Source organism: Haemorhous mexicanus, chromosome 5 (genome assembly GCF_027477595.1).
Source record: "Haemorhous mexicanus isolate bHaeMex1 chromosome 5, bHaeMex1.pri, whole genome shotgun sequence".
NCBI lineage: Eukaryota > Metazoa > Chordata > Aves > Passeriformes > Fringillidae > Haemorhous > Haemorhous mexicanus.
Genome location: NC_082345.1, coordinates 5,832,532 through 6,384,218, shown reverse-complemented (window position 1 = coordinate 6,384,218; position 551,687 = coordinate 5,832,532). Strand labels below are relative to the sequence as shown.

Sequence of the window (551,687 nt, the reverse complement as noted above, 5' to 3'; positions counted from 1 at the left end):
GGAAGGGTATTTAATGCTATCCATCATTTAGTCTCACTCTCTCCCAGCTGGCTGGTATTTTTGTTGAGAAATCAAGCTATTTAAAGTGAGTTTGTATGTACAATAACATACTACTGGTTTGAAGATATCAATCCTGTCACAGGGCCTAAAAGGCTGCTTCTGAAAGTTACTACATAATGAAGCCTTAGCCACTCATTCAGCAGGATCCATCTACTTCAATTCAGCTCATGGGAACCTAGCAAAAATGTCTCTTTAACCTATGGAATCCTGTTTATTTTCAACTCTTCCAAGCTGAAGAATTGCCTGTGAAATGACATTCCTCACTTGAAAGCCATGAAGTGTGTCTGGGTAAAGACTTCAAGCTCTGACATTCAGGTTTGTAAGACTGGGGGAGGAAGTATTGGGGGAAGAAGGATGTAAATGTTTAATTTCCTGGCTTCCTTACCAATATTCTTTAGACTTCAGAAAGACTGAACAGAATAAAATGACAACCTTCCTAATATATCTGCTAGTGTATCAAAATCCAAGTGCAGTTTGAACATGATTCTTAATATGTCACTAGGCTATGAAAACTTCCTGTGTGAGGGGGTGGGAGGGAAATTATGGTATTGTTACTCTGTAAATCCATTTTATTTGGAAGCTTGAATATTTTTCAAGTGCAGGAAGTGCAAAGTATTGTACATGCTCTGTGTGACATCACATGGTCATGCAAAATGTTGCCAAAACAAATGGGGACCTTCATGCCAAGAACTGCTTTAAAGAGCCAAGTGCTTCCTACCACTGACAGCTACCCTTTAAAATGTCAACAAAGCATTATTGCCGTTTTCAAAAGGGTTTCCTGGGAGAAGTTCCACTACCTTAATTACTCTTTTTTTTTTCCCTACAGCTTTTGGGTAGAAATCAAAAAATAGCATTTGCTCCAAAGATAGATTACTTTTTTGATAATTGAAGTTAGTAATGTGTGACTTGTATCATTTCAATGCAGCTAATGCTGTATTATGAGTGTAGGAGGACAGAATCTGAAAGATTTGCAAGATGTCTGCCTCTAAGATTAGAGAGACTATACTACAGGATTAAAGGTTAGAAATGGACAAATGTTCTTATTGTGAGCCAAGATACTAAAATATCTCTTGCATAACCAGGAGAAAAATGAGGAGCAGGGGAAACCTTATTGTTGTGTAGTTTCAATTAAGTAAGGAAGGAGTGCCTACTTTTCAGAAGGAATGTTGAAATATTAGTTAAGACACAGAACCACAGATGATTCAGAGGAAGAGAAAAGGTTGTGCAAGAGCTCATTTTGTCTTGCATTAAGAAGACAGATTAATATGTGTCTCTTGAAGACAAAAAACAACCTACCAAAAGCCTCTCTATCCTAGCAGGGCAATGCTGAGTAACAAGAAGTAGCCTGAACCTTAAGTAAATTTAAAAAGGCATACATTTTAAACAGGGAGATAGTGCTTTTTCCCTTTACTACAACAAACTAGGTATGGAGGTAACAAATTCTCCATCTCTATCTTCAAATCAAAAAATTATTTCACCTTTATTAACTTGTTTTAATGAGTTACTGGGTTTGACCCATTAGAACTTAATGAAACATAATGACATGAGCTTACAGGAAATAATTTAGTGGTTCCTTCTAGCTTCAAACCTGTCATGTCTTTATATGCTGTATTAGTTGGAGTTTTTTAGTTTTCATGCAGTTGCTTTAATTATAGGGACATGCTATGTTAGCTAACTCTGCACAGCAAGGTTATACAAGGTAAAGCAAAACAAAACTAAAATAATCTCTCCTGATCTTCCTATATCACAGTCTGCAGTAATTCCCAAGTGAATTGGTGTTGTGACTGTACTGAGCCAGACCAACAGTTCTCATAGGTGTTAGAATCAGTCTAAACAGTAATGTAGTATATGCTTGTATGCAGTGCTATATTTGAATTGATTATGTATATAGGATTATCACTTCAGAAATACATTTCACCACTGTGCATGGACTCTCTGAGCAGCCTGATATTCTGGAATTGAAATGTTTCTATGGAGGCCAGGAATTCTTTGATAATCAGTATTTTTGAGTCTAGCTGGGAGCAGCATGCCTGTGTACTTTGTTCTGGTAGATATGTTCATACTCATGCAAAGGGATGTTGTTCAGACTTTAATTAAAGCTCACAAACACATTTAATTTGATGTTTTAGAACGTGTTTTTGCCTGCTAAGTCAGAATCTTAATAAAGGTGTCCTGTTTGTCCCCATTCAAAGTGGTATCACAGGTCATGATTATGTTATGGACAGTTTTCTTTCTAATTTTTCTGCAATATTTTGCTTTTCTATTTTCCAGTTGCTTTTAATTGTAACTCTTTACTCCCTAAAGAGTTTTCCTTAAATGTGCAAGTCTAGCTGTAGAAGTATACACCTTTTTTAGCCTGCAGCCTGGGATTATGCTCCAAAACATTCTTGGACACAGTGTAGAAAGTGTGAGTGGTGGAAGCTGCAGTGATTCCTTTTGCTTGCTGTCTTTATAGGGCTTTAGACAAAAAGAGCAAAGTTTGGGTTCTTAGGTTGCATCAAATGTTAAGGGCCTACTGCCCAAAACAGGCCATCAGAGGTAACCAACATTTAACCCACTGGCAGGAAACATTTCTGCTGTGACTGAAGTATTTGAGAGGAGTGTAGTGAATTTCTGGTCTCACCCATTTAGCACCAGTGAACTGTTGGAGAAAAGGCATCTCTGAACCTCTGAACCATCAGTGGGGTAGAGTGACTGCCCTTCCAGCAAGCTCTAGAAATACAGCTTGAAAAACAGAGCCCTCAATAGGGCTGACTGTTCACTTACACTGACTAAATTGCATATTTTAAGAATTGTGATGCTGTTGGACTGGGGACAGATGTGTAAATACAGATTATTTGGGTTTATTCAGAAAATCCAGAAGGGCTTTTAACACAGAAATGCTTCAATGCTAAAGCAAGACAATTATTAACTGCACAGGCATGAAGGGATTCACTCTCGAAAAGGGTTTGATTTTAATAAAAATACCAGGATTTACCTTGGTGAGGCATGTCTGGGATGTGCCAAATGCTCCTGTATTGATTTAGAGATCAAATTGCTTTTCTTTTACTATAAACATTTCTCTCAGTATGGTGTCTAAACCAACCAGTACAACAGTTTTTCCTCTTCAGTCCTGCTTGGGTGGACAGATGTCTACAGGGAATGCTGCTCATCTCTGTGGTCTGTAATGTCTCTGATAACATGACTATGATGCATCTTTGGGACTTCTTGAAAAGTAAGGATGATCAGCACAGTCACTTAAAATAGAAACCAAGTATTATTATATTTAAGACTGGGGAAGGAAGAAATTATGCAAGACTGGACTGAAAACATGGATTTCCCAAATTCCCAAATATATGTATTCATCTTTCATTATGATAAATATCTAAAGCCTGCAAAGTCTCTTGAAAGTTCTCAGCTTAAACTATAGAAAAACCTTTTTCAGGAAGAGAAAGTGTGTGCTCTAGATATCAGGAGATGATTCTGATGTGCAGAAAGCAATTTGGGTCAACTCCTGGGGCAGGTCTTGCAATCAGGAGGTGTTCCTAGAGCACTGGATGAAGTTGATTTGAAAATGTGACCTCTTGCCAGCTGAAAAGGAAGGGCAACAATTTCTGTGTAACTTTATCTGGTCAGTGGGGACTTGAGAGCTAAGGAAGGAGTTATTTATTCAGTAAAAAGACACAATCATGAATGAGGCTTTCCACCCAGACAGCCAAGTTGGAAGAGAGCAATGGGATCCTGATCCTGTCAGTCAAAATCACGGCAGTGTGTGCAGCAAGAGGAAATCACAAACTCCAATCCAGGCCCCACCATACAAATTCTGGCACTGTAATTCCATTGGTAAAATATCAGAATAAAATACACCAGACTCCATTTTCTTCATGGTGGGAAAAGCCTATTCTTTATTCATGGAACTTGTTTTTATACACTTTTACAGGCCTCGTGTGGGACTCCAATTGGTTAGGAGCTTTCTTGCCAATTTATTGGTTCATCAAAGGTATTTTACTTGTCCATCAAAATCTCTCTCTGCTTAAATTGTTTATATATTTTCTTCACTGGTTCTCAGGGATAGATTTAATGTTTATGCAGGTGCTACTTCTTTTTCACCCAGGAACAGGTTATATTAATGAACTGTTCACACCAGGATTGCTTCCACATGGGAACTTGCAAACTGCTGGCTTGACAAGGCTAGCCACTGATATAACAGAGCAAACCTGATTTTATGAGGCCTTTCTTTTATAATTTTTCTACCTTACTGCACCAGTAAAATATGACCATGGTAGCACAACCCCCTGTATCAGCAGCACTTAACTGAGCAAGGAGGTCCTTCTGCTGAGAGGTTGTTAAATGTGGGCCTGCACTGATTCCCTTACAGTGATGTTCAACTGCAGCATTGACAGGGATTTTTCTGGGATTGCTCTGCTAGTAATGCCTTTTAGAGCTCAATCAAATCTTGAGGTGCCAAAAAGAGAAATAATGTGGAGCTGTGTCTTCAGAAACTGCTTATTCCTCTTAGAAACACTTCTGCCTTTGAGCCATTTCTATGAAGAATGTTGAGATGAAGTCATTGTTTGTGCTTCAGAGCATAGCTGAAGTCAGGAAGAGGAGTATGGAGCCACCAGGGTGGTGAAGTCTAGGGACAGTTAGGTATCTTTGGTGTGGACTTGTAATTAGTATTGCAAATTGCACAAGAAAGAAGTGAAGGAGCAAGTGGCAGATAATTGAACCTTTGGGGAGCCTACAGAGAAACAATGTTGGCATGGAGATAAAAGTGATTTATAGAACACAGAAACAGTGGTTAGATAACTAGAAGAAAAACATAACAAGAAGCAGAGATGCTCAGAGATGTATCTAGAGAGGGGTGAGCCAGGAGGAACAGGAGATGTGCATTAAGTGCTGCACTTGTATCAAAGGCTGCTTTTATCATGAGGGAGCATAGCCAAAATAGAAAACAAACAGCAGCTCAAACAGAGCTAAAAAAGACTCCTGTTGACTCCTCTGGCAAAGAGTCAGTTTCTTTGAAGTGGGTATTCAGGGTAGGCTGGGAGAAATGTGTCCTGAAGCCAGCAGCAATGTCCAATATCCAAGGATGGTCCATCAGGCACTGTCAGCTCCTGTTGGAGTCACCTCCACACACCAAGGGCCCTATTCCTGTCTCACCACCTCCAGCTCACCTGCTTTCCTCTCCCTGAGGGGCTGACCCCAGCATGAGCTGCCACGTGGCACACAGTGAGGATGAGAGAGGTGGAGGGCTGGGCATGCACTCCTGCGACTTGGGATGCCTGAGAATCTGAGACTATAAGGCTGCTAGTAGACTTGAGATAAAAACAGTCATGTGAAGTGGTTTTGAACATCACTGCCAGAATCTTATTCCTGAATATCTGTTCTTCCTGCAACGAATAAGTGATCCAAAATAAGTTATTTTTAAGTATAGTGCAGAGCTATTGAAGTTTATGACTTCACTTTTTATTACACATTCAGATTATTTTTTTCCTTAAAACTGTTCTGCTGTAACTGTATTGTGACAGATATGACCATGTCATTTCCTTAAGCTTTTTCTCCAGAGACAAGAGCTTTTCTGTATCACAGCACAGTTCCATCACAAAGAAGTTTGTTTCTTTAGAAGTTGTCAATGCTACTGTTAGCCTTTACTTTCACTTTTCCCTTCCCTCCATTTTAGCACAATGTTCACTAGAGAAAAATGTCATTACTTATTTTAATATGTAACGAAGTGCAGTTATTTTTCAAGCATAAGATTGTTCATTTAAGAAATGCAGACAACTTTCTGCTAAGAATACATCATTCAATTCTCATTCTTTAAATGGTAAACAAAGTTAATTTTAGATCTGTATTTATTACGCACTTTTCTTAGTATTTTCTGCCTTTTTTGGAACACATGTAAAAATTTGGTTTATTTTTCTCATGCTGGATAAACCTCAAACTAACACACCACAAAAAAACTCTAACAGTGTTGTGCCCTCATGGGAATCCTGCCTTGTAATAATTAAACTGCACACAGTTTCCCATTTTTAGTTGTGTGTGTACTGGTAGTATCTGGCTATTGGCAGCTCTCTCTGTTTACACTGGAGGAATTATCCCCCACTGTTCAAGCTTGGATGATGGATGTGCATCTGTGGCCTCAGATGGGGTAGGAAGGAGGAACACAAGCATTGCATCCTCCAAAGCTGCACCATGGACCTTGTCCCAGGGAGCCTGGGGAGCCCAAGGACAGAGGCACTCACCAGGCTCCCCCACCATGGGTTTATTTCCAACTTGAGAAAAAAGTCTTTTCAGCTTTGCCATGGGGTACAAACCCTCTGGCTGTGCTTTCCCTGAGCAAGAGAAACCTCTCCAGCACAGAGCTGAAGGGAGATGGCTCTGAAACCTTTGTGAGACATTCATATAAAGGAGACCTCTTGTCCCTTGGTCCATCCCAGTTGTGTGACAGGTGATAGCAATGTTTCTTGGTGCTGCCTGGATGCTGGGAATGTGCTGGTCAGCATTTGATGCCCGGGCCTATGGATGCTGCTCCAGCTCCCCAACAAGTGCCAGCAGCCTGCCAGTGTCAGCCTGTCCCTGCTGGGACTCACACCACTGTTCTGTGTCCCTCAATGTCATTTAAAAGGCTTTTGGCACATTTTTAAAGCTAAAGAACAGCAAGCATCCTTTTGCACAGCCTCACACTTAAGAAGGCTACTTCTAAATAGGGGTCTCAATAAAAAAAAAAAAAAGAGTACCATATTTTCATTAATTTTAAAAAACAACTTCAGCCTGAGAGTTTCTGTTCATGGTCCCACACAGCACAGGAACTGCATCTGTGCAGAACTGGAGCTGTGAAGAAAAACACTTGCCACCAATGACCCAACACTCACATCACAACATTCCCTTTTTGGAAAGGGGTAGCCCTGGACTAGCTCCCCAGTTAGATACATGATGTACGTGCCAGATGTTATCTCCTGTTTTCCTTCACCGAGGAGGAATGCAGTTTGCATCCTCCAAGACAGCTTGGTGATGTGAATGAAACCAACAGCATGGTAAGGACTCTGAGAAGTCACTTCAAAACTGCGCTTGAGACATATAATGAAGCAACAATTTCACCCAGGGAAGGTCCTGGTCTTTCTGTAAGCCTGACATCCTCTCGCTTAGCAGATGCTTAACATCGCATCTGCTCAGCTGCTTCAGAAAGCAGGTCTGGAGGCTTCACCAGCCCTCTTCCTCCTCACCGAGCAATGCACTTCCAGTTACATACACCTGTCGCACCAGGTGAAAGACACGTTAAATGGATTCAGCTGTGTGTAGTACCAGCGCGAATTTGAATCGTCTCCTCTCATTCTACTTCCCTCCCTGCAGAGGAGTTACCATCCCGATCCTCACCGGCGGGATGCACCAACTCCAACAACTCCAACACCAGCGCTCCTGGGGCTCAGAGAGCGGCTGCGAGGGGGTTCGGAGCTGCCACCGCCACGGAGGCGGCTTTCAGCGGCCAGGGCGGGAGCGGAGCCCTCCGGCAGCGCTGCCCGAGGGCTGGCCCCGCGGGGCGGAGGCAGGTGCGGGGGGCGGCGGCAGCGCGGGGCCGGAGCTGCCCGCGGGGGCGGGCGCTGCGCGCACCTGGGCCCGCCCCGCGCCGCGCACGGCGGGAGCGGCGGGGTCGTGCGGCCGGAGCGGCGCGGCCGGAGCCATGGCCCGGGGCGGCGGGAGCCCGGCGCCCTGAGCGGCGCCATGCGGGGCCGGCTGCTGGCGCGGCTGCGGCGCCGGAGGCAGCTGCGGCTGCTGCTGGCCCTGGGCGCGCTCGCCCTCGGGCTCTGGGCCGCCTACCTGGAGCTGGTGGCGGCTGCCGGCGGCGGGGCTGCCCCGGAGCGCAGTGAGTGATCCCCGGGAGTGGGGCCGGAGGGGACGGGAGGGAGCGGGGGGGTCCCGTCCTTCGCAGCCCCGGCGCCCCGCGATCCTCGGGAGCCCGTGCGGTGCCCCCTTTCCAGGCCGGAGGGGAGTGCGGGTGAGCGCAGCCGCGGGGCTCGGAGCGCGGCTTTGGCCCCCGGGAGCGGCCGGGCGCTGGGGCTTCCCTCTCCTGCTTTTGGCCTGCCTTTTGGCTCTCACCCCCTTTCTGCCGGGAGACCTATCCAAAGCTGACCGTGCTGGAGCTATAGAGCCCGGAGTCATGGCTTTGAGATGTCTCTCGTTCTTGGTGCGAACCTGTAAGGCGGCAGAGATGCTTTGAACGCGGCTTTGATGCGAGAAGTGGCTGCGGAGCAGGAGGGGATGCACACCCGGGAGAGGCGCCCTGCCCACCCCTCTAACGGGCTCGCTGCGTGCAAACTTCGGGGAGTACAGCAGGGCTCAGGCAAAGTGCTACGAGCTGCGCTTTGCTTTCTGAAGTAGAGGAAAATTCTGTCAGTGTCGTGTGGCTTGTAGAGCTTATTTTTTTGAGTTATAGAAAAGTTTCGGATGGCTCACGGTTTTGTAAAAGCCTTTGGTGTTGCTGCTGTTTATTAAACCGTATCGGTACTTGGTACTAATCTAATTTGAAGTATGTTGGACTGCATGTTAGTGTTAAACTACTGATACTTTCTAGTATATTGGTCCTTTTCATTTCATTGTTATAAAACTACTAATTTTTACTCCCACGAGTCAGGCTTGGTTTCAGTCTTCAAGCTTTGGACTGTAGCTGTGCAAGGAGCACCATGAATGTCTACTCCCACGGTGTCCATTACAGGACTTAAGCTTGTATATTTGTTCTGTATTATGCATGATATAAAGGCTAAAACCGCCTATTTATTGTTCCAGCAGTGTAAACAGGTCTGATTTCTTTGGCTAGGATAAGTCCTCTAGTAATAATCCTCTTTTTATGCTTGGTGCAATGAGAAGATGAATTGCCCTATGAGTCTACTTTGCATTATATCTTTCATGCAATCTCACCATGCTTTTTACTGTGCATCACGTTGGCAAAACCCCACTAAAAATGCTTAGAGAGGATTTGTACAGGTGGTTGGAGGGCTTGTGTAGACACAAGAGAAAACAACTGAGAAGTATTTAAAATAGTGGTTATGAGGAGAGAGGGGCTGAGTCAGGTGTTTGGAGTTGCACAGCTGATGGTCCTTTCACTGCCAGCAATGCGGTGGGAGAAATAGGCTGAGAGAGTGGAGACAGCAGAGATGTGCAGGAGAAAACAACTTTCTTAGTGAATTGGGTTGTTCCTCTTTGCTTTAAGACAGGGTTATTTTTACATCTCTGTTATAAAAGTCATTCTGTTTCAAGACTGAAACTGGAAACAGTGAGATGACTGCAGTTACTACCAACCAAAACGGAACATGAACAAAATAATTGCATTATATTAAAGTTCAATTATATAAAATTCCAGCTTCTCTCAAATCCACCAGAGACGTGTCTGCTCATTGCAAACAGGAGGTATTTAAATGCTGCTGGAAAGGGTGGGAGGTTAAAATCCTCTGGCAGGCTGTTCCTCATGGCTCAGCATCACAGGGGGCTGTGGTCACACTGGGCACTTGGTGTCATGTTTTCTTGGCCTTGTAGCCAGAATTCTGGAACCTGCTAACAGAAGGAAGGTTAATCTGTGACCTTCCCCACCCTTCCTCTTGCCCTGCTGCCTCTAAAAGCCTGTTTTGTTTTAAGAGAAATCAGAAATCTGAGCAGAAGACAAATAGTATTTGTTTTCTTTTGGCTGTTAAAACTAAGTAGTATTTCCTTCTTTTGGGGAGAGGGATGGCTGTGTTTGTGACTCCATGTGGTGACTCTTTTCAGGGTCCTGGGAGGCTGAGGGGGAGAGTGACTCTGCAAGCAATGAATAGTTTTTGCCTTGTTTCTGCATTGTTTTTTATTGCACGTCCCAGGTGGCAGCCCTATTGTAAGTCACTTCTGGGACTGAGCTGCCACCCCAACTTAGCTGATGCAACAGCTTTCCCAGTTATTAATGATAAAATACTAAAGCTCCTTATTGGGTAATTTTTCTAGACAAAAGGCTAAAAGGCTCCTTCATTGATGCCAGAAAGGTGAAAAGCTGTTGGGCTTGAAAGATCTACAGGAGATCACTGTTTCCATCTCCTGTGCCTGTAATGGAGTTTCTTCTTGCCTCCCTAAAAGGCATTATAGTACAGCCTGTGTATGGAAAGCCAAGTTTGTTTTTCCAGAGAAGTGAGTCTTCCTCTTGCAAAGCTGTAAGGACTCAGAAAATATTACTCTTCCTCTCAGCCCTGCATGAGATGGAGCACAAGCCCCTCTGATGCCCCCACAGCATCACTGCTCTCAAGTCTGTGTCTTAAAACAAGTCTTCAGGCATGGTGGATCCTCCTAAGCTTTATGCTCCTCTCCTCCTCTTACCCCCCAGGTCAGTGTGTGCTGGGGATAGCAGATCAGCACCCAGGGATGGGTGTTTAAGTAAGCGATGCTTAAAAACTGGGGCCCTGACTGTCCTCTCTTGAGGTGTTTGCAGCTCTGCTGTGCAACAAACTCAAGCATATAAAATAGTTAGGATAAAAGTGAATGAGGAGTTTAGGAGAATATCCTGTAGTCATCAGTATCCATTGGCATTCCTGATGCTTCATCACCATGTGCTGGGAAAGTCTCTGGCCTGAGGAAAGCTTTGCTGTAATGTTAAAGTGAAAGGTTGTGAGGGATCAGCCTGAGGTGCAGAACTCGTGCCTGGTGTATGCCATGGCTTGGCATTTCTGTGTGCCAAAGTTGATTGGGAAAGTTGAGCTTTCAGGGAGGTTGGGATGGGCTGAACAGGCACAGAGGGTAGTATGGGCTCTTGTGAGTGATGGCTTTCCTTTGAAGTTGATGCTGAAATGAGTAGTTGGTCAGGTAAAGGAAAATAACTTGTTTTTTTTCCTGATGATGTGAGTGTATTAAGTGATATTCTTGCATATTCTTTCCAGGGAGCCTTGTTGGCAGGGCTGTTTGCTCATGAGTAGGAGGGTGTTTCTGTTGTTGTGGGGTTTGCCTTCTGGTTCTTTTTTTTAATTGAGCATGTTTGGCTGGTTTGCTGCTCAATAGGTGTTTATAGGAATCTTAAACATGTTTACAGCTGAGTGAAGAGAAACAAGCAGCCTAGCAGCCTGCTGTGAGCTGAAGATGGGCACACTCTTCTCACGTGGAATGTGGCCTGTTGTCATCCAAAACAAGTTGTAACAGGCAGGACACTGCCTCCCTGCCAGGAAACCCAGAGAGCTGGAGACAGTCTACTGCTGCTGCTGACAGGCACTAACCTCTCTGGAGTGGGCTATCCACTAGGAATGTTTTCCTCATCTTTATGAGCTGCTACACAGCACACTTTGCTCCTGCTGGAGATGGGGAAACTTTATTTAAAGGGTAAATGAGGTGTTTGGGAGGGAGAAAACACAGAGGTCTGGAGAGCAAGTTCTGCATCCTGCCTTTACTGCTGTAATGCAGGGCAGGGAGAGGTCTTTGCTCAGGGAAAACCCTCCTCCCAAAACACTGCCACTTCCATAGCTGCTGCAGTGCTGTTTGGGTGGAAGAAGTGGTGGGTCTGACAACTCCTCCTGCTCCCTCTCTTTTTCTTTTCTATGCCCAGCAGTGCCTCATCTTGCCCACCTGTGCAGAAGGGTATGACTGAGGGAGTGAGGCTGGTGTCAGTGGGCTGTGTTTGCAGGCAGGATGTGCAACAATCCCCCTTGGCTCTAAAAACTTGTGTCAGTAAAAACACAGCCCCATCCCTGAAGAAACTGGGAGGTGAGGTCATTCCCAGCCATTGCTGTGCAGAATCTGGTTTTTTCTGCTGCAAAGACCATGGTATTTCAGGAGTCTGTAAATCATTTGCACTGATTTCTTTTATTGCAGGTGTGTGTTTCGCACTGAGCCAGGCACAGGGAAGGAGTTCAGGATCAGGTTGGAATCCTGGGAGGTGCAGCTTGTAGGAACAAGGAGTTGGGAGCCCCTTTCTTAAATTGCCCTTCCCAACTGCTTCGACCTGTCCCTGTTCCTCCACATGTGATTGTTGTGAGTAAATAGCACTGGGAGTGTGTTATCTTCCTATCTTGGATGTGGTAGTGGTTTGTGTCTCATTTAGGGTTTCAGACTGCTGCTTTGCTGACTCAGGAGTGTACATTCCCACTCTCTGAAGTGGAAAATAGGACGGGTTCAGAAAAACCATGGAAATGTACAAATAAAGAAGTCCTTATGGCAAGATGTTATAAATGATCAACAAGAAAGCAAATTAATAAATGCGAAAGATTTCATTTTCGCGACCAAAATACGGTCCTCAAAACCCACAGCCAGAGAGACAGCGTGGAGCCTGGGATCTGCTCTGGGCGAACCCAGATCCGACCTCTATCGCATCTCTGTTCACCAGTGCCGTTTCCAGCTGGGCTGTTTTTTTATGCCTGAGGCAGAGGTGCCCCGATTTCTTTTGTAACCCCGCATATGTATGAAGTTTTTCTTTCACTGTGCAGGGTTGGACAATTGCTGTTTCCTGAGTAGTGGTGGGAGCTGATCATGTCAGGGGAAGTCGTGTATTCAGATGTATGTTTCTTGGCGACTTGGGTTATCTTGATTGATGGTATCTGTCAAGTGATGATCGTCCTTGGGTTTTCCCCGATGGCTCCGGAGGAAGCCCATCTCTGTGCCGGCCACGTTCTTTTATTAGTGAACGAGGCATTGTTCTCCTGCTGCCACCAGCAGTTTCATAGTTCCAGCGTGGTAATCTGTCTCCAGGTTGCTCGGGGTCAGAGGCTCCTTGGATGTTGAATTCCTTATACAACTTTTATTTTATACATTTCCCCTTAAGCATGAATTACTTTATATATTACACAAGACTTCCAACTCCCCACTCTATGTACATCTTCAGTATCCCTTTGCTTTCCCAGAACATTGGCTTCTTAATCCTGCACCATGTGTGCTCTGACCTTCAGGCATCCAGGCCACCACAAAGCAGTGCAAGTTTCCTGAGTATTGATGTGAATGGGCAGGTGAATGTGTTTGTGTGAGAAGAGTGTCTGCCAGAAAGGTGAAGTTGAACATTTAATGTAATGTATCGACTTCCGCCTCTTGCCTGTGTGCACGCACACCCTGAGGAGCACACCTACACCTGCAGGTTCATTCCCATGCTCCCGGGCTGGCTCCTGCAATCCCTCACACGCCATCTCGCCTGCCTGGGCACGCACGGTATCGCTCTCCTGCAGAGCTGATTGCCCCAAGGTTCCTCAGTGCACGTGGGAGAAATGGGGCCATGCGGTGTCTGAAGTGTGTGTTTTCTCTCTGTGCAAGCTGCTAACCCAGGTATCCCCCTCAAAGCACCCCCTGAGGGGAGTGTCTGTGCCATGAAGCCTGCCTGTGGTGTTTGTGTGCTTAGAGGGACACTGATGAGGCCTTTGCCCATTCCCAAAGCACTTTGTGGGCCTGTAGCTGTGAGGGGAGGGATGTCAGGTTTTCTCTCTGTGCAAGCTGCTAACCCAGGTATCCCCCTCAAAGCACCCCCTCCTGAGGGGAGTGTCTGTGCCATGAAGCTTGCATGTGGTGTTTGTGTGCTTAGAGGGACACTGGTGAGGCCTTTGCTTAGAGGGCAGCCCCATTCCCAAAGCCCTTTGTGGGCCTGTAGCTGTGAGGGGAGGGATGTCTGAAGTATTTCCTCTCTGTGCAAGCTGCTAGCCCAGGTATCCCTCTCAAAGCACCCCCTCCTGAGGGGAGTGTCTGTGCCATGAAGCTTGCATGTGGTGTTTGTGTGCTTAGAGGGACACTGGTGAGGCCTTTGCTCAGAGGGCAGCCCCATTCGCAAAGCCCTTTGTGGGCCTGTAGCTGTGAGGGGAGGGATGTCTGAAGTATTTCCTCTCTATGCAAGCTGCTAGCCCAGGTATCCCTCTCAAAGCACCCTCTCCTGAGGGGAGTGTCTGTGCCATGAAGCCTGCGTGTGGTGTTTGTGTGCTCAGAATGACACTGGTGAGGCAGCACTGTGCCAGGCAGCGCCTTTCCCAAAGCACTTTGTGGGCATTGTGTAGCTGTGGGGGAAGGTTGTGCCCTACAGGCAAGGCAGGGGTGCTGCCAGGGGGTCAGGGTGACCAGAGGTGCTGGGACATCCTGCTCCTGTGTGTGTAAGGGAGCCAGCATCCCCCAGCCCGTGGTCACAGCCCAGACTGCTCCCACAGGCTCCAGGGGAGAGCCCAGGGTGTCACGCTTAGGCTGGATGTGACATACATGCATGATCAGGGTCTAAGAAGAAAAAAATTTTTTATTCAGCTTATATACTCTAAACAAAGCATGATCTTAAGTCATTAACTACATCACAGTAATGTATTATATTCGTTGGTGCAAAGCAATTAGTGTCGCTATAATTGGCAAAAGTTTTACAGAAATTTAATATGGCGTGTATACACATCTACTTAGGCATGCAGTCTAGCTTACAAAAATTTTCTTGTATCTTTTCTGTTTCCGTGCTGACCTTGTCTTCTTCCTTTCTATGGATACACTCAAAAATCAATTGTTATTTCTTCTATTAACTCAGCTTTGCTTGCAGGCCAGCTGTCAAACCCCTCCATACCCAGGTTTTAGGGAGCAATGTGAATCACCTCGTAGCTTGGTTGGGAGGTTCATTGATGCAGCAGGTGGGGAAGCCCAGATCTCAATGGCTGTGTCATGCTTATCCTGGGCCAGAACGTCCCTGCACTGCTGCTGGGGTAGGTGCTGCAGGTAGGTTGTGAACCTGGTGCTTCTTCACCACTTGACTTCCAGTCAAGTGGGTGTTTGTTTTCTTGGAACTTGGCCTGCAGTTTGTCTGGCCTCAGCAGATCCCCAAATAATTGCCAAGATTACATATCACCTTTAGAAATAAACTCTTGTGTCATCTCTTCATGTACTCATGTTAACTATGACAGATTTATGTAGTGGTGTGCCAGAACAGCATGTATTCCTGCACACACCTTCCTGTCGTGAGTTTGGGCTGGATTAGAATGGCTTGGATCTCACAGGGGTGCCCTCCTGTGCATCTCCCCCACATCACAGGGGCAGGGCAGAGGAATGATGGCAGAGGGATGATGCTGTGTTCTGGAGCTGTTTCTGTGTGCTGCAGTAACAGAGAGGCTCTGCCTTCTCCCACCTGCAGGTCCAGGCAGATATGAGGGAAGATGGACATCATCTTTCATCTGGTGGTTTGAAATTACTGACATCTGCAGGATGGAGAAAGGCAGGATGCTCTCCTGAGGACAGAGACTGCCTTGTAGGTTCTGGCAGTTGGGAATGGAGTAATTATGGGGTTCTTCCTCCTAGCCTCAGGAATTTATATATTTTGTTGAGTTTCCATTTCCTATTTGTTCTTGCTCTGCACTGTTGCCTCTTACAGTCACTTCCCAATTCCATTGCCTTTTTTTGACTTGCAGTAATTGCTGAGAAAGACTTTCCAGAAAAGGAAATTGGCTGGCTGATTTACATATGGTGTGAGATTTCAGAAAGACCCATGTGCTGTGGGTGGAAACAGTTGTGAATCTGGGCCTTGGATACTCACCCTTTTCATGAAGCTAGAAATTCATAGCCTGTATGTGTCATGAGCCAAGCCAGAGTACACTGGGATCTTGACCAGAGCTGCTCTGTGTTTCTGTTTTCCTGAGAAGATTTTCCCATGCCAAAGTGCAAAGGCCTTTGATGTTCCTCATCTGGAGAGAGTTCCTGATGCTTTGAGATGCTTTGATGGTCTGGGATTGTGCTGACATTAAGTTCTCCTAAGACATCACAGGAAAATAATTTGTGTTGCCATAATAAATAATTTAAATCAACTGCACAGAATAATAATATTCAAGTAGTCAGTCTTTAAGATGTTGAATCAATTTAGACAATCCAAAGATTTTGGGTGGACTTGAGTCCCCTTGAAGCATCAGTGCCCCTCATAAAGATCCCTAATTCTGATTTTATCATTTCCTAAGGCTTAGTTATTTCAGCATTCTCTATTTTTTATTTGAGCTGTCTTGTGGGGTTTTTTGAGGGGTAAAAGAGGTCAATGTGGGGTTTTATTCCCCAACTTCTAAAAGAAGGGGATTAAGCTGTCACAGATTACTTTACAGTGTAGGTCTGATACCCCTATGTGGCAAAATTGTCACGTCTGGGGCCATTTTTCCTTTTCCATGTCACTGTTTTTCATCAGAGATATGAAGGGTGAGTCCCTGGCCTTTGCATCATCCTTGGGGCTTTCCCTTCTTACTCCAGTGACCTCGATGTTAATTTCTGACAGCTCAAATATTATTTGTTTGTTTGTTTTTTAATCAGTTGGAAATTGACAGCCAGTGCTAGTCAGTAATGTAAAAACACTGAATACACATTGAAGGCTTGACTATAACAGGCATCTGTTTTTGTCTTTTCCTCATGTGTTCTGAGTTGTGAGCATTAGGAACTAGTAGCCTTACATGGCAGTCTGTGTTTCACTGAAATATGTAAATTCACATTCACCAAACAGTAGTTAATTGTTACATACTGTTGTATTCCATTCACCAGTAAAAATAGTTTATGTCATTGCCTGTGATGGCCACAGAATTGCCTAGTAGAGCTCTCTTGGAGTGGGGATAATCCATCTGCATTTATGATATGTATTTTTTTTCCTGCCATTCTAAATAAGTCTTTTTACCTTCCTTGAAGAGGCTATTTATTTATTTCCATTGCATTAGTGTGGGCTTGGCTCATATATTTGGTGTTAGCAACTCCCACCAGCTTTCTCAGAGCTGCCACTCATTTCAGCCTAGTTAAGATGTCTGCAGCCCTTCTTGTAAATACTTCACTTCCTAAATTAGTTTTATTTATATTTCATAATGCAGTTTTCTGTAAAATTGCAGTAGTCATGTCTGGGTGCTATTAACCCCATCTGAGCTGCAGAAAAAAATTTATAATGGACTGAGAATGTCCAGACCACCCTGTACTAACAGCCTCCATTACCTGCTGCAGCAGCTCACTCTGCAGTAGCTGCCACAGTCCATGTTTTGTTGTAAACAGGCCAGTTGGGAGTGTTTTGTTTGTTTTCCATCAAAAACGCAAAATAAACAATCTGCCAAAACCAAGTTTTTCCATTGAACTGACTGGACTATAATTTCCAGAGGTGTACCTTGGTAATAATTGTCTGCTTTACATAAGGAGTAAATAGCAATTGCAAAATGAGGCTTCTCCCATGTCTTGAAAGCATCAATGCATACTTGTGTCAGAGTAAGTTCTGTGACCAACAGTTCTGCCCCGCAGTCTGTACTCTCACAACCAATGGGAGGGAGTAGTTAGCTGCATGTACTTGGAAATTCAAAGTAACATCCAAGCCAAGGGCTTAAGAACAAAGGCATTATTAAGTTCTTTCCCAGCTCGCATGTTGCTTCTTTTTCTTGTTAGGAGAACAACAACAACAACAAAAAGGCAGTGAGAAGGTTTGTTTTTAAATCTAGAGTAGAGCAAGGGTGAACCTGGAACTTCTGTGTGACTCCTGTTGTGCCAGCACAGTGGCCAGAGGGAGGCTGAGCCTCATCTCTCTGGGAGCACCTCTGCTGAGTGTGGGGAGCTGAACTTTTGCAGAGAGCTGCATCAATGGGGGGGGTCTCAAAGGACCACATTCCCCCTCCCTGTTCCCCAGAATCTTGTAGGCACCATCTCATCCAGGGAATCCCAGGCATGGGCTGAGGGGGGAGACTGGACCCCAAAGCACCCGAGGGGAGCTGGAGGGAAGGCAGACCAGGAGGCAGCAGAGTGGTGTGATCCTCAGGAAAGGGGCCCTCCACCCCCACCCAGCCTCTTCCTTCTCTCACAGTGGATCATCTTTCATGGCACAGATATCCCAGCTTCCCAAACAGCCATCCTTGGCCATATAATTGCCTCATGCTCTGAGCCACCTCGCTGCCTTCTGTTCTGGGCCCTGTAACCACAGAGACTGTGGCTGCTGACCCACAACTCCCTCAGGTTCCAAGGGGGTTCAGAACAGAGGTGTCCCACAGCAGCAAGGCAAGTGGTTGTCCCTTTTTTTTGTGGGAGATAGGAACACAAAGGAGGATGAGAGATGCCATCAGCCACGTGGTAGTAATGTAAATATCTGCATGGATCTAAATTCATGTGGGTTCTAGAAAGATTTTCAGTGCTAAACACAGACTGAATGGTGGTTTGTGGAAACAGGTTTTGCCAAGTTGGTGCTTGGTTTGTCTCCACATGCTGGCTGGACCACCAGCTGTAAGCACCTCAAGCCCCAGAAGTGGTTTGGTATGGACCATCATTCTCCTCTCCCTTCTCAGGCAGGGGCAAAACCCTCTTTATACAGGTGTTTAATTAATCAGGACCTGAGCAGTCCTGGGTTTGTGGGATGAGGAGCATAGCAGAGCTTCTTTCATCACCTTTTTTGGCCCATGTGCCTTGGCTGCTCTGTCACCAATTCCCAGGGCCATTCCTGAGCCTGCTCTTTTTTAGCTGCTTCCTCAGTCAGGAAGAACTTTGTAAGTTGCATGAGTTGAAGGACAGTTGTACTTCTCCATGTTTTGTTTTGTTGGGAGCTTATTTATACTTGAAAAGATGCATTCTAATTCTGTCTCTGCTGTTTTGGTTACTTTTTCTTCAGAGAATTGCACACACTTTGTGGTACCAGGGTTTGACGGAATTTAACCTTGGTAATGGGTGTTTTCCTTTTCCATGGAATTACTGGCTGTAGCTGATGATCTGTATTTACTTGTTCATGTTGTTCACCTGCTCCAGTAGTGGAGCTAAGATTGTCAGCATTGAGCCTGAATTTAATTTGCTTTTTCTACCAGTGCCTTTCATCCATTGGCAGTTTCTCTGTTGCTGGCATGGTGCTGCTCATCTGCACCTAGCCTGCAGATAATAAATGCCTCCACCTTTCTTTTTCCCCTCTCTCTGAGCCCTCATCTTCATCCCTGCTGCTCTTCTGGAGAAGTGCTGATGTTGCTAGCACAGCTTTGCCCTTGTGATTCCTCCCAATATACCACCCTTCCTTGCAGGTCTCTCAAGGTTTTTCCAGGCACATCTCACTGGCTGGCACCTCTTGCTGCAGTGGGGAAGAGGGTCCTTGATATGTGCTGGTGGGGCAGGGGAGGTGCACTCCCTCTTTGAACTCCTGCTGTACCCTGCCTCAGTCTGGCCAGTATTATTTCAGTTTGTCTGAACTGTCTGATCGCTGTCTGCATTCCATCAGCCCCAGCCATGTGGCCGATTTCCTTTGCTTTGCAAATTGTAATTGCTTTGCCAATTAACTCTGGGTCTTCCAGTACACTTTCTTGAGCACTTTTTTCGAAAACTCCATACTTCCCAAAAGGCATGACTAGTTGGGGTTTTTTTTCCTGTTTTTTTGGGGTTTTTTTTTTTGGTTGTTGTTGCTTTTTGGTTGTTTTTGTTTGTTTGTTTGCTTCAGTTTTGTTGTTTTGGTGGGGGTTGATTATTTTTAAATCTTTATTATTTGAAAATTTTGTTTTCACCTTTTTCTTATAACTCTTTGTTTGAATTTCATACACAATACTGGCAGATCGAGGAGGGAAAGAAGCATTTTAGGAAGTTTGGCAGCTCATGCAGAAGTAGAGGAAGAAAGAAAACTGGAAGGTAAAATCAGCAGAAGAGGAAGCATTTGAAAGTACAGATGACAGAAATTATTTAACAAAAGTAAGGAGTGGCCAGACATGGGACATAGTAAGATGAGTATCAGAGCAGAGTGATCAGAAAATGCCAGTGGCCCCTAAAATATTGTAATGTGTAAGGAACTGAAGGCTAGATTACAAGGAAATACTTAGGGTTTCAGTGGAGCAGAGATGCTGGAACGGACATCAAAAAGAGAGATGTAGAAAGAAGAGGGCACAGAATAAACCACTGGTTTAGGTTTAAAAGAGGTGGAGGACAATACAGGGATAAAACTTAGAGAAGTTTGTAGGAATCATAAGCTACTCTACCAGGATGGTTAAGAATGTGTTTAGTGTCTTAGTGTCTTGGTGTATTTGGTGTATGAGGGTGTATAAGGGTGTTTGGTGCCTTGAAAATCAGTAGCATGATGGCTTTTTACTGTGGTTAGTGTCTGTTGAGACACCTGGCTCCCCTGTGTAGGGCATTGTGCTCAGTGCTGCAGATGCTGCTCTTGACTGGAAGATTGTGGTTACCTGGTTTGTCCTGGGTGTTAAACAAATGCTCAGCACTTTGTCAGTTTTTTCTGCAGAAAAAGATTTGTAATATAGTCAGGAATTTTTCATGTATCCCTCCTTATTTGCAAAGGATGTAAAGTCCCTTTTCTCAACGTACAGTGAAAATTGAATAAGAGATGCTTGGTTTGCACATAGTCCTGTGGTTCATGGTCAGGTAGCATTTAATCCAGAAACTCTGAATTTGCTGAGGTTCATGCTACCTCTGCTCCTTTCATAATCCTCAGGGCCCCCTTCCTGTCTTGCCATGCCTTTTGGGGGTTTTCGTTTTACACAGAGGGATAGGTGTTGTTTGCTGGAACCAGTGCAAGTTTGCATCTGGACACGGGGAAATTCTCTCTGCTCACCTCCCACCCTGAGCACTGATTGACACAGTAGGGACTGCAGCATTGCAGACTCAGCAGGGAAGGCATCCTATCCCTGGGTAAGGATTCTGTGGTAGGCAGGATGCTGGAGAAGGGGCCATTATGGGAAGGAGCCAGACTAGGCTCTCCTGTGAGCAGTGTTGATGCTTGTTCAGCATGGCACACTGTGGTCCAGCGTGCACCATCTCCAGGACTGTCCCAAAGTGTGTAAAACTCGTGGGATCCTGTTGCAGGTTTGCAGCCTCAGTTATTCCTCTGGGCAGAATGAGAGTCCTGACAGCTCCCAGAGATCCCCTGGGAGCTGCAGTTTGTCCTTGCTCCATCTCTTAGCCGTGGGGAGGGATTTGCTTCATCCCACATCAGTGTGGCACACCCTACCCACTTGCAGCCCTCACCTCGGTGCTGCCCAGCTTTCCACAGCTGAGCTGCTGCTGCCTGGGTGGAGAGCCAGAGCCTAAAATTAGCAGGGAGCTCTTCTCTTGCCAAGTGCTGTGTCTGATCCAGCTGGGCCTGGCGGGGTAGAGAGGAAAATGCTCTTAAATCTCTCCACACAGAGCACCCTGCGTGCCTGCTGCCTTCTGGGGGGGCTCCCTGCCAGGGTGGGGATGCCTTGCCCTGGGGATGCTGCAGCACTTGGGAGAGCAGGATATTACCAGGACAGTCCTGGGACATGGTAGGAAATCCTGATTCTCAGAACTCTGTTTCCTTCTTGTTCTCCTTTTGAATATCATATAAGCTGTGGAGGCCAGCTCTCACTCCTGGGCACTTTTAGAGCTTCAGGCGTGTCCTCGCTTGTGGAGAGGTTTTCTGGGCAAATGAGGGGTTTGGCTGCCCTAAGAAAATTAGTGTCTATTCACCACTGCCAGCCTGCCAGAGCAAGCTGCTTTCACTGTCCCTAGTAGCTGCCCACCCTAAATGAGAGCTTGTTTGTTCTATATTTCAGGGTGGCTTGCAGGAGGGGCCGTGGCCTGGTGGTTACAGCACATATTTGGGTGAACATGGACCTCGGCCAGCCTTGTCTCTGCTGCTGAACAGCCAAGGCTTTGGAACAAGCTGCTTTGACCTCCCATGCCTCAATTAGGCTCCGTGTCAAAGGTGTCAGTGACAATTGTTATTTATTCTTTTAAAAGACTTAATGTTCGTGAATTAAAAAGCATTCAGTGGGCTCCAAATGTGTTCACTGCAAGGGCCTGCCCTACTGGAGGAGCCCTGCTGGTTTGGCTTCCCCAGGCATGCTGCCACCCTGTCTTTTGTGAGCCAACTCTGCCATTGTGTGTAAAGCAGGGACAGGAACTTGTCTGGGCCCCCAGAATACAGATCTCATCTCTGACCTTTCCCACTCATTGCACTTGCCTGAACTGCACAACCCCAGGGCAAAGAAAAGGGAAGAATGCAGCTGAGGGGAGGACTTTTGTCTTTAAACACTATTCCTTTTTCCAAGGCCCTTGGGTAGAGCTGTCTGCAGTGGGTGCAAGGGCAGCAAAGTGTGCAAGGATAGCACAATGGCAAAGTGTGACCATTGCAGGCAGAACTACCAAGGGGGACAGCTCTGGAGGACGCAGTCTGAGGGACACCATGGGTATGGTGGAGCAAAATGAGCACCTCTTGACAGCCTAAAAAAGGTCAGTAAATGTTAACATGGTTTGCATTGGGATTTGGGTTTTATCTGCAATGGGTGGTGGGTACTGCTTCTAGAGAAAGCTGGGCCAGCTGCAGGAAGAAGAAAAAGGAGGAAGGCATGCTCACAGTTTGTCTGGTGACTGTTCCTGCTAAAAAGGGATGTGAAACTCCCCTTTTCCTGCAAATAGCAGAGAAACAGGAGCAGCTGGGATAGCTGCTCTAGCTGTCGTCTGCATTTGACCAGCCAGCTTGGAAAGTGGCCTCTCTGTATCTGGTAGTGTACAGATGATGTGTGCCAGCCCTCTGCCTGGTGTCCATCACTTTAGATGGACAGGGAGGAGAGAGAGCTCCAGGAACTGGAGGGGTGACAGGTTTGACAGGGTCCCCCCTTGCTCCTGTCTCAGCTCTAGGCACAGGTGCCTCCCTCCTCTGTGGTTTCATGCTGGTGTGAAGTAAAGGAAACAAAATTGTCAAGTGGGTCTCTGGCTTCACTTTCCTTTTGCCTGCTGGAGGTGGAGTGAGGACTGTCTGTGTGAAGGACATCAAGGTATTTTTAGCATGGGTGAGGAAAGGCAGAGTATAAAATACATGGGCAAATATGTCTCATGCCACTGCAAGAGGACCTACTCAGGGCTACTGGTTTTGCTGGAAAGGATTTGTTTGCCTGAAACCCAGCAAGGTGAAGAAAGCACCACTTTCTTTCACCGTAGGCTGGGGAAGAAAGCAGCTGTGTCTTGCTCTTCCCCCCCCTCCAAATCTGGCAAATTCTAGTAGAGGATTCTTTCCTGATGCTGGCACCCCATGCTCCTGGCAGCTCCTGGCTCTGTGTGCTGGCAGTGGGAGTGCAGGAGGGCTGGGGATGAAGCAATCCTGTGATGCTGCTGGGCCAGGGACTTAAGGCATTTTTGTCACTTCAGCTCACAAGCCTGAGGATGCACTTGCCTTTTCCTAGATGAGTCCTGTTCTGTGATGGAAAAGTGGCTTTTTCCTGCACTTGCTGGTTATAATGAGAGTGACCTCCTTGCCCTTTGTGATCATCATTTACTGAGAAGTGGGTGAAGTGCTTTTCCCATGTTCCCTTCCCCTTGCTGAACTCTGTTTTGATGCTGACTACTGGCAAAAATACAAATTTCTAACCAGACAGCCACTGGAAATGGCTTTTGCTGTCTGAGGCTGTTCAGGAGGAGCCCGTGTTCCAGCTGCACCTCTGGGCACCCCTGTCTGTGCCAGTCAGGCTGTGAGCATTCCTGCCCAGGGCCCTGCAGAGTTGCTGGGAAGATGCTGGATGACATCAAGTGCTTTAGGCAGTGTGCAGTGGGGGCTCCCTCTTTGCCTGGAAAAGGCATTGGGAAGGGACTGGTGCTTCCCTGAAGCTGGAACAGCATGCTTTGCCAGCACTTGGGCAAATGAAGGAGGGCTGGAGTATGACTTGGAGGGTGCCCCTGTGTGCCTGTGCTAAATTCAGCTTTGCAGCCAGTTTAAAATCCACCATTGCAATATTTTGCTGCCTCCCCTCTGGAGAGCTGGGCATTTACAAGGTCTGCAGAGATCTCTCCTCAAAGTTAAGCTGCTAAAATTCACAGAGGTGCCTTTCTTGGGTTCAGCAGGTCTCAAGACTGTTTACAATTCTTGTCTCAGACCCTGGAACTGGAGTGGTTCTAGTGGGTGACCTACTGCTCTTACCCTATATCTCCTGGTGTTAGATTGGGGTGTATGTCTCTAATTGTTGAGTGGAATTAAAAGGCAGCTTAAGGCTTTAGTCACTTGAAAGCTTTTTGGGAGAGTGGAGCTTCATACATTGCTTGGCTGAGGGTAGAAGCCCCCAGGAGGAGGACAGCTCAGGTGCTTGAGCTGGTTCTCAAATCAGGCAGTGCTTGATGGGGGGAATCTCCCAGAGCAAACATATACAAGTTTAAAAAAAAAAAAAAAAAAAAAAAAAAAAAAAAAAAAAAAGGGAAAATGAGAGAAAGTGGTGATAGCAGGGAGTAAAGCATTTGAGCCACCATTGTGCTTGTAGCAAACACTCAGGACAACCCTTTTCCAGCCCTGGCCACCTTAGCAGGCCAAGGCAGAGGCATGAGGCTTTAGTGATTTTTCTCCTGAATGTGGTAGATCCATTTGTGCAGTTGGAGGCACATAAGTTATCATTTTTCTTTAATGCTTTCAGATTTTACCAGCTATGTCTGTTGTGGGTGCTTGGGATTTGTCATTTCACTATGTGGCTTAAATGAAACCATGTGTACCTTTCTTTGCATTCTTTGTCAATAATCCAGATTTTAAAAATTACTATTATTATTTCAAGTAGATGTGATGGTACTGTCTGGATCTATAGCTTTGTAAAGAAATAAGCATAATTTTATTCTCTGCAGGTGTGTACATGCTGCTGTCTCCCATGTAAAACTGTCCCAAGGAGCCATTGCACATTTATAGGCACATCACAGTATCTCAAGTTCTGAAAGCATGTTCTACATGTAGATGGTCTCTGTGTGATCTAAGCACTACTAAATCAGCCCAGAGTCCAGAAACTCAGAAACTAGCAATTGAATCTCCCAAGAAAACAAAGGCCTAATCTAATTTTGCGTGTTGTGCCAAGTAGCCTCATGATAGCACCTTGTAAGTGTCCTGTGCTCCAAAGGCTCCTGTGTTCCTTTTGTTTGCTGAGCATATCTAATCAAACCTGTTTGTTCCAGGTTAAGAACTATTATTTCCCATCAGAAGAATTGCAACACCTGTACTTCACATTGTGTTGTTTCAGGTGGCCAGGGAATTTGATGCTGAGCTCCCTTGCTGGGGCAATTTTACATGCACTTCATTACCCAAAGTGGCCTGTGTGGAGCTGATCTGTAATGAACATCCAGTTGCAGCTCTTACCTCTCTGCTCTGAACCAGAGCAGGTTACAGTGTGGAGATGAGGTGAGGGTTTTGGCAGCTAAGCAGTGTGCTGCTGCTCTTAAACAACTTGCTGACAGTGTTCAGTGAATTGTTTTGTAGACCGGAGGGACATCTTCAATGCCAGCTTTACTATTCTGCATAAAAGCCTTGCAGGCTGCAGTGGTTTCCTTTGTGTGGAGCCAGGGTGTGGGAGGCATCATTACACTCTGCCCTGATGCTTTAACATTACAGTTAATGTTGAGATACAGCCTGGGGTTCATGGGATCAGTCTGAAAACATTGTGAGTGATACAGGCTGTCTTCTGCATCTGGTGTCCACCAGAGAAGAAAGTGCTTTCAGGCACTTTCTCTTCAGTGCTGGTCCTTGCTGACAGAGGGTTTCTCTTGTTGCCTTCCCTTGTGCTTGGTGGTAGCCAGGGATCCTCTCTGTGTGGGGTACTTATGCACTGAAGTTAAAACAGGTGAGAGGCTTCAGGAAACAGTCCATGTCTATTACATGCTGCTGTCTCCCATGTAAAACTGTCCCAAGGAACCATTGTGCATTTGTAGGCACATCTCAGGTGTGTGCTGCAATTTCTGTACCAGCTCCCTGCCCAGGGGAAGTCAGCAGCACCCAGATAACCCCAGCCTGTGCCTCAATGATTGCAGCAGTTGCTCACTCCTTTATATTGTTGCACCAGTCTTCCCCTCCTCCCTCCTTCCACACCCAAAGCCCCACATCGCTCTGCTCCTCCCTGCAAAACATCTCTCCTCCTGCCAAAAGGCATCCCTTCATCTCTGGGGCTGTCCACCCACCTCATTTCTCGGCTTCACGTTCTTCCCTGTGCTCTCTGGGTGTTTGGATGTGCTCCCCACACATTCACTCCTCTTCACACATACCTGTCCACCCCAGCATGCAAGTGCATGTTGCTGACCTCGCCTACTTAGTGCTGCTTCACTGTGTTCCCCTGAATGTTTTCATGACCATGAAAGCCTTGCTATCCCCTGCCAAGCTCCTGGGACTGCACAGCTTGCAGTATGTTACAGTCCTTTTACCTTCTGGGATCCTTTAAAGTGAAGAACAACGTTGATGTATTTGCGAGATCAGATCCTGAAATAAATAAGACATGACATGGCCATTGCAAGTTTCCTTTCTAGGGTTGCAGTCATGCATTTACATTTCAAATTCTTCCACTATCCCACACCATTTCCTCACCTGGAGGAGAGGCACTGTGTGTGATAGAAGGATTACAATGTACAGAGCTCACAGCTGGCAGTGGCACAGCTGGGAGCCTCTGGGTAAGAATCAAGGAGCAAACAAATAATGCAAATGTCATTGTGGGAGGCTACTAGAGACCTCCCAGCCAGGACAATGACACTGACAAATTATTCTTTAACAAGGAGTTAAGGGAACACTTCCAGGTCAACTGCCCTGGTTCTTTTGGGAACTTCAACTTGCCAGAAGTTAACTGGGGGCATCATCACACAGGTGGTAAAACCAGAAGATCCAGAAAAAGTGAATGACAACTTTATGGAACAGGTCCTAAAGGACCCAACTCAGAAAGATGCCCTCCTTGATCTGCTTGTATCCCTGTGGGAGGGGAGCAGCGGATGCTACAGCAGGCTCCTAACTACAGGAAGCACCCTGCTTGACATGGTTGAACTTGATGGCTTAGGGGCACCTGGTTTTGAAAGCTGGGCCCTGGAGGTCTGGGTTTGCCTAGAGCCTCTCCCATGGCCATTTACTGGTCATCCCTTGCAGGAGTGTAAAAGAAGGTCAGAACTTCAGGGTTCAAACACTGTTCTCAAGACTCTGCTGCTCAGGGGAGTTACTCCAGATTTACCACAATGTTTCTGAACTCAAAGGCAGGCTGTGAGGACCTAATAATTAAAGTAAGGCTGTGTGAGATTTGAGATGGTCACACCAATACATCCTTCATCTGCATAACTGGATCTCTTAGTTACTGGAGTTGTTTGGGAAGGCCACAGTGAAACTGGATACCTTACACCTGAAACTGAAAAATACAAGGAAACCTCTTTCAAATATGGTCACACAGGCACTGTTCAGGAGGAAAAGTGACCCAGGAATCACTCGCTGGTCTGTGACTATTAAAAAATTGGCTGTGCAACAAAGCTGTCTGCCTTGCTTGCTGCAGCTCATCAAAACATAAATAGAGTGAGGCCACTGGCTGGATCTAAGCCCACGGAAGCCAGTGGTGGGGCTCCCACTGGGCTGCAGCCAATATGGTCCAGAGCAGCTTTGTTTAAAAATGGAAGAGAACATAAACAGGCATGAGTGACATGCCCTTGAATGCAGATACATCTCTGTCTGGAGCAGAGCTGTGAACTCTGTGTGCCTCAGTGCTCAGGGATATCCTAAGGTCTCAGAAGGACCAAGGGGAAGGAACAGCAGAGGTGGCTGAGGCAGAAGAGCATTTCTTGTGACAGGATTCGCTTGTGTAATGTACCTATGTCTGTATTTTTTTCCCCTGTGAAGAGAGAAAACTTCACACCGGTCCTACTGCGAAATTCAAAGTGGCTTTAGAGATGAAATCATTCTCTTGATTTCCCTCAGCACTGTAACATTTAATTGCAGTTACGCCATGAACCTGTAAAGCATTGTTTGTAAAATAGCACATAGTGTATGTGCTGGGTGCTCTCAGCATAGTTAATCCAGTATTGCAGGAGCCAGTGATGCAAGTGGTGTGGCTCTTATTTTCTTTCAAGGGTTGAATAATTTTATGACTAATAGTAACACTTGCAACTATGCATGGTAAGAGAAGAGTAATTACAATTTGTGCTGCAGGGCATACACTGTTTCTGTAGGTCATGAGGACTTTTTTTTTTTTTTTCTTCTCTGTAAGGTAATACAGCTAAAGGTACTTTTGAAGGTTGTTTTCTTCTGCCTTTTAAACATTAGATGTTGGCTGCTGGTCAAAGGTGGATTATCTGATGGGATGAACCAAGGGCCTGATCTTCTAATTGCTAAATTCCTACGTAAGGCTTTTATTTCCTGCCCAGTGAGGTCCTGTGCATATGCTGTGACTTTTCAGAGGGCCCTTTTTTTTTGTAAGATGGAGTTAAAGCCCCAGCTCTGGTCCCTAATTGAAACCAGCAGCATTCAGTAAGTTTGGACCATGTCTGCCTGCTGAGTAGCCCTAGGCAGGCCTCTGTGGTTTCTGTTCCATGCACAGGAACTGTATCTCTGGCAGAAGGTCTTAGAGCTGAATGAAGAAATTGCAATAGATAAACTACCATATTTATTTCACTTTGTTTGCTTGTGCAACTTCCAGGAGCAGATCAAAATCTCCTGGCATGTACTTGATATTGTTTAGCCATTGTATGGGCACTGCTTTTTCTTTTTTATTTCCCTCCTCATTTGGCTAAGACTAGCCTTTAGACAATCCAGGCCTGTTGTGAATGCTCGTAAGAAGTGAGTTAAAAACTGGCCCTCTCTGAGTAAACCAAAACATGGTTTGAAAATATGTTGGGGTTGATTCTTTCAGGGTGGTTCAATCACTCAGAAAACTGGAAGAAGGCTACTTTAATTACTAAGATGAGTGGTAAAAAGGATCCTTTTAATGTTGCTGGTTGTGGCAGCTTGGTTTTGCTCTGTTCCTTCCACTCTTATAGCTGTACAGCTCTGTACAAACTGTATACAGCTGTGCACACAAATGAGCAGCTGGGCAGTTTTGACCATTGGGCAAAATCCCTGGTGGGTGATGTTTTTGTTTTTAAAGAGCAAAAAATAACCTGGCTCGGTTCTCCAGCTTGCAGTTTGCAGCACTATTGGTTAGAAAACATCCTTTTGATATAAAAGCAGAGTGAACTGGAGCAAGCTGCTAAAAAGAGAGAAAACACAGGATACTGAGATGCTGTATCACCTCTTTGACTGTAGTTGAATTTGGCATCTCATGGGTCCTACTTAAAGTCTGCGCATTGAGTTGCTGAACAAATGTGCTCCTTTGTGGCTCCTGCTTTGCTTGTGGTATTGAGGCAGGCAGGATTTCACTAGCGGTTTATTCTTCTGTCTCAGGTTCACGGGTACCACAGCCTCCCCACATCCTGCTCCCATCAATCTGTTAGAGGTCTGGGGAGGGCAAAGGACTTGCTTTGCTGTGAGAAATGGGACCCTGCACTGTAAGGAGCACTGCTATCCCCCAGGCCTTTTGTGGCAGGTCAGGAGTCAGGACCATTGGGTGTCCATCACACCCAGCCCCTGATGGAACTCTGGGAGCTTGCTGTAATGGTTTCTCATGTCTGAGATGGCGCAGTCCTGGGTGGAAAGAATAGCTTGTAATTTTTTTTTTGTATGACAGTTACTCTTTTTTTCTCCTCATCCTTGTTCTTTCCTTAGATTTACCCTGGGGTGAGGGATGAGTCACAAAATGTAATGGGCTTTTGCAAGAAGCTCCAGGCAGGGAAGGAGCAGGGAATGGTGGCTGATTCCTGGGAGCGGTCTGTGGCCAGCAGGTGAAGTGCAATGCTGCTGGAGCCACCCGGTGCTCTCCACTCGAGCTGCTGGCAGGAGGCTGGGCCAGCTGAGGAGAACATTTTGGCTCAGTGACCAGCCTGCTTAGACACTAACCTGTCCTGGAGTCAGTCCTGGAGCTTGACAAGGCAGCCCCACAGCCTGGCCCCTGCAGATGCCTGCTCCTTGCCTTGGGAGCAGGTGGATTGCTTCCAGCCAGAGAAGAGGAGATGAAAGGGAGAGGAGGGACCAGCTATCATTTATTAATGCTGTTGAGTTGTGTTTCTTTCCAGTGCTTTAAGACTGGGGCAGGACTTGCAGGCAGCTGATGAAAGAGGAGACAGAGCTCACCAGGAAACATGAGAGAGCTTTCAGTAGGAGTCTCAGGAGGGCCACTGGGAGATGGGAAGGTCTGTGTGCTCCCCCAAAATAGTCAGACGCTGTAAGAGTCTGAGAGGGCAAGGGAGTGTGCTTGAGGGAGGAAAGAAAATAAACAAAAAAGCATGGAGAGGCCAGCTGAGAAAGGGTGGAAGAAACTGTACAGTCATCTTGTTATTGCAGAGTTGGTAGACAAAAATACAGTTTTTTCTCTTCTGTGATATTTCCTGTTTGCTAAAAATTTGAAGTTAGTGTTATGTCCAAGGTGTATTTCTTCTCTTTGGAGCTAGTGCTGGGTGAGAGCTTGCCTGTCCAGAGAGCCCACTACTTTGCTAGCATAAGTGAGCTCAGCTTTTGTGAAAAAGACTTGTGAGACTTCCTGGGGTTAGATAGAGGGATAGGTCTTAGAAATAGGTGAAAAATTTCTATAGAGTCTGGTGGAAAATTATGCATGCTCTGGTTTTTTGTAACTCTTCACAGTCTGTAGCAGGGATGAACTTGCTAATTAAACTCTTCTTTTATTTGAGATAACCCAAAATAGTTAGAAATGTTCATAAAGGATACCTCTCCACAAGGGCTGCTCACAGCAACTGAATGCTTTAGGGACCAGATTTCACCAAAGTTCTGGGACATGCTGTGTGTCTCTGGTTTTGTGACAGTCATGCTTTTGATCATATGCAGAGATGAATAAAAAATGTTGCCCTGACATTTCCAAATTATGCAGTTAGAAGCATTTGAAGTTAAACCCAGTGAGGCTTACTTTGCCAGCTTCTGAGATACAGAGATCAGATTTTTTTTTTAACTAGAAAGCAAGTTTTTTTCTTATTTCTAATGAGGATCAGAGCGCCCAGAGGCCTGATTTTTCCAATAGAAGCAGTAACATTTTTGTAACAAATCTGTGTGAGCCTGAGTGCGCAGACCCTGTGAATCAGACTCTCCATGCTGGTTTTTCTTGGTGTTTTAGAAAGTGAAATAATTGACCCTTACAGTACTTCTGTGAATCAAGTTTATGTTACTCTCACCATCAAATGTTGACTGAAAAATAGTCAAGGAGAGCCTGCTGGCATTCAGGACATGTTGGAATTTACTCATTCTGTATTTACTCCTCACAAGCCTTGTCCTGATCTTTCATCAGTGCTGCTGTTAAGGTTAATGAATTTTCAAACACCAACACAGCTGCTTTTCAAGAGGGGTGAAAGCCCCATCCTTGCAGTGCTGTCTGAACCAGTGCTGAACAAGCACCTCCTATTTCAGTCAGTGTTGTGGAAAGGTGTGACAAAACTCATTCCAGCAGCCCAGATCCTTAAAAGCAGGTAAAACCCCAGTGTGTGATGTCTGTTGTGTGAGTGTCATTCCTGAAGTTGTGCTGTCTTCATTTTGTGCTCTGCACCACCAGATCTTCCTCTTGGCAAGAGCCAGGGCAGCACAGAGAGGAACCTGGTGGAGGTGAGCAATTTTGGTTTGCTGCCAGTTTACCTGTTAGCATATTCCATCAGAGCAGGACTTTTTTGGATGGATAAGCTGTTGGACAATAGACTGCTGAAATTCCCATTGTATTATTTTGGCATCAAAAGCAGAAGAGCATGTCTAACAGTGGCATTTGTATGTGTTATGAAATATAATAGACAAAGCCCTAAAATCCTGCAGCAAACAGGATTTACTTTCTGCTCCATGTTTCATAGATCCTATGAAATTCTGATGTGGTAACCTGGGTATTATTCTGTGGTTGCTTTATTTGAATGAAAAAACGTTCTTTTCTCATTAATATAGTAGGGATATGAATAATAGGCTTAGGTTGCAAAGCCTTATTCCTTCTGGCATTCAATCTGGTCTCTTTTGTCCCTCCATTCTCATTTTCCAGGATCACAAAGGTTTTTGATCACAGACTTGAAACTTGCTGTGAAGAGGGTTCATCTCCAATGGAGAGCACAGAGTGAGAGAGGAAACCTCACAGTATTCTTGCAAACTCTGAAGTAGTTAATTGTATTGCCATTTTAGGCTAGGCTCTAAATAGGCACATGTGTGGCTTGGCTCAAGTCCCAGTACTTTCCCTTGGGACTTCTGCTTCCAAGGTACTTAAAGACAGGTTTTTCAAAAGTAATGAAGTTGTAAACTTTTGGGCTTGAGAGTTATCAGTGTATTTAGATGGCTGTCTGTCTTAAAACTATTTCACAAATTATTTTTGTCTTGTGTGGTGAACAGTCTGGAGTAAACTTGGAGCAAGGCAAGTTACAGCCCAGGACTTCATGAGAGAAGACTTGGGTGTGTTCAGGGACCTGCTTCAGAGAATCCCTTGAAAGGAAAGGAAAGGACAGGACTTTGGGATTCTGGTGCAAGCTGCTTTAGGTGACAGTGATGCTGCTGTGAGCAGAGGTTCAGACCACATGATTTCCAGAGGTGCTGCCCAACCTCAGCAATTCTATGCTTTGGTATTAGCGTGCATTAAAAATAGATTAAAAGAGTATTGAAGAATGAGCTACCTTGGGCTGTTTTGGAGCGCAGGAAGTCACAGACACACACAGTCCTCATCTCCATCCCAGGAGACACTGCACTGGGAACTTTTCCTATAAATACAATGGTTAGCACATAAACTGCACTGTAATGTTTCAGAGCATTGTAGATGCTCTCCAGCAATGTAGAACCAGGAGCTTTGTGAGACATTGGGGTCAGAGGAACATAAAGGACAGACAGTAAAGAGCTTTTGGCAAAATGCAGGTGAGAGGACAGCTGCTCTCTCTGGCCTTCAGTTTTGGCAGAACATGTTAGAATTTTGTGTATTTTGATATATGTGATTGTGTAAGGCAGTGCACTCTTACCATTATGGAAAAGGACTCAAATTTAACAGAGTCGGTGGAGCTTGGTAGGAGTCACAGCAGGAGCCTGTGGAAAAGGTCAGTAAAACTTAGTAAAGAGACTGAGGAGAGTATTTGGATGAAATCTCAGGTCAGCATGTAAATAACCAATGTCATATGGCATTTTCAGTGGACATTTATTCTGGAGCCAGTACAGGAATTACTTTGTGAGTTTCCTGTACTGAATTACACAAGAGGCAGATTAGACAGTTGTTAGGGTTTTGTTTGTCCTGAAGTTCATTAGCTGGATGAGTGCTGGGCAGTAGGAAGCCCTCTTCCTTGGCTTATGGAAATTTCCAGTGTGTTGGAAAGAAAATTATAATTTTGCAATCAGTCCTTGCAAGCCACCTTAAGCAGTTGGAAGGGCAATTTGAATGCTCTGGTAGAAAGCTACAGCAAAGTTAAATATTCTGCTGAAACAGGATAGCTCTGTGAGGCATGCTGGCCCAGCTCCAAGGCAACTAACCCAGCTGTCTCCTGCTGGGTGAAGGATCACCTCCTGGAAGCCCTCAGGAATGCCTGCTGGTGGCAGGGATTGCTTGTGGAAAACAGGGGCCCTGCAGCAGCATTTGGCTGGCCCCTGCAGCCTGGGCTCCAGAAAGTTCAGCTGCAGCTCAGCTCATGAATGGCTCTCAGCTTGTTCTGTCTGGGGCAGAACTTGAACCAGAAATTTCCCAGTAAATAATTTTTCAGTTCTCTGAAAGTTCTGAAAGAGCAATAGAAATGGTTCCCCTGATTTTATGAAATTTAGGGCAGTGTGATAAAACGCTAGACCTATCACACAGGTTTTGTTAGTACAGAAGGTAGCACAGAAATGAGTTTAATTTGTAATACTGCTTAAATGTCATTCACAAAGTGCATCATTTTGCCATCATATTTCCACTGTTAAGGCATTTTAATTTGTGTTTCTAACTCCAAGCTATAATAATAATAATAATAATATTAATATATTTAAGATGCATCCCAATGAAAAAAACCCCCAACAATCTGCAACAACTCAAACTCCCTATATAGGGAGAGAATGACAGGAGATGTAGTATATAAGGGATTTTCCCCCTAAGAACATGGATCTCTTTCAATTTGGTCTTCAGAAAGGATCTGCACTTGGAATCAGCTAAAAATGAGAGATGCAGTTTAATAACTCTTGGCACTTCAGCTAAGAAAGATCTTAATCAGCTTCAGAACCCCTCTCAGTTAAGGATGTGCCTATGGACCAGCTAAGAGCAGAATAGTTGCTTTGTTTCTTCTCTTTCTACACTAAGTGCATGCATTATTATTAAATGTACTTTGCTAAAGCAAACTGAATCTTCTCTGTCAACCATTTAAAAGTCCTTTAAACTACTTGAATCATAAACCTCCCTGCTTCTCAGCTGTGCTGTGCCTCACACAGGGCTCTTATTTGTACTTCCTCTAATTGTATGTCTTCACATCTGCAGATGTACTCACGGTGAGCAGGTGACAGCAGCACTCTGGAGTCTTTTTAGAGGAAAGTTCAAGGGTAGTGTTCCATGCACAGCCAGGAGATAGAGCCAGGCAGGTCAGAGCTGGGTGGGGCAGAGCCAGCCTGGGCAGGGAGTGGGGGAGATGCTGACCTGGGCCAGGTGTGGAGTTTGGGGCCTGCTGGTGCCCCAGGGCCCCTTCAGCTCCATCCTGGTCCCGGTGGGCCAGGGGTGTGTCCTGATTCTGCCACCTGGAGCATCCCTCCTCCATCACCATCCCTCTCCAGGGGATGATGCCATTGTCATCCCTTCTTGGGTTTCTGTAGTTGAGATGACTTTTGAGGTATTAGAAAGTCTCTTTTTTTCCCAGCCCCTCAAACAAAGAAGTCGAGATTCATCAGTTCTGCTTTTCAAGGTTGTTTATTTTTTCTTATTTATTACATTCCTTCTCTCACCTGCTGAGATCTGTCCAGCAGGTTGGGTTGTGGCACAGTGACTGCCCTTGGGGTGGTGTTGGCTTTTTATACCATGAACTACATGTACTTCCTATCACCCATGTTAGACAGTCGGTCTCTACTCTAAACCAATCCAAAAGTGCCACCATCACTGCAGAAGATGGAGGACAAGAAGAAGAAGGACAGAACACACCCAGATTCCTCCATCTTTCTTCTTGAACCCCCATTCTAAATCCCCAGAATTCTACTTTTTCACCTTGTGACAAATTAACTATCATTCTTCTCAAACTCTTGTGGCTTGTAGATCTTCACACAAAGTTGGTAATTTTTTCCATGGGCTAAAATCCAAGGCACAGGTGTTTTTGACTCATTGCCAAGGTGTCTGAGCTCACTGCCAGGGTCTCAAATCACCCAGGGCAGCCAGAGGAATGTCCTGGGTCCTGATAATCCCTCTCCAGCTGGATCCTTAAAATCCAGCTCCAGTGGATTTTAAGGATCCTGGGATGCTCAAAAAAAAAAAAAAAAAAAAAAAGAACTGTTAAGGCAAGATTTACAGACCAAACTAAAATTGCTTTTGTCTCTTCTTGTGTGGCGCCTCTTAAGTCTTCTTGAGAAAGTTTTTAGCTGGAAGACACCATATTAAAAAAACAATCCCAAGTGAGAGTGGAGTCTGTCCCAGCATAGCAGGCTGAAAATATTCAGCAGTCTCAGTAAATCTTCCGCCAAACAGTGGGATTTAGGCATGAATGTTTTAGCAAACTAGGTCGTGGTAAATACAAGCTCTTTCTTTTTGTCTCTGTGGAGCTATAGGTTGAATATCAGGGAAAGGTTTTTCACCCAGAGGTTATTTGGGTGCTGGAACAGCTCCCCAGGGCAGTGGTCACAGCTTCAGGCCTGACAGAGCTCAAGGAGCATTTGGACAAGGCTTTCTGGGGTTCTTGGGATTGTCCTGTGCAGGGCCAGGAGTTGGACTTGATGATCCTTGTGGGTCCCTTCCAACTCAGAATATTCTGTGTGACAAAAAGTTTCTGTGAACTCCTCCTGGTTCCTGCTTTCATAATTATTTTTGTTAAGTGTGTTGCACAAGCTGGTTTGAGATCCAGAGCAGGACATTGACGTGGGAGTTCAGACAGAGGAGAAACAATATTTCAGAAGTTCGTATTTTGGAATTATGTCACTGGGTAAGAGCTCTATAAAGGAGACTTTACACAACCCTGATTTTTCCTCATAGCAACCCATGTTGTGTAAATAAAGCTGTCCCAGAAGCAAGTGTGTGTTGCAGCCTGTCCCATTGCACAGCATGCAGTTGCTCAGAGGCAGGACTGAAGGAAGGACTGAAAGCTTGTTTTGTCCATGTGAGTTTTGAGCCTGAGTCATGGAAGAGCTTGAGCATGCTCTTGCCCCCTTAATACTCTAAAGCTTGATGTTTTAAGTCATAAGTACATAGGATTTTCCATTACTTATCAAAATGTTAGCCTGTCTTTGCATGTTTTTCTGCCCTGACTAGCAGTTGGTATTTGATGATGATTCAGAGGAAATCAGTGTTACAGATCTCAGCTTTGCTAAACAGAGATGCTAGTGTCAGGTTGCATGCACAGTTCCACTGCAAAGACAGATGAAAGCTGGCATTTAGGTTAGAGGTCAGATAAAGCTTTGAGCATAGATTTGGTGGTGTCACCATCTGATGAAAAATTTCAGACATTCTTGGAGAATATCCTGATTTTCCAGTTGCTTTTTGCTGCCATTTTAATCAATATTTGATCATGTTTACAGCCGTCTTCCAGCACCTAAAGGTGGCCCACAAGAAAGCTGGAAAGGAACTTTTGATGAGGGCATGTAATCATAGGACAAGAGGGAATAGCTTTAGACTGAAAGAGGGCGAGTTTGGATTAGATATTAGGCAGAAATTTGTCACTGTGAGGGTGGTGAAGCACTGGAGCAGGTTGCCCAGAGAAGTTGTGGATGTCCCATCCCTGCAAGTGTTCAAGATTAGGTTGGATGGGGCCTTGAGCAGCCTGGTCTAGTGGGAGATTTCTCTGCCCACAGCAGAGGGGTTGGAACTTTAAAGTCCCTTTCAGCACAAGTCATTCAATGACGCCTAAGTCTGAACCAGGAGTTGTAGTTTTGGATTTTGAATCAAAATTGTGGAAGTAAACTTATAAACAGGGATTGCATCCAGGGTCCTGAAATACTTGGGAGTGGTTTTAGAGCCTCATCCAAACCCCAGTAACATTATTAGAAGAGCTTCATCTGACTCAAAATGCAATCATCAGATTGTTTCCAATATGACATACCCAGGGAGCAGTACCAAAGCAGTGCCTCAATCACTGCACTGTCAGTTCCTCTTTGTTATATTGGAGGCTTGTTCTATTCCTGTGGGTTTGATGTTTCAGTATGTGTGCTGCTGGTCCCTCCTCGGCAGAGCTGTTGGGGAGCTTTTGTGTTGTCCCACAGTTAGAGGTGCCTCTGTCTCCAGGGCTTTGTTTGATGTCAGAGCAGGGTGTCCTGTGCAGAGCCATGGGCAGAACAGTCATTCTGCTGTCCTCAATTTAAAGTAATTTAAACAAATTTAAACACAGGCAATTTCAAGTCATTTAAACAAATCATAAGATATTTCTGGGGTGGCCAGCAAGAGACTTGGTTGCCTTGCCACCTTGCAGCTCAACCCTACCTGCACCATTTCTGGCAGATATTTGTCCAGCCCCTTCTTTATTTTCCTCTGCCCATAGTCATGTCCATAGTCTGCCTCCAGCCCCCCCTGAAAATAAAAGTGCAGGGTGGTAATTTTGTTGCAATTCTCACAGAGACCGTGGAAAACAATTTCAGCAGTAGTGAGTTACTGCTTCTGAGGTGAATTCTGGGGAAGAAAATGGTTACAGCAGCTTTGGGCAGACCAGCAAATAGAAACGGCAAGTAGAGGTGTAAGTAAAGTGTGGGGGTTTTTCTCATGAAAGCAGTGAATGGCATTTTCTACAGCACAAAGTCCCACAGAACTTGACTGAAAACCAAGCTGCAAGAAGATATTTTGGGAATGCTGCATCTGTGTGGAAGTAGCAAGGTATTGAGTCTTCAGGAAAATCCTCACCCAAGATAAAAAACCAATGCATTAGCTGTGAGTAACAAATGTTGACTTGAAGGTCTGTTGCTCAGTTGATGTTCAGCTTCACATCCTAGACAGCTCCTGTATTAAAAAAAAAAAAAAAAAAAAAAAAAAAGTCTTGGGAAGCTCTTTGGGCAGTCTGTTGCTGCAGTGTTTAGATCACTTGAGAAAAATACACTTACCAAAGCTTTCTGAAAACTTTGTGGATTACCTTGTTGAGCTCTCTTGGGCACAGTCCTGTTGCAGAAAGAAAAACAGATGGCAAAGACTGATGAGCATAAAATTGCCATTTTTGTTCTTGATTTTTGTAGGTACCTCCCTGTGCTCAGGGGAGGGAAGCTGCCTACCTATGTTACTTCTTACTAATTGCATTTATTCTGCTACTGAGGACATCAAAGCAGCAGATCTGTTGGTGGTAGAAAGCATTTAGAAACACACATCTCTTTGCAGAATCAGTCCTCAGTGATGATGATGATGATGCAGTAGGTAAGAATTAGAGCAGGCAGGGAGCCTGCCAGGTCTGTGCACAAGTGCAGTGCCTGTGCTGTGTTGCACTGAGGTACTGATAAATGGAGGCAAACTTCAGCTTTAAATAACTTGTTACCTCAGTGAACAGGCCTTCCTTGCCTCTCCTGTCTCTAAGGGCACAGCTTCACCAGTTGCCTCCAAATGGCAGAGAGAGTGCCAGGAATACCACTTGCAGTGATCAAAAACAGCTGAAACATCTGCTTTTCATGCCAGTCACCTTGAGGTTTAGGTAGGAATTTTTCAAGTTGCTACTGTTACTTGTATTAAAAACAAAGCAAGGCAGACAGCAGAGTGTGAGCCACATTGAGGATGTGCTCACTGGGAGTGAATTGGTAGAAACCCATGCAAATGTTTCAGGATTAATGGCATTTTTGAAACAAAAATAATGTCTAATGTTGCAGTTCATCATCGAAGTAGCAAGTTACTTTTACTTTAGAAGCAGGAGTAAAAAATCAAAATCTAGCCTGATATACAAAACACCTGACTCTGTGTTCCTCTCACAACCTGCTGGTTTTTCCAAGTGCTCCAAGTACTGAAGTTTGGGCAAAGGCAAATCTCACACCAGCAAATGTTTTGATGCAAATCCCATATTTTCAAGACAATGACTGGCAAAAGGCTGACTTGGTAAGTGTGATTCCATGATGGGAACTACTCAAATACCTTTGTTCTTGGCATGACTGGAATCAGCCCTCCTTGACTGGCTGTTTAAGAGCTCTATTGCTGCTTTGAGAGCTCTCTACCTGTTCCTGAAGACTGTAAAAGCAGAGAGACTGCTTTTGATGGCAATATTGTACAAAGAGGCAGCCTGTGTGCAGCAGTGTCTCAGGGACAAGCACACCATAATTGCAGCACAATTGCCATGTTCTGTAAATTAAACAGTGGAACTTGCCAGTGGAATTTGTCCTTAACTGCACAGCTATCATGGCCGTAATGTTGAAAGTATATTTTATGATTTAAAAGCTTCTATATGTGTTTTATGTGGTTTAAGATGGCCCATGGAATACCTCAAGAGGGTAACAGACTAGCCAGCATTTCTCCCTGCTGTGCTGCAGAAGTTAGCAGTGCCAAAATCATGGGCTTTTATCTTATGCTGCTGAACGCAGCAGTAGGTGCTCTTCTGCTCAGTCTTCGTTTGAGCCAATGTTTTCTCTGTCCCCTGAAAAACAGAGTGCTCTGCTCTTCCCCCTTCCCAGTCTAATCCTTCAGGACCCCTCAGTGGGGGAAAGGAGAGATTAAGTTGTGTGGTTGAAGAGATGAGGATGATGACTTCTGCCCACAGGGCTTCTGTGGGCAGAAGTCACCTTGGGCAGGGCACTGTGACTGCACAGCCAGAGCTGTGGCTGGGCACCTCAGCTGGCTGCATGCTCGGCTATGAACTCCTTCCAGGCTCACATGAACTCCTGAACTTCCCATGCCTTCAGTGAGGAAAGTGCAGACAAGCAAGAGTTTACAGTAGTTTTGCTCTAGTACATTCTAGGTTGAAGCAGAGGCATTTCTGGAGCTGACAGAGGAGCTCAGCCTTGTAATTTTGCAGGGTAGTGCAGCTACATGATGGTCTTTCTCACTCAAATCCAGCACTGCATCTCCATGTATCATATCCTCAATGAGCTTTCAGACAGCAGGCAATATTTGCTAGATAATTGTGTGGCATGGGTGGTTTTAATGATTTAACTAGGGCAGTGGAAAATTTTAATGACAGAAGGAAGATTTTAATTGTATTTTCTGTGAAACCAGTTACTGCTCCAGCAACTGTTTATCAGTTCCTTACTTGCTGCATAAAATATATTTCCTATACCTAGAGGGGAGCAGCAGCAAGGTATTATTTGTGGGTGAGTCTGGCAGTGAGACTGCATTAGGTAGTTAATGTCTGCTGATTTTCCTCTCCTTCCCAAGTGCAGTGCTCTGCCTTTTCCTCCATCATACTTCAAGTACCTTAAACATTCTGCAACTTATTATCAGTTTACAAAGCCATTCACATAGCAGTGAATCAGAGTTGTACCTGGAGGAAGAATGGAGTAATTTATTTCTGCACACAAGGTTCCTAACTTGAGCTTTGTCCCTGGAGGAGGTCAGCAATCTTATTTGTGGGTTCTGCACTAACCAGAAATGCAACAGTTTGCAGGGCTCCCTCTGTAACAACTGGGTTTCATGCTCCTTGAGTCCTTTTAACTTCAGGAGTGATGTTCCAATCTTCACCTGAGGACAAGTTTACTCTTTTCTGTCTTTTTAATTGACCTAAATAAGTATCCAGGGACTCCCTTGCCCTGGCCCTACCCTTGAATTGGGGTTTTTTGGTAGTTTCTCTGACCCCATCTGTGATGCATGACTTGACCTAATTCACCCATCTGTCCAGAAACTGTTGGCTGTCTCTTTTCACTGTGTCTTTCACCCACATCTCTGTTAGTGGAAGGTCAGATTATACCTCATCCTCATGATTTTTGGTGTGGTGGGGCTGAGTTGGTGTGTGTGGTAGGCCAGGAGATGGGTGTTGCTTCCTCTGCACAGTGGCACCAGCAGTAGGGTTTGCTCTGGTGTGCGAAATGCATGTCAAACTCTCTAAACACCTTCTTATGTTCAATTTCAAGCAACCTTCACCAGCATCTTTTGGACTAGTATGTTTGCAAGGCACCTAGTGGTAATGTCAGGGGGTATTGGGTATTGCACCTGCATACCTGTTCAGCCAGGAGGAACACTGGGAGAGACCTGAAATGATGCTGAAGTCCCATGGAATAGCAGTAAGTTGAAAATATTCGACCAGGATAAGAGGAGAAATAACACCATCCAAGGGAGGGTTAAAGCATCAAGCCATGGTGAGGGGTCTGTGGATGCTGGGGGTAAAGAGGAACAACACCCTGCTTCATTCCTGCCAGTTTATTTCTTGCCCTGTCCTTGCAAAAAAAGTAGAGAAGGGTGTCATAAGAAGGAAAATGCTTTTGTGCAAAATAGCGTGTAGACCTGCTCTTTCCTGAGGCTGCTGAGTGAAATCATTTAGCAGGGTTATAAAAGGGCTGGCTAGAATGTGGGTGTTAATAGCATTTGCAGCTATGTAAGCAGCAGTAACAACAGCAGAGTAATCAAATCTCATCTTTCAGAGGGGAAGTTGATCACCTGAGTGGGTCTGGGATTTCCTCTTGCCCCGTTTCCAGGTATCTTCACGGGCTAATTGAAATGTGGAGTGCAGTCTGGGGCCAGGGGCATGGCAGTGGCTGGGTAGATCTAATCTCTGAACACACACAGCAGCTCTGGTCACACTCCTGCCCCGAGGCCTGAGAGCTCCCTGGGTGCTGCTGGCTCTTATCTCTGGCTGTGCCTTTCTGCTTTTTTAAAAAATTTTTTTTCCTCTTGAACTGGGCTTCAAGTGCATTGTTCTGGCAGAGTTGTAACTGTTGGGTGAGATCTCTTCATCTCCACTTGCAGCTTCCTTTGCTGACTTTTACCCCAAGAGCAATAAAAAGCATGGCTGAAAAGAGGCAGATATGGTGCTTGTGCCTGACCAGACCCTGGGCAAGAGCCATCTCCATCTTATTTTCTCTTGGGGCAGCTTTTCTGTCTCTTAATGGTTGACTCGCTGGAGCTGTGGGCAACTGGCTCCAGACTGGCTGCCTCTTGCAGGGGCTCTGCTGTAGGGTGCAACATCTGTTTCAGCCTCCTCTTCAGCTTCTTTGCCTTTTCTTTGTATTCACCTGCCTCTTATTTCCAGTAGGAAGCTCCGGTCCTGAGGGCTTCCCATTGTGAATCCAGAGGAGCAGCTGAGGGTTGGCCCTGCTGGGCATTTGGATCCTCAGCAGGCAATGGGAACAGCCTGATGGGAACAGGGACAAAAAGGACCACTTTTCTCTGAAGAAGAACCACCTTCATGGCTTTGGTTGATCCCTGTGAGGGACCATTGGGACACAAAAGTAGAAAGAAAGATGGACATCTGCTTGTAGAGAGGAGATTGGACTGATGCCAAGGAGGGGGGGACTATGTGGCAGCAAGTCTGGCGGCTACTTCTGGCAAGCTGTGACTGCATCAGTGCTGCCTTCCTTGGAGGTGTTTGAGGTGAAAAAATAGCCTTGGAAAACAACTGGTGTGCTTTGGGAAGTGATGGGAAATGCTTTGAGAAGTGAAACCCAGAAGAGAGAAAGGCAAGGAGCTGTCTCATGCATCTGTTGGACAGACTGATGGCAGCAAGGCCTGGCCCAGCATCTTCCCCTGACTTTGAGACAGGCTCTTCTCAAGCCTTTGATTTCTGCCTTTGTGGGTTTTTTTTTTTTTTTCTTTAGCCAGAACCAGTTTTGTAGAGGGACTGGAGCAAAACCATCAAAACTAATAGTCCTGGCCTTCTTTCTTAGCAACACTCAAATATTTGCTGAAGTATTTTAGTTCTTGACTCCTGCTTTTTTCCAGGCCAAGTCCTGTTGACTTTAGGTAGCCATCAAGAGAGTGCTCAAGGCAGTGAGCAGTGCTCAGGGAGAGCTTGAGGACAGGCTGAACCTGTGGTACATCATCCTGCCCAGGTGCTCCTGAGACAGGCCAGTGGATGTGGCCTCAGGGCTCCCCTCTCCAGCTGTCACACAGCAGTGGAGACCTGCAAGGCCATGTCTTGAATCCTGTGACATGCTGTGGAGAAAACCTTGGTGTGCAGTTGGCCTTGGGAGGTGTTCTGACTGCAGGAGATCTGAATTTTCTGTGGTTTCCTCCCTTTAGTGAGCAAAGCATGGGCAAAACCAGGTCCTTCTTCAAGGGTGTCCTGTGGAGACCCCCAGGGAAAAGCCAATCTTTTCAGAAGGAACTGGAGTGCTGAGAACTTTCTCTAAGGGGAGTGTTGATCCTATTATATTCTGAAAATAATTTCCTACCATGCTGGAGAATTGGCTTGTCAAAGCACAAATTACCCAGCAAGGAAATCACTGCCTCCAGATTAATTCGTAGCTCCTTTGTCTGCTCTGTGCTTGGCTGATGTGTTAGTTAAATATTTGTACAACACAGAGAATTGCCTCCCTTTCTTCTCTTTTCCAAGGGTCAAAGAAATGTCAGCCATTGGCACTTCTGTGCAGCCAGGCTTCTGTGTTTGCTGGGAGGCAGGCTCCATGCCAGCCATGGAGCAGCCAGAGTGGCTGGCTGTGGTGGCCAGCAGCCCTTCCCAGGAGAGGCAGGTTACTGATGCTTTGTCCTGAGCTTATTCCACAGGGCAGTGAAGTGCTGAGTTGAACAGTGAAACCAAATAACCTCTTCCTTCTGCACAAGAGGAAAAAACCTGCTGCTCTTGGTGTCTTTCCTCTGTGAATTTCCAGGGGTGAACTGACTTCTGTTGCCTTTTTTTTTTTTCCCTGATTTACTTGTTTCCTCTCTAGCCAGCTGGGTTTCAGTGATCCTTGTGGCCCCTTTGCAACTCAGGATATTCTACTGTTCTATGTGTCTGTTCTCTGAAAAAAAAAAAAGCCTGCTGTTCTCTCCTACTATTATAAAGAGCCCTCAAAGCAGCAAGTGCTGAATTTCACATGAACTAAAATCTGTTTCAGCTCCATTCCAAGTGTGTCCAGTTGCAGGACTCTCACAAATTGTAGTTTCTGCCTCATTGCTCTGAACAAGGGGGAAACTCACTAGTTACACATAAAATTATATAAAGACAAAGGAATTTCTCCTTTTTTCCCATGACAGTCAGTCCATGAAGCACAAGTTGTGGTTAGCTGCATTAATCAGTAGGTTACTCACCCAGTAACTGAAAAATCTAATGCAGAAGATAAATACTGACTTCGCTATTTTTAGTCATAAATTGAAATGCATAGCTTCAAATCAGAATCTGGGGGTGAGAAGATCTTGATCAGAAATTTGTGACTGTTCAGCATCTCACAGGCCGGAATGAAACCCACACATCCAAGCCAACACCCACATCAGGAAAGCAGGACACCCTAGTTGGCTCTGAGTCTTGTCTCTCACTTGAATCTCTGACTACTTTCATGTTTTTCACATTTTTTGCACTTTCTTTTTGTTAATTGCCCCCCTTTGATCAGCACACTGTAGGAGGCAGCTTTCTGCCCACCTCTGCCAGACCCTGTGGGATTCAGGAGCAAGGAGAGACAGAGTTTTGCAAGCCTCTTTGTAGTTACAATAACTGGCCAAGAGCTTAGCACAGCCAGGGAGGGGGATCTGGCAAAGGGCTGTTTGTGAATTCTAGTTCCTGGGGTGGTTTGGGGTTTGCCTTGGCCTCTGTGTACCCCAAAGGTGTCTGGGAGATGATCTAAGCCATATGGCTTGAAAAAGCCCCCTCCAAAGCAAGCAGATGGAGCATGCTCCTGCCTAGGGCACAGCGAGTCTCCTGTGCTGCAGATTGGGTGGGCAGGGTGTAGGTGGGTGGATTGGATGAAATGGGTGTGCTGCCTTTGGAACAGCAGGTGTTTCCCCAGCAGTCCTTCCCTCTCAGGGCATGTTCCTGCCACTCCTGGCTGTAGGAATAGTGTAGAAGGCTCAGACCATTCATCTGAACACTCAGACTTGAAGCTGTTGGGATGATTCCCTGTGACGGCAATCACAAGGGTCCCTGGATGAGGGAAGAGATGAGAATCTTGACTCCATGTTTCAGAAGGCTTGATTTATTATTTTATGATATATATTATATTAAAAAGTATACTAAAAGAATAGAAGAAAGGATTTCATCAGAAGGCTAGCTAAGAATAGAAAAGGAATGAATAACAAAGGCTCGGACTGACCGAAACAGTCTTGAGACAGGTGGACTGTGATTGGCCATTAGTTAGAAACAACCACACGAGACCAATCACAGATCCACCTGTTGCATTCCACAGCAGCAGATAATCATTGTTTACATTTTGTTCCTGAGGCCTCTCAGCTTCTCAGGAGGAAAAATCCTAAGGAAAGGATTTTTCATAAAACATGTCAGTGGCAGTTCCCTGTATGGGAATGGGATGGTTCCCAAGGCAGCCAAGTTCTTTGGGCTTCCTGGAGCTTTGGGGATGATTTCCAGTTGTAAAGAAAATGGGGAAGAGAGCCTGGCTGCTCTCCCTGGTGTGTGGGTATTAAGCTGGTTTGTCACCAGCCTGGGAGAAGCCAGGGCTGATGGAGGTTTTGGAACTCCACTCAGGCTGGAGCTGCTGTGGGCACAGCACTGAGCTGCTGGCAGGCTGGTCACTTACTGATTAAGTGCCAAAATGTTTCTCAGATCTGAAAACCACATAGTGTGAGGCACTGTAGCACTGCTGGGAGGTCTGAGCTGTGCTCAGCAGCACTGTCTCATTGGTGATAGGGGCAGCAGGCACAGAGAGAGCTACAAGGTGCATCTGCTTGTCTTTTTTCCTCCTAAACCCAGGAGGTCACTGAAGCTTTGGAAGGAAATCAGAATTGATCCTGACTTCTGGATTGAGCAGAATGAGATGGGAAGGGAGTTTCAAATGAAGTTGCTTTGAACCTAGAAGGTGACTTTGCTTGAATAGCAGTGTCCTTGACTGCATCACTGCCAATATTTTAGGTGTGGCAGATGAGTATCCATAATTTCCTTCAAGAAGAAAAAATTGAAGCTTTTATTGTAAAAATAGGTGCATATAGGAATAATATTCTTTTGATGGTTAAGTTAATTAATAATCTGGTTATTGTCTTATTTTTCTTTGGCAGTGCTAATTGATAAAAATTTATATTCTTTAGTTTGACTACTGGGATTATCTGAGTAATCTAAAAAATATTCCTAGTTGTGTGGTGATTAATGAAATCTCTGATATCTATCTTAGAACTATGAATCTTCATTTAAGTAGCAAATCATTAAGAAGGAGGGAAGAGCTTTTAAGGAAAATACAGGCAGTTTTTCTCTCTGTGCCAGTCTGCCAACTCCAAGCAAAATAAAACAACTCCGTGTCTCTGCTGGACCATTCCAGACTGTTAGAGGTCTCAGCCCTGAAAGACCAGTTCATACTGGTGACTGCTACACTTTTTTTTTTTAAGAAAAAAAGTTCCCTGACACCTTTCTGTTTCCTGACACCTTTCTGTTTCCTCTGTACAGGATATGAAAGCTGGAGGGAGCTTGCTAAGGTTCTGTCAGACACCAATGCCCCAGGAGGGGACACGAGCCTTCAGCTGGACTATCCACAGAAGCTGGAACACCAGGTGAGGACTCTTGGGCTGCCTTCTGAACATGCAGACGGGCAGTCCTTCCTTTCTGATGCTGGCCCCAAGAGACAGCTCTCTCTTCACACAGGAAGGAGAGCTTGCCACAGGCAAAATCTGAGCTGACTCCCAGCAACATGAACCTGCAATGGCTCCACTGTAGTCAATTAAGGTATTTTAGATGTACCAAGCCACGGGGGTGGGATGAAGCTGGCTGGGCTTGTGGCAGAGGGAGGCAAGATAGGAGCAGAAGTGAAAGGTCAGGAGAGAGTTCATTGCTCTCCAGTGAAGCACATCTCAGTACTGTTGAGTGAAGGCAGTGCTGGAAGAGCTATTGCTTGAACATTCTTGAAACACAGATGGGGAAAAAAGCCCCAGAGAATGACCTAAGTTTTAACTCTGTGCTAAAGTTAACTCTAGCAAACAGTTATAAAATACTGGTATCCTTTTTCCTTCAGCAGTTCACCATGTAGATGTACTGTCAAAAAGCCAGGGAGCATTTTCACCATGTTACATCCATGATATCTGGCTTGTCCTTTGGAAAGGGAGCTTGAAAACTTGTTTTATTTTCTCCTATGTTCTTGTGACGAGATTTGAACCCTCTTGTAGAGCTTGTGTAGAACCACCTTGTATATGTCAGTGCTGTGCCATTTTTCAGGTTATTTTGACTTCTCTCTATTTGTGTTTCAGGTCCAAGAGCTGCAAATAGGTGGGAGGAATAAATCCAATTATGCAGCTGTTAGCAGCCCTGTCCCATGGATGCCAGAGGTGGGTGCCTTTTTCCATCATTTTGGGCGAGGGGGGTTATGGATAGAGACCTGTAGAGCAAAAATGAAAGGCAGCGAGGTATGGCTGGAAATTAATTCACTTTACTAGAAGTCCACTCCCTGCTTAATGACACTTACAGACCTGAGTAATCATCTGGAAAGACTGGAGTGTCAGGATTCCAGATAATTTGGTGTCTCCACGACTCCTCAAGGCTCCAGGCACCCACCTGCAATTCCAGGCAGCCCTCTACCTTCCTGAAAAGTGAAGTTTATTCAGGGCTGGGGTGTGTAGGGCCAATCATTAAATGAGCAAATTCATGGCACACAGAAGTGTCCCACTGCTCTTGCTCTGGCTTTTGCCATCCCTGCATGTCACAGGTGGAGATTTCTCCACTTCAGTGGCACTTCCATGAACAGAGACCCTCTCTGGTGACCCTTGCAGGTTGGGGTAAACACTCCCTTTGTTTCCTTCATGCCTCAATTATTCTTTCCTCCCTCGTTCCCTTATCTCATCATTCCTCTTCAGATAAGGGAGCAATGCAGCCTGCTTCTAATGAGAGGGACACCAGCCAGGGGGCATTTAGTTAATGGAGTCAGCTCACTAAATTCCTCAAGGTGATTAGAGACCTGCACAAATTAAGGAGCCTCTGTGAGTCCCCAGGGGAGGGAGCAGGCTGCTGGCCCTGCACTCAGATCTCCAGATCTCACTGGTAATGGAGGGAGAGTGTATCCATCTAGCCACAGCAAGGAGCAGTTCAGGTCCCTGCAGCCTTGGCTTTCCTGGCAACAGGCAGCATCAGCCACCTTGCAGTGCCCAGAAGCAGATCAGGCCACTGATCTGTTCTGTGTCAGAGTGTGGGCTCTGGAGTGCTGGTCCCAGCTGGAGCCTGGGGTCTTCTCCAGCTGCAGGACTTTGCAGGCAGGGCTGCCTTCCAGATCAGCAGCTGCTGGCCAAGAGCCAGCAGGATGTCAGGGACAGGGCTGCTGCTGTGCCCAGGGATGACACTGAGCATTTGCTGCTCCCCTCTCCCACGGCACTGGGTGATACAGGCTCTGTGTGGCATCTCCCAGCTTCCCCTGAGGCTTTGCCCTGTGTCTCTGATCCCCTCCCTAGAGATTTCCCAGAGCACATGAATCTGGAGAGTGGCCAGCTGTGGTGTGCAGTGAGCCTTTACCAGGTTAGAGGTGCACTCTGTGGCCTGGCCAATTTTCTCTTTGGCTGTATAAGGCAAAATTTCCTGCCCTTGCTGCAGCACTGTGTGTGCCCAGAGGGTCAGCAGAGTCCTCCTGACTGCAAACAGAGGCCAGTGGTTCACCAGGACCAGCTGCAGGAGGTGGAGAGGGATCCATGGATACAGCTCTGTACAGAGCTGCTTGCTGTCCTCCCAACCACCAACTGAAATTTCTCCCAGCCTGGGGATTAAGTTTTTCTGTGACTTTGCCCAAATTAATTACCCTGGGTCTGTAATCCCCTTGTGCCCTTCCCACAGCATCTCTAATAACTTAATTGCAGCCTCATTCCCGGGGCAAGGGACACCAGGTTGCCTCACACAGCTCAGGGAGTTGGGCTTTGTTTTAATAGAGAGGCATATTCCTGAAGAACATAAATAATTAACAGGGTTGCAGAGTGAGCTGGCAGCCAGCATTGCCAAAAAAGGACAGGTTTCAATTTTCCTTTCTCAGTTTCAGGATATGAGATAGGCAGCTTAAGTCTTCAGCCTTGGATAATGTGGTAGGAAAGTGTGCTCGTTGGAAATCCCAATCTGAAGTTTTGCTCTGGCACCTGGGGGAAAGGAGGGTTCACCCTTGCTCCTGGTTCCTCAAGATGCCTGTGCACATGATGGTTGTCTTCTTACTGTCACTTCCAGGCACCAGAGCAAAGTCTTCCAGCTCCCAGCATCACACACTGCCTGCCCAAGCTGGAGAGGTGTGAGGTGTTCTGTTTCACTAATTCAGAAACGTGCCTGGCTATCGTCAGGGCAGACCTCACTGTGGGGTATGAGTGTCACCATTTGACACTGCTGTAGGTGTGGGCAGGACTTTCAGAAAAGTGACTGAAAGGTTAGCCAGGCTGTTCTCATTTACCTCTGCAAAAGCATCTGCTCAGCTCTGAGAGGAGAAAGGTCTGAGCAGTGCTGGGGTGCATGCACAGTTGCACAGGTGCTGCACAAAACCAAAGGATTGTGCTGGAGTGTTGTCCTGCTACCAAACCTGCCCAAAGAGGAAGCATCCTTTCCTGAAAGGACTGAAAGACAAAGCTATTGCTGCTCACTCTGTCTCTGCTGATGTCCCTTCCTTGTCTACTCGTGCCCATCCAGACAGGGGCTGTCTTGCTAACTTGTCTTGATGGATTCCCACAAGTGCCCAGCGCAGCAGAGCATGCTGCCAAGCCCAGCTGCTGGCTGCTCAATGTCACCCAGCCAGGGGAGCTGGGCCAGGCAGGAGGAGGGGCTGCAGCCACTCTGAGGAGACAGAAGAGTCTTACAAACTCAGGAGTTTCTAGTTGGCAGCACAATGTCGCCTTTCTTCTGTGGCTCAGGCCCTCTCTGTTCCCTGTTTATCATTCCCTGGGCTGCGTGCAGCTATGCAGCTGATTTGCCTCTGTGATGCCAAAGCTGCCCGGGATTAAATTAGGAAAGCTTCTCCTCTCCATCCTGCTCCAGTTACAGGGCAGGAGGTCATGTCTCTGCTGCTGCAACTCTCTCAGCTTTGCTGCTTGCCAAATCTTTCGTCCCTGGGCTCCTTGCTCAGCAGGAGCCCCTGGGTGTGTGGTGCCACCTCCCAGGTAGCTTTGACATTATAGGGTTTAGGCTAGGAAGAGGTCTGGGTTGTCTATGTTCCTGATCCTCCTCTATGGTCAGTTCTTGTAGCAGGGGCTGATAATCTAACATTTCTCACTAGATGGAAGCAAAAATACCAAAATGTTTTACTGCAGCCTAGGACTGCAGACAGACACTTTTCCAGTGTGCTCAGTAGGGAGGGTTGGGCTGGGGCTCAGGCCAGCCACGCTCCCACAGCCCTGGAGGGCCACAGCTGCATCAGTGCCAAGCAAGGGCCTAGCCCAGCTGTCCCTTCCCTGCCCTTGTAAGGGTTCAGCTCTCCCTTGGTGGGACAGTGCTCAGAGGGTGTCAGCCTGCCCAGCCTCCCTGGGGAGAAGAGCTCAGGTGCTGTGCTCCAGGGCACACTGACCCTGTGCTCTGTGCTCCAGGGCACACTGACCCTGTGCTCTGTGCTCCAGGGCACACTGACCCTGTGCTCTGTGCTCCAGGGCACACTCGCACTGTGCTCTGTGCTCCAGGGCACGCTCGCACTGTGCTCTGTGCTCCAGGGCACACTCGCACTGTGCTCTGTGCTCCAGGGCACACTCGCACTGTGCTCTGTGCTCCAGGGCACACTCGCACTGTGCTCTGTGCTCCAGGGCACACTCGCACTGTGCTCTGTGCTCCAGGGCACACTGACACTGTGCTCTGTGCTCCAGGGCACACTGACACTGTGCTCTGTGCTCCAGGGCACACTCGCACTGTGCTCTGTGCTCCAGGGCACACTCGCACTGTGCTCTGTGCTCCAGGGCACACTCGCACTGTGCTCTGTGCTCCAGGGCACACTGACACTGTGCTCTGTGCTCCAGGGCACACTGACACTGTGCTGCGTGCTCCAGGGCACACTGACACTGTGCTGCATGCTCCAGGGCACACTCATACTGTGCTGCGTGCTCCAGGGCACACTCACACTGTGCTGCGTGCTCCAGGGCACACTCACACTGTGCTCTGTGCTCCAGGGCACACTCACTCTGTGCTCTGTGCTCCAGGGCACACTCACTCTGTGCTCTGTGCTCCAGGGCACACTCAGTCTGTGCTCTGTGCTCCAGGGCACACTCACTCTGTGCTCTGTGCTCCAGGGCACACTCACACTGTGCTCTGTGCTCCAGGGCACGCTCACACTGTGCTGCGTGCTCCAGGGCACACTGACACTGTGCTCTGTGCTCCAGGGCACACTGACACTGTGCTCTGTGCTCCAGGGCACACTCGCACTGTGCTCTGTGCTCCAGGGCACACTCACACTGTGCTCTGTGCTCCAGGGCACACTGACACTGTGCTGCGTGCTCCAGGGCACACTGACACTGTGCTGCGTGCTCCAGGGCACACTCACACTGTGCTGTGTGCTCCAGGGCACACTCACACAGTGCTCTGTGCTCCAGGGCACACTCACTCTGTGCTCTGTGCTCCAGGGCACACTCACACTGTGCTCTGTGCTCCAGGGCACACTCACACTGTGCTCTGTGCTCCAGGGCACACTCACACTGTGCTCTGTGCTCCAGGGCACACTCACACTGTGCTCTGTGCTCCAGGGCACACTCACACTGTGCTCTGTGCTCCAGGGCACACTGACACTGTGCTGCGTGCTCCAGGGCACACTCACACTGTGCTGCGTGCTCCAGGGCACACTCACACTGTGCTGCGTGCTCCAGGGCACACTCACTCTGTGCTCTGTGCTCCAGGGCACACTGACCCTGTGCTCTGTGCTCCAGGGCACACTCGCACTGTGCTCTGTGCTCCAGGGCACGCTCGCACTGTGCTCTGTGCTCCAGGGCACACTCGCACTGTGCTCTGTGCTCCAGGGCACACTCGCACTGTGCTCTGTGCTCCAGGGCACACTGACACTGTGCTCTGTGCTCCAGGGCACACTGACACTGTGCTCTGTGCTCCAGGGCACACTCGCACTGTGCTCTGTGCTCCAGGGCACACTGACACTGTGCTCTGTGCTCCAGGGCACACTGACACTGTGCTGCGTGCTCCAGGGCACACTGACACTGTGCTGCATGCTCCAGGGCACACTCATACTGTGCTGCGTGCTCCAGGGCACACTCACACTGTGCTGCGTGCTCCAGGGCACACTCACACTGTGCTCTGTGCTCCAGGGCACACTCACTCTGTGCTCTGTGCTCCAGGGCACACTCACTCTGTGCTCTGTGCTCCAGGGCACACTCACTCTGTGCTCTGTGCTCCAGGGCACACTCAGTCTGTGCTCTGTGCTCCAGGGCACACTCACTCTGTGCTCTGTGCTCCAGGGCACACTCACACTGTGCTCTGTGCTCCAGGGCACGCTCACACTGTGCTGCGTGCTCCAGGGCACACTGACACTGTGCTCTGTGCTCCAGGGCACACTGACACTGTGCTCTGTGCTCCAGGGCACACTCGCACTGTGCTCTGTGCTCCAGGGCACACTCACACTGTGCTCTGTGCTCCAGGGCACACTGACACTGTGCTGCGTGCTCCAGGGCACACTGACACTGTGCTGCGTGCTCCAGGGCACACTCACACTGTGCTGTGTGCTCCAGGGCACACTCACACTGTGCTCTGTGCTCCAGGGCACACTCACTCTGTGCTCTGTGCTCCAGGGCACACTCACACTGTGCTCTGTGCTCCAGGGCACACTCACACTGTGCTCTGTGCTCCAGGGCACACTCACACTGTGCTCTGTGCTCCAGGGCACACTCACACTGTGCTCTGTGCTCCAGGGCACACTGACACTGTGCTGCGTGCTCCAGGGCACACTGACACTGTGCTGCGTGCTCCAGGGCACACTCACACTGTGCTGCGTGCTCCAGGGCACACTCACTCTGTGCTCTGTGCTCCAGGGCACACTCACACTGTGCTCTGTGCTCCAGGGCACACTCACACTGTGCTCTGTGCTCCAGGGCACACTCACACTGTGCTCTGTGCTCCAGGGCACACTCACACTGTGCTCTGTGCTCCAGGGCACACTCACACTGTGCTCTGTGCTCCAGGGCACACTCACACTGTGCTCTGTGCTCCAGGGCACACTGACACTGTGCTGTGTGCTCCAGGGCACACTCACACTGTGCCCTGTTCTGGTGCCCTTGCTGTGTGACCTGTGCCTGTTCTGGGCCTGAGCTGGGAACCTGCACTGCTGCTATTTCAGCAGGGTGATAAGCAAGTGGAGAAAGTTGTTGGGACAGGGAGAATCCTCAAGGGCAGGAGATGCCCTCTAAGTGGGAAGGTCACATAATACCAGCTCCTTTGAATACTAACAGTCATGGCTTCTATTCCTGGGTCTGGCCAAATCAGTCTAACCAGAATTTTCAAAGCAGAGGTTTTTAAGGGAAGGAGGGGAACTTGTTGCTTGCCAGGTCCTACATTTCCAGCCCTTTGCAAAACAGGGACAGGTAGGAAGTCATACATAGGGCAAGCTGGGAAGTCAAATGCAATAACCATGCTTTGGAATCATGTTCTTATAACATATTTTTTTTTTAGAAAATCCATTGACATTTCTGTGCACATGAATTGGGAATGGTGGTGATGTTGCTCTATAACTGCAACCTGCAAAAGCCCCAAGCAGGAGATTTTTACAGCGTGTTGCATGAGAAGGTACTCATATAGCAAACAGAAGAATTTCTCAGCTGCCTGTAATGGGCAGCTGTGAATTGAGTTGGAGGGACAGAGGTGATAGAGTTTCAAAACAGCTGCCATGCTGATGACTCGTGGGGGCCTAAAATTAAAGCCTAGCTCAGTTTTCAGTCCCAAAGCAGCACTTTGGGCAGCCAGCACTTATCTGTCAATAATGTTCTTTTTTGCCCTTTAGGAGGAAACAGAAACTAAGCTAAGCTGTCTTTACTCAGAAGAAAATTTGTTGATTTAGAAACGATTTTAAAATCACATGCAAGAAATACTTATTATTTACCAGTTAATTATTTCTAGTAGCTGTGAGTGCAGGAAAGCAAGGTGATCTCATTAACTCCTGCCAGAATCTTCTCTGTGGAGGCTTTGTAAAGGTTTTGGAGGTAGGTGTTGGGCTAGAAATCTCAGGAATTATCTCTGTACCTAGTACAGTGCTGTCTGCCTTATTTTTTATTAGGCTGCCCTCTCCTAATACTGCCAAACTGCAGTGAAGTTTTGTATTGCAATGGGACTGGTCCAAGTTTTACTCTGCAAACACCTGAGCAATTATAGCCAGTCTTTTGGGATTTGCCTCATAGATACCTGGTTTTGCATTTGGGCTGCCCCGTGTCAAAGCCAGCCCAGCTTCATTGCAGTCCTGAGCTTTGAGATCATCCCTGGGATCTGTCTTTGGCAGGAGTGAACTGCAGTGCCAGCCTGTCCACAGTGTGGGAGTGTTGTGCTACGTTTCATAGAGCTCTGAGCCTGCTGCCTGCGGTGTGCAAGCAATTCTGAAAAAAAAAACCCAGAAAACCAGCATCATTGTGGGTAGCAACAGACTTCCATAGGACTCAGCTTCTGGCAGTGATTCTCTGTGGGAGCCCAGCCTGTTCCTCTCACTTCATGTTCCACAAGAAACAGCAGTTGTCATTATTTGATTTGGCTGAGAAAAGCAGTTTAAGACCCTTGGGTGTGAACCTGGATTTGGCCAAGGGGCAAGGGACTGCAGAGCAATTAAATTCCAATTCAGTGTTTGTCATGCTTGTAGTGATTTATTTGTATCACAAGTTCCTGCAGAGTCCCAGGTTTCTTTTGGCTGCCTCCATCACCCTGAGCCCTCTGTCTGTCCTCCACTCTGATTCTGTGCATTGCTCTGAGGAATTCCATCCACGTTGTCTCGCTGCTTTTCCTCTTGTCTGGTGGGCAGAATCCAGGCTGAGGGATGTCAGCAGAGGAGGAGATGCTAGTGGGGGGCATCATGGCCTTGCAGACATCCATCAAGCCCTGCCAGTGGGGACACCAGTCAGAGAGGGCTGACAAGAGACCACTCCAGAGCAGCAGTGGTTGTGAATGTGCTTTGCCTGGCACACAGAAATGGTTTTCACATGCACAACCAAAGTCCACAGCTCGCAAGGAGCATTACTGCTGTGAAGCCAGATCTGCTTCACAGCCTTACTTCAAGCCACAGTTTATTTCAAAACACGCCCCAAACCCACCATCCTGGGAAAAATAACTCAGTGAAGAAGTTTCTCTGGCAGAAGTGCACAGAGAGGTTGGACCCTCCTCCACTGTACTGCTTCAGGCCTGCTAGAGCCTCCCCAGCAAAAACTAAGAATTTGCTGCCATCTGTAGACATTTGGGTGCTGTTCAGGCTCTTTCCTCAGCCCTGCTCCCACAGCCCTTATATAGGCAAGACAGCCAGAGCAAAACCTCCCCAGTCCCAAGGCAACCTATTCCTTTCTTCAGCCTTTTGCCATCTAAGGTAGCTTGTACCGTCTCCAGCTTATTTATTCTTCACTGTTGGATGCCAGTCCTGCAAGGAGGGTTTCAGTATCCAGCTCCACTGGTTGCAGGCAGAAAGCCTGGACTTTGCTGGGGAGCAGACAGAGAGTCCCTTCTGAATGGCTCTGACAGAAGTGAAGTCTGTCCTTTGAGGAGTGTGTTGCTGAAGTCCCACAGTGGCCAGCAAGCTTTTCCCTGTGCTCCAGGTCTCAGCTGGACAGTGGCAGCCTCTCCTGATGGGGCTGGCTGCATAGCAGGGAGCTGTACTCACACTGCACACCCTCCTGTGCTGTCCAGGCTGGAACCCCCACTTCCCTCAGTGTTTCTGTGTCTCTGCAGACACACAGAAGCTGTGCTGCCTACTGAGCTGCCTGTGCTGCTGCTCCCTGCTCTGCCGGGCCTCCATCTCCCTGTCCTCAATGTCTTTCATCAGCTTTACCTCTAGGACATGCTCTGAGAAGGTGATCTGCCATCTTCCCTCCCTAGGGTGTCCCCTCTTCCTCAGGTCAGGAAAATAATTCTGAGATGGTGAGGGAGTCCAAAACGCCTTCTTGCAGAACATCAGTGTTACATCATGGGGAGCTGTTGCCACCCTGCAGTGTGTTGCACACCACGGCCTCAGAGCACAGCCCTCTGGTGAAACACCTCCCTGATGGAGCGGAGCCCTGGTGCCATTCAGGTGTGTGTGTGCCAGCCCCACACCTTCAGCAGATGAGCAGCAGTGCTCTGGACCCATGTCTCCTACAGACCAGTCCATCATAGCAAAGGAATCTTCCTTCACTCTCCCAAGCACTCCAGGGGCCATGGCCAAGGCTGTCAGAGCAGAGGAGGGACACAGGGGTTGGATGCAGCAGTTCATGGTGCCCCACTTCTGCCTTCTAGTTCCAGGGCCAGGCCAACCTGCACGTGTTTGAGGACTGGTGTGGCAGCTCCATCGAGCAGCTCAGGAGAAACCTTCACTTCCCTCTCTTCCCTCACGTGAGTAAGACCATGACCTCCACTGTCCTGCACTTCCCAGCTCAGCTTCCCAGGTGGATCACCCTTGTTCCCTTCACATCCTGCCCCTTCCTCCCTCTCTGTTCTGCTTTTTGTTAAAATTCACCGCTTTCCTCTCAACCACCTCCTCTGTCCTTCTGCTGAGGGAGCAGGAAGCTTTCAGAAGGGTTCAAGGGTAGCAGCTTTTCTGCGGCACAGGGGAGGGTCATTTCACACCTGCTGGCCTGCCAGGGCTCCGACACAGGCTGAAGGAGCCCTGTATTTGGTGCTCTCCTTGCAAGTGGCTAGGGAATGCCATGTCCTGTGCCCACCATCTCAGTGCATCCCCTTCTCAGCAGCACCTGACCATCTCATTTCTTACTTGGTTGGCTTTTTCACTCTGCTTCTATCCTCCTCTCAGAGAAAACCCTCTGCCCACCTGTCCCAAGGTTTTTGGTTCTTCCCTTCTTCCTGTCACATCTAAAATTATTTTTATGAATTTTTTTCTTCCTCCATTTCAGACAAGAACTATGCTGAAGAAGTTGGCCGTGTCCCCAAAATGGACCAACTATGGTCTCCGGATATTTGGTTACCTGCATCCTTTCACTGATGGTGAGGGCTCTGAGTGCCTTCACTCATGTCTCTTGTCACCTTCCCCTGCCTCCCCTCCTGGTACTGAACCAATGCTGCCCTCACCCTGGCAAGCCCAGCACAGGTCTCTTGTGTGGGTGGTGTGTGTGACTGGCCATGGCCTTGGCGTGGCTGGAAACACGTCTGCCTCCTCCCTGGTGAGGAGAAGCACAGGAGAAAGCAGATGAGAATGTTGATAAATAACAATGCTGTTGTGCATGCATGAATGTGGCCACAAACAATCCCTGAGTTTTGCCTCGCTCCCTGGCATGGCCAGGACTGTCCGTGCCGTCAGTGATGTCCCTTCTGCTTGCCATGAATGCCATCTGACAGCAGTGACATCTGTGTCCCCCAGCTGCATGCCTCTGCCCCGAGCAGCCTGCTGGCACTCAGCCTCTGTCACTGGCCTTCAGCTGCCATCCCTGTGACCCAGGACAAAGGGTGAACCTCAGGCACCTCTGTCTCCCTCTGTGGCTCCATGTGCACATTCCTCCATCCAAACACTGCATCTCACACAAATTTTTGCTCTGGAAGCAAAAGGGATGTCAGGGGAGGCTTTGCATAGGCTTCTTAGCTTTCCAGGTTAGATGTCAGGTGAAGCCAGTGCAGGAGGGACACTGAACCAGTGACATCCGTAAAGTTTGTTTTCAGTCACAGCAGAGTTAGTAGAGAGTTCAAAGGCAGGAAGGTGATAATATCAAAAGGGGAGGGGATGGTGGTCTCAACAGGAAAAAGGGTAAAGACAGCATTTTAGAGGAGCAGGATCTGTTCTGTGCACAAGCCCTTACCTCAAAGTTCTACTTACTCCCTCCGTCTCTCAACAGGGGAGTTTCAGTTTGCCATTGCTGCAGATGACAATGCTGAGTTCTGGCTGAGTCCAGATGAAAAGCCCTCTGGTCTCCAGCTGCTGGCCAGCGTAGGCAAGGTACAGTGCATGCTGCATGGCTTCTCCCATCGAGGCTTTAATGTTCCTGTGGGAACAGAGACCTTCCTGCCTTACTGCTTCCTTGGACTACCCAGGTTTCTTTCCCTGCCCAACTACAGACAGCATCAGCACAGGTGCCAGATGGGGTATGACATGTGATATCTTAAGCCACTTACCTCTTGGTAGTGCTATTGGGAGTCCCTTGTCCACAATTAAGGGACTTAAATCTGTCCACAGGTGATGGGTTTCACAGATAACTTACCAGGAGGAATTGGAGAGAAGAGGGAGTTAAATTTTCCTTTTTTTATCATTGTCAGTGCAGTAACAAGGGAAGAAACTCATTTTAACTAGAGCCATCTTCTGTCTCTTCACAGACGGGAAAGGAGTGGACTGCACCAGGAGAGTTTGGGAAATTTCACAGCCAGAAGTCAAACATGGTGAGGTGCGTGAGCAAAGTCCCTCAGTCCCAGCCACCTCTGCACATGACCAGGAAATCACAAGGATAAGGGAAAAGCACTCAGGCTTGCCCTGAAGAGTTTCGCAATACAGAGAAAGGGATTACTCTGGGGTACTGCCAAAGCCTTGCTGATTTACTGCAGGAGTGCAACACTGAATTTTTCTTCCCTGGAGCAATCAACCACCAGCACATCCAGGCTCCCCTGTATGAACTATATCCCAAGCTTCCTGCCTTGGAACTGGCCAGGTTTCCTAGAGGCCAAAACCCAGCAGGCCACACTGAGAGGGAGTGATTCAGCATTAACTGAGAAGGGTCTGGAGTGCTCCAGGTGCATAAGTGAAGCTGCCTATCTCACAGTCAGGATCTAAATTTTCTTGGCAGCACTAACCCCGCCTACCCTGAGAATTAGGTTGTTTCAGAGGTGTGGTTGCTCTGCACTCATTGTCTGCTGACAAGCTAAGAAATGTTTCTTAATGCTTCTGGTGACAGACACCTTGTTCTTGGCAGGTTGTCAGCAGAGGGCAGGTACTACTTTGAGGTGCTGCACAAGCAGGATGACAGAGGAACAGACCATGTGGAAGTGGCAGTGAGTCTGTGGAAATGGTGGTCCTGTATATGTGTCCCCACAGAGCTCGGGAATGATGTTTGTAACCATTTCCCTCCTTCCCCTGGCCTCAGCTCCTCATTGCATGAGATGCAGCTCATCCCTTCCAGAGCCCTTACCTACTTCTGTGTGAGATAGTCCTGGCCATGTGTCAGGACCCCTTCCTCTGCTTACTTGGGATAGATCTGCCTTCTCTGGGGTCTTTACAGCTTTTTGGCCTTTCCTGGCTTGGATGTGTCCTGGGGGATCTCTGCTTATTCCCAGTCTTTTGCTGCTGGGTGAATTCGGTCCTAGTAGGGGTAGTGTGTTCCTTTTGTTCAGGCTTGGTTAACTCCATAGGTACTTCATTTTAATGTGTTTCTCTGTTCCAGTGGAGACTGAATGATCCAGAAGCAAAGTTCAAAGTCATTGACTCCCAATATCTCTCCCTTTTTGCTAGTAAGTATCTTCATCACAAGTTTTCCCAAGCACCTCCTCATTCTTCCTAAATGTATCAGCATCCAGTGTTTCACCATGAATCATTGTCTAGCCAGGAAAATACCAGGCATACTCATCATTGGGAGAAAAAAGTGGAGACACTTCAGGAGAAAGACTTCTGGACTTCTGAAAGAGTGTGATTCATTATTAAACATGGGAGAGTCAGAATTAAGATTGGAACATTATTTCAGGGAAGTCTAGAGTTAGTGAGGAAGGGCAGAGAGGAGAGTCTGCAAAGGTGAGAAGTGTTGTAGATTGAGAGTAACACAGGATGGAGATTGCTTGCTGAGAGCCAGGGGGAACATGAGTCCCAAAACATGGGAGCTGTGGGGGTGTGCTGCCAGCTGGACACAACCAGGGAGAAGGGGCTGCTCTAGCACTTCAGGAGATTTCACTCTGGGTCCTGAACACAACGGGAATCACTGGCGATGATGGGGGATGCTGCTTTCTTCTGTCCCAGCCTCAAGTCTCTTTCAGTTGGTGCTGGATTGCTGCAAACACATCAGTCCAGTCCCTCCTGTTTTGTAAACCCTTCTTAGCACATCAAGTGTGGTGTTATCAGTTATGAAGCTCCTTAGTCCTGTTTACCCTTACCCAGCTTTGTCATCATCACTTTCCTCTGCCAGCATTCCCCCTTTCCATATCTGCTGCTGTTGCCTTCCAACATTTCTGGGTTTTTTTTCATACCAGCCCTTTTGTGCATGGAAGACTCCCTGATGTAATCAAGGCATCTGTTTGCTGTATCTTGGATCACAACCTGCTGCTGTATTTTCTGAAGCCTCCCACGTGGCTAGGACTAGGCTTTCCATTCGGTCTTCCATCTTCATCCTTTTTCCTTCTGCTCTTTTCTTCTTACTCATTACCTGTAGAGTAGAAGGCTGACACTCCAGAAGATCCCTTCACTTTTAGGTGCAGTGCTGCAGTCTCATTTTTATCTGTTGCATTCTGCCCATAGTTTTTTCCCTTGTTCATATTAGCCTTTGGCTGTATTACATGACATCCCATTCTTTCTAGGGTCCCATGTAGTTCAGTACCCCAAACTTGCCCACCAGTGCCCTTGGCAGGATATTGCTTTTCCTTCATGGATATTTATTCAATTTCCCTCATTTTAGAGTAAGATCCATGGAGACATGAAGTCCAGTGACAGCAGCACCCAAGTAAAAATGTAACCAGTACCCAGTCTTCATTTTGAGCTTCCTGTTGTTCTTGGCTTACTGTGGGGCTTCATTCCCTTTCTGGAGTAACATCCTCCTCAGCCACTGAAGGTCCTTCCTTTGCTCCTCAGCTTTCTCCTCCCATTCATCTCACTTCACCTCCTTTGAAAAGAAACTTAGTACTAATAATACAGAGGTGTCCAGTAGTTCCTGCCAGCATGGAGCCTGTTCAGTGGTGGTGTATCCAAGGCAGGAGGTAATTTTTGCCCACTCCTCATCACTGTGTGTGTTTTCTTTCAGTGAAAGCCGTGTTCCCACCCCACAGCTTCTCTATCTCCAGCTTTCTGGGTCAGAGCCTTTCCTTTGCCTGTGCCAGAAACAGCCTTAGTGCCATGGATGCAATGCCATTTGGAAAGGGCTGGCACTGGAGAGAGGTGCTTTTTAGGACAAGGAGGAAGTTAGCCCCTGTCTCCCCCTTGTGTTCTCTCTCTGGTCTCCAGATGAGACACTTCTGAAGATGGATGAGGTTGGGCACATCCCGCAGACGCTGGCCACTGGCAGGAGCTGGGCTGCTGGCAGCAGGGTACACCCAGCTGACATGTTGAAGCCTGACCCCCGGGACACTCTTTATGAAGGTGAGACTTGGAAAGCAGCTGAGGGAGTAACTGCAGCCTGTGCAGGAGCACAGCTGAGAAAAATTGTCCTCCTGCACTGCAGTTATCCAGGCCGTGCTTTTTTATTCCTGGTGCCAAAGAGAGGGGCAGCTACAGCATCAGTCACTGTAGGAGTCAAAGCATAGACTAAAGCCAGCTGCTCTTTCTTGGTATCCAGCTCAAACAACATCCCCAAGCATATTTTTGTGTGAGCGTTTTAAAGGAATGTAAAGAGCTGAGCTGTGCAAGAAGGTTTGTTTAATCTATCTCTTAATATTTCACATGGATACATAGAACCCAGGGACAGAAGTAGCTATGCTGGTGCGTGGTTGCAGCAGGGCTCCTCCTGCAGCCCTTGCCTGTGTGTTTCTTCCCTGCAGTGCCTCTGCTCAGCAAGTCCCGCGTGCGCCGGGCCCTGCCGGACTGCCCCTACAAGCCCAGCTACCTGGTGAATGGATTTCCTCTGCAGCGCTACCAGGGGCTCCAGTTCGTAAGTTGGACTTCTTAATTTGACTCGTGCCCTGGGATACACAAGGAGGAAGAAGAAATCCTGTTAGCCATGGGGCCTGAGGCCCCATGTTAGCCAAAGGCCTCCCTGCCTTTGCAGGGAGTCTCACAATTGCTGAGGGTTTCATTCTCCTTGGGGGGGACTGTAGTGTGTGTGGATTACTAAAGCCACTGACACCTCTTCAGGAGGACTTGGCCACCTCTCTCTCAGTTACTTCTCACTCTGTTGTAGGACTTAAGCTCACAGAGAGGTGGGCAGATGCTGAGGGAGAGGGTAAAAGGCACATGCATACATACATGTATGCTTCTGCTTTCTTCTGTCTTCCTTTATCATAGCCTGCTACTGGAAAGAGTGAGCAACTCCTGCTGATTATCCTGCAGCTATGCCTGGGTCACCTTGTGTCTGATGTCTGGCATTTCACTTTGTCTTTCTCTCTTCTTCACAGGTTCATCTATCCTTTGTTTACCCAAATGATTACAGCCGCCTGAGCCACATGGAGAAAGACAACAAATGCTTCTACCAGGAAAACCCTTATTATTTGGAAAGGTAGCATGCTGTAAATTTGGGGTTACTAGCAGGGTGGGGAGAAGCTTGAAGGCTGGAATTGGTGTAGAATTTCATGCTCACTTCTGTAGGACTTTTCTTAATTCCTAAAGATCCCCTAAGTCTTGCAAAACATTAGAGCATTTATAGTTTCTTTTGATAACTTTAGTGAAAATATTTTTAGGTCTCAAGGGGAAACTACCAGCCCTTTTCTTTCACTGTTAACCCAGTGGCTGAGTCAGAGCATGTTTGTTCTCTTACATCAGGCAGTGTATTCCCAGCAAGTTTGGCCTGCAAGTGGCTGGAGCCTGCTGATGGCTGTCACTGTGAAAGCCAAACTATGGCCACCACCAGGCCTCTCTTTGGGGGAAGAAATGCATGTCACTCATCTTCACTGGGGCCCAAATCCCAGTGGTGGCCCCACAAGGGAGCTACTACTTGCATTCTCCCTACTGCAACAATCAGACACCTTGTGCAAGGACTCCCAGCCATTCAGGAGGACTCTTTTGCAGGATAAAGAGGGTCACTTTCCCAGTAAGATAGCTGATTGTGGCCTCCCTGTGCTCAGGATCTTCTTCCTTCTTCCAAGAAAGGGCAAAGTAACATTCATCAAACTTGTGTTTTGCTCTTCTCTCTGCAGATTTGGATTTTACAAGTACATGAAAATGGATCGGCCAGAGAAGAGCCTGGACTCTGGAGAAAAGCCAGAGCACCCAGGTAGGAGGGGCCCTCATGTCAGAACCCAGAGGATCCTTTTATCTGTCACTTTTGTGTGTGGTCTTGCAGCACCAGCCGAAGGAAGCTGTTGACTTGCCATGCCAAGGAAGTCTCAGCCTTTCCCTGCCAGATTGCTGTGGCTGGGAGGAGACTTTTGCTGCCACTTTTACTTCCCTTAAGGACGGGGTGGGAGCTCACCAAACAGTGGGCTGCAGTAGACAACATGACAACTCTCAGGCCCACAGCTTAGCTGAGGTGCAATTCTAGTAAAAACATGGGCAGGAGTAACACATCCAGAGGTGTGCAGTGTGGCAGCCTATGGTCACACCTGCCCTGCAGAGCTGTGGCCAGACCCACAGCTAAGGGCAAAGCCTGACAGCTCCACAGCCTTTGGCAGTGACGGGTGATGGGTGCTGAGGAGGCTGGTGGCAGCAAGAGCACGGCTCCTACGTGGGAGAGCATCCCTGTCCCTCTGAGCAGGAGAGACACCGCTGAGGGGAGGCGAGAAGGAGCTGTCCCCCCTGCCTGGTGGGTGCCTGGGCAGGGAAGGCAGCTGGAGGATGCCAGAGGTGTAACTTTGATTCATCCTGCAGGCTCCGAGGAGGGGAACCTGGATGACCTGCAGTACGAGGAGCAGGACGTGGAGAGCACCAGTGCCCCTGAGCACGCTGGCACAGGGAGGGCAGGGCCAGCAGACAAGGCTCCCAGCAGCATGCTGGGCAGTGACAATATCCACCTGGACTATTCCCTCCGGGAGCGCCGCCGGCTCCTCTCGCTCATGGGGGACGATGCAGGAGAGGAGATACGGAGGAGGAGGACAAAAAGGTCTGGTATCAAATCAGCCATGCTGGCCTCTGCCAACCAAAGCCTCAGCCTGGCTGGCCTAGAGGGAAACCCAGTAACGAAGAGACCCCATGTGAAAGCTGGCGTCAAAGACAATTCCAGGAGCCCTCCTCAGCATGCCAGGGCCATCCAGGGGAGAGTGCCTTTCAGAAGGACAATCCCTCCTTCTAGGACTGTGTCTCAAATGCAGCAGTCTCTTGGTCACCCCAGGGACTCAGGGGTCGCAGTTCCCAGCAGGGTAGGACCTCAAGGAGACCTCGGCACCACAAAGGACAGGCTGCAGCCAGCAGGCACCGTGCCAGCTGGGAAAGGAGGCCCAGTCTCTGGCAAAGCCGGGAGACAGGCAGTGAGTGCTGCCAGCCCCAGCCAGCAGCCCGGGCTGCCACAGTGGCTGAGCCAGGTGCAGTCCTACGTTGCTGAGCCGAAGGTGGCCACCAATGGGGATGTGGGTGAAGGAGAGGCACAGGTATCTCCTTTGAAGGGCAAGTCTGGAGGAGCAGCAGAGGAGGAGGAAGAGGTGGATGGGGAGCCAGAGGAGGAAGATGAGGAGGATTTTGATTACGTACCAGTGTTTGACCAGGCGGTCAACTGGGAGCAGACCTTCAGCATGAGCAACCTGGACTTCCATATGCTGCGCACGGACTGGATTGACCTGAAGTGCAACACCTCAGGAAATTTGCTGCTAAGAGAAAGGGAGGCCCTGGAAGTTACCCGTGTCTTCCTGAGGAAGCTCAACCAGAGGAGTAAAGGGTAAGGTGTAGTGAGAAAACCAAGGGGCACTGTCCCAGAGCTGGTTTACCATGCTGCATGGGGAATACCTGTTATGTGAGTAACTGGTGAGAATCAGAGGATGAACTAGATGTGGTAAATAAGATTTCAGGCAAGGAATCTGTGTAAAACATTGGACTTTAGGCACACTTCTTTTTCCTGAGGAGTGATACCAGCTTTTGCTGGTACTCTTTTGTTACATGGTCTTGGTATGATTCTTTTTTTTCTCAAGACTTATCATTCCTTCTGGCAAACAAACACACTTCCTCTAGCCTCCATAAGCTAAACAATCTAACTCCTGACCCTTGTGCTGGGCTGGCCTTAACTTTTGTAATTTTTTACCAGTCTTTTCTGGTTTCAGTTGATGCTAATCTTCCTATACATAAGTGACCAATATCCTGGATGTTTTATGGAATGGGTGTTATTAGCTTCTAATCCCTGCCGGAAGTAGGCCTAATGCTCTACATATTGAGATCACATTTGCTTTTTCAGGGTCACACCAGTCACAACCAGGTGTAACTGACCATTACACACAAGATTTTCTGAGGATTTTTAACTCACAAGCATCTGTTTTATAGCAGAAACTCTTGCTATGATCTGAAATGGCATGACCTGGCATTTCATCCAGTTTTGGCCATTCTGAATCTACAGCTCCTGCCGGTTTTTACTGTACGATTGCTCAGTCCTGCTCCATATTCTTGTTTGATAAGCTGTCATGAGCCAGTTTCAGCAGCCCAAACATGCTCCTTGTGCCAAAATCATTGTAGGTGGTGTTGAACACACTCACTGTTAGGAGCGCTGCACAATCATTCAGCCACATTTGTTATTTTCTGTGTCACCTTTATTTCATTTCTCTTGCCAAATATTTTTCTCTTGGCCAGAATCCCAGGTCTAATCCCACGTGCTTGTGGATTTAGGAGAAACAGGTGCTAAACATTCCCATGGAACTTTAGAAGCGGTGCAGCAAAGCAGGGGGGAGCTGGGGACAGAAAGGCTTCTGCTGGCCCGAAGGAAGGGAGCCCAGCAGAGGTGGGGGAGGGATAGGCCCAGGATGTGCCCACACCAGCTGTGTCTCCTGCAGGCGCTTCCAGCTGCAGCGCATCGTGAACGTGGAGAAGCGGCAGGACCGCATGCGGGGCAGCCGCTACCTGCTGGAGCTGGAGCTGCTGGAGCAGGGCCGGCGGCGCGTCCGCCTCTCCGAGTACGTCTTTGCCCGGGGCTGGCAGGGCAGCAGCAGCCACGAGGAGGACGAGAGGAGGATGAGGAACCTGGTGTGGGGCCACCGGCGGCACCTGATGGCCGCGGCGAATGAGCCAGAGCTGTGCTGGCCCCAGGGGTTTTCCTGGAACCACCAGGCCGTGGTTCACTTCGTGGTGCCAGGTGAGAGAATCTGCCTTCCCAGGACATCGAGGGGTGGCACAGTGGGCAGTTCCCATGAGGGCAGTCATGGACAGTGGGTCTGAGCCAGTTTAAGTCATCTTACTTGGGTTAGTGTCACATTCACATCCTCTGGAAAAATCCCTTTGCCCAGGATTTTTCTCCTGGGAAGCTAAGAAACCTCAGAGAAAAAAGAAAACAACTTTTATCTTGTTTGCTTTTCCTGTGTTGTGCTCACATGTGGAATGTGTTTGGAGATTGTTTATCCACAATAATATTGTTTATTATTGTTTCATGCATTTCTGGTGTGAATTATTTTGACTCCTTGGCCAATCAGTGCCAATCTGTTTCAAGACTTGAAAGAGTCACGAGGTTTCATTATTATCTTTTTAACATTGTGTAAGTATCCTTTCTGTATTCTTTAGTATGGTATAGTATAGTATTCTTTAATATAATATAGTATCATAAAATAATAGCCTTCTGAGAACATGGAGTCAGATTCATCATTCCTTCCTGCCACAGGGCACCCTGCAAATACAATAGGTCACTTCCAATTTCTGTTCTCTTAAAGTTAAATACCCCCAAAAATATGATAGGGCCTAAGCAGCCATGGCTTGTAAGCTCAGAGGAAGCCCCTGTCACATGGTGGGGAAGAACCCACACTGATTCCTTGGCTCTGTGGACCAGGTTTTCAGCCTATTACATCATCCCTGAAAGGTTGTTGAGGTTTAACAGAAGGCAAGAAGCCTTGCATGTTGAGAAAAAACACCACCATTTAAATCAGTTTGCTTTGATTCTTCCCCTGTTGCAATACAACCAGTGAAGAACCAGGCACGATGGGTACTGCAGTTCATCTCTGACATGGAAGAGCTGTTGCGAGTCACCAAGGATCCCCACTTCAGTGTCATCATCACAGACTACAGCAGCGATGACATGGATGTAGAGAAGGCTCTGAAAAGGTCTACCTTGCACAGGTGGGACTACTGCTTGGTGTCAAAAAGCCACTCACACACATAAACCTGCAAATAGCATATTTTGCAGTCTCTCTGTGCTCACCAGCCACAGCCTGCTGCAGCTGTAACACCACAGACCATCCATCCAGACCTTGCATGTACACAAAAATGTGTTTTTGTTATGATGTGCATGCACATATATGCATGGAACACTGTTAGAAAAGTATAAGGCAATACCTGGTGTAGTCTTCCAGCTAAATTTATTGAATTTATCTCTTTTTTCAAGATTGCAAGAGAGAAGAGAAAGCAAGTCTCCCAGTGGTGGGGCAGGGGGTGGACAGAAAAGATAAGAAAGCTCTGAGAAGTGGGACAGAGAGCTCTGTTTGCTGGAATGATCTGAAACAGTTTGATCTGAAACAGCTTTGGCTGGTCATTTCTGTTACGTGCCAGGGGTTTCCAGGTCTAGTCCTAGGGCAGAGCTGGGCTGGAGCTGAGAAGAGTTTTGCTAGGCTCTGTTCAGGGCCAAGACTCTCTGGGCAGACTGGGACAGGGAGCAGTGCGCTCCCCCAGCAAAGGTTTCCTCTGCTCCAGAGGGTGCACAGGGCGAGGGCAGCTCCATGGCCCAGTGCTGTGTGGTGCTGCCTGCAGTGCCTCCTGTGCCACTGAAATTCCCTTTCCCCTCTGACCCCCAGCTATCGGTACCTGAAGCTGACAGGGAATTTTGAGCGTTCTGCTGGGCTGCAGGCGGGGATAGACCTCATAACGGTGAGTTCTGGGGGGCCTTGGGTGGGCAGGGCAGTTTGTGGTGTCTGGTGTTGGCCCTGCCTTTGGTACTGAACATGCTGGTTTTTAGGGAAGGGAATAGCCTAGCAGACCATTCTAATGTAGATGTGTTTCCTGTCCTTGCAGAGTAAGGGTCTCTTTATTCTGAGGAGCCTGTGCTCTGTTTGATTCTTGGTCCATCTGCCAGGACTGTCAGACAGGAGGGAAGTCAGCAGTAGCAGCTTTGTGATCCTGGTTCTGCCAGGTCACAGTCATGGTATTTCACACTCATCATTGATCAGCCAATGGACATTTTGCCAGCCCTTGGGATCTCAGTTTCTGATGCAGTAATGAGATTTTGACTCCCATATTTTTGTCTTCCTGCCCCTCAAGAAATATTTACTGAAAGTCAACCTATTTTTTTTTTCCCCAACCGGTACGATTGGTTCCAGGACCCGCACAGCATTGTCTTCCTGTGTGACCTCCACATCCACTTCCCAGCTGGAGTCATTGATTCCATCAGGAAGCACTGCGTGGAAGGCAAGATGGCCTTTGCACCCATGGTCATGAGGCTGCACTGTGGGATGTCCCCACAGTGGCCTGATGGTAAGAGGGCTCAGACTTTGGGAAATAGGGAAAGAAGGAAGTGCCTGCCTCCTCTACATTTGTTCCTCTGGCACTGTCAGGGTCTGGAGCTTGAGGTATTCAGGTCCACTGGGTGAGTCTGTGTTAGACATAGGATGGAGCTTAACAGCATCAGGTACCTGGAATTTGAGATCAAAAAGCTAGCAGAGCCCTTGATCTGGTGTTTCTCCTGGTTGTCTCTTAGGGCTCTTTATTGATTTAAAGATCTTGGAAAAACCGTCCTTTATTCCTGTCTGTCCATATCTCTCTTTTCTTAGGGGGCACAGCCTGTCCTGAGGAGAGCTGGTAGACCAGGGGTGAGGGAAACCAGGCCAAGTGGGAGGGAGAGAAGTGGTACAGCATAGGATTTCCTTTAGACAGTGGTGGCCATCCTGAGCCATCTAGGCACAGGGACAGCCCTGGGAAGCTGGGACAGTCCAGGAATTCTGTTGCCAGACAGGAGATGTGAGAGGCTCTGCAAGCAAGTTGATGGGACAGACCATGCTGCCTGTCCACAAGCCTTTCTCAATCCCAAAGCTGGTTGACATGGTTGGCTCTGCCTTGGTGCTGGGTGTGCCTGGTGTCAACATTGTGCTAAAAGTAGCTTGAGTCTCACTCCAGCAGCACTGCTGGAACCATCAATGGTTCAAAACCCCAACAAAGCTGTTCCTTTTTTGTGCTTTCCTCAGGCTACTGGGAGGTGAATGGGTTTGGTCTCCTGGGCATATACAAGTCTGATCTGGACAAAATTGGAGGCATGAACACAAAAGAGTTTCGGGACCGCTGGGGAGGAGAGGACTGGGAGCTCCTTGACAGGTAGGCATCCTCTGTCACTGTTCAAGTGCTCAGGAGGGGAAGCCCATCAGATCCTGGAGAACCAATGACCATGGGAGTGGGGTTCTAGGAGGTTGAGATGACTACTGCCACCATAACCTTGGTCACTGAGGGAGAGGCTTTGAGCATATCCTGACCTCAAACCTAGTAGGTGAGGAGATGCAAATCACTCTGTTGCAGCCACTAGTAAGAGCTGTTTTCTGCTGCCTTCCAGCCACATTGCTGGTTGGTTCCTGCAGATCAGGCACTGGTGATTGTGAAGACTTTGTCTTCTTCAAGCACTCAAAGTGCAGTGTGATCCCTCACATTTCCCATATAACATTTAGCCTTGAAGACCAACTGGTGGAGAGGCATTTAAAGGTTATGAAGTCCAGTTAGAATTTCTGAGGATTTTGTGAGGAGGGATGCACAAATCATGGGCCTCTGGCTTTGTAGTTGGAAGGTTTGGGCCCTGTCCTGTCTTTTCTGTCAGCTGACTGCAATCCAGTGCTGCCAGCCATCTTTCCTCCTATCTTGCCGTATGCAGGCACTTCTGACTAGTCCTGCACTCAAGGGTGCATAAACACTCAGAAAGTGTCTTTAGATTCCTGCTTATGGATATGGGATACCCCTGAGCTATTCTGCACTATCCAATTTGCTTGCAGTCTTTTATGGACAGCACAACTTAAAAAAGAGCTTTCCTGGGGCTGAGTCCCTCAGTATCTTTGTGATGAACTTTTCCCTAAGTCTACTCTTCTGTCTGCCAGGATCTTACAGGCTGGGCTGGAAGTGGAGCGTCTCTCCCTGAGGAACTTCTTCCACTGGTTTCACTCAAAGCGGGGCATGTGGAACCGGCGCCAGCTGAAGACAGTGTAGCCTTCAACCCCAGAGCTGTTTGGCAGCACTGTCCACCATCTCATCCAATGTGCACTTTACTGGGGCATGCAGCCGAGTGCCCAAACTCTTCCTCTGCCTCCAGAGACCTCTGATGGCATGGCACAGCTGAGGAAGGGGTGATCAGGCTGGTGGAGCAGGAGCTTCTCATGTCAGACACAAGACACGGGATCCGTGTGTGGCTGGGAAGGCGTGTGGCAGAGGTGTCAAGGGAAACACTTGTATTTCCTGCCATGCAGTCTGGTGGAAGGTACAGTGGGAGAGGTGCCCTGTTTCCTGTTGAGTCTTGCACCAAACAAACACAAATCCCAGCTAAGTCTAGAATGGTTTATTTAGAGCAATGCAGCTTCTCTTTCAAAACTTGAATGAAAAAGAAAAATAACAAAGAACTCACCACCGTCCCCATTTCCTCTCCTTTGCCTTCTCCAGTACCCATTATTTTGGACAGGAGACCAAAGTTCTCTGATCTGTATTGCACCCACATGCCCATGTGCTGACTTAAGGAAATCTGGATGCAGAGGAGCTGATAAGCACTTTAGGCTGCTGGTGCTCAGATGTTTCTCTGTGCTTTTCACTTCGGTCATTATGAAAAATTGTGCTCGTGTTCAGCAAAGTATGGGCTGTGGATGGAGTTGTGAATACATTTCCCTTAGAGGAGCCACATTTGCCTGTAGCTGGGTGAGCTGGCAAGGGTGATGTTACAATTCCACCTAAATTATTGACCTACTGCCTGAAGGTAGTGGAGGGGCTATACAGAGAAGCTAACAGAGCATCTCAGGAGGAACTTCGCAGCCTTATCTGACAGACATGTGTTTGTCCTAACAATATCAGGGAAACCCTAGCAGGGAAGAAGTGGCAATATTTTATTAGTTGAAGTATTGTGATTTGTCAGAAGAGGAGACAGAATCTTCTGCTCTCAGAATCCTGTACATTTATGCAGCATCTAAAAGTTAATTTAATAAGTTATGGCCTCACAGTTGTGTCTTGTCATAGTTTGACTCTTATGTAGAGAGCAAGCTTCTTGGTTGAAGAACCAACACAGCTGTTGGTGCTTCATCTCTGCAACAGTCCTGGGAGCTCTGGCCTGGTACGGAGGAGGTGGCCTCAGGTCTTGGCACATGCACCGGGTGTAACAAACAGTGAGGACAGAAGAGTGTTGAGTGAATAAAAGGATAGGCAAACCCAGGCTATCATTGATGGAAGAGCTGTGGAAAGAACCCACAGCTGGCCTGGTGCTACAGGGAAGTCTCATCCTCTACAACTCCTGTTAATGTAAGGCAAGATCTTTTTAACCTTTAACCATTTTAGAAGGCTATTTAAACCCAGAAATCCCAGCTCACTCAGTGCTTTACACTGCAGCTTCAGTGTCCCCATACCATGCTGAAAAGGGCTCAAGCTTGAGGGGAGTGTGACGTAGGATGCTGCTCATGGTGCCCAGTTCTGTGGGGAGTTGCTGGGAAGGAGTAATTCTATGTGCAGAATACAAGCACAGCTGGCTGATACTAGACTTTTTTGCTCTTTGCTGATGGAGTAGATGCCAATTCAGAATAGGCATTCATTTATTACTGTGTCTGTGGTGCTTGACAAGTCCATCAAGTTCCACTTTTGCAGTAGAAAACTGAACATACAAGTTCTGGCACGTGAGATAGAAATCATGTCAAATCATCTGTTTGCATCAGTCTGGGTTTTGTGAGTGATGGATTTAGAAAAAAATCAACCAGATACCAGAAAGTTCTGCTGTGCAGTGTGCAGCTGTGGTGAGAAGTAGACAGGAGATGGCTGTGTCTCTGAATCCATGGAGCCTTTGCCAGAATGGAGACACTGAATATCCCAGAAGAGGCAGCCCAAGCCTGAGTAGTCTTCCTATTGAGGGAAAATACTTTACCCACACAGATACTAAGAAAATAAATCATGGCAGTTGGTGTGAGAAGGAAGAGGCTGACAACAGTCAACACTTTTTTTTTAAATTTTTCTCCTTTTTTTTAAGTATTATAGGAGTTTGTGAGACCACAGCCCTGTGATGCAATGTTGCAATAAGCTGTTTCTCCCTGGAATGTGCAGTGTCAGTCATGCTCTCAGTGCAAGTCACAGCCTGTGCTTCCCTCAGACACAGGCACAACTCCTCGAGTGTGTAGGTGAGCTGCTTTCCAGGCTCCAGGACTGTGCCTGCACAGCCTGTCCAGGCTGGCTGTGTCACGCAATGCCTGTGGAATGGGGAGAGGCTCTGGGGAGGGTGAGTGCCTGGACATGGCCAGGCTTTAGCAGCAGCAGCTGTCAGGGCCTATCACACTGGGAGCACCACAGTGCCTGCTCTGCACATGGAGAACTGCTGGGTTTGGTGGCAGCCCAGAAGTCAAGCACGGGGAGGAGGAGATCTTTGTACCCTGTGCTTTCACACCTGGCTCTGGATGTGCTCTGCAGCACATAAAGTTAGCAGCTGGCATCCATCTGGCAAGAACTGGGTGCCTCCAGAAGGTAACTCACTTGGTATAAATGCCAAATGAGTCTTCCCCACCACAAAGTACAGCCAGCAAAGAGTGGGCTGGACAATAGGATGCTCCCCTCAGTGCAGCACTGCCAGCAGAATTCGAGGATTTTGCCCCCATTTTTCAGCTGTGACTGCACTCCTTCCTTCACACCTTGTAACCCAGGCCAGTGGTAAGCAGAACTACCTCGTGAGGACTCCTTGATGGAGATGCAAGGAGTTCCTGGTTTTCAGTCCAGTTTCATAATGGCCAGTTTCCCCACTGTCAAAGCTGCCATCCCAAATGTTCTTCCCTTCCAGTGGGAATACTCAGTTGGTATCCAAGCAAGTAGTAAATGTGATTAATACTAATTGGCACAAGCTGGCAGTCTCCATGGAGGAGCTTGGAGAGCCCATGGGAATTAAGACTGTCTTCCAGCTCACATACACCGAGACCTCACTGGGAGGTGAGAAGGGGCTCCACACTCCCCAGTTTACGGGCCAGCAGCAAACCTTGCAGGAGCAGCTCTGGGCTTCACTCTGAGGCTGCTGCCCCTCTTGCAAAGCAAGCTGCAGTTTTTCTCCCCAGACAGTCACAAAGAGGGAGGAGAGCAGGAAGCACAGCAGGAGCAGAACCCTCAGCTATGCAGTGAAAGGACAGGGCCAGGAAGCTGACTCCCCTCAACAGTTGGTCACATTTCTGTCACCAGGATCTTTTTAGGAAGCTGTGCTGGAGTTTCTGGCCTTCATGTGCATCCTGGCTGTGTCCTGCTTGGACAGCTGGAGGAAGTCAGTTGCAGAGGATTTTCCTTGCATCAGGCCAGGAGCAAGCTGCTCCGGAAGCTCTGTGGCTGGGGAGATGATGGACAGTCCTGTAAAAGAGACCTTCTCCAGGGTAGGATGTAACCAGGCTGGGGAGTCTGGGCCACCAAGTGTGAGGTGCAGAGCAAGGGGGCTCTGCCTACAAATGTGACTGTGTATTCAGGACTGGAGTGTGGCGCTCAGGCTTGCTTTGCAGGTCACCAAGGGAATGAAGAAGGGCTGGCTTTTAATCTGAGCAAAGTGTATTGTGTGAAAATTATTATTTGTTTCATCATTGTCTTAATGTTTGCCTGGCATGAACATCTCTCCTCATTGCTTACGAATGTCTGAAGTTGATTGTTTTTTAGATACAGATGCCTTGTGTTGAAAATCTGACTTGTACCTGCCTTAAAGTGGCTCTGTGCCTTCAAGATGACTCCTGGGCCACCTCTCTGTTGGAGCTGGGGGATATTCAGATTCTCCCTCGTGTTTTATAAATACATTGTCTTCCTACAAGAGCTCTCTTCTGTCTGTGTGTTCACTTGCACCTGCATCACTGGAGCAGGAATTAGAATCCAGGTGTGCTCGTCTGTCTTCATTAGCTGAAAGCACAGGCAGTGCCAGAGATCACTCTCAGCCCAAGGCAGCAAGAGCTCTGCAGCAAGGGGTGGATGGGAGATGCAGGGGGCAAGGTTAGCCCTGCTTCAGTCCCCTCTAGATCTGTAGAAAATGGGATGGCAACAAAACAGTTTTCCTCCTGTCTGCATGGGTTTGTCATGTGAAACAAGGTGGAAACAGTGGACAAATACACATTCCAGCAAAGCATGAGTGTGATGTGATGAGAGAATGTGGAAAACACTGGTTCTCCTGGCAAGCAGAGGACAGTTCCTGGAGAAGTCCACAGGTGGGAGCCTAGACCTTTGCAAATGGGAGGTCAGCTTTTTAACAGCAGCTCTTATTTGAATTCAATTTTGGCCCATCTTCACTTCAATTGTGCCTTCTTTGAGTCTCAAAAGCTTGGCAGCAATAGGAGTCACACACAAAGAGGGGAAAAGGCAGCCAAGGCTGCTAATAAGTAGGATTTCACTATAACAAGAAATTATTAATATTAAAGGAGATGGAGGGAGAGTATCCAGTGTGCTGCCAGCCTGCTGCTTGCCTGGGATGAGTGGCAGGGAGCCCCCTCTGCTCATGAGGCCTCACGTGCTGCCATACCCTATCCGGTGGGTCTCTGAAACAATGATGAAGTTAAGATCTGCCAATGAAATTCCCCTCATGCTTCTTTCCCAGCTAAATCTTTTCTATTTTTCCCTTTCTTTATATTCAGTCACCAATGCTAATTGCTTTGCCTCCTGCTCCATGAAGCAGTGAGTCCTGGGGTTTGGGGTCTGCATGCAGGATATGTAGTTTTTTACCTTTCCACAAACCCAGCCAGGCAGCAGTGCCTGACAGCCCTTGGCTTGTGGTTTTGCTGTGCCTACAACTCATTCTGCTACCTCTAGAATGAAGCATTTTTCTAAAGGAGGCAGGATGACAGGCTTCCCAGAAACATCCTCCCCTCTCTGCAGCCAGTCAAATCAAAGACTGAGGACCAAGTTGAGCAGCAAACTCAGAGTCACTCCAGACCTGTCATCCCCAAGGAAAAGTGGAGGACAAGTCTCTGCCTGCTTCACCTAACAGATCTCAGACTGTGCTCAGCTTTACCACTTCAGGTTCTGGTAAATACATAACTAGTATTTTCCATCCTACCCTTATTGTGCAACTTTCCTTCAGCTCAAAAAGTCACTGTCAGTGTCAGGTGCTGAGCTGCTGCTGGCTGCTGGCCTTACCCACCAGTTCGTGGGCAGGATCGTTCACACCCCCTCAGAAAAGGCACCACGTGTGACTGACACAAATTTGGTTTTGTAAAGACAAATACAGAATACAAATGAAATCTGTCTGTATCTGTTTCCAAGTGTCAGACATTCCCAGTAGCACCTGAAGACTGATGTGAGGATGCTTTCATGGCATTTCTCTCAGGGTGGCATGGAAAGACAAAATGAGAAGTCCATTTTAAACTCTGATTCTGCAGTACAATGGAAAAATCATTTAATAATCAAAAGAGCATGTAATTATTTAAATAGGCTTACATAAGGCTATTAAAATACCATTTTTTAGCATGACTATAGAGTTAAAAATTTAGGATTGAAAATTTTTACTCTTCCATAAAAATCTTGAAACTCATTAATTCAAATGATTTTTTTCTCAAGGAAACAAATTGTTCTAATACAAGAGAATTACCAGAGCTGTCATTGCAAACCAAATGCATTTTAAAACATTTATGTTAGTGAAAGAATAAATCAAAATGGTGATTTTTTACATAAAGTAATTAGCTATTCAACTGTAATTTTTCATTGCAGCAATAAGCCTAGTCTATGTCCTTATGTATAATGTTTCTTCATTTTCTATTAAGTATTGTCAAGCTATTTTGACATCATTCATGATAGGTTGCTGATGATGACATCAGACCACAATAACTATTTTCTGTCCTTGTTAATATCCCAGTGCTGGAAATATCTGATTGTTTTCTTAATTATGTCACATTTAATTTTAAACAACTAGGAAAACATTTGAACTGGTCCTAGCTATCTTCATGTACACACACCATTCTATCCTCCTAGGAGAACTTTTTTAGCTTGAGAAATCCATTCCAACATTTGGGAGGTAAACTATTACATAGAATTGCTGTAAGGGCACCAACTTATGTTTGAGACAAAAAAAAAGCTGGACTTACTTACTTAGCCTACAAAGTAAATCATTCAGTCTTCTCTACCAAATGAGCTAATATTGAAAATGTGAAGCAGGCAGCTAAAATAAGAAAAGAGATTTACACAACTGCACTTTCAGAATGTATACCTGCTGCTGTTCTTGCAGTTTTCTCTTGCAAAGTTTGTTCTAGCTTGGAAAGGCAATGTTCCTATCCCTCAGAGCTGCAAAAGCATTACAGCAAGGTATGCTGTGATACACACAGAGTTTTGAAGTTTAACCCAGTTTTCAGGATTCATCCATGGGCTCCTGCTGAGGTCAGTGGAAACGTGGAAGAGAGCTGCACTGCTCAGGTCCTGCAGGGAAGACAAGAAGCTCTGGTAAGGTCACCTCAGACTCCTCTGTGTGCATGGCCAGAGAGAAGCAGTCACAGCCACTGCTCAACACCACAACTGCCCCAGCACATGTGGGGTGCTGCTCTTCAGTGCTTGCCCCTCTCTGCATCCCAAACCAGCAATGTTTCTGTAGAGGCTTTTGGCCTTTGCATCAGTCCTCACCATAGCATGTGTCTGTTGAGCTTTCTTGTTGGCTGTTGCCATGGTATGTTGCATTTAAACTGTGTTTACATTTTGCAGGATGTGTAAACAAGAAATATTAATTTTGCTTCTTGAGCTAAAGTGCTTTTGATTTAAGAACATGTCATTCCTTCACTGACCTGACTTGGAAACCCAACCATTTGGATGAGCTCTTATTTACAGGGCTTCCTTGAAAATGAGCATTAGGTGCTTAAAACAGTCCCTGCCAAACTACAGTGGCTGTTGTAAAGAGCTCTTCTCCCTGTGCCCTGCCCAGCACGTTCCTTTTCTTCTGCTCAGATGATGCTGCTGTCTTGGGATTCCTCCCAGAACATTCCTAGTTTTCTTCCCCAGCATTAGCTCCCATCCACAGCTGCTATTTCTATCTAGCATGAGCTCTGCACCCTTCCAAAAACCCCTTGCTGCTGATAAATCCCAGCAACTGGGATATTTGGTGTTCTTGCTTTAGAGACCAAGTGAGGAGAGCTCCTCCTCCTCTGAGAGAATTTGTTCAATGGCTGCAAGTTTTTGTGGTACAGTAATGTGCCTCTGGAAAGGCTTTGTTAATTTGCCATCACCACCTTGCAGTGATGTTTTCTGAGACTGAGCTCTCCCAGGGGCTGGCAATGATGGGAAATCACCCTTTCTTACCTGAGTCCATTGCCCCGTGAATTAATAAGGTCCAAAATTCCTGCTAGGGTAGAGGCCAGTCTTCTGCACCCCGAAGGCTGTGATGAAGATGTTGAGGATGACTGTGATGAAGATGAGAGCTGTGGCAGCGTTGTTGAGTATGTTCAGGCGGGGTTGCTTTGCAATATCATTCAGGTTCAAACGAGCTGTGCAATACAGTGCAGAAAGAGAAGGGGGTTTGCAGACTGACTCCAAGTCCCCCAGCTCCTGCAAGCCCTCCCTGCCTAGTAAATGTTCATGGTGCCCCTGAGTGCTAGGGCCACAAAGCAGAGGGAATAATCACAAGAATGCTACAGGAGCCACAGCTTGCTCTAAGATGACATAGAAGGCTGGAGCAGAGGAAAAAATCATCTTGTGTTGATTTTTTGGCAAAATTCTTTGTTTTGCTGTGAAGGTGCCATGGCCCTGCAATGGATCAACCCTAAACAGGCAAGTTACTGCTGCACACTAGCCAGACACATGCCATGGTCCCCCCAGCACTGCCTGGCCATGGGACATGGGGGACAAGGGCAACAAAACTCTGCTTGCAATGGAAGGCCAGTTCCTCCCTGACAGCCAGATGTCACCTATGTGGTGACACAGCTATCAGCCCTGGGCACATGAATGGGGTCAGTCCTGGCTGATGGACATTGATGCGTTCAGACACAGCAATACCCTGGTTACCAGGTTACCAGGGCTGTCTGGCCAATAAGCCGTGCAGTGGCCTGTTGTGGCCCCTTGTCCCCTTTCTCCTCCCAGCTGGCTCCAGCCATCATAGCTGCCACCAGGAAAAGCTGTGGTGGGTGTGACAGGGGGAGGAAAGTGTCACAGATTTTCCAAAGCCTCCAATCTTCTGTCCCCCATAAAAACCCATGGAGGATATTCAGGAAAATGCAGCACTTGGCAGGTTTTTAATACCGGGAATCTTTTGGAGACTGAAATACAGCAACTCCTGTATCAGATGGAGCACTGAGCAAGCAGCAGCAAACCAATGCTGGTGTTGCCACTAGGAAAACTGGGGTATTGGTTAAATGTGAGGTAAATACAGGGAATGCCTCTGCCAAAATTGTTATGTCCCAGATGAAGTAAGATATAAAATACCACTAAAATGTGTCTGCAAGAGCAGTATGAAGGAGCACATAACAGTAGGGGCAGCAAGAGGCCCATCTTGGCCAAATCCCCACTCTTTCACCGGGACAGGGGGTCAGCAGTGGGAAAGTGAAGGAAGAGTTGTGCTCAGAGAGGTGCAAACAAGAAACAACCCACCCACCATTCTGAGTAACAGTGCCCTCCCTTCCACCCCCATGCCAGCCCATCTGCAGGGCACCCTGCCCCTGCCCACACGCCTCGGTGGCCACCTTACCAGTGATGATCAGGAGAATCCCAATCATCACCTGGAAGAAGAGGGAGATGCTGATGAGCACGATGAGGGTGGCATAGTACTGGAAGGATGTCCCCTGCTCCAGCACAGCTTTGAGCTGGGTGACGTTGGCCATGAAGAGTGCCACGTCCAGCATGCTCTCTGCCACGCTCTTCTTGGTGGCATAGTGGTTGATGTTCATGGGCCCGTTGACCCGGAGGTGAGGATTCATGCCCTGGGGAAACAGGAGGAATCACTAAACCAACAGACACATCTGTGTCCAGCGGGATGCTGTCTTCTCCCTAGAAAGAAAGCCTGGGAAAGAGTCAAAGTTGCACGTTTTAAAAGTGTTGAGAGTAGCCAGCTTCCTCTTACAGTTGCCTCATGGTATTGTGAGAGACAACTGCTCACTTTGAAAATGTAAAAAGGTTTATTAAACCTTAACAAAAATACAGCAAAGGACTACATATGGAAAAAGCTGCAGCACTGGGAACTGACACACCACATGGCCAGTTCATCTTCAAGATGGATGCTCAGTCTTTTATACCCCTGGGGGTTGCATCAGCCAGCCCTGACCCCTGCCAAAGTCTGTCAGTCAGCTCTTCTGTGCCATTTATCATTGGAAACTGCTTTCTTGTAACTGGATTGGAGGTCAGGTGTTGCCATGCTGCTCCCCCTAAGCACCAAGCTTTTCCATTCCCAGCTGCCCCATGCAAGGGACACATGTGCAGCCTTCTTTTTCCTGTCCTAGACAACCCAGGCTGTTTGATGGTCACACTACAAGGGGGAAAAGGGAGCTATGGGGAGACCAGAGGACATCTAAACTATAATAACATAACTACACATCACTAAAGCTTTTATTAATATTCACACAATAGTTATCTTTTAATTGCAAGAGCCAATCATTATCCATCTATAACAGCATTAATAGGCACAAGATACTTGCTGTGATCAAGAGCTCAGCAAGGCTAAAAAAAAAGGGTATATTTGTGGAAAACAAGCTTGTCCAGAGTTACAGTAATGTAGATTAGATTATCCAAAAGCCAGGGATTTTGCAAGGAATATTAAATTCTCTTCCTTCAGGACATAGACAAGACTCAAACTTAGAGACAGACCTCTTTGGGTTGGTGTTGTGTTTACCAATGATCAAGGTTGAAGATCATTGGTAAACAGTGGCAAGAGTAGCTTTCTTTGATTTGGGAAGGCAGGAACAAAGCCAGTGATCCTGGGAGAGCAGTGTATGTGGGGTGTGTGTGATGCTGAAATTGGGGTGAATTTTGGAAGGGGGTTGTGGCCCTGGTCACCCTGATGTGACAAGGACACGTATGATTATGTGCATAAGAAAGGCTGTGTCTGTTTTGAGCTATTGATGAACTGTGGTCCCTAACAAAGGGATATCTTGGGGTAGGAAAGGGCTTTTGGTTTGGTTGGGGTTTTTTAAATGATAGCTCAAAGGATTTAGTTCTTACAGTTTGTGACAGTGACATTCCTGTGGTTACTTGGCTCCTTTGCAAAGCCTATATTTCTTGCTCTGGAAGGTAGAAGGTGAAAGATACTGGAAGGAAGTAAAAGTAGAAGTCTAAAGAACTGGTAAAAACTCCAAGGCTGTGTGTAGGTGTTTGAGACTTAAATATTACAGTGTGGTATCAGGGGCAGAATAGAAGCATCTTGAAAAAAGGAGGGCAGTAAAAGTTTATGTTCTGTGAATGCATTTAAAAAGCTGTCTTGAGGGACTGCTCCCCCTTAGATAGCTTAAAAACATGTGATCCTGTTGGAACAGAGAGGAACTAATACCAAATTGTGCAGGGTTGGTGATTTGATCCCTCTCATGTGCTGTTTTCCTTATTCCTGAAGAATCAGCCCCCCTCCTTGCAGCATCACAAGGCTGAGCATTGATAGTTTATCTCTGTGTAATGATGAGTTAAGGGTTTGAGAACAAGGGCCCTGTACAAACAGGGCAGAGCTGCTGGTAAATGAGTGACTGGTACCAGGAGGCTGAGACATCTGTTTCTGGCTGCTTATGTGGACAAAAATAAAGCAAATCAGGAGCTCTTGTTGAATAAAAACACTTCCTTCTTTTGAGCTGCCTTTGAGCTTCCTTTACCTGGAGTGTGAAATGGGGCAGGGTTGCAACATCCTGAGCTCTGTGTCCCAGATGATCAGGCAGTGAAAATACACAGCTTTGACATGGACTTTTCTCACAGGGATGAGTGTGAGGGCATGTTCCCATCTGGGGCATGAAAACACAGTCAGGTGCTTCTCTCCTATGTGGAGTAACTGGAACGGGAAAACCTTCACAATGGAAAAGGTGTGACTCCAGATTCAAAGTTCTGACAGTCCAGGCAGATCCAGAAGGATCTCCAAAAGGATAATGGATGATGGAAGTTGGACACTAAACTTGAATCTGGGTAGCTGAAGATTTGTGAAGGGCAGTCCCCAAACATCCACCTGGCTACAGCCTCCTCTCAGGCAGCTGTAGAGAGCTTTAAGGTCCCTCCTGAGCCTCCTCTTCTCCAGGCTGAACAGCCCCAGCTCCTTCAGCCACTCCTCATCAGATTTGTGCTCTAGTCCCTTCACCAGTTTCATGGCCCTTCTCTTGGCACTCTCCAGCACGTGGCACATGACTCCTTATGATGCAGGGAAAAGTAACAGATCCAGGGGTTTTATGGATTTGACCCTCAGTGTTCCATCTGGTCCAGCAGCTAAGAATGAAAGCCTGATGTCTCAAATAAGGAGAGGCTTAGACAAACCAGGAACTAATTCAGAAACCTGGAATTTGGGTTAATGCTGGTAGAGGGATTTGCTTGGGATGCTGGTGCCATAACTGTCACCTGTGAACCACTGTATGTGGGGTGTGAATGCATGGCTGTGACACTTTTTTTGAGCTGCCAGAATGCACACAAAGTTTTCCAAAGACCATTTCTGCTTTTGCTTTCTTTAAATTCAGTTCTATAAGTTCCTGCAGCTCAGGATCTGATTCAGAAGTAGGTTGGGTTCCCCTGGAGGAGGATTGCCCAGACAGCTGTGGGAGGTTATGTGGAATCACTGGGGAGATTCAGTCATTCCCTTCTGGCAAACAGAGCCCTAAGTGGAGTCACAGGACATACCTGAAGTTCTCCAAAGTGATTTATGCCACCAGTCTAGAGCTGGTGACTTTCTAGTCGCTTAGAAAGGATTCCCCTTAGGAAAGTGGAGATAATTGCCTTCTCTGTAAAGAGCTGGGTCTGGCAGTCACACACCAAACCCATCTTGAAAGCCTGGCTGCAGAGCCAGCACATCTGCTGGAAACAGCACTTTTGTCCCAAGAGGGGGCTCTATCACTATTGCCCACTTACTAAGAGTAGGGAAATTAGGACCTGAACAATCCCATCCCAATCATACAGCAGTGCTGGATGAAGGTGTTGGAGCTACTTTTCTGTGTCCTATTTCTGGATGTATTGTCTTTCCCTATGAAGCAGCCTCTCTCCCTGCAAGGACCCTGCTGGCTTCCGTCTGACCCCGGGCAAATCCCCTTTCCTTTTTCTCTTGTGTAAACAGATCCCCTCAGGGGCTGAGTGAGGCACCCAGCTATGTTTTCTAAGTCAAAGGCTTAATTCTAACTCAAAAGTGTCCACACACACAGAGAAATATTCAATTCCCACTTCTACTTTTATTTTTAATTTTTGTAGAAATTCTTATGGGAAGAAAGGTCAATATAATGCCCAAAAAAAAAAAAAAAAGAACGGATTTTTAAAAATTTCTTTTTCAACTTTTCCTCTGGTTTTGCTGTAGGGAGCTCTCAGGTCCCCAGGCCTGTGAAATCAGACTCTAGTACCAGAAGGTATGCTAAGCTTCACAGCTCACTGAAACTACCTGAAAAATTGCCACTAAAATTAGTTTTCAAGAGAAATCCTTTGGGATTCTCATGCATTTATTTTTACAAGAAATAGCTACTCTCTTCTGTAAACTTTTGGACGAGCTTCATCTAAATATTTATTTCAAAGCTGGCAGATTTTGGGTCAAGGGGAGCACCAACATTTTCAATATTTTCTTGGACAATTTCTACAAAATCTACAGTATACTTGTCACATTTTTCAGAGTAGGGGGAAAAAGAATTAGAGAGCAGATCTAATTACAAATCTCTGTGTACTTTGTGGGGTTTGTGACCCTATCCCCAGGGGAGAAGAGCCTGAAAGAGGCAGTGGAACAGCATGAGGCTCCTAAGCATAAGAATGATAATCTCATGGAAGCACTCTGTCAGAGGGTAGGAGCTGTATTACTGGCCATTCCTTCCAAGGGAAATGCTGGAGAATGCCAAAGAAAACAGACACAAATGCAGGCCCTGCTCTCAGAGGGGTGAACACAGAGACAGCCACCACGGGGATCCCAGCCACAAACAGCCACACACAGCATCAGGCACCAGGGAAAACCCAGGGGATGCTTCCCCAGCACTGGCCAGTCAGCAGCTTTAGAAATACTTTGTAAGCATTGGCTGATGGAGGTGAAAGCACGCTGACAGTCACCATCACCTTGCAGAGCAGGAGAGGAGCACAGTCCCCTTTCCGTGGGAAGGAAGCAGAGGGATTAAAGCCTGGCTCTCAATCAATGCTTCTGCTTCTAAGGGCACAGTTATTAGCTACTCTCCTTCACCAGGGGAGCTCACTCCCTGCAGCTCCTGACCACTTCACCTGGGCTGAAGGGAGCAAATTTTAATATTTTTAGCCTCCATGCCCAGGCACAGAGAGCAGCAGTGCTGGGAAGAGCAAGGATTACCTGCTCCCCTGATGGGTTGGGATTCCTTTGAAGAGTTTTGTGTGGCAGCTCATGGTTCTGTGCACAGCCACATGTGTGCAAGAGAAGAGACAGCCAAGGAGCACTTTGGTCTGCACTAACTATATTGTGAACTTGGTGAGGCAAAGGCTGTTTTTCTCCAGTTTGGCACAACAGCAAGAATCCTGGCTGCTTTCCATGAACAGAAGTAATAGTAAACCTCATCGTGGATACTGCAGGCAGAAGGAAAACTGAGTGTTCAGGGCCAGTCCCTCCTCCTCAGCCTCTGTGGAGGCTCTTGGCTAGTCCAGTTGTGCTTAGAGATTTTTTCATTTTAATATAGCCATCTGTTCTGCTCACCAGGGGTCCTGTTTGGAGCCAAGCACTGTGTTGCCTTCAGTTCATATTGCCTAAATCCCAGAAAATAAATCAGAGGTGCTTTCCTAGTGTCTCTCCCCATGTATCAAACTGGTCCTGATGGAGATCTATCCCTGAGGTGTCCTTACACTTCTGTGACAAGTCACTGCTGAATTTAACAGAGAACCCACCAACTGTTTGGATGGGAGTTCTCCGGCCAAAAAGTGACTTCCAGGAGCTGGGAGCCAGTTCCTCTTCAGAAGTGAAAGCCTAGGCAGGTGGCAGGCACGGATTCCGTGGACTTGACAAGCATTGCTCATGTTCTGTGGACTACCAAACTTTCCATTGCTTTGTCTGCCTCCTGTGTTTCACCTCATACCTGCAGGTAAACCTGCTGAGGTCTCTTGGACAGAGATGTCACACAGTGCAGTGTAGGAGTGTGTCTTTTGTTGATGGAGTGACAAAATTATTTTTTGTTACTTTAAAAAAGAAAGAAGCTTAGAAGTTTTTTTTTTTTTTCTTAATTTTATTCTATAAGCTTAAAGGACTTCACTACTTCACTTTAAACTTAAGGTTAGCTAATTGGAGAGAAGCTAAAAAGTTTCACTTGAGCAATTAACTAGAAAGGGACTTGAACAAAGAAACTAACTGTTTTTGTAAGGTGTTTTACTAAGAGCAAGAATGATTAGCACCTAGCTCGGTTTTTCTATTTGTTATTTTGCCTTTTATTAAACATTTTTGTTTCCAACACTGCAACAGAAGCCACCCTGCCAATTTTTATGCCTCCAAGAGTAGGTATCTAAAGTGTGTTATAAGCCTCCAAGAGCTTATTAGACCTAACTCAAAAAATTTACTCCAGCAGTGCAGCATTGAGGCTCCTCATCCTCGAGCCAAGGGGTGCCAAAGGTGTCACTCAAGGATGGAGGTGCCGCTGGGTGACACTGCCAGCAGAGCCTGTCCAACTTCCCCAGCCGAAAGGGGGACTGCAGCGCTCTCTGCTCCCACCACAGCTCCTGGAGTGAGGCAGCCAGGGCAGGACGCTGGCAGCGAAACCCAGCCCCGCGTGGAGCTGCGGGCTGGCACTGGAGGGGAAGCGGGGCCGTGCCTGCGGCAGCGGGGGAGACTCGGGGCAGCGCAGCCCCGGAGGGCCGGGCGCTCTCCGTGCCCCTGCCCTGGCACCACTCTCTGTGCCCCTGTCCTGGGCTGGGCTCTCTCTGTGCCCCTGCCCTGGGCTGGGCTCTCTCCATGCCCCTGCCCTGGCCTGGTACCGCTCTCCATGCCCCTGCCCTGGGCTGGCACCGCTCTCTGTGCCCCTGCCCTGGGCTGGCACCACTCTCTGTGCCCCTGCCCTGGGCCGGGCACTGCTTTCTGTGCCTGTGCCCTGGGCTGGCACCGCTCTCTGTGCCCCTGTCCTGGGCTGGGCTCTCTCTGTGCCCCTGCCCTGGGCTGGGCTCTCTCCATGCCCCTGCCCTGGCCTGGTACCGCTCTCCATGCCCCTGCCCTGGGCTGGCACCACTCTCTGTGCTCCTGCCCTGAGCTGGCACCGCTCTCCATGCCCCTGCCCTGGGCTGGCACCACTCTCTGTGCTCCTGCCCTGAGCTGGCACCGCTCTCTGTGCCCCTGCCCTGAGCTGGCACCACTCTCTGTGCCCCTGCCCTGGCCTGGCACCGCTCTCCATGCCCCTGCCCTGGGCTGGCACCGCTCTCTGTGCCCCTGCCCTGGGCTGGCACCACTCTCCATGCCCCTGCCCTGGCCTGGCACTGCTCTCTCTGTGCCCCTGCCCTGGCCGGGCACCGCTCTCTGTGCCCCTGCCCTGGGCTGGCACCGCTCTCTCTGTGCCCCTGCCCTGGGCTCTCTCTGTGCCCCTGCCCTGGGCTGGGCTCTCTCTGTGCCCCTGCCCTGGGCTGGCACTGCTCTCTGTGCCCCTGCCCTGGGCTGGCACCGCTCTCGGCTCCACGCTCGGCTCCGCTCCGTGCCCGGCTGCGGCACTGCAGCCTGCAGAGCCCGGCTTGTCGCAGGGGTGTGCATGCTCTGCTCCTCATCTCTGCCTGTCCGTGCTCCTCCTCAGCTCTCATTCATCCCGCAGACCCTCTCTGCCCGTCTGCATTTTCAGTTCAGCTCCTCCTCTTTTCCTTTATTCTCTCCTTTTCCGTTCCTTTCTCGCCCTCTGCCTTTTGCCTTGTCTGTCTCTCACGCTTTTTCCTGCTACTGAGCTCTTCAGCTTCATTCACCTCTTTCCTGGGTTGCTGTCTCCTTGTTCTCCCCACTCCTCTCCCTCTTTGGCACTCTGTGCTGCTGTCTGGCAAGTTTCTTGGATCTGTTCACTCTGACGCCACTCAAGGCTTCCTATGCTACAGGGCAACATAAATTATGTATCACTGAAAGAGCTGCCTTACCAAATCTATATTAAACTCCCTTGTTAAGTGTATTTATGATACTGAATTGGAGGGATCCAGGAATCGACTGGCAGGCTGCAGGGCTGAGCTGGAACACAAGATAATTTTTCTTTTCCGGTAGCTGGGATGAGGACAAGGTGGGAAGGGTGGTGGCAGGAGCCTGGAGGAGCCTTCATCCATAGATGAGGAGCTGTTTGTGAGTTTGGGACTCAAGAATTGAGCCAATTGGCACCAGCAATCCCAATGTGCTGATGCATGAGCTCTAATTGTTGAACAGAAGCAATTGGGTGTGTATGTGTATGGGGGGGACAGCTCTTTGAATATATGGAACTGGGAGTGCACTCAAAAGGATTAGTGGGAACAATTATTTCCAAAGTCAGGATATAGAAGCTGGAGCCTATTCAAATCACTAGTGTTTTATCCCAGTGTTTTTGGGGAGGGGAAAAAAAAAAAAGAGGGCAGGGGAAGACTAAAAACAGCTTTAGAAGAAAAAATTCAAAGTAGGTTAGCAGAGAAAATGAGTTTATAAAAAATGGAAGAGCAGCTGGGAGGCACAACAGTAACTACTGCATTGTGCTTACAAAGCTAAACACGTTAAGATGAATAAATCCCTAAGCTGGATGGCTTATGGCCCAAAATATTAAGAAAAGCTGGGTCTGATTGCAGGCTGCTGCCAGATCCAAAGAGCAAATGTGATCATATAAATCATTTTAATTCAAAACATTCATAAAGCAAGGTCCTAAAACTGAGCTCCTTCCAAGTCTAAGTGTGTTTGTATCCAATGTTGAGGGGTCAGGTTGATTTCTAAAACTGAGAGAACATAGTAACAGCTGTACTGGATCAGACCAGAGGTCCAGTTCCCCTCTGACTGTGGTTTGTAGCAGATGTTTGAGGAGGGGAAAAGAAAAATTTCAGAATGGGACAAGCATATAGCAATGGTCCCTTGTGACCTTAACTCTGAATTTAGAACTGCTCCAGCCCTGGCCTGTGTTGCTTTTCACGTGAGGTAGCCCAAGGTTAATTTGTCATTTGCCAGGTGGCTCAGGGCATCCTGGATTTTCGTTTTCCCTATCTGCAAATTAACAGGAATCCTCAAATGGGTGATGTGTGGGGTGAGAGAGATGGGTAAGATCTCCTGGAGAAGTGCAATATGTTCCTGTGCTGTGAGCATAATCCACCTGGACTGAATTCATCAGGCAGGGAAGCCCCTGAAGCTGATGAAATCCGGTAGGTGATTTTCTCACTCCCAAGGAGCTCAGGTTCATCTGCACCTTTTGATCTGTCCATGCCCCTGGCCACCCTCTGAGTGCTCCCCACAGAAAGGAAGCTGTGTGAATCCAGGTGGAAAGAGGGAAGAACATGGCTGAGGGTTTTGACAGAGCTGACATCTATGAGCAGTGGGACTGGGGGTTCTGCTCTCTCACATGCACGTGCCACACACAGCATGGACGTGGACACATGGACACCACAGGCCATGGACACATGGACACCACAGGCCATGGACACCTGCCACAGAGAGCTGCCTCATCTCCTTCTCAGGCATCCTCACATGGGGACTAAGAAGAGAGAGCTCATCTATGCAAGACAGCTCTTGGACATGCCAGTGGTAGCTCTCAAAGGCTCTGCCAGTCTGGTGGGAAACCTTTATAGGGTCAGAGTTACAAAGCAGTGGAAATTGTGGGGGGACACAATGTAAGAGAAGAGAGATGGTGCAGAAGGCAATCTCACCCCTGAGGAGTTGCAGCTGTAGCAATTACCAAGGATTAGGAACAGGCCTGCCCTTAACAGGCCACAGCTGTGTCCAATAAGGATGAGTGCTATAAAAGAGTGGCTCAGGTGCTAGAGAAGAGAGCTGGAGTTTGTTGGCTGTGCTGTGAAGAAGGAGTCAGTGCTGTAAGGAGCTGCCCATGAGACATCACCAAGAAGGTATGGAAGTTTTGTAATAAGAGGGCAACAGGAAATCACTCAGTAAAATGCCTTAGAGGCAGTGAGGTGTTCCCTTCTAAGCAGCAGAGGTTGAGCTTTTGTGCCTCTGAGCCTGTAAGCAGGTTAAGTGGTCAGTACCATGGCTCTTTGCTCCTCTCAGCTCTCAGGAAGAATTGCCACTGCAGTTCAGGTCAAGAAGGAGCTGACACAGTTGCAGAGGCAGGGGATGTGTCCCACAAGGAGGGGATGCTTCTGTTTTCAGAATTGAGTGGCACCCAGGCTCCTCATCTCATCATGGGTGTCCTGTTCTGACAGGCAGAACACTTGCTCAGGAGCACACAGGCAGCCTGCAACAGAAGTAACCCAGAATCTGATCCAGTTTTCTGGCAGATGCAGCATTGCCTCCCTTCTGCAGCTTTCTGAGTCCTGGCTCACTGCTGGAACCAAAAACCTCGCACTCTGCCTCTCCTTTCCAATTTTCCTCTCTTATTGGTACATTCAGTGTCTTTTGTTTGTGGGGACACAGACATTGTTTTGGGGGTGACTGTGCACAGGAAATGTTCAGGTTTCTCTGCAGTCCTGCTGCTCTTGACTGAAGTTACATGACTCTGAACCAGCAGGGAAATCCAGAGGGGGTTTTATGCCAGAACCTGGATTTTTGGCCATGTGAGACAGAAACCTGAAGCAGACAAAACCTTGAAACAGAATTGCCTCCCATCAAAAGGCACACACAAAACAAGAAAAAGGCTTCTAGTTTGTAGAACTGATATGAGAATAGACCATTAAGCTTTAAAAAAAATTGAGTGCAGGGAGGAATAATTTAATTAGATAAATGGTTGGATGAGGCATATTAACTGTTAACTGGGTCACCAAGGGAGCCCTTCTTATGTTCAGAACAAAAGAAAAATGCAACACAACATGCACTCAAACCCTTGGATACAGAAGGAAAATCTGAAATCAGCAGATCCAGTGCTGTGTTGCTTTATAAGGGTTTAGTAATTTGGAGGCTGGGCCAAGGCCCTGCCTTAGGATAGAGTACAGTAAAGCTCATGGGGGAGGGTTAAGGTGGTTCTAGAATGGAAGGTTTTCCCTGGTAATTAAAAATATTAGGTTTGGCTTCCCATTGTCTTCCTGGAGCCCTTTCAAGGGTGGGGTCATTCTGTTGTTTGAGTGTATAGCTTGCTGTATTGACAGGATTCATAGGATGAGATTGTTTTTGCTTTTTCTTCTCATCCTCCAGTCCAGCTTGATGGTGCTGTAAGAGCTAGGCATGCTAAGTTCAGAGCAGTGATTTAAAGGGTTATAAAAATGGTCTTTGGTGTAATCAGTACTTTAAACATAAATTGTGAGTTACTGTTGGGCAGAGATCAAAAGTGAAACAGCTGGTGGGCAGGGATATCTCCCACTTTGGAAAAATGGTGCTGGGGCTCCCCTGTTGAACTTCCACTGATTGCAGTGGAAGTTAAACAATTAAACCATTTATTTTTGTCCATCTCAGCTGAAGTTCAGCCATGATAAATTAAATTATACTCAAAAATGTGGCCCTGGAAGCATCATCATTAAGATATTGTTATCCTGTGCCTCTGCTAATATACTAACATTTTTTCCATTGGATTATGAATTTGGATATAACTATGACTAAAAAGGATTATATGCCTTCTAGACAGGCATTCTAGGTTAGGAGGTATTGCAGAAGTGCATTGAATGATTTGGGAACTTCTTTGAGCAGTTGCAGAGCAGGGATTGAAGTCTAAAGGCCAAGAGTTCAGAAACAATAATCCTTTGGTCTTCAAAGATGCTAATGTAACTCATTTAAGAGAGTTCTGGAAGTACCCATACAGTAAAAGAAATGCAGCAAATGTAGAATTCTCTCTCATTTTCATTCTATTAATTTTCCATCAAATCCTAATTTTGCTTTAATGTTATGCTTATGTATTGCATTTTAAACAATACACAAGAGCCTGGACTAAGAAGGGACTGGAAGGTAACAGTGAATATTGTTTACAGCAAAACTTGGGAGGGGAACTGTGAAAAGAGCTGCTTCAGAAGTCATGCATGTAAAACTGGCCCTTATTAAATGTGATATATTTTTAAATGGTTGCTGTAGCCCTATATTGTGTTATTTTCAATATTGGATACAAACCACATGACACACTTTCTTCCCATTAAACTTCTCCTCAGTAAAAACTGTCTCCTGCTTTAACACTGCATGTCCTGAATGTCAATTTTAGCCCCCTGAAGTCTTCAATTTTTCTTTCCTGCACTGCAGGGAGGACACTGCAGTAGGGCTTGGAGATGTTTTATGTTTTGGGCTCAGATTCTCCCACAGCTGATGCTGTGGCTGTTCAGTTTTATGTTAAAGGAATACTAAAGATCAGATTAGGGAGTGATATAGAAATAAAATTGGCCTTCACCTAAATTCTGTGCAACCTCACTTGCTTATAGCACACAGATTGCAAGCAGACATAAGCTTCATTCTCATATTTCAGTTTTTACAGCAATGATTTAGAGCAATTGTGCTGTGGAAGAAGTGTTCTTGTATAGCCTTAAATGGTGAAGGTCTGCTTGTCCCAGATCTGGCAGAAAAAGGAGCCCACACCATTGCTTTCTACCCCAGGTCACAGGCAAAAAGGGTGGCACAAAAAGGCTTAGGGTACCACATCTCAAGATGAGATAGTTTAAGTGAACCAGGAAATGGGGTTTGATGCTTCTAGAAGTGTGGAGGTCTTTCTAGATTTTTGAATAGAAATTGGTTAGTAAGCATTCATGGGTTACTAAGAGAGCCCATGTGGCTGAAGCTGTGCCTGTGAGGGGATCTGCAGACAGCAGGTGTGTGGGGAGGAAGGTGGGATGGCTGGTTCCTGCTTCCTGCCTGGCCAGTGGAGCCTGGGTGGGTTTGTCCCTGATCACAGCAGCAGGACACCAGACCTTGTTACTCACCCAGCATTCCAGACTCATGGAAGCAATAACTGATTTGTAAGATGAGCAGTGATCTCTCCTAACCATTAAGCTAAATGTTGAACCTTTTAATGAGCCTTACAGGGCTGGAACTTCTGGTATAACCAGAGGGAACTTCTCAGCCACAATAGCTTGCTCAGGCAGCTGTTCCAGGCAACAGTGGAGGAAAATACTGTCTCTGAAGAATCAGGCTGTCTGAGGCCTCACTAGTCACTTGGAAGGAGGTGGGTGGAAATCACCTCCAATTGATTATGCTGACATTTGTAAGGTGTCACAGGAAGTGCTTTGCATGGGGGAAGCCAAAGCAACATTTAAGCAAATGGCTCTGGGATGGCCCTCTGCCTGCAGCTCCTTGAGGCTGGGATGTGTTTGGTGTGTGCCTGGCTCCATGGCCAGCTGTGGGGAAGAACATTCCAGCTCCAGTGGATCTGAGTGGGCAGCCCTGGGGTGTGGCTGTCTGTCCAGGGGTGCTGATTAAGAACTCCTGTTGGCTTTGGATTTGGCATGCTTTCAGTATTTGTGTGGACTTGAGGCAATCTTCTCTAGTGTAATTAATTAAGATTAAATTAATTAGAGTAAAAATAAATTAAGAGAATCAGTTGAGCTGGATCTGTGGTTTGGTTGCTTTAGACAACCAAAATAATGCCTTTGAACCAGTTTCCTTGAATTAACCTCAAACAAGGAGTTTCCCTGTTCAATATTCTTGCTGATAACAGAATTGTCTTCAGGAGGAGGAATGTTAGATTGTACATTGGAGGGGAACAAAATCCCCCCCCAAACCAAAACCCCATGCACACACACCCTGAGATAAGATAAATGCAGAACTACACGTGGTTATTGGGCACACCTGGTCCTTGTGAGATTAGTGAGTGATGTCTGAGGTTATAGCAGCAGCTGTGGATGCCCAAACAGAAATCCTCACTGCTGACAAGGCAAGGGAGCTCAGATGGACATCCAGATCTGTCACAGAGGTCACATCCCTCAGATGTGTCACATCCTAATGTGGAAAGTGAGATGGAACATTGAAACCATGGCCAGGAAAGAATTCAGGAATGGTCATTGTCTCTGGCTGTGCTGCCAGCTCCACTGCAGCTGCTGATATGGCACCTGCACTTCTGAATTTGTGTTCCCTTATCACTGACGCCCTGCAGGGCTTGGCAGGTGATTCATGAGCCCTGATTCACACTCCATCCTGGGGGAAGTTTGCAGAAAAACCTATTATCTTTGGTGTCATGTGCATGTGGAAAAAACACAACCCATGATCAGATTCTTTCTTAGCAGAAGTTTGCCTCGTTGTGGCCTGCAGAATTCTGCCTGGGAAGTTGGAATGGAGGTTTTGTTCTGGCAACTTATGCACCATCCTGTCATTTCTCTCCATGTGGTTTATCCAGGTTATGGATTAACTAAAAAATCTCTTGGTGACCCCTTGCTCTCTGCTGCTTCCAGTACAACTTGGTATAGCAAGACATCAGTTATGATAAATACCTTAAAAACACATGAACTGATTTAACTAAGTTTTGGGGGGGTTTTTTGTTTTGGTTTTTTTTTCTTTTGGGCAGGGGGGGAAGTATATCCAGGGCAGAAAATCCCTGCAGCTTCTCCCCTTTTGAACAGTTCTTTTTGATGAAAGAACCATGCAGTGCCAGCACAGTTGATGGCTTTGAAATGGCAACCAGAGCTGTGCTGGAGCATCCTCTGTGCTTAGACACCTGAACAAGAGCCACAGAGCTCTCTGAAGAGACAGGAAGGCCCATGTGTCAAAAGCTCTATTTCTGGAGCTGACCTCCCTCATGCCAGGAGATTGTCACAGAATTGGCACCACTGTCCTGCTCTAACCCTCGAGCTGCTGCAGGATTTATCCATTGAGGCTCAGGGCCCAGCCAGACTCCATGGGCATTAATGGGACATGTAATTGATTTTGTGGTGGAGTAAAAGGTCCATCCCACAGCCTTGTGAGTAGGAAAGCTCTGTTCCCTTAACAAGGAAGGAATCTGATGCCTGTAGTCCTGGAGCACCTCAGAATGACCAGCCACTTTCCCAAGGCCAGCTTACACTGTCATTGTGCATGTTTACCTCCACAGTACAAACAAAAAAGGTGTATTTATTGAGAGGTAAGCAGGTCCAGGTCTCTGCCCAGAAACCAGTTTGGTTAGTCAGCTGGGTGTTGACAGGAGAGGGAAGGAAATCATTATGAGAGACTGCGTAGTAGGCACGATAATGAGCCATGTGGTTGGTACCAAACAATGGAGGCTTGTGTGGAGCCTGGGGAATGCAGAGATAATTTTACCTCTCCAAACAGGAGGGCATCAAGCTGTGCTTCTCTGCCTGGGAAGTAGGTCAAGAGGAAGTGCACTTTCAATTCATATTCATCTCATAATTATTTCATGTACTCAAGAACAGTATTTCTGTCAAGGGGAGGCTGCCTCCATGGCCAGTCTCATGGAAGAGCAATCCTCCCCTCAGAGCAGCAGCATCCATCAGCACTGCCTTCCACATGAGCTCTCCCTGCACTTGTGCTGTCAGTCCTGACCTTGCCAAGCTGCTCGGTCACTCCTGGCACCACCATCAGTGGATCCAGGGTGCCAGGTCCCAGCACCACTCTGCATTTGCCAGGGGAACTTGGAGATGTCATTGATTGCTGCTCCTGTGCTAATGTCACCCTTAGAGGTCATCAGGTCCATCAGCTCAAAACCTGGCCAAGTGTGGAGATACCTGAAGTTCCTCGGGGTCAAATCACTGAAGTGTTAAATGGGTGGAGTCTCCAAATCATCTCTGAGCAATCTACTGCAATGTTTGACTAATATCAGAGATTATTTTTTCTCTGAGAGATCTCAAAGGTGTGTTTTAGAGATGGATGCCAAAGGTTAAGTAAGGATAAATCTCTATTAGACTGGGCAGAGAGCAAGAGTTCTACAGTCAGCCACAGTGCCTGCTCTTGTTTTTTGGGTTTATAAAAACCAACACATTTACCTTGCATAGATATATCTACATCTCTCTAGATTTATATTTCTGAAGTAAAAGACAGTCTTTACCAGAAAAAAAGTCAAATAGTTATGTTCAAAGTAAATTTTTCACATAATCTGAAGGAATGTGTAAAGGAGCGCTGAGTAGAAAAAAAAAACCAAAGCAGCTAAGCTTGGAAAATGATGACAATGTGACAACTCTAATTTAACATTCAACTGTAGAGAAGTGTAAACATGAGACTAAATACAGCCACTCTAATTTGACAAATCTTCTGTTGTTTACTGAAAAACAATAGCCATAGGATGGAAGATGCTACTGTTGAAAAGCACTTTTCTTTCAAGCTGCAGTGTATCATCTCCACATATGCCAGTTACTAAGGTTTCCTTGAAAAAGTGACCTAATTTTAAAAAAAGAATTGCCAATAGCACAGAGAACCAAAACTGCTGCACCAAATTGTGTATGTTCCAGATCTCTTTCTGTACTAAAATATTTAGTAGCTAGTTGTAGTCTCTGCCCCAGTTAAACCTTTTTTTTGATTTTCATAAAACTTTATTGGTTTCATCATAACTGAGAAACAGTTGCAGTGTCATTTCATCATCATGTTTCCAAGATCACTAAATTGAACTGCAGACTATGTGGGTGTCATTTTCATCTGGAAAGAGATTTGAAACTTTAAAATCAGCTAGGAGAGGAGGCTAGGGTTGATGGAAAACAATAAACTTTTTTTATTCCTGCACTGGAATTATTTCTCCTGTTGCATTATACATGAAACACAAAACTCAGCTCTTGCATCAGTTATGTGGCCTGAAGGAGCAGTAGCACACCTGGGATGAAGAAGTCTTGTCCTGAGGTTTACAATTGTCATTTTCCTCCTGACAGATCCATATTTGCTGATTCCTTTTGCTGTGTTTCTAATTTTTCCTGGCTACTAGCCTTTTGTACCTGGTTTATGCACCATTTTATTTCCCCACAAATAGCAGAATTAAAATCAAGTAACTAGCTGTAATGTTGGAGCAGAGTTTCTATAATGTTTGTTAGGTAGACTTCCCAAAAGTTCTCTTCCTTTCTTTCTCTTCCCTCATGCTATTGCAGTCAACTTCATTTAGGGAGGGGGAAAAAAAGGGGGAAAAACCCAACCAAACAAAAAATCCCCACCACCCAGAAAACAAAACCTGTTCTGCTTATGTATGGCTGGATGCTTCTGTTGTTGTGTGTTATCATACTTGCCTTCAAGCAAAAACAAAACAAACCCCAAAACAACAAAAAAGAAACAACAACCTAAAAAATCTATAAAAAAATAGCTTCATCTTCCTACCACATTTTTGCTTAATTGGTGCTCAGTTGTAATCAGGACTCTTAATTTCATAATCATTGGCACTTTCAGTTCTGGTAAACTGCATCATCCCTTCCACTTGCCCTTTGCTTCCTTGTCATTCTCAAACACAGCATGCAACAGGAGGGAGGAGCATGGATGGGGCAACTCCATCCATCTGCTCTCAGGTGTTTAGGGGACACTACACCTTTTCTATCTTTCACCAAGGTATTCCTAAAAATCTGGGAAGCTCAGGATCCCAAGTGCAAAACAGCTGGGCTAACAGCACAGTTAGTTATCACTGCTGATAATAAAGCACAGGCTTCTGAAAAGTTTGATAGGGATGAGTGAGTGAGTACTTGGTATTTTTGTGCTTATTAAAACTTCTAGACTTTTTAATCTCATTTTCCCAGTAGCCTCTCTTTGCTTTGGTAATAATGCCTAAAACATATTTCCAATAATTTTCAAACTGAGTAGGGCTGGTTAATTCCTAGAAAAGAGACTGCCTGTGCAAGCTTAGTAGTTCCTGGTAATGACTCTGTAATTAGACTAAATGAGAACAGGATCTGAGCCCTAGTCCAGCATATTCTGAAGAGACATTGAAAATAATCTCATTTTTCATGTTTGGATGTTAAATGAAGAATTTTCCATCTTCTACAGTGTCTAAGGAAAGACACAAGATTGACTTTCTGGTCTGTTTTCTGTGTCTCTGCCCAGTCTTGTGTGTGATGCTCCCCATGGCCTATTTTGCAAAGCAACCAAGAAAATGATGAATGGACGTGTTTGGGAAGAGAAGTTTGGACAGAAGTTGTGAGATCTAGACAGGAAAAAGTGAATGAAAACTGGAAATTATTCTAGGAAACTTTACTAGATGACTGAAAACCACAATTTCATAATCATGAACAAGGACATCTTTGGTTAGTGGCACCTCCTTTTAAAGTGAGGAAGCAGAGGCAGCTATTAAAAATATATCAGATAAATGGGGAAGAGGAGAAGAAAGGAAGGAGGCAGCAATTATGTAAATTAGAGCCTGTGGAAATATGAAGAAGGGAAAGACTTGAAAGGGAGCAAAAGAAGCCTCTACCTTGCAGCCTAAGGACAGTAAAGGCATTCTAAAGGGTAACAGCAATAAAATAATTTCTAACAATTGTATGGCTCACTTGCTTAGCAGGAGATGGTGAAAGTCTTAATGATTCAGGAATAGCAGAAATATTCAGTAGTTCCCTTTTGTGTTTAAAGAGAATTGGGATGATGCAATCAGACATCACAGGGAATGCAGAAACACTTTCCAGCCTTTACAAATGGCCATGAAAGATGAAAACCAGCAGCCATAAAGAATAAAAAAAATAAACCCCAGCATGCCTAAACAGCACCAGATAAGCAAAAGAGCTGTGTGAGGAGCACAGCCTTCTCTTGCTAGCTTTTAATAAGTCTTTGAGCAGTAAGCAAACTTCTGAGCCTAGAGGAGAGTTACCACAAAGAGAGGCAAAACAAGATGACCTCAGTAGCCCTGGTTCAGCTTCTTTGATGGCAGAGGGCAAATAATGAGGAAGTTTGACATGGGATTCAACTAGCAGAGCAGGAAAGGGAATAGATAATACTGTGCCCAGTGTAAAGTGAGGTTTGGCTTTTTGTGCGTGGTTTTTTTGTTTCAGAGAATTTTTTTTGAGAATATTGGTTGTGTTAAATGATACCCTGTCAGATTCATTGCCCTTTGCAGCCTTTAATGAGCCCCAGTGATGTGCTCTGCTGGCCAGAATTAGTTGGTGCCTTAGCTGGCTTTGGCACAGATGTTCAGTGCTAGAGCTGGAACCATCCAAAGGTGTTGACTGTGCTGAAGCAGTTCAGTATTTTTATCTGTGTCATTTTTGAGCCCAAAGCTGGCTTGAAATAAGTGTTATAAAAGACCCTTGCAGGCCTGGAGAACAGAATATGTGAGAGGCAGCATGTGGCAGAGGCCATGAGGCTCCAAATATGGCTAAGGGGGCAAGTGAAACTAATGCTATTTAACAAAAATCTGTTCATATTTACTTGTGGAGATAGGGAGGGCAAGAGGGGATTATTTAGCTTTGTGTGTCACAAAGTGAAACCAGCCTCAGCTGAGCCAGTAGGAACAAGTGACTTGATTCTAATCAACATGGCCATATGCCAGGTGATTTTGCCAGGCCAGCTTGCATTGATAGGGCATGGAATAATAAGGGTTACTCCAAGTATTTTTCATATCTAGTCTTTCTAATGGTTTCAAAGTACAATACAAGGGAAATACAGCTTGTGAGCATTAAGAACCATCCAACTGGAAGGCAGTTTCAGAAATGCATTTAAGGATCCTAATGGAAACAGTACTGAACATGAGCTTGCTGTGGGACATGGAAGTTCTGCAGTGATGACAGGAGCAGAGCTGTGTTCATAAGATTAATTTGTTTAATATCACAATGACATGAGAAACTTGTTCACAGCTGAGAAATCTATAAAATCTGGAGAGTGCACAGAAAAAAAAGCCCCAAACAAATTATAAAGATTCTATAAAATGTCTTGCAATGGGAAACTGAAAGAGATGCAGCTGTCCTGCTTAAAAGAAATATGAATTCAGATTTAATTACTTTCAAGCACTAAAACAACTTTTAAATATTGCTGGAGAATGCATACAAACCTCCCTCTAACAGGAAGCTGAATTGAGGTTAAGTTTAAATTGAGAATGAAGACAGAGAGATAACTTGACAAGAGAGTGGGAAAATTCTCCATCTCTTGAAATCTTTAAATCAAGATGCATCACCTTCTCATGCTCCAGTCAAATACCAGTTACTGGATTTGGTACAGAAGCAGCCAAGTGGTGCAGCATCAGCCTTACTCAGAAGGCAACACTGAATAATTCAGTGATCCCCAAGGACTCCTGAGTATCTGTTTCTCTTCCTAAATTTTGAAATGTATTGCTGTACACTGGTAAACTAGAGTCAGCTTTGCTGCTGATGTAGCAGCAATTCTACTCATCTTTTTCCCTGCAGGTGAGGTTGGATTTAGTCAGTTTTTCAGTTTAATCAAGTAATCATTTATCCTCTCTGTTCAAACAGATCTGTGGAATTGGGATATTGATGCCAGAAAGTGTAAATTAAAGAGATTCCAAAATCAAGGGTGTTTATAAGGACCTTGCCATGTGAGGATGACAAAAGTGCATTTCTCTTAATACTGGATATTTATTTTTTCTAGAGAAGCTGTATTTTCCCTGCAGTGACTTCTCTGCTTTGGTGTAGCTTCCTGCCAGAGAACATTCTAAAATCTCTGCCATATATCTGTGTCTTTTATAAGTTTCCTCTCCATAAATAATCTAGCATGGCTTTAAAAGGCAATAAATTGTGGAGTTAAATAGACAGTTAAGGCAGTGCATCATTCATATCTGGTTGTGTCCTGACATCAAAAGTTTCTTTTGTGGAATGGATTCACCTGGCTACGATGAAATCCCAAAGATGTAAATGGTGGGTGAGCAGAATTATGCAAAACTTCAGCAGGTAAATGTCCCTTGAAAAGGCTGTGGAGCTGTACCCACACTGCTGCAGCTCCATGACAAGCTGGGTGGGTACTGAACCACCTGAGGGATCTGCTGGCTTTGCCTTTTCCTGCTGTGGTTCCTTCTCCAGCACTCATCTGCCTGCTGTGCTGCGGCTCAGCCTGCCCTGCCAAACACCTGCAGAGATACCTGCACACCTGGGGGCAACTCAAAGGCACTGTGGCAGAGGCACTGTCACTGTCTGAGCCTTGAACAGTCCTCTGCTCCACCCTTGTGCAGGGCAGGCAGGTGAAGCAGAGCACCAGTGCTGCTGGGAGAGCCCACCTGGAGCACTGGGCTCAGCTCCAGGGCCCTGCACAGAACCTGATGGAGCAGGTGCAGAGGAGACCCCTGAGATGTCCACAGGGCTGGAGCTCCTCTCCTCTGCAAACAGCTGAGAGAGCTGGGGTTGTTCAGCCTGGAGAGGAGTCTGGCTAAGCCTTGGGGCTCTTTCCTGCCCCTAAAAGGGGCCCATGAGAGAGTGGGAGAAGGACGTTTTCCAAGGGCATGCAGGGAGAAGGGCTTTGAGTTGAAAGAGGGCAGGCTGACAGTAGAAATTAGGGAGGAATTCTTTACTCTAGGGGTGGTGAGGCACTGGAACAGGTTGCCCAGAGGGTTTGTGGGTTCCCCACCCTGGGAATGTTTAAGGCCAGGTTGGATACAACCAGGTCTAGTGGAATAAGTCCCTGCCCATGGCAGGGGGGATTCCAACTCTATCCATTCTATGACTCTTTGAAGAGGTAATCCTTTTGAGAGCAGGTTAGAAAGGGGCTGATCATTAGTATGTGCTGGAACAGTGTGGAGAGCAGCTGGTTTTACCTGGTTTTACCCAACCCTTCCTGGTGTTTACCTGTAACAACCTCAATTACATGCTCTAGCAACCATCACTGGATTTCTTGGAGTGTAGTTAAAATTGTTCTGTTCATCTGGAAATAGCTGGCATCTCAACCAACAGCTACCAATAATCAATAATTACACAGTAGAGAACTGTGTTTAGGTCTTCCTCTGTTTCTCAAGATCAAGAAAGGGAAATGTTTTAAGCAGAAAATCTCAGTCCTCCACACAACAGCCCCATGAAGCCTGAGCTCCTCTATTTTATTAATCAGTGCATTATAGGCACAATGTGTTTGTTCAAGATATCTTGCTGCAGAGATTGGAATTTGCTCTGTGTTTACTGAGACCACACACTCAGTGGTTCTTACAGCACTGAATTGCAGAGTGCAGGGAGTGTGGATTCTGCTGTGAGAGCCAATGCCTTGACACTGGAGCCTTAACCAGAGAATGTCCAAAGCTGATCCTGCAAGTCCCTGCAGCCTGAGGTGAGCAGCCAAGCTCTTCAGCAGAAAGCTGAATCCAGACCTTGTGTGGCTCTGATCCAGAGGAGAGAGGGAAACATGCACTCATGCCTTGGTTACATTCTCTTTACTTTGTTCTGATCTGGAAGGATGATGCTAAATGCTTCAAAATTGTCTGGGAAAGAAAAGTTAAAGGGGAGAAATATCCTATATGGTGTTGAGAGAAAATGTTTCAGGTACTCAAAAAATATTTTGAAGGTTTTGTAACATAAAATACCAGCTCAATCAAATACAAAATAAAGAGCTATTTCAAAGTGAAAAGATTAAATGTTTCATTCTGAAACGTATAGATGGACAACTTTCACAAATTTTGGTATTCTCAACACAGTTTAAAAAAGATTCCTTTGAACGTTTTCCAGTGGAAAGCTATTCCATATCAAGATTTTATTCTGACTAAAATTTATAGCTGACCTGTTATATTGCTGGAAGTAGATGTTAACAACACTTGTTCAATATTTTATCAGCAGCTCCTTCAGGACTCTGAGCTGCCTGAGGGGAAAAAAAAAATACAAACCCAAGAAACCTCCAAATTTCCTGTGAAATGTCCATATGTCACAGCTGTCAAACTGGCAACAGCAACACCAGCATATATTTGGAAAGATGGACCCTTTTTTTTTTTTTTTTTTTTTTTTTTTTTTTTTTAAAGAGAACTCTTCATTCCAAAAAAGATTATAAAATCATTCCAGACTACAGGGGGAGAAGCAACTTCCCCTATGACCTGCTGCAAAATGAACCCAGATTGTCCACATGTGTAGCCCCACCTGATAATATTCATGTTTAATGGTTTACAGATCACAATCAAAAAAGAAAAAAATGGAGACTAACTGTTTGAATAGCAGCTGCTAAGGAGAATATTCATTAATTTAGATCACAACTCAACAATGTGGTTGAGAAAACTTAGTCCAACAGTTGGAAACACATTGAAAATGGTTTAAATTTTTCTTTGTTTTTCATCTTGGCAAATATATCCATAGAAAAAAGACTGTTGGATGATTGCATAGAGACGTTGAATGCATGCCACTGGTGAATAATAGCATACATAGTGGACAGTGATTCCAAAAGAAATTTTAATGTGTTGAGCTCTCAAATTATATTTTGGCAAAAAACTTGGTGGTTAGCATTGTATTTTGTGGTCAAATGATGTGGGCCTCTGTGGAGCAGCTGGGTCTGCAGGATGAAGAATTAAGGGCTTCCTATCAAAAATACCCTGTCCCTGTGGATAGTCAGGTCACTGGAATGTTAGCACAATCACTGCAGTGGATCTCAGCTTTTCCAGCCACAGCTGGGGTAAGAGATGACTGCTGCTGCAAACAGAGCATGAGTGCTTTTCAAAGTGCATTTAATCCCTTGAGTACACCTAGAAATGGAGGGGGAAATGGAAAAAGCACTTCTTACCTCAGCTATACTCGACAGTTAAATGAGCAAGCAGCCCCATTTGGGCTAGCCTGTGTTTCTGGGCAGCTTGCAGGTTTGCCCTGTCAGAATATATTCCTGAGCTAACTGAGAAAGCACTGCCTTGTGGAAAGGACATTCCCATATGAAAGAAATTATTGCAGCTACCTGGAAAAATGCACAGAAAGGACCTTCCTGGCAATTCTTTTCCCTTGGGAATCCAGGCTCCCATAGAGAGACTAAAAGTAGTGTCCTGTACAAACAGATTTCATTCTGTTCTCGTCTTTCCATGCCAAAGACCCTCCCAAACCATTTCTGCTACTGTGGCAGGAGGATATGCACCATGCAAACCCTCCAGAAGCGTTTGGAAGTTGCTGAGGACTAAAGCAGCTGCTGCTCCACCACCATTTCCCCCAGGACCCCACATACCACAATCATTTTCAGAACGAGCTTTCAGTCGGCGTCCTGCTGCGTCTTGACACGGAGGAGCCAGGAGGAGCAGATCATTCCAGTGGGAATGTTTACTGAGTCCTGAGGATGTCCCAGCTGAAATGGTTTAACTATCTATTTCCAGCATCCCTTCATCAAGGTCAATCAGAAAAAGCTCACGTGGCTCCCTGTGGAACCCCTCATGATGGGGACATGGTTGAACGTGCCTTATTTGCCTAATGGGTGCCCCCAGGCCTGGCCCTGCTCCTGTGCTCCCTGTGCCCAGGCTTCACTCTGCCTCTGCCTCCAGGCTTATCATCCATCTCATCAATCTCCTCTTACTCACATCTCTACGTGTTTTCCATGTTGCCATGTGTTTTCCATGTTGCCATGTGTTCTTGGGAGCTTTGGCTCGGCACAGCGAGCAATCTCGTGTGCTGCTGGTTTTTCACTATTATTATTAGAAAGAAATTCTGCAGGTACAAAGAGATTGGTAAGTCTTGGTTGCTTAAAGGAGTAAACAAAGAGAGCTTTTTTGGGGGGAAAAAAGCTATTGATGCAACCTAATCAAAGTTGGCATCAAATTTCATAATTCAAAACTGCTATCAAATCAAGCTCAAAGGACTCAGGGAAATAACAAATCCCTACAGAGTACTGAAGTCAAAGTTAATCACATATTTCCTAATAACAAGTTATTAGAAGAAATGTTGCCTCAATCAGGCTGAGATGAATTATCACCCTGCCATTCAGCAGCACTATCAAAGTGCTCTGGAAAAGGCCTAGACTAATATCCAGCAGATGTGGCAGACTGACCCTTGCAAATCATCTTCTTCCTACCATAAGGGCAGCCTTATCAGTACTGATAGCAAAGTGGGACTCATTGAAATCTCCTTTAGAATTAGAAAGGGAAGGTGAGTTTGGGTTTTTTTCCCCTATCTTAAGTGAGATGGAGAAATAATTTTTCTTTCATCTCCATTTCTAATAAATGGAGTATGACTCTATAAAGTGGAGTAAATAATAAATGGATAGTTGGGAACGCCTGCATGAGCTGAAAAGCTGGATGCCTGTTAGGAACTCGAGTGAAGGAGCAAGAAAGGCTGTGTAAGTGTCAGCTTCATGTGTCTCTGGAGTACTTCTTGCTTTGTCTCATATAAAAGTCATAGGAGGGAACTGATAATTTCTAGCTCAAGCCCTCTCAGTGACAATAAATAGAGTCAAAGTATGAATCTGTTTTGCACCCTCAGGAGAGAAGTCCCTTTCTCACAGAGTGGAGGTTGAAGAGTTCCAGATGTCCTCCAGGTTACAGGCAGAGGTACTGGATGTAAATCATGCCTTTCTTTTCCACCCCTGTGGGTTTGGCTGGGGATGCAAATGTCCTTGCTGTTTTACACTTCAGATATTTAGCAATGCTTCTCACACTGAGAGAGCCTTTAAATCAGCAATTTAAAAACCTAAAAGAAGAAAGGCTAATACCCATGTTATTCTTAATTAGTAAGCCAGAGCAATTGTGTAGAACTAAATCAGAGCCTGGAGTGTGAATTTTGCAGGAGGTATGAAGTGATGATTAATCCCTAAATGAGGATTCCTTTCCTGTTCTTTAAAATTGGGGATTGTTCTCCCTCTTAACAGAGGAAAAATCTTTGTTAAATTATGTTTGCCAAATCCTGCTGGCAAGTATTCTAGCTGGTAAAGACAGAAACTGTTGGGCTATTAATGCATCAAAATTAATGATGCCAGTATAACTGGTTATCTTTGGCACAAGTACAGAGCTTGAGGGACCAGACGTGGCGCTGCCCTCTTTGTTACCATGGCAGGCAGTTATGAAAGGAGTGCAGATCTGGACTTGTATAACTCAAAGCAGTTCTGTCCAGATTGTAAATTTCCAGGTTAAGAGTAAAAGAAATATTCCTTTCTCAAAAGCTCTTGTTTAGGACCCAGAAGGAACCTGACCCACTTGCAGGGGAAAAAAAAAATTACAGTTGAAAGAGATATGATCAATGTTGTACTACAAAGGAATTTTCACAAACCACTCTGAAAAATTCACTTGATGTGCACTTACCCTGGTACAAGGTGGTAAAATAACCTAGGTATGGCACAAGATTGGTATTTTTAGCTTGAAATTCTCTGGCCATATCTTCTATGTTTGGGGCTGAATATGCAAGCAAAAGAGTGAGCTGCTCCTGTGAGAGTGCAGTAAACTCTCCAGCCTGGGAAGGGTGGGGTGGTCTGGGGAAGATGGTTTTCCTTGCTTTGGTCAGCTGCTTTTCTTGAAATTGAAGCTTGGTCAAATTGTGATCACTTACAGGTACAGCGAGGTAAACAAATAACATCTGGGAGGTGGAAATATCTTTTTTTTACTTGCCAAGGATGAAAAGCACCTCTTTTGATAATCCCATGGGTGCAAGGCTGCAGAGACTCGGTCAGGAAGTGGCAGGCAACAGTGAGCTTGATACATAAAGAATATCAGCAACATAGGCAGGTTTTGTGTCTCCTGATTACAGAGGAACTTCTCCAAACTTCTCTGCAGAGCAGCCTGCAGCCAGCAGCAGCAGCAGGAGTGAAGCAAGCAGTGTGCTCTCTGCGTGTGCCAGATGTAAGCAAGCAGTGATTTATGTGTGCAAATGCCTTAGGAGTACAGGCACATGAGCTCGGGGGAATTCAGCACAAGAGCTTTTGGAAACTTGATTTCTGAGCTGCTTCCCACGTTGTTTGTTCTTTTGCATTAGAACAGGACCTGCTTCTGAAAAGATACAGAGTGGAACTTGACAAGAAGCTGAGGGGATAAAAGTTTAAGCTCAGTAACAAATCGAGGTGAATGCTGGTGAGTCATCTGCCAAGCTTTGAGGGCAGATAGCTGGACAAGGAATTCCAAAACATTCTTGTAACACCACAGAAATCTCTCTAATGTCTGACCATAACTACAGGGCTGCTCAGAAGCAGAATCTGGGAAGATGGGAGCGGTTCACTTGCTCAGAATTTAGCTTCCAAAGACAGCTGCTAAGACCAGTTTGTAAACTTTGCAAACTTTTAACCTGCCTGTGACAGCAGCAGTGGCACATCTGTCACCTCCGTAGGGGAACTGAGTGCTGAAAGAAGCAGCTGCATGTGCACTGGTAGGGAGGCAAACACACTCTGGTAATGCTGGTTCTGAAGGTCCTTCCAGGATTCTGGCCAGGTGCCCTCCAGGTGTAGGGCAAGCAAAGCTGGACAGAGAAAATGGACTTGAATGCTGCAGTGACTCAGGATGCTTGGGGAGCTTCTCTGTATTTTAGCTTAGTGATAGATGCTGTTTCAAGCCACAGGGAAGCCATGTGGGTCTATCTGATAGTGAGTAAAGCATTGCACAGCTCCTAGAGGCTCTGATGCCTTGCCATCAGGCTATGTTCAACCCAGAAAAGCTAAGCCAGTTATGTGTCATCAATTCCAATTTCCCCTCTTCATTCTTTTGTGGTGTTGTATAATACAGCTCTAAGAGGCCAGAATTATTCTCTCTTCTTCATTTGTAGCTGAATACAACTTCTGAATTACACCAATTATTCTGCTGGTCTGCTTCCTGACTTGGCCAAATTATATCAGAAATTAGCTAGGGTCAGCAATAAGAAAAAAGTGAAACTAGCAGCCACAGAGTATCTTCTGCTCAACTCTGAGGGTTACACCTTGTAGCTGTGATCATCTTAAAGTCCAGAGCAAATGCTCCTGCTGTGAGTCTGGTGCTCTCTTGCACTTTTGCTTTCCTAAGACTCTGTTCTGAGCCAATCCAGCTCAATAAGCTAAACTTAATTAAAATAAATCAATAAAAATGAAAAAAAAACTTAAGGAGACCATTTTCTCCAGCTTTAGTGAGCTGCATTGTCTGTGAAAAGGGTTTGGCAAATTCCATCACAAGGACAAGGTGGGATGAGTCTGGGAGCAGGAGAGAAGGAGGGAGCAAAGGGTCACAGGCTGAAGTGGAGCAGGGCTTCCCCCTTTTGGGAGCAGCAGGCTGTTAGATCACCCCAATATCTAATCTTTCTGCTTGTTAGTCCCTGCTGAAACTGGGGCTGTCTTGACAAAACCCTCGTTGCTGTTGCTGTTACCCCTATGACACAGAGGAAACATGACTTGTTTCTCATCATTTCCTTCATGTAAGCTGAGAGTAGAAATTCCAGGGTCTCTGTACTCCAGGCACAAACAATGACAGCTTTTGCTGTCTGAGGAGAGTGCTGTGCTGGGAAATAAAGAGTGTTGTTGTCTCTGAAAGTGGCTACAAAGAGCAAGATGTAATCCTCATGTGAAAATATGAACTGGGAAACCCTGAGGAAAGGAAGCATTTATCTCAATATATGCTCTGCTCCTAAGGTCACTTAGGTAAGGTCAGGGCAGCAACGTTTGATGATGTGTTTGAGCCAAAAAGTCATTTGCAATCCAATTCAGCCATAAAAGCTGTTCATGATGCAGTATTTCACTGCAGGTTATGCCACTGTGACACCACAAGAAACATCTTCCCAGTATGGCATATGAAATATAGGCTGAGATTGATATGTGACCAGAGTGATGCAGAATTTCAGGCTTTGTGAAGGGTAGCCACACTGTGGAATGGCTCACAGAGCAAAGTGAAAGTCTGGATCCAAAACTTCTGGCAGGTCACATGGAGCCTACAGCAATCTCTCCCTTCTGGTCCATAATTTTTCATACACTTATATATGGTTATGTACAGGTTTCAAGCCCAGACTAGTCTCAGGAAACATACAAGAGCATGCCAAGAAGGAACTGAAGCAGGGTACACAGAATTTCACACTGGAGTGAAGTAGCTGTGAATGAACTCAGCAAGTGCTCTGTGTATTTGCACAGTGTAATCATTGGTTACTTGATTTCTGTACAGGTGCTCGGGCTGTGTCTGTGGAATGCCAGCAGTTGATTTACTGAAAACATTAAAAAATACAGTACACTATCCCTGTAAGTTCACCATAAAGAATGCTCCCAAGCTTGCCTATACATGTTAACTCTTTTCTGTGTGCCCTCCAAAGTCTGCAGACAAGAACCCATCACCAAATCAGTGGCAATATCTGTGGAGCATCGATTTTGTTCACCTCTCCTCAAGAAGCTCATTCATCATTTGCAGTGAGCCTTAGATAAAAGACTCTTCATCTGTGTAAAATATTATTATTATTGTTGTTGTTAGGCTAGTGTTTTCAGAGGGTTTTATTGGAACCTGATGTCCTGCCAAAAGTAACACCCTGGGAATCTTTCAACAACTGTTCCTGGGTGTTCTGTAGATTACTGCTGTTTTCTCATACACTGTCCCTGGGAATTACATTCTCAGATTAGAAAAGTGTCTGTCCTCTTCCCTCTGTGAGAGGAACTGCTGTTCTGGCTCTGTATTAAAGGATGAGGATAGTGGGTTTTATCTGGTGACTTATTATTCAGGTTGTTTGTGTTTTGTTTTCTCATTAACCCCTTTGCAAAACAGCTTCAAAATGTAAAATAAGATTGATGTGTGAAAGATCTTGTAGCATTATGCAAACACTTTGCATAGCTGAGAATGGCCAGCTAAAGGAGGATTGGTGGAAATTGGACCCAGACATTCAGTCAGCAACTTCCAACCCTGCAGAGACAAAGAACCTTTAAGAGCTAACTTTGTAATGAGGAGCTATAGTGCAGCATGGCAGAAATTAAAGGGAGGCCCAAATCCCCTTAGTGACAATTGTGCTTTTCAGAGATCTCCTGAGTAGGTGTTGCTTTGAGAGACCTTTGGAAAAGGGTGTAGCAAAGGAGGCTCTCCTCAGTAGGAGACTGAGCTGGGGAAGCAAATACCTCAGAGCCAGAATAGGAATGGGAGGGGATTAAAGCAGAATAACCATTTCTATGATGATTGAATGCCCAGATTCTGCAAACACACTCTTGTTCTGAAAAAAAACATTCACATTCAGACTCTGAACATGTTAAGTTTTTGGAGTGGGAAAACAAAACTTTGCAGGAACTGGAGTTTCTTATGATTCCTTTCTTACTGTACCTGGAGTTCATCCTGCAGTTTCTCCTTTCAAGGTGGCCAAGGGACAGAAGAAGTGGGAACCATTGGTGCAGAACAAATGCCCTGGATTTCAAGTGGGGTTCACTCAGCAAGCCTTGTGTACTGAAGCTGGAGGATTCTTGTAAGGGGATAGCCAAAAGCTGTGTCCAAATGAGCTCCTGCATGTTGGAGGAGGGATAAAAGAGTTGGGGAGGAGGAAGAAAAATCCTGGGCCATGTGGGACAGAGTGGGCACTGGATGACTGTGTTTGGAGGGCAGTTGTGCTGGTCCTTACTTGGCATGGGCTTAGACAAATGGCTCATGTTAGCTCCCAGTTTTAGTCACACTCTGAAACATTTGCAATACCTAGCAAGAAATGATTGAGGAGTTTATTCCTGTAGTTTATTCACTCCTGATCACACCCTTCCCTTCTGGGTTTCTGCCTCTCCCAGCAGAGCTCACCCCTGTTGGAGCAGCTCAGCTTTACTGTCAATATGTTGTGCAGCAGTCCTGGGGTTTTGTGGGGCCTTTCTGTGCACTCACTACAGTCTTTCTTTTGTCTTTTTTTTCTCCCTGAAAAAAACCCCAGTTTTAAACAAAACCCAACAAAAAGAAATGCCAATTTGCCTCTTTTTTTTCTTATTCATGACTTCACACAATTTGTTTGGGCACCCGGATACTCTGCTTGATTCTGCTGCTAGCATGACCAGAGAAAGTGGGCAAAAGAAGCTTTTTTGCACTCATTAATATGATTACCATGACCAGTGACTTTTAATACGTATTTATCCCCATCTGACAGGGGATTTTATTAATATTTAGTGAAATCATTGTAATTTTTCTCTCCAATTTTTGACCCTGGCACCAAAAAGTTTTGTTTTCTTGGGCCTTTTGAAGACCTTTTACCTGGCAATCCATCCTCTGCCCTCCCTACATCCTCTCACTGCCTCAGCTCCTGCAGCACTCGAGTACAGAATGTGAATTTCCCTCTGCTCACAGGTATCAACATGTCAGCATTGACTGTATGGAACGTGTGTGCCTTGGGCAAAAGGCAGACTGAGTGCTTTGGAACAGATACCATATACCCACAACTGTAGGGCCCCAAAATATCATCTCCAGCCCAGCCAAGAGGAGTCACCGAGTCCTATCTGTCCTTCTCTGCACACCAGAAGGAGAAGAGGGCCTTTAAAGCCCATAGATCTTTCCATATAGAGATTGTGATCAGTAAATCACAGCCTTCTCTTAGCCTGGGTGTTGGGCTGGTCCTGACACAAACTTCCCACAAGGATGGCTCTGATTTCTGCTGAATCAGCCTCACAAGGACGCCCACTGAGCAGATGCTAAGGAGAGAGAAGCACTTTGTCAGTGTGCAGGGTACAAATGTATCATGTGCACGGGATTGTATCGTCTGTGTGGAACTGACTGATCCAGCTGGAGGAGTCACTCGGCCAGACACTGCCCCTCCGTTCTCAGAGAGGTCAGGAGCAGGGCTAGAGACAGTGTCTTCTGATTTAGGGATAGCCACTGGGAACAGCACCTGCCAGCCATATCTTCATCTCTCTCACCCACAATGCAGCCCATAAAGAGATTTATCATCCCATGGACATGCCTCTTTAATGTCCAGGGCTTGTGGTAAAGCTCAGGGCTACTTGCTCTTGCGTAACTCCTTTGAGGTTTGGTTGGCTGAACTTCACTTTTCATAAGTCATTTGATAATATGTAAAACAAAAAAATGGGAGGAACATAAAAATGATATTAGGCACAGCAATAACAGACTGACTGGGCTCCTAGCTGAGAAACAAGTTCTCATCAGATAGGAAAACACAGGGAGGGGAACAAAGGAAGAAAAAAAATTGCTTTTGGATCAGGATAAAGAGGAATATACTGTTATCATTTGCAGCCACAGAGTGATGCATCTTCTTATTTTTTAGCCATTCTTTGCTGTTGGTAACGACAGGGACACCTTTCCCTTCATCTGGCCAAGGGTCTGAGTCAGCTGCTCCCCCAGGAGAGAAAATGTCCCTGCTTGTGCAGGGTGAGTGAGGCAAGAGGCAGCACTCTGGGATGGCCCTGCTTCACCTTGGCCTAAACACCTGAGTTAAACACCCTAAACACCCTAAACATCACACTGACCCACAGCTGAGTCCTGAGCCCATTCCCCTTCCCAGAGAGGGACCTGCAAGGCAGCTGCCACTTTGGCATGGCCCAAAAAACTGAACACTGCAAGGCTGACCCTGCTCAGTAACTCAGCTGGAGGCTCGTGGCTGACTTTGGAAATGAATCAGAGGACTCCCCAACCCCACATCATAACCAAAAGCCAATCTAATTAGTAGCCACCAAGACCTGTTGCCATCTGCTCTCAAATTGCTTGTCTGAGCCTGGTCCTGAGCTCAAATCTCTACACAAGGATACAGATCTACAGTGTGCCTGTTATCTCCTTTCTTTTCTATGGTCTCAGCAGAATAATTGGGCATTGGATCAGCTCAGGGATGAAACACACCTCTTGCTAGATGCAGTAGCTCAGCCTAGGAGGATGTGGGGTGCTCCATCCTCTCTGGTTTCTGGGGACAGAGACTTCTGGGACTCTGTTTTTTGTATCTGTCCCTCCATTTGCCTTACCAGCATTCACAGACTGTGATTTTATGGAACACACTCTGCTGGAGCTCTCTTCTGGGGCTGTGCTCCTCTTTTTTTCCCTCTCCTTCATGATTTGCTTCCTATACTTACTCAGTGAGGTTTTGGTGTATTTGTTTGATTGGTGAGGTTTTTTAGGTTTTTTTTTTCTGCTTCTGGGATACTGAAGTGATTCCTTCCTCTGAACACCTGAGCTTTTTTTATTTTGGTAGGCCCGTGTCTCCTCCACCTGATATCTGTGTAGCTGCACCTGGATGTGAGTAGATTTGTGGTGTTCTCCCTCAAACTCCATCTCACCCTGACTCCTCACAGGAGAAGGAGGTAAAAGGGGCTTTTATTGTACCAGAGGACTTTGCCCATCCCTCTGTGGGTCTGAACAGGCCAGCATTATTTCACAAGTGCTAAATCCACTCACAATGGTTTTAAATGGTTGAGCTGCTGAGCCAGCTGAACAGCAAACACCAGCGGGGAAACCGCATTTCGGGAGCGCTTCGGATTCCTTCAGCCTGTACGTGGAGCCATTGAGAGCAGAGTAAAAGCCCTTTGACACAGCTCCCCTCGGCAACTTTTTTCACAACCACGTGCCAAAAATGGGGGCTGGCTGAGGAATTGGGCCAGAGTCAACTCCCAAGAATCCAGCACGTGAGGATGGAGTTCAAATCTGGTTTGGTTAAAACAAAGCAGCAGGGCAGTAAATTTTCTTGTAGCTAATCCATCCTTTGCTGGGTGTCTCCCTGATCAGTGTGGATTGCCTGTCAAGGTGTCACCATGGGCAAAAGATGAGAAAAACCCCAGGTGCCAATGTTATGTAGGAATAGTTTTTATTGTATTTGTATCTGTTAACTGTTTGCCTTATTTTTCACAACTAAGTGAAGAAGAACCCAGATTGTGTATCTGTTGTCTTCTGATAATCATAGAATAACTAGATCTTCAGCTAACATAACCAGCTAAGAAATATTCAAGAATTCAAGCAATTATCCCATTGCAGTAAGACAGGCCTGTGTAAAGGAGCTGCTTTTTCTGTCTCTGTCCAGACACATTCCTGAAACAAGTTCTTTCACAATGATCTGGGTTAGCCAGACACTCAGTAAGGGAGGATTCCTAGCCCAGACAGTCTTGACAGAATGATTACTTTGAGCATTGCACTGAGGCAGCAATAATCATTGATGGTGGTCATGAGGAAGGATGAACCTCCCTGTCCCAGCTCCAGTCAGCAAAAACTGTGTGGCCACAGCCTGAAATCACCCAGGGACATGCAGCAACATTTCATCTTGAATCAGCCAGAAGGAGGTGCAAAGTTCAAGCTGAGAAACCGCGTTGAGAGCTTGTATGGTCATTCTGAGTCAGAATTTCTGTTTAACATATTTCAGTTTGTTTCACTTTGGCTTTGGGGTTTCGTCCTACACCAGCTCTAAGTCCAGCAAGAAAGAGGTGAAAGCACAGCTGTGTGTGCCTGAACTTTTGAAAGTGTGTCAAAATTTGTTTCCAATGGATGCAAACATTCAGTTAACATTCAGCAGGGGTAGAAATTATGTGTGGTCTCTTATTGACAGCTTCAGTTAATGCTCTTCTTTACACTGTGTGAAGTAACAGAGTGTTCTCTGGTGACTGAAAAAATCTTCAATAATTCCTTCAAGAATTGATGGAGATTAAGAATTTAACCTGTGAGAACAAAGGTGAAACCAAAGAATGCTGCTCTGTGGCAATTTGCCCACCCAGAGATGCTCAGTCTTTCCTGTCACCTTCCACTGGTGTGCCCTTGGGTACATCAGAGCTCATTTAACCACCTCTGCCTTGATTTAATATCTGTAGAATAGGCAGGAAAACACCTCTTGCTCCATGTGGAGATTGTGAAATTAAATTCATTGATATTCATAGCACTCTTGGAAAACTAGGGGCAGAAGAACTTGGTTCTCACACAAGTCCTGGGAGAGTATTTCTGTGCTGTTATTTTCTGCAGAAATACTCCTTCAGTAAAACATAGGTTACAGAAGAATGGTTGGCCACCCTTTGGCTCTTGTTAGATTGGTAGGAGCAGTTATTTTTCTCACATAATCAAGGTCTGTGGTGAATTTGGGCCTTCTTTTAAATCTCACAAAATATTACTCTGCAAAAGAGAAAACTCCTGCAAATATGTATAAATAGTAGGGGAAAAATAAAGAAAAAAACCAAGAGAGCATGAACAAGCCACAAACCAAAACATGATCTCATTTTCTTGTTCTTATTTCTCTAAATCTGCCAACAGGATTCCCCTAGAATTTCCAGCACTCACTGAACCTTGACCCAAGCAGCTTAATGAGAAATTTCTTCCCCAAGGGTTATTTTGGATAGAAAGTTCTAAGATCCTGTGTATAATGGTTTTCACAGCTGTAATTACAGAGTCACATATCTGATTCATGTAATTTGACAAGGAGTTACAGCTTGGCTAGTTCAAAGGAGTGTGTCAAGGTGTATGGTAACTGCTGATGTGGATCTTGCAGCCTCTGCACTGGGGCCCTTCCATCACTTTGGTGTTGTCCAGTTCAAATCTTTCTGTTGTATGTTTACATACCTGAGGCAGTCTAGATTACAGTAGTAGAGCTCATTTCTTGTGTTGCCTTTCCCCAGAGACAGTTTTATAAACACTTGACTCACAAGCCAGGCCCAGGGAGATGGCAGTGAAAATGCCCATTCACCCTTTTTGTGCTTGGAGAAGCTCACACTTCTGTGTGTGGTTATTGTATGCCTGAAGTGCTGCCCATTTTTGGTTCTCAGCAGAGAAGCATAGCAAAATAATACAGATTTTACAGAAAGGGCTGAGAAATGGTGACTTGGGCTTCCTTTTTCTGTGGTAAATGAGGGAAAATGTTGTAGCTGTGTGTCAAATGGGGGCAAACAGAGAGAAGCAGGTTCATGGATCAGCTCTCAGGCACAGGTTGGAATGAAAGTGAGAAGGGCAACTCATAGAAAAATTCAATTTAGGTGTGTTTTAACAGGTATTTCATGTTGCAGAGGATTCCCAGTCACAAAGATGTCTCAGTGGTTTACTGCTGGCCAGACAGGAGAGCTGTGCTGCCACCACCACAACCAGGATTATGGTTACTCACTGCAACCAAAGCTCCTTGTGCACTCAGATCTGCACAAGTCTTGTATTTGTGGGGTTCCCAGACAGAGAAAGGAATGATGCATCTGACTCCATGTTCTCAGAAGGCTAATTTATGGTATGATATGATGCTATACTAAACTGTACTAAAGAATAAAGAAAGGATACTTACAGAAGGCTAAAAGATAATAATGAAAACTTGTGACTCCTTCCAGAGTCCTGACACAGCCTGGCCCTGATTGGTCATCAAGTAAAAACAATTGACATGAAACCAGTGAAACAATCACCTGTTGGATAAACAATCTCCAAACACATTCCACATGTGAGCACAACACAGGAGAAGCAAATGAGATAAGAATTTGTTTTCCTTTTTCTCTGAGGCTTCTCAGCCTCCCAGGAGACAATCCTGAGCAAAGGGATTTTTGCAGAAAATGTGACAGTGGCACACATGTGCACGGGTGGATCTGTGTGAAATGGCTGCTTGGCAAGAGATGGTGCCCCTGAGGGCTGTGGCTGGGGAGGAGGAGGAGGAGGAGGAGGAGGAGGAGGAGGAGGAGGAGGTGCAACAAGAGAAGTCACACTGCTGGCCAAGGAGCTGGCCAGGCCAGGCTGCTGGAGCAGGACAGGAATGGCAGGAGGGCTGTCCTGGGATGGTTTGGTGTGGCTGCTGGCTGGCCTTGCCCCCCAAACAGGCCATGGCCATGCTGACTTGCTGTCACTCTCAGTAGCCATGGGTCCCTGAGTGTCCCCTCAACCTGCTGTGCAGGTGCCAGCTTGTCACACAGGTCCTGTGCCAGCTCACCTCTCCCATCCCCACAGGGAGAGCCTGTGCCTCCTGGGCTGTGCTCCTCTCTGCTCTCCCTGCTTCAGCTGTACAAGCTCCACAAAGAAATCCTGCTGGCTTTAATGAACTTTTATAGCAGTCAAGCTTTAGGGTTCTCATCCCTTACCTCAGGGTATGTGGCAGCACCCCCTGACCCAGGTCATTCCCTCCACCCCTCCCAGTTTTCTCTTTAGAAATGTCTGGGCTTCAGATTGCTTTTACAGAGCCCATCTTGTGTCCCTCACCACTTTTAACAGCTCAGCAGTGACCCAGGCTCTGGCTGTTCTGTGGTGTCAGACATGTCCAGTGCAGTGTGGGACCAGGCTCTGTCCCTCAGAAAGACTCCTCCTTTTCTTTCTCTGCCCCTCACAAGGTGAAGGGTGAGGGTCCAGCTCAACCACTGCTCCAAGGATGCTCCAAGGGTATATTTAACTCCACATGTGCCTCAATTTGCCCAGATACTTTAAAACCCAAGATGAAAAACACTGTTATCCCTGTGTTTGGGAAGGGCCTAAGCAAACATTCACCCCAAGTGGGAAATCTGACCATGCCCAGGTAGGGCAGGCAGGAGGAAAGTAAAGGGAAGAGGGGAAATGTCACACCTGACAATAGAACCAACAGCTAATTAGTACTGATTGCAAGAATTCGTCTCCTTCTCCTCAGCAGGTTGTGACCACATTTGTCTGTGTTCTAGTGGGAGTGTTGCTGGTTTCTGGGACCAGCCCAGACTTTCAGGACCTGGCAGCTGGGGAAGAAAAGCATAGGGTCCCTCTTGCTCCAAAGTCTAATAATGTATTTCACACATGCCTCTTGACTAACTTGGGCACAGTGGATCTGCCCAAGCCCTGTAAAGGCTTTACTCTCAAGGAGCAGCCTGAAACCTTGCAGGGTGGGTGGCATCCACTGGTGAGAGCAGTCTTTGTTACTGCTAGAGCCCTCCTGCTTCTCCCACTGGCTACATGGAGACCTGAACCTTCAGATTACTGAAGTGAGGGGGAGCTGGCACTGAGAGGAGGTGTTTTATTGTCTGTACATGGCCCCACAGTCCCAGGTGAGTGATCCTGCCAGGAACCACTACAGGACAGCAAAGCAGGACATCAGCCCTGCCATAATTCAATTTCCTTTGAATTTTCCTCTCTGAACCAGCTTTGCCAGAGCTCAGAGGAATGGTGCAGGTGATGGAGGGTAACCCTGGGGGTTATATGAATGGTGCAGGTGATGGAGGGTAACCCTGGGAGTGAGGTCCTGACTGAAAGGATGGAGTAACTGAGCTAATTTAGTCACAAACACAGTGAGATGAGCTCCTCAGCCTCTGGATGACTGGATTGCACACAAGGATCCACAATGCCAGAAGTGGATTTTTCTGCAGCACTTAAATGTCTCTTTCTCAGTGCAGATTTTCACCATCCAGGCCCAAATTAGAGCCCAGATAATGCTATGGAGTGCCCTGGGGCAGGCCATTGCTTTGCTGGCAGCACCAGACTGCCACCATTCCAGGAATGGCTGAGGAAGGTCCTGGAGCACTAGGGAGTGCAAGCTGGCTGCTGCTGCAGAAGCAGGTGAATACATGCCCAAACCAGGAACTTGTCAGCACATCACAGCCTTGAAGCACAAGTTAAAGCCACAAAATACCAAAAAACTGAAAGTCTAGCCCAGCTGTGAGCACACTCTCTGTGTGCTCAGATTTAGACTGAAAGTGGGATGTGAGAGATGGGATTTGCTGTGCTAAGGGGGACTTTCCAACTGTTTTGTGGGCATTTTGGAAAAGTCCACACTGCTAGACCTGTAGCTGACTCTATTTATCTGCCTTTCTGAAGTCTGCCTGCTGTAGATCTGGTCAAAAACTGAGCACTGAAAGTAAACTATGCAATTACTTTAAATCTTTTTTCCCTTGCAAGTTACTTGTAAACCTGTCTTTATTTCCACAGATGTATTTTCCATTCAAGGTATTCATGAAGCAACTCCTGCCAAAAAATTTCAGTGTAGGCCCTGTTTTCCAGAATGATTATTTTAGCTGTTTACTCTTTTTACTTTTGAAGTATGAATGATTCCCTAAATGGTGAGGTATTACTTCTGCTTCTCATCCCAGAGGATTGTAATTTTTTTTTTTTTTATCCAAAGAGTAAGAAACTATAAAAAGAAAGACACAACATACAACATAGGACCTCTTTTGCAGTATGAACACAGATGACATTCCATCCAGCACACATCCCTTGAACACCCATTTGTACAGATGGTAACACCCCTGCAAGGAAACATAAAAATGTAAATCTAATAAAACTATGGAGCCATTTAGTATCAGCTGCTGTGCTGGGAGTGGTGGAGTGATGTTGTCTCAGTTACCCCCATTCAAAGTCTGGGACATTGGCTTAAATCACCAATGAAACAGGGTTGTGTAGAGATGTCAGATGGTGAGCTGCAGCAGCTGAGGTTCACAGCTGAACAGATTTGATGGGCCTTTTGCTGCTGAAATGAACTGTCCTGGATGGCTCCCTCCTCCCTTCTTCCCCCTGCAAATCTCTTGGAAGGGTTGGAGGGAGTCAGGGGGGCAATAGCATGAACAGGTACAGGCAAATCAGCCAGAGTGTTTCTATCAAAGCCATACCTCCAGTTTATAAACCTGTGTTGCCTGAAGTAAAAGGAAACTGGTGGTGGGGTCTTGTTGGATTGTTTTGTTTCTATCCCAAATGTATTTTTCAGATCCCAGCTATCTCAGGATGTACTCTGCTATACCTCAGCAGGATACTGCTCTCTGCCTGCTTTCTTGTCAATGACAGGTGTTTAATAGAGGAAGGTGAAAGTTTCACTTGGAAGCCACAAATAGAGACATCTGGGGAGAAAAATGCATCATTCAGATTAAATGGCAAAGTTTAATCTTTTAATAGGCAAATTCATATTTTTAATTAAAATATTTTTCATTCCAGTTTTATTTATTTTCTTAGCAAATGACTGGCTAGCATAGTTCAGGTAAGGCTGCACAGTCTTGTGCCTTTTTTCTATTTCAGCACCATTTCCTTTTTGCATCTTTCTCTACACCATTTGAGGTTTTGTTGGTCTTCCTAGAAGTTAGAATGGGAAAACAGATTCCTTGGAAACACACAGAACAAGAGAATTTTTGTAAGGGAGAAAGTGGATTAATGGGAGATGCTTCTTGCTGTTAAAAAGCATTCATAGGTGCCACTTCCAGAGAGCTGGTGTCTGATTTCTCTAATGCAAGCTACCACTTGTAGTCTGGTCAGCAATTGTGCCATGGCCTGTAGGGAACTGAAAAGTTCCAATATTTATTTTTATCCTGCTATTGGCTTATGGAATTTGAAGGTACCTTTTTTAGCCTGCATAACTGTAAATATTGTTACTGGACCTCCCGACCTCTTTTCTATGTTTGCTCGCCCCAATATTTGACCTCCTAACCTGCCCCAGGAGATGGCAAATTCCACAGGCTGATGACATGCTGGATGTGGGAGTCCTGTTACAGACACTTTCAGTTTTGCTGATTGAGCTCCTGCTCATGCTTCAGAATAAGCAAAAAACGTTGGGGACTGATCAGTTCTCCTTAGAGCCTTCTTAAATCTTGATTGCCTTTTCCTGCTGTCTCCTACATGAGGACAAAGGTCCATTGTTTTCATTTTAGTTACCTGCCTAGCCTGTCCCTGTTGTGTAAGAAATGCTAGGTGGTGCTGGCAACTGCTTCAGACACAGGACCCTCAGTCTATAAATAAAACCTCCTATTTCTGTATTTTATCATAGCCAGTTTCATGACTGTTCCTGCTACTCCATCCAGGAGCTCTTTGAGGAGAAGTGAGTCAGGAGTTACAGTGTGCAGTGCACATTCCCCGAGATCTTCCTAAACCCACAGCTGGAAACTTCCAAGAGGATATCTGCTCTGCATTCACTGCTCAGAGCAGGCACTCAAAAGAGGGTGTTAAATGTACTTTCCACTGAAAACCACATCTTTTTTCTCTGCCACTGACCACTCCTCCTCTTACCTCACACTTGTCAAGTCACACCATTTACAGGACTCTCTGCTTGTCTCAGCTATTGTCCTGAATCCTGATTCAGGATTCTGCCAACTACACTAATTTATCATGAACAAATGATTTGGGATTTAGATCACTTCAAGAACCATCATCAAAGATATTTGTGAAAGTGATTTTAATACAATGCTGTAAAAACGTTTGATGGCAAGCTTCAGTCTGTTATTATACAGCACAATCGCTTGAACAATGATTTGAAACTACCAAGGCACAAGTAAAAGTTACCAAAAAAAAAAACAACAGTTACTAAGATCCAAGGTACCAGGGCAGAAATCAAAGTTACCAGACTACAGGGCTCTGTGCAGTATCAATCACTTACCAGAGATCTGCTGCTGGTAAAAGGTCTCTGCTTTGAGAGGCAGCCTTGAGGGTTGTCACAGCGCAGGGGGAAATCACTGCCATGCAGTCAGGCTGCTTGGCCAGGAGAGCTCAAAGAAGGCTCACTCGGGCCTTTATTTATAGAATAAAGTGGTTGGCTTGCAGTCAAATTACATGTGATAGTAAAGGTATGCATGAGACTCCTTGTACCCACCACTTACTTTGTTCCTTGATAAATGAGTCTTGGAAAAGGCGCTCACTATTCATGTGTTAATCGCATGATTGGTGTTCCCAGCTCATGCCTCGATGCTCACTGGGTCAGCTCTGCTTCTTTGTGGGTTTTCAGAGAGCAGATTGAAACCAGAGGAGCTCTTGGTCCATTTGCAGCTTATGCTTTTACATCCTTTGGAGTCTGAACCAAACTAGATTCGTGTGGTTAAGGGGTTTTATTTATTAAACCAGTGGGTGACACTCCCTCTCCTGGAACTGTATTTCCTGATCATGAGCATTGCAGAGTCTGTGTGCATCCACCTGTGTTTTGTGCTGCCTGCTGGCTTCCCCAAGAGGTGTCACAAAGGAAACCTTAGCAGCACAGTTATTCTTGGGGCAGTTGTGCAGTGCTGCACATTCTGCACCTCCCTGTTCTGGAAACAGATGGAATGTTCTCAGTCATGCAACTCAAGGAACCTTTGGCCTTCTGGACTTACTTGAATATTGTAGAGGCCAAAGATGCTGGTGATCACTTTTGGCTCTTCACTTAACTTCGAGGTGGGTTGGAAGAGAAAACTCTAAACCAACAATTTTGCAGTAGTTTATAACATTTTTAATTAGTGATTTTTTTCATCTATTATACCTGGACTTTAAATTAATGATAGACCTGAAATGTTCCATTCAGTGGAGTGATTTAACACACAGGGAGTTAATTTGACTTTTTATTTAGCATAATTTTCTTGTCCTCTCTTTACCATCAGTTCCTGGCTTAATGATGTCTACATTTTCCCCCTTATTGTTTAGTTCTAGGAAAAACTAACATTTATCTCTCCCTTAATAAAGTCTTAATAAAGTACATTTTCACTGTCATAGCTACCTGTGCATCTTCCTCACTAATTGTGTCTCTTATTGAGCATAGCTACTCCCAGGTCTTCAAAAGTTGCTCTGCACCCAGTATCTCACTGGGGATGCATTCTGCAGGTTTGGGGAGTCTCAGTCCTTCTTTCTAGTTAAGGAACATTGTCCTGATTACATTGTCCTGATTACTTCTAAGGGCACAAATGTTACCATTTTAATTTCTTTGGCATGGGCCAAAGGAAAAAAAGTTGTGACCCCAGAGTGACTTCCCCACTGCCAAGTCTAAGGATGATTAAGACCTTTTCAGACAGAAAAATCAGCTGCAAAGTTTGGACTCTTATGCCACCTACTCAGGGCTGGAAGCTGTGCCCTAGGCAAGGCTTCATATTCTTCCCTTCGCAGTTGTGTGAAGTGCAGATCTGGACTTGAACTTCTGAGCTTTGATGGGTGTTTGTGATCTGGGCTTTTGATTCTATTTCCTCTCTTTTTCCCAGCCCTCGGGTAGTTGCCCTTTCTGAGAGAGCCCGCTGCACACAAGAAATGCCTTTCTCAAAAAATACAGACACTCAGAGTAGGAACACAGAGAACTGGAAGAGCTTCACCCAGAAGTTTTGTTTCTCTGTAAACCATACATAGCAAATCTTGGCCTCTTCACTCCCTCACTATTTGCTGTATTTATTTCTTTTTCTCCTCTCCAGATTGAGAGTACTTTCTGCCAAACAGAGAAAGGCTTTGTGAGATGAGGGACAGATCAGACTTATGCAGCTTGTAGAGTATGTGCTGCCTCCTTCTGAGGGCTGAAGACTAATCTCTTCCTCCTCTACCCTTCCTTCCCTAAAAAGCATCTCTTTTCAGTAATATCCCTCTTCTAACCCTTTTTTTTTTTTGACAAAGGCTCATAACTGTGCTTGGCAGAACACAGCAGACATCCTGCACTGGTTTTTCTTCAAAGGGGAACAGAGGAAAAAAGCAGAACTGAGTTTTCAAAGGAAATTTGCTGCCAAAGCTGAGGAGCAAATGATAAAAGCTGCGGATGTTTCCCCCAAACTGGGTCTCTTCCCTCCCGCTCCCCCGTCTCGTGGCTATTTCCCCGAGGCAGACTCACGTGGGGATTGGCGCTGTCCCTCTCCGAGGCCATCCTTGTGTCCCCAGGTCTCTGTCCCAGCGGCCGGAGCGGAGCGCTCTGCGCGGCCGGAGCTCGGAGCGCCGGGCAGGGCGCAGCTGCTGAACAGACCCGCTATTCATGTGCCGGCATCCCGCCCGCCCTGGCATGGCCTGGGGGGCGACACAGGGGGCGGCAGCCGATTCTTCATTGTCCAGGCAGCCCTGGAACAAGTGCCCCTCTTAGACTTTCCATGACACTCGTGTTCATGGCATGTCTGTGCTACCGCTGCGAGCCCAGCTGAGCTCCATGAGCTCACTTGGGCAGGGACGTGGTGATGCAGCCAGTGTACCAAGAGGTTCCTGGCATGGGCTGAGCAGCCACAGCAGCCATCCCAATCCCTTCCCTCTCTCCCTTCCTCCCTGCCCAGCACACAGCAGAATGTAAGGATGAAAAACCAAAAGGCGAAGAAACAAAATCCACAAAGTTGTGCCTGCTGGTTGCTGCTGCTAAGATAGTGTTACATCCGAGAGAAAATTCACACTTTATTCTTTTAACAGTCCCTTCTTCTCCTTTTTCTCCCCAGCCAAAATGCCCTTCCTTTTCCCTCTCCAACATTTTTTTTTTTAGTTGAATTTGATATGTCTGGTCTTAGCTGAAATGAAAACTTGCTTCTCGCTGAAGTTAAAAACAACTGTGAATGACACTGGAATGGAAATGTGTGCAGCCAGAATCAAGTCACAGTGTGGAAAAACATGTTGTTATTATTATTAGGTGGGTTCCTCGGGCAGAAATATCAGCAATAATTCTCTAGATTTTAGAGAAAGTGCTACTTTGTGCTACTTGCAAATCAGGTAGGCATGTTTGGCTTTTGAAGGAGAATTCCTGTAGTTACAGTAGCATAGAAAACTTATGGTAAGGAATATATTCTGTTTAAACAGTTCAGCCAAATGTGTGCTCTAATACTCCAGCCTGCCTAAAAGTGCTGACAAGTCTGTCAGTAGATGATCCTGTTGCATTGATGCTTCCCAGCAAAAGGCCTCATTTTGCAGTGAAAATACCAGTGCTTAGTACTGCAAGTTAATTTGAAAATGCTGATGAATGTAACCTCTCTGCATTCCTCTTATACAGCTTTTTTTTTTTTTTTCTTTTTTTTTCTTTTTTTTTTTTTTAATGCACAGATGTATGAGCTGAAGCAGTGAGATGTGTTTAGGGACTGGGCTAGTGTTACACAGGAAAAGAGGGCTGGGATACAGCTCATTTCATCCTGAGGATTTGGCCTAAGGCTGAAAGCCCATCAGGAACCATTAGGCTGATTCTGCAATCAAAAGCCACCACCAAGGTTCCTGCTTTTGAATGAAAATTGAGGTCCCTGCTTCTTGTTATCACTGAAATGATTGGTTGAATTCTGCAGGGAAGTGCAGGTGAGAGGAAAGAGGTTACTCATTGCTGCTCTCCAGCACATGTTGGCTTTTGCCTTTTATTTTTCCATAGTATACAGAGCATTTAACCCCACATGCAGCCATCTGCTGCTGTTGTTGACTTGCTGGCCTGCTAGGAACCTATATGTTAACTAAAATTCTCTGTGAGTATACTATTGCACAGATGCTAATATAGATAGTTACCTGCTTTAATTTACTTTTTTTTACTGTAGTCTATAAAAAGATGTTATGGTTAATCAAGTTATAAATATATGTTGTTTATTAATAGATAATTTACCCTGGGTGGGTGCCAACAGTATTCATTAAGGCATTCCTGGAAGTTAAAAGGGCTTCATCCTGTACAGGTCCTTTGTGAACAGGCTTCCAGCAAACAGCCCATGAAAGCTGGCCAAAGTTTTTTGAGTTTCTATATAGCATAAAACCAACTACAAAATATTTTCTAGTGGTCAGACAGGAACGAAGTATCTATGAATTCATTTAGTAGATGAACAAATATTACCAATGCACAAATTTCATGATATATAACAATGTGTCCTTTTGAAAATAATTTTTCTGACTAAATCTAAATGCCATGCTAGGAGCTTTTCCTTTTAACACACTCTCCACAGAGGTCTTGCAAAGAGCAGTAATCTTGTACTATGCCCTCAGAATAACCACAGAAAAATCAGTCAAAACTCATGGCAACCCTTGTAAGTCCTTCAATCAAACCAGGTCCTCTCTGCCCTCTCCCAGGATGACATGAGAGTGGCTTTCTGCAAAGTGTGCTGGTGGAAATGGCTGTACCAGCCTCCCTGGAAGTCTCAGGAACCAAACACACTAAAACGAGAAAACTCCAAATAATAAAATTACTCTAGGAAATGCTTTGTCTATGTCATTAATAGCAAAGCTCAGAGCCAAAAAAATGTGAGAAGAGAGGAAAGTGGGTTTATTTCAAAGTGGGTTATAATAGCTGCCCAAGAAAGGAGTGCCTCAATGAACACAGTTATTTAGATATATTTGTTTCTAAATGTGATTACAAAGAGCCACATTTTCCAAAATATCTTTCCAGTAACTGTTAATTATGATGCAAGAATGCACAATTGTAATGGTCCAAAAACTCAGGCACAGAACATGCAGCCCAGCTTCTAGAAGGAATTGTGTGACACGAGGAATAGCACTCACCAGTTTTAGATTAAGCAGCCCCTGAACTCCCTTCTTTTGTGCAACATAAGTGGGACACCTGTGAAACCAGGCTGTTCTAATGGTGTTGATTGATTGGAGAGTCTTTCTGGTACAGCTGGAGCAGAAATGGATGGCACGGGGGAAGAGCAGTGCTCCCTGAAAGGAGGGTGGGGAGTATCTGGGGCATGACAGAAAACAAGTCCATGATTTTCCTTGTGAGATCAGCCCACGCCAGCCAAGAGCAGAGAGGAGGCTCAGTGGATCAGCCCCACTCACACACGGCAGAGTTGCTTATTTCCACCCCCATCCTCTTCCCCCCCTTATGCCAGCCCAAGTGCTTGTGCAGCCACCCAAGAAACCAGACAGAACTTCTTCCAGCTGGAAGGAAAAAATAAAGTTGCAGGCTATTTTTCTGGCTGGGATAGGCTCCCTGACCTGGTTCTGCACATAAGTGAGCAAACACTTCCACTGGCAGCAGGGAGGGCGTCCGGTGGGAAATGGAAAAAGCAGCTGGGAGTGGAGGAGGGTGGGGACGGGCGGTCCCAGCAGCGCTGCCGCTGGATGCGAAAGCGCAGCCCTGCAGGGCTGGTGCCCCCCTGGGGCTGCCTCTCTCGGGCAGCACCGGGAGAAGAGCTGGAAGCCCTGGGCTGCAGCTCTATCCAGCAGAGACACCGGGCAGCAGAAAGCAGCCGTGCTCAGGAAGGCTGAGCTCTCTGCAGAAACTGCTCTCCCCCCCATCTCAGGTTCGTCGCAGCATTTCTGAGAGTATCAGAGATGGCAACAGTTTCAGGAGAACAACTGAGCTTCTAACAGGGAGACTTCACTTCTTAACTCCTGACAGGCCCTCGTCTTGTATTACAAAAGTGGGTTGGGTTTGGGTTTGGGACACTCTTTCTCCACCCTGTAATTTTGGGTGACCTCTGCTCTGTCTCAGGGAACAAGAGTGCTGATCTACTGTGGGTGCATTCACCTGACTGCCCGGGAAGATAAGAACACAGCCTGACCTGTTCAGCCTCACAGAATGAAAACCAAGAGGGATCCTGATGCCAGTCACTGAACTCCAGAGAAACTCTGGAAAACTCCAGAGAACTGGAAAAGCAGCAATAGCACAGGAACTAATTAATAAACTGGCCAAGAAAAAAATGCTGGGTTAGAAAGTAGAGGAAGGTTCTTGGCTTTGTAAGTGCTCATGTTCTGGAGAAACCAGCCAGTGAGAGCAGCAAGGACAAACAAGTGAAGCAGATTAGGGATGGAGTTTGCTGAGTTTGCCACAGGGATCTCCTGGTTCAGCTGCCTGTGACAGCCAGGGACTGCCCCTGCCAACCCTTCTTGTCCCAGCTCCTCTTTTCTGTGTTTCAGCTCAGCAGAAGTGCAGTGCATGCTACTGTAGTGAAGGCAAGTGCCTAGGTAGGCAAAGGCCCATTTTCTGTGGTTGCTTTAGGAATATTAGTCCTAAAGCAATATTATTGGTAGGATTACAGCTCCTGGTTGGCCAGACTAGCTTCACCTGTTAGAGGGGAGAGCCACAGAGAACAGCCCAGTGTTTGGAAGAGAATAATCTCAAGGAAGGCTCTGGAAGCAAGGAGAACACACGTGCGAGCAGTACTTCTAAAATTCTCCCAGAGGGTGAAACATGAACATGTATGTCTCCAATGAATCATTAAATTTAATGAAAGCAAGGCTAGAAAGGACATTAAAGAGTCACCCATCCCTTCTCCCACTCTTAGAGCAGAGCAGGTCAGGGGTATCTGCCCTGTTAACACAGATGTTGATCCAGCCTGCTTTGAAAGTGCTCCAGATATGTTGATTTCCAAGGCACCCCATCCCAGTGCTTCAGTAACACCATTCTAACAGTTACAAGTGGTTTTGCTAATACTTAATAAAAAAAAAAAAAAAAAAAAAGGCCCTGCTGCAATTTTAGCCTGTTATTCTTATCCTCTCCACGTGGGAGAGAAGAGATTATTTCCTTCCTCTTTGCTACAGTTGTTTACATTTTTGAGGACTGTTATCATGTCTCTGTTCAGTCTTCTCTGTATTTAAGAAAACAAAAATTCTTTTGCTGTCTGCTCATAGGTTATATTTCATAGGTCTCTGAGTGCTGTTGCTGCTATCTGAACTCTTTCCTGTTAAATTATCAGAGAGTTTTGGACTGTTGGGAGTCTGCCTTAACACAGGTGAAAAGGGTCATGGGGGTGCAAGTGGGAGAAATAATAGAGGAATAAATTTCTGTGTATTTGGATTGATAATGGGAGTCAGGGGCAGAGACTGTAATTTTTGTGGGGTCTGACTGAGTAGTAGTTTTCTGTTTGTCCTTGAGAGAAAATCACTATTTTCCTCCAGAAGGCCAGGACAGAGTCTAGACGAGAAAAATTCTTTAAGCACTCTTCAACCTTTTAAAATGTTGTGACAAACCACAGTGAGAGTGAGAATAAAGGTGGATCAGGTTGTAAGGAGACCAAGGTCACCTCCTGAAGCTCAGGTAACTGACTACTGATGATTCCCAGAAATCCTAGCAGCCCAGACTTGCTTTGTCTGACAAAAGAAGGATGTGTCCCATTTGGAGAAGAGTTTTTAAGGCCTCAGTGTTCTTTCCTGGTTGCTAGACTATTAGATTTTTTTTCTCTCTTAGTCAAAAATGTGCACCTGGAATGTAGATTAAGAATATCAATTAACCCTGGCAGAAGATATCACTCCAGAAAGAGGGAGTTGAGTTTGACTACAGCCTGACTGGCAGTTTCTTGAGCTCTTTGAGAGCTTGAGTGGACAAATAACTCCCATGTCAACCCTTATCTTCAACACGGGAAGGTGTGAGAGGTTAGAAAAGGGTTATGTGCATTCCAGCACACACCCCCTCTTTTTAGCAGCTCAGCCACAGCCTACAGAAATTGCAGGTTGCTTCATGCTCTCTTTTTGTCCCCTTAGCTTGAGACAGACTGATACTTGAAACTTTTTCAGCACCAGTGGCTCAGGAGGCACACAGGTGTGCCCCCCTCCACACAGCCCCCATTTCATGATCACTGTTAACATTTGAGTGAGCCATACCACAGACTTCTGAGTTCTCAACTGATTACCAAAACATTTTCCATTTTACTTCTGCACCTAAAACTTGCTGACACCTAAACTTCCTTGTGGATATTTCTACTGAGTGCAGTGCTTACGGCCTTGGTCCATATCTGAGCTTGGCCTCAGCAGTATTTCCCAGCCTTGCTGTGCCTGGCAGCTTTGAAAGCCATTTTCCAGGGTAAATCTTGGAAAACTCATCTAATTAAGAGTCCTTCTTATAAGCTACTTCAATTTTTTTTTCTGAAAGTCCCTGAATCTGCCCCTTGGGAACTGGGCAAAACTTCCTCTCTTCCCCCTTTTTGCTTGAACAAAGTCTTCCCTGAGTCTGACCCTGGCAGCAGATCTCCCCAGGAGCACATTTTGCATGCTGTGAACAAATGCTGGCCTGGCTCCCTGTGTGGCATTTCACCTGTATGGCATTTAGCCAAGGACCTAGAATCTGAAGCTGGAACAGAGTTGGGGTGTTCACACAGACTAATTCCCATTATTCAGATGGCTCTGATGTGCTTCAGCTGGAGTTGAAAGCATTTGGAAAGCAGGAAGGGAATAAATCCTCTACAGTGAATGACTCCCAGATTCCTTCTCTTGCACCTTCCTTCCTTCCAGGGTTCACCCTCATCTCTCCACCTACAGCCAGAGAGAACTGACCCAGCAGTCAACCAAGGGGCAAATCTGGAAATGGTGAGTTAATGGCATTCCCTTCTGCAACCTTTGTTTATTCCCATCCTGATGCCACACATTAAATATAAAAGAAACCCTCAGTCTTGCTTACTCTTTCCCTTCCCCCATCTCTGCCCTCCTGACAAAGTTTCCAAATAAACCTTGAAAGCCACTATCAGTGGTAAAAGGTCTAATCAATGCAAGACACCGGAGTCAGTAACATGAAACCCTTTGCCTCAAGATCTCAGAGCTCCTTCCTGAACTCCAGCCTTTAAGGTCAGGCATTCTTGCTGCTCTTTGGCTCCATGTTCATTGAATGCAACGTCAAACAAGGGGCAGCCCCGAGCAGGTTATTCCTCTGTTTACAAAGCAAGCAGCTCACTGAATTCTGCCAAAGCAGAGTTTAAAAGGCCATCCTCACCCAAAGGGACAAGGAGAAAAATAGGGAGAGATTCTGTACAGCAGGACCTGGAGCATCATTTTCAGAGGGCTGCCTTGTCCCCTGAGAATTGATGAGCTGCAGACCACAGAAGCAGCAGTGACTGCAAGGCACTGAAAACGTAATTTGCAAATAAGTGTTTAAAAAGAGAAGCATGTGGAGGATAAATAAAGTCAGTACATCCTACAAAGCCCCTTTAAATCCACAAAAAGTCCCCTTGACTACAGTGAGCTTTACAGCAGCCCTGAAGGGAGACAGGGGGAGATTCCATCAGTATTTGAAAGAGGAGGGAGGGAAGTTGTTTAACAAGGTACAAATATAGGTGCAGTGGGTGAAATAAAACCGGCAGCACCTGACAATGACAAACATGAAATTTCCTAATGTTTTGGCATCGTGGCTCCAGGAAGAGGAAGGCCCATGTTTTTACAATGGTTCTTGTTGTGATTTAGCTCTGAGAAGTGTACGGCAATCAGGAAAAATAGGTGGTGGAAGGTGGGATTAGGAAATTCAATGCTGTAATTGGATTTGTGTCTTGAATGTACTTTTGGGGTTTTCCTGTGGGGTTCGGAGGGCAAACAGAATTTTTCAGGCTCACAAATGGTTTCAGTACAGACATTTATGCACACATTTTTCCTCCCTGCTAGGGTCTCCCTACAACAAATGGGGACAGAGAGGTTTTAAAGTCTGATGTCTTCAAACAATTTTGTCAACAAGCAGCTGGAATTTGTTTACATTTTAAAGACAGTCTGTTTAGTTAAATTGCCAAGTGTTACAAGTGTTGTGGTTATGGCAATTCCTCAGGTCAGGATCACAAATACAAAGTGCAATAATGTATATTATTCAGAAGGTTATGTTACTGAGGAGAACCCACCCCACAGTCAGTGGAAAGACTTTCTCTGTCTTTCAAGGGCTTAAGAGAAAACACGTACTGATCCAATAACTACATGCAAAATATATATTTATTTTCAGTCAAACTGGATTTTTTGTGCTGCAAATTGCAAATCAAATACTTGTGCTTTATCTGGTTTGATGGGGATTTTACATTACTTGGTGCAGACACAAGTGCTACTAAAGTCTTTCTGCTGTACTTTGTCACTTCCTCAGCATTTGTGATATTTGTGAGAAGCTCTTTTAAAGATATTTTGCAGCAAATTTTCCCAGTGGGATGGAAGAATTTCAGGCCTGACAGTGAAAATCACTGGTCTGTACAGTTTTGATCCAGAATCAGACACAAGTATTTCACTGGGGTGGTTCCAAAGGCTTTGCTGGAATCCCTCTGATTTACACCCATATGAGATCAGCATTAGGCCCCAGTGTTTTCATTTTTCATTTGTTATTCTTGGCCCTAGTGTCCTTTACCACTGTTGAATACAATGTTCCTAAAACACCAGATGTGCTTGTGAGATGAGGGAATGTGGCAAAAAAAAAAAATAGATTGCAGCGATTCACTAAACAACACATGATCTTCTTTTGCCCTGTGGTCTGAATTCTGGGCTTTTACACCAGTATAACTGCATTTATTTCTACAAGACTGTTTCTGATTACCATTGGGAAATGAAGTTGTAAAATCCTTCCTGGCCTAAGTACTTAACAGGATCATTGCATCATGCTCAGTATTAGCTTGTACAATGACTGGTGCTCAGTATTATTTTGTAAAGATTCTGGATTTCAAGTCACTCTGATAATATTTCAATCACTATATTACTGACTGGTTTCAAATCATTATGGGTTTAGTGCTCTTTCATTACTTGCTTAGGGCTCATATTATGTGCTTGGAGATCTTAAGTAATATAGTTATTACACACAGTTCAGTTACCAGTTATCACATAGTTTATACCAGTTAAAACTGGTGGGAGATCCAAATCTGGCCCAGTATCCAGATTCCTTTGATGTGGTAGGAAGAACAGGTTCAAATCTGCAGCGTGCTGGCCGCTCCAGCCTTAGACAGCAAAGCATTAAACAGAGTGCTGAGCTTCAGCTGAATGAGTAATGTGACCAAACAACCCATCTGCTCCTCAGCCTGCACAGCCAAGCCCTGGGAGCTCAGGGAAGCTGGGGCTGCCTGGGATCACCTGCATTATTTTGTGCTTGAGTATGAGACTTGGCTCCTACAGCCAGCTACTCACAAAGTCATCTGCTTCCAAGGTCTGAGGCATCCTCACTGATTGTTGAAGTTACAGAGAATTGTTTTCTCATGCAGGCAGCAACAGTAAATTTTGTACTTTAGAGCAATGTTTTGTTCCCAGTTTTACAGCAATATATTTGGAGCAGAGCACTTGGAGTCAGAAATTCACCTCAAATTAATGCTGGTACAAAGGATGCCAGCATCTTCTCCAGGGAGCCTCCTTCTGCTGCTCCCACTAAATCACACTGAAACCCAGCAATGGGAGCAAGGTCAAACCTTTCCCTGTGTGTGCATGAATAAAAGTATTGGTGTGTCTAAGTGTGTCCATCCTAGCTGAGACATCGAGACAGAAGAGAGGAGGAAAAGGTGCTGTGCTTGATACCAGCCTTGATTGCCAGGGCCCCATAATTGACTCATGCTCTGGCAGAAAGCAGAGCCCTTGTGGTAGACACCAACTGGTGGGATTACATCTGCACAGTCATCCATTATGTCTGTTTCTATGGGCACAAGTTCTTCTTACAAGGGACTCAAAATGCAGACAGGGTCAGTCCTTTTTCTCCTAAAAAATATTAGAAAATAGTGTTGGCAGCATTTTCCCCTGAGCCAATCTCCAACATGTTATTTAGCAGGCAATGTTTTACATGGTGATACTTTAAGCTCAGAAGTAAAATCAGGGATTTAGCTAATTGTGTCAGTTAAAATTCTGCCTCACTTTCTTTGTAAATCTCTTTGCTTACCCCTGTCCAAAACTTATTAAGAACATGATATTCAGTACTTTATGTTTAGATCCCTTGTGTAACACTTGTTCTCTGCCTGTCTCTTATCCCAGGGGGGGCTGTATTGCAATGATGAGTGAAGTGCTCTCTGTGGCTACTGTAAATAATCAGGTGGTGAACAACATTAGGTGCTTGGAGATCTTTGACCAGAGGATAGATACAGGATAAAGTCAGCTGCTCCTTGGCAGGAGTGTATGGGGGCACTGGATGATGGTGAAGTGAGAAGGCCAGGTGTGCTGACAATCTAACAACATAAGCTGAATATTTACAGTCACTCTCCCTTTCTTCTCTTTTCATATTCAATTTTGAAGGGTCACAAAAGAAATTGCATTGCTACATACCCTTATATAAGGTAAAGGTGTCAAAGTCATTAAAAAAATTAAGTAATCTCTGTGGACTGAAAAATACTTCCTATTTTCACTGTCTTACCCAGTGCATTTCACCTGTGATCTGAGGGGTTAGTTCAAGGATTAAGACACCACATCATATCTATGTTCATGCTAAAAAATCCTACTACTGTGATGGTTTTGTGACACAGATTTTTTTGACAGATGACTGAATACCTGTCCTCCAGAAGTGCTAAGGGCTTGATCAAAACACACTGAAAGCAATGGAAACAATTACTGTAAGATAGCCCCAGAACTTTGCTTGTGCCATTTCAAATGTCTGCTCTTTATGCTGTAAATCCTCCATTCCAGCAGGTTAATTATGTATCAGTATTCAGTATTCCTTTATGAAGTGATTGGGATGCTCCTCAAAGTAGTAAGCAAAGGCAAAATAAATAAATGTTATTTTTCAGTCCACCATCCCATGCTTAGTTCTAAGTGAATTTCATGCCTGGAAAAGTGTCAGGTTGATGGCTCAGGCTCAGTTCTCCTTTCATCTGCAAACACTTACTCCAGCAGCAGAACAAAAGCCTTCTCCACACTGATCCCTGACAGCACATCTTCAAACTGCAGAGACTTCAAATGGCAGGCCCTTTAAGTCCTTGATCTGTCTGGCAGCCTCTGCAACAAAGGGGCAAATCTGTGATGGGGCTTTTTATGGCACACATCTCTAGCAGAAACTCGACTGGGAGTCTCAAATTGTCTCAGAGATCAGTGCTGCCTAATATTATTATGCACTGCTGTTCTAAAAATAGTTCTGATTAGATTATGATAGATAAAACCCCACAGAAATGGCTTAGAATGCTAACAGTTTATTTTGGAATAAACAGAATTTTTTCCTAGTGAAATCTATCATTATGCTAGAAAAAAAAATTCCTCCCACAGGATTTTTTTTTTTCGTGCCCATTAACTAATATGAAGAGTGGTTTAGTTTGTTATAATTTTTACCAGAAAAAAAAAAAAAAAAACAAACAAAAAACCATGCAGTGGAAGCCAAGAAATATGCTAGCAAAAGCATTTCTCACAAACTTCTCCAGTCTTGTGTAAATGGTGACCAGGCTACCCAATTATACCAGGCATCTGTGGCTGCCCATCATGTTGGAGTTACAAGCTTACCTTGATCTAAGGCAGGAGAGAATCACAGTCTTTCCCAGTACATAATCCATAGCAAATTGAAAGCATACTGGGGATTATGAGCTAGCATGAAAATGCAACCATCTTGCTTTTGGATGCCTGAAACGGGATTCCAAAATCAACAATTTATGAGTAACTAACTTCATTCTGACTCACTTGGGGTTTTTTTCTTCTCATTATAGTAGAATTACTGTTTGAAGAGTAGTTCTTCTAAAACTGGTCCAGAAAGGAATTTTTCCTGTCAGACAGCACCTGGCCATCTGAATGAAACCAGCATCCTTGGAAACTGGTATTTTATCCAGCTCACCTGCAGACCAGAGGCTCTGAGCCTTCACTGCCTGTTCCCTGGTTTGGAACATCACCACCAGATGTTTTCCCTCAGCACTCAGGGCTGCTGGCAGCCCTGCTGCTGCTTCCCTCAGTCAGGAAGGTGAAAATGGGAGAAGAAAGTGGAATAGCTTTACAAGCAGCTTGGATGGAAAGATGCTGATAGAGGAAAGTTCCTGCTCTTTACTATCACAGGACAGTCGTGCCTCCTGCCAGCTTATGATAATAAACATCAAGGCCACTTGCCTGACAGCATCTCAATTTAAGACTTTTTCCCCATAATGAATCAAAGGCAAGGAACAATTCAACCCACCAAATAGGAAAAATCCCTGTCTTGCTTTTTCCCAGACAGAGCCATCCTGTTGGTTACCCTAGAGGATGGGCTGCCTTTGTGTCCATCCCCCTCTGAAGCACTACACCTCCTCTCCCCTATTTGCATCTCTCAGCTGGAACCCATGCCCTTGGGCAAATTCCCAACACCTGTGCACTTGTCATTACAGAGCTGGACCAGCTGCTTCTGCCAGCCTCTGTGAAGGCCAGCACTCCCTGCTTCCAGCAGCAGCCAGGGGAAAAGGACAGCGTGTCCTTCTGCCAGCCCCACCTAAACCTTCACCTTTCAACAGCCCCAGAACAGACAGGGGTGGGGACTTTGCCCCCAGAGAGGGATGGTGCCACCAGCAGCACTGGGATGTGGAGCATCTTTGTTGGTATGAGCAGCCTGCTGTGTGCTGCCTCACGTGTGGACTAGGGAGTGACAGCAATTAGCTTTTCTTTGGAAGCAATGGGAAGAAAAAGAGAAATTCCACTCACATCACAAGATTTTATTTTCAGGGTTTTTTTGGCTATGCCTTACTGTATCTGTCTGAGGTTCTCCTGTGTTCTAGCAAAACAGAGATCCAAAGGATAATAAAAACAATGAGAAAATGGAACCACAGAAATGTAAGGAAACAATATGGAGCACAATTGAAAAAACAAATCATGTTTTACACTTACAAATTCCCTCTCAGACTAACAGCTAGCCAGGAGTACTTTCAAGGAATAGGCAGAAAGCAATTAAATTAATTGCTATGACCCACAAGCACACATCATGTTATAATTGATAGGTGACTAAAAACTGGCAAACAGCACAAGGACAGCCCAATTTTCCAAGGAAATGACATGATTTTGAAAATGCTTTTTATGAGTTCTCTACCCTGTGAGCTGCATGGATTTACTTCAGAGGGTTACACAAGCCTAAAAGCCTTTGAGCTTTGGACTGTCTGTACCAGAGTTCTGAAAACTTCTGATTGTTTCAAAGATCCATTTTGTTTGAAATGTTTTGTATATTTTAACTGTTCATTCCTCTATAAAATTTCTATTCTTTCCTCAGTTTTTTCAGTACAATTTAGGAGCAACTCCACAGAAGTCAGCGGTGCTTGTTGTAAAACCTGCCTCACTGAAACACTGGGGTTTTTTAAAAAAAAAGTTGTTTTTCCAGCAGCATTGGTATTTCCTCCTCCTCCCCAAGCCACCTCACCTTTTTCCAGTCATCTATTCTTTGGACTATTATTTTAAGTACACCAGTAACAATATTGATGTAAGTTCAGTCCAAAGCGCTTAAAATCATAGAAAACCACAGGCAAACTCTCTGGCTTCTTCTTTGTGCTCCATGAGGAACTGTTAGCACAAAAGCTGATAGCTGATAATGAGCAACCCTATGGAGAAGGATGCTGGAACACTGAGCTGTTTTTGCAGGCTGATCCAAAGTATAAGGAAGTTAATGAATGGCTTTATACTTTGGGCTCCAAGATGATGGGCTGGTATCAGGTTTTAAGAGGATGGATAATAAGCTAATTGTTCTGAACAGATAACAGCAATTTGCAGCTGGATGGGTATAATAGGGCATTCATTCTAGAATGTTTTTTTACGTGCAGTAAAGCTTTTTTGGTTTGTTTTTTTTTTTTTTTTTTACTCTTTATAAAGCTATTTACCAAGGAATTGAATACAAGAGAAAATTAATAATTTTGAAAGAGCTGAATTTCTTAACTGGGAAATCCTACCTGCACACCTGACAGCAAATTCATCAGCTGATTGAAAGAGTAGCTATACTCCAAATGGTTTCAGGATGTAGTGGAGCATTGTGTGCTGCAGAATTATCTACAAAGATAAATACAAATTTAATCAGAATGAGGAAAGACCCCTATTTTAAGCAGAAGGATCTATGGCCATTGTATTTGTAAAATATAGAATAACTGAAAAGGAAGGTAATTTGATACCTTTACGGAAATAAGAGGCTCAGATATTTAAGTCATTTCTGAAGCCAAAATGGCAAGCCTGAGCCCTGGCACTGGCTGCAGCCTGTGCTCCCCTGCAGGCAGCCAGAAAGGGATCTCCAGCTGCAAGCTCAAGAGTCCAAGATAACAATCTCTTGGAAATGTTTGTGCCAAGAAGTGTGGCTCCATTACTGCTCTCCCACTAATGCAAAGGATAATAGAATCAGAAAGATGCAGGTCTGGAAGGGGCCTCAGTAAGTCCTTTAATTGGTTTCCTGCCCAAAGGCAGAATGAACTGTACTTATGCTATTTCTGGTAAATGTGAGTCTAACCTGTTCTCAAAGGTCTCTTCTGATGGAGGCCTTGCAGGCTCAGAGCAGAGGGCAGGTGGTGGTGATACCCAAGGTGGGAAGGCAGGATGGAAAGGCAGAGAGAGGTGGAGAACCAGTTAACCAGGAGGAGCTGGGTGCAAGAGCAAGGGAATGTGACAAAAAGAAGCAAAAAAAAAGGGGAAAAATCTCAGCTATAACATCTATAAGAAAAATGTAAAGAATGTGGGGCATAGGACACAAAAGTCAGAGCAAGGCTGTTTGTCAGGAATTAATTGAGGAAACCTGGATTTCATATGAGAGGGAGTTAGGTAAGAGGAGGAGGACTTGTGCAGCAGGAAAAGTGGACTAGTGCTGGAATCCTCACACATTTTATTTTTTGATTTTTAAAATAATGTTATTCCTCTTGTTGCTTAACCAATGATCCTATGCACATTCATGCAGTGGTTACCTTGAATTCTCTGCAGACACCCAGAGCACACTTCCTGAATTGCTGTGATCTAGAGGTGATTGCAGTGTCTGCTATATCCATGAATAAGGGTCTCATTGTTAGCACTGAAGTGTTCCCATATAAAGGTGACAGCACATTATAGTCAAGTGTGAAAGCCTAGCTAGAGACATGAAGTTCTTTTCTGAACATCTGTCAAATAATGCTGCCACTGAGAAGCTGCTAGACCATTAGGGAGAACTTCCTTCTAAGATACAATATTTGATATATACATTTTCACAAGCAATTTGCATCTGAAAACAGTAGACCAGAACCAGAGGAGGAGAGGAATGTAGAGAAAGGAGGAGAAAATGGAGGCTGAGCACTTCACTTGGTATAAATTAGCTTGCTGTCTGTAGTAGATGGCATTCTCCATGACAGGCTGGAGACAAGCTGCAGAGGGCCATCCTCAGGACCTTGTTGATGTGCTGAATGCCTCTACAGTTCTAATGTGGTTCAGCCAGCACATTTAGGAGAGGAGAACAGGTGTCATTCTATAGCAGAGGTTAAACAGGGTGTCTGGTCAGGCTGTGGTGAAGATCCCTTTTGGTCTTTAAGGCCATGTATCCCAGAAGTGTCCACAATGGGTGACCCCATTCTCAGCCTATACCTGAAATGGAAATTTCCTCAGAAGAGCAAGTGCTGCTTCAGACACTTGCATCCCACCTAAGCAGAGCATAGGTGGCTCTGAGGAGCCATATGGCCTTTGTTAGCACAGGAGGCAGATGGAATTGGGAAGAGATTAAAGCTCCATAAAAAGAATTGAAGTTACAGCACACAGTATGTGGCTATTCATTATCACCAGACATATTGTCTTGAGACTGATTGCATACAGGGGTGAAAATCTCTACCAGGTAGGATAAATTAAACAGGTTTTACTTAGTAATACGCTTTTCAAACCCACATCAGCAGAAACAGAAGCTACATTTACATTTTAGAGAAACCTTCTAAGTCCCTTGTCTTAAAGGGGCTGCAGCATTAACTGTGCAGAACTGAGATGCATTAGAGGTGTCAAAAATGACAGAAGCTTGATAACAATGCTTATCTTACTCCCAAGTAAAGAACAGTACCATACTACATCATCAGCTCTAGACCAAATCCCAGATTCCTTCATGGAGTGATGCTTGAGCCTGGAATGACACTGGGGAGCCCTGAGTAAGAAAGGAGGCTCTGTAATATCTCTGTGTGGGGCTGGCTGTCTCACGTGTAAGGGGCTCCCTATAACAGAGCTGTGCTCTGCAGAGACAGGATAATACTGGTGCCTTTGTGCAGGTGGGTTATGCTAGAGAAAGTCAACATCTGGCTCAGGTATCAGGTGTTGAATACATTAAATGAGTGCAGCAGAATTACATGATTACTCAGGAGAATATTGCTGAAACCATAAAAAGGTTCAGCAATGAGGCAGGAACTCTAATAACTCTGATGCAAGTATTGCTTTCCTGCCTCTTCTCTGTGCAACTCTGAAATGTCACAGCATGTTGGCCAGCAGGCAGGTACACCACCACAGTTCAAGACCTTCTGTCCCTGTCTTTCCTAGAAAGCTTTAAATTAACCAGCTGAAAAGTATAATTCTGGATTCTCCTGGCATGAAAACAGAGAAAGTGGTCATTCTGGCCACCACAAACAAGGGGGTACCTGTTTGCAGAGCAGCCAGGGCAAGCCTTCAGTCCCTGCTGGTGAAACCCTGCCTGGATTCCACCCACATGACTTCACTTGGGAGACAACTCATGGTTGCATGTATTGCTCCAAGGCCAAGTTTGAGGCAAGAGATTCCTTCTGTGTCTCCAGTGTTATTTTGGTATATTTTATTTGGCCCAGAATTTGGGAAAACAAAAGGGAGGTTTTCCGTAGGGAGTGGAATGAGGAGGCAGGAAGGGCTACCATATTTCTCCAGACGGAAACTCCTACAGTGTTTGAGTCCAGCACTGCTGCAAGTGTCAACAGATCAAATGTGATACAGAAGGCCCTCTGCCAACTCTTTGCTACTGCAGCAGCAAACTGGGAAGAAAGCAGGAACTAATATCCAGTACCACTGAGCAAGGTTCAGTCTCTGCTGCACAAGGATGGAGCAGGAAGAAATTAGTAACCACCTTCTCCTTTCTGCAGTGTGACATCGGCTTGCCCAGGGCCCCAGCAGGACAGGGCTGACCCAGACAGGCTCACAGCCAGGCTCTTCAGGCCATCTGCTGAGTTAGGCATGCTGGCAGCAGTTTCTGTGGTAGCATCTTAATATGTGCAGTTCTTGTCCCAGCTGCTGCCTCCCAAAGAAGACCCCTAAAAGTTAAGGTGCCTCCAGAGCATCACACATAAACTGTGCCCCCTCGGTGCCAGTGGGTGTCATTCAGACCAATAGCTGCTGAGGGCAACAGATTGAGCAGTAATTAGCTGCTGTTAGTCATCCTCTTCCCAAGTACGAGTGGGATAGCATTTGATTATTTCAACACAGTTGGATGTGGGAGGGAAGGTAGGCCTGGAAACATTTTCCTGACAGCATACTTCTCAGCTCTTTTAAAACACCTCTCATGTTGACACTCAGCACAGCATTTCAAATAAAATGCTATTTCCTCTTGTACAGCAGAAAGGAAAAAATGCTGTCACAGGTTTTATAACAAACATTAGGTAAGCAGCAATCATCCCCATTGTGCAATCTGGGATTCAGGTAGGAAAACAATCCATAGATGGCTAAGAGAGAACTACTGTGTGTCTCAATAATCTGAATAAGGAGTGAACTACTTGAGGATCACAGAGAAGGGGCAGGGTTGAATGGGTTAGTGGGACAGTTTCACACAGCTAAGTGTGAAGAACAAAAAGGCGTAGTTTTGAGACTGGAAGTGAAAACTGACTGAAGGAAATGTGTGTTATTTGTGTTCAGCTGACTTCTTGTTTCTCTCTCATGACGTCACAAAAATGTGCTGTGGTCTTCCTACAGAAATTGCCTGTCCTTCTGACAGATCTGATCCAGCATGTAATGTCACTGGAAATGTCTATTTGTACTATAAAAAACCAAAACCCTTATGAATGTGCTTGCAATCTTTTTTTTTTTTTTTCCTTCCTGCTGCCTCAGTACTTCATTTTCCTCCTAAATTCACAATGCCCCAGAAATCTGAGACCTCTTTGCTCTACTTTGCTCTTGGGCAGACATATCAGAACTTCCTACTCAATTGCACCTCTCTCTGAAGGGCTTTGTGTTGGTCCTCTCAAAATCCTGCATGTACAGAACTCCCTTTGGAGGAAAGCATTCAGTGATCCTGAGCAAGTGTAAGGTTCTCAAAATCCACAGAGTAAATCTCTGAGTGGTAACAGAAGATGTGACAAGGAAAGCTGCCACATACAATTTTTGGCTTACTTTGGCAGAGATTTTTGGGATTCAAACAAAAAGTAGTTAGGATTGTGCTAGGATTCTAGCATTGCTAATATCATGTGTCCAGACTAAGTGTTCCCTGCAAAAGTAGAACCTCTATTGTGTACTACAGGTAAATAAATACAGGTAAATGCTATCTGTCTGTCTGCCTATGATCAGCTTTTTAAAGGCAAGAATATTTCTTTCTCACCAGGCAAACTTGAAAGAAAAAGGAATCAAGACAGTAAGCTAAACATGCACTCTGAAACTGCTTAGTCCAACATTTAGAGCATGTTGTTGTCAGCTTGCATTTTTAAAAACTCTGAACCAGCCAGCTGAGTTAGCTAAGCTGCTAACAAGCAGGTCAGAAACCACACCACTGTGGTGGTTACTATTCTCCCCTGCACAGGGTTCTCAACAGCATTGATAAAATGATATGAACAGCTTAATATTCTGGTGTAGTGTACAGGTGCTACCAGTTTTACAGGCACTGAAGAGGGTGGATGTCTTGGTTTTGAAACAGAAGGGGTGGATGACCAAGAAAATTTCTATATTCAGGGTGGGTATTTTTTTTCCTCAACCAAGTGTTTCCAATGATGCATTTTACTGACAATGGTGAAGTCATTACCCTTCAAATCAGGGTGATGAGTTCTGTTTATAATAGTTTGCATAAGTAATCAGCTTCATGTTCTAATGCATCCCTCATTTTGCATGTTTTAACACAGCAGATTTTGAATGCTCTTCAGGAATTGTCACTGAAACAATGTCAAGTAATACAGTACCAGCTTTGTCTTATTGGGACATTATTCCACATTCAAATATATTCAGACTTGTTCATTTTTCCATTCAACAATTCACCCAAGTAGTTCTAATGTTACTTTCCTGTGTTACATTAACCTTCTCTGGGGTTTAATGCTTTAAATATTTATAGGCTGTTCTCATGCCCAAATAATCACATTTCTAGTCCTCAATACCTCCTGCATGGAAATAACACCTACATTTTAACAGAAATTAGCCCTTTTAAATTAATGTAATTAAATTAACAGAAATTAGTCCCTTAAAGGAGATAAATCACAGAATAGTGATCAGCCTTCTTTTTCTTGGTTTTTGTTGGTTTCAATTGACTGTCGGTACATGATCAGTCACATGGGGTGTTACATATCTGGTAGAGGGAGGGGATACAAAATATTCAGACCCAAGGAACGATCATAATTCTTCTGATGTGTCTAATAACATCATCGATGTTTGAATTTTGGACAAAGAAACAAACATGCACTATGATTTTTTTACAGTTAGGAAGAAATCTCGTGCAGATGTTGAGCACAGAACTTACACAAGCTCAGGCATTTGTGTGATTTGTGCAATTTGTGCCTCATGCTATCTTGGGCTGCTGCCAAAAGTGTAAGCTGCTCAGAGACTGTTTGTTTCCCCTGAGATTGAATATTCCCTGTAATGCAAGATGTTTTTAAAAAGTAATTTACTCACTGTGATATTAGAAGTCCTAATGAGTGGATCTATATTTCCTTCAGGGTCTTTTCTGATGGAAAATCCTGGCAAACCTTGAAATGAGTGTTGTGTAATCTCTGTCACTTGTTTGTGGATCTAATTTTAGGCAATGGTGTTTGATTGATGTACTTCAAGAGAGACCAGAATTATTTGCCTTTCTATGACCAGCATTGTTTTGACCCTGAAGTGATGTACCTGTAAATCACATAATCACCAAGAGCCTGATCCTCCAGACCCTTACTGCTGTGTGCAGTGTAAAATGTCAATGGACTGTTCATAGGACTTAAGTACTGCTTCCCAGCTGGAGTGTTTGCAGATTTGGGTCCCAACAATCCCATCTCCAGCACAGTGGAGAGGCTACTGATGGGCAGGGAGAAGGTGCTGGGAGTAAACAGCTTGTGGTTCAGGTTCCAGGCACCCAGGGAAGTTAAGCACTGCATCCCAAAGCGGATGGAGTGAACTACAGGAAATTACTCTGTCTCATCCCAAAGTTTTAATAATTTGTCCTTTATACTGGTAGCTCTGTAGAAAATCTTTCTACCTTACCTTAGTGTAGCTGCAAGTTTTGCAGCCATGACTGCATCTAAACACACCTGTTTCCTGGGGCTCTGTCCTACCTGCCTAGGGCAATTGAGGAGTTGTCTGAGCAGAAAGACATTGCTCCTACTGTACCTCATAGTCTGGTTTTCCTGTGACCTAAACCACATTTTCTTGTGTCCCCAGCAGGCAATGTCTTTGCTTTCCAGCTATCAGTGGCAGTTAATAGTTCATGGATGAGAAGGGGAAGTTGTTCTCAGAAAATGAGAATATGAAACAGAAACATCTTAAAAGACTGACATTTCAGGATTGAAACAGCAGAACCACTGTGTTGGTATCAGAGGCATATAAATTGAGCAAGCTGTTTCTCAGAGAAAGACATTAAAACAGAGGTGTCTTATACACACACACACGTAATTGAAATACTTTTGAAAACATTTTGTCATATCTTAAAGGCAGTTGAACTATTGATTTCTATTCTGCTGTATCTGAGGCTACTTGATGTGTTCTTGAGTATCTAAATTAGTTTGGAGAGGCTGAAGTTTAGGGATGGAGTCAGTCATAAACTGTTTGTGACATTAACTCTTTGTAACTATTTGGATATGGTCGTCCACATTTAGGTAGTACCACAGGCATGAAAAGGAAACAAAGAGCTTTTCCAATTATCACATATACTCAGATCACCTCTCCCTTTTCACTTGGAACCTTAGGACAATCAGCATCCCAAGATCTCTGAGAAACATGAAATAGATTCCTTGGAGCGTTTCACTTTAGATCAAGCGCAGCAGAAGATCTAGTGCTATCTGCAAGGCAGCTGCAGCTCCCTGATTCTCTTCCCAGTCTTGGACACAGATTTGAGCAACATGAGAGCTGCTGTGACCTGTGTCATCTGGCAGTGGCCCCCAGGAGCTTGTTTACCCTGGATATTTTTTCATTGGATTATAATTACACCACTGAAATGACATGAGTGGGAAAACTTTGCACGTGTGGAGCAGGGGTCATTCAGGTACAGAACTCTGTCACTTTTAATGCCAGGGTGCTTATGTTGTCAGTAAAGCCTTTCACTCCTGACAAACCACTACAGCAGGCCATGCCTCTGCTGTGGGTTGCCAGCATGTGTGAAGTTCCAGGTTTGTGCCTCTGCTCCTGGTCCTGGCAGGCTGCAAGAGGAGCCCAAGCTGGAAGTGAACAGCTCTGAAATGTGCACAACTTGCCAATCACTCCTCACATTGATTATTTGGCTAGGAGAGAAGTGGTCTGAGGAGGTTACTCCAGGTTTTTATTGCTCCTTTCAGCCAAATGATCCCATGTTCCTGATTCCCCCTTCAGGAATCCTGCCTCATCAGGGGCTCCATTCTGCAAGGTGTTGAGCCCCACTGTGAGGGGTGAGTGCTCCCTCTCTCTCCAGCTTCAGCGGCCATGGAGAACACTTATCATCTTTTGGGAATGTCCAACACATTTCAGAAATGGCAAGCACCTTCCAGTACTGGATCTGGCAGAAATGGCACCAGAGCAGACGAATGTTTTGCATTTGGACCAGACTGTGCTTTTAAAGGACATGAGGAAGTTCATTATGCTGGATATGAGCCTGCTCCTGCTTTGACTGAAGTGAGTAGTATTTTATTTTTGTGCTTTGATGTGAAGAGGAGCAGGACTGGACCTGCTGTGAGAGTGATTGATTTTCATCAGCTTGTGAGTGGTGAGCAGAAAGCAGGGCAGGTTGACTGCTGCACAGCATCAGTCAGTTACAAACCCAGCATCACCATCTTCTTCACACTTCCCTCCACCCACCTCCATCAAACAGCTCCTCTTCATTAAAGCAGTGCCCCTGCCTCTGTGCTTGCTTTAGAAGTGTTATGACACTGCTGTGAAGCACAGAATTCCCTAAAGCCTCAGAGAGAGAAAAGATAAATGAGGCATCCTGAGCAATTGACTAAAGACACAAAAAAAGGAAGAACACGATGCTGATTTCAGCAAATATCTCTGCTTCCATAACACTCACTCACTGTTTGACTACTCCAAAAACTCATTATATAAGGAAACATTGCAAGAATAGCCAGGAAGATGATGAAGAAAGAAGTGAGCCATGTTTTTCCTCTGCTCCCATTAGCACCAATGTTGAATTTGGCCACAGCATCTGCCATTATGGCTTGATACAGTTTGAAATATACGAGTATGAACAATCACTGAATCTCATCTCTGATAAAATTCAGCATTTGGGTTATTTTAAATGTTCTTTTATCATGTTCTTGTTGTTCAAATTCATCTGAATGGATTATGTTTGGAGACTGTGCATAGATACATATGCTAATAATAAAGGCAATGATTGATTAGCTACAATCAACAGGGAGCCAGCAGCACAGCCTACAATGAACTCTAGACTAAAAGTGGTTACTAATACAGTGTAAAGCTGTGCTTTGTTCCTTCAAAAGCACAGGTAACAAACCAGTGATGCAGTCCTCTTCTGGCTCTCTCACTGGTTTATTTTCACATGCTTGGAATCCATTTGTTAATGTAGCTCAAGAGAATAGTGAAAAAAAAGGAAAGAAAAAGAATTGTGCTTTCTATTCTAGTAGCTAGGATGGGGGTGGATGGGTGGGTGAAGGGAAATGAATGTTTCAATCTGATGAAGAAGCACATGCTCTGCTCCAGTTTTATGGTGCAGGGTTGTTGACATTTTCTCAAGCAATAAATAAGAAATGTCACATAATTCATCATTCCTGTATTTAGCTCTTCTTATACAGTCTGGCTGGCTGTTCCACCAGTCCTTCAGCTCCAGCTCAGACTTTGCCCAGGTGTTTGGGCTGTAGGGTGGACCTGTCTTCCTGCAGAACTTGCAGACTCTGTAAGCCAGGATAGCATAAAGAGGGATGTTTGATTTTAAGGCCTGTAAGACTTGTAATTCTTTCTCTTTCCAATTCCCATGGTTTCTGCTTGTGGAGAGAGCACCCAAGTTCAGAGATTTGGGCAGCACTCACCATCCAATGCCATCTGATGGACCACCTACTACAGAGCCTGAAGACTTAAACTGCCTGTAGGTCCTAGAGATGGTTACAATGATTTCATAACCAACCAAACTTCCAGAGCTACTTGCAAGTACAAAACCTCACCTAAAATAAAAGAAAAAATAAAAGAAATGAAACTGACTTCCTAGGGGATAAAATAAAGCAAAACAGAATATCTGGCAAGTTAAACTGTCTCATTTCTCAAGCATGAGGTCTTGAAATATTTTATTTCATTTACTTTCAGCTTTAAGAAACAAGAGTGAACACTGTGGCAGAGGCCTAGATTTAAGAAATGCCAAGGAAAAAGAAGAAACTGCTGTAGAAAAACTTGTACTGTTACTGTTGTAATATGGCACTGTAGCTGCAATCTGGTAATGGGCAATAAAACTGAGATGAGGAGTTTGCTTTGCAGAGCACTTAGGTTATGGAATAAAATCACATGCATCAAAATTATGGCATAGCCTCCTGTATTGCATAATGTATTGCATAAGTGAAAATAGAGAATAGCTGCTTCCCATTAAGACTTTGTCACATGGACAGGTCATGGATGCCAACAGGGGATGAAATTTCATGGAGAAAGCAAAACTGAAAAAAAAAATTTGATTCAGTCAACTTCAAAATCACACTTCATTCAAAGTCATTTTTAAAACTATTATTGTTCCAACCAGGATAATTGTAACTATAAAAGGCTTGACAGAAGGATATTTCTATGATGTCAAGTGTAAGCCCTTTGGATTCTATCAAAAGATCATTTAAGTCTCTTTGCCTGTAATTTCTCAAGTGTAGTCAGGCTTCTTCTTTCTGTAGATTTTTCTTACAGCAAAAGGCAAAAGAAATATTTTTAATTGGTTGAGGAGCTCTGGCACCGAAACTATTTTAATTAATTGTTTCTAAACATAGAATACATATAGAATTTACTTTAGGCTTATTAAATCTTGCTGCAATACTGAAATTTTCCATTTAGCCTAAACAGAGTTTTACAGATTAAAAGAAATAAAACTGAAGGGAAGGCAAGCCCACACTCTTTATTACATTCATCTTTTTTTAGAATGACAAAATTAAATCAACACCCACATAAAATATAATTGCCAATATCATACCATTTCTTTTTTCAGAGCCAAAGAAGACAAAAATCCATCATTCCCACCTCCGGGTCAGCTGCTCAGCTCTTTTTTCCTGCCAAGATGATTGCTCTGCCTACCTCTGCCCAGAAGAGGAGCCAGTGAGAGGAGCCGGGTGTTAGGGACCTCTCACAGAGGAGCAGCCTCCCTGAATTTCAAGAGTGCTCAGGAATGTGCTGGATCAGACACCGGGGAGGTGCCTTTTTACATAATTACCACAATTTTTTAGGCAAAGACTGCCTCGGGTCCCCTGTGGCCATGCTGCAGTCTCTTTTGCAAAGCTTTTGCTTTCTTAACTGAAGGAAAATATATTGAAGAAGGATGGGTGAGAGGCACTTGAGTGAGAAGGGGCTGCAAGCGAGGTCTCTGCGAGCCACACGTGCAGCCTGCAGGGCGGTGGTTGCCAGCTGCAGCCCACCCACCTGAGTGGGAGATCTCAGGGATGGGGCTGGGCACACACCTGGCACTGCCTGCCAAACCCACTGGTGGTGATGCAAGTGGAATTCACGGAGCAGCTCCGTGGCCTTGCAGCACACAGAGTGATTTATCACAGTGTTACTTCAGGTACGTGCCACAGCAGTGACATCAGGCACCGAATGGAGCAAGGTTTGCTCTCCGCTCCTGCTGGTTCCATCCAAAGGGGTGCTAAAAATCCACTGGGCAGGGGAGGAAGGCAGATCTGTGAGGGCAGCCACAGCAGTGGAGGGGAGGGAATGGGGCCTGCATTGTCAGATCCTGCTGGAGCCCTGCTACTGTGTCCTGCTGCTCTTAACAGTATAAAGGCAGCATGGATACACCTGCTGCTGCTGCTACACAGGAATTGTCTTTCTGCTGCCCAGAGACACCCACAGATACCCAGAGTCACACCAGAGGAGCTGCTGGTGCTGGCAGTGCAGCAGGGATGAGGCAGATTGAATTATGAGTTAATCAGTTTCGATCCAGCCACTCTGCTGCTAATCAAATTACCCTGTTCAGCTCAGCACTGGTTTGGAGCGTGTCTGCTCTTGGTGCCAATGCACTTCAAGTGGCACCCTGATGAATACACAAACTAAATCCACATTTTCAGTGAAGGCAAGCCCTGGAAGGCTTAAGCCATGCAGAAATCTTTACTGTGGAGCTGCACAGCAAAACACTTCTTGTCCTCTTTTTGAAGACTGTACCATTATTTTGTTTGAGGTTACAAAGGCTAAAAAGGAAGTACAGAAAGGATGCACTGAAGGATGGAATGACAAACAGCAGTATGCTGATTACTGTGTCAAATTTTATTTGTGAGGAGCACAAACACATGAGAATTACCCAGGTTGATGATTTGTGGCTGGGAGCTGTGGAACTCTGAAAGGGCCACTTGTGCTTTTGCAGAAGGAGTTAAGGCCTCGCATCAGCAACACAGAACTTCCTCTAACTGCTGGTTTAAAAGTAACTTTAAAAAAAGTATTTAAAACAACAGTGTGTTTGCTGGGAACATATTACTTACTCAGGGAATTTTCTTAGTTTTCTTTTTCTTCCTCAATGTAGTTTTTGCTTTGTAGCTGCCTGACAGTCATGGTAAAAAATAATTTACTCCTTCTTCAGTACATTCCAGTTGACTTCAAAAGATTGCTGCTGCAAGAAGGAAAGTGCTTGGTTTTGGTTTATTCATACAAAAGAGGAACATGATATAAATAATTTAGATGACTTGTCTTTGCCAAAGCCTTGTTAACCTGAAAGTTCCCAATTCATGTCAGGGTTCATGCTGCTGTACAGCCCAGGTTCAGCTGCAGCAGCCACAAGCATGACTGAAGTGGCCACAAGATAACACTTGTGTTAAGGGCAGAGGCTGCAAATTCTCTTTCTTTTGAATAATGACATTTACAGAGCAGTTAATTGCATTTCAGGTTGCTTGGCCACTTAGTGCCTCTTCAGATGGCCTGAATGGAGGAAAACCCCAACCCCCTACTTGTTTGTACAGTGCTCACTACACAGAGTCAATGTTTCCCATGATTTTAAAGAATTTTAGAGGCTGTTTGAAAACATGACCTGTGGAAAATGCATATTTTATGACTGGCTTTTTGCAAATATTAAAATTAATATTGTAGGTGTTATGTTAGAAAGTTATGCTGTATTAATTTTCTTAAGTAGTGTGTTAAATATAGTTTTAGGTTATAACATAATGTTAAAATAGAAACTATGCTATGTAAGATACCTTTTTCAAAGAGAGGAATGAAGTACTCCCACTGAGGTAGCAGCCACAGGACGTCTAAATCTTTCACAGAAAAATAATTTATTGCTCCCTTATTAGAAGAAACGAACTTCTTCCCACCTCGCTCAGCCTGAAAATGCTGTCAGGATTCAGAGGAAGAAGCTGACACTGACCAGACAGAATCCTGTGTTTGAATGGAATTTATGCATCATGCATGAGGTGTATGAATATGCAACAGGCTATTGCTTGTAAGGGTTAATCCTCTGTTAACGTGGGTCCTTTTTCAGGCCAGAAAGAGGTACCCAGAGGTCCGTAACTCTTTTTTTATTGTCTTGTATTGTCCTAAATCCTAAATGTCCAAATTTTTATTACTTTAATTATATTACTAATTTTATAACCATTTTATTACTAATAAACTTTTAAAATTTGAAAAACAAGTGATTGGCATTTTTCACATGACCTCATTGCTGTCTCCAGCTTCACGGGGGAGTGGAGCAGCAGGCACTGATCTCTTCTATCTGGTGACCTGTGACAGGACCTGAGGGAATGGCCTGAGGTTGAAGTTAAGGTTGGATATTACAAAAAGGTTTTTCCCCCAGAGGGTGGTTGGGCACTGAACAGTTCCCCAGGGCAGTGGGCACAGCACAGCCTGCCAGGGCTCAAGGAGAATTTGGACAATGCTCTCAGGCACACGGTGTGACTCTTGGGGATGGTGCTGTGCAGGGCCAGGAGCCGGACTCTGTGACACCGGTGGGTCCCTTCCAGCTCGAGATATTCTCTGAGATATATTTAACTACCTGTAGACAATATCTAAATAAATACATACATCTAAAATATTTAACGTGTGGGTGTAACACAAGACTTGAAGAAACGAGCAGCGCAGGCAGACCCGGTGCCTTTTGACCTGCCGGGCGGGTGGAGGAAGGGGCGTCCGCGCAGGACGAGCTTCCCCACAGCACATCGGCCCCTTGGCCCTCGGCTCACACCGAGATCCCCCTCCTCTCCCCTCCTCCCTTCCTCGCTCCCTCCCTTCCTCCCATCCCGGGGGAATCCACGGGCGGCTCCTCCGGTGCGGCTCCGCCGCTGGAAACTACCGCTCCCGTGGTGCCCCGCGCACTGCGGGCGCGCCCACCTCCCCCGGCGGTGGGGGGAGGGGACGATGCGCGGGCGGGGCGTGGCCGGCGGCGTGGCCCCTCCTCCCCCCCGGACCGTGTGTCGGTTCGGGCTCCCGCCGTCGCCATTTAGCGCCGAGGCGTCGCCGGGCGGCCGCGGCGGCTGCGCTCGGTCCTGCCCGCCGGGCGCCACCCGGACTCGGCTCGGCGGCGGCCCCGGGGAGCGGCAGCCCCGGGGAGCGGCGGCTGTGGGCCGCGGGCAGCAGGAGCAGTAGCAGGAGAAGAAGAAGAAGAGGGAGGAGGAGGAGGAGGAGGGTTTCCGGCTCCGCGCGAGGCGGCCGCGGCTGTTGGAGAGAGCGCGGCCCGGCCGCGCGGGCGGTGGCTGCGCCTGCCGGGCGGTGGAGAGGCCGCGGCCGCCATGGGCGCCCCGGTGAGGCGGGGCTGAGCCCCCCGGACCCCTTTCCCTGCCCTGGGCCTGCCCGGGCCTCTGCCGCTCGGAAGCGAGTGACTGAGCGCGGCGGCTTTCTTGGCGTGCGGGCCTGCGCCCCGCTCCCTCCTCGCGTCCCGGCCCCTTTCCCTCCCCTTCCCGCAGCCGGGCCGGCCCCGCTCTCTCTCCATCGCCGGGAGTAACTGCAGCCGGCGAGGTACCGGCGTCTCCCCGCTCGGGGGCCTCCCCGGTGCTCGGGCTTTCCTTTCTCTCGCCGTCCCCCACTCCAACCCGGCGCCCCGTGTCTGCTCCCGGTGCTCCATGTCGGCCCCGCTGCCCGGTTCCCCGCTGCAGGATGGATGCTTACGCTGACCGGGGATCCACCCCGCCGGCCCAGCCTCCCAGCTCCGCCGAGAGGAGCCCTTGGGACCCTCCTCTGTTGCAGCTGCAACGGCAGCCGCGGCCGGGCGCGCTCCCCGCTCAGTGACCGGCCGTTCTCTCGCCTCCCGCCGCCGCCTCGCCACAGCCGCGCTCCCCCGGGGCACCATGTCGGGGGACGCCGCCGGCAGCGGCCCCCCGAGCCCGCGCTTCCTGGTGCCGCCGCCGCCGCCGCCCAAGAACGGTTCCAGCTCGGACAGCTCCGTCGGAGACAAGCTGGGAGCCGCCGAGCACGGAGCCTCCGGCGCCGGTGGAGCGGGCGGTGGACCGGGGAGCGGAGGCCGCAGTGAGGAGTACCGGCGCCGCCGCCACACCATGGACAAGGACAGCCGAGGGGCGGCAGCCACCGAGCACCGCTTCTTCCGCCGGAGCGTGATCTGCGACTCCAACGCCACGGCCTTGGAGCTGCCCAGCTTGCAGCCCGCAGCGCCCTCGGCCCCTGTCTCGGGAGGCAGCGCGGCTCCCTCGGTGTTCCCTCCCTCGGGTGCCGGCCGGACCCCTTACGCCCCCGTCACCGTCGCCGAGGCCGACTCGCGGCCGCCGCCGCCCGCCCCTCTCCCCCTGGAAGGACAGGCTGCTGAGGAGCCCCCGGCCGCCAAGGATGCCGCCCCGCTGCTGCCCAAGGAGGAGGAGGAGGGGGATGAGGCAACTGCGCTACCCCCTACCAGTGTCGCTGGCAGCCTGTCAGCTGCCAGCCGGGAATTTGAGGAGCGGAGAACACAGCAGGAAGACATCGAAGAGCTTGAGACCAAGGCAGTGGGCATCTCCCCGGATGGCCGCTTCCTGAAGTTTGACATCGAGATTGGAAGAGGCTCTTTCAAAACTGTGTATAAAGGACTGGATACTGAAACCACTGTGGAAGTTGCCTGGTGCGAGCTACAGGTAAAATAAATAGATTAAAAAAATGTGAATTATCATAGCACAGTCACTCTCCCAGGTGCTAGTCATTGTGCTTGAAGGGGATAAAACCCATCAGCTCGAAGTCTGCTTAATTCGAAAGGAGCTGCAAACCTTACCTGAGGCAGTCCTTTGGAAAAAAGGACTCCATAGAGGCAGTTTGCTTTTTAATTATTTTAAATACTGTGCTCTCTGAAGAGTCTTTTAGCTTTATCATCACAAAACGTGCTGCAGTTCTGTTTTGTTTAGTGTCTTGTATTTTATACCTCCAAAAGGTAGCTTGGAGGATTGTAAAATCACTTGTGTGCAGCTTCAGGGAGGCTGAGGGAAGATGTGTAAGTGAACTTGAACTACCCTTAACGTTTCAGAATTTGTTGAGGTGTTTTTCTTAGGAAAAAATGTGAAAACATTAATTTCATAGACATTTCATAGATAGTGGCAGTGGATTTTTGTGGGATAGATAACTCTAGAATATACACAAGTCATGCACTGTATCACACCATTGACTTTTGTAAAGCTGTATTCTTCATTTCAACTTTCAGGGTTCGTATTTGTTAACAGGGACCGGGAAAGAAATTATCTTTCCAAAGCTTTAGAAAGCACCCTAAAGTTTAGCCTTTCTGGATGGCTGGTGGATTAAACTGGACTAAGACACTGCTCTTTTATCAAGTTTCTAGACTGAGCAGAGCCAGAGTTCTGTAGGAGCCCAGTTTAAGGATGGCAAGAACACCCTTAGTTTCCTGCGAGTCACAGCTTGTGTAACAGACACAGGTTGCTGTGCAACAACCTGGAAAGAAGTGGGAAGAGCTTGGAGTACCAGGAACAAATACCTGGTGTGCTGGTTTGCTTTCAAAGCCTCAGAGTTAAGTTAAAAGGTTTAGTATTTGTTTTTTAGTATTGGGTTTTGGTGCAATTCACAGAAGGGCTCATGTAGTACATCTTTATATTTGTTTGTGTTTCCATCCAATTTAGGGCAGACAAAAGAGAATTGGGTGAAACTCCCAAAACTCTTTGTGGGGTTTTTAAGCAGTCAGTGGCTCACAAACGATTGACTGCAGGAACTGCACCAGAACTTTCTCAAAAGCACTTGTATATCTGTTCCAGTCAAGCTGAGGGAATTTATTAAAAGATTTCTTAATTTGAATTCGTATTTGCTTTTGGATGGTTGCTCAAGCATTCTACCAATATCTTGGTTCATTATGTTACTGCCATTATTCTGTGCTTACTAACTGTGGGAGAAAGCTTCCAGATTTCTTTGTGACCCTTCAGCATGACCTGTTCCTCCAAGCTAGCTACATCCTTGCTGTGGTGGTCTGTTTCAGCATAGATTTTAAATTAAAAGTCAAATGATTAAGTGTTGGGCTCTGCTGAAGCTTTACTTGTGCAGTTTGAACTGTGAGGAGATTAATAACCCATCAAAATTGTATGACTTTTATTTGAAATTTTAATCTTTCCAGTTTTTAAGTTCTGTGACTTTAATCTCTGGAGACTCTTTTAATCTTCACACTTACTGATCAGAAACTAACATCAGCTTGGCATCAGTTGCCTTTCACTAATGTTGCCTCTTGAAGTGTCTTATTCACCATCAGTACCACATGGACAAACTGTGTGAAGAAGCACCACTTTTGAAGGAATTTATTAAAGGAGGTAATTTTTAAAAAGCATGTTGCTGGGCTTTCAATTGGTTGCTGACTTTCATGGGTAGTATTGAAACTGACAAGTTGCAAAAAGCATGAATGAAAATATTTGCAAGGGGGAAATACTTGATGTGTTGCTCAGAGGGGAAGTGCATTGCAGGAGGGCCCTGTGGGTTAAGTTAAGCCAGATTCCAAAGGCTGTGTTTTTCCTCTCAGGAGTCAGTACCAAGTGTCAAGTTTAAAACAGGAATGTACATTTTATAGCTGTTAAAAGTATTTGCTGAGGAGCTAGACTCTATAGCTAGTAGAATATTTTAAGATTAAATCCTATTTTATTGTTTGTGACTAGAAAGAAAAGGAGGAACTTGGTATTTATTGGGATGGTGGGTATATCCTCTTATGTAGGAAAATGTAGGTGTTGACAGGTTGATATTTGTTATGCATGATTTGTGTCAAAATGAAATCTGCCTTCACAAAGATGGACTGAAACTTAGATGTTATTGGTTTTCCAGGATGCCATGATTTGAGAATTGGTGAACCTTCAAAGCATAATTATTTTATTAGGGAAATGTGAATGATTTTTCTCCATGCTGTGTTACAGTAACCATAACTAACTGATGGTTACTTTTAATTATCTTGAAATAATGTTCCTCAGCAATAGCAGTTTTTCTCAGGCATCTGAGGTGTCCCACTTCCCCAGAGTCTTCTAAACAGCACTACTGAAGATTTTGTGTTGGTGTCTGGAAGAATGACTTTTAAATTCTAAATAATGCAACTATGCCTGATTTGTATGTAGTCTGTAGCAATGAAGATCAAAACCTGAGACTATGACTATGCTTCCTTTCAAAGGAAGTTTAGATGCTGTTTATGAAATGCAGCTTGTGTTTCCAAGTTAGTGAAACTGGAGGATATTGCTCACGTCCTCAAAGCTCCTTAATTGCCTTGTAATTGAATTGCCCCTTCTGCTTGATAAATTGAACTGTGGAGGAAGTAGAAGGGGGAAGAGCTGAAATTCTCTAGGTGACCTACTGTGTTCTTAGTATCTCCAGAAAGCCAAGGTCCTGCCTCTTTATTTTTCCTATATCTGTGAGTCAGTTTTGTTGAATCTAACAAAAACTTATCACAGGTGTGACTGATGGACTATCCTAGTTTGCTTTGTGACCTGTCACTATGAAGCAAATTGTTACTGAACCTACTTTAAAATACTGTGTTCAAATGTGAAATACCTGCCCTGCTGTGAATGTAGTGGAGGTGTGAGCAGCTACTGCTTCTGCCAGTGCTCAGCTTCAATTGCTGCAAGGCAATTGTTAGTGTAGTGTTGGCCTTCAGATAGTTTTATTCCCCCTGTATGTATTCATCTCAGCTCTAGTTATTCTGAGTCAAGTGTGCCTCCTACTGTTGTCATTAGCACATCTCATAAATGGACTAAAATAGTAGTTAGGGTTACTAATTAAAGGGTTTTTAAGTAGGTAGACGTTGACAAAAGTGATCTTTGTAAATGGTGTTTGAGCAGTGAGTTTGTCTCCTCTGTACTGTTCAGGTAATGTTGTGGCTAAAATGTGATGCCTTCCCCTGATGCTTTAAGTTTGCAAAGTAATACTCATATTCCAGAAGTAGCAAGTCACATTACTGGCTGCAAAAGCCAAATCTTAGTGCTGTTGTGTCATCCCTCTTGAGTCCCTGTGTGAGTGGTTTTAAATCAAGACTGTAATTTAACTGCTGATTTACAGATCAGTGCATATTAGTGCAGTCACTTGCTGGACTGCAAAATCTTCTCCCTAGAATTATTGCTCTGGATTATTCAAACTAGTAACTTTTCACATAGGGATGTGCTTGCTGATGTGGAGGTAACTTGGCTTCTTTTGAACTGTGTATTTGTGAGGCATTTGAAGACTTTGATTTGGGCAGTGTGTTCTTTTGAAGGAGGCATTCTCAATGAACTGTTCTTGTGAAGGCATCTGCATGGTTGGTCATGGCTCCTGGTAAACGGTGAGCACTGGAGAGCAGCACTGTGTGTCTGCTGGGAGCTGTGTTGCTCCTGTCCCTTGTGTTCCCTGACAGAAAGGGTGGCTGGGCAGTCAGCACCCACAGTTCACGAGTGCACCTTCTTGCTGATGTGTTGCTTTGCCATTCTTACTCTGGATTCAGTGCTGTGTCAGGTTATTCTGCTTAACCCCTGAGCTGCTGAAGGATTAGGAAGGAACTGGAGGGCTCTCCCTAAGCATCAGTCTCCAGGGGTAAGAAATGAGTTGGACATGTGAAAGTGGTGCATGAAGTTTGTTGTACTCATTACAGCTTTGAGGGAAAGCTGACTGTGAATTTGGTTACCTTCAGTTATAAACCATCTGAGTAATAAATTGATGTAGGTTACATGTGTGCACTTCTCTAGCAGATGTCTAACTACAAACCAAGTGTAGTGTACAGACACTCCAGCTTGCAAATGGATTTTTCTTGCATAGGAAATAGCAATGAAAAACTAGCTGGAAGAAGCATAATGCCAGAACTGGATGTGAACCATGAGATTCTGTAGTGCACTCTGGTAAAAATGATAATTGAAGTGACACTTTGTAGCAGGAAACAGTGAGGTACTAAATAATATTTCCATCTGTCAGAGTTTTTCTGAGTCTAACAATGTTAACTTAAACCTCAGAGTGCAGGAAGTAGATTGGATGTGATGTGTAGCTTCACTTTCAGTGGCACTTCAGATGTAATGATGCCTATCTTTATCCTGTGGTCTTAAAGCTATATTTAATGGTGATTTTTAGGTCAGCAGACATCGATGGAATGCAGTTTCTGTACTCTGGAGTACAGACTCCACTGCAGAATTACCATGACAAATATCGGCTTGCTGAAGTCAATGTATAATTCTTAAAATTCTCTATTCTTTCTGGAGTGGCAGAACTGAGAATGTGCAACTTCTGAAACATTTGAGTCTGACAACCAAAAAAGGTCTTGTATCACATAACTGTGGCATCCTGTAGTCTTTTTTTTTTTTTTTTTCTTTTTAAAAAGCTGTTTGCATATTGCTCACTAGGAGTCCTGACTGCAAAGATGATGGCTCTGATGCACAATCATGTAGCTACATTAAAGCAAAATGGAAAACCAGATCTAGACCTTTCTGCAGTGAGAGGAAGCTGAGAAGTGTGGATCTGGAATTCATCTGTCAAGTACTGTTGGAAAGCATTACATTCTGTTAGTTCTGGAGAAACAGTCAATATCCCTCAACAAATACACATTCTTTGAAAGCTCTGACTGTGATTTAATTCTGATTATTTAAAAATACATTTTCTGAAACTTTTACTGGAAGATCAAGTCCAAGTCTAATGCAGTATGCTGGCTCCCCTGCCTACCCTGCACCTCACATCAGTATTTATAATGCTTTACTAGTTTTTGAACAGTTATGTGGCTGCAGCAGCAGTGTGCCTCCTGTTTCTGACCTCTTCTGGGCCAGCTGTGTCATTGTCACAAATGTAGATTAATCAAGGTATGTGACAATCTGTCAACATCATGCTGTCCTTATTATCTCTTCTGTTTTCAGCTCTACAAATTGTGAAATGCTGAAAGTAAAATCTGTGAAGCTGCAAGTATTCATTGGGCTTATGGCACTTTCAGGATACTGGATTTACAAGTGGGCATATGCAGGGAACTTGAAATTTTGTGCAGCAAAGTCTAAATTTTTGCTGGTTTTCTATGTCATAGGGCAGAACAAATTACTGGTACTTACTGTCTTCAGGTCTCTGATGTGAAATCTTCTCCTTTAGCTAAAGATGACAACCCAGCCATATTCTTGAGTGTTTGTGCTGTAATTGATACAATTGACAGCTTGATAAATGACATGGGAAAGGGGCCAGACTAATTACCTGCAGAAGTATAAACAGTGATCAGGCTCCCTCAGACTTGACAAAGGTGACCCTGAAAGAGAGAAGGGAGCTTTTGAAGTACATTCTGGAGCTGCAGCTGTTGGGAGACCTCTACTTAAGAAAATAATCTTACCTCAAAGGGATATCACTTTTGGAAATGGCTGTGGGTCAATTTGTAACTGTCTGGTTGTGAGGCAATGAATATAATCGGATAAGTACATTCTGAAAATGCAGCATTTCTTATGGAAATAAACAGGCTCTTTTTTGTCAGTTTGTGTGGGTTTGAGAGGTGCAGAATTAAATCTCTCAAATGAGATTTGTTTTGGGCAGTTGTGGTTTAAAACACTTAGCTTCATAACAAAACTTGAGGGCTGAGGAAAAGTACTAGGTCTATAATCTTTCTTTGTAAGGGAAAAAAATCCCACCTGATAAAAGCTCCCTGGAGATATCCTGTATAGAGTCCTTTGAGAGCTGTCGAGCAGAGTAATAAATAAAACAAGCAGTCATAGATCTGTGGTAGTCTCCATGGATGCAGTGCTCAGTACAGTACAGTTTTCAATACCTTTTGGTTAGTAACATCCCTCTAGGCCACATGTTCTTTTTCTTATTTTGTCTTTGGTTTTGTTTCATGCAGCAGCTTGTTAAACATCACAGCTCTGACTGACACCCAGGTTCTCCATGCTGCATGTGACAAAGCTGGTGCTAAGCAGTGGCAATCTTGATGCTTCCTGTCATGCATTTCCTGTAAAGATTACCGACCTTTTTTTGAGACTGTAAATTGGTTCTTTCAAATCGTGGTTGAGTTAAAATAAAATTTAAGAGTTTTCTGTTTGGTTTGTCAGTGTACATAATCTATGTAACATTTAAGTAGAAAGAAAGATAATATATATCATATAAATTTGCAGTGCTCCTGCAGCTGGGCCTAGGACTTTGTCTTGACTTAGCATGTGCTTGTGGATTTTGTTGGTGGTGGTGGTAATTTTTAATAGCAGATGTTAGGAAGTTACTGGTTTTGACTCTTGAAACTTCAGATAATGATGCTGTGTTTTTAACTAGATCATGATGTGTGTACACCACACTTGGAAAAAACGCTCTTCCAGTACACTTGGAACAGTTTCTATTCTAAATAGCAGGATTTGTGATGCTGAAAATTGATTTCTTGGAGTAGCTAAAGGCTTTTATCTAATAGGAACCATCTGCATATCTTTTAAAATCTGTTATTTAAATTCTTGTCCAAATGAACAAGACTCAGTTTTTATGGCTTCATAAGTATTTTTGTGGAAGCTGCTTCCATTCCCTAGGACTGTCTTGTAGGTAATTTTGAAAATTTAGTGTGTGTTGAACCTTAAACAGTGTTAGAATGTTTTTGGTCAAGGTACTACGGCTGTCCTTTCTACTCTATTTCCAGTTTCCTCAGTATATTTACAAATTGTCATACTGACACTTCTCAATGTGTGCTTTTAGTTCCCCTCATTCCCTTTGGGAGAGCTTGGGGAAGTAGAGGGGTGATGAGGATTGAATTTGTTCCTCACCTGAGGTCATGTTAAGGAGCTTCTTCATGTCTTGTCTTGTGGGCACAGCCTGCAGAATACCTGTTAACTCCATGCTGCAGAGGATAAACTTTGTGTTAATAATGTTTTGTGCTGTGCTGTCCTCTTAACCCAAAAGGAGATCCATGCAGCAAGTTCATCACAGGTGTTAGCAAATCTTTTTAGAAGAAAAGTCAGGATAAAGTAATGGGTAGAATGCAGTGACCAAAATTTAGATTCAGTTCTTAGGCACACTTCTGAACTTCATCCCACTTGTCATTTTCACCTGGTGATGGCAGGTACATTGCACATATCCAGATTATTCTGAAGTGCTTCAAGATTTGCTTGGGGAATTCCAAGCAGCACTGCATTAATTTGCCTGGCTCACAAATAATTTAACACGTTCTCAGGTGATTTTTTGGCAAAGGAAATGGCAGCCTGATAAAAATGGGACTGGTAGTGTTATGTTGTTATATCATAGCCTTCCAGAAGCTATGTGAGTATTATTAATATGTATCTAAAGCAGTAAGCAGTTTTTACAAGGATAGCTCATTCTGAATTATGCAAACTGCTACGTTTGAATTTGTCATTTTGGGTCTAAGCAGAATCTTTGGGAACGCTGCCTATACACTTAGACTCTAGAAATCCTTTAGAAAGGATGTTGTATGCTTGATGGCCTTGTTACTAAAATATCTGTGAGCTTTCAAAGTGATGTGTCAATGACACCAGAATAAGTGTGTTTAAATGTAGGTGATGCCATTTTTTTCCATGATCTGTGTGCCCCAGAGCATGGTTCTGAAGTCACCTGGTTCACCTATGGGCAGCAGTTCTCTGGAGTCTCTGTTCTCAGGACAGGATCACTGTGGTGCAATTAAAGTCTTCTAATTTTGCAAGTGTTTAGCAGGACTCCTCAGATGTTACCAGTAAGATTAAAAAAAAGAGGAAGCTTTGGATATTCCAGTAGCATCCACATCACAAGTTGTGTTTGGAGCTATAGCCCAGAGTGGTTCTGGTCTTGTTGCCTTTGTTAGACAAGCAGTCACTGATAGAACCTTTCAATAGGTCCTTGTTGAGCTGCTCTCCTCCTGCTTTAAGACAGCAGACGGTGTGGGAAATAAGCTTTGTTAGACCTCTTATATGAGGTAGGAGTTATATTGTTTCGATTTAGCTGTTCTGGATCATCCCTTGCATCTGCATGTTTCAGCCATTTCTAGTTTCATTGCATCAGAATTTGAAGATAGTGGGTTCTGATAGCAGGTTTGGGGCTGGTAGCAGAAAGCAGAAAGGTCAAGATGGAAAAACCCAATTATGCAGTTTTGAGTTGAATGCCACCGTTTGGTAGAATGTGAAAAGCATAGGAATGGCAATCTGTTTGTATGTAGCTGGGGAAAAGCTGAAACAGCTTTGCCCAGATAAGTGAAAGATAGTACAAAGCTGATACAACAGCCATGTGCATTTTGTCTGGTTTTGCCCAGTTAATGTAGTCTTGTGATAGTTTAAAATACCCAGTTTGACAGGGTTGCCCAGCTTTCCTTGGGCCTTTTCCTCTCTTAGGAGCACCTGTGACTTGCTTCTCCTGTGCTGGTTGTTGGTGGCAAGTTTGTGACCCCAGTTGGAATGTATTTTGACTGCTTCTATCCTTGGATAGACTGATGATATGCAAACAATAACCCCCAAAAATTACTATTAAAAGCTTCAGCAATCCAGGCTGATTATCTTAAGGATCTGGAAATCTATGTGAGCTTATGTAATATGCATCTGTTAATGCCAATTTCTGAACAGTTAGCAGGTTTTGCTTAAATGTTACAAAATGTTACCATGTCTGTTTTCAAATCTGCCTCTTTTTAAATGACACCTCTATTCTAACAAATATTTTCCAACATAGAACTATTTTTGGTTTGTCTTGATCTTTATTCAGCTGCTTATGGTATGCTTTAATTTGGGAAATGTAGGTTATCTATGTAAAAATGCAAGATGTTAAGTTAATGTGCTTTGTTATAGCTAATTTGAACTCAGTCTACAAGTCCTCTTTAAATTAAAAATGTCATTATGAGGCTAAACTTGATGTAGAAAGTTCTTGAAGCAGTCCAGTCAGATAAATTTCCTACTGTAAGAAATACTGTCTGAGAAGTGATTGATTTTTTTGTTTCTTTTTATTTTTTTTTTAAATATTGCCCCCTCTAGATGTAGACAAGTAGAGATGACAGTATGTAGAATGGCCTTTGAGGGCAGGCTTTTTATTTGCATTTATCATGATTTGGGGCTTAGTCAGTCATTTGGTTTGCCAGGAAGAGTATGCTGAAAAGGGAGAAACAGCAGAAGTGTCTGATACAAAACTAAGACTTGAAGTTTAGTTTTAGAATTATTTTTTTTTCTTCCTGTGGCTTTCTCTACTTCCTTTATGTGCAGCTTGAGCTTCTTTCTGCAGACTCAAAAGCAGAAATGAATTTTAGGTTGTGCCAGGAGGGGTGGTGGTGAATTACGCAGGGTGTTTGAGTTTGAAATGTTTTGCCTCTTGATGGCAACTGTGAGCCAGTTAAGGTGATGGTATGGTATGATTTCTTCTGCTGATCTCTTTATACAAGCCTGAACATGTCTGAGGGATTCTGTATTTACCCTCAGGAATATCAAGGGGAAAAAAACAGTGAAGAGCCTCAAGGTTGCTGCTGAAGACTTAAATGCTGTAGCACCACAGTGTATTATGTGTGTTTTATACTTGAAGATTGGTCACAAATTGTCTTTCTTACTCAGGTTTCCTTCCAGCATTTCAGTGCAACTGAACATGACTAACTGTGTATGATAGCACTTCAGACAGGAAAAATAGTCAGTTGCCTTGATTTTTATCTTGGGATTATGGTTCAAAAAAAGTGGTCTTCTTCTCCCATCCAGTATGGAATCTGTTTTTCTGAAATTTGGGCCAATGGCAGAAAACCTAGCACAACTGAAGTTTGATTTATTTGTGTTGGAGAGTCTGAAATCTGGTTTTATTGTTGATGTGGTTTTTTTTCCCCAACAAACTTTGAGAGTTAAATATCATTTACAAGACAAAGGTGAGGAACAGCAAAAACCTTGTTTCTTAGGATGTACATGACATTTCCAAGTTTTAGGACCAGGCAAGTTTAAAACTGTGAACTCATTCTGAGAGTTCCTATTGCTATGAATGGCTAGTTCATGAAAGTATTATTTTAATTCTTGTACTGAGGTTTGTGGATTTTTTGCCTGTTTTTTGCCAAAATGCTTCCCTTTATAGTCTTAGATTTGTCATCTCTTATTGAGTAAGCTACCTACTGTGGGATATACATCAGTTGGTGTTTTCTTTACAGATTAAATATTTGTGTAACTTTCACAAATAGGTAAAAGCATTTTATAGGTGCATTCAGGCTTTGAGCTTCATAAGCCCAGCAGCCTGTAAGGCTGAGCATTTTGTTGCTATTTGTTGTGGGTTTTTCAGTATTTTGTAGTCGATTGTGAATGTGCACATTTCATCTTGAAAAGCTTTGTGACCATAATTTAAGTGTTTGAAAACATTTTATTTTGAAACTGGAGGGACAGCTATTCCAAACCAGCATCTGTGGCCTCGTTGGTGGGTAGATGACTAACTGCTCTGGAAGGTCTTCTGGGTCAGTTTTCTGAGATACATAGTTAAATTGGTCTGAAGTGTGGAGTTGAACAAGCATGAGAAGAACTTTATATTTGGAGCAGTAAGACTGTAGAGATTTTGTGAAAATTCCCAATGTACCCAAGCTATAAATGGTTTCTGCTTGATAAACCTGTACTGTAAAAATCTGTTATTTGTTGGCTTCTGGGAGACGGCATCCTTAGATTCTAAACCATATGAGTGATTGAGTTATGAGTTGGAAATGTGTGAGAAACTGACTTGGAATATAGGAAAACTAACACTAGTGCAAACAGTGTTTATGTCAAATGGTGAAGGAAAGAAATGGTTCAGTTTTGTGAAGAAAGCTTAAGTAGCTTTAGATTAGGTTGGGCTAACCAAAGGAAGTAAGCCAGGATCAGCTAAAGCAGTTTGCTGTACTTTCAACATCAGCAAAATAATTCCCCAAATTCTTTTGTGGAAGGCTCTGTTATTTGCTATTACTGCAAATTGCTGGTTTTTGTTCTGAATCCTTCAGCTGAAGGTTTGCTTTGCTTTGCTGAAGATTTGCAGTGGTTTGACCTCTGTCAGAAACCAGTTGTGGCTTCTAATGTGGCAGCTTATAAGATAATACCAAATTTCTGAAGTATGCTTGTGATGTGTGATTGTGCTGTTGTAGCATGTCCAAAACTGTGTATTGCTCAACTTCTGGTCTTGATACCTTTTTGCAACAAACCACATGGTTTGGGTAACCGTAAAATTTGAAAGAGTGCAGCTAGGTTAAATAAAGAGCTGATAACTACCAGGTAATGACGCAACTGATAAGCGTTGACTAAGTCGGTGTGGATGACTGCAGTTACAAAGCAGCAGGCTGTGAATGTAGCCATGTTTTAAGTATAATTTGTCACTTAAGAGGGGCATGAAATCTGAGGAAGTTGGCATTGGAATTTAGAATGGAAAGAATGAGTTGGTTGATGATGTAGAGAGCTATTTTCCACTTTCCCTTTGACTTCTGTCCTTATCTTCTCTGGCAATAATATTCAGGGAAATGGTATCTTTTGTTTCTCTTGTTCCTGTGTGGGAATGGTAATTGTTCTTGCTTTTTACCTGTTCAGGAAATATCCTCATTTCTCCCCCCTCCAACAAAACAGTGTATCAGTCATTGCCAATGTCATTTTTTGCTTTATTTTCTAACCTTGGCCTTCCTGAATCCTCCTATGGTCCCAGTATATCTGGCCAAACAAGGATTTTATTTTCTCCCCCTGCTCCCTCTTGCACTCTGGAATGAAGCAGATTTTGTTATCTGTGTTCAGCTACCCTATGTAAAAGAAGAATGAGCATGTTTAAAACCCGCATCTAAGCTTTGACTCCTGGAACTGCCTCATCCAAACTTAGATTTTCCAGCTGGTAAGTCAATCTTATCCATGGAAATGTGCTTACTGTTCTCTTGGGAATTTGCTTTATGCTCTTGCTGTCTCCCTTCCCCCTTCTCAAGCCAAATTTCTTTCCAGGAAGGGAGAAAAAAAATCCATGGACTAGATTGAGCTTCAGCTGAATAGGGTGTCTCATTTCAGATATACTTTCTGCAGCTACTCAAATGAGCAAACCATAAGTGACAGCTGAGTTGTCTGTTTGTCATGGGTCAAGGGCAGTCCAGCTCAGCAGTTTCCCTTTCCTCTTCCCCAAGTTTTGTTTGGAAGCAGTAGTGATTTGCCATTTCATGTAGTCATCCTCTTGTCATAAAGACCAGATGGAAATACATCAGTTGTTTCATGTATAAATATTCAGTCCAGCAGCTGTGAGTTTACCAGGAGTCACTGGGATCACAAGTTGGTGACCAAATTGTTTGTTTAGAGGGCTGTGAGCATTGCTCTAACTTGAAATAAAGCTGTCCCATGAAAATGTTAGAAGTAGTCCAAGGCCCAGTTATGAAGGTGAACCATTTAAATGCAAAATCCTTTTTGTCAGATGAAGTTATAATTTTTTTCTAGAATATTACAGATATCTTCCTAGGCTGATGAAAATGTTTCATCCAGTCATCCTGCATTCTACTGACACTGTTCCTAAAGTATCTAAAGGATTGCTCTGAATTCTAAGTCTCCTTTCCTTTTGTAGTTTTACTTGGTAAGTATTTATCCAGAATATCACCCCCGGTCTTTTGGCCTGTTGATAATCCTCAGTCTGGGCTTCAATATGTATTTTTGGTAAAAAAGCTGAGGTACCTGTGTGATTCTGGCTAGCAATGAATTGAGTGTAATGCAAGTTGTAATAAATCTACTCGACACAGATGATTAAGGGGGTTAACTTGATTTTGCAGGTTGCAGAGGGTTTTTGTGCAAATAAGGCCATTTGTTCCAATAATATTGAGACAGGGAGGGGTGGGGAAGTTTGCCAATGGCCATTGGCTATTTGGTTACAAAATGTCATGTGTTCCATGGGCTGCTGAGCATAATGTGAAACAAAGTGCCATAAAAAAAATGTTGAGTGCTAAGTCCATGACTGAAAAAGCACTTTAATGGGAGAATGGGCATGGTCATTAACTTAAAATAGCTTCTCTGCAGAAAACTATTGTAAAGCAAGATTGTAGTTCTTGACTAATGAAGACTGCATAGGACTGAAGCTGAATTAGAAAGGAAACAAAAATTTGCAGTAACTACAGACTGTTGAAAACCATAAACAAATGGAGAAATTGACCATGATTTAGTGAAACCACCTGTTTCTCAAACCTTGAGAGGAATTGTGCCTGTTGCTCTGAAAAGCCATCTTGTTCAAAGAGGTAGCTAAGACATTTTTCATGTCTATGCTTTTAGACAACAGAACAATAAATTCAATTGACCACATTGCTACTTCTAGTTTCTACAGGGCTTCAAGAAATAACCCCTTGAAACAACCCACCAAAAAAAAAAAAAAGGAAAAGACAAGAAAATGCTAAAACACTGTCTGGTTAAGTTGCTGCGTAGATCTCACTTTTGCTTCCCAGTACATTGTGTTTCAGAAATGGTTTCCAGCTTGAATTCATTAATGCAGTGCCTCTGCAATAGAAACCCATGCAGCCACTCTAAAACAAGTGATTGCAGCTCTGCAGATTTGGGGAGTCTAGTGGGAGTTAGGGAGGCTGAAGCCGTGCTGGAGTCTTTTAATGTGGATTTTGTGGCCTTTGAAGTGCATGCCTTCTTCACTGGAAAACTCCTCTTGTGTTTGAATCCATACAGTTGGCCTAGATTCCAGGAACAGAAAGCATGCACCTTTGAAAAAGTGTGGGCTTTTTCTTTAAAATCATGAGAGGCTTCAGTTTTCCCTGTTCTCTGACTCTCTATTAAATAACTTGTCTGGGATAGTTGATATTCTGATAAATGTTGGTGTTTTTTCAGCTGTATGTTGGCAAGTGATCTCTTGCTTTGGTGACAGCAAGCTAGGAAGTCTTTTATCTGGAACCTCATGTGAGTGGTTATTTTGTAGTTTTGTGTCAGGTTTACAGTTTGAGAATCTGGGAGTCATCAGTGTGTGCTCTCAAAAGCAGCAAGTACAGCAGTTGGCCTGGCTGTGTTTTGTGGGGTTTGAACAATCTGTCACACATACTGGGGTAGCAAAATATCTTGAGCCTTGAATGATGACTTATGTCAAGCAGAGATCAAGGGTCGTGGTGCTGTGCACTTTGGCACATCCTGGGACACATTCATCAAAGATAAGAGGGGTTGACTCTCTTATTGGGGAAACACAGCTGAATTAATTTCCCTTTTTATCAGTTTAGTTTCACTTTATTGTAGGCATCTGTGGCTGTTGCATTGTTAGATTTTCAGTTCTTCCTTCAATAGTGGTAGTACAGAGGTTGCTCATATCCAGCCACATGCCCCACATTAGCCCAGAGTATCCAATAGGACCGTGACTGGTGATGGTATAACTTGGGGACTCCAAATAATCACACTCTGGTGGTGGTGGTTTTTTGTTTGGTTGGTTTTTTTATCCTTTTCCTATTGAAATCCTTGTCATGAGTTTTGTTTACTTCTGTGTTCCAAGAGATTCCTGCTGTAACATCGATGGAAAAAAAAGTTTAATTGGATGAAGAATCTTGGTTTATCTGCTTTGTAACTCAGTTTCTAATTCAGTGTCTGACTAGCACTAATAATGTTGTGTAAGTTAACTATAGAGAACCAGCTGATTATTCCATGACAACTCTGCCAGTTTCCCTGAAAAAAGGGATGCAGAGTGAACTTAAGAAAGCTTCCCAATAGAGAGGCACTGCAGCCACTTTCCATAGTTATTATTGATTTGGGACAACATTGGGCTGTTATGCCTTACAGATTGTGGACATTAAGTGTGGTTTTCTTTGTCTCTGAGGGTTGAGGAGATGATAGTGTGTTGTCAAGTTTCCCACCTTGCTGTTTCCTCATCTTCTGCTAAGCAGTGAACTTACCTTTCTGGATCATTGTGGATCCAGTCTGGGTGTTGCAGCTGTGGAGCTTTGGATAGAAAACACCTTCTGGAGGTCCTAAAGGGTAGTTCAAAGCACAGAACTTGAGATGCTGTGCTTGGAGTGTTGGGCTTTAGAAAAGGCAAACTAAGTGCATCAGTAGTTTTCTGTTACCACTCAGAAAAGGATCTGCAAGTGAAGCAATAGCTGCTGTTAAGTCTTTTCAGTAAAAGCATTAGTGGGATGTGCTTTCATGCTGAGTAACTGGAAATCCAAGCATTGGATGCAGTGAGATGAAGCTGCCAAAAGGAGGTTGTTCTGGGGACTTCCTTGGGTGAAGTGATAGGAGGAGACACCTTGCTTACTTTTGTAGCCCCTCTGTGTGTTGCTGTCAAAAATCCTGCTACAGCAATTTAATATTTGAATGTTCAGTCTGAGACTTGGTGATGATGCCTAAAATGTTGGTTAAAATTATTGATAAGCTCCATATGACTGAACTTCTTTGCATTATCACCCATCAGTTGGCATAATGTGTCAGTTGATACTTACTTTACTTCCTCTGAAAGTATGAAAATTAGCATTTGTCTTTCATGTTCATTCTGCAGTTTAGCTCTGTAATGGTCTGTAATTTTACAAGCTGTCTTTGGAAGAAGTGTGTTGGTAATGCTCTATGTTTACACAGTGGTCATCTGCTTTTAAATTCTTTATTGGTACACATAGGACTAATACATTAGGCAGCCCCACTTCAGATTGAGTCCTGTCACAAGAGCCTGTTCTCAGTTGCCCAGCTGGTGTGTGCCTTCATTACCTGGGCTGCAAATTTTCAAGTGTCTGTCTTGAGCTTAATTGTTTAAGAACCTTCAGCCAAGCTGTTACACGTGCTTCAGAGAAAAATGCTTGCTTTATTGCATCCACTGGCACCTTAGCTTTTTATATTTGAGAGCTGTGAATCAGGGACCTGAAAGCAGTGTTGAGACAGGTATGCTGTCTCTATGCTGAGGAAGTACTTCCAAGTAGAGTTTCCAGATCAAAAAACTTTGAAAGAAGTGACGTTTTCTAGATTAGACTTACTTGGAAACTACCTTTTTTTAAACTCTGAAGACTTGATCCATGTTCTAGCCTGTGAATAATCTGTGTCACCATCTGTATGATCCTGTATGAAGCAGTTTGTTGAACTTACTCAATGTGTTGGCTTTGTTTCACAAATATATAAATTACCTTTTGTACAGGATGTGGCAGTCAACCCCTCAGGATGGGAAATGTAGGGTACAAAGCTGTACAATGTAATTCAGTTCACTTCTTTGTGTTGCAGCTGTTTAAGTTAGGAAATTTTAATATCCTCAGAAATGTCTTGCTTCATCATGTTGTAAGTTTCTCTGGAGAAATAGGAATTGAAGTTTTCAAGCAGAAAATCTTTTGTGGAACAGCAGCCTCTTTATTTGTACAAGCAGCAGACTGTGCAGCTGTTAATCTCAGTAGTCAGATATGGAGAAGCAGCTTTGGTACCAATATGTTGTAATTTGTCTTAAGGAGGCATCTGTAAAAAATACACTGTTCAAATTACTTTAGCGGTAGTCAATTCAGATCTTGAAAGATGAATTTTGTATTATTTTAAAAGCAAATGCCCTAATCAAAATGTCTGCTTTCCCATGAGCTTTGAGGGGAAAAAAATGGTGTAGAAAGAACGGAATATATAACTTTGATTTTTACCAGATTTGGTAAAAATCCTTTTTTATTCTTTTTTTGTCTAATGTATTCTAAAATGTAGAAGTTTGTGTATATTTATAGTTTGTTCTTTTAAATACCTTTTGGACTTTTCACATCAAACTGGACTCTTGATGTTGAGGGTTTAAGTAAAATAGCTACCAGCGAACAGTGTTGTTACACAGATGGCTGAGTTAGAGAACTGTTTGTGGTGTTATTTTTTTTTTTCCCTTTTTTATGCTAGAAGTTATGATTGTACAGAAGGAGGGGGAGAAGTCCAAAGAAATGTATATAAATGAAACAACTGCAAAAAAACTATTAAAAATCTGAACATAGCTATAATCATAGTACTTGACTGCTTTTAGTTTTGTTTTAGTGTTTAGTGTCTAAAATGTTGGATGGAAATTCCTTTTTAATTAGCTCAGAGCCTGGTCTGTGCTGTGTCTAATGTTGTTTGCCTTTCCTGGGAAGTGAAAACTTGAAATTGTGTTCTGGAAGGAAGGAGTGGCAGGAGGGCATAATAGGAAAAGGCAGTTATCCCCTGGATTGCCTGAATATTGTCTTCAGTTTTAAAATTAAATTCTGGGTATAACTCTGATAATTTTGATATGAAGCTACAATCTCTTCTATGGTCTTAAGATTTTGCTGTGTTCTTACAATACCATCCCATTCCACTGCCTGTCATGGAAAAGCATCCTGTTGCCACAAGCCTGATGACTGCCAGTAGATCTCTTGTGAAATCCTTATTTAGGCACAAGCATACTGAAGTCGTTGAGATAACAAGAGTTCATAGTGGCATAAATTTCAGTTTCCACCTCACATACTCACATATGTGACTAATTCTGAAATGGAGTCATTTGCACTGAGTCAGCAGTTCAGGATGGTGAATGTGCTCAAGCTATCTCAGTTTGGTCTGTATTGTGCATTCATTTGCTCTGCAGACAGAGCCAAACCAAATGGCTGTGAGAAATTCAGCAAAAGGTGCCTGGAGTATGGACCAGGTCTCTGTGAGAGAGTGTGTGCTTTGAAATAGAGAATTACAAGAAAGATCTGTGAGATCCAATGTGTTTTGGAAGCCCAGGAGAGATTAAAATAGCATCAAACCCTCTCAGCCTCTGTAGCCAGAGTGCTCAGGGCAAGAGCAGGCGAGGGGGGGAACTGCAGTTCTTTGCAGTGTAGTCTGGATTTTATTACTTGCAAAGTGAAATCACAAGGGGGAATGTCTGCTTCTGATGGACAGATATGTTGCAACTCATTCTGAAGATGCCTGTTCATAAATTTTTCAGCCTGCTAACAGCTTTGAAGATAGGACTGTAACTCTGAGACTGTGATTCATCTATCCAGCTCCTGCTTGTTGGTTTTGTCCTTCTTTCACAATTCTATTGAAGATGGTGCTGTTAATTATAAATTTTGAGTTTTAACACTCGCTGCTCTGTACTGTAATATTATTTGCTGGCTACTGAAGTCTCTTTCCAATAATTCTGAGGTGCTGCAACTACAGGTTCTTCCATTTGGCCCTGGCTTTTACTAAACAATTAGCAAACAAGGATTAAAAAGTCCTTGTCTTCCCTCTGTTTCCATTGAAATAATTCAGTTTCAGGGGCCCAGACTAAGAACTAAGATATAAACAAACCCCTCTGTGGTAATAGCAAGAACATTATCTTAGAAATATTCTTAAGTTTTGAGGATTTTAAAACTACTTAATGACACTTCTACCTTTCAAGCCCCTATGAGAAGTGGTTTTAGAATTGAGCTCTCAAGAGATTTTCACACAGCTGTCCCTCCAAAGTACTGAGATCTGTGTTTGGATCACAGCCATTTTGTGGAAAAATCCTTTTATATTGATAGGGTCTTCAGGAGGAAACAATTACAAAGCTACCTGATAGTCTTTAAAAGGAATTGGTGAGGTTTTCATCAATGTCTCTAATAATAAGCATTCGAGCATTAGAATTTTTTTGGGAAAGTTTGTTTTGGCACTAGGATTGTTTTTGAGTTAATTGAAGAAAATGCTGGAGTAGTAAGAGAACTGCAAAAGAATTAGTTCTCAGGTGCTTCCAGCCTGCTGCTTATGTAGACTTGTGCCTCTGTTCACATCCTGTTTGCTGGTAGTTGGACAGGAGGCTCTTATTCTGAAAATGAATATGGCTGCTCTGTTAGACATCTGTTCAGAGATCTGTGTCCTGTCTCTGCCTGTGAAAAAGGGGGTTTGTGTGGCCTTTGTTATCTCCAGACTGGGGGCTGACTCTTTCTAGCAAGAGCAGGCCTGTGTACTTGTTAAAGTACTATTTAGTGGATTTCAGGCTAAAACCAGATCCAAGTGTCTGTTATCTTTATGATACTGTCTTTAGCTTAATTAAAATGGTTTTACTGGGATGTTGTTTGGGGTTGTGTGGCAGGGCAAGGAATTTAAATTAAACAGAAATACAGAATATCTTAAATCCACTTACCCACTCTTATCCCCACAGCAGTGTAGTTGTTGCCAGTGAAAGAAGGGATGCAGTACCAGAACAGCTTTTCTCACAAACTGCTTTTCTTTGAATTCCAGCTTCCATAGCTTTTTGTGTGTGCATACTGGCTGAACACATCGAGTGTGTCTCAGACAGAGCCATTTTGCTAAAAATGTTTTCAGATACCTTTTTGGCTAAGGGAACTTGTTCAGTGTTAAGCATGATCACTAGCTGGTAGTTTTTGTATATGATGTACAGAATATTAGCTGTTTCTCTGTATGGATACATTATTGGAATATTTTAAATGTTTTTTGGTGGTTTTTTGGATAAAGCGCTTTAGTTCACAATTAAACTGAATTTTGAACTGCATGTAGAATTCTTCAGTAGGACAAAGTAGGAGGTAAATTGAAAACAAAGAAGCCTGTTTACAGGTTGTGATGACCCATTTAAGGCAGGCCCCTTGAACCATGGCATGCACAGGCATTATAGTTTGTCTTCAAGAAATTCCTTCCAGTGTTCCTGTTCAAACAATTGAAATGAAGTGGCACCAGACCAAGGACAGACAGTATGTGACTAAAGCACAATGTAATGAGAAACAGACTTTTTGGATAAGCTGTAGCATTTTGAATAGCTGATTCATAGATAACGTGTTGAGTATCTGAGGCCTTCTAGGTCATGGTTGGTCATCTGGCAGTGTGGGATATTCCCAGTAGTATTCTTTGGAAAAAATGCTTGGATTAATACAGGATAGCCTTGCCAGTGGGAATACTGTGTATGTAGTTCCCAAAGTCAAAGGGAAAAGAAGCCCTAAACTTTATCTAGTGCTTTTTTCCTAGCTGTGTGTTTTGTCTCCCTTTCAAGATTACTCTCTTGATACTTTGATCTCACCTGTTTGACAACACTGAATTTTAGTTGCCAGTGGCTTTTCTTGCAGGTCAGTCCAACACTTCAATGGTTTGTGTGGTTTTGGGTTTTTTTTCCCTTTCATCCTCTGTAAAAATAGCACTTCTCTGTCCAAGTTGTGCATGTTATTACTTTGATTTAGAATACAGCAAAACCCTGGCTGTTTTTATGTACTGTATCCTGTATTTCATTAGATAATAGGAGCTGAGTGGTCCCTTCAACTGCATTTCAATTACGCCTTGTTTTCTCTTATATTTTAATGTGTTTTAAAATCATTCAGGATTGAATTGCAAAGGAAGTTAAGCTTCTGGATGCAGAGTATGCTTCATCATGCCAGTTTGCTTAGTTGTTTATCCTACCACTGTTCACTGTTAAAAATTTGAGTGGTGTCTCTCTCCTGACTCAACTCTACTCAAATTCCTTGCTCTGTGAAAGATAATATGCCTATTTTAAAATTTACATATTAGTAAGTTAAAATATTAGTGGTTCATTTGGTATTGTCTGAAATATTTGTGACTTTGTAACTTTTTAGATGCAGATCATGTATGGTGTTAGCCAAGAAAGATGTACACAGTGTGCTGGTGGAGCAAGTGTCTCTGATGTATATGGTATTATTGTGGAAGTCTATAGTAAACATGCAAGTGATGCAAGAAACTGATTTCATAAGTCAACCTTTTGGGTAAGCATGGAAGAATTATTAATGCTTCCCTTTATGAGAGCTTTGAGGTGAAGATGAGCTTTCTGTAGATCACAGGAAACTTACACCAGCTGTGCTTGAAAAAATTTTGGGAGTGCTTTAGGACTTTCATGTTTTTGAAATGCTAGTACTAATACTGGTATTTATGGGAAGTATTTCTGAGTTCTCATCTAGAACAAAAATTTTGGTCACCCCTTAAAACTCATTGTGTCTGGATCTCTTTAGTCTTTCCCTACAGGAGATCCCTTTTTGGTTTCTGTTGTGTTGCAAGAACATGCAGAACACCTGGCAATTATTTGTGGTTTTTTCATGGATCCCTGAAGGATCTCTGAATGAGAGATCTGTCTCTGAATGAGAGATGTCTGGCATGGAGTTCTCTGGTGATTGTTGTAAGGATTTTCTCTTGGCTGCCAGTACTTGGCCTACACTTCATATGTCATCCTGTCATAACTGATAGTAATCCAGAGTTTTGTAAATTAAATGAAGTACTTTTTTTGGATGTGTTTGCAGGAAAAGAAGGGAAGCTGGGAAGAGTAACTTGTAGGGTAACCAGGCTGCAAACACAATGTGTATACCAATATTAAAGCCAATGTGTACTGTAGGCTGATGTGAGTTTGTTTTACAACTGGAGGAGTGAGGGGGGCAGGGAAGGCTGATCTGATACTTGTCTCTAGGCTTTATGCTGAGATTTTTGCAAGGGAGCTGCTCAGAGGCACAAGAACATTCCTAGTTCTTCTGAACCCTTAGGGTGCTCATTATTAGTGAATCCTTGCAGTCATCTTGGGACTGCTGTGTGTTTTCCAGCCAGCATATTGATGCAACTTTCCAGCATGCTGAAAAGTGGCTATAGCTGCCTTTTCCTGTTTGCCATTAGCTTTGTGAAGAATATGAGATGAAGAATTGTAATATGTGTTTGATTTTCTAAATTGAAGCAGTTAAGGGTTTACCCTAATGTTCTAGACATGCAACTGCTCTGAGCCATACAGAAATGCATGAAACAAAAAACTACAATTGCACTTCTAATGCATTGAATTAATAAATCTATGAGGTCACCAGGATGAACTGTGGAGAAGGCTTTTTTTCCTGAAGGATTGTCACCCCTGAGTGGAGAAGTGGGTTTTCATAGTAAAATAAAACTGAGGTGATTGGATGTACCTTACTTCTCACTGATAAAACCATCAGTTCAGTGCAAAATGTGAACTGACACGCACTTTGAAACTTTTAATGAGGCATCTGAGCCAAGTGACAAGATGGCCCAGCTGGTTAATAGCTCATCAAGGATTCAGTTCAGCCAACACTTCAATTCTCTAATAAGCTGTATGTAATAAACATAAGTCTTGTTGAGAACTGCTATCAGAAAGCAAACTTAGCCATTTATCTTCCATGGATCAAATAACAATTTAAAAGTGAAAATAAATAGATGAGCTCTCTGTTCTTTTATTGATTATTTTTGTATAGCCCAACATTTTGATTACTGTCCCTCAATGTTCAGCCTCTCAGAATGGATAAATTGAATAAAATTGAATAAATCTTTTGGCCATCTTTTTTTTTTTTTTTTTTCCCTCAAGCCTTCTACGTAAGGAAACACAAATGCTGCCTAGAGCAACCCTAGAATAGAAATGACTGAAGCCTAAACAGTTGCTTGCCATTCTTAGTCCAGATTCTTGAGGACCTGAAACATTCCAGAGGAGGTCATATCTAAGCTTTAGGTTTCATATCTGCTGTTTCAATTTTTTTGCTTTTTGATTTTGTGGAGAGCAAAGGAACAATATGTAATTGATTTGGTAAAGTATGAGTATGGTAGTTAATGTACTCTGATTAGATGATGTACAGCTCAGTCATTGTTTTCTTTGCTAGGAGTATTGGTTTCAGGTTTGAGTTCAGCCAGCTTGCTTTGCCTAAGGATGATGCTGCTGATGTGAGAGACTGGGGAGAGGAGCAGTACAGATGTGTGTTCATGTGTATTTTCACACATAACACAGCTCTGGAAAGCAAGCATCCAGTAGAGACTTTGTTTGTACAAATTATGAATGCTTCTTAAAATTTTAGCAGTAACCTAAAAATCTACACTGGCTGAATTTTTTGGAAGCTGTGTGTTTGCACCTCTCTGTCTCTGGTGAGCACTGGCCATGAGCCTTCCATCTAATCCAGCAAATGGTATCCAAGTGCAATATCCCAGCAGTGTGGTCTCCTTTGGCATTGCTGAAAATAAAAATTCCCACACTGCTACTGTAACTAAAGATAAACTTTGTTATTGCGAAGTGTACTTGCAAAACTCTGGTGACCTTATATAAAGAAGAAACATTCTCATCTGCTGTTAGTGTTTTTCTGCTGTTGTGTTTGTTATGGAGATTGTGTTTGCAACAATGCCAGAGCTTGGTGCAAGCGGGCAGAGACATCAGTTCTGATACCTCTTCTGTCCCCAGGAGACTCTTGCTGAGGATGTCTCTTCAAGTGTAGGTTAAAAGTCCATGACATTACTTGACATTACATGACATTACTGCCACCAGGTGTCTTAGATGCTGCTACTGCTGCTGGTGGCACAGGGGCTACTGCAAATGTAAAAGCAGGAAAGTGAGCACAGAGGAACAGAATTCTTGGTGCTCTGCCCCCTTGCCCTGTGAGTCACAGCTTCATCAGAATGGAGACAATCACAGGATAAAATGGGGAGTGGTGCTGGAATCTTTTGGTCACAAATGTGGGCTGTAGTTTGCAGATATTTCCCCTTCAGTGTTGAGACAAAGATGAAGTACAAGTTCCTTCAGGATGTGTATAATTGACTTACTCAGGCTAAATGGTGACTGATGAAGACTTCTGTCCTCCTTTTGTTTGATCATTTAGAGTTTCATTTCCCTCCTTTCCCTCCTCCTACCATCAGTTATCTGTCAGGTTATGTATAATTTGTTTCTTAATTTATAACATTTGAGCAGCATAAGTAAGGTTTTGTACATTTGCTGTATCATTTAACTGCAACAATTCTAAAGGAAAGGACAAGAAGCACTTGTATTTTTTGTGTTTTTAACAAATGGGCTTCATCTTCCAATGAATTTTCTATTTAGTTACTATTGTAGTGCATTGAAATGCCTGAAATTAAAACAGAAGAGAATTATCAAATTGATTACCCATTTTCCTTTGCCTTCCACATAACCAGTGGTGAAAATTTTATAAGGCAGGTGCTTTTTGCCAGGAAACTGACAAGCAATGGGAATAATCCCTCAGTGTTTCACTTAGGTTGACTACTTGTGTACTTTGCTGGAACTTAAAGCATTTTTAATACCTTGTGTAAGAGGAAACCTACAGCAAATATTTACCTTTAATCAGGAACCTTCAAATGTGTAACTGTTTCAAGCCTATTCTTTTCTGTTGTGCTAGATATGTATTTTATATTTTAGTGTTACCTTTTTCAGGTTATTTGCATGTTCCATGAAGATTGTCTGTAGCTTATATAAAATTGATTCTTCTTGTGGAGACTTGCCAAGGAGCAAGGTGAAATTATTCCTTCAATAAGCATTACCTTGGCCTTGCATAGTGTTTTGCTACCTGTCAGAAGCTTTGTCTTCTATTTTTAAACTAAGGTGAGCAGGAAAGTGGCTGGAAAGTTCTGTGCCTCTCACTAAGAGAAGAGCAGTGAGGTGCTGGAGCATGTCAAATGAAGAGCAGCAAAGCTGGCAGTGGGTCCAGAGCACAAGCTTTATGAGGAGTGGCTGGGGTGTTTTTTAGCCTGGATATGTACTTTTGGAACAGCAGCTGTTCAGCTCTGTTTAATCAGTATTTTGTGTTCAGTGGTTTGTAGACAGTAGAGTGATGGAAGGATCTGCAGATCTTTGATCAGTTATTTTGTCTGTTACTGTGCAGGGATGCATTTTGAACAGTCTCTTTCCCTTCTCTTTTATCTCTCTACCTAGTCTTTAATGCTGGAAAAGTATTAAGTGGTTTATGTGCTGATGCAGAAAAGTAGATGCAGTGCTTGTGCACTGAGACTTCCATTTCTAGGCACCAACTGTGTAATGCTGGGTGATTTTTAAGCTCAGTGGACTCTTTGTTGATATTTTGTTAATCTAGCTCAATGGTTACTGTGCTCTTTTTTCCTCTTAACTGTTAGATTTTTTCAGGATGAGAACACTGCAGCCCACAAAGCCTCAGTTCCATTAACAGTGCTGAATATCAGAACACAGTCTTGCTAGCTTCTCCTCTGATGACCCCTCATTAACCTTGCTTAAAGGCTTGCAAAGCCTTTCTCATATGCTGCAGAAATGCACACAGAAGAACATTTGTCTGTTTTGTATGCTACTTCTTCCTCCAAATAATAGGCTGGGAGCTGTAGTGTCTTCACTCAGATTTTCAGACATTTGAATGCCTGAAAAAATGTTGCTCAGTGTAACCTCAGCAGAGATAGATAATTCACCTTGCTTGTGATTCAGACTATCTATAATTCAACAGCACTTTGAAGTCTCTCATTGCTGTACATTTACAGATCACATCACTTGAAGACAGTTGATTGCTACTAATTTTTCTACTGTGTGTCTGGATGAAAACTACACACTGTTGCTGTAGTCTAGTTAACCCTCCCCACAAAACAACCCACTAACTGTCCCTGCACTATAGCTCTGTATCATTCTGGATCTAGTGGTATGATATGCAGAAAACTAGTAAAACCTGTCTTTAGTATATGAAGTGTCCAGTCTTTCTGTTTCCTCTTGACTGCTTATCTTCCTAATATTGTGGAAGATGGAAGAGCTCTAAATTGTGTAGTAGCTCATCCACTGATTTTTTTTTTTTTTTAAACCAAAATCCAAACAGTTTAAAGTTGACCTATACTGCTTATGAGTCTGTTTATTTGTAGATGGAGATCATGGGAAGTTTTTTGAGTCTGGTTTATTCTGCTGTGCATGAAGGTGTCCCAGCACTTCAGTGATGTAAATTGTGCTTGATGTTAAGGAAGTGAAAATCACCTTGGAGGATGTGTAGCAGGGGTTGGCAGGTGTGGTTTCTTTTGTGTAGAGTATTTCTCTTGGTGGCCACTTGCTTGGTATCCTGTAGTATGTGCTTGAGGGTAAGGTGCACTGTGCCACCAATGCAAAACTGTGTCTGTTTAATGCCAGCTGAATTGTCCCAGGCTTCAGCTCAGACTTTTTGGTGTCAGTCAATAAAAATAGTGGGAGTCTTGCTTGAGCTTGGTCTGGCTGAAGAGACTCAAGTGATGTGAGCGGAGTGCAGTGCCTTGATGAGGAGGCTCCTGGCTGCCTCTGCTGTCTGGACTGGGCCCTGTGACCACTCTGGGCACTGGGATGTGTTCTGCAGATGTGGGATTTCTTGTCCTGATGTGAACAGGACAGAACTCAGAAGGACTATGGACAGATAGAAAGGAAAACACATGGGAAATTACTCCATAGGCTCAGTGACTGTGTGACTCTCCAAGATGAAATGCAAGATTAATTTAGGTGCCTGAAATTATTTTTTTATCTTATTAAGAATGCTGAGTAGATGGCACGTCTTGGTTGAAACAAACCACCAGAGGACTATAGGCATTTTTTGCTTATAAGCTTTGTTTGTTGTGGCTTGGTAGATCAGCTAATCTTTGGGGGGGGGGGGGGGGGGGGAAGGGAGTTGTTTTGGGTTGGTTTGTTTTTTATTTATATAAGGCATGTAGGTACAGGGGTAGAAAGAGGGTAGTAACAATGCTGCATGTAATTCATGCTGCTGTACATTAAAGAAATTAGTGGAAGAGTAAACCTATACCTGGTTTATCATGAATGCCCAAGATCCCTGTTCTACATGGAAAAATGTAAACACCTCTGATAGCTCTTTCCTGACCAAAACAAATCTGATGGGAAAGACCTGGATAAGTGGAAACAGCCAAGAAAAAGCTTATTGAATTCTCTGAGCTGAACGATTGTTTCACTGGCTGCTCGTCTCCTTTCAGGCCCCTGGCACTGCAGAATCACGTGCTGGGATGCCTTGCTGTGTGTCCTGGCTTGTCAAAACAATTTAATGTAGGTGGAAAGGAATGAATGAAATGAACAGAGTAGGCTTGATGCATCTGTTTCAGTTTGTTCAAAGGGCAGCCCAGTGATTGGGATGTGACACTTAGGTCCTCTAGGGAAGCTATCAGTTTAGGAAGAACAATGCTGTCTATTTTATAAAGTAGTTAAATCCATTTTAGGAAGCAAGCTCTCCTATAGTTTGACAGCTTTGTATATTTTTAAAAATATTTGGGCTATATCTGCTCAGCATGTGCCAACTGAGCTACTACAAGAATGTGATTTGCTGACTTCTAGATTTAGGACTTTGTCTTGTCTGCCTAAGGTTGCTTATGGTAAAAAAAGACCAAGAAAGGAGAGAGTATGTCCATTTTTAAATTTTATTAGTGGGAATTCCAAAATGATTTGGTCTTTGAAGGATAGGATATCAGGCTGTATATTGTAACTGTAACTGTTCTTAAAGTGCTGGCTTCTTTATAAAATTAAGTTTCCTAGGCTTACGGAAAACTACTTGTGAGTATTTCTACTTTGTTTAGTTTTTGTCTGTTTGATTAAAAATAAAAATCGACAAAGACATTAAAATTGTCTAACTGATCTTGTACTTGGTGAAACTGGAATGTTAATCTGTGAAACCTATATTTTTGCTTTCAAATGAAAGCAACAAATTCATGTAGAAATGATCCATCTATGTGCATATTTAGACCATGAATTATAGAAAAAAGGCTGCAGGGGATAAATCTGCTTGTCTGATTCACACTTACAATAATTTAAGCAAAAGGAGGGCATATTTTGAGTGATAGGCCACAGATTTCATTACATCTTTAGAAGTGGAGATACAGCTGAGAGTCCTGCAATTCCGTACACTCCTGTTCAGAGGACATGATGGATTCTGAGTACTGTCCCCAGTAGCTGCCTTCTTGGGAAGACACATCTGGCCTTGAGTCTTTAGGAGTATGCAGTTATAACTGAGGATGGTGGAAACCGTTCCCTTCCCAAAAGAGAGTGCAAAACACTCTTTTAAATTCTCACTAAGTGATGATGGCTTCTTTCTCTCAGCCACAGCTATGCTATACAGCTACTTTCTGGATTCCACGTGATGCCAAGATACTCTCATTCCCCTGCTTTTCCTGAACTATTTATACCTGACATGGCTGGTAACATCTCAGTCTCCCAAATTACATACAGTGCTCTATTTTACTTGCTTATTTCAATATTTTAGTAGCTGCAGCTGCTTAAGTTGCATTTTTTGTACAAGAACAAGCATGAGGTGAAGTTGTCACTTTTGCCCATACTAATAGCTCAAAGGATGCCAACATGCATTTGGGATGGGCTCTATTTTAGTCTGTGTCTATACAGCCTGGGAGATCTTGCTGTCTAATATTTTTAATTACTCAGGTTTTGAAAATGGACTTGTCATTTTAAATTGTATGTTGGCCTGCAGGCCAGCTGTTTGCAAGTTGCATTAGAATGTAATTTGTACAGCTAAAACCAGTCACTGTGTATACAGACTTTGTTGGTATAATTGTACAGGAGACTCAGTATTTTCCCAAATGTTTGGGTTGTGGGTTCTTTTAAAGTATATTGGCAGTCTTTTGTAACCTAGCATTAGTGTTCCTTTAGGAGAAGAATATAAAAACCTGTTACAGATGAGGGTGTGGGTTGTGTGTCCAAGGAAATGAGGGTAGTAAAAGGTAGTATGCACTGCTGGGCTTAGGAAACAAGTGGCCTCTGTCTTTTTCTTCCAGCTCTGTTTAATGTTCCCTTTTGCTGCTGCAGTTATGTACTGAAGGGTGCAGGGTTTCCTTGGTTGCAAAAACATAGCTGTGTTCCTGGGTGAAAGTTTTTGGCCTGTGCTTTGTCCAAACTTGTCCCAGATCACTGGGGCGCTGTGACTTTCAAAGCAGTGTTGTTTTACTTCGACTATTGCATGGTCTTGGTAGGTTTTTAATGCCAGCACTGAAGTGTTGAGTGTCTGTGCTGAACGTCACAGCTGTGTTTGCAGGAACATGATGCTGCCATGGATGTGACCAGAGAGAGAAATGAGTCCAAATGTGAGTGAGTGCCTCTTAGGAGTCTGTTAATTGATAAGAGTGATTAGCACTTGTTAGTTTCTATTTGGGGACAGTTACAGGGACAGGGAAAACTGAATAAAGCCCTTAAGGGAGATTGGGTTACGTGGGTTAAAATGAGGCTGAAATGAAATACACTTGACTTGATATTAAGTGTAGGTCTGAAACTGGTTAACAGTGTTCTTGTAGATAACTTGTTAGTATGCACACAATAAAGGAAATGTAACCCAAATGTGTATCAAATCTTGGGTTTGGACAAAAATGAATGCAGGTTTTCATACTGACTATTTAAAAGTGATAGAAAAGTAATTATTGCAGCCTTTTTTGTATAATGACCATATATAGTAGCTGAATTTACAGCAATGTACAGTGGCTTAAAAAAGTGAATGATGAGGGTCAAGAGCAGAGGCTGAGAATACTGCTTTATTTTCCTGTAAGGAAGATGATATTGTGATTGTGTTGTTTGAAGCACTGGTGCATGTGTGTATGGTCAGCTGTACCTCTTGCAGATCACTGCTTTTTTGTCTCAGCAGTTGGAAGCAGTTAAGATCGAGGTTTGAAACAGAACTTGTGCTGCCTTGTTCATTATACTGAAAGGAAGGCTATTAGAGGGGTAAGACAGCCCAAATGAGAGTACTGATTACATATAAAAACTCCTGCAACACCTAAACAGACACGAATGCTCAATTGTTGGTGGAGTGTTTCTTTAAATGTTGTATCAAAACTTGTGCAAATATGCTTATGAAAGAATGGGAAGAGGTGGTAATGCTTGTTTCTGCAGAGTGAAGTAGTTGTAGGATGGAATGATTTTTCATGTCTGTAGATTAAATCAGTCATACATAAGGATTTTGCATTTTCCTAAGAATTGTAAAGGTGAGTGACATTCTAGACACCAATAGGAAACTGATCCCTGAGGTGATTTCCAACCTGTTTTCAGACTTTTACTCGAGGAAACTGTATACTACTGAAAATTAGAGCTTCATCTGAAAAGGAAGTTTGTCCATGCCTGAACATACTCTGTGAACCTTATAGAAAATGTTGATGGCCTTAGTGAATGTAGGATGGTTTAGATATTACATGGCTGAATAATATTGAGAAAACACATGTTTACATGACCTGTAAACAAAGGAAGAGGAATTACTGTCTGGAGCACAGTGGGGGTATAAGTAAATCCTGTGTGCTTTTACTGCCTCCTTTTAATGGAAAAGACAATGTGAGATCAAGTGACTTACAGTTATTACTCAAATCTGACAAATAGGTCTTCAGTTATTGCTAAATAACTGTTAGAAACAGTGCTTCTGAAATTCTTGGCTATAAGTATATCCTGAAATATTTTGTTTCCTAATGCAAACTGCATATGGACCCAGTGTGTGCCAGTCAGTCTGACTGGTATGAGCAGTGCATTGGTCATGCCTTGGCAAACTGAGAACACTGCATGGCACAAGGAGACTTCTTCTCTTTGAGATGTGCTGCTCATTCAGGTAATAGCTGCTCCAAGTCTTGGTGATAGCTGACAGCCAGCTGCAACACAACAGTCCAGGAATGCTGTTTTGTGTTCTGCCCCTGGCCAAAAGATTGCTCTCTGTCTCTGCTGGGACTTAGAAGAGTAACTTTTTGGTTTTGTTGACATGAGATTTCAGGAAACTTGCTCAATCATGAGGTTCTGCATTTAATCACAGAAAATCCAATTCATTCCTTTGATGGTCAACAGCTACAGGAACAGACTGTATGTTAACAGAGGTTAGATGCTTAACCCCCTCTATGGGTGGGTAATCCCATCTGTTAACCAGTGGTCTGGATAGACATCTAGGAATAATGAAAGGTTATTGTAATGTACAACATGAGAGGGACATGCTTTAAATGATCTGATTTCATTCTCAAACACTGAAGTGTTCAAGACATTATATCCCCTTTCCACCTCAAGTCAGGCAGCAGCTAAATTTATTAAGAGTAGTAAAGCAGGAGAAAGCAGAAAGAGGAGTTAATCTACAGATGTGCAGTTCTTAACCCTGAGAGCAATAGAATTATAAAGAGCAACATATTATAAAAAGACTAATAGAATGTGTTGAAAACAGATTATTAGAAGGTAATTGCAAACCAAATGGTATTTAAGACACGTGATTCTTGTGTGTACCTAAATGTTTTCAAGTTCCTGCCTCTCAATAAGAAAATAAAGCAAAACTTTCTGATGCACCTTTTCTTTTTCATTAGGATCGGAAGCTGTCCAAGTCAGAGCGACAAAGATTTAAAGAGGAAGCTGGGATGCTGAAAGGGCTTCAGCATCCCAATATTGTCAGGTTCTATGATTCCTGGGAGTCTACAGTCAAAGGAAAAAAGTGTATTGTTCTTGTGACGGAGCTCATGACGTCTGGAACATTAAAAACGTAAGTAAATTCAGACAAGTCACAGCGCTTCAGTTTCATTAGCACAGCAGAGCGTTAGAAGTAGGTGAGATTTAGAGTAGATGAGAACAGAGCCCTTCTGCTGGGGGATAATCTACTGTAGGAACATTCTTGTCTAAGAGGAGAATTACTAGCATTGCAGGGCATGGTAGAACATGTTTAAAGTTAGCAAGCTTGTCAGTTCTTACTTGTGATGTCCCGGTAAGCACGTGCAAAAGACTTCTGGATTTTAAGAGCTCAGGAAGGCAGTACTTCGTTTTCACCTCTCTGAATTTCTTTGTTTTTTTTTCTCCAGCTGCTTTCCATTGAGCTAGTTCGTAAAGTTCAAATGAAGCTCAAATTAAGTCACCTCTTTTGGGAGGTTTTGGGTGCTACCACAATACAAATAACATGTAAAAAGAAAAGAATTCACCACCTGTTGGTTTATCTGAAACTTACTGACTCTTCAGATAAACATTCTACAGCTTGGACCTGTGAGGCAGCAGAGTGCACCTCATGGTGTGCTGAAGGCCAAGTTAGGAGTGCCCTGGAGCTGCAGCTGCTGCGAGGGCCTCTAGTGGTGCATGGGGCTCAGGGGGGCTCTGCTCTCTGCCCGACCAGGACCGTGTCCTGAGCTCCAGCTACCATCCCTCTGCTGGGAGTAAAGCTGTCAGCTCTAGAATCAAGGTGCTCTGCTCCTCTCTGGGAGTGTGTCCTGAGTGCCAACCACCATCCCTCTGCTGGGAGTAAAGCTGCCTGCTCTGCTCCTCTCTGGGAGTGTGTCCTGAGTGCCAACCACCATCCCTCTGCTGGGAGTAAAGCTGCCAGCCAGCTGTGCAATAAAGGGGCTCTGCTCCTCTGTGTGTGTCCTAAACACCAGCCACCCTCCCTCTGCTGGGAGTGAAGCTGCCAGCTCTGCAATAAAGGGGCTCTGCATCCCTCACTTTGTTTAGTGCCCATTTCACTCTTGGAGAGGCATTCACACCCTACATGTGTAAGCAGGCTGCAGGAGCTGGAAACAGTTTGCATTTGGCTGAAATAGCCTGTCAGTGTCTTGTGTTTTTTACTGTGCTTATTGATAGCTACAAATGGACATTCTTACGAAGAAAAATGGCTCTCTGGGAGTCTGGGCTGCTGTTACAGGGAAGTGTTTGTCTCTTGAAATATACTGGATGGCTAAGGATACGTCAACATTCTTTAGGTGTATGTTCAGTGGAGACATTTCTCAGGTTGTTTAAAATATTTCAGGTAGAATAATAGATCTGTTGCTTAATGTGCTGTTTTCAGACAAGTAATTAGTTAATGGTTTTGCACCTCTGTACTGATGCCTTTAAATAAAGTTTGCCTAATTTTCTGCTAAATGTGTAGTGCTAAATTTATTTTCTTTTTCTCCCTTTTTAAACTCCTTTATCCCCCTCACAGATTTTAATATTTGGATTGGCTTACATGGCATCATAAGCAAGATGATGAAGTAATAATAGAAAATCATAAAGTAGGGTGTTGGTAGGAACAAATACCCTAGATTTTCTCTCTGTGGGATTATTTTGTATCTTGAAATAAGAAAGTCTTTTTATTTAATCCAGAGAAAAGTAATAGGCTCTTTAATTGAAAATCCTTTAGAGTTCTGGCTAGGGTTTTTCTCTACTCTTGTGTAGCTGGTGTTATAACTGGGATTTAGTTTATTCTAGTCCACTTTACTTGAGACTTGACAGGTGAACCTCATGGAAGATTTCAGGTGTCCCTTAATTAAGTACTTCATGTGCTTGTGGCATTTTCCTAGATTTACACTGTACATTTGTGTTTGCATGTATTTGACTATTACTTCCATATCTTTTATCAATATGTTTACCTTACCTGCATTTGATAAAAGTGATGCCTTTCTTCTTTTGGTACTTGGGACACCGACATTGTTGTCACTTGATGTAAAAAAGTGAATGGAATACAAGTGTGATGGTATCTTAAAGGAAATTTTCTCATGTTTTATTTATTAAAAATTCCTATAGCTCCTTGAGCTCTGTGTAATTGTAATTACAGAAACCTAGACTGGAAACCTTCTGAGGTCTCTTCAAGCCCAAGTTGTTCTATGATAGTAGGAAAAGTGAAAACATACTGGCTAGTAGGCTTGTCTATTTTTGTGTATTTGTATCTGCTTCCATTTTTAAATTGTTTTCTGCATTAAGTGACATGTGACTTAATTCAGGTTAGTGTTATGGAACAGTGACAGCCACACTGCACAGTGTTGGGTGATGGTTGGATCCAGGTCCTTTAACAGGGAAAAGCTGGCAGTGGACTAGCATATTTGTAACCAAGAATGTAATTAGGGATTCCAGATGCTGAAGTGCCCCTACCATGTGATCTTTGGAACAGGCTCAAGAGAGATGAATGAGGGTTGTGTCAATAGCAGGAATTCAAGTGGTAGCTGGTGCGATTCAGAACCTCCTTCAGTTTGTCTCCTTCCTTGGCTTGGCTTTTTCCCTGCCTTCCTTTACAGTCTGACACCTGATTTCCTCTGCAACTGACTCAATTGCTTTTACAGACTTATTTTCACAGCAGGATCATTGCTAGCAACTTGATTTTCCAGATCTTGTTTTGAACTGGAGAAATTAAAGCACAAGGGATGAATACACTGCATTTCTGTCTTGGAGCTGGTTGAAGTGATTTCATTGGGACTGTATCTCCTGGTTAAGTGAATCTGCAGAAGAGACTGACCACTGCCATAGAGTAATTGAACACAACTTGCTTTTAGTTTTAAGATTGCAGTGGCTAGACTCCATGCTGGTCACAGAATTTACTAGCAGTCTTTCTCTAGTGTGAAACTCGTCTTTACCTGAGACTCTGACTGAGTAACATTGCCCAAACAAGAATAAAGTCCTTGCACTACACAGAGCATGCTAGGTCCTTTCTCTACATGTAGTCTGGCCTGTACTTTTTCAGAAGGAACAAAACAGCTCTTCACTTCAACTTACGTTAACAAATAGAGGTTGAGAGAAAACCCTGCTGGAAAGCACTTGAAAACTGTCAGAGGTTATTCACCTTGTGGCAGCTCTAATCTGCTGAAGTTAAGTAACAGAATAAGATCTTAGTCTTAGATTATGCTCATTGAAAAATATTTTTGGTATGAAATTTTGTTCTTCCTGCATGGGGCTTCAAGGAGTGGCAAAGATAAAACAGTTAAGGTTGGATTGCATTCTACCTGCAAAAGGATACAGACTTAAGTATAAACTCTTCCATCTCAATTATTTGACAGAACCTTTTTAAAGATTTCTCTGCCCTGTCTCCATCTGGCCATAGTACCAGTTGGTTTCAGGTGATCAAACTCTGTCCTGCACCAGGGAGGGGATCTCTAAGAACTTCTAATTGTCTTGCTAACTCCACAGGTAAATTTGAAGCAGATTTAAAATGTAATGTGGAAACCTTGAACAGAGTGCTTGATTACTCTTGTAAACGAGGCACTAATGATTTCAGAGCTCTTGCAGTTTTCCACAGCTCTCTACTTAGTTGGTTATTAACATTCTTGGATCTAGTGACCCACCTTCCCACCCAGTTAAAATTAATCAAGGGAAAGGTTGTAAGTGTTTGAGAAGTTAAATAGGTAAAGAACTGAAATTAATGAGCCTTGAATTATTTGTCATTGAAGCAGTGCCTTGAAATTTAGCAATCCAGCTGTCTAATTACTGTGGAATGATTTTGTATGCAGAGGTGTTATCAGCTAGGTGTACACCAAGCTTTCACATTTTGTTTCATCATTATAGTCTGCTGGCTAGAAGAAAGGGCATGGGTTTTGTAGAGGAGAATCATCTTTAGCTCCTCTGAAGTAATGAAATGCTCAGGTAGATTTTAAAATAGAAGTTTAAGTTGATACATGTCTTTAATTACTGTTTCTTTGCTTCCAAGCAGCAAATGGTGTAGTTTAATATACTGATTGCAGAATCTGTTTAATATGTTGTTACTTTTTTCATTAGGTATTTGAAAAGATTTAAAGTGATGAAAATTAAAGTGCTACGAAGCTGGTGCCGTCAGATACTGAAAGGTTTACAATTTCTGCACACACGTACTCCTCCCATCATTCATAGAGACTTAAAATGTGACAACATCTTCATTACTGGCCCCACTGGATCAGTCAAGATTGGAGACCTGGGTCTGGCAACCCTGAAACGAGCTTCTTTTGCCAAAAGTGTGATAGGTAAGCCTCTGCTGTTTTGGAGGCTGCTGAGCCAGTCTGCCTCTTTGGAGACCTGAGTGTTTTAAGAGCTTTCCTAAAAAAAATGCTTACAAAGGTACATGTTCAAAGCCTGAAAATATGTAGGCTTTGTCTCTTGCTTGCTGAGGTCATTCTGTGTTCCTAATGCAAAGACATGTTGAAATTTTGGTTGTGCTTTTGTTATCTATACATTAAACGTTAGCTATATCAGAATATAGAGTTCTTGTCCTGCCCAACAATCTAGTGCAACATTGTTGATAAAACCACTCTTCATTACATAAAAATCTTGCATTTGGTGTGGTGCTGCTTCAGGAAATGTATATATGCATTTTGGTGACCAAACAACATTTTGATATTTAGTGTAGCATTAGTTCATACAGCCAATTTTTTTTTCATTGTTAATGTTCAATCTGTTGCAGCTTGTGAGTAATTAGAAACTGAGAAATACCAAAGAAAGTTAATATTATGTTTAAATAATAACTCAGACCTTACTCAGGTAGTCTGTAGAATGTGGATTTGTGTGAATTAGGAGGGTGCATTGGGAAGTAGTGCTTTATTCTGGCTCTGTCCCAGTGTATCCATTCATAACCTTGTTCAGAAATTGGTTTGGTGGAACTAGTATAATCTTTCTTGTGAATTCTTGAAAGAATTGGTTTTATCAGCTTTGTTTTTATAGTTGGGTCAGTAGACTGCAGGGAATGAAGTTTCTTTCACTCTCAGTATTTAGAGCTTGCTAAAATTCAGCATTACTCAACAGTCCTGTGCCAGATTCCTAGCTGGGATCAATGGCATATACCTGTAAATTTTCTTGCAAGCTGTCACTGAAATATTTCCTGCTTCTTACCAGGTCAAAATATTAATGGGGAAGAAAAGAATGGTGTTAAAAAACATAATTTCTTAAACATATTTGGCATATCTTCAAATTTATCACTGGAAAATTACCATCTGTTACACAGTTATCTGTTAATGATTAGCCTTTCGATAAATGACTGCAATTACATTCTTTTTGGTTTAGCCTGGTGAAAACAAGAAGTGGGCTGTAGTATGATTTGTAAATTGTCTGGAATCTGGTGTCTGCAGGAAATAATTCTGTGTTTAAATTTACAAAAAGCAAACTTGCATCTCTGGCTTAAAGTAAATCTGGTCATACAATGCAGTCCCTTTGTTTGCAGAGGGGATCTGTGATGCTTCACTGGGCAATAATTTTCTGCACACTATTTAAATGGGACTTGTTGAATCTCACGCTCTATGCCTGTAACTCAATCTCTCTGTATTTCTGAGTATTTTTGACTGTAGGATGTCCCTCACTAATGCCTGTATCTGCAGTAGGCCTATAAATATACTGCAGGTGGGAAGGTAAGTATATGAAGAAAAGGGCTCTGGTGAGTGGCCTTTGCAGAAAATTACCTCTTATCCTCTTTTCACGGAGATTATTTGTAACAACAGAGCTTTTCATTGCAAGGCCTTACCTGAACCATTCTACTTCAGCAAGTAGATGGAGAGCACCAGGTCAGAGACTAGCTATGGGCTCTTACCAGTACTACTTCTTTTGCAGCAGAGGGCAGTCAGGTAATTTATGAAACAAGGTTTAATGTGCCTCTTTTCTTACAGGGAGAAAAGGTAAGTGCCTTAACTCTCTTTAGTATTTGGTTTGCAGCCTATGGCTAGTCTACAGTTTTCCCCTCTTCTTATCCCCTCCCCTCCTGTTTGATTTCAGGCTAATCCAGTCTGTTCTGATATTTGTATCAACTAACATACCTAAACAGGGAATTGCCTCAGTTCTCACGTGCCATTGTTATTCCATAAAGGCCTTGCAATGGAAGACTCACAAAGTACATTGGTGCAACAGAGTCACTAAGGGTTTCCTCCCTCTTCTTTTTGCCTCCACTTTCTCTTGTCTCACAGGTTTGCCCAGCCGCTTGTCCCTGCGGTGAGTAACGCCAGCAGCCTCTGCTCGCTTTGAGACATTTAGAGTCTGAATCGTTCTTTTAATTTAAGGTACCCCAGAGTTCATGGCCCCCGAGATGTATGAGGAGAAATATGATGAGTCCGTTGATGTTTATGCTTTTGGGATGTGTATGCTAGAGATGGCCACGTCTGAGTATCCTTATTCCGAGTGCCAAAATGCTGCGCAGATCTACCGGCGAGTGACCAGTGTAAGTCCCTCCTCACTGCTGAGCCTAAAGCTGCTGCTGTTAGCAGCAAAGGACTGCAGCTGGGTAGCACCAGTGCTGTGCAAGTGGGGGGGGGGAAAAACCCGAAAAGAGATAATTTTGGGATGAGTGCGAAGTTACAGGGTGGTTGAACTCACTGAACATCTGTCAGAAGCTTGTAAAGTATGTGAATGGAAATAAAATTTTGTTTCTACCAGGGTAACACCATCCTGGGCCTTGAAAAGCAGGTCCCTTGGAGGCATGGTACCTCTGAGAGGATTGAATCAGACAATGGTAGTGATTTCAGGAATAGCCTTATCAACACCTGAGCTAGGGAGCATGGCATTGAGTGGGTGTACCATATCCCCTACCATGCACCAGCTGCAGGCAGAGTGGAGAGGTACAATGGACTGTTAAAAAACACTGAAAGCATTGGGTGCGGATCTTTCAGAAATTGGGAGCAGCATTTATCAAAAGCCACCTGGTTATTTAACACCCCAGGCTCTCCTAACCGAGTGGGCCCTGCCCAGTCTGAGCCTTTGTGTACAGTAGATGGAGAGAAAGTCCCAGTGGTACGTGTCAGAGGTTTGTTAGGGAAGGCAGTGTGGATCAATTCTGCCTCAAGTTCATACTCTTCTGTCAGTATATAAGAAAAAAATATGAAGAAACCAGCCCTCCAAACCAAACTAGAAAAAAATAAATGCACTAGAATAATAACAGATTATTTTCTAAGCCACTTGGGGGATGGTGGAAATAGTTCTGTCTTAAAGAGGAGCTGGTAACCTTATTCTCTACAATAAAGCTGCATAACAGATTTAAGCACTGGCTTAGCTGCCTGCCAGTTGCCTAGAGTGATTTTAATAGCTCATTGAATTCTGAGTGGCCCTTAGCTCTCCTGTGTTTTGGGGGCACTTCTTCTAATGATCAAGTGGAAACACTTGATAAATAGCAGGAAGCTATTCCATCCTGGTAAGTACTGGGCAAGTGTAGTGGTGGAGGTGGAGGCATTGTGGGAGAAAACAAATAAGGCTGAGAAGGCAATCAAGAGATTAGAGCTGGCCCATCTGACCAAACTGAGGGGAACATGCAGGCCCTGAGTGCAGGAAGCAGAACTGCAGTGCTAGAAATGTGCAGTATGGTGTGGCTAGATTTAATATGTGATATCTGTTGTGAAGACTGTACCAATACAGTGAAACAAGTATGTTCAACCTTGTGACCTAAGCATTCAAAAAGAATAGTGAAATGGCTGCTTGGGGAAGTGAAAACTCCCGTTGGATTTCTCAGAACACCTGTACATGTGTGCAAAGGAGAAGAAAAACCCCCAGACTTACCTCTTTGTCCATAACCAAATGAGTTCCTGTTAATTTTTTTTGAGCATGTTATCTCAGAGAAGTTGCAGATTTAATAAACAACGTGCCTAGCTTTGGAAAAATAAAATGCTCCCGTATTCCTGATGCCTCACACTGCAAAAGGAAGACGTAATTCCTCACTAAGAGTTGGAGAAGTCTTCATGTCAGAAGCAATGAATTCTGAAGAGAGGCTTGGTGAAATAAGACTATCCCTTTTTTTCAGGGAGGTATTGGAGGGGCACAGAAGGGAAGAAAAAGTGGTCACATAAGTGGTGACTTCAGTGTTTTGCACAGATGCTAGAATAACTTTTTAAATACATTTATATACATACAGAGTTGGGGTTTTTTGCTTTAGTTTTTTTTGTGTTTGTTGGCAAACTTACCTGTAATTTTCTAAATAGAATTTAAGAACTAGGCTAAAGTCTAGTCCTTACTCTGTGTACAGCACAATCTGTCCTGGAAGCAGTTGGGATCAATGAAAGAAAGCTACATATCTTACTAGAACAGTCTCAGTTGTACCTTTCACTGTGCTTGTGGATGTGTCTTGGACAGAGCCAAAGCAGCAAAATTTGGATGAACAATATAAATGTAACTGTCCTAATGCAACTAATGTTCCTTAAGGACCCTGCTAGGAACTGGGATTTTGGTGAGAATCAGCTGTTGAGACAACCTCAGGCTTGTAAATCCCCAGGTCTTACAGACCTGTCTTTCCCCTGGTCTTTGAGGTACATAACTGGAGAGCCTTGTAGGGACTTGCAGCAGCAAAAGTTACTTAGAGACTTACCAGGGTTCCACTTACCACTTGTTCATTGTGTGTGGTGCTCCTTTCTCCCCATTGTTATTGGCTGACAGTGGAAATTCTAAGTGGATGAGAAACACTGGCAATTTTTTGGTTTGTCCAACACCACCTTCTCTTCTCCTCTGCTGTTCACAAATCAAATTTATTGGTTGATTTTTTTTTTCCCCCCCCAGCTATTTAATTTACTGCTTGAGAGCTCTTAAGATACACTTTGATATGAAATCCAGCAAATCTTGTTTTATTTCAGAGGTAGCAAAGGACAGGAAGGTAAAGAAAGTGAAATGTACATTTGTGTGCTTTGGTATTTTGAGGTTGCTCATTTCAGTGTAGTTGCAAAGCAGTTTGTTCAAAACAAAACCAACCAGAAACAAAATGTGAATTTTTAAGGAAAGCTTTCAATGAAGGCAAGACAAGGTTGTCTGGAAATAAAGCACAATCCTGTCTCAGCTGATAATAGAGGATTTGGTGTTCTATAATGTGGAAAGAGATCTGTGTTATGAAAGTGAAATTAAATACTCCTGATATTCTTTTTACCACCCCATGAAAGCTCTGTGGACCAATGTGAAAAAGAGCTAGGTAGTTTTAGATGTAGAAGATTTTAGAGATTTTAGAAGTTTTAGACCATGTGTGCAGTTGTTGATGAGGGGTGAACCATTTGCCAAATTCAGTACTTGAAAGGACAGTGTGTGAACTGTCAATAACAGAGTGGAGGCAGAAAACCCCCTCCTGCAAAAGTGACTTGAGCAGTACTTACCAATACATCTCTTCTAATGCATGTTGGAAGGTGGATGTGTTTTGTGGAAGATGTTTAGCATCTCCATTTCAACCCCTTCATGGCTACCTCCCTGGACACGTTTAGGGGTGTTTTGAGGTAGCAGCTACAGTCCTGCTGTGCCTTAAACTGAAAGCATTATTTTATCTAGGTGCATACAGAGAACAGAGTGAGGGACAGTAGGAATGGTCTGCTATGAAAGTTATGAAAGGTCATACCATGTTGGAGCTTAAAAACCACTGAAACCCCAAAGGCAATAAGATCAAAATGTGCAGCCACTCACTGCAGGCCATATGTATTTAAATTAATTAATTTCCCTCACCCTCTTTGCAGGAACTATTAGGCTTGTAAAAAGCCAAGTTGCTCCATTATCTTAAATCCTTGCTATTGCTTAGGACAGAATCCTGTAAAAGGTCTCTTAATGGCCAGGGTGTCCTCTCAGAACCTCTTGGTAATACCAGCTTATGTTCTTTTCTCTCATTTTGGCTGTGCATTGGTCTCTTTTTTAGGGTGCCTTCAGTTGCACTGAGTTTTGATCTGACACTCTTTGTGATGAGGATGGCTCTAGCTGATGCCCAGACACTGCAGTACTGCTCAGGGTACTCAGTCCTGTCTTCCCTCATGGTTGGAAGCAGTTTTTTGTTGAATAATACATCTTGGCAAGCACAGATCTAGAATTTGGATCTAAAGGCTGAAGTTCCTCTCACAGATGAGACATTTTTTGGCCCAGGCAGAAATTGTTGCTTCACATCTTGGACAATAGCGTTGCTGCATAAGCCTGCTGTTCCTAAGATGCTCATTTATATTGTCTACATTCTCTCACTGGGAAGTTCCTGTAATTCCTTAAAACAGTCCTGGGATAAAGTTCTTGAATTTTCTATGGCCCAAGAAACACAAGTACAATTAAACTGTTATTCTGGATTACTTTATCTAGAAGAATTCTTCTTAACAGAGTAACCTGGGTGTGTAACCTGGCTTAAAAACCAGAACTGTGCAGAATTTGTAGGGCTCAAGGTGTTGTGCCAAACTTTGTTTCACCATTCTGATGAGGAAATCAGCAGTTTAACACAGAATATTGACCTCTATTTGTACTTGCACCCTTTAGCATATTCAGTCCAGACCCTTTCACTAGCAGTTTCTTTAGAAAGGAAAGACATCTGCATGGCTTGTCACTCAAGCATAAAGGAATCTAGCCTTGGTCTTTGTTTTCATTAAATCATGGTGTTGCAATTTTGTCTCAAAACCCTGTTTTCTTTATTGAAGCCATCCTCTCCTGTTCTTTGGAAGTGGTTCCAAATAAATTAGTAGTCAGTGCTTAAAAAATTGCAGCTCTGGATTTTTATCTTCCTATGGGATGGTTTAAGCAATATGTCTTCTCAGCTGGGACTCAATGTATCCAGGGAGCTCTTACTGATGCCTGCTAGGCCTCAGAAAAAAATAATTTAAACCTGCAATGAAGTGATAACAAGCTGTACTATAGTTAAAGTACTGATTTCCTCTCTTTTGGTTCATTTTTTTTCCTCTGCCCTCTCCTGCAAGCACAGCTGTCTGTGTGGAATGCTACTAGATTAGGGAATGGATCCCATTTTATTGTGGTTTTGCTTTTTTGTTGCTGTTTTTTTCCTTTTGGTGGTTTTTTTTTTTTTTCAATTCTGCTCTGTATCCAAGTAATGCAGAGATTTAAAATGCAAAATGAAATCAAGATAATTCTTTTACGTACTTGCTTGCATAAAAAACAAAAGAGTGTAAGAGCTTGGTAAAATTCAGGAGGGTTTCCCTGTCTGACTTTGTTCTGCTCAGGAAACTGGAATATTTTATTTGACCTGTTCCATGCATATTGCAATTAAACACTTTGTCACAGGAGATACTTAAAATGGACTACACGTGCATTTAAATGGAAAAAGAGATATTTATAGAACAGACATCTTAAGTATGATTTCTTAATTTAGTCTGTTTGGGCATCAGTGCAGTGAAGGCATAACTAACTGCAGTAACTTCAGCTGCTTTGCCTCAGCCTCTGGTAGGACCATGGAAACCCAAGCTGTTGCCTCAAAATCTAGACCTCTAATACTTGGATGTCCCAAGGCTTAAATTTACTAGGTGATTGACTAGTAAAAAGACAATTAATATGTTTATTATGCAGAATTTTCTCCTCCTTGCATATCTACCACTAACATAAAAAATCCAAGTATGTTCATTGCAAAAAAGTTAATAAAACCATCCTCAGTTGCAAATCTACTAATCATCTCTGAGTATGAGCAGAAAACCCCCTTGTTCTTTCTCCCCCCTCCCATCATATAAACTTACCTTTTAAATTTTCCTGATGGACTTGTGCTTTGCAGTTGATTTTCTCCATGCTTACTTTGACAAAGTGAGGTTTTGTATTTGTCCTTTCTTTCACCAGAAGTCCAGTCTGTTCTCTCTAAACAAATGTCTGTTGTCTGAGCTGGCCTTAAGATGAGAAGTGGGGGGGGAAAGCATTTTGCATTTTTTGAGTTTTAAAAAAAAAGGTTATTCAGTACTAAAATGTTCCACAGCAGGCATAACATTTTTCTTCTCTGTTCTCCAGAGCTTAAAAAAGGGCCTAAGGGAACAAGGCACATAATGAGTAACCTGAGCAGGCAGTGTCTAACTGGTTTAAAACTCCTTAATCTCCCTAACTGGTGGGAACTGGAATTCACTGGTTAGGGTGAAGGTCATTCTCTTTGCTGGAAACAAGGCAGTTACAAAGTGCTGTAGTTTGGTCAGTTGAGACAAAATTAATCTTTTCTTTTATGTCTTAAAAGTTAGGTGTCATAACTGTCTACACCAGTCAACTGCTTCATTTTCACTAGAGTGCAGTGGACAAAGTATTTCAGCTCTTATTTTCTTCTTCCTGAGGGATCTTAAGTAGCAAATAAAAAATACTGAACCTTTAGACATATGATTAATTTTACTTGCAGTACTTAATGAGTGATGATTAATTTTTTCTACTTCCTGGAAGCAATATCTAGCATTTTTTAGGTATGAATAAAACTGTTTTCTTAACCTTGCATGACTTGGTTTCTTGACCTGGTTTAAATAGATATGGAGATCTTTCCTATCAACCTTTCTAGTGAAAAAAGAATTGGAAAAAAAGTCAGTGGAAAAGTAGGGGAGGAAACCCTCCAACAGAGAAGATGATCTTTTGTGAAAGCAGGTATTGAAAGGCTACAAATCTTCAACCAAGCCCAGGAAACATGAATTGGAAGAAAGGGTAAATTCTTGTATTCCTTCAAAGAAGAAACTCTTGGCAGTAAAGTGTGAAATGAAAAAAAAAAAAAAATTGCACATCATGGGCAATTCCTTTGCCTCACACTGACTGAACTATAGAATGCTTAAACTTCTAGCACTTGCCTCTTGAAGCCATTCACCTCAGTCACAAGTATTTTGCTGTAACAGCTTTGAGTGCAGAATCTTCCTGTGTGGAGGTTCAGTCACTGACTCATCAATTCACAAACATAAAGCCTTAAAAGTGGAAGGTGGGAATTCAAGGATTTGAAGCATTAATATCTTAAGCAGTCTTGCATGTTGTTTTAGTAGTCCTCTTTAACAAGTTACAAGTAAGGAAAGGCAGTGATCAGCTTGAGCCTGTCAGTCAGGCAACAGAGTTGATGAAGGTACTGGAATATCCTTCTCCTCAGGACAGGCTCAGAGAGCTGGAGCTGTTCAGCCTTGAGAAGACTGAGAGGCCCTTATCAATGTCTGAGGATCTGAAGGGAGGGTGTCAGAGGGTGGAGCCAGGTTTTTGGTGGTGCCAGGCAATAGAACAAGAGGCCATGATGAGAAAATGATGAGCAGAACTTCCAGCTGCACTTTCCAGTGCAGTGATCATGCACTGGAACAGATTGTTCAGAGAGGGTGTGGAGTGTCCCTCACTGGGGATATTCCAGAACCCTCTGGAGGCAATCCTGTGCCACTTGCTCTGGGCTGGCCCTGCTTGAGCAGGGAGGTGGGAGCAGATGACCCACTGTGGTCCCTTCCAGCCTGACCCAGTGTGTGATTCTGTGTTGTTTGCATAGCTAAGTCAGGTGATGCCTGAGTTTGGAAGGGAAGAGACTTAATCAACTGAAATATTTCTTAAACGTAGCTCACTGTTCAGCATCAAAAGCTTTAAGATCACAGCTAATTTTTTTTGGTCAATATTGATGTGAAACAAACTTGGTTTGAAGTAAAGGGAGCTATTTCTTTCTTACCTTGCTCACTGATGGGCCTGGATTGTGTCTTTTGGCAGTTTTGAACAGGATATGCTTTTAACATCATCAGGAATTGAAAGGAGTGGAGGATTGTGAGCATTGGTTGAGTTACATAAAATTAGGTGTAATTTAATTTCTGAAATGTAGTAGTAATGCAAAGTTTCTAGATGTATTTTTAGAAACCTACGTAAGTTCAGAGAATGTGAGTGAAACAATGTATCTTTAAAAATTTGGAAAGTTTTAAATGTATAAAAGGATGACATCTCTTAAAACTATGATCCTAGTATTTAATATTCTATCCTGTACTGACATCCATTTAGTTCTTACATTAACTGAGGTTAATTTAACAAGAGATGGGAAGGTAGCTCTTAGGAACAGGGAGGTGATAAGTGTTTTTAAAATGCCTGGCTCTGCAGTGTGATGAGAGCCATTGCAGTTCTGTGATTGGTGAATCACTGAAACATTCCTGTGGGGAGACTGATGGTTCAATGTTATTTGTCATGGAGTGCCACTGGTTAAAAATACTGACACTAAGAATGCATAGGCTGCTATTTCTTGTCCTGCCAGCTGTACTGCTATAGTTACAATGGATAGAAATGGGATAACTCCAGGAAAGTCTTGACTCCTGTTAGAATAAGTCTGAAAATAAAAGGCATGGTGGCTTTTGGTGCATTGTTGGAATTGTGCACTATTTTGGTATTTGCAACATTACCTTAGGCCTTTTAAGTAGATAATCCTTTCAGTTCTGGTACCAGATGGGTTTTGTGGCCCATCGTTATTTAAATTCAGTTTGAAGGCCAGTGGAACTAATCTGTGGCTTTTGAGTTACTGTACATGACCCTAAAAATGAGTGCAGAACAATGATTTTCTACCAGAGTGGGAGCAGATTGAAGCAGAGGGTGCAACTAATACAATTTTATTTTTCAAAAACATGTTTTCCATACTGAAAATAGAAGACAGACACTTCTAGTATTGTGTCACTGTGGCATTTCTAAATTTATATAACTGAAATGTGTGTCTAGGCATGTCTGGTTTTGGTTTTTTTTTGAAAGCCATTTCCAAGCTGAAGTCCCAGTAAAGCAAAGGGCCACTGAGCTAGCTCGAGGTGTTCACATGAGAGGCAGCATCTCTGCTTCTAAAGGTGAGGTTAAAGAACTGTGTGTGATAGATGCAGCTGATCTTACCTTTATGCTTTTGTGCAAGAGTAAGAGTTAATACCTGATCTACTTGCCGAATCAGACTTTGTTTCAGAAGAACCTCTGTCCTCATACTGTTTGTTTCTAAACAAGGCCCTCTTCACTGTTCCATGCACCAATACACTAATTGTTAGCCAGATGTGCACTGAGAAACTGTCCTGGTTACAACATTTCCTGTTCTGGAGCTTGATTGATTTATTCTATACATTAGAATTGCTGCAATTACAGTAGCTGTTGTGATTAATTAATAACCTTTTTAAAAACTGAAACAATATTCTTAGCTTCAGATTTTTTTTGACTCTTAAAATAAGCAGATACTTTATTTACCTGGTGGTTCTGAAGAGCAGTGGACTTCCATGTCTTGAGTAAAAATTTAAAATAATTTTTTTGCTGGGCTGGATCACTTGTCAGGGGGGTAGCTCTGAGCTGTGGTATATCTTCTGCAATAGTAGTATATATTTTGAGTAGTATATATTCTGCAGTAGTGCATAGCATTTTATTATCATCACAAATGCAGTGGGTTATGAGTTCAGTTACTGCCTTTGTCTTGAGAGTGCTGGAAAGGCTTGCAGCCAGGAATTTCTAAGAAGAGTTATGACAAGTTCTTGTTCAAACTTAAGCGTGTGGGAGTGAAGTAACAGACCTGTAGCCTACTGGAGCAGTCTTGTAAGGCTTTGAATGCTGTAAAGTCTCTGGCTTTAATAGATAAAAGTACAGTATTGAGACACTGACAGAGAAGTTGGTTGAGTAGGCAGTGTCAGTATTCTCCAGTTCTTAGGCTTACAGATCACCTGTAGGATATGTTTGTGAAGGTGATAGTGAGCAGAGATTGCTCTTGGAATGAGGAGTCTGTTTTATCCTTTTCACCAAAACTTCTCATACAAATTTAACTTCAGGAATAAGCAATTAGTTTGAGTGTGTCAATCAAGATATATCTTGCATGTATAACAACTTGAGTTCTGTGCATCTGTCAATTTGTTGTTGTGATTGACCTCTTAATTTTTTTGTTCATGCCTCAAAATGTTTTTGAGGTTAGGTGGTAAATTGAAGAGGAAGAGTATCTACATTGCAGCAAGCAGGCCTGTATAAATTCTACAGCATCACCATTGTCTTCACAGTGTGATTCTGAACTCAGGGCTCACATGCTTACCTGTTGGTGTGGAAAAAAATAAGGATCATGATGAGACTTAAATAACTTACACACCTGCACTGCAGAGGGTGAAGGCCAGTTGCTTAAGGTGTTTCAGTGGCACAGAGCTCTCAAATAGATGAGATGGGAAATTTTGATGTGGATGATGATAGATCCGTTGAGTTCAAAATACGCAGTTGTTGTTTCTGATCAGAAGGGAAGACAACAAGGCCTGTCCTGGCCTGAACAGTGTCTCATGAGCTGGATCTGGCTCACTAAAGCTTTCATTTGCTCCCACTGCTTGCATTGCAGTAATGCTGTTTACTCTGCTAGGATACTGATCTGGTACAGAGTTTATTCTGCAGGATTTACCAATTTAATTCTTGGCAGAATTATCAATTGTCCAGAATTAATGGCTATGAAAATACTGACATCAGTGAAACTAAATTTTTACTTCTGTTTAATATGTTGCATTTCTATTTCTTTATAAAAACTACTCTAGTTTGCTTTTTAACCAGAATAAGAAAATCAATCCTCTGTAGGCAAACCACGTGTCCCTTGAACTCAATAAATGTTAAGCTGAAATCTTTCTTTTCATACTATGTATTCAGTTCAACTGGGGTGAGAATTATCAAACAGTTTCAGGTATGTTCTGTGTGAAATAAGGAAAGAACTAAATCTGAAAGATTGTTCCTAGAACAGGCAGCAGGATTAAGATGAATGATTAGAGGTGGTGAAGTGGTTAAGCATGCAGGTTTTGAGGGCTGGGTAAGTAACTAATTGCAGGTAGTGAAATTTAGGAGATCACGGGGTAAACCAATTTAAATGCTATATATACCATAGCCTGAGGGCTTCTTTGGGACTGGGGGAAAGAGGTTGGATCTTTTTTTTCCACTGCAATCATACTCTCTCTAAATTCCTGAATTAATGGTTTGTGGCAGCCTGGGACTGGCTCAAACTAGAATGGTAACAGCTTAACAGAAAGGAAATATAGACACTTTAATTACTTTGTTTGTGTGATTTGACTTTGCTGCTGGTGCTATTAGCTTCTGGACTGCAACGTTAGAACATTTTGTTTGAGAAGATCAATCAGTTACTGTAGAATTCTTTCCAGGCTCTCAGAATTACAGCATCTTTGAAAAGAGCCAAGCAAGAGTTATGGTTCTGCTGGGACAGGTAGACTTGACTTGCCAAAAGCTGAAATGTTGAATATTCTTTGCAGGTCATGCTGTGTACCCCAGAAAAGTGTAGCCTTAATTAAGTGTGTGGAATGTTGCTTTTGCAACACTGATGGTGTATACTATAAAAACACCACTGATATAATTGTGGTATACTTAAGGAACTGAATATGTTATTTTAGGGTGAAAAGTGATCTTGATAATTCTAAATTGCATTTTATAACAGTTCATCACCACTAGTTTGTCAAAGCTTGTTTGCTAAGTTCATCTTTAAAATTGTATATGTGATCTTTCTTAGCATTGCTCCATATGTCCTTACCATAAAAAAAAACCAAACCCTGAAGCTATGGCCAGCTCATTTGATTAATAAACAGGTTTTACAGTGGTTGCTTGGAACTAGGTATCAGGAAAAAAAATAATTGAACTTGAGGTTGAGGTCTGAAATCTAGCAAGAGATACTAGAAAATACAGCTCTGGATTGTGAGCATGTGGTGTAAACCAAGCAACAATGCAGCTTTCTAACGTTGTCCAGCAGTTTAAAAATCACCTTCAAATCTCTGTGCCCTTACATCAAGGAAAAAAGGAAAGGAAATTAGATGGTGTTGCCACTGGTAGCAAAATGCATTGTACTATTGTAGTGCTGACTTGTGTTTAGTTAGGCAGAATGGCAGTCAGCTGTGTGTGTGCTGCTTGAGGCTCCATGGAAGGGAGAGGAGAAGCAGCAGCTGCCTTCGTTCCCCTGCACAACACACTGACCGAATTACTTGCCCTGGTCCAAGAGGAACTTCTGCAGCAGCAGGAGGGAACTGCATGATGATCACACTCACAGCCTTAAACTCTTGCAGAAAAGCTGGGTGGAGAGTAGGCAGAGCAGCCAAGTGGGTGGGTGGGGACATGCAGGAAGTAAAGGATCCCTCTGCTGTCACTTCTTCCTCCTCTTGCAGCTGGCTGGGCAGGCAGAAAGGGACCTGCTTGCCTCCTGCTTATATTGATTCTTTCTAATCAGTATTAGAGTGACAAAAGCAGATATTGAGCTCAAATCTCTGCAGCCTCATGTACTGGACTTGGAAAATAACAAGAGATGTCAAAGAGAAAACAATGCTCCCTTCTAACCTTGATGTCTGCTTTCCTTCTGCTGTGCGTTAAGTCCACAGCCCAGTGGAGACCCATCGGAAAATAGCACCTTGCTAACTCTGTGGTGTGTGTGGCTCTCTTTTCCTGATGGATTTCACAAAAAGAGAGATCTGTCCCATATTTGTAATTGTTAATTCCCACTGTTGCTGCTCTCACAAGGATTGTGCTAAAGAGGTAAGTAAGAATTTCAGCTTTGTCAAGTGTGCGTAGCCACAGGAAAGTATTTTGGAGGTGAATCACAGTTCTCTACGAATCTTTTGAACTGCTTTACATTTACATAGCTTGGTTCTTCAGCTTTTAAACTTGACTTCTCTTTTTCCCCTGTAATTTTTTAAAATGCAAATTAAAATCCTGACCATCAAGGCTGGAACATTAATTGATTCTGCTATTTTCTACCTATGGTTTTGTTCCAAATCTAAGCATTTTTTATTAAATTTAGAATGAGGGTATGTAACACTTCATCTGCCTTCATTTTGATTTGTTGTAGAAGTTATTCAGCATTGATTGTACCTTCTCTAATGAAGGAAATTATATTTTCAGTATCTCTTGCATTAGAACAAGATGTTAAACTACTGACTCAGTAATCTGGTGATCTAATTAATGCAAAATATTATGTATTTCTAGGCAAAAAATTGTGGAAGAGTTCTGTATAGCTTATATTTTGGGGTTTAAAAGTTTCCTGGAAATTTAGTGTTTTTAAGAATATATAACTTGCCTTTAGTTCATTAAATAACTGTATATGTTGATTTTTTGAACATGTTTTTTCACCTAGTTAAAATCTGATAAAATCACTAACTTTATCACATCTAACATAAGTGAAATATGAAATCTTTCTTATGCTTAACATGTAAACTGTGAGTTTTTAGTTTTGTATATGTGGCTACCTACATAAACATGCATATTTTAGAGGTATTCTCCAAATCTAAGTATTCAGTGAGTTTTATTTTAAATTGGTGCTTCTTTCAAAATAAGCAGTTCTGTCCTGACTGTCCTTCTGTAAGCCTGAGAGCTCAAGCAGCAGTGTAGCAAAGTTCAGCTCACTGGAAGCTGCTGCTGCCTTTTTTGGTTGGATTTGTTTCAAGTCTGATACATGCTGTGATTTGGTTCATTATGCAACTGTATTAATGTGTTTGCTGGCAAAATAAAGGAAATTACACTGGTGTGGGACTGGAAAATGGAGAAGAGGACACTGTTGCTTTCAGCAGCACTGTCAGCTTGTGCAATTTTAGAACAGTAGCTTGAGAAAATGTTGATTTTTTTCATTTGTGCCTGTTATACCTGTCTGCTCTTTTTTTTTCTTTTCCAAGGGCTCTTTCTGCTGTTTCCTTAGCAAACTTGTAAATAATGCTAGTGGGATTTGGCTGTTTAGTTTTTAATGAACTGCTGCTGGGAACGAGAACTAGTAGATTAGGATTTGAGTTTTCCTGTGGTTGTTCTAAGGAGTTAGGGGACCAGAAGTGGCACATAGGAATGTGACCATTTTTAGTGTGGTAAAACCAGGAAACACTGACTTAACATTTCCTTGAGTGCCTTTGGGTTCAGAAACTGCTGAAGGTATGCTTGGCTGCTCAGCTCGTGCAGTCTTAAGAACACATCAAGGTTCTGTGAATTTCAGGGCCTGGCCTCCCTTGGGTTTCTGTGTGATGGCAGATTAAGCTGTGTAGGCAGCTCTGGTTAGAAAAGATTTCACTGATATATTGAGTTTTAATCATTTACAGTGCCCCTGTCTTGTATAAAATAGTTTGACACTTCCATTGGTGCTTGCAGTAGGGAACAAAAGTGTTTGAAAAGCTGATGAACTTCACTGTCTGGGGAGGGCTTGTCCAGAGCTGGAGAGGAGGCTTAGTCAGCCCTTCTCATGGACTGTGGAGCAAACTGAGAAATAGGGAGCTGCCCAAACACAGAATCCCAGGCCCTAGTATGATGTTCTTCCAGATTTTCTGAGGAGCAGTTGGAACATGGAAGCTCTGCTAAAGGAGGCTGGCAGGAGCTTCACTTTTTAACTGTACTCCTGGTTTGGAATTCATAAAATGAGGTATTGTAAAATGGTCCTCATGGAAGGGCCTGAAGATTTTGGACAAGTGTTTAATTTCTTTCAGCAGTGAGAAATGCAGGGTAGCAGACTGAATTACTGATTTTAAAATCTATCCTTAGCTTTAACTTTTCAGGCTCTGGGCAAGAACAGAGCATGTGGTTCAATAATTAACAAGAAAAATCAAATCCTGGCTTTGTTATGCTGATATTTTTCTGTACCAGTTGTCTTCCTCATGTTAGCTTTTAGTTTTCTGAAATGAGATTGTCACAGATCTGACATCATCCTTCTGCTGCCACAGTGTAAATGAATGTCAGTGCAGGCTGCTATGTCTGAGGCTTGAGCTATTTAAAAGACTTATATGTGTTAAACTTGGGCACATTTAGATGGGAGTCTATGCAATAAGGAGTTGAATAATTATTGCATAGGTTATATATGTTATACAGGCGAGCATTTAATTGTATATAGAAATATCTATACTCCATATATAAACCTGAACTTCTGGAACTATTTTAAGTGTGGTCAGAATGAAAGGTGGCCCCTTTGACAAGTCAGTTATATGAGCAGAGTTTTTTAAATCTTTTTAGAGTGGAGAGCTCTGTGTCCAGCTTGGAAGCTGGGGATTTATATAAGGCCTGGTTACAGTCTGAAACCTGCCCATCCAAACTTGGGTCTGATGTTTTATCACCTGGGGCATTGATTTTCTTAAGGCTTAATAGTCAGCAAAGCTTCTAAAAGTATTGAGCTGAAGTTCATTGGCAGGCTGTGTTTCAGTGCTTATTCTAGTCACAGTATAGTCTGCAGTTCTGTGAATTTCAGTTGCTAGAGTTTCACAAGGGCAAATTTTAGAACAAAGAAATAGATAACCTTCCTGTTGTAAGAGCATACTGGTTTTTATAAAATAAATTGTTTCCTTTCTGCAGTGTGGGGTTTTTGTGTTGGCTTTTTTTTTTTTTTTCATTTAAGAATTTTGAGTACAAGGTCGGTAGGTGCAAAGACTTGTGTTTAGACTCAAACTTTTATGTTTCAAGGCTTGTTTCCTGCTCACAGTAGAGGAATGGGGAAGGATCATGTCTTTATGTAACCAGTATTTTGTAGGATATTGGGAGAAGTTTCTGTTTAGGGCACGAATCACAGTGCTTGTACTGCTACTTCATTTATTTCTGTACTACAGAGCTCTGGTTTTCACTTTGTGTTTAGTTGTCATTCAGCAGAGATACAGGGTCAGATGTATCAGGTGTATAATTTCAGGATTGTTTAGCTTGAAAACACCAATTCTGTTCAAACATTTGAACAGCATGTGTTCATCCTCTCTCATTCTGCTGTTTTAAATACCAAGTTTGAAACTAAAGGCTGAATCAAGTAAAATTGGGTGCCAGATTTTGTTGTGGACAATTGGCCCCAAAATACCACTTTTGGCTGTGATTAAGTGATGAAGCTTGGCTCTCTGCCTGAAATGTTTTTCAGAATTCCCAGATGGTCACATCTCATGGCATGGTTTTACTGCTTTGGGTGATTAATCTTATTTAGGTTTTGTTTTCCTTTCCCCCTGTAGTTTAGAGTGTATTGGAAAAAGGGCTGCTGTGTATTGTGGAAGGGGCTTTTGTACAGCCTGTACTGTAAGCTCATTTCCTTGAACTCACAACAGCAGTGATGCAGGAGTGTGGTTTGGGTAGAATAGGACTTTGGGGGAGAGCTAAAATGCTGGAAGGTTTTTGGTTTTTTGGTTTTTTTTTTTTTTAACCATTAGACAAGTTATTTAATGATCCAGTCAGATCATCCTGGGCTAAGGTTTTTCCTGTAAAAAAATTACTTCATATAATGGCATACTGGAAACATTTTGGGAAGCAACAGGGTGCTTTGAAGACTGTTAAATTAATGCTGTGGTTTCTGGCATTAGTGTTAGGTAGGAACCATTTCCTTCCATCCTCAGTACAGTCTGTGTACTTCCCTCTAACCTGCACAGCTTCCATGGAAACTAAAAAGTTCTATCATAGCTTGAGCATCCAAGTGCCATTGCCTTGTGTTACAGAAATGTAGCTGGGAAATGGGAAGGGGTGTGTGTGGAACATTTACAAAAGTCACTAAGAAACAAATGAGCAGTAGTACTGGGGTCAGACTTTGCCTTAATTTGCACTAGTTACTTAGATCAGTTATCTGGAGAGTAAAAATAGGTGGTTTGTCAACACAATCAAACCTTAATCACATGGGCCTTGCAGTTTCTCAGTTGTTACTTGTGTGTTTCAGGGTGTCAAGCCAGCCAGCTTTGATAAAGTAGCAATCCCTGAAGTGAAGGAGATTATTGAGGGATGCATTCGGCAAAACAAAGGTGAAAGGTAAGTACTTGTTCTGCAGGTAAAGGTACCAGCTGCTGTCTGAGGCCTTGATGTCCTTTTGATGATACCAAATCCAGTTTGTTCCTGGGGTCTTTGTTGTTCTGGTGAAAGTTGGGAAGCCAGTATTACTTCTGCAGCTTCTGATCTTTGGTAGATTCCTATTCAGTGATTAAGAGGATTAACAATGTCAGGAAAAGTGCAAATGCCATAGTAACCATCCATGTCAGTTTATTCAGAAATTCTATTGCCTTTATTAAAACTTTGACCTAATAAGCAGAGTAGGGGAGGACAGTCCTTCTGGGTTTCCAGGTGTTTGGATTGGTTGGTTGTTCTGTAATCCTGTGGGATTTTTTGTCCCTTTGATTCTGTTGGTACTATTGATCATTTTGAGGAGTCCACTTTAGCTGCCCTCTATTCTGTTCAGAACTGGTTTTGTTCATGGATGTTTATTCATCCCATTTTATTAACTCTTGAAGTTTTACATCTGATGGTGTTGCTGTGTATTTTTAGTTTCAGTTCTTGTTCTTGTTTTTAAACAATTTAGTGTTTTTATCTAATTTGAAGTTAATTTTGTTGTTGCACATCACTTATTTCTTGCCATTTAGTTTAAGCTGTTAACTACAATTGTTAATGATGTGTTTGTAAATCTCTTTTGTACCTTCAGGACAAAGCTTCTAATTGCACCCAACAGAATGCACATGAGAGGGTTCAAAACAGCATAAAATTTAGAGAATAAATCAGGGGAGCATCTGGCAAGGTTATTCCTTAATATTTTATCAAGTCCTGATAGCTGAATATGCTTTCTACATTCTTTCCCAATATCTAGATATGCTATTAAGGACCTTTTGAATCATGCTTTCTTCCAAGAAGAGACTGGAGTACGGGTAGAACTTGCAGAGGAAGATGATGGAGAAAAAATTGCCATTAAACTCTGGCTCAGAATTGAAGACATCAAAAAACTCAAGGGCAAATATAAAGATAATGAGGCAATAGAGTTTTCATTTGATTTGGAAAGAGATGTCCCAGAGGATGTGGCACAGGAAATGGTAAGTGCGGGTGGTCTGACAAAGCTCTGGAAGTAGTGCTGTTCTGTGCCAGTGGAATGTGGTCTGTCAGCCTCTGCTGTTGCTGTTACTGTCTAGAAATAAACGGGTTCACAAGTGTGTAGATGAGTAGTGCCAGAAAGAGCTTGTTGTAGCACTGGGACAGGGGCTGTCTGTGGCAGTGTGAATTCTGTGAATGTATCCTCCTTCAGGTGGAGTCTGGCTATGTCTGTGAAGGGGATCACAAGACCATGGCGAAGGCTATCAAGGACAGGGTATCTTTGATTAAGCGCAAGCGAGAGCAGCGCCAGTCGGTGCAAGAAGAACAGGAGAGTGTACTTCAGGAAGAAGGTAGTCAGAAGCAGCAGCTGGAGCAGCAGCAGCCATTAAGTGCTTCCCATGCAGGGTCAAAGCATCCCCAGTCTGTCACTGGTACTACTCCTGTCCCTACTGCTTCAGCGTCGGTTTCTACACAAGTGGAGCCTGAAGAGCCAGAAGCTGATCAGCACCAACAGCTGCAGTTCCAGCAACCCAGTATATCTGTTCTTTGTAAGTGCCTCAGTCAATTTCTTTAGGAACTCCTGCGCTTACACAGTTCCTCCCATTAGTTTTATGGTTTTGGTGGGTATAGCAGTAAATGCCCTAAGATGGTGCTGTCTGCCATGGCTGCTGCTGAAGAAGAGTAGGCCACTAGAAAGCACAGCAGCATAAGATGATGCGTTCCTGTGGCTTAGCTGAGCCAAGGCTTGGCACAATTCACAGCCCAGTCTTAGCACAAAATGATTTCTCTTTGTTTCAAGGCAATATACTGAATGAACTGGGGCACCTAAGCATGAGCACCTGCCCTTGGTTTTGCTGCCCTCCTGCAGGGACAGTGTATTCTGGCCCTGCAGAAGGCTGTATGCTCCTGCACCAGTGCAGATCAGGCTATGAAAATCACTTGTTTGAATCCTTGTTAACTTAGTTTTAAAGTGGAAATGAGATTAATCTACAAGTAGTTCAGCTCATAATTTCCTTTCTGAAAAGTCTTGATTTTCTGTTTTACATACTGTACGTGAAAAGATGAATTTATAATCCTATCTTTTCTTCTGCCATCCCAGCATTTGAATCAGTATTTGAATAATGATGGAAGGTGACAGCTTCTGTATTAGAATGATGAAGTTAAAAAGTAAATTACTGTCTGCTGGTTAGATAACCAGGATTTTAAATTGGCTATTATGCCTAGTTCACTACTGTGCCTACGTGGTGCATCTGCCAGCCAGCACAACACAACTGTTTTAAATGTCTGAGTAAAATGAAATAAAAATAATGATTAATAAACCTTGAAAGAGCATTCATAACAATGTGGAATTTAGGTTTCTATTTCTAGTCTAGCCTTTTGTAGGAAATATAGTTTGTTCTTCAAGATGCTCCCAAAGAACTCGTGATATTAGTAATTTTTTCAGGGTTTTAGGGGAACGCATAATGGAGGAAAAAATAATTTTAAAATCAGCTTAAATATTACAAGAGGTGAAATGCTAATAAAGGTCCATGTGACATGGCACAAAAATCCATTTTTAATATTTGATCAGTTATAGGATCTTTGAAATTTTTAATCCAGACCACAGTTCTTGAGATGCATATTTTTATCCTTAACTTTTGCAGCTGATGGAACAGTGGACAGTGGCCAGGGGTCATCTGTGTACACTGAATCTGTGAGCAGTCAGCAGGCTGTGTCCTATGGTTCCCAGCATGAGCAGTCAGTCTCAAGCACTGGAGTCCAGGGATACCCAGCTTCAGTTGGCCAAGTGCAGTCCCAGCAGCATGGAGGTTTTCAGCCACCTGCAGCGGTAAGCCACACCTCACAGCACTGCAAATGCATGGGATTGCTTGGTGTTGTATGTCTGGTGAAAGGTGAGAGGAAATCTGCCAGGCCATCTTCCATATGTGTTTTGTTTTGCATAGGGTACAGATTCTGCATGGGAGGAGTTCAGGGGCTTTTTTTTTTTTTTTTTTAAGGTGACTGATTTTAGAGGAGGAGGGGAAAGTGCAAGACAGTCTGCCTTTAAAGCTTTTATTTAATCTTGGCTGCAGTTAAGCAGAATAATAGGTCAGTTGGTTTTGTGAATGGAAGTTACATCCTCAGAACAAGACTACCACTTGAAAATAAGCATTTAATCTTGCTTGGGAAGGTGGTGTGTGTATGTGTATATGAAGTTACCAGGGATCAAGCTACTGGTTTAGTTTGAAGAAGGGATTAGAGTAATTGAAGCCACTGTATGAAATTTCTTTGTGTGTTCTGTGAGACTTTGATTACAGATATTGCAGGTAAGACTTTTTTAACTGTTACAGAATGTTGCATGTGAGAGCTCCAGACTGAAAAGACCCCACATCCTTGTTCCCAGTTTTATTTCTAGCTTGTGTTGATTTGCTCATCATGTGTATTCCTTTTCCCTGGAAAGTCTGCACTGGGCACAAATACTTTTCCTACTATGTTCATTTGTGTTGCCCTTTTATTTTGGTATGTTTTTTCCTTGGTATGTTTTTAGATCTGAGTAAGAGAGTATGCAGAAATCTATTCTAATTCTGGAGTAGAACTTCTGCTACTTTTATATTGTCTTCAGTGGTTCCCTTGTTGCTTGTTTTTTACACAAATAAAAATCCAAGATTGAGGCAGACATCATGGTATAATGTAGTAACACCATATAGGAGAAGATGTGACACTTAAGATTGAGGGTCCTCACTTTTTCTGGTACCTGTGGTTGTAGGCTTTATTGCAGAATCACTGGTGTAACTAGGATTTTGGCAAACAGGCTGCTATCACCCACAACAAAGCATCTCCATCTTTTTCAAAGACACTTAACCTGAGGTGTGTGGTACTGTTAGTCCTTGATGATGAGTTGTTAATCCATTTAAATAAGCTGCTCTTCTGGGTAAGCCATATTTTGGAGCGTGGGCACATACTGGGCCAGAAGCCATGTCACTCTCTTGGGATGGCTGGCTTCCTGGTTGAAAGGCCAGAATCTTTTGGGAGGAGGAGGGAGAGCAACAAACCCATGATAAAGTAATAGCTAAGCTGTGTAGTTTGCTGCAAAAACATGCTCAATGCTGTATGATGACAACAGTGGTACCAAGAGGCTGGCAGACTACAGGGACTACTGACCCTTTGTTGGGAAGGGGCTCACAGGTTGAAATTATATTGACAACTGAAGTAATGGCCTTAAAAAGAATCACAGAATTCAATTTGATCAGGACAAGAACAAGGTTGGTGCTTTAACTGGAGTAATCAGTTACACAAGTACATAATGAGTAACTATTGGCTAGGCAGCCATTTTGCAAAATAAATTTTTAAAAAGTCAGGGATTACATTGGATCGCAAGCTGGACATGGTCAAAAACATCATGCTGTCATGAAAAAGGCAAACATCCCATTATATGAAATAGTAGTTCTGCTCTTGGCTATTGGTAAGTCTACCCTGGACACCATGGTTGAGTGAATTGGAGGGTGGCTTGGGAGAAAATTCTGAGGATAGTGTTAAAAAAACCCCAGGAGAAATACAAAAAATATGGTTTATGTGGGAAGACTAAAATAATTGAGTCTATACAAGATAAGCTTGAGGAGAAAGTTCTAAAGGGCTGCTATGAAATAAGGAGAGGCTGATCAGATCACAACATTGTTGTTAGATAGAGTAAGGAATGATAAGCCTGAATTGCAGCATGAATTATTGTTTGAGAAGGGGTTCGTTTAATACTCAACAAAGATAGATAAGATTGTAGTTTCCATCAGTGCAGATGTTTCTGAACTATTCAGATAAATTAGAGTCAGGAGTGATGTATAACTACTTCTGCCTTGGACTAGATGAAGATGTATTTAGTTAACCATTTGAGTTCTTTTCTACCTCTCTCCGAAATTTGTAATCAATTGAGCAAGATTTCTCACAGCAGAAATCTTGAAAGTCAGATCTCCACTGATTATTTTGCTATTTTCTCTCTGGAGGTCTGTATTTGGTTTTATTGAGTTTGAGATATTGTGGATTACCTCCATAAGAAGTGTATACTGCCTCTTTAAAAATATCATATTACTATTCACTTAAAAAACCCACAGCAAAACACAATACAGCCCCCCCCCCCCCCCCCCCCCAAAAAAAAGCACCCCTGAACCAAAAAATGGAAATCCAACCTCAAAACTTTATTCTGTTTCTTCTGATTTGATTGGATTTTGACCTTTGGCCTTTTGGATTGTGGCAAAATGAAAAAATCCAGATGTTTTTATTGGCCCAACATCTGGAGGGTGCTTGTCTAAGTCAAATTTTACTGAATTTTCCACAGATTAAACTTGAGTTTTTCCACAAGTCAGATGGTAGAAGGCGTAAGGTTTAAATTCTTATGGTAATGTTTCAGTTCATAAAGAGCCAGCTGCATACATTTAGTTCATAATTCAGGCAGAGGGGCTGCTCCAGTAGTAGAACTGGGTGACACCTGGAAACACCCATTCACTCTAAAAACTAATCCATGTTTGAAAGCTCATTAGTATCTAAGTTTTTATTTGTCAGACTACCAGGTGCTTTGAGTACACACACTAGGGCTGTGTCTGTGGCCTGAGAGAAAACATCCTCTGTCTGATCTGCCTTCCTTGTGTTTCTCATGAGGGTTCTAGGGAGCTTTCCACACTGCTCAGTAAATTAAGACAAACTTGGCTCCTCAGAGGTGCACACAGCCTGTTCCCAGTGTGTCTTGGCATTCATTCAGCATTCTCATATCTTGTGGTACCACATATTAGTCAATATTGGGCCTTCCATTTTGTGTCTTCATTTCTTTTCTACCTCATAATAGTTTTTGCTGGTTTTGTTATTACTTTTTTTTTTTTTAAGTGTTCAATTCTTAACTTTTGTTTTCCTCCTTCAGCCTCAACGTGGTCGTAGCATGTCAGTTTGTGTCCCCCACCTTCCTGCTCTTCCCTGTATGTCCTGCATCCCTCTCAGTGCTCCTTGCACCCCACCACCAGCGCTGTCTGCACCTCTTTCTCCTTTCTACCTTCGGACTGTCCCTGAAGAAACCTTTGCAGAAAAACTTTCTAAAGCCCTGGAAAGTGTCCTGCCCATGCACTCTGCCTCTCCACGCAAGCATCGACGCTCCAGCCTGCCCTCCCTCTCTGTCAGTCCTGTATGTGTTGCCATTTGCCTCCTGGCACAGTAAGATAAGTTATCATTAAATACATCCTCGGCTCTGGGCATTTTTAAAGGGAGAAATTGAAAAGTCAATTCCTTATACTGTGCTGCTGGAATGTTGATTTTGTTATTTTTATTTATTTCTATGAAGCAGTACTGGTAGACATTATCAAACAGTGGCTGACTGCTTGTATCTTGTCTTTTTGGACAATATAAATGTAAATTACCCAGTTGTACCACAGAAGGTGAAGGGAAGACTAGTTCTTAATACCCAAAGTCAGAAGACTTTTATTTTTCAACTTCTTAGTAAACACTGAATGTTAATTAATCCCTTCACAAAACAACAAGCTTTTAAAGCTTGATTGCTGTGGCTGCTTATTCTTAAAACTTTGGCTAGCTGTGATAGTGATATTAGGTATTTAGAGTATGAATACTCTTGAGGTTTTTTTTTGTAAATTCTTATCAGAAAAGCCACTTCAACTTCTTCTTAATGGGAAGAAGCAGTAGTTTCATATTTCTTAGAAAGTCAGGTGCAAAGATAACATGCAGTTGAGGAGGAAGATTCCTTTCCATTTTGAGCTTTAGTTAACACAAGATAAATTTTGAGAAGCTTTTTATGTAAATGAAGTAATTGGAACCAGGTTTAGAACATAGGAAAGGTACTTCATCTGTAGGACCTTCTCACTAGCATCATTCAATATGGAAATTTGCTGCTGCTTTTCCGGACAAAAGAGCCTGGGGAGAAAGTAAACAATGTGGAAACAGCAACTTGAAAAGCTCATAAATGCTATTTGTCTTGAACAGTATACTTACTACTGGCTTCTGCAACTTTTTTTTTCCCATTAGGGAAGAGAATACATGGGCATACTGCAGGCAGAGATGAAAAGATGCAAAATTACTAAATTGTTTGATGTTCTTACGTAGAACTCTCTTTAGTGAAATATTCCCTACAACTCTTAAATAAGATGAGCCTCCTCTGAAGTAGAACCTCAGATGGAGTGGAGTTGCCTGAGGACTCTGCTGTTATTAAACCTATGAATGTTTTATTGTCCAGGCAATAGTTAAGTTTGTTTCAATGACTGCTAATTTTTAATATGAAAAGTTATGATCATAAGTGATTAAATTATGTTTTTGTCTTACAAATTATGGTATTAAATGATATTTTAAAATGATAAATTATGATAAATCAACTTATTAGTAATTTAATGAACTTTAATGATACTTTGTCCTACAAAACATTTCCTTTCAGCTTTTTGGATAGCATGCAGGACACTAGCACTGTGGTTTTTGTACTGGAAAATACTAACATGTGATGTCATCTTCTGAGTGCAAATTAGAGGCTTTGCATTATTGCTGTTGTCAAGTTCTGAATTCATATTCCACATATGGCAGAGACCTCAGGGGTTTGATTGGATTTCAAGCACTGATCACAATGGATAGGCCATGACAATAAGTCTCATTCCATTGTCAGGAGCAAAATCTGTTTCTTTTTGTGAGCTATTGGAATTGAACTGGAAAAGCAGCTCTAACACCAGCAAATATTCCCAATTGTAGCTATGCCGGCCATGGATGTATTTAATGGATATTTACAACTCACCTAAATTTCCTAAGTACTGTATGTTTTTGACCATGAATTGAGTATAAATTCTATAAAGTTACTTCACAGAACTGCCTAGTGAACTGTGCATGTTGATGTGCTTTCACTTTTAATGTATGAATTACCTGTCTTGTTCATGTCAATACAGCCTCAGCATCCTCGTGGGGGAACACCACCGTTCCCAGATTCACAGATATTTTTCCCAACCGTTCATGAACGGCCGGTGTCTTTCTCACCACCACCTGTCTGCCCGCCGAAGGTGGCAATTGCTCAGCGGCGCAAGAGCACTTCATTTTTGGAAGCCCAAACTTGCCACTTCCAGCCATTGCTGAAGACTGGCCAGAGTTTAGTTCCACCTGGTGGTAGTCCCACCAACTGGACTCCAGAGGCATTTGTTATGCTGGGCACAGCAGCTCAGAGAGTCGCTGGAGAGCCTCTGCATGTGCAAGTTAATCCTGTGTTTGAGCAAGCTCCTGTCCACAGTGACTATAGATCTGGACCAACACCTCCAGAGGATGCTCACTACAGGATGCATCCAGAAGCTGTATATTTGGTGGGCATGCACTATCCATCACAGGTATCGGAGCAGTATGATCAAGTAGCTTATAACTCTCACGTGACTGAACAGCATTTGAAGCAGGTCTCTGAGTCAAACCATGGGCAAGGTGGTCCTCCACAAAGCTCTGTGTTCGACTTTCAATCGGGGCAAACATATCTGGCACGACATGTTCAGAGCCTGAGGCTGGATTCTGGGATGGGTCCCCTTTCTCCATTATCCAGTGTTTCAGCTCCCCTGAGCGCAGAGCCAGCTCAGATGACGTTCCACCAGGTATTTGTTCCGCACTCAGCCCCGGCTGTGCTCTCTCACAGTGCTGATGGCAGAGCGAGCTGTGTCTTTGAGTTCCATGTGCACACACAGAGCTCTGCTCCGGCAGAAGGGGCGGCTTTACCCCCGCGGGCCTACCGAAGTCGCCGGGGCTCTATGGAGACCAGCCATGAGGAGTCCAGCCAAGGCGTAGGGTCGCATGGTCGGCTTCAGCCCGTGACAGAAGAGCAGTGTCACTATCTTGGTGCGGGGGTAGCGGGTCCCAGAGGGGGCTCTGCCAGGCGCAGCTGGCCAGAAGGAAGCCCAGAATACTCCAGTGATTCCTCCCAGCTGACTTCCTCTGACACTGGTGATTTCCAGTCTCCTCCCCCTACAGGGGGATCATCTTCTGCTTTTGGTTCAGACTTCTCATTGCCCATTGTTCAGCTGCCTCAGAAGGTGTTGCAGGAGTCGCAGCTCTTCATCTGCTTCCCCCAGGGAGCCTCAACTCAGCAGGCCTTGTCCACCTCGCTTTCATCAGGACCACCTGCATCCTATCCTCAGGTTACAGGAGCAAACCCTTCCACAACTTCACTGCTTTTTATAAGTCATACTAAAAGGGAAACCTTGCTTTTAGATCTGCTCCATGTGGTTCTAAGAATTAGCATTCATGGGGGTGTCTTTCCACCAAGTCTGTACTAGGATCTCTTTAACTTAACTGGGTTGCTATGAAGTAATGAGGCATTAGCAACCATCTGGTCTGTGTTCAGATTTGGCTGAAATATTGGTAGGGCTTCTGTGTTAAAAGTAAAAAATGGTCAGTGTTCCTCCTGGGACTAGCTGTTCTTTTGGTGAGAGATTGCTGGAGTACCAAATTGGCTTTTAAATAGTAGTTTTAATGAAATGTATCTTCTCCACACTTAGAATCAGCAGTGGTAGTACAACTTGCTTTGTGCTTCTCTTGCTGCTCTTTTGCCATTTAAATGTGTTGCTTGAGGTTGAGCTTTCATACAAATAATGTTTCGTTAGACAACAAGGTTATTTTGGTGACTGTCCAAAATGCAAGAGCTTTTTCTAGACTTGGGGAAAGAAAGTGGGAAGAGAGGACTGGAAGGAGGTGTGTTATGTATGTGTACATGGATTTGGAAATATATTTGTTGAAGTATTTGAAGAAGCCAAACAGTCTGAGTAGTTAATTAATGGCACAAACAACTGTTGCTAGTTGGTATTGCCACCCTATAAGCCTTATGTGGTTTCCTTTTAAATAGCAAAATTGGAGGCCTGAAGCTTAGTTTGGAGATGTGTGTTTTATCAGCATATGTGGTACCTGCATTTGCACTGGTCACTTTTCTGTACACTGTGAGGTGTGTGTCTATATACATTGTGTCTGCACTCCTAGTCTGAAGTCTCATAACTTTCTGTGAAAAGAGAGGATTTACTTTAAGTAGACTTCTCTCTTAACTCTTTTGTCCTTGGAATTAGGGGCTTTGACATTTTAGTTACTGGAGTATTAGCAACTTTGGGATTTGTGTGAAGGGAAATCATTTTGCTCTGTGTTTTAAGTTCAAGAACTAAGCATTTAAACAGGCTTTCTGTAAGGGATATTAGAGATGTTTTAGTAAAGCTGGAACAGCTTTCATCACTAGTCTAATAGGTAGTAATTGCTGTGCTGTAGAATTTGTAGAATGAATATACTCAAGAACTTTGAAAATTTTTTTCTCCATAAACCTTTGTTAAACTCAGGAGGTAAATTTGGATGGATATAAAATACATTTGGAAAACAAAAGAGGTCACTTCTTTTGCAGAATATAAGTTCTGGGATCTTTTACCTAATTCATTAGAAGATTAGAGTTTGAAACCCAGATGGAGTCAGTGTGAACACATGTTACAGCAGTGAGGTGTTGCACATGTGTAGATCCCAGCCTGAAGCTTCTAAAACAGCAAAGAAAAAAATGGTTCTCTTCATTGGTAGTCTGCTTTCCCCAAAGTTTCCATAATTAGAAAAGTATGGAATTTTAACAGACATGTTCCTAATGAGCTTCTGCAAGCTGAATGATCACTGCATTAAGGAATTTTCATAGATATTTCTGATATGATACATATGCACCAGATGTGCTTCTTACAAAGGCAGTTCACCCAAGTGGTGCATGCTCAGGCAACCCATCTGGAGGTCTTTGTCTAGTTCTCTCCCAGGAGCTGATAAAGAAATACAATTGTCACAAAAACAATAATGCAGATCCTGGGATCTGATAAAAAAATTTCAGCCACAAAAACAGTAATGAAAGCCCATTCCATTTTCCTTTGCATCTTCCACATTCATTTGTATGCCACTCATCCATTTTTTTCGTTGCTTGCTCGAAAATTCTGTCTTAGCTAGAATGTTAACCCTCATATTCCTCCATATCCAATTCTTGGTAGCCTTTGAATGGTAGTGACTCTGGAAATGATTATTAGCCTGTGTTTTGACATTCCTCTCAAAGGAAACTCATGACATTGATGTGTACTGGGTACTTTGTAATTGGTCTAGAGTTCTTTATATCTTATTGCTTGGTTTTTTTATGGATAGTTTTATAGTTTTATTTCCACGTAGCCTCCTATTGCCCCACCTGTCTGTGTTTGGAACACATGTAAAGGTAAAACCTAATGCATCTATTTCCAGTTACCATACCAAGGCATCCTGCTCTTAAAGCATCACCAGTGGAAGAAGAAGCTGGTAGGCTGATCTGTCTCATGTTGAGGGGCATGTGGGTTGCAGAGTCCTTCTGTATTAGTTATTTTGGAAGACTTAAAATGACGTTCAGAACTCCTCCAGATTGCTCTGCTTTGTTCTCGTTATTGTAATGGAATTTGGCCAGAAGGTCTGCTTGTCCAAAAGGACAAGCTAGAAACCTATTCCAACCAGATAATTCCAGGCAGAAATGATTTTTACTGCCTGCAGCAGAAACCACAGAGTTTTTCTCAGCTGATTCTCCTCTTCTTTCCCTCCAGACACAGGTGCAAGGCCAGCCAGCCTCAAGCAATGCTGCGGTGCCATCCCAGCCTACTCAACACACTCAGCAGGTAGGATCACACTTCCTAAACTCAGGACTAAAGTACTCATAGTATAGAATTTTGATGGCTCTTTTTAGAGCAGTTGTCTACCTCTGTCACCATTTGACTCATAGTTTTGCAGCAAAGGAATCCTTTGGTTCTCACCCAGTCTAACATGCTATGAGATCCACATTGAATTTCTGAAATTTATTTTAAAAGTCATGTTAATGCTTGGTTTCCCATGCCTGTCTTCTCCAACCTCCACCTGGGCTTGCAGTGGTGGTCCTGTTCAAGGGGAGACACGTCAGGACTTGCAGATTAGACTGTCTAAGCAGGCAAACTTCATTCTCGTGATTTCTTCTAACTGGAAATCTGATCTGCAATATTCTCTTAACTGCCTTGTCTTCCTTTATAGAATCTTCATTCTTGGTTTCACAGGTGAAAGAGCTCTCTTGCAAGATTTGGTGTCATTAATGGAATTGTATTAGTAATGCTAATAAGTAATTGTTAAAGCTTAACTGACTTGGCATTTTCTGAAGAACCATTGTTATCACTTAGGAGAGAATAAAAAGCAGAATTTAAGTAGGATATGCTTTAAAAAAACCTCTGTTGGGGGGTAATAGAGCTTCTCCCTGTTTTTCCTGCCACAGAGTGCACAGCAGTCAGCCTCTTCCCAACAGCCTGGACAATACCAGCTGCAGCAGCCCTCAGTTTCTGCCAGCACCACTCCTGCACCAACCGTCTCTCAAACTCAGACTTCACAGATCATGCCAATGCCTCAGGCAGCAGCTGGGACACAGGTAAACAAAATTCTTTCTAGCAGATGATTTTATTTTTTATTCTTCATAGCTGGTAGATTCAATATGCTGCTGCTTTCACTTTTGTCATCTTTCCTAATGGTTTCAAAACATTCATCCAAACAAGAGTATTCTTATTGAAAACTGTCAGTTTTGTTGAAAATGTGTCAGAAACCCTTTTACACGTGGCAGTCGTGAGTAATTTGAGGGAATGAGAGCAATTCCATTCACGAAGATCTTTAAATTGTCAAAAATATCAGGAAGCATATTGATGAACGGTGTATTGTGAGCAGATTTTCAGGAACTTGTCATTTCTCTGTTTCCCACCCACTGTCTATCTTCTGCACCATTACATGCGTAAAACATACTCACTTATTTAGGTAGTGAGCTATAGGACTCCTTTCTTCATTCTGTCATCTTCCTTACTCAGCTCTTCTCCTTTACTTCCTGATCAAGAAGCTTCTGTTACTGAATATTGCTTCATTTTGGCTCATATCTCTGTTGAATGTGTGAGCCGCAATTTTGTTTTTAAAATTATTGTTTTGTTGCTTATTCATCTAAACTGCTTTTCCAGTTGCATCGTTTGCTGGCTTTAATTGACATATTCCCTGCCATTCTCTGAATGCTGGCACAGTGGATTTTAATTCTCCTTTGCTTTAGTCCCCATACTCAAAGCTGACAGATTTGTTGTAGGGTTTGCACTTCTTTGCTGTAAGAAGGCAGGCTTGGGTCTGGGGACGGAGTTGAAGAGAATTTGATTCTGTTTATGCACAAATCAGTGCTTCAGGGTATTCAAATGTTGCTCTTTTACCCTCTGTGGGTGTCTGTTTCAAGAGCCTGTTGAGCTTTTCAAGGGAAGTGTTGCAAAGTGAGGACTGTTTGGAACTCCAGCCAGCTTCCCAGCCACTCTGCCAACTGTGCTCCCCAGCCACTTTAACAGAGTGCTGTAACTTGAATAATGCTTTCTTTGACTAATGTGTAAAACTCTGCTTTCCGCAACCCTGCTTTAAAAAAAAAAATCTATCTCTATTTTCTTTACCTCCCCAGCTTCCTGTTTCCCAACCAGTGTCGATCATCCAAGGCGAGCCTCAATTACCTGTTGCAGCATCTTCTCTCCCTCAGCCTTCAGTTGCCCCATCAGTCCCCATTGGCTCTCATTTTCTACCCATGGGACAGGCCTTGCCAACTTCCGTGGTTCCCCAGTTCCCAGTGTCCCAGTTGCCTGTAGCAGCTCCTCATGTGACAGTGGCTCAGCCAGGTTTCCAGTCGCTGCCCATTTCAATGGCAGCTGGCATGAATCAGCCACTGCTCACGCTGGCCACATCTGCTGCAGCAGCTGCTGTTCCTGTAGGACCAAGCGTTGTCCCTAGCCAGCTCCCCACACTGATGCAGCCTTTGGCTCAGCTGCCCAGCCAGGTTCTCCCGCAGCTCCTGCAGCCGCCTGTCCAGGCCGTGGGATTGCCAGTCAGCATTGGACAAGCTGCTGAAGCTTCACTTCCTGCTGGAGATGCTCTTTACCAGGTATTGTTGCAAGCCAGCAGACCTCTTCTCCACATTTTTGCCCCTTCCTCTAAGGTACCGGATCTGAGCTGTGTGCCCTGGCCAGCTCACTTCTCACATGAGAGCCATTAAGCCACTAGGGTCAATTCTGTTGTGTGGTAAATAACCATTTTAAGGGGGAGAGAAGAAAAGAAGTCCTTGGACAACCATGGGTTTTGAATTTTTCATATTTGGCATTGAAATTTGTCTAAAATGACAGAATCATAGTGCAGGGCTTTGTTCAATCACTGTGAGAGAGGACAGCTGTGTATTCATGAGATCTGTCAACTTGGGGAAAAAGAAAATAAGAAATTGTAACTTTAAAAATAGGAGATGTGTGTTGGAAAGGGAATCAATGGCAGCATATTCAACCATGTCAGTATTTCATTCCAAGTTTGGGAAGGGGTGGGACAGGGAATTCATAGAAATCAGTCAGGCAGCCATGGATCTTGGATGTGACGTAAGTACCTGGTGCTGGTTGTGAACTGCTGGACTGGTGGGCACAGACTGCTTCAGCGACTTTATGTGGTCACTCACTGTACAAGTGGCAACCTGAATAATGACTGAAGTGTTCCTTGCTTCTGGGTCAGCTCAGTACGAGAGGACAGGAAAAACAAGAGTGTTTTTGCTGTTTAATTTCAAGAATCAGCAGCAGTTGTATAACATCTGAGCTGTAGTTGTTCAGCCTGAAAATTCTTCAAGCTCATTTCTAATCTCAGGCTTTAAAATCCTAAGCTATATAGGCAGCTGCGAGAGTTGGGAGATGAAGATTGTTTTGCCTAAGATTTGGGACTGTGAGTGGGAATTTGCCTGTTTGGGTGTGGTGACTTACATGCTGGCTGCATGAGCAGTTTGCTCCACTTCTTTGGGAAGATTTTGGGAGTGCTTGAGCAAGTACAGAAGGTTGGAACGTGTCCCTGGAATTGATATTGTTTTATTACTGTTTTGTTTCCTAATTAGCTCTGCCATTCACTGACTCAGTTCCCTCGTTTCTGTTCCAGAGTTTCCCATCTCGGCTGACACCGCAATACCCAGGGGACACGAACGTTGCACCTTCCTCAGCTGTGGCCTCTGCCAGTATTCCTTCTGCTGTGCTGTCCCCTCCCTTGCCCACAGATGCAATGGCCCAGTCAGGGTACCTTGCTCCTGTTGTGCAGCCGTATGGGGAACAGAATGTTTTAGTTTCCATGGGCAGCCTGGGAGGACAGGCTCAGGTGGCCCAGCCTCCTGTGAGCTTAGCACAACAGGCCTCATCTGCCTCCTCGCAGCAGGCAGTTGTGGAGGTAAATATATGGAATATAATGTAACAATAGATTTTGGCTGTTTGACTCCTGCAACAGTGTATCTCTGTGGGGAACTAATCCCTTCTGTGCTTGTCTTCAGTTTGAAGTTAATATTTCAAATTACCTTTTTCTTACAGCAGAATGTCATGCCAATGTGGGGACCTTGTTGCCACTGGTTGTTCTGTTGGGAAGTGAGTGTGCATCCTGCAGGCAAAAAGCAGTAAAACACTTCACTTCTTGCTAGTACTGTAGAACATTTTTGCCATATCAAAGACAAGCTGCAGTCAATATAGCCTTTGAGAATCTGTCATTATGCCTATTCCCTGCAGCGTGGTTCTTGCAGGGAGAATTGGAATTGTCTCTGTGTTCTGCATTGGCTTGCCTTTTGCACATTCTGTTAGTAAAACTGTGACTGCATGGCCAGCTGTAGTGACATGTGGCAGTAGTAGAAAGGATGTGTGGCTGGTTTCTTCTCCTCACCCCTCTTCAGATGACATTTTGCTTCACTGCAGTTTGCTCTAGAGTATTTTGTAAACTAAAGCTGTCCTAGATGCCAGCTGTTTAAACTTCTAAAAAGGCAGAGCTTTCAGCTTTACAACTGGTTTGGGAGGAAACACTGAAGACTACTGGGTTGCTTGAAGAGGAACTGTACTCTTTGGGAGGGGTTCTTGATTGTAGGTTTCTATCCATAGGGTACTCAGGGAGTCTCACAGACTGCTGCTTCAGAGACTCTTCCAGCAACACAGCCTGCTCAGTCTACTCCTTTGGCTTCTTCTATGGATAGGTGAGCACTGCTTCTTTTCACCAGAGTTTCAATGTCCTGTGTTAGATTATACTTCCATGGATAGTCTTTAGATATATTTTTTCAAGGGTATTTTTTTTCCACTGGGAGTGTTCTTGAGGATGAGAATAACTAAAGTTCCTTGAGGAAAAACAGGGTCAGGAAGGGTGGAGTATGTTATGTGGAGTATTTTATGGAGGGAATAAGTAAGGCTGTGTATAGTGATTAACTTTTTTGTCATGTCAAATGGATCATAAGTGATAGGATTTTTGTCCTTTTGGCACTTAAGCAGAATTCAAACTCCAAATATCTTGAAAACATAAGATAGATTTGTACAACTCAGATTTCAAGAGGTGTAGCAAAATAATTACAGTTAGAATTTCTATTTAAGCAACCTGAAGTGTTGACAAGACTCCTCTTCTACTCGATGATTAACACACATCTGCCACTTCCCAGAACAGAATCATGTGGTTGGTTATAGTATTGTTGCACTTACAGAATGCATGAAGCTAACAGGAAGTTGCCTTTTGTTTCTAGTGCACATTCTGATGTTGCTTCAGGATTGAGTGATGGCAATGAGAATGTCCCAACTTCCAGTGGAAGGCACGAGGGGAGGACAACGAAACGTCACATGCGGAGATCTGTCCGCAGCCGCTCGCGCCATGAGAAGACTTCTAGGCCAAAACTGAGAATTCTAAATGTGAGTATTTTTTGTTTTAGGGACAGTTCAGTAATGACGCATTTTTAAGCCTCTGCAAGCATTCCAAATATCATCTGAGCTGTTTGGAGCGTTAGATATGACAAAACTGACTCGCTAAGCTACCAATGGTTGCACAGACTATTCCAGAATATTCGATGTATCCTCAGGCAAAAATCATGCTCTACATGGCACCATTTATTAGACTGGAAAGATAGAACATGTTTGTATTATACCAGTACTGTTAGTTTGTCTCAGTGAACTTAGATTCTTGTGCTTTTGGTTTGAAGTGTTATTTTCCTTGCTTTAGGTTTCCAACAAAGGTGATCGGGTAGTGGAATGCCAGCTGGAGACACACAATCGGAAAATGGTTACTTTTAAATTTGATTTGGATGGTGATAACCCTGAGGAAATAGCTACAATCATGGTAAGATATATTTTAGAGTTGGGGACTCCAGGCAGTTGTATTTTTTTGTTTATGGTTTGGAATTGGTCTCCATGTAGCATGGTGTCTGTTCATCTTATTGGTACACAACCACAGCTAGAAATTTGGAACAGAGTGGTTTAGCAGTCTTATTATTAATTAATGTTGCATGCACAAGTCACATGAAAATTTTTGTGTCAGTTTTTACCTTATAATGGAGGTTTTTATCAAGTGAAAAAACTGCTTCTGTTTTTTTGGTTGTTTGTTTGGTTTTTTTCAATCTGATATTTTCAAAACTGCAAGCAGCCTTCTGGAAGTGCCAGGTTAAAAAAATTCTGTTTGCTTTTCTAAGAGCAGGCATTGTTAGATCTTCTTATTCTTCAAGCCTTTTACCATAGTTATCCATTCAAATGGGAAGATTCTGCCTTTAAATTAAGAAAGGGGAATTGTATTTTGATTTTTGAAAGGACATAGTGACTGGTGCTGCTCTTGACTTTTATCAGAAGAAAAAGTTTCTCCATTCAATGTATGATGGCCAGGCACAGGAAGGAATTTGTCCTACAGAGATACATTTAAATAAGAGTTTTGGGTAGCATAGAATAGAATACCCAGTTCTTTTTTTTTTTTTTTAATTTAAACTCTTATTTTTGGTCTGATACAGTCTAAATGAGCCTGAGATGGTTTTAATGTTACTGAAGCTGGGGGGGTGACAGAACACAGCATCTTTTGACAGCTTCTTGGGCACCTGTGCAGTGATTTTCTTTTGCTTTGAGAGGTGACAGAGTCTGAATTGGTGTGTGTGGGATTTATGCTTGTCAAAAGGAACCAAACCAGTGATATGGGAGAAATTCTCTGCCACTAATGGCTTTCTGAGAAAGAGGAAGAAGTTGGTTCTTGCCTAAGTACAGATATTAGCACAGTCAATAACATCAGGTCGTGTGCCTCACGGAAATATGGAGAGTATACAGATGTCTTTCTTCACCTTTAGTCTAAGGTGATCCTATGAAGAAATAAGAGTATGTTTGTTTGATTTATGAAAGCTAAACAAGCAAAACCAAAACTAGGACACAAACACTCTTCAAGCAACAAAACCCACAAATATTTGAAGATGAGTAGAAGCAAAATAAGTGAACTTTGCATCAAAATGCAGTCACACACTTAAAAGTGTGCAACCTAATTTAAACACCTGAATCTGGAACATCGTGGTCATTGGTTCCTTGTTGAATATTGAGCAAACTTTAGATTGCAAGACTTTGTTTCCTTTTAATCATGATACTGTTAGGTATACCCCATATAGTTGCCTGTTGGTCCTAAACTGAAAGCACTGAGGATTTCTTTAACTAGTATCCTGCATTGCAGAGGCTGATATAAGCACATCATGCCTGACTTTCCTTTTCTTGAACCAGCATCCCAGGAATTTGATGTAAAAGCTCAAGCTTTTCTGCTAAGGCACTTTATTTCTCTTTTCCAGAAGAGACTCTATGACTGACAGCTTTACTTCCGTTTCATGGACTGTGTCTGAGGTTTTCCATGCATAATTTCAGGAGACAGAGTACTCTCCTGGGTTAGCCCAAACCAAGAATATGATTGGGTCTTTCTAACTACTGAGTATACTTGTTTAAACCAGTTTTGTCCAACATAAGCAACAGAAGTTATTTTCATAAAGCAATACAATGTATTGGAATTAGACAGGCTGAGCAACCTTCCTCTCCCTGTATTTGGAACATAATTCATACTGGCTTTTATGTACCATAGCCAGACTTTAAATCAGTGATGTGCAGCCTGCGTAGAGGAGAATTTTCAATTTCTTTTATATTATAGTTCTTTTAAAATGTGTCTCTTAATGTACATTTCATTCATTAGACAGGAGGAATTACAGTCAGGTAAGACTGCTAATTTTAAATTACCCTGTGCTAAGCAAAGATAGAGGTGACAGTTGGTGAAGAAGTGAGATTGAACGTTGCTCCACAGCAAAGATTAAACCAGGGCACACACTTCTGTGCTGGAGATAATTTGAGCAACAATTGTTTTTCTCTATGGTGTCACCACTTTAATCTTGTTCAGAAGAACAGCAAAGGGAAGACAAACATCAGCACCAAGAGTAAATTCTGGTTGTTCAATATATTGCTTTGAACTTGTTTGTGGAAAATGAATGCTGCTTTGTTCTTTTACAGGTGCAGAATGAGTTTATTTTAGCAACAGAGCGAGACTCATTTGTAGAACAGGTACGAGAGATTATTGAGAAAGCAGATGAAATGCTAAGTGAGGATGCAAGCGTGGAGCCAGAAGGGGATCAGGGCTTGGAGAGCATGCGGACAAAAGACGACGGCTTCTTCCCGGGGTCACAGGTATGTGAAGGACAGACTGCCTCAGCTGTTGGTATCTTCCATTTTGGGTGGTATGGCTTTGTGAGTAGAGCTAGCTAGAAACAGAATCTTCCTGTCATGAGAGATATCAAAGATCAATAATAAAAGGACAAAAAGAGAGAGCTTCATATCAGAGTGAGTGCCTAAAGTTAGATAAATAACAGACCTCTTACTTTTTGATGTGTTTGAAGACTTCTGAAGCTGCTGAATCTCCTAACAGTCCACTAAACAGACAGTCTTAAATGGTGATGCTTCTTGGATTTGAGATTATTGTGAGGTAGGACAGTAAAACCCCACCCCTGTGCTGCTCACTAAACACTGAGAGCCTGGTCTCAGGCCTTTCACTTGGTGGAGTGCTAAGAGATTGGATAGCTTGGTTAGGAAACATAGGTTTTGAAACTGTTTGCTGGGTGCTGCAAGTAGTGACATTGCCTGACTCTCTGCCTTAATTACACCCAGAACTAGTTTGGAACATCCATGTATTTGTTGGATGTTTAAGGAGATCAGTTGGATTTCCAAAAGAATTTTTAGATCAGCTTGTTACATTTACAGTCTCTAAGCTGAGAGTCTCTAAGAACACTGTAGCTGACATTTATCTGGGCAGAATTCCTCTAGCTTGGTGATGGTGCTTGGGTCCCACATACTGCTTCCCTTAAATGCCCACATTTCAGTAAGCTAGCGTTTTAAGAACTATCTTGTGGGTTTCTGTTTCAGAATAGAAGTTTAAATTTTATCTTACTTTACAGAAATTAGAGTTCAAACAGCCAGATCCTACATCTTCCATGCCACAAAGAATAGGTAAGTCTTTTGTGATTTTTTTCAACAGTTACCTTTTTCTGTTTCAGCGGATGGGTGCAGCCAAGTTTTTTATTTTGTATGATGGAGTGCACATTCCATATTGCAGGTTATGTATTTAATTGCAACCCTGTGTCACTAAACATCCACCTTCTTTTTGTTTAGGGGTTCCCTCTAGCTCCTTTACCCAGGTTGTTCATTCTGCTGGAAGACGGTTCATTGTCAGCCCCGTCCCCGAGAACCGACTGAAAGAACAGGGCTTTTTCACCTCTGCTGTTCTTGGAGGAAACGAAACTTCAGAGATGGGTGAGTTCTCCAAAATCTTAAAAGCTAACTAACTAAACTGTTCCTGAAGACCTCTCAAAGTATGTGGGGAACTAGGGAGCTGTCTGTGCTGATAAGAGGTGACCATAATTTGGGTCATACCACCCAGGATTCTTGGAGTAAAACTGCTGATGAGCTGTCTGCAAGACTCTGAAACCTTAATTCTGTATTTTAATATAAGCCTGGATTTATGTCTTTTGTTGTTTTGGTGTGGGGTTTTTTGTTTGGTTTGTTTGGGTTTTTTTGAATGCTAAGAAGTAAACGTGGTCTTAGTCTAGCCATAGACAATAATACTGTAATGAACTTTTTCAGTGGTAGTTTTCTGATAATTTTCTTTTCTTCCAGTTGCAGCATCTCCTGTACATGGTCCTGGAATGAATCTCTCCCACTCGGCATCATCACTGAGCTTGCAGCAAGCTTTCTCTGAGATGGGGCATGCTCAGATGACAGAAGGACCTAGCACAGCTCCTCCAGTGTTCAATCAAACAATACCACCATTTCCACCTGCACTTTCTACCATGGCGGGCAGTGGTGCAACTCCTGCATCTGTGGCTACTTCTTCAGTATCTGTTTCCTCCAGCACTGGTGTTTCTCTTCCAGGATCTGTTACTTTGCCTTCAGAAAACGCAGCTGTTGGAGTTGCACCAAGCACAAGTGTGCCAAGCTCTATTTCTCCACCTCCAGCCTCACAATCTGCACAGCAATCGACCGGTGTCACTTCCAGCGTGAGCGCCCCTGCTTCCTTCTCCTTATCTGCCACATCCCAGCCTGCTCTACCAGTGACTGCAGACATTGCTGCCAGTATCAGCACACCATCATCTTCGGCACTGCCTCCTGCCCAGGTTCCTGGGGTCACTGCTCTCAGTGCTGCTGCACCAGCTGTGACATCTCAGTCTACTCCTCAGACTGTGAGTAGTATGGCAGCAGCACAGACGTCTGTTGCCCTGTCTCTGGCTCAGAATGTGGCTTTGCAGCTTCCCCAGCTCAGCAGCAGTGGCTCTGTGTCCAGTCTGGCAGAAACAACAGTTGTAAGCGCTCCACAGTCATTACCTGAGAGTGGCCACTCTCTGGACAAATCGCATTCCTGCAGTGCAGCTGGCTTATCTCTGCCAATCTGTGCACCTTTATCATCCTCAATAGCATCAAGCATATGTGGTTCAGTCTCTCAGCCAGTGATCCATCCCTTACTTGTTCCATCAGGAATTACATCAACACCTGTCCTACCCCAGATTTCAGGTGCAACACCCATGTTGCCCCAGGTTCCCTTACCTGGTGTCTTGCCACAACCAGTCACTAACTTGCCTGCAGTACAGCAGACTTTGATCCACAGCCAGCCTCAACCAGCTCCATTGCCCAACCAGCCTCATGTTCACTGTCTGGAGGCTGATGCTGATGCTCAGTCTAAAGCCCCTGGTATTGATGATATAAAGACCCTGGAAGAAAAGCTGCGATCTCTCTTCAGTGAGCACGGTAACGTGGGAACGGTGCATCCGTCAGTGTCTCTGGAGACCTCTCTGGTGATGGAAACAACAGTTGTTCCTGGCATCCCAACCACTGCTGTTGCACCAAGCAAACCCCTGACATCTATTAGCACTTGTATACCTCCAAGCAGTTTGCCTCTTGGACCAACTGGCTTGCCTGTACTGACTCCAGTTGCCACTCCTGGGCAAGTGATCACCCCAGTCAGCTACATCTCTGCCTCGAGCAGCGTGGCCACAGCAGCAGTGAAAGCAGGGACCTCTCCTTCCAAGCCCCCTCTCAGCAGGGTACCGGTAAGAAACTCAGCATCAGTGTCCATGTTCAGCTCTTGCAGGAAACAGCCTTCTTGGGCAGGATCCTTTTTGTAAAGCAAGATAATTATTCGGGAAGAAGTTTCTTCATTTAATGTAGTATTGAAAGGTTTATGCTCTGGTTGGTTTTATGTGTCCCCAGAGGTGTTCTGTTTTGTCCCTAATGGGTAAAAAAAGTCCAGTTCTGTTTTATGCTTCTGACAGATGTCTCTTATGTCACTGTTAGTTTTTCTTCTTAAACTACAAAGAGTGAAGCAACTGTGGTTTGTTTTTGGGTTTTTTTTTTTTTTTATACTGATTTTTTCAAATAGAATTTGGATGTCTTGTTTTAAATAGCTTTTTATCTTGTACTTGACCACTAGGCTGACATGGTTGGTTGTATATTTCACCAAGTGGTGGATTTGAGATAGCAGAATTTTGCTACCTGTCATGAACCTGTTCCTTGCAGTCAAGGGTGAACCTGACTAAAAGGGTTTGGGATTTTTTTTTAAAGTTCTCTGCTACTTGTTTGATACCTGGATACTGTTTTCCTTTTAAATGTTAGATTTATGAGAGCAGGGTTCTGAGAAATTTAGAAGATACCTGAAAACAAACTCTTTTTTTTGTTTACTGATTCATGTTCTACAAGCAAAACACTCTTTCATAAAGAAAAAATAACTCACAGTAACAACTTGAGAGGTGCTGTGGATTAGAAGTGCTCACCAACCAGATATACCAATATATGACATTTTCTTTTAAATGTCTGCCTGAATGTGCTGTGTCCAGCACATTCTTTTAAATGAGCTGGACACAGCACATTTCAGTATTTTAACTATTTTGGTAGTCCTTTCCTTAAATGGAAATGTAGCCCTTAAATGAAAATAAATTGAAGAAACTTTCAGGTATTTAACAAACCAAAAACTTTAATACACTTCTTTTTTTTTTCTGTAATGGTTTTTTGTACTCATCAACACTTTGTGTTGGCTGTCTTTAGCCAGCCTTGCTATGAACCAGTTTCAGGGCAATTCAGGCTGAGCCAATGCTCCCAGCATCTCCATTCATTGCTAGTCTTTCCCATGTACTCTTTGTTGTCAAAGACAGTAGAAAATCTCTGCTGTGCAAGAGTGGGAATATATGCCAAAAGAGTTGATAAGGAAATCTAGACACAAAGACATCTGTTAATATTTCAGTGAAATTGAAAATTAGAAAGGAAATATTGGAAAAAAATGGGAACTGGTATTCATTCAGAAACAGAGCAGTTGAAAATTGCAAATTGCAAACCTGTAATTACAAAGACTTGGGTTAAAATGTAATAAATGTTATCGGGTTTTTGATTGTCAGTTGTAGAGATCCCACCTCCTCTCTGAAGTTTTCTTTTTTAAATTAGCTTGGTTTTTTTTACAAGGCTTAATTTTAGTTTCACTTTGTGTTTTTGTTGAGCATTAAGGAGCTTTAGTCTTCTGGAGTTTGCTAGACTCTGTGTCTGTATTTATTTTGTTTATGGCCAGATAGTTAAATGTGTTTCAGCTTGTCTTACAAATGTATTTAAAGTATGTTTTGCCTCTTATTTATAAACTAAATGATGAAGTTACCACAGCTTAAAAAATCATCATGCCTCAGAACAGGTAACAGCCTCACATGTGTTCCTGCTGCACAGAAGAGCTGAGCTAACGCAACTCGACCTCGTTCCTGCTGAAATGTTATTGGCAGGATGGATAACTCTGGGGAAGAGCATCTTCACTGGGCAGCCACCCCTGCAGTTTAAAGCCTTACTTTGGGCTGTGGTAGCACACTGCAGGCCAGAACTGGTTCTGGAGCAGACCGTGGCCTGTCCCCCTGTCCTGCAGAGCTCACGGCCATACAGAGGCAGTGTGCTGTAATTCACGAGGCTGTGTGTGTGCTCAGACTTCATGGGCACTGTCAAACCTCAAGATGACAGCTGAGAATAAGAATTGCAAATTGTGCAATGAGTTGCTTAATTCCTAGAACTTGCCACTTCCCTAACAATGGAAATGACTAACTGGAATGTGCTGTCTGACCTGGTGAGGAGGCTTTGATGCCTCCTTCTAACCTTTCGAGTCTCTCTAACCTCCTCTGCATAACCTGGATACTTCCCCCTACCCAGTTGCATGGCCTAATCACCTTCTGTGGGTCATCAACACCTTTCTCAAGGCTCAAAAGGAAGTGATGGATCAAAACATTGGTGTGAGAGTTCTACAAATCTGTTTCTCAACAAGCGGAGACATCCTCAGGCGCTGACAGTTACTGTTCTCAAGTCATGCTGCTTGGAACAATTTTCTGGAAGCATGCAGCTTGCAGTTTCTAATGGACAGTTAACATAGATCTATTGTAAGGAGACTGAGTACATTCTTGCACCATTTTAGAAATTAAGCTTCTTGGAAGAATTATTTTAGCATTTCTTCCAGACTTGAAAATAATATCCCTAAGATACTTTGTTCCTGGGTACTGCAGCTTGTTTAAACTGGAAATTGTTGCTGCTCAAGGATAATCTGGATTATAAAATAAAAACAAAGCAAACTTTCCCCAATCTGTTTGCAAAAGTCCCTAAAGACTCTATGCTAACTGTCCAGGAAGGAATTCTCTTAAAAAAAAAAAACAAAACCAAAAGGTTAAGGCTTCTGTTGTATGACATGACTGACTGTAGCTTGGTATCTGATCCTCCTGTTGTTCCATGTCTGACGGACGCGCGTTTCCTCTCCGTTATCCATAGGTGCTACCAGTAGGTTCTGACCTTCCGGCTGGCACTCCATCCAGTGAGCAGCTGCCACCTTTTCCAGGACCTTCACTAACTCAGGTGCTACACAACTTGGCAGATTTTATCTGCTGCTTTTCCCTTCAGAGAGCATGTTTCGATTAAACTCTCCATTGCATGTTATTAATGTTCTTGGTTTTCTTCTCTTTTGACTGAGTAACCCCTTTTGTGTAACTGTAGCAGTAGCCTGAGTGGCTTCAGCACTAGGTGTGAGTGACCTGGTCTACTGGAAGCTGTCCCTGCCCATGGCAGGGCATTGCAACTGAATGGTTTTTAAAGTCCCTTCCATCCCAAACCATTCTGTGGTTCTTGCCCTTTGGGGTGCCGTACCCGGTGCCTAATCAGGTTTAGGGGTTTTAGTGTATTAATCTGAACTTGAAATATTTTTTTAAAAAATATACTGCAGTGGAATGTGTGCATAAAACTTGAACCTGTTTTCTTCTTGAAAAGAGTACAGTAGCAAAATACTATGAAAAACTATACATTGCCATGAAATGTTTATGGAAATGTAAAATTGCCTTTGTGAATTCCTCATGAGGTTTTGGGGTTTAGTTGTTTCTTTTGATGATTGCTGTTTTGTCTTGGTTTTTTTTTGGTTTTTGTTTTGTTTATTTTGTGATTATTACTGCATTTTGATTTCACTAGACTTTAAGATTTTCAAAAGGTATTTGAAGTTCTTTATCATAAACATGACTTGAAATGCAGCAGTGGCTTCCCCTGCTTAGCTTCTGTCCTTGTATACAATAGTTAGCTGGGATATTTTGTGTGTAAATGGTGGTGCCAAGCGATAGAACAAGAAGCCATGGGCAGAAACTGATGCACAGAAGTTCCACCTGAACATGAGGTGGAACATCCTGTGCAGATGACCAAGCACTGGAACAGTTTGTCCAGAGAGGGTGTGGAGTCTCCTTTTTTGGAGATGGCCAGGAACCAGCTGGATGCAGTGCTGTGCCATGTGCTCTGGGCTGGCCCTGCTTGAGCAGGGAGGTGGCAGCAGATGACCACTGTGGTCCCTTCCAGCCTGACCCAATCTGTGATTCTGTGTGGTTTGTACGACTAGGGCAGATGACATCTGAAGTTGGAAGAAAAAGGCTTCTTCAACTGAAATATTTTCTAAAAGTTGCTAGTTTTTACATCTTGATCTTAGAGCCATAAGCCATATTCCTGCCCTGTGAGTAGCAAAGAAATGGCTATCTTCTTTCTCCAAATTGAGCAAGAAAAAAAGCCTTTTTTTCCCCCCGATTTCAGAGGCAGAAGCTGGTTTATCTCTTTTAGTCAGTTCTTTCTGAAGCATGGTTTCACTGAAGGTGACAACAACTTGGTGATAATTCTTACCTGCATTCTTCCCATGGTCAGGTATCAGATGGATCAGGAGACAGCTAGTTAAAATCAGTCATATGGAGTTCATAGTCCTTTTCATTGCTGGAAACTCAGTATATTAGTAGTATTTTCCCCTAGGCTCAAAATCACTTGTAGCTACTTCTATGACTCAAGCCACAGTACCACTGCAAAAGGCTGCTTCCTGTTTGTCATAGGTATTTCTGGCAAAATTTGTAGTATGGAAGAATCACAAATATAGATCCCTTGCTTCTTGTCCTTTCCAAACAACTTACTGAATTTTACTTATTTGAACTCAGAAGGATTGTCTAGGAATGAAACAAAATTGGAGGAGACCAACTGGATCAAATCTAATTGACTGTTAAGAGCATTTGCTGCTATCACATAATACTATCTGGAAAATTACTGGCTTGTCTTAAAGTAGACAGACTTGCCTTCTGTGCTGCTTCTGTCACTAGTAGGTGATTACACAACTTTTTCCCTTTCCTTAGTAGCAGACTTGTAATTTGCAGACAGTACACGTCATCTCAGGACCAGTTTTGAACAGTCTGTTCTATACTCTTAAATACCTGTTCTATTTATTCCTTAATTGCTTTTCAAGTGTATTTAGATTAATCTCTAAAGTTTCATTTTGGTCCCCTTGTTCCATAAGGAAATCTTTATTTCCTGATCATTCTGGTAGCCATTTGTTTACTTGAAGCAAATATCTTCTTGAGAGCATAAGTGATGAGAATTATTTAGTATTTCAGGTGACTTGTCCCCTCTCCTTTACAGTGTTGGATTAAATTACCTCACTTGTCACTAAGCAGTTGGATTTCTAAATGGAGCCATAGACGTCTGCATCTTCTGGGTTTTTTGTATAATGGAATTGATACAGACTTTATTGTTCCTAGGGTTTTTGGTTTTGTTTTGAAATCCACATGTCAGGAAGAATGTGGCAGTCTTTTGAAAGCATCTTTATGCTATTATGTACCTCTAACTTTCAGTGGAAAGTAGTATTTTTATGTTGTCATGATCCCTGCTTCAGTTTTAAAAACAGATACAGCTTTTCTTTTTGTACTTGGAAAGATTAATAATGTTCAAGTTTGGATGAAGATTTCTGTTCTGTAGAGTCAGAATTGCAGCTTAATGGTATCTGAAGATACTTTCTTCTTTCAGTGTATCTTACGGGCATGGCCCTAATTTACTCATTTTGAGACTTTGGGACTTTTTTTATCTTCAGGATTTTTTTTAGGTACAATATTCTTCTCTTCCTCTCCCCACTCCAACTGGCCAAGTTTGCAAAACCTCTTGTATTCTAACTCAAACGGCTGAAATCTAGGTAACAAGCATACTTGAGAGATTCTGCCTGTTCCATCTTTTTCAAGTCAATCCATCTCTATAGCCTCTCTGAGGGAACTTGAGGGTTTTTTCTTGGTTCATTGGTTTTGAGTGGTATTGTAGTTTGATTTTTTTTCTTTTTTTAAGTTCCAGTTAATTTTCCTGTTCAGTTGTTTTTAAACAAGTATGTTGCATGAGTTACTTCCACTCTTAATGTGCTATACACGTTAAATCTCAATGTGTAGGAAGGAAGCTAGGCAGAAATATGGAAGCTGTACTGATTGCTTTAAATTTTAGTATTGAATAGGTCTGTGTCTCAACAATGCTTTTGTTTTTCCTGAGCTAGGACACTGTTTTACTCTTTTCTTTCTCAGTCCCAACAGCCACTGGAAGATCTGGATGCTCAGCTGAGAAGAACCCTTAGTCCAGAGACCGTCCCAGTGACATCTGCTCCTGCCTGTGTATGTTTGCAATGTTGGCAGTTTAGTAGTCTTGAAAAACCTCAGTGTTTTTTCAAAGTCATACTCTTAGGTCACTGCCTTTAATATCACTACACCAGTATTTAGACTTATAAAAATAAAAATTCAGAGTCATCTTCCAGTTTGTAGGACTGAGTCATCCAAAATTGGGAAAGTCTGTATATTGCAATAGATTATGTAATTTCCTGAGGCTGTTTTTTGGTATTAGTTGTTATTCCAACTTTTCTGGTGATGTCACCAAACTAGAAATGGAAGTGACTGTGGAATAAGGGGGAAGAACACTAAAAAGGCAATATGTGATATGTCAGTCTTAATTTGGGAGGGCTGTTCCAAGTGTGGATCTGAAATTTTAAAAGCCTCTATCAAAGAGCTTTGGATACTGAATGAAGAATACAAGTGGTTATTTATGCATTATTTCTGCATAGGCCAAGTGGTGGTCTGCTCACAGCCTCAGGGTTATAGGGCCTGTAAAATCTCTTGTCTTGCATTTGTCTTTTCATGGGTCATACTTTGTCCCTGTTGGAAGCAAAAGAAAAAAAAAAATGTAATATGCAGTATGTTGGATTTGTTGGCATTCAATGAAACTCTGAATATTTTACTTTATTTTGTTTTCCTCCTTGAACCTACAGTCTGTGCCCTCAGTGGCATCAACAGTGGTTACTGGACCGGTGTCTACAGCAACACAGAGTCTGAAGGATGGTAAGACAGCCATGATTACTTTAGGTGATTTCTCAGCATGGAGATAGAAATCAAAATTGAACAGAGTAACCACTTGAAAGGTTACAGCCTTTTCTACTAAGTCATGGAATGGCAGTTCCTTGAGGGCATCTTACTAGTTTAGTAGCCAGACTGAAATTTTCCCCTGTAGGCCATGAGGAGGGGGGGATAATAGATACTTGTGTATTGTAGTGACTCATTTAGGAGTTAAAGCTGTCCAAAATCCTAAGTTAAGACTCACAAAGAATCTCTACTATGCTGCTAAGGTACAGCATCAGACCTGAAGGAACTGTTTTCTGTCACGTGTTATGTTCCTGGCAACAGCAGTAGGACCATTTTGTGTCATTACACTGTGTTCTGCATGTGGGATACCTCTCCCTTACCCTAAAGGTGTTTAATTTCTGTTTGAACAGAGAAGCCAAGCTAAAAATTTAAGAAAGGTAGTAAGAAACCCAGACTTCCTTCTTTCTGCTTTAGAACAGCTGAAGGTTGACTGTTCAGTTCAAGTCTGGATGATCAATGACTTTCAGATCTGTATGGATTGAGTTGTTGGGGGGGAATCCAAACACTTGCAAAATAATCTGAGATTTTCCTATCAGTATTCATCTAATTGTTTTAGTTTTTGAAATCATCTGTTTTTAAAAGAAGCTGTTAATACAGTGCTGCACTTTTTCTTGAGATGTCTAGTAAGCACTGTTTAACATGTGTGTGCCTCTGAAGTTGAATAACAAACCTTTAGAAGCCAATAAAACTGTGAAGGAAAATAAATTATATACTCTTAGTTTGGGACATTGGTGAACTATAATGTAGAATTCTCTTGTCTGCTATAGAATTAATTGGGGTTTGTCTTTTAAATTTAGAAGGTAAAGGTAAACAAACTGGGAAGCTGCTTAATAAACAGAGCAAGCTGTCCAGTAGAACTGATTTAAAAATAGCATGTTATTTCTCAGCTTTGTAACTTTATACTGCCAGTGCACAGAGCAACAAAATTAGGAGCTGGCACCTAAAAGTCCAACTGGGAGAACTTCAGATAGACTGCTTTGAGTAAATGTGGTTATAGCATTTCTTCAACTTGCCCCATTTTGGCGAATAAGTTGTTCCCAGTGTTTGTGAAATTTACGTAGTCACTCTGGGTATTGAATCAATTTCATAAAGCTCTACTTTTTTATTATTTGTCCATTTCACATCTCTGTTTGAAATCAGTGTGCTTTTTTGGTTGCCTACAAGTGTTGTTTTGGCAAATACACTGTGCAGGGAAGCTTTGTAGAAAAAAGCTTCAACCTAACATTGATAATTAACATTTTAGTATTAATATGGTGCTTTGAGTCTAGAAGCCTCTTTGGAGTTAACAGATAGTTGAATTTGAAGTACATAAAAAGAAATGGTTGGAGTTCAAATAATTTGTTGCTCATTGTTGTCTTAATCATCCCATTCTCCTTTTCCTTAGTTTTGGCAGCAGGTGATGGAGAGAGCAGTCTTGTGGGTGCTGCAGGAGGAGCCAGTGTGCTGAAGATGGGACGGTTTCAGGTACCAGCTGCTAAACTCACTTGGCTCTTGGTACAGCCTCTTTGGGTGGTTCCTGGTAGTGCCAGCTCAGTGTGCCATGTGCAGGACTTTGCTGTCCATGTAGAGCTTGTGAAAGCAGGTCTGCAGATGCTGTTTCCATTCAGGGCAGAGATTGCTCTGTCTGTGCAGGCCTAGAGTTGTGAACATAGGGTTTCATTGCAGCAGGCCTTAGCTGTTGGCCTTGGTCTTTAATGTTGGGCTACTCTTTCACTAACAGGGCTGGGATGTTGACTGTATTATATCCTCCTGGGTAAGGAGGCCCCATCTGAGGCTGCTGTTTCTTGGAGTTAATCCTCCAGATTACAGAAGTGCTGCTTTGTGTGGCAGTGTTTTTCCTGGAGGGAAGCAGTGGTTTGCTTTGTGGCATACCTAGGAAATGAGTTATTTTCCCCTCTCAGATGCATCTTACCATTAAGGGAAATAAAAGCATCACGTTAAGGTAAAACGAAGGAAGTCTGCATGATTGTATTTCTATTATAGGTGTCGGTGGCAGTGGATGATGTGCTAAAAGAGGGTGACAAACCTGAAACGAAGCCAGGGCAATTTGAAACCACCTCCACTGATTCTTCAAGCCTTTCTGGCAGTAGTCCAGAGAGCACGCTGGTGAAGCAGGCTGGGAAGAGCGGGGCTGTGGCTGCCCCTCCCTTGGATGTGGTGGATGGCGTTCCCGAGGCAGCTCCCGCGCTGCCGCTGCTGGCAGATGCTGCTCAGGCCACCAAGGTTGGGCGCTTCCAGGTGACCACAACGACGGATCAAGTGGGGCGCTTCTCCGTGTCGAAGGCTCGGGATGAGGTCAGCTGTGCTGAGAAAGAGCCAATGACTCTTCCTCTCTCTGTGGGCTTGGAACAAGTTGCTTCTTCAGCTGCAGCTCCAAAGAAAGAGTTGGAGTCAAGGCAGTCCCCACAAATGAATGGTCCATCCTCTGATCCGGAGGTCGCTTTTCTCAGTGGCATGGCTAAGGATTTGGATGATGGCTCAGGGAGCCCAGACTCTGTCCAGCACCTGGGATCAAAGATCAGCCTCCCTGTTCAGAGCCTTAGCAACTCCTTCAACTCTTCCTACATGAGCAGTGACAATGAGTCTGATATTGAAGATGAAGACTTGAAGTTGGAACTCCGTCGGTTGCGGGAGAAGTAAGGCTTTTCCTTTGGGTGCTTGTGTATGGAACAGATGTAACAGGATTGATATGAATTTCACCTGTACTTCCCTTAGCCTCTGCTAAGTGTCAGGAGCTATTGTCAGCATTTATGTGGGAAGCAAGGTTCTTCAGTGGGAAAGCAGTATACAGTTATAACAAAAGAGGAATATACATGTTTGTTGGGCTGAATTTTCTACCCTGTAAGCTTGTTGTATGTAGATTGCCAGCTGCACTATGGATAAGACTGTAGATCTAAGAAAGATTTGGCTTATCACTGGAGTTAGTAGGAAAAACATAGTGTTTGAAAATGACACACAAGTCTCTGCATTTCTGATCTGCATTTCTGGCATTTCTAATGGTTCTTTTCCTGAAGAGACCTTGTTGGCTCAGAAGAAGAATTTAGAAGTGAAGCAACGTGACCTACTAATTTATTTATACTGAAAGTTGAACTGTTTTTTAGGGTAGCTGGCAGTTTTAAATCCTGTGTATGCAACTGCTCTGAAGCAAATTGTAAGGCAATACCAGTGTAGAAGTCTCCAAGGCCATATGTTTGAGAAAATGAGTAATCTAGCTATTCCTGTAGCATTTGAATGCTTTTTTGTACTTCTGTTTATTCTGGTTTTGTGATTGCCACGTTGGGAACTTAATTTTGGAATTCTAGCCAGGGCTAGAGCACGCTGGAAAATGGCAAGTGTTCTGACATGTGTGTTCAGTGGTTATTATTTAGTGGAAAAGATTTATTTACTTCTTTCTTAAATGCTTGAGAACTTGACCAAAGAACCAGCTCAGGCTTGACTGGGGGGGAGGAATTGTTTGCATCTATGTGTATACATAGAATTCTTATAAATCCCACTGTTTTGTAACTTGTTAGGCACCTTAAAGAGATCCAGGAGCTGCAGAGCCGTCAGAAGCAGGAGATTGAGTCACTCTATGTGAAGCTGGGCAAGGCTCCACCTGCAGTAATTATTCCCCCAGCTGCACCCCTGTCGGGAAGAAGGAGAAGACCTATGAAAGGAAAAGGCAGCAAGTCCAGTCGTAGCAGCTCCCAGGGACATAAAAGCCCTCAGCTATCAGGTAAGTCTTCCTTCAATATTCTTAGCAGATAAAATGGACCAAGTGCCATCTCTCATTCTTAGATCTGTGTCTCTGTCTTTTGAGGAGAGAGTGTGTGAGTGTGTGTGTGTATGTGTAGCAGTTCCTCCCTGAATTTCTTTTATCATTTTTGAAATTACTTCTGTTGCTTGGTAGTCTTGCTTGGGACTTTTGCAGTCCACTGAAAGGTACTGTGACATTGTTCTGTAAGAGCAGTTTTAAAATTATGCTTTGTGGTTTTTTTAGATATTAGTCATTGGGCTCTGACTAGGAAAAAAAGTGTAAATTTACAGTATGGCAGAAAGTTTGTTTTTTAAAGATAAACTGTGCTTGTTCCCTCCTGAAACTGATTCTGCAGAATATGTCTGATCTCTTTAGTCATCTGCAGAGACTTTTTTTCTAATTCAGTACCACTTAAGCATGATATTACTGGTGTCCTTACACTGCAGAAACTCACAGTGGATGTGAGTTAAAATAGTGGCTTTTTTCCTGGAATTGAAGATTTGTTGTACTTACAAATTGAAAATCAGTTTCAATTGTCAAGGCTTTCTTTCTTACTAAGACCATTTTTCTGATAAACAGAACTCAGGAACTAGTTCTGTTTACTGATTGAGTGACGTGGGTGACAGATACTCTCTGGGTAATTGGAGATTGTCCAGTCCTGTAGCAGGAGCAGTGCTGGAGGGCCAGCAGTGCCAGCAGAAATATTTGATACTGCTTCTTGCGTATTCACTTTGATAATTCCATGTCATGCTGAGATTTCTGTATCTACTCACCCTGGCTGCTCATTTCTGTTTTGGTGTGTGATAGAGGAGCTCTGTGAGCACATGAACCACAACAGAGTTGTCTTAAAACTGAGGGATATTCCTGGTCTTACTGCTTTCTCAGAAAGTGGAGTAGTTCTCTCCCCCTGCCTCTCCTTCTCTTGCCTGGATTGTCATGCTTAATCAGGTTCAAAAATGTATGGAAACAAAAACTTTTTGCCTTCCTTTTTTCTCTAGGCAACCTATCAGCTCAAAGTGCACCATCAGTCTTGCCCCCTCAGCAGACCCTTCATCCTCCTGGCAGCGTGCCAGAGACTGGGCAGAACCATTTGTTACAGCCCCTCAAACCTTCACCTTCCAGTGAAAATCTCTACTCTGCCTTCACCAGTGATGGTGCCCTGTCGGTACCGAGCCTTTCGGCGCCAGGCCAAGGTAAGACTCCAAATGCAATTAGTGCAATTAGCAGTGGAAATGAAGGGTTGACTTCGTGACACTTGATTTTTAATACCTGGTGTAAAGTAGCTCTGGGGTCCCTTGTGTGTGGAGGCTGATAAGGATGTTGTTTGCAAGTTGGGTTTGTAGCTTCTCACTCAGGTGAAGTGTGAGGTGGTTGAAGGTCTGAAACCCCAAGGACCACACAAGAGAGTGCAGTGGGGTAGTGGCAGCAGCAAAGTTTTGCTGACCTGGGAGAGGTGTTGGCTCAGAGGAAAAGAGACCACTGAGATTGGGAGGTTGGAAATCAGACCAAGGAAGGGGCAGGACAGGTTTGATGTTAACAGGTAACTGAAATGGTTGGAAGTTTCCAAAGACTTGGAGTCTTGGTCCTTTTAGACTTCCTAGCTGGTTTGGCTGTTTCTGTCAATGGAGTTTTCAACAATAAAAGGTAAAAAAAGGCTCATGTTCTTTAATTGTGAATTATCCTGGAAGGAAGAGTCAGTGTAGGAGGATGAAACAGTGGGAGTAGTAAATTGGTCATGTACTCAGGTTTCTCAAGTAGTGGGTAGCTTGTTATTAGTATGTTATCAAATAATTTCTCAGGCACAGCTCTGATTTATTCAATGAGGAGGGCTTTTTTTGCTTGTCATTAGGGGATGATTCCTTTACTTATCTGAACTTAGCTGTTGCAGGTTTTTTTTTCCCCTTTGCACATCTTTTTGGAAAGCTTTGCCATAGTTTGAGTACATCAATTCTAATGTGTGTTTTTGCTGAAACTGAAGAAGTGCATACAGAAAATGGCAACAGACTTTAAGGAAGAATTTTCTATAGAGGTTTTTATTAGGAACTGTTTCAGGCATTTTGGAGCTACTTGAATCATCTCCCTGCATCCAGAGTTGTGCAGTACCATTTAAAAATTGGGTACCTTTACCAGGATTTGGCTTTCCTATAGACTGCAGCTTTATAGTTGGGTTATGTCCTGGAGAGTAGCAATGCAAACCTGGCCTCATGTCTGGAGGTGCTGGAGGGAGTCTCTTCACTCCGTATATTGTCTCTGTACTCCTTGGTCTGCACTTTGAGACTTATTCTTGTGTGTCGTGATTGCATTTCATCCTTCCAACTTCAAGTTGCTAACATCTTGTAGTGGTGTTCTGTCTCCTCTCCTCTCCTTTCTCTGTTCTCCCTGTTCTTGTTTTCTCACAGGCTGTGCGAAGTTTAACTGTGCATCTGAGAGAGTGACCTTCAAGCCTGGTGGCAGGAGGACCCGATTTCTGAGTACGCCCTGCTTGGCTCTTTGTGTGTAACACCTTTACTCCTTCCTTGTCTGTTTTTTGTTTTGTCTTTTTGGTTTTTGTTTCTGCTGCTTGGATCTGTTTCATGCAGCCCACCCTCATCTGCCACCTTGTATTCCCTCCCATCCCATGGCTCAGCTCAGCTGCTCTTAGCACACCTTTAGAAGTTTGGGTTCTCATGTTAGGTGTTGTCTGCTGTTAAAGTCAATGTAGCAAGCACTCGTTTTCTCTAAACCTTGAGAGGAAACTTGCAGGGCAGGTCAGTGAAATGACACAGAGTGGGGAGACTTAGCAAGGCCCATTGGTAATTTTGCTTCAACATATGTTAGATGACATGAGACTTGTAGGGGGGAAGAGTGAAGAAGATTTGTTTTCCAGGTTATCCCGTAGCTGGACACTTCAGTAGTGGTGAGGGGAGTGTTGCCATCCCTGGCAGTGTGCTTGCAGCACCAGTTGGATGTGTGTCCCCTTGCTCTCAGCACCAAAGCTGGTGACAGTGCAGAGCTTTGATGCCACCTGTAGGCAGCTTGTAGTGACGACTTGTGTTCATTGACAGATGGCTAGCTAAAGATCCAAGTGTTAAAGTGGTTTTAAAATAATTAGAGAATAATTCCAGGCAAACTCAAAAGAACCTTACCTACTAATGGGCTCAGGTTTAGAAGTTTTTCCTTTTAGTTGGAAATATATTAAATGTAAAACAAGTAGCAGTAAAGGTGGGTAAATAGACATTTTCAGACATCCTGTCAGCCCTCACAAGCTAGCTTACAGCTCTTTTCAGAATCCTTTCATTTGTACTTACATTAGGCCAGACTTACAAGAGAGCCTCAAACTTCTGATGTGGCTGAAATAACAATATGCTTGAGCCAAGGCTGCTGGTATGATGCTTTTTATTGGGAGTGCTGCAATATCTCCTATGCTGCTTCTGCAGGCTGGACCCTTTAAATGTCTGACATTTGTTTCCCACCCTCTGGAATGACTTGGTGTGAGGAAGTTTGGAGTGCTGTCAGGAGCCCTCTGGCTGCTGCACTGCATGGCAGTACCACACATCTGCATCATCTGTCTTGCTGTGCTTGGCAGGGCTCAGCTGAGCCAGAGCTCTGTGTGGGAGCTGGGCCTGGCCTTCTGCAGAGACAGCTGCAATGCAACCAGCCCCATCCTCTGAGAAAGGAAGGGAAACATCTTCCTGGCTGTTCAGTTTTGCACTAACTCTAACCCACTTCACTGGATTTGGGATCTAAGCACTAAAATGATTTAATTTTTCAAATTTAGCAGCTTTAAATGTTTTTGCTCTGTGTATTAATGTGCAGATGTGCCCTGACATCTGCACGATCCAGATTTAATGTTCCTTTCTTGGAAGAAGCAAAATTCTTATCAAAGCTAACTTAAAATTGTTAGTCTGGCCTGTCCTTTTTTGGGGGAAGGGAATATGAAGAACAGCCAGTCTGTTTCTAGAACTGACATTGAACTGAATAAATGAGAGTACAATTTACTTCCAAGGCCTAGGCTTGCTGTGAATTGCTATCATCTGGCTATAAGAGTCCTTTGGCATGTGTATCTCTTGCTTCTGGGACTGATGCTAAGGGAAACAGATTCCTTTTGGAAAGAGTGTTGTAGCTGTCCTGTAAAAGCAGGTAGTACCTGGCATGGCTCAGCTTGGCCTGGCACCTGGCTTGCTGCAGGCTGCTTGCTTCCTGGAGCCCTGTCCTTGAAGTGCTGTTGCTGCTGTGGAGAGTGACAGCTGGAGAAGATACTGGGTTGGAATCAGTGGTGTTGAGGAAACAGTGCAGTGATTGATGCTTTTAACTGTGCAGCTGGAGAAACAGAGTGGTACAGCTTGGCAGGGAATGTCTGAACTGTTTTCACACATTGAGAAAAGAGGGTGACAAACTAAAAGCCCTTGACCTATCAAATAAATCTGTTGCTAGTTGAAATTTGATAGTTGTAAAATGCTTCCTACGTCCTGGCAAAAATGGAAGATGTACTTGCTTTTCCTTCTGTGATAACAGCCACAGTTGTGACTGTTTGGTAACAGTTGTGACCTCAGTGTGTCCTGACATTCTTCACAATGGTTTGGGAATTATGAAGAATAAATGTAGGAGGCTGGGCCTCTTATCTTTGTGATTAAACCGTCAGACGAGTCTTTGAGTTTGTCTGGAGTGTCCCAGTAGTGACTGTAAAGCCCTGCTGTGCTGTGTCCTCTGTTTCTCACCAAGCTTTTTGTAATGTTTCCTGATACTAAACATTTCTCACTGTTTCTCTTTATCTTTAACAAATTACTCTCTCTTTGTGCTTCAGGGAAGATGGTGAAAAAAGTCTGTCCTTGCAACCAGCTCTGTAGTAATTATCTTATTTCTGTTATCTCCAATTTCTGATTGTAAATCTATTCATCAGCTTTTCCTGGTCACTGAAGCCTTATGTCCCTGACTCTGTCTCCAGCACAGCATCTGTCTGTCTGTGTTATGCCCTCTAATGTGTGCTCTGTCCTTAGAATACTGGCTAGTCTGGTGCTGCTCTTGCAGCCAGGTGGAGGCAGGCAGAGCCTTCCCTTCCCTGTGGAGCTCTGCTCTCCCTAAGGAGAGCGACATCAGGGTCAGTTGCTCATTGTAACGTGCTGGAGTTGTACTCAGAGCAGCTGCTTGGTTTGGGATTTGATGGGGCTTATCACCTCAGTGATGGATCCAATTGCAGACACTCCAACATTTTAAAAGCCTCAGAGAAAGCCATCAGAGATCTCCAGTGTGTCTCCCAAAGCAAGAGATGCTCAGAAAAGCCTGTGTGTGCACATGTCATTTAAGACCGTTTTAAAGGTGTCATTTGACTGTGGTTTATGGGGGAAAAAAATCCAAGAGCAGAATTAAGGCATTATAGGTAGTGGGCTGGAGAGAGAGAGCCTGTTTCATTTGAGATCCCTCATGTCAGAGCAGAACTGGGGATGGCTGCTGTGACCAAGCAGGAATGTGGGGGTTGTTTCCATGAATGCCACAAGTTGAAGCACTTGCTTTTCAGCCTCTTCTGGATGGCAGTTTCTGCAGGCAGTGAGTGTGTCAGAGCTCAAATGTGAAATACCTGACAAGTCAGTTTTAAATGGACCTTAGGTGAGAGCTCAGCTCTGATGCTGTAGGCTGGTATGTCTTTGACCTGAGATGGGAGCTCTCTGACAAAGCCACTTGGGGAGACAAAGCTCTGGCAGCCTTTGTCACCTTGAACCACTCTAGTTCTTTGGAAAACTCTTAAACTTCCCTAAGGGATCTTCTATCTCTTCAGCTGAATGTGCTGTAGTATGTGCCTTTATTGACTCTCCCCCTTCTGTAACCTGAGGAGGTTCTCTGGTGTAGGTCCAGGATCCAGAGTGCTTAGTGATTAAAGTGGAAATGTGAAATAGCACAAGTGGATGCTGGCCATCCTGAAGAGGATGAGAGCAAGTGTCTCAATTCCTGCATGAACCTCATGGTGGAATGTGATTATTACTGGTTTTGGCAGTGTTCCCCCTCCCCCAAGTACCTCTTCCTTGCTTTTGCCTCATTTGTATTTAACTTTACCTTTCACATCATTGCTCTCATTAAGTGATTGTATCCAGAGCCCTTCCCACCTGATGCATGCCTGAGGTTCTTGTTATTTCACAGCAAACTTTCCTTGCACCACCCAGTGTGTCCCTGCTCCTCTCCATCAGTGCTGCAACCTCACTCCCTGCTCAGGGAGCCTTTCTCTTCCCCTGCCCTGTGTTCTGCATGTCTGCCCCCACTAACAACTCCTGTGGGCACCCAGCCCAGGAGCCACTTCCATGCTTGAGCTGGAACTGGTGGGATGAATCTGTGTCCTTCCCTCCTCAGCACTACTAGAGGCAGTAACACTTAATTTGTCCTGCATAGTAAGTATGTCACCTTCCTAATCCACTCCTCAGTACGAAACATTCCTGCAGGGCTTTGGAACCAGTTCTTTCTTTGATACAGTGGTGGCAAGGAATGTGGCTGATGGCCAGGGAAAGTGGGACAGATGAAGGAACTGCCAGGCAAGAGACAGTGATCTGTCATTGGGCCTTTGCAATAGAGATGTGATGTTCATTACTGGCATTTCTTGATCCACCTCTAAATGGCTTCCTTTCAGAAATGCCTGTCATAAACTCAGGTTTTCATGGATTTCCCAGGTGCAGTCTCCTGAGGGAGCAAGTAGAAATATTTGAGGAACTTTAGGAATAGGTGAAGGATGAGTGTTTGCAAGCAGTGCTGTCTTTAGCCCTGCTGATGCTGATTTTGTTGTTGGGTCTGCTCTGGTGATTAACTGGCACTTCCACAGCTGTAAATGAGGATACTTTGCAGTACTGCTGGGAATTTAGGATCCTAGGTAATACACGACTTCTTTGCTTCGTGTTATGAGATCTGCCTTTTAAAAACCTAGATTGGAGTGAAGTTGCTTGTTTATAAATATGAGTGGCAGAGGAAGGCTATCCAAAACAAAGCTCTAGGTTGGTTCCCCACTCCCCACAGGGTAATGTTCAGCAAGCTTTCTAGCAGAGCTGAAACCTGGCATTTACATGAAGGGGTTTTGTGTTCTTGCAGTGAAAAGAGAAACCTGTCAGCTTGTCTGAGGAATACCCTCACTTCTGCCTTCTTTAAGCTGTATTAGTTGTTTGGATCTCAAATACTTATTCTTCTGACTTAGGAAATCTGAACATAATGGCAAAAAATGCTCTTAGAGGCAAAAAGCAAAATTTAATGCAGTGCAGACCTTCCCTGCAGATCCTGGCCATTTCGTGGATGAAGACAGTCCCATTTGGTTATCCTCAAGAACATAAGTATGGCAGCTGTGGGAAACAACAGTTGCTGTTTCTGGCTGGGGCTTTTTATTTTTTATTTTTTGTAAACTGGGTGAATTTTTCTCTTCATTTCACAAAGTGGAGATAATTTGCTACAGAGCAGCTGGCGATGCTGATTTTACTGCTCCTTATTCAGCATCCAGCACTGTCCTCCAAGATGGAATTGACCTGTACCAGTAGTGGTTGCTGCTGTTTCAGAGGTGTAGGATAAAAGAGCGACGTGCCTGTACTATCACTCAGTGCTGAAATCTAATGTCCTTTTTCTTCTACAAAGACCTGTAGGCTGCTACCAGTCCCCTCTTAGGATGACCACTTGCAGCACTTCCTGCAAAGTAAACCCATCTGTGAAACACTGTGAATCTGAGAAAATGCCTGTAGGAGTCCTTGCAGTTCCCACTTCAGTGTGTCCTGGAATTGAAACTCAGAATTAATTTGCATGGCATTTTAACTCCTGGTGTGCCATTACCACAGTTACTGAATGCACTAGAGGCAGGCCAGTGCTGAGCCAAGTTGTGATGGCTGTGTTTGTGTTTGTAGGGACCAGCAGCACCAACACAGTGGGGGCTGCAGTGAACAGCCAGGCTCCCCCGAGCCAGCCCACGGCCATCGCCTCCAGCCGCAAGGGCACCTTCACCGATGACCTGCACAAGCTGGTGGATAACTGGGCTCGGGACGCCATGAACCTGTCTGGCAAGAAAGTTGGCAAAGGGCACAGCAACTACGAGGTGAGGTGGGACCTGTGAGGGGTGTGGTGAGAAGCTGTGAGTGTCCTCCTGTCTCCCTGGGATTTCAAATGTAGCCAGAGCACAGCTGGGACAGCAGCTCTAGAGCACTGCTGGCTGGCTCTTCACGTGGAGGATGTACTGCTTGCTCTGGAAGGGAAGGGGAAATCTAAAGGGGAGGGCCATGGCCTGGCCCTGTAAATACCCACTGGGAGCAGATTGTAGACCAAGGGGTGGACTGGTGGTTTTTAAAGTTACACAGTTAAAGTTCTCTTGGTTGTTGGATTACCTTTCAGGGCCCTGGAATGGCAAGAAAATTTTCGGCACCAGGTCAGCTCTGTATCTCTATGACATCTTCCCTGGGTGCTACACCCATCCCTGCAGCATCAGCTACCTCTTTAGGTCCCTTCAGCAAGGCCATGTGCCCCCCGCAGCAGTTCGGTTACCCAGCAGCGTCCTTCCCCCCGCCCTGGAGCGGGCCAGGGGCGCCAGCACCGCCACAGCTCGGCCAGTTCCAGCCCGTGGGTGCCACGTCTTTGCAAAGCTTCAACATCAGCAATTTGCAAAAGTCTGTCAGCAACCCTCCAGGCTCCAACCTGCGGACCACTTAGCCGTGCCCAGAGACCCTGCTGGCTACACCTCGGGACAGGACATGGGGAGGGAGATGGGGCCCTGTATCACTACTAGTGCTGCAATGAACTGGTAGCTCGCCAGACTGGGAATGAATTTCTCTTTTCCAACCATTGCTGTCGACTCTCTGTAGCGGGAGTTTCCCCACACGCTTGGAAGGGGGAGGAGGATGATCAGCATCCTTGTGATGGGACAGTGCTTTTCACCGAGGGGGGCTGCTCTTGTGTGCCACGAGAGCCGTGAGCAGAAGCCAGGGGGTCAGTTCATACAGTCTTGCTGTTAAATATTTCTGGTTGGAGGCTGAATCCACACGTGTGGAGGTGGGAGAGCTGAACCCTAGCATGAGGCTTTAGCATGCTTCTCGCCTCTTCCTGAAGAACCAAGATCCAGAAAAAGCTGTCCAAATTCCCCTCCTCTCCCTCTCCCCAGTCAATAGTATCTGGCTCTGAAATGATGGGGCACACGAAGGGACTTGTGGTGCAGCCCGTGCTTGATAGGTCATTACTGCTTTAAGTAAGATATTAACAGCTTTGACTGCAGCATTAGAGCAATTTAAATTGTTAAAAAAAATTTTAAAAGTTCCCTGCGGACATGTACTTACCATCAGTTTTGATGTGGAAACACTGTGATTATATAAATGTTGTTGGACAACAGTAGTTTAAAAATGAGTGGAATATAGAGGGTTAAAAAAGTTAAAAAGAAAAAATGGGAAAAAAAGCTAGCTATATCCTTATACTTATTGGAGACACTTTAACTTTTTCCTTTGTATTTTCATTGTATTAGATAAATAAATGTGAATGTAAAATTGTATAAATTAATGTACTTGAATACTTGTCTGTTCTCCCAGTATGCTTGCTGGATATTTTAGTGCCTTGGACTTCTCTTGCTTCTGCAGTTTAGCGTCGTCTTCCCAGCAGAGCCCAGGTGGGCAGAGGGCAAGGTGAGGGCAGGATGTTTGTGCCCAGCGCCCGGGACGTTGGAGCAGGAGCGTGGAAGGGAGGTCACCGAGGCTGCGGGACCGAGCAGTTCTGTGTGGGGGAAAACTTATCCAGGTGGGCAGAGCTGAAGGTGTGGGGTGACAGGGGCCAGGTGGGCTGGGACGGAGGGATGCAGGTGAAGCTACAACGAGACTTAACCAGTATTGGCTCTGGAGGCAGGAGGGCTGGGTCAGAAACGGAGAGAGGATAGAGGGGAGAACGTGTATCTTTGGGAAAGGCCCAATTTAAGATGCAGTTTGACTCCAGCTGTGAAGTGGTAAAGATGTTTGGTCAGGATGTGACTTGAGGGAGAGGTGCCATTGCTCGTTGGCTTGGGCTTGTCTGCTGGGATTGCTTTTCTTACTTTTTTTTTTTTTTTTTTGGTAAAATTCATTTAAGCCAGGAACAGACTGTCCTGGTGCAACGTCCATTGCCGGCAATGGATGTACTTGAAGCAGCCGGCATCAAGCAGTTTCCTCTGTCTTACTTGGAGGATTTACAATTTTGTTCACTCTTAACAAATTTCAAGCTGGTACCAGGACTGTCACTGTCTGTCACTTGTCACCTCTTAGTACCTGTACTGTATCTTCTGCTTTGGTCATTCTCCCTTTTTGTGTTTAAGAAATACTGGTTTCCTCTTCAAAGTCAAAATAATACCAGCCAGTATTTATGTAGTGCTGCAAGAAGCTGTAATGGATGAGGGTGTGGTTTCCTGCCATCTGGGAGCAGGTCCTCGGTGTCCTGGAGACTGGTGCATCACAGGGCTGTTACTTGCCCACGTTTGCTTTAATCTTGGAGCGCTGTTCCCTGCTGGGGCCTTAGTAGGGAGATTTTGTGTCTGCAGCTGTTCTCACGCTTTCATTTTCACAACGAAACATGGGAGATGCTTTCCGTCCCTGTCCCTTGTTCAGCAGCAGTTGTGGCAGCCGGGCGGGCGCAGGCTGGAGAGGGGCGGTGCCGTGCGACAGGCGCGGGCTGAGCTCCGGGGGACAGGGCAGGCTCCGGGGGCAGCGGGAGAGCAGCGGGCCCGAGGCTGAGGCCAGGTGGGAACCTCGGAAAGGAAGGATGCAGGGGGGGCAGGCTCTTGAGCACACCCAGGGAAACAGGACCGGGACAGAGCCGAGGCAGTAATGAGCAAGGGCAATATTCGTGGCAGAGGAACTGGTCAGCTGGATGCAGCACATGGTTACTTAAATTTGATCTAATAAGTTTGAGGTCGTTTTTTCACTTAATGTTATGCAAGAACTGGTTTTATTTACCATTGATTTTTTTTTTTTCTCCCTCCCTCTCCTCCTGTGGATGAATAACTGAAGTCTAGAGGAATAAACTAATGCTACTGAACTGTTAAATTATTTTGTTTAATATTACACTTTGAGTATCTTTTTCCACATAAAATCTGTTTCTGAATTACAAGCGTTTTCTTTACATTATTTAACAATGTACACTGTAAAAAAAATAAAAATAAAAAAAATAAAATTAATTGAAACTCTGGGCTTCCCTGGCCGTAGTTAGTTGTGTTTTGCACTGAACCCTCCTCGTATGACTGTGCCCTGTGCTGCAGTTTGTTACCTTTGTAGAATATTGAATGAAGCCATTCAAATAAACCAAACCTGCTTTGGTTGAGCTGTGGCTTTCCTTGTGGAGCATCAGTTCCAGCCCCTCTGTCCTGGTCCTGCAGTGATGTAACTGTAGCCCAGTTTACCAGTTTGTCACAGGGAATACAAGAAACCCAATTTAATGAGAACTTCAGCTGCTCAAAAGCAGTGACAAGTCTTTGACCAGCCTTTGGCCTTTAACAGGATACTCCGAAACAAGGTACTGCAAAGAGTAATTCCTGAAGGGATCTTGAGAAGGGGAGTGGCCTGAGGGAGGAGAACGGATCAGCTGTCCCTGCTTTCATGGCTGAGACTGTCACCAAGTTGCCAAATGCGCACAGCTGTGGCGGACACGACTTGGTGGCTGTCCCCGTGGAAGCAGAGGTGGAGGGAGGGCGTGCCAGGGGCGGGTCCTGTGCTTCCTTCTGGCACTGAGGGATGAGCCGGGTGTCCTAAGGGCCCTTCCCGGCTCTTCTGTGCTGTTCCCCGGGCAGCTCCTCGGGGCTGGATGCGAGCAGGGATGTGCTCCCATCCTGTAGGGCTGGGAGAAGGAACCTTAATAAAAGGACCTCACAGCTCCTCCTCAGAGAAGGAGCTGACTGACAAAACTCTGGGCGGGCCTCAGGGTATAAAAGGCAGAGCAGCCGTTTTGCAGAAGAGCACGTGGCTGCTGGTCACAGAGACTCCCAGCGCTGTAATTTTTCCTTTTTCAGTCCTTTGTTGTATTTTTGTTAGGGTTTAATAAACCTCTGAAATTTCAAGTGAGCGTCATTTCTCACAAGGAGGAATTTGGTATTTCTAAACACTAATTGCTGCTGCATTTCTTTCCATTTTAAGAAGAGCTTCTGTTATGAGTCATGCTGCGCAAGGCTCGAGGGGCAAAAAAAGCTCCCAGTATAAGTTTTCCTGCCCTTTTCAAAGGGACCAATCCTGAGAGACTCGTTACAGTGACTTTGTTAGAGGAGGCACAGCTATCTTTGCACTGTTTCCAGAGCCAAGGAAGCCGAGGCCGTTACATTTTTGTTACAGACTTTTGAATTTTTTTCATTGTAAAAGTTTGGAACAGGTTTGAATTCGGTAATTTGGAAGGTCTGTGTGCTCCCTTCCCAGCAGGTATATGGTTTCGACAGCGAGGGCATGACTCAAGCATGTGGAATGTGCTTTTTCCCTGAGCTGTTCTGAAGGCAGCACATTTGAACTGGCCAGAAACAAGGAGGGTGAAATGTGGAACTGTTTTCTAGATGTAATCTATAACCGTTAATTAAAGCTTGTCCTCTCTTTCCACACTGAAGTCAATTCCTGTCCTTTGTCCTGTTCAGGAGGCAAGAGGATAGTAAAGGATCTTTTAAGGGAAAAAGACTGATTAAGTGATGAAGGCAGAGTAGGAGGAAGAGGAATAAATGCTGACTATTCCAAATGTCATTACAGTTAAAGGCAAACCATAGGAGTAAGGTCCTGTTTGAAGCCTGGAATTGATAGCAGGGTTGGACTAATCCCAGAGTTTGTACATTTTCCTGGTTCAGCTCTAACTTCCAGTCACGTGGCATCATCATTCTCCTTGCCTCCACCACTGCAGTACCAGGCTGCCCCCACAGACCCCTGGGGACGGTGACACCACTCCTGCCACGGGCCTGAGCCCTGCTGCGGCTGTGCCTGGAACTGCAGCTGCACGCACGGGAGCAGAACCGGCCAGCCCAGCAGAACTCCTCCCTTTCCTGCACGGAGCTGCTCGAAATGGGTAAGGGAGCGTTCTTCCAATACCGCTTACGAATCCTTCCTTTAGCCTGCTGAGAGTGTTCTTCCAATACTGCTTACAAATCCTTCCTTTAGCCTGCTGATTGGACGGCCCAAGCAGCCAGAGGTCACAGCAAAGCAGTTTGGCTTGGCTGTGACCTCGGAACCCCTGTGAGGTTTCTGTTTGCCCATCCTAAAGCAAAGGAGGCTGTGCAGGTGCAGCGCTGCTCTTTAGCACACGGCGCCTCCTGTCACACCGTTCAGCAGGGCACAGAGGCACCAACAGCTCCCAGCGGGGTTTGTTTTTTAAATTAATGTTTATTTCTGTATTGAAAGGGGTTGAAAGCCTATTTAAAAACAGCAGTTCAGCTCCCATTCACGTTCCAAAGGATGGGAGCAGGCCCGGGGCTGCCCCGTGCAGGCTGGCGGCGCTCCCAGCGCTCCTGCCCTGAGGCACAGGCACAGCCAGAGGTGCTGCCGCTGCACGGACCGCAGGGAAGGGCTCGGGAACACCGGGAACAGGAGCGAGGGGCTCTGCCCCGGCCGTGCAGCCGCGGGGAAAAGGGCGGGGCTGCACCTCAGACTCTGCCAGTGTCACCCCGGCCTGGCCGGGTGTGCAGCCACAGCTTGTACCTTCTGTCCCCTGGCCACAACCCCCTGCTCCTCCTTGTACTGAAAAATCTCTGTGCTGGAATGCAGCACTGAGGGAGAGACAAGCTGTGAACTGCATCTCATTTTTAACAATCCATTCTGTTATTGCTAAAGGCAATTTACAGGTAAAATCCACTTGTAATATGGCCACAAGTCTCGTGCTGCAGAAGCACAAATAATGGTATGGTTATAGAAAAAGGCATCTGCAATACATAATAACCTAAGAGTACATGAAGTTCCTCTCTGTTGCTTCACTGTAATGTACAGCAGAGTCCATGTGACACACTTTGGAGAGCCAGCTGCAGCCGTGGGATGTAATCCATGACAGAGGCACAGATCCTCCGGGGCCTCACGTAGGTTCCAGTCTCCTTTTCTTCAAGCTCTGACTTCTCCTGAGGGGGCTGCATCCTGCCACACAGGGAGAAAGTGAGAAATAGACATTTTTTCTTCCTCTAAGTATGTTCCTCAGGATTTTTTCTAACTCTTCCTCAATAGGACAGTAGGATGGAAAAAAGCAGTTTTCCAAGAGCACTGTCCCAGCTTCTGCAGCCAGGTCCAAAAGAAAGGAATGTTTCTCTACTGGATTTTCCCAGTCTCCCAAGAGCCCCTGTGAAGCCAGAGCTCAGTCCCTTGTGGCAGCACGTACCTGGGGTGTGCTGGTGGGCACAGCTGGTGCTGGGGGCTGCAGCAGGGGGCTGCAGCTGTGCCAGCCTGGCAGCAGCTCTGTGCTGGTTCCCCCTGTGGGGCGTCCTGCAGCGAGTGCTCATCTGCTGATGGCCACGGGGTGTCTCAGGTGCCTGCTGGGCAGCTGCTGAGGGCTCTGACATTTTGGCACCCGTTACCTTCAGGTCAGTGCTCTCCAAGGAAATGTCCCAAAGTTCAGGATCATCTGGAAGGAATGAGAAGGGGATCCATGACACAGTGCTGTACTACAGGAATGGCAGTAGCTCCAAGACCAGGACATTCTTGTCCTACAAGCACTGACCACTATAAAATTTAAACTCTAAAGCATCTCTTATGGGATGACTGTGCAGTAGGGTCCTGCCCCTTGTGCCCTTAAGCAAAGTGCAGGCACCACAACATGTACCAAAATATCCATGGTTATATTGAGAAAAGACAGCCCAAATCCCCCCACCCCCAGGTTCTGTATTGTGCAGTATCACCTCAGGAAAAGGATTTATCAAACAGGTGTACAACTCTATTGAAGAGCCTAAGTGAAACCCCCAGAGAGATGGACATCATCTCCCTGCCACTCAGGCAAAGTTTGTATTGTTAAGGTCAGAATCACATTCACACTTCTGTTATTCCAATTCTTCAGAGCTTTTACCCTTACACTGTATTCTGAATTAACCTGCTTTTAATGCCAATGATTTAACACTTTATTACTCATCACTCTTTGGCTGACCTGCAAAGAACTCCTCTTCTATGGCCAGCTCCTGCTGCACTTCTGCTGGAGTGCTGTTCTTCACAGGAGCATCAGATTTTGCTGCAAGGAGGCAACACAGGAAGAGATTAATACCAGAAATACAGACTCACCCTTTGACTCCTTCTAAGCAGAGCATGAGTCTGAAATGACAGCCAGCATTACCACCAGGTACCCTCTTTTGTCCTAGAGCTGGCTAAGGCTTGGAAGCAGAATGTGGGAAGTAACATTCTGTACCTGATGACATCTGATGAGCAACTGTGCTACTTCAACGTGGTTCTTAGCCTGTCCATTGCCATCTTCCTGCTACTTTACCATGGTTCTTAGCCTGTCCATTGTCACGTTCTTGCTGCCACATGGCCCCAGACTTCCCCATGAGCCAAGGGCAGTGTAGCAGTAGCTCAGGCAATATCTGTTTGCTTGCAGCTACCACAGCCAAGTGCTGCAGCCTCAGCTTGGATGCAGCAGGTTAATGGTGCTGGCAACAGCTGCTTTAGGGTGGCTGGGAAGTTGCAGATTTAATGATGTAGCTTTAGAACTGATATTCCTGACACTTTTGGAACACAGAGGGGGAATATGTGATAATGCTCCTGCCTTTGGCCTCAAAGGTGTGTTGATGGCACAGCACAACAGCACATGAAGCTGGCCAGGCTCCTGTACTGTGGGTAACCTGTGCTGCTCTCTCTCTAGCAGCTCTGATGGGAAGTGCCAGGTTTGAATGCTACTGCTCACCCTGTTTGCTGCTGGGAGTAACTCCTGGGACCTGCTGCTTTTTCTCCATCTGCTCTCGGAACTGCTGCTGCAGCCGCTTCTGGCGCAGTTTCCTCTGGTAAGTGGCATCACACTCCATGGCCAAGGAGTCTGTGCTTCTGTTCTCCCACCCACAAACACAAAGTTAACCAGGACCTCAGCAATTTCATTTGTGAAGAAAAAATTCATTAAGGAACAACAGTAAAGAAAATCCACTGAACTAGTGTTTTATGGCATCATTGGAATTGAGCTGTCTTTACATGTTTTAAAAGGCCCAGTAATTTCTAATACAGCTTAAAAAAATACATTTATAACAGCAGTCTCACCTGGGAGCATTGGGCTGCTTCTGATCTGCTGTCACAACAGCAGCCTCTGTCTGGCCAGGCTTACAGCCAGGTGTCACCTCACAGTGCTGTCTCCCTGCTGCATTCTGCCTTTCCACATAGCTGCTGTATCTTGCTTGCTCTATTTCAGGCTCATAGTCCTGCATTTTAGCTTTGACCAAGTCTAACTCAGGGGGTACCTGGTCAAGGAGAAAGAAGAAAAGGTTCAGAAATTTCTATCATCAACTTAATGAAATAAGCACTGGTTAAAAATCTATTTTGTTTGCTCTGGGCTGAACAGTAAGTCAGAAACCTGAAATGCTCTTTTCAGTACCCAGTAATTCAGTCAGTTAATCACTGAATTCCTGTGACTTTGTGTTGGTTTAATTGTTCAGTGCTGCAGGGCAGATGGTGAAGTCTCACCACGCTGCTCTGCAAACGAGAACAGGATTTTACAGCTTCCCATAACCCCACAAGGCTGTTGCTGAGTGAGTTTGTTTTACCAGTCCATTTTCCAGCTTGTGCTAAAGGGCAAGGCCAACCTTTACTGAGTTCTGAGGAAGGCAGACCATTCCTGTGTATTAAAGATGGGATGTTTTGGCTCTGTCACCTTACAAGTTTGTGGCAGTGCCTCTAATAGATGATGTCCCTGGCAAACCAGAGACCTGGGTCATCTTTGCCTTGTGAGGTGTCACTTTGGATCTGCTCCTACAGTGTTTGACAGGACTGCCTTGCAGCTCTAGGCCTCCAGCAGAGTTTGGCAAGTCCTACTGTGATTGAAGGCAGCTTTGCTATGAAAGTCCATGGATCAGCAGTTGCAGAAGGCTTCCTTTTCCCCCCTTCCATAAAGCAGGTCACTGCCTAAAGCCTCCCGCCCCCGGCTGGTGCACAGCAGGAGCAGGCAGGATTCATGGTGGCTCCTGAGGTGCCACTTCAGGAACAGCCTGCTTTGTGTGTGTGAGCTGTTTGCTAGGAAGGCTGTTGGGCTCAGAACCCTCAGGAATGAGAGGCACTGATAGCAGCACTGCTAAGCTCTGTGGCTGCAGGAGCAGGGGCAGCCCCTGTACTGCACCTGCCGGGGAAGCTTGTTCACGGCTCGCAGGTAGTCCTTGTCCAGGATGCAGTTCCCAAGAGCATTGCCAAAGCACCTGAGAAACAAGAGGGCTCACTGAGACTGAAAACCCTTCATCCCACAGAACTTCTGAAAATGTGCAACTGCTGATCTTCACTTACTTGAGGGCTCTCTTCAGTCCATCTGTTACTGCCTCCTTTCTTGCCTTTTCTAAGGATAAGGCTTTAGACTTCAGGCCTTCACTGACTCCATATCCCACATCTTCGTGGTATGATCCATCCTGCAGTACAATTTCAGATTTAAGAGGATTTTATACATGCAGGTGCTGTGCTCTCCCAAGCCTGGGTACTTGCTCTTGGCTGTTTGTTCCACAGCAAGGTCAATGTTTAGGACACCAGCAGGTTCCCTAATGCAGGGCAGTACCCGGGGACTGTGCTCTGACCCATGCAAGGACTTTCATTCACAGCTTCAGGCAATTGCTCAGCTACAGTCAGAGCCAACAAAAAAACCCATTTACCTTAAGCTGAACTTTCACAAAAGCACAGACACCCACGTAGAACCTGCCATTGTTGAGGTCGACAAAGTCTGCAAGGAGACATTTGAAGTGTTAATGTATAAAATCAATAGTGGAAAAGCAACTGTTGTCTATGAAAGTAACTTCTTTCTTATGATCTAGTAGAAGTCTGCAGTTTGCAAATAATCTGCACAAGGTTTTATCATGGACAGAAAGCCTGAATTTTTAAGGAATGACTAGTTATGGCATTATCTGAGAAAGGTAGGAAGGTTTGAAGGATGTCAGTCCTTTCTTCACTGAAAAAGGGGAAAGAAAACCATGGTGCAGAATAGATGGAAAGTGATGAAGTAAGTTGTTCTATTTCTAGAATCTACCAGCCTGATTTAAGAAAAGATTTCTGAAGGTGGGGGAGAAGGAAGAAGGTAATTTAAGCTGCTGCTTTGACCTACTTCAACAACCAGTTTTCAGCATAAGCACAGCAGATCTGCAAACAAGGACAACACTCCTCTGGCAGGTACTATTCAGCCATCAGCATGGAAGAGGCTGAAGCTTTAGGATCACCTGAACATGATATAGTTGAAAAAACTTCCCAAAGTTTTCTGTTGTAAAAACCCCAGTTCTGGGTACTAGCTAGAAGAGAAATCTGCAGAAAAAGATGGGTCCCTAAAGATTAGGGGACTATTAACTGAGAGTCTAAAAATTACAGGTGAGTATGAAAGTTGGCTTAGGACTGCTGAGTGTTAAATAGTTTAATTGTAATTACTCTTGACTGAGTGTACCCACAGAGATCAGAGACTTGATTAGAATAGCTCAAGAATAATCATAAACACACTCAGAATAATGACTATGACAGATCTAAAATGAAAACAGAAGCTCCATTATTATTCAATTTCTCTCATTTTTACTAACTGTTAAGACACTTGGAAGTTGCTCATGCCTGTCTGTACCCAGGTGTTTGGAAGAGATGAAGTTGTAGCAGCTGAGGGCACTTGGTCTGTTCGGCCTGGAGGGGACTGAGGGGAGACCTCAGTGCAGTTACAGCTTCTCTGTGAGGGGAAGAGGAGAAGCAGGCACTGATCTCTCCTCTGGGGTGACAGTGACAGAACCCAAGGGAATGGTCTGAAGCTGTGCCAGGGCAGGTTTAGGTTGGGTATCAGGAAAAGGTTTTTCCCCCAGAGGGTGGTTGGGCACTGGAACAGGGCAGTGGGCACAGCACAGCCTGCAGAGCTCAAGGATCATTTGGACAATATGGTGTGACTCCTGGTGTGTCGTGTGCAGGGCCAGGAGCTGGAGTCGGTGATCCCTGTGGGTCCCTGTCCCTTCCAGTCATGTTCTATGATGGAAACTATGAAGCAAAGACTTCTTCACCCCCAAGAAACCCTTACCAACATTCTGCTGAGTGACTGAGTGAGCCCAGCCATTGAAGCCAAACATTTCATTGGCCAGACTGATGACCTTGTGACCCTCAATGTAACAGACCTGAAAAGAAGAGCACATACACACACACACATATATAAATACATAGTCTTGTGCACACATCTCTGCACACTTTATTTTTAACAGAGATTTAACACATACCATCTTACACTGAGGAAACCCAGCTAAATTCAAGGTTCAGATAATGTGAATAAAAGGCTGATGGTGCAGCCACAGGTGCACTCTCTTCCAGCAAATGTGGTGGGGATTAATATAACAACAAATATGACTTAATCAACAGAAGGCAGAGTGGGCACTAAAGATGGTAAATGCAGCCACTGTGATATAATGCTTCATGCAGTCCAATTCTGGGAAAAATTAGGGAAAACATCTCAGTGTTGCACAAGCAGATAAATATTCCTTTATAAAGGATGAAGCACTGAAAAATTAAGTCTCTTTTTAAGTGTAAAAGGAAAATCCATGACTCAATAAAAGCTAGAACTTGTGCCCTGCTCACTTTGCATTCATATCTGCATGTTAGACTGCTAGAGGGAAATTCATTCAAAAAAATACTGAATATTGTAACAACTTAAACCCCAGTTTTCCTGGGAGAAATGGAGTTGAAGGATCATGTGTGTTCCTACCTTTTGCCCTCCTCCTGCCTGCCGGCTGCTGATGTAGTCGGGGCCCAGCCTCTGCCGCAGCGCGTGCTGAATGGTTCGGTACTCGCTGGCCGTGTACTGATACTGGCAAAAACAAGACAACACACATCTCACCTCCCTGATTCAGCTCCCCTTCTCTCCTAACAGCACTGCTTTATCCCACTCCTTCCCACACGTGCATGAGCCAGTTTTTGAATTGGGTGTAACAGGCAAGGAAACGCCTCAGGGTAGGTACGTGCATCAGGCTGTTCTTTTTTCAACTTACTCTTGATAGATACAGGCATTAATTACTGAGCTGCAGCAATTATTTTTCATTTATAATCCTAACCACAAACACACATATAAATTTCTATAGTACTGCTCAAAACCAAAACACAGTATCTCTGTGGCCAACAAGAAACTTGTATTTAAAGATTCCAACAAAACTGAAGATGAACCATACTCCACTGCCACGTGACACCAGGGCAGGGACGACAGCAGCTCAGGAAAGCTGAGCTAAATATAGTTTAAATAGGAATTTCTTGTGTTATCCAATTTCTTTGGATAACTCCAACATCACTGGTATCATTGGAGAACACCAGAATCACAGGAAGCCTAAAGTGTTGTAAGTTTAGGTTTGTCTTAGAAATCCAATTCACAAAATGTAGCAAAGCCTAAATGTAGGTTTAAGGATTTGAGAACTAAAAAGCTTGTGTTGTTATGGCCTGAAGTGGGACAGAACAGAGGTTTCACCACTTAAATCATAAAAATTGTGTATGCATGTATGGGCTGCCCTAACAATTCAGCAGAACACAGAATTTTACAGTGTGTGTGTGTGCCATATAAATTCCAGCTCCTGCCAAACTGCTCCAAAAGGAACTGACCTGTCCAAAGGAAGCCACCGAGTCCCCAGTGTTGGAGCTGCTGCTGCTGCAGCTCTCACTGTCCTTCCCCTGGCTCTCAGGCATCCCTGGAGATGAGAGAAAATACAATGACTGAAGAGGACAGAACTGACAGTCCATATGAAGACATGGCAAAAAGCTTATTCTAAATATCACACTGGTAAAAAATTATAAATGTGGGTTTTTTCCTTTTAGGTAAATGGGAAGGCATTGTACCATGTCAGGGAAAGAAAAAGAATTCCCTCTTTCAGATTCTTCAGCACTGTCTTCCTGGACCACTTTCAATATTCATTAATACTTTGATAAAAAGTAGGGACAACTTTCTAAAACTTTACTCTGCTATACCCTGACTTGTCAGTTTTATTTTAGATGGCTGTTTTGACTGTAATCACTCTGCCTGGTGCTACGTGGTGCCACATAAACCAGCCATGCAGAGCTGAGAACCACAGAACCTGTCAGAACTGTTAAGAAGTGGTACCAAGAATTCAGTAGATGGCACCCTTTTCTAAGCCAGTATCCAACACTTCCCAGCACTGCATGGCCACTCCCCCTGCTCTGGAGCCGTGGGCCTGGGGAGATTGTGGATCCAGCTGTGCCAGGGGCTGGAGCAGCACTCCTCAATAACCCACAGAGATAATCTTTTATTGTGGATGCACTAATTCTGAGCACAACTGATAGCCCAGCACTCAGACTTCTGTAGGCAATACAAATACAAGACAAAATCAGACATACAAGAGAGCTGGAGATGTCAAAAGAGTTTGAGAAAGTCTAAAATCCTCAGCAGATAGCATGATTTGCCAGTCAGTCAGCACCTGGCTAGTACTCTGCTTTGTTAATGCATTCCAGGTGTGGCAATTTTTAAAATAAGTTGTTTTTCCAGTCTCTAAACAAGAAATCCAAAGTTCATTGAGGACTTGGCAAACGATTTTCAGAAAAAGGATACTGGTTGTTTCCTTGGCAAATGTGAGCACTGGCAATTATGCCAACTGTAGCTAAAATTCTCCTTAATTTTGGTTGGCTAGAATTATTCCTCTCTGGTCCCAAACTTGTATAATTGTACAGTGTTCATACACCTGAATGAATTTCCACCAGAAGTTAGCAGCAATTTGTAAATACATTTGGCTTTGGAAAGAGCAAATAGAAAGCAACATTACCAGGAGACACACTTGTGATTTAAGCAGCCTATTTCCTCTGCTCAGCAAAGAGTTCACTGCATGGGGAGGGAGACAATTAGAGAGACATAAATAGTGTGTGTGGCCAAGGGAACTGAAATTTGAACAATACTGTTGCCTCCACTCACACCCCCAAGCTGCCTCAATGAGCTCTTAGTCACTCTGAGCCCTTGGGAAGAAACAATGACCAAAATGTCACTTGCCTACAGACACTATGACCAATTTATGCAAAGTAGGTGGGTGGCATTTTGATGCAAAATTGCTTAATATCAGGTTTAGTTGAAGTCCTTCAAGCTTTTACATGGTGTCTACCATTATCAGTCTAAATTCAGTTGTCAGTGGTTTGTGTTCAAATTATGTGTGGATCCAGTCTGAGTGAAGGAGACACAAGTTTAGTTTAGTTTAGTTTCAGGCTTTACCTGCAGGAGCAGCTTCAGCTGTGAGCCTTGTTTAAACCAACCCCTCCATCAGAGCAATGTGGGGGGTTTTGCAGTTGGGGAAGTGCAGCAAAGCCAAGCCCTGTGTCTCAAAGCAATTGTCTGAGCATTTTAGAGTGACAGAACTTCGATATAATGTGGAGGGACAGAATGTAAGAGAAGAGAGATGGTGCAGAAGGCAATCTCACCCCTGAGGAGTTGCAGCTGTAGCAGTTACCAAGTGTTAGGAACAGGCCTGCCCTTAACAGGCCACAGCTGTGTCCAATAAGGATGAGTGCTATAAAAGAGTGGGTCAGCTGCTCAGAGAAGAGCTGGAGTTTGTTGGCTGGGTGGTGAGAAGGAGGATGGAGTCAGTGCTGTGAGGAGTTGCCTATGAGACATCACTGAGAAGGTATGGAAGTTTTGCAATAAGATAACAACAATATAAAATATTATTAGAGTAGAAGCTGAGAAGAGAGAGAAGTTAATTCTGCACATGGAGCTATAAATCTATCTTGGTGCCAGAGCCAGGGAAGGCAAGGTGCTTCCATTCTTCATTGGGGTATTGTTTCCTCACTGCCCTGCCCTCTCCCCACAACATTTTAACTCACATGAAACATTAATGCTGAAGTAGATAATAAACTATTCACTGGAGCACCCAAGAGCCTTGGGCACGCTCTGAGGCCAGGGCTGTGGTAGGAGGCTGCCTGACTCATTAATCAGTGTTAAAATATGTGCTATTTTTAAACTAGAAAGACTAAAAATTGAAGTTTGAATATGCAGGATGATACAAGCAGTTTATCAGTTTAAAGGTGCTCAAGAATCATAATTTACTATCTCTGTAGCAATGGAACAATTGTTTATTATTTACAGGGAATTCTTTTGAGTTTAGCTGGTAATGTTGTCAGGAAATTTTCTTGTCACTGAGAAGGAGTGCACATAAGATTAGAGGTGCTGCACTGTGCTCCAAAATGCCTTGACACACTAGAACAGATAAAGAAGCTTAACAGATTTTGCTACTACCTATTTTCATCTTGGCTTTCAAAATCTGAACATGTTAGGTACATAATCAGAAAAAAAACAATCTCTGTTTTGGGAAATTGGCAATGAAATACTCATTTTCAACAGCACTCTACAAGTAGGTGTATTTGCATGGTGGTCAAATTGAGCACTGCTGAGAAAAGTGTGTGTACACAAATTCCTCTGCAGGAAATAAACCAGTCTTCCAGAACTGATAATCCTGAAGTTAATCTGTTCAAGTGTATCTACCACTGTGGAGCAACACCTTCACCTGCCATGATTGTGTGGACATAACTTCTAATTTTCTAACATCCTCACACACCTTTCTATCCCACTGTCCATTACCCCCCACAAATTTGTTTATTAAATCATGCATTTTCCTCTCAGTTCCACTCTGCCTTGACAAACTAGGTTTTTGAACCATGCTCTGTGCTCTTACCCTGTGGTAGAAGTGCCAGTTCCCTTCACCTGTGAGGTGGCAGCAGGAGTTTTGCATCACTTCAGAATAGTTTGCATACCATGCATTGTGCAAGCACCACAGCTTGGGCAGTGCTCAGCTAGAACATGGATGTTCCAAGGAATTAATCCCAGCATCCCACAAGCAGGATTCAGCACAGACTGTGAACATCCAGAGGGCTTCATTCATTCTTGCCCTCTTTATCTGGTAAGCTTCCTTCACAGAGAGGCTGAATGAAAATCTTGAACATTCTTTCAATCAATGCAATTCCACTGAGCCCAGCAAGAGTAAACAGTTACACAGGCAGCAGGTGGGATTTAGCAAGCACTAAAGATAATGCTGCATACTTAACCTAAGGTATTACTCTAAGAAAACATCCAAAAAAACTCTACAGGTTTTATATTTCTGTGGAGTTTTCTTTCCTCTGAGAGCCCCAAACTATTTTCTAAGCTGATTTACCTGTTATGCAAAGGCTGCTTTAACACAGAGCTGAGGTATCTCTTTCAAGTGTGATGGGGCAGGTGGTCCTAATCAAAACAGGCCTGTGCTACTCCACAGTTTAAAAGGAGTGGAAAAGAGATGATGCAATTGCTTGTGGAAAAGCTGCACACAATAGAGCTCCCCAGTTTTCATTTCTGATATCTCTAGGTAAACAACCTTGATGACTTGAGAAAAGTGAAGTAATGTTCTGTTAACTTCAACAGGAGGAAAAGATACTCACTGAGAGGTTAAACATGGAAATGTTTAACTCAGCTCAGGAGACAGTGTCTGCTGCACACCACAGCTGGCCTCAGGTGCTGACAGTGCCTTTTTCATGCCCTTCCCTCATTCAGGCCACATTCTGTAACAAGAGAAAAAAAGGGATAAAAGCACATTTGAGCTCCCTGCAGTAGTTTAACTATATTTGCTTTCAAGGCCTACAAGCACCACTGAGACAATTCCTGCTCAGTTCCAGCACAGGTGGACACCTCCATGCAGTCCCACTTATTCCACTGGAATCTGTGTGGTTCCAAAAGCACAACTGCACTCTTCATTTGTCAAGCACTGCTAGGTTTGCTCTTGGCATGTCTAGGATCATGAACCTCCCTGCACTCAACAGAAAACACTATTTCTGGTTCCATTTTTTTAACATTTTAGTGAACACAGGGAGGGAAATATTCCTTTTATAGAATTTTGGAAGAGTACCAGTGCATTTGTGGGGGTGTGTTTCTATTTAAGAATTTTTGGATACACCTAACATCTGAAACAAAGCTTACCTGGTCAATTCCTGCATTTTTGGAACACAGGATGAGAAGCTCACCTCCTTACTCACTGTGCTGTTTCCTGCCATGGCAGCCTTGACACAGCTGCCACAAACTCACTGAACATCAGTGTAACTGCTGGAAGCTGTTTAGGGGCCTGCTTTCCCAATAATTTCAAATCCAACCCACACTGCTTGGTTTAGCAGTGTTTGCTGTGTTTTAGCCTGCATCTTTTTCAAATTTTGCTGGTCATGCCTCCAAACATTTTCTTTAATAGCACTGGTGTGTGTCAGTTACCTCTTTGCTGTTTCACTGCCTGTTGCAATTTTTGCCTTACAAAGGGTCCAAAAAAGTTTCATTAGTTAAGAATCCACCAGCAGCATCCTAGGAGACAGGTCATTCCAAACAATTCTAAACTTGAAATACATTTGCTTTCCAAGAATATAAATCCTGTTTAATTTCTCACATTACTTAATTCCTTTGCTTTTACACACTACCTGTATAAAAAGTATTTCATTAAAGGGATTGCCTGGTACTCCTGCACAAATAATCTTTTTGATATCATAAAAAAATAATTATATCAATAAATGCTGACTTAAGGGGTAGAACTGAAAAAAAAGAGAAACAACTCTGTCATTCTAGTTTTTTTCCAGGTATGAAACAGTAACACCTCACAGTCACAAAACCAAAAGTGAACCATCTGCTCTTCAAGGAGTTTCACATCCATGCAGGCAGAGTAAAAGATCTTGGTCTGGAGACCAGACCAGGCAGGAATATTACTCAAATATCATCAATTATTTACATGGGTACTTCTTTCTAAAAGCCTTGAGATTGATTTATCACCACATCATTTATGTACAAGTCACTGCAGTGCTTGCAAGGCAAAGGCAGCAGGGTTTTTAACCCAAGAGTGATGGTTTGGGACTTGCAAGGAAAAGCAGCCTGTCCAGTTGTGAGCAGAAAGCCTGCAGATCTCCCAGATGCAATTAGCAGGCAAGAAATTAATCCAGCCTGGAAATGAAACCAGCTGAACTCTGGGAGCTCTGTCAGACTGCAGTGCAAACCCACGGTGATCACAGGCACAGATGACACTTCTGGCAGCCACACCCTATTAACATGACACACTAATTAAGCTGGGATGAAAAACGTACAGCTCTTAGGCTTTGTTTTATTCCAGGTTGACACTTAGTTATTGTTAAATGGAAAATCATTTACACTTGAAGTTGGCAGGAAAACTGAGGCGTGGGCAAGCCTGTATCTGTTTCCATCCTTCTTAGACAGCAAGATAAGTATAAATTATCTCTTTTTTGGGAGATACCTTAGGCTTGACAGAAGGTCTTAGATACTGTAGCATGCACTTACATGTACTATATGAATCTACAGAAATTAATTTAAAATGGACTCTGCTTCTACAGCAGGGAGATAAGTTCAGGTTATTGAGACCTCAGTGGATATCAGCCTGCCAGAGGTCTAAATTATAATACAAATGGTAATTAAATATATATATAACATGTAGAAAATATAATACTTAAAATATAGGTGGTATATAATATGATGAAATAATAGAAGATAATTACGAGATAAGCTGTATTCATTGCAAGAAGACACTAATTTAAACAGTAATAGTTTACATGTCAATAAATATCATTCCTCGTGTAGTCTGACAGACCAAGCCCATTTGCCGTAATCTCCCAATTTAGTGTCCCCTGGAAGTAAGGGCTAAGGAGGTCAGTGCTGCTGTTGGCTCCTCACGCCCTGAAATCACAACAAACCCAACCTGGGAGGATTCCGGTTGGGGTCACTTGCTGTCAGCCCAAGGCTCCCTCAGCAAACACCGGCCTCGCTCAGGCTCCTGGCGCGCCGGGTGAGGACCCTCAGCAGCCGCGCGTAGGGGGGTGCCGGTTCGGTGCTCGTTTCGGTGTCTGGTTCGCAGCCCCCGGCGGACCCTTCCCGCCGTACCTGGGCCGTGCCCGCCGTACCTGGGCCGTGCCGCGGCCTGTTCGCACTTCCCGCCCCGAGCGGCCGCTACGGTGCCGGAGAGCGGTCAAACTTCCCTGGGGACGCGCGCGGGCGGTGACGCAGGCCGGGGGCGGGGCGGGGAGGGCCGAGGGAAGCCCCGCGCGGCGAGCGCGCGCGCCGGGGGCGGGGCCTGCGCGTGTCTCGCGCCGGGGGCGCGGGAGGGAGCGGCGGAGGAGAAGCGGCGGGAGCGGAGCGGAGCCGAACCGAGCGCAGCGGAGCCGAGCGCGGGCAGCGCTGCCTGTCCCGTCCCCTGCCGTCCCCTCCCCGCGGGCTGACAGGCAGGTGAGGGGCCGCGCTCGGAGCGGGGGGGGTCGGGTTAACGCGCCTTGCCGTCCGCTGGGGGGAGCCCGGGGCGGGGCGGGGCCTGCAGGCGCCGGTAGCTGCGGGAGCAGCCGCCGCGCTGGGCAGGGGCTGCGGCGGCGGCCGGGCAGGGTCCGGCGGTGGGTGCTGTGGCCGCGGAGCTGCAGCGCAGGTAGGAGCGGGCCCGCGGGCGGCTCGCCCCCGGGGTGCGCGGGCTGTGGCCGGGGGAGGGAGGGGGCGGCCGGGGGGGGTCGGGGCCTCTCCCCGCCGGGCCCCGCACGCTGTCACCGCCCGGGGCGGGGCGGCTCCGGTCCGGCCCCGGGGAGCGCGGCGGGGCGGCCGCATCGCCCCGCGGGCCCGCGTCCTGCCGGGCACTGCCGGCGCCCGGGCGGGGTTTGGTTGTGCCTCGCTCGGGCGGTCATTCCTGCTCTGCCCATTCGCCTTCCCGGCCGGGCTTTTCCGCCCCTCCTCATTCAGCCTGTCCTTGGGAAGCGCACGCTTTTGTTATCTCAGTCACCTCAGCCGAGGTAATGGGGAGCGGGGTCTTTCTGCCCGCACCTTGTGGCTGTGCTGGATTTTTTGATGTTTTCTCTGTGAGCGCTTTCTGGTCAGTTTCATGTATTTTATTGCATCTGCTATGAACCGGCGTCAGCTGACACGGTGCTTTGTTTCTGAGTGTGCTGCCATCCTGAAGCCTGTGTCAGGAATTGCTGCCCTTCCACATCTGTCTCGTTTGGAGTGCGAGCTCTGAGGGTTAGTTAGGAAGCACACGATTTATTGAACCTGGAAGTTTCATGTTGTGGTTTGTGCTGATACGGTGTGAAATGATTTAAAGGGAAGCCCCGGTGGAAATGGGCGATGCAAAGATGGAAAGAAACACCTATGGAGGTGCTGGTGGTGGTGGGAAGCAGTACACAAGCCGAGAGAATGAAAGCAAAGGGTTAAAAATAAAATTGTTCTGAAGAACAATGTGTGTTCTACATTTTGTCCGAGCACATTTTGGGGGCCATGCTCAATCATGCAGGCTGGTTGTATCTGGATAACCTGTTACCTCAGATCCAACAGGCTGTACCCACAGCAAGTTGTCTGGTTTGGTTGTGGGGTTGTGATTATCAAACAATGGCCAAGGATGTCTGCAGCAGTCACCTCCACCAGCTGCCTGCCCTCCTTTGCTCCCTGAGATTATTGCGTCTGTAGCCGTAGGTGGCTGCACACACATCTCCTCCTGAGCCACAGCCTGACACGGTCCTGGAGTTTGTGTTGGAAACTGCAGCAGCTCGGATGTGTGCCCCAATTCAGGGTCAGTTATGAGTCAGCAGCCTTAGAGCCATTCCAAGTGGAATAAGACAAGAGAAATCACCACCTTGCCCGTGCTGATGTGACTGGAGTTGGTAGTTAAATAGGGGATTTTTTCAGTAATGAAAGCAGTGATTATTTAGTTAACAGCTGTACTGAATGTAGTTCAGTTCTGGAAGCACAGGTCAGAACTTTTATCACAGAACAGCAGTTCCCAGAACAGTCAAGTCTATGCCTACTGTATCATCCAGAAATTTGGAATTGTCTCAATCCATCAGGCTGTCTGAGGGGCTGCAGCTAGAAAAAGGTTGGGATCTGCTGAATGAAATGTGAGCTTATCATAATCTTTGATATAATTTGAACTTCTTCCACCACTTCTGGGAAACCAATTTAAGTGTAATTAAATCACTGTTGGGATGTTAGCAGAAGCCTGAGCTGTAGAAAACCTGCTCTCTGGACTATATTAAAGCATCATGTTTTTCATAATTTTTAGCGTTCTTTTTGATCCTGTCATGAGCTTTTTTGAGATTCCATTCACATAACTTTTCATCTGTAATATGTGGCTAATGGACTGATTAGCAAAAAAGGCAAGTTGGGTATTTATGTGGCCTATTCCCTTTTACTGATTTGCAAATCTGGGTGATGAGAGGAACCCTGGCTGTTTTATTTTTTTTTTTTTTTTGAGGGGTCTTTGGTATTTAGTGGGTTCTTTTTTTCTTTTTTTTTTTCTTTTTTTTTTTCCCTTTCTTTCTTTGAATCTGCCACTTTCTCAGTTCCTGGTAGCAGTTGTATGCTGCTGCATGAATAGAAATATTTCACCATGCTATTGTAACCAGTGCTTGAGTTCCTTGCTCCTATTCCTTACTTTGTGAAGCAGGATACTCTCCCATTGTTATCTCTCACCCCTCCCTCTTTTCAAGCCCGTTCCCCTGAAAACCTCTCTAGGGTGAAAGTTTTGTTTCAACTTATACCTGGCTAAACCACTGGAGAATTGTGTTATATTTGGAGGGTCTGGCTTGCTTTAGCTGAGTATGATTTGGTCAGAAATATAAGTGTGGAGAGATGCATGTGGCTTGCTAAATAATAGAACTAAACCCACAGTGTGGGCTCTTGCCCCTTGCTGGCCACCCTGCTGCAAGAGGGTGGCCACTGTGGTGAGGAGAGCTCTAGCCATTGCTCTTTAAGCCAAGAGTTTAACTCTGGCATGCAGTAGTAGAGCAGGAGATCCTAGAAAATCCAGTGCTGATGTAGCAGTAGTGGTAGCACGTGGGTTATGTCAATATGGTTGTTGTCAGGGTGAGATTATGATGGAATTTTGTGGCTGGAGCATGCTTTGCCTTGCACTGTGATGTTGCCCATGGTGACTTTAGGCTGGCTGGCTGCATGGGTTCACTAGTGCTTCTAGGCACTTCTGAAATATCTTTAGTGCTTTGAACATTTTGTTTCTGCTATTAGGAAGTGGCTTGTTGCTTGCATGCCACCTGTGGGAAAGAGAGAAACAGCCGTGGATAAAAACACAAAGTATTTACTGACTTTGTACTCTAAAATGAGCCTATAAACTCTTTAGCCATACAGTGACAGAAAATTAACATCCATAGGTCTTCCAACTTCTACATAATTTGAAGAGTCAGAGTTAATTTAATGAGTTTATCCATAGGAAGTGATATGTGTGATATAAGTGATATGTTGGAGTCCTGATCCCTGTTGCTTTTTTTTTGTTGGAGTCCTGATCCCTGTTGCCCTTTAAAAAGGGCATGTGATGGGGTTTTTTTTTTCACATCTGCTTTAAATTTAGAGAATTATAATTATGTCCCAGTCATTGCACAAAAGAAATCCTGGTGCACCTAGCCAGACTCCCTACACATGAGTGAATAAAGATTTAGCTGAAATATATGTATTTATTATAATAATAACAAGCCTTTTTTTTGTTTGGGAAAGGAGGTGGGAAGAAAGGGGACTGTGATGGTGACAGCAGACCCTTTATGCTGCTATCCAGACCTGTGGTATTATAAGAAACAAAATTTGATGTCAGTTAAAAGTGCTTTAGCAAAGAAAGTGCTGTAGAGTAGAGCAGAGCATGTGCTGTGTTCGGTCTTCCTTGCTGAGTAAGTAGATCCCCTGAAAGGGAAAGAAATTAACTAGGAAACTGATGAATGGGTGTTTCTGGCTCTCATTTACAGACTTGCAGGTGGTTTTTGCCGGATGGGATACCTTGTGTAGGAATGGGAAACAGAAAGGTGTCTAAAAAGGACAGGGAATCAAGATGTTTCTATGTTCTGTGGTGCCATTCCTGCTAACCTTTCAGATGTAAAAAGTGTTTCACAGGAATGTCACTTCCTCTTTAGAAATAAAACACTCCTTTGACAAATGAATGCTGGCTTTTTTCCCTAAAACTGTTAGGGTCAGGGTTGATGATCTGCCTTCTACAAAACATAATTTTTTTATATGTCAAAGTCACCTGAAGATTTTTGGGGATTTTCTGAGATGCTTTTCTGGGAAGATTTCTCTGTCTGTATGTGTGGGGGAGAATGTATCAATTCACATCTTGGGTTGGGTGAGACAGAACAAAGGCTCTGTTACAGTCAGTGAACCTGGCAGATGTGGAAGTAGGTGAATTTAATATAAAAAATATAAAACAAGCACCACCAGCACCATCCCCCCAGCTTTTAAAAAGGATTGGGTATAAACAGATGGCAGTGCTTCAGCATTTATTTATGTGCTCTTTAGGAATGAGAGACAATTCTAATATGAACAGTTACTTTTTAGTCTTATTTCTGTCTTAATTTCATTCATCATTATTGCTTTCTTGCTGTCAAGGCCACAAGGATATTTTGATAAACAGCCCTGAATTCCATGGGTTCAATGCCTTGTGTCCTGCATTGGCTGGCTTGCTGTTTCCAAAGTAAACTTGCTTCTGTCCTTTTTGTGTGTAGTAGTAATTAATTTAATGTGAAAAGTAATGAGCCTTCTTACTTTCCAAAACTAGGCAAACCTAAAATCTACAAAATAGCCCTAAGAGGCAGGGGCTTCACACTTTTTATATAAAGTAATGTAGCAGCCATAGGTTTTGTAAGTGTGAGGTGGGCTAGGCAGTAACAGGAATTCATTTTTTCTGGATTGGTACACCTCTGAGTTATTGTGAATCATGTCAATTCTCTCATTATACCCACTGTTTGGATTCCTGGCAGGGTTTTATTGGAATGTAAGCTTTATTTGTTTGGAATGCCATCTTTTCTACCTGCCCTCCCCTCTGTTCTATCTACTCTGCAGTCTCAGTCCTACCATGTAATCTAGACATACTTACTTGCCATGAACTATTCGGGTGTGAATTATGTAAATGGGAGCAATTACTACCTCTGTTAATGAAGTCTAATGTGTCTGCTGCAGTCCTTTATCAGATTAAGATGCCTCTTGTAAAGTCTGACTTTGCTTTTATTATGAAACTGACATTTTAAGCTTTCCTTGTGCACACAGGGATCAGTGTGGCAAGGAACTTCTGTGTTCTGGAAGCTGGATGTGTGACTTCCACTGTGCTGCTGAGAGGCTCCAGAGGGGTCCCTGGGCTGTGAGATGCACTTGCCTGCCTGCTCTGTGATCCCCCTGCCTCACTCCTGACTATCAGGCTGTGATGCTATTAAGGAATTGTCTCCATAGATGTTGCAGTTTGTCAGCTGGTGTCAGTCCTGAACAGAATTTGCAGCAAAGAAATTCACAGGACTTGCTGAAGGCTGCAGGAGTTACTCTGAAATTCTTTTTGTTTTTAAAAATGTGGGCTGGATTTTCCCTGTATTTCTGCAGCATGTTTGTGTGCATTTGGTTGCTTGCTTACCTGGAGGTAGCTAATGTGCTATTAGTGTTTGTCTTGGAGTAGTGGGAGACATGAAAGGCATTATTAATTTATGTGACAGAGAGATTTTCCAGAAGGTAACAGAACTTTTTTAAAAATGCATCTCCTGTGTTCTGTCAGCTGCAGACAGGAACACCTGCCCTCTGACCCATTGGTTCACCTAAAATAATAGGTATGGGGGCTGAGTGTGACAGCACACATCTCATTTTATTGGATTCTTTATACTGAACTTTGATAGTCAAGTGATCCCTCCTGAATTTCTTACATTTCTACTATGTCCCAATGAAGCTTTTATTGAAACCACTAGACCTTTTGACAAGAGTAATGTTCTTGTTCCTGCCCTCTCTCATGCCTCAACTGCCTTGCAAGTAAATCTCCATCAAGTTGTGCAGGTGGCTTTTTCCTGTTCTTTTGTGTGCCAGGTCCTGATCCTGCCATGTTTTGAGGGAAGCTGGGTTCTCCATTGCTTTTCACTGCCTAGGACTTGGTTGTTGTAATGAAACAGGTGGATTTTAGTTGCTGCAGGTTACACTGCAGTACATTTAAATGTCTGCTGCCAGATTATAAACATTTTCCATGTTAATGGTGTTTGCCTCTGAGTGGTTTTGGACAGTCACCTATGACCTGAAAGGACATTTTCTTTAGCTGCCACTTCAAGCACAATGTGCTTGTTACCTGTTTTAAAATTTTTATACAGAAAATGTGATCATAACTGTCCTTTTCTAATCCTTTTTCTGCAATATTGTGTAATTCTGGCCTGTTCTTTTCCTGGTAGTCTTTCTTACAAGCTCTTCCATAATCACTAGATAGCATTTTCAAATTACGTGAAAGCAGGTCAGGTCTTCGTGCCTGCAAAGGTGCTCTGCCAATTTAAATATATATAAATATACATATAAAGTTTTTATTTGGGCTGGTGTGATACTTTTAAAATTCTTTTTAAATTGGCTTGCATATAGGATGCTCTTTGAAGTTTTGTTCTATTAATGAACAGTGAACAAGAGAATTTTGTTTCATAATTACAAAGTTCTGCAAGCTATCTTGAGGAAAAATGGTCTAGCACTTGCTTCAGTGCTAAGCCAAAAACAAAAACTGTTTTGTTTTTTTAAGCTCTTTATGTTGAGAGTGTCTTTTTTGTTTGTTTTTTTGTAATCTTGGGTGAGGGTTCTTATATTGGCAGAAAAAAACAAAGGTTTTTGAAATCTACAGGAGAATTTGTCAGAGGAAGAGGGTTAATAGATTTAATACATTCACAGTTGGACATTGTTCCTTGTGGTTATCACCATCCTGTATGGTTAAGGGATGATTTATTTGTGACTAAATTTAGTGTCAGTGGAAGAGGAAAATAGTAACAGTGCTGGTCCCATGGAAGATAAGAGACCATACTTATGAGATTCCCAGTAAAGTGCTAGTGTGAGTCAGAATATTGAAAAACTAACTTTTCTGGTTGTGATGTTATCTGAATGAAATCTTCCATATACTTTTGCTTGGGCTCTGGGATGGAAACTAGAATTCTTTCTTCTTCCTGAATAATTGATATTGCAAAAAAGAATTCTTTTTTATTTTTTTTACTTCTCTCACTTTGGTGTTTTCTTGATGAAAGATATTTTTTCCTGGTGTGAACTGTAATATCTGTGAAGTGTAATATCTGCTTCTACAACAAAGTGATATGGTCAGTGATCGATGCTACTAGGAAAAAAATAGGGGGAAAATAAAAGAGTTAAGATTTATCCTGTAATTTCTTTTTGATCTTGAACTGTGGCAAATCTCTGTCAGTGGAAATACTGAAACTGGCTGCATGTGTGGAAAAATATATTTAGTTAATATTGGAATATTCACAATGTTAAGGTCTAACAATGGTGTGGTGAAAGTTGTCATTTCAAGGAGAATACTGGAGGGTTATGTTTGCTTGTTTCCAGAGACAACTTTTCATCTCATTTTGCTGCTTTTGAGTGAGAAGTGAGTGCAGTGTAATGCATGGCAGCAATAGCAGAGTTCTTCTCCCTGAGTTTCAGCTGTGCCAGCTCTGGGAATCCTTCCCATTACCCTGATCAACAGCTAATTCTAGCCCTTGGCTTTCATAGCTTGAGTTATTTGATGTTTCTGGAGTAGCAGAGGGGATGGTTCCTGCCTGTGAATCAAAGCTTAGAGCTGAGTGAGCACAGGACTGGTGTTTCCACCTCAGGTGGTGAGAGCTCCCCTGCTTGCCCAGGATAGCTGGAGATGGTTCCTGCACAGCACCTGTAAAGGTATCAGCTCCTCTCTGCTGCCTGGGAGCTGCTTTTCTCTCAAGGATAGCAGCCACTTCCATTTGTTGGAAAGTATTCAGAGTTTAACAAAATGTTTGCTGATGCAAGGAGAAGGCAGTTCTCCATGGCACTTTTTCATGGCATTGTCCATGTTGAGGGTGAGGAGCTCTTTAGAAATTATCTAAAACCTTTTGAGCTCCTCTGGTTGCTAAGGACTTTAACAGGTGATGCTTCTGTGTGCACCAGTGATGTACTTCGAGCAGATTTCAAACTTGGGGTGAAGTCCTTTAACTGAAACACACATAAGTCTCATCTTTTGGTTTGATTTAAACTCATCCAAAGCTGTTAATGAGTGTTTGCCCTGATTTACTGTGGTGAGTTTCCAGCAAGTGAATTAAGTGCTGTGATTTGGATTAATTTTCAAGAGAATCCTAATGAAAGCAAGCTCTTGGTGCAATGTACTTTATGCAGTGTCTAAGAAATCAAATCTGACTTGTTTTGAGTGCTCAAGTGGTGTCACAGCAGCATTTTTAGCATTTTGATATCTCAAACAGTGAGGCTAGTCTGAAATAGCCTTTCTGTTTGGGAGAAGTATTTTTCTTCTAGATCTGGGGCACAGTGTCTTGCTTATTGAAGCAACTTCAGTGTAGCACTGTACACTTTGTTGCGTAGTTTATATTTCTGAACTGTTTTGCATGAGGATATGTAGTTGAAATAGAAGGAATGTAACTTGGGAACTGTAGGTGTTGCTTTGGCAGATAATTTCAGTTAATGTTGGTGGCTGTTTTTCCTTGGCCAGTCCTTCTTTATATATGTGCTCTAAAATATTCTGTAGCAATATTGTTGCTAGCTTTTCTTGTCATTTAAAAAAATCAGAGTGAGCTCTTGAACATCTTGAGAACTGCTCACAAAGCAGTATCAATTTCCACTAGCTTTGTAAAATTCCTCATGCCAATGTATCATCTATGAAATTGTATGAAATTGATGAAACGCTGGCTTAGCCTGACCTTCTTTTTCCATTTAAAGTTTAAGTTCAAGCTAAACATTTTGATACTATTTCTTGTTTCATCTTTTTCTATACTAACTTACTCAGAAAGATAAAAAATGCTCTGTCTTTCCTTCCTGGATTTTACTTTTTTTCTTTCTACCCTTTTCCAGTATTTTTTAGCAATATTATTTTTTGGTCGCTTCCTTCCACCCACTTGCACTGTTTCTACAATTTCTTTTAGAAGTGTATCCCTGTTTTTAACCTAATCTTTAACCTGTTTGCCCAGTTATTATCTCACAAACATGCTGGTTTGGAGAAATTCATTCCTAATACCTGGCAAACCTGACGTCTGAGCAGAGGGGCAGGTAGATGAGAGCTGGTGTTTTTAACCTAATCTTTAACCTGTTTGCCCAATTATTATCTCACAAACATGCTGGTTTGGAGAAATTAATTCCTAATATCTGGCAAACCTGGCTTCTGAGCAGAAGGGCAGGTAGATGAGAGCTGGTGTGAAAGGCAAGATGTTGGGATATATTAGATGCTGCTGCTCCTTGGACACTGGCTGGTATTCTTTCCTCTGATAGGATCAGGAATGTTTGTGTTCTAATTTTGATTTCAGTTGAGCCCAGCAGTAACATGAAATAGTTTACACTGGAACAACCAGTGAGGAAAAGAAGTGAGAACTGTATAGTGGGATAATTTTTCAATGCTGTAGTTCAGTTACATTTTTTGCTTCTCTGCTAGATCTTGGCAATTGACTTGATCTCAGCCCAGAGTCCCTGTGCTAAAGAGTTTCCTGCCAGTACTTGTACTACAGCATCATATTGCACTGCAAAAACAAGGAATTCTGTTGCATATGCCACCAGAATCTGTATTTAAAGAAAAAGCAGAGGGGAGAAGGAACAGCAACAGGATGATGTCAAACTGTTCTGTGTTTTAAGAAGTCCCTGCTGTTAAAATATTATTTAATGGAATGAATCTCAACTGGTTAATGAGAAGTATATTTCAATCAAAATATTTTCTTAACCTGAACGAAGATATAAGTTACATTTAGTTTGGGAGAAAATAAGAGTCTAGAACCACTTTTCAGTGGAGCTGTGATTCTTTTGTTCCTCTTAACCTCGTTGGTCTCATTGCTGGGTCATTGCTCCTATTTCAGATTTGCATCTGTGCTTGCTGAAGTTGTGTGGTCAGTAAGGATTTCATGATTATTCTTAGTTTTGGTTCTGACTTCTGCATTTGAAGTGGGGCTGACAGCAGTGCTAAGGAACCTTCTGGTTGAGATCATGGTCAGAGTGATCTAAGTCTGTCCTGCCTTCCCATTTGCAGGATGATTTCACAACGCAAGCGTTTAGAAACTGTGTCCTATGGAAGCTGGCAGTGTTTGAAGGAAAGATGATATACTACTGAGTTGTTTGAGAATTTTGATTCTCTCACTCAGAAAGGTAACAGGTTAGAAAGAGCCAGTTAGAATAGAAATAGGAAGAAAGATTAGATGGCATCTGAAGGGTTTTGTCATTGCTAAGAAAATTATGGCTTGAAGATTGATGGATTCTATTTTCCTTTCCTCTTTGCTGGGATAATATAAAGATAGAAAAGCAAGAATTGAAGTTTCTTTTTGAGTTTAAATATAAGGGTTTAAATAAAACATTTTTTTTTTATTAGGAGGAATTAAAAAATACTGGAGAACTATAAATATAGGAGAATGTGGAGCAAACATTTGGTGATAAACTAGGTATTTAATGTGTTATTTTTATTGATGTAATTTTAATGTTACTCTTATTGATACAGATATGGTCCTGAGCACCGTGAGCACATGACTTCAGAGATGGACAACCAGATCTGTTACAAGTTGTGACTGGCCTTAAGTTGACTTATAACCATTGAAGAGCTTAACAGGAATTCTCTCATTCCTGATTTTTGCCTATCTGATTGCCTCACACCACCAGCTGAACCATGTATGGAAGTGCTCGTTCCGTGGGCAAGGTGGAGCCCAGCACGCAGAGCCCGGGGCGCTCGCCGCGCCTGCCGCGCTCGCCTCGCCTGGGCCACCGGCGAACCAACAGCACGGGGGGCAGCTCGGGGAGCAGTACTGGGGGTGGCAGTGGGAAAACCCTTTCTATGGAAAACATTCAGTCCTTAAATGCTGCCTATGCTACGTCTGGCCCTATGTACCTAAGTGACCACGAGAACGTGGGCGCAGACACCCCGAAGAGCACCATGACCTTGGGCCGGTCGGGAGGGCGGCTGCCTTACGGTGTTCGCATGACTGCCATGGGCAGCAGCCCTAACATTGCCACTAGTGGAGTTGCCAGTGATACCATTGCATTTGGAGAGCACCATCTCCCCCCAGTGAGCATGGCATCCACTGTGCCTCACTCGCTGCGCCAGGCCAGGGACAACACCATCATGGACCTGCAGACACAGCTCAAGGAGGTGCTGAGGGAAAACGATCTGCTCCGCAAGGATGTGGAGGTGAAAGAAAGCAAGCTGAGTTCTTCCATGAACAGCATCAAGACCTTCTGGAGTCCTGAGCTCAAAAAGGAGAGAGCTCTGAGGAAGGATGAAGCTTCAAAAATAACCATTTGGAAGGAACAGTATAGAGTTTTGCAAGAAGAAAACCAGGTATGTCATCTAACGTCACTGCTGTGTTACTGTGGTAGCATGATTAAATCACTTTAATAAAATTGCATGTTACACTTAAGCAGCTAGATTAGATTGGTGCTTTTGTTGGGTAATTGATGTGGCTAAGATGTGTTTTCAGCTTGCAAGCCTGTTTTTAGATGTTTCTTGTCAGACTTGTAAACTACCTTGAGTGCTCATTTTTCCTTGGGTGTTTTGTGTATTTTTCTCCTCGGATTGATGGTAACCACTTGGTTTCCTTTTGGAAGTATTTATTCTGTTCATAATTGATATTTTCATGCTGTTTACCTCTTGAAGCGTTCTCTTAGATGCAGAGTGTTCTAACTGCTGACCCCCAGTATAACTGCACTGTTGCTGAATGTTGACAGATTGCCTTTAGAAACAAAGTTAGAGTTACACTCACTGGTATTTAGAGTTAAAACGTTCAGACCTGCAGTTTTCACAAACAGATATAAGTTCTGTTCTTGGCTACATTTAAATAACACTGTTTAATACATTCTTGCTATTGTTTTTTTCATAAACTGTGCATATCTTGTTATGCACGTATTTTTTTGTGGTGGTCTGGCCAGTTACAGAATAGGCAGAAGAACACAGATTCTCAGGTGTCTAGGTCTTTGGTCTTGTGCATCTTAAAAGCATCTCCAAATTAAAATAAAACTCAGAGCCTGATTAAAATTGAGGTGTCTTTGTAGTCAGTTCTACTGATTAAAATCTTTCTTAAAGTTCTTCCACCTCGAGGTCCTTATTCCTGAAGTAAATATTTGTCTTTGAATGAGTGTCCTCCTCTTTAGTTGTTTCTGGCCAAATGTGGGTTCAGCACCTCTCTAGACTGTCAGGTAAAAAACCCTCACTCTTCTTATGGAAAACAGACCCAGTGCCCAACTCCAAAAGTTCCCTGGAATGTAAGTCAGCTTTCATCATGACAAAATTGCTTTCCCTATTGAGCTTTTTAAGTATCCAGGCACGTTTAATGAAAGTTTCCATAATTCAGATGTGACTGTGTTCTTGCAGCTTTTAAGGTATAGGTGCTATTTTAGGCAATGCTTTTTGTAAGATTGCTTTAGAAGGTGAAGGAGAGAGGGAAATGCTGGAGGGAAAGGGTACTGCTTGTTGTACTCTGCTTTCAAGTAGCCTGTCTTAAATACTAAATTACTTTTGGTTAGTGATTAGTCTACTACACTGAACCTGTCTGCAATTTTTTTTGCACTTTTTAAAGAGCTTGAGTTGAAGAAAGTAAGTTGCTTTCCCTGAGATAGTGTGAAATCATTTCATGAACTTGTCATTTACCTTTATAGCTGTATTCTTACCAAATGGTAAGTATCACAACATGGGACTTGTTAAGATGTTTGACACTTTGTCTTCATTTACTTATGTCATCTTGGAATGCAGAAAACCTGAAGTAAAATTATTTTTATTGCAAAGGTAGGATTTGTTTAGAAGCAGTAATGTAATGAAAATTTTAGTTATAATGGTGCAGTACCAGGAGAACAAATATCTGGAATACCAATCACTCAACTTGTCTGGTGTTCTTTGTATTTCAGTTGCAGGTAAGTCTTCTAATTTTTAAATTCTTCTCATTTTTGGCCCTGTTTTCATATTGAAGAGACTGTCTTGGAATACAATAACATTTTTTTCTGAAATCAGTTTTGACATTTGGGGATGCTTTGGATATCTTGCAAGAAAAATGCCATGAATATATGGTTTAAAATGGATTAAGCAATTACTAAATATGACTACAGTAGAGAATAGTGATTTCTCTATCTTAGATTTTTTTTTTCTTTGTCTTTCCTTTATCCCCTAATTAAACATTTACAGATATTTCTAGGCTGCTGTTCTCTAGGCAATCACTGTAATTACTACCACACTGGTAGAATTGTATAACTTTGGTCCAAAAGTAAGAAGGGTGCAATTTAATAGTAAATGGGTATTATTGCATTGAGCTGTAAAAACTAAGAATGCTAATTAATAGATTATAGTTAGCTAACTGTGTTCTGTTTAAATTCTGAATTCACTGTGTCTTTTATACTCTTTTGGAGTTGGTCACTTCAGCCCCTCACGTGGAAGATCAGTTTAATAGGATTTTCTCTAATTAAACAGAAGTCTATTTAGACTCTGAACAAGGAATTTCCCAGATGTGTTGGGGGACCAGAAAATATCTTCATTACCTCTTCAGCCTCCTTCTAAAATGAGTTCCAGTATAATTGCAGGAACTGGAGTTTTAGACTTAGTTATGAGTATTTCAGCACATCACTTTTTTAAAAGACTTCTTGCACGTGTAGTACTTGTGCTTTATATAAAGTTTATCTCAGACCAGTTGTATTGTTAAAAATCGTCTCAACTCATGGAGCCAAGATGCTGGCTGACTCATACCATTATCTGATAGGCATCTCAAACTCTTTCCTGTGGTCATGGCTCTTTATTCTTCTGCACACACTTGATTGTCCCTGATTGTATTGCTGTTCTTGTCACCTCAGCTTGAGTGATTGAATTGCCCCTTGGGTTTGGGAGTTGTTAAAAGTACCTGAAAATGTGAGCCCTGGTTGATTGCTACCTCAGCCTTCTATGAATAAGTGCAACTTTGAGTTTTCTTTCTTGTTTCTTGGAACCTGTACAAATAAATATATTGCTTATTGATTTCCAGGGCATTTTCTGGGTTCAGGAAAGCTCAGAGAATGAGTGGGGAGATTAAAGAGCCTGTCCTGAGGCGGTCACAGCCTTTTGGTTGTCCTCTGAGGGCGCTAGGCAGGAGGGTTATCTTGGATATAATCCTGAGAATGCCATGCACATGCTCTCTCTGTAGCTCTCACCTGGGTGGGCATCCAGCAGTCTTGCCCAGCTGAGGTCTTTTCCCCAGTTGTGGTGCAGCACAGCTGGATTCATCAGATGCTCTGAGCAAATGCTGCAGCTAGGGAGTGGAGCTTTTATTTCCATCCTTTGTTACTGATTCTGAAAGACAGAAAATCCTTTCTTTACATAAATGGGAAATGTCATTGAAAGCTCACTTTAAAGAGCCCAAAAGTAAACATGGAAAGTATTCCCGTAGTTAACATAGATTCTTGGAAAAACATGACAGTTTTCAGTGCTGTGTGGATGACTTAACCAGTCATTCTTCACAAGAAACCCAGAGGAAAGTGCAAATGATTGCACAGTTATGCAAACCCATGCATATTCAGGGAGAAATTGATGAAACCAGTAAACAGGAGCTTGGTTTTGGCATGGTGTAACTCTCCTCTAAATGCTTTAGTTTAGAGTTTAGAGCTGTATTTTTCTGAGTTGAAAAATAATTTTTTTTAGTGTGTGTGGTTTAAAGCTTCCCTGGACACCTCTTCATCAGAAGCCAGAAGAGGAAAGGAAAGACAGTATGTTTTGCATCATGACAGAAATAATTTGCCTAGAAACTGGGCAGTGGTGGGGTGATGTGAAACTCAAGGACAGAGGAGTTCCTCTCAGTTGAAACTTGTGACAAGGTTATTGTGCCTTAAATAAGTAGTGCAATGCAAATTTGATGTCTAACGCCCTGCACTGAAATTTCCATGTTTAACTGATCTGCTTTTAAGATCAGATTTATGTTTCAGCTAAAACAGTGTGGTACTGCTGAAAACATCTTTTTACTTTGATGCATTTCTGTGGTCTTTTTGTGGTTAGAGACCTTGGATGTCTGAGTCAGAGATTTTAACCAAGAAAATATTTCTGAAAGGAGTTTCACCTGGCTTGGGGTAAGCACTTGAAGAAGATTGTACTTTATTGTGATGGATATATTCCAGCATTTCACCAGCTGTTCCCCAGACTCAGAAGTATTTTCCATTTCTTAGTAGTGTGCAATGAGCATCTCACTTTCAAAAGTGTAGTTGTCCATGTGTTAACCTTTTAAATGCTTTGGGTGCTGCTGTTATGAGACTGTCTGTGCTTCTAATGAGTACATTCTTTCTCTGAAAATCAGATTGATTCTCACTTCTTCAATGGTTTATTTTTTTTAAATTATGTATTAAAAAAAATTGATATGTCTTAGTGCTGTGTCATTCTATTACTAGCCCCATTCCTGAGCTGGTTATTCATTGATAGAAAATGAAGCTTACTTCCATTCTGGGTGTTTAATCATGCAATATATGGTGGTTCCATAGGCACTGCTTAAAGGCATTCTCTGTGTCCCAGAGTATTGCATTTAAATAATTCCTTCCAGGTCAGATGCCTGTTGGCTCTCTAGATTTCTGCCAGCTTTAAGGTTCCTTCTGTCATTCCCCAGCTGCAGAATGAAATTATAATTCAATTCTCTTTCAGAATAACTCAAAACTACCTCCTCAAGAGTGCTTGGTATCTGAAGCATTTATCAAGTTGCAGCACTTTATCATGACCTCAGAAATTTTCATGTGATCACACAAAAGAGCACCCTGTGTTCTGTCTTTTTTTTCAATTCTGTAAGGAAATAAAACTAGACATTTTGTGGTTGTCTATATTCCCCAAGGCTCCTTTTGTCCCGTGTTTCCTCTTGAGGTGGGATCTAATACCTTGTGTTGCTGTGAGCTGTAGCATAGGCTGAACAGCTGCTCTCTACTTGATCCATTAAACATATAAGGGGAATACTACCAACTTAAAAGCAGCTTGGGATAAAGCAGGTGACGTCAGTGGTGCTGTTGAACTTAGTAGTTTAACTGTGCTTTTTTTGCTGTTCAGCTGGAGCAGGGATTACTTCAAATTCTGCACAACTTAGAATTATAGCAGAAAGAGTTTGCTCTTTCTCTAATAAGTATTGAGTCTGTTCAGATATTAGACTCCTACCTAGGGTGGCAGTGTGTTATTCCACCACTGAGTGTTTATATTCCTGAAAAGTCTTGTTTGTAATGCCGTGTTTCTCTAGAAGCCTTTGTTCCTTTCAGCACTGTTGTATTTATGGTGTTTGAGTTAGTAATTTTTTCCCTTAAGTGTTCTTGCTTTCTAAAGTATGAGCTAGGTAGCTTGAAACTGTGTAAGGCTTCCTCTTTCTTAGTCACCCAGTGAACATTTAACAATGATAGATGATGGCAATAGTGCAGAGGTGCTCCTCTATTACAGGGAATTTCTGCTGATGTTACAGCTTTACAATGCCAAATCCACCATTCTCATGTGTCTCATACTCTACCTGGTATTGATTTAAGTAGAAAGGAGAGGAGCACTTCAGGTGCTGCCAGGCCATGGGAAAAAGGTTGTAGTTGTGCTGGTCTTATGTCCATCTTTCAGGTGTACTTCTAGGACCAAAAACTGAAATAGAGCTTTTTAAAACTCTTGATACTAGGAAGCCTCAGAGATATAAAGATGGTCAGCAGAGTGGGCTACCCTGACTCAACTCTTTAGTTGGAAAGAGCAGGTTTTTTCAGCAGAGTAGATTTCTAGGATATTAACAATCCATTTAATTCTTAAGACATTAATAAGGCAGAGGAACTTTTGTATTTAGGATAAATATTTGTGTATATGTATTCTCTGAGATAAAAGCTAGAGACCAAAAGAGTTTAGAGGGGACATTTCTGTACTCTGAAAGTAGTAAGTGTATTTGATAACTCATGAAGAGCAGTCATGCCAGCTATCTGAACTAGTAACTGAAGAAAAAACCATTGTGAAATGACACTTTAGGCTCAGCTGGCAGGAGAGGAATAAACTTGGTAGTGCTGGAGATGTTCCAGCAGAGAACTCCTTTGAATATATTTTCTGTATACACTCTTGTTTAGGGGACACAGTGAAACAGCAGTGTTTTCAGTCGTGATTTGTGGTGATTTGACATCTTGACAAAAATCAGATTACAGCTGCTTGTCACCAGGTAGCATAGCTACTGAGGATTACACTTTTTTTTCCTTAAATGGATAATGCTTTGTAGTTCTTCTGTATAATTTTTGGCATAATCTGTTGAACACATGGAAAAATGGCTGCATCTGTTAAATGTAGTGGATCATAATTATATCTCCATTTTTTGTCTGAGGATAACATGCAGTAGACCTTGAAAAGAGAGTATTTTCAGCAAAACTTAGTTTCATAACCCACAAGGTCTACATAATTACATTTTTGCATAGTGTTTTCAGATTGATACTGGTTCTCTTGGAAAGGTCAGAGTCACCATCTGTAGTGGAAAAAATACAAGGACAAAGTGTATTTAGCTTCCTTCTGTGGTGATACCAGTTGTTCTATCTAAGTGATTTGTTTAGTGCTTGCAGTAGCATCACCTTGGACTGTGAAGCAGAAGGGGGTGTTTGGTTATATTGGCAGCCTTGAGAAGCAGGTAGCAACTCAAGGTTTTGCAAAGTGCCATTGGAACTGAGAGATCTTTGTAAATCACAAAAAACCCTCCTTGATTTAGTGATGATTTTGCTACCAAAGAGTATTAAATATCCTGAGAGAACTTTACTTTTTTTTTACCTATTAATAACCTTTCCTTATTAGTCACACTAAAACCTTCTGTACTGTTTGGGGGAGATTGAGGCACTCCAGTATGCATCATGTTTTGCAATTGCTAAGGCAGTATTGACTTTTAAACCATAAAGAAAAGAAAGGAAGGTTCTTCTATCGATATCTAGATCAGTATTTGAAGAAATCTTGTGATAATCCAATTTTTTTATCAGTTGACCTCCATTAAGAAAGCCTTCTTAGGGATTCACCCTAGGAAGAGATTGTATTCTTTAAAGAAAAAACAATCCCAAACAAACTACATCCCCCCCAAAAAAACCCCAAAACCAACCAATCAAAAAAAAGAATCCCCAGCCCCACAAAAGCATAAAGTAGTCTTGTTATGCATGTGTGCTCCCCAAAATGAGCATGATCAGATGCCAAAATACTGGCACAGAACACCATTATGGCTTTTTCTACTGATCATTGCTTTAGAATTCAGAGGAGTTAAACTTATGTATAACAGTGACAGGAATAAATACCATGTGACTGCCTTCTTCAGTTTAATTTTAGCAACTTGGTTTGTAAACTGGAATGCTAAGTAATGTACAGTCATCAGTAAACCTTAAGAACTTGTTGCTTTTAAGCTGTTTCTTGAACTATATACAAAGTTTTAAAATTAATTTATGTATTACTTCTTATTCCTGTTGCTATATAAGTGATTAAAGTGTGTGAGCAGTGGGCTGCTTTTGCTTGTCCCTGGATGGGAGCTAGAGGTCCAGGATCCCCTTAAAACAGGGAAAAACCAAGTCCTTGCTGCTCTGTGCTGCATGCAATTCCTGTTAAGGACTGCTTTTAAAATCTAATGATTGTTACCACTGTTTTGAAAATAAATAGTATAAGCCAACAAGGGTGAGCAGCTGGCTGGAGGCAGTTAGGTTCTTCCAGAATTTGATTTCACAACATCAAAATTAATTTGAAGGCAGTGTATAGATTTCTAACCGTCATGGGCAGTTCATTGCAAGCATGCAAAATAACACCAGGTTGTGGGGTGAAGACTTTTTGAATTTCAGGTGTTACACAAAATACACTTTTATTGAGGGGGGAAGGAAATGATGGAGATCAGCTGCCTGGGAAAAAGATATTTTTCAATGCTTTGGGGATAAATTTTAGTTTGGGTGCTTTGTTTAATGTCTGTTCCTCTATGATATCTGCATTGTAATCAGGTTCTGTAGTGTGTTGTTACACATTTCTGTTTCTGCACTGGTACCCCCTCCTGCTTCTTCCGTTCTCCTCCTTCCCCTGCTTTGGTGGGCTGGAGAGAGGAGCAGGGTGGCAGCAAGCAAGCACTAAATGTTAATCCCAAGTGAAGCCTCACTGGTGTCTGTACCAAATGCATGTTTTCCTGGCCAATACATACAGTGTCCTTGAGATCTCATGAGCAGCACTGTGCAGGAGCAGGCACTTCACTGAAGAGTCTTCCACTGCCTAAAACATTTCACAGCTGCAGCCTTGCACACCAGACAGTAGACTTGACATTGACTTTGTTTGATCCTCCTTATCAAATGATCAGGTACCAGCTACCTTGGGTGCTTAAACTTTGTGAACAGATGGTCTTCTAATTATATGTGGATGTGGATTCCAAAGAATGCAAGGCCATGCACTTCTTCTGGTGCTTCTTGTCACTTGTTTCTGAACTCGTTTCTGAGATTAAAACAAAGCAGCACATGAAGTGCCATAATTCAGAAATTAAAATCTTATTTCTTCAGGTGCTTTGTACAAGATCTGTTTCTTCCATAGTAGTTGATTGCTCCTTTTAGAGGGATAGAATATAAGAAAATAAAGATAGTGTAGAAAGTAATCTTACCCCTAAGGAGTTGCAGCTGGGACAGTTATCAAAGATAAGGAACAGGCCTGACTGTAACAGGCTACAGGTGTAACCAATGAGAAGAAGGGTGCTATAAAAGAGTGGGGTGGCTGGTTGGGAAGGGAACTGGAGTCAGTTGGCTGCTGTGTGGAGAAGAAAGAGTCAGTGCTCTGAGGAGCTGCCCACGAGAAACACCAAGAAGGTGTGAAACTTTTGCAGTAAGGAGACAGTGTGGACCCCCTGCAATAAGATGACAACAGCTCCTGGCATTAATATTTGTTATTAATATATGCAATATGTGTGTATATACACCCCCACACAAATCCTTCCCTTTTTAATGCAGTGAGATGAGGTGTGTATACCTTTTTTCCTTATAGGAATCATGACATTGTCTGAGTAGTAGTCTGATTTTTATTGGAATCATGTCTCAGATGACAAAGACTTAGTTTTGACTGAGGGGAGGGTAAAGCTTTTTGAACATTCATGAGCATTTGTGTTGCAGCATATTGTCTTTGAGCAACCTTGTACCTACAGATTCTTGTCTCAGGCTTAACCTGTTGTTAGACTTGTTATTTCTTTTACTTTTTTTAAATTTTACAGTTGGCATAATTCATTGGACTTCATTAGACCTGTTATAAGTGGGTATTAGTTCTTGGATGAACAGAAATAAACCATGAGGCAAAAAAAGTTACTTGAGATAAGTGGAGCTTCTTTTGTTAGAGCTACCCACGCAGCCTATTGCAGCATCTGATCTCACAGCCAGAAGCTTCCACGAGGCTGATCTTGTGTCTCTTTCTCTTTGGAGTCATGGGAACATTTAAAAGTAAACATTTGATTTGCTAAAGGATTCAGGGCATCATACCAAAGCTCTTAAAATGTTATAAATGTCAAAATCAATACAGCTAAGAAACACTAACCTGTTTGGAAAAGAAAATGTCCCTGTGGAAGATACTACTCCTCCATAGTTAACTAATGCCTTGAATCTGATCTACAGAAGCAATTGGTTGATGAGAAAGATACATGCTCTTTAAGAGTGGTCATACTTTTGTATTTGACTAAAAATTTACATGGCATTGACTAAAAATTTACATGAAGTTCTGGAAGTGTTTTTGGCTTCTGTGGCTAGAGTTTTCAGTGTTTCTTTGTTGGATGAGAGAAGGACATCCATGAAGAAGATGACATAAGTTTTAGGCTGAGAGTTAGTGCTAATAGGTGAAATGATGGATCTCAGAATTATCCTGGAAAAAGGAAATGGGGGGACAGAATAAGCAGAATAAAGGCTTTCAGGTTGTTAGGAAATGTTATGCCCTGCACTGGAGACTGGAGATAAGGGAGTAACTGCCTTATTTCCCTCAGTTGGGTAAATGTGGTGAATAAGATTCTTCAGTGATTCATTATTCATCTCTGTTTGGTTTGGGAGTGCATATGACAGTGTTGTGATTACCAGATACAGCTTAGTTAAATTCCAATATTCCAGTGTTTTTCTGATCGTGCAGCTCAGTAACTCTGATGAGAAGGGAGAGAACAATTTTGGGAGAGGACAGAGGTAAAAATCTAGATAATTTTTTGATCTCATCAACTGTGGCGTATTTGTGTGGCTTCCATTAGCATAACACATTTCTGTACTTTTCTGAAATCTTCCTTTAGTTTGCACAAAGGTTAATTTTAACAGATGTTGTTGCTTGTGAGGATTAATAATTTATCCAAAGTAGTTGTACAAAAAGCCTACAACCATAGATGTGCCTTTTTTTTGAGGGTAGAGGAACTTCCCAGTCTTTATCAGCCTGTATATCTGTTGAGTAAAGTTGAATTATTCTGTTTGTGGAAGCTTTGGTTTGGAGGACAGCATTTAAATCTTTTTTCCCTCAGCTGATGGGTCAGGTTTGTGCATGCAGTTGTGAGCCTGTTAATGTGTAACCATTTTAATAGATCTGAGACCTTAGTTACTCAAAGGAGGGATCTCTCTAAGGAACCATAGGTATACTTTCATATGAGAAGGTAAATAGTGTGCTCTATATGTGCAGTCAACAGCACTTTTTATGGGTGAGGGAAAATTAACTCAGCCATTTTATTATCCTCTTTGCAGGGATGTGTTTAGACTTTCTCATCACTTCACTATGACTGGAATGTTCCAAAATATGGAATTTTCTGCAGTAACTTATTTTGGAGGAGGGAAACTGAAAAATCACCTTGCAATAAAATGAGTAATATAGATTTTTCTAAACATGGATTTAATTTTGGTATGAACTAGCAGATGGTTTTGAGAGAATGACAGAAAAGCTTTAAGAAGCATGCTTTGGCCAGGATTTGTGAGAAGGTCTGTGCACATGTTTGACCAAAGAGTTGAAGTAGGTGTGGGTACTGCTGTGTGCACTCAGGTTATGATTTATAATACTTTTTTGCTGTTGTGTAACATCCTAGGAGATTCTTATTCTAGTTCCTCTACTAATTAGTCCTTTGTAAACCATTTTAGTTGGAAATTGTATATCTTCAAATTGCTTTTACAAAACCCATCTTATTTTGGTTTGTTCCTGGTTGTAAGGCCCTAAATATGTTTACAACTTACTTTAAAGTTGTGCTTTGCACTTAACATACAACATTTGAACAAGTGGTTGTACTGCTGTTACAGTCTCTCTCCTCAGTCTTCCACAAGTAAGATTCAAAATCCAAAGTTTGTGACTTAAAGAGGGTTCCAAGTTAAAGCTTCTATCCAGGAAAAGCTTTTTCCTTTATTTTTCTGCTAAAGCTGGGAATGCATTCAAGACTTGCTTTCTAAAACTTCATGCTGTGTTTTCTCAATGCAGAATCCATTTGGTGTGTTCATATTAAAAAAATTCTTCCTTCCTCTCCTCCTTTCCATTTGGTTGAATTAGCTCAGATCTGTGTTCCTTTGAGAGGTCTAAGGTCTGTCTCCTTTCTGTGTGAGAATTGTCATTCATTTATACTTAGCATTGCTTTTTTGTTAATTAACTTTTTCTAGTGTTTCATGTTGAGCTTCTTTAATTTGAAAGTCTGGGAATTTGTGGATGAAATCATTAATTCACTTTCTTTTATACTTAATACAGTTGTTAATGTTTCTTTGTGAATTGCTGAATGCTAGACAGTCTTTGAAGATTGATCTGGGAAAAGTAGATCTGTACTTCATAGGTTGAGCTTGTTAGCAGGTGATTTGGTGCAGAAAGACCTGATTATTGAAGACAGACAGTAGCTGATGCTGTGACACCTTCATATGCGCTGCATATAATTGTGCTCATTAACACTTGAGTGAAGGCACTAATTTTAGTAGTGTACCAACAACAAGTGGGTCAATATGCTATACAGGCTTATACACAGCTGAAACTGAGGGTTTGCTGCTGAGCAATTAATTTTCTGAAATTCTGCTCCATCCAGTAGAACTTAATGAATAGCAGACTTCACTACAAAAATGCAGAAGTAATATTTTTTCTTAAAATGGGTTATTTTAGCACAGTGTTTTTATTTTGTCACTGCTTTTCAATTTTAAGGGGGAAGATGCTATATTTTTCTTTTTTTTTTTTTTTTTTTCATTCTCACTGGATGGGTATTTCTGCCCTTAATCTTCCATTCAGCCTGGCTTCTTTTGTTGCTCTTTAAGCTATGAAAATCAGTGGTGCCTACCATTTTATTCGTATTTATATATATTGCAAACAGCAGTGGTATTTAACTTGCAAAACTTGTTACCATGTGAATGATTTCATTTTAGTCTTCATGTTTTTGGAGCGATGGAAGGAGGGCCTGGTAAAAAGGCTGCCCTTAATTTATGAAAGTCACATTCTGGACTGGATTGGGCAGATTTGCACACAGCAGAGTGACTGTTAAGGTATTTTGTAACTGAAAAGGCAGAAGATGACTGCATGAATTTGGAGGTTGATGATCTCAGTTCAAGAGTAACTGGCTGAGGTTCTGTCATGTATAACTGATGCTTTGCATCCCTTGTACGCTGCGTGATAAACCTGAATTACAAGTAATGAAGGACAGTGTGTTAGTGCTTCCAAGTTACAAAACTGCTGTAAATGCCATAAAGAGATTGTTTCCAGTAGGAAACATCCTCCCTTTTAACCTGTGTTAACATGCTCTGCATTTACATCTCAGTTATTTTCAGAACTTTTTCTATCACATCAGGTTTTTTGTCATAAAGAGGTGCTATTAACCAGTACCTTTAATAACACTTTTAACAGGTGCTATTAAATCAAGATGATAGGACCTTATCTAAAACATGAAGTATAATGTATTAGAGAAGTATTTTTATTAGAAGTAAATTATTGTACCATCATGTACAATATTTAATTTGTAGCTAAAATAGATATTTTTTCTTCCCAAATAATTTGATCTCTTGTATTCTTTTGGGCTGGTTTCCTCTTGCTTAAGCACATTTCCTTTCTTTTTGCCCTTCAGCACTGGGCTGGCTGTTGGGAGATGAGTAGCATAATTGTTTTTGTCATTTTTGATGTTGGAATCATTTAAATTGCACAAGTTCAGTTTTGTGCAACAGGTTATGCCCCAAGGCACAAGCTGATTATGTATTCAAGCTTGTTTGCCTGGCTAACATGGAAACAAGAAGGGCCCTGTTTTTTGTGGAGTTTCTATAATACCTCATATTCAAAACACAGTTTTATGTTGACTTCATTGTAACAAATTATTTGTACATCTTCTGAATGCCCAACAGGCAGATCAGCAACAAAAGAGTGTGACTATCATAAGCTGTAGGGAAATAAACCAACCTACAATCAAAACCTGACAGAAACTCTCTGGAAAAAACATTTAGCTGTTATTTTTTTAATTGTATTTCCCCATTAATCTCAGTTTTCTGCTCATTCCTGATGTATCATTCTTTTCTGCAATGAAATTCCAGATCCATTGAGAAGTATCAGTAATTAACATCTCCACAGGATTTTTTCCCTCTAGTACCCATCAGTCTCTGCACCCAAGGAGTTGCAGTTGGTGTTGTAATAATGCAAGCACACAGTCAGCATATGGCAGAGTCAATTCAGTATGAGTCAACCCAAATATTAGGAAGTCCTGAACTGTACAAATGTTTTTTAATGTAGTTCTTGGATGGAATTTGTTTTAAAAATGCTGTAGTTCCACTGTCATTACTCTCAGATAATTTGTCACTGTCCCTTCTTGCTGGTGCTGCTTTTAGAGAGTTGAGTGAAATCTTTGGGTGAACTGAGTGTCAGGGAACTGTTCCCACTGAGTTGGCAAGAGGTTGATTTTCACATGATGTGTTCCTTAAGCAGCAGGGCTGAGGGAAACAAGATTAAAATGTATACCCTTAGAACTGTAAATGTATTTTTATTACATAGAACATGTTTTTTCATGTACTCTAGAATGAAATCAGTCTTGCTTATGCCAACACTTGTGAATCATTTACTCTTTGCTCACAATATCTGTGTTCAGAACAGAGTTTGGCTGGAAATAATAAATGAGTATTGAATTTTCCTTTCGATTTTATAAACTCATTAAATTATGCTTTGAGTTCTGAAGGTTCCTATTCTTGGGCAGATATTAAGGAAAGGCATAAAGAAGGCTGGTTTTGGTTTTTTTCCCCCAACTCCTGCTTGTGGAACTCAAGCTATTTCACTGTGAAATATAGACTACTGTTGATCCCCCAGACAGATTACTCAATTTCTTTCTCCTTCCCACTTGGCTTCCCACAGTCTCCCACAGTATGCAAATAGAGAGAACACATTTGAACAAAATGTTGCATCTTTCTGTGGTATGCCCATCTGCTCAGGTACCAGAGAAGATTTCCCAGGACTCTGTGATCAGAGTTGAGGTTCAGGGAGAGCAACTATCAGCCATGAATTGAATGAGGGTTGACTCAGGGCTTCCTTGAGAAGACTTGATCCCTGCAAGACCACAGCATGCATGTGAGGGTGAGGAGATAGCTGTTTGAGGCCACTGGAAGGCTTATTTCTGTCATTGTTAAAAGACTAGAGAAACTGGGGAGGAGTCTCCTTTGTGGAAACATGAATGTTGCACAATCTTCAAAATCTTCCAAAGGACAAGCCATGGAGTGAGAGGATGGTGCTGCCTGCTTCAGTCCCTGTGGAATGAGTCCTTTTGGAACACATTTCTGAGCATGTCAATGACAAGATCATGGTTGGGCACAGTCAGGATGGATTTGTCAAGGATTAATCATGCCTGATCTCATTGCCTTCTATGATAAAATGTCAGGATTTGTGGATGAGGAAGGAGCAGTGGCTGTCCTTTGCTTTGCCATTAGTCAGGCTTTCATCACTGTTTCCCACAGCACTCCTGTTAGGGTGCCTTCCACAGTTTAGGTGGCAGCCACGTGGGTGTGAAGCTGCTTGTAGGATCAGGCTCAGAGTGTCATTAAGGGCTTGATCACTCACAGTTGCCTGTAACAACCTGAGTTGTGTTTGACATCTATTGTATTTGCTGGTAATGCCTCGACAAGGCAGGAATGATGACTCTGACTCCATGTCCTCAGATGGCTAATTTATTACTTTATAATAATATATTATATTAAAGGATACTATACAATACTAAAGAATATAGAAAGGATACTTACTAAATGCTAAAAAGATAATAATGAAAATTGTGACTCTTTCCAGAGCCTCGACACAGCTTGGCACTGATTGGCCAATGAGCCAAAATAATTCACTCCAGAAACTAATGAAACAACCACCTGTGGGTAAACAATCTCTAAACACATTCCACATGAGCAACACAGAGGAGAAGCAAATGAGATAAGAATTGTTTTCCTATTCTCTGAGGCTTCTCAGCTTCCCAGGAGAAAAATCCCGGGCAAAGGGATTTTTTTCAGAGAATGTGAATGTCACACACATCTTTCTCAGGGACCTGGATGGAGGTGACAAGGTCCCATGCATTCAGATGGCACCACCCTGAGGGGACCAGTTGATCTGAAGGGCAGAGCTGCTGTGCACAGGGACTCAGTCTGCAGGAAAGAAGGAGCAGGAGGCTCATGAGGTTCTACAAGGATGATGGGGATAAAAAGCTCTTAGGAAAAATAGAGGTTAGGGTGTGACTGGGTGGGAGCAGCTCTGTGGAAAAGGGTTTGGGGAGCTGGTGGGCAGCAAGGTGAACATGAGGCAGGGACGATGCATTGTGGCAGCAGAGAAGTTTGTGCAGTGATTATTTCCTTCAGCTTCATGCTTACTCAGCCACGTGCAGAATACTCTGTCCAGCTTTTGTCTGCCCAGTGCAGAACAAGATGTCACTTGGTGGCATCTTCTAGGAGGGGTGCCAGAGTGACTGGTGGGCTGAAGCACAGGCCCTGTGAGAAGAGGCTGATGGAATGGGATAATTTGGTGAAGGGATGGCTTTGAGAGGATTAATAGCAGCCTTCCCAAACAATAAGGTTGTTTTTTAGAAGAGGAACTAGACTGGATGCTGCATGGTGGGAGGATGAGAAATAATGGACATAAATAGAAGATTTTCAAGATGTGACTGAATAAATTTCTTGGCAAATGGATTTGATCTCACAGATGACTATGCCTCGAGTAAGAGGTTAAAGTAGATGACCTCGTGCTGTCCTTTTCAATCTGAATTATTGTATCATAACTCTGTTTTCATAGATTGGCATAATGTATTATGTGTGTATAATGTATTAATGTATTGTGTGTGCTTAGGTTTCCAGTCTAAATAATAAGGCCTAGGTTTTCCAGTCTGAGCCTTGATAGCAACCCAAGACTTTGTTCTTCAATAGTGACTGGGCTTGCCACATATGTTCAGCTGCATAAAATGCAGTAATACTGAATGGACTTTGAGACAACCAAAGCATTGCCCCCCAAACTATACTGAGGACATTGGCAGAGCTAAAACTGGAACCTCTGTTTGTTTCCAGTGTTTCTGACATCTCCTTGCTTGAGGTGCTGCAGAGTATCAGCAGCCCAGGCGTGCAGTCTGTGTGTCAGCAGCTGAGCTGTTCTCTCCTGCCTGACAGTGCAAGGCACCAGAGCTCACCTCTTGTCTGCTAAAACTGAATGGAAGTGTCAGGGATGGCAATTGCTCTTGTTCTCTTGCCGGCACTCTGTTCTTTTCTTCGTGAAGCGTGCAGGCTTTACAGTGAGCAGTGGCTTTACAGTCAAATGCATGGGATCCTGATGACTTCTAGGCTTATGACTTCAAGGCTTATGTTTGACAGTATTTCCACAAATCCAAGGTTATTTATAAAATTCTAACTGTTATTTTTCCAAATACTGTGTTCAGGGCATAGATCTTTATTTGCTTTGCCTCCCACCTTTTCTTTAACTTTGATTCTATTGCAGATTTATTTTAAAATAAATTGGTTGTTGGTTTCTTTACTAGATACATTTTTCTTAAATTTTTCTGTAATTTTAATGTAAATTTCGCTCAACAGAGTTTTTCTGTTTCAAGGCAACTCAACTAATGGTCATGTCTATAATTTATTTTTAAATATTCTCTGAGGGAGGAACTTACTATGTTACAGATGGTATTGATGCATTTAAAATATTAATCAACATGTAGGCATATCTGTATGAGAGTTTTGTGGTGAGCCTTATGTTGTCACTTGATCTTTTTTTAACTTCAAGAAGTGTTTAGTCTTCATGACAGTTCTGTAGCTGCTCTGCCTTTGGCTCACTGTTCTGTTTCAATTCGGGTCAGACCATGTTAGTTTTTTCAGTAATCTTGCCATCCAGGTCTCCTGAGGGTTTTCTCTAGCCTTATAGTTGAATTTTTCAGAGTATAGTTAGCCATTTTATTCTGATCTACACTTTAATTCTTTGTGCACCGTCTGTTTAACCAATTTATAAAATGCATGCCTACAATCAGTTTTAGAAGTAAAAGACCAAATTTTTAAAGAAAACCTTTTTAATATTAGTTACAAATGTTATGTGCAAAAAATCCATTACATCTAGTTAAACATGTAAATTTTAATTCAGGATTTGTATTTTTTCTTTTGTGGTAAATTGACTTAGCTGAGTTATCACTACGTTCTTCCTAGGTGTTAGAAAGAAGTCTTTCTCAGTGCCCCTGAATGTACCCAGCTTGTCCAGGATTTTAGCTTGTCCAGTGGCACAAGCACTTCTTCACAGCTTTTTTGGGGGCTTACCTTGGCCAGCTGGCAGATACTCCCCAAGCCACTCTCCTGGCCCTCTTCCTCAATGAGACCAGGAGGAGAAGATAAATAAAAAATTTTGTGAGATAAAGACAGAGAGATCAATTACCAATTACTGCCACAGGCATAACAGACTCACCTTGGAAAATTAATCTAGTTTTTTTTCCAGTTAAAAACAGTAGGCTGATAAAACAAAGACAAACCTAAAACCACCTTCCTGTCCCCCATCTTCCCAGGCTTGCCTTCACTCCTTCCTTCCTGGCTCTTCTACCTGCCTGGCAGGGGTGCAAGTGCTGATGTCTCCTCGCAGAGGCCACCCTGCAGCTCCCACTGCCAAACCCTCCCCTTGTACACACAGAACACCTCCACATACCTGGGAGTGAGTGCTGGCATTGGCTTTGGAGTGTGCAAGTTCATTACAGAATATTTATGTAATGCTTCATTAAAGATTTCAGCAGTCTCCTATTACTTTCCAGATTAAGCATTCATGTTATCATAAGCTCTTCCAAAGTTTGTGAAGTAAACATGCAGCAAGCAATCTGATTTTTCATCTTTCACCACTAATTTAGATTCCCCATTGGTTCATCTTCCTTATTGCAATCTTTTAAAGTGCTAGTTTGTGAAAGTACCTGGCAAATTTTATACCTTTCCTCATTTTAGGCTGTGAAAGATCTTTATTTGGTCACTTACTTTGATTTATTTATATGTATATCTTCAGCTTTTCAAGTCTAGCATTCATCTGGATCTGGAAATCCTGATGTTGATCAGGAACTGCTGTTCTGATAATTTTCTTTCCCATTCTGTTTTATTTCCAGGCTTTAAAGGCATTTAATAGGACCTTTTTACTTCCCTTATAAGTCTGAGTCTGTTTTTTTCTTTGGGACGTGTCAGGACATTTCTTTCTGTTTATCTTCTTTTAAATATGTTTATATGTGAGTTTGTATATGTCCATGTGTATATATAAAAACATGTATTTATTTTAAAGACTTTGAATCTCTTCAGCATGTCTCTGTTGAAAACACACAACTGATTTACCACTGTCTGGCTGGCTCATTTTGGATTTTCCCCTCTGTAGTTTCACTGTCTGCTGGTGAAATTGTTTTTTTCTCACAAGTTTTGTTGTTCTTTCTTGCATGCCTGAATTCAGTGTTTGATTTGTTCAGGTGATCTCTCACACCTGTGTGGCTGATATCTGTGTACCATCAGCACTCAGGTGCAAAAACACTGTTGCAATCACACCCTGCACCCTGTGCATTGCCTGTACCTGTCTGCACCTGCTGAAATAGTTACAGCTCCGAGTCCAGCTCAGTGAATCTCTTCAGAGAGCCCTCCTCCCCCCTCACCTTCACTGCTGAGATCATACACCCAGAAACTTGGCTTCTTCCTGAGCAGAATTTAATTTTTAGTGCCAGGGAGTCTTATGGTGGAAATGCTTGGTCTTCTAAGCTTTCTGTGTTTAAGTATTCATTAACTTTTTTTCCACTTTCCAAATTTATTATCTCTATTTGGGAAAGAAGCTTTTGTTTCAAGAAACTAGACAATCTTTGTAAAGAATTTGCTCAGTAGAGAGAGTGTATTTATAAGGATTTGACATTCCTGTGTAGTTTCAGGCCCTTCAGTTATCCACCTCCAGGGACCTTTCTCAAGAGATGAGATGGAATTTGAGAGTCTTCCTTTGTTAACCATTTCTTGAGAAATTAAAACTTGTTCTTTCACAACTGTTTCTAAGGGGAGTGGTTTTTTTTTATAATTTCAAATACCACAAAGAGAATCAGTGGTGGATTTCCTTTGCTGTTTTAAGAGGATTTAGTACATCTTGCTTGAATTTCAAGTTCTTAATGATAATATTGTTACCTCCAATGCAAGAATTGATTCATCTCTCTCAGCTTGCAGGTGATTTATTCATACATTCATAGAGTGGTTTAGGTTGGAAGGGCCATTAAAGGTGATGTAGTTCCAAGACCCTTGCCATGGCAGAGACATCTTCCACTACACCAAGCAGCCCTAAAGCCCCATCCAGCCTGGCCTTGGACACTTCCAGTGATGTGGCATCCACAGCTTCTCTGGGCAACCTCTGCTAGTGCCTCACCACCCTCACAGTGAAGAATTTCTTCCTAATATATGATCTAAATCTGCCCTCTTCCAGTTTAAATCTGTTCCCTCTTGTCCCCTCACTACATGCCCTTGTAAAAATTCCCTCTCTGCTTTTCGTGTAGCCCCTTTAGGTACTGGAATATACTGCAAGGTCTCCCTGGAGCCTGATCTCCAGCATAATGGCCAAAGTTTTGCTAAGAAAATATTGGCAATTGTTCAAGATTGCTGCTTATCAATTCACAGTGTATTCCTCCATCCACTCTGTAACAAGAAATATCTTTACTAAGATTGCTGAGTTGCCAGTCTGTCTTTGTAGGGGATGATACCTGGAATTGTATGAATTCCAAAAAGGGAAACTCCTGATTTTATTCTGCCTTTTGCTATTGTTTCATCTTCCAGGCCTCACAGTCAAAAGTCAGTGCCATAAAAATATTTTGCATATAATTTATGCTTGATTACTGCTGTATGTAAACCTGTCTGATGTTAGATGTAAACATTGCTACCACCCTGTTGTGTGTCAGCAAGTGCAGAATCCCAGTCTCTTCTGTAGAGAGAACATCTATATTGAAAATAGTGCTTCTGAAGTGTTTAAATTCAGATGTCTAGGTGCCAAGACCTCAGAGTATCTTGTCTGATCTATATTACTCAACAAGAAATGGTCAGTGCCACATGAAAGACACTGGTGGATATTTTGACATTTGATATTTATTTTATCAGTGTGAATGTATGTGGGTTATCATTCAACGCAGAAGAGACATTCACTCTGTAAGAAGATGATGTGTATGTAGCTATTACTTTCCCTTTGATCTTGGTTTGCAACCTTAAAGTTCTGAAATTTGGCTTTGAGGGCTATCTTGTACTTGATACCACTTTCTGAATAATTGTATTGTATTTGCATAGCTGTCTTCTATCATCTGTATCCTACTTTGCTATCCCCTTTTTTGCACTTTGAAAAGAATGAGTGGGACAACTGGGACAGTCTGGCAACTGTAGAAAGGCAAATGTGAGGCTGCACTGGCAGGTTCAAAGGGTGGGAAGCAGCACTAATTGTTATTTGCTTACTGGTGTTTTTCATGGGCCCTACATCTGAGAGCACATCCAGAGTACCATGCCCAGTCTCCAGCTCTGCAGTACTGATGTTCTGGCATGAGTCTGGTAGGTAAGGAAATTATACAGGGGCTGGATATATGGCATATAAGGAGGGGCTGTAAGAGCTGTTGTGGCTTAGTCTGATGAAAATGAGGTTCAGTGTGGTTCCCACCTGCCTCATGGGGAGGTGTGAAGAAGATGCAGTTGGGCTTCTCAGAGATGGGCAGTGGAAGAGATGTGATCACAAGTTGTAACATGAGGAATTCATTCTTACCAGGCACAAGGAGCATCATTTTTATCATTAGAGTAATTAAAACTCTTCAAGGTTTATCAGCATTTCTGATCCTGGAGATCTTCAGATCTTGGCTGTGGAAGCTGCTGAGCAAACTGATTCCACTGCCCCTACTCTGAGCAGGACACTGTTAAAATAATTCCAGTTGTTCCAGCCTATATTGTTCTATGGTTTCTCATATCTGTATTTCCAAAAATATGTGTGTGTCCTTTCTAGATAAACTCTGGTAAATTCTGACTTCCAATTTCCATACCCAGAGTGTGCCTGGACATAAAGACCATTTTTCTCAAAAGAAATTAGTGGTAAACAATATTTTTCTTTGACTCTGTGTTAAAGTTGAATTCATTCTTACATTCACAGTATTTCATGTAGGTGGCACTTAGGTTTGTTAGAATTTTCTTCTTTTGGCCTTTTTTATGGCTTGTTATATCAGATACCATCAAACTGTTGAAGAAAATGTAGAAACAAGATACTTGTATGTTTATGTCAGTGGTTGAAGCCAGTGGCCAACTGGTGGAAATGTGGAGCTGCCCAGTGAGTTATTATAGTTATTTATTTATAGTAACTAGTCAGGTTAGACTGGTGGACAGATTTCATTCATTATGCATAGGTATCTTGTAGGATTTTTTGGAGATATTTGTCATAGTCACTTTTCCCCATGCATATCTTTTCTGTGCTTCTGATACTCTTCACTTCCTGTGAAGAAATAAGTGTTTAAATGTTCAGGCCCTTGGAGATGTGGCTCAGGGAAATAAAGATTTCTTACTGAGTGCAAGCATGCCTGGTTATCTGCTATTCAGTTTCCCTGCTGAAAAGTATCTCATCTTTAATGACACTACTTTTGGTAATGAATTAACACAATTCTAAGGCTAGTAAGTGAAAATTGGGTCAAATGTAATGATATTACTGTTCTATTTTACCATGATAATGCTGTTACATCCCTGTGGTGGGTTGGCCCAGGCACCCTTACAGCTGCTTTCTCATTCCCTGCTGCAGTGGGATGGGGAGCAAAAAGGGAGAACAGGGCTGAGAATGCTCCAGGGTTGAAATAAAGACAGGGAAATCACTAACCAATTGCTGTCATGGGTAAAGCAAACTCGACTTGGGGAATTCAACTTAATTTATTGAAGATGAACATAAATGTTGAATTACTGGGTAACAAAAAAGATAAACATTAAAACACTTGGGGGAGTCCATCCCTCCTCCTTTCCCAGCCTCAGCTTCACTTCAGACACTTTTCTTCACTGCTTTATAAGCACCACAGGGTGCACTGGGTCCCTTCAGTGAGGCAAGATGTGATTTAGAGGGTTGGAGGCAAGATGTATCAGTTTTTCTGCTACTCTGGTTTTGTTTTCCTTGGCTGTGGTGTGTGTCCTCCATGGGCTGCCATCCCTTTGGCAGTGACCTGTTCCTGGGCAGAGCATCTTCTCCTCCTCCTCCTCCTCCTCCTCTTCTTCCCCTGACCTTGTTCTCTCATGCCCTCTGTTGGTTCCTCCTCTTCTGGTGTTCTTCTGTGCCCTTCCTCATGTTTTCATTAAAGCACCCCACACATGGCTGAGAGGTCCAGTTGCGCCCTGTGGTGGATCTCTTGTGAAGCTGCTGGAGCAGAGACCCCACTGCCAACACCTGAAAAACACCTGCAGAAGTACAGTCAGAGCTAGAGCTTCATATGTTAGTTAAAAATGTTCTGGGAATGAGGAGAAGGAAGTGCTGGGCTAAAAATTCCTGCTAATTGATGATGAGTACTTTATTATTAGATGCTTATGTTGTCTCCTGCTTTGTTGCAATTTCATGTGAGACTGGATTGCTTCCTCAATCAAACGTGGTTTTGGTGAGCTGCTTAGTGGCTGAACTTGTAAATGTTCTATTTCTGAAACACTTTTGATGGTTTTTGTCTACCTGACTCTGAAACATAGGAGTGATTTCATTGCAGTTGATATTGTTGTGGTAAAATCATGGAATAAGGTGATACAGCCAAGCAAATGTGAAAAGACAGAATTTGGAGCTTTCTGTAAGGAGTTAATTGACCAGTCTGGAGCTGAATAAGATTGAGGATTTTCTAAGGGGTGGCATGAGTATACTGAGAAACTGCTCTACAGTATCTTGGGGTCCAGATGTTATATTCTACAGTAATAGTGATTTTTTTGTAGTGAATTTATTTTTTGACATTTTATCAGTATAAATAAAATGAATTACATGTTATATTTATCTAGGATGGGCAGGTTTTTGGTTTAAATTCAGAGATACTTTTGAAATTTTAAAGGGGAAAAAATTTTCTTAGTAGATATTGAGTATCCTGAAAAATAAACAGTGTACTACAGAATATTGCTTTGCTCTTTAAAATTGTACTGTAAGAAGAAAAACATTTCTAGCAAATATTTTTGTTATTATTTTAATTCTCAGATGTACAGAGAACTTAGTTCATTGTTTAACCTCCTCAGAGGCATATATGATCTCTTAAAAGTAACAGTTGCATCTTACTGAATGTTTCACAGCATTCAAGATACTTTTTAAAATTTGAAGCTAAAGGTATATTCTATCTCATATTTAGAATACTCAGGTATCTCTGTGGAGGTCCATCAGAGCATCTTTGTGGATTTACACTTCCCTTTGTCTAGGTCCTGCTGACTTGCTAATTCTGTATTTCTTTAGCTTTAAGTATGACTTCTTCTGTTCAAGTTCTTAAAAATTTAAGATCTATGTTAGGTTTATCAGAAATGAAGAATTCCTGATCTCTCTTCTCAATTTATTGTAGAAGGCCATGAAACTTGAAGAGGTAGAATATTGTGCCAATTTATGCTCAAGGTGTCAGAAAAAGTAAGTGTGTGAGCTTCACATGCCTGAAGTGTTTACCAGCTAATTTACAAAGCAACAATAAAATTTCAGTGCTTGTATAGACAGAGCAGAGGCTTTTTGAAGGATATTTGTTCTTTAGAGTCTAGGAAATAGATTGATCCATTAGCCTGATGCTGGTGCTTATTTGGGAAGGAGTGCTTCTTTCAGCAGTTGCCTCTGTAATTATGTTTCATTGCTGTCAAATAATGCTGTATGCTGAAAGTCAATTTGCATTTTTAGCAGACATCCTTTTACCTCTATGAATGTCTTTCTGGGGGAGGAGCTCATGGTGGTCAAGAGGTAGAATCTGAAGTTTTTGTAATAACTAAGTCAGAGAGTGTTCCAGAGATATGGCTGAGTCAGAGTTCTCTCCAGGTCTCAATAAATGCACCTAAAACCCAGTGAAAATCGACTGTCTTGCTTGTGTCAGGGGTCTGTGTTATTTCCACTTCTGACTGTTCATACCAGTACTTTGTACTGCTAAATAAGTCTTACTGACTTAAAAGTTAATGTTTTTTTCATGTACCCCTTGGTCTACCAACAGTGAAAAAGGAGAGCAAGAGATGGCACTAATTACCAAAAAAAAACCCACAGAAAAATTAATGATTAATGGACAGGTGGGTAATTATAGGTGTTTGTATTGAAGATTTCAATGCTAGATGCAGCTTTATGAATTATACAGATTTCAGAATATCTATGTGAATTTTAAATAAATGTGTAATCTCTTTAGTGGTGTGACACTGTAATCCCTATTACAAAACTGAATGTTAAACAAAATGTACAGACTTTTCAGTTGTTACCTTCTGTCTCTGGCAAGTTAGAGATAAACTGAGCACATGTTAAAGGTTAGCTGCTGACGGGCAAGTGATCAAAAGCTTCCTTTCCCCTTCTGACTTTTGTATGTCTAACCCAGTTAGACAACAGGAGAGAAACAGAGACCTGGGTTGAGTTGTGTGACTTTTGAATAAGGTCTTTAGGGCATGTGTCTCCCCTGAGTTTGTGTGATTTGACTCTGAATGGCATATTTAATTAATGAACAAATAAAATTTTATTCTGCTTTTTGATGTACAGGCATTTTCCTAGCATGCCACTAAGTGGTAGTCTGAGTGGTGGGCTTTTCAGCTGGCACCTGGGATCCCTGGCAGCCTTGGGAGCTGGATGTTCCAGAAGATCCATATGCAAAGAAATGGATTATGCTCTGCTTTGTGTTTGTAGGTGGGGAGTATGCAGCTGCTGCCATTCAGGCACTTGCTTGCTGGGGTTAGAATTGAAGCTCTGAAGATTTTTTTACCCCCCCAAAAACATAAAAAATAATACTAAAAAAATCCTATCAGCTGAGTACTTAATCTCACAGAATCAGCTTGACTCAAAAATACCACAGGCAGTAATTCTAAGTTAGTGCTTATAAGTAAATGAGCCCCAGCAAAGTCCTCTTGTCATATCTGTTGGTGGAAGAAATGGAATATTTCTGTAGCCACTACTTCCTTTGCATAAGCTGTGGAAGAAAGAAAACTTCCTGCCTCATGGATAAGGTTAGAAGAAATTAAGGTTTTCAGTTTCAGTCTCTGCATGAAATAAAAAGTGTGTGAGATACTACTTGCCTAATAGCAGCACTGAAATCCTAATGTGCTTTGGAAGATAATTTTCTTAGTATTAAAATTTCTCAAATTATATTGTTAGTAACCATTCTTTAAATTTTTACTCTCTCTCTCTCTCTCTCTCTCTATATATATATATATGAATTTTTCAGGAAAAGCAATAGATGGTGTAAAAAGGCTAGGGAAGCAATAACAAATGCCTTGCCTACATAGCCCTACTCACAGCCATTTCTGCTGGACTGTGCATTCACACTGCATAGATCAGCTTCCTTCAGTGCCATGTGTCTCAGAACAAATGTTCTGAATTTGGAAAAAACAGTTTTTTTTCAGGATCACAGTGGTCGTCAAAGTCAGACCCTTCTCAGGATGGAACAGGTTTTTTTATGTGTTTTTAATTGCTTATTGCTACCTAATCAGTTTCTCCCTGGTGGAATTTATGCAGAGGATATTCACCTTTGATAGGTAAGCAGCTGCTTTGAGATCAGTTTTATCCATTTGCACTCAGTGTGGGCTGAAGGATTTTTTTAAAGAAGTCAGTGGTATGAAATGTGTTGTCCTCAATAGTTGCTCTAAATAGCTGTGCATAGCCTGGCCTGCTAAATTTCAAGTCAGTCTGTCATGCCATAATACAAACTCAGTTACTTCTTGTATGAAAACACTTCTTGAAAACCAGTTTGGGAGGAGAGAAAGGGAGCAGCTAAGTCTTAGGCACATTATATTAATCTGTAAAAAGAAGCCTAAAATATTAGTTGAAGGAAAGCAAAGGTCTCTTTGATTTCTTTGCAAGTTATTTGATTTACTGTACTGAGGCTTGTGTAATTTTCCTTTTGTGCTGCCTGATTTATGGGCAGATACTTTCCTACAGATCCCAACACTGCTGATCATCATTCTAGTAAATTAATGATTTTTTTTTTTCTTCCTTTCAGCTCCTCTTGCCTGTTAGGTTGGTTAAACCTGTCTTATGCTAAGCTGGTTTCTGTTTTCCATTGCATAGAAGTTGGCTGTGTTCAGAACAGATAAAGAGAAAAGGAAATGAGGTTGCCTGAGGGAGTGCAGAGGCATTTGCAAAAGTAGGAGATGGTGCATTGAAAGATGTGGTACTATTGATCTTTGGTAAAAACTGCAGCATTGTTGTGGTCTAGAAAGCATAAATATTTATTAACTGATTTTTTTTTTTAAACTTGGAAACGGCTGTTGCAAGGACTTGAACATTTTTACATGCAGTAACTTTGCTCCTTTTGCACTGGTTTGGTTTTGACCAAGATAAATTGGGGAAAAACACTGAGGTGGAAAAGCAGCTGAATCTGAATACTCAGTATTCTTATGTTTTGCTACTTTCATACTCTCTGTGTGAATTCTCATCTGTGAGAATTCTCATTTTTTTTAAGATGAAGGCACTTTAGCTATGTAATACAGCTCTATAGGCTAAAACTTTAATTTATTACAATTAGCTTGAACAGTTCTAGCCCAACAGAGATGCTCTCTGGTTAATATTAATACATATATGCAGTACACACAGACTTTGGAATTCTAGCTTGAATTACTGCATGTGTGTATGAGTGAGATTGAAATTTTTGACTGTCTCTGTGCAAATGCTGTCCAGCTTATTTCCAGTTTAAACAAACTAAAAGGAAAGTTCTGCTAGTGTATGTTAGGCTTGAAATATTTATGAAGTTGCTAATCCATGGGTTGGCACTAGGAGAAATATTTGGGAGGTGCTGAGCTGATCCAGTGTTGCCTCTAGCCCTGCTTGAAGTGAGAGGTTGTACTGGGTTCCAACCAATTTTTTTTTATGAATCTATAAATTGTAAAGGAAACATGTAGTGCACCTCTCAAGCACACAGCTGGCATGGTACCTTCAGTGGCACAGGGCTGAGCAATCGCTTGCATTTCATAGGCTTTGTTTTTATGCTGTTTAGCTGGTTTTAAGTCATTCTCTCTCTTTGCTTTCATGTGTCTGTCTCATTTCCTGAAGCTGACTTGTTTTAAATGGCAGCCATTATGCCTTTGCCCAGCAGGAGTGCCAAATGCTTATGTTTTCTTGGAGGACCAGATCCCTGAGGAACTATTTGGTTTACAATGACTTCCAGTCTAATGCCTTTCAAGTAAGGGGAGAGAGACTACTTAATTATTTTCTGGACATATCCATCAGCTTTGGCCTTGAATCAGAGTGATCTTTAATGTTTCAGATTGTGTAAACATTCAACTCGTGATTCCTCCTCCAACTCACAGGCAGGGAGTCTAGCATAAAGTGTAGTCTCTCCATATGGTCCTGTTTCCAAGACTTGCTTCAGGACATGAGGGGAAGGAAGATCCTTCCATCTTGAAAGTCTCCAGCTCCATCCTGGATGTGAGCAAGCCCAGGAGGTGAATCAGAGAACAATAATCTGTGGCTCTGCATCAGCTTTCCTACCTGAGTTAATGACCTTGTTAAATGACTGAGACCATTTTTCTTCTGTCCTAGACTTGGGAGATGCCTGTATCCCTGATACAAGATTATAGACTGCTTGATGGGTCTGTCATGACAAGGGAACTCTATTTACATCAGAGCCTGTGCAGAACCCTTCCTTCTGCTCCCTCCATAGTGCTCTGGCCTATTCCACAGGTTTTCTTTAAATTGGCTGCTTTAGCAGATGATGTTGGATGGAGCTGGCATTTATTTTTCCTGTGGGATATTGTTGCTTCCATACAACTTAAAGTGGGATCAGTGTGTTTAAATCTTGACAAGGAAGCAAAATTCCTTTTTTTCACATCTGTCCTTGAATTACTTTGTTGCAGTGCTGAAATTAGAGGGAGCTCACCAGGTTTTACAAGTCTTATTAGTGTGGACCAAAGGAGGATGGATGGATGGATGAATGAGCCTCTTTTCTAGGGATATTCTGTGCAGGACTGTAAAACATATGAAGCTCTTCAGACCTGTTTATATTTACTTTAACTGGCTCAACTCAAAGCACTCCTGGATGATTCCTCTGCCCAGAAAGCTCCTCATAAATAAGCCCAAGCTGAAGGCTTGCTCTCATGAAGGGTTTTGATGAGCTTACTGCATAGAGGAGTCCACCATATCTCATACTCTAGCCTCTTAAATATTGAGCAGACATCATGGTTTACCTGAATGTCATCTGTTGATGATCTTTCTATGTAGGCTACCAGTTTTACACAGTCACTTGCTCAGTTTGTGTTCTCTCACTGGTATGTTTTGAGTGTTCTTTGGGAAGCAAATGACTCATTTTGCCTCAGTCTCTTTCCCCTTCAGCTGTCACTTTTGGTTAGTCATGTTCCTGGCTGAAATGCCTTTATCTTGAATTTCTGTCTGCAGGATACCAAGAGTCATTAATGTAACATCCTGCTTCTTGCTCACCCTCCTGTTAGTGACCCCTCCTGTCAGTCTGCAGGAGTACCAGACAGGCAGACTCACTGTACATCTGGGAAAAGGATACCACATTCTGCTGGTGTCCAGGATCAGGGTTTAGGTCATTCTACTTGGGACTCTTGGCCTGCTCAAGATGCCTGTCTTGCATAAATGTTCTCAAGGCACAGGGCGTTCAGAAAACATATGATGGATTTTTCTTCTTGTAAGGTATCAATTGCAGGTGATAACTTTACTTGACCAAAGCAGTTTCAGTAAATAAAGGGACTTTAAAATTTCCCTTCTTGTAACAGTTGGAAGCTCACTAGTTCCTGACTTACCTGTGATAGGAACCAGGGGCCAGCAGTCTGGCTGCAGGGAACACTGGTGATCCTTGTTGTACAAGACATTTTAGTTGTTGTATCGTGACTGAAGCCTCAGGGATGCAGGGTACTGGCTTTTTGCCTTTTGTTTGTTTTTGTTTTTGGGATTTTTTTTTAATTTGGCATTTAGGAAGGACCTGAGATCAGCCTCTTTAAAATCCAGAATAATATTGTCCTGTTCCACATCAAGTCTGTTTTCAGCGCTGCCTGGAGTTCCTGTTCTGTTGTGCTGCCCAGCTGATGTGTCTGTCTTCTGCACACAGGGTTTTGCAGAAGGTAATACAGGGTGTGCCTGACATGGTTTCAGCTATATTGGCATGACTGAGATGCTCATGGATTTGGAACCTTCATCTCTTCATGCAGATGTCTTGACTGTAGCTTTTATGAACAGCTTTCCTTTTCAGGAGCTTGGAGTGCAGGAAGTACATCCAAGTATCTCGTAGTGTGTTTACTTGAGATTGTAGTTGGACTGTCTCAGAATCCCAGAGAGCCTCCTCCTTTCTTTGTGAGCTACAGGAAAGCTTACATGGGTGTAACATGAAGTGGTAAGGTTTTCTTTAAGTTTCTAGGCAGGTCTCTTGCTCTTCAGAAAGTCCCTCTCTGTATAATTTCAAAGTTAGTCTCAAGAACATTAGCCTGTTAGCTTCATCCAGGTTATTTTAACAACCAGTTTTCTTTCATTTTTGTGTCCAAATGTTCTTTCACAGTGTTTCTGACCACTGCTTAGGAAATTTCAGTGGCTCTTAGTTAGGTTTTGCTGCGCTGTGCCTTGTGCTGAAGAGCCTTCATTGTTCCCACTGCTGGTTGGAAGACTTTTCCAACCCTTTACATTTTGTGTGCAGGTTCTGTGAGAGTGGTCATCACCTGCATGCTCAGAGCAGTGTGCTAAGGGCTGAGCATACTTCACTTTCCACACAAAATAGTGTTTTGTTCATCAGTTTGTTACAGCCTTAAGTGGGAATGATCTGTAACTAAGCTACCTCTGAGACTCACTTCACAAATCCTTTGTTAAAAGTAAATAAACAGTGTGACTAAACATGAAATAACACCATTATAAATGGCTTATGAAAGAGCAGTGCACAGAATTAGAAGAAAAACCTCCTTAATCTTATTTATGCCCAAACTGAATCTCAGAGCATTTCTACCCCACATCTCCTTGCAGGAGACGCAGCTGGAACACTGGAGAGGTGCCTCTAGGTGAGATGTGCTGCTTTGGGTGGTTTGTCTCTGCATCCCCCATGCCTCAGTTTGTGTGCACTAAGGAGAAGTTCATCCTGCTGGAGTACTAGTATTTATAATTGAGAGTCTTGTTGAAGTCTTCTGTGCTGTCCAGCCAAATTGAAATTTTCCTGTTGCTGATTCTTTCATTCAGAAATTTAATTAGAATGGCTAAAGAAATTCTGCCGCTCTAACTGAAATAAGCACCTTCCTGAGGATGTAAGTGCTGCATTTCACATCAGATGTTGTCTCTTTTTCTGGATTGGTTGATCAGCTGATTGACTCAGTAGGAGTCCTACATGTATTTTTGAGATTTAGCACCTGGTAAATAAATATCTCCATGCTCTGAACTTTTTACAATTTTAATCTATTCATTAGCAAATGTATTTGATACAAATATCTAATTTGTGCTAAATGAATGTAGCTGATTACTAACTCTTAATTCCTATCTGGATGGAATGTAGTTATGAAATACCAGTGGGCTTGGAGTAAATAAATAACCTTTGATATTTGTCTTCTTCGGAATTCGTGATCATAAACTGAAACACAAGAACCTCAACATGAGGAAGGACTTTATTACATTGAGGGTGGCAGAGCAGTGGAACAGTGGTGGAGTCTCCCTGTCTGGAGACTTTCCAAACCCCTGGATGCATTCCTGTGTCACCTGTTCTGTGACCCTGCCTTGTCAGGGGTGCTGGATTGGATAATCTCCCTTCCAGCCCTGGCTGTCCTGTGGTTGTGTCTTGTGCTGTTAGTTGGTGGCTGCTAGAAATCAGTGATGGAAACCCAGAGTGGCTTATGAGACAAGTATTGACAGTAGACTGACCATTTGAGCTCAAGGCATCCTCTCTTATCTGTCCAGGAGGGGTACAGTAATAGCTATAATCTCAGCAGACTGGACTGTAGAAATTAAGGCACCTGAGGACTGATCCTCTTCTGCCCTCTGCCTTGTTCCTTCAGTGTGCAGTTGAACTCTGTATGTACCTGAAGCCTGAAAGCCAGGTAGTTTGAGTTGTACTGTTGTGAAGGATTTTTCTTTGCCTGTATCAAAATATCCTGTTTATCCTTACCAGACACAGCATTGCATGAGCTACCTTCTAATGAATTTCATCATCATATTTATATATAACTTGGTCTTTCTACAAACATGCCCCCTTTTTAAAAAAAAAATTATTGTTTTTTTTTTCCCCAGTGGGAACACTCTGGCTTTGACAATTCCTCGTCACAGTGTGTTCTTCTGGGTCACTGGGGCTTGTTGTAATGGAGCAGAGGGAGAAATCTGTAGTCTGGGGGCAAGCACTCTGTAGCATTTCAGAAAAATTACCCTTTGGGGGACCTGCAGAGCTGCAAGTACTTTCATTCATCCATTTGTTAAGCATGACACTAAAGGAAGTGTCTTAGGACTTCCTGGTAATCCATGGAATGAATGGAATGAATATACAGGTACTGCATGCAGCCACCTCTAGTGTGGTGATACACGTGGACATTCATGTAAAGAAAACAGGAGCTGTGAATGGAGAGCATCTGAAATATTCATTCTGTATTTATGTTCACCTCCTGTATATGCTACCTACTTTTATGGAGCTCCTGTTCTTACAGTGTCCCTTTAAAACAGGGATATCCACATTATTGAGGGGAAGGTGGTGACTGGGAGGAGCGTGGAAGCTTTTCTTGAGCAAGTGGTGGAAATTGAGCATTTGGGGGGGTGCTTGGGAGGTTCCCTTAGGGTTAGCAGTGTCTGCCTTGAGTGCTTCAGACAAAATGTTGCTAATAGGGATTAGTCATCTCTTTAACTTCTCATGCAGAGCTGTGCTGGCGAGGAGAATAAAAAATTCCTGCTATTAGAAAGAAGGCGTAGCTATTAAATAAAAATTTGAGTGTTGATACAGTTTTCCCGGCAGAGGAGTGGCACAGTATTTTAGCCTTTGCCTCTTCCCTGACAAAGCAGAATCAGGCAGGGAAGTAGTGAATTCTGTCTTTACACTCCTGGGACACTCCACAGGAGTTCAGCTTTGAGAACTGAGCTGTTTCTTCTCTCGCACTGCCTGTGGGCAGTTTTCTTGCATCATTCTCCTGTGAATAGATGCAGACTCGTGGTCTGGGCTGGCTCTGCTCTTACTGACCAGGCTGTGCAGTTAGTAAACTCACTGAGTGAAAGAGGGGTGACTGGAATCTCCCATGCAGGAGTGGGAGGGATTAAGACTGAGGTACTTTTTCTTTCAGGAAAGCCAGCCAGAAAGCCTAAATCCAGTATGAGGCCGATGTTTCTTGTTGGTTCTCAAATATAATCAGGATCCGTGAAAAAAGAGCTAACTGGGAAATTCTGTTTTCATGCCTTCTTGACCTATGTAGGAACTCTTCTCATTATTTCCCATAAGAGAATCCTTTTTAAGGATTTTTCAGGAGCTTTACTTGTGATTTCTAGAGTTGGTTTTAATACTGAAATCAAGAAATTGATTCCTCAACACTTTGGTATTTTCTCTAGTTTTTTGTTCCTTTCAGTGATAGCCAGTCTTGCCAGTGTGGAGTACTGCTTATACGTGGGCAGTGTGCTTTAGAAATATTACAAATACTTCTGAAATATATGGTGAGACTCAAACACATTTCCTAAGATTTGATAAGTAAGCAGGAACTGAGGATATTGAAGTACCTTTTTCCATGTAATACAGCTGCTTCCAAAGTGTCACATTTTTGCAGTACAGCTATTAAATTTTTTAATGTCATCTTTTGCCAATGTATTTTTACAGTGACTTGTAGTGTAGTTTGATTTAATTTTACTGTAATTTATAACTCAATTTATTTTTAAGTTATTTCTAGTTTAATTATTTCTGTTTTGGGAAAGGAAATGCTTTATTCATAAATTTTAGTGTTCACTTTTGTAGCAATGTTCAGAAGATAATAAATGGATTGTATGGATCAATGCAATCATTGGTTCAGCTTTGGATTCATTACTCAGCTGTTATCTATTTGTATTATATATTTAAGTTGACCTATTTGTTTTGAAGGGGTCAAGGTTCTTGTGTTACTTTTTTCTAAGTAATAAAAGGAATTTTTCTGTTAGACTAATTTAACATAACTGTGGTTTTTTCTTTTGAAGTTGCTTATGAAGAATACTTGATTTTTCATTTAAGACACTATGTCAGCACAGTTGTTTATTTTTGGTGACTTACTGTTTGTGCTATGTTCCTTCACTGAAAATGTTTTTAGAGCAGATATGCCAATGAAAAATTGAGGGTCTTTGGAACTTTTCATTTGGAACCTTAAATGTGGTTGGTTAAGACAAGTGTTCTGTCTTTTGAACTAGGGTCCCTAATGCAGATTCTGCTGTGAGGAGGGAGAGAAATAAGAGGATCCATAAATGCCTTCACTTTAAGATTTAATCCCACATTGTGTTTATTTTAGTAGTGTCAGAATGTACCTAGGGCTTGTGTTTGGGATGAGTACAGTAGGTTTTATGGCAGAGAGGCAGGATGTGGCTGCCATGGCTGTTACCTGGGGATGCTGAATGTGTGAAGCTGAGAGAGCTGCTCTCTGGTGGGCACAGGAGCTGCATCCCAGGAATTCTTGGCCTGAGTGGAGCCACTGGTGAGTCACTGCCAGTGCCAGCAGCAGAGAGGCACAGGAAGGTTACTGTGTGACAATTGGTGACAGCAGTGACTCACTGCTGCTAGGAGAGTGGTGCACAGAGATTTGGAGGGTTAAATTCTTCCTCCAAATAAATTATCAAATTTTCCAGTAAGGCTATCTGTCTGTCTTCTGGGAAAATTAAGGTATGTTTAGTGTCTAGGTGCCATCATGTCTAAGTGTTGATCATTATTATATCAGTAATGCACAGATTTGTTTCAAGGAATTTTTTTATTTTCTGGAAGACAATTCAGATAGAAACCTCATATTAGCAACAGGCTTGACCTATTGTATTTTCTTTGAAATAAATACTAGAGGTTGTTACAAAGTTGTACCAGTCTTGTCCTACCTAGCCTAGCTTTTTCAGATACAGTTAAATATTCTGATATGTATGTGGCAATACCTACCCCTTTTTTGAAGGGAAGAAACATGTCCAGGGAGAAGCTGGTAACCACAGCAAGGCTTGTAGAAAAGTAAAACATTAGAAAAAGGACACAAGCAGCAACTTCCAAGCTGAGAACAGAATAAGAAATTTTGCTCTGAGTTACTGTTGCTCAGTTTCAGTAGGAAATAAACCTGGCTGGCACCTGTAGGTAAGGGGGGATATTATGGAGGGAGTTCATTCCATCAGCTGGCTCCTGTGAGTCAGAGTTGTCTGTGGGATACTGAGCAGAGCTGTGGGTGTGGAAGGGGAAAAATATAATATGCAGTAAACCAGTACTGAGTTCTAAAAATCATAGTCTAGATAAAACAGTATTTTTAAAACCCATAACCAGTATTAATGCACTGTATTTGTTATTTGCTGTGTGATAGTTTCAGAGATTTAATGCAACACCAGCAAAGCCTAATGAAGGAGAAGTGTGCTCAGAGAGGTGTTTCCTGTTGGAATTACCACCTCTCCATACAAATCTTGTGCTCAGACCTTTTAGACCATGGGAATGGTAATGGTTTCTTGAAAGCTTTTATTCATTCATTATTCACTGCTCTCAATCCTTTTCTGCTGAAACAGTTTGATTCACTATTTATATTGTGGTTGTGTTTCAGGGTTGGTGGTGTATTATTCTGGTTATCCTAGCACATACATAAACATGACAGTTGCTGTCCAAAGCATTTGAGGGAAGCAATGGTTAGAAAGTGATAGGATGGTGATTTTTGACTCAAAGAAATGCAATTGCATTATTTGCTTGGCTGTTCTCCAGAGCTTTTAAAAAAATTAGGCCCCATTATATATTCTCCTCTGACAGTAGCTGAAGTTTGAGTTCATAAATCACTCTTTACTAGCTCAAGTAGGGATTTACTTTTTTGAGAATGTTTTTTTCCACTTATTCTATGTTAGATTTTAAATAATTTAATAACTAGCTGTTTTTTCAACCGCTTTTACTTAAATTAAAACAGTTGAATTGCCGCTTCATTTTCTCAACTTCATTTCTTCATTTCTTGAACTGTTTCTGGTAGTTTAATCAAGGATTGGCTCTGTCCTTTTCTGGTAAAAATAACCATAAAATAGGGGTTTATTTTTAGCAGAGTGTATTATGATACCAGTTGTCCTTTATTGAACATTGTATATTAGGATTTCAATGAGGTTTTCTTCAGAAAAACAAAATCTGAATAAAAAAGTGAACAAATTACTGACTGTGACAACAAAACCCATTACCCAGCACTGCCAAGCCCAGCTCTGAACCGTGTCCCCAAGTGCCACATCTGCACATCTTTGAACTACCTCCAAGGATGGTGACCCAGCCACTGGTTTGGGGCAGCCCATTCCAGTGTATGCCAACCCTTCCAGTGAAGAAATTTTTGTAATATCCAATCTCCCTGGCACAACTGGAGGCCATTTCCTCTTGTCCTGTCACTTGTCAAAAGGAGAAGAGCCTGGCCCCCACCTGGCTGCACCCTCTGTTCAGGTGGTCATGAGAGCCATGAGGTGTCCCCTGAGCCTCCTCCAGGCTCAGCTTCCCCAGCTGCTCCTCACAGGACTTGTTCTCAGACCCTTCATCATCCCCACTGCTCCTCTCTGGACAGCACCATCTCTGTTTCTGGTGTGACCATTCTCAGGTGCTTCATCATGTGGTTTCTAGCACGTCAGGAGCCTGCATCTTCACAGCTGTGTGGATCTCCATCCCATCCCTGCACTGACAGCAGACAGAAGAGCCTCACCAGTGCTGTCCCCAGGCTCATCTCTAGTGAGCTGCTTTGTTTTCCCTTCCCACTTCCAATGTGGTTTAGAGCTCTCAATGAGCCCTGCTGGCTCCTGTGCAGAGATCCTGTTTCCCCTTTGAGACAGGTGTACCCTGGCTCTTGCCAGCAGGCCTGCTGTCATGTAAACTGATCTATAATTAAAAAAGGCAAAATCCTGCCAGTGACACCAGGCTCACAGCCAGGTATTGATCTGCTGGCTCTTCCTGTTTCTTCTTCCTCATTCCCTGAAAATGAAAGGAGAGAGAAGAGCACATGAAGTGCTCCTTATCCTTTAACCAGTCATGAATCTCTACCGCAAAAGTATCTCAAAAATGTGTTGCCAAGAGAGTGTTTTAATGATGAGTAAAACATATGCTAATGTTAGGTGAAATATAAAAGGAGTGCAGGGAGTATGAAATCCAGGGTTGTGGAGTGGTTTCTTAGTAATGCATTCAGGGTTTCTGTGTTAATTAGGTGAATCTTCTGTCTAGTAAACCTAATCTAGGCATCCATTTGAGTGATTTAAAAAAAGAGCTAACCTCTGCATTTAATTAACTTATGGGTTTATTTCTCTGGGAAGGCACAGCAAGGTGTTCTGAAATGTGCATTAAGCTTAGCATTTAAGTAAGAACCATCATTGATCCTTTGGCCTTGCATTGAGATTGATGAAGAAGAGAGATAATTCTTACCCTAATTCTTTCTAGGTCCCAGAAAATACCCAAGAGTTGAGTAGAATTTGGGTCTTCAGAGCCAGCTTGTTGTGTTGCCTTGAAATGAAATGTCTGAGACTAGACAAATGAGTGTTCCAGATATTCAGTGCTACAAGCCCTTTTTAATTTTTATTTTTAGTTCTGAATTACCAGACTCTTACAAAACGTGTAGCTCTTAGATGACTATCTGTGTTCAGACAAGGGGAAGCTCTTGCTACACTTGGTGGATTGATGCCTTGAACTCAACACAAGGAATTCCATTCTCCTTTCTGTCTTGACAGTTGTTCATACAGATCCATCAGCAGATTTAGATATTTCTCTGAACAGTGTTTAAATGCACAGCACTTGGTTACAGGATGGCTTGCATAAAGAACCAAAAAGACTTTATTGCCCAGCATTTCTATCCATTTTGCAGATCTTGATTATCTATTATCTGTCTCTTATTGCAGATCTTGAACATTTAGGTATTCTCCACCTGCTCTATAAAGAAGCAAGAGTTCAATTATTGCTCTGCAAGAAGCCTAACAGATGACAAACTGCTTGAAAGGCCATGTAGTACTAATTCATGAGTAAGCAGCTTCTGAAACGATTTATTAAGAGCCAGTATTTGTTCAGTGAGAGTTTTACCCTAAATGAATTTATCAATGCTGTCTATACCAACTGTCCATTTTGATTCATGGGCAATGCAAGAATACTCAGTGTTGGATAGTTTTATATTTATTGCCATCAAGTCAGATCTCCTTTATGTTCTTCTCTGTTCCCTCGATTCCTAGAGTGATGTGCAAGGTTAGACAGGACAGTACTAAAGCTTTTCACTGACAAAAGTGATTCTAGCTGTCAGTCCTGTTGTGGGTTCTCATTTTAGCTTGTCTAGCTCACATTCTGAACAGATGGATTTCTGATGCCTACTAGGAGTTCAGCTTACTGCACCTGATGTCTTCAGTGGTGGGTGACTGAGCACTGCTGCCAGAGGGAATTGCCTCCTGCCTTGAGAATCCTTGTACCTAGCAGGAAGATGTCTGTGGCAAAGAACCAATCTCCTGAATGGAAAAACTTTTCTGTTTGGGCATTTTCCATCACATTCTGGCATCTAGTAAAGATCTTTATAATGAAAATCCTTGAAATTGTATTTGCCAAGCTGCATCTATCACTGCATCTACCAGAAGTTTGAATGCTTTTTGTTAAGGTGGGTTGTGCTAGGCCTTCCCATTTCCAGAGCTATTCAAGTTCTTAATGCTTTTCTGTTGCTTATCTCTTAAAGCTGCTTAGCCTCCTAAAAGTCACACAAAGCTCCTTTAGAACTCAGTGTAATGTGCTGTGTTCTGCTTTGCTGTCAGAGGTGCTGCTGTCATTTCAACATGAGGGTAAGTGCCAGAACATTTTGATCAGAGGTTTTTTTATATGTTCTTTCACAGGGACAGTGATTGCTGCAGCCATTTTCTAAATTTATCCTGAAATTCTAGTAATTCATTTGAACTGCCTGTCTTCCCAGAATGGTACTTGGTGAGACTTGACATATCCAGAAAAGATTTTCAAATCTGTTCCTTTTTGAGTGTAGCCAGCAGTTCATGACAGAGGGCTGAAATACCATGTGTTGTGTCAAAAGCCACAGGTTTAGTTGAGTTTTGTCCATGATTGTTGGTTCTGTAAATTTTGTTGAAGAGTTTCCTGTTTTCTTCCTCCTTACACTTCAAAGAAAATGACAAGAAGTTGCAGAGATGGAAGGGATACATATCTTCTGTCTGGCAAGAACTTATCTTAATTGTGACGACTTCAAGCTGTAATCTTGCAAAACAGTCTTAAAATAACTGCTGCCATTGTAGTTGGCTGTAGTGCATTGATAACTTCAAAAAGGCACATAGTTTTTACTTCAAGAAGGTTCAATGAATGAATTGATTTTGTTTTTTTTGTTTTCCTGTATGTAGCAGTGCACATATTGTAGTCCTCTACAGTAGCTGATGATATACCTGGGTACTGCTCTTGTTTTAGCAATCATTTTAGGCTTTTTGGATTTTTGACTGAGTAGGAAGGTTTGCAGTTGTTCCTTATTGAGGCTTAAAACAAGAAAACCATGTGCAAACACTTTTCCAGGAAACTTGGTTTGCTGTCCCTGAAGAATTGATGATAAACCAAATGTGAGAAGATGCAGTAGTTAAAATTGTGAGTAGGATAGGTAGCAGTTAGGGAGGGTGCCCTGGAGAGACTGTGAACAGGCAGAACAAGAGGCATGATCATAACATAGTAAAATTGGTTCCATCTTGTAGTGAAACAGGGGGATGAGTTGTGGAACAATACAGGGCCTCTGCACTGTAATCATCTCCCTAAGAACTTTTGCATTGCCATGTTGCCATCTAATCATCTCAAGGAAAATTGTGAGTAAGGTGGCAAAGCCTCATTGCACCCATGGTCAGTGCAGCTGAGAGGCTCTTTTTGCTGTTGGTTTTCTCAGTCTTGGTTGAACATTGGGCAGAGACTCCATTGGCAAGAACTTTCCATGTGTTTCAACAACAGCCAAATGTTGTTTGTGAGATCCTGAATATCAGGTGCTCTCTTGCTTCAAGTCCTGTGTGCAGTATTCTCACATTTATGGCCATATCTGATCATCTGATGTCTTCCTTTCTCAAGAAAATGCATTAATAGAGCCACCAGACAAACCATCAGTAAATTTCAGTGTTTGCAAATTGCTGGTGAGCTGCTGTCCAGATTTGCTAGTTCAGTCTGATGGGGCTTACAAATACTTTATTTTTGCTGAGAACTCAATTTTTGGAGGTACAGTGTGGGAAGAACACTTTCTGCTGTAGTCACCACTCCATAGTCTCTGAGCATTGGGTGGCTCAGGTCTCCCACTGTTACTTGCAGGTGAAGGGCACCTTCCAAATTGACAGGAAGAACAAAGTGTTGTAGTGCTGTGGGCAAGCAGAAGTTGAAAACTTGCTGTTTTACATTGAAACAAATTACTTGAAATATTCAGTCCTAATTCAGGAACTATTATTTGAAATAAAGCAGTCACAGTCTTGAAACTGCTCAACAAGCTTTAAAGATTCACCCTACTCCCAGCTTTATATTCTTAGATGAGAGGTAATTGGCTTATGCATGCAACCAAAATTATTGGGTTTTGACCAATTTTTTTTTTTTTTTTTTTACCAAAGTTATTGGTCAGAATATCTTTGAGTGACACATGGATATGTGCATTGAGATTTATACTGTGGCCTCTCCAAACCAACTGGTGTGGAAGGTGGTTTAAATCTGGGTGAGATGGGTGATGTGGGTAAAGTAATCAGCAGCTTTCTTGTGCATTGATTTTTCATATAGTGCTCTCTTACTAGAAATCAGCAGCTGTTTTTCCTTTTTAGAGCACGTTGTTGATGTATGCTGATATGTTGGAAAGTACTGAACACAAAATCAAAGGTTGTGTAGCAGAGCACCTTTTATCTTGGATTGATTCCTTGCATCAGTAATGGAAAGATGGATTTGCTGACCTCCCTAATTGAGGTGACTAATAATACATTTGTGCAGAAAAGCTCCTAATCTATTAACAAATGAGTCATCTTTCATATAGATGCTATTAATTTGAAAATATTAGACTTTCATACATATGTAAATGTTAAAATTCTCTTTCCCATAAGTGCCATAATAATTTATGACTACTTTCATGGGATGAGAGGTTCACAGAAACTGAATTTGGTACTTTAGCACCTATTTCACAAGTGCAATTTAGAAGTAATCTGTACTCTGGGTGAAATTGGGTGTGTTTTATACACATGTAAAATAGGATAAGATTGAACTCCTCAAGTTCTGTCATGGTTGGCCTGATTATGGATTAGTTTGATGTTTGGGTGTTGGCTTTTTATTTTTTTTAACAGAAACCTCATGCACAAGGATCCATTTTATCACACTGTGACAAAAGAAACTTATGTTTGCCAGACAGAGGGGACAGAATCTGCAAAGAATTATCTTATTGCAGTGTATGAAACTGCAAATATGCTGTTTCTTTAGCAGCATAAGAATAAAAAAAATCAAAGCTCATATTTGTAAATAAATAAAACATGGTGTTTAAGTAATGTAATACTAACCCAGTTTGGACAGCCTGGTGGGAAACAGAGGTTAAAGTCAGTATGTAAGTTGTTGATTCAGTGAGAAATTCCAAACATTTGCCCTAATCCCAAAATGCCTATTCTCAAGAAAGATAAGGGGTACATAAAAAGAATCCAGTTTCTTAGTTCCAGCATCATAGCATGCTGACATTCAAAGGGTGTCCAGTGTAGGTTCTTGGAAGATTTGCATGAGCAAAAGCTTTTGAAGCACAGTAAACTACTGATGTAGAAGTACCTACCTTTGGAAATGTAAACAGAGGGTAGCTGGGGCTTACTGATACGACTTCAAAAATAATTTTCCTTTGAGTTCTGTTGCCTGCTAGACCATTTCTGGTGTCTGACAGAGTGTTCAAATTCCCTTAGGAAGTCAGACAACTGTCAGAATTATATTCATAGCTAAAAAACTGATAAATGTGTGCTTTTTAGGATTTTAACAGGTTTGCCTGTGCTTAATCAGAATTTTGATTCTTACCACACAGGTATGTTCACAAATTTCTTTAGAATATTTAGAATGTGCACAAAATTATTTTTAGAAAAAGTCTTGTTTTTACTGTGCATGAGTTACTCTGTAGAAACTGCCCACATCTATATTTGACCATAGGAACAGCCTACCTTTATTTTTGGTAAGCTGCTTCATTTTTACCAAAGATAAAATCGTGCACGTGGACATTTAGCACTGAGAGCTGTGTTCTGCACTTACTCTGTTTTACCTTGCAGCCTTTTCATGGATGTGCCTGTGCACTGTGTATGAGTTGAGTGCATTTCAGGCTGTTTCTGATCTGCTTCCTTTAGGACTCTAAATTCATTCCTGTAGGCTTGTTTGGGGTTTGTTGGGGATTTTTGTACAAACAGCAAGGAATTAGGCTGCTGCACACTGCCTCCTTAAATGGGTCATTTTGTGCAAGTTTAGTTCAGCTGACAACTTAAACTCTTTATCTATAGCACTTTTTTACCATCTTGCCCTTCTGCTATCTCTGAGATAATGCAACACAGGGTTGTCTTTAAAATACAGGTCCCTTTCTTTGACTCTCACAAATGAAATCCTGTTAAAATCATAGCAGTATTTTGTACTTAAGCTTAACACTATAAAAATCACCCACTCATTTCCATTTAAATCAGGGTTTTGAAGCCCCTGATCCATCTTACAGGGAATATGTAGCATTTCTGGAATCAGCAAGTTCTGTTTCTTCACAGCCCTGCTGGACACCTGACATTAGCCCTTTTCCCAATGTCTTTGCGTGGGCTGCAGCTGAATGTCAGCAGGACTCCCTCAGACAGCCAGGCCTTTGCTTCTGCAGGGCATTCAGCAGAATCCATTTCCCAGAAATGCTGCCAAAACTTCAGCTCTTTGGGCATGGGAGGGAGTGATTTCACACAGTGACCTCTTCTCTCCCATTTTCCATGTGGTCTGTTTTGAGCTGAGTGTGGTTCATTCTCTTATAAATGTTTGAAATGCTTTTATTGTAAGAAACATGAGAATTCTTGTCATAATGCAAAAGTTTGTGCACGTGGATTTGCTGGCAAGACAAACACCTTTGCACTCTCATTTTCTGGTGATGTACATTTGATGAATAGACCTTACAGAATTGTCCTTCTGAAATAAAACATAATTATTGTATCTTTCCTTTCTAGAGAAATAGCTTTGTACTCATGGTAAAAACAAAAGGCAGTGTTTTTAGGTGCTACAAGTACATTTCATACCTGCAATGCCTTTTGTAGCTAAAAGCTTGTGTACCTTGTCTTTCTTTGCCAGCTGTAAAAATAATTGGGTTAAGGACAGAGTAGGTGTAAACTGGCATCTTCCAAAACTTAGTTTTTGTTTGATTAACAAATTACATTTGTCTCTTTTTTGAAATGTTGTGGTTTTTTATTCCTGGGTTGTATCCTGAAAAATAAATACAGAACTATGTGATATATAATAAAAAAGGAAACGTGTTGTTGTGGTTTAACCACAGCCAGCAATTAACTACCACACAGACACTCACTCTTTCCCTGGTGGGTAAAAGTGGGACAACTTGTGGGTTGAGATGAAGACAGTTTATTAGGTAAAGGGAAAGCATGAGGAATGAATTCCCTAGTTCCCATCATCAGGCTGGTGTCCAGCCCTTTCCAGGAAAGCAGGGCTCAGTCCTGAAGTGATGGTGACTTGGGCTGTCAGATGCCATAAATCCAGTATCCCATGCTCCTTTTCCTTCTCCCAGCTTGTACTGCTGAGCACAACATCACCTGGTCTGGGGTATCCCTTGGGTGGGTTGGGATCAGCTCTCCTGGCATTAATCCCTCCCCACTCCTTGTGCACCCCCACCCCACTCAGTGACAGGGTAGGTGAGAGGCAGGAAAGGCCTTGACTCTGTGCAAGCCCTGCTCTGCAATAACCAAAATATCCTGGAGTTATCAGCACTGTTTTCAGCACAAATCCAAAACACAGCCCCATACCAGCCACTAGCAAGGAAAATAACTACCCCAGCCAGAAGCAGCACACCTGTGCTCGGTGTGTCCAAGCATGTAGTGGGTTCTACATGAAGAACAGCCTGATGGCTGAGCAGATTGGCAGAAAAGTGCCAAATACATGTGCATCAGAAAGCTCATTCAGTACAGGATGTACTGAATGTACTGGCTTTGTGGGTTACCAGTAGAAGTGACCAAGAAGTTTTCAGGAGTATCCTATGTTTCAGTAATATTTTTTTAAGAAGCTTTTATTAAATCTGCTGATTTCAGCAAAACTCTTGTTAGTTATTTGGGTTTTTTTCCCCCGTGGAGTGTAATTTATGATTAAGAATTTGGTAAGAGTGACATGAGATTACCCTAAGCAGGAAATAGAGTGTGAGAGTTGCTAAGGGATCTCTTGGCTCATTTGAACAAAGTCCCTGACACTCTTCCCTTTATGACACAGACATGTGAGGAATACAAGCTTGAATTTTGAAGTCAGTCAATACTCAGATATTTGTGCAAAGCAGAAACTCTCTCTTTCTGTAAGAATAACTTGTTAGAGATCCACCCAAGAACATCTTTATTGCTTCCTGACTGGAGCCTCCTTTGAGTCATAGGAAGATGAGTAAGAGCTTGAACCTCTCTCTGGAAGCAGGTGGAAGTTTTCACACCTCTAAATATTCTAGTAGGACCTCACTTTTTTTTCCTGTCCTTATCACTACCCTACATTCTTTTGCTCATGATTGAGTCTTCAGTGTTCTCCCAGTGTCAGAGAAATTTTTTTGAAGTGGTTGAGTTTTGCAGAATGTAGCAGTACTTCCCCACCTTATTGTGACACGTTTCTGTGACACTGTCACATAATTGCATGTTATGTTTTTCCCTTGTTTCTGGGAAAGAGTACATTCTGTTTCTTTTTGCTGATTTTTTCAGGCTTCTCTTGAATGTACTGTATTTTTTCTTGGTGTTCAAAAATGAAAGGAATTTTCTCCGTTTAACCTACTTAGAATTTAAATAGAGGAGATTAAGGGGAACTTAACTATGGAAGTGTTTGGTGACTAGGTGCCTTGCAGAGCCCAGAGGTCTAATTTAGGCATTTAGAATTCTTGAATAAATTATGGGATAAGTTGTATGTCTGATTACAGTAGTTACACAGACAGTATCTGCAGTATGAATAATCCAAATCAGGCATCCAAACCCAAATTAACAAATGCATTTTGGAATATTCAACTGTAGCTTGGTAGGTCAAGCTCTGTCTTGGAAAGATGAGTTTGGAAATCCTTTCTTTAAGAAGCATCTCACAATTTAATCCTTTCTTTCAAAATCATGGTAGTAGCAGTGGCTGCCTCTTTTTGATCTAAAATGTAGGGTTAGAATACAGGTCTTGGCTGAAGAATATCAATTAAATTTCTTTTTCTGACTGAGAAAGTTAAAATGCACATCCCCCACTTCCTTTGGAATGGTGAGATGATAAACATTTAAGTTAGTTGGAAGTATTGCTATTCAGGTCTTTCTGTTATATGTTCTACCAATTAGAATAAGAAGCTGTGCTCTCTTTAATACTTTCTGTCAGGCCTACTGAATCTTTAAATATTTTATGCAAAAAGGAGAAACTTCAACAGAGAGAGATGAAAGGAGCTGCCTGCAGCTCTCACCAGTTCAGCTGTAGGTGCAGTCCTGAGACAGATTACCCTGAGACTGCAGCAGCAGGACAGCTTTGGGAACCAAATACCAGGAACTTCTCCATCATGGGCTGTCCTCACACTGTAGGCTGGAAGCTCACCAATCTGCCAAAGTGTGGGAAATGTGAATTTGAGTCCTGGTAGCTGGAGGCAAAGATTGAATCGTGTTCTGCTACTTAGAGATGTAAATTTTGGGCTGCTGAATAAAAGTCAAACTGTCTCTATGCAGAGCCTGGTTGGTAAATTGACCCCTGGAAGTAATACAGGCAGAGGAACACCTGGTGTAAGAGGTTATGTTTACACCATGTCCTTTTAGGACTTCTCTTTGAGATGATCATGAAGGTGCTTAGCTCTGTCAAGAGAAAAACTCATTGGACATAACCATAACTAGAGAACTCTGCTCACAAAAATACCTCTGTGATTTTTACATGTAGTTATAATTTCTAGTGAGGCCTAAAGACTAGTTTTCATTACTTGAAAAAAACAGGGAATCCTCAAGATTTGAGATAAGAGCAATAAATTTCAAGCAAAGTACATTCATCATAATTGCTTTGACTTTAATTACATTGCCTGTATTAAACTGTTTCACAAAAGCATGATTGTTACTTAGTAGAGTATGGCATAATGAAGCTCAGTAGTATTGAAAGTATTTTTACATGTTTATTTCTAGATAAGTCTATTTCAACAGTGTTTTTCAATTTTCTTGAGATCTGTAGTCAGGTCTTAGAAATTAATTATCAGTGGCTAGTGTTGCATGAACTTGGGAAATGTTTTGCCTTTCTACGATAGTTGCTGATATAAAAGTGAAGTCTGAAAAATGGATGAGATGCTGGTAAAGCTTGCCTGCTCCTTCAGGGGAAAAATAAAGTTTTCTTTGAAATTATATAGAAGACAAGATATTTTAACTGAAGAAGTAGTTTAGTTATGATACCAGCTAGTAAAGAATATTGTTCTATTATACTGAGAATCACAAAAAAATTATTGTTAAGCAGAGAAAAGAACCCATTTTGCATATATTTTACATGTTGGAAAAGAATGGGTGTCAGAAGCACAGAATAATTTTCTGTGGCGTGTTTTCCAATTACCTTTAACTGGAAAACAGTTTAACAGTTTTACAGTTAGCTTTAATAATCAAGTTTGTTCTCAACTGAGCAGCAGTTCAGAGAACAGTGGGAGTTATTCCTAAGCTCAACTCTACCTTTTCCACTAACTCCACTTCTTCATTTTTCCTGGGAAACTGAATCCCAGGCAGTTGCTGACCAATTGTCAGGTATTCCAAACTCCCTTCTCCCTTGTCTTTATTTCACAGACTGATGGATATCAGTAAATCCTATCTGTCACTGGTATAAATTTTTTTTTCCACATCATGTATTTGAATCATAAACAGATTTTGGTTCAGTCACCCAAAAGTTCCAGGGAGGCATTTCCATGTTTAGAGGAAATAATTTCTGTGGGTCTGAGACAGAGTTTTTGTCTACATAACCTGAAATGACATTTCACAGCAGATCAGATGATAAAAATGTAAGAACTTGGTTTGGTGATTTAGGCCATTGATGTTTATAAATAACCCAAGTTTGGTTCCGAGACACCATTGAGTAGAGGAAATCATTTCATTGAATCGATGATGGGGTTGTTCAGAAGAAGCTCTTCTCGCCTGGGAGAAAGGAAATGCTGAAGTAGCAGTGTGTGGAGAGCCAGGTGGAAGCATGTGGGAATTTGTTTGTTAGCTGGAGGAACAACACACAGCTGGGCTGTGAATAAGTAGGGCTTCTCAAATACAAATGGAATTAACTCATGTATGGAGTTGTAAAGTTATATCTAGTGGGGTTACTGTTTAATTGTAACAAAAATTGAGGGCATTCTCTCACTACTGCTGTTGTAGTCCTACTGACTTTATTGGTGGGGTATAGGTACAGGTGAGGCAAATGTTTGAATGAGTGCAGCAGGTTTTCTCTTACAGCTCAACCAACGTGCATTAATTGAACAGATGTAGTGGTTTTGATTGCCTACCTGTAGTGCCTCAGTTTCAAGGCTGGGACGTGGTTCTGGCATTCTCACTTTGTCATTTCTCCAAACCACAGTCAATAACTGAAAGTTGAGATCTTTAATGAAAAAGAAAGTGATTTCTGAAAACATTTTGGAAGTCCATGTTAATTCCCTTCAGATATTTTTTTCATCTCTTACTTGAAAATAAACCTGAGCAGCCACCAATCTATAAACACAATGTACTTTTTAGAACAGAATAATTACTTGTTCTCTCACCTAATATACCTGTGCTATGTTGTCACACAGATTCCATAACCTGAAGTGTAGTTGTAGATTAACCAAATTACTAACTTCCAGATATTGTGTTATTGAAGTAGAAGAAGAGGCAGTTACAGCATCTTAAACCAACCACAGAGCTTTGCATTTCAGCTGATCCCAGTTTATGCTGATGCTGTAAAGGATGTTTCCATTTTCTTCTCTGCCAGCTCCTTGGCAGCACCTGCCCCCCCCTGCCTTGCACTAGAATCAGCACTGATGTAGCCACAATGTCAACTCAGTTGGAGATGTGGCTGCTAAGACATTTTGTTTGGTGTTTGCTGGGGCTGATTTTCAGCCATCAGGTGAAGTTTTGATCCTGTTGTTAGTGCCAACCAAGAAAGGACAAATAGCAAGCCTGTTCCCTTTAGTGGCCTCAGGTGAGCTGACAGGTGACAGCAGCTTTAGTTGTGAAAAGCTGCTCTTAGGCCAGAACACAAATAGAGGGAAAGCACTTGTTCTAAAATACTGACTTCTGTAAAGCAAATGGGTTTGGGCTGCCTTTATGCACCATTCTGTACAACCAAACGAACCCTTTGTGCTCTAAAACAGATTAAAGGTAAGTAACTCTGCTATAGATGCTATCTGCTGTCTCTTCATAGAACCACAGTGTGCTTGAGGCTGGTGGGAGGTCAGCTGGTCCAACCCCTCTGCTCAGGCAAGGCCACTTAGAAGATGTTAAAAAGCTGTCTGGCCATGTCCATTTTTAAGTAAAATGCCTTGAAGATGTTAAAAAGCTGTCTGGCCATGTCCAGACGGCTTTTTAACATCTTCAAGGCATTTTACTTAAAAACCGTGATAAACATATTCTTGGAGTCATGCTTAAACCCAAGTCTTCTTAGTTTCCCCTTTTACAAATACTTGAGTAAAATGAAGTACTTGGATTTATAGAAAATATTAATTTTGCACCATCTTTACATTTTAGACCTCACCACTGTGTGTCTGCATCAAGCTAGATCATAGAATATAACTCATTCTAGTATTTTAGCCTTGTGAATACTGGAAATAGCTGTATATCAGACTCTGGTTTTTGTAATATAAATGTAGAGCCCAGGGATCAGTGCATCCCACTTATTCACACTCAGACTAAATTGTAAGCATGTCTGCCTCACTTGAGGGAGATATATCACTCAGTGTGCATCTCATTTCTGGTAATCAAATCTTTGTGCAGTGTTTGTACTTCTCTGTTATTGGCTTGATACTTCTGTCTTGCAGAGAAGAAAAAACATATTTATTGAAATATAAATGAGGATATTTTTGTGGGCAAACTGTGCTTCTCCTGTATTGTCCCATTATATTAACCCACTGTATTCAGTCATTGAGACAGAATTTATTGTCTTGCACAACAAAAAATTACTGCTGGTCATTAGATTGCCTTCATATTCCTGTTTTTGAGGTGGTAACTTCTGTGCTAAAATCCTCATGCATTACATTTTATTATGTGGCCCTTTTCCCTGTGCAGCATTTATCCAGTTTTCTATAGCTGTGTTTCTTCTCTAAGTCAAATGGGAAATCTGTGCTAGGTGTGGAGTTACTGCTGAAGAGCTTGGAAGCCTTCTCAGCTGATCAGGTTTTGTGGATGATATGTAAATTCTAATAGCACTGTGCCCCTCTGCTTTGCCAAGACAGTAACTCTGTAGTAATTCTGGGTCATTCTGTGTTCTATAGGGGAGGTGAACGTTTGGAAGGATACTGACGCGAGTTGCTGAAAGCTGCTGACATTTTCCTGTTTGAAACAGTCACTCTCTCAAGTTGATGCAAATGCAAGAGTCACTCAAGCAAGAGTCTTCCAAGTGTTAAGCAACCTCTGCCAAGCATAGAAGGAGGAACTTGAACTTTGTGTAGTATAACCCAGTTCCACCTCAATTCTGCTTTAAAAAACCCAATGTTGGTCTCTTGGCACGGTGGTTTCCACTTGGTTGGTGATTCAGGAGGTCTGATGTGGCTCATACTGTTTTCTTTATTTCTCCAGTGGAGGGAATCCTCTGATTTTGTTTATTTGTTCTTTCAGCATATGCAGATGACTATCCAGGCTCTCCAAGATGAGCTGAGGATCCAGAGGGACCTGAACCAGTTGTTCCAGCAGGACAGCAGCAGCAGGACCAGCGAGCCCTTGGTGGCAGAGCTGACAGAGGAGAACTTCCAGCGGCTGCACGCGGAGCACGAGCGCCAGGCCAAGGAGCTGTTCCTGCTACGGAAAACCTTGGAGGAGATGGAGCTGCGTATTGAGACACAGAAACAGACCTTAAATGCACGTGATGAGTCCATCAAAAAGCTGCTGGAGATGCTGCAGAGTAAAGGTCTGTCAGCAAAAGCCACTGAGGAAGACCACGAGCGGACACGACGGTTGGCTGAGGCAGAGATGCACGTGCACCACTTGGAAAGCCTTCTTGAACAGAAGGAAAAAGAAAACAACATGCTGAGAGAGGTGAGTGACCAAACTCATCTCCAATCTTAAACTCCTCTCTGTCTCCTATCCATTTCATAGTTGTAAGGAAAGAATCTTCCATCCTCTCTGTAAGCTGTATTTTACATTAGATTCAACAAAATTTGCCTGTATTTTAAAACTTCTTTACGGCTTCCTTGCATGTACCTTTTGGGGTTTTGTGCTGTGGGCCCCACTTTCTCTGTAGGCTCCATAGGAAACTCTGGAGGTGAGTTGTCCCAAAGCCTGTAAAATGAATTATGAATTCTTCTGTTCTGTTGTTGTTAGAGAGAAAGTAGCTACCTGTATTTAGGTGAGAGCAGAGAGAGGAATCTTTGCAGGAGTAATGGATGATTGCTCAACAGTTTCCATGGAAACAGTCATCTTGCTGTGAAGGGTATTTGATAAAACTATTAACTGTCCTGGATGCACAACCAGAAAAGAGGTTTCTTAAAGGGACACTGCTGCACATATAGGTGTAATGCCTTCTCACCATCCTTCTGAGAACAGGAAAAACTATTGTTATGTCTGTATTGTACCTTAAAAGAGTACAGTGGCAGACATTCCTCACTATTAATAATTTTAAATGAATTATAACAAAATATAGTCTATATAGAATACAAATATTTTAGTAAAACAAAGGAAAAGAAATGAAAGAAAATGAGTTATTATGTAGCCAGTGTCATTACATTTTTTGATATTATTGAATGCATTTTCCTGTTGTCAAGCAGTCTCCTAAAGTAATCGACTGTTAACTTCTAAAAGGCTGGTAATTCAGCATGGATTGTGTAGAGGCACAGATAAATATGTGTATACATGGATTCAGTAGTGCTAAGATTCTGTATAAAGATTATTTTACATCTGTTGAGTGAAGGCATGAATTGATAGTTATCCATGTCTACCATGTGTATGAATCTAATGACCTGTTCTGCCTGATAGATACATTGGTATCTATCTCACGGTTCAGCATTTTTTGGGAAGTTTTGTGGGTATACAAGATTTAAGGTCCCTCTCTAAGAAGTCAAGAAGGCAAGGCCTGGAAGAGTTTTTTGAGATGAGTGTATGCAACACATAAATACCTCTTAATACCTCTTATTCATATGTTTCCAGGGCCTGACCCATAGAGCTTGTGCTCTTGCAAGCATTTATATAAGAAAGCTGGAGCCCATTGCATTTCTGAGCCAGATTTAGGCCAGATTTATTTTTTTAGAGCAGTAATCTCTTGAGTGTCTGGAGTGAAGATAATATGATTCCAGAGTTTCTGCACTACAGTTTTTCCTTTATTTAGCAACCAATGATAATTCTGTTCCAATTCTTGTAACTATTTCAGGAAGAGCCTCAAATGGCTTCCATTTGTTTCTGCTCTAAGTCCAGCAACATAAATGAAAAGCTGGCAGGAGCTGTGCCATTTTTGAGGAATGTGGTTGCATTCGTTCCTGCTCAGATGAGTAGATGTTGCAAGATAAGAATTCTTGTTTCATTCACACATATTTGGAAATCACCAGTCATTTAAATGCTAGTCTTTATGATAAAAGACTTCCTAGAGGAGGTAGAGATGATCTACTGGCTTGAAAGTGCAAATGTGATTTATCAAATGTTTTATAATTAATTACTCCTTGCTGCTTACCCGGCCCTGATTCATTGAGAAGTGTAAGCTGGGCATAATGTAATTTGTAGCTCAAACCATGGATATGATGTGGGATCCAGCTGTGAAGCTGAGCACCCTTGTAGCCTCAAAAACATGGTGCCATATTATCTCCTTATGGAACTGGGTGACCACAGGAATGGTTTTGTTTGTACCTGTGTGTTGTCCTTGAGCTCTGAGCAAGGCTAAGCTAAGTGACCTCAGACTTACCTGCATCAAACTCAAGTCTCATGCCTGGGGCTCTGGCAGGCTGGAGAAAATCAGAGGAACTTGCAGCTGAGCATCCAGATGCTCTGCAGGATGTGTTTCACAGCTGCTGTCCATGTTTCACACGTGGAAATTGTTAGGGGTGTCTGCATCACCCTCCTCAGCTGACCTTCTGTTATGTCCATCTGTATTTCCATAGTTGTAGGTTATTTTAGCCCTTTGCTGCCCCAGATACTAACGATGGAATTTTTGAGCTCCTTTGAAGAAATAAATCTACTTTCTTGATGGTTCTATATCTAGCATTCCCAGTATCTGGAAAGGCATGCTAAACTCTTCTTTAAATACTGCTGTTAAAGGAAGCTTTAGGATCTCAAAGGGATTCTTAAGTGTGGAAGGTCAGTTTATATTTCATGTCCTAACACATTAGAAAATTTTAATAGCAGTCTTGACCATCTTAGCAAAAGAAGTTCTGAGATGTCAGAATCCACTAGTACTGTTTCTGACTCGGCAAGGGTGTTAGATTTCTGATAGAATATTTGCTGGAAATAATATTAAGGATCTGCATCTTGAAGCAAAAAGGTATCCCTCCGTTTTCCGACTCTGAAACCTACATGTGTTTCAAAGTGTGGTGTTGGGACTCAAGGTCATCAGACAGTTTCTCAGGCAGGCAGTGCAGTTACAGTGGCCAGCAGTATGACCTTGAAAATGAAACCTTGAGAATTAATTGATTTCTTCAGCTTTTGCTGTTACTGATTGCCGTTAAAGATTGCGTGAATTTCCTAAGGAAAATAAATTCTAAGAGAGGTCAGAGTTGTGGTTCTGATAAGATGATAACTGTGTGCCTCTCACAATTTTAGATTGTTAAATCCATTCTGTTACCCCTTTTTCTAGTCTGAAAAATCCAGTGCTGCTTAGTTGTTCCTCATATAAAAGACATCAGATATTTTTGATCACCTCCCAGGGCACTGTCTCAGTCTCCCAAATCCAGATTATAAAATGGATTCTCTAGCAGCTGCTGAGAGGTATCTCCATAAGCAATTTGACTCTCTTGGGTTTTTCCCAATTGCCCTGACATCTGAGGCTCTCAAGAAATTATTCATCTAAGTCCATGGGAAAGTTACTATATCCAGCATAGGATGTATTCAGCAACTGATACACAGGACATTCTCTTATTAACGCACATAATTAAATGTCTCATTGAACATCAGAATGCCCTGCCCTGAGCAGATAACAGCATGACATTCCTCTACCCTGGAAAACAAGCTTAAGCTTCATAGCTTATTAAAAGATGGCTGCTATTTTGAATCCCCCTTCTTCAGTCTTTGTGACAATTATTGTTGTTGGTATTCTAGACTTAACTTTCACAAACAAAATTATTTTCATACCAGGAAGAAATACTTGATGAAATCCAGCAGCTGGACTACAGCTGCCAGAGTAGCTCCCAAGCTGCCTCTGTGTTCCAGACTTGCTGTTGCAGAATTATCAGTGGTGGTCCATAGCTCCAAAGATAACCAAGCTTGCTGTATTCTTTTTGACAGCCTCCCTTGCTCCCTACTCCCCAAATGCTAGATGCACTGATTAGAAATGGATTTTTCTCAGTTTCACAGATTAATAGCCCAGATAGCAGAGCAGAATGTGATGTGACTGCATCCACACCTGGTGTTCCAAGCACTTGTAGTACTATGGGTAGGCTCAGATTTGTAAGGACAGTCCAACAAGGACTGTAAGTGTAGATGGCTCACTACAACCATTTCTTTGGAAACAGAAAGAAGGCTGTTTATCCTCAGGGTTTTTTTCTTCAGAAGGCAGTTCTAGAGTCAAGGCTTGCATGTTACAGTAGTGTGGAATGAGGGAAGAACTGACAGGAGCTTTATACTTTGTGTCCAGAAACTGGTAGTAAATTAAATTTTTGACTTTAATTTATTATTTTTTTGGTAATTGGGCCCATTCAAACAAGATGGATTTTTATTCCAGCTGAGTACAAAACTGAATGAAGGAGTTAGGGTTGGAGTGCTTAACAAATAAAGGAGGTTTTGTATGTAAAACAGGCACTGAAATGGGTGGTTCATGAGGGCACTTGTCCACAATGAGCTTAAGGAAAGCAGAAAAAGCTATTATTTCTTTCCTTTTTTGAGTGTTTGTCGAAATGGCAACCTCACAAAGTGCTGTTTGTGAACTGCATCACAGTTACCTAGGGTGGCTTTATTGCAAGGGCTGGCCCCTCTTGGTGGCAGTTTGGAGTGAAGCTGCCCACGCTCTCCTAGGAATCAGCACTCAGTGTCTGGGAGCACTCCTGGCTCTGTCCAGCCTATCACACAGGTGTATTTAGGCTTAGATTAGCCAAACTTGATCCTGTGGTGGCCAGAGAGCAGCAGCAAGGAGCTCAGTGAGAAAGGAGGGATGTGGCATCCAAGTGTCCCATCAGAGCCCTGCTGAGCTGTGCCCAGTGCAGAGAGGTTGGTTCCCTTGTCTGACTGGATTTTAATGAGCTGTGACAAGTTTTGCAAAGAAATTATTTTTTCCATGGGTGTGTTAAAATTCTTACCATTTTCTGCTCCAGGCTCAGAGGAGGATTTAGAAATTTTAATTGGAGCAATTAGAGTTAACTCAAAGAACACTTTTGTCCCTTGCCAAGATTTTGCAACATAAATAAGATACTTCAGGAGAGGAGTTTTGTTTTGCAGGAGTAGATAGATTCAGTAACTGGAACTCTTACTGCCATAATACTGGGGGATATCTTTCTGAGGAGGTAAAAAAAATGAATTTTCTGCTTTTTTTATTGCTGCTTCATGCTTTTGACCTTTTAGAAGCAAATAGAAAAGGGAGAAGTGATTTCAATCAAGATAATTTGAATAATTATATTTTTATCAGAATTGCTTGTTTGGTCTGCAGGTAGTTTTAAAACATACAGAGGTTTTGTAGGTCAAAATTTGAGAAAACTGCCTAGTGCAGCTTGAATGCATGCATAATGTATTTTTTATGCATTTAAATTTTTTTAAAATACCATTTTAGTTTTGAATATTCTGTATATCACCTTAGGTGAGAATGGCAATTAAAAATGTTCAAACATATATTAAATGATTTTCAGCTTTCCTCAGTGCAGAGGTTGGTAGCTTCATAATTCTTCAAAAGTTGAAAAATTAGGTTGGAAAATAATGTATTTGTTTTCTGTTTTTCCTGATGACAAAAAAAATCTGAAACACCTTATTCTAGCATGGCAAATTTCTGATTTTTGTACAGTAGTTAAATAATGTGTGGGTATTAAGTAAATGGAAAAAAAGCAGTACTCCAGTCATCTGTCAGAATGGTTTTTTCTTTATTATAATTATGGTCTCATCAAAGTGAAATAATAAAATTTCAGTAGGTTTCTTCATATTCTTTTTCCAGCATGGGAGAGTAAATTATTTACTCCTTGTACTTATTTCAAAACAATTTTTTTCTATATGAATGGGGTTTTTTTCAACATACACAAGAGTTTCTTATTATTTCATTTTAGCACTTCCATACCTTTCAGATAGGATTTTTAAAACTATGTGAAACAGTGCATAAATCTGTCTGGGGATTCAGGATTTAAAATGCTTAAACTTCAGTGTCTTTTGGTGTTTTGTTACATTAGAAGATTTTCTTTGTCAGTGCATGTTACATGCTTTGCTTTGTTTACAAATTACCTCTTAGGTATGCTTTCCTTGGAGATGGTCACATTATCCTGCACTCTTTTTCAGTAGAAGTGACATTTGTGGATGTTTGTTTCCACAAATGTCAAACTCTGTAGTGGAAGGACAAAAACCTAAAAATACCATGAACAAGCTGGAAGCTAATTTAGGTACAAAATGAGTGCTTTTGCACCTAAAATAAGAGGAAAGAGTAAAAAAATAGCACTCATGTAAATGAAGTTCTACAAGATTAAGATTTTAATTTTTAATTGACTTTTCTTCAGCTTTTGAATTCACACTTCTTTAGTCAGATTTCAACACAATGCCTCGCTACTTACAACTAATTGGATGGTTTGAATTAATTCTCATCTTACCTTGCTTTTACTCTAATGCCAAAGTTTTGAGGGATTTTGCTTTTGTTTCCTGCTGATTGAAATACTGAGATGAGCAGGAAGCTGGGCTTTAATTTTCACTTTAGGTGATGCCTTAGTTAACAAACTTAAGTGTCCTAATATCTGAGGTTTTAATTGGATTTAGAAATAATCGTCTCAATGGATTAATACAATTGCAAAACAGAGATGAGTTTCTTTAGCCAGGGGTAGCTGAGCTTCAAAGCAACTGGCACCCTCCATCATCAGTGTGTGTGCAATTGCCAGCACATCTTTCTAAGTTGTTCTTTATGAATACAGTCACTTTGTTTTTTTTTCAGGGAATTAGGTTGATTGGGTTTGCAAATGCAGGAAATGACAAGTGGAAAAATGCAGGAATAATTTCCGAAGGAACTGCCATGATTACTGCTTCCAGACTTGTATAATTATATAATTTTAGTAGCAAAAACTCTAATAGCAATGAAATAAATTCTGCAGGACTCTTATATCTTTTTTTTTTCAGTTCGTTTTTACATCTTGCTGAAATAGAAGTTAAAATTACTGGTATGGAACACTTTTTGAAAAAAATGCATTAAAAAATCCTGAAACTAAACAATTGTGGTACTATCCAGTCACCTTCTGGCACCAGGTAGTAAAGATATTTATATAAATGACTCATGCAGATTAAAGGGCTCTCCCACAGGTTATTTCATGCAACCTTCTGCTCAAACCAGCAATTTCAAGCGGCGGGGGATTCCACAGCCTCTCTGGGCACCTGCTCCAGCATTTGGTTGTTCTCCTGGTAAAATCTTTTTCATATTAGCAGGTCTAAATTTTCAGTGCTACAAATTGTGCCTGTTGTCTATCATCCTTCCACTTGTGAAAAGACTTTTGTTTCCATCATCTCTACAGGCTCCAGTTAGTTCTAGCAGGCATGAAGTTTCTCCCCAAGCCTTTTCTTTTCAGCTGAACAAACTTTTCTTTCACTCTCTCCCCTTGCATCATTTGTCTGTCAGTCTGTTCAGATTTTTAGAGTCTTTCTTGTACTGGGGAGCCCAAAATTTGGCACGGTGCTCCAGCAGTGGTGTCACAAGGGCTGCACACAGGGAGCTCCTGCTTCCCACCTCCTGCTTCTGCACTCTTGCTCACTCTCACTGAGCCCAGGGTGCAGTTGGGCTGCTTTGGGGGTTTGTCCACATCAAGGCCACATGGCTTGATGCAATTCCTGTCTTCCCCAAAATCCATAGATCTGTAAGCTGCTGGGAGTGCTGTCTGTCCCATTGTCCAGATCATGAAGGTACTGAGGGTTGCTGGGGGAAGCTGCTGCCCACTGGACCCCTCACTGCTCATCAGCACCAGGCTTGGAGCCTGACAGCCCAGCTCATTTGCCAGCTGCTTTGGTAACCACCTACCCAGCCTGTGGCTCACAGATTTGCATCCAGGCATGTTTGGAGGCTTTGGGACATGGAACACCCATTGTCCCCCACTTAGTCACACAGACAGGTAGAAGAAAATCAGGTTAGTCAGGTATGATTTGTCCTTCTACACAACTAAAGACCTGTTTTATTATCTGTAGCTACTAAATGATTTTTAATTAACAATTATCATTAATACAGAGCTGATGGATGCTCCTAAAATTTTCTTTTGGCTGTAACATTTGCATTTTATTGTAACTAATTAGAACTAGGTTGCTAAAATCTAGGTGGGCAGAAAAGCCATCTGAGGGACTAAACTTTAGGTACAAAAGATATTGCATTGATTTAGTGAAGTCTGGAGGATAAGGTTGGAAAATTAAACCAGTTTTTAGTCAAAACTCTCCAGTCCAATGAATGATGGAGAGATCTAGCACAGGGCATCATAACTGATTACTCAAAGATAGGAATAGTACAGTTAAGATTTTAAAAAATACAGAATCATGACTGTGTTTTTTATTACACATAATATTTTTAGTGATATTTTTAAAAAATTAATGTATGAAATGGCATGTTTTTGTTCTCTCTGTGTGGAATGTGCTGCCTGATGATGCAAGTTTGGCAGGAGATGGAAAGCATGTCCTTTATGGCTTTGAAAACTGCTTGTCTTGTGGCTACTAAGAGATAAGTTGCTGTATTTTTAAGCATATAGCCTCCTCCACTGTAAGGAGGAGATTTCTTGAGAGAGCACCTTCACATTTGTTGTAAATCCCGTGCAAAATCAGACTCTGGAGCAACTGAGGGAATAACAATGGCCAGGTTATGAAGGAGGAAAAGATTTGGACTAAATTCAACCCTCATTATTATGCACTTGTGTGTAATTTACAGTGATAATACTGCTCAGTATTGAGGACTTCTTCAATTCTAAACTATATTCTCTTATTTTGAATTATTAAAAAAAAAAAAAAACCCATGGACTTTGTAACCATTTATGGTGTGTTCAAATCACTTTATCACAGCTATTCTTTACATATTCAGTGTTCTCAGTATGTCTGATCAGCTGTTCTATGTAATTATGCTGACCAGAAAATTAGAGTATTGTTCCTCATAGGGGCACTGTGCTGCCTTGCAGGTCTGTTTGGCAGATGTAATTATGATACACACCTTTAGTTCATATCTTTTTCTGTGGTAGATTTTCTTGAAGAGGAAGATAGATATTCTTAATTAAAAATTAAGATGAAATATAAACCCCAACTCTGGAGAAGGTGCCCACCTTGTTTAGAACTTCTGACTATTTCTAGCCTTCAGTTTCTAGGTATTGAATCTGAAAGGTGTTTTTTTTTGACAGAACCACCTATTTTGCAATTTTGTTGCCTGTGAATGTCCTTTAGAGTTGCAATTTGCACCATAATTTTGTTTTTCCTTTTTGCTGTTACTTTTAATTGAAGGAGTTATTGAACCTATGAAAGCAATAAAAGGATTTATATGAGCCACCCCCTTTATAATAATGTAATGTGCACTCAAAGGTGCAATGATGTTAAATTTTACTAACCTGTTAGGAAACAATAGTAGTTACATAAGAAAGTTCTTAATGTGTTAAATTAAAGAAAAAATCCTGTATTGTTTTATCAGAATGGATAACTTGAAAGGAATGAAGGACTGGGTTGTTTTTTTTTCTGATCCTGATATTTGTGTGTGGCCCTGTGTTTTTAATTATTGTGCAACATCCTGTTTCACAGGTTCAAATCTTTATTTTCATCCTTCTATGGAGGTGTGTCCACAACAGAATCTGAACACATCAGAGATATGATAGATTAGTATTTTTCCATTCTGCCACATGGCTTCAGCCTGTATTTCCTAATTAAGAAGGGGATGTGTGCACTGCTTTCCTTCAGTCTGTGTTCCAGAGAGGCTCCTTCTGCCTGTAGCTTTTTTTTTCAGGCTCTTGAGGATCACAGGCATGTTGCCAAAATTAAGCCCTTCCTGTGCAGTCAGGAGCTGGGAGGTGTTATTTTTCAGCAGGTTATGTCATCCAAATCACAGTGGAATTACTTAAGGCAATAGAAGTAGGACATTTCCTTTGCTGAAGTCAGAGCATCACTTCACATAGAGGAGACACAGGCATTTCTCAAGAAGGAGCTTAGAAGAATTTTCTCTTTGGGAAAACCCGGAGCAATGGTGGAAGCAGACACTGTTGTGTCAGCATCCCTTTCCAGACATGCAGTTCTCCTGCTGTGTGTTCCACCTATCCCATTTCCATGGCAGTAGCTGATTTTATATTCTCAAGTCAGAAACTGTGCCTCTGCACAAGTGGGAATTACCTAACTGCTAAAATAAAAATGATGCAATGTCCAACATAGATTTATGGCATGTTAATTTTTGACCTTCTTATCCTTTGTTTTCTCAGTTGCTATAAGCTCACAAGAGTTTGTTTTAATTTCTTTGAGTAAATCCATTTTGGGAAAGTAGGTATAGGTAAGTAGAATAATAATGGTATTGCTCCACTCTGGTCTGTATGGTGCCAGTCATTATTGTGCAGAGGCTCTCAAGTTTTCTGTTGACCCCTTGAGAAAAAAATATATTTAGAGGAATTTTCAGGTTTATTTTTTCAGGAGGATTTTTTTTTTTTTTTTGTTTCAGAGAATACCAATGTACACTGCAAACACTTGTAAAAATAGCTTCTCAGAAAATACACAAATATATTATTTAAAACCAAGAAACCTTCTATTGGATTCTCCTGTTATTCCCCTTCATGGGCATCACCTTATGCCAATGGTCTGCCAGACTTATGCAAGATTCTTGTGGTCCTTGTCGTGTCACAACACATTTGTCTTGCTCACTTCAGAGCTGTGTAGGAACTCAGAATCTTACAAGCAGTGTTCTCAGTATTTTTAAAAAGCACTGGGCAGCTCTACCTTTTTGATTCAAATAATTAATCTTCTGGAGCTAGTTGCATGGATGACTGCCATACAAAATTTTAACTCTTCACAATGCCTGTTGAAAATACCAATTTGTGAATGGCTCTTGGGATTTGTCTTTCGGGTGTTTGAGGGGAGTGGATTGATAAAATGTGTGTGGGCACATAAGACAATTCATTGTTAGATGAACTGGCATCACAGTTTGTGCTCTCTGGACACCAAAGTATTTTTGTGGTGTATAAGATGAACATTCTAACAGAATTCACATCCTGCAGTTAACATGAGAGTGTGCTGTAAGGACAATACTGTTTGAAGGCAAAGAGTGTTGATAGTTTCTGTATTGTTTCTCCTCTTTTTACATGTGCTGGCTTGAAACCCCAGCTTTATATGCTATAACAAGTTGTTTCAGCTTTCTGTAATTTTATCCCTTAGCAAGCAGTTTGATGCATGATATTTCTGTGATTTTACATCAACAGAAATATCACATGGACTTTGTATCCTCCTGTCTGCATCCCCTGAGCCTCTAGAGCAATGTCCTGTACAGTCATGTATTTTCAGCTGTGCTCAAGGCCAAGAGTCTTGAGAAAGATTTTTTTTTTTTTTTCATCCTGTATAGTTAAATGTTGCCACGCTGGGGTGAAAAATGCTGGAAAAAGAGAGTTAACAACAGCTGCACCTTATAACTTGTTGAAATAGAAACCACAATGTTGCTGTTTTCAGTAAGCCTCTAGTGAAGTGCATTCTGTGTATGTGTTCCATGAGAAACTACCAAGAGTTCAGATTAGTTTAGCAGGCAGATGATGGAGCTTTGTAGTGGACCCAGAGTAATTCCAAGTTTATGCTGAGTAAGAGGGTAGTCAGAGGTGCAGTTTGTGCTGGACCTTTTTACCTGTGGCTGGGATTCTGTTGAATGAGCTTTTGGCTATCCTTTCTGTGAGACGAGAAGTGATAAAATGCGTGGACTGGCAACATCAGAAAGCAGCATTGAGTTATACTGTGTATTAGAAAGAATAATTCTGGTAATTCCTAGTGGAATTCTAGTGGTTCCTTCTAGTAATTATGTTTGTATTGGGGCCCTGCCATTAGTCTAACTCTTACTTTCATTTCTCTTGGCACAGGAAATCCATCGTCGATTTGAGAGCGCTCCCGACACGGCCAAGACAAAGGCTCTCCAGACTGTTATTGAGATGAAGGTAAATGGTTGTTGTGTATGGGCAGCAGTAGAATTTGTTGTCTGGAAAATGGGTTTTCATGTGAAAGGTGACTCTACCAAATACCATAAGTAATAAGTATATTTTTATACTGTTTTATTATTTATTATTATTATTATTTGATTCGTTACTATTGATTACTGAAGAGACAGACACAGTAGAAACTTGTCTTTGGTCTGCCTGCAGCAGCAGATACAGATTTCTTACAGTTAACCAAAAGTTCATTATATTACAAGAATGGGAATGACAGGTTAATATGAAAGATTCATGGGATTTTATAATATGGGTTCTTTTCTTTTTATGTTATCAACGTTTGAAGTACTGCTTTGCATTCTGTGTATTAGCAAAGTTAGCAAACTCAACACCCACGTAAAGAATGAGTTATATTGCTGGAAATATGTCTGTATGTCATCATAAGCCTAACTTTTCTAGATGAATTTGTGATTGAATTCTTAGGCCATTAGTGTAAGTATTTAATGGACTGATGGCAATTGGCCAAGGGCTCAGGAGCCATAATCAAGTGTGTGGTTTACACAGCTTTATGCAATCATATTTCATATTGAATTGCTCATAAAGTACATCAGACAGGGTTTGGAGAAATAGAGTTGAAAGATTGGAAACTGTCTTTGCAAGCTGTTCTTTTCCATTTTGCGTCCCTCCTTTTTATTTATTTTCCTTCCTTTTTCACCTGCAACTTTTTCCATTCTGTATCAGTGTTTTCCTTATTTATATCCCATCTTTCATTTGCTATCACTCTTTTGTTAGTCATCTTTTTGGTCCATGGTAATGAAATCTAGTTGACCATCTGGTAACATTAAGTGTCTTTGCTATCAAAAGAGAAACACGGGGACATTTCTGGGAAATGATGTGAGTACTGAAACTAAATGCTGTTGTCAATTTCAACATATCATTTCACCTTACTGCCTCTAATTTTTTGCTGCAAAAATCCACTTGATCAATTTTAACTTAAGTATCAAACATTAATCAGGAAATCCAGTTAGATCTTCATCATGATGCTTTTAAAAAATATCATCTCATGAATGAAAACCTATCTTAAAAAAATCAGCTTTTTGTTTAGCTGTGCTGTTTATCAAAGAAAAAGTTAAGTTTTCTTTATGAAAGTCTGTAATATAGTTTCAAATCAGATCTGTTTTTCAGGAAAGACTAAATATTTTGGGGAAATGAAATAAGAAGAAAATAGTCTGCTTTAAGAGATAATAGTTTCTAAATACATATCCGTGATCGTGATATTATGCGTGTAGCTCTGTGTGCTGTGTGAATCTGTTCTTGCTGTTCCTAACACAAAAGACTTCTAAAGAAACAGTAAACCAGGTACACTGGATGAATACCTCTGATCATCCTGTAAAAGTATGAGGGTAATGACAGATTGACTTTGTTTTTCTATGTGGCTATTTTTAACCCACTGAAATGTTTTATGCATTGTACATGTGAGCCAGAATCCTTTACTGCTTTATCCAATCAATAATGGATTGTTGCACGTTCTCCTTGCTTATGGTGCTTTGCTGTTCCCCATTTGTGACCCCACTTAAATTAACTAGTGGCACAAATCCAATTTCTTGCCATTCTTGCAGTCACATTTTGCTGTCCATTCAATTAGAATTAAATTTCTCCTCGAAAAGGCAACATTTCCTCATGTTCCTTTATTCATTTATTTCTTTCTTTCATCCTACATGGTGTTTCTGCCCTGAACCAGGTTTTCTTTCAGTACTATGCTCTTGCTTTCCTTGAAAGGTAAAAACTAAATAGAAAAATGAGTATCTGAGCTCTCATATGCAAAGAGTTGAACACTGATTTTTCTAAGAACTTCCTAAGTAAATTTCAAGGACAGGTAATTTATTGGACACGTATCTCCTGTTTTGCTACAACAGCATGTTAACAAAAATCACCTAACTGTGTGTCTTCACCCATTTCCTCTAATCACTTTCAGGATTCAAAAATCTCTTCCATGGAGCGCGGCCTCCGGGATTTGGAAGAGGAGATTCAGATGCTGAAGTCCAACGGAGCCCTGAGCACCGAGGAGCGGGAGGAGGAGATGAAGCAAATGGAGGTGTACCGCAGCCATTCCAAATTCATGAAAAACAAGGTGCTGAGAAAACAACTGGCAGCCCTGTGCTAAACTGAGCTGAGGGAACAGAGGAGAGAAATGTGCATGCTTTAGTTAGGAGTTATGGTCTGAGTTCCCAGTCAAATGCTGAGAAACAGAATTGATTTAGTACATGTCGTGAAGCCACTAAAATCACTTTAAATTATGTAAGAAAATTTTAAATTCCAGTTTGAAAATATTATAATGGTATTTCAGTAAGATCAGTGGCCCAAGTTTTCTTTTTATTGTCTCACCTGATCTTTCCCCTTTCCCCTTTTCATTGCTACTCCCATTATTGGTTCAGGTTTTATTTGATCCTATGTCTTTCCAAAGGTAGTTTGTTGAAAAAGGATATTTCTTTTTGCACCTGTTGTAGTTTAACTGTTTAACCTTTCCATTATGTAAAAGTTGAGAAGAGGGTGAACTGTCACAGTAATGGCTTTCCATTACACTCATCTTCCAGAAGTGGAGTCAGCACGAGAGCAGAGTCTACAACAGTGGTGGTGCTGACATTAATTTCTGTTGTTTGGAATACAGGACAAATACAGCAGTGAGAGATGTTGGTCCTCACATGTAAAGATGGACACTGGCTATTGAATTATCTACAGGCAGAAGTCAACCCATTCTGCTTTTCTCAGTTTTTTAGTGGGTCCTAACATTCTTTAGTGAAGGTTCAGGCCCTCTTGTGCAGTAAATTTAAGTATATTGTGAACATTCCTGCCTTTCTCAATTAGCTTATGTGTACTCCCTGCAAGCAGTATACAAACCCTGGAACAGAAGTTGAAGATTACTCTACTAGGTCCTGAACAATTGTACCCCCTGCATTTGTCCTACTTGAAATTATTGGTCAAAAAAAGAATGCTGAGTGAAGTGTCTTGGAGAAAGCAGTGTTACTTGCCCCAAAGTAGATACAAGTACTAAGTGTGGGTTCCTTCCTCTTGCCTCGCACCAGTTCACTGAAACACCTCGAGATAACCACATCTTTATCCCACTGGGTTGCTTCTAGGGCACCTAGTTCAAATTAGGAATGGGGGAGGAGATTAGAGCACCACTTCCATCTTTTCTTCTTTCTTTCCTTCTTTCGTTGTTAGCAGCTCTTCAATTTCCCCTTGTCCTCTCCCTCTGTGGATCTGTAGATCTGCTCAGCTACTTGATTTCTCTTCTGTCTCCTGGTCTACTCACTTATTTTCCTGCAGAAAATTTGTTCCTTTTTGGTATCTGTTTGCTCATGACTCATGGCCATCTCCAATCCTGACATCTTGCTGTCCTACCTTGTTCTGTAATTGCACAGCATTTATTTTTTCAGCATAGTATAAGTAATTTGTGGCTGTAGCTTGACAATTAACATTGTTTCTCTTAAGCTGAAGTATGTCCTTTTTCCTTTTGTAATTTCCTTATGAACTGCAGTTTCAAAACCCTTGGGATAAGTGCCACATACTTGACATATGTAAACATAACCATAACTGTATATCTTCTGTTTCATAATCAAATTCTTGTCAGGCAGCCTCTGAAATTACACAGACATTAAACTTTTGAGAGGACTTACTGAAGAATGGAAGAGAAAATGAGTGACCAGTGTTGATCCTTCTGTTCAGTTCTTTGTCACTTTCAGTCAGTTGGACTGAAACAGGCTGACTAGAAGCTGACAAATAATAAATATTTAAAAGCATAACAATGTCGTGACAGGTAGAGCAACTGAAGGAAGAGCTAAGTGCCAAAGAGGCTCAAGGGGAGGACCTGAAAAAAAGAGTGGCTGGTCTCCAGACTGAGGTCTCTGCAGTAAGATCTCTCTTTTGTGTGCAGTGGCCATCCACTGGGGCTTGCTAGCTCTTCTGGCTTTCTTCTCTTACCTCCTTCATGGCTTGATATAACAAGTAGAACTAACAGCCTGCTCAGCCTTGTAGCTACCTTTCTGTTCACATGGTTTTGGTGTCCATAAATAACATCACTCTCCAGTTTTATTGCTGTTTTTAATGGTATGAGCTGTTTGAGCAATAACCTACTCGTCTCTACTGAAGCAGATTTTCAAAAGCATTCAGCACCCATTTTGGGGACAGACTTTCAAAGAGATTTCCTTTTCCTAGTTAAAAAAAAAAAAATCTAATTTGAAAACTTGTGTTGAACCCTCTTAACATTGTTTCACAAAAAAATAATAAAATCTGGATGCTGAACGCTTTTAAAACTGATTGCTCCATTTTAGCAGCATGAATTTAGGTTATTCCTTTGCTGTGGAGTCAGTTTCACTCAAAAGAGTGAATATGGTTTCTCATCAAGAAGAGGGATGTGAGCACTTGATGCTGTTTTTACTTCTCTTGCGAATGTGGATGGTGTGTGCTGCATTCTTGCTTACGAGCTTTGGCACATTGGCAGGGTGGGCTTGCAGTTCTGAAATGGGAGACAAGAATCTTGTCAGGAGACAAGAATCTCATGGTGCTGCTTGGGAATCTTCACCTGATGAAATGTGGTAAACATCTCTTCTGAGATGTGCCCAAAAACAATCTGTCTTTTTGAGAAAGTTTTACTCTGATTCATCTACTTACTAATTGAAAAAGTTTGTGTCATCTGAGATTTTTTAAGGAGGCTTTTTTTTTAAGATACTCTAGAAAAGATAACCAGTAAATAATTCAGCTCTTTGCAGCAGTTGTTCTGTGCCTGGCAGTATTGTGCAACTGGTGGCTGACAGCAGAAATAGTGCAGCTGACATCAATACCTCTGTGCTGAATTGAAATAGGTGGCAGAGTCATCCCATGGGCACATTTTCTTTTAGTAAAATATGAAAAAAAATCAACCTAGCAGGTTTGAATTAAGTGAGCAACAAACTATTGAGTAGTTCTGTAAATTCTTATATACCTTCTCAGTGTTTCATTTAATAAAATGAGTTTGAGAGGTTTTTTGAGATGCATGTCCTCCTTCTTCCCCATTCCCTCATGTCCAGTGTTTCACACTGGAACACAGGAGTCCTGGGTTACATATTTTGATACTATTTTAATATTCTTTGTCAATATTAAAGTGCACTTACCCAAGATTTTTTTTCCTCAGTTATTTCTACAAGTATGTGCATTTATTCTAATCAAAAACATAAAAATTATAAACTATACTATTATTTTGTTCATGTGCCATATTTCTAAACATGAACAGTGACTTGGACAATTTTTTTTAATCTTGTGATGCCTTTTAATTTCTGCTTTGAAGCACTGGACAGTGTACTTTTGAGGCTAAGGGAATTTTTTTTAATGTCACAAACAGAATTGTTCAAGTTAAGAAAGACTGTTAAGTTTTTAGAAATACACTCACTTGTGCTATATAATATGTAGCAGTAAAATATTGCTATTCTGTGAGATAGGGAGCAAACCAGAAAGTTAGTTACAAACTTGGACTTAAAACTACATTTAGACTTCTCTGTCATCTTTTATTAATTTTTTTCTCAGACTTAATAAAAAATGTCCTGAGGGATGATTGCAGTTAAGATTTTAGATAATATAATTGCTTTTTTTTTTTTTTTGCTTTTTAAAAGAATTTTTAATTTACTGGGGTTTTTTCTTAATAAAAACCCAACGTACATTTGTTAAAATAAATTTGAATTTTTGTACTGATCTAATTCACTACATTAAATTTAGGAAATCGCTCTCAACAAAATGCAATTCCACAAACAGTTTTCATGTTGTTTTGGTGAATATTTGCATCTGTTGCATCTACTTTTAGAAGCTTCCACAAACCAAAGTATGTTTTATAGAATAAAATGCTGATTTTGTGAATAGTGGGAAAAGTAAAGGTGTCTTTCCATCCTCTGTAAGCACGAGGCTGGATTGATAGGTGGGGAGCTGGAGGGCAACTTACTGATTTGACATTTCAAAGCAAATGTTGTGCTGCTGAGAGCCCTGCTGGTGTCTCATCCACTCTGATATTACAGGTTAGGGGTGCTTTGTCATTACAATTCTGCTTCATCTTCATTAAAACCTTATCCCTGTTACCTGTCTGGGTTTGGTCAGTCCTTTGGAGGATGAATAACAGCAGACTGCCACTGTTAAAAAGAACCTCCCTTGAAAAATTGATGACATTGCTCCCCTCTCTTTTTCCTTGTATCCTTTGCTCATGACACAAATTTTTGTCAGTCTTTCACTCAAGATAACTGAAGGCTTCATAGTTCTGTGGGATAATTTCAGAGTATCATATTGTTGGTTGATGGTAAATTTTGTAAGGAAGGTATAAATGATTTCTCCCTTTGCCCATCCTTTCTGTGTTCTGCAGATTGGCCAGGTGAAACAGGAGCTGTCACGCAAGGACACCGAGCTGCTGGCCCTGCAGACCAAGCTGGAGACCCTCACCAATCAGTTCTCTGACAGCAAGCAGCACATCGAGGTTCTCAAAGAGTCTCTTACAGCTAAAGAGCAAAGAGCTGCCATCCTGCAGACAGAGGTGAAGTGGGCAATTCTGTACTTGCTGAGTGTGCACAGAGAAAGAGAGAAAACCCATGATGTCTTCTGTTCTTAGGTTGTACATACAGTCCCAGAGCCATCCAGTGCTGCTTGTTCTGAGCACTTTGTGTCTTTGATTATATGTTGGGTTCTCCAGGTCAGGGAATTGATCTAAAGACAAATATGTGTGCATGAGTGCTTGGCTGAATTAGAAGTTGCAATGTCTGAGCTGGGAGGATTTATTTGCAGTGACCTTGTAGCTAGAGGAGAGAAGGAAAAGGGAGATGGTTCCAATAGCAAACACTCTGCAGAGGCTTCACCATTACTGTCAGAATGTCCAGGAACTCTTGCTTTGCTTACCCCTAAAATATGGACTTTCATGGTTTATGATGCATATTCCAAGGTAAAGGAAAAATACTTTTTCTAAATGGTGTTTTGATGACAAATGCTTGCTTAATAAATCCCCCTATTACATAAGACCCAGGTGTGTGTCTGAACATCAAACAGATAATGAATGCAGCATAGATGTGTTGCTTCTGGACATTCTTGATGAACAAGCATGAAATGTTGTGTGCAGACAGCACTTCAGTGCCTGGCTTGGAAAATTGTAGTGTTAGTGGAAGTCCAAAAGATGGCAGTGATGCATCAAAAACTTTGTGTTGTTGCAGCTAAGAGTCAAAGCCAAAGGAGCTGAGAAAAAGGCATGCAGGAAATTTGTGGGTGATATTGGTAGAAGGTTCCGTATTACAAGAGCATAAGAGAATTGGCCTGAGCTTTTTACCCTAATTTAGCTTTTCTTTAGCCAAAACTGGTGAATCTGTGGGTGCTCATGGCCTTGTTGACGTGCAATAATGAGTTGCATAGTAAATATTTTTGGATGTTCCAGGATGGCTTTTCTGATTATTCTCAGATTTATGTAGAGGTTGAGATTGCATCAGTGGGTATAACTGGGAAAGTGTAAAAATTCACATTCATAAACCTCCTGTTAAATTTGTTCATTCCTTTTTGCTAGTTCATGAATGTACCCTAGATTAGTACATGTCTATTTAAAAGAAATATTTAAATTTCAAAATATCATTAAAACAGGTGTTAGGTAAATAAACATTTTCAAAGGTAAAATGCAGGCTTTGATCCATTGCAGTGATTGAAAAAAATATAGATATGTTAAATGTGCAGTACTGTGACAAACTTACAGAGCTAGAAACACATTTCTCACTTCCAAGTAATAATTAGTAGTACTTTTCTACTCATGAGAGGTGAAGTTCTTGAACAAATTTAATTTATTAACAAGCTAAAAGACTTCAGTACAGGGTCATATTTTCATATTTATTCAATTAAAATGTCCAGAATTGAAACAGAGTATTTAAAACCAAGAAGACTTGGTTATATACCATTGATACTCTTCACAGTTATTCAGAACATCTTGATTTTATTTTACCTAAAGACCAAAGTACTTTAATACAGAAAATTATTCTACTCTCTAACTCGTAATATTACTAAATAATCATTGAGTATATTTGTTCTTCATTGGCTGCTTCCAAATGAAATTCTCATGTAGCACCACAAAACCAAACTGAGTTCCTCCTTCCAATAAGATATTTATACTTTTTGAAAGGTAATATCATCTTTTTCACCACAATTAGCTTCTCTCAAGACACCTAGAGAGAGTTGTGAGGAGGAAGAGAGCTGCAATTTCTGGCATACATTGCCAGACATCTTCATAGGGGATTAGTTTTTTAAAGTCAGATTTAAATAAACATGTGAAAAGAAAAGAATATACCTCTGTAAGCCTCTACCTGTTATTTAGTCTTCTGTTAAAGAACCTGCTCACAGGTGGGGAAAAGTGCTGATACAACATCTCAAAAATGGATTTGCCACCTGCCACACTAGAACTACAAGCAGCAGTGAGCTGTTTGTAGGGTGTTTATCTTGAGGGCTGTTGGGTGGAGAGGATATTGTGGTTAACTTTTCAGTTGGTGTAGAAACCTTTAAAAATAGCTCTAAAATTGCAGAGTCACTTTGTAAACAAAACAAAAAATAAGTCAGTATTTATATTGGATTTAAGGCTTTATCCATTCAAAGTTTTCACCCAGTGAGACCTTCAGCTTAGATCAGTGCCAGAAGTTCTGTGGCTTCAGTGGGAAGTTGCATTTACCAGTGAGAATGTTCTCCTTTATTTTTGTATACTGCCCAAGCTGGCATGGTTCTGTAATTGATCTGTTCCTATGGTAAATTCAGATTAATACCCAGTATAAAAATGAATCTAATCATGTGAAGGTTTTTTTTTGCTTTGAATGTCTCATTAGAACATAAAATTTTCTGTGGATTTTTCTCTATTGGGGCTTATACTGACATTTTGAAACTGCAGTAGATTCTGCCAAATCAGAGCCAGAGGAGTGGATAATATTTAGTGAGGAAAGGATTATATTTAGTGAGGAATGTCCAAATGGGAGCTGGGTGTTTCTCACAGCAGCAGCAGCAGCTACCTGAACATCCAGTGCTGGCACCTGCAAGCACTCAGGTGAGCTCACAGAACTGACTTCACAGTGTTCAGGTGTTTAATGTCCTGTCCTAGAGCTTGGGGAAGAGCAGTTGAACTAACTTCTGACCCAAGCAGGCCTTGGGAGCAGCACATCTGTCCTGCACTGAGTTTGTAACCCTGGCAGGAGCTAAACACCCTCTGCACAAAGCCAGGTGTTTGCATCTCTGCTCCGTGGCATCATTGTGTAATCTAAGTTCTCTGGAAAACTGGGAGCTAAATGTTGATGAAGAATTCACCCTCATCTACAGACCATCCTGGATATGCTGCAGTTGGCATAAGGAGGTGAAGAGTCAACTCTAATCTAGTTAAAAAGAAAAATCAGTGTCAAAAATAGAGAATTAAATGAAGTCTTGTGGTAGCACTGCATTCAAATCAGTCAATAAACATAGCATTAAAGTCTTAATTGCAGACTATTCTATCAGTAAAAAGGCTTAACTCTTTGGATTTATACATGTTTGCCAGTTAGTAATGGAATATCACAAAACTGATCCTTTAAAAAATGTACTCATACTAGGAGACTTCACCTAACAATAGCTACAGTAGGTAAAAAGCAACTCTCACCTCACATACCAATTTTGATTTCATGTCTCTGTGCATTTCTCGATGATCTTTAAATTCTGAATGCTGACGTAGAATTACTTCAACATCTGCTTTAAAAAGTGGCTGGCTCCTCTTAGAAACCTTTGCAGGCTCTTGAATACACATTTCAGGATTGGTATTCCACCTGTTCCTTCTGCTGCCTCTACTGTAGTCACACTTACAGAGAGTTAAACTGTAGAATTTTGCTGTTGGAGAGCAATTGGGGCTTGGATATAGCAAAGAGGGGGTTGTACCTTCTGATACCACTGAGTGAAATATGGTTTGGTTCTCTGGTCTAAATTATGGTTCAGCCGTGGTTTGAAGACATATCAGGTAGATGTGAAGAATCACTCAGGAAAAGTGAGTGTGCTGTTTTTTCTAGGCATCACTGACATCTTCTTAAACCCAAATGGGAATCACCAGGGTTGGAATAACCTGCTTGCCACTGTACAGTGGAGATGGTGATAAAATTCAGAAAAAAACCCCTTGTTTTTAATCTCAGTCCTAGTAATGCAACCTTCTGTAACTCAGGAGCACAGTGAGAAACACAGTGAGGTCTGAAACTCACTGGATTTCTGAAAATGCAAATGATTTCCCTGTAGTTTGAAAATATTCTGAAAGCTAAGACTGTCATTACAGAATTCAAGATTCTAAAAAAGGCTTAAGATGAGATTTATATTAAATATAATTTCATTTATTGTGCTTATTCTGGTAGTATTTGGAGCTACTAATGGATGAATTTTCCTTAGAAATTTGGACTTCTACATGTTTAATATATGGCTAGACACATTAAGAATGGAGACATAAAATGTTATTTACAGCTGCTGGAAAACTCTGTGAAGACAAATCAGTGGTTCCCAACACAGTTTTTCATACATCACCCTTAGAATGAAGAAATTAAAGTCTTGTGTGGGGTATCCACCTGAAGAGAGATCCCCTGTACCTGGGAGGGTTAAAGGTGTGCTTGTTTGGCTAGAGCTTGGTGAGCAGTTGGGTGCTGCAGGCAGGGCAAGTGAGCGAGCCCCTTGTGACAGGAAGGACTGCCTGAGCTGCTGTAGGGTTTTACCTGCCATGCATAATTAAAAATGTGGCAGTCCATTACTGGGAAAGCAGTTGGGCTAACACAGGGTTAAGACAAAACCATCCAAGACTCAGAATTCAGGAGAAGGGGTGTCAGCACCTCAGTAGTGTTTGCCTGATTGTTTCCGTGTTCTGAGAAAATCCTGAGCTGACTCTGTTGGAGTTGGCATCATCTGTCTCCCACAGACCTCAATTCTTGTCACTGTGGGAGGATGCCATGCATAAACTGAGCTGACATGGATAAACAAGTGCAGTGTTCTGCCAGGAATAGTGCTAAGGTGATGATTGTGTGTCCTGCCAGCCTTTGAAAATACTTTTGAAAGTGTTTTCCATGGTTTCCTAGGCAAAGACCTCACACAAATAAAACCAGGAATGCAATTTACCCCAAACCATAAGCTAATATAGAGTTCAAAGGGAATAATCAATCAGAAAATGGAAAGCATTCTGTGGATAAATTTCTATTTGCAGATGTTCTCCTTTCACTTACTGCTGTGCTGTAGACATCTGGACTGTCTCAAATATTTTACAACACAACTGTTGAGAGTATGTCTATTTTCTTGTGAGGGAGATTTTCTGTTTTCCTTGAAGAATTAATGAAAGTGACTCTTAGCTTTAATATCAGAGATTCCCAGGGAAGAACATACCTGATGAATTTATAGAACTGGATGTTTTAAAAAAGACAAAGCATGATCCACCTGCTAAACCTTCCATTGCAAATACTACCCATCCTATAAATCATAGTTGGGTAAGACCTGGTACTCTAATATCCCTGCAGATCACACTATGTACCCCATTTGCTGGGTGAGAAGTCAGGAATGTGATTTTAATAAAGTATGTGTAAGTGAGAAGGCTCCAGACACAGAGGTGGCAGTGGGATTGCAGTGCTGATGGGGAGAGCAGGGCAGCTCTTTTCCCTGGAAGGAGGGAAAGTGCTTGCTGCTCTGTGTGAGAGGAGGCAGACAAAGCACCAAAGGGTTTTGTGGGTGGAACACTGGAAATGCAGCCTCAAAGACAACTTTTCCATTAGCAACTCAAAATAAAATAGAATCAGAATAATATGGTAAAATTAATGTTGCACAAAATACCATAAACAGAGTAAATTCCTAAATTCTTACCCCAGCTGTGGTAGTCCAGTGGTTGTCACCCTTTCACTTCATGTCTCTGCTAGTCTGTGCCGTGCAGAAGGACCAAGAAATTCATTGATCAGCCTGTTTACTCTGTGTTATTGATGTCCTGTAATGGATTCAGCTAACAGGAACCAAATCTGATACTGTCAAATAAGATTAGCAGCCAAGCTGGCAGATTGGAGCTCTGTGTGAATGCTGAGTGGATAGGGGTCAGTGCCTTTCTTTTGGTATTGTGAGCAGGTTGGTGGTGTTGGATTTCGTATTCCACAATGGCCTTTGAGATTAGCCTGTGCTCTGTGCTGATCTTACTCTTCTCAGTGAATTTATATTCAGGTAGCTCTGATTCCTTCTCCCATTTCCTTTGTCCTGTGAGCTCTGTTTCACATATGGAAGAGAAACACAGAAGGAAAAGCAAAAGATGCTCAACATGCAGTTTTGAAGTTTGAGGTCACCACAGAGTTCCCAGAGTGTGTTTCTAAATTCACTCAGGCCCTGGGAGCTCTAAGTGTGTTTGTGTGTCCAAATTGCACCCACAATATCCTGTACTGTGTCATTTGTTCAATTTTACCTTTAATATAAAACTGCATGCTGTGAAAAACACGTTATATTTAAACAATTACTTTGCTTTTTAAGCCAAAATATTCTTAGCCATCCTGAGGTAACCTCTTTCCAGTTGTGATCTGCAATGGCTGCAAAGAGCTCTGCTTTCATTCCCTTCAGGCTCAGCTACTGCTGTGATCAAAACCTAGAATATAAAGTGACTGGTACAAGGAGTCTGTGTTTATTCTCTGATTATTAGAAATGTTTCAAATAAAGGGATCAGTTTCCCTGCATGTGAGAGAACTCCACAATACATTCTGTTGCCTTCTACTTTGAGGAAAAAAAATTTAGTATTGTGTGATACAAGCCTGAGTTATGTGAGAAGTGATTTGAGGTTTTCCAAGAAAAAGCATTATTCACATATTGTTGGGAATAACATAGTTGATTATTTTTAATATTTAGTCTCCTGTCACTTGTGATAACTGCTTTATCCCAGTTTTATGTGTTGAATTATTAAAGAAAGGGGTGTTTGATTTCTGAATCTATTTGTAATATTTCCCCTGTGGAAGTGTAGTTTAACTTCCCTGAAGTTTCTCTCCTTCAGTGCTAAACAAAGCTCGTTCTGCGTTTCTGAACCCAGGTGGACGCGCTGCGGTTACGTCTGGAAGAGAAGGAGACCATGCTGAATAAGAAGACAAAGCAGATCCAGGAGATGGCAGAGGAGAAGGGGACTCAGGCAGGAGAGATCCATGACCTGAAGGACATGCTGGAGGTGAAGGAACGCAAAGTCAATGTTCTTCAGAAGAAGGTGAGGTTGGAGAGCTCCGAGTCAGATAAATAACTCTGATGCATCTCAATTTCCAAGGCTGTCAAGAAGTCTGAACTAGAATGTACATTCTGGAGAATAATGTTCTAGTCCATTGATATAATGGGAATATGTTGAAGGAGGAATTTGTTGGAATTTTTGACAAAAAAATTGGAATTCAAAACAGAGGTTGTTGCCTTGCTGTGATTGCACCTGCTGCTTGTGCTTCCATGTTAATATTACCAGTGGCTGAGGCATTTTTATAAGGGCACATGATCTGAAAAATCAATTCTTTCCCACCCAGCACCTTACCAAAACCACACTGATTTGAAGCACAGGCTGATCATGACTTCAGTCTGTGCCTGAGTGAATGAGAGGTTGAATCAGTAGAAGCAATTAGGGTGATTTCTCTGTAACTCACCTGGAAAGTTTGTGAAGAATTTTGTGTAACTTTTGTTAGAAATGCTGTATTATCACACTTAATATTTCTTGGGAAGTGCTAGAATAGGATAATCAGACTATCCTTTTTATCTTTTTGGATAAGAAAATGTAGACCTTATCAGTGAACTGGGTGAGGTCTGGGTAAAAAAAAACATGTAGACTGTGTCAGGCAAATTAGAGAGGCATCCCAAAGGGCATTGAGCCCTAGGGCAGGGGATGTCATTATGGATGACTGGTGGCAAATTGCACACACAATATATCCCAGTTTTCCTCTACACAAGGTAAAAAGAGAGAAATGAATGTGCTGCAATAAATTTTCATTTCAAGAACTTTTTTTTTCTCTTTATCTTTAGAGAAGCTGTTCTTGGAGCTCTGTCTGAGGATATGGGGGGTTTTGTTCAGTTTTTTTTTTCCCTAGACCTTTAAACAATTCTGTGGAATTCTTGTGATATTAATAGTTCAGAATATTGATTAATTTTTGATGCCTGGCCAATGCCTTTTCTTCTTGTCTATAACCATAAATCATGAGGGTTTAGGTCATGTTCAGTTCTGTTACAGCAAATGTCATGCAGGGATGGAAGTTCAGGCATGGACTTCAGCCATAAATAAGTAATTAATAATTCTGGAGCAGAGCCCTAATTCCCAGTCTTCACAGTCTCATTTTTTTGACTGTTCATCTTTTTAGAAACACAGATTTCTGATTTTGGTGCTGTGTTTCTTTTTGTTTTACAAAACTGGTTGTGCACCCTCCAGACACAGACTGAGATCCCAGCTGAATTGTTCAACCAAGGGGTGGGGAGTCTGACATTTGTGTAAATGTTAAATGTCACTGAGGTTGTTTGATTTTCATTCACTCTTACACTGCTTTTTCACACAGTTTCTTGCTCTACTTGACACTGGAGAATGATCTTTCATTAGATCATTTATAGGCAGCTCTAAAGGTTCTTTTCTTTAATACTTGTTTTTTTGAGACCACTGTAATCCATATTGACACAGTTCCATTTTGTGTCTTCATGCATCTGACCTGTTTTTTCAGGACTGTTCCCTGCTGCTTTCAAGTGAAAGTACCTGTTCTTTTCAGGTTGGAAAGAAAGGACCCAGGCTTTTAAGAGTGAAAGCTTTGAGGTCCTGTTCTCTTGGATAGCTCCACTGAGGATAACACTGCCATAATATATTGCCATTTGTGGTGTTCTGTAAACCTGTTTATGAACTTCTTAAACAAGAACAAAACAAAACCCACTGAAACCAAGCACCATAAAATGCTTTGGGCTGAAATGGACTTTCTTTAAAGGTCATCCAGGTCCAGTTCCCCCTGCCATGGGCAGGGATGCCTTCCATAGACCAGGGTGCTCCAAGCCCTGTCCAGCCAGGCATTGAATGCTTCCAGAGATGGAGCAGCCTCAGCTTCTCTGTATAAAATACTTAAACCTATCTCTAGAAAAATGTCTATTTCCTGCTGCTAACTAGAATCACGTGCAGAGATTTGAATTTGCTTTAGCCTTGAAGTTGCTGGAGGCATTTTCTTTAACATCAGCAGTTAAATTGTGAGAGTTGTAAATTCAAAGTGTAACTCGCTAACCTAGAATATTCTTGTGGAGAATCCAGGTGACAATTCTTTTATCTGAGGTTTGTGGTGCAATATGGAATTCCTTTTTGGTTTTTGTATAGCCCAGGGTAAAAAACTGGAAGTTCAGGCCTTTGAAGTTCAAGGATTGATGCCTTTAACTCAGATTTTTAATTACTTGTCCAAACCTGGAATTGAAGACTAGGTGTGGGATTTTTTATAGACAGGGATTTGCATTTTCTTGTTCTCTTTAACATTTTTTCCACAGAAAGCAGAACTTGAGAAAATACCTAAGGAAGGACTTGCCTGATTTTTTTTTTTAATATGTATTATTGTGGAAGTTATGAGAACTTGCATAAAATCTGTTTCAGGTGCTAGGGAAAAATTATGAAGCCTCATTTTAATCTGGTTTATATGGCTGTCCTTTTTTGACTGCACAGATAGCTATTTCTGCCCTGTGCCTGGAAACTCAGAAGCCTGTAGCTCCTCTCATATAAATATTTTTTTCCTAATCCTTGTAAACTGTAATTTGTTTTTTCTGGTTTTGCATTTCTAGAGTGCATTTTATGAAAGTGCACATCTTGTTTTCTGCTTTATCCAAGTGCTATCTTTCAGATCTTCCAGGACAGTTCAGAATTTTATTACCATTAAAAAAAAAAAAAAAGGCAATATTTAAACTTTTACCTCCATGCAAAACAGTCTTTTTATTCCTCCCTCTGGTTACAAACTGGTGTGTTCAACAAATCAGGTTTTAGCCTTATATTCTAGTTGAAGATCTGAAGGTCTGGTTTAAAGCATCTTCATAGGTCATAGATATTATAGATAGCAATTTGAGTTTTGTCTTGCTGGCTTAGTTATCTGATAGGAAATGCTTGTTTTAAGTTTATTCACATGGTTTAAATGGTACTCAGGTGTTTTAACTAAATAGAGTGGAAGATCATGAAAGGCACGTGGTACAAAAAGTGCTTTTCTTGTACAGTGTTAATTAGTATTTTTGTATGGAAATCATATATATTTTGAAGCAGCAGTTATGAGAAGGAACAGGGTCAAGATGTGCCATGTTGAAGGAATTTAACCAAATCAAGAATTGGATTAGTTGATACTATTCAATCAGTTTCCACCAAGTATTCTTCCTTCAGCCTGTACTCAGATATTTTTGAAGTTAGATATTTTTGAAGTTGTATTCCAGTCAACTAAATTTTGCACACTAATATTTTTTAATGCTAGGTATAAAGAAAATTTGCAGCAAAAGCTAAAGTGATAAAGATCTGAAAATAACAGAATTTATTAAAAATTAATTACTTGCATAACTTGGCCATTTAAGAAGAGTTGCTTACTTCTTTTGAAATGTAGACTGCCTGTACTAGAATGTAGCCACATTTGAATGGATATTTGGACCTCATAATTTTTTTATTTTCTGTGACTGTTTTAAATGTCAGTCACCTTTTCTGGTGACACTGACAAGGACTTGTTTGGCGTGGTGCCCAAAACTCTGCTATCCTAAGTTGTTGCTGTTGAAACAAAAAATTATTTTAAATGCACCTTTTTTTTGGGTCTCTGTTTGGATTCATTGACACAGACCACCTCTTGCTTTGCTGTATGAACCATTATTTTTGTTGCATTGGCTAAAGCTGGTGAGCTATAAAGTATACTTTTTATTCATCCAAAAATCAAGGTGAAGAAAGTAATGGAAGTTTACTGGCTGATTAGAGATCAGTTAAAAGACACAGAAGAAGATTATGAACAGCAAAGATCTGAAAAATTAACATGACAATTGGCATCATCACTGATACCCAGTAGGCACCAAAATGCATTTTCTGGGTTGCTGAGGAAACCACATGCTTCACATTTTAAATCCTGGAGTCTTTCCAGTTCTAAGCTCATACAGTGATGCTGCTTGATAGTACCTTTATTTTAGACAAAAGAAGTAGGGCATACGCTAGAAATTTGGAAACTTTGGCTTTATGTCTGAAAATTTAATGCAAAAACTTAGTTTTATAGAGCTTTGGGATTATTTTTTCTCATTTCATTTAAAATGGATCTTGCGTAAAATCTCATTTTAAGTTGTTAGAACTCGAGGCCAGGGGAGAGCATCTTTGAAAATAAAATAGGGACCATGCTGAGCAAATTTGAAATCTGAACCTGAAAAACATTAGATGGTGCTTCATTACTCTTTTTGCTATATCTGTCTATCTGTGCTGGTAAACAAGGATGAAAAGAAATGAGAAAAAAAATCAATATTTTGCAATCAAAGCACTTTAGGGAAATGGCATTTGGGACAAAAGATAAGTAATAATACACTGAAAGAAAAAAAAAATCAACAGGGAATCAATCACCTCTTGCTTTGGGGGTAGGCTATGTTTTGTCTTGGGCAGGGGGGTTAACACTCCCTGCTTTGTGCAATGCAGCTGCAGGCAAATAAAATGCAAGTTTTAGTGTCTGAACATAGCAGTGTTTTTGGCAGCTTCCCATGCTCTGTGTGATAATTGACCTGCTAAAAAGGAAGAACACAGATTTTTTTTTTTTTCTTTGGTGGCTGTGCTGACTTGTTTATCTAGAATTTGGGAAGGTTTCAAATGCTCCTGCACTTTTGAATAAGAAGCATTGCCTTTCTCCACAGAAGATTAATGTCCTCTGCTTCCCAGAAAACTTAGAAATCAGAATAAATATCTTATGCTTAATGATTAGAAATACTGTGTGGCAGGAGAGAAGGACAGCAAACAAAATGTGTAAGTCAGTTGTTTAAAATCAGTGGTGCTCATAGTTGGTTTAGTATTCCTAACTTTGAAGTGCAGTGTTTGTACTTTAAAGTTTATTTTCTTTCTATTCCCTCATCTCTGAAGTAGGTTTACCTTCTCAGATAGCTCCTCTCCCACAACCCTGAGGAGATGAGAGAGCTCAGAGAAGGAACTGCATTTTCAAAGATCTAATTCAGTTTATGGTAGTTTCATCCAAGGTGTGACCTTGAACTTGCCAACAGAGCTAATGAATATATGGTTTTCTAAGAATTCATAAAATTCAGGCTGGACTTTGAGGCTTGCCTTTGAGCTCTCTCAACCATGGCATTTAGTGCTTAAAAGTGCCACAGTGTCCACACTGTAGGCAGTGGCTTGGTCATACTTGCAGTGTGTCTGTCTCTGTTTGTGTGAGCTATACAGAGAATAACTCAGCAGAAAGGTCAAAGACTGGCCCAGCAAAGATGGGCTGCACATTCATTTACACAGTGGGTCTGCATGTGCCCTCTTGTTTTAGAGTGGATGGTTTTTGCCTCTGTAACACTCCTGTGGCCAAGCTTACTTGTTGCTTCTGAGTTAGAAATGATACAGATTCACTTGAAGGCTGGTTTGTAGGAGAAGTGTGTTTAATACAAAAAATTCTCTCTTTTATAGACAGATTTGACACATTCTACTTGATTGGTTAACTGACCAAAACATCTTTCTTACAAACAGTCTTTAAGAAGAACAGAAAAACAAGAGTAAGAAAACACTACTTGCAGGTTGTTTATACTAACAAGTTGTTATTGTTTCTACAACTCCTTGAAAAGTCTTACAAGTCTACTGTGAGAAAACAAAACCTGTTTTTTTGCTCTCTGACCAGGCTGTTGTATCCACACTTATCCTCTGTTTTAATGTGCTTGGATCATGGCATTTAAGGAGGAGGAGCATACAGGCTCAGCTCATCAGCCCAGACTCTGCAGGGAGGGCAAGGTGGATGTGCTGCACGTTCTGCTCAGCTAGAGTTGATGAAATAATTCCTGTTTCTTCAGGAACTCAGGGGTTTATCCAGCCCAATCACAAGAGTATTTCTCGAAGTCTCTGTCAGAGCTGTACTTCTGCTCTTTTTACTCCATCTCTCAGGTCATGCCACTGAGCTGGTTCTAAACCCAGTTCAGAGATTTCAAATGCCACAAAAAAGACCAAACATCCCCACAGGGCTCATGTCAGCTTCTTTATTAAATCTGACAGATGTGACCTCAAAGATGTGTCCTGGAGGGCCATGGGGAACTTGTGTCTCTGAGTCCCTGAAGGGATATCAGACCTCTTCTGCTGCTTTTTCCTTCATTCAGACCTTCCTGTTACAGGCTTACTGACGACCACTGGACAAGACAAAACTGAAATTTGTGCCTTTTAGAAATTTCTAGAAGCTGTTCTGGTTTATTGGTTACCCTTTGTGTCCAAGATGCTACAGTAGCTTCTCTTTTCACCAGTATGCTTTTAGAATTGCTTTACCATGGGGTGGTGGGATTTTTATTGGCATTCATAATGTCAATAGTATTCTCTTCAGTTAGAAGAATAATAAGAAAAATTAGACAGGCTTTTAATACCTAATCTCTCTCAAAATACTACATGTGGTAGCAATGAAAGTGCCAAAGAAGACTGAAGAGGCTTCATTATGTAAGTTCAAATTCAGCAACATTTTCCTGTGAGATTTTTTTTTCATTCCTGACATCCTGGTAGATTAGTTGTTTAATTACCAAATGGAAAATTAGGACACAACACAGAATTTATTTTCATTTTACAGTGAGCCACGACCACTTTCAAAGTAGGGTTCTTGCCCCTCCATTTTGATTTTCTGACATTCCATTAAGACCTTTCAGAGTAATTGCAGCCCAGCTCAGGTGACATGGTGTGTTGTGGGGGTTTTTTTTTTTTCCTGCCATGAATGTACCACTATTAAGATGATATTAGGGCAGGAGAATAGCACAGTTTCTTCATATCACTTTCAAGCTCCTTGCTAGTTCAGTTTTAAAGGTGGCTTATTACCATACAGAGTTTATTACAGCAGCTTCAGGAACATCCCAAAGATTTGGTATCTTTGATTCCTTTGAGCCACTTAATAACATACCTTTTTCTCATTGGAATGTGGATACTAAAAGGTCCACAAGCTTAGCTTGAGACAGCATTTTCCTGGCAGAAAGTCCACAGTTTGCAGGTGCTGGTAGAGGTGGCAGTGTGTTCTCCAGGGACTTACCCAAGGAATATACTATTTATGCTCTTACAGTAATTTCTAGTGCTACTGCAGCATCTATGGCAGACAAACCTACTGGATTCAGACTAAGGGTTTGTGCCTGCCTAGGTTAGAATTTAGAATTTTTAAGTGGAGAATGTGCTTCTTTATTTTTATACTATTTTTTTTGTTGAGCATTTTGTGGTGCCACAGTAAAAATAAAAACATCTGGATTATATATAGCATATGTACCTATATTCCCAGATGTATGCTGATATTCTTTTAAAAAATCAAATGTTGCTCTGTGTGAAAGATACCAAGTCAGTTTCTTATTTTGAGAACTAATGTAAGGAATATTCTCTCCATTTATATTGATGTTATTAAGGAATCTTGCCTGTTGACTTTAGTGAGTGAAGTGCTTGATTGTTTTGGTTTTTTCAGAAGTAACCCTTGTAGATAAGCAGGCTCACACAAAGAAAGCAAGCAGGCCTGTGGGGTTAATGAGGTTGGTTAATGAGGTAGTTCAGCTATTGCAGCCAGGTGAGGAAAGGTTTTAAACTGATGCACACTGCTCTAATAGTGTCACACAAGATTGATAGCAACAGCTCAGTTACAAGAAAACTTCAGCTGCAGTTTCTGGTATGATCTGAAACCACAACTCAGCAAATTTGGCATATCTGTCATATATATGGAAGGAACTTTTCTAGTATCACTCAAAGAGGAGAAGTCACTTTAATATTATGTCTTTCTTCAAGAGATAACCACTTGATTGGCAAGACAGGGCATTACTCATAGGTAATTCTGGTTTCTTGAGGGGATCTGGGAAGACAGCCAGCTCTGGGGCCCCTTGCCTTCATTATGAGTTAAAAGTGTAGTTTTTCTGGCAAAATAAAGCTAATAAGCTTTCTTGGTGCATTTACTGTTGTGCAGGACAAACACAAACCTCCCCATGATTGAAGAGGCAGGAAAAGCAAGGGCATGTGCCACTTTTCAGGTTGCTTACATCAGTCTTCCTCACATGGCTTTTCACTGCTCTCTGGGTTGTGAGGCTTCACAATTTCCAGCTCTTTGGTCACCAGGCGTTTTCTGCCCCTGGGAGTTTTGTCTGAGCTGTGTCTGGAACCGACATTAGTGATTGTGTTAGTCAGCTTGGGGATCTGCACTAGAACAGGGAAGGAGTAATTTGTCAGTTTAAGCCAATAGTTTCCTGGATTCAGCAGTGAATTTTGAACCCACTATGCTAAACAGTCCTCAAAGCTGGGTCTCTGCACAAATTTACACATTCTTTAGGACTGTCATAAGGCACAAGTGTATTAACAGCTTTCAAATCTGTGATTACACCCAAAGGGTAAGAAAACTGGTCAGCATGGAGTAGAGTCAGCAGAGGAACTAAGGTCCCTTTGTCTCAGGACAGCATGCATTTGCTACTTAGGATGCTCCTCTGCATGATGAAGAGGTTCCAGCAAATGATGGCACTAATTTAGTACATTAGGTTTTTAAAATTTTAAGGGGTTTGTGAGTATGGAGCACTAATTAATGTGAGACTTTGATATTTAGTCACCTATCATTGTGTTCTGAAGTCATTCTGTAGGAGCAGTGATAGCTAAATACTGAAAAATACACACAAACACTCATATTTGGTATTTCCAGTATGGCTTCCTAATCCCTTGCTATTCATCAGTCCATATCCTTTCCAGGAGAATGAAGCAGGACCATCACAGCTGAGTGGCCATGTTGTTCACTGGGATTAGAAGCATCCCTCCTTTCCAGAGGTCTTCCCTCAGGGTAGAGGACAGTTTTACCCTACAGTGTATCTTTGATCATACATAAATCAGTGATTTGGGCAATGTAATTCAGTGGCTGAATTGTAATTTAATTTAAACTCTTTGTTCAAGTTGTACAGCATTCTGCTTGAGTGAGCCTAAATGATAATGTAAATGGAGTTTAGTTTGCTGTGAGGATTTCCTTTATAATCAGCATTAAATCCCATGTTCCCAACCTATCCATTGCTCTGCCTCAATGGTTGGTCTTTTCTGCTCCCTGATTTCCATCCCTGGCTCTCTCAGTGCTCTGAGGAGTTCAGCCTTTCCTCTCTTTGTGTCTTTTCTTGACCTTTTTTTCTGCTGTGAGTGTGCTATGTAGCACTGTACTGCGTGTCTCTAACCAGGAGGTATCAGTGTTGCAGTGTCCTTACTCAGGGTAGATCCAAAATCTCAAGCAAGGCAGGAAAACATCATCAGTATTGCTGAACAACAGGGGTCAAGTTGCCTGAAACAGGTTGAGGACTGTTTGTTTCACAGTAATTATCAGTGAAATATGGCACATGGTTTATCCAAGTAAAGGAGGTTAATTGTTAGTGTAGAAATGTTTTCACTTTACATGTCTAAAATGTTACTTTAAGTGTAAACCTTGTGAACCTTGAGATGTTCTAAAAGTAATGTCACAACTTGTTAGTTTTATTCTACTTCTTACAAAACACAGTATCAGATCTAACTTAACAATTACTAGGTTCAATTTTCCCCTTTGTTTTATCAGCCCTGCACAATCAAGTACTTTTGATTTTTCTTTTTTGAACACTTGGGATTGGTCAATATGAAATTATTCCAATGTGTAGTTTTTATGTTTTCTCTGTAATGAGCTTTCCTAAGTCAAATCTGTGCACATTTTTGTCAGAGCCTATTCAGAGACTTGGAACAGGAGTGAGTAAATGTCCCCAGAATAGCTGGGGTTTTAATCCTTTTGTGTTTGATAGGTTGTAGGAGTAAAACTTTGGAAAACACAGCCTTAGAGATTGCTTCATAATGTCAGGACACAGCTGAAAGGAGAATTAACATGATGTTATTCTGTGTGATTAGGCCAGGATTTCGACAAAATGGATGTGATCTGTAATTAGATTGGGAAATTAATTACCAGATGATTTCAATTGTCATTCATAGTATAATGACATTTTAATAAATATGAAATTAATGAGTAATATCTAAATTTCATTGAAGAGGAGCAGCAGAGTTTAAACTATTTTGTTTTGGTACTTAGGATAGCAGTGTTCTGTTTTGAATTACTTGTGGGAATGAAAGTATCAGACTCAAGTTGGAACCATCAGATTGTCTTGATGGACAACTGAGGTTGAAATCTTGCTGGTGGATAATGGCTGCAGTCTCTTACCTGGTGATACCAACAAAAGGCTCAGAGGAGCTCTAAGATAAACCAATGACAGAGAATTTTTAATGGATTATGTAATTAACCATATATAAACAATCAACTGGCCAATATATTGCCTAATCAAATCTCTTATGACCAGGTTTTATACTTCTGTTGTTTGTTTGCATTTTACATCAAGTGATGTCCATTCCCAGTATCTGTATGCCCTGGCACAGGCAGTGTCAGTGGGCTGGAAAGAACTGCTTTGCTTTCCCTCTCAGCTCAAACCCCTGCCTTGTACTGACCAGAGCCCATGGTAGGATTTTCACTCTGCTTTTAACTGGGTCAGGCTATTGATATTATTGAGCCTCCTCAGAATGATGCAATTCCACAACTAAATTTAACTGGTTTACAGCTGTCTGAGGATGTGAGTCATTGCTAATGCATAATATTTTCTAGGCAGTGCTTTGGAACTGAGACAGTGCTTAAGAACAACATATACATTGGCTCCCCTGACAGTGTGAATTTCAGTACATTTAACAGCTCAAAAATCAATTTTGACTCTTGGGGTCCTAATTTTTATGGTTTTTTCCCCCTGGTTTGAATTGTGCTGTAGTATCTTTAGAAGCTTGTAAGAAAAACACCTCTCAGTATCAGTTTTCATAAAAAGCAAACTTTAGCGAGAGGATTGTGCTGGGTTTGAAGGAAATTCAGGCTATTTATTAGCAGAAGAGAAGATTTGCAAACATGATAGTAACATTCTGAGAATATGTTTTGGAAAGATCACCTTTAAATTCTGCTTTTTATAGGGAGTGTGACAGTACAGAAAAAACCTTTACTATTTAGAAGATAGTAGAATTACAATTCACTTTGTGCTGACTGTTGTTCTTAGCTCTGCTTGCAGTGATCTGTCAGCAAACTGGTGCTACCAGAGGTTGGCTGGGTATGCAAAAGAAAGAGGACAAAGGAAAACAAATAGAAATAGAGATTATTTACATCAACATAGATTAAGTGTTTTGCTGGCTGGTATAAATATACTTACAAAGCACCCTTGTGTGAAAAGGCAATGGAAAGATAATAGCCTGTTGGATCATTGTCAATTCTTTGTTGGTCTTTTACTAGAGGTATAAAAAAATTAACTGTCTGTACAAGTTAATATTTCTTGAATCAGCACTTCTTCCTTTTCTCAAGGCAACCTGATTGCAAGCTTAGGTCAAGAATAAAGCATTAATCTCATAAAGTGTCCTTCCTAGTGAATTCCTAGATTTTTTTTTTTCTCTGCCTTCAAGTTGCTTCCTTTTAAAGCAGTAGCAAGGTGTCTATTTGTGAACCATTTATTTATTTGACTATTAAGGTTTTACTTTTAAGTAGAAATCACAAAACTAAATTATTTGTCCTTTCTAAGCTGCATAGCAACAAAGTATTTTATTTGTAAAGCTAAATTCTGTAGACTTTAATGCTAATTTCAAAGGACTTTTTGCAGATTGGAGATCACAAGAGTAAGAATGGGAAAAGCAAGCAACTTTGGGGTTTTTTTAATTGGGAGCTGTTTTGAATTTTAACTGGACCCCATGTAGCAGTTCATATATATGATTGTGTAAGATATACCAGAATGCTGGAGTTAAGCCACTTAAAATTCACTTTTAGTCCTGTTCTCCTCTATGCTGTCCTCACCCTTTCTAGCCTGGCTCTTTTTCTTAATGTAACTGTATGTTCCTTTGTTAGCCCAAGAGTCCCTGTATCAGTTTGAGGTGTTAAAAAATCCCACCATTTTAAAGTCAGCAACATCAGGACATTTCCAAAGTGCACAATATTCCAGTGTGATGCTGCAAAGGCAGTAATGTTCCAGGAAGGCATTGAAGTAGAGGAGCAGTAAAAAGAAAAGTTTATTGGGATGCAAAATAAAAATAATTCCAGTGTTCTCTGGAATGGTTTTTAGTTTGGTGGTTCAATAACAAGAATCTCTGCATATAACTTGACAGCAATGTGATCATATTCATATAAATTGGTTGGCTCTGAAAGTAAGAAAAAAAACCAACAAAAACATACTGAGTGCAGCTGAACTTTGGAAGAAGCTCTGATTTGCATTTGCCAAAATCTTTTGGAAAAAAGGGAAATTGTTTGATCTGTCCTGAACTTCAAAACAAGTTAAAAATCTCACCCTTGCAAGAAGACATGCTTTGCCTAAAGCTTCACATTGTTGCTAGTCTTGGGAATTTAACCTTTAAAATCAATAGCAGGACCATTACTTTCAGTGTAGTGATTCAGTGCAGTGCTGTGTGTGATATTCACTCATGTGGCAGACCTTGCTTCTCACACTCACAGAATCTGTTGCTGCTAAATTAAATACACACTTTTGCAATTCATGCAGGCCTGTTCTCATGGTACTTTTGCAGGATTTGCAATAGGAAGATAATTATAATGGTGAGGTTTTCAGTGTGATATGGACAAAACTGGAGCTTAATCTTAGAAAACTCCCCAGTAATATCTGCTTTTATACTTCCATTATGTTCTTCAAAACATGACTTTCAGAAATGCAGTAATAATTTTAAATCCGGTAGTACAGCTTTTTTGAACAATCTCTGAGTAATCAGGGTGATCTCTCACCAATTTCTTTCCTTTTTACCCACAGCAGTATTTTAAAAAATATTTTTAATGCAGTCATGTCTGTTTTAACTGTTATGTTATCATTTTGATTTTGATGTGAGCCCATCTTTTTCAGCTTCTCAAATACTGTGGGACTCCAGCAATTCAAGTATGACTGTAGGCTCTCAAATTTTTATTATTATATTAGTAATTTTACATTAAAGGGAGGGGCTTGTCTTGACCTAGACAGAGCTGTAGCTGTTCTATCATCACATGCCTCCTTACTCACCCACTCTCCCTTCCAAAAATGCATCTTTCATCCCCATGTTAGTATTCCTGATGTGAAAGAAACATTTCTGCCTGTGGTTGGTGATAATCCATCATCTCCTTGTGGTCATTTACCCTGGAGCTGGGGAGACCAATAGTGCCTTTACAAAACCAAGGAAGAACTGTTTGGAAAAGTAACAGCTTATGTGAAGTTGTTGTTTATTTGGATGGCTGTGCCACAGGAATGGAGCAGAAACTTTCTGAAACCCCTCTGATTATTGAGATCCTGTTTACATTGCTGCTCCCCCCAGGGGAAAGCTAGGATCAAAAAAGTGGAAGGCTAAACAGAGCTCTGAGATGCTCTTCTGCACATCTGCTCCTGTGCTACACTGCAGGAATACTGTCAAGTGTTGAGTTGATTGTGGAAGGGGTTTAATGACCAGTTCACAAACCCACCTCATTTATTCAGCAGTCTCTGATAGACTAGAAATTGGTTTTGAAGTGTTGAATTTCCTCATGCCCCAGGGCATGGCAGGAGGGTGGACGCTGTCTCCATGGAAGAATTTCTTGGCTGAAGCATGATACACAGTATCTAGTAACCTCTAACTAGAGCAATCTGGGAATCCAGTGGCCTTGATGGATATTTAACTAGATGTGTTTCCTTTGAATCCCTGGGCTGTTTTTAATTTGTATTTGCATGGGCTTTTCACTGAGTGTGTATTTGCAAGAAGTAGAATGCTTCCTTGCCTTTGGAGCAGAATGCCAGAGGAATCTTCTCTTGCCTCTGCTCTGTGCTTCAGGGCTGAAAGGCAAAATAATTAGTTCCACATAACTAAGAATCAATCACTCAAGTTGAAACATGATAGTGCCTGACAACTGGTAATGTTGGAAAAAATATTCCAGTAAATCATTATTGATGGGAAAATCAGTGTACAGAGCAGATGATGCCAGTGTAGCCTTCTGTACCTTTACAGTAAGGATAATGTTGCTAACTTAGCCATAGATTGCTGGCTTTACCCTGCAAAATAAGTTAATATGGCAAGAAAAAAAGATTGTTTAATTATTAAAAATAATATATACTTTTCATTTTTATTTTTTTGGATTTTCAGAAATATGGTACACTAATATATATATATATGAGACTATATATAAGGAATATATATATATATATATATATAAAGGGAATATATAAGGAATATATATCCTTAGATTTTGCAACATTTCTGAGGAGGTTTATCAATCCTTGTGCCTCTGTGTCTTCCACAGGGCTTGGAGATTCCATTAAGGTTTATTACATCTTTTCTTGGGTAGAAAAAAGACCCTATTCTGGTTACCTGTTTCATTTTCATCAGTTATTTGAGAATTTGTAAGAATTTGTAATTTGTTCAGAATTGCTCTTTCTCTTTATTTTTTCTTTTCTCTCTCTCTCTCTTTTTTTTTTTTTTTTTTTTTTTTTTTTTTTTTTTTTTTTGCTAGGAATGCATTGTCTATTCTTTTTTGGAAGGATTCTCAAACTACTTGCAAAGACATAAGAGCAAATTTCTTCATTAATTAACTATATAGACAGAGTGGAAAAGATTTGCTTTCTTCTTCAGGTTGTATCATTGTGGACAGCCTATATTTATTATTTGTTATAGTACTGCAGATTTAGGAGAAAAATGGAATAAAGGCAATTTATTGTTGAGCATGATTTCATAGGGAAATTTTGCATCTAATATTAGAAAAATATTTCAGTTTTGACCCATAATGGCAGTTGCAGTTTTCTGTAGTGTAAGGGCCAGGTCCTTCAGTTACCTGACCCTGCAAAAGGCACAGCTGGAGCTGCAATGGGCTTTTTAGGCAGTACCAAGATATAACTGGGGATATTTTGGAATACTTGCTGTTCCCTCAATGATAACAAACCCCACCATTCATTGCTCCAGACTGAAAAATTTGCATGTAGACTGAAGGAATAGACAGGTTCACACTTTATACACATCACATTTTTGGTTTGGAGGTTTAATACCAGAGGGTGCAGCTGCAGTGGGGAGGTGCAGCAGTCATACATAGTGCTGTCATCTTACTCTGGCCACAGCAAACAGTGTCACTGAAACATGAAAATGCACACTGGGCTGGTGCAAATAAATGCTTGTGCTACCTTGGTAAGCACCTTAATGTGTGCTGAAGCAGAATTATTTAGCTGCCTCTGGTGTGTGGTTTGCTCCCAGCAGAAAGTCACTCTGCACTATTCCCCTCTTCAGCCAGCCAGAGCCTTGGTGAGTGTTTCTCCTCCAGAAGTAAACAGGAGTCTAAGAATAACTCAGCCTCCTTTGTAGTATATTTTCATGGTTAGCTGTCCAAACAGCCAGCCTGTCTAGACAGCTGATGGCCCTGGGAGCTGCTGAAGTCAAAAGCAGCCCCTCTTGGGCATGCTGCCTCCTGGGCAGCCCTGCATGTGAGCACCAGAACCTTTCAGTCAGAGCTAGGGGGGTTCTTTCTGAAGCTCCATGGGCTACAAATGTGTGCTAACAAGGCATTAACAACTGACATGAGTGTATAAAAAAGGAATTTTCAATTCTTACAGTTATTTCTGACTGCCATGATATGTCTCTATTTATAGTTTTCTGGTGGCCTTTTAATTTTGTTTTGTAGTGTTGTGCCCAAATTCAGCTTTGAGCATAACTTTGAGGTCTAATACTTTTTTTCTAATAGAAACAAATGTTGAAGATAAACCAATCCCCATGTTCTGCTGTGTTCCAGATGTGATTTCAATACAGAGAGGAAAGGTAGTGGTGCAGGTGTCACAGAGCCATTTGCTCTGTAGTCACAGAAACTGTTTGTCCAAGGTTAAAGAGTTAAACCTGATACAGTTGCTGTATTTCTAGTAACCAAGCAGCTGCTAACTGCTGTTCAATAGGTGAAACCAAAGGCTGGTTAGTGCTTTAGTTTATCATTCTGAATATGGGACTAGGTAGCCTTTGGGGTTGTCTGGTTGCAATATTTCTCACAAATGTCTTTCAAAGAGTGTTTTGCTACAAGTGTTCTGGAGTTGGGTACCTCACATGCCACGTGTCATTCATTAGTTTATAATGTGCATTTGCTGATGCAAGAATAACGTGTCAGAACAACACAAGAAGAAAGCAACTGAGAAATCTGTGTACACTTTACTCCTTTGTTGATAAATTTGTTTTTGACATGTTCTCATCATGTTAATGTGTCTGTTTCTTTTGATGTGTACATATGCATGAAAAGGGCTGGCATTAGGTCTTCTGAGTGTATCAAAAGATATATCCAGAACTGCTAAATAGATGAAATTCTATACCCACAGAAAACAAGGCTGATACATTTTCCATCCAGGGAGTGGCACTTTGTAGTACTCCATCACATAGCAAGCCACCACCTAAGACGAACAAGCAACTTGCCAGTGTGGCAAAAAATACGATGATACCAAAGAAAATACTTAAATAATACTTCTTCACCAATTTTTAATTATCAAGTGGTTTTTTTTTTTTAAGTTTACATATGCAGTAAGATTTTTGTCAATTTCTTTCCTCCCTTAATGTGTTTCTTTGTTAATGTGTTGATCATCCTTCTGTGACACAGTGCCCAACATCCTCAGAAATTTGGAATAATAGCTTTTCTTTATGCTGTACTTGTGTATACTGTTCAGACTTGCTTGCTCTGCATTTATTCCTGACTGTTGGAAAGTTACTGATTCCTTGTTATTGTTTGATGGGTTTGGTTACATCACTTGATGTTTTAAGGTAGTATTATAAGAACTAGGCTTCATTTGCTTTAAGAATAATTTTCATCATTTAATATACCCTAAGATGATTTTGGATGGTTTCCCTTGCTGTTGTCTTGAAATTGACTTCTTTTGTTCAAGATTGAAAACCTTCAAGAGCAGTTGAGAGACAAGGAGAAGCAGATGAGCAGCTTAAAGGATCGGGTGAAATCCCTGCAGGCTGACACCACCAACACTGACACTGCCTTGACCACGCTGGAAGAAGCGCTGGCAGAAAAAGTGAGTGTGGGAAGCGCCGCGAGTTCCCTGCGGAGGTGCGGCCGCTGCTGCCCCGTGCGAGGGCGCCGTTCCTGATCCCCGTCCGTTACCGATCCCGTGCCCGTGCCTTCGCCCTTTGCCATTCCAGTTCCCGTGCCCAGTCCCGATCCAGTTCCCGTGCCCAGTCCCGTTCCCCATCCGGTGCCCATTCCCAATCCCGCGTCACTGCCCCTTCCCGTGCCCGATCCAGTTCCTGATCCTGTGCCTGTTCCCGTGCCCGATCCCAACCCCAGTCCTGTTCCTGTGCCCGGGCCCGATCCCGAGCCTGATCCTGATCCCGATCCCACGCCCCTGCCTGTTCCCCATCCCGTGCCCTCAGTCCGGTGCCCATTCCCGATCCTGTTTCTCATCCCGTGCCCCTTCCCCATCCCGTTCTCGATCCCGTTCCCCATCCCGATCCAGTTCCTGTGTCCGTTCCCCATCCTGTTCCCGATCCCGTTCTCCATCCCGTGTCCCATCCCGATCCCGTGTCCCATCCCGATCCCGTTCCCGATCCCGTGCCGGGTGCGCGCCCCGTGCGGAGCGGCCGCGGCGGGGCCGTTCCCCGCTAGAGGGCGCTGCAGGACGCGCCGCTGGGGCGGGCACGGCGGCGTTCCCGGCGCGGGACCGCAGTGATGATCCCGATAATCTGACTTCTAAATGCTCGATTTTCGGGAGACAGCCGCCTCAGAGACAGACTGACCCGTTCTGTTTGGTGGCACAGCATCTTGGGAGAACTATATGTGTTTTTTCATGATTCCCAGAGGAGCTCCTTTAGTCTATCACATTCAATGAATTATAGTTAAACTTGACCTGAGGTTGGGGAATTTGCTTGCATCCTTTTAGATTTCAAGATATCCAAAGCTCCACTGATATCTGGTGTACCAAAAAGTTATTTTGTTGCCTTCTCTTACTGTATATAAATCCCAGTGTCACATAGGTGCTACACCCCTTCTTCTCTGAAGAGCCACTGATTTACTGTATATTTTAGAAAAATAAGATTTAAATAAATCAGAAAGCAATTTGTAATACATCCTGGTTTAGATTCATTTTGATGATCACAACATTCAGAAATCCAGACATTCACAGTATTGAATCCAGTATTCACAGTGCTGGTATTTCACAGCAGTGATTCCATAGATTTCTCAAGTTTTCTCTTTCTTGAGGATCTTTACAACTGTAAAAAAAAGAAAATGGCAATACACTCCTTCTCCTCCTTCCAAGTGTAGCAGAAATGTTGTGATAGGAAGCCTCAGAAGCTGAATTGACTAAGAGGGATTTCCTTCACAGAGTGCTTTCTTTTGTCAGGAAAAGACCATTGAGCGTTTAAAGGAGCAGCGTGACAGAGATGAACGAGAAAAACAGGAAGAGATCGACAACTACAAGAAAGACATTAAGGACCTGAAAGAGAGAGTCAGCATTTTACAAGGAGATCTCACAGAGAAAGAGGTTGACCAGCAACACGAATCTATTGTGATGGAATTGTTTGTTGTCTCTGTTTGTGTCACATTTGAGTCGAAGGAAACTGTTCCTTTATAGTAATTGTCTTTCCACAAAGCTGATCTGGTAGAGTACATCATTGGAGAATTTGCAAAGCATCAGTGTTTCAGAACCACGTTGTCAGGGATAGCAGCCATCCCCTTGTTTGCAGCAGTTAATCTTGTTAGAAGTGACTGACTGCTGGTCAGTGTGGCATTGACTGAGCTGTGCTGATAGGCAGGGCAAGGCTGGGAACAAGCTTGTCCCTGTCTCAGTGTAGGGAGGAAGGAGCAGAGGCTGATCAAAGCTGTGGGTGCCAAAAGCATGAGGATAATGTTTGTTCCTTTATGCAATCAACACAGCCAGTTCTTAAGACTCTCGAGTATTTTTGTGATTAATTAGGTTGATTGTTGGTAATGAGCCAGTTGGCTAGACAAATTACCTTAATTATGTTGGAGAAATATAAATGTTCTCTGTTCCTCTCTTGTGTATTTGCAATCTTTTTTCAAAACTTAGTCAAAGTGAAACAACACAAAAATATGTACCCAGAAAGTGCTAAGATTTTGTCTATGTGGAAATCAGCATTTGACAAGGGAAAAAAGAAAACAAACCAAGCACAAAAATAGTTTAGAAAGAAAAAAGTTGAGATGTCTTTTGTAGTAAGGTGGCATGAATCAGTTTCACCCCATGGAAGCTGTATACAGAAATGTTTTCAACTGTCTCAGTGGCTAAATCTTCTAACCACAAGTGATTTTAAACTGGTTTTCAATAAAATTGTATTTTTCTTAAACATGACTGTAAGTGGAGCAAAAGTTCCAGTTTACAGATTTGTTCATCTTTAAAAGTGACTTTGAAATTAATTTAGACAAGGTTTTATTTTGATCCAGAAAGCCTGAATTAATTCAAGCTGTCTTGAGTCAGTGACACAAACAGCCTGAAAAAAATGTTTTAAATTAGATCCTGAACATAGTGTGAAGGGATAGGAGGAAAATAAAGAGAGAAAAAAAACTATTGTACTTACTTGATAATTATTTCACATCTTTTAATTTAGACATCATTACTGGATCTTAAGGAACATGCTTCATCATTAGCTTCATCAGGATTGAAGAAAGATTCAAGACTCAAGACACTGGAAATTGCATTAGAACAGAAAAAGGAAGAATGTTTGAAGATGGAAACACAATTGAAGAAGGTAATCTTAGTGCATGTTTCTGTATGTGTTGGAAGCATTCAGTTCTAAACACCCTGCCCATGTCTGCAAAGAAAACTTGGGGTCTTAAGAGCAAATTCTTTGAATTTCTTTTCAGCAAGAAGGGGTGTCCATGCAAACCATGTTACAGGCTAAGCCTATCAGAAAGTAACTTTCAGACACTTGTGCTAAGTTTTGATTTCACTTACATGCAGTAACAGTGCTGTTGGCTTTTTTGTTTACAGGTACTAAGATTTTGAGGCTTAGTCTGCTTCAGTGCAGCTTGTAGGAGCAGTTGTGCCATTACATTGATGTAAGAGCTGAAAAAATAACAGCTAAACATTTCACATACCAATCATCAATGCTTAGAGGAGTTCATGGGAGAAATTCAGGTGCAGGCTTGGCCCTGCAAAAAAAGCAAAAAACAAATGAAAAGAAGATGCTGCCTGTGAAGTGTGTGATTTTGAGTCATCAGTTCAGACCTGTTTAGAATTCCTGTTGTGTGGGTGCAGGGTGGGTGTTACTGCACCTGAGAACAGAGTCAATGAAACTGTGCATGCATATCTAGACCCATGCTTGTCCTGTTTCATTCTGTCACACAAATCAACTGTTCTCAGCATCAGCAGAGCTCAGTAGCAAGAAAAGGCAGCTACACACATGTACTTGATCTCCCAGGCTGTTTTCAGTGGGCATTTCTGAAGGACCTTTCATTGAATTCTCTGCCATGAATTGCAGTTTCACCCTGTGTTGCTGGTAATGAGTTGACAAATCTATTGTAGCTAAGATTTGCCAGAGGTTTTTAGAGCATCTGCTCATCTAAAGAAGCTACCTAAGTTGTGGTCAGGATGGTTTCAGTTCTGCAACCAAAAAGAAATTGGTAGCCTACCAATACCTATGTGGAGTAACTTCCAGTTACTAGAGATAATGTAGTTAACATTCACTTGAATATGTTTTATACCTATAGTAAGTTTACATATTTCTTTAATAACCTTTTTTTTCCCCAGCTGTTTTTAATTCTTTAGTGGATTTTATTGTAGCTTGCACAGAAGCAAAACAATTATTTTTAAAGGCTTTTACTTTTTAAATGCGTTGCAGATATTTATTCAGGCAGCTTGACATTTTCAAGATGAAATAAGAAATAATTATGACAGATAATCCAGCTCTGTTTTAAAGCTTTTAAAAACTCATTTTTACACCTCTGCATTGTTAACAATTGCAAATAGTTGTCGTAATTAACCTTAAAACTAATGGCTACATAAGAGCATTCATTTAAAAACTGAGTTAGAGGTTCATTCTGTTGAGGTTTATTACATTATCTTAGTGCAGATTTGCATGAGACACATGCAGGAAGGAAGCTCTCATGTATCTCCTTAAGAATAAATGGCTAAAAGCTTTTTATTTTGGTATCTTCCCTCACAGTTTGAATTGAAATGTGTCTGACATCATTCTTGCTTCCCTTGCTTCCTATTCCCAGTGAACAGTTTGAGTACTTCCAGTCAAATCTATTAGCCCCAGAAATTAAGAAGCTCCAGAAGAGGCTGATCTGAACTACTGTTAAGCCATTAAATAAAAAAGACTTTGGTAGTCCTTGCAAAAAACTCTTGCTAACCTGCAAACAGTGAGCCTCAGAGAAATCATGAACCATGCAAGCTTTCCTTTCTTCTGTGAAAGGGAATTGACTTTATACTAAACAAAAATATTAATTAAGCAGAGTGCAAGGGTGCTGAAAAGGTGTTGATATTGGTTTTAGTTCCTTGTCACTCTCCTGTGTCTCCTTTGAAGTATCCACTTCTTGTTGCTATTCCTCTTTTCACCAGTAAGTGCTTTATATTGATCTTTGGCTTGGCAACTGAAGCTGCAGTGGTTTTCATGTTGGGGTTGTTTTTTCAAATAATAATCCCATGGTTATGCAAATCTGTGTGCCTCATGTTCTAATTATTCTATATTCACTGCTTCTGTGCTCAGTTGTCATCCTGCTGCCAGCAGGAGATGCAGTGGGAGATTCTGAGGGCTGTAAACTCAGAAATCCCTGTTGAGTTTCCATGGCCTGGTGTCCTGTCTTCATTTTGGCTCAGATGGAATCATTAGAGGCAAATAACACACAGGAGGTTCTCTCCCTTCTTATCTGTGAAGTGCTGTTATGCTCCGTGGTGATTTTTCTTTTCTTTAGGAGAATCCTTGTCCAAACTACTATTTTAATGTAATACATTTGTAGTGAAAAAGTTTTCCTTTAATTGTTGTTCTTCAGGATACTCTTTTCCCAGCATTTTCTGTCTTGTCTTTCCCAGCCAGGACACTTTGTTTCATTTTGTTTTTCTGATCTGGGAGAGACCAACTAATATGAGAAGTTTTTCCAGGAAAGATGAGTGGATTTTTGTCCATCTTCATTTCCAGTGCATAGTTTTTCTCCCTATAGATATACTCCTTATTTTTAGGGAGGGAAAAGAGTCAAAACCATATATTAATAAACTTCCCCTTGCTGCAGTTCTAGGAACTTTTCACCAGAAAATGTTAGCAGTGATTCCCTGCCAGGAAAATACCTCTACCTTCAACAGGCTTACTCAGAGATTGTTTGGTTTTTTTTTTTTTTTCCTTTTTTTTTTTCTGCTGTGATGTTCTTTCTTCAAATTCAGGAGGATAGTATCTTTTAAAAAAACAGGGGAAAAAAAAAAACTTAATGAAGTGTTGATCCAAATTCTGCCTTTCCCAAGAATTAGCCTGGCTAGTCTAATACACACTCTGCTGCTTTTTATTTTGTGAACATGGATTTTCTCCCACAGCTGAAAGTATTACTGTTAATATTGGTAGATGAGGCTGGTTTTTGTTCTCAGCTGATAATTATTTTTTTTAAGAAGGGACAATAAATGGTGAATTCAACATAGAAAGAAAAAGACTGCCAGGGAAAGCAGGATTTTTTTGTTACAATAAAAGCAAAAAGGAAAATTGTGTTCAGCATTCAGATAGTGTCAGTTACTGAATTAGTTTTCTAAACCATTCAGCTGTCATGAAATTGATACAAAGGAAGCACTAGGAATTAAAGTCCTTCTCAATCTGGGAAACTCATCTGTAAACCCAAACAAAGAACTGCATTAAATATGTGGGGGCTGGACAAATCTGTTAAATTGAAAAATTCAAGATAAAATTTGGAGCTTGCATGAAGGTAACTCTCCATGTTTCTCATGTTCCAGAAGCTGGTTAGTAATGCATGCTAAAACCACTAATTAAGATTCTGTCGTCCTAGTAAATTAATGTTGCAGTTATTATTTTAAATTTTTTTCTTGTTGCATCTTTTCTTTTTCTCTCTCACACTGTTCCTATCCCAAATTTTCTCCATCTTTTCCTATCTTCTTTCTCCCTTTAGCACCCTGAAGTTTTATTGAGTCATCCATCCAAGCTAGTAAGTTCCCTGGCAATCTGAGGGGCTGTTGCCAGCACATTTAATTTTTTGTGTTGCATGTGTATTCACCTGTGCTTTTATAGTTGGGCCAACACAGAGTGTACTGGTGAATTCCTTTAGTATAGTGGGTATGGACAGCATGGATACAAACAAAAAGCAGTGGGATGTCATGTTCCAAGAAGCTTTCTGAGATGTTTTCACTGTTTGACTGCCTTGGCCGAACTGCATTTTTGTTTGGACAGCTTAATATCGTGTCAGTGTTTTGTTTTCCTTTGCTGCTGGTGCTTGAAATGTCCTGTAGCTTTTCTGTCATCTCCATTGTCTGTGCATTTTCAGAGCAAGAAGTGGAATTTCCATGCAAATCAAACTTCTTGTGTGAAAGCGTTCTGTAACACTGGGCACAGCAGCACGTTAGAAATAACAACTGAGTTGCAGCAACTGAAAGATTGCTTAAAATCTTGTGTAACCATTCAGCTCTCTGGTACTGTGTCAGTTTAATTTTGGATCCTATTTCCAGCCTCCTGTTTGATGTCAAAGAGCACTCCTGTCAAGGAGTGTTTGTGTAATAATATCTTGACACTGTAAATTACGTAATCCAAGGTGGTTTTCATCAGAGATTTCTTTTGTGGCTCTGTGCATAAAAAATGGTGTTACAGAACTTTAAGGAGTCTGATACCTGTGTTACTCTTGGCAATGTTCAGGGTAAATGGAGCTGTCTATCCTGACAGTCATTGTCTGAGAGTCAGAAAATTGCTGGGGCTTGCAATTGTTCAATTTTTGTGGCATCCCATATCAGGAATTCTTCAAACCTGGCTAAATAGTGTCATTAAGGAGCTGAGAAAATGACATACAATATGAAAAGATTGTACTTGGTACAAATAGGCAGAAGAATTTGTGTCAGGAGAGCATATTCTCTACAAAATCTTTAGTAGCATGCCAACTTTTTGAGAGCCATTACTCTGAAGTCAGAACACAGAAGATATTGGAGCAAACTGTGTATTTTATCCTCCAGTGTGATACAGCAAACACACAGGATGAGGCACAAGAGGCTTTGTGAAGGCCAGGTTTTGGACCTGGTCTAGTGGAAGGTGTCCCTGCCCACAGCAGGGAGGCTGGAACAAGATGATCTTTAAGGACCCTTCCAACCCAAACCATCCTACCATTCTGTGGTGGCTTTTAATGTTCCATTCTGATGATCTCAGCATCATCTCATGTAGTGGAAAGTTGGAGAGGTTTTCTCCCTGATATTCTTACAGCTAAAAAAAATTTACCTTACCTACTCTACTCCTCCCAGAAACACTTGTGAAGATAACACTCATTTTGAAAAACTAAATATTCAAAATTCAGGAAATGGCCTATGTCACACTGTGTGCTTTTTCTCATTTTTTCTTGTGAGGTAATTTGTATAGCATTTCATAACTCAATTATTGTCTGCTAGAGTCTTGCTGTTTTCAATATTGAATGACAAATGCTCCAAGAGTGAGCCAGATATAGATGAGAGATGATAATCATGCAGAGAAATAAGATGCTAAAAGACTTTTTTAATAGTAGGAAAGCATTGAGTGAATAAGGCAGGATATATTTCCATTTTGCTTTTTCCCCTGCACAATAGGTTTAATAATGCATCCTCCTTTCCCACTGGTGGTGGTAAGAAGTGATTAGTTGTGATTAGCATGACAGAAAGTGTCTTGGTGGGGGGAGACAGAGACACAACAGGACATCAGGGTTTCATGGAGCAGAGAGAGTTTTTTGGTGCCCACAGCTCTTTGTGTAGGCTATTCCAAAGACTCCACATCCACACTTGGTTGGCTGTGATTGGTTACCCCCCAGCTCACCTGGCCTGTAGATACCTGCTCATGTTCATGGTAGGGATTGGCTCTCTGTAGCCAAACCCCTCCTCCTCTTATGAGGCATACAGACCATCTGTGCCCTGTCATAAGAAAGAAAATTGGGGAATTATTTCTTTTAATGTCACGTTGCAGTTAAGAATAAGCAGCTTATAGAGCCATACACTGAATATCCAAAAACTGGTACTAAATGTCTGTTCTTTACTTGTGTTCTGATTTTGTAAAGCTGTGGTCAGGTGAGTAAGGGCCAGATCAGAGGAGGCAGGTGAGGGGGCTAAAATACACTCAAAAAAGAGAGATATCCTGTGGGCATTTCTCTCCTGACTTTGCCCACTCTGTGCCAAAGAGAGCAAATGGTTGATGCTTAATGACATCTCTGGAAACTTGTATCTCTCTGAAGAGATCACTTTTTTAAGTAATGGAAATTGCCTCTCTTGAGGTGTCTTCCTGTCTTTATGATTCTTGATAAAGAAAATAATTTGTTTATTAATTGATTCCAACTGAACACTTGCTTATTCACTGTCAAAAATTTGCAGATCCATTAACAAAGACTAACCATGTAGAGAAGGTTAAAAAACAGCAAATAACTCTATGTGACAGAGTCAAGTTTACAGTACATAGTATATCATAGAATATCACAGGATTTCCTGAGCCTTTTACTTCCATTAGTGCCTTTTCAAAAAGCTTTTTTACAGTTTGGGGTGTGTAGAGCCTTGGAACTAAAGGAGGAAAAAGCCTGATGGTTTTTTAAATTTACAGTACTGTTAAAACTAATAAAGGCATGATAGAAGACAGCACAAATGTTTTATCAGTTGAATTTCTGCCTTTGTGGTAGGAAAAGTACAGAAGATGGGTAAAGTGTTTGTCTGTTGCAGTAAATAATCATAATATATTTTTGTATTTGTGTGTGCATTTACTATTTTTAGGAGGCATGAGGCTCCCTTGGAGGTAGGAGGGTGGATTAAAATGGGATTTCAGGTTCTTGGGAACTTTTACTTCATGGCCAAAAGTTCTTGGCAACATTTGTATGTGAAATGTTAAACTGAATTTACTGTCTCAATTCATAGGTAAAAGTAGAAAGTGTTTGCTGTGAGTTATTTGCTGTTTGATTTAGTTAATATTTTAGGAATATTGATTTGGAGTCTTGGTCATAATGTTTGGAATTTTTATTTACATTTTAGAACCTTTAAATTCGGTCTGTGCTATTGTTATGTTCCCTGTCTCTGGCACACTTGAAGCTGTGTAAGATTATCTTACCTCTTAAAAAAGAGGTTTTTGGCACAAGAAATATCAACTTAGAAAATTCTTTTTAATGTGTTTTGTCTTCCACTCTACTCCATCTGTAAATATTGGTTATTTCCATGAAACATTGGTCATCTTTGTTTTAGCTGTAGAAGTTGGCTTTGTCAGCTGATTTTCTGTGGAAGCAAGAGAAGTCAGAGTACATTTATTTTGTTGAGGAACAATCACTCTTTCTTGTGTTCTGTAGGTACCTGAAGCAGTCCCCCCATCACCACTTTCCAGATGGGAAATGAGAGCAGGAAAGCAGAAAGCTGTTAAACCTCCTCTTCTGTTTATAGTCCCTCTTAAGAACTGGGAGAAGATATCCAGAGTAGTAAACTTAAACTATTCTCAGCCCTGAATTCACACTGGCAAAGATTAATACTGATCAGATGAGCTTTGCTAATAAAAGCAGGGCTTAACAGGGTGCTGCTTTCCAGCTGAAATGTGACTGTTTCTTATCCAGATCAGTGCAGAATGAAATGTGTGAGTTTGACTGTGCTCTTTAATTCACCTGTTTGATACCACACAGGAGCACAGAGAGCTAATGCCAGGGTCAGGAGTAACAGCTGAAGGGTTTAAATAGCCTCTAATCAGGTAAACTCAGTGGCCTGCAGAGATGAGAAAGTGCAGTGTTCCTGTCACCCTCAGCAGGCTGCTTTCTACATTTATATAATTTTTGTCATACTTCTTTTATACATTATCACATTGGTTTGTAATTATATTAAAAGTACAGATGTACAAATCCTGTGGCAGACAGAGATGGAAGTCAGACTTCTGAAACAGACTTCTTATAGTCTCTTAATATGGGAGAAACTATTGGTGCATTTATTACTTTAGATGCTGATTCTGTTTTGCAAATGAAATTACTGCTTATTTTGGAATTTCTGTACACCTTTGGGTGGGGCAGGTTATATGTAGGTTTTTTGTCTGTGAATGTAGGAATTCATTATTTGTGTTTTGCTTTTTGGTTAAAGGAAAAAATCAAGATTAATTATTTTGCACAGGGAAGGTAGCCAATTCATCTGTTCCAGATCTTGATGTGAGTTTGTGGGAAAGCTCTAAATGCATTGGTTTTCTCTCTTATACAATAAATGAATCCAGTAGGATTTTAGATACTGTCATGAAACACGTATTTTGTACAAAACCCACAAAATGGACCCAAGTCACTCAGTCAGTAACTCACAGTGCAGGAAGTGGTCTCCAGTTTACAGCATATCACATAACATTCTCTTTGTGTTAGGTGAAAGTACCCATACTTATGTGCATTATATACAAATAACATGTGTTACGTCTCTTAACCAATAATTTATGTCCTGTAAATAGTCCTTTGGTTCTATAAGAACCAGACACACTGACTTGTTGGCTAATTCTCTAGAAAAGAAAATTTATTTCCTCTTCTCAGTAGTGTCTCTTGGGTTGTTGTGGAGATGCTTTTATTAGCAGAGTAAAATAAATCAGGACTGTTCTGACAGTCAAATTGCATTAGGTCTTATAACTTCTTTTGAATTAGTGAGTTTAATAAGCCAGGCTAACAGCCTAACTTTGTTTTCTTTTAAAAGAAGTTTCTTGATTATCTGATCATGTATTTTGGATGACTTTAAAGGGCCTGGAGGAGTATTTGTTAAACAATTTGAGATGTTGGAAACATACCTAAATCCAGTACAGAGGAAGTCAGGCTCTGTCTGGTGAAAACCAGACTTAACTCTATACACAGAGTCTCTTAGGAGAGTACTGATGCCCTCAGTCAGTGGATAGGTGACCCCAAAAACAGTATTCCCAATTCCCTGTATTTGGGAAAGAAGGATTGGAGGGGGTTTTTGAAATTTAAGGTGTAGTTGAAAAGGAAATGAAATCAAGTATTTCAGATTTCCTCAGGCTGGAAATCCCAAAAAAGCATTTCAGAAACACCCACCAATGCTGGTTCCAAAGCCAAGTGTGTCCCCTGGTGCTCACAGCTGTTCATGGGGCTGACACACTTGTCAGTCTCACTGCTGCCACGTCCTCCTGGAGTCTGCATCCTCTTGGCAGGGCATTCATTACACTTCCACTTGCTGTGGAGAGCCCTTTCCAAGGGTGAGTAATTTGAAGTGCTCGTGGGGCAGTAAGGAATCTGGAGGCAGTGACAGCCCTAACTCCAAAAGGCCTTGCAAAGCCTCCAGGCTCACAGGGATGCACTTGTGGCCAGAAGCCCAGAAGCAGGGTTTTCAGTCTCACAGTTCAGTGACACAGGAGTGTCAGGGTTTGACTGGAAAGTCACTCAGAAGTAGGGAGCCTTTTAAGTGTTCCTAAATGCATTACCTCAGGAAAGGGTTGGTTCCACTCTTCCATGGTTTTTGGTTGTTGGGCACTCTTGCTGACATTTGCCTGGGAGACCTGAGGAGTGCCTGGGGTGTTTTGTTCTAGGATAAAATACTGTCCAGCCTAATCAGCTTTCTGGAATTCTTGTTTTTAAACAAAAAAAAAAAGCCACAACAGCTTATTATTGACCTTCAGACAAGAGCTGCAGGGCTAAGGCCCTGGAACATGAACCTTTCCTTTGCTTAGGAAACCCAGATCCATCCCAAGGTCAGTTCCATTAAAGACAGGCATCAAGACTTTCCACAGTCCCATAATATTCTGCTCCACAAGTCTCCTGGATTCTACTAGAATGTGGCCTTGGCTTTAAAGAAGCTAATTAAAAACTAGACACTTCAAGGCAAAAATGTTGGAGTCAATGAATGGATATTTTCCTCCAGTCTTGTTTTACTGAATAACTAAACAGATTTAGCCAAATATAATTTTGCTATTTGGTACTTTGGAAGCAGCAGCTTTCTGCCCTGAGTTTTTTACTGCTGTAGTACTCTCCAATTACCTTTAAAAGCAACAGAGTCCTATACTATCAGATCTAGACTTAGTGTGCTTTGGAGCAGAACATTGGCAGCTTGTAAAACAACTTTCCACAGCTGCACACAGAGGGGAGAAAAGTCTGTAGTCTTACTTTCTGTTGTAGGTTTGTTTTGAGAAGAGCAAGGCCTGGGCTTTTTGCAGGCAATCCTGATCAGCAGAATGGCTCCATCAAACTTGCTATTCACTGAAGCAATTTTGAGCAATTCTGAAATATCTTGAATTGATATCAAATTGCAGTTCAAGATCCAAGAGCAGAGGAGCAGGCTGAGAAAAAGGATAGTCCTTAGTCTGCTGGTTTAACTTCTGGCATTAATACTGCATTCTTCCTGTCTCTTACATGCTTGGGAGTTATTGAATTAGGTTTACTAAAAAATTTGTGATTTTTGTAACAAACAAAGCCATTAAAAAACCTCCCCAAACAATCTCTTCATTGGGATCGTGTCATCCTCAGTCCAGAGGTACTTTTTGTCCCAGTAGCCTGATTTTGAAAAATGCATTTCCTAGATAACTGAGCAAAGATAATTTCAGCAGCCATGCTCATAAACCCTGGTCTGTGTGGCTCACAGAACTGGCAAGGCTTGAGCACATCAGCATCATTTGTGCAAAGGTCTGACACTTTGCATAGTGATGTGGTTTTTGAAGGCTACGGCCTTTGATTTATTTTTCTAGAATAAATAGGTTAAAATACCTTAAAGAACTGAATTATAGTCCTATCACTGTTTTATAAATGTACTTTAGGAACTTTTGCACTCACTTTTTTTTTTCCTTTCAAATAATTCAACACTTTCTTTCATATTTCGGTTTCTTTTTTGATTCTATTTCAGATTAAAAGTAATGTATTCTTTTATGCTGAATTTAAAAAATTAAATTAGTTTTAAATTTTTGTTATCCTGCAAAGTATTTCCCCATACTTAAAAATAACATAGGCCTTTCATATGCCCATGCAATAATTAATAATTCCCGTGTAATAATTAATCTTGCCATTTTGAAATAGGTATCTGGGTAGCATTTTGGAGTTGTCACAGGTGACATTTTGGAGCTGTCAGAGTTGCATGTGAATGAAGTGGTGTTTCTTGAACCTTTTTCTCCCAGGCTCACGAGGCAGCCCTGGAGGCCAGGGCCAGCCCCGAGCTGGGCGAGCGCCTGCAGCAGCTGGAGCGGGAGGTGACGCGCTACCGCGAGGAGTCCGGCAAGGCTCAGGCCGAGGTGGATCGGCTCCTGGAGATCCTCAAAGAGATGGAAAACGAGAAGAATGACAAGGATAAGAAGATAGCAGAGCTGGAAAGGTGAGGATGGTGTAAAGTTAAAAGAGGAGCAAAAGAAACTAATATTAGTGTGTTGGAGATAAGTTGTTTTTCTTGTCTTAAAAACCTTAAGGCGTCTGTTACGGAAAAAACAATCTGTTTAGTCTGTTTAGTGTTTTCTGTCTTTAGTCCTTTATTGTGCTACATTGTTAGGAAGTAAGGTATCTTACCATCTGCTTTTTCTTACCTGGCTACTCAAAAATAGGGTTGATATAGGTAGGACTAGAAGGGTAGATAGAGATATAAGGGAATGGAGAGGGTTGTAAAAGCTGCTGAAATCTTGGTGTGTTTGTAAAACAGTTTGTTGTTTTGATACAATAAATTCCTCAGGCATGGCTATCACAGAAACAAATAAGAAAAATACCTTTTCAAAGCTTGTTTTACCATTTACTCAGATTCTTCTGACAAGTGGCCTCATAACTCCGTGCTGGTAGGGATACAGGTAAACTTTGGCCCAGGTGAAGCCTGATGAGCAGATTTGGTTTTGTCCAAGCAAAACTTGATTCAGCAGTTCTCAGCATTTTCCATCTTTCTCTTGGAGCCAGAAGACTGAAGACTGTAATGTCCCTAGAAAAAAATTAAAATTTATTATGATTCCATGACATTTGTATCATAAATATAAGTAATAGATCTTTGAAAAACCTGAATTAGATTCTGTGTTCTGTGATTTTTCTCATCTTACAGTGGGCCAAGAGCAAATTTCTGGGCAGTAATACCTGTTTGGGGTTTTTTGTTTACTTTACCGCTCCCAACTTGGAGCAGCAAAATGGAAATTTGATTATTCCCATTTGCCTTCTGCCAAAATAGTCTGTCTTTTCACTACTTAACTACTCTACAATTTACTGTCAGGAAGATTAGGGCAACCAAGTGGAGGACATTTCAGGTTCTGCAATCAGTGGTTGTTTTTCATGGCTTGCTGATTGTCAAGTTATGGGCCCCTCTGAATGATTTGAAAAACTTTTTTCTGAGGAGTCCATTCTCTTTTCCTTGACATGTACAGAGCTCTGGAACAGTTCAGCTTGCCAGCTGGGCTGCTTCTCTCTTTGTGACTGTAAGCAACATCCTGTTGGTTTTCTTTAAGTTGCTTTATTTAACCAAAAATTTTGATGCCTATGGCATAATGTCAACCACCCAGGAGTGAGGATATATTCTTTTTAAATGTCTTCCCTTTTTTCCTAAGTGATGCATTGTTCAGCACCTTGGCACATAATGTAGTCAGCAGAACATTCAGGCAATAGGTTGATATTGCTGAGTGAGTATAGACATGAAAAAGCTACAAGTCATTTGTTTGTGTGATTTTTTTCAGTTCTCTTGGGGTCCCCATCTCAGGTGTGACATTTCCCAAGTCATCCTCTTTAGGGCAGGCAGGTTGACCTGGGAACAGGTACAAGCAGCAAACTTCTATCAGAACTAAGACAGGGGTAAGAAATATATCCATAGTGCCTTAATTGTTTTTTTTCTTTGTGGAGAAATAACTCCTGTTTAGGAAAAGTCAAAAATATGCATAATTCCTCAGCCTGATTCCTAGAGGAGATTAAAATGGCAGAAGAGAATTCTCTGACATATGCTTTTAATGCAAGTTGACTTTTTTATTACAGTAGCATTCAGAAACTAATCATGATTTGACTTGCAGCATCAAAACTTGAATAGTCACAAGTCTCCTATGAAGAAAAAGGTTTATACTCTACAAAGGAAAAATAACAAAGAAGGAAAATTAGGATGGCTCTCCTTTTAGTGATAGAAGCAATTGCACCATCTTCAAAGAGTTAGAAAGTTAGTTTAGTTAGTTTTTCTTGGAAAAGATGCACTTCTAGACATCTGCAAAGCAGTTATTGTTTGTCCTGTTGCATGGTAATTTCTTGATGTTTCAGTCACAGGCTAAAGTCTTACTATGAAAACACAGAACCCCCAAATGAGTCGATATCATTCTGTAACAGTTGGGTAAATGCTTTGACTACTCAGTTTTCTCCATTCCTTCTTACCATGTGATTGTCAGTCTTGCAAAAAATTGAGTGGTTCTCTTCTCTTTTTAACTTATCTTTTCTACCACTACTGAGATAAGATAGAATATTTTTTCTCTTACTTCTAGTAATTAGAATAGGTATTTGACTATGTAAAAGAAAAGACATCTTTTGTTATCATGTGACTGCCAGCAGCTGAATAAATCAAGGGGAGGAGAAAAATTTAAGAATATTCATTAAGTGGAAATAGAAAAAGTCTTCATGATCTAGAGTTCTAATCTGAATGCTGTTAGTGTGGTGAATTAACCAAGTATCAGCACCTGAAATGATTTTTCAGGTGGAATTGTAATATAAACACAGCATGGAGAAAGAGATAGAAATTTCCAGATAGTTTATGGTGAGGTTTTGACTGGTAATTTCTCTTTTCCTGAATAATTGTTGGAATTTCTATTTGACCTTAGTTGTTTTCAACTACTCCCCCAAACAACTATTCCCTGAAAGGTTGCTTTCTTCTTGTGAGTTTTTGCACAAAGCAGAGATTTTATGATGCCTATTTCATGTGTAGGTTGGTTCTGTTTTTATCTACAATGCTTGTTTATAAAATATTCTGTCATGGCCTAACCCATATATGCAGGCATGTTACATGCATATTTTAGAGCTAGAACAGTCCTGGTTTCCAGGAAAAAAAAAAGATAATTTTGCCTTTTAAAAGTCTTTCCTAAACTGTGGTCCATGTAGAGTGGGCTAGAAATTACCTTGACTTCTAATGCTTGTACAGCTGATCCAGCTGTGTTGTGCAAAGAAGAGCCTTAGTGCCTGCAGAAGCAATTGTCAGCAAGCTAAACAGCAAATGTTGCTGTGGCTACCAAGAGCAGTGAGTGCTCCAGGTGCAGCAAGGTGAGAAGAAAAAGGTCACATGCAGAGAAGAATTGTACTAAAAAATGGGATTTTTCAAAAGAGAGTCTCTCCTCCCTGTAATTTTCCCCTTTGCTAGTTCTATGTGACAGCTAGACCATGTGCTGTCAGGGAGAGAGAAATGGTATCACAGTTTCATCCACAGAAGAGATGTGTCACCAGTTGGGGAGGTGTGCACAGAGGAACAGAGAAAGAGAAAAGACAGTAAGGAGAGGAAGATGAAATTCAAAGCAGAAAACTATTCTTTGAACATTTTCAATGCAAGCAAAGCTGCCTTGTGCTTAAGTTAACATAAAGAGGGAAATGCTTCCACTCTTCAGCAGCTGTTGCAATTACTAACTGGGAGGCATTGCTTTTCAGATGAAAGATATTTTAAAAAGTGTGAACTATGGTGTATGCTATGCAAAAGTTGAAAAATATTCTAGAGTCAACACAAGGTGGAAAGCACGAGCTCATTGGTGTATATACTCTGCGGGGAGGATTTTGCTTTTTCTTGTGGCAAGGTGGGCCCTAAGTCCACATTTCTTCTGTGGGTGAACAGCCCCATGAGTTTTATTTGTGCCCCCTGTTGTGGTGGTGTAGAGGTTTTGTAGCTGTCTGGTGGTTCACTTCCTTTGTAACTAACTGTTTGCTTTTTGTACTGCCATCCCATAACCTCCTGTCTCTCTGTAACTTTTCATTTTATGTTCTGTCTCCTCCCTTGCTTTCTCCTCGCCCTTGTCCCATCCTGCTGCCCCGAGTTGTGGTGTTGTGTTTTGTCCCCTCGGGGGTGTTTGTGACTGTGCCTTTCCTCAGAAAGCACGGCTCCCGCAGAGCGCACCCTCCCTGCCAGGTGTCGGTCCCCGCACCGCAACACCTGGGGGGGTTTGTGTGGGACTTCCTGGGAAAGTGAGTGCCCTCGAGGCTTCTGTTTCCTCCTCTGGGCTGGAATGTGGCCTCTGCTGCTGCTGCTGTTTGGGGCTGCTGCAATGCTGCTTCTTTCCCTAGGTCAAACAGCCCCTGCTTATGTCGAGTGCAAGCGCTGCTTGTGACCACAGTCCAAAGGAAGCTTGCTGCTGTTCTCCCTGATTTAAATTTGACAGAAGCTGTTGCTTTTTAATTCTAATTCTCTTGCTGTGTTTTGCCTTTGGTTCTAATCTCTGCTACCAGTTCTGCCTGAACCAGCTAAAAGTCAGTGTTCTTCAAGTATTCCAAAATGTGTCACTGATAGAGGTCGGTATTTATCGGTTTCTCTGGGTCTGGATTGAAGGCACTTGAGACAGTAATTCATGTTTGGACTCAGGTGTTTATTATCTCTTATCAGTAAAACAGTCTCACAAATGTGAGTTCAGCAGCAAGGCACAAAATGGCCAACAATCTCTTGTTCCAAGGGCTTTTAGGAATAAACTATCTAATGTAGAACTGACACCTGGATTATTTTCCCTTTTAACCCAAGAACTGATCCCAAGGAGCCCCCAGTGCAGACTTTTCTGCCCAATTACAAAATGCCACCCAAACCCATGAAGAAGAAGGAAGAAGACACATGAAGAAGAAACCCAGGACAACACCCTGTGCCCTCCATCTTGCTTCCTCCACAACATAGTAAAAATCCCAAAACCTCAATTTCTCACCAAGTGACACACCTACACTACCCTATATAATATATAAATATAATCTATTTCACACTTTTGTCCAGTCTATCTTGAAGTGTAGGAAACTTTCTCCATGAATGAGGGTCAGAGTGAGTGCTCCCCTGGGGGTGAGGGCACCCCAGAGCAGAGAGAGAAATATTCCAGTGCCCTGAGTTTCTACAGTGAGTTTTATTGTGATGACTGTCCTCTAATAAGAAAACAAACAAACAAAAGGTAATGCTCCTTATCTAGGACATGGCCATCAGAACCTTTAGAGTAGCTTGTACACAGAGTAGTTTATACACAGCTCTATTGGTGTGCACATATTGTGCAAATAAGAAATTTGTACTTAGAGGTGGCAAGAAGTTTGTCTGTATATGTTTCTTCAGAAGGGAGCACTGAGTGAATATATATGGAAGTGCTAGTTCCAGTTGCAGGCTTAAAATTGATTTTCATTTGGCATGCTCACTATATGAGATAGGTGGTTCTTGCAAGGACACAAGGCTTGTTTTGTTTTCCTGAAGAAAACTTTGCTTTGGGAACAAAGGAAGACAGCACTCAGCTGTGGAATACCAGCAGTCATGTTAAGGACAGCTGGAATTAGTGGCTATTTTAAGAAAGAGAATTTGGAGAGTTTTCCTGAAAAGAATTTAAGGATGCCCTTTTGAAGAAGAAGCCTTCCAACTTTTGATTTGTAGCATCCAAAAGGTATATTCCTCATCTTAAAAATTTCTTCCCAACAGTTTAAAAACATTGGGAGATCTCAAAGGAGTGCTGAAAATGTGGACAGTAGAATGCAGTATCTTTTTTTGTCTGTCTTTAAGACAAATGTTTGTGTAGTGTTCTGTGAAGGATAGATGGAGAGAGAAATTAGCTGTATTTTCCATCAATGTTAGAGCTTCCTAGAATAGTGTAAAGGAAACTGTACTAGTAAATTATGCCCTAAGCTTAAATCAACAGTTTGAAGCTGAAATACTTATTTTCAAACTGCTACTCATACCTTGGAATAATTGTCTTTGGTTTTCAAGTTTGTTGTTTCTGTGAATTTTTAAATAGTTTTTTAGAGCATTCCTTAGCAAGAACCACATCAAGGCAAATAAATAATTTAAAGTAAGAGATGTGATGTCAAATTAAAGAAAGGTGTTTATAAAGTCCTAATCATCACCATTAAAGTTAACCTTGAGAGATGGTATGGCTATAATTCTGTATGTGTCTTAACTGATTATAGTCCTCCAAAAATAAATTGAACTCTGATTCAGGCACTGGAAAACCTGAAACAACTAAATATTATTTTAAAATACTTCAATCCATTTTGTTGCCATAAAACATAAAAACAATGGATTTATCTTATACTTGCATGGTATTATTACAAGGCAGAATCTGTTGTTGTTGTTGTTGTTGTTGTTTTTCATCCACTTCCCTCAAAAATTTGTAGCTTAAGTGAACATTAAAATTCTAAGGTAAATCATTCAAAACTTAATATATTCTGAAATTAAGATTGCCTTATAATTTTAATTCACATTTTGTGTGAAATGATACACTCTTTAACCATATATGAACAATTTTTTTCCATAGAAATGCTGCCTTTTGTGAAGGACCCAGCTGAAATTTTCCACAAAAATCCCTGGTTAGGTTGAACCTGTCATGGGAAATAGCAGCACAACTTTTTCATATTTGGCAAGCAACTGAGAGCTGGGTTTTGTAATGGAAAGAAGTGGTCAGGCCCATAGTTTGTTCAGCTCCACCTCTGAGCACAGAGATCTGTTGAATATTAAGATTTTCATCATTTCCAAGCTAGGAAAGGAAGAAGTAATTTCTTTCTTCTCAGTCTTGCTTTGTCTTCATACAAGATCAGCATTGCACCTGAAGTCCTGTATCAGGTTTCCCAGGAGGAAAACAAAAAACCATTTCATATCAACATAACTTCTTTAAACAGATAAGAATAAAAGGTGCAGGCACATTTGCTTACAGGTATTTAACTTATGACATTTGAAAGTATGCTGATTTTCAGAAAGCAAGTGTCTGCCCTCTGGAAGTCAAGCTTTGTTAAAGTGCCTTAGGAGCAGCACTCAGACTCACTAATTGCTTTTGAAACCTACATCTAAGGAAGGAAAAGAAAGACACAGGGACACTGCCAGTGATTGCAAATCCATCTGTAGAGAGCACCAGATAAAAACCCCATCACAGTGATTTTACAGTGACTCCTCAATCCATCCTCACCTTTTTCATATAATGGGATATCCTTCTTCAATTTGTGCTTTATTTAGCTGTCCTTTATTTCCCATTCTTTCCCTCTTCCTGTGTTTTGGGAGAAACTGAAACTTTGTGATATTGCAGAAACAGCTGTTCTAAAAGACAGGGTCAGAGAACCCCAATTAGTCCAGCCCCTGACATGGGGAGAGGTCAGGGCTGCTGCAGGCCCTGGCTGAATATCAGAGCTTGCTGTGTTCTCCTCTCAGTGCACCATCCACACTGGAATTGTGTCCATGTTCCAGCAGGCAGGACTGACACTCTAAGCACAGTGATTCATGCCCACAGGACTGAGTATGGACCAGCTCCTTAGCTGAGTTCTGCAGTGGGCTGGCTGAAAGCATGGTTTGTCTGCTAATCCAAGACTAAGGACCTGACCTTGGATCCTCCAGGAAGGACCCTGCCCTGGAGAAATACCAGTAATGAGAAGCACTGATTGTGAACTTTTTTGAAGGCTTCTTTTCCTGCCAGATTTTCTGTTTTTATTATTAAATCAAGGTGGTTTTCAAGCACTCCCTCTTGTGCCTGTTATCAGTAATGAATATAAGAGTTGTCATCTGCCTTATATTGTACCAATAATGGATTTTATTTAGCAGATATCTCCTAATCCAGCTGTTACATCAGTAGAGTGTAAGAGCTGTGATATAATTAAAATAATTATGAAGGTGAGGAGAAAGAGCATCATGTAAATAATGAGCCAAGTCTGCATATCAGTTTCATTGTTGCCTGACTTTACTACATCTCTTCAAAAGCTGTTTTGTAGCTTTGTTTCAGTCAATATCTTTGAGCAATATGGGAGTATCCTTACTCACAACCTGGTGTGAAAAGAGTAAAAAAAAAAAAAAAAACCACCAAGACTCTCTTTTATACAACTGAAACAACTGATGTAGTCAAAATAAAAGTGTCAGATCCTGGTGTTGTCTTGGAGTACAGGAAGAACAAAAGGCATATGCAGTAATTGCCAGTCATTCAGTGAAATAGTAATTTCAGTGCCCCATTGTGGCCATCTGTGGCTGGGTTTGTGCTCTTAGAGCCATGCATACATGTGTGCATGGATGCACACACAAACCTTCTGTCTCTGCCTCTCCATCTCCTCCCTGTCCCTCTAAATACCAACCTAGGAAAAAGGAAAAGACCAGCCATCATTCTTTTTATCAAGAAAACCTGTCAAAAGGGGTAAACATAAATAGCCTTTCTGCTTTGACAGACACAAGGAAGATCAAATGCCTGTTGTTCCCTGTCAGACTGCTTTGAAGGGATGACAGAGTAATAAATATACACAATCACTCACTGTCAAACAAAGGGAATTCAAAGGTTGACTGAAAATCGTTACATAAACTACATCCTAAGTACATCTGAGACAAATGTTGCAGGCTCATTCCACTCCCTGTAATACACAAGCATGTGGAAAAAATTGTAGCTGGAATAACCAACAGCTTTTAAAATTAAAAAAGATTTCTTAATTAAAATGCTTAAGCGTTCACATCTCATTTTTTTGATCTGCACCCAGTGATCAGATTTAAGTCAGCTCTACCTTTAGAATGAACAGGATGGTGTTTTATAAGAATTGGGTTTCTCTGAGACTGCCAGCTGGCATTACAACTGTCTGGTCTCCCTGTGTGGCTGTTGCATTGGAGCACACAGTAAATGGGGCTGGGCAGGAGCGCTGCTGCTGGATCTTGTCAGGAATGCTGCAAGTGTGTGTTCTTGCTTGAAGGGAAAGAGTGCAAACTAAAACTGGTGATTTTGCTCTGTAATGAGTCTGTCTCGGTATGTGTCTGATCCTGCTTGCTTGGGGCTGCTGCCTGGGGCAGATGCTTGCTGTGCTCCTCTGTTCAATTTCACTGATAGAGCCCATGAACTGAGGCTTCAGCTCCAGTCCAGGGCAGATCTCCATTTACTTCCCAATAACTGACAGATTCAGGTGTCTGCCTTGGTTTTAGTTTGAGTGACAGCACACTTACAGATTTTTTTTTCTAATTTTAATGTGCTTTCAGACATAGTCCTTATTTCTATTTAGATAAATATGATGATTATTCTAAAAATCCACACTTCTAAAAATATTTTGTGCCTCTGTAGCAAAAACTTGAAATTACAGAATTACAGAAAATGGATTTTTCTTTGGAAGAAAGAATTATTCCATAACAAAATGGAGATGTAGCAATAATTATTCTCTGTTTAAAACCCATGCAGCTGGTTAAATAATACTTCTGTAGCACACAGAAAATTGCAAGTGACCTCAGCATAGTGTTGTTCATACTGTTTTGCCTTCATCCTGTGCCAGCAAGAGATGCTACCTTTAATAGCAGTTGGAAGAACTGTATGGTTCATTTAAATTCCACTGAGCTGTTCTGAGTTGTAGCCTGTATGTTTTTCTCTGTTAAACTGAAGAAACAATATCACATCATTAGAACACAACCAATTCTCATTTTTTGTTTCAGGATCCCTGAAACAAAAAATGAGAATCCTAAATTTTTCCCCTTACTGTATTAATTCCTGTATTTAACCAACTGTTTATTTTCACATTTTTGTTCCCTTTTGTTAAATTTGTTTGTAGTCTTGGATTTCAGTCAGCATTGTTACTTACATGTTTTTCAGTATGAATTAACCAAGGCTTTTGGAATATTTTAAGTTACTTCAAGATCAAAGACTGAGATGTGGTATTTGGCACTTTACAAGTCTCATCTTTCCCCAAATCCCCAGATAATACAGTCTCTACAACAGCTGTCCTTGAAGAGCTTGATTAGAAGAATGTTGGCTGAGAAGCCAAAGAAAAGTACTTTTGCATTAGTTAATCTGTTACAGACCAATAACAGCTGCTTGTACAAATTCAATACCCACCATGGTTGATAGTAAAATTTCTGTCATAAATAAGGATTCAAATTTTATTTACATGCCTCCATATACCAAGAGTAATAAAGAATACAGCAGGTAGCCTGTCCTATAGAAATATTTTAATCCAGCCCATATCCTGCTTTTTTGGAGTGAAATTTTGCCATGGGAGAAGTACAGCAAATGTTGTCAAAGCCAAATTGCTACTTTGGACGGAAGGACATTTCCTTTGCCTCTCTTCTATTGACTGAAAATCATCAAATTTAAAATCAGTTTGAGAAGGTCTGTATTTCTGGTTCATTGGACTTACCTTGCTGTTATCAGTGAAATTGACAGCAGATGCCTATGAAAGATACTGGAGACATAAAAAAAAAATAAAAAGGCAATAATGAACCTATGGGACCTCATGTTATACAGGGGACTCCAGCATTTTGTCTTGGTCAGTTCTGCTGTTGAACAATGTTGGAGAGAACTGTCAAAAAATTACCTGTTTGGTCATTATTGTTCTTAGATTGCACCTTATACAGGAGTATTATATGGCAGGAAGAAGAGGCAGCTGCTTTTTTTTTTTCCTTTTGGAAGGGGTGACTTCAACGCCAAAATTAAGAAAGATGAGCTTTTAGCCTTGACAAATCTTCATGTCCCGAGGACTTTACTCAGTGGTTGGGATTTTTTTCCTTTCTATTTAGTCCCTTTATACAAGTTGGGATCACCTGCAGGAAAAGTGAAAAAGTTGCATGTCTTGCTCATGGAGAGAAAATAAGCCCTTAGAAAATGTCATAAAGGAAACATTAGATTTCACCTCAGATAGTCAAACTCTGTATTTTCAAAATGTTCATTAGAATTCTGGAAGAGGGGTACTTGCTAATGATGTGATACAAATTCAGAGGTTTTTTGTAAAATGGCTTATTTTCTTTTTCCAAGAACTGTTACATGTTGGGGACTATTTTCTCTATAGAAAGTTGCCTCTAATTGAAATGGTGTAATCTAATCTAAAGGTCCTTTTTTTCCTCATATTTCTTTTTCTTGGTTTTTTTGGTTTTTTGTTTTTTAAATTGGATGTCTATAAAACATGCAGCTCTGTGTTTGTGAATGATTGTGTGTCTGTGTGTCATTACCTGATTTATATCTGCTTGTTTTGTCCTTTTTTCTTGAACTGCTTTATCTCTGGACTCTGTTTTCACAAACTCTAACTCTTTCTCTTTCGCATCTCCTTCCTGGATTTGCTGCTTCCTTCAGCCTCACCTCAAGGTCAGTATCTGCTTTTAAAAGGGTGTTTATAAGACTGTCTGTTCAGCTAAAATTGAGATCTTACAGAAGATTGCACATCAAATTACATGATTGCAAAATAAAAGATCAGAGATTTGGTAAAGTCTGTGTAGGAGGATGGGTTGAATAGGGTGCATGTTTAGAAGGAAGGAATTTGTATCAGACCATTGTAAATCAGTGCTGTTGTGCACTGGGAAGAAGGGGGAAGACTAACCAATGAAGGTTTTAAAGGGAAAAAACTCCAGGAACAAGAAGCTGCAGCAAGACAGTTTAATATTACTGGTTTTATCTGTTACTTTAAGGAGAGAAGAGATTGGCCATTAGCCATGTTCCACGATACATACACATGCTGTGGAGTGCAAAAGTGGTTCCTTTGAAATACTGGTGGTACCAACTTTAACTGCTGGATCTTTATCATTGCATCTGGGCCTGAAACCTCACAGGGAAGTTGCAGAACTGGTTTTGGTGCAGCTTGAATGTGCTGTGCTGTCAGAAAGAAGCAAGGACTGAGGGTTAGAGAGAAGTGAATCAGCAGGAGGATGAATTTGTTGAAAACACAGTGATAAACCACTGAAGAAAGCCTATGAAGAGACAATATGTTTGATTTGGAGTCTTTCAGCCATGGCTCATTTTTCTGGTTTTATATTTTAAAAGCTGTTGCTAACCTTAGATTTTGGGATTTCAGTAGAGTAGTTCAGACCAAACATCTGTGGCCCAAATAATACAAGTAAGAGTACATTACCTAATGATTCTCATTTGCCTTTAAAAGCTCTGCAACCATGTTGGATTTTAGTCTTTGCTGATAAATTCTGCTGGTAGAAACCATCTGTGACTCCTGAAGGAGGAATGATCATAATTGTTTCAGGCAGTGTCTTTGCCCAGAAAGCCACTGCTTAATGACTAAAATTCTGAGTTATCAACCAACATCCAACTTTGCTGTTCATGGTTTAGCACTGAAAAATGTGGTGGTGGCTGGAATCCCCCAGAGCTGTGATGCTGCTGACGCCTTTAAATTGTGTCAGTGCTGTGACCTTGGTTTGGCACAGGCTCTGCACTTGTGGCCTCGGGTGAGTGTTTTTCTTCCTCCCACAAACTGGAAAAAGATTGGAAGTTAATCATGTTGTTGTCATCCATCAATACCTTCCATGCTCAGTGTGTCATGCTGGCATACTTGTAATTACTGGGGAGAGGAGGTCTGGCCTTGAATGACCCCCTTCATGTCCCAAAAAATGTAACTGCCAGGAAGCTTTTCCTGCCCTGTGAACATTCTCCTCTGAAATAACCACTCTGCCTTCTGCTGAATGAGCAGAGCTCTGTGGGCCAGTCTCTATTTGCCTGCTACCACCAGCAGATCCTTATTTGCTTGGTGTGCTTTGGCTGATGAAGTTTTAGATGTCAGAGAATTCAGCTGTCAAAGCTCTTTTGACTTCAATCCATATGGCTGTAGGGTTTTATCAATACCTGTGCCTATGCTGGAATTAATGATAAGAGGGGAAACAATTTTAGGGTGCTGTTTGGTTGTGGTCTCTCTAAGGCCTGAAGTGATTTCTCTTTTCACAAGCAATGTAGCCATAACTTTAATTTCTCCAATTTAGAGCATCTTGTAAAATTTGGCTAGAGAAGATGTGGCTGGGATTTGAGGTGACCAAGTGTTAGGATTAGCAACTTGGAGGAATTTTCTAAGATGTTAAAGAGATTGCCCATTCTGGCCTCACAGTTTCTTAGTTGGTTTATTGATTATTTTGGATTACTTTTTTTCCATTTTTAAAATTATTGTGGCTAGTTGCTGAGTTTTTCATTTATTTGTTAAAATAAATCAAGAGTGTAAGGAAGTAGGTGGAATGACTGCTCTTGGAGCTACAAAATCTCTGCTGGCCAGAAACAAAATTAAAAGATTCTCCTCAGGGCAAACAGGAAAATTACAGTGGTTGAAATACACTAGTTTCTTTCCTAAGCATTTCAGAGTTTGCCTAATTACCATTGACTGCAGCATATGAAGAAATATCTGTTCTGTGAGGTAACATTCTACCTTGGATGCTACTATAGGAGGCATAACTTAATTTTTCTCTGAATGATTGAAGCAATTTTTTTCAGACAAAGCAAACATGTCTCCTGGAAGAGAACTCAATATGTGAAAAATGTGTTAGGTGTGTCTGTCTTCTAACAGGAAGAAATCCTCTGATTATTTCTGTTCTCATCTAGAACAGCTTTAATTACAGTAACCCATACCTCTGAATTTTCTGATCTATCCATTAAACTTTTCATCATCTCTCTCCTGTTGACAAACTCAGTGAATCAGAATAGAACCATGTAATCCACATCCCTGTTGCTGTTGTGACATGTATTTACTGCTCAGAAGTCTTAAGGATCTGGAGTGGATGTCATGCTGATTCATAGTAAATAAAATTGTCTTGGAAAGCATGAGGATTAGAGCAGTGTTCTGTAAGAAGTTTTTTTGCTAAGCATCTCTGCTGATGACAGCTTCACATAAAGAACTCCCCAGTGCTGGCTGAGTTCAAGAGTAATAAATCAAATAACACTGTACTGATGTCATTACCTGCAGCAATGAAAAAAAATAGAAAAAATACCCTAAATTCATGTGCTCCAGTTCTTCTAAGCTGTTCTTTTGGATTTGTGTCATGAAAGCTGTGATAGATAAAAACAAAAAGACTGACAATCAGGTGTTATAGCAAGCAGCTGCAGATTTTTCAAGGGAAGAATGAGTAATATTGATAATAAGATTTCCAGCCTCAAATAAGGTAACAAAAACAGCTTGACAGGAGATATCCCACAGAAGGTTTGTCTTTTAGTGCTCTGCTTTCTACTGTCAGATTGCCTCCTAGTTTAGATCACATATCTGATTGTACTCTCTCCCATGTTTTAAAGCAAGTAATCCACTTCTTAGAAGAAAATTTTCCAGATTTTTTTGCTATGCCAAAGAGAATTTGATGCTCTAGGAAGTAATAATGAAATGCTGTAAACCTTATTTCCACAAGCAAGGTGGCTTGGTGATTAGATGAGTACAGGCTGGTGGCATGAATCCAGGTAAAAGTCTGCTAAGAGTGTATCCATGTAAAATTAAATGTCAGTGTAGCAACTCGAGTGTAGCCTTATAAAATCAAAGTAAAAACAAAATACTAAATCTGAGGGGATTATTTCAGTCCTTCTTCCTGAGTCCTAAATGTATATTAAACAGAACATGTCTAACCACTGAAGAAATATTTAAAATGTCATCCTTCTATAGGAAAATATCAGATAATACTGCATCAAATGTTCAGAGTGCAGGAAACTCAGGGTGCTATTCAATAATTCTTTGAAAAAGCCAAACCAAAACAGCAGAGTATTTAGTGGCAGGCATGTAGTCTATGGTGCCTGTGGGCTTTTCACTGTGCTGGAAATGCCTTTGCACACTGACTCCTCTGCTGGACCTCCAGGCAGCCATGGATCTGAGCACTGACAGCCTGCCAGGGCACTCAGGAGAAATTTTACTGCAAGTAAAAGTGGCTGGCTCTTTAGTTTTATACCTTCAGAAGGCTCCAGGTCTTCACTCTGCCATAATGTTGGTCATTAACCATGGCAGGAAGAGATGAAAATTTGAAGTGTGTTGAGTTAGCAGTGGTTTTAGCTCAGCAGAGACAGAAACGTTATCTTCAAAGAAGTTTCCATTTAAATTTCCTTGGCTGTCTCCAAAAGACAGCAATCTGTAGTAGTTGTTTTCTATTCAGTAGATGTTTCCTGTAGTTCTACTTAGAGCAAAAATGGCTTTGGAATTCTTTACAGTAAGAAGTACTCTTTTTTTAAAGAGTTATCTGATCCTTGTGAGTGAGGAGAAATATGGCATCTTAGATAGTGGGGAAGGGGAAAAATGAAGGCAGTGTAGGTCACAGAATAGAACTGTGGTTTTCCTTAAAAGAAGTTGTTGGTATAGCCTTTCAAATTTGCTTTAGGTGTAGTGATTATCAGAGCTTTCCTCCTCTGCTGGAAGTGGAATCTGTATCTTTTCTGTCAAAGGTCATCTTTTCTTGCCTCATTTGACTGCATCTTAATTAAGCAAAATTATGCACAGCTGTACATCATCTCAGAATTCTCACTTTCCTCCAGTCTCACATGATCTGATTCATTTCCTACTACCTGCTGAAATTAATTTATTATGAGAAAAACTAGTTGTTTTTCTCTTTGTGATGTTCCTTTGTTTTCAGCACACATATTCACAAAGTGTGCAGGATTCTAGTGGGATTTTGAACTGAGGTAGCATTGGAAAAACAAGTGACATGGCACTAGGGAGGATTTTTGTGTGTTATAGTATGCTGTGAATTTTGAAGAAGTCCAAGTCAAATGCTCTGAGAGAGAAATCCTTCACAATTCCCTTTTTTTCAGATATAACAAAAAGGTGGGGTTTTACCATATTATTTGAAACTTCAAAAGACAACATTATTTTTAGAAAACATTTTAAAATGTGTCTTTATCTTCCTATATCCCAAAGCTAACAAATTACATAGCATGTCATCATCAGAAGATTAAATGAAATGATCACTCAAACTTCATGCAACATTAAACATTTTGACTAACCCATATGTGTCACATCACATTTAGTCTAAGGAGTAAAATCTGAAGTTTATATTTCCTCTTTAATGGCTAGTTTCTGTGCAAAATTCTATCTCCCCAAATGGCTAGATTTTTATTTCTGTTAAGGTTCTAAAAGCCAGGCAGTGAATGAATATTTATGGTAAAACAGCCCTGGTGCAAACAGTTCCATAAGTGGCAGTACCATAAGCTTTAACAGGCCCTGCACTCAGCAATAATTTGATATTTACAGAGAATGCAGTTGGGCAGAACTTTTAAAAAATTGCTGAGGAAGATGAGCAGCTCTGTGTCTGCCTTTTCTCCTTTTTTCCTGGCAAGGACTCCTTTCAGATCCCTGAACATGATGGTAAAGTGTGCAGGAGTGAATCATTACCCACAGGATTGTTAGATGAGTTGCAGGCCATTTAAACAAATTAGAAATAAGCAGGTTGATGGAGTTGGATCAGATAAACACCAGGTTGCTGAGGGAGCCACCTGATCATAGCAAGGACTCTTTCTATCATCCTCAAAAGCTTGTGCCTGTCAGGGAAGGTTCCCCCTGCCTGGCAAACATCACACCCATCTTCAGGAAGGATGAGAAGGAGAACCTGGGGCTTTGCAGGCCAGTCAGTGTAACTTCATGTGTTGGGAAGTTTTTGGAGCAGATCCTCCTCAAAGTCATCTCCAAGAACCTGAAGGAAAAGAAGGTGATAAGGGAGCAGCCAGCATGGGATTTACAGGGACAAATCCTGCCTGGCCAACCTGATGGATTCAGTGATGAGATGACTGGCTCAGAGGGGAATCAGCAGTGTTCAGTGTCTTTTTAGTGATGTGGATGATGAGACAAAGTACACCTCCAACATTTCTAGAGAAATGTTCAGTTAAAGGCTGAGGCAGCAGACCCAAACTTGTTCCAGTCTAAATCCTGTTGAGGTAATTGACAGGAGAACAGTGATCAGTGGGGTACTGATCCATTGCCCAGGGAGGCTGTGGAGATAATCTAAACTCATCTGAACAAAGCTAGGAGCCACCTGCTCTAACTTGGCCTTGTTTTGAGCATGGTATTGAACCAGGTGATCTTCAGACATCCCTGCAAACAAAATTACTCCATGATTCTGACTTTCTGTGGGAAGTTAATCTGTATTCTTGGCTAAGCTCTAGAGTTTTTGTGTGGTTTTGGTAAGAATTTCTACATAATAGTGATCTGATAAAACAGGGTAAACAAAAATGGTCTTGTTATTTCATAGCATTGTACAGCTGTAAAAAAAGAAAGAAGAAAAATTGTGGGGATGGGGGGGAGGAGGGTCCACCTCACTTTTATTTCTTGCAAAATTCTATATGTATTCTCAGTTTTTAAACAATTTTGAAAAGAATTGCTGCTTTCTGGAATACAGTATCAGTGTGGTGTAGGTCAGAGTGGTCATAGAATGTTTGTCTAGTTGTTTACTCAGACATCTTTATTTCATGATTTCTAACACAGCTCTCCCCTTCTACCCCATCCCTAAACACAGATACTCTCAAACTTTATTGCTGTGAATAGAATCAGAGAAGATACATTTGGGAATTCTGTTTCACAAATTTTGGTATGTTCTCTGAAAGCTTTTCTGGCTGGTGGGAGCTGACTGGGACCATACAGAGAGGGGGTTCACTGTTTTGCCTCTGTAGTTCCCAGGTTTGCTCTTATGTCTCATCATTTGGGCTGAAAAAACCCTCTTCCATTTGCAGTTTTCCACATCCCTTTTTGTTACATCCTTTATCTTGCTGGGCAAAAAAAGTAGAGCATAAATGACCCTGCATTTTCTTCTCAGCTTGTTTGTAATCAAATGTAGGGAGTTTCTGACACAGAGAATGATTAGTATCTTACTTTATGATTTAGAAGGTTGAACAATTGTTTAATTAAAGCTATACTATATTATGTTAATAGTATATTAAAGAGATATTAAACTATACAAAGAGACTAAAGAATATTAAAGAAAAACTCATGACTCTTTGAGATAGTTAGAACACAGTTTTGACTTAATTGGCTAAGGAATCAAAACAATCTCAGTAGAATCTAATTACTAAATCCCTTCAGGTAAACAATCTTCCTAACATATTCTACATGAGTAAAAACAACAGGAGTAGCAGGTAAGAGATAAGAATTGTTTTCTCTTTTTCTCCCTGTGCTTCTCCAGGAAAAATCCTGGGAGGGAGAATTATGTCTCTCTCTGTTCAGAGAATGTGAATGCCAGAGTTTGTTGAGGCAGCATTTTTCTGCTGTGAGATTTTCAGCTGCCTGGGAAGTCACTGGTTGCATGTTGAGTCTGTGCCAGTGCCTGAACTGGAACCTTTTGTTCTTGTGTTGCTTGTGGAGTTCAAGTTCCACTGCTGACCTGCACACAAGGTGTGCCTCAGATGAGAGCCTTTGAGCCCTGGTGTTTCAGATGTCCCTTTCACTGCTTCACTTATCAATTGAGAGCATTCCTTCACTGCTCACTTAGCTCATGTTTTCCATCCTCATTCTTGTGAAACCAGCTTCCCTAACAGGCCTATGCATCATCTCTGCGAATAATTCCTCATCTTTTGCATGAAAAATATGTTAGATAAGCAGAGATATTTGTTGCAGTCATACAGCTTATAGATTCAGTGAATATTTCTGTTGCTATCAGTCAGTTAATTGGAAATCATTCTTAATCACTTTACTGCAAAATGAAAACAAAATCTCTTGTCCATGAAATCCCAAGTAGGCTATTAGAGATTCTGCAAGATAAAAACATGCTTAACATTCTGAGGCTAAAATTAAATTAGAAAGCTCTTTTTTTCCTCCTTTCTCTTCTATGGCTCTCTTCCATTTCATTGTTCTTGCAGGGTGGTGTATTCAAGTATTCCCTCCTTCTGCATTATGTGTTCTTCATCTGCAAACAATGGAGGGCCCTTTCATGCTGGAATATGTCAGCTGTTCTAGATAGTCTTCTTGAAGTACCCCAGGCAATTCAGACAGATTTAATCAAGCTCTCAGTAACTTACTTAATTTCCTGCTTATCCAGCAGATAGGCCATTCTTCTTAATTAAAATAAATGGGTTTTTTTCACTTCCTTAGAGAACAAAATATTTCCAGTTGTCACTTTCTGTTCATGGCTGAGTAATTAACTCCCATCTCCAAGGGTTAAGGTGCCTCCTCTCCCTTTAGTGACCCAGCACACTCCTACCAATGTAAAGTGCTTTTACATGGAACATTCCCATGCATCTGTTTACAATACTGAAGAGATTTGATAGAAATTGAGATCAAGCATGTTGGTAGTTTTGGGGTGGCAGTGGGGTTGGAATGATTCAGTTCCAGCTTCCTTCCTTCAAGCACTTTGGAATCAACTTTACCATTACAGGTAGCTTAATTCTTTTTGTACAAAACCAAAAGCAACCAAGAATTACAAACTTGAGTTGCAAAATGCTCTCTGTAAATGCACAAAAGCCTCATTTCATCCTAGAAATTACAGCTGCCAGCAAGTGGCAGTTGCCAGGCTGGAGTGCTCAGAGCCAGCCTTGACAAAGAAAGCAAAAGGTGCCAACCCAGCAGCAAAGTGAGGCTGCTTTCCTTCTAGTTCCTCCTCTGCTGGGACCTGAAAAAGAGGTGACATAATGCAACTTTACCTCACAAGTATCTGTAAGGATGAGAACTCTTACTACAGTGAAAATGCTTTATTTTGGGAATACCACTATTGTGTTCATCCCTGGATCTTTCCCTAAGCTTGCCTTACTCTGTAATGGTCTGCATTGTATTTTCACTTCAGTTCCTTGAGTCTGCAGTGTTTTAATAAAACAAGTGTATTCCTAGTTTTCAGATGGTAGGATTCTTGTTTTTTTTAGGATGCCTCTGAATTCTGATGTTATTGTCCCAAATTTATTGATGTTGTTAACTTAAAATCAACTACTAGATACATTCATTTCACTTTTCAGTGTGAAATTTTTCACTTTCACAAATCAATCAGCAGAGTATGTCAGCAATAAATAGCTAGTTAGTTAGTAATATTTCAGTTAGTAATAAATAAATAGTAAATATTTCAGTTAGTAATAAATAGCTTAGAAATAGTTTTTAATTACTGACTCCTAGCAATATATGTAAAATATATGAGAGTGAATGCATTTTCAGTATTTAGGATATCAGCATATTTTAAAGGATTGATACCTCAAATCAGTGTGAATTCTCTTTTCTTCTAGCACTTGCTTCTATTGCTTGATTTTTTTTTCCTTTTTCATCATTTACTTTAAGGCCAAAAAATGGGGGAAACTGGTTGTCAGAACTTTAGTAGAATACTGCAAAATTACACTTTCTGTTGCAACTGACTTTTCACATTCCAAGTCCACTGACTTGGAGTGTAAAAAGAATGGATTTTCCTGTTGTATTTGGAGTAGAACACATCTACAACTGCAACATTTAATGTAATTTCTTCTTAAAGGAAATATTTCATGACCATATGTCCCAATCAAAGGAACTCTTCCCTACAGCATAAGCAATAGGCAGAGCTTTTGGAGGCACTGTGCTATGGCATTATAAAAAAGTTAGCAGAGAGATGCAAATAACTGTGGATTTTCTCTCCTTAGTTCAGGACATGCCTACTTCCCTTTCTTGTGTCTCCTGCTCCCAGCACAGATTTCCCATTTTAATATGGAATATGGAGATGTGTGCTCAGAGAGCTGGGCCATGGCACAGTTTCTGACAGTTTGCTTCCTTTGACTGCTCATTTCCATGTTCAGTATGCTGGATCACATGAACAAATGACAGCTGGAGGAGGCTGCCTTCTATTTTTAAGAACTTGTGCAAAAACCCTATAGTATGAGCACAAGCCAAACATTTGGAAGAATATTCTAAAGCTAAATAGAAGGGATAAACACATTCTATTCCAAATTTTGGGAGCAGGTAGGAATTCCATCATGGATGAAATATTTCCCACATCCATTTTTATCTCTTTGTCATTTTTAAATAGATATAAATACCTCTAACTAGTTAGCCAGTATCTGTGAGAAAATCCTGATTTTGAGCCATAGTTAGTTTGATTTAAAGCAGCATGGCTCTTTAAATTTTTAAATTAGTTTAAAGGGTCTGTACGGTGATAATTTCTTCCTTACACCAGTCTGCACAAGCAGAAAGCAGTCAATAAGAAAACAAACCAACACCACCTTCAAAGGGATTTAATTTCATATCTTGAAAATTTGGTGTGTTTTCTTCTGCATCCTGGAATAGCTGCTTCTTGAATTAGAGGTAGAGAAATTTTATTTCTAAGTATAAAGGGTCTGGAAAGCTTCTCTTGTCTTTCTGTATCCTATTTTGACCATAGCCTCATCAATATGAATTAGATTTTCAACACTGTTTATGTCTTTCAACCTCCAATTCATATAAAAAGGTAGATGATTGATAGAAAATGTATTGTATTTGTGTTAGTAATATTCTTCTTGATAGCAGAGGATGTTGTTTGCTGATATTTCCTAATGATTGGGAGTGTTCCCCAATTGCTTGGAAAATTGGCTGACTGAAGGGAGGCAGAAGATGTCTCAGTGACATCCTGCATCCAGGTGGTTGCTCTGATAGGGAGATCAGCTCAATTAAAATCTTAATTTTGCCTCACTTGTCTCAAGGTCACCAAATAAAAAGTAGTTCAGTGAAATAGTGTAATTGCCTAGGTAAAGAATGTTTCTTTCTGAGTACACACTCCAAACTAGAGCTAATTGAATAGGCCAACCTTCTGATCTCTGAGGAGATCAGTGAGAGTATATTTCAGGTATCTGACACATGGGGCGTCATTATGACTGAGGTTTTAATGTGCTCCTTCATCATATATTAAAAATTAAAGTAAGTGTTCAAAATTCTCGTGGACATACTTGTTCTGTATCAGATCCATGTGTTGTGGGATGGTAGAAATCCCTCCTCAAATGCACAAGGCAGGAACCTTGTCCATGGCTCACCAGGGCTGTTAGAGAGACCTGGTACACCTTACAGCACTCACTGAGCTCTCCAGAAACCCAGTGGGCTTCACTTCCCTTGCAGAATACTCCTGGCTGTGTTCTCCTGTGTGCCAGGCTGAGAAGGCAGAGTTACAGCTCTATCAGAGGAGGAGGACTCAGCCATCTGCACTCCTCAGACAGGCTGTGCAGCCCTCTGTGGGGATATTTATTACAGATATTGCTGCTGCCCCCATTTCTCAGGCAGTCAAAAGTCTGTAACAAATCATCTTAGCAGGCACTCTTCATACTAACCTGATGTGGGCTGTCAAAGCCAGGGTTTCAGGGTGTATTTCAGAAGAGGAGATATTTCTTAATAGCTCTTTGCTAAGCACCCAGAAATATGCCAGATGTGCATTCTGAGAGACTCTGTGGTGTTTGCTGTCAGGAATTGGTCCCAGCACTGGATCCCAAAACAGGGCTGTGTCCCTCCCATCTCAGACTGAGTTAGCCCATGGTGAGGGGAGATGCTGTAGCAAGGTCAAGTTTGATGAGTGTGATAACATGGATTTTCAACCAGCCCCATCCTTTTGTGGACTTTTCCCAGTGTAGTATCTGGCAATGGCCACCTTTGGATCACATTTTGTATCACTTCTTTGTAGCTAACAGAGTAAACACTTTCCAGTTCACATTTATGTAGAGAGTCATTTAGAAAGGTTCTTGAAAACAATTTTTAAGTTCTAAGTAGATAAGCTGAATTATATCAGGTTTTTATTTCAGCATCTCAGTGATGTAAAATCATCAGGTTTTTAGCCACGAAATGGGCAGGTTTGCATTATTTCAGAATGGCCCTGCTAGCATCACTTCCTTACATCTTTTCCTACAAGCAAGACTCTGAGTGTTTTTATCAATATATTTCTTTTTGTTTCAGAAATCCTCATGCACAGAGTTACTGCATTCGTTGTGCTTTTGGTTTTGTCCCTAGCAACTGCTTAGCTTAATACTTTTTCCTTGAAGACTGGACTTTTCAGTATTTGTCAGCTTAAATGTGTGAGACATCTTCAGCTATCAAGAGGACAGAATAATAATGTTCAACTGTTATCCCAAATTCCTGCAAATTTTTGGAAAGGACTTTTCCTCTCTTTGTAGCTTGTTTACATACATATAGATGTTTAAGCTACTCTAGCATGGTTCTTAAATGCCTAGTTTTAAAATTTTCTTCTCCTTACATTAATTATTTGTTTGGTTGCAATGGGTAATTTTTATGTTTGATTTTTATTATTAATTGTTTGTATTGGGTGTTGTTCTAGAAGGAATTAAAAGATCACAGGCCTGTCTGAAAGAAAACAGAATCTGTATGGTGATTTGTTTTGTTTTCTGGCTAGTGGGATTGCAGTTTAAAAAGACATGTGTTATCTTAGATCACAAAATACCCTCTGAAACTTCAATAAAATACCATTTAACACTTTTTTCAGCCACATGGTGCAGGTCTCTTGAGCAGAGAGTGGCTGACTGTGTGTGATCTGTTCACAGGGCAGTTGGTTTGTGAGCTGGAGTTGAAGGTAAAGAGAACAGCACCTGTGGGACTTCTTCCCACACTGTTAGGGCCAAATTCAACTAACCCAGCATGGTGCAGGGGGAAGGAATCCACACCAAAGCCTAATCAGCCATTTTATAAATGTCTTTTTTGGCTTTGCAGCTGTTTGCTCAATTAACAAAAGCAGGAAAAAAATACAACAGAACAAACTTATTTTTGAATGACTGAATGCTTTTATTAAGGTCCTTAAAGTCCTAGTATTTTTCTTAACAAAGAACACCCATACCACTATGTTGCAGGTTTATTTTAGAATTCACCTGAAGTTTGTGGTTTTAATGTCCTAGCAACAATCAAAACTAAAAGTTGCAAGGTTTTAAGGTTAAAGGTTTCTTTTCTAGTTCAATTTCTGTCAGCTTTCAAAAATAGTTATCAAACCTGACATATAATTAATTTGATATTTAATCTCTGAAGTTTAAGTTAAGATTTTGCACCAGTTATGAAATTATGGTAATGTATTAATTATTTTCATCACAGAACTTGCTTCCTAGGAAATAGGTGTTGAGAATTTAAGCAGTTGGGAAGCTGCACATTAATTTTATTAGTCTTGTTTTTAGCTGCACATTGGCTGACAAATAGGTGCAAAGGATTCTATCTACAAAACTGTAATTATAGATTAATGAACCCATGAGGTGCTACAGATGTTTACCAGAAATATTTAGTGTCTTATTGTATTTTGCCCTGTCTGAAAGCAAACCTTTGGTTTGCTTGATTTGATATGGACTTGTTGCAGTAAAGCAAAGACACTTTGTTTAATCTCTGCTGATAATCCATCCATTTCAGCCAGTTGGTTGGAGAAATTTTTCTTTTCTTACTTTTTTTCTGAGAATACTCAGACAGAAGCATTTGACTTTGCCATTGTATGTAGCTGGGCTTCTGTCTCATTACTGGAGAGCACCCTGGGTAATTCTGGTTTTGTGTTTCTTAATTCCCTCATGAAATGTTCCATATAGCATTAATAGTAACTTATGCCACTTTATTACTTGGTATGCCTCATCTGTTGCTCATGAATCAGGTGTTAGATTTCTTTTCCATGGTGTTTATAAATTATAGGAGGGTTGGGATAACATTTTTTATTATATTGAGTTTCTATATTCATGTGGCATGTGCTCCCCTCTCTCATATCTTCCCATTACCTGTTTCTGGAAGAAAATCTTTGTGTTGTTTCAGCTAGAGGGAGAGATGTGCTGGCTGATGAGCTGACTGCATCAGGAAATGTGCATTATATCATGCAGATAATTCTTACTACTGAAGAAAGACAGTGATCAGTATAAAGTTGAGATCATCTTGAAGGCTTGACTTTAACACCTCTTGATTCAGACACTGCTGGGCTCCTGTTCCTAAAATCTGGGGCAAGTGAGTTTCCCACAGCCTTCACCTCCTCCAGTGCTGACCTGAACACACACTTTGTTTTTAGAAATCAAAGTTTCCTAGCCTCAGGAAATGAAGTCCACCCCTCATCTCTTAAAGCCACCATGGGACAATTTGACTCACAGGCAGCAGCCCAGTTACATTTTCAGGATCTGCTAATGTTTTCATTGGCATTCCTTACCTTGTCATATAAGTGATGCAGAACAGCAAGGACCAGTGTAACAAAATGATGAGAGCTTTTGGGAGGAATTCAGAGGCAGAAGAGGTAGCTGAGTGCTGTTGAACAAGAACAGTTCAAGTGTGGTGATTGGTCTTTTAGCTTGGATGCAATGAGCAACAGAAGTGGTAATATTAAACCAAGGTTCTGAAGCAGAGTGAAATTATTGTTTCTTTTAGGTAGTAATTTAATGCACAATTTTTGATCTTGTTATAACATTGAAGGGCAATGATAAGTTGAGAAGCTGGAACTGTTATGTACAGCCAAAGCCCAGGAAAAGATCCAGATAACACTTAAAAAACCCAACCCAGCCATACAAAATTCCACATAGATCTTCAGCAGTGTGCAATTCCCCTGATCCTATTTTTTTGAATGTGTAAGGTGAAGAACTTTGTTCAGCCCTTGGCAACTGTCAGTCACACACCCAGTCGTGTTCATGGGGTTGTGTGATGTGGTTGGTCCTTTTTCCTTCATTACTGGTTTATCTTCCCTTTATCACTTGCTTTTTTGTGAGGTTAAGCAATTAGGCTTTCCAAACACTGCCATTATGCTCCATGATTTGGTGGCTAACCCTAACTAAGGTGAAGTGAGTTTTGAGCAACTAAAATCCAAATCAAAACCTTTCAGAGCAGGTTTTTTTTTTTTCCTTATTTTCAAAACAAAGTAGCCTTTTTCGAAGAGTTTTTCCTTGGTTTCCTTTTGCTGTATGCCCCAGAATGTAAATATTTTTCTTTGTGTACCAAAACTACAAAAAAAACACAAAAGAAAGCAAGAAAACCCAAGCAACTCAGCTATATCACTGTATTCATGATCTTTTAAATTCAAAAGTTATGGTTAAGAATATGGCCAGCTGAAATATTTTGTGGGGGCAGACCTTAAAAACAAAGAAATGACAAAGGAAATTTTTGGGGTAAATTTTGTCATTTGGACACTTCTCTGTGTCTCATAGGAGTACAAAGTGCTTGGAGATCTTAGGCAGTGGTAGGAGGGCAGTGGAGAGGGGTGGGTGCTGATCTGTCTCTGGGACCAGTGGTGGGACACGAGGAAAAGGATTGAAATTGCATCAGAGGATGTTCAGGCTGGACATCAGGAGCAGACTGCTCACCATGAGGGCACTGGAGCAGAGAAGTGGCCACAGCTCCAAGGCTGGCAGAGGTCAGGCAGTGTCTGACAGTGCTCTCAGTGGTGTGGTTTAGGTTTAGGTAGTCATGCAACAAGCAGGGAGTTGGACTCAATGCTCCTTATGGGTCCCTGCCAACTTGAAATGTTCTATAATTCTATGTATTGTAGAACCTAATATTTCATAACACAAGGCACTTTGGCAATTCAAAACTAAATAACATATTAGGTCATTGCATCCAGTTTTCATGTAGGCTTTTTCAGTCGTGTTGACTGTTTTATCAATTTAAGTCATGTTGGGGAGCAAAGTGCTCTTTAAAGCACCTCAAGTTCATCTGTCCATCAGGATTAGTAGCTGCAGCAGCAGTGGAGTGTCCTGTGGGTGGTGGTAATGCTACAGCAATGAAGGCTTGAGCTCAGCAGTCCTTCTGACGTGGCTGACAGACACATGGAAATATTTCTGAGTGCCTAAGTCAGATGAGTAAAACAAGCTGTTTCTGTAGCATGCACAAGATGTGCATGTTTGTTCCTGGTGTGTGAGTCATTGTGTGAAATGCAGCATGTGTGTGTGCACTTTATATTGCAGGGGAGCTTTTGTGGTGGTTCAAAAGCATTCTAAGTGTTTGCTTAACCTGGATTGTTCTAAAACCACTGCTGTGTGTTAGCCACGTAAAGGTGAAGGAAAAGTAGCTTAAAATATAATATTAAAATTCAAATTAACTTATTCATATTTTCAGTTAACATTTTATCAACTTCTATTTTACAAGAATAACATCTGAAATTATGTCAGAAAAGATAACCAGATGCAGATAATAGCTTACATTACATAAATGCATAGCATGAAAATCCATGTGAGGAGAGAATTAGCAGCTGTATGTATGCTGATGTGCATTACAGCAAAAGATGAGATCAGTGTCAAAATGAAAAAAATATTGACATTAATACAGAAAAAATAATTTCATAAAAGCCTTTAAGAAATGGTCTATGTAGCAATTGGTATTCTTAGTGAGGAAAAGTTTTCCCAATGACTGATGGGTAACAAAGTGACTTGCCACTTTTCAGGAATGCCTGATGCTCTGCTGGTCTTTTGTCATTTATATTTGTCTTCCTGTTTTGAAATCATTTTAAAATGTGAAATCTTCTCATTTGAAATTTTTTGGTGCTTATTGTGATTGTTTGACTTTATTCCCCATGGTGTTGGGCTGTATTTCACCACTGAAAAGGCAAGAATTTAATAGAGAAGTGGAAAGGTGTGGCTTTTTTAGAGAGCTTTACTCTTTCATTAAAGAAAGAGTAAAGCCATAGATATGAACAGATGGTTTCAGTGTCCAGATTAGGAAATCTTAGGGGTTTTTCATCAGGTATGTGGACTAAATTGGGCACCCAAAATCAAAGGATGTGAAATGTTTTATTCTGAAAATCATGGCCTGTCTTTAGTTGAAAGACTTTGGGGTTTGTATTTTTAAATCAGAAGCCTGAATTTGATTCTACCTCCTTTTATCCAATTCATTAGTCTGTAACAGTACTTGGCATGACAAACTGTGAAATGAAGAAAAATTCAAAATAATGGGAAAGAGTTTTCACTTTTGAGGGCAAAATGTTTTAGGAGCTAGACTCTCAAAAAAAGACAGTTATCTTAAAATTGCTATTAAAAGTGCAAAATAAATTGCTATTTCCAAAATGAGAGGGATTCTTCACTGTAATTGAACATAAGCATTCTCATTAGATTTTTCTTCTTTTATATATGACTATAAATTTTTTATTATATGATTGGAGGTGACTCTGAGGATAAGCATCTTCTGAGATGAGGTACTTTTGCTTTTGTTTTTTTTGTTTCTGCTGGTTCCAGTTGGTATCTTCTTCAAAGTTTTATCTCAGTGAACATGACCTGGCTCTCTAGCTTTAATTAGAATCACCAGAATTTTTTCTCTCGTTTGTAGTCCTGTTTTGCAAAGATGCTTCTGTAGGAATGTGTATTTATGGTAGTATTAAATACACTGCATCTTTCAGAAGTTCATTAGCTCTTTAATTTTGTGATGAGAAGCCCACATGGACATTGCAAATTGCTGTTTGCTGTTGCTGTACATGCAGACAGTAGAGCCTTCTAGAAAACATTCTTAAACCTCTAAGGTCTTGCCATCATTTTCAGTTTTAATAAAAATACTTTTAGGCATTAAGGATTTTTTTAAAACTTTGCCATCCCTTTGATAGGATATGTGCTCTGCATATGTGCAATAATTCATTCAAAAGAGTTAGAAGAACATCAAGCTTACAAAATGAAGCTCTCAAACCGAGGGAGTTGCAGGGCTTTGTTTCTTTTTGTTTCTTTTTTCCTAATAAGCTTCCTTGTGCACATATATTGTGTAAAAATTTCCTCTTTTCTGTCTCCTCATAAAATGTACCAGTTGCAGCATGCTCACTTAAGTCACGTACTTTCTGTATTTTATTTTATTGTTCCAGTTCAGTATGTGCTCCAATCCTGCACATTGTTCAGTGTGAAGATGAAATTGTTTTATAACAATCATCAGTAATACTGCAGTATTCAAAATAGCAACAGAACTGAGTTATTGAGCAGTGAATGGAGTGATACCTAATAAGCAAGCTTTTGAGGTCTCTTGATATTAAAAATATTAGTAGGCATTTAAATATTTTAAAAGATTGTTTGCATATATAAAAAGATAATTCTCTGACTGGCTTTGAAGACTGAAAGTTATTTGGCAGAGAAGGAAGAACATTCTTTACAGAACCACAGTATGAAGTCTTCAGAGCTTCACAGAACTTTCATGGTGCAAAAGTTAAAGGGCTGTGGACTTGCAAATGCTGAGCCTTTTGCATGATTATCTGCATTGAGAATTTTCATTTGGTACCATGGGCATTGGGATGAGATGAAATGTGTATTCATGTATCAAATGACTCCAAGCCTTTTTGGGTTTATAGATTTGGGGTTTCATGTAGCCTTGTCAGATTTATACAATTAAACAGTTGGGGAAACTAGTTACTGCCACAGATACCTGTATGGTTTGAAAAGTTTATAGCTCAACTTTTATTCCTTTTTGACATCAGAGATACAGAGGGATAGTTGTGTCTTGTACATGATTCAAAGCCAGGTTAAGTGGAGCTTTGAGCAACCTGGTCTAGTAGAAGATTTTGTGAAGATTGATCTCAGGATTATAAGCACTAGGTAATTTCTAGACTTAACTTCAGTAAAGCTTGTCTTTGTCTCAAAGCATCTACCTAATATATTAGAATGTAATTGATTTTGGTTCACACCAAAGTTAATGTCAATAGTACATATCCTTATAATTACCCATCTCTTTGAAACACATATTTTGTTTGAAAACATTTTGGACCATGTAGGAGAGTATCTATTTCAGACATATTTTGAAGAGGGTTGGGGCTTTATTAATATTGTTGTCTCTTATCTAACAAGTTGATTATAGTCATAAAGATCAGTTTCCCAATAAGTGAATCTAGCTTTGCAAATTTATAAAAAAATACTTAATTCCTCTAATTTTAATTTAAAACTTGAGTAAAAATTCTCATATGGAATTGAATGTGTTGGGCTGACATATTTTAATTTTCTGCATTGACTTAGCTGTACTTTCTGTGTTTATTTTATTGGACAGATAGAACTGTGTATTGTACAAGCTGAGTTGGTGCCAGCATAATATTTCCAATAATTTGTTTAATCACTGAGCAAGTCTGCTTTCAAACTGGGCAATGAGCCCATTGCCAGTGTGCAGCACTGGGTTAGAATAACTCAACAATTACACTGGTTGTGTTTAGAAAGCATCCTGACTCAAATCAGCTGTAACTCTTGGACAGGGTAGTTAAGTATGCCAATAATTTTTTAACATCATCAGAAAAGAACTTTCGTTTTTTATTGGTCTCCAGAGGCCATCAGCACTTTTTCACCCTAAGAGTTTGTTTTAGCACCAAGGAAAATTTGCTGTTTTCACAATTTTCCCAGCCTCAGTTGGCTTACATTGGAAAAAAGCAGAGCTCAGAGTTGAACCTCAGAGCTCAGAGTGTTTTTGGAGGAACTCAAAACACTGACTGGTCATGTGCCACATAATTTGAACATAAATATATCACAAAGAGATACGTTCTTGATCATACTTTTGTTAGGAGTTCTGAAGGAAATATTAAAGAAGGGTTGTTTGTGATCTGTCCTAAAAGTATTTCTGAAATACAGAAGAAATATTCTTCCCTGTCTGTGTGGATAACATACCAGATCTGAAGCTGGTATATCATTCTGTTTTCTAAACAGTAAATTATAGAGCTGTCTCTACTACTTGTGTGATGTTTTGGGGAAATCTTGCAACCAAAGAATCTGTCTTTTATTCCAAAATCCAAACTCCAGATATAATTATGGAGAAAAGGGCTGAGGAAGCAAAGCTAGCCTGTTTTGTTTTGATTGGACTAAAAGTTTAGACTTAAGTTCTCTGTGGTCAGGAGGCTGAGATTAAAGGGTCTGTAATTAGATTCAATACTCCATGTGTCTTAATGCCCTGAAAGGCCAAACTCTGTCTGCAGGCAATGGCAGCTGCCAGGATCATCAAAAATAATCCATAGATGCAAGTGAAAAGGAAATTAAGAACACTTTCTCAAATAGTTTGTTCTTACTTGTTGTATCTTGTTTGTGTAAAAAGAAAGGATAGGAAATTCCTCAAAATATCAAGCAAACAAAGGTAGATTTTGAGGTTGAAAAGAAATTGGTTTACCTCTGGAAACAGATTCCCTAATTCTTGTAAGTAATCCTCTCTATTCAAGTCATGTTTCAGTAGTTTTCCTTTTGCTCCTCCTGTGTTCCTCACATTAGGTACAGTGGTACCCAAAGCAAAATGGGTTATTAGATTTTTGTGGTTTTATATGTCTGCTTATGTGTGTGAACAGAGAAAAGTTTTCTTCCCCAGAGTCAGAAGAGGACAGATGCATCTTTTCATTAATAGTTTATACCAAATAATAAATAATGCTTTTGTTTCAGAAATTTTGTAGGTCAGGTTAACAGTAATGAGCAAAATGAAGCCTTCTTTTGGCTGAATTAACAGTGGAGGGTAATGCCTGAGGATGAGTTTGGTGCTGGTGACCTTGTGCCAGGGAAGGGGTGGCACTTGATGCTGCTGCTGTTCCCTGGCCCAGCTGCTCAGCCCTGATGGAAACTGCTCTGGACCACGCTCTGAGTGCTCCTCTCTTTTGCAGGCAAGTTAAAGATCAAAATAAGAAAGTAGCAAATCTGAAGCACAAAGAACAAGTGGAGAAAAAGAAGAGTGCACAGATGCTGGAGGAGGCCAGGAGACGAGAGGATAATCTTAATGACAGCTCCCAACAGCTTCAGGTAACATGGGAATTGATTAATGCAGTTGGGATAATGAGCCAGGCTGAGCTGCCTGGCTCTCCACTCTACCTCCTGGTCTGTCTTTTACCTAACAGCTTTGTTCCTGATTGTTTAAAAAGACACATCTATCCCACAGCATTTCAAAGAAAGCAGCCTCTCTCAGTTGCCTTCATATCTTACTCAATTTTCATAAGAGGAAAGTGTACTTTTAACTGTCAGCTTGGTTATGAAGTGCATTGTTGAAATAATTACATCACTTCCATATTGAGATTGGGTGTGACATTTCTTTCTTCTCTGCTCTTCTAACAGCCTTTTTCTTTAGCTGTTTTGTCTATTTTCCCAGCTGGTTTTACCTTATACTGGTGTCTTTTCTTCAGTAAATGAAAGATAGCAAGTAAGTATTCTTAGAGAAAGCTGGAGTTCCTGTGGGGTAACTGGAGGACCACGTTTTCTATATGTAGTCATCCTTGTTTACCCCATGAATTCTTGGTGTGCTTTCTGGTCAGTTGGCTTTATTTCTGAAATGATCATGCTGCTGCCCCACAGAGTTACCTGGTTACCTCAAATCTGCCCAGGCATAAGAAAGTCACTGGTATGGTATAAAAGCAAGTCAAATATTTCTCAGTGTGATGTGTGTTGAGATTAGCTGCAGGAGGTTTATCAAATGGTAAGTTTTCAATTGCTGTCATAATAACATTAAACTACTGACATGGAGTGCAACAAAGGTACCATGATGCTAAGTGTGGAGATAATGACATTTTGACTGTGTTTTCTTTAATTTACAAAAATAACTTTATTTTTGATGAGTGAAAATAAACATGGAAACTGCTCCCTACCTTGTAGTCTTTCATTCTGTCAGTCTTTAAAGAGCAAGCCTTTCTTTTTTTTCCCTTGTTATCCTAGGTTAAATCCTGTTTCTTTTTATCAGCCACATATCTTAATACACCTACAATGAAGACACACAATACATCCTAAGGGTTCCCTAGTAAAGATAAATTCTTTCCTTATTTCAAACAGATACTCCTTTTCTTTGTTCTCGGGGATGCTGGGGGGATATTTTCAGCTAAAACTTTGAAAGAACCACAGAAACATGTGTCCATGGACTGCTCTCAGATGCACCATTTTGTGGTTTTCTCCATCAACTCCAGTCCTGTATGAACTGGGCAATGAAATAGTTAAGTTCCAAGTGTATGAAAATGATTTCATAACTGCAGACCTTTATAAAAGGGGGGAATGTGGGATTTCTACATCTGCTAATGGGTTTTGTGGCTGCAGTGCTATGGCAATTCACAAGGCTCTCGTTATGTGGCAGCTCTGTTTGAATAACACAGTCCTCCTGGTATTAGTGAAATGTCTTTAAAAATTCCTAAAGCTACTACAATATTTGGTTAGGTTTCTTATCTGCATTTGAGGAAATCTGTATATCAAGTCTGAAAAGACAGCTGGTGCTTCACATTTGCCTTGCAATTTCGTGGGTGGTGTAGTTATTGAATGACACCATTCCATCAGACCATCATCTTTGTTTTTATGTAGCACTTCAAGATTTTAAAAGGGATGGCTTCCTTTTTTGGCCCTCCTCCCCCCAATTATTCTTTCCCTTTTCATGTTACTGTCTTCTTCACATATGTAATACACTGAAAAAAGCCTGGAATTTGTTTTCTCTCAGCTTCTATTTGCATGCTGAAACCACTTTTTTTTTTTCTTTTTTTTTTTCCCTTTCAAGAAGCAATAAATTGTGTAAAATGTTTGTACTACATAGCAGTGAACAGAGAATGATATTTCAGTTACTAAGAACTTTAAGTTTTGCTGAAACTCTTTAATACCAGTTTCTGGTGCCATCAAGGAGATGGTAAAGCTTTGGTGGTAGCAGTGAGGCAGCTTTTGCTCAGAAAAAAATGGTGCTGCTTTATATCAGAGTTCTTTAAGAATGTATAGCTTCCCTTGCAATTTCTTATCCAATTCTTTACTTATAAAGTGTTTTAAGCAGTTGAGAGATCATAGAGGTAAAAATATTAATAGCATGGATATCTTTACCTTTTCCCATTCAGGTTTTCCAACTAGAGATCTCTGTAGAGCAGTACATACTTTTTTGCAGTTTGCTTATGTTGTGTTTTATTCTGCACTGGTGTCTGTGCTTTCTGTATAATTATATGCAAGTTTTTCTGACATTAAAAATAGTCATTATTAAATGCATTATTGAATAATTTAGGATTGAAGTGTGATAGTCAACATTGAGGTGTGCAAGTTATCATGGTATTAATGTTACTTGATTTTCCCTAGTGCTTTTCCTGCTTTTGTGAACATAATTGTCCTGTTTGGGTGGGCTCTATTTTAGAGAACCTTTCCCCATATTCAGCACAAGGCTGAAGGGAATGCTTTTATTCACAGATGAAAAAGGTCTGTATGCTCTAATGAAAATATCAGGTTAAGGTAAAATATGGAGTGTTTAATGACGAGTGACAGGTTCAATAAAAGCTCCTTCCTTTAGAAGAGCCCTCTGCTTATAGCCTCCCTCGCTCAAGGACTGCAACATTTTGGTTTCCTGGAAGTAAAATTTACCCAGAACCACATTTCAGTTTGTTAGTTGTGGAGACCTGTCTTCTCTCTAGGCTCTTAAAGGGCACTGCCTTGTAATTGATTAAAAAAAAAATTAAACATGAGAGGACTGTAGATATTTAACTTTTTTTTTATGCAGCCATTGTTGGCTTTGGGGTCAGGACACTCAAGCACCAATTTCAGATAATTTTGGTCTTGGTGGTTTTGGCTGGAATTAATAATAAGCCATTATGAAATGCTTAAAAATATATGATCTGCATGTTCTTGGGTTGACTGTCTGCAATCCAGTCAAATAAACAGGGTCCCAAGCACACAGTGCCCTGCTCTCCTCTCTGTCCCTACCAGGCCTGTGGTTTCTTTCTTCCTGAGGCCAGTAACAAAATGTTCGTTTATTCACAGAGCTCTGATGATGGAAATGTGGTATTTTTGGGAGTGGGGGAAGAATGAAAACCATAATGTCTCAATTCTAGTGAGATGGATAAATGGCTTTCCAAATTTGTCTTTTCCTCCTGGGTTCCCTTAAACCACAACTCTCCAGAGATCTGAGAGGCTGACGAGTGTCTGGTCGATAAGCAGGATAAAAAAAACAAACAAACTGTTGGGTTGGAGTAGAAAATTTTCACTTGAAGTGACTAAAGCTTGGCTGTTGTGAAAAATAATTGATCTGCAGTTTAGTCCTAGAAAGGTAACATTTACTGAAATTTCATGATATTTGAATGGATGCTTCAACCTGCTTCTGAGAGAAAGTATGCATATTTTCTTGTTTTATCACTCTAGCATCTTCTGAAGGCCTTCCAGAACTTTCAGAATATCCCTGCTGTGGGTTTGTGTACTATTGAATCTGTGTTGCAGCAGGTGCCCATCAGTCTCTAATTGCTGCTGACAAACTAGATGTCCAGGTGCTGTGTAAGATATATTTAAGTGCTTTAATGAGCAACTGTAGAAAGCAAGTAAACTTATTAGTTCTTTTTTTTCTTTTTCCACACCCAAGTTTAGATAATTTAATGTATATTCCTAATCCATGAACTGGAGATGCAAGTATATGCTGTTTGTTTCTTGTAATAGTGTATTTCTTTTATCATATTGGAAAAACCTATCCTTCCAGTGGGAAGAGCTCTACTTTTAATATAAAAAAATATGCAACTTTATGTTCAGGAATGTTTTTACTGTGATCCAGTTGAAGCTCAATGAAATGGACAGACAAGCAAATATCTTCTCATCAAATGAACTTCTAAATTCATTAAATATTAGCCACAATGCCCCAAGGCTGCCAAGTGTATTAGAGGCATTTGGACAAGGCCCTCAACAACATGCTTTAACTTTTGCCAGCCCTGAGCTGGCCAGGAGGTTGGGCTGGGTGGTTGCTGGAGTAGCTTCCAGCTGCAGTAGTCTGTTGTGGTGAACTGTTTGTTATGAGACACCACTGCATGTGCACACAGTCAGTGCCAACACTCAAAAACCTGAGAGCCCAAGTGGAGCCCAGTACATCTGAGCTTTAATTACTGAAGAATTTCCCCTTGATGTGCTGTGATTGGATCTTTAAGGTGGGGTGGATGAAGTTTTTTCATCTCATCTCTTGACAGTAATACTATGCCATAATGAAAATTATGTTGTGTTCTCTTTGGGCTGTTAGTAAAGCAAGATTGTGCTTTCCTGATTCATCTCTGAACTTGCTTTTGGACAGTGAGCACGAAATTTCTGAATAAATGGTTAAAGTAAACCTTTCCAAGCTTAAAGTTCAAGATCTTCTCGAAAACTTGCATCAAATTTGAAGCAAATTGGTTATTCTAGTTAAATATGTTAGGTGTTTTCCTGGGATAAGTGACTTTCAAGTGTGGAGTTCCTGGCTAATTTCTCTTCCATGTAAACCACTGCTATATCAGATTCCAGCCTTGCCTGCCAGATGGGTACAGCTCACCATGTTACAGCCCAGAGAACAGTCAGCTGCTCCTTTTCAGCCTGGCAGAAATCTGTTCTTTAAAGCCATCTTGCATCTGCAGGGTTTGTTCCAGAGAGCAGTCTGACATATCAAACATGTATCTGCTCACTGAGCTCAGATGCACCTTTGGGAATTGCTCAGATCTAAATGTTCTTTTCCTCTCACTTCCTCTCCCAGTGCTTTTTAGACATTATTACATCATGGAGAGGTTTTGGCCTCCCTGTCCCTGGGTAATTCCCTGTGCTGCCCAGCCTTGGGCTGTCAGTGTTCCTTGGGCCTGACTGGGTGCCATCAGCACTTAGGCAAGTGGTGTAATTTCACTTCAGGCTCCATTCAGGTCTAGGTCATCCTCATCCTGTCCTCCAGAACAGAGCTCATGGCTTCAAATGCTGAAAGGATAGCAATTCACTTTGAAATTCATTTTTGAATAAATTTTTTAGTATTTTTTGAAAGGATGAGTTTTTCTGGTCAGTTACTAAATAGGATGAAAGTTAATGTTGCATCTTCTCAGTAATTTAGCTAAATGTGGTTCTGAGGTAATGTGAATCTGTTTTACTGTCTGCTTCTCAGTGTTATGTGGGACTTTAGTTAGTGAAAATGCAGCAAGTATGAACAAATACAGGCTCTACAGATCAATTATACCTCATAAAAATGTAACTGAAATAATTGTATGCAAATTTTTCCTCCTATTTCATTTGGGCAGTGATGGCCAATAGGTAGTTTTGGGATCAACTTACCCTCCAGCTCTTTCTCTCAGGGATTCTGTGACAGCTGGCTTTTCATTACAAAACAGGATATACATCTGCAGTAGAGACATCAGTATGCATCATGAGTCATTAGTGATGTAATATTCCTGTAGGAATCTTCATTTCCATCAGCTTTTACAATACATTACAGAGAATACAGTGTTCACAAACTTTTCATTCTGTATGTATTTGGAGGGTTGTGATTTTCAGCACAGTGTGTTGCAGTTAGTGTAGAAACAGGCACTTATTTAACCCTGGCAGATGCTTTGAGAAAAGCTAGCTCTTGTTCTGATCCTGTCATAGCCCTCTGTCAAGAGAGCTTTTTCTTATCTTTCCTGGATGTCTGGGAGAAGTTCCAAAAATGTTGACCTTTTAGCTACACATTTCATCACTAGAGTGAGGGGAGATTTCTTGAGGGGAGGTGAGGAAGAATTGATTTCAATTGTAGCCCTTTTCTGGGAATTAAAAATCATAATTAAGCCCTTCTGGATACATCTACTTTTACAGCATAGATAATGCATGAATGAAAAATAGACAGCCTCAGTTCATTAGATATGTGTGAAATAATGCAGTAATTGTAGACAAGACTCAGTTATCCTTCATTTGTAATGCTCTTCAACTGAAGAAAGGCTTAGATATTTTCACAGGGTTAGTGCCTTAATCATTTTTATCATTCAGCAACACAGAAACAGGACTGAAAAGTTCATTGGTCAGTGGAGAATACTGCACAGTGCTAGAAATCAGTGCATAATATGAAATAGCACTATTGTGACATTATATTATCATGTAAAAGTTGCACTGTTGGATTTCCATCCCAGCTAGACAGTAGAGCACATAAAAACGAGCTTCTATCTTACAAAAAAGGTTTCTCCTCTTTTCTGTATTGAAATGATAAAGTACAATGTGGATTTCAAAGAAGGGCATGAAGATTTACCAACAGATTGCCAGAAAGTAAGCTCAACAAGGTAAGAAAAGTGTCTTGACAAACAAGAAGCCCCCCAGCACCTGCTCAGATGAGGTCCTGTTCCTGGAGAGATCAGTCCTTTTTATCTCTTTTGCTTTCACATAAAAAGTGTGCCTGATGGACTCTGCAGGACAGTAATTCTCCTTTTATTTAGAGGAAGCTTATCAAGATAAGCTTTCATGCACATTAAAACGTAGGAATATTTACCTCAGTCTGTTTCTAGTACCAATTTCCAGCTTGTTATAGAAATCTGGTACCTATTTCTCCAAACAATTGCATAGAAAGTATATGGTAGTAGGGGTGACTACTAAAAAAGTTTATATTTACCTCTCTCATTCCCTAGTTTTCTTGGATTTGTTAAGTTTTGGTGCACTAACATTCTTAAAATGTGAGCTATGATCCACAAGCACACTGTGGGGCCAATCATGTCTCCAGTTTTATTGAAGCCATTTTTCTGATCATGATTTGCAAGATCTAACTAACTTGATTTTTGCTTGTGTGTGAAATATTTCATGCTGAAGGACCAATGAAAAATATACACTTTTGAACATGGAAAATAATTTTGTCTCAAAAATGAATTGTAGAAAGAAGGTGCAGCTTTTTTCTCTGTCTGAAATAGAGTATCAGAATAAATACATGACCTTGTTCTTATTTGATATGGCAGTTCTTACAGAGTCTGTCATTCTACATAATTGATGTTTATGACATTAAATCTGTTGTTAAGGAATTACCTTCTCTTGTGTCTGACCAAGAGAGAGTGCTTCATTCAGAATTCTTGTTACCATAACATTTACAGAAAGGAAGTTTGAAAGGCCCTGGCAATTGTGATGGAGAAGCATTTCCCTGGATAGACATTTAGCCATCTGCTCTATCAGTTTTCACTTTATGGTTTGGTTTAGTTTACCATACATTTATTATGGTCAGGTTAGATGAATTCATTGCTTTCACATCTTTAAAAAAGATGAACCATTTGACTTTGTCTCCTAATGTAAAGTAAAAATTGGACAGCTCTACAGTTTTGAACAGACAGCTGGAAAAATTTTGTGGAAGTCACTATTTACAGCTAGCATTAGGCAGTCTCCCAGTTATCCCAGTATTTCCCTTAACTGCAAATTGAGATTTGTAGTGAGAGAAAGCCATTATATGGCTTGAGAGTTTTTAATAGAGGAAAGAAGACTCCCTGCATCCTAAGATTTTTTTGGTGATCCATCAGGAATATTATTCCCCAGACACACTTTCACCCAGTCTTTTCTGTGGAAACATGATGTGTCAGTGGAAGATGAAACCTGCTATTTGTGCTCTTTCCTGTTTGGCAAAGGGAAGGCTGGGTACCCTTCATGATATGCCAGAAACTGAGTGCAGTGAGGGCTGCACAGCTGAATGTGTGCCAGCAGCCTTAACCACTGGATGTTTTTTGCATAGGCTTTTTTCCCCAAGATTAGTATCTGAGTTCAAACTGCTTTCCTAAAAGCTGTCAGAGAGATTAATGTATCTGTTGACAACATGGTGTGGTTCCTGTGAGGAGGTCTCTCCTGAGAGTAGGAAACATTGAGGGCCAGATTTAAGCAAAACAATAGGAGCACATGGGAGGGGAAGAACAGCTCTCTTTTCATTTTGGTGTCTTATTTCATGAGCCTGAGAAATGGTAATAAATTTGCATTTTTTCCTTCTTCTTGATTTTTTTTCTGTCTCTCTCATAAGGTTTTTGGTTTTTTTACTTGCTGTGTTGAAAGTGGTTTCTAACTCATCTCTCCCCAAGAATAAAAATGCCCAATTGCCATGGCTCATTTCATAGTCTCATTGTTTAATAAAAGTGCTATTCTGTTTTATTCTTCTTTTGCACAATAGAAATAGAAAGGGAGATGGGGCGATGATAGGGACCTCAGAAAGAATTCAGAACTTATTTTTAAGAAATAATACATGTGGATTTTTTAAAATTCTATATTGTGGGAACAAATACTCAAGCATTTCCTTAAAAATATTTCCTCTAATTCATTTCAAATAGTACTAAACATAATTAATTTCATTCTAAATCAGTATTATTCTTAAATCTTGCTTACTAAACTGCCCAAATTGATGTCACCCTTAAACTCCTTTTTTTCTATATAGAAATCAATGTATTCTGTCTTAAATTTTTCTCCTTGTCTAAAATTTACACTTTCTTAGGGGGTATCAGAGCAACTGCTCCTACTGTGATGTGCAAATATTAACTGGAATTGAGACTTAGGCTGCAAATTCTGTTCAGAACTGCCAGAAGGTTGTAACACACTAAAAGTCAGCAGCAGTCCTTCCATCTCCTTGGTTTGGTTTGGTTGCACCCAGATCTCAATGCAGGCATGGGACAGTCTTACCTATATTGGTATCACTTAGTCTGAGGATTGAAGGAGGATGATATTAACATTCTAGAAGATGTCTGTAGTCAGTTACAATTCTTCAACAAATTCACTTAGAACATTATGTTGCTTTCCTTGCTTGTGTTTGAATTCCTCCTGAAGTTTGATAATTTTGGAGTCAGGTGATTTTCCAAAGCAGGGCATGAAAAGGAAGGAGATTAAAGGTGAAGGAACACGGTGTCCCAACAACAGGTATCCATGTCCTTCTAGAGCACAGCTAAAAATTGGCAGATGTAATATTTTCTGTAAATGAGACTAAATTTTTGGGCAATTCCAAATGATATTTACTGATTTATTCAGGATATTTAAATGAAAGATAACTTGTACAGCTCCACAAGTACCTCCTAAGTAGAACCCATGCATAAAAGAGCAGGTGAAATTCAGCATAAATATATATTTATTTATATATATCAGGAGAAGCAATCTTAAATATATGTGCACAACGATGGGTTCTGATTAGCTTTCTTACCATAGGAGAGCAATCTCAGAATTAGAATAAGTAGTTTTATGAAAATGTTATTGGTTAGGAGGACTATTAAAAAGCCATTTGAGAAGTATCAAACAGCAAAGCAGAGAATGCTGCTGTGCCACTCTGTGCATGAGCAGTGCATTCCCCTCTGAATAATGTGCAGTGATGCCAGCCATCCACCACAGAAAAGGATGTGGCAAACACAGGAGAGGTAGAGGCAAGGAAGGAAATAGTAAACATAAGGACAGGCTTCTGTTCAAACAGATATTAAATAAAATTAAATTCTTGAACATGGAAAAGAATGAGTGAAGACAAGAGCCAGGAAGTACTTCTTCCCAGTGTGCAGACTGAGAATAACAGAGGATCATTTTGGAATATTTGGGGCTAAAGGGAAACAATAACTTGTTTTTCCCATTCCTTTGAACTAGTTCAGGCTTCTATAGAAACAACTGGAATTTTCATACAAAGAAGTGAGAATCTCTCAGAATGTGAAATGTTTCCATCTTCTCATTCTTTTGGGTTTTAAGCCAGTTAATTTTAATGGTGATTTTTATGAATGTTATATACTAAGTTGCCTGTCTAAAGCTACTGTCAGTGTAACACTGCAAATACAGAAATAAGAAGCTTTCATCTTCAAAGAACTTATTTCAGTATTTTTAAGCTCACTGTTTTCTGATTATGTTACTATTTAATTGTCAAATTTTTACATTTTCTGTACTGTATTCTGTTCTCATCATCTTCAAATGTATCCTTATTCTCTGGATACAGTGGAACAGCAGATTGGGCATTTACTAGTAAAGATATTGAGAACAGCTTTTAATATTTTAAGCCAAGCATTTCCCTAAATTAATATGTGTGTTTCTGGTTCCTAGCTGAATCCATGTTGTACCAAGGCAGTTCTCCTTGAAATGACCTTCATTTGGTGCATCTGACTGTCAGGGAGATTGTGGGTGCCTTGGGGTGTTCCTAGGTGGCATGAAAAAAACAATGATGATTTATTTCTCATGGGAAATGGTTTTACTGATCTCTAGTTTGAAGATGGGGAGAAAGGGGAATATCTTCATGGAGTGAAAGGGTTGTTTTTTTTTTTTTTAGCTTAAAATGTTTTGTGGTTAGGAGTAGGATTTTGATAGATGGATGCTTTAAAGGAAGCAGTTCATAGCACAAATGGAAAAGCTGCTCTGCTATGATGCACATCAAGGAAGAGGCATCAAAGGCTAAAATCAAAAACTAGAGATGATTGCAGGAATTCCCCTTAAAATTGAGGGAGTGGGTGAGATTCAATATGATAACTGCTCAGTAGGCATTTCCTCAGTAGTGTTTTTAACAGTAGCAATTTTTGCCCTATATTCTTCTGTGAAAAAGAGGGAAAACAAGAGCAGTGTTCTTTGATAGCTGTCCATGCTTGGTGCTCTGATGGTTTTGTCTGCTGAAGGATTAAAAATGAGCAAAGACAGGTAGGTCTTGTGGCTTGTGATGTATTAGTGCAGTGATGATGACAGGACTGACATTTACAAAGAGAGCTCAGGCAAATAAGGCAGTGTCAAGGGAATGACATGGGTTTGAGCTTCGTGTTAATGGTGCTGTTAGTTAGAACTGCTGCTGGCTTTTTCTCTAATCCCATATCAGTTTAGGAGCCTTGAGTCATTGTATTGATATATGAGAGAAGAACAAATCTTGTTACAGTAGCATTTCTCCAATTAGCCACTCCAAAAAACACAACACGTCCCCAAAACAAGAAAGACAAACCAAATAAACAAAAAAACCACAAAGCCCCATAACAATTAGAGATATCTGTTGCTTTTGCTCACTTCAGATCATTTTCTCAGCTGTATTGTCAGCTTTTGGTCCCATTTCAATAGTCCATGCAGTGACCTGCTGTGGTTTGATAGAAACCTTGTCCCTCTAGGTTTTAAAAACTACAAATGTGGTAATTTGCAACAGCCAGAGCAAAATGTTAAAACTGCTGGCACCCCGTGCAGCTGCTAAATGGTAAACCTGGTTGTTAGTGTTGGCAAGGTGCTTGAGTCTGTCTGGGCTGTTGCTAATGAAAAGTGTCTGTCCAAGCCCCAGATTTATAACTGGTTGCTGTGCTGGGAGCACCAAGCTTACAGCAACAGGAAAGAAGTGTCAAAGAGATGGCATCTGTCAGGAAAGGACATTGCCTGTTTCCCACAGGAATAACCACTGCTGCCTTTCCCTTTCTGGGCTTGTAATAGTATCTAGAACTGTCCTTTGTCTAGAACTGTCCTTTTTCTTCTCCTTCTTCCTGTCCTCCTTCAACTGGTATAGATTAGGATCCTTTCTTACCATTATCACAGGCTCTGTATTTCACTTTGCTCCTGATGCTGAGCAAAAGTGCTGCCCGTTCTGGAAATGCTTTTTGAAAGTAGCACACCTGGGTGGTAAGATGTGGTATCTTGGAAGGAAAAAGTGTGAATGGCTGGAGTTATTCACACATTTTTGTATCCAAAGTAGCAATTTTCATGCACTACTAGTAATAATCATATGCATGACTTTTATTAAGGCTGTCATGTGTATCTAAGAAAAGGACAATGTGAAAGATTTAAGCCTTTTCTTTCATTAAGTTTTCACTGGGGTTTTTTCCCCCCTCCCATTTCACTTCCCTATAATTTAAATTAGATCAGTTTGTAGTAATTTGTATCTATCTGGTCATTGTCTATTGCACACTACCACTAGAGATGATACATTTCTTTTCCAACTTTCATGGGTTTGGGTGGGTTTTTTTCCCAAGTAAATATATTTTTGTGTGCATCCTTCCCACATACAGAAAAGCACATATATTTATTGGCAGCATCATTCATAGTCTTGCATCACTCTTGAGTATTTTCAAGAAACAGTATAGTTGAAACATCACTGCATTTTCTACCTTTCTATTTAAAAAGACAATTTCTCTGGCCATGTCTCATGAAGTGTTGTCTTCCATACAGTTTTTTTCACCATGCTAACTTTAATAAGATGGTTATATTAAACCTATCATGTCTAGAAATAATATTTATCCATCTTTTCTTTTCACTGTAAATATATTTTTGTTCTTCCTGCAACTGGTGATCCACAAGTGCACACAGACTCTGGATGTACACATATCCTCTTTTTCCACTGTGATATTCTCAGAAAAATGTACTCATAACCTTCTTCCATTCCTCTTCTTTTCAGTACAGCATATGCAGTGCTGTGGCCAGCTTTGGTTGCACTTCCCTCTCAACTCCTACTGGAATTAAATTCTTCTACTGCAGCCCTTCTCCTTTTGTAGTTATTTTTCTGTATTTATGTAACTTGTCAGGCTTGAATTCCAACCCATGTGTCTCATTTGGCAGATACAACCTTCCAGATGCTGACATATGTTGTTCTAATGACATAATCGTCCTGTATCTCAGGTCTGATCTCCAAAGATGAGGAAATGTTGATCAAGGAGCTCCTGCTTGGCAGTTTGTGCCTCTCAGCTCTCAGCCTGCTCCTTTCATTCAGCAACTCCTGATAATTACATCTGCTGTTGCTGTGCTTACAAAAAACCCTCTTCATGTTGCTCTGTGAGAAACAGGGACTTCATATAAACCTAATACTTGGATATGCTCAGCTTCTGCCTAAGAGCCAGATTTCCCCATCACAGATAACCTGCAGGTCTTTAGTTTTACCAGTTGAGAACACCAAGACAGCATTAGCATCCATGGTTATTGTAACTCCACTGCTTGTTTGTGCCCAGCAATATATCTTGTAGCAGCTTTACATGGTAGTTTGTCTCTCTGTTACGTCATTTTCAGAGTTTTTAGTGTTGGATCAGTGTTTATTTGGGGTTTATGCTACATCTTAGTACCAAGCTGTACTCTACCCTAAAGGTATTTCCTTCTTCAGGAGTTTATAAACTCTTCTTTCATTCCACTTTTCAAGCAAATATGTTTGTAGAGGTTTGGGGGTTTTTTTTATATTGCCACTTTCTTCAGGAAATGGTAAGGAATTAAATGATTTTTTGTGGACATCTGTTACTTTGGGTGAGTTGCAGAAGGACCCCAAACACTCCTTTTGAGCTAGATTCTGTCTTAACTACCATTTGGGTTGTACCATGGGGTTCTGGCCTTCAGCATTTACCTCATGTATAGTCTTGAAAACCCCAATGTCTCATCAGTGTTAGAGGTATTTCCCCATTTATGAGTGACAGTTTTGTGTGCTTTTCTTATTCAGAGACTTGAAGTAGTTGATCAGCATGTGGAACTGAATGAGGGAGATCCACCATGCTCACCTGAGGCCCTGTGATTGTTTGCTCCTGAAATCAAATGAAACTGTAATACCTCCTTTTGGTAGCACCACATTGCATCTTCCCTTAGGACCTTCTCAGGAAACATGCAGGTTTTTACAGATCTTTTTCAGAGAAAAGAAAACATTATTGAACTGAGTTATTTTCACCAATTGTCCTCTTGTGAAGAGTAGGTATTTGGCATAGCATCTTTCCTTCTGGGCTCAGTAGTTCAACCAACACTGCAGAAACTCACCTTCAATAATTTTGTGAGTCTTTGGCATCTTTTGGTAGATTCCTGAGATTGCAATCCAGAAGTCCTCAGTAATTGGCTGACTTTAAGTAGAACCAATTTTTCTTCTTCATATTTGGTTCTGGTGATGGCCAAAAAGAGGAAGCAAGGGAACTTTATGGAAGATTTTGAGAAGTCTTTGAAGAAGCATTCGCTTTTTCATATTAATTAATTAATCAGCATGCACTTTAGAGTTACAGTTAATCAGGCCCTCATATTTTTAACTAGGAAAAAATCTCAGCATTTGTGGGTGGACTGTCTCCAGATGTTGTTGAAGAATTTGTTGTCTCAAGATCTAAATGATTGTATCCATGAGGAAGCTTTAAGTAGTACTTGAGGCAGCTGACAGTCCTGAGTTCCCACGTTCCACTTACCCACTGGAAGGTCAGTTCACAAGGAGGGGTTTTCTTTCTAGGGAGAGTTTTATTCCATCTAGAAGGGACTGAGGTCATTGAGTTCTTTATCTGGGGCATGGCTTCTTGAGGAAATACATGATAAGCAAAAGCAATAGTTCACAGGAGTAAGGGCTCGTAATGATGGAATGAGACACTGTTTGAAAAGTAATTGATTCCTAGTGCAACACACTTCCAGTATTGTGTTCTTCCCATCTGGTCTATACAAGTACACAGATAAAATGTGCTATTGCATTATTTACAGGGTTCTATGATAAAATTGTTTCCCTGCCTAGGTGATTCTCTACTCCTGGAAATACTTTCAGCAGTTAAAATAATCATTTCATTGCTTTCTCAAACCCTTAACTAATCTTTCCCAAGAGCTTACTAGAGAAATCCACCTTAATTCCAAGAGTGAAATTAGGCCATAAAGATCTTTGTGAGTGTAGTTTAAGACACAGTTATGAAGTTTGCCAAGATACCTCAGGTTTAATTGAACCTAAATGCCTTGGTGAAAGCATGTATCCTATTTCATGCACTTGCTTAAAGCTTGATGGCAGATTACACATCACATAAATGCAGGATAGATTAAATTGATGCATCATTTTAACATGCATCACTTGGCCATCCCACCACTTCCTTCCTGAAGTGAAAGGAGAATCCCAGAAATGTGCATCAGTCACACCACCTTTTCCTTTCAGGCTTTCAGACAGGCATGGATGGAATTAGTTTTGCATGTGAATCAGCAGCTGGATCACAGCATAGGTAGCAAAAATTTTTATTGTGCCTGAACTCTTGGCACTCCCACAGTGTCAAATGGGTTTTTCATTTTCTGTGAGCTGCCACCAGTGAGCATAAAGGCAGAGCTGTCTCCTGTATCCCAGTCAGATTCCATGTCTGCTGTGCAATCCCTGCACATGGGATGCAGGAGGGTAAGGGAAGGAGGGTCATGGAGGGATTTGGGTAGGTAATACACCTTGAAGAATGCACTTACTGCACAGGTAAGTAATTTTTTTCTTTCTGAGTAGTCATCTGTATAAGATTTCTAAAAAGAGGCTGTCACTGTTTATCATTCAGATATTTTATCAAAATACAGGAAAATTTGCCACTGGTGTGATGCTCAAAGGTATGATTGCTTCAGAGGAACAGTCACTGTAGGAAATATGTTATAACTGTAGTTAAAACTGATAGAAGATTTTTTTTCCAGAGTTTAAATCTTATCACAATAAAGGTAGAATACTTTATGTAATTAAATGGAGGAAAGCAGCAGCAGCAGCACAGGTCAGCATGAGCCTGTCATGTTTTAGAGTTCAGAGCCAAACAGTTGGAAGAACATGCTGGTGTGTCAAAAGGTTCACTTCAATTTTATCTACTAATACAAGACAGCAGCTTATATTTTTTGTTTAAAAGTCATTCAAATCAGTCACCAAGCAATGAGCTAGAAACAAAATCATTCTTTAAGAGTGTTTTGAGACTATGCTGCACTAGTGGATGTGCTACCTGACTAACCTGCTGCTCCTGCCAGTCATTTGTGTGGTTTTGTCAGGTGGTTACACACATCATGGCACCATTAGAAGAGTAAAATTGCACATCTTTTAAATAGGTTTGACTGAGATAGAAAGGAAAAACTTATACTCAGGCTTTTCTTACTGGGTGGGTTATTGATGTTAAAGTTCACCATTTCTAGGCAATTCATGCTAAGCCTGGATTTTTAACCTCTATCATATATGTAAAAGTTTATGTGTTATTTCAGGAAAAGTAATTATATATGAAAATAGATTTTTCAAATGCAGGTAATGTGGCACTGTATTTTTGGTAACACCAGTTGTTCTTCCTGCTGTCCCTCAAGCATTCACCTGTCTGAACAGAGCCCTACATAGTGTCATGTTTAAAACAGTGTTGAATTCACCTCTGAAATGTTTGCCTGGAATGAAGAGTGGATATACCTGTGTGTTAGAATGTTTTATTCTGCATTCTTGTTTTAAAGGAGTTTCCATTTTAAATGCTGCTGTTCAAATGTCCAATTCCCACTTCTGTTGACACAGAAAACTACACATTCACCTGGCTGCCCATGAAAGATCTATCAAGGAGTAAAGTTCATAATTACTCTGTAATGCAGATAGGCAAATAAATATTTCCTATATCTGAAATGGTTACTATTTCTTGCACAACTTTTTGTAACCTTCTGGTTCATCTTTTTGATGTGACTTCATTTATGCTTATTATAACCATAAAGTATTTTTGGAAGATGTTATCAGTGTTCCTAAAAAATTCTGAAAATAAGAAAACATGTTAAGCAACTCCTATTTTTAAAGTATAGATCTCTCCATTTGTTCTTTAGAAAACAGCAATTACTTGCCCTGTGAATCCATCTTGCAATGTAACCATCAGCAGAAATCTGCTCTGCTTGCAAAGCCTAACAGCTCCTGCTGCCTGTGCTGGTGGCTGAGCACCAGCCTTGCTCTTCACCAGGGCACTGGTGCCACATGTCCTGCACTAGTCTGATACAAAGCTTTGCATCTCTGCTTGAACACTCTCATTGAAAGTGGCTGTTTTGAGACTGTCAGAAATGGTTTTCAACAATCTCTGGGGATATGGTCCTAGAAAGCAGGAATCAAGGAATAAGTCAGATTCATTTGTTAAACTCCAGTGACTAATTTTTTCATTATGAAGGTTGCAAGGACAGTTTTTTTCCAAGTCAATCTTCTTTTTCCTTATTCTTTATATTTTCAGTGTAAGGGGAAAATTACAATCCTAAATACAAAAGGACGGAAGCCAAAGGGGACAAAGAGGAAAATGCCAACAAATAAAAGCATTTTTGATTCTTCCACTGCTACTGAGATGGCTAAAAAGTCATATATTAACTTCAGTGTGCATTAATATCTCATTGGAACCCTATGATCTAAACCAATCTGCCAGACAAGAAGTGCAGAAATCTTCCATCCAGCTGCTCCCTTGTGGTGGATTTGTTAAGCAGCTGTGGTCCAGGGCATTCGTTATGCACAGCCTGCTTTGAAGCCTTCTGTAAAGCTGCTGCTGCAGAAGGAGGACAGACACATTTATTTTCCCTGCAAGATTAAAGTTAGGAGAGTCTCCTTTACAAATAACAATACCATTATTTTGTATATATATTTTTTTAAGTTATTCTGCTTGTAGAAACCAATAAAACCTTTTTTGAGGAGCAGTAAGTTTCTTTTAGTCTGAACATGTGAAGCACATCTGAACTCACAGCTATGAAGATGCTCTTAATCAAAGAATAAGTTTTTAAGGAGTCTTAATACTTGAATGTCTGAGATTCAGACAGCCCAGATGAATCCTTCATGTTTCCTAGCTGGCCTTGGGTGTAAAACTTCCTTTAAGACTTAACTGAACAGTGGAAGACTCTGTTGGGTCAGTGTTTGCTTTTTTCCTCTTAACCTGGAAATGTGAATTCCAAAGTGCAGTGCTCTGTTTCCCTTCTCACCACTCCTGCTGCTGAATGTGTGAGCCAGCGGGCAATTCTGAATGCCTGCTACCTTCCTGCCACTTCTGGCTTCTCTGCTTCTTCAGAGCTGCTTACTAATCCTTCTTTTCCAACAATCCTTGCTTCTCTGTGCTGTATAATCTGCCAGGACTGTGGTGCAGCCACAGCAGAAAAGCACTCTTGCTTTGAGGTCCTGCTTTGCTGCCTTTCTCCTTCTCTCTCCTGCGATCTTCCTCTTACTCCTGCATCCCTTCATCATTCTTTCCTTTGTCTGAAGATTATTTGTCTGCAATTGCACCTTGGGAGGGAGAAAAACATTTTGGTTGGCTTAAGACTTGGTTGGTTAAAAGGCTGTACTTCCAAACAAGTGGTCTTCACCTCGTGTCCCGTCATTTTCCAGGACAATCTGCGTAAAAAGGATGATCGGATTGAAGAGTTGGAAGAGGCACTCAGAGAAAGTGTTCAGATAACTGCAGAGCGAGAAATGGTGCTAGCACAAGAGGAGTCAGCCAGGATCAATGCTGAGAAACAGGTCTGCAATCTTGTGAAGTCACTGGTAGCCCTCCTAGGAAAGTAACCAGACAGTAAAGTACTAATTCCCCTGCTTTCCTGCCTGAAGCACAGCTGGCTTTCTTTGATCCTGTGTGTCTGTTCCACTGTTAGGTGACAGAACTCATAAAATCTGCAAAGCCTTCATAGTAAGTTGTATTTCATAGGTAAGATTTTCTACAAATTAAAATCAAAATATAAGGTATCCTGAGCTTTTGAAATTGGTTTAAGCAGTAACTCTTCTGATCTCTCTTGCCTGTCGAAGCTGCTTTCCTGTGTGTAAGGTATACTTAGATTTACTGTCTTGTTCATTGAATTTATTTGAAATACAATGGTTTCTATGAGCCTGGTTGTGTTTATGGACTACAGTCTCCTTACACTTGCAAAACAACTGGTTAAAAACACAAATCCCTTGGCTTGAGCCAAGCATGCACACAGAAAATACACACTCCTGTACTGAAGTCACAAGTAGAAACTTTCATGCATTACTCAATTTTGTGCCACTGATACTCTGAAGAATCATGGACGTGCCTGATTTTAGCTCAGGTAAGTAATCATCAAGAAAGCATACCCTAAGTAATGAATAAATCCATGAGATTTTGATAAAGCTTGTGAAGCAGTAGCTGAAACTGGCACTCCTAATTTTGTGAGCCTCTTCAGTGTTTTTCACTGTTCCTTAGGACAGTAATTAGCAAAGGTGGGCCTTTAGTTAAGTTGCATTTCAATGGAGGAATCTCCTTGTCTTTGTTATTTACTTAACAGCACTTCTGACCAAGTGCACCTTAAAACATTTTAAGAGGTTTTTCTCATCATGTATTCTTGTATCACAGGTGTTAATGAAAAAGAAGTAGAAATCCAAGTTTTCCTGAAGATATCAATTGTTTCTCTCTGAGCTAGTGTTTGCTGGTAGATGTATTGAGGATAATTCTGGTTGCTGTATTGTAGGATCACAGACTGTGGGATGGAACTCACTTTCAAGAATGCATTCTTTCCAAACTTCTTGTAGCCTTTAAAAAATTGCATGAACTAGAAATGTTAACTGGCTAGTGAATGCCACTTTGAAGATTAGATCTCCTTGAAAGGAAAATATATCTCACAAAGTATTGGGTTCCATGATGAGGCACAGAAGTAAAAAAACTGGTATGTGATTTGAAGCCTAGGATGTTACTGTGTTTTAATTAATTTGTTACAAGACAAAGTGACCATTTTTATATTCTTTGAGCACCTAGAAGCTGGTGCTCAAAGAATATAAAAATATATAATTATAAAAATATATGCATATAAATATAAAAAATAGATTGTTGGAATTGGGCGTAACATCTTAAAAATGAGGCAAGGCAGGGAAATGCACAGCCAGAAGATCAATAAACCATCAGGGTCAAGAGAGAGATTGAGAAGAGAGAAAGACAGCCAAGACAAGTAAGATTTGTGGGTAACAGCATAAAAAAGGAATATTGTAGGTAACAGCATAAAAAAGAAATTAATTTGGATGTAGCAGTGCATGCAGAAGTGAGGAGGAGGAAGGAGAATGGAATGAGAGAAAAAAAATGGAATGGAATTAAAAAAAGCTGACACCTATGATAGCAGTGGCTTACTGTAACAGAACTAAACTTCCACCTCAGACCAATTATGGTTTTTAAAATATGAGCAACAAATCAGCACAGCAGAAAAGGATCTGCAGACTCTTGTTCTAGTCAGCCCTGGGAGAGCTGCTGTGCCCCACTTTGTCCAGCAGGATTTTGTTCTGCTATCACTTAAATGCAGTCTGGTGTATTTAGAGTGGTGGGAAGTAGCTGTTTTTCCAAGGTGCAGAGGAGACTTCCCTTCAAATGTTTTTCAGTGCATATTTCTTCAATTACTTTTAAAGAATGCCCTCTTTGTTTTATTATGTCCTGTGGAAGTTCTTTGTAGAATTTTGAAAGACAAACACAGGTAATATTAGAGTTTTAAAATGCAAGACTCCATGTTCCATATACTATCAATGGCAAATCCATTGACTTTTACAAACCATATAATAGGTTATTAATATTCTTAAACCAAGAGCTCTGTGTGTGATTTTTAACATGTTGATGTTGTTCAAACTGACTGTAATTTGCTTTTAATTGCATGCTTTTTTCTTTCCTCTCTTGTTTATCTTGTTTTCTACCATTCTGCCACTTCACTGCCTGTCTGAAGCTTTTTAATGAGTCAGTGCATGAGGTCAACCATTTTGGCTTTAGGTGGTTCAAGGTATGAGCACATCTCATCTGTGTGTGCCTCTGCCCCAATATTTCGTGTTGTTCCTGTAGCCTTGTCTTGTGTAATCCTGCCCTCCATCATCTCTTGATGTGTGGTGTTGTGCTATTTTAGAGTTTCAGATTTGAATTAGTGCCCACAAAGCCACCCTGGATTTCATGGTTCTCATATATCCTAAAATGTTGCTCTCTTTAATCCAGTGTTTGAAAATATCCTGTCAGTGTGTATCTATGTATGCAAGACATCTCCTGCTGACTAAAAGATTTCTGTTTATTTCACCATTTCAGACTTGTTCTTTCTCTCATCTTTCTCAAAAATAAAATCAGGCATTTCCTGCTGGAAGCAGTGCCCCCATTGAACTGGGCATAGTTTTATTATCCCCTCTGATCTGTGTAGCAGGAGCCCTGCCATACAGAGAGCACATGAGGCAGTCTTGCATAGATGGGAAGGCTTGAAGAACTTTCAAGCCTTTCTTTCTAACAAAAGTCACCTTGTTTTGATGGTGCACCTGCTGAATCCTCTGTGTAGATCCTGTTGTGAATTCCTCCCAGCTGTGGGGTTATTTAGTGCTGTGCCTGGGCCCACTAGTTCAGCCCTCTGTGTCAGAAGGTGTATTCAGACTTCTTTCTCAGTATTCCCATAAGGCTGAAGGTAGGATGTCTCAGATAAACACTTCTGTCATAAAGGTTTCATGGTAAATGTAGATTCAGACACTATTTCTGCATTAACCAAATCTGAGTTTATTTTAGAAAAGCTGTCATTATGTTCCTCAGGGGAGAAAAACAGAATTGCATCAAAGTTTTTCCCTGCTCAGAAATACAGCAGTAGTTTTGCTCCCTAAGGAAAACTGTTGGAGGTTTTATTTGAAAAGAGGCCCTGTCTTGTTCACAAACCCTTTCACTGTCCTGGTGCATCTTACCATCCCCAGCAGGTTATCCTTTGTATGAATTGAGTGCTAATCAGCACCATTCCCAGGACAGTGCTGGAAATGTGCTCTGATCCTCATGAAAGAGTGGGACCCTTTTTGTGAAATAAAGTGAAACACAAATTTAAGTTCTGTGACTGAGTGTTGGTCAGTAATTAGTGACAGGTGCTTGTCTCAAGGAGCACAGTAGAAGGATTATTGGCACTTCTAGCCTTCCTTATTGGAGGGCACAGTTCACAAATGTTTTCTGACCTAAAATACTTCATGCTCTCCTTTTCCTTGCCCACTTTCAATCTTGAGTGCACATCCCAGCTGTTTCCCCAGCTGAGGTCATTCTGGGGCTGTGCTGTGAAATGGAGCAGTGACCTGGAGCAGTTCATGGTAACATCTGACTTATTTTTTGAAGGGATTTTTCATGTGAAGCACTTCCACTGCCCTTGTTCATGAATCCCCATGCACAACTTGAGGTACATCTGAGGAAGTGCTGACCTGTGTGGGCAAGACTAAGAAGTGAAGGCAGGAGTTGCATATACTATTATTACTAAAAATATTTTTACCAGAAACTTATTGCAGCCTTTACAGTGGGCTCCTATTTCTTTGAGTGAGATGGTGCATTGCCTGACCACATCATACATTTCTCTAGCTTCTTCTATTTCCTTCAAATTTGAAAAGCAGAAGATTTTAGAAATTTAAATAACATTCCTGCTGATAGTAGTGCAGCTCTGTTCTCTCATGAATGTCAACTCCTGCTTAAATGCACTCTCTGTATAGTGTCAGCTAACATTTAACTCCTTACCCTAAAATGTAATGGCAAATGAGCACATAAAATAATGGCCATTACCTCATCCTTCCTTCCTTCCTTAAGTAGCTACTTAAACTGAAATTTTTAAGTTGGCAGGCTGGTCTTGACACCTTCCATCAACTTTTTCTGAAGTTATGGTTCACAGTGGGACATTTTAAATCAGGTTAAGTATGTCAACCTATAAATAGCTGTATCTTTATTTATACTCTGTGTCTTTTTATCCTACATAGGGCAGATTTTTCTATTTTCCTTTTCTTATGGAAAATGCAAAAGATTGAATATTGTAAAAGTAGTGTATTGTTTAAATGTATTTTCCTACACTCATTCCTTTCTCCCACTGTCTCTATAAATTATTTCAGCAGGATTTAATATTATTTCAGGTATATTACATCTAAAATATGTTGATAACAAGACTCCTGAAATTCTATATCACATATGCCTACTTCAAAATAGTTTTCTGTTTGTTAAGGAAAAATAAAGATGAAATAGGTTAATAACTCAACCAGAACCTCCTTAGCAGTTCTCTCCCATTTCCCTGTTGTAAATACAAGGTCTGCAAGGGTTTGAATGTAGAGTAGAGCCTCCAAGAGCCTTTTGTCTTATCTGTAAGTTACTGTGCTGAAATTCTCACCAAGTTTTGAATTGTATCTGTCATTTGCACTTCTGTCAGAACACCATTCTGGTTTTAACTTTCTAGCAAATACTATTTAGACTACAATTCATTGTAAGAATAGAATAGAAAGTACATTTACAACAGATTTATCATATATTGGATGCATTCCTATCAAATACCTTCTAAAAATGCAAGATAAATTAAAACATACCTTTTTTGCTGAGCATTTTGTTACTGAAATAGATCTGAAATATTTTCTCACATATGTTGAGAAATAATTGGAATTATTTCACAGCACAAACACTAAGTTACTTTCTGCAGGTCCCTGTAAATGAAGACTATAAAGTGGAGTTTCTCAGGAACTAATTATCTGTAGATGTTTTCTGAGCACCACAGAAATGTCAGAGTTCTGACTGCTCTGTAATACCTGCTGGAAAGCTTGCTTTTAATGCTTTTTAACTCTTCTTCTGTATTTCCTAGTGAGAAATTTGATAAACTTAGAGATAGGGGATCAAGGCAGTAATCCAAGGTATGGCTTGGGGGTAAAGGTGCTGGAGGTTTTTTTTTAAGATTTTTCTTGGGAGTTTACATTTCTTTGGCTGAACTTCCCTTGAATATCTGCTGAAAAGCTCTTTTCTGTAAAAGTCTGCCAAAATCATTTTGGCTTTTGAGTGTGTGTTTATATGTACACGTGCAAAGTAATTTGAGTGCTTAGTTCATATTAAGTAAAATTCTCTGCTAAAAATTTATATTTTACTTTGTTTTACTGATAAAATTTTCAAGAGCTTTTTAAGTTAGTGTCAGCCCAAAGTATAACCTTACCATTGTTTTCCAAGAGATTTACTTTATTCCTTTGTCTGATTGTTCTGCTTTGTTGGAGAAAGCATTTTGGGTAACTGAAGTTCACTGGGCCCTGTCAGTGACTATGTTTGCAGTAATTTTTAGGAGCACTGCATCTCCCTAATGTTACTTCTTTTCCCTGGATATTTAAATGGATTACATAACCTTTTCCTTTAAAAATACACAGGTTTGTACTGAGTCACACTCCCTGCAAGGGAGAGGTAATTTGGTGTGTAATTCCCTCTGCATTCAGTAATGTACCTTTTAAGAGGTGGAAGAGTGGAATTTTTTCTGTCTTAGTTGTGTTCACTGTGCTGAGCTGGGGGCTTGGGAGGGTTTTTTATCTCCAGATGGGAAAAATGAATAGAGAGAGAAGTGAATAGGAAATCATGCCTAGCAACTTTGAGGCAGAGATCTTTTCTAACATTATAGAAAAAAAAAAAACAAAACTTAAAAATCTTTCAGAATCATGGAGCTGTTTAGGTTGGAAAAGACCTCTAAGATCATTGAGTCCAGCCATTAACCTGATACTGCCAAGCCCACCACTAAACCTTGTCCCTAAGCACCACATCTACCTGTCTTTTAAATTCCTCCAGGGATGGTGACTTTGTTTTTATTTAATTTGTTGCTCTCCTTTAAGGTTGCAAAGCAGTCAAAATTTGATGACTTTCAGGAGTACCAGGGACACTGAAAGCATAATTAACCTCTGTGCAAAATATACATTGAGCATTTCTCCATATAACTCACCTTTTCATTTAATGAAATGAGAAATACCCATGGAAAATGTTATATAGAAATTTGGTGCAAGTGCTGATTTTAAGATCATTTTGTCTGTATTTTTATCCCTTTTTATTGTTTAAGAGATAAATACTGATTTCATGTTATGCCTTTTACTAAGTCAGGTGTCCCAGACAAACTCTATCTTGGCATCTCTCTGCCTGTTACATTATTTTCTGAAGCACCTACTTCTAGGCAGCATTTTATTTCTTGTGGCTCAAGAGAAAATCAAATTCTTGCAGACTTGGTTACATTAATGCTTGCTTGCAATTGTGAGGAGCCACGCAAATACTTGTGTTAATATTTGTTTAAGCCAGTCCTGTGCTTTTTTAATTTTAAATTCCTTTTCCAGTTGCATTCTCTGTGATCTTAAATGTAAGTGTGATACAATAATATGTAGGCTAAAGCATTAGAAAAACTCATTAGACTTAAGCATTAGATTCATATATGTTCTTTTGCTGACATAACTGAGTTTTCCTCCAAATCCATTAAGTGCAAGAAAATAAATTTTCCTTTCCATAGCATTCTCCTATATAAAAAACACAGAAGCCTGACAAGCTTGAGGTTCATTAAATTGGGGATGCCTCTTCATTTGAAGTATTTCCTTCTCACACAAACACTTTGACTTCCCTGTACTGCTGTTTCCCATTGGATTCCTTCAAACCCTTCACTGAATTTCAGCCTGAATTCAGCTGGCTCCAAATAGTGGAAGTTCTTTTTATTTATTGTAGTTAGGTTCTGCTACTTGCTTTCTGTTAACTACAATGCTAAAGATCTGCTTCCACAAGTTTGTAGAGGTGGAAACTTTGCTGAGTTTGCCAATGAGACTGTGCTTCTTCAGTTGCCACATGTTCAGCCTTCCCATGGCAGTGCATGTGCTTTCATTTATTTATGTTCATGATCCTTAATGTCTTTTGGGAAAAGAGTGTTAAAGTTGTATATGGAATCAGCATAACGTTTTTCACTGCTTGTAGTGAGTTAATACATCACACCAGAATTTTTCTCTTTGGAAAATCAATCTGTGCTGTATAAATTGACAGTCTTCAATGCTGCACAGCATTAAATATTTACTTGGAATATTATTCAGTTAGGTCTAAACTGTCTGCCATAATGACATATCCTAGTTAACTGAAATTGTCTAAAATGCAGCAAAATGGAAACCAGCATGGTCTGCAGAAAGCTGGTAAAAACCTGCTGAAATCCTTGGGCAGTCTCTTCTACCTTAGCAGCAGTAGATGTAACCTAAGAAGGGGCAATTTATTTTGAAGATGGCCATGTTTAGAGCTGTGGCTGGAGTGTCATGATTTAATCTTAGATCTAGAGAATTTTGTTTGGATGTGATAAATTGTGCCAAATGAACACAGCATGTGCAGTGCTGCACAGTGCTTCATGTGCTGCATGCTAGGGTCTCTGCCTCTGTACAGATTTTTAAAAGGTGATCAAAATCCAAGTTTTTTCAAGATAGATTATTGTTCCTAGTGATTGCTGCTGTATTCCCAAGGGCTGGGAATTGCTAGTCCTGAAAGATGAACACAAGACAGTTTCCTGAGACTATAGATCCATGTAAAGTAGAATGGGGCAGCTTCCTTTGGTATGGTTATCTGGATTCAAAAACATGAGAATGTTTCATTTGATAATGTTTTTGCTTGAGGAAAGTGTGGAAATAGAATTCTAACTTGTTACACTCTTCAGATACCAGTGACTAAAACAGATTTCTTTTCCTCAGTAGAAATCAGAGTTCAGTTTTCACTTATTTTTATTCAAGGCCTGACTCAAATATTTTGTTTGTGTTAAGCAGAGGCAATTATTGTTTTCTTCTCCAGAGCTCTTGTCCCAGCAGTAAGCTGTTGCTTATTTGTGTAGGTTATAGCCCACATTTAGGAGATACAACTGTCAAAACTACCTCCAAACATCCTAACAGGACACAGCTGTGACTTGCTGAGTCCTGAAGGCTTAAGAGTTTTCTCTTTTCCAAACATCTGTGAATCCTGATTCCTCTTTCTTCATACAAAAACTCAGTGTTCTGAGAGTATGAGTGAAAAAAGCTTGATGAACACTCAGGTAACAAAACCCTTGACAGAGACTTCTTTGTTGATGTTTGTGTGGCTTCTGCAGGAGGAACATGGTGAAGTCTGGTCAATCTCATTAGTGCTCTTCCTTGCCTAGAGCCATCAGTGGAGCCAGCAAGGAGCAATACAGAGCATTTACTCCTTTTTATTATCAGATGCTCTTTTTATAATGAAGTTTTTGTTGGGAGACCAGCTCATGGAAATAAGAGACATCAGCTGTCTAAATATCTCAGTTTCACAGTGATAAGAAAAATTGCATTCATCTGTGGTATCCTGCAGATTTTCAGACCATGGGCTTTTGTTCTCTTTATCTTGCTCCTCTCCTTTTTCCCATTTAATAAGGTAAGAATGGAACAGTGGCACCAGTTCTGTTAAGCCACCAAGACACTATTTTATCCGGGATGCTGAATGTACAAAATCCAAACAACCAAAAAAAACAAAGGCACAAAGACTTAAGAAAGCCACACAGTCATGTAAAGAAAGACCAAGTTCACCCCTAAAATTACTGCTGTATATTACAGATGATCAAAAGATTCTGCCTTTCTCTGGAGAACTGATAATCCACCAGCCATTTTCACAGCTTCAGCACTCACTCCCCTCTTTACCTCAAACAGAATTCCTTCTCCTTGTGCAGTCTCCCACAGTCCTCTAATGCTGTACACAGCTGACTTTGGCAAAAGGATGCTGCAAGTCTGGCACCCCCTTTGAGATGCAGGTAGAAGTGATAGAAACATCTTAATTACTGCACCCTGTGCACTGGTGCTGAGTAAGAGGGGCTTGAATTGAAGCCAGAGCTCCAGCCTGAGTGGTGGGACAGAGCCATGCTGCTTTACACCCCTCTGCTGACAGGGAGGCAGAGCTTTCTGCTGTTCTGTGGTTGAGGGCTGTCCTTACCTTACAAATCAGACATTACAGTATAATTTTACTGAGGGACAGGAAGAGTTTTCTTGTTATTGTTTACTGATTTCTCTCCTTTTCCTCTGATACTTTTAGCTCTAAAGAAGCTATACCTAACAGTTTTCTCAATATCTATAGGAATTTGGAGTTCCCTTAACTCAGAGTAGCCAAGAGTTTAGTTAAGTGTCTTGGATATAATCTTTAAGAGTACCTTAAAGCCACCCTACTGCTTTAACGAAAATGGGGCTATGATGAAACCATAACTCATTTCCCTCTTATTTTGTGTAAAGGTTTATTAGCTTGTGATTTAAGCAAACCATCTGGTCCTGCTGGCAATCCAAGTTATGTCAGACTCAGTGCTTTCTCCCTGTAATATGTTACTGGAGGCAGTTAAATTACATGCCTAAGTCCCAAGTCTGGCCTGTGCTTTTTCCATGTCTTAACATCTGTTCTAGGAATTTTTTCTGGGACCCAAACAAGTTTACATGGAGCCAGATCTCTTGTCTTTGTCTTTCTTTTCATGTCCATTTCTTTTCCTTCTCTGCAGTCTAATCAGTTCCACTGAGTAAAAGATAATGCAGAAATTTGCAGTCTCTTTATCATTTCAGCAATTGACATAGTGAGATAAAAAATACTTTAAAAACTCAAGAGCTGTAGATAAATAGGAGACTGTCATCTGAGAGTGGCACTTTGAGAAATGTTAATTACTTTTTCAGTCCTTCTAATATCCTTTCTACTGGCTTCTAACTGCAAGGCTTTTTGTTTTGCTTGCCTAATTAATTTTGGGTAAAACTACAGATTCTTATTACATTTTGTCTTGCAATGCTAATTTCTTGTTTATACAAAACAGGTCTATGTTTAGAAAATAAATAATTTTAAATATACTTGTTAGCCTGCTGAGATGGTTTTGAAAAGATCTCTAGTGATTGATTTATACACAGATCATGGAAAATGACTTGTGTTGGTATTTGTACTTGTGTGCTCAGAAATGCCATCATTTTGTATTCTGCCTGGAAGTTTTGAGACACAATAATGAATATAAACAGCTGTCCCATGGCCTGCTGTGTCTGTATGTATATTGGAAGAACTAGAATTTCTTTCCTTCAATCAGAAGCATAAAAACAATTCTGATTCCAAGTATGTAATTAAACAGTGAGCTGTGTTTCCAAGTTTGACCAAAAATACTGTTTCTCCAGCTTAGGAGCAGGGATCTTAGTGTAACAGTCAGGTACCTTTGTCTTGTCCTTTGAGGCTTTTAATTACAGACTGGCAATGTTGAGGGAGGGGGTTCTCCCTCTCTTTAGCCCTGGAGAAACCCCACCTGGAGCATCCAGGGTCCCCAGCACAGGAAGGACACAAAGGAGCAGGTCCAGAGGAGGCCAAGGTGATCAGAGGGCTGGAGCACCTCTCCTGTGAGGAAACCCTGGGATTTGAATTGTTCAGTCTGGGGAAGGCTCTGGAGAGACTTCATTGCAACCTTGAGTTATAAAAAGGGGACTTGAAAGAGAGAGAGACTCTTCCCCAAGGTCTCTAGTTACAAGATAAGGGTCAGTGTTTTTAATCTGATAGAGAATAGTTTGGACTGGAGATAGGGAAGAAGTTCTGTATAATAAACATGGTGAGACACTGGAACAAGTGCCCTGGGAAGTTGTGGATGTCCCATCACTGGAAGTGTTCAGGGCTGTGTTGGATGGGGCTTTGAGGGGCCTCATCTGGTGAAGGGCATGGCAGGAGGGTGGTGCTTGAAGGTCCCTTCCAACCCAAACCATTTGATGAAAAAATGACAAATAAAATAAGATACACAATCTTCTCTGTAAAGATTGATAATCTACAGTTGAGAAAAAGCCTTAGCTAACAAAAGATTTTTTATATAGGGTACCAGTGATTTGCTGGTTTTAATGGCAGTCATATACATGTGAATTTGGATGCATTCATATCCTGTCACTTGAAACTAGAACATTTTCCTTTGTGGTGTCTGTGTAGGGCATTCTTTAGCTTTTTCCTCATTCTTGGTATGCACATAGCCTATAAACATGGGTTCTGTGGGTCACCATTTCAGAGCAGAGCCTCTGCCCCTGCAGGTGTTTTTTCGAGTGTGCAGCATTGTGCTCTTTTTCCCCCAGACTGATGACTCTGCCATTGCCTCTCTAGAGTTGCACAGTCCCACTCTAGGGAATTACATTGTGATACCAGCATTCATGATGCTTTTGTGGCTTGGATCATGACCCAGAATTGCTCTGCTTCTCTGAAAAGGTGCAAGCAGAAAATTAAGCTCTAGAGCTATCTTCCTGAGAGGGTTAGAGAAGCCTTTTCCAATTTTCTGTGCAGTAGAAGAGTTATCTTCAGGTGATGCTTTATCACTGAGGAGAGCTCACAATGGGAAGAAAAAAGGGCAGCTGCCACTCCATTGTAATGTAAACAATCTGAAGTGTTGGGGATGCTGAGGTTCTGTTAGTGAGTTGTCTGTCTGGATTGACTTCAGGTGTTGGAGTCTTTGGGCTCTGATTTTTAGAGGCAAACAATAACAACCACATCAGTTGATATGAGCATTCTTCCTGGCCTGAAATATCAATTGTGTCTCAGGAATTCTTAGCAGTGCCTTAGTTCTCATGTAACAGGTGAGGAGCTGGAGCTTGCCTATCCTGATCATCAGAAATCATTCCAAGAGTAGTTGGAAGGATTTCCAGCCTCAGTAATACTTTGTATATACAGTCCCTTTCTCAGTTTTGCTGTCTTTTTATTGGCTTTTGGGGAACTTGACCAAGTTCTTTGCAAGCCCCTGTCTTCACATTACCCAGTGGCCAGAAAGGTTTACTGGAACCACTTCATTTTTGGAGGTAATGTGGTATCTCTTTGTCTGTGCAAAAGCCTTTTGGGTTTTGATTTGCAGTTGCAGGAGGCTGAAATCACAGTCTGTAGGAGCAGGGAGGTTAAGATGGTAGATAGGCTCCTGACAAGAGCTTCAGGTTTTTTTGTTATTAAATCATTTCTTTACAGGCTGTCATTGACATAAATAAAGTTCTCCTGTTGCATTGCCCTTTCTCTCTGCCTTGCTTTCATGTTTCCTAAGGAGGGAATGCAATACTATGCAAAGTATTTGTCCTGTCTTGACATTTCCCTTTTCTGCTGCTGTGAATCTCATCCTGATCTAATTAACATTCTTTGCCTTCTTTCACATAGTTTGTTCAATCTCTCAAGAAATCTCTCCTCTAATGGAAACTTATTTCAGCTTGGTGTTCTTCCTTAGAGATAAGCTGTCACCTGGGCAGGTCACTGAAGGCCTAAGAACAATGAACCAAAAAGTCTCCATTTAAGTTCTCTGCTCAGAATACATGAAGACTTTTCTGGCCTGTCTGCAGAGAACTGAATGGTGGCTATGTCCTAGACAGTCAAAGATACATCTTGCTTTATATACTGTCATTTGAGAAAAGAGTAGCAAGAGTTCACTCTTTGCATCCTCTGAAATGGGTGGAGACTTTCTAGCTACAGCTCACAGGGCACGAGCTTACCCACAGCTAAATTGAAAATGTCAACAGCATGTCTCTGAAAATGCCTCAGCGTGCCAAGAGCTCTGGTTTTGGCAAATATTTTTTCTTTATTATGTAATTAGCTGCTCTCAGGGGGCAAAATCCAAGGGTAGATGTGAAGGTTTTAGTAGAGGCTAAATTAGATGTGCATTGTAAGTAGTTTGCTTCCAGTGAATATTCCTCTATCATTTCTCACAGGACTGCTTACTGAGATAGGTCTGCACTAAGATTCTGCTGCCAAATGAAATGTTTTGTTTTGTAGAAGTTTAATTGAAATAGACCCATGGACTATCTACAACCTGATGAATCTGAACAACAAAGTCTTTACTGTGAATACAATCATCACTATTTTGGTAAACTTTGTCTTTAAATTGTGTGACAAATGGCCCTTGCTGGAGAGCTTGGAAGGTAGTGACAGTTCTGTAAACCAAGTTGTTGGCACAGTTTAAAAGCTACTCACATTCCAGCCATTCCTAATACATGATTAGATCAATTTTCTGTTGGCCTGCAAAAATCCAAACTATCACCTTAGAATTAAAAGAGTTATCAAGCAGAGAAATGAGAAAGATGAAGTACCTGCAATAAGCACTTCTAGGAGATACTCTTGCCACCTCTCCCTAGGAGCCTTGGCCCAGCTATCAGGCTCCAGTTTCCTCATGTCTTCCAAAGAGCTCAGAGCTGTCACACTGCAGATGTACATCAGGCAAACCAGTGTTAGCATCACAGACCCTGATGGCTGGCAGTGGGAGGAAGCCTGTCAGAAATACTTCAAACCTGATTATGGAGAAGATGTTGCTTCAGAGTTGTTTTATCTTGGCAGCTGACAAATTGACACAGGTCCTTTAGACTGCTGCAGTTGGCTGGGGGCTTGCTGATTCCAGGTGGCTTTCTGTTCAAGCCCAGGGGTTTACAGCTGGAGTGCCTCTTTTCAGTTTAAAGGAAAATGTGCATGTAGGTGCTTTTGATCCACCCACAGGAAGCAGAGACTGATATCCTAGCAGCTGATGCACAAGTGCACCTTCATTACTCCACCATTTTTCTAAGAATCAGTTTCCATCCTAGTGGTATTATTTCTGCAGTTCTTTGCATTCTTTTCTGATGTATTTTCTCTATTTCACTTTATGGAGTTTTCTCTTAGTTTTAAAAATTGACAGATTTTCTGATCTTGTTTTGCACACTAAACACTGATAAAACAGGGAAAGTTTGGTTATTATATCCATGCTTGCCAGCTGGGACTACTTGTCACTGAGGTTCTCCTTTGGTCTGTTGATTATTAGATGATTTCTTGGCTGTACATTTTGAATAGTTTATAATAATTGCATACTTTAATTTTTTTATTTAGTTTGCTAAGCATAAGAATAACCACCTTTTGGCAACTGCATTTGAATGGAAGTAGAAAGGCTTTCTGCAGTAAACACTGCACAATGTCTGTGCTAGATTTTTATAAGTCTCCTAATTCTCAGTTGAAATGTTTCTTGCTCTGTCACCAATTGAGGATGAAAACCAGTTTTATTATCCATGTTTGTCCTGACTCATTAGCTCTACTTTTAGGAATACAGGATTTATTAAAGCATGTTACATGCTTGCCTCCTACAGCACCTATATAGCAAATGACATACTCAACTCTCCTTGTAAAAATATGTAAGTAGACATTGAGCTTGTTGTAAATGCAATAATTCACTTCCAGGATGGATCACAAGTTGACTGTTATGGAGGGATATAAAGGCAATGCATTGCTGTGTTTGCATACTAAATTTATACAAATATTGGATTTTGTGCAGCAGTAGCATCTGAGTTTCTCCAGTTGAAAGAACATTATAAAAGCATTTATGAACACTTGGTTTGTGATGGAAAGAGAAAACCTACATGGAAGAAGTCAGTGGAAGTATTATGCCCTGTGGTATTTTCTGAGACCCTTGATGAAGGGAAGAAATGATGAATCTGACTTCATGTTCTTAGAAGGCTAATTTATTATTTTAAGATACTATAATACATTAAAGAATGCTATACTAAAACTATAATAAACTGTACTAAAAAGTAAATAAAGATACAGGCAGAGAGCTAAAAAATAGTAATGAAAAACTCATTACTCTCTCCAGAGTCCCAACACAGCTTGACAGTGATTGGTCATTAAGTAAAAACAATTCACATGAAAGCAATGAAACAATCACCTGTTGGTAAACAATGTCTAAACACATTCCAAAGTAGCAAAACACAGAATAAAGAAATCAAATCATTATTGTTTTCATTTTTCTCTAAGGCTTCTCACCTTCCCAGGAGAAAATCCTAGGCAAAGAGAATTTTCAGAAAATATAGCAGTAACAGTGTGCCATGGAGCTTTATTATAAAATTATTCCAGCACATCCAGAGGTTTTTGAATGCTATATGTAGCTAGATTTAAGCATGTATTGTGATTTTGAATGTTAATTAGTGACAAATTTTACCTGAGACAGAACCTGTTCCAAGTGCAAAATAAAATCACTCTTCGTTTGTATAAAACGTGGCAAAATTTATAATCATGTTGATTTTGAATCTTTCTGGTTTGCTGAAAATAAGAGCATTGTTCTTCTGTACTTCTCTGCCATCAGCAATTCTTTGAGTGTCTTATTTTGCTAAACCCCAGCACGTGCCTAAAAGCACTCTTCAAATGGTACTTTCAGGGACGTAGCCTCACATCTTCATGGGAAGCTATTCCTCTCCCTGCTTCAGAAATGTTCCCTTTGTTCCTAAAATGCTCATGTAGTTTCTCTTTTGGCCTCATTTACAGTGAAAGTGTTTTATCCTTTTGGTATATTATCAGTGTGTCTCCTTTAATACCTTGCATTTTTGTGGGCCAATGTTAACATATGCAGGCCATCCTCTTATCCCTGTGGTCCATTCTCTGAAACAGAAATACAGAAGAGTTGAAGGTTTGTATTGTAATGATTATGTGACCAAACTAAGTTAGCTCCCAAGCTGTAATGCTGCTTTGGTCAAGTGTAGACATCCTGTCCACAGCACTGGATGGTGCCTCCAGCCTGCAGAAGGGCTGAGTAGCACCCATTCCCTGGGAACATTTGTACTCCAGTTCAGTTGTGACATTTAGCATGTTCCAGCTGGTCACACTGCATAATTTTTCTCTCCTCCTGTCTTCTCCAAAAATGTTTTAGGTCGAGGAGCTGATGATGGCTATGGAGAAGGTCAAACAGGAGCTGGAGTCAATGAAAGCCAAATTGTCCTCTACACAACAGTCTTTGGCTGAGAAGGAAACCCATTTGACCAACCTACGAGCTGAAAGAAGGAAACATTTGGAGGAGGTCCTGGAAATGAAGTAAGTGTCTTCCTTTATTATTTGTAGGCTTGTTTTATTGATGTCTCTGCATTCCTTTCTGATCCTTGTTCTAAAGACAGCCCCTGCCTGGGTGTGTCTCTGCAGACAGCAGCTATCTGTAATCAGTCAAGCCTTCAGAGGTGACTTCTGACCAGGGATTACTGACATCACTTTCACACTTCCTCCAGAGCTCAAAAACATTTCTTCCTTTTGGTTGTTTACAGTAGACTTCTGTTATTTGCACTATTTGCACAATAGCATCTTCAAAGATCCTGAGCAACTACTGGGACTCAATTGTTCTATATCTAATGAATGTGCCATCTTGTTTTGAGCAGCCTATAACTCCTTCAAGGTGAGGTGCAAGGCAGTGTAGCAAATGACAAAAAAAAAAAGGGAGAAGATAAACATAATGTCAGGTGTTTGTAATGTTAAAGTCAGACTGCAGATTTCTGGTCTGCTCAAGTATTTTTCAAACTCATTCAGATGATTCATTATCCCTGGAGCAGTTTGAAGTTCTCTATCAGTCAAACTTTTCTAATCATCCTTACACAAGGAAGCCTGGATGAAGCCAAGCTTTGAAGAGGTGGGGAGAAGAGAGGGATTAGACTTCCCAGGCTTAAATACTTCCTAATTTCTGACTGTGCATTACAGATAAATAGCTATCCTTGGTTTAGGGAGACATGAATCCATTTAGTGCAATGATGGATAGTGCTGCCAGCAGTTCATTAGAAGCACTTTCAGTTGTTTAGCCAGCCCTGAAGAGAAGGAACATTTTTATTGGCAGGACTAGCAGTGGTTCCTCCACTGTGGTTTTGTGAGCCATTATTTATTTATTTAACTGTTCTACACTGGTCTCTTTCCTTTCCTTTTTTTTTTTTTTTTTTTTTAATGAAAGGATAGAAAAACAGCTGTTACAAAATGGAAAGAGGTGGCTTAGATCTTGAAACTTTAACTTAGAACTGCTGTATAAAGTAGGCCAAGCCTCCCCAGCTTCAAATTCAGCTACAACAGTTTGATCTAGACCTGGCATAAGGATGTTGGAAGACTGCAGTACTTAAAAGCCACACTTTTTATTTTTAATAAAAAAATTTATTGAGCTATAAATTTGACTGCCTTGAGAGTTGCTGTGTGGGGGGATGGGAAGAATAGCTCTTTAGGTGATGTGGGAATCCAAAGCAACTGGAGATGTATCCCATTTCCAATCACTTGAGAGAACTTTCTTCTGCCAAAGTGCTCTGCCAAACCTTCTCATTAAAATCTACACGCAGTGCACTGTATATCCTGAAATGTATTTGGAATTGTGTAGATCCTTTAATATAACTACTCACTACTGAATGATGACCTCTCTTACCTGTGTAAGTTATTGTTGGAAGGTTTTTGTACTGAAATGTGGAATCAGGTACTGCATGAACTGGTAGATCCATTGTACCTCAGAAGGAAGAAGAACACTGGAGAGAATGGTGATGCTGTCAGCACATGGAGAGAAAGATGGAAAAAGCATTACATTTGTATAGTTAACTAGCTGAGCATGTTTTAGTCATAGCTGGTCTGTCTTAAAGTTCTTTAAAGCTGCCAAAGGCATCCAAACTTCAAAAACTCACCCTCACCATGAGGCTCTGTTGCAAACAAGTCTCTACTGAGGACTCCCAGTCAATTAAATATCTTCTTTTATATACAGAAACTCCAGTGTATTCTTTGTTACCCTGCTTTCCCTATGTCTTTTATGAAAAGCACTCATTTGTTTTCTAGTTTTGCAAAAAGTTTCTCATGTTGTTAAAGTATTTACTGCAATTTCAACTGAAAAATGTCAGTAATGGAATGAGTGGTCAGTTTTGTGAAGCAATTAAATGCTTTTGAGGTTCTTATGGAGGAAAAATAGCTCTTGTACAGGTAGTGTTCAAAAGGAGGGTGAAAAATATTGTTTCCTGTGTTCTAGGACATGCTTCAGTGGGAGAAAGTTTGAGGTGCTCAGAACCAGCACTGATTAAATTTGGGATTTGTTAGGGGTCTTGATTTAACAACCTTAGCCCTGCAGTCAGCTAATGGGGCTGGGGAGCAGACAAAAAAAATAGCTTAGGAAATGCTGCTTTAGGAGATTCCAGATATGGAGTAAAAGAAAGTGTTAAAGCAACAAGGGGACTCCAGAAAGTTACCTCTGGGTTTTAATAGGAAGTTGTTAGATATAATGCTAGTGAAAATACATGTTTAAAATACTGGTTTTTAGAGTAGAACTTGTGTTTACTACTGACTCTGTAACCCTGAGAAGATCATTTCACACTCCTTAGGGAATAGTGTGGCACTAGAATAGCTCAAGTGTGAAATATTCCAAGCAAGAAATTTCACTCCTAGAAGAAATACTATGTATTTTGAAGCTCTCTTCCTTTAAGTCTAATATTTTCATTTTCTTTAAAAAAACTTTATTGGGAATAATTATGAGAGAGGCAGATAATGGTCTCTATTTATATCACCAAACTTGATCTACTGTAGAGAAATACTAGTGAACTGCTAGGATTTTTGTTTTGTTATGTTTTCTTTAAGAAGTTCTAATGTTTCCATCATTCACAGCAAATCTTTTAAATTAGGCAGGAATAAAGTGCTGTCTACAGAGAAATCTCTGTTCTTTGTCCCATAAAAACCTGCTTAGGCTGAGCTGAGTTATAAACTGTTGAAAATCACCAGTTTTACTTTCTTTTTTTTTTTTCCTCTGGTGTTGTCAGCAAATTTTGGCAGTGTGTGAAAATAACCAAGCACAAACAGTTTAATCTGAGGCTGAGCTGCTGCAGTTGCCAAATCTGCAGCAGTGGACACTGCACTCACAGGGAAGGGGAACAGACACTGTGTCTGCATGTTTGGTTTTGGTTTTTTTTTACTAGACAGGCCTTTTGTTATGGTCAGAGGGACCAGAAGGGTCTTCCTAGTCATGTGCTTCAAGGTTGAAAAGTCCCAGTTGGGGCATTCTCAAGGTGTTCTTTCAGACCTGGAGAAGGATCCAATAGCCCTTTCCTGAATTATGCCTTCTCCTGCTGATTGCAATTGCTGTTAGCCCTATAATTCAAGGTATGCAGACTTACATAACATAGTTGGCCCTTCAGAGTTGAATCTTTCATCCTGCTGGCTCACAACAGAAGGATGATTACTTCTCTGAGAATAATTTACTATCCTCTTGTTTCTTGAAAAATAATCAAAGATCTTGCAAATGAATTGTTAGCACAGAAACTAATTTATGTTTCAAAATCAAGCTGTCAGAAAACATCTTTTGATTTCTTATCTGACTGTACACGAGTAGTAATAATGCTTTTGTATTACTACACAAGTAATACTTTGAGTATTTATCACAGTAGATTTTAATGTCATGAATTCATCCCACAGAGAGTTGTTTCTTTGACACAGGGTGGAGGCAGAGATCCGAAATGAACCAGGTCTGTGTAGCTCAATGAGGCTTTTTGTTGTGTACTGTCCTTTCTTCATCTCACAGCTGGAAGGCTTCTGAGAGCTTCAGAGGGCCACTCATGGAAATGAGATGCCAGCCTAGGCAGGGCTATGCAGGAAGACTGTTCACTCATATCTCTGCTACAGTTCTCCTGCATGATATGACTTATGAATACTTGGTAGATGGAGAAGTCCACATCTTCATTTTCTGGCTCTCAGATAAGAAAAAACATAAAGGCCTGCACATGCCCACTCACAACTAAATATTAAGTCAGTGGAAGATGAGGTTATTTATCTTGTGAAAAGTTCACCTTCCCAGCAGTAAAGCAGCATTGTCTGGAGGTATGAGTATGAAGCTGAAGCTGAAAGTAATCCAGAAGAAACTGATTAATTGACACAGTTTCTTTGCCAGAAAACTAAAATCAGTTGATCCAAAATGAGATGTGAGGTAATTTCAAGCCCTGCAAACAGTTTAACCAAACAAAAATACTTCAGCTTGTGTACACCCATGGTGAACAGAACTAAAATAAAAGAAAGTATCAATGTCCATCCAGCAATAACTTGTTGGCTCATCTGCACCTGTCTTCTTGGAAATTAAGGAATTTCCTGGTGTTTAAAGAAGTTATGGTTATGCATATGGAATAACAAGATCCTCCAGAGCAGATGAACAGCTGTCTGTGGAGTTTGAAATCCCCTTGGGTTTGTTGTCAGTGCCACAAAGCAGCAGCACATTACTGTCACAGCAGCAAGGTGTGGCTTTCTAGGCCACATGACACTGAGCTGGGCTCACAGCCCTGGGGGTCACTGCTGTGTCAGATATCACCTGATGGCAGCAGTGCTACCTGAACTTCTCCTGTGATTATTTCACTTAAATAAGCTGAAGTCCCACAGGGGGCACTCTGTGTCTGTAGGATTCACTGTCTGGGGCAAAGCTGAACAAGTGCATCCCTGTCAGTCCCCTTCTCCTTCTGTGTCTTGGTTTCAATGACAATCCAGGACATTCTGTTAGCTTTGGAATTTTCTTTTTAGTCTTTTTCAGGGCACACAGGGAAAATTACCATGCTAGTGTCCTGTTACCATTGTTTTCTCCTTTTCAATTTTTTGTCCTTTCCAAGCATAAAATATTTAATCATATATATGTTTATTTTAATTCTATATAGTCACCCCATTGAATTGTAACTACTTCAGTTGAAAGGGTCTGAAATACAAAAAATAATCTATTTCTAATTTCTAAACAATACAGGCCTCATGTTTAAATCATTCAAAATAGACTGACCTTGGAACTGCTGTTGATTTCCAAGTGAATGGTGCAGAATCCAATGGGGAAGCTGAAATACAGCATGCAGCTATATTGTGTGTCTTTTGAGGCTCAAGTTTATTGAAATATCTTGGTTTCCTGCAAACTTGGTGTCTTTTGTTACTATTTAAATTCAGATGAAAACTTGAGAGAAAACAATCTCCTTCACACTTTTTTTTTTTCCTCTTGGCAATTAAGGAACTAGTCCTTTTATCCTTCCTGTCCTCCTGTGTTGTCCATGATCCTTCTGAGCACTCTGAGACTGGAATGGTCTGTCTGGGGGGGATGGTGGAGTCACCATCCCTGGATGTGTTTAAAAGAGCCTGGATGTGGCACTGGGTGCCAGGGTTTAGTTGAGGTGTCAGGGAATGGGTTGGACTCGATGATCTTGAAGGTCTCTTCCAAGAGACACCAGAGTTCTGTCAGCACTAGAGACAGCCTGCCACAGCTTCCTCTTTCCAGTGCAACTCACACTAGCTGGCCTGAACCATGGAAGCAAGCAGAAGAGTTTAACCCATTTTTGGGCAGCACTGCTAAACTGGTCAATCAAATGGTTCACATAACTGAATCTTGAATCTCAGAGTGTCACCGAGTGATTAAACTGCAAAGTAAAGACATGAACCTTTAGCAAAGCCTGTGTAGACAAAATGCTCCATGCAAATACACACAATTAGAATGTTGTGGTCTACTCAGTTTCTTGAAGTATTTGGAAGTTATATTTACCTTTACCTGGTGTGTTTTTACTCTTCACCTGCCTTGGAAATCTTTTCCTTCTGTAGCTTTTCAGATACTAAAACCTTGGCATGATATGTCACAGTCGTGTTCTGTCTGGTGATAAAACCTTCTGTATCTCATTTTATCTCGAATTCTATGGTCCCTGAGAACAATCTTGCAGACAGAAAGCATTGTACTATCTTAATGAGCCATGACAGGCCTGGAAGCAAAAGCAACTGCTGAAAACTACACCAGGTGGTGTTAAAGCATTTTGCTCTACTCAGTAATTTCTAAGACTATCAATGTTGTAGGGAGGAGTTGGGAAAAGAGGTCCAGTCATTAATTTCTGGAGAATTTAGCTGCACTATGCTCTTGTTCCCAGGCCTTTCCGTGGGAGATTATTTTTCTGGATATATTTCTTCAGGGAATGGGTTTAGTGTAAGTGATCCCTTCAGTGTCATAGTTTTCAAGATGGTGAAAGAAAATTAAACCTCTTTCAAATGAGAATGTGAAAAATTCAGCATGCAGCCTTAGTGTTAAAAATGTAGAGGTTTTGTCATGCTTTCATTTTCTTTTATGATATTGCAACATTCCTACAGAAGCTGCTTTGAAAGATCTCATCAATAGAGATCTTGGCATATCCATACACAGAGTACTAAAATGTATGATTTTTTTAGGCTTACATAATCCTGACTCTAGAGGATGAATACCCTTCTTGTCTTTTCTCAGTTTTGCTAGTCATGATTACAAGCCACCTTAGGGAACAGGTGCAGTACAAAAATTTTCATGTTCTTTACTGCCCAGAGGGCATTGCTTTGGTAAAAGTCTCTTTTTATCATAACCTGTATGCAGATCATGTTATCTAAGAGAAAAGGAATTGGTTTCTTTTTCTAGATAACCAAGTGTTAAATTGGTAGAGGAATAGGGAGAGTGATGGTTTTATGTTGACTAATGTATAGAACAGATTGTTCAGATAGCTCTAAGGGCACCAACATACTGCCTTCTGCTAGCTAATTCTGTATGCCTTTCTTTTGTATAATTAAATACACTCAGAAGTTCTGTCACAAGTGGAAGTTTATCTGTGTGATTTTCCCTTGGAAGTGTGAATCCTCCACGTCACTTAGTTCTAGAACAACACTTAACAAAAGTACATTTCCAAGTTTTCTGCATGCAAAGACATTGTTTGTGTATAATTCTATACAGAAGAAGCATAAATATGACTGTGATTTTTGTTCTAAAATATGCAGGAGTGTTTTGGCTCGGGGTTGATAGCAAAAGTAGCTTTCCTATGCTGGCTGTTTCAGCTGCATCAGTGATTCCTGTCTCCATCCCTAATCCAGTATAACATTCTGGGGCTTCCAGGGGTGTTACTGAGCTAAACTAAATCAAGCACTTTTTACTCTCTGTTAAAGTCAAAAGAACCATGAGTTCCTTAGGGTGCTTTTTCCTCTTTTATAAATGTGAATTGTAAATAGTAATGCATATAAATCAACTCTGTGAGCACTACATATTTCATTAAATACAGTCAAGCTGTGGGTTAATAGAAGTTCCAAGTGAAAATATTATGGTATCTCATTGCATATATTGTAGATTTAATGTAATGTGAACAATAGTAGCTTTGAGCAATTGTAAATCCCATCCGGACATCGTCAGCATAGCTCAAAACACAAGGAGGGAACTCTCCAAGGGTGCATGTGCTTCCATGGTCACTGTGCATGTGCAAGTCACTCTTTTATTGGGTTTAAAATAACACTGGAGCTTTGCAGGGTGTAGGTAAGGCAAAGTCTAACTCCAGTCTGTTGTCTGGAGTGGAACAGAAATTCCTTTTTTTGAAAAAAAGTGAGGTCAATTTGCTTTAATTACAGAAATAACCTCTGAAGCAAGTAATTGCTTCCCTGCAATCCTAGAGGACAACAAGTGGGAATTGAGTAAGAAAAATTGGAGAACTGGGTTAAGTTGCTGGCAGTACATACAATCTTTGTCTTTATACTGTATGGGAATATCCATGATGTCTTCTTTGTTTTCTTCCCTTCCCAAACAATATTTTTGATTTCTTTTAGGCAAAATAAAAAGCATCATCTGCAGGTCTGTGGAATTTCTGAGAAAGCTCCACAGTGATTGGATATGAGAATTGTTGGTTTGGATTTGTCTGGTGATACCTTGTGTGCAGTGAAAGTGGTTCTGTGTAACTGCAGTCAATAACATGAAAATTGACCAGAACTGTTCACTTAGAAATCCTAAAAGATGACAGTAATCACTGTGAAAGTGTCTTTCTTTGAGGTATGATGCTGTCACTGCTATTAAGTCAGTTCTCCCCAGGTCAGTAGTTTTATAATAGTTTTCTGCAGATTGCAGGATGAAGAGAACTCTTCCTGCACTAGGAGCTGGTACATATGAGAACATAGGGAATTCTGAAAGATCATTTGACACAATGTTATATTTGGTGCTGCCTAAACCCCTTTTTCAGACCTGCCTCAAGCACTAAATAGATATGGCTGTAGCTTTCTCTGGGCTTATAGCTCTTTTTCAGTCTGCTGGCATTCTACAGCTTTAAAATTCCTGTTGACTTGAAAACTACAGGAACACCTTAGTTTATTTCCACTATGTAATCTAGGAATCAAGCTTTGCATGTGAGGATAAACTAAATTATATAGTTTGTATTTGCTATACAATCAACTAGTTTGATCATTTAGTTTAATTTCGTGAGTAAAGATTTTAGTCCAGTGAGACTGTTGTGAAAAGATGACAACTGCAAGTTGCTTTGAGCAGTGGGGGATTTAATCAGAAAATGATTGGAGTAAATGGTCAAAGATAGATGTAAATGTTTAGAAAATACTAAAGTGTTAAATAGCAGAGAAATTAATTTGTTGAGACTAACTCATGACAAATCAACCAGGTGTCTCCATATGCCAAGTCATAGTTTTGGTAATATAGCAGTTTTGATCTCAGGAGGATTTGTGTCATTGTCTTGCAGAACTCTCTCATCAAGAATTAGGGATTGTATTCCTTATTAAACCACCATGAAGTGAATAAGTAGGTAGCTGGAAAAGAATAAGCAGTGGTTTACTGTTGAAATGGAAACCTCTGTTACCTGATGTCCTTGGAGGGCTCTCTCTAGCCTGCTCCTGTTCCAGCTGTCCTTGGTGAAGTGGCTGATGAGCCAAAGCCAAAGGGTGTGTGTTGCCAAAAAGCCCTGGTTGGGTGTTCAGGTGATTTGGGGAACAAGATGAGAATTCAAAGAGATCTCAATAAAGTGAAGAGGGGTTCTAGGAAGGTTTTTACATCAACATATCACAAATAGCTTAAATACAGCTGAACGTGCTTGGGGGTGCTTTAGGTGAAGGTGAAGATGGAGACTGTGTTATCCTGCAGATTTTGTGATTCTTCAGCACAAGTCATACACTTTCCTTACTGAATGTCTGTAAGAATGAAAAATGTGTCCTGTAAAAATGTATGATGTGCCTGAGCTTGTTCCTCATGTCATGTGGGCTCAGTTCTGTCTCTTAATATTATCTTTGGTTTGCAGGTTCAATTTCTAAAGAGAAACTTTGCTTTTGTAGATAATTCATGTTGAGTATTTTCCTTGCAAAGGAAACTTCTTTATTTGTTGGAAGGAATAGAAACAATTCAGTTTGTTGGTTCAAGGTAGCTGCAAAACTCTTGCTGTCTTTCAAGCCCTCATTAGGCAGGAAACCTGAAAGGGTTAGGACTTGCTGGGTTATAAAGAATGCCAGGGATATCTTCTTATATTTGGAAAAAGCCTTTATCTCATCTAGCCACACTTTCATCAAAAATATTTATAATGCAATTATAAATAATAGTACTTTTCAGTTTCGTTCTTTTCAACAAAGGATTTTACGTTTCAAAGTCACCTTTTTTAATAAAAATGGAGAAATGCCATTGTTGTTCCTCAGAGGAGTAAACTGAAAAGCAAAACATGAAGTGACTTGTTCACCCATGGCCACAGAACTTCAGTGATGTCAGGAATTAAAATCTGAAGATATACTGGGTTTGTAGATTTTTTTGATGTCTTAACAGTTTGAGACACAAATGTTTCATGGGAAATGTGCATGTAAGATACACAGTTCTTCATGTGTTTCTCTCTCCTAGCATATTCTCATACAGATCCTTTGTACATCCTCATTTTTTGTTTTTTTTGTCTGTACCTAAAGTTGAGTATGCATTTCTTGCCACTTCAGTGCTGTAATTGGAGAGAAGCAATCTGTTCTGTTTTGCTGAGCTGATCTTTGGATTTATCTTGCTTACTAGAGTCTCATTGTTAGTGAGGGCTCAGGTTTTGAGTTTGAAAAACTAGATTAATTTAGCCAGGAGATGTTAATTTAGAAGAAAAACAAACACATTTTTGCCTTGCCTTTAAAAATATGAAGCTGGCTTTGGACTGCAGTTTCATAGATTTTGTGACAAATGAAGCAAGAAATAAATTGGCAAACTCTCCATGTCCAAAGTATAGTGGTACAGTGTGCTCTCTAATTCTCAGCCCCAAAGATCTCAGCAAAGGCCACAAATTAAACAAAGTCGAAACTAATCAACTTTACAATCAAAATACAATTATTAAAGCTTTCATTTACTACAAAGAAGCAGTTGTGAAAGAGGCACTGGAGCAAGTTCTTTTGTGCAGTAAGGGAAAATCAACAGCAAGGTGTCAAACAGAAAAATGAAACTCTGCAGGTGAAGTCTTTGGAGCCAAAAGAAACCAGCACTTATGCAGAAATGCAAGTAAACTGTTGGAGAATGGAGAAGGTGTTTGACACCTCTGTGTGGTGCCACACAGAGGGTCTCAGTGTGGCACTTGGCCCAGACAGAGGAAGCCTGTGGACTAGAGCAATGCTCTGGGTCAGGCACAGCCCTTGGAATGCCATCCCTGTGAGAATGCCCTGCAGGGCTTCCAGCTGCTGGAGCTTCTGCCTCCTCTGCAGCGTGGGAACAGCAGTCCCTGGGGGAAAAGTGGATCTCAGGGATGCCTGGACACACCATAGCTGACAGGACCTCTCTCTGTACATTTTCTGCCCTTGTTTTGGGGAGACAGGCTGCTCCACATTGCTTCATGACATGCATGGATACATCCTCATTGTATTTATACAGATAGTGAATTTCTTGTTCTGTTTGATGGGCAAATACAATCTCAGTGCAACTTGAATGCAGCTAAGTGTAAGAACTTCATCTTTAGTTGCCTGTTCCTGAAAGAGAACTTGTAGGCTTTTAGTGAAAATAGTTTTAGAGGGACACAAATTGCTTTGGGCAGCTATATGGTTTTCATGTCAGGGCTACAAATAGCATAAAAACTTTATTCCCATACATGGGAGATGCACTATCTTTTAATAGGTCTCTATTCTACTTTCATTTTCATTTTACTAACTCTCAAAGAGGTATTAATATGTAGGTAGTGTAGTAAGTTATGTCTAGTATTTTGTAGAGTACACCTGCCTCAGTCCAGCTGTGGTTACACATTTTTGTGGTGCAGACACTCCCATGGCTACAGTGTGCATGCATTACTTGTGTTTTGTTTGACTTGCCTGGTGTATGGGTCATTTTTATTTTATAAATAAGTATATTTAATTTTCTGTAGACTCTGATAAGCTCTGTAAGTTTCTTAGCAGATTAATGATTTAATGAAAATTTAATGTATTTTCAAGGTAGGAATACTTTTTAAGAGCTGTCAAGTTGTAGTCTGATGCATGAAATAAAACCCTCAGCTCTTCAGAGTTGCTTTACCCCCTGTTCCCAGTGCCAGGCCAGCTTGGAAGCAATTATTCATCAATCAGCAGACCATCATCATGAAATTCCTGCTTGGTAAAGATGGAAAATTTAACTCCTTATGACCAGCAGTCATGGATTTTCAGTTAAACTTTCTCATTCCCATTCTGTATACTGACATGGCTGGTCTGGAGCATGCATAGTAAAGGACAAAATCTGCCCTTCAGGTGCTCTATTCCCAAGGAAATCCTACAAGTCTTAGAAAAAAACTTCTAAAAATATTAACTGTAGGAATGCACCAAAAAAAAAAAAAGCTCTCACTCCTCTTTGGAATTCATGCACTGCCCATTTTTCTAGTTTATGTCTTAACTATGTATTTTGATTTGAGGTGAGAGTTAGGACAGCCTAGAGGAAGTATTTCATTACCCAACTTCCCAGCACCTCAGCTGAGGTTGGTGACAGTCTGCTGGGACTTGGAAATGCACACCTACACCTTTGATGAACAAGAGGAGTTTGCTGATCAAAATGGGTTACAATGACTTTTCTCCACATTCTAGGAAGAGACTTTTTTGGGTTTTTTAATTGTGCAGCCTTCTAAAATTTCAGTTTATGCTGTGGCCCTCAGTTCTCATGATACTTGACAAGATATAGCACTTTCCATCTGAAAATGCTAAAGCAGTTGTAAAGTCCCTGTTAACTCCTGAAATAAGCCTTTGGGGGGAAAAAATAAGTGTTTATCTTATTTAGGAATAAGGGAAACTCAACACAGAAAAATTCAAATGGCATGAATAAATTGTCCAAGTTGTTTAGACAATTTATTATCTAGTTGCAGTCAGGTAATTTAGCTATATCTTGCACTCCCAAAATAAGATTTCATTTGCTGTTGTGAATTAACAGAGGGCTGTTATTCAAATGTTGTTTAAAGGGCAGTATTAAAATTAATTTTCTTGTTCACAGTGAGGTTCTTTCCTATCTTTTCTGTTTCTCAAGTCTCCACTTCCTTTTCTTTGGTTGGTCTTCAGAACCTCGTTCTCTGCCTGCCAGTGACGCTCTCTGATTTACATTGGACTCCAAAAAATGTTTTGAAGACTTCCACCATTCTACACACAAGATGTATGTTGGATAAGAAAGGAGCTCATTGCCAGCTTTGAGGTGCCTGTTGATCCCTCATTTGTTGGTTCTGAGGAGAACAGCACTGTGCTGTCTGAACCTGGGAGCCTGCTGCCATTTCTGGTGCATTAAATTACCCCACTGGACTTCCAGAAGGTTCCTCTTCAGAAAGGCATGGATGTTCCTTATCTTTTGTTGGCCTCCTGTCTTTCATACCCTGGGGCAGCTCATGTGAAACTGGACACCATTAATTGGGCAGTGCAATCCCAAGGCAGGCAGCTAGAAAAACTGAATCATCACAGTTCCCATCAGCATCACTTAGGGAGACAAGGCTGCAGTCTGCTCTGGCAGCTTCTCAGCCCTGACAGGACCCTCACCATCCCTTCAAGATGACTTCTGACATCCCAGAATTTGACACTGTGAGCACACTCTGTGCTGCAAGACCTCACAGCTTCCACAGAAGTTCTGTCATCTCCTTGAGCCCTACTGAAAGGTCACATTCAGGAACACATTCAGGGCTTCCCAGGCTCGCTGGGATTAGGAGTCATTGTCTTCATGACTTTGGATCATGGACTTGCCTAGGAACTGTGGAATGATCAGTCCCAAACACAGTCAAGGCACTTCCACACTACAGGGGAGTTGCCTCACTGAGGCTGAAAGGGTCTTTTAATGTTTTAATGAGATGTTTCTTCTTCATATTCTGGAAGAGTATTTTATTCCTAAAACACTGCTAGTAGTGGCTCTGTCTCCTTTGAGGATGCTACAGTGTATTTGATAGCTCATTGAATGGCTGAACTATGTACTTTAAAAAAACCACAAAAACAACCAAATCTACATCAATATTTTTTACTTGTGTAATTTTAGCACATTATTATTTAACAAAGAACAATAGATTCTCAATGTCATTTTAACATTTTTGTCTGGTTTTGCTAGATAATTTTTCTGTCCTCAACTGTCTTTTCACTGAAAATTCACAGAATTGTAACGGCCACATGCCCAAATATTTTCCCAGTCTGTTTCACAGTTACACCAAACTCAGCTATGTTTTGTCTTTTTGATTGTTACAGTAATCATCCTTAAGGAAAAGCTAGCTATGAATGTGTTTTTCTGTAGTTACTAAGCTTTTAAGTGGTCCTTCAACTTTTTTGGGACTCCTGGTTTCATTGGCCAGTGCCAGAACAGTCTTACTCTTACACATGGTTGGCTGTTCTTCTATTCTATACCACTGTGTAATTCTGAAAATACTGGTCTGTGTTAGCTAAAGAGCAAAATTATAAATTTTAACAAAATGATACATGGAAAGCCAAGTCTGTGAATGGAGATGAGCTCTAAATGCATTGTGTTAGTTAATAATTGGGATGTTATGTATTCCTCATTCATAACTTTTAAAGTTGTCAGTTATAAAAGTAAATGCAAAATCTTGCAGAGATTTAGATTAAAATCTCTGTGTATGGCTTATATTTTAAAACAAAGCTAAAAGAAGGAAACACTCTTCTTGTGAAAGATGCAAGAGCAGCATGGTTTAATCAAGCATATTTGTAAAAGTGATAAAACAAATCTATTTTTTTAAAAAAGCTTTATTTTTCATATTGTGCCTGCCAGCCTCTCCTGGTTTCAGGGAACTGGTTTCAGTTAGGCCCTGGGGTAAACAGGAGTCCTTGTTTACATGGTCCAGGGCAAGAGGCTAATTGACTCTTTCATTTCTCTTCTTGTATTTCATATACATTTAGGGAAGGTAAAACAGAGAGAAGCTGCAATCACACGACTTCTGAGGTTAAAATAGCCTGATTGGGAGAAGGACAATTAAGCTGCATTTATGCTCCTAATAACTCATGCCATGTGCTGATCTGTATTCAGAGCCACCACTTTGGGATGTTTTCCAGGCCCAGACTTTGGGTTTGCAATATGCTATCATTTTGTTACTACACTTTAAATGTGTTCCTATGTGTCTTTCCTTTTTTATACATAAGGTGCTACAGAATGGCAAGACTGAAGGTGGTTGTTCTAAATGGCTTTCAAAGTTCTTCTAGGTGTGTAGTTTTGCCTTAGCCAAGACCCTTTTTAGGCTTCCAAGCTCTAAAATGAATATACAACTACTTTTTCTTGCTTTATTTTCATAAGTCAGTGTAGGTTTTCTTGAAGCCTCTAAGTGTATAAAACTATTTGAGATGCCAGAGCACTGCAATGCTGTTTTTTTCATTTGTGTCTTCTGTAGCTGGCCAGGGAATACAAAATCATACATAGAATCTTAAAAAAAAATAATTCCTTCTGAATATTATACTCAGCCACATTCTCCACAGTTGTTTAGGTCTTATTGAAATATATGAGTATGAAAATAAACAGAAGAGTTCCTCTTGATGTTACAATGCAGTAAGATCCCTTTTAAGAAGCATTTTAAACTTCACATGTAATTTCTGGTTCTGCCCTGCTATGTGAATGAAGCTGTGCTCTGCAGGCCAAGACTGAAAATACATTTTTGGGAGCATGAGGATCTGTGGTCTGACTGCAGGGCAGGCTGAGCTACAGACCCATCTGCTCCTGCTCCCCTCTCCCAGGTCCTCCTTTGCGCTGTGTCTGCAGCTCACAAAACTCCACTGCACTAATTTAGGACACTAACGTAGCAATAAAATGTCCACATTTTTCTGATGTTAGTTTTCTGCTGGCTTAGTGCACTGAAATGGCAATCCATAAGTCTCAGACAACACAAGGCAAGGTTTGAAACTTGTGTTGTGGGAAGGAGATGACTGACAGCAAGCTGCTAGAGTGGCCTGAACTGCAACTTCCGTTGCAAAACCAAAAGCCACCCCTTGCCTTCTGGTCTTCATTCATAGCTTGGGTAATGGGCTGAGACCTCTATGTGTAATAAACTTTTGCCCTGCTTTATTATCCATTCCTTTTTAGCTTTTCTTCTTGATAGAAGGCTTGTCCTGCTCCTGGCCTGGGAGGCCTCCTGCCTTTGGCCTGCTGCCTCCCTTATCAGCAGAGTTTCCAAGATGCAGGGTGGTGTTTTCTGTTAAGGATCTGAGCTGCAGCGGTCCCACCATCCTGCATCTGTCACTCATTCCTCCTTCTGAGCGGGGTGGGTTGATTAGACTGATTAAAGTAAGTGTCTGGATTGAGAGGGTTAAAGCACATCCATCTGTTCTGGATTTACTGCTGCTTCAGTGGAGGCAGGAGGGCCAGGAATTAGTGAGTGGCTTAGTCCAGTTCTCACTGCTGGCAACTGACAGGAGCACTGATGAGGTGATAATGAACTAAAAAGTCTGCCCTGTTGGCTGGGTGGGAAAGGGACCCAGACAGTGGGCAAGTCTCACCCCAGTCCTTGCCAAGATTTTCACGTTTTAATAGAATCCATCTAAAGCAAAATTAACAAGTATACATTCCTGGACAAGCTTCAGTATCGTAATTTATCACCGGTGGATGCGAAAGAAATCCCCGCGGTGGCGTTTGCAGCTCTGTGGGGCTCAGGCACCAGGCAGCCCAACCCAGCAGTGCTAGTGGCACCAACTAGAGTTTTTATCAGATGCACAATAACTCCTTTTAAAATGCCATCTGAGGTTGTGCAGAACACACCCCTTCCATTTTAGTTCTGACCTTTGGTGGCACTTACTAACATTTTTGACTGTAACAATTGATTCTTGAAGTATTCCAATCAGGATTTGAGATAGATCCTAAATGCATTGCTTTGTGTTTTCCCTTCATTGCTTTAAATGCTGCAAAGCATTTGTTTTTCTTACTTTTTCTTTAAACCTCTGTCTTTCATTAGAACATATTCCAGATTGCCTGTAACCTCACAGTATTTTACTTTTGACATGAGTCCAGCTAATGCCAAGCATGAGTGTTCATTATATGTCTGTGCTAACACAGCGTGGATATACTGCCATGTGGAGGTGTAAGAAGCACTTCAAGCTGGTTGGGTAGCTGAGGAATACAGTGTAGGCACTCACCAGGCTTCTTACATTGATATTAGGTGTTCTTCTCAACTTACTTGTTGCTGACAGACTTAATAAAGGTTCAAGATTTTACAGGCCTTCAATTTGTAAAGAGTCTGCAGAGAGTACAAGCATGAAATATCTGAGCAAGAGTTTGTCTTTTTTGTAGACAACAATGCTGAGTTTCTCAAGCTGGGTTAGAAGCTGTTTATTCCACAGCTGAAGTTTCGAAGTTTATTCCAAAGCTGAAGCTTTGGAAGGCAACTTCATTCATAGAGGGAAAACCTCTCTGACCTTTGTGCAGAACATTGAGGGGGAAGATCGTGACCTCAGAGTCTCCAGTGGCTGTTGATTGAAACCTTGTGTTTCAAGAAATAAATGTTTAAAAACACTTCCTTATAAGGCCCAGGCTGCATAGACTGACTTTTTTTATAGCATTTTAACTATTTTGGTAAAAGGTGTTTCTTCCCCTGCCCCCCTTCTGATCCTACCAGAAAGGGCCAACTCAGCGCAATCGTTACTGTGACCCTTAGACTGAATGCAATTTTGTCATTATAAATATGACTTAAATTGATACAGCTTCTTTTCCCAAGCCCATGGGCCCAAGCTGTCTCTGCATAAGTGTGTCTATATGACTGTAACAATGTCTGCATTCATGGGCTTGCCCATGTCAATTGCAGGGATATATTTTGTAGGTACAAACCAGTCCAAAAAGGAAAAAATAGTAAGTTGAGCCTTGAGAAAAGACAACAAGTATAATGGGTGGGATTGGATGTGAGGGATGTTGGGAACCATGTGAAATCCTTATAAAAACTTAATTTGTGTGTTTAATTGTTAGCAGTCATAAAGACTGAAGTAAATATTTTCATACAAGTTATTTGATGCCTTCATATGCCCTTCTATTCTGAGGCAGAAATTCAGGAATTTCAGAATTTCTTACTTCATCTGCCTTGTTCACATAAACTTTTTGCAGTATTTGAAAACGTGGGAATGCAAATAGTCCTGCTTATACAGTCAAAATACCTAACCACTTTCAGATTAGATGTGTCCCTTTTTAATTGGCAAACTGCTTTGTTAGCCATGCCAGTGCCCATCATCTGGTATAGTCAGGGCTCCAACAACTTTGTTTGCTACTGAAGGAATTGCTCCTTACACGGTGCCTCATCTGTACCATGAATGTTGTGATTCGTGAGAAGAGGGAATTATTTTTAACCTGATGGATGTGGAAGAGGTACCAAGGAGTTGGCACCATGGACTGTTATTTATGACTAACAAAAAGCAGTCTCTTTTATGTGCATTGTGGTTGTAGTTTGTAGTTTTCAAATTAATTGAAATTGATGCATGTTTTCTCATTTTTTACTTTGAGGGGAAACGGTATTTGTTCAAAATCAAAATTTTAGGATAAAATGACATGTGGTTGTTAAGTGCCCACTAAGCTCAAAAAGTAATTTGTCCCATGAACCCCTTTCTCAAGAGTCTTCCTCAAATAAGGCCAGCAGTGACATTGAGCAGGGCTGCTAAGAATCTTGTAGCCATTCTATCATAAAATGTTCCTTTTCTTCTAATAGAAAGGGTGGAAGGTTACCAAATGGCATTTTTGAATCTGACACAGGAAGGGGCTTTTTTTTGTTTTGATCAGATCAGCATTGTCAGAATTTCTCCTAAAATATAGAGCAACAGATCCAAACATTCTTGTCTGGACAGATGAAAATTCAGTCATTTGTTCTGTAATTATATAGTAAGGACATACTGCTGCTGATTTATTTTGTATTACATGCACTTGGTGGTGGTATGTGTCTACTATTCATGTCTAAAATAGAAACCATTTTGATACAGAGAACACAATTTTTTTGCCATAGAAAAGCAACTGTTTTGTACATTTCAGAATGATACTGGTGTTATCCTGATCACATTGTCTTTGAGTCTTGTCTTCTCCTCTTCTCACTGTTTGTAGAGAAGCAGACTCTGGAAACTGAAGCTACTACATAAAAAATCAAAAGTCATCTCCAAATTTCTTCTATGCAAGACTTGGGCGTAAAGGCAATCTGTTTTATCTTCTATCTAAAATCTCTTGGGTTTCAGTGTTTTGTGGTAGTCATTAGGTAAGGTGTTCTAATTCTTGGGAGAATTAGGACACCTGTATAATATAACAAAAAATCAAGCAGAAAAACAGCTGTAAGTTGATTAGAAGTACCTCTTAGCAACTTATATTGATGAATATAGGTAGCTTATTGCTTAGGTAGCAACTTATATTGATGAATACCATCCAACTTATACAGTCCCTTCAGATTCAGCTTCCCGTATTTTTATGCTCAAGGTAAGCAGAATTTTAAACTGTTTTTAAACTTGACTGGGGGTTAGAAAATGCCAAGTGATTTTCTTCCCAGAAATCATTTTTCCTTCAGTCCTTTGTTTTTCCCCCCTCTCTTTTTTGTTGACTATACTCTCAAGTCAGGGTGTATCAGAGTTTCTGATCCTGCATAGTCACCATTCCAACCTGCTTTAGTTTCTTACTGATGTTTAATGGTCTTCCAGTCCTGGAAGATCATCCTCAGAAACCCACCTGGCTGCTTCCCACAGGAAGTTTGGGAATGGAGTGAGAGCATGTTTGATGCCATCCTGTAGAGCTAAAGGGAAGCACTTCAGCCTAGGAAACATTTCCTTTTGAATAAGGTTCTACAGAACCTTTGGCTTCTTCCAGGGCTTTATTGACATTGCTGCCATTGTGATTAAGTTTCTTGGTTTTGCTGATTATTGTGATGGCCTAGAGCCAAAATCACTTTTGTTTTTGGCTGAGTAGGAAAAAAGACAGCATGAAAATGTTTTCAGTAGGAAAAAAAAAAGGAGTACTTTGTTAAAAGTGAGGAGTTGATTGTTGTATCCTTGTATCATACAAGAATTGAAGCTGATTTTTTAACACCACAGTATTCAGTGTAGTTCATGGCAGAGGTGCTGGATGAGGCAGCATTTAAGAAATAGCATTTCCTTGCTGAATGCATAGAACAGGTAAAAAAGTAAACTGAGTGCACTTGCCTGCTGTGGTTCATTGCTTTTGGGGAATTGCATTTTGAAGAGCAGGTGCCCCTGATCTCCCCTACTGGCTCAGCTGAATCTTCCTTCATCCAGCACAGTTTTCCTTCTGTGCAGGGTGCATGGTGACAGTTCTTTCATTTCTTCTCATTCCATGATGCCCATAGCTGCAATCAGTCTCGTTTTATAAAAGCTGATCTTTTCCTCCTCCAGCCTGCAGAGTTAAGGAAGTGCACTTCTGAGCCCCAGTTCATACCTAGAACTTTACCAACAGCTTTGAAAGCCACCTCTGGCATGGGAATCTACAGACTTACTTCCAGTGAGACTTTTCCTTCTCATGTTACAAGTAAGCTGGTCTTGGAACATAAAAATAGGTCTATGGTGGGTTAACTTTGGCTAAGGGCTAAACTCCCACCCAGCCTCTCACTCACTCACCCTCCTCAACACAACAACAGTAGAAAATAGGATGAGAAGGCTCATGCATCATGGTAAAGACAGGGAGATGTTGATTGCTGTCATGGGCAAAACAAAGTCACCTCAGAGAAAATGAATGTATTGCCAGTTAAAGGTTTGGGCAGTGAGAAACCAAGGCAAACAATAAAACAGCACCTTTCCAGTCCTGTTTCCTACACTCCCCTTCAGTCCAGCACTCCAGACTCCTCCTCTCAGTGCACGGAGGTATGGTCAGTACACAGTTTCTCTGAGAACTTGTAGATTGGTTTGGAAGGGACCTTCAAGGTCGTCTAGTTCCAAGCCCCCTGCCATTAGCAGGGACACCTTCCACTAGACCAGGTTCCTCCAAGCCACATCCAGCCTGGCCTTGAACATTTCCAGGGACTGGGCATCCACAGCTTCTCTGAGAAACCTGTTCCAGTGTCTGACCAAATCCTGACTTTTCCCCCTAAATCTAGCAGGGCAAGCAAAGCAGCCTCACAGCTCATTCCTTGCACCAGTGTGGGCTCTCCCCATGGGGCTGCAGTCCTTCAGGAAAAGATCAGGAGGGCAGCAGTGACTATCTGCTCCACCATGGGCTGTCCATGAGCTTCAGCAGGTGTGTACTTTGTACCTGGAGCACCTCTTTGTCCTCCTCCTTCTCTGATCTTGTTCTTCCCAGTGCTGTTTCTCACCCTTTTCCCCCCACGCCCTTCCTTTGCTCTGGGGTAGGTTTTGCTCTTTCTAAAATGTTTTCCTAGAGAAGGCACCAGCTGGGCTGAGGGGCTGAGCAGTGTCCTGCAGTGGATCCTGTGAAGCCATCAGGAGCTGGCTGTGTCCAACACACAGCAGCCCTGGTCTCTTCTTCCAGAGGCTCCTGCAGTCCCTCTGCTGCCAACACCTTGTCATGGACACCCAACAGAGCATCAAATGTTATTTAAAATTTTCGTTACAGGGAAATTACGAGAGTGGAACAATGCTTACTGATGCACTACCATGCCACTTGCTGAGTGACAAAGAATATTTTCTTCATGGGAAGAAGGAATTTATTTTCCATGTTGAGTTTTAACTCTTGCACAGATGTAGACAAGGCTGCTGGGACAGGAGGTCAGAGCTACACGGGGAGGCTCTACTCTTCTCCCAAGTGTCAAACATGCTTAAAACATGGGAAAACACTTTATGCAGCAGGTCCTGAGGCTTCATGGCCACAGAGAAGTCTGCACTGGGGAGACAGTGTCTGCAGGATCAAATGTGGCTTAGATTCCTGGACAACAGGTTCATAAGTGGATATTGGAATGAGCTTAGGGATGTGCTGTATAATATCCTTAATAGTGTAATTCTCAGTGCTGGCAAAATATGAGTGACTGGGCCAGTAGGCTGTGTTACAGGTTATAACAGAACTGAAGAAATGCAACCAAGAGAAAAGCATGGCATTGAGGTCTGAAAGGCTGAAATTACAAAGTGTTTCCTGCAGAACACAGAGTACTGAAATTAAAGAGACAACATTGAGCCCAAATGACTTTGGAATCATTCAAGGAAGATGCTAAGAAAATCATGGACTTTTACCTAAAAAGACAAGCAGCAGAATTCTGTTAGTTGCATAGGTGGATGTGGTATAACACTAAGAATCTACAGATATTTTTGTCATATGGCTTTAATCCTGTTTCTCTTAAGAATGCCTCTTCCTGCAGTGTTTCTGTATATTATCAAGTGTCGAAGTGGATCAGGTCTAAGTGGTTAGTTGGAGTTGTGGTCACCTCAATTACCCTGATTGCTGCTGAAAACAGCAAGACTTGATTGGAGGAAGCAGATTTGGAGTTCTTTCAGAAGTGCCTACAAACAGTTTTTAAGAAGTTTGATCACACAGGGATTCTTTGCAACCTAAAAATTAAGTTTGCTTTAGGTTTCCCTGTAATGGAAATATCTATCTGATTGCCTTTTGCTACAATTGCAATCACGTTTTTATTCCTCCTTATTGTAACTTTATCTTCCTTTACCTCAGATTTTTCCATTAATTTCAGGAAATAAGAGCCTGACACAGTAATGCTTGTGAGTGAAGCCTGGTCCTTGGCATCCTGATGTTTGAACTTTATGGATTAGAATTGTTGACTCACAGCAATCAGGTTCACTCTTGTTGTGTCTGACAGGGAACAGAAGGGACTAAGCCAAAACCAGAGCCCCCAGAGTAAGGGCATTAGACCTGTCTTTTCCAAAGTGAATGGTTTCCCTTCTAAATAGTCTCTGGAAAGAAGCTTAGTAATTCCTTAGGGAGGCAAGTTATAAAACTTGAGATGCAGATATTTAAATCCTATGAGCCAGCCAGCAGTAGTGGAATTGGCTGTCAGAACTTGTAAAAATCTCAACCAATCTCTTTTATTGTCTTGTGGCTGCAGCAGTGAGGCATCTCAGCTTGTGCAGGGTGAACTTTCCCCACCATATCCTGTTTGCTACTGTTGGTGTGAATAAAATGGCAATGCAAGTTGTATCCAGAGGGAGCATCTTTAGGGTGTGAAAGGTTATCACAGAGATCCTTTCATCTGCTATGAAATGTAACAGCATGGGAATTTGTATCCATCATACCAGAGGGGCTGCAAAAATGACTGGAGCCCAATCTTTCATCTGTTTGATTTTATTAAGCAAGTGATGCTGCCTGCAGTATTTTAGATTCTTGTGTATGATATTTTGAGCTGTGTAACTTTCACTGGAAGTTGTTGAACATATGGAGAAATTTCCATTTGCATGCCAGTTAAAGAGTTCTAGAGTGTTTGGGAAGTTATTACCTCTCCACTGCAAAGGAATCCAGATTATTCAAGGAAATTCATAAGAAAAGTTCTCCTGCCTGCTGTTCCCCATATTATACATGATGCTACCACAGCTTGCAGCATAATATGACTCTAACTGGAAATGTCCTTCCTAACTACAAATTCAAACTTGGTGGAGTAGTTCTGAATCCCTGTCTTGTGTATCAAGCCTCAGAAAATGTTTTTACGTTCAAGCTCTGGGCCCCAATCTGGTTCTGGTTAGAATTCTGCTGTCTTAGACAGCAGACCAGTGTAATTTATGGAAATCTTCTGGTAGCTAGTGGTTAAAGAGGAAACTGTAGTGCACTTGAAAGTGGTTATATGGTATGATTGTCTTTGGGAATGAGCTTGGTGACCCTACTAAAACAGGATTAGACAGAAAGATCAGTGTTGGTGGCAGCCATTTAGATGATAAGACATTAATTCAATAATTCATGTTGTCCACCTTTTTGTGCCCTAAACTGTGATTGAAAAGATATCTGTAAAGAGCCACATGAAGTCTGTTATTTGTCTCTTTTGAGTGACACAAAAATCCTGAATACTGTAGCTTCTTGGCAGGTAGTACAAGGTCTTGATCTAACTGTCTGTCTGTGTTCTAGAAATGTGTTTGATTCTGGAACACTACTGGAGTGTTAAATCTGGAGCCCTCAGGTCCTGGGCCTGTTTAGGAGTCAGCTGTAGGCTCAGTTTCAGACATATTGGTGTTATCATGGAATGTGCAACCCTGGTAACCTTGGTTGATTTGGAAACTTCATATAAAAGGAGACAGAATGATAATTTTTAGTAGTGTGGTTGCCCCTTGATTCAAAAAGAGGAATGTCTGCATGCAACTTAGTTGGAGGAAAAACAAATTCTAGCACAGAAATCAACAAGTTAAGACTATTGTTCTTCAGCATGGGCTAGAAAGTGTCTAATAAAATTCTGTATTTATAATTGGATCCAGTTTTTCCATTGAGTTGTGTTTGCATTGCATAATCTCCTGCCCTGTTGAAAAATTCCCTTTGGCCCTTACAAAGCCCACTGATAACTTGACTGCTCTTCAGGTTTTCCATCTTGAGAGTGGCATCAGCTCCAAATTTTGGCAGTGCTTGGTTTTGGTCTCCACAGCAGTCCAGGCTCAGCTATGTGGTTTTTCAGAGGCCATTCCTGATCCTACTGGAACAGGAGCAGCTGGATCCTTCTGGGTGGAACAGCTGCTGTTGTGCAGTTGTGGTCACTATGGTTTGAAGCAAAATGGGGAAGTTGAAGGCTTAATCCTTAAGAATCAATCAATAAACCAATGGTTAATCTGGCAAATAACCCTGAAGAACAGAATATTTCCTGTGGTAGTTCCTCATATCAGATGTATTTGTTTTCAGAGTGCAGAGGACTAACTTTTAAACACCACCTTTGCTTGGATGTGCAAAGGAGACTTTGCAGAGTCCACCTGTTCTTCTTTTTTAGATGCAGGACTGTCTTCTACACTTTCTTTAAGTGGAAAGCATGTTGTGGACCTGGTATGAGCTTGTTTAATGACATAATGATTATAAGTGTAACATCAAGACAATAAAAAAGAGAAAATGCTTAAAATAGCTTAATATGAAGTGAGGACCTTGTTGAGTACTGTTAGTAAAGAGCCCCAGTTTTGTATTTCCTTCTGCACAGGAAGTCATCCTAAAATACATCCTAAAATACATCCTGAAATACACCATACAGCCTGGTTACTCCAGTGGCACCCTACAGTGGGGGTTTGAAGTTGTGAGACAAAATCTCCCAGTTCCCAGATAATGTTCTAGAACAAGCTGTCAGTAAGCAGCTGTCAATAAGGGGATCAGCACCCTGTCCCCAGTCTGTCATCACTCAGTTTTCACTTGGAGTGTACTTGGGACAGTCAGTGGTGTGCCATTGCCTTGGTTAGATGTGTATCCTGCAAGCTCTTGTGGGCTGTGGATCCCACTTTTACAGATAGATGCTCTCACAGCAGCAGTTTTGATTCCCAGAACTGGGGACAAAACAGGTATTCTCTTGTTCTCCTGTTGATTCATGTGTTCTCATTCTGTTGCCCAGCTCTGATTCCACTGTGAGGTGTGTGGCTCAGTAGCTGTGAAGGGAACCTGTGCATGTCATTCTGGGTGGTGAATTCTACTTGTGCAGCCAGTGCCTGGTTTGAGGCAATGCTGAGAGTGATAACATAAATAAATGCCTTTTCAAGTGGGCCAGAGAGCTTGCTGAAGGCCTTTTGGCATGATGTCTGCTTCACAGGTGCATTCCCAGACCGCTCTATAATGACCAATAGTTTGAAAAAAATAGAGTAATGATAGGTTTGTATTCCTCAGGGTGATGTTAAAAATCATTAAATTAGTTAATCAGTATTAAATCTCAGAAATTGTTATATCAGTCCATTGCATCATTAGAATTTCAAATTACTACAATGCTTAAGTTTGTTATCAATTCAACATTTTTTCCTAAATGATCATGAAATGTTAGTACCTTTTGTTTTTACTGTTTGAGCTACCCCTGTAACTCCCCATTGTCATGCCCTCTTTAGTCTTAAGATGTGTTAGCTAATACTAAAATAGAGGTGCACTCTAGTAGGAACTTGTGCTGCAGTGAATTTAACAAAGCGTTGCATTTTAGTTGTATCATTTAATGTACATTTTGAGACTTCACAATTAACCCTTGTCAAATATAATAACAGTAATGATAATCAAAGACATTTCTAGTTGGAGAAAAACAGAAACATCTTAAATGCTTGCAGAGGGATTTTTGTAAAAATCCTTATGTGAAGGTGCCTGGGAAATGAGGGCAGGCAGAGCCCCACTTTGCCATGCCTGAAGGGAAGTTTGATGGCAAAATTCCAAAGCCCTGAAAGCCCAGGACTTGGAGTGAGTGTTGACACTGATGTAACCTGAGCAGTACAAATGACGTTGCTTTAATACCGTGGATGTTCAGGAGCAGTGATTACTAATGGAAAACACAGAAGTTGCAGATAAATGTACAGGAAGAGCCATTATGAGCTTGCTGCACCAAGCCCTTCCTGAAGGGGTCTGTAAGGGGCTGCTGTGGTTGTGGATGGGTTCCATCTGCTGCCTTCTCAACCAGGCTGGTGAGGTAGGAAGCTGTAAGTCACGGCCTGAGCACACCCCTAATGCCTTCTGCCACTTTAAGGGTCTGTGAAGAGTTTCTTTAATTAGAGAAGATGGCTGAAGCCTTGCTGTGCTCTCTGCCCCTCATTTCCTTCCTTTTTCCCTCGTGCCAAGTCCTCCTGCTGTCCCCCTCTTCCAGCCCTGAGGTCCCCATGCACAGCTTCGTGCCAGAAGTGTTTTCTCTGGAGTTCACAGGCTCAGGTGTCCAAGCCCTGCACAGGCTCAGCCTGTCCAGATACACCAGATGAGCTCATGTGGTGCTTTCCATGGACTCTGTGTGGTCAGTGCTGCTGAAAGCTGAGGGAGCCAGGTCTGCCTTTCCCCATGAGCAACCCAGAGCAGTCTGGATGTGGAGTCGGAACACTCTGAAGGTGGAGGTGCCCCTCGAAGCTCCTGTGTTGCAGAGAAGCCTCAGAAGCTGGCTGGGTGTACTGAAAGGGAATGGCATCTCTGGCATGGGAATGGTATCTCTGTAGGAACAGCCATGCTCAAGGGACAGCTGAGCCAGATCCTGAACTGATAACACTCCTCTGTTCAGTTCTTGAGCTGATTGATGTTCCTTGCAGTGGAAATTAGACATTATTGGTAATAACTCCTTCCTAGTACCTGCTTCCCTTTCAATGGCAGGAATTCTCTTTGAGAAATTAAACGCTCTCTGGAGTGTTTTAATGAAATCCAAGTTTTGTCTCTGAGTCATCAATTTTGCTCTGTCTCTCAGCCATCATCCTTATATTCCTCCCCAGAAACCCACTAACTAATCAACTTAGCACTGGGCATTCTGAAATGTTTGCTGAGAAAACAGCTCTGTTTTGACAGACAGCAATTATAGCACCTGGGCTATAGGCAGACTTTACAGCTCTTCTGGGGATCTCTTATGAATAGCCACCATGAGGCCAGCACAGCCCTGTGCAAACAAGCTTTGTAACCAAATTGCAGTGAAAACCCCCTTCTCTTCTACCCACACCCTCCCCTCCCAAAATGACTGAGTAGCATGGATGCACCTCCTGTACTTCTTCTGAACCTGGAAAAGTTCTCTCATTCTGTACAAAAACGCATTTAGATTTAGGGAGAGTTACTGTTTCCATCAGATGTGCTTGTTTGGAGTCCCATGCATGGCTGGGTGTGTGTCATACACACTCATTTGGAGTTGTTGGATTTTAATTTGTTTTTGCATAATTGAGGAACTGCAGAACATTTGAGGGCTTGGAGTGATTAAAGTATGTGGAAAATTAAGGATAGTATGTTAATCTAAACACAGCTTTTGTCTGTGTCCTTTGGGGTGACATATTGTCTGATGCTGGTTACATTGCTCATCAGTCATAAATCACTTTTTTTTGAGGAAGCAATGTGCTGTCTGAGGTCACACAGTCATCCTTTGCTACCTATTTGAGACTGTTTTGGAGAGTCTGGGGTCTCTTCTCAGCTGCCATTTTATTTCTTCCAACTGCTTTGGACTATGCCGACATCACTTCTTGCTCTGAAAGGGTTTAATAGAAACCAAAAATTCTTCTGTAGGTAGCATTCTTTCACTCTTTTCAGCAGTCTCAACTAGAGGGAAAGGAAAAGAAAAAGTCTACAGCTAGGCAGCTAATTCAGGACATCAAAAATATGTGAAATGCTAATTTAAACAAAATAATATTGACCAGCCATATTAATGAAAAACAGCCATTGACTTGAAGGCTGTAAAGCTGTTACGGTGTGATAGCCTCCCTGTTCTAAAACATTCTTTTTCCCAGACAGTCTTTTTAGCCATTACTCTCAGAAGTATTTTCTGTAGGTTGAAATAGGTTACATTTAGTGTGTGTACTTTATTTCTGTTTCTAGAGCTGACTGTCCTGCTCTATTTTTAAATTAATCACTTCAGAATCTTTCGCAGTGAGGTGTACGAGACCGAAAACATAAATGAGTGGCTTTTCCCTGAAGAGGGTGTCTGTTCCAGCCAGGTTGTTATTGCTTTCCTCCCCTCAGAGTGACCTCTGCTGGGAGCATGTCCCCATCCTGCTGGGAAGAGGGGCTCTCACAGCTGCCTGGACACACGGTTCCCTCCCAGCCAGCCGGGGAGGTGCTGCAGCCACATGAAAGGCAGAGGTGTTAATCCCCTTGCCAGGCTTGTGCTGGGCTGTGCTTGCCACAGGTAAGGCTTTCCTAGGATGGGCTTGTCTGCAGGGCAGGAAAACAGGCTTCCCTGGGTGTTTGCTGTAACCAAAGAACATCACCTGGAGCAGCCAGAGAGTTTGGCACTTTGCTCAGCTTTTCATGGCATCCCTGGCACGTTGCACAAACGAGCTCTCAGGTCAAGGGACTGCAAAGGGATGTCTTGATGGACACAGCTGTGATTAGGTTACCTTTAAATAGAAGATTATAAATGGTACTGCCTTCAAGGGGAGAGATTTCTCATTTCTACATTTATTCTACTTAGTCACCTTTACCTTCCCCCTGTTTCTATTGCACCAGTAAGTAAAAAATCAAGATGTGTGAGAGGGAAAAAAAATCTCCCATTTCCTTTTGCTTCCTTACTTTGTTTTGCAGTGAAATCATGTTAATAATAGAATATTATGTTATTCTGTAATAGAATATCAGATTTTTGGAAATGGGATTGGGGGTGACGCATTCAAGACAAAACTTAAAAATCAAAACTTGGTTTTTCACTCCACCCTTGAAGCCACTCTGTGTCACACTTAAGCACTTTGCTGCAAATGATTAGCTAAAAGATTCCTAGGGATCTGCCAGCGTTAATCTCTGTTCTGCCTGATGATGATTTTGCTAAGCAACTTAAGGTGCTTTCCTGCCATAGTCCCTGAATGTGTTACTATCTTATGTAAATAAGGTCTTGGAGATTAAATGAAAGCCAGGTCCTTTGGCCAAACCTGTATGCATTCATTTAACAGAAGACTGAGACAGCATAAAGCATCCCCACAAGCATGCAGAGCTAAAATTATGTTTCTAATGTCTGCAGATTTCACTTTGCAACATTAAAATGTTTGGAGCTTTCTATTAAGTATGACTTTATGTGTGTTTTTAGGTAGATAGATGAAATGCTGAAAGGTTTTTGGGAACTTGTATTGAATATTTGAAGCCATTTGGAAGGAAGTGAGTGTCTGGTCCCTTAACACAGCTCTTACCTATATGAAGTCAGTGGTAATTTTGTCTTTGGTTTCAGAGAGGAAACCATTTGTATGTGCTATAGTGGTGAAAGACCTCTATTTTTTTCTTAATGCCAGCATTCAAAAAACCCTGTTCAATTATAAAAAAACTGCTGTTTTATATTGATAGTAAAATAGCATAATTCAAATTACTGAAAAAAACAAAATCAAGAACGATTTTTTTTTCAGTTTATTAGGCCACTTGAAGTATTTGTAGTATGCCTAAAATGTTACTTTACTGGTTTGTAACTTCCTTTATTGTTGTTTTGGATCACATAGGACTTGAACAGAAATGGTTTTGCCTCTTCTTAGAAAGGCACTGTGGCCTTTCCATACTTCTCTTCCCAACATAAGAAACTGCTGAAGAAGTTACACATGTGTTGGGGGTAGTATACTGCTGGTTTTAGAATCTAAGAAAACTAGAGAAGTTGGTGAAAGGGAATTTTGGCTCCTTGAAAGTTTAATAAATACTGGAATTCTGGTGAAATTCTAGAAGTTACGGAAATGCTGAAGTCCTGGAAGTGTTGCAGAATAGCAGGCAGAGGGTGGCTAATGTGCTATGAATTGATTAACTGTTACAATTCATGAGCAGAGTGATGAATAAGCTGATAAAATATTCTGATAACATAAAGAATAGGCCTTTAATTAATACCAGTCAAATTACTTTGTGTAAGATGTGTAATGCCAAAAAAATGTGATATGGTTCCTTGATTATCTCTAGTTTGGTTAAAAAAACCCAGTCTTGTTTAGTATAAGTAACTTTTTGCATTAAGTATAATTAATCTTCTGTAGAAGACCAATCCCCAACATTATCACAGAATCATGGAACAGTTTGGTTTGGAAAGGACCTTAAAGATCATCCAGTTCCAAACCTTCCACTGGACCAGGCTCCATCCTGGTCCTATCCAGCCTGGCCTTGGACATTTCCAGTGATGAGGCATCCACAGCTTCTCTGGGCAACCTCTGCCAGTGCCTCAGCACCCTCACAGTGAAGAATTTCTTCCAAATATCAAATTTAATTCCATTTTCTGTCAGACTGAAGGCATCACCCCTTGTGCTATCACTGCATGTCCTTGAAAAGCGTTCCTTAATGTTACCTGCTAGTGTTGTATAGACAACATGCTTGAAGGGAGCATCAGCTGCCAGCATTTTCCCATTACAGTTAAAACTGAACAGTGGAATTCATTTTTGAGCTCAATAGATTTTGTGCTGGGCTGGATGCTGATAATCATTTGATCAGTGAGCTGGAAGCAAGTCTAAAATGACAGTGCAGGTGATACAGGAAATAGTGTGGTGTTCCCTAGTGGTGACAGCAGACATGTGGGGCCATTCAAATTGCTTCTTAATGCAATTTACACAAAGTGCATATGAACATGAAGCATTTAAATCAGAACAATATGAAGTCTACTGTGCATTATTTGGAAAGGAGTGACTTGGAAAAAATTTGGCCATGTTGTGGAAAAAAGTGTGATCTTGGCAGCAGAAGGGCTTTGGCTACATAAAAATAGGATTAATGAGTATGAATAGAGTGAAGATTTTAGTTTTGTTTTATAGGATAGTTGATACAGTTGTCACAAGACTCTGTATAGTTCTAATATCTAGAAAATCAATAATAGTAATATTAAAATACTTTATTCAAGCAGAGACAGTCAAAACAAGGATCATTATCCAGAAACTGAGAACAGAAGGGTTGGAAATAGAAAGCCATCAGACTATGACAGTAAAAATTTTTAACCACTGGGACAAACTCACAAGGACAGCAGCCTTGGCTTCCTCGTGGCTTTCAGTCCCAAGTGAATGTCCTTAAGCCCTCCCAGAATAAATGATTGGGAGCAACTGGGTATGATGTAAATATTTATTCTCTACAGGAAAGCAGACTGGATAATGTCAATAAGCCTTAATTCTGCCTACTGTAAGCTCTGAAACAATCCACTGAAGTTAAGGAGATCCTTTAAGCAGCATAAAACAAAATAAAATAAGCAGGTGGAAGAAGTTACTTTCCACACAACTGTTTTCACTTGTAGGAAAGGTAATTGTGAAACAAATAGCTTCAGGAGGTTCAGTCTTGGATAAATCAGATGGGTTTATTGCTTCTTACATCTGTTTTATCAATCTTTTCCTTCTCCTCTTTCCTTACCTAATTTTTTTTTTTTTTGCTTGACCAGTTCAATAGCATTCTTAACTTACACTATTTGATGAAATATCATCTAAATTTTCCCAAAACTTCCTCTGCTTTATCACCTTTTCTTATATTTTTGTCCTCTGAACATCTTTCAGGTGTGTCTGTTTTCTAGGAAGCAGCTTTCCCAGGGACATGTTACCTTGTTATGGCTGTAGTTTTAGGATCCAAAAGAACTTTGGAGAGTAAAAATTATCAGGATTTTTTCCACTGTTTGTAGTGATTGTACAGAATAACTTACTGTCATCAAAGCTGCAGGAAAATAATTTTAATAATTCCCTTTAAATGCTCAAAGGGAAGCTTCCCTTCCCATTTCTTAATCGTGAGCTATGCATACTGAAAAAAAATAGACCCTAGTTTAGCTCTGGTTTTGGTGATCCATTATGGATCTGAAGGAGGCAAAGCAAGTTTTTCCTCTGTCCTGTTTTGTGTGAACATGGGAAGCTCCCATTTGAGGTGTCCTGTTGCTTCCAAGGAGAACTGCAGAAGTGCAGCCAGCACGTGCCTCACCCTTACTGAGGGACAGCTGGAATACAAGCCAGCCACGGCAGGTTGTTCCTTTAGAGCCTGGGAGCTCTGTCTGGTTGAAATGTTTAGAGAAGTAAAGCTCCACAGCACATTGAGAGTGGAAAATACCCACTGCATTGTTTCGTGGCTTAAAATGAGTTCTCTTTCCTTTCTCCTGGAAACATAACCTGTGGTGTAAGAGCAGCATTACTCTTAGCTGGGAGGGAGATTTCTCAGGAGTCCAACAATACCATCATCTCTGTCACCACCTCAGTTTCTTTCCAGATGCCAAACCCAAAACTCAGATCACAGCCCTTGATCACAGTGAGAACATCCATATTACAGCCTAAATTGCATGTCAGATTCTTCAGCTTGCAAAGAAGAAAAAAAACCATTCCAGTGCAGGGTCTGCCTGCAAACAGAGAAACCAATGATTTCCCTTTCAGTTCCTCTGTTCCCTTAACATTTTGAATCCAATTTTTACAGCGCAGAAGAGACCTAAAAGCTAAAATGCAGTGAAAAAAACAACATATGGAGAGTATTTATTTCTTGGGTGGGGAGCTGTGTCTGAAGAATAGGATTATATCAGTGTGTTGCCTGCATGGTGTTGTCACCACAGTAACGAGCAGCAGCAGCAGGAGGAGGAGGAGGTTCTCTGAAGGTGGAGTTGGGTGAAGGCAGCAGGGCCAGGAGGAGAGGTAGGGCAGGAGGAGGCTCTCTGAAGGTGGAGTTGGGTGAAGGCAGCAGGGCCAGGAGGAGAGGTAGAGGAGGAGGAGGCTCTCTGAAGGTGGAGTTGGGTGAAGGCAGCAGGGCCAGGAGGAGAGGTAGGGCAGGAGGAGGCTCTCTGAAGGTGGAGCTGGGTGAAGGCAGCAGGGCCAGGAGGAGAGGTAGGGCAGGAGGAGGCTCTCTGAAGGTGGAGTTGGGTGAAGGCAGCAGGGCCAGGAGGAGAGGTAGGGCAGGAGGAGGCTCTCTGAAGGTGGAGTTGGGTGAAGGCAGCCGGGCCAGGAGGAGAGGTAGAGGAGGAGGAGGCTCTCTGAAGGTGGAGTTGGGTGAAGGCAGCAGGGCCAGGAGGAGAGGTAGGGCAGGAGGAGGCTCTCTGAAGGTGGAGTTGGGTGAAGGCAGCAGGGCCAGGAGGAGAGGCAGTGGTGGGGCTCAGCCCCATTGTTCTGCAAGCGGCTGCGGGGCTGTCCAGGTGTCCTGATTTAAAGGCTGCTCCTTGAGACAGGAAATTGTATCTTGTTCTGAGGTTTACTGTAATAAAGTACATAGTCCTGGGGGAATGTGCTGCTGGGCCCATGAATCACTTTATGGGCTGGCTGTTCTGACCTCAGCCCTGTGATTTATTCACGCCATACCGCAGCAGGAATGGCAAAAATGTGAGCGGTGCATGGTCCTCCCAGCCTCCCCCTTCCCAGCCAGATGGGCCTTGAACTGGGAGCCTGCCATAAATCCATAAAGGCAGGTTTGCTCCTGGCTGCCAGTTCCACTTGTCTTGCCCACTCTGCCATGTGTCTGCTGGGGAATCCTCTTGCTGCTCAGGTGTTTCCTTCGTAGTTCTGTGGCCTTGTAGTTTCTCGTGTGAAAAGGTGAAAAATCTCAGTGCAGTCATGGTGCTCCTGGCAGAAATGAGCATGCAAGGTTTTGGTCATCCCCTTTTTCCTTTCAGTTAGCAATAAGCAACAAAAAGAAAGAGGCCTGACTGTTTTCAGCTCAGAATGTCACTGTTTGACAGATGTTACCAGATGTGCTCTTTAGTAAATAGTAGCATTTGCATTTACAGAGGTAGTTAAATGATGTGCTTTTGGTCAAATCACAAATGACAGGAGTGAAGAGTAGCTCCTGACCCTCAGCTCCACTAAGCCATGTTTCTATTCCTATTGACACTGTTTGTTTGCATGTTTTGGATTTGGCAGTTGTTAGTTTTAAAATCTAGCACTTTCCTTTGGTGCTTTCCTTTTGGCCTTTCAAAAACTGAAAGGCCTTTAGTGTTGGCCTTTCAGTTTTTGAAATATTTCTTCTGCATGCAGCATCCTGATATTTTCTTGTAAATTCATTAGTCTGTACTCTTCAGAAAATGCTCAGAATTTCTATTGATGTCCAAAACACCTATTTCTTAAGGATAGTTTCAGGATTAAGAGTTGCCCATGTCACACATGTTCACCCTGCCTTGCAGTTATTTTCTGCCCCTTTATTTTTTTATTTACTTTCTTTTTTTTATAAAGTAGATAACATTTAAACATTTTCAAATTCTGCAAGATTTTTTTTTTGCAAGAAATTAACCTTGCCACATGTCTTAACTAAGCAAATGCCACCTGATAATTCCTAACAATTGTACAACCAATTAAAGGTCAGTTTTACCAAAATAAGCTAGATGATGCTTAGAAGATAGGGGAACTTTCATTTATCTATAGTATAGGCAAGTTTTCATGAGAGCCAGTTTCTTGTATGATACAAGCTGGTTTTATTCTGTTTTTCTCTGTTTCATAGTCTTGAAATTTGGAGGTTTATTACATTTTTAAGATGCTAAGAGCTACATCTGTAAATTTATCTGTGATCGTGTTTCTTCAATAAGGCAGTTTGGAAGGGATTTTTGTTCAAACTACAGCATAAACACAGCTTCAGATTTGTTTAATTGAAAAGGTGTTGGTTGCTAGAATGTGCTAAACTGAGGTTTTTCCAATGTCCTCACATATGAATGGCTTGCTCTCTCACTTTCTGTGTGTTGCTTAAGGTTCACATATTTGTGTCTCATTACAAAACAGGCAGTAACAGCTTACTTTAGGGTGGTTGAGCTTCTCTTTATTTCAATAAAATTCTTTAGATCTCTACATGCAAAAAGGCTTTGAGTTGGAGTGTATCATTACTGTGCTTAGCAGAGATCTGATAAAGGATTGTCAAAGGTCTGTTTGCATGGTTTAGGTCAGGCTTAACAGTGCTTGTTCTGGAGCAGAGTACACATGCTCAGTCCCTTAAACTTTTTACTGCATGCAGCTCTGGTTTCATCTCGTGAAGAACAGGCACTGGATAGAGGTAAAAACAGGAAGGAAGGTGGTAGGATGCTCCCTAGTTACTGTAGAATGCCAGTTGCTTCAAGCATCTGGGAAGTTATCCTCAAAACTCAGCAGAAAATGCTGTAGTGCCCATTCAAACAGATCTGCACTCAGGGACTGCAAGTAGCTACACCTGCTTTCAGACCCGGATCTGAAAAAGGAAATTAAATGAAACCTCTCAGGCCCCTTCTGCTGCAATTACAGAACTAAATATATCCAAATTTTATCCATAGCCCCTGACACCTGCTCCATTTCTGTCCTCAACCCTTTCAACATCTCCTGCTTGCTTAGAAACACTTTTTTTTGGCACTACTTGAGCAGCAGCCATTGGAGCTACCAGGAGCAGGAGGCAAAGTGATGCCTCAGTGTTTAATGAAACTGCTTCCAGCCTCTTTCTCCCCTGATGCTGCCATTCCTGTCCTTATCCAGACACTTGGCATTTCTTGTGCTCCTTTTTTAATCCCTCTCCTGGGCAGTAGCAGCAACCAGAAAAGACTGAAATACAGGTATAGGTGGGGTTAGGATGGAACAGAGATCAGCATCAGTGCTGCTGCTGTCACTACCACCAAAGTCCAAATACATCATTTACAGAATTAATATTAAAAGGTCTGACCTTGAAGAAAATATTTCCTTTTAGAAATCAGACAAAGTAGTTCTGGAAGAGAAGCTTGGACAAATGTACAAAAGACCCCTCAGAGAAGAAGGAGTAGGAGGTTAGGCCAGGCACATCCAGGTTGGTGCTCAGATGGGCAATAAATAATGAAAGCAGTGCATAGCTCTGACAAGAAAATTTGTTGGAATGGTATTTGGAAGAGTATTTAGATGTTTGTAAATGAACAACAAAATGAAGTAGCTGTACACATCTGGTATGTAACATGAAACTGGATGTCACAGGGATAACAGCAGTTAGTGAGAAATAGACTAATATTCAGAGCTGAAATGTGGGTACAAGTTGTTCAGGAAATCTAAAAGTAATGGTGTTGTATATTAATTATAATGGAGGTTTTGAGGAAATAAAAAAGAGTATAAATTATAGCATTACTTTGAGTCAAAATAATGTAAGGATCATAAAAGTTACACAAAGAGTGGATGGTATCCTGCTATGGACTTTAGGTATAATGTTGTGTTAAATGTAAGTAATAATGGAGAAATGGGGTTTTGTCAGATATATCTATTTATTGGATACAAATCAGAGAAACTGCCAGGCTTGTTAAGTTAATAAATAATGACTAGATCACCAAGATGTAATGGTGTGAGACTTCAGGACTGTAGTAAGTAGTTATGACACTAGAGAAGAAATCATCCCCAAAACTGACTTCAGCTGTAGTGATCACAAATTGATAAAACATGTATTAAAAGAAAAAATCTATGTTAGAAAAGTGAAGTATTCAATTTCAAATTAATAGACTGAAAAATGGAGACTACTACATAGCAAGTAAATTGGTCAGAAGAACACAAGGAGGTTCATGTAGAGGAAGCAAAGCATTTATTTAAAGCAAAAGTCCAAAACTATAAGGTCTTTGCATCCCAAACAAAAGGGGAAACATTTAAGAAAGTTACAAAGTTGTGTACCTGTATCCAAAAAGGGAATTGGCAGCAGCCTTAAAAATTGGTCAAGAGAAAGAGACATTTAGGGAAAGCAGAAATTGTAGGAATAAAGTGAGAATTGTGAAAATTCATGCTGAATGAGACCTCCCCAAAAGAAATAAAAATAAATAATAAATGTTCTTTAGCCACTGCTACAAAAAGATCAGGGGAAAAAAGTGGAACCACAATGCACTGAGAATAAGTGTAGTGTGAATATGGTTCCAAAGCTAAGTTAATGCCTTTGCCTTGTTTTCCAGTGAGCTGATAAAATACAGAGGAAGGCAGGTATGATCACCTGTCAGAATGTCAGCCATGGAAATGAGAGAGATGCAGAAGTGAGATAAATTATACTCACCAGCAATGACATGGTAGTCATTTAGCAAGGAGGTAGATGCTCTGTCTGTTTGATTTGAATATAAAGACTGGATAATGTTCTTAAAACAACTGTATTATAAATCATGAGAGTTTTGCACTAAAATGAAATAAATAGTGAATATTTCACTAAATGAAATAAATAAGTCATGACTAGAGTTTTTTACTTCTGTGATCAGAAGCCACAGTAAGATTGCAGTATTGCTGTCAAAATTTGACTGATAAAGCTGAAATTTCATTCCAGGCCAGATTCACAAAGACATCAAGACAATTGTTTTCACTGTAGTAATTGTGGTTGGTTGATATGTTATAATCAGTGTGAATTCCATGATTCATTTTCCATTCTTATGTTTTGGCAGTGCTGGCTGTGGCAGTGAAGGGTTTGACACTGTCACAGTGTCAGCAGGAGCTGCAGCTGGGCAGTTCCTCCAGGGATGAGGAACCTGCGGTCAGATCTGGGTTCCTCATGTTTATTCAGGGTTTTAACTGGCTCCTCAGGCTGCAGGGATACACAGCCAGTGGAGGGGCAGGAACCTGGGAATGGGAGGGCAGAACCATCTCTTGCCACAAGAGCCTGTCTTGTGTCAGCTTGAGCCAATTGTGAAACCACATGCTAAGCTAGAGCTCAACCTGAACTTGACCATGTCCCAGGAAAAGAAATTGGAGCTGCCTTTCTTATAAGGTCAGTTTTCAAAATCTGGTGGATGTATTCTGGTGGCCTCTGTTGCCTGGAAGAAAAATATGCCTTGAGTTTGTGCTCTGTCTGCAGTGCTGTTAAACTGCAGACGAAGAAAGAACGCCCGTTTCAGGACTTCCTTCTCAGAAAAGTCAACTCTGGGGAGCTCAAGAGCCTTGTAAGTACTGCTGTCTCTCCTCCACATTCTGCACTGAAGGATGCTAAAGCAAGGAAGGTTGTCTTCAGAAAAATTCTTCCTTTCACAGGGGACAAATCTCCCAAAGCATCAGGTGACAGGGTTGGAAGTTCCTTCTGCAAGGTGCCATCCTGGAGAACTTCCACTCTTCACAGGCACCTGGGGAAGGCTGATGGGCTCTCAGTGTAGCAGCTGTGACATGCAGCAGCCAGCTTTTCACTGAGGTATTCATCAATAAAAATAGTTCAGGAAATTAGTAGTGGGTTTGAAACTTCTTTGTAAAAGTGTTAGATTTTTTTCTAGACATGCTGGCAGACACAGTCTAAGGCTGCACTGCAGTTCTGAGTGCTCAGAGCTGAGATATGAGCAGGACTAGGAGTTGGAAATTTTTACCTCTGGTGGCAAAGTGATAAAATTAAGATGGAAAGCTCAAGTACAAGAAGGGCTAAAGCATTGATGGAAAAGGTAATATAAAATAGGTATATAAAAGATAATATAAAATATTTATAGGACTACTTGTGACTTTATCAAACATGTTGAGGGAAAGGACTTTTAAAAGCCCTGCTTATCAATCCTAGTAAGGAGTTCTGTGGTTCCAGACAATTGGATGTTAGAGAAAATATGTGTAGGAAAGCCTAAATATATTATCAGTATCTTTTCTTTTAAACAAGGACAGTGCAAGTGGTAATGCTTCCTGTGTCATGGAATTCACATTGATTATTATCACACCATTCTTATAATGGAGAATTAAAGGGACATCACTTTTGTGACCACACAACTGTATTCACCAGGAGTTTGTATTTTTATCTGGTTTTCCACTTGTGGTCACGCGTATGCAAAGACATTGAAGAGACCAGTGGGAAGGTGTACATTCAGAAAGCTTCAGTTTGCTGATGACAAAAAACTCTTGTTTTCTTCTCATTTGGTTTGCTTGAATTCTCAATTTCTGTTTTGGTAGCTGTAAGAGCATAGACCAGAGATTAGAAAGACTGCTGATGTGCCAGCCAGGCCAGGCAAAGGTGATGTGCTGATTCAGGAAACAAGTACTGGAATGGAAGGAGTGAAGTATTATCCCTTTTGACTGAAGATTTAAGGCTGTGCTTTGGAAATTAATTTGCAGCCTGAGGTTTGATTATTCCCAGCTGTAATTAAAAAAAGCAGGTAGTACCTATTGCCAAGTTAATTTTTTTTTCCCCACTCTCTTGCAGTAAGAGGTAGCTACTGTTTCTTTTGGACAAAAGTTTGCTCACTTTGGGATACTTCGAGCTGCATCTTAAATGCTGCAGAAATTACAGCCAGTGCAGAATTTGGCAGCTTGCATATTAAGTGAGTTATTCATCTGTTAGCATCATGAAATGTCATTCCCTGGTATAATTGCCTTTTTTCAAGGTTACTTTTAAGAACCAAATCTTGATACCCAGAGCTCTGCAAGGACTGTCTCCTCCCTGTGAGGTACTGGAAGTCAGAGTTTCTTAATTTTCTGAGGATGTTCTATAACCAGCAAAAAAAAAAAAAAACCAAAAGTAGGAAAGAAAGTGGAGTTCAGAAGTACTGCTGCAGTGGTAGACACAGTTTATGGTGGAGAGGACGATGGAGCCAGGGCTTCTGGCCCATTGAATCTGCAGTTTGGTGTGTTGTACTCCTAATTACTTTTTAAGAGTTTATTGAGTGTGACCCACCCAAACCCTGCCATTTTGCTAAACTCATGAAATTCCTGAATGCCATATCCCAAGGCTTTTATGTTCTTAGCTGCTGCCTGTCTGTCTAGCTCTCATAACACTGCAGTGCTGGATCTGAACCTCTCTGCCTGTGAGTTCTTTCTGTTGTTGTCACATCACGGGAGGCTTTTTAATTCATATGCAAATAATGCAGTTCTTATTGTGATGGTGATTCACCAGGGTAACTCTTACAAATGTCTCTGATAGGAAAGCATTTAAAGCTTTTAGTAAAATTTTCTGTAGGCTTGGAGTAAATGCAGTGGACAAAAATCAGACACCAAAGCAAGTCCTGTACGAGTGGCACTTCTGTTGTTCTTAGTGATTGGTGCCATTACCATGAGTAAACAGCTCATGAAACAGGAGAATCTTTCCTTGTGTACAACAGCCATAATTATAGTTCATCTTAATATGCAAGGATGAAAATGCTGGCAGCTTAATCATTGTTCATGGAAGTGCAGCAGTCTCTGTTGAAGGAACTGACTGGATTGCTATGAGTTTGTAGCTACCTGAGCTCTTCAGTTTGTGTCACTCTTTTAGATGCTTTAGTTTAATGCCAGTCAGAAGGAAAACAGATTTGATCCTATAATGCAGCTAGGGCTGATGGAATAATCCCAGTTCTTCCATGACATTAAAATCAAAGCTGCTGCTGATATCAATAGTGCTTTCATATTATCTCATACACACGATCAGAAATACTCCAGATTGGAAGAAATTTCATAATATGAAATAAAAATTTATAGAACAATATGTTTATAATATCTCTATATGGAATAAGTGTTCTCCCTGACATATGTAAGCATATTCTTTTAATGAATATGTATAGTTTTATGTTTTGAAGCATCATTAATTCAGCACTGTTTGCAGCCTGTTATTCTTTCTAATTATACAACTGATAAATATTCCAGTGCTATGACCCTGGGAACAGTACTGCAAAGTACAAAACTGCTTTTTAAAGTTCATCTCCTCTTGTGTTTTACCTAAAAGATTCTTCTCCTTTATTGGGAAAGGGTTGTGAAGGAATTATGTAGTCTTCTGAAACCAAGTGCCATAGAAACCCATTTGAAGACAGCCTGATTGTTTTAGTAATTATTGGTAGTGTAATAGTGCATTATTGCCTAGTTATCTTCCCCAAATCAGACATTTCTCTTCAAGAGTTGAAGGAGCCATGCATTTGCACTCTATTCTTTGTGTTTGTTGTCAAATCTCTCTGCTCTACTGGCCTGTAACTATTCAGTAGTCATCTATTTTAAAAAAGGCAAGCCCATCTTTCTTTGCATTATTTTTTGAAGACTGCAAACAGAGAAAATTATGTTGATATTGATCTTGAGATTATATCTACCAGTAAGAATTAAACCTACTGGTCTTGATACCACTCCAGTCTGTATTGATCATGATCTACATTCAGTGAAAGGCTTCAGTTTAAATACCAGGAAAAAATTAATCTCCTCTTTTTGTCCAATTTGGAGTAAAACTTGAACCTGTTTTCAGTAGATTTTTCTGCCCTGTTGCCATTTCAGGTTTCCTTTGGTAGCATTCAGTCTGTTACAGAGTCTGCTCAGCTCTTGTGAGGCATGAACAGCTCAGTTCAGGCTGCAGAACCTGCTGCAGTGCAGAGATAAATGAGTTGATGTTGGCACAGCTACACTTGTACCAGCATCTGAAATACCTGAATTAACTTCAGTGGACTGTGTCTGCTCAGTGACTCTGGCCCTAGCCAGCTTCTGAAACGATCAGCATCCTTGGGTTGTGCAGCATGTTTTGCCTACTTAAGAGAACTTTTCAGGACCTCCAGTGTTGTGAACTGAGGAGAAGCATTTTGCTGAAGAAGCCAAGCCTGTGGCAGGTCCTGAGCCTCCAGGACTGACTCCTGATGGATAGGTTTGTTCACTTGCTGCCACCACCATGCACACATCGGCCCATTTTCTCCTTCTTGCCACATCCTCTATCTCACAGCAAGTTCCTATGGCCTCCCTGGGGATAAAGCTCTCAGGAAGGGAAATAAATCACTTTTGTAATGCTCTTCAATCAGAAACCTTGTCTTTTGCTTGGTAATGTGCCCTTTTTATTGTCTTGGAATCATTTGGCAGTTGCAAGCTCTGCTGAGAGCAATAACTTGCCACTACAGACATGTCCCTTCCAGCAGAGCTGACAGTGACACCTGCACTTCTCCCCCATGGGGCAGTTTAGGTTTGCCTTGCTAAAGTAAAAAATGCAGCTACAATGCACTTACCACAGGGGATTTTTCTTACTTCTCTTCAAACTTCACATTGTTTCAGTTCCAGAAAACAGTCAGGAAGCCACAATGGCTTTCACCCCACTTCTTGACCAGCACCCTCATCTCACAGCACAGCACTAAAGTTTTGGCCAGTAGGAAATTCTTTTCTAAGATATGGTTGTGATTTTTTTAAAGGATCCCCCATGGCAGGAAGGAAATTATTAATCTGACTCTATGTTCTTAGAAGGCTTATGTTATGTTGTGTTGTGTTGTGTTGTGTTGTGTTATGTTGTGTGATGTTGTGTTGTGTTGTATTGTGTTATATGGTATTATATTGTATTATTTATATTGTATGGTATTGTATTATATTGTATTATTATATTATATTATTATGCCATACTAAAACTAGACTTAAGAATAGAGAAAGGATATTTACAGAAGGCTGAACAAGATACTAATAAAAAACTCATGACTGCTTCTAGAGTCCTGACACAGCTGGACAGTGCTTGGTTATTAAGTTAAACAATTCACATTAAACCAATCAAACAACCATTTGTTGGATAAACAATCTCCAAACCACATTCCAAAGCAGCAAAACACAGGAGATGCAAAATGAGATATTGTTTTTATTCTTCTTTGAGGCTTCTCAGCTTCCCAGGAGAAGAAATACTGGAGAAGGGATTTTTCAGAAAATATGACGGTGACACACAGTAGCAAAGATTTTTCAGGAAAAAAAAAAAAAAAGTAATGGGCTGCTATCCATATCTCATTTTCCTGGCCTTGGGGTTTTCACTTAAGAAGCAGAGATGGGCAGCAATGGATTTGATTGCAGAAGGTGTATGGCTTACATGCTATTTGAGGCACCTCCAATTTCCATACCAGAGTAATGGCTCCACAGATAGAGTTACGGAGATATTCTTGGCTCTGGTCCTGAATCATCAGCAAGGATTGTGGGCTTACTATTAAAAGAATAAGTGTTTCTTTATAATCAAAACAGATTACTCTAAAGAAAGTGAAAATGACCAGAGCTCCAAGCCAGCCTGTCTTTCCCAGGATACCAATAGCTGGAAAAAAGCAGAGGTCATGGATCATGTTCTGTCACTTCACCCTATTGGTATTTTTCATGTTTCAGGCAGACATCCAAAACTGGATACTTTTCCATAAAGCAAAAGCAGCAGAAACGAAATGGCAATAATAACATGCCCATTATCCATTGTTCCCACACCTAGAGTATTGACACTACATCTGGGATTCTGATGTGCACCTTTTCCTTTCTTCTACTCTTTGTCTCCATTAAGTCATTTCTTAATAGCACAAATGTATTTAGAATACTTTATGACTATCCTAATAAGTCTTAAAAATTTTGCTTTACTTCATGGTATTACATTTTGAAAGGGAAGCAATAATGTTTTTCTAGATATGATCTAGGCAGATCCAGTACTCTGCACTGGATCTGTGAGATTTTTGATATGCTGGTATTTCATTTAAAGCAAGCTAACTCACTTGGACTGTACAAGAAACACCTGTGTAAACCCAGAGAGAAATTGCACCCACAGAAAGTCCGTTGTGTAGTCCACTGTCCTGTCAGATGGTGAGCAATTTTGTCTGTTGAAATGCACCTTTTCCTCTTGAAATACGTGATTTCTTCCACATTTTTGAGACAGTGGCTTAAATTTGGATTCTGATAATAAACTTCTTGATGTTGAGTGCTGCAGCAAAACTTGAAGTACATTTGCAGTTTTATTTTATTAGATTAAGTGTAGATAAGAAATGTGTTGTACTCGGTTTGTCTTTCATCATCACTCCTGCATGATGCCATCTTTCACACCACCACGTGTTTAGGATCTCAGTTTATGCCTTCTTTGCAAGGTGATGAGAGGTAAGACAAGCCAACACTACTGGGCAAGAAGGCCAAGGTTTCCTTTGAAATCCTGTTGCATATCACCAGCTAAAGATGAGAATTAAGGTGGCAGGACAGAAAAGGTTGCTTTCCCTAACATAATTAATCCTTTGGCTTCCTTTGAGAACTGCTGTCTAACTGTTAGGGTGATTTTCTTTGTCTCCTTTCTTCCCAGTATGTATAAAATGTTTCTGAATTCTGTTTGTAAGAGGTTTCTGCTACAGGGAAGGAGTATAGGAAAATGATCAGCCAAAGTAATAATGAATGGTAATTATTAAAAACTGAGAAGGTGAGTGCAGAAGAAGAACATAATGTGTTTTTCTGACCCTGTAAGCTGCAGTTTGGTATCAGCACAGTTCTTTACAGGGAGGTGTGTGTGTCTTGACCTCCTGTTCCACCAACAGACATATAGCCCAGACAAAAACATTTATTATTGCTTTTCAGAGTTGCACACTGGTACAGCATTTATGGTATGCTCAAATCTTTGTAGAGGAAGGAGTCTTCTGAGTTTTGCAGGATAATAATGTAACTCATTTGGGTTTTTTTCAGACAAGAAGCCCTTCTTGCTGCCATTAGTGAAAAAGATGCCAATATTGCTCTGCTAGAGCTCTCATCCTCTAAGAAGAAGACTCAGGATGAAGTGGCTGCACTGAAACGGGAGAAGGACCGCCTTGTGCAGCAGCTCAAGCAGCAGGTGGGTACAGGAGGGCTGGGAAAATCCAGTTAATAGTCTGGTGTGGGATTATGATCTTGATTTGTGGAACTAATAATGTGTAATCCTGTCATAGGTTAGGATGGAAAGTGCATAAATAACAATTTCAAACTAGCTACTGGGCTCAGCTTTGGGGGAAGTTTCTTTGTGTCGCTGCCTGAGTAGTAAATGTGTGATAGGAGGGATAGGAGGTTGTGAGTGAAGAGGACATGGGTCATTATCCTCTACAGGCACAAACAGTCACAGATTCAGGGGAAAGTAGAGAAATATTTCTCTTGGGGTTTTGTATTTGCCTTTTTGGGGAAGAAACCTCTTTGGAAGAATAGGCTGTAGAGCCCAAATATGAATGTTACACCACACACTCTCTCCTGTGATTTCTGATTGCAACTGGAGCCCCTGTGTCAGCTTCTAGAACAGCCTCTTGGAGGTCTCGTGCTCGTGAGGAGATTGGTCCCTTCCTATTTCTGGCCTCTCCCATTTCTAAGATATTTCTGTGTTGGCATAACAATTAGGAAAAGTGTGTTTCTGTTAAAGCATTTAACATTATGTTCCAGTACTGAATGTAATGTGAAAAGTACATTGCCAGTAAAACACAGAGGAAGCAAAAGGCATCCCTGGCAATAAGAGATTTAGGATCTGAAAAAAATCTGTGTAGATTTTTCACTTCAGCACTTCTGGTAGATTTTCCTGAGTTATTCCCTTGCCACATTCCTCTTAATAGCACAAATGCTGCTGCCAATCCAGTATCAACTTCTTCAGTGCCACCATTTCCATCTTCATAAAGTTTTATGTGCAACATTTCATCTGTCAGCCAGATGATTTCTGTTGCTGTCAGAGAATGTAAGACAAAACCAGGTCAGCATTGTGATAAGGGATTTCTGTGCTTCTTCTTTAGCAAACACAAGTAGATTTTTGGCCATGTTGGTTATGATAATTATTTATGGTTTCATTTAAGAACAGTACTTTTGGGGGTTTTATGTACCAGCTTCAGAATGAGCAAGAAGTATAGATTGCAGTCTTGTATTATTTCCTTTTGAGCAACAGTTGAAATTGCTGCCACTGGCCAGCCAGGTCATCTGCTAAAACAGGAATCAGAAGTGGTCAGAGCAATGACAAGTACTTGTTTGGTTCATGTAATTGTTGATGCAGCAGCTGTAATTTATGGTACCACTGATTCCAAGAGAAATTAACACCACCTTTTAGTTCTTCTTGTCCTAAGCTTAAATTCAGGTGCTTTCATGCCTCTGCCCTTCCCAGTTTCCTTCTGGTTATCTTTTATGAGTAGCTGGAACAACCTGTAGTATTTTGTGGTGATTTTTTTTCTGCTGAAAATTTGTGGATACTTAACTAAGATATTAACATTGTGCCTGTCTGTAATGAGTTAGACTTCAGGTAATTTTTTAAAATCTTGTAGTTCCTGTTGTTATCTTTCAGTGCTGGTAAATCTTACAGTATCATAAACTCTTCCTAAAAAGACATGGCCATTTCCCTTAAGGATACCAGTTCTAGGTGCTTTTCTGTGTATTTGTGGGATACTTAATTTCCCAAATAAATGAAAACTAAAAAAGAAAATAATTTGAAATTGTTCTTGGTATGTAGTGAAACCAATTATGATTTGAGTTTGGAGCAGTAGTCCTTTTTCAAACAATTCATTGGACTGTTGAAATGCCTTGGAAGATTCTGGTTCCAAAATTGCAATCAGCTATAAAGACTTGTCACAGTTTAAGATTGTTTAAGATTTTAATCTTAAAAATTATGAAGAAAGCAGAAAGTAATCTCCTCAACACATCTGTGCTATGGGTAGTATAAATAAAAGTTTTATGTGTAGTATAAGTAAAAAATCACAGGTATTCTCCAGTACATCCACAATCCCCAAGGCAGAATGAATGTTTACATATAAACAATCTAAACTATATTTAAAATATACCTGAGAAATATTTATGTGACCATACAGAGATTGGACACATCCTCCCTAAATCCTATCCTGTGTTTTAAGGATGTGTCATCTTATATCCTTTTTTTTTTTTTTTTGTGTGTGTGCAGCTTTCAACACATTGATAGAAAAACTCCTCATTGCTTATTATAGGAGAGTATTACTCACCACCTCTATGAGTTGCAGAGAATCTAAAATTCCATTTATTTTTTTCAGTGCCAGTAGTTTTGGTATGTACTTTTTCTGAATAAATTCAAATCACACCAATTTTGACAGCTCCAGAAATAGGAGATGGGTCAGAAGAGATGGCTGTGAGATTTTACAAGATCTTCATTACTGATGTAGTCAAGGGAAATCTCATTTTTCCACATACTTTGCAAATATTCTGTGTACTTGGCCCTTGCACTCCTCTTCAGTTGTTCCAGGTCACCAGCTTCATATTTTCCAACAAAACAGCTATGCTGCTTCCTCAGTTTAAGCCTTCTCCACATGGACCCTTTTCTGCATCTTGAGAACAAGGGTCCATCTGTGTTTGCCAGCTCCACAGAACCATGTCACCTTTCAGGAACTTCCTGAAAGTTCAGCTGTAATTCCTAAATTCACAGTAGAAATTGTAAATGAAAAATCTTTCAGGCTTGCAGATGTGTTGAACACAGCTGTTCAAGGAAGGCAAGTGATGCCACAAATCAAGATATTCTGGAAGACTTTGAAGAGCAAAAAAACCCAAAAAGTTTATTCAACCCTTCAGACTCAGAGCTGGGATCCTGACCTCAGTCATTTGTGTTTCAGAGCTGTTGAGCTCCCTGATAAGTATTTGGTATTTCAGTCCATGCCATTCCTAGGAAGTGCTTGGGCTTTGTGGTGGGAAAGCAGCTCTTTCAGTTGGTGGGCAGACAGAGCTGAGTAAAAGATTCCCATTTCCACGTGTGTGGGATGCTCACAGAAATGCTGAGCAGGATGGGAAGGGCTGTTTGTGGGAAGAGCTGTGCTACCAGCATGGCTGAATCTCTCTGCAGGCTGGGGAGAGCCTCTGACAGGGGGCTTTAGGAAAGCAGCTTCCTGACCATGCTGCAGTAGTGAGTGTGAATGGATCCAAGTGTGCAGGACAGGATTTGGATCAGGATTTTCATTGCTTGTGCTGGTTACCATTGGCTGACTTGCTGTTAGTGTTGAGGTACAACACTCACAAAACAAAAACTTGTTCCAACGATTGCCTGTGATTTTTATTTATTTAAAAGTGTCAGTGAAGACACATAGGTTCATCAAGGGAAGGGTATCCAGAATCTGGAGGGCTCTGCTGTCATTCCTTGTGCTCTGTCCTTTCCCAACACTGGTTGCTCACATGGGAAGGGTGCTGCTGCACAAGAGAGGGAAGGAGTCCTGCCAAAGACATTTTGGTTCTTTAATTTCTCTAAGTATGTGCATTAAAGGTAGGATGAAGAGAAGCATTTTGGAAAGAGGATACGGCATCAATGTTGTTTTAATTTAGAGTTTCTAGGCTCTGAATTGCAGGAATGTGCCTCAATACAGGGCCCATTTCCTAATGAGGCACTCAGCATTGACCAGGCTCTCCAGTAAATGCAGCTGCCTGTTTCATATTGGTTGTCAGTTTGGATGAGGGATTTCCTCTATCATCAGACAGGCAGGGCCATTGCAGGGCGAGGGTCACCAGCTAATGTGGTCCCAATTTATTCCTCCTAGGGCACCGTGTCTCTCTGGGTAGCTGATGCAGAGGCACTGGCTGGGAGGCTGCTCTGGAGGGGCTGGGCTGATGCAAGAGCTGGAGCTGTGTAACCAGATCCAGATGTGGTGTGGAGAGGGCCCTGCTGGGTGTCACACGGGGCTGACAGGGACCCAGGGAGCTTTGGCCTGCCTGGTGGAGCACAGGCACTGCTCAGCTGTTAGGAAACAGCCTGCTTGCCATTTATCCCTTTCCTCATCAAGCTCAATTTTAATATCAGCTTCTATTTATTGTAACAGAGCAAAGCACCACTCCACAGTTCTCAGTGGTAAAGGGAAGGCATAGCTGAAGGGGCTGAGGTTTTCCTGTCTGTGGGCTTTGAGTCTTAAACAGCTGGGATTTTCTGCTAGGAGCTGTTTGTAGCAAAGACTGTCATTTTCTGTCTTTGTACAGTGTGTAGCAGGATGGGTGCCTGACTTGAACAGCATCAACAGCATCTCTGTCACTGCCATGCCATGAATCTGAAGTAATAAGTGTTAAAATTTTTAGGAGGCTCTGAACAGTATTAATGTTTTCTGACAGCTTGGAGCATTATTCAAATTATTGTTTGTAATTAGCCATATTCACTTGTATTATTATATAATGTTTCGTAATAATAATTATTATTATTATTATAGCAGAAGTTAGCAGAAGTTAGATGACAGGATCTCAACATTTTCATTTGAAATCATGTGATTACAGGTTAGATTAATAGTACTTATGTTTTATTGTGCTGCCTATGCCTAAATCAAAGTTATTTTCAGATCAGTTCCTCAGTCTTTTAAGAATATGTTGGGTTTTCATTCTGTACTTCAGCATGCTCAGAGAATCACCCAGCTTAAGTTCTCTCCATGTATTTCATAAATACACATTTTCTTTTGTCATGCAAACTGTTAATGAAAAATAGTGAATAATATGGCATCAGGAGAGAGCTCTCTGCAACTGCTGCAGTTACACCTGTAGTCTGTTCCTAAAGACTTTAGGTGAAGGAGATCTTCAGTCCTGGCAAGTCTTTTTTATACCTTATCTGTCTTTATTATTATATGTAATGTCTTTTACTGCAATTTAAGCTGATTACTATTTATTTCTGTTAGAGGCATAGAAAAAAAAAAATTTGCTCCCTGTCATGTTCTTGCTCCAGACACTCTTGCTGTTCACTCAAAAGCAGCTCCTTTCTATTTCAATAAAGGGAGATGAGAGCCCCATGCTATTGTAAGTGTGGGGTTTGTAGTCAGCCTTGCCATTTAATACCTGCTGTTTCCTTTTGCTTCCATATCCTCATCAAGGTTGTGCCTTCCTCTGAGACCAGCATGAATTTGAGGGGCTGTTATTTAACATTCCCACTAATGGAGAGGAATTATTTGGCAATGGTCAAATAGCTGATAATTGACTGGTAATAATAATATTTATGCAATATTATTGAATATACATTTCACCTAAACAAGCAAGTACCAAAGCTGCTTTTTTCTATGCTTTGTGCCTCTTCCCTGTAAGATTTTGGCTGGTTTTCTTTGTGAGGCCAAGTTACTGCAAAGACTGATTTCCCAAGTAAATGTGGTTCATGGCATCATGAGGAACTGTAGATTCCAGAGTGTCTTCTCACCCCAAAAATCATCTTTTTCCACTGTTACTTGTTTCCCTGGAAACCCTGCACACTGACACCTGACACTCCTCTGCTGTGAACTTTTCCAAACTGAAGTTCCACTGGCTGGAGTCATTTCTGTTTATAACAAGAGAATGTAAAACAGGTCAAAGGAGACTGACAGGCAAATGTTTTCCTCTTGCTGCTGTGGAGCTGTATCAGCATGACCACACTTCTGGCAGCTTTAGTTACCACCCTGCCCAATGAGATAATACAGATTGTGAGACTTTCCAAGTCTTCCAGTGAGTCTGTGCTTTACCTTAGCTGCCCTGATTTGAAACCATGTCTGATGAGAGTGATTACCCTGCTAGCAAGGGAATTTCTTCCTCAGGTGACATGGATACAGTCACTGCAGATAATTGCTAAATGTGGTGCTGGTCTGTGACAGAGCCCCTGTTGTTCTCTGAAAGGTTCCAGCAGTCTGGAGTTCAGTGAGGGGAGGCATCTCTCAAACTACTGTTGGAAGGGAACTTAGGGAGTCTGGGAATATGTGTGTGATTTGTCTGAGTGTGGTGGTGGTGGCTTCTTTATAGCTGAGGGAAAAAATTAATAATTTAAATGAGTGATGAGATTCAGGGCACTTGGATCCATCTTTGTTTATTGATCTCCTTACTATAGTCCCCATGTACTTGGCCTGGCAAGAGTGCAAATGGATGTAAAAGTGGGGAAAGAAAATTTTTGTGATAAGAAAGTTAAGAACAGGCAGAGGAATTTGAATGTGCTGTGCCAGAGGTTTCTTTATGAACTGGGCAGAACAGAAGGTACTCTGAGTTCTGGTGTTCACTGAATGCCAGGTTAACCAATTTGAAGCAGGAAGAAACAGATGAATGTACTTTGCCAGAAATTTTTCAAGGGCTAGTGAAGCATTTCAATAACTATGGTCACTTGCAGTGGACTTGTTACATGTGCAGTGCAGTCTCAGCCTCACCTCTCCACTGCAGAGTCAAAGTAAAGTCACCTTTCTTTAGGTTCTTGTACCACCAGTGTCTGGAGGGTCACTTGCAGCTTTTCAATTACTGGCTTTAATATACAAAGGTGCCAAAAGATGTAGTTTTTATAGTATATTCTTAGCTGTGCTGCCAGTGTAGCTGGCATGTGAGGAGGCAGAAGTGGGCAAAATCACTCTGTACACTTCCTATTCAGGAAGCTGTTGGACTAGAAACAGAGGAAACTTCTGGCTGAAGTGAATATATATCCACTAATTGGCTCTCATCAAGCATTGCCAGCTGTCAAATTTAGGCATCATGGCTTTTGTTGAAGGCCTGTAATGCACCCAGATTATCAGTCACAGCTCTGCTTGTTCTGCCAGGCTTTGCTCCTCAGTAATTGTTTCTGTCAAGGGGGGAGTCTCTGCCAGGAGCAGACCCCAGCACCCTGACAAAGGCTTTGTCATGCCCTTGAGCACAGCACTTGGAGCCCTCACAGATTAAAAGAAAGCCTCTTCTCCCTGCCATGTGTTCCAGACTTTTTTCCCATCATTTTTAATCATCTGTTAGCACAGTAACAGCACTCAGTGCAGCATCAGCAGTCTTTTCTGGGGCAGCATTTCATCTCTCCCTGGTATTTCTTGTGTTCTTTCTCCTCTCCCTCCTCCTTTACCTTCACCCTTTGCCTCTTGCATGACTAAATGGAAATGTATGTCCAGGGGAGCCCTGGCTGGGCTGGCTGCATGGTGCCAGGGAAGGGAACTGCCTGCTGGAACCATGGGAGTGCCTCTTCTTCTTCCTGCTGCAAACAGCCCTGGCTGCTTTCTGCTTGTGCCTTCAGCCTTGCCACAGCCTGGAGGCTTGAGGGTGTAGCTGTGTAGGGTTGCTGGAAGAGGAAGGTGCTTTGCCTCACTGAAAGAGGGCTTTAAGATTTATAGAGGTATTGAGGAACCCAGAAGACAATCCAGTACTTGGTTCTTTTTCTTTCTAGACATTTGTAATATTTTTTAAAATACTGCAAGGACTAATATTTCCCAGGTTTGAACTCAGGTTTCAAAAACTTGTTTGACTCTGTTAGAAATATTCCTCCATTTATTGAGTATATTAAGATTTTCATACTCCAGTTTTACAGCTTTTTAACTGACTAAAAATTCACACAAATAAATTTAAATTAATTGGATAATTGCCCACAGCATTTAGTGCCACATATACACCAGTTCTCATTCAGGGCTTATGAACTCCTATAGGAAGTTATTTAAGCAATGTTGCCTCTCTCTAGAAAATCAGGATTGCTGGACAAGTCTAGGTTAGCAGTTGAGACCCAGTATCCCATTCCTGTGAGTGACTAACTTGATGGTGTTGGATGTCAGGAAAGATTGTTAGGGCTCCCCTGGGAGAGCCAGGCTTGTTGGCACTATTAAAGAGGTGAGGATGCTCACTGAGCTTGGGCTTGCTCAGAAGACTGCACTAGAAGATCTAATTTGGGCTTGAAAAATAATCATTTCTTGGTCTGTGAATAGTACTGCTGGACATTGGTGCAGTGTAAAAACACTCACTGTCATTTGACATCACAGTTGTACCACACAGTGGTTTCCTGTGGTTATTGTGGTCTGATGCACAATGGTTTTCAGTTAAATAAAGAGAATATATTAGAACAGCTCTCTATGATCCATACATTCAACAGAGTGTTTGTGGAATTCATTCTGGTCTCTTTGCTACAAATATTTTGTTGGACATAGTTCCTGACAATATTTGTCTTAGCTGATGAGTCATGAGATAGATGCAAGATCTCAGAAAGAGTCATTTAGAGCAGCTCAGGATTGCCCATGGTTGTTCATTCAAGGAATACAATTGTGGGTACATCTTCTTTTGCTTAACTCCCATGGTTTGTGGGGTAGCTGGGAAGGACCCGTGCATGACTGCTCCTGATTGTTGTCCAGTGGCAGGATGTGCCTCAGGGGTAAAATATTTGAGACTTTCCAACCATTGGTCCTTGTGGCTGGGCTGGTTTGGCATCACTCTTGGTATTTGAATTGATGATGTCTGAAGGATGACCAGAAAATAGAGTGAGTTTATGCTTACATTTAAATTGCATCTTTCAGACCCATTGTTTGGGGAACTCTGAAGTGTTGGTGACAGGAGAATTCCACTTAAACATATAAAAAGTCTTGACAAGATAAATTCACAGATTTTCTTTTGTGAAGAAACAGAAATTTCACACTGAAATTTCAAATTCAGGAAGATTTTGAGTTACTTGCTTGAAGATTTTGAATCTTGCTGAAGATGGGTGTGTAAGCATCCTTACAGGTATTTCATTGATTGGATGCAGATTTTTCTGTACTAAATTATTCCTGTTCATCTGGGCTGTTTTACCTGACAATGACAATTATCTAGGAGACACATGTGTCCCTTTACCAAATAACCATTCAAAATGTGCTGACTTGGTGCATTGGGCTTATCTCTTGCTGTATTTAAAGATATTATTTCTCAGGAACACATGGAACAGTTTCATATTAAACCTATACAGTAAAACTCTATTTGTGGTTACTTGTGATGGATGAAAAGCCTAACAAACCTGTGACATTACCAACTATCATATATAAAAACCAATTCACACAGTGATAGTCAGTTAAAAAGTAGTGGCAGAAAGCTGAAAGGCATTTTTCCAGCTTTAGTATTGGTTTTAATTTGTGTAAGACTTGTAACTGGTGAGGTGATAGATGATTCAAGGTGTTTTCCAAGAACATGTAGGGAGAAGGTGAAGTCAGAGATACGAGGTGACTGATTGGGTTCATAAACTAAATATGTAGAAGGTTTCAAGTAGATTACAGATTAACAGTTGTATGACTTAATGTGTTAGTGATGTGGTCTTTACTTGAAGGAGGAATGAATGATGGAAAGAATTGTACACCTAGAATCTGTAATGAAAATTAATGATCTATAAGATAGAATATATTGCATATTTGTGATTTTGCTGTGTTATTTTGGGAGTAACGTAATAAATCTCTGCTTTTTCTTGCCTGAAAAGAGAGAAGTGCATAGTCTGCAAAAGAGAATTTTAATCCCCCCCATCTTAAAAATTGATAATGGAAAAAATTTAGTCTTAAGTGCATGGAATGAACTTCAGTAAACAGTGAGCTGTTGATGAGCAGTGATCTTGGGTATTTTTGAGCTTATGCACTTAAATATCTCTCAGTCTACAGATTTTTTTTTTTTCATCTGCTGTATTAAGCTCATTAAATTCTGAGAATAATTTCCCTTTTAGAAACTGTCTGATTGAGCCTAGTCCAGTACACCATATCTCAGGCAAATGAATAGGTAAGGCAGGATAAAATAGAGGTTTCATCTTGCAGTTGGAAATCTAAGATGCTGTCACTTTGGAGTAGTTTCTTGATAATAATCCTTCATTAAATTAATTTACATACCACGTTGTGGAAATTGCAGGTTTGTCAAAATGAGACACAGATTTATGAAAGTAGGCATCAGTTACTTGTGAAAGCTTCTGCAAATGGCCAGGTGCTGGTGGCTGCAGGTTCCCCTCAGTTCTGTTCAATTCATGGTGCTATGTTCTGAAGAATCCAAGCCTTAAAAAAATACTGTTCATGCTCAGGTGCAGAACAAATGATGCATTTACTCCTTCATAAGTGCATGCTGTTTTCTACAGCCTCTTTTTAAGATGAAGAAATACTCACAACCAAAGAAAAGGTGTGCAGATTTTCCCCAGAGGTCACGTGTTTGCCACTTGAGATTTGTGAATGCAGGGAGGGCATGGGGATTTTTCTGCTGTCTCCTAACTGTGAGGAGTCTGAAACAGCTGCCAGGAGGTAGGAGGTGAGAAAGTTGATACTGATGGAGATTGTGCTTGAGTCCCTCCCTGAATGGCAGTCTGGAGACAATGCTGTCAAACATGAGTTAGTGATTTTGGCAGATCCTCTTTAGGGCTGTTGTGTTCAGCTGTCCCTGAGCAGACCTGTGTGGAACACAAAATAAAGGCACAGTTTCTGTGTGCCTCATTTTGCCTTGAGTATGTTGCCAAAGGTTTTGAGTCTCTGCAGTAGCAAGAAGTGCTTTTAGGGAGTAATCCAAGATTTTGCATGAAGACAAAGTAAGTCTCAAACTCGGCTATCAAAAGATTGCTGTCTGATTTTACTTGGCATAATCAAACATTTATCATGTGGGTATAAGAGAAATTTGCTGAGTATGTACCCTCAATTTCAAATACAAGTCATTTACCTTTGCAATCACATGTTGTAGAATTTTAGATTATCAATAGTACAGGTGAATGTTATTCTCTCAACTTTTGTAAAGCTTTACTTCCCAAATATATGTAAATATATATATATATATATAAACTCTCATCCCAGGACTGGTGCCTGGAGGAAGCAGTGGTCTTTTGTGTCAAATACAGCCCTGGTTAAGGGCTGATCATTTTATTAGAGCTTTTGTTCTCTTTATTTGAGTACAATTTTACAGTCACAGAACTCAGTCCTTTGTTCTCTCTCTGTTTGTTTACCACCAATGCCTGTCTGTCTTAGTGTGAATACAAATATTTCCTGTAGTCGAGTAAACAAAAAATAAATTGAGGTCTCACAGCTAACTCCAGGCAAGTTTTTCCTCAGGATTTGAACAACCTAGGTATCTCTTGTTTTTACAGGGGATTTTTGTTGGGAGTGGGAACCTTAACATTTCTAAACATTCTGTTTCACCATTGTACCACTCTTAATCCTTTTAATAGTCCAGAAGTTGCTCTTCCCACTGTTGTCATCTTAACATGAAACATGACCATAATTTATGACACCAAGCCAGTGTTCTCTCCATCTCCTAAACACCAGTAGATGCAGCCTTGGCTCTGCCTCCTTTATTACAGCCAGCAACCCAAACCTTTGCCAACTGCTGACAGTAATGGTGCTGAAAAAATAACAAAAGCAATATAATGATCCTTAAGAACACACACACTCACAGGTTGTTTAAAACTTGGAAGCCTGCACGAGTTTATTTGTTCTCTGTAAGTATTAAGGGCTGTACCCTTCTCGTTTTAGTTTTTCCCTGATTTTTTTTTTTTTCCTAAAGGTACTTACATATACAGATCTTCAGTCATCTTTCAGGTGTCTTCTTTAGTTCATATGGAGGCATGCAAGATGTGTGTTCTTCTGCACTGAAAAATGAAAAATTCACAGATTTGGTGGGAAGAATCCACAGACTAGGAGGTGCAGACTAAGACTAATTCCTTATTTTCATCACTATCAGATCATGAAAAGATTTTTCTCTTCCCCCTTTCCTGATTACCAAAACCACCTAATCCTTCTCCACTGTCTGCCAGAAAGCTGGTTTGTGATATAAAAAGGCCTTAAAAATATGAAGGCTTCCTTGTTTACTCCCAGGTCTTCTAATTGCAAATCAATCAGTCAAGGTTGCTCTCGTCCTTCTATTCATCCTTTTCTGTTTCTTCCTCTGCTTTGTCAGGGCTCTTTAACAAGTGGAATCACCTATCTTAAGTTGAATGACTTAGCAGTAAAAGGATTGTTAAGAAAAACTCACCAGAGGTATGACTGGCTTTTTTCTCATCTTGTCCCACAGATCTTTTTCTTTCAGTGGTCCTGTAGCAGAGAGAATTCTCTGAGATTTTTTTTCTAAGCTTTACAGAGTGCTTTATGGTGCCCATTGGGTGGGCCTCTACTCATATGTAATGGCATCATATAATGTAAATCACAGAAGGACAACAGATTAGGAATAGAGCAGGCAAAGACAGGGATACTGGAATGCAGACACCTTGGAGAAATTCATCTGGCCAAACTGGCACATCTCTACACATAGTGTGCCATGAGTTTTGTAGAGGATTAAGAGAATTTCTTTCCTTGGTGAGAATAATTTTGGCACAAATACAGTAGAGAAACTGAATGTTTTTTCAGTCTCTCCAGCTTATTACCTAAGCTTTGATGCAGATTTATTAGGAAAAATCAACCTCTGCTGGAACAGCAAGCAAAAATAAAAAAGTGTTGGTTTATTGTGGTTCTCCTTGGCTGTGTGCTGTGTGCAAGAGCAGAGGAAGGGACAGGAATCATCTGCCCAGCTCTGCAGTGCACATGTGCTGCTGTGTGCTGGGGCAGGAATCCCTTCTCTGTGCTCCAGGACAGTGAGGATGGACAGGAATCCTGGGTGTGCAGACCACACACACACACATGGTGTGGACAGACAGGAATGTGATGTCTGTGTGTTTGTGTGCCTCCTGAGGCAGGGCACTTCTAGGTGGATGTCAAAGCTAATAACTGGCCATACAGAAAAAATTCTTAACTTTTATTTAGTTTGGGGTAGCAAAGCTCTGGTGGTTGTCAAAGGAAATGCCCTTTCAACTCTTCCCTCAAGCAGTTACCATGTAGGATTTTGATGGATTCAAAGATGAAAGCAAGGCACAAAAAGAATAATACTGGGCTTCTTTTTCTTCTCTATGCAACAGCTTTTAAAATTAATTTCAGAACAAGCACAAATAGTCTTGAGGTTTCGTTGTGTGTTTTTTTTTAAGTTGCTATCAACACTGTTTATATCATGTAGACACAGATCCATTCATGTATACACCCAGAGCTGGGTTCTGGGCACTCACAGACAGTCTGTGCTGAGATGATACTGAGCAGCTCACATCACTTTAGCATCTAGGAATTTGTATCTGTACATAACTCCTTTTTTTGCCAAGAGCAGCATGTATAGAGGGGAGGGGGTTTGCTATTAACAACTCTTTGAAGCTGCAGGCAAATGCAGTCGAAGTGGTGAGTCATAGAACAATAAAAATATGTAACAATAAAAGGTCTGTGGTCAAAACACTGGCATATACTTTCCAAAATTAAAAATTGCTGGATAAAAGAATGCTTTTACTATCTTTATTGTAACAGCACAGTCACAACACACAAAGATTGGAAGGCTTCCAAATCACTTCAGCTAGGAAAGGTGTGGGTAGATACACATGAGCAGAAGGCCTACAAATTATTTTGTTGAGCCAGGGGATCATGATTAGCTTTTAAGATTTTGCAGTAGGAGGCATCTTGTATGTCAGTTCCTATATGAGGTTTTGCCAGTCAGGGTTCATAGATACCCCTGGACTGAGAAACCTTTCTTGTTTCAGAGCAGGAGAAAGACTGAGACAAAAGCAGAGTAACTGAAGTGTAAGTGAAGTCTTATTCAGCTTTGTGAAGCTGAGCATATGCAAGTGGATTTATTTTGGAAAGGAGAACCAAACAGAATAACAAAGGAAAGGTGGACAGAGTAGGGTGGTTGAGGGTAGGATGAGCAGGGTGTGGAGTGAAGCAGAGGAGAAATTTCAGGCAAATAGTCCCAACAAAACAGGAGTCCCATCAATGATGTCAAGCAAAGTTTGTTCTGTATTTGATAGCAATATTTGCCTGTTCTAAAGGATATAACACAGGTAATTTAGGGGGTTTGCCTTCAGATTTTATATAGATTTTGTAAGACTAACCTTACCTGTAGTGCTCAGTGCTGATGTTTAAATTGTACAAGTTTAAAGTAACCACAAGATCAATGGAATGCTGATATGTATTTCAACCTGAGCATAACCTGAGATACCTTTTAGATTTTGCTTTGTAAAAGATGTTACCAACCTATTAAAGTTTTTAGGAAGAGTTTATGCTCCAAAATGCATTTCAGCTTGTTTCTCTCATCTTTTCTGTCTTTGCTTCTCTATTATTCTGTAAAACATAAAATTAAATTTTTAGTTTGGACCCACAAATACACAGTGAGAGGGGGAAAACGAGCGAGGGGGAAAGGACACTCAGAAGTTTTCAGCAGTTTGATTAATGAGGACTCTGGCACAGACTGGTATTTCCTTTTGCATTGTTATAGAAGTAGCATTTCACTTTTTTCTTAAAATGAGTTGTCTTCGGTAGTAAGTATCTAAGTAGTTTAAAGAGACAACAAACTGTATCTATTAAACATTCAGCAGACACATGCCTGATCTTGAGAGGCTTGTTTGCTGCTGATCACTTGAGAATTTGTAGCAGGTCAGCCTCCCAGAAGCCAAAAGAAAGGCATGTACCAAAAAAAATTCCACTTCTGTGTAGCATTTAGTGCAAGGATATCTTGAGAGTCTATATCCAGACTCATACAATTCCAACAGAATGTGTTAGTTTGGACTCCAAAGAAGAAGAGCTTGAATGACAGTGCCATCCATCTGCTTAGCTGAGCTGTAGTTCCTACTGTAACTTTTCAGTTTATTGACCATTTTCAACCAAATTTGACAGAGGAAAAGAAGTCTCAAAGATTTTTTAGATTTAGGAACTTAATCTAAAAAATAGATTAAGAAACTTAATTAACATGCACAGCTAGGTAGAGGCAAAAAGAGCTCAAAGTAGAGCTCCCACCCAGGGGAAGGCCAGGAGAATTGAGCTGTGCTGTGTTTTGTTTGGCTGTAGCACACACATAGGGCTGGCCATTCAGAATGTACACACTTTCACTCTGGTCCCAGCTGAACCTTGCCTGGAGACACCATGGGGGAGGCAGGCTGCAGAAAGAGATTGTTACAAGGGTTGAAGGCCATGCTTAGAAGATGGAGAACACAAATCCAAAGCACTCAGATTTCATCAGTCAATATAGAAGGGTGGTAAAGTGGACTCACATGCTCTTCAAGGGTAGCCATGCTGTCTGCAAAAGAAATTGCTGCTTTACTCATTAAAGAAGGAGTGAAGAGCTCACAATAGTCCAAGAGTGGATGTAGCAGCATACTTTAACAAAAAAAAAAAAAAACCCAGTTGTTAAGCTAATCTAAGTCAATTACTCTTTTCTGTTTTAAGGGTGTGTGGCAGCAAAAGATATTGATCTTATATTCTCTTCTCTTCTGATCTCTCTTTCTTTTCCATGGTGGGGAATCAGGATGAGATTTGCCCTAACAAACTGCACCACAGGACAGGCTCATAACCCAAAAAATGCCTGCTTATTTCAAACCTAGAGGTTTTATCTGCTCAAAACTGGAATGTGAACATAACCAGTTCTCATACTTTACCTCAGGAATTAAAATAGCAGCTCATTTTATTTGCAGTTCTATCTTCAGATCAATTTCAGTCAATAATCTCTTGGGTTTTCTGTTGTGTGAGAGATCCAGGATTCTTTGGGGATGTTGTTGTGGGTTACCATTTCTCCTGCTGATACTGCCTGAATGTAGTTTCTTGATGCACAGCCCACCCATTCTCTAAAAATTACTTTTACTGTGTGGTTGTAAATGTCCTTCAGACTGCAGCACTCCCTTAGACATCTTTGAGATACAGGAAGACACACCTTAGTGATACTTCTGCCTAAGACCCTTACATGCAGTGGAGAGATGTCAGAGAAGGAACATATTTGGCTTGCTCCTGAGTAGTTAACCATGAGAGGAGGCATTTTTTATTTTTAGTTCCCTTCCAAACCTGTGACTGGGCAGGTTCCAGCTTTTATGGAACAAGTAATTGAGAAAGGCAGTTCTGTTACCACTGATCTTAAACCCATCTTGAGGTATCTCTAAAAAGAGTAAAAGAGAGCTAAAGAAACATCTATTCTAATGATTGTATGGTATAGCACAAAAAGGAATCCCAAAATCAGATCTGATTTGGATTTTTCTGTGTGTCACTGGTTTTCTGCATACAGGAATCAGAGCAATAGATTTCAGTAAACTTTGTCACTGGGTGATTCCATGGTTTCATAGTTTGTCCATCTCCTAAGGAGCTAAGTTCCAAGGAACACATTCCTGTACAGGGAAAATTTCAGTTCCAAGTTTATTTTTAATCCCATCCACATATGTCTGCAGATGTCAAGTCTCACAGAGCATGCCCTATCTAGATGATCTGCCTCCTTTAGTTTAGTTCAAAGGCTTGTAGAGTATGAATTCTTCAGGATGAGGCTTCTCTGTAATTATCACATGTGGGGAGATGAAGAGAAAAATTACATATTTAGGCACAGAAATTAGCTGGACTGATAAAGTCACTTTATAAAGTAATATTGTTGGAACATTGCCAGCAGCCAATGCAGAAGGCAGCATCTCAGGTAGAGCTGTGTTAAATCCTGCAGGCTTTGACAGACCCCAGCAGCTGCACAGGCTCTTTGCTGGGCTCACAAAAACACAGGCTCCAGCATGTGCAGAAATGTAGTAACAGGAATGGGTTTCATGTCTATGCAGTTGAAATTTGTGCTGGTTTGCTGCTAACAGAGAAATCTTAAACATAGCCAAAAGGAAAGCCAGACCTAACTAAGGATGTGTCTTTTAAACTTTACAAAGAAAGATGGCAACTCAGTGTATGCCATCTCTTTACAAATTTGAGAAATGTCTCCCTTTTCATAAAATACCATGAGTGGGAAGGGGGCACAGAGTTAAATACTTAAACAGTCTTTCAGAGTCTAATGCTCTAGGTCAGTATAGACTCAAGGTAGTATATTTAAGGTAGTGTAGATAAACTCAAGGCAGGCCATCATATTCAAATAACAGGCAATAACAGGGATTATTCTTTCTCTGTTTCTCACAGCCAGATTCCAGCAGGGAGCTGGTTGGACATTAACAGGGATTATGGCTCACTGCAGGTTTTTAACAAGTAGAAAAGAACTATCTGAAAGCCTTCACCAGTGCATCATTCTCAGAGATAGTGAATTCAGCCCACACTTTGTAAGAACAATCACCTGAGTTTGTCCATTCTATTTCTATGTTATTAGTGACAAAAATGTTCCTGATCTGTTGCTTTTGTGTGTGCTTCCAGTGCAACATTCTACTCAGATTAAAATGAGATAACTCCTTCAGTGCACTGACACACTGCTCATTGGTCACAAGTACAGTCATTATATTAATATTTACTTAATGTGGGGTTTTTTAAAGTCTACATTAAAGGATTAATAAAGCTTGTTTAGACTGGTTAGCAAACCCAAAATTACCCCACGCAAATATTCTGCAGAAGATGAGAAAGGAGTCACTGATGTCATCGTTTGTGCTGTGTCTCATGGTGGAGGGACAGACTTGATGGAAATTCTTTCAGTAAGTTGCTGCAATGAGCACATGAAGCAGACTGGACTAATAGAGAAAATGCACAGCTCATGAGCTGTTTCTGAGAGAGCTTCTCTAGAGATACAGAACTGTGTGATCCCCATGAATAAAACGTGGTTCCAAAAGCTTTCCAGGCTAATGGTTACCAGAGCACGAGCTGTCCTGCAGAAATGCTTAAGAAAGGTATGTACTCTCATTAGAACACACAACTCTGTGCAAGCTTTCAAATGAAAACATTCTGTAAAATATATTCTAAACAATGTCTGTAGTTATATCTGTGGCTTTCAAATTTATGTGTGGGATTCCACAATAAAGAGTTTGTCAGATCTGGGCAGCACTCCTCTAGGCTTTACCAGCTGGAGTGCAGAATATGTCTCTGACTTTCCCCTAAACTTTGTGGATCAGCATCAGTTCTGGTTTTTCTCATGAAATAATTTAACTGTGATAAAATCCAATTATTTGGTCTTTAGTGTTGAGGGGCACAAGCAAGCTACCAGTGTGGCCTGCAGTGAAAATAAAATAATGTACTTTTAGGAACCTACAGGTGAGAGAGTGGTTTGAAGCAGTACTTCCATGAATGAGGAACTGAGTGATTCTTTAAAAATTAACTATGGCTACAGTTTTGGCGAGTAAAATAGTGTACATGTGCAGTTTGCAATCAAAGTCTTCAGGTCTTGGTTATGTTAGTTTAACCCTGGTGATTTCCTTGTTTACCCAAACATTTAGTGATAAAAGAATACAGGCAGAAGTGAACTATGTGGTACCCAGGGAAAAAAAGTAATGAAAACACAGTGAAGTCATGGCAGGGCCATGAAACAACCAAAGAGAGCATGTTTAAAGAAGTTCTGATGCTGGTCGTTCACATTCAGGATTAAAACAGATTTATCTCATGTTTTCTCCTGGTGCTTTTTTCTTTTAATATAACTGCCTGGTGTAGCAAGGGATAGGGAGAAAGAAAGAGTTAAATAATGACAGGAAGTAAAAAAGGGCATTACAGTAACTGTACCAAAAGGAAAATTGCAGAAATTCTGGGGTGCAAAAAGGGAGGTGAGTTCTAATATTTCTAGAGTAAAGTTTAATATATGACCAGGGGAAGCTGAGGTATTTTAGATGCAGTAGCCTTGCAAATGTTGTGTTTTAGACCTGCAGTTGATAGACTCTGGTCTGCAGAGCCAAGGCCTCCACAGTCATTCCTGGCTTTCAGCTAGGAGCTGGAGAGCGTGGTGGCTCTTGAGTAATTTTGAGAATTTACACCAGTGTGAAGGGTTTGGGACTGCTCTTTGCATGGTGACTGTTGGAGGAAAAGAAGAGCATTGCTAAGGGCTTTGACAAGCTGTGGGGGCTTTGGGGAAGGTATAATTGGAGGGCCAGCAGTAATTTTTTGAAATCTGTCCCAAAAAAAGTGAAATGAAGGTACCTTCTGGAAAAAAATCACAAAACCTACTGGGTTGTGTGGAGTTTTATCCAGTTTTCTTCATTCCAGCATTTTTTCTGCACATGCCTGAAGAACATACCTGTCAGGGCACATGGTATTTTTTATAAGCAAAGTTTGAAGCTGACATCCAGTTCCTATCACTGCTAGCTCTGCTTGCAGCTCTGGAGGTTTTAGACAAAAGCACTCCTGACACAACTGATTTGTCTGCACTGCTCATTTATTTTCTCACAGGACCCTGTGGTTAAACCACTTTGTTGTTCATACTTTTTACAGTGATGTAGAAATGCTTGCCCTAGGATCTGAGCCATAACCTCATGAGGTGGGAGAGGATTGTATAATAGCACCATGACAAACCAGCTCAGGACTGCAGGATGTTGGAGTGGTTCCCCACAGAAAAGTAAACGGTTTGTTTTTAAATCATTACAACAGCCATTTGGTCTAGAAATTTCCATCCTTTTGGACTTTTTTTTTTTCCTGTGGAGGAGCAGTAGGAGAGAAACTCAGTTCATGGATCTACAGTTATTTTTAAAATTTTAAAGTAAAAGTTTGTCATTAGTAGTCCAGTCTTAAGCAGAAGCTTTTTATTTCTGTTTTATATTAAAATAATTGTAAAAATAATATCATGTATTTGATTTGCAGCACTGCTTGGGCTTTAAATTTTGTAAAATAATTTTTAGTGCTATCTATCAGGAAATAAGCTGCTTTTCTTCCATCTTTTGATTTTTGCCTAATTCCAATCCAATATATATGCATAAATTAGTTCCTTTAATGGAATCACAATACTAATTTTGGCATTTTCTTGCCAAGACTTGCCACAAACACACACACTTAAATGAACAGCAGCTGCAGTGGGGAGGTCAGGTTGAATTAAAGGGGGAACATAGAAAATGTCCTTCTAGGTGAACTGATCCCTTGTCACCATCAGGACACTGCAGAGATTGTTCTGGGTTTAAATATTCAAAGGGCTCTAATGGAGCTAAGCAACTAAACCATATTTGGCAAGTAGGAGGAATTTTGGAACTTATCTCCCTCTTCTTCTGAAAAGTTGAGCTTTGAAACTCTCAAATGATCTGATGAAAATCCCAAATAATAAGAATTGCAGCACATTTTAGGTTGGAGTAGACCTCTGTGTCTGGCCACGTGCTGAGAGCATCACTAATTAGAGCAGCTTGTTGCTCAAGGCCTTGTCCAGCTGCATTTTCAGTATCTCCATGGATGGAGATGCCACTGGCTCATGGCAGCCTGTTCTGGCATTTGATGCACCTCATTATGGAAAGAATTTCCCTGATCTCTAATCAGAATTTTCTGTGTTCCATTTTACATCTGTCCTTTCCTGACCTCCAATGGCTTCATGTCCTCTATTTCCTCCTATCAAACAATGTGAAAAAGCCTCCTCTTTTTCAGGCTAAACCAGCCCAATTCCATCAGCCTCTTCTCAATACCTGCTGCCAAGTATTAATAGTAGGTTCTACTCCAATTTAAGTGACAGAAGCACACAACCTCTTCAATTTGACTTCAGAATTCTCTCTGAGGAGCTCTGTGCTTTTTGCTGACCAGACCCAGCCCAGAGGGACTTGTGTGGCTTCCCTGAGGTCTGGGTAAGGGACATCACCAAGAAACTTCCCAGCCTGGTACAGCCCACTGATTGTTACCCTCTTACAGTTTTCTGTGTTGGCAGCAACAAAGTCCCAGCAGAAAGGATAAGGACAGTGAGGAGGGGGCTCAGAGCCTTGGGAAAACTGGCCAAGGGATCTGGAGCACACATGGTGTTCTCTTCTGTGCTGCCATTGCAGGGGATGATGGAGCAAGAAACAGAAAGTCTTGCAGATGCACACCTGGCTTTGAGAGTGGTGTAAACAGCAGCATTTTGTGGTTTTTGATCATGGGTGAATTTATACAACTCTGAGCTTGCTGGCAGCAAATGGGGTCCACCTGTATCAGAAGGGAAAAGGGATCTTAGCTCAGGACTCAGCAGGGCTCCTTGAGAGGGCTTGAAACTAGATTTGAAGTGGGATGGGGGCATAGCCAGGCTCAACAGAGATAAGGTGTGGGGCCAGCCTGCTGGAAAGCAGCTCTGAGGAGAAGGCCCTGGGGGTCCTGGTGGGCAACACGCTGTCCATGAGCCACAGTGTGTCCTGGAAGCCAGAAAGGCCAGTGGTGTCCTGGGGTGCATCAGAAGAGCACTGCCAGCAGCATGGGGGTGATCCCGCTCCTCTAGTGGGGCCACACCTGGAGTGCTGTGTCCTGTTCTGGGCTCTGCAGGACAGGAGGGACACAGGGCTCCTGCAGTGGGTCCAGTGGAGAGTGACAAAGATGATGAAAGGACTGGAGCATCTCTCTTGCAAGGACAGGCTGAGGGAGCTGGGCCTGCTCAGCCTCAAGAGGAGGCAAATGAGAGGGGACCTTAACAATGTCTGTGCTCAGAGCATGGACCAAGCTCTTGCTGGTGGTGCTGAGCAGTAGGACAAGAGGCCATGGGCAGAACCTGATGCACAGAAGCTCCACCTGAACATGGGGAAGAACTTCTTTCCTGTGCAGTGATCATCCACTGGAACAGATTGTCCAGAGAGGCTGTGGAGTCTCCCTCACTGGGAATATTCCAGAACCCTCTGGAGGCAATCCTGTGCCATGTGCTCTGCTTGAGCAGGGAGGTGGCAGCAGGTGACCACTGTGGTCCCTTCCAGCCTGACCCAGTCTGTGATTCTCTGCAATGTTTATATTCTTCTCTACCTGTGCCAGCTAACAGAGTTTGTTTGGTTTGTTTTGGGTTTTTTTCACCTAATATAAAACGTGCTGCCTCTATCTGAGAAGAGCTACGTTTTCTCTCAGGAAAGTTAATGTGCTGTACTAGCATTCTGCTAAACATCTGGGATTCAATAGCTTTTCTTCACACACACACTCTGAAAGTCATGTAAGAATTTATTATTATCAAAACAATAAATTTCCCAGGAAATGTGGAATGGTTTAAAATCAATTGTTCTCCTTGCAAAGAAGAAACTGTTGAAGAGACAACCTTTAATATAATAAAATAATAAATATTAAGAAAGTGCCTTTACAATAAACTGGTTGTTTAAGGATTAATGTAGCATGTTTCAAGTAGTGATTTATGAATGATGAGTCAGACTTGGAGTTCAGAACTTGCTTGACAAAGCAGAGCAAACAATATGAAAATTTTGCATGATGAAATTGCTTATTGCTTAAGCTCAATTTACTATTAGCTTTTGTTAGATTATTCCAAAATAAAATCAAATCCAGATTCAAACCCTGGACCTTCTCTCTCATGATCTGAATAGAAACAAGTAGAATCAGCATTCTCCAGCTTTGAGATGCTCATTAAACTTAGAGTTTTCAGTGAGAAACCATGGAGTTATGAAGGGATTGAATCCACAGCTGGCATTTCTATCAGCTCTGAGCTTTCATTTAAGACATTTCATTTTAGTGCATGTCTGATGATTTCATATGTCTAGCTGTAGGTAATTTGCTCTGTATCATATCCAGTGTAGGTCAGGGTAGCCTTTTGATTTCCTTAGAATACAAAATTTCCCAAAGCTCAGAGTGGGGCTCTCTGTGCCCTCTGAGCTGGGAGCAGAAATGCCATCAGTCACTTCTGGGGCTGCTCCATGTGTGAGTTCCCAACACCCAGAAAATGCCAAGGGAGGCAGCACTTGGCTGTGCAAACCCTCACCCAGCCCTTTTGGCTGCCCACAGGGTGTCATTGCTGCCTGGATGGCCCCTGCTGGGGAGCTGGGACTCTCTTCCAGGTGCACTCCTTTCCTTATTTGTTTGTGTTTGCAGGTGTTTGGGGGCCTCATTTCAGGGTAGTCTGTTAAAAGGGCTTTGTCTAACTAACCTTCTCCTTTGCAGACACAGCCAGGTAATGTATTTTAATGTTCTTTGCAATTGCTTACCTAGAATGGTATTGTTAAGTTCCATTTATTCTTACACAAGTTATTTTCTACAGTGTGTTTTTCAAAATCCTATCGCTTCTGGGACTTGAAATTTCCTAAGTTGAAGAAAAACAAAAAAACTTGTTTCATACTTTGCTAATTCTTTACTTGACTGTGCCCAGGTTTTAATTTTAGAAGCCTTTATTATGACACTTTTTCTTCCCCAATATCTCTTTCTTAACTTTTTAATTTCCTCACAGGATGGCTTTTGTATAATTAACATTTTTCTGACCAGTCTCAGAATTTTTCTGTTCTTTGATATATCAGTTGAAAACTGATTTGCGTATTGAAACTGCATGGACTTCCTAAGTAGTAACCTATTTTCAGCTTATTTACTTTTTGGTTTTTTTAAATGCTTTCTGAGGGCTTCATTGGGGGTTTTTAATTGACTTTGGGACACCTAACTCATGTTTTCACTGAATTATTCTCCAAGTTGGTGTCTGAACTGTAATCCCAAGAATCTCTAAGAAGAAATTAATTTCTTGTACAACACAGGTTTTAGTAGGTACCAGTCAGGTGATCCACTTAATTGCACAACTAATTTAACCTTAAAGGGAACAGGCTGGAATGTGTCTCCACAGTTTTTACCAATTCCTCTGGTAATACCAACTGATGTCTAGGCATGTGCCTTGTTTTTTCCCAGGTATGGATTTTGGATATGCACTTGTATAGTTTCCCTTGTTTCCCATGTTCTCCTTAGTCCCTATGATAACATTAGAAAGCAGACTGAGATTCTTTTTTCTTGCTTTTTTGAATAGACTCAGAACCGTATGAAGCTGATGGCTGACAACTATGAGGATGACCACCTCAAATCCTCATCCCATCCCAACCAAACCAACCACAAGCCCTCCCCTGACCAGGTAATGTCTCTCTCTTTTTTGTTTTTAAAGTCATTTTTACTGTGAGGGCTGATGATTTTGTGCCATAAGTAGGTTTCCCTGACATGCTTGCAGTGCTTTGGAGCAAAAGTAGCATTCCAGAATGCAGTTGTGAACCAGAGCTGGGTGTTGCTCCTGTGTTGGCTTTGTGCAAAGCTCCTGAATGAACAATTCCTGGTACCAAGCTGTTGGTAGGTGGGTGGAGGGGAGGAGGTTCATTGAAAAGGAACAAAAACCTCACACTCCTAAAATGTGAGACTTGAGTCCTGTCTGACATCTTCAGGTTTTAGTAACTCAGGTTTACTGCTTGAGTGTGTGGAGTGTCCAGGACTGTTTCTTGTCTTCAGTAGCAGGAAATCATGCTCCAGGATCAGCTTTCTGATCTGTGGATTGCATACAAGCAGTTCCCTCCATTTCCCACGAGGAAATCCCAGCCCTGGTGCCAAATGAGCACAGACTGCTCCCTCACAAACTCAATGGGCCATGAAGTGAAGGAAAATCAATTTACCATCTCCAGAGCACTGAGGAGCCTCCTGTGGCATTTACAAAGCACAGCCATGTGCTTGATAACTATTAGAGAGATTAACCATCCCTTGGGTAGCACAGAAAATGCCAACATAATTGCACATCCCATGTTGTAATCTCATGCACTGCAGTTTAATTAAAATATTAGCCATCATTAATCACTGCCTCAATGGAGAGAAGGAATGCTTCTCTTTGCCCTCTGACTCATGTAGAAATTGGTGAGATATGAAGGGAAGCATATCTCTCTAGACCTTTAAGTGCCAGCTTAGTGATACACTGAAATAATGAGCAAGGTACAAGAGGAAAATGGCAAAAGCCAATTACTTATTCACCCTGCAAAAATAGATCTTGAAAAATCTCCTTTCATGTCTGCATCACAAAACAAGGAGAATATGCAATCAAACAAACAGAAAAACTCTGATTTTCAAGGGAACTTCTCTTTGCATCTTAATTTAATACCTTCCTCCACTGTATGTTGACTGGCTGGAGTTTGCTGCAGTGTTTTTGGAAGATGTTGGTGTTTCACTCTCCTTTTTCAGGAGAGTGAAATTGTTAATACTGAAAATTAAATGGATTTCCTAATCTTAATTTGGTGCAAATGTTAGAATATCTGTTGTTTCTACTCTGAAGTCTACAGAGAGCTGAAACCATTTCCAGCATGTAACTTTAGCACATGCTTGCAAATAAAGGCAGCGGAGCATTCACAGATGAAATAAAATTTAGACATTTATAGAAATTCTTGCAAAGACCCCACAGGGAAGGGCAATAGGGAAGTGAGGGGGTGGGAGGAGGCTCTGATTGCACTTCCCCTTTGTAAAGGGGCATTTTGAAAGCTGACAAGGGAGCAGAGAAAGCTGTACCTCAAGGAGGCTCAGAATGCTACATCAGGAACTGAAACGCTTTGTACTGCTGTTTGTACTTTATGTGCTTTAAATACTAACCAACTCTTTATTTCATTCCCATGCTGCTCTGGGGCTTTCCTGTGCACCTCTAGGATGAGGAGGAGGGTATTTGGGCATAACCAGTCAGATGCTCTTAGCTCAGCCATTTTGTTCAGAACGGTGAGAACCAACCTCTCGTGCCAATAGAAAAGTTTCCGACAGTCACCCCCAGCCCTCACTGCTGTGCTTTGTGAAACCTGGCTGTGCTCCCTGCCCGTGCTTCCATGTCCCTGCATGAGGGTGTTTCTCGTGTGTTTATGTGCAGTTTGTGATTTTCTTCTTCCAATCATCCCTTCCTTGTTTCACCACGTTGTGGGGAGAACTTCCCAGGGCATGTAATTGAGTTTCTGTGCAAGTACGAGAGAGCAGGAAATGTCTTTCATATCATTTATCATTGACTTCATGGAGGAAATGTTTTCAGTGGGATTCTTTTTCAAAGCAGTTTGCACCGTAGCCAGACCTATGTGTGCTTTTTCAATTCTGGTTTGTAAAGAATTTGCTCCAGGATAATGTTCCTCCTGAAGATAATGTTCCTTCTGAAGGCTTTCAGCATGTTGAGATCTGCTGCAGAGATTGCTGCCGTGCACGCTAACTAGTCACAGATATTTATCAGCTCCCAGTACAGGATTCTCTACTAGGAGTATGAATTGTCTATAAATGTGAAGGCAAAGAGGAATATCCCCTTAACCTTCCTCTCTGCCTTCCATCTCCCTCATTCTTTCAAAACAGTGGGGGAGAAATTAGGAGCTGTTTTTCATTTAAAGTACGTTTTGTTTCTCTGTGTCCATGTCCACAGTTTTTTCTTTTGTGCTGTCAAATTGTCCCCACAACATGCCCATTTCCAAAAGGGGGGACAGTACAGAGGACAGAGCCTGCTCCTCAAGCCTGTTCTTTAGCAAAAAAACCCCTTACTTGCCAGGAGTCAGGTACTGATTATTACACTACAGTACACAGCATTCATTTATGCCTTGGAGTATCAGTTTTAAAGCAGAATATATTTCTCTGAAGTACTTGATATATTTTAAAAGACTGATGACAGTATTTTAAAAATCTATATGAAACTTTTTCCTTCTTCACTTAGCCTTTTGAGAAAAAAATATTTCACATCAGTTTCTGTGCACTTTTTTCTAAGAATTTGATTTTTTCATATTAGTTATTTGAAAGAAAACTGAAAATTTCTGTGAAAGTCTGGACCCTTGCATTTCTGAAAATTATTGCTTTGTATTAGATTTGTAAAACATCCATGAGAGAATAAGGCACTCTCAGCTCTTGCACTTGCTCAATTAACTACAGACTTACAGTCTGTCTGACTGTATAGGTCAAATCCCTCTTTTCAAGCCAACCATCTGAAAAATTTAATCCAACTGTGGCAGTGTCAAACTTGAATTTCATGCCTTGGGGTTTGAGCTGAGAAAATCTCTTTAGTGGACAAATTGATAAAGTGCTTCATTAATTTGCACTCGCTGTTGATTTCACATTCTTTTTGAATCACTGCTCCTGCAATGGTTGTGCTCGTGTGTGTTGTTAAAAGTTTTAGAGGTGATGCTTGTAAAGATCAGCTGAAGCACAGAAATTAAACAGGGGAGAGCAGGTAAGTAAATGATGAAAAGGAAGAGGACACTCACAATGAAGGTAGGAATAATTCTGATTTTCCTTCTGGAGCACGCCTGGAGTTTGTGTAGAAAACACTGGGAAAGATCTCTTCTCTTTCCTCTCCCATGTGCTGATGCATTTAAGAATGGAACTTTGCTAAGAGTATGGCTTTTCATAGTTTTCTGAATTAATGGGTGGTTGACATTAAAAACAGCTTATGTCTCCAGTTTGAGGCACTTTCCTCAGGAAAGCTGTTACAGAGTAGCCCAGTCAAAATAATGAGCCAGCCAGCCAGCAGCCTTGCCTTCCACTCATCTCATCAGAGAAACTTGTCAGCCTCAACCTTGTCATGCATCCATCAGCAGGGAAGGTATAAAGGTGATGGATGCTTCCCAAGCCAGTTATTCCCAGCAGAGTACATGTTTTTTACTGTGATAGTCCATGTTCATTAAAAAAAAAAAGTCCTTATTCTCTTTGTAAAAGCTAAGATGATGTAAGTTACAGAGTCCCTAACCTCCATGTGTTAAATTAAGATGATGTAAGTTACAGAGTCCCTAACCTCCATGTGTTAAATTAAATTTATGTATTACAATGAGAAAGTGTAATTAATAGCATAGGACTTGGCAATAAGTTTGTTTTTCAAAGTTCCTTCAGGTCTGTGGATGCCATCACCTCTGGTCAATAGTGTAGATTAAATGGAGGCAAAAAACTGTGTACAATAGTTAACTACATGGTTTTATTTTTATGGTTTAGGTCTTAAGGCTTTTCCCCTCCAGCATTCTGGAATTGACTGAATTTAATATTTAATTATGCCAAGTCTGTTCATGACAGCATTATCAGATAGAGCTCCCCTGAAATGGATCACTGTTCATAAACATCTGCACCCTCCCTGTGATTTCTGAGGATGGTAGTTTACATTTCAGTTTATAGTTCAATGTAAATACCATCTTTCATCCTGAAATAGTTTTTCCTAGCATTTTTCACTCAGCTCGTTTCCTTGCTGTGTGAATTTCTTATGACTCCTTTTATTCCCCAGATGGAGCTCTATCCTCCTCTACATCCCAGTCAGTTCCAGTGTGATTTCACACAAGGATGCTCTTTGGTCTTTCTCAAATGTTAAACTGCTCTGGCCAATGGCTTAATTAGTTATCACTCACTTTTATCAAGAATAATTTGAATTTACACCTTAGGAGATCTACATGCAAAAGGATAGATGGGTATGTGGGTGTATCTTCTTGTAAATCTGTGCCAGGTGGGTGCCACGTGAGGGAAGTAAAGCAAAGCTTCCATACAGAGACTTCCCAAGCTGCTCAATTCATCCAGTTTCTTGTGAAGCACAACTGTGCTACCTAAAATGGGAGAAAATGTGGCTGTGGTTCAGAAATCTGCTTCATCCACTCATGAATTGAAAATTGTTATTATGCTTATTAGAGCAACAGTGGAATGGTCAAAGAGCTAGCATGGAACTGGAGGGCATAAAAATGGGGATATTTCAAGACAATTAAAATATTGGCAATTCCTATTACCCTAAAAATATTGTAAGACAAAAAGGCTCTTTGTGACATTTTTCTTCAGTGCTTGAGTTTGACAGATTTTAACTCTGAAGCAGTAAGTACTGTGAGTTGAGTACTGAAGGCACTCACAAAATTTAACACTTCAGGTTTCAGAGGTGATGTCTGTGGTAGAAAGAGGGGGTAAGTCATTACAGGAAAATATTTGGCTCATCTCAAGGCTTAATGTAATCTTTGCCAGAGCAGTCAAACTCCTGGAAGTTTTCATTGGGATCACTACAACACTAAAAGTATCTATACTTCAGAAAGTTTGAGGAGAACATTGAAATTTTTTTTTCTACATTATTTGATGCTGATTTATTTTAGTGAAGTAAATAGTTTTTTATGGTGAGTTCCATCTTTAAATTACACAGGCATTTATTCATTAGATTGATGTGATCTTCTCTCCACAATGCACATTTTGTACAGAGCTGCTTGTCCTGCTGTCACATTTTGGAGGTTCTCAGTATTGTCACTCACTACACTGTGACCTCATAAGCCTTTGGACTAGATTTATTTTCAGTCTGGTCTTTTTAATCGTTAGATCATGCAAAATGGTCAAAACCACCAGGCCTTCATGCTTGACTCATATTACATTGTAATTTACTGGACACAGTACTAGACCACGATTCAGAAGATAAATTCTTTCCTGGCATCATCTCCAGCCACTCACTTGTTCTCTTTCTCCCTGTCTCAAATTCTCTAATTGTAAAATGAGCTGAAGTTTTTGTAAAAGTGCAAGTTCTGCTTGGGAAAAGTGCTGTATAAGTGCTAGGTGTTATTACTGTGTGATATTTGGAAATTGTCTTGTTAAAGTGATACGATGATGATTCTAATACCTCATTTTGAAATTGTTCCTGAAATTGTGTTAGATTTATATTTGACTCTATTGCTACATCTTACTTTTTTCCCAAGATCCTATTCCTTCCCAAGAAAAGGGAAAATAAGCCATATTTTCAAGGGGCTGCCATTCCAGCATGCTGGACAAAGCTCTTTAGACCACTGTCTCTTGTTCTTTATTGTCATCTCTTGTCTTCTGAAGAGTCATTTCTTCCCCTCTCTAAAAATCTACAAACTAATTGTGTAGTATAATAATGATATTATTAAATTCTTCATCCAGGTCTGTAAAAGCACTGTGAAAGTGTCTTGTGCTTGCCTTGGAGACATACCCTGTGCAAAATTTGAAGGCAGAGATAATCTTGCATTGCTTAAACATGTCCTGACAGAGAGAGAGAGAGAGGAACCATATTTGTTTTGTCATATTGGTGACAATCAGGGTTCTTCACTCCCCCTTTTTGGATGGGCAGCCTTTTAGTAAGAGCCCTAATGTGATGCTCTCAAATAAGATGATGTAACTAATTTATCCTTAGGAGGGTTAGAGAAGAATGCTTTCCTTGAGACAAAGTCAGCTTCTGCTCCTGGTCCTTTTCTTCTTTTGGAGAACAATTCTTCTGCTAGCTTTTTTTTTTTTTTTAACCAATTATTTTGCTGGTTAATAACTAATTCCTGTTAGAATAATGTTTCTCTGTCCAAGAATGTTATATCTATGAGCACAAAAGAACTGATCTTGATACACTGTTCATCTTCTTTCTGATCCCAGGATGATAAAACTAAAATTTCCAGATGGAATTTTGTAATCTGCAGCTCTGGGATGAATTAAACACTCACAACAGAGGTGCAACTGGACTGTATCACTGTCTTCCTATTATTCTTACAGATCAAAGAAGAACACAAGTAGATACAGTCTAAAACATTCAAAACAGATGGCTGGTTTCTTTTTGTAGAGATTTGTGCTTTTCAGCAAAACAATTGCAAAAAGGCCATCATTCATTTCTGCCAGATGAGATTATGCCAGGTCTGTGTCTTATTTTCTCTTTTGATTTGCAGCTGAACATAATCTTCTACTGGTGGCTTGGTCTTTGTAGCAAGTAGGAATTCTGCACTCAGACATTATTGTTTCTGGCCACTTCAGGAGAGTTGTTCCCTGCAGTTTGTGTGATAGTCTCTACTATCTCCTAGTGATTCTGAGCTCTGGCACTCCTAGACAGGACACTCAGGGACACAGGACAAGCAGCTGCAGCCAAGCCCTTTTAGTTGTCATTTAGGAGAAAAGTAACTGAGGGAGAGGGGAGATGAACAATGTTAGAAAAAGAATCAAGCCCGACGTATTAACTATGAAAATAAGGCCCAGAGAGTGGTAACTAAAATAAAAACTGTAAGGGCATGTAGCCAGTCTAGACACTGCATTTTCCTGGCTGGTGAAGTTCAAAATTACTGATGGACATGTCAGGATTTACAGTTCCATCTCACAGTAGGCTCACTATGGGCTCTCCAACTACATCTGATTGTTAAAGTAACTTTTAGCTAAGAACTACTGTATATACTTATAATATAGGTGTATTTATTCATTCTGTGTTTGAAAGTAGAGCAAGCAACTTCAAAAAGACTTCCTAAAGACAGATAAACCTTCACAAGTCTTTGCTTTGAAAGTGTCTTTCAGCAGGTAGAGAGCTGCAACAGCAGAATGAAGAGCCAGAGTTGGAGAAGGACAAGACTGAGATTCCTGTCACCTGCAGACAGGGAGGTTATAGTTCATCTGAACAGGAAAAGCCCTGATTGTGTTCTCTGGTAGACTGCGTAGGAAACACCTTCTGGTTTGCATTAGCAGTGGAACAGACAGCAGAGCACAGCCCTGACCCATCAGCATTGCCTTGGACACGCTCTCCCAGTGCCCTGCTGCAGTGCTCTGCTTTCAGAGCAGTGTGAGACACCTTCCCTCTATCCCTTATATCAGGGAGAAGGAGTAGACAAAATACAGCCCAGCAAGAAGTGTGTGTATTTCTGGGTCACTCTTGTGTAGACAACAAGTGCTGGAAAGCTTGAATGCATTAAAAACAGGAGCAGGTTGTTCTTACTTATTCTCAAGCTGCTATGTTTTTGTAGAGAAGGAGTCAGCATAAAATCTGATTCTGTGAAATCAAAACTTGCCTAGTTACACTTACAAAAGTTTGGTCAGGAGAATGCTGTTTAAATCCACAGTGCCATGTACAAGATGCAAATAGTTGTTAAACTATCTTTGCTTACTGTGGGATTACTTTTTTTTTCCCTTTGTTATAATTGTCAGTGTCATCAGTCTGACTACCCAGTTTCATAGCTTTCTATAATATAATTTATTATTCAAAAATTTAACCTGGTAACTAACACAGCTTACAGGAGTGAAGTGCTCAAATGAAGGAGATGTTAATAATAAAGAGGTGTGAGGTGTGCTAAGTGCAGTGAGTTTATTTAGGGGTGAGAGACTGAGTGAATGCCCTTGCTTTTGAAAGGAAGGGAATGAGAAAACAGGTAAAATTCAAGCTGTGTGCCAACACTCCCTTCAGCTCTGCTGAAGTATCTCATTCCTGAAAGTTCATTTTCCCCTTGGTCCAGTCACAGGCCCCTCACATCAGCATTTCAGTTCTGATCTCCAGCAGTCCCTGCTGTTCCTCTCGTGGTTCCCTGCCAGCTTTGCTCCACAGCCCACAGAAGTGAAAGTTGCCAGTGTCATGGAAAGCACTTCTGGATTTGTTATGTATAAAAATATTTTAGAACTACTTGCTCTTTTTGAGTGCTTTAGGAACCCTACCAACCCACTGCAGTTCTCTGCCTCCCCTACATGATGGGGAAAGGATTTTATTCAAACTGAGGGAGCAAATGACAAAACTCCTTTCCCTGGTTTGTTTTTTCTGGGTTTTTTTTTTTTTTTGGTCTGGATTTTTCCCAAGGTGAAGAGGCTGAACTCTGGAAATCATTAATCCATGGGATTTGTTCATGCTGTATAAAAATTTCAAAAATCATTTGCTATATGAAAATGATTTCCCTAATTGATTCTGTCAGAAAGGAACTGAGTAAGACAGCTCTGTCAAAATAGCCAGAATCTCTTTTAGCTCCTCACGTATATTGTTCTGGTTTATGAAGAAAAATTTATGAAGGTTGGAGTTAAATCTTTTTTTTTTTTTTTTTTTTTGGTCTTTAAAACAGCTCTAAAGAATAGTGAGCCTGTCCTTGAGCTTTTGTGTGGGGGTCTTGTGAAGAAACCAAGTATCTCTGTGTATCTGTGAACTGAGCTGAACTGAACTGAGGTCAAGATGTGTCTTTTTGAGAACTTTCTTCTGTTTCCATTTAAAATAATGAAGGGAAGACATCAGTGATAAATTGCTCTGAATTTGGGAAAGCTTTGCACATTCTGAGCCAAATTCATGCCTCATAAAACTCCATTGCATTCAGTGGTTACAATATTATTGTTGAACCTTGTGTTTGTTGCCAAACAAACACAAATGGTCTGAGCAAGGAGGGATAATTCAATTTGCCATGCAAATACTTCCAGACTGTGTCACTCACTATCTGGGTTTATTTTCATATCTCCCAGTATAAGACACTTAGCTCTAGAGGCAAAATATCCCTGTCTGGCAATATCTGTAATAAAACCCAGGTACAGGGAGTTCTATAGAGATTTGTCAGGTCCTTTTGGAATAATTGCTTTTTAACAAACACATGTGCTTACACAATCTTTGGCCACATCTTCTCCTGTGCTGTGGTAGTTTGGGAAGTAGGTTTTGTTGGGTAGCATAGTTGCAACTGTATGTAACAAAGTTTGAAAATAATTTTCCACACTCACATGGCAGATGTGGTTGATAGGAGATAAAGGACTTACCTGCACTGTGTGTCCAAACATATTTGTTATGTCTGAAGTTTTGAGGTGGTGTTTGGTGGTACTTTGGGTTTCTGCTTGGATTTTTTTCAGAATTCCTTCTTTATTTGTGCTGTGCAGGATTTCCAATGAACTCTCACAGTGTGTAGACCAGGCTGGCAAGCTTGATTGTTTCTCAAATTGCTTAATTCCTTGGAAGCCTTCAGATTTATTCCACCTGCACTTCTTTGTAGCACTTTTACTACAAAAGCACTGTCATTTTTACCTCACTTTGTTTACTTTGACCCCTGAGATTACTTGTCAGTTCTATTTTATTTTCTTCTTGATATAGCTGTACTTCCAGGGAGTTGGGTTTTTTTTTCTCTCAGATATTTAGAGATTCAGGGGTAAGTTAAGAAAAATTACTGCATTATTTGATGGCAAAATGAAGACCACTTACCAGCATCACTCTGCCCTTTAGGAGTCTGTAGTGGAAATGTGCAAACAAGGCAGTCAGGCTAACAGGGGGGTATGACAGCAGTCCTGCCAGTGCCAAATGTGTATATGGTACTTTATATTCCCCTTGCTGTAGCAAAAAATGTTATTTTCTCCCCTTTTTTTTAAAGATAACTGCTGTTGATCCATGATCAGCCTCCACATTGGTGCATTATTCTGATGAGCAAGCCAAGTTGTGTAAGGAGATAACTTTTACAAGGTTGACTGATGCAGTTGCTAAAACAGGCAGGCTTTTAGGGGTGTCTGTAAGACTTTATTGCAAAATGGCAGCTGCAGGTTTTTAAAGCAGAGATTTAGAAGGTATTCTCTGAAATTAGTAAAGTTAAGTACTTGGTTCTGAAAGAAAAGTGGTTGCTTCCTTCAGAGAAAAAGAGATTGTTAGCAGGGAGAAAGGTGAGCAGGTCATTAACCCTTCTGCCTGGAGAAGGCATAATTTAAAGCTGGTGGTTGTGGTGAACTGCACATTGATTAAACTCACTCTTTATTCTGCAGATGTCTGTGGACATTGCTGGTTTTCTTTTCCAAATAACCACCCATGTATTTTTTGCCTATTTCCAGTAGACACTGCTGTGTATATAGAGATATTCAAAAGCAGAGACTTAGCATATAAAATTTGAAATTCAGTTACCCATATTTCAGTTGACCATTGTCCAGCAACAGTAGGACCACCACTGAAGAAGCAGTATCATTTCATTCTGAAGCTTTTTTGCCCCAATGACTTGTACAACTCCAGTTAGATTCACATTTATCATAGTCAAAGGGTTTTTTTAAATGTACAAAATCTCAAGCTGAATTTGGAATATGTTCACAAGTATCTTTGTTAGTTGGTTGAGTTGGTTTGGGTTTGCATGAGAGATTTGTCAGGCATTTCACATTTCTGCCTCAGAGTTGTAGTGATTGCCTTTTTTAGTGAAATGCTGTCAAACTGAGCTGGCCATTAGCAATATTCTGAAGTTGAGGGTACATTAAGCAGACTTCATTCCATGCATTGATGAGGATGGCCTAAACCTATCAGGGCAATTAATGAATGAGGGCTGCTTCAGAAGGTATTCCTGGGTTTGGTCTGTTTACCCACTGTTTTCCTAGAAAGCTCTGAGCTGAGCATGAGAACCCGATGTGGGCTGTGAACCCAGCACTGCCATGCTTTTCCACTTAGCAAATGCTCTTACACCCTCTTGAGATAAGGCAGGGGCAGCTCTGCAGTGTGGGAAGCACAGTGCCTCTTGCTAAGTGGCCAGTTCAAATTAGATAGGGCAGGAACACAGATATAAGGGCACTTCCTACTTGACTGGCAGCTTTTAATGGATCCCAAGTGAGGGGAATGATTGCTCTGTGAACAGTGTTAGGGAGCTGCTGGTTAAGAACTTTCACACGCCTCATTGGCCTCTTTCCAGCTCGAGGTAAGAGGGGGAAGGATACAGGAGGAATGTGCTTGGAAAGGGGATTTATCCCTGAGCAGTCAAAATCAGCTGTTGTATGAAAATCTTCCATTCTCACTTGCTAGATAGCTCTGCTTTCTCTTCATCAGGGGGGGTTTCTGTTCACAAAGAATAGCCAGGAAAGTTACCCAGACAGATTCTTTTCAGACTGGAATCTGCACATCTGATGGATATTGAAGAGGCTGTGGTATCTGAAAAGAATGCAAGGCAGCTACATTGATTGGACTAGTTATGGTAGTCCAGTAATTACCATATTGACTATTGACTATTACATTTTTCTAGAACAGTATTTTCTTAAGACATGATAATCCATCATTTTACCCTCTGTGGGCAAACCAAATAGTAAGAAAGATAGAAAAGACATCCTTTAAATTGGGAGCATCCCTGGTTTTCACCTGCACAGGCAATACATTTCCAGATCATAATCTTGGTAACAGATATTGTATGAAATCGGGGTACATAGTGCAAACTCAGTAAATAACCAAAGCTGATGGATATAATGGCTAAAGACAGTTTTGTTTGGTGATGGAAGTGAAATGTAACTGTGTTGATTCTATTAAAATATCCCTTGCTATTGCCCTGTATACAGCACAGCAGAGTATTCTGCCCTGCTGCAGTTTGCAGTCACAGAATCACAGACTGGGTCAGGCTAGAAGGGTCCACAGTGGGTCATCTGCTCCCACCTCCCTGCTTGAGCAGGGCCAGCCCAGAGCATGGGACACAGGATTGTGTCCAGACAGTGCCAGAATATCCCCAGTGAGGGACACTCCACACCCTCTCTGGGCAATGTGTTCCACTTCTTGGTCACCAGCACAGGAAAGAAGTTCTTCCTCATGTTCAAGTGGAACTTCTGTGCATCAGTTTCTGCCCATGGCCTCTTGTTCTGTTGCCTGGCACCACCAAAAACCTGGCTCCATCCTCTGACACCGTCCCTTCAGACACTCAGACATTGATAAGGTCCCCTTCTCAAAGCTGTTCAGGCCCAGCTCCCTGAGCCTGTCCTTGTAAGAGAGATGCTCCAGACCCCTCACCATTTTTGTTGCTCTTCACTGGCTCCTCTCCAGGAGCTCCATGTCCCTTTTGTCCTGAGGAGCCCAGAACTGGACACAGCACTCCAGATGTGGCCCCACCAGGGCAGAGCAGAGGGGCAGGATCACTTCCCTTGACCTGCTGCAAATGCTCTTCCTCATCCTCGCCAGGACACTCTTGGCCACAAGGACACACTGCCAGCTCATGGCCAGCTTGTTCCCAGCAGGTCAGCCCCAGTGATGGTACGTGGGGTTGTTCCTCCCCAGGTGCAGTACCCTGCACTCACCTTTGCAGAATTTCCAGCACTTCTTCCCTGCCCATCTCTCCAACCTGTCAGGGTCCCTCTGAAGGGACACAGCTCTCTGAGGTATTGGCCACTCCTGCCAGCTTTGTGTCATCAGTGAACTTGCTGAGGAGGCATCCAAGTCATTGGTGAATAAATTAAACCATACTGGGCCCAGTACTGACCCTTGGAGGATACCACTAGTGACGAGCCTCCAGCTAGACCCAGCACCACTAATTAGAGCCCTCTGGGATCTGCCTTTCAGCCAGGGTTCCATCCACCTCCTCATCCCATCCTGATATAACAAGGCATTATTTTCATGTGTGTGTTTATATATGCAAACAGAGGTTGCCCCAAGGCTGCACAGGTTTTTGCTGAGGCACCTGAGCTCACACTCTCTCTCACGCAGCTTTCCTGCCTGACTCCTCTCCTGTGCTGCCATGGGTGTGGCAGCACCCTGATGTGCTGGTGTGGGCTGCTGACTTCAGCAGGACCCAGAGCCTGACATTAGTTAGCTGCTTAGCCATGCCTCTCAGATCCTCACACTCTACAGCAACTAATCCATGTAAAACAGTGGTAGAAACAAAACAAGTGAGCCCTGACAGCCTTATTAAAAAGGGTCAAAGCCAGAGTCTTTGTTGAAAGTAATGCCAGCAGCCTGTTTTGTTGACTCAGAGATTATCTCACTCCTTATTCATTAGCAGGGTCAGAGGTGTCCTGTTGAAAAGATATCCCCAGCCCACTAACAAACAGCAGGTGCAGCCTCTGCCTGGGAACACGGATGGAAGTTGCTGGGACTTTGGCAAGGCTTCCCAGCTCTCCTTGCCCAGCACCTCATTTTATGGAAAGGAGGCCCTAAGCCCAGTTCTTCCCTAATTTTCCATCAGCTGCAAACCTTAGAGGTTTGCATTTCTGCAGTTTTGAATGTGTGCCCACAAACATCTAGAAGAAATGAAGCAGTATTCTTGTGGAAGGTCACAGCAAAGGGTGCCCAGTAGGCATTTATGCATTTGAGCTCTATGTTTTTGTAAAATATAGAGAAATGGTTCTTCAGATACTTTTTATGGGAACTGGATAACTCCAGTTTGGATTGCATTGAGGAACAATGATTATATTCAGATTGGGTAAAGTATAATGAAATAAAATAGTGCTTTATTAAAGTCCCTTGATTTCAGTTTTTTAGTTTGTTATATAGAGTCTGGCCTATTTAATAAAATTCATTGCCTTTTCAAAACTATAGAAGACTATGCCTTAACTATCTAAAGCATTATAAAAAATTTAAATTTTAACTTTCTGGTGAAGATATGTCTCTATCCAATTTCTATGGTAGAGATGCAATCATCTTAGAATTGTTGTGTTTTGGCATAATTTGAAACTATTTTCTTTATGTTTATTGCATAATTAATTTACAATGAAATGTTTGTTGGCAAAACGAGCTGAAAATCTATATTGACATTGCTTTTGGACAAGTTGTGGACAGACACCTTTTATCAGAATTTTTTTTTTTTAAGTAGTTAAGCTGAAGTACTGTTGGATAATCAGTAGAGTTAATGCATTCAGTTTAATATTGTTTCATTTTTCACCCATATCATCCCTGTTTTCCAGTCTAATCACACAGCTGTCATCATTGCACCCTCTCCCCAGTGTCCTTGGTTTCCTTCTAGATAGTTGGTCCATTTTGGACCAGGAGTACAAGGGAAAGAATGTTCAGGTTTCTTCCACTGTAAAGCTGGGCAAGATTGTAATTTAGAGGATGATCTTTGCCTTCATCACTGCTTGGGTCTCAGGCTGTTTGTCACATTTGTATTTTCTGAAAAATCCCTTCACCCAGGATTTTTCTCCTGGGAAGCTGAGAAGCCTCAGAGAACAATGAAAATAATAATTATCTGATTTGCTTCTCCTGTGTTTTGCTCCTTTGGAATGTGTTTGGAGATTGTTTACCAACAGGTGACTGTTTCATTTGATTTCTGGTGTGAGTGTTTTCACTCTTTGGCCAAGCAGTGCCAAGCTGTGTCAGGACTCTGGAGAGAGTCACAAGTTTTCATGATTATCTTTTTAGCCTTCTGTAAGTATCCTGTCTATATTCTTTAGAAGAGTTTAGTATAGTATTCTTTAATATAATATAGTATCATAAAGTAATAAATTAGCCTTCTGAGAACATGGAGCCAGATTCACCATTCCTTCCTTTGTCTGGGGGGAATGCAAATACAATACCAGTGTCCTTGGCTTCTTTCTGGATGGCTGGTCCATTATGGACCAAGAGTACAAGAGAAAGAATGTTCAGGTTTCTTCCACTGTGAGGCTGGACAAGATTGTAACTTAGAGGCTGATCTTTGCCTTCATCACTGCTTGGGTCTCAGGCTGTTCTCACTGTCTCTGCTCTCTTCTTTCAGATAATTCAGCCCCTCTTAGAACTCGACCAGAACCGCAGCAAGTTGAAGTTGTACATCGGCCATCTGACAGCCCTGTGCCACGAGCGCGACCCCCTGATCCTGCGCGGGCTCACCCCACCTGCCTCCTACCACCTGGATGATGACCAGGCAGCCTGGGAGAAGGAGCTGCACAAGATGACCCAGGAGCAGGTGAGTTTGTGGGCTCCAGCTCTGAACAGGGACCTGAGCTTGCTGATGGAGCCTTTACTGATGTGCCACACCAAAATGTGGTGAAACCGTGTTGTGAGTGGTGAAAGCAGGTGGCTTTTAGCAGCTCTTCAGCTGATTAAAGGAGTCAATAATTTTTTTAATCATTGCCATTTATATTTATTATGGAATTTCATCTGCTCTTTAATCCATACTTGGGGCCATGCATTTCCACACTCAGGAGAAATCAAATTGCAAGGTACCACTTTTGCCATGCTTTAACTGTTAACAAATTTAACTGCTCTCTATAATTCAATGTGGTCATCAAGATCTTAAATCTTACTTTAATTATATAAACCATTTATATTTTAATTGACACATTTTTATGAGTCTCTTTATATAAGTGAATGCAGTGTTCTTACCTGCTGTTACAGAATACTCTGCCAGTAATTTCTCCTCTTACCCACCTTGCCTTCATACCTGAATCAAGGTTGGACTCACTGTGCTGGATGTGATACACCCTTGCTTGTATGCACACACACAGTGACTTCAGAAACCCAGCTGTATATTTCCAGGAGTTTTGGAATACAGAACTGAAAGGATTGAATAGGAGTTTGTCAGATGATATCTCCACAAGAGGCTGTCTAGTTATAAGTCATCCACTGAAATAATCTTCCTTTCTCCCAGCTCTAGTAATGTCTTGCCTTCCTTAATCCCTTCAGTGGCAGTTTTTTATCTCTTGTTTCTGGACTGTAATTCACCATTCCCTACAACTTTTTTTCTAACTCATTCCTATTCCTCTTTTCAATTTTCATAACTTTACTGTTCTCTTGTGCCAGAACTAAATGTGACTAGTTTTGTCTTTTTAACCCTGACTTTGGATGACTATGCCAAGTCTTTAGCTATTCACTTTCATATGTTTTATACCAAACTCTATCCAATGAGCTCACAAGCTAGTGTAAGGCCTGTACAGTTAAAAGGGGATTTGTGGGTCAGTGAACATACATTGAGCCTGTCTTGGACACTTCACCTCTGGTTTTCTTCCTTTGTGATTTTAAAACTAACTTCCTGGAACTTCTGACTCAAGACTGAATTTTGATTCAGAAATTGGAGAGAGCAGTGAAATTGCAGGAAACCAACAAAATCATGTCTGAAATTCAAAAAGAGCAGACCTCTGGAGATAAATCTGCCTGTAACAGGGCCGAGATGGTACACAGCAGTCATGCTCTCTTTCTGTACCTGTCTTCATCCTTTCACTGATTCAGCTTGTGCTGTGTGCCTCCCTCAATATCTGCATTTGCCTCTATAGGTATGACACATTCCTTTTCCCTTCAGAGCCTCCTGGCTTCTGTAATCACTGATACAGGATTAAAATTTCTTCAGTTTTATGCATGCCATCCTCCTCTATTAAAGCCTGACAGCTCCTCTGGTATAAATCAAAACATGGGGCATATTATTTTGAACCACCTTGTCTGTCAGATTGGGATGAAGCAGTGGGTGACAAAACCTGTAAGCATGTATGGGAGGCACCTCTGAAAATGAGAGTGGATATGGGCAAAGTTTGGATATCACTGAAATAAATTGCCTCATTAATTACAGCTGTGGTTGTCTTCATGTATAATCAGGATCTGTGGGGATAGTTGGTATTTGCTATCAAGAGATGTGGGTAAAGAAAATAGGAAAAGCTTTCTTTGTCAAATTCTTCTGAATAGTAGGCCCAAAAATATTTCCCATTAAAACTTTGCTAGTCCATGAGCAACATTTATGGGTTACACAGTAAAGAAAGCATTGTGAGAAATTGTGAGAAAAGGGAATTACCTAAGTTGTTCTGGAAAGAGAAAAGAATTCTTTTTCCATCCTCTCACATTATTGTCTTAATTCTGCACTGCTGTCACCACAGTTGTTTAAAGTTACTTCTCCACTCACGATTCCCAAGCATAAATAATGTCAGCTAAAATAAAATGTAGCTGTCTCCTCTGCTTTCCCATACTCACTCAGATGGTATTTAAGAAGCTTCAGTTGCAAAACACAAACTAATGATATATTTCAATTTACAAAGCAGACTTTTCATTTAAGCCATGGAGCTTTTCTGTTTCTAGCTGTAGAGTTTCCTTTGTGCCTAAAGTATTCCCATGGGGGGTGGGAATCAGTTCTCCAGATTTGCAGAAGCCCATCACAGAATACCCATTTTGCATCTTTGGAATTTTAATGAGTTTTATAAATTACCTCAAATCCAGTGCATTAAATTCACTCCTGTCCCTTCTAATATGATCTTCTGTAGATAATGCTTTACAAGCCTCAGTGGGAAAAAATTAATCCCCTTGAATGTTAAGAAGTGCTAACATGATTAGGGAGGATACATTTAACCAACACCAATAATATTTAAGCATGATGCCAACGTATCCACTTCTCACCAATGAGATTACCTAGTTTGGTTTGGTTGCTTTGAGGTTTTTTTTATAAATACTTAAGAATTCGTTTTCATACTGTTGGTTTTGGAGCTGTTATTTCCTTCTGCAGCAACTTTTATTGACAAAGGGTGGTTTGCTATGTTTCATCATAACCAATATGCTTGGTAGATCTTTCATCCCTGCTGGGGAGGTTCAGGTACAAACAGCAGGAGTTTTCTGTGGCTTCCTTTGGTAGATACAACTGGTGTGTGAAGTAGATTTAACCTTCTCACTCTTCTAGTGCACCCATGGTGACCCACAGTAACTCAGGTACAAATAGCTGTTGGAAAAATATCTGCCAGCATCAACACCATGGATCTAAGGGGAATTTGTTGCCACATAAATAATTTTGTAGTCTCAAAGTCTGACTGGTAATTGGTGCCTCTTATCCATAACAGTGTCTCGACACTACCATTAAGTTCAGTGATAGTCCTTAGTGACTTCAGCTGATTACAGAATATGCTGAGTTGGAAAGGACCCACAAGGATCATTGAATCCAACTCTTATCCCTGCACAAGACATTCCCAGGAATCACAACAGGTGCCTCAGAGCATTATCCAAACACTTCTTGAACTCTGTCAGGCTTGGGGCTGTGACCACATCCCTGGGGAAGATTGATTGTAATCAAGCTGTGGGGCCAAGATACTGTATCATTCTTTGTTGGCATTTTATCAAAGATGTTGTGTTGGCTGACTTATTGTAGTAAAATTTTGCTCCATTTGTAAAGAAGAACTGGAGCCAGTACTTATGAATATATGGTGTCTCAAAACCTAATCTAAAATAATATATTAGACTAAGTTGTGGACAGTAAATGATCTATAGAGCTCAGAACCATGCCATTAAATTATTCCTGTGGTGGAAAATGTCCCTTTGAGTCAGTTCTGACCCAATGTCCCCAAATAAGCTACACAGTACTGTTTCTGGAACTGTCATCCTTCAACCAGTTCATGTCCTATTTGACTTTTCTTATTAAAAAACTGAAGTTACCAGAAGGAAAGAGGAATGTTCCAAGTCTTGACACTCAGAAATAAAAATTCCATTCATTCATTATAAATAATTGCATTATCCTAGCAATTTCTATTAAATACCATATTTTCTTTCACTTTGTCCTAGAGGTATCATTATGTTAATATCCTTGAGCTCTAGAATGACTGCTCTGTTTCACATTTCAGATAGTTGCCTGTAAGTGTGGGATTTTAGTCCTTTATGAAAGGAAATGGCATTAAGAACATAATTATATGGTCCACACTTTTATTTATAGTTTGGGTTTTGTTTTGCTCTTATCTGAAGGAAAAAAAAAAAAAGAATGGAGTAGAAACTGGAATTTGCTGAAAATCCTCACTTCAGTGTGTCAGAGGGGGTGCCCTGCACTGGGGTTGAGAGGCAGCAGTGTGAGAAATTAAAAAGAGCCAAAAAAACCCAGAGCAACCAGATATTAGAAGCAGGCAGCAGTATTAGGTTTGTTAATAGCTTGAAGACTATCAGCACTGTTTCTTAGACCTCAAATCCAGCTGTAAATGTGCAGAACCTTGTATTACAGAGAATTTCTTATTTTCAAAAGGTCCTACACTATTTGGAAAAAATAATTCTTGCAACAGAAGATCTATACAATTAAAATAATTTTCTTAACCGTAGGTGTAGGAGGCATTTTTTCCCCTGGCTCTTTCCAGCCATGTCCAGCATGTCCTGGCTTCCTCAGGCTGCTGGGGGTCTGCCAGCTTCTGCTGGCCCTTAAGCACCATCTGTTCCCTGCACACTCAACCTCTCCTCCTCCAGAGGTGTTTCTGGCAGCATTTGCATTGTGACCTGGGCATCAGCAGCAGTCTTGGAGACCTGGGCAGGTACATTTCCACCAGAGGCTCTCTCAGAAGTCACCTGCTGTGGGAACTGGTCTCACCCCACTACCAAGTGTTGCCCCTGTGCCTGCTTTGGTGTGAGTTACAGAGAAAGGCACTTCTGGAAAATCCGAATGATCATCCAAGAGCCTTTGTTGTGCAGGAAGGTTTTCTTCCCTTTCCCTGTGCACCAGCTTCAGCCAAGCACAGACCTTCTAGGGATTCCTGCTTACTAATCCTCTCCCAAGAAATCAGGAATGCCTTTTCTGCTCAGCTGCCTAAAGCAGAGGAAGGAAAAAGGTGATAATGTCACTTCACTGTAGCAGTCAGAACCTGCTGTGTCAGCTAAAGAGGCATGGCTTGGTTCCAAGGAGCAACCTTTACCTTGCACTTAATTCACATTTCAGCCTCCACAGAGCAATGGTAAGCTTTCTGTAGGAAAGGACACCAAACCTCATACCTGTAGCTGTCAAATTTCATTTTAAAACTGCATATTTGATTGTTAAATCCTGAAAATATTCAACACATATTTTGATTTGTTACACAAACAATATTGCAAGTGGGATAAACTTTACACTAAAGTACAAATAGTCATTTTATAAACATCCTGTGTACTTCTTTGTTCAGATTCTGCTTGTGTTCTTGTGTCATCTGTGAGGAATTACTCAACTTACTTGGTTTCTGTAAAGAAATTACTCTGCTATGATTTGCATTTAGTCATTCTAAATTACTCTGTTACTTCAGAGTTTACCCTTGTCTTCCTTCTCTGACTGCTCTTCTATTAGCTTGTTATCTTCCCCCACTTGATTTATGTCATTTATTTTTAATTTGTAATCTTATGGGAATGCATAATGTATTTTAAAGTTAAACAGTCCACTTCTGGTCTCTGTTAGAAATTAGAAGTAATAATTGCAACAATTTATATCCTTCTTCACGAGCAAATCTATTTCCTGAATTTGGTTGAGAGAGCAATGGATATGGGAATTCTCTAAAATTGTTACATGATAAAGTATTTAAAACTTTTATATTTAATGTTGGGTGAGGATGAGAACAGTGTCATAGTTCTTAAATACTGGTTAAAATCACAAATGTTATCTGTGACTTAGCCATGGCCATAATGCCATGACATCATTCATTTTTATTTGTCCATGAAATTGCTAATATTAATTACAATACATGCTATCAGTCAGGAACATTAACAACTCCTAGCTTGAAAAGAGATATAAAAGGAAAAACACTGATTTCAGGACATCATCAAGAGTGTTGTGTGTGTGTGGTGTGTCAGAAAATGAGAGTGGTCTCATTAGAAGCAGTCCCTACAAGCAGAAGGTACAACCCCAGGCTGTTCCTTTCTTTTCTCAAGGCCAGCTCACCTCTCCTCATGTTTTGCTCTTAGTGGTAAATTCTGTTACTCTGGCCCTTGCTTGGACACCGTGGTCCTTGTGGCAGCTTTGTGCAGCATCTCCTGATGCTGAGCTACTGCTGTGGGTTCTGCTTGGCTTTATATCTCTTTTCAAGTTAGGAATAGTTAATGTTAATGATGGATAGTATATGTTTGAATTAAAATTAGTAATTCCATGCACAAATAAAAATGGGCGATGTGCATTGTAGATATTGTTTAAAAAAACAAGACTGTTTCATTTGAAATCTTACTTTAATTTTTAAATGCATGTTTTTTAAGTATTTTGAAAGAGCTAATATAGACCCCAAGTAGAGCAGAAATGTTTAAGGGTTTACATTAAAAATTTTTCTTCTTTTGTTTTTGAAATTTGTCAGACTGGATTTCCATACTCGTAACTCTTTCTTTGGGCTCTTTTATTGGTACATAGTTGAGAAATAAAGGTTTATATGTAATTAGCTCTCACTGCATCAAACACTTGTATTTACACTGGATGGTCTGGGTAGATGCAAAAGCTCTTGACCATTTGCCTGAGCTACAGTGAAGTTTAACTGGAGACAAAACAGAGGTTTAGATTAAATCAGTGTAATTTCTTATCTATGCTTACTTGTGTTACTTTAAATTCTAAATGTATTTTTCAGACTAACCATAACCTGATGCAGAAACACTTGAACTTTGGAAAAACATAAATTTATATCCTGGTATTGTATCATTAGAGAAGTTCTCCACTGACTTTGTTTTTGTGCTGCTCTACAAGCTCTTCATATTCTGCATTCAGGTTTACTGTCCATAGCCCAAGATGAGATACCAGTTTTTCTGTGTTTGCCCTTTTTCATCAGTGTTTCTGTGGAATTGTTAATGAGGCAAAAATCACACTGGGGAGTATTAATAAGTTTTAAAGAATCTTAGTTTAATTATGCCTTGTTTGCATTATGGGAAAAGCAGAGGCCACAAAGGTTCTGCAGAGCAGCAGCACAATTCACCCAGTTTGCATATAAAACCATAGCATTCCTATTTCTTAACCATGAAGTTATCTTCTTATGAATCATTCATATGACTCTGAATGTCTACTAATCTTTAAGTAAGTTCTGAAATATCTTGGAACAGAGAAGCTAAACTCATGGTGAATTGTTAGGGATTTTTTTCCAGTGATGGAGTTTAACTATAAATGGAAAATTATTCCTATCGTGACTTGCTCTAAACACAGGAAGGAAGGAGCAGTGCTGAAAAGTGTCTGAATCTATAGCAGATTATCTGCAAGCTTTCTTTCCCCTGAGATGTTGAAGGCCATTTCTGTTGTTCTCTCCAAAGATAAATACTGTTAAGCACTTCTGGGGTCCTTGCTGTCCTTTCCTTTCTGAGCTGTCTATTCTTACTTGTCATCAACTGGACAAAAAACAAATCTGACTTTGCCTTCTCATTTTTGGTCATTTCTTTGAGACAAGTATGTGAATCTCCCCATATCCTCAACTGGAAATGCCAACAAAAAAGGATTGTTCACATTTCTTGATTTCCATAGAAAAATGGGAGGGGGAGGATAACAACCACGTCAGCTTGCTTTCACGAGAAAAAAAATCTCAGAAACCAGGAGCAGAACTGGAAAAATCTAGGAAACCAGGAGCAGATATTAATACTTTCAGAGAAACTTCCCTAAAATTCAGACTTTGAAACATCCAGGTGAATCCAGCTATGGCACTGAGAACTGGATGTTCCCCTTGGTGGAGGGAGGGCTGACGTGTGCTGCTCCCAGCTGCTGCCGAGAGCAGTGACGTCAATGGAGATGATATCCCTGCTCTAGAAATGCTGCCACCAGCCATAGAGTCAATTCAGATGTCTTTGTTGAAGCAGGAATCACATTATTAAATCTTGCTGTTCTGAAGCTAGCAAACTCAACTCAAGGCTATCATTGCTGTTTTTCCAAAGACATTTCATCACAGACATCTGCCAGCCAGCTGTGTAGACTTTCTGTCTGTGCTAATTTGTAAAGTATTGTTGCTGGCCTTCAGCATTCAGAGCCATCTCCTTTTGGGCTCTTGATGGTCAAAAACTCTTTTCTTGGAAATATTTTCTTCCTCTGGTTAAGTTGGTTGCTTCTGTTGGTTGCATTTGATTTATTAGCTTTGGCATCAGCTTCTTTTGTTGGGCTTATCTTGATTTTATAAGGCATCTTATAAATACATAAATGCTGACTAGTAGAGCATGAGACTTCACTGGTGTTGCAGTATTGCCCCACTGAAGACAACATCCTGCAGGATTCTCCTTTGTCCACCAACCCTCTTTCCGTTTTGAAGTTCAGTCTCTTTCAGGTGCTTTAATATTTCATTAATTTAATTGCTTTGTCCTTTCCTGGAGCTTCACCTGGAGGATTTGGCTGAAAGGCCAGGAAGAGGGGTGCTGGCTGGGCAGTTGGAGGTGGTGCAGGACCTCTGCTTTCCCTGCTAACACTGCCCTCTCCTGGTTCTCCTGCTGTGCACTGAGAGCTCAGGACCCTTGCAGGTGGCAGATAAGAAAAGGAGAACGATAACGCTGGCTGTTTCTCCTGTTACTTGCTCTTTCCCATCTCCATGGCCTTCCATCCTTCTGATGGATGGCACCATGCAATCTTTGTGCTGGCCCAAGAAGGCACAAGGCAGCCCTCTCTCAGAGTTGTAGGCTCAGAGCATTCCCAGGAATGCACCAGGGGTGGTGGGGTTTGCAGGCTGCTGTACCTGGGAACACCTGGGATCTCACCAGGCTTACAATCCCAGACTCAGAAGCAGTCCCTGAATCCCAGTCCCCTGGCTTTTAACATCCAGCACCACTCCTGGCTGCTTGTTCTGACTCTCTCAATCCTGCTTTGCTGACTGGACCTTTCCATCCATTGTAGGTTCCTGGCTAATGCCTCTGCCAGGCTGCTGGAACAGGCTGGTCACCCATCCACAGCCTGCCATTCCTGAGCCATTATGGGTTACTGCTGAGCCCTCCCTTTCTCCCCCAGAGCCCTGCCTGAGCCCAGAGTGCTCCCCTCCCTTTCTTTTCCCCACTCCCAGCTCATGTCACTCCACAGAGCAGGATCAGGTTGCCTTTGCATTGTGATTCTTGGCAGGAGCCCCTCTCGGGTTCCTATGGCTGTTCTGTGAGTGCAGCAGCCAGTAGGAACAAAGCACATAAGAACACATTAAACTAACATTCAGCTTGCAAAGCCCCAATAATTTACTATATGCTACCCTGCCTAGTAAAGGGAGCAGTGTAGCACACTTGCCCTTTTAATTTCCTTTCTCACACTTTTGTCTACAGAAGCCTGCACCATGACTTTCTTAAAAAGCATTTTTATTTATTCCATAGTCGTTCTTAGGCTGTTTGTTTTAAAGCAGTGATTCTTGCAGAAACAATCTGCTGTGCTTTGCTTGATACCATCACTAAACAGAGACATGCTGTTGTGTCTGATTAGAATTTTAATTGTAGAAATCTAACCTTTGCCACTGCATTGTGCTCTTAAAGTGGTAAAATGATCCCTGCTGTGCTGCTGCCTGATAGTTCTCTCTTTTTAAAACCTGCATTGAGCAGTGTTACAGAAGTGCCAAATACAGATCAACAAATTTGTATACTGATGAACAGTTATCCCTTCAGGCATGAAAGATGCCAGTTTGACATTATTTCCATGTCTTGTATTAACATAGTAGAGTTCCAATAAAAATACCAATCCGTTAGAAATGAGAAATGTTACAGAACTGACAGATAATATTAATTTTTTTAAACCGTACAAAATTTAAAAGAAGGTTCAAATAAGACAAGATGGTTGCTCACAGCAGCTGAAAGTGACAAAGAACTTTGGCTTCAGAAGCTGGAAATAAGCTTCAGAATCCATTTTAGGTGTATGTACCTGCTGCATATATGCTTGTCTTATATTCATAGGGAATATACTTCATTAGAAGAAAATCCTATCACTAAACAAATAAAAGAGCTTTTTTGGTATATGGCACAGGGCAGGGCTGTCTGCTTGAAAGCTTATCCAGTCTGTCTATCCACATCATCTGACCTAGTAAGGGATGCTGCTTCTCCTTGTTCTCTGAGGTCCTTAGACCACTGTGAGTACAGTAATCCCTAAAATGCTTGCACAAATTACAGCCTTCCTTGGGATTTTGCACAGTTCACAGGCCAGCATGGACTTTACCAATTGCTGGGCAGCTAAGCAGGTTACTGAAGGCAGATGTTTCCTGCTCTTTATTATGACTCTGTGGGCCCCTAAATCTGGCAATGGCATTAGGCTCAAAGCTAAAAGCTGTGTTTGCATATGTTGTGTGACATGGTTTGGGACACCACTTGTTGGAGAAACTGTTTATAAACTGTAGACAGAGTGAATAATATAAAGTTTGAAATTCTGTGTCTTGTTCTGAGCCAATTATAGGGATCTGAAGAACGAATGACCCAACAGGAAATGCAGAGTTAGTAAACAAAAATTGTGTATGTTCCACTGCAATTGTGTGTAGTCATCTTCTGACTGAGTTAGGAAAGAGAGTTTCTGAAAATTAGTAATTTCTTGGGGAAAATAGAGTTCTGGTTAACTTTGGGTGCATTACGTATAATTATGTGACATTCCTATTGATTTCAGATCAGGAATAATTCTCAAGTAATGACCTATGAAATATTCCATTGTTCATGAATAAAAGTCAAACTATTTACAGCAGTACAGTAGCAAGCTGCTGTATTGCTCCTGGAATATGGTTGCCTTCAGAAAAACATTCTACAGAGGAAGTTTTTCTTATATTTATCATAGCACAATGTATTCAGGAGTACTTAAGTCATGTGGACATGGTCTTTACTGGGAAGGTGACAAATCTGGTCCTGTAGAATGAAAAAGTTGAAATAAAGAGGATAGAGAGTATTCAGTTCTGGGTGACAGGGTCACCAAGGGGAGATGCAGGTGCTGGAAGTGCCCAGCATGTGTCACCTTATTGTATTTGCGTTTCCCCCAGACGAAGGAAGGAACAATAAATCTGACTCCATGTTCTCAGAAGGCTGATTTATTATTTCATGATACTATATTATATAAAAGAATACTAAACAATATTATATTAAAGAATACTAAACTAAACTCTGCTAAAGAATACAGAAGGAATACTTACAGAAGGCTGAAAAGATAATCATGAAAACTCGTGACTCTCTCCAGAGTCCTGACACAGCTTGGCACTGCTTGGCCAAAGAGTGAAAACAATCACATCAGAAATCAAATGAAACAATCACCTGTTGGTAAACAACCTCCAAACACATTCCACATGAGCACAACACAGGAGAAGCAAATGCGATAAGAATTGTTTTCCTTTTTCTCTGAGGCTTCTCAGCTTCCCAGGAGAAAAATCCTGGGCGAAGGGATTTTTCAGAAAACGCGAATGCCACCTCACCTCTGTTAGTTCCCTTCCCAAAGTGGTGGTGTGGCCCAGCCTGGTGAGCACAGTTCAGAGCAGGGGCTGACCGTGTCTCTGTGTGTCCTTGCAGCTGCACAAGGAGCTGGAGAAGGGGGAGAGGGAGAGCGTGGAGCTGCAGGAGTTTGCCAACGCCATCCTGCAGCAGATCGCGGATCACTGCCCCGACATCCTGGAGCAGGTCGTCAACGCCCTCGAGGAGTCCTCGTGACCTCGGCCACCAGCCCATGGAACAGCACACCAGTGGCCAAGCCAGGCAGCCCACGGAGCCATGGGAGTGGAGAGCAATGTGAAAGAACATGGAATAGAAACTCCTGGTGCACCTCTGACAAAGAAAACAAAGGCAAAAAAAAAAACCCTTCTAAAAAGTACATCCTCTCTAGGTTCTTCCAGTCTGTGATTAATCAGCCATTTTTATATTCATCTTCTCACTGCCTTTCTACTTTAGAATCCAATTCCCCATTGACTTTGTTGGTGGTGACTTTTGGATACAGCTAAGCAGAGCTCTTCCAAGTCTACTGAGCAAAGAAGAGGGGATCCACTGAACACAAGCAGCTCTAGTTCTCCATGAGGTTGCAGAAGAGTAGCCCTCACCTTTCATTAATATATTGCTTTTTCCTTCTTGTCTGCTTTCCTCCTTCTTGTTTTTTTTATTTTCATGAAAGCTGAAAGCCTGAATTTCATAGTGCTAAAACCAAACCTGAGTGTGCCCTGATTATGGCTCATGGCTGGCCAGCATCAGCTAGCTCAGGTCTTGCTGCCTGTCTCAGTGCTTCTTATGTTCTTAAATAACAGAGTGAGGAAAGGAAAGTTTCCCTCCTTGCTCCTGTTAGTCATTTTTTCTAGCAGCTGGGTGAAAAGGTAGGCATACTGGTACTTTCTGTTTACTTAACTTGGAATTTCATTGTTCACTGGTCTGACTCTGAATTGCTAGGTGGGCCATTTTTTGAGGTGACTGTTTTCATCTTTTGATTTTTGGGGGGTTTTAGATGAGGTTTCTCATCTTAGGTCTGTGTCTCCTATGTTCTTACTTTATAGAGAGCTCTCTCCCTTTGAGCAGGTGTGGTCAACAGGTCAGTTCCCAGCTTTAACTTGTACAGTTTGTCCAGTTTTTCAGGCTATGACTTTGTGAACACTGACTGTCATCAGAATAGTCTTAAGCATTCTGTAAATGAGAAATTTGCATCATTTAGCTTAAAAGTATAATTTTAAAGCTAAGTTAGGTAAGCCAGTAGCATATTTCTTACTATAATTATAATTTAATTTATTTTGGTTTAGCTTACACTGAGGAGGAATGAGTTTGAGTTCAGAGCAATAACCCTTATGAAGAGGAGCATCTCTGCTGGAGTTGGCACCCAGCTGAGTAGATAGGTGTAAAATCACAGCTTTACTTAAACCAGTGCAATTCTTCTGTGTATATGAGAGGCCTTAGTTTTATTCCCATCCACCTTTGACACTCGTTACTGCTCCTGCTGATAGGTAATATGACCTGAAATCCCAGATCAGTTTGTCTGCAGTTTGGTAGCAAGTCAGAAATCCTATTTTATGAGTAGGACTTGGGTGCTCATTCTTGGACTATGCATTAATGGGGAGACAGGTTTTTTCCTGGCTGCCAGTGGTTATGTGTGTCTGGGGGCATCTGCAGGACAGAGCCCTGTAACATGTCCCCATGTGGTCCCTAAAGGAGCTGCTCCCTTTGACTGGCTCATCTTACTTCAGAGAGTGAGGGGAAGACAAAAGGAGACCAAATAACACAGCAGTGGAAGATATCTTGGTTTTCTAGTCAAGAGGTAATTATGAATCTTCTCAGTAAACCTCCCATTCAGAGCCTGCAGTTTAATTCCATATAGCTTACTACATTTTCAGCTTAATCACTAAGCTGTTTTGCTAAGGAAAATGTTCCAGGCCTTTTCAAGAAAGCTGCATTTCTTACATCTCTGGGATCCACAGCTCAGCTCTCCTGTAGGTCTTTCACACCTTGTTTTTAGAAGTGAGCAATTGCTTCCAACAGAAAGGAGATCAGCAAAAGTTTGAGCAAGGGAAGATGTACCTTGTAGTTTTTTCCCAAACAAGCAGTGAAAATTAGGTAAAACTGAAACCTTATGTACCTGTAGACTCTATTGAAAACTAGCTAATTTAAAATAAATTCCATCCCCATTGATTCTACTGTAATAATTCAGCAGAAGGAGCTGCATTCATAGCCAGGCTGTCTAGGAAGAAGTCTCAAAAGAAGAGGCAAATCACCCTTTTCCCAATTCTTTTGGAATTACCAGTGCTTTGCAAATCAGGAGAGCTAACTTTAGTTCTTCCTGTAATAGCAGCCTGTGTCTGAAGCTTTTTTTTTTCTGTTGTGTGATGTGTGAGGGGAGCAATGGGAACCTGGATGTGTGGAAGGGGGGAATGCCGGAAGGGCAGCAGACAGTGACTGTACCACTGCTGGGCCCTGCCTCATCCCAGAGCCACCCCTTTGGTCCCATTCTTTGAGTCAGCACGTTTCGATAGGAGCTGTTGTTTTGAAATCTTTCCTCTTGCATTTTCTTCATCACCCCTAATTACTCACTCCAGGAATTTAATGCTGCCTGTAAAAGCATCAGAGCCATCAGCCCGGCATCATCGGCCACCGCCGCCCCTCCTGACTCTCTCATTAACTTATATGGTCAAATCTCCAGCTGCCCTGGTTCCCTGCTGTAAAACAATCCTTCCTCTGTGAGAAGCTGTGGAATTTCCCTTATTGATGGTTCAAATGGCTCCTGCTTGTAAACCTCTTACTGAGATGTTCCTTGATAGTGTTTCTGCTGGAGGCAGGGGCAGGGGGAGGGGATGAGAGTGAGGCGTGATCACTTCAGGCTGTTATTTCAATTCCCTGGCTTTACTGCATTGCCCACACATTGCAGGGAAGTGCTGCTGCTTCTTCAGCATCTCTAACTCAGCTTGTGGCTGCATTTCTATAGTCCAAAGTGCCCCAGCCAACGGCCTGGTGCTGTCAGGGCAGCCTGTGCAGGATCTGTGCACCAGCAGCGGGGTGAAGCTCACTGTTTACACATCTCCTGGCCAGGGAGGATTTGTCAAGCCTGGCTGGTTTTCACGCTGGCCATTTGGTCTTTTATCTGCCAGCCACACACCTGCTGTTCCTTCCATCTGAATTGTTGGGCCTTGGTGATTTTTCTCGTTAACCACTGTTATCTCCTAGGTCTTGTAGGTTTCCCATCTTAAAGATTGGTCTTAGACCTCTGTGAAGTGCTTTCAGGGAAGGAGCAGATCTCATTTAGGAATAGTCTTGATCTGACTTGATGTCCATTGAACTATTTCGGGTAACCTTTCTGATCCTCTGTTGACAGAGATCCTGTGAATACCTTGAGGAACTTTGAGGTTTGGGAGGTACTGCTGGCCACAATTTAATGCTGAATGTGACCACTGAAAGCTTTTTCTTTTCACTCGTATGGAGTGCCACACCATTGGCCTTAAGGCAACAAAGGGATTTTATTCTCATAACCCATCCTGGAATTGCATATGAGGCACATGGGAGAAGGGCCATATGTGGCATACCCTGCATTGCTCATCCAGTTGCCTAACCCACCACTGCTCTTTTTAAGATCTTATTCCCAAGTGTCAGCAGCCAGGCAGATGCAGACAGTTTCCTACCAGCAGCTCGAGGAAATTAGGGCCCCTTCCCAGGGACCCTGGGGAAGTTTGCTTTTTCTTCTGCTGTTGAATGAAGTTCCATTTGCTACAGGAGCTGTGAAAGTTTTAACTGCTTTCATATTATTTCTTCTTCTGAGCTGTCATTTGCAGAGAAACTGAGAGATATAAGGACTCAGGGGCTGTTTGTAGAAAATTAAGTAGGTCATTTTGGCAGGGTTTGGGCTAAAAAATAACTGAAGCCTCTGAAGCCCACGTACACTGTAAAAGCTGACACTGCAACCACACTTGTTCATGATATCCACAAGTCCAAGTCCATATTTTCCTCTGAATCCAACCTCATGTAAAACACTAAAAGGACACAACACTAGAATTGCAGGGTGAGGACATGAGCCCTGTTTGCCATTGGAAGAAGAATTACCTGGCATGCTCCCAGATGAAGCTCTAAGTATTCTCTCTCGTTTTGACTGCCTTTAACCAGCTTTCACTCCAGAAAATGCCAAACCCTCTTTGGAATATCCAGTTTTTGCCAAGTCCTGGGGACGGAAGGTGAAGGTCCGACGTGATGCGCGGAACCGCGTGCGCCATTTCTCGTTGCACGGCTGGAATATGCCTTCTCTCAGAAATTTCCTGGTACTTCAGGGCTCTGAAATTTGCACAAGGGAGCATAGATGTCATCAGTCTTGTAGAGATAACCCTGGTTGTTGAAGCAAAGGGGCACCTCTGTAATTCCCATCCGTCCTGCTGCTAGTACTCAATTTGTTGGGAAATTTTTACATCTGATGAGGGTTGACAGGGTTGAGTCCCCACTCCTGTACTAATTGCCAATTGCTGCCACTGCAGGGGTCTTTACAGAGGATGTGGAGTCATGCACTGATACGGTTTCAAAGCAAAAATGTCACTACATACAAAAATGTGTATATCCCTGAAATGACTCCAGTGAAATGCTAAAGGAAAAGAGTACAACCAAGGCATCTGATACTGAAAGGAAGCTTCTCCTCAGCTCAACCCCCACTGGAAGAGGGACCTGAAGAGGCCGTGGAAGGCTCTGGAAAAACCAACACTGCCCCAGCAGAGCCGGCAGGGTGGGAGGGCCGGGCACGGGGCATCGGGGGCATCGTGCCTGGCAAGGCCAACTCTGCTGACCCCTCTCATCTGCATGGTGAGGAAGAGGAGTGTCAGGGGTTTTTTTAAAATGAAACGATGTTTTTAATTGTTTTTTCCACATAAATGGAAGGAACCTTACGCAGCAGCAGATCCTTCTGAACAAAATGGCTGTATCCACTGACTATTTTTAAAACAAAAAAAAAAAAAAAGAGAAAAACTGTTTCAAAACTTTTTAGTGTCAAAAGCATAAACTCAGAAATCCTGACTTTTTCCAGTGTGTGTGGTGAGTGCTGTAACCCTGTCATCAGTATCTCCCCTGACTTTTTCAGGGGTGTTTTTTTCCTGTTTTGTTTTCTGCTTGTCGATATTGTCTGTGTGGTCCTAAGGCTGGGGCAGTTACCAACAATGTGTGTCTATTGTCGGTTTGAAACAAAAGATAGTAGTAGAACTGAAAAAGATGTGTTTTTAAAAATATATAAAAATAAATTTCATTAAAAGGAATTCAAGTAAAGAAGCAACAAAGCCATGACTCCTCCTCTCGGGATTGTACGGAAAAGGATTTGTGGGCTTATAATTATAACCAGTTGCCTTTCACAGGCTTTTGAGGTCCAAGGCAGCTTGGCCTCTTAGGAAATGTTACAAACCCTGTATAAATTCCTGCTTTCCCAGGTTTATACTGTACATGTGTAAGACAGAAATGGGCAGAATGAAACAGTATTTTGGAAGTCAATCTTTTCTGGTAACAGTTATCAACACCAGATGTCCCCTAAGATGGGATCCACTGATGTGAATGGGCCAAATGCTTTGGCCAAATTTTCTGGTTTCTTCATCCCACTCCTTGATGCCAGGCACATGAGCAAGTGCAGATCTGCTAGTGCAGGTAGTTGTGTGTAGGTTCATTATCAAAGTTGTATTTCCTTGCCTCTGGTGTTGGTCATGTACCCAAGCACATTATGGGGCAGGAAAGCCCCAAACCAGCAGCCACTTTCTGCTCTGGTTGCATCAAAGACTTGCATTGCTTGAAAGGAACATCATGAGGCTAAACTGGTGTGTGAGGTTAACAAAATAAACCCTGACAAATCGCTTTACCTATGAACACAGGTAAAGAATTTCATTAAGTGAATGTATTTTTATTATCAAACTTAACCATGTGCTGTTTGTCCCCATTTTGCAAGCTTAGTTCAGATCTTGAAAATCAAGTCAGTGTTATTTGCTTTTAAGTAGGTATTCCCATTAGGCTCTTGGTGCTTTGGTAGGGCTTTTTGTTCAAAACATTGGTTTCTTTCACTTGGAAACTGGCAAAAAATTGATCTATTGGTCATGTATACTCTTACTTGTTATAAAATGTGTTTATCTTAAAAACCAAATCTGAAGCCAAATTTTCAAAGGAGACATTGCTCCTTTTATCTGCCCCATCTTCCCAGATCTCTGTGGACAAGGCCAAGTCCTCCTTCCCTCCCTGCCCAGGGGTGGCTGCATTTGGCCCCTCACTACACACTCATTACAGTATAACTGGGGAGGCTTTAGTGTAAGATGCCTTTATTTGTCCAGATGCTGGAGGAGGACGAATCCAATGGGACCACAAACAGGGGAATAACTTCTGTGCTAGCCCAACATGCTGCTCCAAGCCCACCTGAACAGTACATTGCCGTTTCCTTCCAAGGCAGTGAATGAGGAGAGCTGCACACCAAGCTCACAAATCATCTGTGGAGTTGAATTCTGTGGGATGCCCCATCCCCTCCACAGACACAGATCCCTCATTTGCTTTGGAAGAGACGTGTTGCACTTTAGTGGAGGGGGAGGCAGGCTTTAGGGATGGGATCTAGTGTGCTTGAATTCCTTTTGGAAGTGACAGCAGCGGGAGACATTGGTGTCCATGATGCAAGTGCACACGCTGCCTTCAACTCGTATGTGTTTTATTGCTGGAGTCATGTTACTGACAGGATAATGTAATTGCAAAGAAAATGTGTTATATTCAACTTTGCCTTGATAATATAAACACTTTGTTCTTTTTTTTTTTTTTTCTTCTTTTTTTATTCACAGACTAAGTTCATCAGGAAATTATAAAATTATTTAAAAATTCTGGGCCCTGTCTTTATTTCAGTGTGTGTTGCTTGGTGTCCTCTCCTGCATGCCCAGGATGGGAGGGCAGGTAGGCTGCAGGGCTGTTCCCTGACAACAGGCTTGAGGTCCCAGTTGTTGCCCACGTGCACCAGTGGGACAAACCTGCTGGGGTTTGGCTGCACAACATGCCTGGGAATGCTCATGGACACACCTGGGGCTGCCTGCAAGGTGAAGGTGAGCGACTGGCAATCACAGGGGTGTGATTGCCCCAGACCTCACAGGTCAGGTGAGTGGAGATAAAATAGCTGCTGTTACAGTCAGCTGTCCCCTTTGTCTCTCCTGCCTGTTTCCCAAGTCAGTGACTTAAATGTTGCTAATGGGTGACTGAATTCCAGATGTGCATCCCGTGTTGCGTCAGTGTCGGGATCACATCTTCCAGAGCAACGTGCCTGGAAAGCCTTGCTGTGGGAAGGCCAGCAAGATTGTCCTATTGAACATGTTCCTGGTGAAACCTGGATGTGGGTCCTGTCCCTCAGGAGCAGAGGAGAGTCAAGGCTTTGTGGCATAGGATGAGCTGTGCTCTCTGCAGCCCTGGTGGAAATGGGCTCTACCCAGTGTCCAGTCTCCAGATGCGTTTTGATGACATGAGAAATGCCTGAGTAATGTCAGTATAAAAACCTCATTTTTCTGGGGTTTTTTGACTGTTCTAAAGAGAATAGCATTGCAACACTGGGTCCCACTGGTAGAACAATGTCCATGCTAAACACACTCCACCAGATTCTCCGCAGCTATCCTGAAGCCCTGGCAGCACAGACCTCCCCAAGTTGGGACACTTTCTAACCAATTTCTCTCCATTTCTTTCTCCTTTTGTCCGTCTGTACAGTCGGTTTTTCTCTGTGCTTTCTTGCTGGCCTTTTCCCTTCTGATTTTCCTTGATTCATCATTTCTTGAGGCTCTTGAGGTCCTGACTTGTTTCAATACAAGTGACTGCATGTGTAGCAGGAACAGGCGTCCTGATCTCAGTGCCTGAACATTCCCTCCCTTTGCTGATTGGATTTCAATCACTTGGGCTTCAATCAGGCATGTAAAGCAGTGTGTGGAAAAAGGATGTGTGGGGATTAAGGGTCTCAGGAGCTTTGACAGAAAGAGTCCATCAGCCCCTTGGTTCCCAGTCTGGTTTATGTTTGCTCAGGCGTCTTTGGCTGAGAAGGGGATTCGTGATTCCTGTCAGGCCAGGGTGTGCCTGGCTGCTGCAGCACAGTCCAGATCAGCTGAATGAAACCACATGCCACATAAATTTAACCAGTTGCTGCACAACAAGGTACCCATCGGTCTGATAATGGCACAAACACCACTTCTGAAAGACTTCTCCTTTTTAAAGGACTAGTGAAAGGACAGGAGTCCGAGTCAGCACCAGCAGGGCAGCACATCTGCAGGGAGAGCTGTGCTAAGGTCTGCAGCCCTGGCTCTGCTGCTTGGTGAGTTGCAGGGCCCTGTCCCCGCAGGCTGACTCATGTTTGGATGGCCCATAACAATAACACTGTTCGTGCTGAAAAGAGAAGATGCAAACGCCTTTTGTGCCTTATCGGGTTACATTTCATGCATTGTGCAGTGAAACACGAGGCATCTGAACAGAACTGTCTGTGTTGACTGCAGCTACTGTGACACTGAACAGGCAAGGCAGCAGTGGAAATAGCAAATTGTCAGCCTTGGGATCAAGCACACACAGATTTGGAACATTTTCCCTTGCAGATAGGTTTGTAGGGGTGTGCACAGCCCCTGTGTTGCCCTGGTTCCTGATTTAACATGGGCCTTCTGCAGTGCTCTAGCCAGGATGACTTGGGAAAACCTGCTTTTCTAAATCACACCAGGCAGGGAAACTGCTGAAACCACATCTGCAATCCACTGGGAGAAGCTACATATTTAGGATCTCCTGTTTCTGACAGGATTTGCTGCACTTGTGCTGCAGATGCCTTTTGCTTGTGTGGATTGAAGCTGTAGGGGGGCATCAGCCACTCCAAAGATTACCCCAAAACAGTAATTAAAGCCAATTGCCCATGCTGATGATCTGTATGTGACTAGTGACCTTTAGACTGGGATTTTGAGACATCAAGTAGGTCTTCTCTCTAGGTTTCAGGATGTTTAGAAATCTCCGGCAAATAGCCAAAGTCCTCTTTCTTTAATCTCTTTAACAAACCTCAAACTCAAGTAGGGCATATAACCTGGGAAACTGAATGTTTTGTCAGTGAATATACTAAAATTAGGTGCAAACAACTTTTTTGCATGTCAAGCAAACAGAGCAATACACATTGTGTTGGTAGACCTTATTTCTGAATATCCTGGTGGTGTATCATAAAACATAAGTGGAACAGCTGGGACCAGCTTGGGTGTAGCTGTGGGGTTGCAGCAAGTGATTCTCAGGGTGTGGGCTTTGTGTCCATCTGGTTTTAAGTACATGAGCAGTAGCTTTTCCCAGTGTTTACAATTGCAAGCATTAAAGCTGTTCTAGAAGGTTGACTAAGAAGTTAAATATTTAGGCTCAGGTACTGCAGCCCATTTGTGTGAAGTTGTCACTTCAGTGGGAATTCAGCTCCAAAAATGTCTGTGGACACAAATCTCATGACAAGGCAAGTTAAAAAAACCTTTGGCTTCTTTATGTATTGCTCAAAAGGATGGGTGGCTGCTGTAGCTCAAAACCCATCCTAGAAGGATTTTTGTTCAGCTTGAGTAAACCCTTCATTTTCTGGAAGGGCACACCATTTTGGGGAACCACAAGTCTTGGAATGTATATGAACGCTCTTAACCTTTCTTCTATAATGCACAGAAGCTGGTTTTAGCTCTCAGCTCTGTATGCTCTTGTAGCCCAGAGCACTGAAGTGCACATATGGATAGTCATGTCTGGGCCCATCTGTGTGATCCTATATAAATCCACAGAGCTGCCCACTGGAAACCATGCTTCAGAATGCCAAACCTGCAATGGCAAAGGTCTGGAAATCAGAAAATCTACATGACTTCATGCCTAATATGTCCATGATGCAATTTTCAGTAAGGTATTTATGTAACTATTTTTTTGCTCGATGCTTCCTTCTTTAAGCGTGCAGGATGAGTTGATTCCTTCGAACTGATAATTGTCCAAACCCTACCAGTGCTACCATCCAAGACCACCAGTTCTCTGTCACAAGCCTCTCATTACTTTGGTTCTTTAAATTATCCCTCATGCTAGTGGTAGCTTAGACATTAGGAAGGCTGCTCCTGTTTGTGCTGTTGCTCCCTGAGCATTCCAGCACTTCCCCATGCCCATATCTCTGAGCTGTAATTGGCCCCACTTATTTCTGGTGGGTTTGATAACCCAACTCTTCACCTAGCAAAGAGGAGTTCTGTTTCTTCAGCCATAGAGCTGAGCTTTAACTGTGATAACACACCGTGGGCTGCCTGAGGTTTGTCAGGAATTCAAAGACTTGGAGATAGGATTTGACATTAACATGGAGGTAAATGGATGTTCTTCCTCTGTTCTTCCTTATTGCCTACAAAGCACATTGACTTTCCCAGCCAGGTCATTCCTGGCAGCAACACAAGAGCCCTTCTCAAAGTCCCATAGAAATATTTGAGACTACCTGACAGCTGAAGTGACTGACACATCACAGAAGGGGCACATCTTTGCAGACACTTGTAGGCTGCAGTTGCAAAGAGCTCCAAAAGGCTGCATTGGATACTCAGTGAGTAGAGAATGTGCAGTACATGCACATGGGATTTACAGACTGAGTGCAAAGTGCAGAAGGAGGTAAATTTAATTTCAACATCTCATTTTTTTTAGTCCCACATGGCTTCAATCAGCCATTGATGCCATTCATCTATGATTTAATAATTTAGCATTAATAGTTACTACAAGAGTGGTGGTAGTCATGGAAGTTTGAGAAAGCTCCTTCTATGGGAACTGTTGCCACTTTTGCTGATATTCTTCTTTATAAAGTAGCATAGTTCGGATTCAGGTCTGTTTTCCCAATCCAAGTGGTGACTGTGTAAGGTGGTTTTCAGAGGGAGCCAGGGCTCAGCAGCAGGAGCAGCCAGGGAACTTCCACTCAGGCTCATGGCACCCACCAAATCCAGGGAGGTTCAGCTGTAGCACAGCATCACAAATGAGTGTCTGCATTGCTCCTCTCTCACCCAATCTGATGCCTGAGTGACTCCTCGATAATTTTGACTCTACCAAGGAGTTTATTTGGGGAGCTACTCTCTTGCATATAAATCCACAAGAATGATACTTGTACAGGATGTCCTCGTTCCCCTTTTTCTTTTGGTATTTTGTTTAAGCATTTGTAGCAGAATGCAGTTGAAGTAGCAACCAAGCTCTTGACAGGTTTGTGCAGAGCCGGGCTCTGCTCCCAAGGTGTCTCTTTGCTGTGCCAGGCACAGCTGGTGAACACTCGTGTCTTTACAGACCCTTGGGGCTCCAAAGATGTGAAGTGAACCAGGATGAGTGGGAACTCATGCTGATATCTCAATTGTCTGCATCAGAGGTGGCCCTACAACAGGGTTTTGTATGGAAAACCAAGAATCTCCAGTGAGGATGATGTATGACCATGGCAAGGTCGTTCTGCTGCTCAGCAAGGCTGGAGAGGACAATGGTGGCTGGCAGCTGCTGTGTCAGCTGCCATCCTTGCTTTGGATTTGTTTGGGGCTAGGAGCACGCTTCCTGCCAGTTGCCAGGGCTCAGCTCACTTGCAGCAATCTGTTCAGCAGAAGTAACTCCATGACTCCCATTGTCTCCTCAGATGACAAACCAGCAAAATGCTTTGAGGCAGTAGTGCCCAGTTTTTCAGCTCTGCCAGCTTTCTGCATGTCTCAGAAAGCAGCACCCAATTCTGTTATCTTTATTTTTTAATCCAAAGTAGTTACAAACGAGGGGTTTGCTGGTTACTTTGGACAGCCTTCAGGGATCTGGCAGGTGTGGCAAACACAAGAACTGCTACCCAAAGCAGCTGGTGCTGCTGCTCCTTCTGCAGATGGTGGGAAGTTGGTGTCTCCTGCAAACTCCTTTGTGACCATTTCTAGTACAATACTATAAGATGCCTGATTTTTTTCCTGCCCCAGTAATATGAGAAGTGTGAAACACTGCCTTGAGCACAGATAAAAGAAAGACAATAAAAAACTCTTTCTTTTGTGCATTCAAAACCCTCCATCACTGCAGTGATATAGCACACCACAGATTGAGCTTCCTACCAGTGCCCTCTGAAGGGTCCTCTCCTGTTAGTTTGGCAGCAACATGACCTTTGGCAGCAACCTTGCATCCAAAACAGATCCCTCACTAGACCCTGGAGGAACCCAGAGGAAATGAAAAAACTGGCATTTGTCAGCAAAATATAATGCAAGTTCACATCTTCCCTCAGGAATCCATGTGCACAGCCATGCCTGGAGCAGCAGGGAGGGATTGATGTTTGTCACCCCTGGTTCCTCATGGACCTGAGCAGGGTTTGGCTGCTCACCCAACCCACAAGCCTGGGGTGCCAGGGACAGGCAGCAGCTGCTGGCTTCACACTGAAGTGTGGGAACAAGCACTTTGCCAGATGGTGGATACGGAGATGTTGGAGGCGTGGTGCACCCAGTGCAATGGCAGCCTTTGCAGTCTGCCCCCAGCAGCCCCAGCCAAGCTCAGTAACTTCAAGGTGCCAGGGAAAAGCTGCTCCTCACCCTTATGGCTGGAGACCTGAATTCTCCCTTTAGCTGTGCTGCCCCTTGGAGCCCCCTAGGCTCCCCTGGGGAAAACCTCTTTTTAACAGTTCTGTGCCAGGATTGAGAGATGCACGGGACTTTTTCGATCTTCACGTTGCTGTTTATTTTTATCTTACCAGAAGTTCAACACACTATCTGCAGCAGACTTAGCACGCAAGAAAGTACAGCAAAAATGGTCCTTTAAAGCTGTTTTATCCAATTAACTCTTGGAACATATTCTATTTCTGCCTTTCTACCAATAACTAAGCCTTTGTCTGTCCCTGTAACCTCTGCACTGCGGCTTCCCACAACCAATCACCCTGTGCCACCAACACTGCAGGAAATGGAGTAGATGAAGAAGAAGAAGAAGCTCAACATCCTCCGTCTTGTCTCCTATCTACCTCTATACTAAAATCCCAAAACTCTAAATTTCTCACCCTGTGACAAACTACACTATTCTCTATTATCTGTTTCACACGCTTGTAGACTCCAATCCTTCCCAAAGTCTTGGAAGCTTTCTCCATGGGCGAAGGTTAAAGGCAGTGCTTCCCTGGGAGTCAGGACCCCTCAGGACAGGCAGAGAAATATTCCCTGTGCCCTGGGTTCCAACATTTAGTTAATGCTGGAAATCCCATTTAGTTAATGAAGTGAATGGAACATTTATTTAACGAAGTGATGACTCCTGACAACGGGAGTGGTAACCCAATGGTTTATGCTCATCTGTCACAGGAGCAGATCAAAGCCACCTGTGGAGCTGCAGACTAATATCACCACGGATGACCCAGAGGCTTCCCCTGTGTGAGTGACAGAGGGGACCATGACTTCATTGTGAAACCTGTCCTGGGTCTGTGCAGCAAGGTGAGCCAGCCTAACGCTGAGCCAGAGCTTTCCTCTGCTTTGCTTACAGCTCAGCAGTGACAGGGGCTTGAGAGGGTGACGCCAGCTTTGCCTGGCTTTGTATTCCTGCTGAGAGCCCTTGTTCAGCACGGCTCTATTGCTGGTGCTCATGGCTAGGTGTGCAATCTCCAGATGATATCTGGGCAAGTTCAGGCAGGATGGAGCCCCGGGGCTGTGTGGCTGAGGGTGTGCTGCAGCCTGGCACTGCACAGCACAGAGGGTGTCACAGATCATTTGGGAGGATGTGTGGACGTGTGAAGAGTCAGTGACAGCC

General features: G+C 41.8%; 5 protein-coding genes and 1 long non-coding RNA gene across 17 annotated transcripts; 3 read left to right on the top strand and 3 right to left on the bottom strand.

Moving 5' to 3' along the window:
• The first annotated feature begins 7,746 nt into the window (after positions 1 to 7,746).
• Positions 7,747 to 73,723, top strand: B4GALNT3 (beta-1,4-N-acetyl-galactosaminyltransferase 3). Of its 2 annotated transcripts, none has more exons than XM_059845703.1 (20): positions 7,747 to 7,903; positions 46,213 to 46,316; positions 47,007 to 47,084; positions 56,146 to 56,241; positions 56,760 to 56,850; positions 57,693 to 57,793; positions 58,168 to 58,235; positions 58,758 to 58,836; positions 59,226 to 59,292; positions 60,986 to 61,120; positions 61,519 to 61,628; positions 62,092 to 62,192; positions 62,830 to 62,906; positions 63,500 to 64,499; positions 65,599 to 65,897; positions 66,715 to 66,868; positions 67,540 to 67,612; positions 68,062 to 68,215; positions 68,923 to 69,049; positions 69,814 to 73,723. In XM_059845703.1, the coding sequence occupies exons 1-20, from the start codon at positions 7,762 to 7,764 to the stop codon at positions 69,920 to 69,922; spliced, it is 3,165 nt and encodes a 1,054-aa protein (XP_059701686.1). In that variant the 5' UTR covers positions 7,747 to 7,761; the 3' UTR covers positions 69,923 to 73,723. The 2 variants fall into 2 exon arrangements, with proteins under 2 accessions (XP_059701686.1, XP_059701684.1); XM_059845701.1 differs by having other exon boundaries at positions 58,758 to 58,893.
• On the bottom strand, positions 54,514 to 58,193 carry LOC132327034 (uncharacterized). Its single transcript, XR_009486426.1, has 3 exons — positions 58,056 to 58,193; positions 57,657 to 57,839; positions 54,514 to 54,765 (listed from the first exon to the last, which is right to left on the bottom strand). It is a non-coding gene; the product is annotated as an uncharacterized LOC132327034 (long non-coding RNA).
• A 1,553-nt stretch (positions 73,724 to 75,276) lies between the features above and the next one.
• NINJ2 (ninjurin 2) lies at positions 75,277 to 118,968 on the bottom strand. Of its 2 annotated transcripts, none has more exons than XM_059845705.1 (4): positions 118,811 to 118,968; positions 78,558 to 78,789; positions 77,177 to 77,361; positions 75,277 to 76,306 (listed from the first exon to the last, which is right to left on the bottom strand). In XM_059845705.1, exons 2-3 carry the CDS (start codon positions 78,784 to 78,786, stop codon positions 77,198 to 77,200), a joined length of 393 nt encoding a protein of 130 aa, XP_059701688.1. In that variant the 5' UTR covers positions 78,787 to 78,789; positions 118,811 to 118,968; the 3' UTR covers positions 75,277 to 76,306; positions 77,177 to 77,197. The 2 variants fall into 2 exon arrangements, with proteins under 2 accessions (XP_059701688.1, XP_059701689.1); XM_059845706.1 differs by having other exon boundaries at positions 78,558 to 78,869; positions 118,811 to 118,928.
• A 29,843-nt stretch (positions 118,969 to 148,811) lies between these two features.
• Positions 148,812 to 246,118, top strand: WNK1 (WNK lysine deficient protein kinase 1). Of its 6 annotated transcripts, none has more exons than XM_059845695.1 (28): positions 148,813 to 150,107; positions 181,167 to 181,339; positions 185,299 to 185,519; positions 187,536 to 187,693; positions 203,741 to 203,829; positions 204,656 to 204,875; positions 205,085 to 205,421; positions 206,517 to 206,701; positions 215,409 to 215,480; positions 216,101 to 216,250; positions 217,295 to 217,768; positions 218,788 to 219,069; positions 219,762 to 219,853; positions 220,388 to 220,550; positions 220,858 to 220,974; positions 223,146 to 223,319; positions 224,084 to 224,135; positions 224,298 to 224,438; positions 224,802 to 226,228; positions 228,957 to 229,040; positions 232,031 to 232,117; positions 232,765 to 232,834; positions 234,300 to 234,379; positions 234,899 to 235,551; positions 236,428 to 236,630; positions 237,650 to 237,844; positions 244,490 to 244,677; positions 244,971 to 246,118. In XM_059845695.1, exons 1-28 carry the CDS (start codon positions 149,334 to 149,336, stop codon positions 245,283 to 245,285), a joined length of 7,176 nt encoding a protein of 2,391 aa, XP_059701678.1. In that variant the 5' UTR covers positions 148,813 to 149,333; the 3' UTR covers positions 245,286 to 246,118. The 6 variants fall into 6 exon arrangements, with proteins under 6 accessions (XP_059701679.1, XP_059701678.1, XP_059701680.1 ...); XM_059845697.1 differs by having other exon boundaries at positions 148,816 to 150,107; positions 217,652 to 217,768; XM_059845696.1 differs by lacking the exon at positions 228,957 to 229,040 and having other exon boundaries at positions 148,812 to 150,107.
• Positions 246,119 to 249,908: 3,790 nt separating this feature from the next.
• Positions 249,909 to 263,639, bottom strand: RAD52 (RAD52 homolog, DNA repair protein). Its single transcript, XM_059845704.1, has 13 exons — positions 263,386 to 263,639; positions 261,089 to 261,208; positions 257,285 to 257,370; positions 256,404 to 256,505; positions 255,729 to 255,822; positions 254,347 to 254,414; positions 253,991 to 254,109; positions 253,830 to 253,905; positions 252,761 to 252,957; positions 252,417 to 252,553; positions 251,667 to 251,747; positions 250,908 to 251,150; positions 249,909 to 250,669 (listed from the first exon to the last, which is right to left on the bottom strand). The coding sequence occupies exons 3-13, from the start codon at positions 257,366 to 257,368 to the stop codon at positions 250,611 to 250,613; spliced, it is 1,260 nt and encodes a 419-aa protein (XP_059701687.1). The 5' UTR covers positions 257,369 to 257,370; positions 261,089 to 261,208; positions 263,386 to 263,639; the 3' UTR covers positions 249,909 to 250,610.
• A 128-nt stretch (positions 263,640 to 263,767) lies between these two features.
• On the top strand, positions 263,768 to 544,752 carry ERC1 (ELKS/RAB6-interacting/CAST family member 1). Of its 5 annotated transcripts, none has more exons than XM_059845689.1 (19): positions 263,768 to 263,909; positions 274,096 to 274,929; positions 324,133 to 324,549; positions 335,868 to 335,942; positions 337,909 to 338,064; positions 339,751 to 339,834; positions 342,313 to 342,480; positions 348,988 to 349,155; positions 365,961 to 366,098; positions 367,425 to 367,565; positions 368,647 to 368,787; positions 379,291 to 379,484; positions 410,319 to 410,454; positions 428,321 to 428,452; positions 444,304 to 444,464; positions 488,142 to 488,286; positions 511,668 to 511,769; positions 526,726 to 526,914; positions 538,071 to 544,752. In XM_059845689.1, exons 2-19 carry the CDS (start codon positions 274,261 to 274,263, stop codon positions 538,206 to 538,208), a joined length of 3,354 nt encoding a protein of 1,117 aa, XP_059701672.1. In that variant the 5' UTR covers positions 263,768 to 263,909; positions 274,096 to 274,260; the 3' UTR covers positions 538,209 to 544,752. The 5 variants fall into 5 exon arrangements, with proteins under 5 accessions (XP_059701672.1, XP_059701676.1, XP_059701674.1 ...); XM_059845693.1 differs by lacking the exon at positions 538,071 to 544,752 and adding an exon at positions 513,307 to 513,373 and having other exon boundaries at positions 526,726 to 526,866; XM_059845690.1 differs by lacking the exon at positions 263,768 to 263,909 and adding an exon at positions 263,989 to 264,099.
• Positions 544,753 to 551,687: the final 6,935 nt, after the last annotated feature.

Excerpts from the sequence above, each read along its gene's own strand:
- ERC1 (XM_059845689.1), top strand. The coding sequence starts at position 274,261 with ATGTATGGAAGTGCTCGTTCCGTGGGCAAGGTGGAGCCCAGCACGCAG. Across the intron at positions 335,943-337,908 it reads AGACTGTTATTGAGATGAAG|GATTCAAAAATCTCTTCCAT; the intron begins GTAAATGGTTGT and ends AATCACTTTCAG. Across the intron at positions 368,788-379,290 it reads TGGAAACACAATTGAAGAAG|GCTCACGAGGCAGCCCTGGA; the intron begins GTAATCTTAGTG and ends TTTTTCTCCCAG.
- NINJ2 (XM_059845705.1), bottom strand. The coding sequence starts at position 78,786 with ATGAATCCTCACCTCCGGGTCAACGGGCCCATGAACATCAACCACTAT. Across the intron at positions 77,362-78,557 it reads GATTCTCCTGATCATCACTG|CTCGTTTGAACCTGAATGAT; the intron begins GTAAGGTGGCCA and ends TGTATTGCACAG.
- B4GALNT3 (XM_059845701.1), top strand. The coding sequence starts at position 7,762 with ATGCGGGGCCGGCTGCTGGCGCGGCTGCGGCGCCGGAGGCAGCTGCGG. Across the intron at positions 59,293-60,985 it reads ATATCTCTCCCTTTTTGCTA|ATGAGACACTTCTGAAGATG; the intron begins GTAAGTATCTTC and ends TCTGGTCTCCAG. Across the intron at positions 69,050-69,813 it reads GACTGGGAGCTCCTTGACAG|GATCTTACAGGCTGGGCTGG; the intron begins GTAGGCATCCTC and ends TCTGTCTGCCAG.
- WNK1 (XM_059845695.1), top strand. The coding sequence starts at position 149,334 with ATGTCGGGGGACGCCGCCGGCAGCGGCCCCCCGAGCCCGCGCTTCCTG. Across the intron at positions 185,520-187,535 it reads TTTTGCCAAAAGTGTGATAG|GTACCCCAGAGTTCATGGCC; the intron begins GTAAGCCTCTGC and ends TTTTAATTTAAG. Across the intron at positions 232,835-234,299 it reads AACACAGAGTCTGAAGGATG|TTTTGGCAGCAGGTGATGGA; the intron begins GTAAGACAGCCA and ends CCTTTTCCTTAG.
- RAD52 (XM_059845704.1), bottom strand. The coding sequence starts at position 257,368 with ATGCCTGAGAGCCAGGGGAAGGACAGTGAGAGCTGCAGCAGCAGCAGC. Across the intron at positions 254,110-254,346 it reads TTGTGAAAGTTCAGCTTAAG|GATGGATCATACCACGAAGA; the intron begins GTAAATGGGTTT and ends ATTGTACTGCAG. Across the intron at positions 250,670-250,907 it reads TGCCCACCAGCACACCCCAG|GATGCAGCCCCCTCAGGAGA; the intron begins GTACGTGCTGCC and ends CCTGTGTGGCAG.